Here is a 576716-nt window from a genome sequence, read left to right on the forward strand (position 1 = left end):
TTTACCATTTTATAGAACTGATATCCTAATTTTTCCCCATCAACATTATTCACTAAAGCAGTGGATATTATTCAATTTTGTCACACCTATTTATCAGTAATTCGTAATATTCACCCAGGACAAGCTCTGGATTTAAAGAGGTTATTTGAATTCAGATTTTTTCCCAAAGTAATGGTTGTTCTCCATATGTTGCTGCTTCATATGTCTGTACTATAGCCGGATAGGAGAAAAAAATACACTTTTAATTGAGTCCCAAAATGATTTAATGTAATTTCCTATATCATTAAGCAGTGTGGTTATAGCAAGAGTCTTTCTCTTAATTCCACAATCTGTTCCCTTGATTTCCTTCAGGAAACACAGTCTGCAATATACGACTACACAGTCTCTCACTTTTGTTGGTTCCCCAGAAGTAAAGCAATGTTGTCCAAGAATTGGGGTAAACACAAGCATAATTACAAGATGAGTAATTATCTCATCTTCCATTTTCAAGAGCTAAGACTCTAATATGTATGGGTGCAGAAGAAAAGAAAACCATTGAAAAAGCAAGAATTTACAGGACATTTCCTTCTCAGAGGAGTCTCTAACTGAGGAGTGAACTGAGAGGAGTCTCTAGGGCTGAGGAGTTAACTCACTTATCTGGACCTGTTCTGACTCAGAGTCTTCTTACACATTCTGCCTTAGTGAAGTTCAACACATAGTGGTTAACATGGACTAGCTAGGAAACAAGAAATCAAGAGTGGTATAAAAATCACATGGGAAATTTGCAGACAGCAAAATAATTGGTGCCATTTTCATCGCAATCTACACAGACAACAGAACAGAATACTGAAAATCATGTTCAGCCAGAGAAGAAATGTTGTGTCTGGACACATACTTCACACAAACATTGACATGAGCAGAATAAAACAGATTTGCCAAAATACAAATATTTAGGTTTTTCTTTGTACCTCTAGAGCGCTTAATCTAAGACCAACCAAGGCATTTCTGTTGGCTGAGAGCTCTGTCATCATTGCATTGGAGAAAGGATATGGGAGACACAAAAATGTCCTTCAGAATTAATGTCTTAAGCAGCATACGGACCCTTTTCTCTTCCATCTTAATATTCAGTGTAAGGTTTCTCAATGCTTTGGTTAAACACACAAACATCAGACAATTAATGTGAAAACCAAAGCCTCTAAAAGGTAATGAAGACTGAGTGTTCTGAGATGGATAGCTGAAAGCATTTAAGATTCAATACCTCTTTTCATAGTGATTTTCTGGGAGAAACGTTTCAAATATATATTTCTAAATATTCTCTGAACACAACTTCTCATGTTAACTACAGGAATGCCTGTAAAAATAGGAAGTGATTATTTTTTGCTCTCTTGCTGAAGTCATTTCTTCTGTCATTAGGACTGCTCATGTACTAAAAATTCATGTTGACCATAAGCCCTATGCAATTCTTCCTGGCATGGTTAATGCAGCTGAATTTAATTTTTTGATTTGAAAGCCTTCTATGGTTTTAAGATGTCCATATAAATTAAATGTTTCTAATTAAGGCTACTAGCAGTATGGCAGATGCTTCTGTCAGGCCTTGGGCTGTGCAGCCAAAAGCAGGGAAAATGCATGAGGAGTTGCCAGAATTGGCTCAAGCTCTTTCTGTGTATACAAGGACACTGCAAATGGAATTTGCCACTAGGGTGGCATCTCCCTCAGTTCAACCCTACCAGCATACTCATGTGCAACTCACTGGCAGGCTCAAAGCTTGCTCTTCAAGGCACAGAGTGCCCCCTGAGTCTGCACTGCCCCAGATGTGCATCCCCTTTCCAAAGCCATGTCCAAACCCTTGAGGTACTGCACCTACTGCTCACAGCACTTCCTGCCCAGGCTGATTTTCTACATCTCTGGTATGTGATATCAGCCTCCCCCAGCCAAGGTGTTTGCCCTTCCACACACATCTCAGCTTCACAATCAGTCTAAACACCCTGGAAATGTTAATGCTGAGTTGGTGTGAACATAAGGGCTTCCTTATCCTCCAGAGCCTGCGGGGGACCTCTGGGGAAGGGAAGTCTGAAGAAACATCCTTCCTCTGCAGTACCCCAGGAGGAGGCTGGAAGGGAGAGCCTGTTGCAGTTATATATTTTGCAGCTGTACATGGTCCAGGCAGGCAGTGCCTGCACTGAAGGAGAGGCAGGAGAACCTGCTCCCATTCACCATCCGGGCTGAAACTGCTCTCCCCACAGTTTGCAAACTTGAATTATACTTTGTATGTAATGGCAGATGAGAGAAGATGACTAATACACAGGTAAATTACTAGATTATTTTTGTTTCTTATTTCCTTCAGCCTTAGAGCTTTATTTATTTTCTTAAGAGCCAGAATATTTTTCTGGACAGCAACTGAAATAAAATATAAGATAGTTCCAGATATCTGCATTTTTGGTGCCACTTTCTCTTTTGCCTGCATAGAGTCAAAAGTTCTGTCATAAGACCAAGAAATTTTAGACTAATTAAGACAAAAAGAGCTGCCATGGAGGAGATCACAATGCCTACACACATTTGCTTGTATCTTAAAACAAGCTAGGCAGAATTTTTCTTGTTAGCCTTCATTCCCACAGCAGTTTCAAACAAACTTTATACTCATTACAGAAGAACAAAAGATAATTTGTTCTGACCCTTTATTCTATTTTAAAGGATGATTTTCACTTATTTATTTTGGAGTACTCTTATTGTACCCTTGGGATAAGAGATAAACCAAATTCAAAGTCTCTAATTCAGGGCTTATTGACTTCAGTGGCCTCTTTTCCTCTGTCTTTACTGGAAGTCACTGGCACACTGAAAAAATTTACCTGAAACCTTTACTGTACAGAAGTGATTCTGTCAGAAACACCAAGTAATTTCCATGGGGTGATTAAAACCTGCTTGATTTACTCATGTGAACAAGCTGAATTTGATATAATAGTAGTAACTGAAACAGCAGTGCTTATCAAAGTGGATTAATGGCTTTAGGGAGTTTCTGTCAACTGTGATATGGGTGGCTCATGCTGACAACTTCCTATGTGTAACAGCATATCCCAAGTCTGTGAATACAAACAAGAAAGTACCAAGATAATAGCAAAAAAATATGTTTCAATGTCTAAAGAAATTCCACGTAAAAAAAGGTAAATATATAGTTAAAAAAAAGTTGTTTTCATTTAAAAGCAAACTTCAGTTGATTTTTTTTTTTTAGTTTCATTAGCAACAGCTTCACAAAAGCTGTAATTTTTAAATTGACAATGTCACTTCATCCAGTCCTGACAAACAGCTCAGTTTTCTTTGGAATTACATTTATTTCATCTAATTAATTAAAATAAACTCCTTAATGTGATTATACATCTCCTTGGTAAAAGTCCTTTCTTCCATTTATTTTTCTATTTGTTTCATTAGGTTGCCTATCAACAATAAAAATAAAATTGTTCCTCTCAAATGATCATAGAGATCAGCATCTTTTATTAAGTCTGTTCTAGACATGTAGAAAATTTTAATTAAATATAATCAGAATTAAGTGGCAGTAAAAAAGCTCATGTTACCCACTTTCCAACCCATTTCAGTGTAGTTGATTTATGATGGCTCTGAGAAGATTTTGTGCGTAACCTCATATCTGTGTAATTTACCACAAGGACTAGATCAGTCAAGAAGGATATTAGACAACATTTTATTACCAGCTAAGACTAATGCTATAAACTCAGGGATTAAACAACATGTACAGACTCATGTCTGGACATTTCAGTTTTCAAGACACATTGGCAGAGTTCATTTATAACATTCTCTTCCTTGGCCAGAAGTGTAGATTTAGACATTGTCATTTTCATGGAGAAGAGGTCAAGCTGAAATATTTTCACAAGCTTTGCTGTATAAGAAATGCAGTTTTCAAAAATATCCCCAATGTAGTTCAAAGGATTTTGTCTCATCTGTATCAAAGCAATAACTCATCAACACTTTAAAAGATTAGAGTATGAAATGTATTTCCTTTTCCTAATGGCAAGGACTATTTTGAAAGTAAACTCATCTAAAAATTGAAATTAAAATACTTTGTCTCTAAAAGAAACGGTTCCAAAACCATGTCTTTATATTACCCTTTAATTAGGTGAGTTAAGATTTCTGGCTAAGATCATCCATGGTCCAAGGGAAAACTAAAAGCCACTGGTCTGTTTCTTCCTTCCTCTTTGCATTCCTTTGTTTTATTCATGAAGCTAAAGATTATTTAATTTGTTCCAGCTACCATTGGGTATTGTGGGAGGCAAAGGGTATGCCCTGCTCAGGTGGGTGCCTCTCAGCCTGACTGACCATGGTCTGCACTACCTAGGTGTGACCCAGCTCTCTGATGCAAACACAGAGGTTGCATAAATGAGCTGTTAAATCCAATTCACATTTTCCAGCTGAAATACTGGAAACAGAACTGCCAGACACTGCTAGATAACTTCCTGGCCAGGGCTGGCCTGTGTCAGGCTAGCAGAGAACAGGCTGGACACAAGCTCAGCCATGCTCATCCCCATTCAGCAGGAAATAATAGACAGTAGCCTGTCAGTTCCTTTGGCTTACATCCTCTGTCTTTGAATTCCCTGGTTTTTTAGCTCTATTGCCATATTTTAGGATATTTTAGAAGAAAGTTAAAACCACAAAATTTTCTGTTCTTTGACATCAAAGACATCTTATTGTCACGCAGTCTTTGACTATGTCGGTTGCTTTTGTTACTGGAGAGTTAGTTTGATTTCACTTGGATAAAAAGGTCCCCAAGAACTCTCACCTTCTCTGGGTCCTCATTCCACTGCTGGGAAAACACTGGGCTTTCAGCCACTACCAGACAGGATTTTTTTTTTTTTTTTCCACTGAGGACCAAGAATATTTTTGAGCATCCTTAAACAAGTTGTATGCATGTGTCTCCCATTTTATCAGTCAAGGAGATTCTAAGAAGATAACTTTATTTTCCAGTATGATCAGAATGTCATAAAGCTGTTAGTATTTTTATATTAAAAACAATGGGATATTTGCCATTGGTTTTAATGAGGATAGGATTAGGGCCAAAATCTTAACTGAAGGGTTGTTTTTTTTAAGAAGAAGAATTATTTCATACCATTCCCTTGGTTGTGCTTTATCTGGCTAAACTGCATACTCTATGTTAAGTATTTATTTTCAACTGGATAAGGCAAAAATAATTTTTGTTGGCATTTACTCTTAAGCAAACAAGTCCTTAAAAAGCCTTCAGAGAAGAATTACTCTCAAACCTTTTTTTTAAGCATGGTTTAATATTTTAAGATTTCACAATTAATCTTCCATGTTTTTGAAATTTATTTGATTGCAACAGTGGATAGAAATTACATCTTCAAATAAAATATCTTGAACAAAGGAACTGTATTTTCAGTCTATCATTTTAAAATTCTGTAGCAAATATTTTCACTTTCATAAAATGCTTTGTGTATACTATCTTAGAAATTTCTTCATGACCACAATCACAATCTTTTAAACTCATATCCTGAGAGTTATTTTAATTTTGTCTTTCAGTTCAATGGTGTGTATTGATCAATCCTAAAATATATAAGGACAGCAATTGTAAAAATGTCAAAATAAGCTAGAGAAACATACCATATAAAATAATATCCAAACAGATTTTTCCCAACCAGTTTATCATTTAAAACAGGACTTTAAAAGCATTGAATAAGAAATAAAAACTTATTTAAGTATTTCCTCGCTTGAATACTGTCCAATGTTCTCTGAAACATAAGGTTAAAATAATGGAGATAAGAAAGAACATGCTATCTTCCTATGTAGCTCCAGTTTTACTTTGATGTTTAACAGCTCATTATATGTTATTTTTAGTAGTGGTAGGTCAGTTTTCTGTTTTGATTTTATGGGTGTTTCATAGAATCATCAGTGGGAAATAGTATTGAAACCATACAAAGACCGTTGTCCTTCAAATTTTTTCATTTTTTTTCTTATGTGGCACATTTTTATGTAAGCCACTTGTGTACTATTTTGTCTCACAATATTTCCCTACTTTTAATTCATAGTAACCTTTGACTATACTTTTCAAACAACTGTGAAAAGTCACTGGAATAGCTGCAGCAAATTTTTAATTTTGCTTACTGAGCTTGACAGCCTCTTTCCCATCTGCATGTCATTAGCATTGCCAGACTATGGAAGACATATATTTCTATAAAGGAATAAAATTCAAGATCTGAAGTATTTTTCTTTAAGTTATTTGCAGTACATATTCTGCCTTACTTTAAAATATTTTAGAATATTTTATAAAAATACCCATGCAACTAGTATATTACTAAATGTTCTTGCCCTGGTTTTGGCACCCAGGTCAGTGGGAGAGGGTGTGGCAAAGATCCAAATGATATTTGATGCACCCAGGTCAGCGGGAGAGGGTGTGGCAAAGACCCAAATGATATTTGATACACCCCACGTCATTGTTGGGGCAGGGCAGAGACTCTTGGTTCCGTGAAGAAGAGCATTCCTTCTGCTGAGAGAAACTGTCAGGCAAAACAGTCTTTATTGTTTGATTCTGCATGTAAATAATTTCTTTGTCTTATACCTTTTGTTGTTAATATTGTTGTTCCTATTTTTTTCTTATATGTGCTAGTTTGAATGCAAACCAGTGGGAGATCCCAAGTCAGAAACACATTGCATATGAAAATTAAAATAAATACAATAATACAAAAACAGTAACAGAGTCAGAATACAACCTGACACCCTGTTGGTCAGGGTGTTGGTAGCAGTCTGATTAAATGGTGGCTGCAGTTCTTCTGGAGTGACAGATGTGGTTCTGTTGAAGCAATGATCCTGTAGAAGGGATTGATCTTCCACTGGAGGTCGAGAGGTGGTTATGGAACTCTTATCCTCTAGGAGTTCAGTGGATAAGGCTGCCTGTGGGGTTCCCAGTCTCAGATTATATCCAGGTGGGAATGCTTGGCTCCTCCCTCTGGGTGGAACATCTCCCAATGGGACGATGTAATTTTATCAGTCCTGCAGTGAGACTCAATGGCCCATTAACATGGGATATCCCCCTGGAGGGAGGATGGGTTGTGGAAGAGATAAAGAACACTGCCACACCTGGTTTTAACAGCTTATGAAGAGGATGATAGAATACATACTTATGTATTCTTACATACTTTACATACACCTTACACTGTAGCCTAAGACATTAAGTCATTGTTTTTTCCACAAAATTATTCTTATCTTAACCTGTGATCTTTGTCTTTTATACCTTCCATTCAGGAAGGGAGAGGAGTGGTTCATGGTCTTTTAGTGGGAGTACTAAATTGGGGAAAACTATTTCTAAACCACAACAGTTGTGGAAAATTCTACTGAGGCAAAAACTATATGGCAGTCAAGCTGAGTTTTCTTAAACAAAATCATTGGATATTGCTTTCATTGCTCCTTATTACACAGAAAATTATGGATTAAGAAGCCATGGCATTCAACTATTTGTCAATCTTCAGTATTTACAGACCTAACTCAAACTGAAGGAAAACATCATAAGATTTTCAGTTTTCTGCATGGAATTGTTTCCTATAAGCAGTACAGCTTTCTTGAACATATGACAAAAAGCAAAACTTTCATCAAGCTAGTTCTGATGGAACACTACACTACAGTTTTAGAAGGTGATGTAGCCCCCATTTTTTCATTTTGACTGGCTTTGAGATAACCTGTGAAATTACGAGGACATTATATATTTACATACTTTAGACATTCTTAAAAATCTAAATTTTTGGTAGTAACTATCTGAATCTGTAAATGAAATTTCTCCCAGAAAAATAACTGAATGTGAATTTAACTGTGCACATATTTAAAATTAAATCATTAGCATTTTATTCTAATTATGAAGTTCAAAAAGGCCTGTCAGCAAAAAAAAGCTGATTTTGCAGCTATCAACAAATAAAAATGAACCCATAGATCTGCTTCTAATGGAATTAGGTGATACTGTCAAAATGAAGGGAGAAGGTACTGCTTTCAATCTTTAAACCATAAACTATTATACTGTACTATTATAACAATACCATGCCATTTTATAAACTGTCATTAGTAATAAAACAGTAAATTTTTTTTAGGTTTTCTACAGATTTACAACATATCTCCCTGGGTTAGTTCTGGAAAACATTTAGGGGACCTATTGCTTGATTTTGCTCATTATTTGAGGCAGGGTTGCAAGCCAGACGTGGGTTTATTACTGTCACCTCATCTGAGGGAATGGACCCAGCTTTCAAAGGCTCAGAATATTTTTGCTTCTGCTACACTGAAGTGTTTCAAGATTGTATTGAAATCCTTCAGAAGCTCAGCTGTGAGTTTAAGTTGTTAGCCTGTATTTATTTCTGTTCTAGCGTATAAAAAGCCTGCTAAAAAGTGGACAAAATTATCTTATTTGCTTAGTTTTCATGAGATTGCAAATATTTTAAATTCTAATAGCAATTTCTCTTTTTCTTAATTTTGTTTTCCAGTCTCCAGGCTTCTGATACTCATCAGAAAGATCTAACAAAGTCTTCCAAAAAGTTTCCTAGTGTCAGTGATTTGTACTTGAGGTAAAACTCTGGTTCAACTGAAAATAAAAACAACACTTGATTTTGTATTACTAGTAAAACATAGTCAGGAAACCAAACTAAAAGAAGAACCCAATAAAAATGAGAATCTCATTTTGACATCAAGCCAATACACATTTCTCTCAGAAGTAACAACAAAGTATCCAATGTATTTTCCCTGGCTTAAACTTTACTATCAGAAAGATAACTAAAAATCCTCTCCCCTCTATTTAAACAAAACCAAAAGGTAATACCAAGCTGATTTCCATTTTGACAGCATGAACTAAGACAACTGTGTTGGGACATCTGAAATGGAATCTCTGACCTGGGGCAGATACAAGTGGTCAGGGTTCAGCTGAGTGATCAGGTATTACTTCTGGTGAAGGATCTCATCCATCAAATGACTCTTGAGGGAAGAGCTGAAAGAAGAAAAGAAAGCTGGAAAAGTGTCTTTCTTTTGTTGTATTTGACTTAAAAATCAGAATAAGCCTTGTTTTCTTAAGGTTTTTGTTATCTTTCTGTAGTGTTACCAGAAAGATGCCCTTCAGGAAAAACACACAAAGTTTTTCCTTGTAATAATAACAACTGCTTACCTAAGTTTCCATTATGATTCTGATTTAGCATTCATCTAAACCACTCTTTGGGACCATGGAATTAAGCAGAGCTCCTGGAATCTTAAGGCTCAGTACTGAGGTGGAAATGACTTGAGTCTCAGGTGGAGTAAGAGCTAGATGCCTTGGATTACCCACAGGCACTAGGATCTAAAGGAAAGCCCCCTGATAGAACCCACAGCAGCAGCAAACATGCAGACCTAACCCAGAGAGTCAGATCAGGTGAGACAAAAAATAATTAATTGGCCTTCTTGGGTGGTGAGGGATGAGACCACTCTCTGGCCTCTCCATTAAGGCTGGTAAAGGAGCAGGATGGCACAAGATTTAAGGGTGATGAATTTTTCAGTTTTCATAAGGAAGTAGTGTAGTGGGCTCTCCACCAAGGGAATGGGACATTCCCAATCCCACAGAAACAGTGCCAGTTCTGTTTGACTAGCAGAAGGCAATTTTGGTTCCTTTCCCTTTTAGTGTGTCTTTGTTTTAAAGAGCTATTTGTGGTTTCTGATGATTTCTAATTTACACATAGATTAACAAAATATGATGCACAAAAATTTAGGAAAAGTTGAAAGCAATAAGGAAAAATCTCAACAGATTAAAATTCCATGGAAAATCAAACTGTTGTTCTTTTGATAATTCACAGTTGAGAATGTACTTACTTAGAATGTACTCTTTATTTTTGAGTTGCAATCACAGAAAACTAAAATTAGATTTGTACTTCATATTATATAGAATAATATATAATATTATTTTAGATATATTTTTATTTCATTATTTCTTTTATTTATAATGATATTTTATTTTATTATCTATAATTTTATATATTCTATGTTCTATATTCTATATTATATATTACATATAATATATACTTCATATTAATATATTTATACTTTATATCATCACCCTCATTAAAATTTGAGGTGACTCAAATTTTTTGGAATTAACTTTCTTAATTAACTTTCTAACTGCATGAGACCTCTCCCCTTCTATTTGGTTTTAATTCTGACTACAAGGAGCAGCTCTTGCAGCAATTTCATTATTCAGCTTCTTGATAAACTCATAAGATGGAGATATTCAAAATTCCTATAGACATAGGTAGTCAGAAAAGATATTAAATTTGTATTAGTAGCAGTCAAAAAAGTGCATTAACCCTTTTGGCTTTCCTGAGCATCTGGGAATGGTATCTAAAAATTTTCTTTTTGCAAATGTTTATGTCTGCAACATCTGAAATGCTCACTTGCCCCAGTACTTTTGAATAACTCTGACAAGGAAAATAAATTTCCTGCATTCTCCGTATGGTCATCAGTGGGGCTACCTGCCTGCATTCCAGCGTGTGATGACAAATCATATTACATGGCTTTACATTGCCTCGTTGCTTTCAACTCAAATTCACAACTACAGCTACATAAACATGCTCTGGACTTCTAGAGTTGTAATTTTAATGGTTCATGATCTCATGCTGTCACTGTTTGTTGTAATATGCTAAACACATGGAAGTAAAAATTATACATTTACTTTAACTGATTTAATAGGGTACTTACAGTATAAGGTTTTTCCCAAATTAGTGTATAAGTCTGACTATTGTAAATAGAACCTGTTTTTTTACAGACTCCCATCTTTCTAGAAACAAATATTTCTTTTTGAAGGCCTTATTTACTGTTCAGAATAACTTACTTTTACTCAGGAAACCTGAATATTCCCAGGAACCACTTAGGAGCAAAGGGATCAACCTAATTGGGTGGGGTTCTATTACATTTAATATTTATTTCCAGATCACAAAATGTTTTGGGTTGGAAGGGACCCACAAAGATCATCAATTCTACCTCTTAAGTGAATGGCTTATAGGGGGATTGGACCCACAGCCCTGGTACTACAGCACCACGCTCCAGCCTCTGACCTCAGGGTCATTCAGCAATGGCAGAGACATTCTCTGAGGGAGAGCTCAGCTTGAGCTGCTTTGAACAGCAAGCATTTTATATCTAGCTGGAAACAGAGACATTTTTCTTACCTTTGTCCTAAAGACATCCAAAAAGCAGTAAATAATGCCATAACATGCAATGGCATCATCATTGTCTTTAGCTACTGCCAGCATTTCCGATTCTCCTTTTAGCTAGCATTTATTTTGAATTAGTAGGTCAATGCAAGTCATAGTTGGGGCAGCTCAGAGGTGAAGTTTGCGTGGCACCTGCACCAGCCTTAAATATCAGCCAGAGCTGGTTTTGACTCCACTTTCCTCACTACTAAATTCACTTAAGTGTTGAAATGCAAGAAGTGATGATTATTACAGACCATTAACTTCTGAGCATTTGAAGAGAACAAGGTATGAAACTAAATCCTCATCTGGATTTAATGTTTGGATATAACAAATTTACAACAATGAGATGATGTTTGATATCACTAAAATTAGGTACTGGCTAGATTTTTCAATGGAGAAATAGATAATAGATAATGAGAATATATTTTTATTTCTAATGAAAATGTTTTCTCACTAAGGCTTTCAGTCCTGGACTTGGCCTGTGTTTTTTCATATGCTCAGACTTTCTAGGCCAGCTCTCCTGGTAATGTACATTACCACAGTGAGCTAATTCTCATGTAGTTCTTTGTATTTCTCAGAATCTGGAGATTGAAGGAGCAATTAATTAGGCTAGGATAAAATTAAATGGACACATCCAGAAAAATTGGCAACTTATTTGTTGATGCTGGCTACAACGTCTATCTATTTTTATTGTACTGTTTTTCTTTGCACTACACCATTACAAGTTGGAAAATACCCTAAGACCTGAAAACAAGCTTAGAATGCTGCAGTCTAAAGATTAGCATCACCCTCCACTAGAATTATCGACAGCGTTAATTAACTGTTCTAAATAGTGCAGAAAGTGTAAAAAGTAGATGCAGCCAAGTTCAAACTAGGCCCTACCTTGTGTTCTAATTATGCTTCAAAAAATCACAGTAAATTACTTTTGTGAACATACAGTTTGGCAACCACAGCTTCAGGTTGCAAGAGAAATTACCTAGGGAAGTGCTCTAGCTTCTGTATGGCAGGCACCAAGGAAATCAAACTTTCAGCAGGAAGAAACAGATCCTGAAGTAGGAGGGAAGCAAAATTCTTGGCTTGTTCACCATGTGCCTCTCTAAGCAATTTCTCTCAAATTTGTGCCAGTGCTAAAAGGAGATATGTAGCATTCTTTAATACTCTGTGTGCTAATGGCAGTATTTAATCTCTATGTTAGAAGTGATGTTTCCATAGCTGCCATAGATTTATAAATCCTAGCTCACCCATTTTCACCCATGTTTCCTGCAAAGCTTTGATAAAGCTCATCAGAAAGCAACACTCATGAGGGATTTTTAACTGATTTTTGGTTTTGGAGATTTTGTCTGTATAGAGAAATTTCCACATCTTCTCTCATTCTCACAAGAAACAAGAGCTGTTCACAGAAATTCGAGTTCATCCAAAAACTTTAAAACTCTGGACAATACTTCTTCCACACTTCTGGTAAATGTCTTTTCACTACAATGACTGCAAAGCCCTTTAACAGACAAAAAAAGATTTGCAATTGTACCTACAGTTTCAGAGTATGGTTTCAGGATACCAACGAAACCCCTTACTGATGTGGAAAGGTAACCACAATGTCTTGTTTGCTATAATTAGACGACAGTGTGTCAAAGAGATAACACCTAAAATTGAGATGCAGAGACAAAAGGTGGTTTTGTGCTGTTGGTACAAAGTTGAATCTGATTTAATTTAGCAAAATTACTATTGTGCATGACTGTAAAGAGTCATAAAATATTTTCCAGTGGTTTTCATTTACCACTGCATATGCAAATCCTTACTTTTAATTTAAATGGAAGACCTTAAGGGAACGATCTCAATTGTAAAGGAGAGAGAATTCCAGAAGGGAAAAACAAACAGAACAAAAACCATAAGGAATATTATGTCACCTTCATCCTCAGTGCTTTCTAGGAAGGAGTTTATCTCACCAGCAAGGAATGAAGGTCTTGTGTCAAGAGACATTCTCTTACATCCATGCTGAAGTAGCGACTCTTAGACATAAGTTGATAAAACTATGCCATAAAATGAATGAAAGTATCAAATATTCTGATTAAGAATTGGACATAGGTTCTGTACCATTAGTATTTATTTGCTGATATACAAGATGAAATCATCATTTTATGGCAAATCTTCATTTTATGCGATATTTTTAGACAAATGAGATAATTAATAGAGGTAGAAGGAGAAAAAAAACTTGCTTAATTAGTTGAATTTAAATTTTATCATCCAAAGATCTCAGGAACTAAATAGCACTATCAAAGCCAGAGAAGCATATGGGCAGAAGCTAGTTAAGCCAAGCTCCCAGTGTCACACAATTATGTTAAATATGTGCTGATTTCCAGGTGCAGGCAAATATCTCCATAGGAACAGTGTCACTTCACCTAGAATTAATTAATTGGAACTAACATCTACCACTCAGTGTATATCTCAGCTGCCATATGAGATTTAGTCATCAGTGGGATAACTTTTGCTGAGTAACCTTTATCTTGGACTACTTGATATATAAAATATCTGCTTTTGTGAAGTTTTATCCTGTTAATTGCTACATTCATTTGGCTCTGCACTAAAAACAGTAAAATTATGATTTCCACTCTCTTCTTCTCACTCTTTTACAGGCTTCTGCTGGATACCCTCAGCTGTTCTTTTTCAGCTTGCCAAGTCATAGTCCACATAAGAAGTTTTTGTACAGAAACTTTCATTTTTCAGTTGTCTTTTTCTGTTTCTGTCCAGTTTTGTATCTTTTCTGAGATGGGAGGACAAGGCCTGTGCAGAGCAGGAAGGACATGAACACTTCCTAGAGTTTACAGTGGTACACCAATGTTCTCTTTATTGCCTGTTCAACATATACTCCAAATACAGGTAGTTCTGTCTTTACACCTTTGTACTTTGGAAGCAGATTATTTCATAGGTAAAGCATTTCTTCTTCAAAATTTTTCCAAATATTGTGTTTGGCTTGGCTGTCTGTATATGATAATATGTCTCCACATTTAGGTATGAAATATAAAAAAGGTTATTTAAATTACATATGAAATTAAGAGTCTTACTCCTTCTTAGTAGAAAATCAGGAAAATTCACCCCTCAGTCAAAGTAAAATAAAATGATTAAGTGAAAAATAATTAAACACACTGTAATATAAACACTTTATCCTTCTAGAAGAAAGCCATATTGGTTATCTCTTCTGAAGTGAATTAGATCTGGGAAAGAGAGGAAGCTTGGTCTGGTTCTTATAGAGATTTCATCACCATGTAAAGACAGAGGAGAACTCATTTAGAAAATCAATAAAATTTGAAAGAGTCTTCATCATTAATAGAATTTGAATAGTACCATATGTATAGATCTACAGACATGAGCAATATTCATGCAACTTGTGCTTCTAGGCCCTAATATATAAAAAATGAGAAACATAACCCTTTTTTCATTCCTTTTTGCCCATTACAGATAAAATGACAAGCTCTTATTGGATAGCATAAGTTCCAAACCAGGGATCAGTAGTTGATTCAGCTGAAGGAAGTAAAATGTCTACAGATACCTACAAACCAAAAATGAAGACCAAAAGAAGGTTACACAATTATAGTGACTTTTTAAAGAGGTCATACATATACTAAGAGTATATATTAAAATCAGATATAAAGTTAAGAACACTCTTTTGTAAGTGTGGAAAATTAACTTACTAAACAACATGGGGCAGACAGAACTGCTTCTAAGAGTTGAGTTTACCAAGAATTTGCATTGGCATGGCAACTGATTAACATGAGAATTCACCAAGAACTTGTATAAACTTGAGCAATTTAGATGCAAAATCAATTTCCCTACAGTGAAAAGTCACTGAAAAGTATAAATTTTTTTTTCTATATTAAGCTTCTTTAGAGTATTTTATATAAACCAGCTCCAGCTGAGGTTTACTCTAAAATCCACAATATACCCTGATACCTAGTTACCTGAACATTTTGGCAGTGTTGTTACTTTCATAGTCATAGGTCAAGAGAGAAGTCTTTGGCACTAGAGCTGGTTTTCACTAAGTTTAATCCACTTTTGTGCGAAGTCTTCCAAATCTGAATGTTTCCAGTGATTTGCTGATATCATAGCCCTTTTGTAGTTAAATATAGATCTAGTAATATTGTTCCTCCTTTTGATAATTTGCAGTCAAAAAAAGGAACTTTGACTTAAGGGGGAAGTACAAAGTTACCTTAATTGCAAAACAAAAGATAAAACCTAGGACTGTTAAGTTTTATTTCTTGCATGCATTAGTAATTAGCTCACTTGCACTAAGGACTTAGTCTAAGATACTGAAATCAGTTAGAGGTAGGAGGTAATATGGTTGAAGTTAACTTATCCTGAATTCTAATTATTTGCTTTCTATAATCTACAGAAGCAGGCAGAAAGGGAATCCATACAGAAATGCAGACACATTCTTCTGGATGCCTGCAGATTCCTCTTTGCAGAAATGGGCAGGGGAGAAGATAGGAAGGGATCAGGATGGGATCAGGAGGGGTTGTGTTCTGTTGCTTTAGAGGCATAAATCTCCTTTCTGAAGCAGGAAACTTTTCTTAAACACACTGTGAAAACTGCTGAAAACACCAAAAACATATTTAGTGGTCTGTGTTAACAACTAAAATTGTGGATAAGCATGATCTTTACTGAGACACTAAACAGATTCAAGTGTGACTCACGCTGAGGCATATAAACTAGTAAAAAGGTGTCATCCTGCACTGACAATTAACAGATGAATGACACTTTCTTGTAATTCACTAATTTACTTGAAACATAGGAAGGCATTAAAAAGATAACAATTAGGGAGTGGAGAGACAACTGCAACACTTAAACATTTTAATGGTATCTTTAGGTTCATTAGTTAGATTTAGATATTAGCCAGAATGTTTTATAAATCGCTCCTGCTATCTGTAACTGACTCATCAATCCATGGGCAGAAAAGTTTCTTAAACCTCTAATTGTAGAACCTTGTTCAGAGGGACTCTGTGTCTATTTCCTCAGAAACTAAGAAAAAGCACTAAATAGATTAAGAGATTAGGGAGATTTGAAAAATGTTTCTAAAAGCAGAGCAGAAAGAGAGCTTACATCCTTCCCTCTATCCAACATCCAACAAACACCTGTGGGCTTACTCTGTTGCATAAATGGTAATGGAATGACACCAACAGAAAATTCACATCCCATTCCTTTTCCTCCTTCTTTTATTATTTTTTTGTCCCTTGAGAGAGCCCATGTGGCTCTGTGGCAGCTGGAGGCATCTTCTTTTTGTCACAGCAACCATGACTAAACATTGGGATAAGCAGCATTAGAGGCTGGGAAGGTACAGAAAAATTCAACAATGTAGATGCACCATGGAATTTAAAAAATATTATATTTCACTGTAAATAAACTTTATTTCATAGGTCAAATCCTGCCGTAGTGTCTCCCTTCAATCCTGCAATCATACAGGCAGTGTAAATGAAAATTATAATAAAGTTTACAAGATAGGTTAGAAGTGCTCTTTCTTGATCACAATTCATGTGTTAGTCATAAAGAATTGTGAATATTTTCTGTTCTTAGCAAAGATCTTGCTTTTGATATTTTATATAAAAAGAACACAGTTTAGTTTAATTTAACCCTTACAAATCAAAGCTGAAATATCAACTAAACCAGTAAGCAGGAAAAAATGTACTAATGTTGCAACTTCACAAGCTGGTATGTGCAAAATGAATTTGTACTTAGAGGCCATGCTGTGCCTTGGAACAGTGAAAATTTCTACCACCTATTTCTTTCATCTGCTAGTTGAATCTCTTTCCTGATACATGAGTTACTTGTGAGTCTTCACATACCTTCTAACTCTCATGCAAGTAAAAAAGATGTTTCTGTTATTAGGATTTTAGCTGATCAAACAATCCTTCTCACAAGAAATGCCATCCCTCCTCTGGCAGCCAGGGGTCCGGCTTCTCCTACAGGGCAGGGAGTTACTGGCCAGACTTCTCCTCTCTTACCATACTCAGTGTTTCTTCCAAATCTGTGTCTAAAGGAAATGAGATCTACAAATCTGGCATCAGGGTCACTTGTAAAATGCCTGTGCCACCTCTGACACAAAAGAATGAACTTTTCCTGGCTGTGTCCTCTCAGGAATTGTGGTGAGGATGGCCCATCTGACCTGAGTTCGGATCCCAAGTGAAAGCAGCAGGGCTGAGACACCACATTTATTTTTTTAATCTTAGTTCTAAACAGTTTTCACATCTCCTCCCAGTCTTCCTGGAAAAGGCTCAGATTCAGTTTGGTTTAAGCACTGGGCAAAGGTTCAGTAAGACTGCATCTGAAACAGCAGTTTTCCTGAGAAGAGAGATTCATGTTCAGAAGAAAAATAAAGAAGAATAATCAGTTGAAGAAACCTAAAGCCTCTTCCTACTTCCATCTCTATAAAATATCAGCAAGTATTAGATTATATTTCTCCTACTTGTATTCATTAATATAAGAATGGGACACAAATAGCTTAACTCCCAGCAGTAACTCAGATTAGTGTGGAAAATACAGTCCTCTACTGGACTCTATTTACGTTTAACCTATTAGATAAATGTTCAGCCAAAGCCTCCTCTCATTTACGCACAGAAACCTACCAGTTATAGCACAGCTTGGTTGTTACATGAGGAAGAATTGTCCCAGTTTCTTCTATACCTGCACTTTGTGTTAATTCCTCACAAAGATCTATTTTACCACTTTTGTGCCAAAATACTCTCAAGCTTAAGTAACTTTCAACCCCTCTTTCTCCAGCCTTGAGACTCATCATGGCAGTTTGGCTTTGGTGTAGGTGCTGAAAACTAGGTTTGATGAGGGAGAGAAAAATAACTTGATAGTGTGCTGTGGATTGGCATGAAAGATGTGCTGGCACTTGCATGAGTTAATCAGATTACTCAAGAGTAGCAAAGATTCAAGAAAATTATTCAGGTCACCCCAAAATCTTCTCACTTTAGCAATTTTTGTAACAGGTCCAAAATATATGTAAATGCTCATTTAGAACAAGGAAAGTATTTTTGCTCAATATCGATTAAACAATACCAAGTGTATTTTGTTTATAATAAGTAATATTATTTAAGGAGATAATATTTATTTAAGGAGATACTAGCCTTCCTAAAAGGCTTGTTTCTTGGTTGTTTTAGTTTTAAATATACAACATGGAAAAATAATCCATGAAAAATCTTTCATTGAAGTATCTGCAAAGGTATTGTAGCACAAGAAAAAGTAGCTTAGATATCTATAGAGTGTTTCTGCCTCTCTCTTGCTTCCTCCACGTATGTGTTTATAAAAATAGATATTTTTAAATGGCCTTCCAAGGCACTCCATAAAGAAAACAGTAATCCAGTAAGTGGAAGGCATTATGAAAACAACTGTAAGAGATATTGAACCAGCAAGACAACCCTCTGCAGGGACAAACTTTAAATTTGAGGAGCACAGCACTGAAGGCAGACTGACCAAAGGAATTCCTTCTGAATCCTGGTGTTGACAGGGTAACAGCAGTGCTGGCTCCTACAAGAGCATGCCAGCATACAACTCAATATGAAAACTGTGACATACATTTGCTAAAATTAAAGAAAACATTGGTCAAAGCAAGATAATGGATTCTCAGTTGACAAAAGGGTCAGTGGTAAGAACATAAATTCAAGTGTGAGACTACATCTCCCATCAATGAGATCATGTATATGTATATGACGACGTATATGGCGTCTGCTATTGCATTTAGTGACCGACACCAGTACAATTTCATGAAAGAAAATTGAGAAAAAATCAAAGATATATGTGACTGCACATCTGTACGTCAATCTCTTAAGGATCTCTTCCTTACTACTATTTCTTTATATAGATGATCACCAGAATCAAGGACCTTGGTGCAATTTTATATTTCCTGTGCACTTTAACATGGCCTAAAAAATGGGAAGAGGGGAATACTCCCCAGTATTGAATAGCTCTAAAAGAAGGTTTTCTACAATAGTTCAAAATAATTTATAGTATTCAAATAACATCTCTTCTGGAAGGCTCTATCTTGTTAAAGTGTAATGTAGGGAAGGAAATAACTCACACACAGCACATGCCTTGCAGCTGTCCAAAGTCAGTGACCAGGGATAACAAAAATGTTAGGGAGACACAGCACTTTTCTGGGTCTGGGCTGTGTGATGTGAGAGAGACCTGCAAGGCTCTTTGGAGTGGAATAAACAACAGTTACAATGAGCTGCAGCTCAAGTTGATATAGAAACTTCTTTACTAGAATAAGTTGTAATACTGACATTTCAAATCACAGTTCTGGCTTCCCATGAGCTTTAGCTCCTTTGAAATGTGACTATGGACCCGTCACATTTCCCAGGCAGTCTGAAAGCTGATGCTTGTTTGTTTGTTTGGAGAGGAGAGGTTCGGAGAGGAGAGGTTCGGAACCAAGTATCGCAAGTCAAGGTACTTTTCATCATTTACATTTTCATCAAAAGACAAACATATCATCAAAATATTTTCTATTTTAAGCATACAGTTTTTGTCTCTTTTTAGAATGTATTTGGCTTGCTCTGCTCTTTCTATATGCTGGTATGAACTAACAGCAGTTTTATTTTCATTATCTGGTAAATCTATTATCTTGAAATATCCTTCTGTAACAATCTTCTAACACATCTAAAATTAATATATTGCAAGGGAACTGTAGCCAAAAGCTACATAACCTCTCTTATACATTAATTTTTAATCTGGGTATGGAAACAAGCCCTCAAAATATGAAAATCCATTCTGACCTTTTAAACATAAGATAGGCATTTGATTTGTACTTGACAAATGAATTTTTAAGATGGAAATTTTTAAAGGAACTACTAAGTATAGTGCAACTCCCATTATTTTCACTTGCCAATCTTAAAAAAAAAATTAAACTATACTTTTTTCCATTAAATAAAAATTTGTAACCATTTTACAAACTTTAAGTGCATCTTTTAAAAAAAATCTTAAGGTTTTAATTTTTCATGATACAATGTTACTTACACTGTTTTTAGGAACAGACGCATGCTACTGCTAGTTCTTCATTCACATCAGCAAAAAACTTTTTAAATTTTCACCAAACAGGATTGTGACAGAAAGAGATTTTTAAGTATGGATATTAAACACTTACTGCTACCATATAAAATATAAGGCAGGAACTGTGTGATATATTCCAAGCACTGATCAGAAGTATACTGAACAGGGGCATTTTGCAACCTTTATACCATCAATAGGCATTCCTAATCCAAAATTAAACTTGAAAAATTTTTGTTATGCAACTTTAATCTCAGCTAAACTTAAGCAAGTTGTTATGATGAGCCTTCTCCAGTATCAACAAAGGGAGCTGCAGTGTGACTGAGGCTGGAGCACCTTCATTCACCTCAGAACACCTCTGGAGTTTGTCCTGTCCAGCCCTACTTTGGGCAGGGTCAGCCAGATATGGCTGTTCCTTTCCAGTCTTGTGTTGAATATCTGCAAGGATGGAGACTCCATAACCTCTCCCAGCAACCTGTTCCAATATTTGACCACTCTCAGAGCACAAAATCTTCCTCTAACATTTAAATGGAATTTCCTGTATTTCACTTTTTGCCCACTGCCTCTCGTTTCATCACTGGGCACCACTGAGAAGAGTCTGCTCCTCTCTTCACTCCTCCCTGAGCCTTCTCAAGTCTGGGCTAAACAGCCTCTGCTCTCTCAGTCTCTCCTGATCTGAGAGATATTTCAATGACTGAAGCCATTAACATCCCTTTCGGAGGTTAGTGTGTATGTAATATGTCCTTGTGTGCTGGACTCAGAATTGGATGTTTTGATACACAAAAATTCAATGTGTCTTTTGTGTAGAGTTGTTTACTTTGTTAATAACCTTATTGAAGCACTGTGATGAAAGAACCACATTTTGATTTTATGTCTAGCTTGTATATAGAATTTTGCAGAAATTCTTCTGAAATTTGAAACATCCAGTGTGTATATCAAGATATATCATACAGAAATTGAAACTTATTTTTTATTTTCCATAAAATGTATCCTGGTAACCACAAATGATAGTTCATAATTTCATTGGAACTGCCAGTAAGAAATCAGTGAACATTTTTATCTTTAATATTTCTTTTTAAACTTGATTCCCAGAACTTCTGTGTTCCAGTCCATTGTTCCAGTCATGTGAGGGCTAATGAATTTATTGACTTTAAAAATAGTTTTCAATTAAGAGGAAAGAAGAATTCTTAGAAACAAATTGTGGCTAAGATCTTCTGTCATCAGTGAGAACATCTCTCAGACAGGAATAACTGTCTCCAACAGAAATATGTCCAGAAACTGGCACAAGAATTATTGTCTACTTGTATCAGATGCCATTTCAAGTGCAGATGAATAGACACTTCCACTGCAGGAAATAAAATGAAAAGCTGAGAAAAAGAAAAAGGTCTGAGCAAGAACAACAAGGCATGGAAAAGTAAAAAAGTATAAATATACAGTATAAATCCCAGTATCAGTGCACGTCAACCTTTTATGGCACTGAATTAGGAACTGATAGCATCCTCCTCTCAGAGGAGCTGGCATACTCACCTGAAAAACAGCAATTTGCAGCTCAAAACAGAGATAACCAAAGTCACAGAACACATGCAGAGTTAGTGTGTATATATTTGAACCTGAAATGGAGAGGGGGATATCAGTTACATTCAAATCCTCTAATTTTGCACTTCTAGATAACTGCTTTGTCAGTTAAAAGCATGTTACAACTGGCTGATTTAAAGGTGTCTATTAATAAAAAAAAAAAAAAAACAAAAACAAAAACTTCCATAAATTGTGTTTCATATTTTCTCTTAGTTTTGCTTTTTTTTTTTTTTGCTAAGGTTTGATATTGAAAACCTGGTAAAGGGCAATAGATTTTAACAAAATAATGAGGAAGATTTTAAGCCAAAATGAATAAAAAAATTTTACTGTAAAATTATGTTTTCTCAAATTATATTATTAAACTTCGGCTCATGACATTCAAAATGTTTTATATAATGAAAAAATATAAAATTTAGGAAATTTTAAAGTGTATAACACTAGAGAGATATCATTACATTGCTTTTTGTCATCATTATACTGTTTCAATTTTAAAATTTTATATCTATTCTCCAAAGACTGTCTTCAAAAGAGTATTTTCTTCTACTTTTTCCTTATTGAAAGTCTATTTTTCCCAAATTTATTAAAAAGTCTTGACTTCTGTTCATAAGAGAACAGTAAAACTTATCTTCAGTTATCTTCAGCAGTTTAAATGCACATAAATGCATATTAAAGTTATGACCAAAATAGAATGAAATACCTTAAAATATACTATAAATCTATCTCTAATGCCAGATACAATGGAAAAAATTGGTATGAATATATAAAGTAGTTTTGCTCTTATATTTTATCACTATATATAATTATGCACTTAGTGTTTCAATAATTAGGCATATATATATACAATATATATTACTCTTTATTAAAGAAAAAAATTACATACTTCAGTAGACAAGATATTGCTAGAAATATCTTTATTTTGTTTCCAAAAAGACTAAATAATGCAACAATAGCTTTTTCCTTCAAATTATTTGGATTGCTCTTCTCAAACATCAATGATCTAGATGAAGATTAAAATACTGAATTAACTAATTTTCTGTGTAGTTATTCACACATACATCTGCACATTATGTATTCATATGCCATAAATATATCAGTCAATACTAAAGAAATCTGAGAACAAGAAGAAAATATGGTAAATTATTTTTTTGTTCTTTTGCCATAAATAACATTTCAGAGAGAAAACAGTTGTGCCAAATCCTAAAGCTGCTCTGTGTCACTGGTTTATGAAAGTTTATAATATAAAACACATTCTTCAGGATTTCAGCTCAATTTTTTCCCTGATGTAATATTAATACTTTCATAAATATTACTGATAAGATTCTGAACAATATTATTTCCAACTTAAACTTAACTTCTTTCTCCCACAGTATAACAATGATGTCATTTAGCCCACTAGAGTCAAAGTGAATCATGCTATTAATACAGTGGACTGTTAAATGTAAATCTAAAGAATCCTCTGAACTATTTCTTTAAAGGTTTTCCACCCTGTATTGGTTCCATGACAGTATATTTGAAGGGCAATGCAGAGGAAGGTCATCAGTCTGAAAAAATGAAAATATAAGTTCAGATCCTAAATATACCTTCCTCTCTAAATCACAGACATATCCTCCACTCTTTTCCACCCAACTGTTATAAATGTTAACAAACTTCCACTTACCAAGGGACCATCACCATTTCCAGGGAGGAATTTAGTAAAGAAAGAAAAAATTTTGTTTTCCCATTCCACTTGGGAAAGCAAACGGTGGAAAGCAAAATGAGGGCTCCCCTCCAGCATCAGAGGTATGTGCCTTTTGTGAGGGACAGGCTGGGAGATGCTAATGTGAAGAATACAAACTTTACAGTGATGTTTTATTTCTGTGCATCTATTTTAGAAGAAGTTTTCAATCTTGTACTTTAAATACTGTGCAATCAAATCACAAAACATAGAAAAGTAAACTGACCTATGAATAAATATTTAATTCTCTGTTTGAAGATCTGGGCTGGATGTAGGGCTTCTGTAGTAGGAAAAGAACAGATCAAGGGGGACAGTGAAGAATGAAATAATCAAAACACTGGGTTTTGTTAATATGTGCTAATATATGTTGCCCTAAGGAGGTTGATACAATAGAGATTATTTGTTTTGTGAAATAGGAGCTGACAAGAACAAGAGCATCCTTAGGCTGGATGTTATGGGATGTGCAACATGATGCATATCTCCAGCAGTTTACAAAGCAAATATAAATTCTATCCTTAACCTAATTTGTAAGTGAAATTTTCTCAGTGTCAATATTGCTAAAGTAAAAGAAATGCAAGTTCAAAACTCTTCCCATAATTCTGTGTGATTTAATTTTTATAGGGGCTAATCTGGAAATATGGAAATCCTGAGCAACTTCTCCAGCTGTTCATAATTTCCTTGATCAGCTTGTAAGAAATAGGAGCATTACCCAGAGTACTGTCACTTTGAGATGTAAGGGGAAAATGTACATGGCCAGTGTAAAATTAAATTTTTAACAAAAGTGAAAAAATCTGTGTTACCATAAAATATCTGACATAGTGTCAAGTAAACACTTCTTATAATTAAGGACAGAAATACTTTCTCATTTTCATTTTCGAGACAAGCTTAATTAAAATAAATATTGAGAGAAATCAGACATGTATGGAAGAAAAAGTCTTCCAGTGAGTGAAAGATAATCCCTAAGGGATAAAGTTACAAATTCAAGGAACACGTTAATGAAACCTTCATATTTTAAGTCCATGACACTATTGGCACTATAAAGCATCCATATGGCACCAACAGTAATAGCAATACTAGCACATTAGCACCACATTGTTCTGGTATTTTGTGTAGTTTTAAGCAGAAACCTTGACACTGGACTAATCTTATTAGTGTACCATGCTTTCTGGTGGTTTGGCTTTATTTTAACAGGATCTTGTGGTAACAGAGCCACTTTCCCTGCAAAACTCTTCTGCGCTTACTTTTGATCACAAAACCAATGTGATTTTAGCAACTGACTCTAAGCATAAAAATATATTGAATTTGTTTTTGAATTGAAGAAATGAAAACACAAGGTTTGGAAGAATTTTAAGATTGTGACCCTGCAAAGACTGGCATAGTTGATTTTAATCCCTATTCACATTTGAGTCACAGTCATACAGATCAGGAATACAAAGTCAAGGGAAGTGATGATACTGATGAAATTGTGCCTTTTCATTTATGGTCTGGCTTACCAGCAGACAGCATCAGCAAGTGTGTTAAGAAAATGAACTTCATGTACAAGTTTTTGAGGAAGCATGCCAAGAAGCAACCCCTTCACCTTTTTCACACATTTTAATACAGGTTCCTGAAGTATTTTTTGGAAAGATATTGGTGGAAAGATTTCTAAGTAAGGTAGATGGCTTTGTACTCTGTCAGTGTCACATCTGGCTCTAACCAGATGTGGAGGGTTACTGGATACTGCTGATTCTGCCTGAATGTGTCAGACATGACATTTAAGCCAGGGTTCTCCAATGGAAGTAGCTTCTCAGGCCACTTGTCTATGCCGTATTTCCAGAAGGCAGGCAGCCAAGGATTGGAGGTATCATGACACTGAAGAGCCACAGTTACAGAGGGTGGCAGCCTGTTCAGTCATAGGAAGGACAAAAAAATTTAGACACCCTGAAAGTAAAGGTAAAGAAAAAGGTCTCTCAAAGGGAGTTTATCAGCATCCTCTTTTTCTTCCAGTTTACTCTTTTCTTTGTTTGAATAAAAGCAAGTAAGCAGTAAAATGCCCCTGAAAAAACTCAATTATACAGACAGTTTCACTTATGCCTCCACTTGCTCCCACTGAATGTATTACACACGATGAGTCAAATCACTTTATGTCACGCTATTTTTACAGGATTTCTCCTTGAATCTGAGTATATTATGAGGAAGATTTTTCTGATGGGTGTGGATGCTTTTTTAAAATTGGAAATCTCCCTTGGGGAAGCTTTCATGTCAGCTAAACAATCTACAGAAGTGTACAAGTGTTCTGTATTAGAGTTTCTACATAGGCTTATGCATGCATAACCATGAGTACCACATTTACTTCTCTCACATGTTCTTTTTCCTTTGGATTTCAATCTCAAAAATATTTTTGTTAGCAGAATTTTGCGAATACTTCCAAGTTTGAATCTTAGAGGTTATTGTTCTTCCCAAAAGAGATACTACCAGTGCCAACACAGTTCATGGATGACTGTATGTTATTAAAGCTGGAATTTATCTTTTTTTTTTTTTTTCTGGTGATACTGACAGCTCAATATTAAGAATTGAAAAATAATATTTTAATTTCACTGTTTTTATCCACCTGTCTGACAAGTTCAATTGTTTTGATTGCTACCTAAATTGATCTTATTCTACCTAAATCTTTGCTGAAAAAAAGGAGTACTTATTCTATGTTCTATGTGCTGCCTGGTTATTATCCTGGCAATTATTATTGCAAGCTTAAAGTATTCTCTGAATTATGAAAAGGGATTGCATGGAGAAAGTATTTAATGCCACATTATGCACTACAGTAATGAACATCTCAGTTTTTGCTTCCCTCATTTCCATCTTCCAGTATGTCAGGTCTTTTATTTGAACCTGAATGTTATAATTGTCTGTTTAATTATCCATAATGGAGATCCACATATTGCAAAAAGCTTCATTCCAACCAGGGTACTAATGTGACCTCTGTTAATTCACTGCAAACAGCTCTGACAGTTCCTGGGTTCATTCCCAGCCATATTGTTGTGGGAGATTCCTTCTTACAAGTCATGCCCGTGTTCTGCACTCTAACACCAGCTGATGCCAGGTTCCCACACTCCTGGCTCCATGGTCCCTGGTGCCATGCTCTGGAGGTGGCAAGGCTGAACAGGGGCTGAGCATGCTGATGTAGTGCCCAACACTCAGTTTTCCTTGGTGGGACAACTTTTCCCACAAAGAAGTTTCTTTTGGTATTAAGTCTCCTCAGTTTAACAACAGCAGAGAAACAAGGCAGCTCCCTCACTAGAAACAATATGGAGCTGAGAAAATCATATTTGGCTTAGTTACAGTGCTGCTACTAACCTTAGCACTGAATATATCAGTTCAGACCTCCTGTCTTCAGTTCATTAGTCAAAACTCCTCTGACACAAGCATGGTTTTGGTATGTTTCTATCTCACAGCCCTTGTTTCTGTCAGTTTTGATGTTGTTGCTATGCATAAAATCAAACTAAGTCTTGTTTTACAATCCCAGTGTTGCCTGTGGAATCTGAGCAGTGCAAGAGCTCCATTAACAATGTTATTCTTCTCTGTGGTCACTGTCACACTCAATTTAGCTCCAGTTTTATTTTTTGCCATAAAACAGCATTCCTGGTCACAGTTATTCTGTTACCACAATGATCTAAGAGCCACTAAAGGACATTAATGAATTAACAAAGTACATGGCTTAGTGCACAGTCCCCAGGCGACGCTTCACCGAGGTGGGAGGGCTGAAGGCCGTATCAGTAAGTGTCCATCCCTGGGGATGACCACAACTCAGTGAGCTGTCTGAGAGTGGCTGGGCATCAACTCACAGACAGACTCTTGGGGGCTTGGAGTTCCTAAGTGAAGGCAGGACAGAAAAGACTGTTTTTTCAGAGGGCTCTGGGAAGGATTTTCAGACTGGACTCTGCTGGTAAGGAGACCTCTGTCAAGAAAAGGAGCTTTAGAATAAAGCAGTTCCCCAATCTCCAGTAAAATACAGTTTCCAAATGTCATAAAATTCATGGATTGAAAACACATGCTCGTGGCCATCTGTTTGTCCCTCCAGTGAGAGATGACCACTGTTTTACATGAGAGTCCAGCATTTTGTTCTATCTCTATGAGAAGATTATCATTCTAGCAACCAAGGGGTATTCATCCCATTCCCTTAGTTGTCTCTCAATTCTTGGGTCCCCTGTCCTTTGAATCCCCTGTTCCTTGCACCAGAAAAGGAAGAATGAGAATGGCTCAGCACTTGCTCAAGGCTCTGCCTGAAATTGATGGTGGCTTAATGATGGTACAAAGATATGAAAGGAAGGCATTGTAAAAACATCAGGTAGTAAATTATTTCTGTAAACTGTTACCATATTGCTGGGCCTAGGAATGAGATCTACATATGGTATGTGGGCAGCTGGTCTTCCTGTGGGATCACTAATGACTCAGGCACATCTTAAAGAAAAATGAACACTGAAGCTCCTGTTTTCCTATTTTCATGTATATCTAAAATGCTAATAATTTAAAAGCAACTCTGAAATAATTAAATAATGCATTAGAGGATAAGGTATAAACAATTCAAACTCATAGTCAAGGTCATATTGTGCTGTTCTCTGTACAAACAGAGGACAAGAAATATATCTCTGTTTCAAAAGTGCAAGGTAGGCAGTCATTACAGCTCACCTTCAGCATACTTTTTCTTAAGGCTACTACAAGACAAAATTGTGGTAGAAGGGGTGAAAATACTTGATTTGTCTAGTAAGCTAAAAGTAAAGTTTTACATGTTCTTCCTGATACTTTTCATGTAAGGCCCATGAGCTTGATAAATGTGAGCAATAAGACTTGGAAACCTTCTATTTCACTCTACCACAATCTTCTGGCTTTTATCCTAACATTTTGTCCTACATTTTAAAATATTATAAACATGACAATTCAGTAGTCGCTTTTTCCAGCATTCCATAGCCTCTTTCATAGTTTTAGGACAAGGAGAACTGGAAATAAATGCATATATTAAGAGCTTAACACGTGGAATGTGGCAACAGAGTGCTGGCTTGTCCAGGTGTGAGTAGAGAGAGTTGACAATTGTCTATTGAAATGAGAGAGAAAAGCCCTACAAAAAAGCTGAAGTGACTACAGTGATGAACACAAAAATCCAAATTTCCAAATTGAGAGTCCACTCCAATCCTTGCTCTGGACACCCTTTGAAGTTCTGGTTAACTCAGTCCCTCTGCTCCTCAGGTACCTACCTGGAAATTCATCCACTCACATAGTTCTTTTAGTCTTTAGGGTCTTGTAAGGGAAAAGTTATTTTGTGTAGCTGCCATTCAAGACAGGGATGTTTTAGGCAATATTATCTACTCCTTATTCCCCAAGCACAAATAAAATAAAGCCAAACCCAAAACCAAACCACCAGAAAAATCAAAACCCAAAATGTACATTTTTCAGAAACTAGAAATCATAGCAGTAATATTCCTGTGCATATATATGTTATGATACTAGATTTATTCAGATAATCTTCACTGTTGCTAAATACAATGGAAGTTAGTGTCTGAAAATGAAATTTTAGTAGGAAAATACATGAGTCCTCAGCAGCTGTAAAATTGGGAAAACACAGAGAGCTGGAGAATCAAAGCACTCCATTTTATAAGAGCCCACAGAAGAACAAAGGTTCCAAAGGCCATGAACATTAAGGTGAATAGTTCAGTAGGTATGTTCGTGTCTTAGTGTTGAGCACAGAAGAAACATGGAGGACTAGGTTTTCATTAGACATTTAACTCTGAGAAGGCAGAAGTTGTTCAAGTTAAATCTTATCCTAAGTGACAAATTGACCTTGGATAGTAGAATGTGAACCTTTATTTTCCAGAAACATTTACAGAAGAGACTATTCTTCAAACCCTATGCTTCCTAGACCACGAATTCTCTTTCATTTAAATTGTGGAGCTCTCAGCACCTTGTAGGCATTACACTGATGAATGAATAATAACAAAACAATGGTTGTTTTTCCTGTGAGTGATCATTAGCATAAAACAGTAATGTTTCATGGAAGCAAAACATTTTTTCTGCTGCACAGTCAACCAGTGCAGAATCCTGACAACAATAACTACTGGGAGGTGCATGTTTCAGAGCTCCATTCAAAACCATGCTGTAACTAAAAAAGTTTTGGAGTGTTTTTAGCTTTTTTTCCTGATGTTCTTTAGAATATGAATAAAATTACTCAGTGGAGGAATTCTTAACAGATGGTTGCCATTTCAGCCTCAGATGGCAGAAAGCCCTAGAACCAAGCAATTACAGAGTTCTTTGATGCAGAACCAGCTGAACAGATTTTAATAATTTCTTCCAAATTGGAGACACCTGGCCCCACAGAAAGTGCTGCAAGCTGGATGATAGCATAGTGCAATAGAATATATTCCTGATGTCACCAGCATGGTTTTGGTGACAAAATCATGAAGACCAATAGAAAATAATGTGAAAATTACCTTTTTCTTTCTGCTATTAATGCAATGAAATGTTGCAAGTGCCCTGTAAAATAATTTTAAAAATACTCTGAGGCAAGATTTTTTTGTTTTTATTTTCCATTACTAGAACATTTTATCTCCCTTCGAAGAATGTTGTACAGGATATGGATACTCAGCAACACCAGCTTTTATTGCTCACCTTTTTAAAGCTCATGGGACTAACTCAGAAAGGGTTTAAGAAGCACATGTAAAATGTTACTTCATCTAACTTACTCTTCTTCTACTTTCTTCATGTAACTCCTGCCTTTGGGAAATTCAGATATATTCTCCTAGATGCACCATATGCCCTGGAGAAGCCACCAGGCCAAACCCACTGATATGACACTTCTGTGGCAATTCTCCTTCATGGAGAGAGAAGAAAAGGGGTATTCTTTCTAAGGTTCAGCTCCATCTGAGTCACTGCCAAATTCTTCCATTCTCTTCTCATTCATTCAGCTCTGTCTCTGCTACCTTGAGGTTATGTCTATCTCATACAAAGCCCTGCACAATGCTGTCCATGTCTCCAGTACAAGGGAGCTGCAGCCAGCCAATTGCATGGCTCTGGCACAGGGTATTGCTACTATCTGTGGTTCAAATGCTTGGCAGGGGATCTGGTAAATCAGTTTGCTCTGGTGGCTGACAGCTCTGGTCCAATGAGACAGTTGTACTTGATATATCGGAGAAAATAGAGAGGAATTTTACAATGCTGTCCCTGGACTTCATAACCTTAGACTTCTCTCATCCTGTGGGTCAGTTTTCCTTAAAACCTCTCCTTCTTGGTAAAACTAATTTTTTTTGTATAAAATGTTAAAGTAATTTTAACTGTGTTTGTAGAATATCACATATTCTTGGGAATTTGAATAGTGAGTATAGGAGCATAGAAGAGACTGTAAAAATGCTAAAAAAAATGTTAAATATTACAAAATAACCTGGTGAACTGAACCACTGAATCTAACTTTAGTAGATTTACTAATTCTTACTAATTATTTGTTATTAAAGATTATTTGTCTTACAAATAATGTACTAGAATAGCATTTCTGAAGAATTCTTTTTTTTTAAAAAAGGACATAAAATTTTCTGATTTTCTCAGCTGACAGTATTTTTGAACTGTAGTGAAATGGGGTCAATAAAAGTGAGGAGGAAGAAATGCCATGATTTTATTTATGAAGCCACATGTCCTGATCCAAACTGAGCATTGAAAAGGCAAAATTTACATCCCAAAGCTATATGTACAGTATGGCCAAGATAACACATTTTTAACTTGGCTACTTTTATGTGTTTAGAATCAGTTTTCATTTTCATGAAAATCAAAATCAGAAAACTCCCTGTGCATAAGATACACAAACTCAGTACAGACATCACACATCCTTCTGGTTTTCCTTGTCCAAATGATATTTGACTGATTTATGTTATGCTATCATATACAATAGCTTTTTACAATGTATATCTGGCAAAGTTATCCATAGAATTGAATACAATAAACATTATAGTGCAATCATTCAGTTTTGGTTTGAGATTTGGGAATTAGTTCCATCTAAGTGGACTGCTTTTCACAATATGATCCATTCAATTGCATGCTTTCCTCTCTTCATTGGAATAACCCCAGCAACAGAGTAGATTTGTACTCTGTGCTTTGCAACTTAGTTGGATCTCTTTGTTTCCTACAAAAAGGAATCAATAGAATCAAACATTAGTGACCACTTTTACAGTCAGAACAAAGTGAGGTCAAACAGAAAGCAAGCATCTAACTTCATTCCCATGTCTCATAGGATACTTTCACATAACACATAGAATGTATAAAAATACTTAACGAGGTTACACCAAAATCTATTTTCAGACCTTTTTTCACCTTCACTGTAAACAGAGAGACAAAACACCAAAATTATCAGTAATCCTCCTGAAACTTTAAAACTCTCTCTCAGTGTTTGCTACATTATTTTTAAATGTGTTTTATACCCCTGCAATTTCTGTAAAGTCAGTGTTGTGTTCCTGTTCCAAGCCTGGGCATTTTAAAGTTGCAGGATGGCAAGATCCAAATGATGCCAGCCATGCAATGATGATTAAGTGCCATGATGCTGCAAAAGTGGAGACTTAAAGGTGAATGCCTGGGCTTTCTGATGCAGGAGATAGTACTGTTGAAAGAAAAGGATTTGGAAATGCCCATTAGGAGAGGAAAAAATTGTGAAGAAATTGCTGATTTGTTCTGTGAATGAGCTGCAGTTATGGTGCATATATGTGGAAAGAATGTGCAGCCTTGAGCTTTCTTCTTGAAGTATAGCTTCAATCAAAAAAGGAGGAAAAGAAGGAAGGGTTGAGAAAATAAGCCTCTTTGTGCCTTTGCAGTGCCTCAGATTGGCAAAGATAATTGGGAAATGCTTTTCCTAAGTGGGAGTCAGATATGGAGGGTTGGAGGATGATTTTTTCCTTAATTTGGAAATACAGTTGCAGTTGCCTTTGCCTGGTTGCTGTGAAAAGAACAGCTACTGCTTGTGAAATCTGACAGTGTTATGCCTTTCACCTAGAGTAAAGAGATAAGTATAAAATGTCTAAGGTTACAAATACCTGCATTTTTTTGTTATAGTACTATGTAAAGCACACTGTGACTGACAAGTATAATGAATTCTAATTCCATTTGAAAGAACTAAATTCATTGCTGAAAAAGATCAGTTAATTACATTATAATATGGACAAATCAATGGTATGCTAAATTCTAGGACAGCATTTGTGTAAGATCAGAGTATGAGCTGTTAGGCTGCAGAGTTATTGGCTTGTTTAATTTCACGCATTACAATATTGATTCTTCTTTTCCATCAGTGATGACATAATTTTCATGAGACTTTGCACAGTTCTTTAAAATAATTTGAAATAGTTTGCCTTGTAATTGCTGAAATCTGACTGAACTCAGTAGAAAATTACCTAGGTCTCTCTTGAAGACAGGGAATATACTCTCCATCCCTCCACAATTTGCAGATCACACTTAGGACAGGTGTAGCCATGGCATGCTTCCTGCACAGCTGCATTGGGATTGATGGGTGGCTGATGTGGGAAGATCACACTGTGTCTCCAGCATGACACCCACATTCCGTGACTCACAGGCTGGATTCTTGGTAATGATCTTTAATAACAATATAGTGGGATATAATCTTTGTGCTTGATACAGATGAAATTAAAACTATGGTAATGGGTGTCCTTTGGGAACTTAGTAGGGAGTACCTATTCATTCATGCAGCAAGCATGAAATGAATTACTGGTCAAGAAATGTATTCTGTTTCTTAGTGTAGTGTTTTCAGCATTATAGCTGCAACACTTCAAAATTATTTCCATGGTCTCTTTTTATCTTCTGCTTTTCACTAAAACCCATCCTGAAATGGTTGTTTAGCCTTTTGCTTCCCTAGTCAACTTTTCCAACTCAGTACTATTAGTGCTGTTTTCATTATTTATCAGAAGGAAAGTCAATCTTCTGCAGCAGAACGGAGAGTACATTACAGTCTCTCAGAAGATCTCTCATCCTGGCTCCAAGAATGACTGATTATAGACTGATGTGAAGCTCAAATTCCCTCCTACTTTTAGGTGTTCTTCATTCTTTCAGGTATTAACATTTGTATGTGTAGTTCTCCTGTCTTCTGTGTGGCTATGGTGTGTGACAGAGAAATACCTTCCTGCTGTGTGGTAGGTTCGGTGGTTTCGGTTCTGTTTGTTTTCTATGTTTATATTTGTTGGAACTTGTCCTCTTTTTTCATTATTCTCTTCTATCACTATGTTTTTTCTCAGTTAAAGAAAGGAGAGGTTTATGTGCCAAGACCAGACAGCCCATTGACTTCACCTCCACAAACTCTTTCTCCTTTACTAAGGCCAAAACCAGATGTCTGGTGAGAAATTTCAGAACAGAGAAAATATATATTCAGTCAATTCTTTAGTCATTCCAAAATATTCTTCCAGCCTCCAATATTTTGTGACTCAGGAACTTCCTAAGCCTGCAGCTCTGTGTCTGAGTAAAATGATCATCATCAGAAGAGGAAAAATTCAATATTATTAATTTTTGCCTAGTAGCATTGCAATAAAACTGCACTACCGAAAGTGAAATGTCTGCATTTTACAGACTTGTTTTACAAGGGCTAAAGTAGATGAATATAGCCATGGCTGTAAATGTGGCAGGCTAATGCTGTGTGCCTTCATCTTCTGCTGCAGATTGCTGACACCATAGCATGGGCAGCAGAACAGAAGTTATTCAGCACAACTCTGGTACTCTATCAGCACCTTTCCTGGAGCTGCCTTTTGTGGTTTGGTGTAACTCTGAGCTGTGATGCTGAGGAGACAGCAAACTGAACTTTGAGACATACCTGTCCCCATGTTGATCTCCAGCTCAGGACCAGTTAGGACAGCTGAGGGTGATACTGCTACCTAATTTAAGCTTCCAAAGCAGGAGACTCAAAACCATTCCTGATGCAAGCTTCTGCATAAAGCTGAGGCTAAGCTGAATGAAGGAACAAACATCTGAAGATCTCTAGTCATCTTGTGAAATTTTCAACATTTCAAACAGAAGTGATAAACTTCAGTAAAAGCATATCTGTTACTTATTGACATTTAAAACAGCTAGGGAGCATTATTTGGCAGCAAATCTACTGTGTTTCAGTGGTAAATATGCATTAGTAAACAGTCCATGCTTGTAAAAATCTGTGTATCACATTAATTTAAGGGCTGCAGGACTTGCTAAAAATAGGAATGGACTTAATAGAAAACATTTTATGTCCAAATGCCTAATTAAATGGCTGTAGCAAATTTAGCATAACTTCAAACTCTTCCTGCCCTGCCTCCTTTTGCCACTGTATCACATTCCCCCATAAAAGGAAAATCTCTGTTGATAATGTTTGATATTCTTTAGTCTGCCAGAGCCAAGCATAACTAAATCATATTTTCATTATATTTCACATTCTGCTTACTAATATTTGTACTATGTGACTAAGTTTCACTAGAAAAACAGTCAGTGTACCCAGCAGCAGAAGTAGAATGCAAAAGAGTACATTAAAAAAGCTTGTTTCAATAGAGTAATTTATGGAATTCAACAATGTAAATCTTAGACTGACACACTCTTTTTGGTTTCTCAGAAAAGCACCCATGGATGCCTGCTGCAGCACAAAATTATAATATTTGTGCAGGTTTCTTCAGCTCTGGCCTTAGTTATAAAGATATCAGTAGGTATTACTTTTAAATAGATTTATAGCTTCCATGTCTTGTTTCCATGACCCAATTCAGTCACACTTTTGCCTCATCTTTACATAAATGCCTTGAGTCATTTGCTTATTTTAATCAGCATGGGATAACTCTATCTCAGTATACTCAGAGAGAGCTGAAATGTTTGAGAAAAGTGAAATAAATCCCATGGGTAACCAAGAGGGAGGTATCAGAGCACCAAAAATATTACTGCTTACTTTCTCTACCACAAGGTACTTTGAAACCCCAATTCTTCTTAGGCCTTTATTCCTTGGAGAATTTAAAGAAAAGTGAGAATATTTAGGCTTGTAATATGGGCATTTCAGTTGGATGGGCTAAATTTAAGACATGCTTTGCAGTGAGTCAACTGGATTACAAACTGGACAAGCATCTGTTGGGACAGAGAAATGATATTTTGTTTCTTGTTCTGACTACTGAGCTTCTACCTTGCTCTGATAAACTCATGTGATCTCTTCAATTTTTTCTTTTTCTAATGACTTTCTGTCTTGTATTTTTTAATTTATTTTTTTTTAACTTCATCAGTGTTAGTATCTGTCACATTCTAGCAGATTGTGAAGTGCCTCACATAACCTGTCCTAGGTCCCATAGAAGATGAGCACCATTCCTGAATATGTAAACATCTGGGGATTCTCTAAATTAAATTTCAGGGATCCAAAAATATTAAAAATTGTTTTCCATACCTGTCACTCTAAACTAGTATTTTCTTGGTATTTTTCAAAATATATTTGATATATTAGATCACAGTATCCACCCACCAACCATCAACTGTTAAAATAAAAAATCCCTTCTTCTTGACAGAGTGCTCATCAGAAGAGCCTCTGAGGCTTTTGCTGGATAAGAGGAAGAACCAAGAAAGGACACACATATAAACATGGTGCTAAATTCTGGATATGGGATAATTCATCATAGTAAGGTTATATTTGCTTGCAGAATTGCCAGGGTCACCATTCAGAAAGAGCCAGGATCTCAGCTGGAAAGCAATTGTGGAATTCTGATACCCAAAATGATGTTTCAAGCGCTAATTGAAGTAAAAAATTTGTATTCCCAGCCCTTTGTCAAGCAGGTTGTGCTGTTCCAAGCACCCTACTGAATATGCAGCAGATGTACAGAAGACAGGAAAGATCTTGAGATTTTCCTGTGTTTAATGGCATTTTCAGGTAATTCTTAAAAAAAAACAAAACAAAAAAAAAAAAACCAAAAAAACCCAAAAAAATTTCTGGTGTAAAAATGAGCTGACTTTTAAGCTGTGTAAAGGAACACAGTGTTTGTGTCACTAGATTTAGTGAAAACCTACCACATTACAATTGGAAATTAAAAATCAGCTAGCTTTTTAAAAATATTGTATACCTCAGAAGTAATGATTAGTCTAAATTCAAACTTATTGCCCTCTCTGGGCTCCCTTCAATTCCCCAGAAGCAAGTGAGGTGGCTCTGACACCAGGTCTGTCACTTTCACCAAAAGGGGTCAACACAGTCAGAGGAAGGACAAATCACTTTACTGATCCTACCAGCAATTTCATTAACCAATCAGTTCCCTGAGAACAAGATACTCAGCTAAACTGAGTGGAATAGAATGGTTTATTTCCCAAGAGAAAACAAAAACTTATAGAGCCATTTTCATTCTTTTACCTAACAAAGTCATTGTGTTATCTTGAGAGAGCAATTTCACATAGCAGGACTGAGATGGCCATTGTGAATTGTGATGAACAGTGTAGCAAAAACCTTGAAGGCATCCCATTCAAAAGTGGTGTTTGTGTGTCTCACAAAGTCTCAGCTCACTGGGACTCCTGGGCAATGGGGCTCTTGGTACATATTTGGATGTTCAGGTGTTGGAAGCAAGGTCAGCATATGGGAAAACCACTTCCCAGCACCCCAGCAGCAGAGGCACAAGGTTTTGCATGATTTAAATCACAGGTTTAAATGCCTCACCTTATCCCCAGCACTCATGTTCTCTACCACAGGAAACACTTCAGCTGCTGAGACTCTGACCATTTTGACATCTGTCCAGAATTCCCTGTGCTAATAATGTTTTATTACATTTTAGAGAACTCCCTGCAAGGTTCCTGCTACATAACTCCTCAGGACAGGTGGACACCAGACTGCAATAATGCACCACTATAATTTTATATATATATAAAATATATATATATATCTTATATGATGGCTATTACATTTTAATTGCTAAGATTATTTTACAGGTATTTCAAACATAAATTTTGTCATTGCAACTGTGTTACTTACTGCTTAATTGTAATAAAAATGCCTTACATATTTTTCCGTTTTGGAAGAAAATCCTCCCCCATGCCCCCTAAAATTTGCACATTTATACAGAATTTACTACTCACAGTGGAATTGTAGCCTTAAAGGATTGGGCAGCTCACTATGACTGAACTCTTTCTCTGTAAAAAAAAACCCAGTGACTTAAATGCAAGTCCATTGATATCATAGACTAGATTAGAAACTCTTTTCCCTTTCATTTACCACCATACAAGGGAAAAATACGTATTATAAAGCATTATGACTTTCAGATACTAATAAATTTTATTTTCCCAATCACACACATTCTTTAATAGTTTTGGTAAAATCTAATCGTTTTTTTTACCAATATGCCATTTTTTAATAGAATTCATTACCTGTTGTAGGGAAAAATTATAGGTGAAAAACATCCTAACTCTGATTAGATGCCTACATGGTCTCTGATATTTTTTTGAGTCATAACCTCTTTTGGTGACCTCTGTTCACTAGATAAGAAAGAGAAAAATTAGGTATAATGGTTTCAGCACCTTAGGATGATATTATTAAGAGGCAAAAGTTATTTTATGGCACTTCATATTGAAACACACAATGTGAATATCTTTTATGCACGTTCGGAAAAGATTGTGGTCTAGGTTTGTATCATGGCAGGTCTACCTGTGATGTGACTGCTCATTTGTGTGTGGCCTTTGGGACACAGGATTTCTATTGTAAAGAAATGTTTGAGTCTGAATAAAATGCATATATTATATCTTAAAATAAATGCATATATTTCAAGTGGTTTGAAGTGGATCAATTTTTTATTTGCATTACAAATCCAAGTCCACTCCTTTTTCATATAACTTGTGGGTCTTCTTGGTAGTGCTTAGTGGTAGAACTGTATTCTTAGCAGGTAGAATGGAAAAAAAATATTAAAACCAGAATGGTTAAAACATATCCAGTGTTCTACTGACAGCTATGACTTTAAATATTTATCTCCAGTAAATATTTTATTGTATTGCTTTTGGTGTGGGCATGTGTTGCTGTTCCTGAATCACTGCTATACATACTTGGAGAGTCAGACAGATAACCTTGGTTTTCAGGCATGAAACCTACACAACATTTCTGAGTGTGTGGCTAGAATTCACACAAGCAGTAACAGAGAAGAGACCTTTTCCATGTACTTATTTTGTAATAAGGATTCTGAAAGGTTTGCTGCATGAGGAACATAATGGTACCTCCAGTCATATGTCAAAAATATTTCTGAATTTTTACAGTTGTTGTCATTTTTAAGAGATTCACCTAAATCTTAGAAAGGTTTCCCAAATGGAGATCTGGAAAGTGTTATGGGCTTCTGTGTACAAAAGGCTTCATTTTTGTTAGCTACTGAATGACTGCTGAGTGATCAAGCCTGAGATTTGTCTCCTTTATTTTTTTCATTCTGAGTAAGTTAATGAAATTTTCTACTCATAGATCAGGAGGTTGTTCTTCTCATGGGTGTCTTACAAGAAAAATAGAGTGGCAAATCTTAAAATGTTGATGAAGTGTTCTCTATGTTAAACATAGTACAAGCAAATTTTTCTTCATGAGAATGTGCATTTATTACTATTTAATATAAGGTTAATTTTTAACCCTAAGGAGAAAGAAACATCTCTTCTGTGCTAGTTATGACATTAGTTCTGAAAATTTGTATAGACTTGAACTAGCTACACTTTATTCCTCTGTTAGACATACTGCATCAAGGGTGGAGCAATAATCATAGTTGTTTGTAGTCCAAGCTTTCCCCCTTGTTTGAAGCATATTCACTAATTTGAATATACATGATGGAAGACTGTGGCATGGAGATAAAATCTCCTTGGTTTTCCTCCAGAAGACCAGGACACAAAAAGCAGCTGTGGACAAAACCTCAACATATCTTCTTATTGTCAGCCCCAGCTCCACCCTGAAATATAATGTGGGACTTGGTAGAGTTTAATTGACCATATTTGCACACATGCACATGAATTTACTAACATAATAGAATGTCACTGCCTGATTGTTCATTGTTCTTCCAAGTATATGTCTCCTCAAGAAAAAATGGTTAATTTTTTTTTATGTAATGGATTTCTTTCCACTCATGTCAGATGAATATACTTGAAAAACAGAATCCAAGAATGACAATGTAACTTGTAATGAGCTTTCAAGAAAAGGATGCAGCTAAATGAAACTTAATACTATGTAAAGTTTGAAACATTAAATGAATATTTGTCAGGAGATTTTGAAAGTTGAATATCAAATATTGCTTTTGCAATTGATGCATGGGTTTGATTGTGTTTTAAGTTATCTGAGCATGGTTTTGTTTTTCTTAGTTATAAGTACTGCTACTAATTTGGGAGCAGGTTGAATCTGTGACACATCATGCAGGAATGAAGGTGTGGTACTCTGCCAAGCAGAGCCTTTCATAATTAAAAACTGCTGCATCAGTTTCCTGAAACTGTGGCAAAAGAAGGACAGTGAGAGACAAAAAAGTGGTATTTTTAAATAAAACTGATGGAAGAAAAAAAATATTAAAGATGCATCTGTTCAAGGCAAATACTGAACTACCAGACTGTTGACCCTCAAGTTCAACAATTGAGCAATATTAGGTTCAACAACATGTAGAGTGATATAATGTTATAGGGGCCTGACCCTATTGAAACCAATAGGAAGAATTTCAAAGAATTTTGAGGGCTTTGGATATGATCCAAAAAGTAAACTGATAGTCCTGGGGGAGAAAGTTTGCATACTCCTTTTGGATTGTCATTTCCACTGTTACTGAATGTCATTCACCTAAATATCAATGTATAGCACTGGTAGGGATATTTTAGTAACCAGAACTTAAATTTCATTCTAGTAATTACTACAGAAATAGTATCCTTTTTGTAAGAATGTGGGTGTTTTTTCATTATCAATATTTAATAACATCTTGCAACACTTAGTAGATTAGATGGATTTTGTCAAGTACGTTTATAAAGTAACTATAGCTTTTTTTTTTTTTTCCAGATTTATTTGCATTTAAAATGGTATTTTAATGGTTTGTTGTTTTAGGCCTAAAGTCTACAAATAGAATAGAGTATAATCTGAGATTCTGGTCTTTCATCTGTAATGACAGAGATCACACTGAGGACTGTTTTTTTACTGAACTTGTATTCTTGTTTCGTAAAGACTGTAATGTTACACTTGGGTCAGTAAGGGAAGAACTTTGCTGACCAAAGGTCTCAGATTTGTTTGCTTCAAAAGAAGAATGTTTTTGAAAACATTTTTATGTTCTCATTATGCTTACTATAAATCACCAGAATGTAATTTTTTAAGTTTAAAAGCTGACAAGTTGGGACTTTGAAGCTGTCACCAAACTATTTCTCCACTGGACTCTTACTCATGATGGTTCAGAATGTTAGTCTCTGCACAGGAGTAGTCAAGCTTTCTGTGCTGATGAAAATGCCATTATTTCATGAAAACTGAAGTATTGCCCTGCTCTGCTTCCCTGGTGTTAGAACCATGGAGCCACCAGACTGAATCTCTCCAGAGCTTCTGGAGGCATGTCCTCAATCCTTCTCACAAGATCACTCAAGTACATCCCACAAGGTGAAAGAAGTGAAATTCCTTTCTATACAGCAGAAAGGGAGAAGAGAACTCAAGACCCAACAGCAAATACAAGTTTCTCTGATGTCTCTGGATACTAATAATCATGGGAACTTGTTCTGGAGGACTTACAGCAAAATTGGGAAATTGGGGTGTTCATGTCCATATTTCTTCTGTCATCCCAGGCCATATTCAGTAACTTTGGTTTCAGAGCTGTCTTATAAAGCATGAGGGATTTATATTCAGAGTGAATATAACATATTTCCTTCATTAAACACTCCCCCTTGAGGACAGCAAAGCTGGCGATCTTGTCTTGTGACTGACACTTTGTCAGTGGTTTCATTAGCTGGGCAGAAAATCTAGCTACAAAAAGACAGCTCTCTAACATCAGTTTTGCTTCTAGGTTCAGGTGATCTTTGAAAACAGATATTATGAAAGGAAATCCTTTACTTTCTGAGCTACTAGGAAAGATCAATATCCCTGGTTAATATTCAAAGGAGTCATTTGGAATAGAAAGACATAAATAAGCAATTATTGTTTCCATGGAAAAAAATAAAATACATTTGCATTTTCATGTCACTTACAATTGAGATTATCAATTATTATTTATTCATAGCTTTAATTTGTGCTCAGTATATACCAAGTCTGTTTCACACATTACAAACCCTAAATAGTTGCAGAACATTAAATCTTTCACTTTCTTGTTTTCTTTTCTAATTTAGCTTTTCTAATGATAAGAAATGGCTTTTCAAGCTTAAATGAAATGTTTTCATATTAGGCTTGTGTTTTGTATGTCTTGCAATTTAGTTGTGGATATTAAAATGATTACTGAGATATTAAAACCTAATTTGCAAGGGTTTTAAAATATATTTTAGTACACAAAGGGAGACTTTCTAGCAACCTTACACTACCTAAAAGGAGCCTGCAAGAAGATTGGGTCTGATCTTTGGTTTTAACTGTAAAAGACAAAATTTTTAAAAAAGTCAAAAAGTCTAAATCTGTTAAATATATGATTGGCATATTTTCATAGCTGTACAAATAACTGCTTATTCAAGAGCCTGTCTCCTTGCCTGTTAATATCTAAAATGCATCAGCAGGAGCACTAAAAATTTCACTGGTGGTTTATCCAGATTATCCCAACTTTTCTTCTCCCTGCTATCTGTATATATATCAATATACTTGTGCATATGTGTCACAGCACGTGGATGGTTAAAGAAGATACTCACATGTGGTATTACCTGAATTTATGTTCTGATGCTTGTTTTGTTTTTCAAACATATCACATATCAGAAAAATAGTTACAGACAAATAGGTGAGAGATTTGAAAACAAGTGTTCCTATGCAACTGTTTAATCAATAAACACTGGCATAACCTTGAGAGAAAAGCTTGACTGAAATAAGTCTCAGCTAACAGATAAAACAGGAGGCTTTCGGGAATCCATGGAAATATTTAACATGGAAGATATCCCCAGAAATGATTTCAAAACTAAGTACATGAAATGCCATTCTGAGCAGAGAAATATTTTTTTCCTGGTGTTGTACTGGTGTCAGTCACAAGAATGACGAAGCAACCAGTCTCCCTATGATTAACCAGCACTGAACACACACTTGACACGTGTGAGATTTGTGTCTGCTCAGGGGAGGATGGGGGTAATGTGAGCCTCATGTTCTCACTCTGACTGGGGCTGGCTATTGGCAAGCACTGATCCTTACAGGATCTCAGATGACATGCTCCAATACTATTAATCTGATTCATCTGTGTTTGCCTTTCATACACACTCAAATGTATCCTGAGGAAGAAGGCCATGTTTCTTTAGAAAAGCAGAATATACTAGCCTGAGGGATGATCTATTTTGATAGAGATGCCTTTATTTGCCATACCAAAAAAGAAAATTATTTACTATATCAGGCCAAAAATACTTTGCATTTCCATCCTTTCCCAGCAAAATATTATGCTTAATGCTCTCACTACTTTTGAAGGCATGGTCAATAAAGCTGCTTCTTGACAAGTTCTTGACTCTTGAAGCTGTTATTTTTTGGCCAAGATCTGCAAAATAAGATAATAAATGTCCTTTTAATAACAAAGTCCTGATGTATAATTCTTAAAATAAATGTGTATATTTCAAATAGTTTGAAGTGAATCAATTAATACTGATTTTGTAGCATGATTTGGGCACTTAGACACCAAATTCCATTGGTTTATCATTGAAATTCAGGTGCAGGAACCAGTTTCTTCTGGTTTCTAAGTTACTTAGCTCCTGCTAGGTATAGAGTAGTGCAGATCTGAGTTATCTGAAGGAGCTGATTGAGAAAAGATGGGGTGAGGCAGATAAAGAGGTTATTAAACAAATGCTCTTCAAAAACAGTGACTGGAAAATTGTTGGGGTAGTCAGAGGGACAGGTCCTGCCAAAAGTCCCGAGCTTGTGATTTGGATATAAAAGGATGTGATTTGGGTATAAAAGGATGTGATCTGAGCTCAAGACAAGATCTTGTATCAGTCAGTGTAAGAATATCATCGGCTTTGAAGAGAAATATCAGAGACTATTCTTTCTTTCCAGCCTGAATTCCACATCATCATTGCTTTGGAAGAGGCTGCTCAGGCAAGTGGTTGAGCCACTGGAGGTATTTAACAGACATGTAGATGTGGCACTTAAGAGTGGTATTTAGTGGTGGACTTGGCAGTGTAAGGTTAATGGCTGGACTTGGGGATCTTAAGGATCTTTTCCAATCCAAATTATTCTGTGATTTCTTGTTTTATCTTCCAGGGCTACTGATTAATTGTTTATATTTCACTCACTATAGCAATAACATTCAGTAGTGCAGGACAGATGTCAACAGATGTGAGAGAGGTACAGTGTCCAGCAGTGAGGATACAGTGTCACCATAAAAGCCTGAAGTATCATAGGTGTTGTGACCATGACAAAAAGCAGTATCAGTAAGTACATTGAGTTCTCTAGATTATTTAACAACACTGTCACAAAAATAGTTTTCTTATGACCAAATGTGGTAGATTTTGATTCATTGTAAGGAAAGAGTATACATTGTAGGGCAAGTTGAATGAGTCTGTGTATTAACATAATTAATTACACAATATCTTCTCTGCTCCCTGATTTCTCATAGTGCAGCTGAACTTGTCTTTCAGCTGCTTGGCAACTTTTTGTCTCATTATTTACTCCTGCTGACAGAATAACAACAAAATTAAAATCAGTGCTGGAGCAATCCAAGAGCTAAAGCCATGGATCTCAGCTCAGCCTAGAGCATGGGGAATGAAGCATTGCTCAAAGCCAGTGTTCTGGTGAGTGACAGTATAAACCTGTGGCATGAAGTCAGTTCACTGGACTGCATCATAATTTATTTTGTCCTTTCACCGAGAGCACTGCTGGCCACCTTAGAGCATAGTGTATGCTACATTCATCAAAAGGAGATTTGTACAGCCTCCCTTTCCAGAAACCATAGCCCACCTAAAGCAATCATGATTTATTTGTCTTCATAAACCCTTCTATTGACTTAGCTTCAGCAGGAGGTTCAGAAGCTCTAATCTGTTTTACTGCCTTGGTCTGATGCAGTTTAAGATAACCCTGCTGGCCACACTGCAGCTCCTGTTAAAAATTCACTCTGGGTATGTGAAGAGCCTCTGCCAAGATGCCTGCATGCAGACGAGAGCCAAGGGGAGCCCACAGGTTGCTGGCTGCTATTTCATTCCTCAGGTACCATCCCTTCCCAGCTTGCAGAATACTTCTGAGCTTCATGAAGCAATGTGCCAGGGACAATTTTTCCTTACTAGATGCTAGAATTATAGACAGAAGAAAACACAGTTGTCTCCAGCTCAAACTGAGTCAGAGGAGACCCATGCAGTGCTTCAGTCATGTATATAGAAAGATGATCAGCATGTCATTTCTGTGAACTGGAAAGACTGTGAGAGAAAATATTAAGCAATCAGTTTTATTTCCTTAGCAATGTTAGTCTTCAGGACAGAGGTAAGTCCATATAAAACTATCAACTCTGATCTCAGTCACTTCATTATTGAGTGGTCTCATCATTTAGTGAAACACTAAATATGTAGAAATGTAGTCATAGAAAAGTAAAGAGAATTAAAACATTGCTGCATTAAATCTATAGTAAAAAAGAGGTGTAACTGTCTCAACTATGACAACTTTAGCTTTTCTGAAATGATTTATTACTGTAGATTTTAGAAAGAAATGTAATAGAAAAATCAACTTAGTTTTCATTTTGAGACAGTAATTCTATATAACCAAGGGAATTATGCACTCCATTTACCATAAATACTTTTAACATATATTTTTGTCTTAAATTTTGAATAATTTCACACAATTACTCTTTTCTCAATATGACTGTACTATCATGATTTTTTACACACAAATTATTAATCTTTGGGTGTTCATGGGTCATTTTCAAGAAACTCAATAATTAGTGAAAACATGCACACATATTTTAGGAGTACAACAGAACCAAGATATTTTAAGTATCTGTGCATGGTAAACCTGCTATAACTTATGTATCCCTGCTACAAGTATAAGCAAAGACTTGCATGGGATGTAAGATGACACAATTCAAATGGTTTGAATGAACTGGAAGCAGGACAGAATAATTCCAGTTTTATCTGCAGCTACAGTGGTAATAATGGGTTTGGGATCCTACAATTAAGTGTATTTCCATGTGTTTAAATTCAGCTTCCTTTCCCAGACTCATCCCAGACAGCTTTAGGTACTTGACTAAGAAATATAATTTTTCTCCACCAATTTGGTAAAATGTCTTTATCCCATAAGTCTGTGACTGGCATGAGATTTCTAAATGGCCAAAAGCAGTACTATAACAATCCTATTGTTTGCTTATTAATTGCAGATAGTTGAAAGAAGAAGAAATATGTTTTTCTTTTCTGTGTCAGCCACTGTAGCTCATGAGAGATGGGGTCTGTTTCCTGCTGGCTGCTGATGTTATTGTATTGAATCATGCTATCATCCTGACTTTCCAAGCTTTACAAGATTAACTTATTTTATGAGTACTACTTAACACAGCAAACATGGTGAGCGTTTATCAGTGAACTCTTTTTTCAGGAGTCCTGTCTGCATCATTCCAGATATGTTTTATCTGGATCTTTCCACTAGAGATCAACTACAATTAAGGTCTTGCTTGATTGATGCCTTTCCCTTTGCAGAAGAAAAGGTTTTACATTTTGCAGAAAGAAAGCAATATCCTTTTTTACAGTCAAACATTTTCATGTGAAAGTAAATTTAAATACACTCTTTTACATTTATTTGAATTTTTTGTCCTTTTAGTGACATATTTTCCTCGAGTTTATTTCCAGGTGTTTTGACTTCATTTTAATAATTTTTTTTACAGCATGCTGAGTTCTGATGATCATATCATCAGCCTCAGACACCTCTTTGGATATGTTTCACTGGTGGCTTCAATTAAAAAAATATGACTGTAACATTTCTATCATTTTTGAAAATATTGTTGAAATTATTTTCTACATACTTGTTATAGTAGGCTGACATACATTGTGTTATGAAAAACTGAAACTATAGTTTATATATAAAAACTATATATATATATATATATATATATATATATATAGTACAGTCTTGTCATCCTCATGATTTGTAGACCTGAGCAGTGATATGGTAGAAGTATAGAATGAACCAAACAAGAGGAACCACCTGGAATCACAGAAGGTATGGTTGGAAGGTACTACAGTGAGTCTTGTGGCCCAACCTTGCTGCTCAAGTAGGATGATCCCAGAGCACATTACACAGGATTGTGTCCAGAAGGCTCTTCTTGAATGTGTCCAGTGTGGGAGACTCCACAACCTGTCTGGACAATCTGTTCCAGTGCACAGTCACTGCGCTGTAAATAAGTTCTTCCTTATGTTCAGGTGGAAATTCCTCTGCATTAATTCCTGCCCATTACCTCTTGTCTTATCACTTGGCACCACCAAGAGGAGCCTGAATCCACCCTCTTGACACCTTCCCTTCAGGTACTGATAGACAGTGATAAGGACCCCTTTAAATTGCTTTTTCTCAAGGCTGAACAGCTCTCACTTTTTCCTCTCTATCTTCATAAGACAGATGCTCCAGTCCCTTAATCATATTTGTCACCCTCCTCTGGACCTGCTCCAGGAGTTCCATGTCTCTTTTGTACTGAGGAGACCAAACTGGGTACAGCACTCCAGATGTGGCTCACCAGGGCTGAGCAGAGGCAGGGTCACCTCCCTCAACTTGCTGGCAGTGCTCTTCCTAATGCACCCCGGAACACTCTTGGCCTTCTTGGCCACAAGGACACACTTCTGGCTCATGGACAGTTTATTGTCCATTGGGACCCCCAAGTCCTTCTCCACAGAGCTGCTTCTCAGCAGGTCAGCCCCCAGCCTGTGCTGGTCCATGGGGTTGTCCTTCCCCAGGTGCAACACCCTGCACCTCCCTTTGCTGAATTTCAGATGATTCTTCTCTGCCCGTCTCTCCAGCCTGCTGAGGTCCTTCTGAAGTGCTCAGCACTCTGGGGTATTGGCCACTCCCAGCTTTGGGCCATCAGTGAACTTGCTGAGGAGGCATCTTCCCCTTCAGCCAAGTCATGGGTGAATAAGTTAAGCAATATTGAACCCACTATTGCACCCTGGGGGACACCACTAGTGACAGGCCCCAACTACACTTCTGATCGCCTTCTTGTCATCCATATAGATAGAGATGGCCTCCAGAATGTTCCATCAGCTTCCCAGGAATGGAAGTGAGGCTGACAAGTGCGTAGCTCACTCGCCCCTTTTTGGAGACCAGAATGTCTTTTGCTTTCTTCCAGTCCCCAGGCACCTAATTACCACAAGCTTTTACAGATGATTGTGAGCAGCCTTGCTATGGGGTTCACTATGGGGTTCACTATCTCTCTCAGCACTCATGTCCATATTGGGGTCAGATCCAAGTTCAAAGTTAGATCAGTTGAAGCTCATTTTGAAAGGCATTGCTCTTCTCAACCCTCAATCCAATATTCCCCCACTTTCCTGCATTCTATAGTGACGTGGTTTTTACTGTGCCAATGGAAACTCCTGACTGAGCAACTGACAGAATATGACAAGAATGACCCTGGCAGCATTCTAGCTTTTCTATCTATATGCTTGATTTGTGATTCTCCCATCTTAGGTATCTTCAAGGTTTGATTCATTTCATCTAAAAAAAGTTAAGTCTAAATTATACGGTATTATTTTCTCTGTATTTAAAAAAATATATTGTCAAATGAAAAAAATTCGGCTCAGAGACAGACAGATTGACACCAAATGTTATCTGTGTCTGTTGTCTGTGGGCTTTATGCTCACAGGTAGATAAAAGCAAGCTGGACTCTGGGAACTGAGTTTACAACAGGAAGGAGATGCAGTTTCTTCTGCTGCATATGGCTGTGTTTAGATTTAAAAGACCTCATTGAGATAAAACATGAATTTTTCACCAGCGCAAACAGAAGAAAAATCAGCCTCTTGGTAATTGTTTTTCATGCTGGAACATGTTATTTATTTCATATTCATCCTCTTTTCTGTAAAAAAGTGGCTTTAGTGACCGCCAAAAGGCTTAGGACAGATTAGATACAGACTTGTGACACAAAACATTTATTTTCAGCTGGAGATTCAAAATGTTCTATTCAGCAGACATTAAAATAACTCAAAATGTTGTCTCTGTCTTTGATGTATGGAGTCTGAAGAAATGTGGCTGCCAGCTTTATCTGATTACTGAATCTTTATGGTCTGATACATTCTAGGATGCAGAGTTCAAGAGATGTTTGCATTAGAGTGTATAGGTAACCTAGGAATTGTCAGACTTAAGCAGAGCAGTTACCAATTATTCTCCCTCCAAGTATTAGCTCCTTGAGGGAAAGGTTCCAGAGGTCATTGATAGGGAAAGATTTGCATACTGTATGCAACTCACGCTGCAGTCTTGTTGTACATAGCAAAGTCAGTTGTCCATTTAAGGGTTATACTGTATATGAAAAAGTTATTTTTAAATTTTGCTAAGTAATTTAATTGCAAAAATTCCTGTAATAAATTTTAGTAATGTCTAAATGACTCATCAGAGAGGAAAAAAGTTTCATTTTCTAAATGTAAAGACTGCCTATTCATTTCTCATACATTTCATTCTTGTCCTTCTTAAACTAATGAGGAGCAGCTGCAGTTAAGGGATACTGAACCTCATGGAGAACTTTGATGACATAGATGCAACTTTTCATGAATTTAAGAGGTTATTTGGCTGCTTCTTTACTTCCTTACTCAAGTCCAGTTAATCAAAGTGGCTAAAAGGAAAGAACTTTGAAGAGTCAAAACAATCTCTATTTCTTCTTATCTGCTACTATATTTCCCTCTTTCTCTTCTACATATATTTCATTTTATACAGTATTTCCCAGGATTCAGAAGGAAAGATTTGATGCAATAAAATGTGCTATAGAGATGCTCAGATTCAAATTAATTGGATCTGTCTTTTCATTCATTCATTTTTCTTCAATCATTTTTCCAAAACCTTAAAATAACCTGAAACATTTTCAAAAATGTTTGACATATCACAGACAAAATACAACTTAATTGAACTTTTCCTTTACAAGTTCCAACCCCCCCCACCAATCAGGCCTGTTTCCCCCTCCCCAAGTCCTTGAATATTTTTTCATTAATTTCATTTCCCAATCTCGCCTTTTACATGAGATCACTTGTCCTTAATTCTCCATATTGTATTAAACAATGAAGTCCTTGTATTTTATATTCAAATATACATTAGTATTAGATTGGGGAAGGTATAATTTAAAAATTGACCTTTATTTTGTGTTTCTGGATGACCAGAAAACTTCTTGATTTATTAAAACTTAATTATTTTTTTATTACAACTGTCATGTGAAAGTCTGCCTTGCCTGATCTCAACAGCCTCTTTCCCCACAGCTTCCATGCTCAGTTTTAGGAGGGAGAGCTTCAAAAAAAAAATAGTTTTGAAATCCTTTTATAAAAGAAGTGGTTTTATACTTCTTGGTTATACTGGGAATCTGAATGTCTGAGAAAACAGTCCATGTGTTCCCATTCTAGGAACATTCTCTGTCCTAATTTTTTTTAATTTCCAATATAAATGACACATTCTGTTTTGGTTCAGTGTGAGACAGCGGAGGCCAGGCAGATGAGGCATGTTTAAAGAGAAGGTAAGACATAATTTTGTTATAAACTGGTAGAAATCAGGCTTGTTTAGCAGCAAATATATCGTTTTTGTTCTCCCTACCCCCAACAAAATCATTAGAAGAAAATTCTGTGTAATTGTAGAGAACAAGCTCACAAACACTGTACTCTTTGCATAGAATTTTTTTAAATCCACATCTTATTTGACAATAGACTTAAAAAGTTTACTTCCCTAGTCTCCTTCAGAGAAGGGTCTTTAACTGCTTCACAAAGGTTTGGAAATTGGGTTTCTGCTGAATGGTCAAGCTCCTAGACAATATTAAAGCATAAATAAGCAATGACAAAAGAGTCTTTCTGGCATGCTTTGCCACAATATAAACCATTTGAAGAGAAAGTGATTATTTTCTTTCACCATCAAAATCTATTTCAACCATGGTAGTTCAGTTGTGATATTTTGCTGAGTTTTTTGTTATTTATTGCCTTTCAACCTTCTGAAAAACATTTTTTAAAAAGACCCATAATTATTAAATAAAAAGAAATCATTATTGCAAATTATACCTAAAAAAAGAATGGACTCTGAAGTTCCATAGCAAGAATCTGATTTTACCCCTGAATGTCAGTACCTTTTCCCAATTGTGAAAATTGTGATACAGGCTGTTGAATCAGTGAGAGGTTTAACAAGGCTAGAAATGAGACTCTGATATCATTATAAAATCAGAACTACATTTGCATTAAGGGAATGCTTCTGTTTAATTCTGACCTTGTAAGTTCACTTGAAAATAGCTTTTAAAACTATTGTGTTCATGAAGAGAAGAAATCTACTTTGGATAAGATAGCATTTTTTTTTTTTCCTTTTGGTGCTTTCTTCAGTTCAGAATACCCTTAATGAGGAAGATCTGATTTTAAGCAGGGAAGTATAAACTACACCAGATACACATTATGTGTCCTACATTTATGAAAATGGCAGCTTTATTCCAGGAATAAACAAAACTCAATCAAATGTCTACTAATATGCCTGGAAACTGGAACATTCCCGCTGCAGTTCTGTGTTCACTGCCACCAGCAAACACGTGAACTGACGCTCCTTGGGCAGTGCCAATCATGTATACAATAAGGGAGAGTTTAAAAACACTCCTCAAGCAATAATAACTGAGTATATTAGAGTCAAGCTAAAACTTCATAGCACTGGCCAAAGGGCTTGCAGGGTTCCTTGTATTTCCTCTCTTCCCCACCTAACCTCAAGGTCCTATTTCACTGAGCTTGGTCTGAGAGAATTTTTAACAACTGTTGTCTAGGATATTTTTCTCATGGGAAAACTATTATGTCACTTCTCCCCAGCCTTACTTCTCAGGAAAAGTTGAAATGAATTGGTCCAGACCTCCTTGGAAGATTTTAGTTTGAATTGCCTATCCTGGTGCCTCAAAACGTAGGTGGCTGAAAGAAGGAACTTGTGACAAGAAGTCTTACTGAAGTCTAATGACAGATAACACTGAAAAACCAGCCTAAACTGGCACATAAACTAAGATGTCTAACTCAAATACATTTAATTTGCAATTTTTGCTTCCTTCCTTTCTTTCATCCTTTTTGTTTTTGTTTTTGTTTTGTTTTTTAATAATTTTTTTAAATCATATCTATTTAAAGAAGTTCTGCTCTTAAGGTATGGGGAGATGAATACGATTTTGGCCAAAATCTAGGAACAGTTTCTATGTAACTTTAGTTGTTGAGCATCTGGCATTGATCACACCGAACCTGTGTTAAAAAGAACACATTTGATGAATCCCAGATGTTTTAATATGTCACTCCCTCCCAAACTAACTGGATCAGGATGGGAAACAAATAAAAGATAAAAGTTTTAAAATTAAAGACCTAAGAGATCTTAAATGTAGGCAGCCTGAAGGTGATGGAGATGGTGGCATTCTGTCCAAGTAAGTGGACACAAGTCCAAGTAAGTAAGTCTCTATATTTTCTTTATTTGGTTGTTTCTGAGGGCTGAAATCTCACATGGACATATAAGAGGAGGAAAATGCTTAATCTTGACAGTGAAGATGGTAACTGGATTTTCTCTTGCTGGTACCTGTGCTTCAGCCTTGTTTCATTCTACAGATGGTCGTGTTAACAATTTTCTAGAAACCTTTAAAGACAGACTAATGGACATGGCAACTTCAAGGATAAGAAAAGCAAAGCAGAAGTGGCAGTCAGATAGAAGACAGATATGCTTTTACCAATTTCTATGTATCTTAATAAGAGATACATCAGCTAATTGATTAAAAAACGCATGGTAAGTTTGTTAACATTTTCCTCCAGCTGGCACACACAAACAGCACAATCTTTGCCTCATTTTTCTCTTTTGGGCTATTTTCTCATCCACGGTTTTGGCTAAATCACTCATAAAGTATATTGTTGTTCATAAAATAATCTGGCATCTAATCCTTTCTTCTTTCTTCCTTCCAACCCATTTAAATTGTGAGAAAAATGTTTATACAATAAGAAGTTTGCTGTTACTGCAGCTTGGAGACTTGTCCATGGTTTTTTCTAGCACAAGGAACATGGAGGGGGCAAGGGTCTTCTGCTTCATTGTGTGAGCAGATCAGAAAAAGCATAATTCTCACCTTCCCAGAGTGTTGTATAGACATAAACAGCCAATATTTACACTTTGAGGCCTGTGATTAGGCTGAGAAGAATCAAAAAAGAAAAAAGGTAATAGTATTTTTTAAATGTTGCAATTTAAACCAAATGGGAAAGGAGAACGAGATCTAATGAAATAAAATGACATTTCCCATTGTTTGTGTTTGGAAGAGTAATTTTAGCTGGAATTTTAAGTAAAATTTATCCTTCAGCATGAATTTCTAAGCAGAAACAGGTCAGTTTTTCTGCTCCTTTTCACTAGTGATGGCGTGGCTTGAGATGCAATGTGGGAATCTGTTAAATCTTTTATCAGAGTGACTTTGTGGTGGGTTGACCTTGGCTGGATATCAGGTGCCAACTGAGCTGCCCTATCACACCTCATCTAAGCAGGACAGGATGGGGAGAAAGCAAGATGGGAAAATCTTCTGGGTCAGGATTATGCCATTTTAATAAAGCAAAAGTACAGGGCACACACACAGAAGCAGAGGAAAACAAAAGATTTATTCTCTGCTTCCCACCATCATGACTTGTCCAACCCAGGAAAGCTTCGGTATACACAGAGGTTGCTCAGGAAGATAAGTAATAAATAAGGAATGTTCCCACTTCCTTCTCCTTTTCCCTAGCTTCTATTGCTGAGAATATTTTAGATTTTGCCCAATCCCAGCCTGCTGGTGAGGTGGGAATGTTGGAGAGAGCCTTGGTGCTGCTCAGCACCACCTAAATGCCTTCCTCATTGCCAATGCAAAGCACAGAGCTGTGAGAGCTGCTGAAGAAAATTAGCTGCATCTCAGCCCCAGGACAAAACTATAGCTGATTTTGTTTGCCCCACTCTTACGTGGAAATTGCCCTCTATTGTTCCAGGAAATCCTGGGCAATAACATCTTGATTGTCCATATAACTTTTATTTTATTTATTTTCTTTTGTGCTTAGTTGAACCTTTTTTGTTAGTTTTATTTATAGCCAGAAGTAATGTACATACTGTCCTCTAAGTGTGTGCATGTGTGCACACATTTGCTACTCGATGGAGTACTGTGGAGAGATTGTTAACCTGAGCAAGTTTCACTGGAAAAGTATGTGCTGCATTATGGAGAAATAAAGTGTTTCATTTTCGTGAATGGGAATATACTGCAAACCTGAACCTACAGAAATGAAAGGCAAGTGCCTTTACAGGGGACCTAGTTTTATTTTGAGACAAAGTGATTCATTTCAGAACTTGTGACTTTAAAAAAATTACATTTAAACATCTAAATTATTGAGTTGTACTTTTTCCACCTAAAATACTGAAGTATATCTAGTCAACTCCTAAAGTAAATGTTGTGAATTCATGATGAATAAAATGATTAATTCATTAAATTATTTAAATTGGATTGAAAAACATTGAAAGAACACATTTCAAGCTACATTAAAGACTTGATCAACATTCCAGAAAATTTAAAACTAATATATTAAAAGCACATAAATCAACAGTGACAACACAAATCCAACATGAAGACAGACTTTATGTGATATAATATTACAAATACTTTTGCTTCAGAAGACCCATTAATGATTTAATCAGAATTGATAAAAGGAAAATAAGTCAGAGATAAGGCTCTTGCTTTGAACTACTCTTGACCTTTTTTTAGGTGTTTTGTCAGAGTAAATGATCTTTTACTCTTTAGTGTGGGATGCCTCAGGTGCAATAAAGTAGAGTCTGGTAACTTGTTTTTTGGAAAGAGCCCTGTTTCTCAGGGAAAAAAAAGTTGTGCTTGAGCTCCTGCAAGCATGGCTGTGATGGGTTGTACTGAAGATTCTTCTAGTCTGAGATCCTGTCTCTGACACTGCCAGTAGCAGTTTTTTCACAAGAAAGGAATACAAATTGAATGAGTATAACTTGATAGTCCCCATGGCAAATCCTTCCAGATGCTGGCAATCTGTGATTTAGGGAAACCCTGAGCCAGAGGTTGCAAACTTTTATTCACTTTTCATAACACTCCATGAACTTACTTATGATTGTACCTAATAGCTTTTTGAACCATTTCTACTTCTGGCATCCTGCACACCTTGTGGCAATGAGCTCCATAGATTAAGTAGAAAGCTGTGAACAGCTGTATCTTTGGTTTGTTTCAATCTTAAACTTGATTCTTGATTACACTCCTTTATTCTTCTAATATGAGGCCTAGTAAGTACTCACCACCTTCTCATTACTTCTGCTTTTACTTTATCTCAAGTTGTAAATCTTCTCAGTTGTCATTTTCTTTGCTGAGCTTTTGAGGTTTAAAACTCTCCTTCATAAAAGGTCATTCTGAGTCTGTCTCTTGAAAATCTCTTAATCCACTGACATTTCAGAACTGAATTGTTGAAGTTAGGGTCTTGTTTATTTATGATTCCTGAAGTGACTGGTGCACACAGGTACCAAGACAGAGCATAACTTTTTATCTGCCAAGATTAAAAAAGAGCTCCAAAAACAGTCTTGGCATTTAACTTTAAAAGGATCTGTTGGTGTTAGAAGCCAACTACAGGCTCCAAAACACTGAAGAAAGTTGATCTAAGGGCAAATTTTGGCCCTAAAATTGCATTACATGAAGTAAGTGCTATTGGGAGCAATTAACAATTCGCCATCTGCCAATAAATACATAGATATTTTCTGTTGGAAGAATAGGGAGTGAGTGATATATTAGGTACTGTTTTGTAATGACAACCACTGTACCAAAGTGAAAGTTTTAAAACACTCAAGAGGTCTTTCATAAACTAAATCTTATGCCCTTTGTGTCATCAGACAAAATCTATGACACATAGAGGGACTGGGAACATCAGAAAATGTGTGTAGTGCAAATATGCTCAGACCACAGTCACAGGACCAGGTTGCATAATCAAGAAGAAAACAAGGTTGCATAATACACAGCTTCAGTTTTAAGGACTTATATTTAGGACTTAAGGACTATTTTTAAGGACTTATATTTATGGAGAGTTTGTAATTAAAATTATAATGCAGTTAAGAATTGGAATTTTTCACCTTAGAGAAGTTGCAGCTGAAGTTCAACTCATGAAGAATAAGAATGTGTTTAAACAGGAATCCTAGAAGGCATTTTGGAGTTGTGTGTTACCACTGAAGAGCCCCATAGCTTTACTGCTGAGCATCAGTAACATTCAGCCAGAAAGTCTAGTTCTCATGTGAGGAGAGAAGACAACTGCTTTTCTGATTTGGTTAGCTTGACCAAGGCCTTGCCTTCACCAGGTCCTAGAAGCAAACATGGTCTACCATGTCTGTGAGGAGTGGCCTCCTGCACAGCCTCAGCCACGTGACTCCATGGAGGCTTATTGTAATGGAAACTGATGAAAAGGAAGTATTTTAAAATTTCTAAAGATAAATGGTTTTATATAAAATTTGAGAATTTCCCATTGTTCCTCAACTTTTCTCATATTATTTTCATATTACTGCTATATTACTTGTGCATACTACATTACATTAGTATATTGTTCTTATAAACACTCAGTGTTCCATATTACTCATTACTCATAAGTATTGACATTTTATTTTAAAGTGAATTTTTCTACTAATGAGTTTCATCCTTTTAATTTTAATTTTTTCTGTTACACTACAGCCATCTACCTGTGGAATGGAGCTCTTATAGAATGCATAGAAACAGTGCTCAATCAACCTGTAATCTTCTCCTTGATAAACAGGCTATTTATCAATCTGTTGTTAAAAAGCATAATTTTCAAACAACTAATTACCCTCTGAACTTTTCTGGAACCTCTTTTAATATTTCAATATTTTTCTTAAATTGCATTAATTATATATACTTAATCTGGATCTCTTTGAGAATTGCAGAAGCAAAAAATACTAATTTTTATATCATGTACCTACTCTTTCTTAATATTCAACTTTATATAAAAGGCAAAGATTGTATTAACATCTTCAGCCAAGGAAAATCTTCAAAAATTTACAGTGAACTGACTGTGCTTATCAAGGTCACTATAGCCTTAGCTATTTAAACAAGTCTTATTGTAGCTTTGACCTACTTTTTTTGTTCCAGAGAGTACAAATTTCTCATTTTGTCATTAATTGATTTTCATCCCATAGGTTGTCTCTCATGTGTAGGGTGATCCACGTTACTTCAGTCAACTGCTTTATCTCTCACCTAAACATGGAATTATATGTAACTAAAATCTGTGGTGCTTTTATATTTTTTTTTATTTATGATATTTTTTTTAAGCCAAGGACCTAGAAACCTTAAAAAAAATGTATTTTAACACAACTTCCCCTGCTATGACAGTAATAAACCCCAATTTACATTCACATACTCTCAGGGTTTAGTCCACTCAAAATGTATAATTTGTAACACTCTGATTTCCGAAATGAAACCACAATGGTATAATAATTCAAGTATTTAATAGCACATTCAATATACTGTGTCATTAATATTTTGTCTATGGACCAAAGGGATTATGCAATGTTAATATGACTAGTTCTACAAGCCCATGCTGACTATTGTTAATTTTACTGACTCCCCCCTGATTCTTTATTAATTGATTACCATACCTTCATTTATCAAAGTTATGATGACAGGTCTATGAATTATTCAGATTTTTTCATATCTCAGTTTTGGCTTGACATTAGCTTAGTTTGGATTTTTTTCAGTATTCCCTGGTTTACCAAAAATAAATGAGACAGCTCCCAAGACATAGGTTTTAAATCTCTTGGACACAGTTTATCAGGGCCAGTAATTTTAAAATACTTAAAATTTAGTAATTACCTTGTGATATCTGGCTAAGATTCCACTGGAAAACACATGTGTGACATTATGAAATGAAATCCTATTTTTTTTATCCTAAAGGTAAATAATAATTGAAATAACACTATCAAATTTTCTACATTATTATTCAATCCAATATTAGTATTGTAATTTTCCTTGTTTCTAGCAGCAAATGAAAATTCTTCAGAGTTCTACTTAACTTTGCCAGGCTAATAATTTTCCTTTCAATTTTTTTGCATTTCATTTCAAAAGTATGTATTATTTTTCAATTCAGCTAGCACAAAGATATTTAGGTTTCACTAAGAATAATTTTTCCAGTTCCTATCTTGTCATTTATTTCCATTGTAATAAAATTAAATTTAGATTATTCCATTTCTTCTCTAGACCAGGTTGTTATGCTTATGATTTGGATTTTTTGATCAGTGTGGAATTTTTTTCCAGACTTTGGTTTCTGAGGAATTCAGTAAAATTTTCTACAGCATTTTCAGAAACTAATTATAATTTTCTGTTTAAATTTTCTTTTAGATTACTTGACTCATATTAATCTCACCTTTGAGAAATTAGTCTCTTATGACATTATATATTTCCTTATATGAAACAATTTGATTTAATTAATTCACAATATTTTAAATCTATGTATCTAACAAATTTTGACCTTGTGATTGTTTCATATGTGACAAGATGGGAAGTAGTAAAATTTCATATATTTGCTGTGATTCATTTATAGAATAAGATTCATGTATCATTCCCAAAAATTATGACATTTAAATATAATCAACAAGACAGTACAAGCAGCTACTCATATTGAATTCCACCATGATAATGTTGTTTTATTCCTCACTATAGTTCTGTCTTCAGGTGTCATTTGCTGACTGATTAACACTACCTGTCACCTAAGTAACTAAATTCTGTGTATGTATTCAAAGAAATAAGAGTAGGCAGTGTGTCGTTCCTTTTCCCTAATAGATTAGAGGCCTTAATTTTAAATATTAGAGTCATGCAAATCTTGTGAAGAGATCTGACTGATCAACACAATACTGATGTCACACTTCCATATTGCTCTTAGTGTGAAATTTTTCCGTCTTATGCATCAGTTTGCTTTTTCTGAAAAAGGAGATTCTGTTTCTGCTGGGCTGTGAATGTATTCAGATCACACAATTTCCATCTAAGCTCAAAACATTCATGCATGCATCTTTTAGGATTCATATCACCTGTTCTCATGTATCTAAAATTATTCAATAACACCTTTTGGGACTATAACATAGAGTTCCTTAAAACAGACAATATAGTTCTTTGCACTGGGAACCATGTCTAAGTCCGGGTGGAAGATATTTAATTTAAATCTAAAATGTCACAGGAAAGCAGTCCAATAGGTATGCTTAAGCTCCCAGCTCCCTTGGAGAGAACTGTATCTTTTCCAATAAAAATTGGAAAACAGGTTTTTAGGTTCATTTCTGCCTTAGCTGGTGCCTTAGCTGAGCAGCAAAGTGCAACTGCCAGGTTAAAATTTTCCAATTTTTATTTTGAGGCTGGCACTGTGCCACCAGAAAAGTAGTAATTGAGAAGCCAAATAAAGACTTAAACTTTACCCTGTGTTGGTCAAGAATAAATGCTCCTTTAACACTGGCGTAAGTGGGATCATCCTTGGTGTCTCATCTTACCTAAAAAGGATCAGGGAAATCATCATCATGTGATGTAAGTCGGGTAATGCTGTTATAGCTGAGTAACATCACACCTCTCTGCGGCTTGTCACTAGTTCCACAAATACACAATGAATTGGAAAAGGAATTTTTTTTTCCTCCTGTAGCTATTCCCATTGCTACATTAGCCAATGTTTAATTTTGAGGCCTCTGTTTCATGGCCTATCCCAAAGAGAAATTGTGCAGAAGCCCTGTGCACAGGGGCCTGCTGGGGGACACAGCTGCTGTCATGTGTGCTGCCACTTGGCCACAGCTCACAGCCCTGGGCTAGAGAGAGTTTAGACAGTGGGGTGTAAGACAAAGAGGCCAAATTGTTGTCCCTTGAATAAATTCATTTAAAAATCCTAAAAGCAGGCAAAGGGATGTGGATGGGCTGGAAAAGAACACTCCAAACTTCCCACCATGTAAGACAGCGTGACTGCAAAAGCATGACCACACACAGAAACACGGCCCTGTAGACAAGCGTAAATCACAGAGGCATTCCTCCAGCCAGGGATTCCCACAACATCTCCCAGCCTGTCTATATTTGTCACAGACATGCTCTTTGACCACAAACAGGATGGTGATACACATCTTGCCCTGCTCCCTGTAAGACATAGAAGAATGACATAACGGGGTGTTAAAACCCTGACACAGCTGGGAAAGCATTCTTTCAGAGCAGGCAAGACAACATCACACATACTCCAAGAATCCAATCCAAAGCCTTGGAATAATTCAAGCATGTGTTATGTTTTCCTGGACCCTGAGTGACTCCTAAACTCAAGCACTTTAAGAGATGACAGCACAAACACCTCTGGGGCAAACAAACACTCATGTAAAGATATACTTACAATTTCCCTTTCCCCAAATACACTTTTGGATGGAATCTGAGATAAGAATTTCTGAAGGAGAAAAATGTCAAAGAAATGTCTCTATCTTTATTCAAATGAGCATTGAAAGATTTTTTTGTTTGGTATTTCAAAGCTGAGTTGGTGACACCTAAAAAAAGCTGACCTTTGGTGAAAGCCTCTGTTTCTAAAGGAATGAACTACATGCAGAGATAGAAGAAAGAAATAGAAATAAATAAGATGAATTTTGAAAATGTTAGCCTGGCCAGAATATAGTGAGGCTGTGTATGTGTTAACAAAGAGAGAACAGTATTTGGTAATAAAACAATAAAACTAAAATTTATCTGATAAGAAGTCTTTAAGAATGAGAGAAACCCACATCACAGAGGGTATGTAAGATTCATTGCTGTGTTTCGTAAACTTTGCAAGTGAAAGATAAGGAGTGAGACTGATTAGAGCTATATGGCACTTTTATTTATAACTTTTTACACAATGTATACTGTGTTAAAATATTTGTACCCATTAAATGTGGGCTCACAATTTACCATCTAAGCTGTTCTCACTGAATTCAGCTTACAGAGAAATGCAAACACTGTCACATACATGGTAATTAGGTACAGATGTGATTATTTGACAAATAATCATAACGAATAATTGTCACTTCCTTGTTTATAAACCACTAATTTAAAACATGTGTGTGCTGACCTAACCTCACTAGTGCACCCTTTTCTAATGTGGGGAGAGAAGAGGGAGAGAGGTTCAAGCTGTTATCTTTTCTTCAAGGAAACTAACCTTTTGTTCTCTGGTTCTAACTTTCTGCTTCACAGAGTTACTTTGCTCAGAAGCACGTTTCCCACTGGCTTCTGTTTTGCAACACTTGTCATGAAAAACCACTTTAGGAGAGAGGAGCAGGAGGACAGAGGCACAAGACATGGTATGTGGTTGATACCATTTCTTCCAGACATAGCAGTGAAAGTGGTTTACATCATTAGAGGGCTGCATGCTCCCAGACATGAAGGATACACAAGTATCTTCTCAGTCAGAAGAACCATAGCTTTGATTAAGGCAACGACATAATTGAGAGATATTTATTGTGTGAGATAATGAATAATTTCAGAGAGAGAGAGAGACCCAAACTACTTTTTCACTTTGCACATAAGCAAAGTTTTCAGTTTATTCCTGAACCAGACATGAAGTCAGTAATGGTATTTAATAATACCTCCTATGCTCATAAGAGACACATGAGATTTAGTTGTTTATATATTAGAAAGTAATAATTTAAATTTTCTCATTTACATCAGTAAAATCAAGGGTAATTTCACTTCAATTAATGATGTTATGGCAAGGATAAAACAAGCAATGAAGTCAGTAATGATTAAAATGTTATATTTCTAAGGTTGCACTTGTCACGTAACAGTGTTTACTTTGAAGTATGTTGTTTATCTGTACTGAAAAATGTTAAACCCACTCTCCAAACAATTTAATTTAAGTTTGCAATCAAGTGCTGGTGTGGAGTCTTTAGGAAAAAAGAGCAAGACTCTAAGTGAGTGTTTATGTAAAAAAGTACTGTTTACATTTCAGCTTCCCCTCAGGATCTTTAGTGTAATGTTTATAGAAAGCAGACAGCAAAGTTATATAATTTTATTATAATGAACAATACCATTTAAATGAATTATTATAACTTTCTCCTAGATCACCATTGTAAAAAGTAGAGATAACAGGGGTCTTGTACAATCACAAGTTGCTGACTTTTGTCTCTTTTTTGTAGATGTTTTCTATAGCACAATAGAAGCCTGACTTCTGATGTCCCTGAAGATGCTGCCAAGATCTATTCTTCCCAGTGATATCAGTGCTGCCCTCCATGCAGAGACCCTGGCTGTTGCAAGGATGCAGGATGGTTGCACCCACACCCCTGGTCCTCACAATACTCTGTCTGGGGAGATATCAGAGCATACCACAGATTCCTCCCTGTCCACAACCCCAGGCTGTTTTTGAAAGGAAACCACCGTACAAGGGATGAAGACAAGCACACAGATCTTCTCTTGGAGCTGAGTGAGAATGAAACAGATCCTGGTAATAAAAAAATCAGAACTGGGAAGTGAAACCTGAGCCACATCCTCCCTCCCAGCAAGGATTCAATGTGTTCTTTGGGTGTAATTGAGCTTTTGTGCATCTGAATCTGCTAGACCAGATGAGCATACAGGTAACAAACTTTCCGATGTTAATTAATACTTCTCAATTAATTAATACTATTCTCAACTATGATTTCAAAAATATTTATTCAACTCATAACTTAAAGCAGACTTTAAGAGCAAAACCCATTCAAGATGAACTATACTTTTCTGAATGAAGTCCTTGGTCCTGCTTTTGAATTTATGAGTTGATGAAAATTTTTCATTCTACACTCTGAACATTAGTGTTCTGAGTTCTGCAGAGTGTGCACAGCTGCTGTATCCAAGAAATGGCAGACAATATCCTTGATCAACACATGACCAGGTGCAGGACCACAGCACCTCAAAATCATCCACCTCAGGAGAGACTGGGGATCATACACCAACCTCTTCTCTCCAACAACATACATCTGCATTGGCACTATCTTCCTTCCAATCCTCTTTACAGCAATGTATACCACATGCTACCACCCCTCCCATCCCAGCCTTTTTCTCTCCCTCATTCTTTCTTTGCTTCCATGACTCTGCACTCCATAGAGCAGCCCCAGCAGCTCAGTTCAGCAGAGGCAGTGGGAGTCCAGCTGGACGTGGCAGGTTGCAGCTGTGGGACTGAGACAGATTTGCCAATCTAACAGCTGAGGGTGACCCAGTGGCTCCGACCATCCACCACAAATAAACAGCTGCTTTGGCTCCCAGCACTGGGAGGAAACCCCAACTACCTCACCTAATCCTACCAAACCTCTCCTCCCTCCCCTTCTCTCTAATTTATATCAAAGAGAGCAAAAGACTCAAATCAACCCTCTGCTTCAGAGTGATTTGTAGAAATCTTCAGCAGAAACAGTTTACTTTTCTCTATTAATAATTAAGACTAATCCAGACTAAGAGGCCAATATCTCTGATTAAAAAAAAGGCTCAGGAAACTCCCAAATGAATTAACTTTACACAATCAGGCTGTTTCCTAAACTTTCAGCTTCAGAACCTCACATGGATTTTTTTTGGTTTGTTGTGTTCTTTCCTCCAGTATAGAGGAAATCTACATACAAAATCTAAATCTTCTATGTGTGTATGTTTAGCATGAATATTCCGGTTTATTTATCATGGGAATTAGCCATGGTGATGCAGGGTCTCTAAGCTCAAATATCTGATATATTTGTGACTGCTTTACAATGACTTGATCAGGTTAACACCTTTGTGGTCCTGGGGTCCATTTACTCTATCAAAATTAAGACCATACTTTTATTCTAAAATGATTGTGCATTTTAAAAAATATATCATTTAAATGCATACATCTATAGTAGATAATGTGACCCCACTTTATTTTACAGAGAGGCTCATTTTCTTGAATAAAGTACATGATGTTTCCTCAGAGAAATTTCCTATGAAAAAATATATATACATTTAAAGGTAAATCTGTGTTTTTCGGGATTTGTCCTTAAATAAATGCAAAGAATGAGACTTGATATCAGGAGATCTAGTTCAATATAATTTGATTAAATTAGGAAGAAAAAAGTCCAGAAAACCTTTACTCCAAAACAATTCAGAAGAAGGAAAGCTCTGTTGATGCAACATGTCCCCCTCAGCTCCCCTTAGTGTCTGATCTCAGCATATTGAGACATCTGTTATTTTTGTGAATGACTGGGGTCAGAGAAAGAAATTGGCTTCTTTCATGCCCTGACACAACTGTGGAAAGAAAATCTTTAATACTAAGGTCAACTTCTCCTCACCCTGCACAAGTCAGAAACAAGTGGAAGCAAGGAATAACTGGCAGATATAATTAGAAATATATATATTAAAGTAGTTTAAAATTTAAAAAGGGATAAATTTACTTCTTTTTGTCCACCATCTTAGGATAGTGAAATATGTAAACTCTACAGTGTCAATAAAAGAAGTGGAATCATTTTGTTTATTAATGTATCTTTGACTATGGCACTGGGAATAACTTTTATATGAGTATGTGGCAAAAGAGTACCAGGAAAACACAAAGATGCAGTGAAAACCTGAAATTCAGGGAATTATCACAGCTTGTCTGACTTGACTGAGTAATCTGGTTTGCTAAGGTACATCAATGTGATGAGAAGCTTTTCAGTGTCTTTGATTAACACGTGTATAATCAATCTTAACCAAACACAACTTTCATACACCTGCTCGGACCCCGAGAAAATTATTTGATGGGGTAGGTCTCAGAAAAATTACTGTTTAGCACTTGACCCATAATTTTCACTGACTAATGGTAGTGCTTACCCAGACCTGGCTCATACTTGGTCTCCTCAACCTCTCTAGTTGACTGCTGGAGTTTGATAAAATATGAGATGTTCCTTGCACCCTCAGTCTCACTGAAGCAGTCAGCAGTTCAAGTCTCTTTCCTGCCCCTGCAATTTGTCTGCATGTTTGTGTCAGAAAACAAAGCAAAACACATCACCACTGCAAAGGCAAAAAAAAAAAAAAAGAAAAAAAGGGAAAAGTAAAACCACAAAAAAAAATCCCAAAACTAAAAGCACAATCAATCATACTAAAGGCTCAGCATATGTGGTTTCCTTGTTATAAAAGTCTTAGCACCTTACATTTCAACAGCTCCTTCACAGCAAGTCCCCTGTGTGCAACTTGTTTCTTCGAAGCTCAGATGCAATTTTTCACATTCCTTTAGACTGGGGCTCACTCTAAAAGTGAAAGAGCTAAATAACACATCCTCTCACTGGCCAGAAGCAATATACTGGAAGAAATTTATTCACCTTAGATCATATGTGGAATGAAAAACTGCTTACTGCAGAACTGTGTTACAGATATATGGTCTGATACACACTTCTTTCAGGCAATTTTTTTTCCTGGTAAATTCCTTTAAAAACTATTAGAAATAATTTTTTAAAACATGTCTTTTATACATTAGGCAGTGTAGAAGAAAAAAACTGTTTATCCATGAGAAATTGATTTTTAGAAATAATTTACTGTATCACATTTTAAATGTTTCTTGAGTGAATATTTTAGTTATTCCAGGACTTCTTTTTTCCGTGTTGTTCAGAATGCAATCTTGATTTCTGTACTGCATTAGTTACATCAAAATGCTTGTGGTATGACTTTGGGAAAAGTCATTCTGATTAGTAGCAGATGAGTAACTGTCAACTAAGATCCCCCCCAACATTGTTCAAAATCCTAATGAATAAAGAATATTAGAAGCTTAAAACATTAAGATTAGAAAAGACCATCATCCAGTCAAGTCTTTGTAGACATGTTTACTTATTTTCTTTATCTGTAAGGATTTTTTCCACCATTACACAGAAAAATGTCATTGATTCAACAATCTCAGAGATTGTATGTAAACAAAGTACTTAAAGATGAATGGAAATATATAAAAAATTGTATTGCATATCAGTAATTGTTATTAGTCATCAAACCATTTCAATTTAGGCAAAAATAATGGGGAAAACAAGCCAAGATACTATCTAACAGCTCTACTCAAACAATTATGTGAGTTTTGGTGAATAGCAAGCTAATCACAAGAAAATATTACATTGTTTTTACTGAAAAATGAGTAACACCAGGAAATACTGTGGAGGGAAGTGGTAAATGACATCTTGAGAAGGTCTTCACTGAGGAAGGGATGAAAGAAACAGGATTGTGCATGTTAAGGAAGAGGAGGAAGAAAGAGAGAGGGTGGAACATAGTAGTCTTCCAGTATGGAGATTGTTGATACAATAGACATAATTATTTAATTGGAGACGTTGCTATTAGCTATGCCCACTAAAAAGTGGAAAAGAAGACGAAGGAAAGAAGAATGAGGAAGTTACTCAAAAAGTGAAATAATCAAGTATGAGGGTAACTTGCCTGGAAGGGGGCTCAGAAGACCCAACTGCTGGAGGCTTTAAGGCCTGGTTACAGAACAGTAACTGGGGACACAGGTAGACCTGAAAGTTCACATGCAAGCTGAATGCTGCTGACTTTCCATTACTTACTGTGCTGTGATCTGAGTTAGAGCAGCAGGAGGGTAGAATTGACGTGCTATGAAATTTCCCAGCTAAAAGTCACTCAGTGTCTTTGACTCTTTGTTATTTGTGCTTAGGGAAAAGTTACTCCGTATTCTTTCAGGTCCTCCCTGTATACTTTTGAAAACAGAAAATTAGCCACCAGAATGACAAGAGATCATATTATAAATTGTGAGAAATGGATACTCTTTGACAAATGTGCTTGGTTGCATGTGAATGTGGATATTGATACAAACAGAAACCATTTATCAAAGTGTTCTGTGATAAGAAATCAACTGTTTATTGAAGACAACAGGTTCAAATTGATGAAACAAACAAGTCTTTAAGATTCCACCCATTGTTACAAACCATATTCAGGGTTTATCCAGCTCCACTGTAGGTTACAGAGGCAGGGCCAGGTCCCACTGATGCAGGCACTATTCAACAGTTAATTACATTAGCTAAACATAGGTAAAGGTCACCAAAATTCCTCATTTCATCAGGATGATTTTGGACTGAGCTGTATTTTCTCCCCCTAACCTGATGATTTTGTCAAAGATAAATCTGTCACTCTGTGGACCTAAAGCATTCATTTCACCACATATTTACAGTGCTAAGGTCAGTTCTGGCTCACTAAGCCAGAGGAAAATTTATCATTTCCATATCTAGAGTCACAGTGAAGTGTGTCATTATTGGCTCCATTTTTCTGATGTCTTCAGTCTTCTATAAGACTCCTTTCTATTTCTTTTTATCAGCTCTTTTTAAACTTGTGTTTCTCTTGGTCTGAGATGTTCTTCAGTCTGCCATTACTTCAACTGTCCTCCCACAGGATAGTTGTGGTGCTCATTCCTGAGCAGCTTTTCATCTCTCTGGCTCTCTTTAACTTGGGTTGTTGGTAATTTATAAATGTGATAGCTGCTTTTAACAGAACTGAACACTGGATGTAGCACAATGTGTGTTGGGGGACATCTACAGGCTGATTCCTGACACAGAAATTTAACAGAGAATCTTTTCCAGGCAAGTCAAGGACATCTCAAGCCCACCTAGGTTATCTTCCTTTTTTGTTTTAACTAATCATTCTTGAAAAGCTATACTCTCACTCCAAAAATTAAAGCAATAAATCCATGATTCCACAAGACATATATGCAATTACAAGAAACAGTTTATTGCCGTCACAATGGAAATTTCACAGCAGGAAAGCAACTGTTTGATCTCAGAGCACTAAATGATATGGTGTTACACTATAACTCTTATTTCTGAAGATTTTGGCAGAGCAAAAACAAAACCAAAAAAGTAGAGAATTAAATTCTCTCACCCCCAAAGCAATTTGTTACACATCACACTGATATCATAGCTGTGAGGTAAGCAATAGATTTTCACAATTATCTTGTTTTCATTAGCTTCCAAAAATCAAACTAGTGAGAAAAAAGGAAGGTCTGCCTGACATGAAAAGAAGATGGATAAATCTAGCTGCAAATTCAATTTCTCACACATAAAATTAATATCTTTCTTCTGGGTCTATGGAGATGTCATTAGGGCAGCAAAAATCGGATCTTCAAGGAAATACAGGCATCCATTTCCTAGTGAAGCCAGGGATATTAAGAAATAGAGTAGGCTTAATTAGCCTATAAGAAGATGCATTTGAAATGTATATAATACTCAACATTTGCATAAAAATATTTTGTGACAGAGTTACAGATGAGCTTGAAGGATTTCCACTTGGAAAAGTCCTGTGGCTTTCATATATGCTGTGTGGCAGAAATCACCTATCTACCAGGATACCTGGCTCACCTGCCACATAACTGCTGGAAGAAGTGTACAGCTGTCATTATGAAGTTTAACCATGATGTTTAGTTTACATATTCTCCAATCCCCAAACTGTCTGGTCACATTTTACTTCAGTCACCACCAGAGCTTCCTTTGTTGGGATAGGGGACAAAGCAATTTCTTATTTCAAAATTCTCAGCCATATCTTCCTAGTAGTTGAGTATATAATGAGCCTCGGTCCCAAAAAGCATGGGAGTAAATGAAGAAACATCCACAAAAATCATATTTTTGATCTGTGCCTCAGGGTTTGCCTGTTCAACTCAAATTCACACTTGACACTCAAGACTGTGTTTATAGAAGTGAAAGTTGCCTCGTAGTGAAATTTTCACTAAACTTGTTGGGATTTTAGGGGACAGAATAATCCAAACTTGATAGAAACCCAAAGACTTTTAATCAGAAGGCAAAAGTTTCATTCATAGCACCAAGGAGATCAGTCCTATTCTCTCCTCTGACATCTCATACCCAGACTTCTGCAGGAGCTCAGCTGCACAAGTGCCAAGCAACCAGCACAACAAAAGTCTGTGTGCTTTCAGCAGATATTTAGGGCTGTGCTCCTCATGCTTATGCAGCTGAGCTATTGGCAGCATCTTATGACACATTTTCCAGCAGAGAAAATCTTTTCCAGACCATTGATTTCTTTTTCTTTGCATGTGCCAATGCATTCAAGTGGCTCCACACAGGAGAAAGAGTTTCTCATATGAAGCTGAAGGATTGAAGGATCTGAGGTTTAGGCTGGGAGCCATTTGTGAAATACAGGAATCTACTTCCTGTGGCAATATTTCTTTAAATCACTGGCTAATGCCAAGGTCATTTCCCTTTCTCCCATCTCTGCTATGACTGAACTATGATGAAGAGTGACCAAAGGGATACCTAGTGGAAGAAGGGAGGGGAAGCATTGAGGAGAAGCCCTTGGTAGACTCTTGTGGTCTATTCAGACCTCTGCATCAGAGATCTTTTGAAACACAAATAATAAGGTATTCTCATTCAAGTCAATCCTAGAACTGAAAGAAAAATAAAAATTAATTTTCAATTGGTAGTTAAAGACTCAACTGGGTTAAGGTGGTGTATTTTGCACTTTTCCCTAAGCTCTTAGTAACACTTTTTTAAAAAGGCAAAGTGGTAGTGTTATCTGATATGAAGCTCATCACAGAGGTTTCCAGCTATAATTTAGTTGTTTATTAACTTTCTTCTTTTAATTATTCACTTTCCTTTCTGTAATAACTAGTTTTCAATTTTCTTTCCTAACATTTCTTGTTGAAATACAACCAATCTATGTGAAAAACATTAAAAACATTTTCCTTCCATCTGGAGCAAAAGGTAGGTTCAGTGTGTGTTGATATTCTTAGCTACTCAAAAAATGTAATTCACAGTCCCAGACCAACTTCAGAAAGTTGTTTCAGCAATGAAATTTTATCCATACATTTAAATGCATTCTTCCCTAACAGTAACCTAGGCTAGACAGATTACAAAACCATCATTAAAGTGTGGGTCATATTTTAATATAACAATACTTCCTATGTTAAAAATATTTATCTGTACCATATGCTCACATTCCAGACACATATATAATAAAGTTATTCCTCCCTCTCACGGTTTTCAGGCAGCACACAACTCTTCCGAAGGTACTGAAAAATTTCTAACTTGCAGGGGTAAATATCTCAATGTTAAATGACACCATATTCATTATTAATTTTCCTGAGAATCTAGAAAGTGACAGCTCTCTGCAGGCCATGTAGTGACACAAGAGAAGCAAAGCAGGAAGTGCCCCAATATGAGAAATGCGATGCCATTTCTGAGCACCTGAATCCCTGGCAATTGGTGACACTTTCAGAAGGACCATGCACAAGCTTGTAGATGTTTTTGCCTTTGCACTCAAAAATTATAATATTTTCAATGCAGATTTCTTCCTCTAAATCAGCTGACACGAGATTTAGGAAAGGACTTATCTTTATATGCCCGCAAATGCTTTGGTACCTTGAGGACATCATAAAACCTGACCCAATCTGCTGTGGTTCAGAAATTCAGAAAAGGGAATTATTATATATTACATTTCAATGTTTACATTTCAGCATCCATTAATTACAGTGTTCTCTAATAGCAGACATATTGCAGTTCTTGGAGGATAACTTGTCTTCTGAATACCACCATGCTAAACTAAATGGGAGACCAGGTCGCCAAAATGCTCTGGCAAATCATGATATGCAGCTGTAGAAAGGGCCAATGAAAAAACTCCTTGTAACAGAAGGATACAATTTCAGGGTCATTCAAGTGCTAGTCAAAATCAGCTCTGTTTCTGTTAGTTTTGTGTCTCACAGGAAAAGTATCTAACAGGCATCATCTCTTGGCATAGCTCTTTCTACCCCTGCAACAGGTGTGGAAACCCAGCACTGCACTATGGGAGAGAAGACATGACAATAGTCATGGGCAAAACTACCTTGTGTTTCCTCACAAAATACCCACTAAAGTAGTCACCATCAAAAGCTAAGCTCATAAATCTACATCTTCAGACTTAAAGTAAGTCTAAGGTACTAAGGTACTAGGATGTTATATTATGCCTTTATAAATTGATTCCCTGAGGATGATCTCTTCACAGGGATGAAAGCTATCAGATTTCTGGTTTTATTTCCAAGGGAAATATTTGCCTGTCAGGCCAAAGGTCTTAGGAGTGTCTCTTGTCCCCCATCTGCCTCATTCAACTGTTTATTGAAGACAACAGGTTGCAAATTGATGAAACAAACAAGTCTTTAAGATTCCACCCATTGTTACAAACCATATTCAAGGTTTATCCAGCTCCACTGTAGGTTACATTTCAATGTTTACATTTCAGCATCCATTAATTACAGTGTTATGATACAAAGAAGATACAAAAAAAAAACTTGAATGTCCATAAGATACCTTATTTTCCTGAGAAGAAGTTTTCAGGCACAGCACAACAACTTTTCAAAAGGTCTTTTTTGGTCAGCTTCTTTATTTTAATAAGGGATCTGTCGTAATGCCATCCCGTGCATGGTTGGCACGTGATAACATATGGCATACTGATAACATACTGATAACACTGATATATATCAGTGTTATCAGCAAACCCACAAAAGCCAAAGTTTCACTCTTGCATCAACAAGCACCCAGCACTCTCATGGTCTAGCAGCTCTGTGTGTTATCTCCAGTACTGCACAGACTGCTTTCCTGGCCATCCTAAGTGGGTGATATGAATTGTTGTCTACCCACATGACTTGTTATTACCCTATCATCTCCTACATCCTTTCACCAGATAGAGACCTCATTCCACATCTCCATCCCACAAAGTCTGTCTTTCTCAACTCCTGCTCTGTCTTCATTTGGCTAACAAAGGCAACCCCTGTGTCCCAAAAAACATGTTTTTTTACTCCACCTGTGTAGTCCTTGCCCTAGCAACCTTGAGGGAAATTCAGATTCTAGGACTAGGGGTGTTTCCAAAGCAGGCACTATGAACAGATTGAAGGTCACAGCAGGAAGTTATCTGCATTCAAGTGACCAGCACTAAATCACACCATCTGCAAAAGCTGCTTGCATGAATCTCTTCGTAGCGCAGGTCTTCTGAGTCTCATGACAAGCTAGACACAAAGGCTAGGACCTGATTGTGAAAAACTCCGGGAGAAAGTTGTTCTACACCTCACATAAAAAGCCACAGGCAGGGAGGGCCAGGATGAAAAGATGACTTTATGCAGAGAGATCACGCATAAAGGAATTCTTCAAGAAGGAACAGGGAGGGGCTGCAGCTATAGAGTGGTTCAAATCTGTTGAATTAAACTCAGTTGTAACAAGGAATGTACCCAGGCCTTGGGACTCAGTTGCCTTTTCTATTAAGCTATTAAAATGGTATCTGAATATGTTTCAGCTTACCAAACAACCTTTTCTCTCTCTTGTGCATATTTTTGGAGTCTGTTGCCATCAATAGGCTGCTGTCCTGCAAGTGACCACTTAGATGTGAGTGTGGCAGAGTACAATAATGATAGTGATCCTAATCCACTCCAGGATTCAGTGCCAGAAAATGGACACAGACAAATTTAGCCAGAATTGATGAGAAACCCATGGTCTGTAGCTTCAGCTCTAGCTAAAAGAGGCAAATCAGGAAAGCTATCAAGGGCAGAAAGCCCAGCTGAACAACAGGATATTCATCCTGATGCATCCAGCACTAAGCTGCCCTCGCTATCCTTCGAGGCTGAACAGCCTCAGTCACGACTCCCTCCCTTGGCTGAAGGCTCAGCAAACCTATTCCAAATGATCTCCTGAAAACAGTATTTCCTGTGCGCTGAAGATTTGCCCCAGAATGTTGTAATTCTATGCAGCACTACTACATTCACTTTTAAGGGATTCATGTATCAGCAGTGCACCACAGCGTGGGAACTCCACTTCGTGTGTCATTAATCCTGCCTGGGGATAGGAAAACAAAGTAGGTGACCTTTTGAAATCTTTCCTATCCCTTACTTCTACGATAAATATGGATTCAGGATGTAAACTTTCCATTTTATTTTCTTTCTTTATTTTTAAGTCATTCCCCAATTTCTATACTTTACCAAAAAGAAAGAAAATATTTAAGGAGATAATCCAAACCATGCTCATTTAATGCCTGAGAAAATAGATAGGTCTGCCAAGCTCTGAGACCAATCAAGGAAGCCAATTTTTAATTCTATGGATGTCCCATGAGAATACTTGGCTAATATTTATATCTCTGCTCCAATTTGGGTGACTGCCCAACCTCCTCAGCTGAACTCATCCACTAACCCAATGTCAAGAGAAAAGAGAGAGTTGTTTCTCTCTTGTGAAAGCTTCACCACAGGACATCCAGCCCAATTCCAAGTCCCAAGCAGTAGCCACCAAGAATAAAAGATGCATAAGTCCAGCTGCTCTTTTGGGTCATGAGACCCATCGGGGGTTTTGTTGTGCTGATGCTTGCTGAGAATTCCAGTGATGCTCAGATTATTTATTTATGCTTTCATATCTAAGTTCCGTGACATGATCACTGAATATATAGAAATATAGATACTTCCCCTTAAAGGTTGTGGTATTCTTCTTGGGTAGCATGATCAGGGTGCACTTTCTCAGACAGGATATGGGGTATCCGGTTGCTTCTAATGCTATGGCTTCAGTTGTGCAACTACCAGCATATGGGACACAAAATTCAATACAAGATTTTGACAGAAAATTTCTTTCTAGGTCCCTCATTCATCCAACCATCGTCTACCTGTCTGCACTGCAAAGATGCACTATGGATCAAAAGAAAACCTTTTGAACCTGCAGGAAAAAAAATCTAACTAAACTCAAATTATTTTCAGTGATCAGTGACACAAAATAGCTTATTGATATGAAGTTTAGAAAAAGGCATATGTAAAATCAAAACATCAGAGTGGCTATGGCAAATAAGCAACTCTTCCAAACACCACAAAGTCTAAAACCTGCAACTCTTCTCTACACTGTTTTTGACCAAAGTCAATTCAAAGAAGAGAAAGAAGATGTTCTTTATTTGAGAGTATTATTTTAGGCTTCTCATAACTATGTCTTTAAGAAAGTCCTTTTAGGAAGCAGAACTGAATGTGTTTGCTCCTGCTCACCTTTAAGCAATAGAATCCTGATTTTCCAAACTTCCTCATTAAAAGTTAAAGTTATTTTTAACACACTAAATTGTTTAAAGTCAAGTGCTCCTTTTAAAGTCACATGTTAACACAATGAAAAGAATTGTCAAAGGTCCATCATGAAATATGAAATAATATGCTTCATAAATCAAAGGCTCTTCAGGTAAATGAAAGGAAGTCCCATTTCTTTTTCCACCCACCAAAAAACCTACCATTGCAGAAACATGATTTTCATACCCTAACTGCTGACTTTTAAACATGAGGTTGACCACAAACTTTCCTGTTCTAAAGGATTATACTAAAAATGTAATAAATTCTAGAAGAAAGATTAGTTACATATCCAAGTTGGTGAAGAACTTTCTTTCAAACTGACTGAATCTTTCCCAATATGGACAACATACCTTAAACCACAGCATAACTGAAACTATAAACATGTGTTGTAAACACAGTCCACATCCACCATGGATTTGGTAAAAATTCCATATTTTATATTTCATTAATAAGTGAATGATGGACTCTCCATCTTTTACTTGAGAGGGAAATCTACTCATTTCTGGTAATTTCTTCTTTTTCAGCTCTGGATACAAGAATTTTGTCCACATCTGAGGGCCATTCCTGACAGCTTCACTCATTAAGGCTTAAGGAATTCTGTTTCAAACCTCAGAGCAAAATCTTTGTCACAAATCTGAAGTAGAACAGAGGAAAACCAATCTGTTTTTTCATCACATCTAAGAAAAACAAATCCTGTTACTCCCTTTTTGCTGGTTCCTTCTGTTCACAGTGTGAAGAGCTGTCTCTGCTAGACCAGATCATTTCTTGCATCACCTTCTGTTACACACCCCTACAAAAAAAAAATTGCATTTCAGGTGTGACTATGTTATTTCTCAGACTAAAGTCACACAAGCTGTTGTGATTAAATCATTCCAGTCTCCAGACTTTCCTTAGTGGTCATTCCTGCTATTCTACTGCCATTATGCCAGCAGGATATAACATTTGTTTGAATATTTTATGGACCAGATTGATAATGAATTGGCTTTTATAGCAGGCATAAGTTAAGGAGCAGGAAATTCAGGCAGGTACCAAACTAACAGCTGTGAGTGAAGGGGGGATGAAAATAATATAAATCAGATATTTTCTTTAGTTTACTTCTGCAAACAGGCTGTAAGTGCACTTGGCAAGTGGAAAAGCTGACCAGAAAAGTTAAAAAAAGGAGATATCCTGGTATAGAGGTCAGATTTACATTTTGTTCAACAGCAATTTTAGCAGCACAAATGAGGGGAAAGGGAACTGGGGACTGGAATGAGAGTTGTGACTGAGGATGGGAACAAGAAGGCAGGAGGAAAGGATTTCCTAAACCAGAGTCTCTGACTACTACAGAACCTCATTTTTTCCAATGTTTCCTACCTTGGTTTACCACCCCCAGTATCAGATATCTTGGAGTAACACAGGGCTTTGTACCTGGGCTCACAGCACACGATCATACAAACCTCAGCACCATCAAAGCTGCTTGCAGCCTGCTCATGGGGGCACAGCCCCACCAGCCTGCCTCCCACTGAGCACCCACTGCCTTCCTTTTGAGAAGGCAGGCCACTTTCCCAGCCAAACACCTCTACAGGCTCTTCAGAGACTGACTTTGACAATTCATGACTCAATCCTCAGAAGAGTTAATAATTTCATACAGACTTATCACCTTCTGTCACAGATTAGCTATTTTCTCACTTTAAAGATGTCTGTCTCTCCCCTGTCAGATCAGTTCCTGTGTCTATACAGCTCTCCTACACATGGTGAGAAATTTAGTGTTGTGAATGGAGCTCTGTGTCCTTGCTAAGCTGGGGGCTGACTGTGTTCCTGACAGTGTTTGCACAGCAGCCTGCTAGGAGGGAAGATGCCCTGGCTGACACTGGAAGTACACCCCAATTGCCAGAGTAGCTTGATCTGAAGAAAATATATCATTTTTCTGTAACAGTAGTATTCCAAAGCTATTGGAAGCTTTTTCAAAATTCACAAAAGGCAGGTGCATCTCACAGCACAGAAAAGTGTTTCTTGAAAGCCAGAGCAAATGGTGAAAAAATGCTGAAGGAAGCAAATCTGTTCATATCTGCTCCTCTGCATTGCCAAGGACTCTGGACTAACCTTGATTCGCATTGCCTCTACTCCCTATTTCTATTCCACATTATGGTCAATTATATGAGTAGGTAAGAGCCAAATAAAAGTGATATTTCTAGTTGCAAGTGCTGGATCTCCCTTACAAGAAGAAAGATATGTGTCCTCTCCCTCTCAGGTGGTCAGAGTGTACACTGGGAGAGACATAAGGGGCACTGGTGGTCATAGACTTGTTAGGATATGTAAGCCTATTGAAATCCATCTTAATCCACAAAACCAAGATAGCACTACAAAGTACTCTGCCTAAGAGGGAGCTGGCCTTCCTACCTCTTTAATCCACATAAGGCAGTGGTTTATAAGCTTTTAGGCATTAGTGCCAATGGTCATTATTTCAAAATGTCAAGAAGACTATTTAAAGTCTTAGTCCCTTTACCACTCTATCTCCCCTTGTTTTTCTTTTTCTTGCATTCTTGAGAAATTGAATGGGAATTTAAATCAGTTCACCTCCCCCTGTGATAGATTTTAGCTTCCCCAGAGCAATACATCAGTGTGCTGAGAACTGTCTGCTCAGCAGTTCAATACAGGTATAGGCTACATTCATTCTGTAATGAATTAATGGGGTGAAGTGCAAGCAGGAATGGAGGAAAAGATACAACCAGAGAGCAGGTTTTCAGAAAAAACATCAAAGTAATGCATTTAGTGCTGCTACTGTGGTAGCAACATTTGTTTTCTGAGTATTATTAAACTAGTTTATATGTCTCAGCTAAGACCTGGAAATAAGTCTTCTTTTAGCTATAAAAATGCAGAGTAAGCTTCAGAAGTGACTGTGTAATAAGCTGGCATCCAGCCCAGTGAAGGGAAAAGCTTTATTCAGGAAGGCATTCACGTACTCATTTATAAATCTAGACTTTGAAAACCCCCACTTTGTCATTTTATGTTGTGGTAAGGGTAAAATGCATTTTCTTTAAAGTGACTCATCATTCTGCTAAACCAATAGATGCTCTTCCAGGAAAACATTAGCAAGAGTAATCTGGTTGGTTTTCTGGATGAACAGAGTTCAAACACAAAAATACCATAGCCTCCACCCTAGTGTAAGAGTAGAGAGCCGTGGACTCTCTACCATTCTACTGGCTCTACCAGTTTATGTAAACAATCCCCATGGCCTCAAGCCCTAGGAAATTTCCTAAGCAGAAACTATCATTTCATCTGAATTTTTAAGAATCAAAGCTTCTAGAGTGCCCATGAGGACCTTACCTTCAAAACACTTTTCATTTTTTTGTAGTCCGTATATAGTCCGTGTTAATTAACAATGATTTCCAAAATTTCCTTACCATTATTAAAGATATTAATTAACCTAGAATTACCTTTTTGTCAAACAAGGTGCAGCCAGAAATGGAGATAAGTAAAAATTAAGATCATAAATAGGTAGGGAAACCTGAACAAAATGCACCACATTGCACTGCTTTACAGTCAAGTCTACTGACAGTAATGTAGAGCTGAGCTCTAAACTTAAAGCAGAATGAAATTATGTTCTCTTTATTCTGTTCATACCCCACTCTTCTGTAGATTCAGGTGATTTCTGAAGGAAAAGAGATATTATTGAACTGGCAGAAATGTACCCACAAAGCCCATACTGTGAAAAAAGGCTCAGCCATGGAGAAGAGATAGAAAAAGTGCAGTGAAAGAGTCTGTAACTCAGACAAATAATGTCCAAATTGTAAGAGAAGTGAAACATTATGTTGCTTTGCACGGAGCATGTTGAAAGCATTTCACAATTAATTAGAAGAACAAAAAAAAATCCATCTTCAGTTATGCCAATCAAACCATTCTGTGATTCTACAGTTCTATGATCTCAGTTCTCCATCAACCCAGAGCTGTTTGTACACCAGCTTCAAGTTTGGGAGGAAACATTTCTGCCAGCTACAGCCCCTGTTAAACCAGATAAATGTTCCACTTATGAGGTTTCTATCTTCACCATTATTGTTCTCAGAACACTGAAAGCTGGTGAACAATCTCCTGATTTTAAGGAAGGGCAAGAAGGAGGATCCCAGAAAATACAAGGCTGTTGATCTCACCTCAGTGCCTGGTAAAGTTATGGAGGAGGTATTGAAAAACACCTGGAAGGTGATGCAGTCATTGGTCACAACCAGCACAGCATCATGAGGAAAGTCCTGCTTATCAAACCTGATTTTCTTTTATGACAAGATAGCCACTTATTGATCAAGGGAAGCTAGTTGATGTAATCTTTTCAATTTCAGTACTATCTGTCATAAGATCGTTCCAGAAAAAATTTCCAGATTACAGCTGGATACACACATCATGTAATGGGTGAGCAACTGGCTCACAGGGTTTCAGTGAATGGGGTGACATTAGACTGGAGATCTGCCACTAGTGGGACTCTGCAGGACTCCATTCACAGCCCAGTTCTTTTCAACATCTTCATAAATGACTTGGACATAGGACTGGAAGGGATACTGAGCCAGTTTGCAGATGATACAACACTGGGAGGAGCTGTTGACTCCCTCAAAGAGATGGAGGCCCTGAAGAGAGACCCCAACAAATCAGAAGACTGGGAAATAACCAACCAGGGAATTTCAGCAAGGGACAGTTTTGGATTCTGCAGCTGGGATGGAGCATCCCTGGATGTAAGTACAGGCTGGGGAATGAGATACTGGAGAGTGCCATGGAAAGGGACAGGGGTTCTTGTTGATGGAAAGTTGAACACGAGCCAGCAGTGCCCTGGCAGCCAGGAGGGCCAAGCGTGTTCTGGGGGGCATCAGGCCCAGCATGGCCAGCTGGGCAAGGGAGAGGATTGTCCTGCTCTGCTCTGCTCTGGGGTGGCCTCACAGAAAGTTCTGGGGGCAGCTTTGGATACTACAACATAAGAAAGACATTAAACTACTAGAGAGCACACAAAAGAGAGCAACAAAGATGGTGAAAGGCCTTGAGGAGCAGCTCTATCAGGAGTGGCTGAGGTCACTTGGTTTGTTCAGCCTGGAAAGAGGAAACTGAGGAATTAGTTTATTGCAACATGGAGCTTCCTCCTGAGGTAAAAAGGAGAGGCAGACACTGATCTCTCTCTGGTGACCAGCAGCAGGAGCCAAGGGAATGGCCTGAAGTTGTGTCAGGGGAGGTTTAGGCTGCATTTTAGTAAAAGGTTCTTTCTCCAGCATGTGGCTGGGCACTGCAACAGGCTCCCCAGGGAAGTGATCAGAACACCAATCCTGACAGAGTTCAAAAAGTGTTTGGTCTCTTGGGCACCTGGTGAGAGTCTTGGAGATGGTGCTGTGCAGGCCCAGCAGCTGGACTCAATGATCTTTGTTGCACTTTTCCAACTCAGCTTATCAATCTGTGATTCTGTGTGTGTACTGAGCTCTGTACATGGTGGCAGTGCTGGTTAGACTCAAGAGGCTCGAGTGAGTAGATTTTATGCCAAGATATAAGCAATAAATTACAACAAAGAAACAAAGAATTATTTTTGCAGCCAGCAGTGTACATGCAATAATAACACTGTGTGTGATAATTAATGAAAGACTTTTCTGCAGCTGCTTAGAAGGATACTATAGATTCAGACTTGAAAGAGCTGATGGATGGCTGTTTGAATACATAAGGAAGAAATTATTTGTTTAATCGCTGAAGAGAATAAATTAGGATTTCATGTTATTTTGATTCCATGGGAAACATGGTTCACGGCATTTGTATTTTCGAAACTATTCTTTGAAAGGGCCAACACTGTAGCCTAAGAACAGAATGTTTTGATGCCAAACAAGGACATACATCCAAATCCCAGTTTTGGTAGGATTTAGATAATACAATCTGGGGTAGAAATGAATAATCCTGATTTAGGCCACAGAAATATTATGAGCTCACAAAGATAAGATTGATAGTTATGCTGAAAGTACGGCAAACCTTTCCAGGGATCTCCATGCAACATCAGCCTACACTGTGTGTATAAAGACATAAATAAAACAAATAGAAATGCAAAGAGGTTTCATCTTTCCATTTTATCTCAATGGCAACTTAGTTATTTGACATCACCTCTAACCTGGAACACTCAGTGCATACTTGTTCTTCCCTGTAAGGAAACACAGCAATTTTCCTCATTGTAGGAGAGCATATCAGGAACTAAATTGAAAGAGCACTTGGAATTGCTGAACCTCTACCAACTGAGATGGTTAAGAATATCATAAAAGTTCATGTTCTTTGAAAATAAAGCCTGCATGATTAAGTGGCCTTAGTACATACTGAAGATTTCATAGATTCCATCTTAAAGGTGTACTTGAAAGCAGAATATCAAACTCACCAAAGGCAAAGTTTCTCTTTTGATTGTTTATATAAGGCTTATTCTAAATAAATTTCTTATCAAAGTGCCTAAGGAATATTTGACATAGTGCAAGGTGCAGCACTGTGTGACTGTACTTATTTACTTATGCAGAACACAGAATCTCAAGAAGATAATTAAACTGGATTAATTATGAAAGATTTCTCTGCCCAACAAGGTAGCTCTTCAGTAAGTCTCTATTTGATATGGATACACAAATTAATCTTAGGGAAGTGAACTCCATCAGCTGTCATTCCACTATGATCAGGAACTTGGGTGACTTTTAAAAGTGATAAAATTGTCCTACTGAGGTACCTGCTCCTTTTCCCAGCAAAAAAATTAATCAAGTGTTTCCTAAAGCACATTCAGAACTTAGTTTTGGAAAAGAAAAAATTGCAAGGGAAGGATGAAAATTGCAATGTTATCACCACTCTGAAAGACTGGCCAAAAAATTACCACCCCATATATTGTCACTGTCCTAGCAACTGGATAGATATTTATTGATCCTTCTACATCATCTCAACCTTTATTTTAATAATTCCTACTTTAACTATTATATAGTAACTTTTATTCTGTCATGTTTTGGAAAGATTTTCTGTTTACATGTATTTCTGTTTAGTGGTTTCTGCAGCATAGCAAATTTTTCTTTTTTTTTTTTTTTTTCTTTTTTTTTATCCTATCATCTTTTCTCCAAGTAGCAGGTAATATGAAATCAAGACCACATTGAAATAATTGAAAACTTGCCACAGATAAACAAGTAAAAGGTCAGGATAGAGTTTATAACTGTAAATTGTTCCAGCCATCTAAACTTCTCTGATCCATAGAGGAAACTTCACAAAAAGATACATTTAGGTGAATCAATTTTCTTTATCTTTTTGAGACATGTGAAGTTATCTTGATTAGTTAAGTGAAGTGGTCTTGATTAGTTACTGGCCTATTAACTAAGACAGCCTGGCTACATCTGCTTCTAGAACTGAATTTAAATAGCTGGAACTTGATTACACATACTTCAAATTTGAAAGCATGGATGTTTCTGGTATGTGGTTAGGATTGCAACTGAAGTGTTCCTTGATTCATGCATATAAGCCTAAGCACAGGCAAGTAGGATAATGCACAGATGTAGCTCAGGTTTATGTTTGTCTGTGGGCTGAGAGCTCCTCTGTGGTTGCAAAAAACAGATCAGGATGAGGCAGTAAAGAAAATTTCTTGACACAGTCAATATTAATGTTCCAGCCTGAAATATTTCTTTAATGACCACACTCAGGGTAATACAGTCTTGATATTCAAATTAAGAAACTGAGACATGGGCTTTAGTCATATAACACTAAGGGAATGAGAACATGGAATCACGTTCTAGCAAGTTTTCTTAATATATTTATCAAATGATAGTAAAGAAGAGCTAAAGTCTATTATGCAAGCTTAAAAAAGCAGAAAACAGTACATACAAATACAGATCTCATTTCTCTCCCCTCACATTTGTGTCTTACTGTGTTCTCTCTTAGTCCAAAAACATTTGAAAAGCTGAATATATAAATAGAGGTGTCTATTAGAGGGGTTAATTCATATCAGTTCATTAGTGACAGGCTATGCCAAATCAAGCCTGTCTGTCTGTGCTGACTTTCTTAGCCATCTGATCTATCTGGACTTAGGTGAATGTGATAGTCTATTGCATGAGATATTAATAGATAAACCATGAAAAATAGAAGCAATAAAAGAATTATGAAAGCCTGAAAACAGCTGTGGGTAGTGTTGAAAGGTGAAGACTCCGTTTGAGAGAAGAAAAAGGAGCTGCAGCACAGCCCCATGAGGCTTGGTTTGGGGAGGTAATCATTAGGAGGAAATCATTACAGATTTTGTCACAAAAAAAAAGAGTGTTTGTAGGGCTTGCTGATGACACATAGTTGGAAAGCAGCACCAGAAGGAGACCAAAACAGCATACAAGATAGACTGGTGATCACTGGCAAGAGAGGGACATAAGGAACTAGAGTGTGGACAGGATAAAATTCCAGGTACCTGCCTATGTATAAAATGACTAGGAAGAATTTTAGAAATATAAATATATATTTTATAAATATAAATTGACACAGTCTCACAGTGTAAAATGAGAGGTAGTGAGACACTGTTAGGTAATCATAAAATGGCTAATGTTCTCAGATGTTATAATCTAAACAGGACATAAATGCAAAGGGCTTTTACCTGCACCAGAGTCTGTGTCGATACCATTTCATGAGGTATGGATGGGATGAGAGGAGACATCAGGAACAGCTGTGTCTGAAAGGAAGTGTGAATGCTTGAAAGCACTGAATAGAAAGAATAAATAGATTTTATCCAAGCTTGTGTAGAGCCTTTCCAAGGCACAGAGCCTGAGTCCTTTTCCAATGAACTGTTTTCTACCCAATGAACAGAGTTCTTTTCTAACAACTAATCACAGTAGATCATGTTTTATAACAAGAAGTAGATGAGGACTACTGTTCCCATTAATATGTGTAGGGTTTACTGAAGACAGTTATCTGCGTGTAGTGAAACAGTGCTGCATCTCAAGAGGATTACGGGAAAAGGCAGGGGTAGGAAGTCAGAGCTGGTAAGATCTTCTGCTTATCAGTTACTAGAAAAAATGGGCAAAAAATCCAAACTGTCACTGATGAAAGCAAGGCCAGACAAACTGTGCCAGTGGCTCCTCTGTGGTCTTTCTTAGTGATCTATGAAAGGACACTCAAAGGGCTGATTTTGAGTTGACATTAAATTCTAGCACATCCTTAGTTATTTGGTGTAAGGCCTCCAAAAATGGTCAGTTTTAACAAGAAGCAATGAAGTTTGGTGATGAAATAACTTTCTTGTCTGGGTTTCCTCCCTAATACCACTTTAAGAGCAGACAGTTTGAATTGTTTCCACAAGCCCAAGAATAAGGGATCATACTGTTTATTTAGTTGCATTAGCATGCAGTATCAACTTGACACAGACACAGTTAGATCAGGACTACGATCACTGTAGCTTTTGTGTTTAAACTCCAAGTTAAAAAACACACTGAGATTGTACAAGAGGTACAAGAGGTAGTTGATTTAGAAGTCAAACTTGTTAAGTTTGAATTTAACCAGTGATTGAATTAAAAATTCAATCTCTTAATCTCCTTAACAATAAACCCAGAAATAACCCTTGTCAACAGGGTTTCTCAAAATACATCATCTACCAGCTCATGTAGAGTTTCCATACAGTTGTCACCATACAGAAGTTGACCTGCTCTCCCAGGATCACCCTGGGTAGCCTGTCTACAGGAATCAGGTTTTCATGGTTTATCTGTTACTTTTCTCTAGCTCACAGCTCTCAAGGATATCCTGTTTCTGTTAGTTCTATTGCTAATAGGATGTTGCAGAAATCAGAAGAGGTCTTCCCTGTCTGGTTCTTAATGGAGACTTTACAGCAGTGCACACAACCAATACTGGTGAAGTCATTTAGAGGAAAGCAAGCTTGAAAGTACATCTAAACCTTTCAGTATCCTTTGGGTGTGTGACATGCAGATGTAGATGAGGAAAAATTCTTTCAGTCTGTCTCCTAGCTAGATGCTGCAGGGTTGTCACCTCACAATTCTGGGCTTTACTGAGGTCATAATAAAACTTGTGGGCCTACTCCCAAATACCAAAATGGATTTTCTCACAACAGTGCCTCAGCTGATTAGAAGGGTAAGATGTCTCAGTACCAAACATAATTACTTCTTTTTAAAGTTTACTTTTTGAAGGCCTTACACTAATAAATCAATCTTTCCAACATGAAAACCTGCTCTGGGTCCTGACTAAAGTGCTATTTTTGTTTGAAAAGCAAGTCCTCCATTTGGAAAGAAATACAGGTGTTGATGTATGCTCTCCCTTATTTTTAATCCAGATTTCTTCGTTAAGAATTCAGTGGTTTTGGTAATCTTACCTTTCTCTGTCTCTCCACTTACCATAATAAGACACTCCATTACTGTTCACCTCTACACTCCTGGGGAACTCTTTTCTTCTACCTAGGTCTTGCATACACTCGGTTTTACCTCAAGGTCCTCATGTTCTTGAGTTTGGTTACTGCTGGTAACTCTCAAAAGTAAGGAGTTTTTTATTCTTGCTGCTGCTGCCTTACTGTCTGGAAAAGACTCCAGCTCCATTTCCATAGGATGCAGTAGGAAGATCCTAGGCCAAACAAAAGGGCAATGCTTTCTCTTGCTCATCAATGGTAATCATGATGATCATCTCTCATCTGAGATCTGTATGGATCTCAGAAATTTTCAACAGCACATCTGGGATAGCTTCTACAGGTGTCATTCTATATTTGCTCACTGACAGACAGGGAATGCAGCCACAGAATCACAATTTGTGGTTACACAGTGCCAGCTGCCCATATAGTCTCCAGAAACAGCACATCCCACTTCCCTTGCCCAGGGCAATCAGAGGAAGAGCAGGTGAGGGTTTTGCATAGAGTATTGTCCATCTAGGCCTACTCATAATCTGCTGCTGTAGGTGCCATATTTAATCTTGGTTTAGGAGTTTGGAGAGACTTGGAAAACAGAAGCTGGAATACCACTGTTCTGCTTGTAGTATTGACAAATATATTGTGCTAAGCATCCACATCCAGCAACACAAAAAAAGCCCTGAACACAGATCCTATAGAAACATATCAAGAGGCTTGGAGAAAGATGCCTGTTGCCAGCTGATTCAACAACACCATGTAACACATCATAAATTTGGTTGTGGTTACTCTGTTTTGAATACAAAAGGTCACAAAGATATTTTCTGCTTACAGGGCTGCTGTTCCTGGCTGTAAGATGTCCTGCTCTGTGGCCAGCTGACTCTGCTGAGAAGAATTCACTGCTGAGGATCTCTGGTAGAGAATGGATGGGTCACTGCTCTCCCGCTGCCTTGGCATCCTCCCAGTGAATTTGCAGTACTGCTGAAGCCGGAAAAACAGCCCTCCTGGTTGAAGTGATTTATTTTTATTAGTTAAAAGTTAATATAAAGTATGGAAGTAAAATGAAACCATCTTTACTTAATAAGTTCCCAAAGGTATAATGAATTTTTAATTGTCTTAAAATTGTAGCCTCGTTTGGTGCAGTCTCAGTTCCCCACACAAGATGGCAGCTCTTCTTTCCTTCTGCTCAGCTTCTCAGTGAAAGCTGTCCCTTTCACACTGACACTGCAGGTGCTACTGCAACACAGTAATAAACAAAACCATCCCTGAGACTCTTATCATTATTCACTCCAAAAACAGCATCTCACATGGAACAGCAGGGCTTGTGAGGATCAGCACCGTTTCATTCAATACTCCATTTATCTCATTCCAGCAAGTAGCAGTAACTGGTTTGTATTTGTGCTGGTTTTGACTGAGATAAAGTTAATTTTCTTCACAGTAGCTGGGCTGCGATTTGGATTTGGGCATAACACAGAGATGTTTTTTTTACTGCTGAGCAGAGCTTACATAGAGCCTTTTCTGTTTTTGTCCTGCCATGCTGACAAAGTTGGGGGTGCATGGGACTGGGAGGAGAAACAGCTAGAACAGGTGACCCAAACTGACCAAAGGGATACTTCAGACCATGTGATATCATGTTCAGTATACAAAGTGGGGGCAAAAAGAAGGGAGGGATGTGGTGGGGTTTGTTTTCCTAAGTCACCATTACGTGTGATGGGGCCCTGCTCCCCTGGGCATGGCTGAACACCTGCCTGCCTGTGGGAAGAAGTGAATAAATTCCTTGTTTTGCTTTGCTTTTGTGAGCAACTTTTGCTTTCCCTATTAAACCATCTTTACCTCAGTTCAAGGGTTTTCTAATTGTTCTCCTTCTGATTCTCTCTCCAGACCCGGTTGGTAGGGGAATGAGTCAGTGGCTGTGTGATATATGGTTGCTTGCTGGGGTTAAATCAGCAGTACTGCGTGTTGCAGTTCTTGAGGTTTGAAACTGTAAACTAAAAGGGGAAAAAAAACCAAAACCACTTCTTTCAGTTCAGATGACAAGACATTCACTTGCAGAGAAGGACATGAAACCCTACGCTCAAATTTTCAGAATGTGTCTGCTACTATGCTGGCTGCACCATCATTTAGAGAAATGCAAATATTTCATATTATTTTTAGCCAACTAAATGAGTGTATTTCAGGCAAGGCAACAGAAAATTAGGTTTTTGTATAATTCTGGCTTGCTAGAAAATAAATACTAGATTATCCAGCCTGATATCTTTTTTACCCCAGTATTGCACTGAGTGTCCCTGTAGAGACAGAAACCCTGATGTGAAACTAAAAATTAATGTTTCATAATGTCCTCTCATAAAAGATGCTAAATTGCCAGCACTGGTGTTTCACTTTGGAACATACGATGAGTTAATTTACACTGTACAGCTTCTGCTCACTGAAACTCTTGTCTCCTTGAGTGGGTTGTGGGATGCCTCATCCTGTGGCAAGCCAGCCCCCTCAGTTGGTGTGAAGTGGATCTCTGCTCCATTGTCACCAGCTTGGCCTGTCCCATTTTCAGAAGAGCCTAGAAGAAATACTGAAGCAACTAAGGATCATATTTACAGTCCTCCCAGGTGCAGAGGAGAGATATTCTTATTATGGTCATGGAATAATGTGGGCTCAGCCCAATAAATATTTTTTATAAATATATAAATCTCCTCTAAAGTTCAGCTCAGAGCCTAGAAGGCAGCAGCAACGAGAAGAGGGCTGTCCCTCTTTTCCTCCCGGTCCCCCACATCCTGAGCCTCCTGCCAGTGGGAGGCCAGCAGGTGTCAGCAGGAGTCTGGGGACGGGACAGAAGCACACCGACCCCAGGAGCGCCAGAAGCTCCTCTCTGACAGGATAAAAAAAGGTCTTGTTTACTGAGTACTCAAAAAACCCAAACCAACCAAAAAAAAAAAAAACCCCAAAAAACCCCCAATCCACAACCAAACCTAAAAACAAAATAACACATAAAACCCCATGACTTTTTAAGCGGGTGATGATCTCAAAGGAGCTCCCGGTCCCTTCCCTCCGGCTGACTCCCGCCGGCCGTGGAGCAGCGGCTGCCGGAGCTGGAACCGCAGCCAGAACCGGAGCCGGAGCCAGAACCGGAGCCGAGCTCTCGCACACAGCTCTCGCACGGCCGCAGCACGGCCAGTCCCGCAGCACGGCCAGTCCCGCAGCACGGCCAGTCCCGCAGCACGGCCTGGCCCGCAGCACGGCCTGGCCCGCAGCACGGCCAGTTCCGCAGCACGGCCAGTCCCGCAGCACGGCCTGGCCCGCAGCACGGCCAGTCCCGCAGCACGGCCTGGCCCGCAGCACGGCCAGTTCCGCAGCACGGCCTGGCCCCGGCCGCAGCACGGCCAGTTCCGCAGCACGGCCAGTCCCGCAGCACGGCCTGGCCCGCAGCACGGCCAGTTCCGCAGCACGGCCAGTCCCGCAGCACGGCCAGTCCCGCAGCACGGCCTGGCCCGCAGCACGGCCTGGCCCGCAGCACGGCCTGGCCCGCAGCACGGCCAGTCCCGCAGCACGGCCAGTTCCGCAGCACGGCCTGGCCCGCAGCACGGCCTGGCCCGCAGCACGGCCTGGCCCGCAGCACGGCTCGCTGCTGGGGAACTCACCGGGAGCCTTCAGGCCCTGGCAGAGGGGTGCTGCGGGCCTGGGCTCCCCTGGGGCTGGCACCTGCCGCCAGAGCCTGTCCCACGGCCCGGGTGCGGCGGAGGAAGGGCAGAGGGACGCGCCGGCTGCGGCTCTCCTCTTTATCTCCCAGGCAATGCGCCCCGTGTACCTCATGGCAAATGTGATCTAATTAATTGGAAGTTACTTACTTCTCAATTAAGGTGCAAATTAATTTGGTTTTCGTCTCTTGAAGAGTGCCTGGTATCTGAAAAGCACAGGAAGATAGTTACCATAGAGAATTTACCATGGTAACTTGTCCTTTGACAGCTTGATTGTATATCAAAGTCTTCATTTAAATATCTGTCTTCCTCAAAAAGCCCTGAGAAGTATGGCTAGAGAGACTTAGCACTTACCACACTTGAGGATTAATTGTCCATCATCAGGCCTCTGCATGGGTGCTACACTGCTGCCCTTGTTCCTAAAAACATCTAATGGATCGCTTTTGCTCCAAACAAGAGAAAGATCTCATGGGGTCCTCAGCACTGTGGAGCAGTGTTTCTCTCCACCAGCAACTGCAGTGTATTATCAGGGTATCAGACAGGTGAAAATTGCTTGTATTTGTATGAAGACAATGTTTCTTCCAAATTAAGCGAGTCAGGCCCTTTGACAGGATCAGGGTTGGAAGACAGAACCTGGGTTGGAAGGGACATTAAAGATCATCTAGTTCCAACTCCCTGCTGTAGGCAGGGAATGTTCCACTAGACCAGGTTTCTCAGAGCCCCATCCGGCCTGGTCTTGAACACCTCCAGGGATAGAGATTCCACAACTTCTCTGGATGAAGGGTGTCAGTGTATCACCACCTTTATAGTAAAAAGTTTCTTCACAATATCCAATATAAATCTATCCTATTTCAGTTTAAGGGCATTTCCACTTCACCTATCACTAAACGTCCCTGCAAAAAGTCCCTCTCTGGCTTTCCTGTAACCCTCTTTGGGCACTGGAAGGTGCTCTGAGGTCTCCCCAGAGCCTTCTCCTTCTGAAAAACCCTAGCTCTCCCAGCCTGTCTTCACAGGAGAGGGGTTCCAGCCTTTGGATCATCTTCATGACCCTCCTCTGGACTAGCTTCCACAGGTCAATGTTCTGTTAGTGCAAGGGAGCACATTTGGACACAATACTCCAGATGGGGTTTAACAAGGGCAGAGCAGAAGGAATCACCTCCCTTGATTTCCTGGTTATGCCTCTTAGGATACACCCTGGGATACTATCCTTACTGAGTTTTTATTTGCTTTCTTTTTTTTTTTTTTTTTTCTTCTATAGAGAAGTTTGGCAATGCATCAGTATAGCCACTTTAAACAAAAATGGCAAATTTACTATTAAGTTGGAGCTCCAGCATTTGAAATATGTTACTTTATGAACTTATATAGAGCTAATGTTACATCTTGAAAAGATATGAGAAAAAACAAAACAAAACAAAGAAACCATTTTGGTAACAAAGTCTTGGGTTGCAAATATAAATAAAAACGTTGGGGGTTTTAAAAATATTTTGATCTGTCATTCTCAGATATATTTTCTGGTTTGGGAGAGGGTAGTATAATAAGATCTTCCATCAGCTTTTCAAGAAGTGTGAGAAGGACTAGAGTACAAGTTGTGTCACATCACTTTTGTTCAGATTTTCCAGGGTGTTGGTGAGTCAGTCAGGGTTTGTGTGCATCCTGTAATCAGGACAGCGAAAGCTGTACCACAGCTTGTATCAATGCAGTAGGAAAGTGGTGCCTTACACCAACACATAAGTTATTGACAGTCTGTGCATGCATATTTTTTGCCCTCATTCCCACTTTTACAGAACCATTTCTCATTACTTAATACTAAAAATCTAATACCTATAGAATTTAATGGCTCCACTCACTGATTGAAGTTCTGAGTGCATAATGATTTTCATTGACAGAAAATGCCTTGATGAAAAATAATTGTTTGTGGAGGTAACATAAATGACATAAAGTACAAGAAGATTCTTGAGCAAACAGTGCATGTTTTTATTTAAAATTATGTCTTAGGGTGTGTTAAGACCCTTTTCCTAAGGCAGATATATGAAGTGAAAGGTAAAACTGATTTAAAACTCCTTTTTAATGTTAGAGGAGTTGAAAGATCTATAGATAGCAACATTACAAACTGGAAACAACCTGCTACTTCTGGACAACATTGTGCAGCCAGAATGGCAATGTGCAGGTGCCTGGCCACAAACTGAAAATACCCACTGACCTCAGGGGGAGTTGCACATTCCAGAAGAGTCTTGGGAACAACCCTGAGACATCACACAGGCTGCAGCCAGCTTCAGCAGCAGTTTAGCATGCCCACCCCAACAGAGCCCTCCTGCATCCACTGCATTTGAGTTTCCCTGAAAGGTAAGACATTGTGGCTTGTCACCACTCTGGGCAGACAGAAGCTGTGTGCTCACACACAGCAGAGAATGAAGGAGAGGGCTCAGGGCTACCCACACAATGCCCTTCTCTGCACACACCAGTAGCCCAGCACCAGCAGAGGCTCATGCTTGCCCACATTCCCTTCCAATGAGCAGCAGAAGTGAAAAACTATATACAGCTGCAACTTCACCTGGGAAAGGTGGTAGCCCAAATGCAGGTCTAAATTCCAGGAGAGAAAAATGCCCTTCTCCTGCCTGCAAACCCCTACTACCAGTGTTCCTTCCCTGGCAAATTTCACCTTGCTGCACAACAGTGCCTGCTCTACAAAGAGAGGAAGCAGCTTCAAGACTTAGTTGAAGATGTCTAAAACATTTTTTGCTCTCTCTGCTTGTAAACAGCTGGGTCAGGTTTCCTGGGACTTCCCAAGTAAAGCACCTAAAGAAAACATCGTGTTGAAAAGCAGAAGTTACAATACTGGAATTTACCATTGGAAATGCTGAGTAATTGTACAAAAATGTGCCAGCAATACTCCCTTAAAAAGTATGTGATCATCTTTGATTCAAGTTCACAGAATACTTCAAAAATAATTGGTCCTTGATTTGTTTGGCAAGCCAGGTTCAAAATTCAGTTTCCCTGACAACATCTGAAGATCTTAAACTGCAATGCATTTAGCAAAGAAAATAAAGGGGAATGGAAAATTATTCCCAAAAGTTACTTAAAAGGATATGCAGAGAGAAGGGAAAACAAGAATGGGCAAACAGTCACACATCAATAACCCCTCAAAGATCAAATATTTCATCTCTCTAACTTTTGCAGGAAATAAAAGACTGAAGCTGGTAGTTGTTGCTGTTGCTTTTATCATCTAGTTGATTTGATTGCTGCAGTTAGCAATATGTGTCAAAATCTATTTTGGCTGCTTCTAAGAGACAAAACAGGCAGAAGACTGCACACTGTTCTCCCTAAGCATGGCTGGCCAAGACAGCCTTGCACAAGCTGGACTAAGCAGCCACCTGCAGAAGTGACCACTGGCACCCCTTGATGGAAGAAAACACCTTTGTCTATGAGCAGGGATGATGGGCCATCTGTGAGACACCAAAGCTAATGACCAGAGAGCACAGTGAGGGTCCTTAGGGTCCCACCCTGTGGCTCAGCACAGCCTCCTGCACAACACCACCCTTGCACTGCACAGAGCCTGTGTGTGACAGAGCAAGGAAAGCAGGTGGTGCCCAGCCTGCAGCACCAGCTCTGGAACCCCACCGATGGCTCCCTGCAACCACAGAGCTTCTGAAAGGCAACATCCCAATGAAGCCACTGCTGAGCCCACCAGAGTCTGATGAAAAGCTTGGCAGCACTATTTGCACAGAGTGGCACTGTTTGCAGTGGGGCGTTTCTGAGGTTTTAATTTCTATTAAATACAAACCGCAAATGTATTATCCTCCCCTTTACCTGGGTTCTGATCAGCAGACTGGCATAGCTTGCTAGCTGAAATGTTTCTGGGGATTCACAGAGCTGATTAAGAGCTTTCAGAAATGCTTCTATACTTCTCAAAAGTGAAGGAACTCAGAAGAAAATGAGCAGACCCCTCTTCTACCTCCTGTTCAAATGATAGGAGCAAGTTCTTTATTCACAGGATCACATTCTTTATATTGAATAAACCATTAGACCTTCTGGCCTATTGGACCCACACCAAGAGAATACTATAACAGAACAGTGGTACTATCCCTACATATTCTCCATGCACCAATAATGACTACCTGGAAAGACAACACTGGGAGAATGTGACTTGTTTAAGAATCAGACAGCTGTGGCATCCAAAATGATTTGTGTCTGTGTGCTTCAGTGTTCAACTCCGCTAACTGAAAAAAACAAACAAAAGCCTGAAATTGCAATGAAGTACCAGGTATTTATTGAGCCATTTATTGTGTTTCCAGCCTGTTTGTCTCTAGATTGATTTAAGAGCTCCTTTCCACCTTTTGTAAATTAAACTTGTTTTCTAGCCTCATTTCACATTAAGAGTTATTTTAGAGTGATCTGGCACATTTGCTGCCCCTTTCCTAAGGGAACTGAGGAAAGCTGAGGAGAGCTGTTACTTAATGTGAACTATATTACACCATCCCCCTCGGCCACAGGAGCCTCTCCATGTCCATAGGGAGTCCTCCAGCAGGCTGGTTGGGGGCTGACAACATCAATTGTCATATTTCAGGAGAAATATCCCCTCTGTAACTGCTAGCCACAGCCAGATGATCAAATTCAGGAAAGCATAATAAAAACTGCCATAGCAAAGGAACAAGTGGCTTTGTGACCAGTGATGTTGGATGGGGCAGCTAGTACCTCCTATGCAATAGTGTATGGCTGTGACACTTTCCTGTCATGCTCCTTTTGATAATGGTTAGCAGGAGCCAGTAGGAAGAGATGAGTGCTGCACAAGGTCCAAGATTCTCATTGATCACAGTGAGAAGCGTCTGCTGGGGTCAGAAGCACAGAAAACGGGCCCTTATCTGTGGTGCCTGGCTCTGACACTCAAGACAGCACTGAGTTTAGCATAACACCATGGAGACAGCTTTTAAAGTTAAGTAGAGAAACTGGGAATGTGAGTGTGTAGGTTAGATAGAGTTTTCTTAAGTCACTGGGTGAGAAAGTTAGAGTTTAGGGTTTAAGCTATATTAGAGAATAAGAGACAATACGGAGGATTTAGGGCATTGTCCCTTTCTCCTTCTTCTTCCTTCTTTATCTTCTAAAGGTTTTTTGGGTAATAATGAGTGATTGGACAAAGAAATCCACAGTGCAGCACACAGATGTTGGGTCATTGGATCGCTAAGAAAAATAACTTACTTGGCATTTGATTATTGACAAATAGACATATAAAAGATCTTGGAGAGATTCTTCATTAGCCATCTTGCACCTTTTTATCTTAGTGTATGTAGCTCCTTGTACTCTGTGTATATGTAATATAGATAAGGAAAGAATAAACAGCTAAGCCTGAACATGAGAAAACAGCCTCTCTCTCGCCAATCTTGGTCCTGGGGAAAAGAACCCAACCACCAGTGTCACCATGACACCTTCTTTCAAGAAAAGTTCCTGTTCCTGTACATGCCCTTCTTCTGTGCAAATTAGAGGAAGGAGAGTAAATCTGATCACTTCAAAGAAAAATCAGTCTTAGCTGTGGGAGGGAAATGAGGTTTTGGGAAAAAAATCCTTAAATAAAAAGAGCAGTTCTAAGAATCAGTCTGTGGCTAAGAAGCTATTCAGGTAACAGCAGCTAGGATTTGAACTTGCTGTTGATGTGAAATTCCCTCAGTCATCAATGTAGTCTCAGTATGATTTCAAGATGTTAGGACTAGAAAGGCTGCAGCTGATGTTCCCTGTGCTGAGTTATGTGCTGCTGACACAGAGGAGCAGACTGTTCCAGCCACTGACAGAGGGAGAGCAGCAACAAATTATCATCAAGGTATCACGACTGTGCAGGTCTGCCCAGGCTCCAGTTTCAGGAACACGACGTAGTCAGAAGCCTTCCTCTGCCTCCAGCAAAATAAACACCAAGTGCCTTTCCTATGAAGAAGCAGTTTTCCATTTCTGTACCAGCCCTGGGTGATTCCTTGCTGGCAAAGGTCTGCCCTTAGTTGCAAACCAATATTGCCTGAGCCCGTTCTGCCAGACTGGTCATGCTTCCTTGACCTATGACTTTTAAACTTTAAAGGCTGCTCTGAGTTACTCAGAGAAGCAGTTTAGGTAAGCAGGTGCTGTATGAGGAGCAGTAATATATGAGCAGTTTGCTGAGGAAGGTGACAAGGCTTATTCTTGCCCTTGCAGAGCTTTATTTCAGAAAATGGCCCTCATAAAGACTCCTGTCTCCCACCTATCATTATTACAATTGGAGTCTTCCTTTTACCCAGGAAATTATTTTTATCAGTGACCGTCTTCATACTAGAGATTTATGCAATCATTAAAATAAAAAACAAACAAGCCATTTGTTTGAACCAAACTCTTTCCAAAATAAGAACAAGGTCTCCAATCCAGCTTATTTTCTGTGGAAAGCCACTATGGAGAAAAGGAGAGATTTGAGGTGTTTGTGAAAATATTTGGTATTGGTAAGATGTGTGGTACTGCTTTGTCCTGGCTGAACCTTCCTAAATACTCTTTCCTGTGTTTTTATTGATTTCATCTGTCTCCTAAATAAGCATATAAGCTTAACCTATAATTAATTATGTACCCACTGAGGACAATTTTGTACCCATTAGGTTGGAAGACAAGGTTTTAGTAACGCTGAAAAAGAGCATTTGCATTGTTTAAGGAGCTTTTGTGTGTTGCCTTCACCAGTAAACAGAGAGAAAGAGACATGGAAAGAGGGGGAATGATAACAAGAGAGCTGACACCAGCCATGGCTTTCACAGCCTGCAGCAGCTGACATCCAGACACCTCCATTTCCCACACAGCTTCACATGAATTTTGATAGACTTGTGAAGAAAAAAAGAGAATTACAGAATATGGCCATAGGAAGAAGACAAGGTCTAGTGGCAGACATTCCTTTCTTAACCTTTTGGGGACCCCCAAGAAGAATCTATCAGATTTTAGTACACTTCTCAAGGCCTTACTGTTTTTCTGTGGTCTGCAGAGAGGTCTAAGAACCGAGGATCAGTTCCTGCCCAGCATCTATTACCAACAGGGGACCATCCATCACTGACTCCAAAATTATTTCCATTCCTAGTCATGACCTGAATCCATGTTGTGAATGATCCAGTGTTACCTTCAATTAGAGAAACTTGTAAAAATCTTAGCATTTTGTTTGTGGTTGCTGGGGAATGAGGAGTTTGACAGCCCATGGCAGTGCTAGGTGGCATTTCTTCAGTATTGGCCATGCTATGATGCCTTAGCCATAGGAACAGGAAAGTTCTCCCTGAGTGATGTGCTGCTTATTTTAATCAAATCTGGCAGCACTTTTCCATGATTCTCACATTAGTTGAAAGATCATGGAACAGCATCACAAAGTTTGGGTCAAGATGCCATTAAGATAGTCTTTCAACATATCACATCACACAGAGTCATTCTTTTATTCAAATGTTATCTTTATTTGGAAGACTTTAAAATACTTCCTTTTTATAGCAAAAATAATAGCAGTTAATAAACATGTTGATGTTTAACATTTTCAATCCAGTTAAAAGTGTTTGATTGGAAATTTTAAGCCCAATGCCCTATTTAAATAAAATAAAAACAAAATCCCCTCATCTTTGATACTGACTGTTTATGAACTTTTTATGCTATCAGCTCTATTCAAAAGAATATTGCAGAGCAGCCACTATATCAAAAATACTGGAAATACCAGTGAACAAAAATGGAGCCAGTGAGGTGCAGTAAAACAAAAATCAAGATAAAGTGTTACCATAGCACTTTGTAAAATCTGAATTAACAATTATAGCACTCATACATAGAATTTTATTAAGTTTAAATTACTCTAAAACCTATTTTGGTTTGGTGAAAAACCAACCTCTGTAGCCAGTGAGAAAAGATAAATCATAGTCCACAGAATTATTGAGCAGCCTAATTTCAGTGTAACAAATACTTGAATTCACAGAAGTCTAGCCCAAGTCAAGATGAAAAAGTCTCTGGGAAATTACAAAACTGCGGAAATCTCAGACCCTGGAAACTGCTGACTGAAGGTGTTGCAATTCTCATCAGTTTTATTTTGGGAAGACAAAGTCTGGTCAGGCTGGTAATGACAGTCAGGATAGGAGGTCTGACAAGGACTGCAATAGCTTAGTTCAGCAGCAGGCAGTGCCCACAAAGTACACGTGTGAGACAGTAACTTTCTTTTTTAGATGCTGGAAAAAAATAAAGTCTTCTACTTACCTTCCAAATGAAAAATCAGTGAAAGAATCAGAAGTACTTAATTAACTAAGAAATCAAACAAAAACTGTTTTACTTTCTTTCATTGAATAAGTAAGGCTTATAGTGTGAGGTTACATTTAATATTACATAGAGTAGATTATTAAATAAAACACAGAAAAATGAACTATAATATTTTACCATTTTCAAACTTTGAAAGGGAAAACTTTTGAATTTTTACAAACTGTTTTCTGTTTTTCCTTGAAAAGTATTAGTATTTAGGATTATTATCATTGAGTTTCAGAGGGCGCAGGTGATAGGTCTTACGTGGCAACAAGAGATGAAGTTTTAAAAATTCCTGATGCTGTCAGAACTTTGTTGAGACTGAACTCTTTTCAATAAACTTTTGGTTTTCCAGTAACATTATATTCAAATAGAGAAGGTGGTCCATAGAAAATTTTCTGGTAAACTGTAATATGCTTTGTTGCATGCAAAACACTGCTTTTGTTGAAGTACAGTATTACAGTATTACTACTGTAAAAAAGCAGAAAAAAAAGCTGTGCTTCTGGAGACCTGCTCTCTCCCAGGCATTTCTCCACACCCAGGAACTTCTCCCACCTTCCACAGAAACTTCTCCTCGTTCAGTGCATAGGGACAAAAATGTTTTGCAGCAAGCCATTATTCTTTTTATCTGAGCTTTGTTATCACACACTACCCTGAGAATATCAACAATAAAAAAACATGTTGATAGCAGCTGCTTGTGCTGATATTGGTCTGCTGTCATAAAGCATTCAGCAGCAGGAGATGCACCATTCCCATCATTCAGATAAGAGCTACTGATTGTAAGAGCTCTTCTTAATGTGCAATGTAAAACATGGCATTTAATATAGTTCAAATAGAGCTCACCAACAACTTAGTAGATAGTGAGAGTTATCAAACAATATTTGCTACTATTTTGGCAGTCTTTTTAGGTTCAACAGTCCACCCATATTTAAAAAGGAGAAACTTTATTAGTCACTCTTTCTTTTTGATGAACACATTTTCAAAAGCTATGGAGTGAGGTGGTTAAGTGGTTTCACGTGCAGAGGAAGGTGTGTCTTCTGGGGCTGCCACGCAGCAAGGCAGCGGCTGGCCGAGGGTGGTTTCAGCTTTCCCAAGGGCTCGGTGGCAGGAAGGCATTGCTGCAAAGTGGCTGTGCCAGTCAGGATCAGAGCTGGGCCTTTCATGTTATACTAAACCCAGAACAGGCCCTGGCAGCATGACCTCATTAACCTCATGACTCTTGGTCTCTCAATTATGTCCAAGTCTCCACTCACAGAAGAATTCGGGACAAGTCTGGCTCCAACACTAATTTATTTATTTCCATAAATGATCTATTTACATTGGCTTGGAGGTCAGCATCTTTTTTTAAAGACAGTCAGACTTAGAAGAGATTATCTATGTTTTTGAGATGCCTTAATGGCCTAATACAGACGTGGGACATATAGTATTGTAGAAGGAAATTTAACCTGGGAATTTATTTACCATCCAAAATTTCAGCAAGAAAACTAAAAATTATGTGTTTGAAGTGACACTTGAGATTTATTGTAGTCATGCAATTATATGAACTAGTCCTGCTTAAGCAATGAAAATTCCCTTGTTCAGAAAGCAGCTGAAATACAGAAAAGAGCTGTAGGAAGACATCAAACATGAGCATAGATAGACGATACCAGTATGCAAACAGAGAGAGATGATAGCTCTGCACTTACACAGAAATTACCCACACTGCTCATTAACAGGAGAACATTTCTGTCTGATCCATTAAGAAGGCTCTGGATCAATGCTGGTATCTTAATCCTGTTATTATTTCTTCTGCAACCCTCAGTATCGTGTTCAAAGTTAAAATAGTCACAAGGACCTTTGCTTCTTGTTCTGTCCTAGATTTACACAGGATGCAAAACTTTTAACACAATGTGAATTTGGCAGAGAAAATTGCTGTCTATTGCTGCAGAGCTGCACATACTTCTTACAAATTCTCTCCAAGGGAAGATACTGCATTTTCATTTACAGAAGTACCTGAGCAACCTTGGATCAAGAGCTTTATTTTGATGAAAGATTTTGCCCAGAGAGGTTGTGGAGTCTGACTCACTAGAAATATTCAAGAACCTTCTGGATGCAATCCTGTGCCATGGACTCCAGGATGACCCTGTTTGAGCAGGGATGTTGGACTAGATGACCCACTGTGGTCCTTTCCAACCTAAGCACCATTTTGTTATTCTGTGATGCTGATTCAGTGATTAAAGTCCTTCAAGAATTAGGCATGAGTATAAATGTCTTATGGAAAATGCCCAGGATTATTCATGACCGTAAAGACAACTTTTTGTTAGAATGGAGTGGGTAGGAGTTAATTCACATTAACCTACAAAGATATTTCTAAAACTAACTTGTGATACGTTGATGATTCTCTGATTTTCAGTGTCACTGAGGTACTTCTAAAACTGCTGCCACTGCTATTCTCAAACACATTGAAGTTAGCAGCTGCCAAATGAGCAGGAGGAACACTTTTCAAAAATTTATGTAGTAAGATGTATCATGTGTTCCACAGGGAAAATCCATCCAACATTCAAAGAAATATTGATCATGTATTTAGATTTATTTGGGTGATTACACAGTGGCTATTCACCTTTGTGTTAATATGTGATATGTGCATTCATCACTGCCAACATTTAACTCTGTATCTCTAGCCTGGGCATCCAAGAACCTTGAATTCCATTCCATGCCCTTCATCATCTGGTTTGTCCACACTTGTGCATGTCTTCCAGTCCCAATAACAAGGGCTTTTCTGTAGCTCAAATAAAGTAGAAGTTTTTTCATAATGTGATGGATCCCTTCATTGTACCAGATGAAAATCACTTATCTTGCCAGTGCACTCACTAGTGGCATTGCAAGTCCCTGTGTTATAAGCCTTAATTGGCAGCAGTAGATGTAAGAATCTGATTTTTTCAGATTTCCCTGGATTTGAACTGCTTCCTGTACTAAAACATTAAATATTCGTAATGTAAGACATGCAGTGTGGTTTTCATGTAGGAAAAAAAAAATTAAAATAAGAGAACTACAGAACTTTGATCTGTGTCTAATACTGCAACTTCCAAAAAGTACTGTTCCATAGATGGACTATAGTCTCTGGTCTGTTTCTAGTAGATTGTCGTTCTGATTGGGAACGGCGATAAAGAACGACACTGACTCTCAAGGGAGTCACAACAGAGAATTCTCTGGTTTATTACTTCAGGCCTGTTTTATAGACTGGTACGTGGAAGGTACAGAAAAGAAACTCTTATTGGTTAGCAAAGTGCTACATCACCATCATTGGTCAGTGGGGCTCACCACCCCCCTGACTCTCTCCTGCAAGGAAAACAAGAGGACAGACAAACAGCACCTGGCAGTTGTTTTCTGTCTCTGAGGATTGTTTTGAAATCCTCCTATGAATTTCCCAGGCTAGCTTCTCAGGCAGGACTGAGAGGCCATGGGCCTGCAGCCTGCTCCAAAGCTAGCATCCATAGTAGATCTAGAGGCAAGTGCAAATATTGAAGCTGGAATGGTTCAGTACAGTAATTTACTGAAGATTAGATAAAGTTAGATAAAATTACGCTCAGTCATAGAAATCAAATCCTCCCTTAGATATTCTTCTGCATTGTTAATCTACTTTATTTACTACCAAGGATTATTCCCATAAACATTCCAAGAATACAAATTCTCACTAACAGCAAAAGAAGGTCTTCCTCCCTTTGACCTCCTCAGCTGGCCAGTTGCTGGGGAGCCCTTCTCTGGGTGTCTGACTTTTCCCATGACACTCTTTAAAGACCTTCATTTCCTGGCACCCCAGACTCTGCTCTGGGTGCTGGGGGCAGGCAGCCTCCTGCAGCAGCTCTCTGCCTCCTGGCCTCTCCATGGATCCAGTCTCACTGGCATGGCACAATACAGGCAGGACTCCTGAGCAGCACCAGTGGGAGGAGCTGCTCAGGGAGCCAGGGCACTGAGCACACCATGGCAGAGCTGTGCACTCCATGGGAACACTGGGCACTCCATGGGAACACTGGGCACTCCATGGGAGAGCTGAGCAATCCATGGGAACACTGAGCACACCATGGGAACACCGGGCACTCCATGGGAACACTCTGCACTCCATGGGAACACTGGGCACTCCATGGGAGAGCTGAGCAATCCGTGGGAACACCGGGCACTCCATGGGAACACTGGGAATTCCATGGAAGAACTGTATGCTCCATGGGAGAGGTGGATGGGCAGGAGCTTCCCCAAGGGTTCATCACAGCAAGGCCTCCCCCATGGAATCTCAGGAGGAAGTACCCTTGAAGTATCTTATAGCAAATACGTCCTAAACAAAGACAAGGAGAAATTTTCTTCCTATACCCAACTCTTTTAGTTGCACTTTTAGTGTATACACAGATATACTTCCTGAGGATTCTTCCTAAACTGCAAACTGCGTGGAATACTGTATCCCTGGGGCTTGAGTAAACTTTATCCTTTTTATTATTCAACTCACAAAACTGGAGAGGCATAGAAGAAGTACATACCCCTGCTCGGTACTTTGCCTCATACCAGCCTTTGCCTGTGGATTCCACCCACTGAAGTGCTTCTCATGTGATTCCCATGGGTTTCAAAGGTATGATGAGAAGATTTTATCTTTATTACATCTCTCCTACCATTCAAAATCTCCCAATCACTTTCTCCTTATTTCCTGAGTAAATCTGGAACTTTATAAATCACTATCTGAAGAGACATACCAGGAGGGAAATAAAAACCAATATTGATACAATGCAGTAATTTCAACAACAAAAAAATTCCTGGCAATTATATGGGTAAGAAAAGAGCAAAAATAGATTATTTTGAACTAATTTAAAATTCTGATATTGTTAATATATTGGGAAACCTGTTAAGCCCTCAGGGACAGATCCATTAACAGGTTCCACAGAGAAAAAAGAAAAATGCAGTTGGCCCAAAATTTCTATATCCTCTCAAGTGATGTGAGTACCAAAATAGTCTTCAAATGTAAACACGTGTTTCTCCTTTATTTTTAGAAAAGAGCTAGAGAAGCTGAAGAAGCACTCTGGAGCTCTGTGATAATACTGAATTTGTCAGTGTTCACTGAAATTCCAAGCCTACAAATTTCCCAGGTTATACAAGACTGGATTAATTCAGCAGTGACTAGGGATGTAGGGAAAGAGCTAGGAAGGTCCAGGTCTCCAGGCCAGTGAGAGCTATAATCAATTTACTTGCCTGAGGAAAAAAACACTTCAAGCTGACCAGTCATATATTTTCAAATACCAAAAACCACCCATGAAAATTCACCACCTCCTTAAATTTTCTGTGCTGAAATGGCTGACACCACTGTGAGGGATACTGACTTGGTCTAATCAAGCAAAGGGGATAAGGAAGTTGTTTTTTTCCCTCAAAATCACTGTCAGTACACTGACTTGTATTTTGAGTCACTAAGTCATTCACTGGATTAACAGGCATACCTGTCTCTGTGCTGAAGCATGAAGTAGCCACACAATTAGAAGATGAAGTTGATGACAAAAATGAGTAGATACTTATCACTGCCTCCCAGAATGGTTCATCCCAGTTTGAGTGCTGCTACCAGCAGTTAGGTATTCTTGTATCCAAGAGGAACGCATAGCTTGCTCCCATACTGCAAATCAAATTATGGGAAGTTTTAAATAATGACCTCAAGCTCTCACTCCTCTACTCTCACCTTCTTTTTAATCATGGCCCATTAATTACTTTTACATAATGTAAGAAGTAAGGCAGACGTCTGAAGCATAGTTTTAAAATGATGTAGGTGTGGAATTTAATCTTACGTGGTTTAGAAGCTTCTGATGAAAACTAGGCCCATCATTGGGTCTCAGCTCTTCACTGCCAGCTTCCTTGGCAATTGAAGCTTAGTCACGAGCCATGGAAACATCCATATGGCACTGTAAATATCACATGATCTCCCAGCAATTCCCATCACTCACTGCTTGACACCTAAAGTCAGCGGGGCTCAGGCAAGCAGCTCCAGAGCGCAGCGCTCCCCTGGCAGCCTGGCTGCCGGACCTGCACTCAGTTAGAGACAGGCAAAGTCAGGGTCTGCCTGTGCTAACAACAACACAGCTGCATGCTGTTAGAGCAGCTGGTGGCTAAGTGAGAACTAATAAATAAGGGTCTGTCCTGCCTGTGGCAGCGGAATGTGATAGCGGGGGGAGCGGACAGAGCCAACGGCACCCGCGAGAATTCATCTGCGTTACCCAAAGGTCAAGAATCACAGCCACAGGTTACAGCTTCAGCACACTGCCATCACCTTCAAAATCAGATCCCCCACAATGAAAGAAAAAACGCAGTGAATTAGTCAAGAGGATTTCTGCTTTTTACCATAACTACCTCCAAATCTGAGCCGTAACATCAGTTGCTTTTAACAGTCCTTTGTGTCAGGATCTTTCAGGATGTGGAATGACAAAAGAACTGAGCATGATTTTGACTGAGGCATTGAAAATATGCTAATTCCTTTAGCCAATTGATAGATTAAAACACAAATGCAGTATTTTCCTAATTCAAGCTATTTTCCTCAGTGAATATTAAAAATCTTCACAATAAGATCCCAAAGTTACACTGAGTCTTGTTTCCTGAGTTTTGAGACTGGTTCTGAATTACACTTTAAAGCAAATCATGAAATATTGCATTTATATTATATACAGACTCCATTTTTCTGGGTTATTTTCTTTTTTTGTGTGGAGTTTTTGGCATTCAAATATATTTCCTAAAATTTTTGTCCATTTTCCACTCCATTCTCAAAAGATAATTTCAGAAACTAAGATTTTAATTTTTCTTTTTTTTTAAGTTGCAATACTTATAATGTAGAGACAGTAACTAGCAACTCTCTTAGAAGTTAAATGTAAATTTTCAATGATCCTTCCAAAACCCCATGGTAGGTCCACTATACATATCGAAGGCACAATTGTTTTATTCTTTTTATTGACAGATTTTAATATGCTAATAAATATAGCAGACTGTAAAGATGATACAGGAGAACCAAGTGATGCACATGCAGTGATACCTGAAAGTAAATGCACTTTAAACATAGTGATAAAGCAAACACTTATAAATTGGTTCATTCAGGTCTAATTTGTACTGCCCTAATTAACTGGACACTGTCCCTGACAGGAATTTTTTTTTTTTTTTAGAAGGGAAAATTCTATTTTCTTCTCATATTTGCCACCTTGAAATCTGAGAAACACCCATTGGCAGAAACATGCAGTTAATATTACCCTGAAAAATAAAAGCCACAATGAATAGAAGCACTGCCTTGTTAATACCTAGAGGACACTGATTTTATTACACCTCTTATCTCTTGTTTGTAACATATTTTGACTATATAGAACTGTGCTTTTATTTGTTTATTTTTTTTACCTGTGATTTCTATCTTGCAGATGTGTAAAATACATTTGTCATCTCTCACATTACGTCCAGGTGTCTGATTTCAAGTTCTCCTATTCTGGTATGCCTCCCGTCCGTCTTGTATTGCAAAGTTATGTGAAGACTTTAAATTCCTCGTATCCAGTGTTCTTCTCAGATTTCAGTAGCAGAAAAAATATTCTCAAAGCCATAAGACTATTTCTAGGTAAACTTTAAACTAAGATACCTCAGCAAGTGGGAACTGCAAAATTTAATTACTTATAATATTACATAATTTTCTTATCAGAAAAGGATAACCATTCACTGGCAAATAGATATGATCAAAATAAACTTGAATAGCAACATATTTGTAGATTTTTTTCAAAGGCTATCTTGTTTAAATAATCTTCAGGAATTCCTTCACAATGCAAGTAGAATGAAATGCCTGATTTCCTGCAAGTTTTTGCTTACACTTTTAAATAAAACTGCTTCATTACTGCTTTTTACTTGTTTATGTACATTTACTATAGATATTCAAATAAGAGATATATTTATGCTCAAACGTAAAAAGGGACTAAAAGCATGTGGTCTTACCTCTGCTTTCCTTTCCTGTATAAATTTGATTAAACTCGTATGGATTTCTTGCAGGTATCTGACTCCAAAAAAAGCTGTGGGCATTATGTGCAAAATTAGGGAAAGGCTGCCAAAGTGCTTTAAGGCTCCACATCCCAGTCTTAGTTTTCATCTTCTGAAATGTGACGACAACTTTGGAGGAATAAAATATTCAAGACAGTGAAGAGTTTTGTCACTTGAGTAGCAGGGCTAGGGGTAGAGAACTTAAAGATACATGTGAACCCATCCTGAATTTGGGTTCTGTCAGCTCTAACAGCCAGGACTCTCTACCAGACTGCAGGGAAAAGTTATGCTGAACTCCCATCCTCAGCCAGTTGAAAATCTACAGGGCTATTTTCTATTACTTGTGTGGCTTGCATTTAAATTGATCTCACCTGGAGGGAGAGGAGCTTTGGGGAGGCGCTCCAAAACTCACTCTCTGCAACTGCTGCTACTGGACAGTGCGTCTTCCCTCTCCCCCATTATCCTCCCACAACTAACAGTCTTTTAAGCCTTGGTTCTGACCAGACTTTTCTTGACAGTTTGCTGGATTTATTTTCTTCACATAGCAGTAATGCCATGATACGTCATGGATAAGCCCTGTTCTCTCATATAGTTGAATCCTGATGACAGATAATCAAATGCAGACTCAAAATTCCATGTAATTACACAGGGGTAATTTCCCAGTAAAACACAATTTCAGATAAACAAAAAAGGCTGTGATGATATAGGATTCAAGTATAAGAAACTGCACCAATGAATGCATAAACTGCTTTTAGTTAATGGCTGGACATGACCCAGTTCAAAGGCTCAGGAGCATCCATTTCTTGTAGCTCAAACACCTGGACTGTCCGTGAGACTGCACACTGAATGAGACACAGTTGCTCACTGCAGTTGTTAGAAGGAATTTGTTTGATGTGAACTCTAAAAATAAGGAAATCCCAAACTAACTCTTTTTACAGGTTTCCTGAGATAACTGGCAACCTATGATGTTTAACACAATGTACTTTAACTGTGTCACGGTGAAAAGAATTCCTGAGATTCCTGACAATGGCAGCTGGTTATACTTAAGAAAGAAACACATCTTGTTCTTGTTATTCACCACTAACTCTGGGGAGGAAGACAGCATCTTTCATACACTTACAATTGGTTCAAAATTAAATTCCTGGGAATCAAAACCACTGAATAACTTATGTCAATGTCTGACAAGCTAAAGCAATGTATGAAGGATACAGTCCTACTTTTAAAATTAATCATCCTTAAACAAAACAAAAAAATTTGATGGCATACTGGTCTCCCAGAGACTGTTAGTGTTCTACAACAAAGAGAAAATTATAGGATTTTTAAATAGTTTATAACTATCAGGGAAAAATCCATCTGGGGGGGAAAACAAAATCAAACCATCACACAACAAAAACATCCCAACTTTTACCTCTGACTTTGGCAACCCCTCAGCTGGACCTTCACAACTTTGGATTTGGGAAGTCAGAGGTATTATGTGAAATGCAGCAACCCACAAGCAGCAATAAGGTCTTAGGGACATGTGCAGACTTGTCTAAAGGTGTCAAAGAAATCAAATCCCAGAAGTGTAGGCAACCAGGGTCAAGGACAAAGGGAGTTTACAACTTCAGCATGTGTCAAGCTTGCTCATCAAGTTAATACTTTCTCCAATTAACTTTTCTCCTATAGATCTTCTGCAAGAAATGGTCCCTCCACTATCAAGGATAGTTTCTGAATTTGTGAAACCCTGTGACAGTCACCCTCACCAAGCCTTGCTGTGCCTTTAGAGTCTATTTTGTGATCTTGTGATGTATGGAAAACACATAGAAAATGTGGTTCAGGCCCAGCCTGCCTAAAACATACCCGTGCCTTTAGGGCTGGCTGCTGGCTTGTGGAAGTCACAGCAGGCAGATTACATGTAGAAATGTAACAATAAAAAATTAAAATAATGAAGTAATAAATTCTAGTCTTACTGCAGTAAAGTATTTGAAAAGTAAACAACATACAAAGTATGAATATCACTGGATGATCTGGACATAATTTATAATTAACTTCTTGCTAGCAGCACCACCATATAAAATGAGACACCATCCAACACATTCAAGACAATATTGTTGTACACCCTAAAAGTAAGCATTATAAACATAGTTATTCTCAGAATAATTAAATCAAAGTTTCACAGGCACTTTGGGCAAGTTTGTGATAACATTTCAACTAAATATAGTGACCAATTTTAACTAAACATTTGTTTAACATATTGTGCAATACAGATTTGATAGTAGTTTGGACCTGTAATCTTGGTATTTTTCATTAGTCTGTAACCTTTCCAATGCCATTTATCTAAACTATGTAAGCATTAAGTCTGTAGGACTATGACCAGTATACCAAGGTAAAGTCTGTTAGAAAAAAACATTAGTTTCTTTATTAAAAACTTCTTTGAAATGTGCTGTAATTTCTAAACATTCCTCAGGAATGCAATTATTTTTCAGTGCCATGAATTTCAATTAAACTACTTGCAAATACTGTATGAGGGCAGAAGTGTTGAGGAACTTCAAGAACAGTAGTAATAAACTGCAGTAATAAACTTGCAGTAATAACCTGAGCAGAGGCCTCTGATTTTAAAATACAGCCAGTTGACCAGACCAGATTGCCTGGACACTGGGGAGTATCTACTGCTGGTAGTTGTCTAGAGCAGGTGCATGCCAAATTACCACCGCAGGTAAAACAGGATCCAGGACACATGGAGGTGGAGCTGACCCTGCCTTATAACAGGAGTTTCTATTTGCCTTACACTCCAGGATTGTCTTTCCTTGGCCTTATCCCTTTTCTGTATTTAGCTTTCAGCTCATTCTAAAAGCCTCAGCCACTCTTATTCTCCAGAAAGCACACAGAATGACATAATGAACTTTTGTAATACTCCTAATCTGCATGTGCATTATTTTCTCTCACTTGCCTCTTCCTTATGTTTTAGGGGGCCATACACTCCGTGTGCATGCATGGACACGTGTAAATTCTAAGCTCAAGAAGATCCCACTCCTGATTAACCTTAAAATGATCTCAAAATTAATGTTTGGTGACACACGCTCCCTAATCAAGTTGTATGGGTACATTTCACAATGTCATCTCACAGCTATGACGTGGTGGGCAATAGCTGAGACTGTACAGTACACAGAGATGACACATTTCTTTCCAAAATAAAAGCATGAGTAAATATCTAATACCAACACTAACTTAAATTATGTCATCAGTTTGGAAGAGGAAATTGCTCCACAGATTAATGAGGAATTCTACATGGAAGTCAAAGGTATGATGTAAGTCTTATAGCATTAATCAAGAGCTAAATATGATCTGACCTACTTCAAACAGCCCAGCCTTTAAGAGAGAGAGAAGATAAAAAACCAGGCAGAGTATGAGAGTCCATATTTATCTCTGATGTAACACCAACAAATCCAACAGAATTCCTTGAAGTTCAGTGTGCCTCAGAGCACCACATGGCAAGTGCCATGGGTCATCCTGTAATCTGCAAGGTATGATGGATTGAAAAAGCAATGACATTTTCCATTCCTATTTAGGAAACATTATACTAAGAAATAAGATATCATGGGACGATATCTCAGAAAAGCATTTATTTCTAAGCAACAATGGGTGTACCAATTCACTAGACAGTTTCACAAATTCAAATATGAACACGCTCTAGGGAGTCCTCTGGAATGAACAAATCACAGGGTTTCCTAGAAAATCTGATTTTTTTCTATATTGTACACACTAAACATAATTATGCTGTACATAACTCTATTGAAAAAATGAAGAAATTAAATCGGTTATATTCTATTTTCTCAAAGCACTAAAACTTGGATATCAGTCATCCATCTGATCAAGTCAGACTAACTGTACTGATCCCCAGACATAGTGATTCCCTCTTCCTAAGTGCTGACACCAAACACGATAGTGTTCCCAGGCCCCCCTGAAGGTACATTCTAAAGAGAGAGACATTAATAGATAATGACTGGGAAGAGAACACATAAATAGCTTTTAAAAAATTAACAAACCTCGATTTCTTTGGACACATGAGCAATAAGAAAAAGTATCTTTTTAGGAAGTACCTCTAAAAATTTCTCAGTCATAACTTGCTTCTGGCCTCACACTCCATGACATGGGCCACTATTTTCTTGTGATGACGAGGAGTGTCCTCTCGGGCCAAAGTTCCTAGCCACTAACAGCCCTTCACATTTAGCATTTTCAGTCACTCTGATCAGGATCTCTAACCCAAGTGCTGCATTTCCAAAAGAACAAGACCCTTGCCAACAAACTGGGAATTCAGCAGTCGGGGGAAGGGGGGAACTGAAGGAGCTGTTACTTTCCCACTATTTCCAGCACAGGTCTGTGTCACACTGTTTGCATCATGCATCATTCATCTGCTGTGATGAAATGTAACCCTGCATTTTAAAAAAAGACCTCTGCAACAGTGAGGATACTATATCTTTGTGAGAAGCATTTCACATATTTTCCATGGGCATCAACTGCTCCTGCGACTATTTAAATCTCTGTGGCCCTCTTCAGAGGGCATTATTCACTTTAGGAAGACCATTCAGAAGGTGCTGAGCGTAAGAAGGGGAGAAGCCAGGATGGCAGCAGACAGCAACATGGCTCCTGAAGAAAAGCCGAGCACAGCTCCTGTGAAAAGGGCTGTCCACAAGATCCGAATGGCCAGCCAGGTCTTCAGCTTGGCACGAGGCTGGCAACAGTGGGCATCTGACCACCATGTAAAGCAAGAGCAAGAGCCCTCTGGATGGGTCCCTGCTGCAGTAAGCTCATCAGCTCAGCCTGTACAAGAAAGTTCCTTTGAAAAATGGCAAATTCCATCTGTCAAGAGGGACCAAGAAAAAGATGATGAAAAATCCTTAGCAAAGGAATCGGTGACAATAACAGATGCTGAAAAAAAATCAAGGGAATCGGATGAAGACCTCAAAACGTTCAGCATTAAAAGCAAAGAGGTGACCAAAACAGTCGTCAGCAAAGCCTATGAACGAGGGGGTGATGTCAGCCTCCTCAGTGAAAGATATGAGAACAACAGCAGTCCTGAGATGACCAAACTCAAAGAAGAATCAAGTGCTATTGACAAAATTCTTAGTGACAAATTACCTTCAGCCATAAGAAGGAAGTGTTCAAATGTGGTATCGGAGCTGACCAAGGGCTGGGAGAAGATGGAAGAGGACAAAGATGGGGACAAGGGAGAGCTGCTGCTTAAGTGTCGTGAGGACAGCCTGGATGCCCAGGACAGTGGCTATGGGGAAGCAGAGGACAAGCTCGAGCAGGAAGACAGCGACCGGGAGGTGACAGCTGTGAGGATTAAACGGCCTGCCCCATCTCTGTGAGTAAATCATCATCTTCATTGCATCAACACAAATGGCAGAGGGGTACAGCTTTCCATGAGGAAAATGGGAGGAGGGGGGAATAGCAGGAAGTAGTCAAAGATAAACTATTACTCTTGACTTAGAAGAAATTAATCAAAATTCAGGAGACCTTTCACATATCACTCTGTGCTTAAGCAGTTAACAATACTGGACTATATATCTAATACAAAATGTCAGGAAGACATTTTATATACTTGGGAGATATTAAATATATTTAATTTTCACACTGGACTTACCAGTTCATCAAAGTAACTACTTACTTCTTCAGTAAGTACTTCAGCCCATATTTCAGAATCACAACTTTAACCTCATCAGAAACTTTCAGCTATTCATTTATTTCAGCAAATGTTGTCTAAATCAATATATTTGACAAGTAATATTTCCAAGTACTTATTCATTATTTTGCTTAGTATAAATTGTAAATATTTTCAGGAGCAATTTAAAGAAAATGTCCCAAATTAATGTTACAGGAATTACTTTCACATACTTCTTACCAAAAGTTGGGTTCACTGCTTCTCTTTGGAAGCTTTCCATGTATTTGGAATAGTTCATCAGTTCAAAGAAAGGAAAATTACACAATATCTTGGACTCCAAGTTCACACCATATGTCAATCACATTTTCAAAAATTAGAAACTGGATCAGCACCAATGATGAAAAACTGATTAAAATGCCAGAACAGACTTTGTGATCCATGTGCAGAGAGGCAGGCAGGCTGTATCATGGTCACTGTTTTGGTTTTACACCTCACTACTGATGAACGTGAGCCATTAGACTGTGACTAACACAGTTACGGATTTCAGCCACACAGTATCTTTAAGCACAGCTATCTGAACACACACCCAGAGCTCTTTTAACTATTCAGATGGGATTGGAATGATGCTTTGTTGTACAGCTGAGCAGTCAGCTCCTGTAAGAAGAAAATGGTTAATGGCTCAAGTGAAAAAAGCTACCCAGTAACCCAGGGTTTGGAAGTTTGTGGTACCTGCTTTTGGCAAGGACTGCGTGCACCATCCTTTCATGGAAGACCTCAAACCAAAGATTCCAAATATACAGTAGAAAAAGGATACATTTGCAGCACTTATCTGTAAACAACATCAATTAAAATATTTTTCTCAGTTTCAAATGTCATAGGAGAAACAGACAAAGTGTCTAGCTTCTGTTAAACTTTTCTTATATTTTCCTTGTATGTGTAATTTTGGTGCTGTTACCTTGAAAAAAGATTGATTAGCCATATTTACTGTGGTCCAAATGATTGAAATAATACCCTCTATGTTACTTACAGCTTTTCCTTCCACTCAAAGTGGACACAAAAAAAATTTTCTACACTTATAGGGCTGCTATCAGTACTTGTCAAATTATTCATTTTTAAAAAAAATATTTCACAGCCTCAGAATGTAACATTTCAGCCTGTTACCTTTATCAACATTTCAATGTGGTTTAATCTTCTTCAAAAAAGCCATAACTACACAGTTATTAAAACATATCTCCCTTTTTCCTCTCCATATTCCAGGAAAAAAGCATCAGTGCAAGTATTTTGTTTTCCTCACATCAGCACCTTCATTATTTCCAGCTTCACTACTTACTGGAATAAGGTTGCTTCCTTAGTAGAAGGCCTGTTGACTCCTACTGGCATAAGAGACACTATTCTCTTCCTGCTTAGGAACAAAAAGGAAGGAAAAAATGGAATAGAAAACTCAAAACATTAAAACGGGATTCATTCCTTTCCCCTACAGACAGAACCAGAGTGAATATGTGATACAGACATTATTTGCCTAGAAGGTCAGAATGCAATTAGAATGATAATTCTGGTTAACAGGTTAACTTAGTTGATTGTTGCATGTAAAGCACTTTTTAGAGTGGGTAAAAGTTCAAAACCTTCACTTCGGATTCACAATCCTTTGTGTAGGTGCAGTAGAAACATGAAAAAAATCTTCTATGTGTACACAATTAATATTTTAAACTTGTCATTAAGCTAAAGAATGGCCAAAAAAGCACTTCATCAACTGAAAATGGTTAAAAATTTCAAGCTGCATTTAAAAAGTAAAGTTTTTTCCAAGCCCATGTGAGGTGTGACAAAAGCAAAAGGATAGATAAGATGGTTTTCTCAGCCACTGAGGAGATGATTTGGATGAGGGAGGCAATAATAATATTCTGCTAGAAAGGAAAATGAGTTTCAGTAGAAAAAGGAGGGAATATATTCTATACAGTTAATTTAAAGTAAGTGACAAAGACTGCACAGCTTTCTGCTGTCTCACTCCTCTCCACTCAGCCTGGGGAACCAAAGCTCTAGGACTTTCTCAGGGGTCATAGTCTCTGGAGAGCAGGGAAAGCAGCTGGTTATGGCTGAGGAATAAGCCCTCCATGACAACATCTACTCATAAACTCAGCACTGAGACTGATGGCGTCACTTCTTCAAGGCAATTTGGATTCACTTAGGATGTTTTTTACCCCTGACTTAACTGACAGCTTCCCACATGAAGAGCTAGTGAAGCAATCTGAACTTCAGCTGGAGTTCAGACTGTGCTGGCACAGGGTTTCTGTGACCTTTGGGATAGCCATAGGCTTCAGGAGATGAATTCCTTTGCATAGCCAAACCCTGTGTCCACGGTTCCTCTGGACAATGAAGGTACAATTCAGGCAAAGGGACAAAGGATCACAGCTTTCCCTTTCTCTATATGACAACAGCTTATATAGAGGAGCATTTGATTTACTGTCAGGAAACCAAACTGTCTAGATTTACCCCATTAGTATATTTTAATGCTTTCCTGCCAACACCTACCTGTTAGTCATTTACACAGAATTCCAGGTACATTCATGGTGCCTACTCTCAGGATGCTCTGTAGTCACACCACAGGAGAAAGCTGCACTTACTTGGCAACTCAGTATGCTCAATCCTTCCGACGGTTTTTCACCAAATTGATTGGGAAGAGTATTTTGGAGCTTTTTAAACATAGTTCCTCAATACAGCTAAGCCAGTCTTAGGGCAACTCTACAGCTAATAAATCAGTGCAGGTCTCCTAGTTCTTTTTCTATCCCTGGCACTAGTTGTTTGCAGTTCTTACCTTAGCATAGCCCTGGCCAATACTGGCATCTTTCTGGTGCACCAATCTGAACTGGGAACGTCTCTATGACTCCTATTCTCTATTTCAACTAGCTTAGTAGAAAACAGGAATCTCCAAACTGCAGGGGAACAGAATTTCCTGCAACTTTGCAGCACTGTGTACTGTTTGCCAAGTGCATTTTGATTCTCTGGTGTTAGCATTCAGCTGACATTACTGGGGAGGTTTCAGAGCAGCCTTTTGGGGAGTAAAATATTAGAAAACAAATTACTTTGACACAGCCACAGCACAGCACAGTCCCAAGCTGAGTCCTGTACATACACTTTGACAGGATGAGGACAGCACAAGGACTAGCTCAGACTATCTATAGCTCCCACACAACATGTGAGATTGGCCACGAGAGGATAGAATATCTGCCTGGAGTCATCCAGAACTAGTGCACACTAAAACAATGTAAAAAATATTTGAAGGTCTGTCCTTATCCTTTGTTCTTGACACTTTCAGGCTTCTACTCTACCGATGAGAATGTGAATTTTGGACTTCAATATTTGTTTAGAACCATATTCCAAATACAGAAGCATAAACAGAGCTACTGCACTCAATCACTCAAGTAGCTTTTTGTTGTTGCTATAATCATTGACATTTGTTACAGTGGACAGATTTTTCTAGGCACTACTCTCTAGTTTTCAGCCAGGTCACACACCTACAGTGAACAGCATCTCTAACCTCAGGGCATGCACACTTCAGGCAGGCAGGAATGGGGAGCTGTGTGACTGACCAAAGGTACAGAAAGTGCAGGTAATCAGCAACAGACTGTTTTGCTCCCTTACAGAATTAAGTCATTCTGGGGCAAAGTTTGTCAAAGCGGCCTCAGATTGGGCTGGAAGGTGGTAGTATAGACAGGATAAAGCTGTGATCACAGAACTTGCCTTGGAGTGCAAACTGAATGTGGATGAACAGGCCCTAGAAGTGGTGAACTCGTGCCACCTGGTGGATTCCAGCTCATCCCAAGAACAGAGTAACCCAGTCACAGCAGAGAGCAGTGAACAGCAGAACTGCATCAGGAAAGGAGGAGATGCAAAACTCAGGTGTGTTTCTGTGTCTTTCAGCACCAGCCGGCTGAGCGAGGAGGCGCGGAGCAACGCGCGCAGGAAATGCAGCGCCGTGCACAGCCTCAAGGACAGGTGGCAGGAATGGGCCGACCAACACATCATAACGCAGAAGCTGAACCCCTTCAGCGAGGAGTTCGACCACGAGCTGGCCATGGCCACGCGCCTGCACAAAGGAGATGAAGGATACGGCCACCCAAAGGAAGGAACCAAAACTGCTGAGAGAGCCAAGAGAGCTGAGGCCCACATCCACCGGGAGATCAGGGACATGTGCTTCATCATTGAATCCATGGCCAAGCCACGGCCCGACGGAAAGATCCAAGTCACTTTTGGGGAACTCTTTGACAGATACGTTCGTATTTCAGATAAGGTTGTTGGGATTCTGATGAGAGCCAGGAAACACGGGCTGGTGGACTTTGAAGGAGAAATGTTATGGCAAGGAAGAGATGATAATGTCATAATTACTTTATTAAAATAGGTTAGGCTATAACCGGAACAACTTTTGGAAAACTGTTCTCCCTTGCCATTAGCATTTGCACATTTTTGAATATAAGGCTCCCCCGTTCATCACATAGAAAACAGTATTTTTTGAAATATGTATTTTATAACTAGTGCATGATAACCCAAACATCTGAATGGACTTCATTTTGTATCAGAAGTGCTTGCAGGACAATTAAGTTAATTACTACCTGGAAAATAAGGAGAAAAATCTATATAGAATATGAGCAGCTGATGATAAAAGCCCATAGAAATATAAACACCTACAAACTAATTCCAACTTCTTGTTACATTAAGATATTCCCAGCCTGTTTAAACTGGAATATCAGGAATATGAAACATGCCAGATCAGAAGCTGAATGACAATATAAACTCAAAGAAAGTTTTTGATCTGAAAAATGGTCTTGTGCATGCACTTCCTAATTAATTGATATGAATACAAGTAAAATTACCTATTTTAATACAGAATCAAGGACATCACATTTGTTTTCTTTAGAAGCACAATATGTAACTATTACTACAGTATTATCTTATTGATACAACTGTTGACACAGCCTTCTCTTACATATCATATAAAAAAATCCTTCTTTTTATAAATGGGGTTTTATATATTCATTGTATTTATATAACTATTTTAGATTGTTTCATATTTAAACTTATGGAGGTTGGAATGTAATGAATAAAAAAGTTTTGATTAAATAGCTACCTAAAAAGTACCTTCTATGCATCATTGTGCAATGTCTCATCTGATTATCTATGCAGATATCGTTGTTATAAATACAGGGAAAAATAATATATAACATAAAAACTAGCCAGGTACTTGTACTTTTGTATACAGCAAAAAAAGTGACTAACATCATTATCTTCCATTCTGAAATGTACCTCTGTGAGAAAAGAAAAGGCACTCATAACGTTGAGGAAAATATTTTTCCACATTACACAGAAATACTGACCTAATTTTATACCACTTGCCATTCCAATGTCACTGAAATTATGTACTTCAGTCTAGGTGATGCTGAAGAAGACTAAATGCTAATGAACTAATAATACTAACACTTAAAATCATATTATTCACAAATCTGAGAACTCTGTCAGGTCTCTGCTAGTTACTGGAATAGAGAGGTCAGTTTCTCTACTACTGTAAAAATTGATGTCCTGGTAAAATGTGTGCACTTCACATGAACAGCATTTGTTTCAGAGAAGATGTCTGGGCAAGTAATGAAAAAGAAGTGTTTTATTTCCCCTTAAGTTTCTTTCAAACTGAAAGAGCAAATATCTTACAGAAGAAGAAGTAGAGGTGTATTAACGTCTTGTTTCTGATAGAACAAATATTGCTGTCTTAATTATGAGTTCAGGTACTCCAGTTTGAAGCTTCAATATACAAATAAACCAAATATTTTATAACTTAATGATAGAAGAACCGACTACTACATCTATTCTAAATCTATGTAAATCGTGAATACTTTAATAGCTATATTATGTGACTCTAGGGAAGAAAAAATTAATTGTAAGATGGAATCAGTGGAGCTTATTTAATGTTTTTTTGAGATCTCTTAGACTACTCAAGTTGACCTACAAAACTGATGTCTTAGTGTAATACTTACATATCATAATTTTTACCTGCATATTAACTTATTCTTTATATCTTTATATAATGACTTTTTATAGCTGTCTAAATTGTCTTGACAAAATTTTGTTGTCAAAGGAACACATGAAGTATAAATAAAACCTTTATTATTTCTTGGGTTTTTCTCCCACATACTAGAAAACAAATATTCTCTGTGAATATTCTGTGAAGTAAAATATCAGTAAGTTGCTTCAAGAAACAAGCACATTCTCCTTTTGACCAGCTGTTAAAATATTTCCTGTGAAGGTTTCTCTGTCCAAAGCACCAGAAAAAGATTTCAGAGTACATGGCAACAGACTTCGTACAAAACACCTGCAAGAAGAATACACACTAAAGGCATCTAAGTGTTAAGTGAATTACACATTTCTGCTCGTGAGAATTCCCATCCTACTACAGGAAAACACAGGAGCTATAACAATGTGATCACTACTATGTATCATTACCTCACTCACTTCAGGGAACTTAAGCCTCCCATTCAGTCATCCCAGTGTTAAAATCTAAGCAAAATTAATCAAATTCTCAATTTTTTCATATTTTCTCCATCAAATAATTTTATTTCCAATCGGATGAGAAAACCATGTGACATAACTAGTACTTTTGCTCATCCTACCCTCCACTATTTACCTTTGAGAAGGCAGTATCACGTAAAACCTAATTTCTGAAAATAACTTATCATTTTTTTGGAAAATAAATATTAAATATTGATGTAAGTTATGGTGTATGGAAGCATTTCATGTAGGCTATACATTTATAACAATTTTTTACATGAAGTTGTGTGACAAATTTATCTATGGTGTGGGAGATAATAAATCTGACCTCATTAAAAAACAACAGAAGTACTCCCTGAATTACCCACCCTAACTCTCCTACTATACTGTGTTGCACTCCTGTGAAATTAGCACAAATTTAAATATTCTAAGTAGAGAGAAGATAAAGGTCGAATCCAACTTGATTAAAGCAGTCGCTATAAATTTTTATTTAAGACCTGCTTTCCTAGTTCTGACTTGCTTTGAAATAAAACCCTTAACCTTTGAGACAATGAGAAACTCTCAGCTACTCTCATGGTGGCTCATAGTTGCACACTATTTTCTTAAATACTGTATTCACTCCCAAAATGTTTTACTTGAAACAGAGCTCCTGAACTCTCCTGTCTGAAGTTAGTGTTGCTTTTGCACATCCTTGGTAGTAAAAAAAAATTCTAACTTCTTCTGTAGGAACTTAAATACATTTTTCATGTTCTAATACAGCTATCATGCTTAAGTGACAGCATGGAACTTGTATCAGGAGAAATAAATTTGACTTTTACACCTTTGTATTTTTCCAAGTCTCACCACAGTTGCTGCAGTGATTTGGAGTGAGCGGAAGGTTCACTGGACATGTATCCCACACAGTAGAAATCAGCTCCCTCCTCCACAGTAATTCCTTCTTTACAAGTGTTTCTGTTCAGCCAAGGTTCAGTAATTTAGCTCATTTTTAAACCAGGGGAAAGCTACTGAAATAAAATTCGCTGCAGTGAAGAGTATACTATTCATGGTGTATGTTCAATCATTATTCATCACAGAACAGACACTGGCAGGCCCTCCTCTCACAGCATTTCAGCTGCTATGTACACATTGCACTGCCCCAACATCTCAACTAAAGCCACTGCTGACACCTCAGGGCACAAAGCAGTTTAGCATTCAACAGCATGTGTACTGTTAGCAGTGCAATTATCACAAGAAAAAACAAACTAGGATTACAAAGCTTGTAAAGTGAGCAGGACAGCAGAAAGCAGAGCTGGCACTGGCATGGCTGCAGTGAGACAGCGTGCAGGACTGGCTTGCACATACCACACCAAGTGTACATCATTCCCTCAGCTGGACAATCCCTCTCTCTGCTCCAGAAGCACAGTGCAGCTCTCTGTAATTGCAGAGGTTTGTTCCCTTAATTGAGCTCCAAACTGCAGTGACAACAGTAAAATATCCTGATGACATCTGCTCTTTAATGAAGGGAGAACTTAAAGTGAGATTTAAGATTCAAATATTGAATGAAGAATACAAGATTATTATTTTTTTATTTGAAGCTGAATGAATAGTCAATGTTCTTACTCATCTTCTAAGTGGAAATTTTATGCAGACATTCTAATTCCTGTACAAAAAAATAACTCCAAAAATGCAATATAAACAGGTGAGCAAGAAGATGCAAGCACAAGCCATATGTTATAAATTATGACCTTTTTTGCAGATTATACAAAAGCAGTAAGTAACACAGATAGAATTTAGAGCCAAAAGATGATACTTTAAGAAACCCATGTTTGGATGGATGGAAAGGAATTCTACTGCAGAAAAAGGATAATTGAATTGAATTGAATTGAAGGCAGAAGGGACATCAAGACAGTGCTTTTCATGTGTGTCATACAGAAATTATCTACACCTAATAAAATTCAGGGTGATGCCTAAATAAACATGCACTACTTTCTATAGCTCCCTTATGCAGCCAGTTGCTTCATCAAGTGCTGTCACAGTCACTTATGCTTTAAATCAAATGTCCTTCTATTCATTAACTAATTTAGCATTTTACAAGTATGATTGCTACTGTACTGCTTACTAAATACTATCCTTGATTTCCACTTTTTGGCTTCCTATTTGCTTTACCTAGATAGGCCCATACTTGGAAACATTCAGCTACCAAAGATTTTTGTGCACTTTCATTTAATTCTTCAAAGTTATAATCTATATAAAATATTATAATAAGTTTAAAATTCTTTATAAAATTCACCACTCCACCCTCTAAAAAACTAAAATATGCTTTATTTGCAATATGAGTTCAGAATAGACACTGTGCAATTGAATTAATGGTTTTGTCAGCAAGAATGATCTGAGACTTTTCCCCTCTCCCTCTTCAAAATAATTGAAGACAACATATTTCATTCCCATAGCTTCCCACTGGGCTTTAAAAAGCCCCAGAAATGCCAAAAAATATGAGAAAATCCATCCTATACATTCAGTTGTTAAATGAACAGCAAAAAATGACATTTGCGCTTCTACATAAATTCCACCTTCTAAATAAACTCCAACTCAAGTTTATTTTTACATATATTTAGATTTATTTGCTATACATCACTGTGAGCTTATAGTACTTGAAATCCATTACAGGATTTATTTTTTTTGTTGAAATAATCAGTTGTAACTCCACAAAGACAATAATACTGCTGTGGAAGACCAAAGGGGAGAAAAGCCATTTCAATTTATTTACAGTTCCTTATTTTGTAAACACTTACTCTACACATTGTACTAAGTTCTAATAAGGATAAAGAGATATACATAGAGACAGGAAACAAAGCCCTGTTTTTCTATTCATATTGAGCATTAGCATATTATAGATGAAACATCTGCCCTTTCTCGTTACCATAGCAGTAAGCTGTCTTCCATAAGTTTTTTTTTTTTTTTACTTTCCAGAAAAGTAAATATTTTGAAATATACAACTACGTCTACATAAGCCAACCAATTTGGCTTTTATTCCATTTCTAGAATAATTTAAAGTGCTATAAGCAACCCGTCAATCAACACTTTTCTATAATAACAAAACTACTTTAAACATTAATTTACAAGATAATATACAATGTTTGTCTGAAATAGCTGAAATTTCAGCACAAAGTCAGTCACTGTCACACTTAACAGCAATTTTTTTGTTCTTTTTTGTTTTGTTTTTTTTTTTTGCAGAACATAGAATAAAAGCTTTGAAACAAACAGTTTTGTTGAGCTGTTATTGCCACAATGGCTTATCAAGTTTTCTACAAAAGTGGACAAGAGCTACTGGAACTGTATTCTAGCCTGTCATTTATCTTTTGAGGTCACATGACAGTAAGTTTGCATATTCCACAAGTCTACTGAATTACAATATTGTCTACCTATGATACATGATGTCATTTTAATCAGAGCTGGTGCTAATTGTAAATTTACAACATAGACCCCCACTCAAAAACATCACAAGTATTTTTTTTCTTTGGACAGGAATAAGCTATATTCTTGGAGCTGATGTGCTACACGGCTACAACAGTATAACAGTATATATCTGACACTTTATGTTGAAGAAAGATGCATCTGTTTCTGTACTTTTAATGCCCTACTATAGCTACAAATTGTTCACTGAGTTTTGCTTGCTTTAGCCTTTTAATTTTTTGGAACTATTAGATTCTTACATTCTCTTGCTATTTTATAAGTCTTTGCCACTTAGCTCAATACTGTCAGTATTTGTCCCAAACCTGCAGATCATTAACAGCATGTGCAAAACACTCTTTAAATACAATCAGCATGCAGCTACAACACGTATTAACTGACTTTTTTCTACACATGAACAAGAAACAAGACAAGTGGCACTGTTGACTTTGGATATCTTCTAACTTCACCACGTCTGTACTGGGATGTGTTAAGAAGGAATGCTCAGCTTCTCATCCATTTGTGGCACCACTTGAATAACCCATCATTGGTCTGGACTAATCTCTGCAGTGCTGCTGCCAAATACCCACACGCAGCTTTCTTAGAGGTTCACAGAGGGCAACTTCATTCACAGACATAATTTGAATACAAAAATAATAAGCTATATTCAATGAAGCAGCCCCCTAGCAGGATTGCAGGAAAGGTGTGTGTGGGAAACCTGGGAGGCAACTGTAATATGGATAAGAAAATTCTGCAGGCCACAAGGCTCAAAGAAACTAATGTTAATTTTTAGTCCATAAGATCAATATTTTGTAAAAGAGTCTACATCTTAGAAAAAGTATGACAATATATTACAGATGCAAGAGCATGAAAAAACATCAGGTATTTAAAAATAATAACACTAATGGCCACACTGAAAAATTAGAAAAAAAACCCAAAAACAGATAAGTAAAATACATTATATTGCTCCTAGGGATTTTTAAGCTGCACTGATTCATGTCAGGTTTGGGACAAAAACCTGTAGAAATAGTCAAATACTTATTCAAAAGCCCATATTTCTATGTCTTGAATAGTGAAGTCTTCCCGCTTAGAAAGTGTGTGATTCCCAAATGTTTTACATGAATGACTTCTTCCATGGTAGAGATCACCATCAAGCCAAAGAGCAAACTCTCCTCTGCAAGACAGACAATGTATTAAAGCAAAAGACTGAGGGAGTAAACACTGAATCTATCAAACATTTTTCATTCAAAATTTAAAAATGAGAAGGAATGAAAGAATTAGTTTTTAACACAAGTACCTCATTGATGTTAATAAATTTATACCACAAGGATTTTTTATTTTTTTTTTTACAGTTTATTAACTATTTGGGAATATCCCTTTTGCAGATATTCTGAAACAAGCTATTAGAATTCCTTGGTTTTCAGCCTCTTCTATTTTCATTAAACAGATAACATAATAGCACTTTTATAGCTAAAGAGAATGCTGATAGCAAATAAGGAAAACATTCCAGAAGCATATACACCTGAACAGTGGAAAAAAACCAGGACAAGACAATGTATGATTTCTGGAGACCTTGGCATGCTTTGGGATGGCTCAGTTTCAATTCAGGCCTCTTCTAGTTACACATAATTTTCACATTTATGTCCTTCCCCAATCATATCTTGTGTCCATTCTGAATACAGGAAGACACATATGCAAGTCAAGCATGGAAGGCATCATAAACTTGCAGGGCTGAAACTTTATGCCACACTATAGGGAAGACAAACATCCTGTTTAAATTTTGTCAGCATCACAGGTTAAATATACCTGGCATGCTAAAGTTCCTTGGCTAGTTAACTGTTGAATCCATTCCAATTTTTTTTTCAAAGGTGTCTAGACAAATATTTTTAACAGATTCTAATTGTAACTTACCCTCCTCCACCAAAAGCAAGAGAGTCCATGTCCCCTTTAATGAAGAACATGTTGTCTCCTGTCCATTTAAAAACCTACAAAAGAAAAAACAAAACAACAAAACAGACTAGCAAGTAAAAAGATCTGAACTTTTCCTTTGTGCAGAAGGGAAACCAACCATCAGTAAAGACAGACTATGGGTGGCTAGAGGCCAGTTTAATGAAGTTGACACAGAAAATTCAGGAAACATCTGCAGACAAAAATTCTCTGAGGTTTTACACTAATTAAAATAAGACCATTCCAAACCAGGTTGTCCTTGAGCACCAGAACTCTTACACAATGAATAATACCAAGAAAACATGCTTAGAGTAGATGATATGCCCCTAAAAAGGATGTAGTTTGTGAATTTTCAGGCAGACACCTGGCAGAATTTAAACAGTAGAAAAACCTTAGTACAATTACAGTTAGGTTGAATACGTGCTTCAGCATGCAAACACTACCAATTCACTGTACTCTTAAAGATTTCACAAAAAAACCTAGTGTGATGACTTATTTTTGGGCCAACTTGTAATATTTTTCAGATTTACAGTTAGATTTATTCCTTAAGTATTTTAAGATCATATACTTGGGGAGGGAGCAAAAGCATACAAAGTCATTACTACTTACCTCAAAATCTGGAGAAAAGGTGAACATAAAGGTCTCCCCAGTGCCATAAAAGCCATCGCTCACTTTAAATGGTTCAGATGCTAGTGCACCAAAAACCTGTAGCAAAAATACATCAGAGCAAGAAAAACTTCAGAGAAACTACACAGAATCCAAGAATTTCTAATGATAGTAACTGATAAATCACGTTGTTAATACTGGCAATTTAAAATTCACTCTGTGAATTTCACTGTACTACCATGGTTCTGAGGGCACTGAGATGTGCTCTGTGGTACAATAGAAAGTAAGAGCACTCTTCCTCGATAGCAAGCAAGCACAGTAAGAAAAAAACAAAATCTAATGGATGAAAACTGAACTCAAGAGTCTCAAAAACAATGTGTACATAATTTAAAATTTCAGATCAAAAGGTTCTTCTTACCTAACTGCTATTTCACTTCACTACGCTATTTTCAGCAAGTTCCTAGCTGTAGCTAGTTATCTTCCATGTGATTTATTAATTCCAGTCCAAATACCAGGTAAGCACTGGTTACCCTGACTTACAACAGAGACAGATTTTAACAGAAGGACAGGATGCCATCCAGAGGCAAAAAAGCAAAAACTTGAGAACTTGGCCTATGTAAACCTCATGAAATTCAGCAAATCCAAGTGCAAGGTTGTGTAGCTAGAGATCTGATTTTTGTAGCTAATTGTTAGGGTGGATAACCAAAATTCCCATGTCCTAGGTTCCATGTCTCACACTTCTGTAGTGCATACAATCTGAAGAATGACGTTTTATAAAACTAGACAGTCCTTGGGGTGGTTAACTGCATTAATTTCATTTCTAGACTACCACTTATTTAGGGACTCATGTTCAGGAATCAGGTACCAATTTATTTTTAAATGGCTGTTAGGGCTCACTAACAGAAGCACATACCAGTAGACAAACAATCCATAACAACTGTAATGATGCAACTATGGATTTAATGGACACCTTTATTAAAGAATCACCTAGAATTGACTGGAGCAGGCAATTTAGGTGGCTTTAGATTCCAAATTCCAGCTAGGCATTGGTCAGCTTTTACACAATTAAAGTTTGTAAAAGTTCAGTGGTTTTGCTTGTTGGTTTTTTTTCTTTCTTTTGTTTGGGTTTTTTTAAACATACATTTAAATAAAATTATTAAATGATATGAAAAAAAAGCAAAATTGGAAAAGGTTTTTGAATAAAAATTCAGTAGGGTGAGGCTTATCAGCTGTAATGGAACATTAAGAAAAGTTGCAAAGTACACTTGCTCCTTTCTCAGCCTATTATCAACATAAAAAAAAAAGCAGTCTTCATAAACATGGACAACAAAGAAACAAATCTCAGGCAAAGCAGCCCAGGAAAGAAATTCACTCCAGTTTAAAAGAAAAATGCCTCAACCATGGATACGACAATTCCAGTATCCTTCATAAACATTGAAGTGACAAAGTGAGCAGAACAACAAATAGGAAGAGGACTGAGCAGGTATGCTCAGCAAAAGTCAAGAAACTATCTGGTCATAATTCTGTCATTTCTCAAAATGGCTGAATCTCATTTAGGATCTTCTCTGAACCAGAATCTTAGAAAACAGGCAGTGATCTTGAAGTGTAAGGTATGAATAACCACCTGGTCTCTTAAAACACATTTTTGGAGGGCATATACAGTATTTATCTTAGCATGTTGATAGTGAGCTATTCCTAGACACCTTCTCCTATGAAGTACTTAGTCCTTTAAAACGGCTTTCCATGACTGAAAAAGACTATCTGCCAGGAAGATACAAGACATTAAAAATAAATTAACCTCTTTCAAAAAAATCAATAGCTTCACAAATAAAATTAATTACCCTGACTAATTATTAAAGAGTATAGTTGGTTGCCATTGTCTTTATTTTTCATGATTGTAGATCCTTGCATGAAGAGGAGAAAGACTGTGCTAAATTTCCATATGTTTTGAACAGAAAGATAGTGCAAATTAATTTTTTGCTGTCAAATGCAGACATTTTTCATTAATAACATGAGAAAGAGCTACTGAAAACACTACTCCCACTACACTGGTGAAGGACTGAGCATGTAAAACTCATCTGAACCACTCCTTCTGCATATGCTGCTCACTGAATAGACATGGATTTCCCCACTCTTGTGTGGAACCTAGGTAAGATTTGGCATATGCTTGAAATCTCAGTTCAGTGACTACTTGACCCAGAATTCCAAGGCATGCTTTCATACATATTCCTAGGTATAAGGCTGTAAGCTGAGATTCACTAAGGTCTGTTACACAAAAAAAATAAATAAAATATGACATATCTCTGAACTCCATGTTTTGACAGGGAAACCGTGACACTTTTTGAACATTCCAGTCAAGATGCTCATACACAGAAAGTAACATAAATTCCTTCAGCAAAAAACAATACTACATAGTGGCAAGCAAGACAGGCCTATCAGAAGAAGGATGTATTTTTTCTGGGACAGATAATCAGGTACTAGGAAGCAGGTACATCTTACTAATTTATCTTGAGAAGGTAATAAGTGAATTAAAGAAGTCACCAAAGTATATTTATGAGATTGATGAGTCTGCTAAAACATCTATTAAATAGTTTTTGTCTGCAAAACTAAAAGGCAAATGAAGAAATATTTTTAAAGAACTTCTGGGAAAGATTGCTCTATTAGCAGAGAGTTAGAAGGCATTTTTCTTTTTAAGGGACCCCTGAGGTAGGAAACAATGAAAAAATCAAGTCGCAACTTGAATAAGAAAAAATACTCTTCACTATTTTCAGACCTCCTGAATGAGACCATGCTTCCTGAAAATAAAAACTGTGGTTACCAAACTGGTAGAGATAAGTGAACTGAATGGTGGAGATTTTACAGTGATTCTGTCAATTTTTCATGACAGCAGTAACATGCTTCCACGAACAAACATAGAAGTTGCAATAAAAGAATCAAGAGCTTTCAAACTGCCTGTACTGTTCACCTGTTACTCGATTATTCAAGAGAGGATGTTTGCTATTCAACTAGTGAGATGTGAGCCACTTCCTGAAATTCATAATCCAAAGAAAAACAGAGCACAACTAGAGAGACTCAAAGAAGAAATTAATAATGTAACAAAGGTAGTAGAGCTCTTGAAAGATGCTGGCTGCAGCCAGAGAATATACCAAGAAGCACTAGCCACAGCTAATGACATTCCAACTCAGCAAGGCCTTCCAGCATTGGAAAGTTTTAGAGACTGTATTTCTTGTGCCTTAAGAGAATAAAATATTAAAATTAAACTGATTAATTGGATATTACCAGACTCTTGCATCACAACAGCTAACTTGTATCATTAAAGTAGGTAATTTCCTAGACATGTATTACGTTGGAAGACTGCTCAAGAGTGAAACACACATTTCTAAGGAGAAAATTTGCTTGATACACAAAATTGTAACTTGCTTAGTACACAATTTTATCTGCCATGATGGCTTGAAGCATAAGTTTTTCCTCTATACTCAAACATTTTTTCTTGATGGGTCCCCTACTGCCACACTAATATTTTCCTACCTGTCCATCACTGTCTTTAATAACCAACAGCACAGGTGTGTCTAATCCCGTCATTGTCCGATACAAGGTCTTCAAGCTCATGCCATGCTTTGCAGTACTGTAGACAAGAGTCCATGGATAGCCAATAGTCCGTGGTGGAAGAGACTTCGTGAGCTATTAACAAGAAAATTTAAACCCTTTATTTAATACATGTTTTATATTTAACAATGTATTACACATAAATGAAAGCAGATTATGTTCTGCTCACCCATTTTTACGTGACCTTAAAACCTAAGAACTAAACCAGAAGGTTCACATGTATATTTTCTACTTTTGGTCACTCAATCAGGTTTCTTTTCCTACCTCTACAAGAATGATTTATCAACTAAAGAACATGTGTTTGTTAAGGTCTCTAAAAGGTTTATCCATATAATTATTCTTGCATAATAATATTACATTCTCACTAATGTCTTAGTATTGACTAAGTAGATCACTCAAGTCAGCAGGTAACAAGCTGAAGGGTAAATGCTGCTTGTTGCCATGTTCTTGTGCTTTTTAACCCAAACCTTCAATTAACACATTTGTAATGAAAACACTTTGGACTGGACAGCAAGAACTGCAGTGTTTTTACTGATGTTTCCAAGAAAGTATGAAATTAGGGCAAAGGCAGACAAAGGTCTTTCTGAATACATGGTGCATTCAAAGTTGAGATTTAAAAAAGCAGTATTTTACTACAAATTGTGCTCTGCTTCGACACTTGTATGTCGATGATGCCAGATGGGATCCACCCAAGGAAACAGGGAGCTGGCAGATATGCCCACTGAGCCACTTCCCACTGTTTGCCACTATTCCAGGATAATTTGGGATGTCCTGGTTAGCCAATGTGGTGTCCATTTACAAGATGGCCTGTTGGTCTGCCAGTGCCTGGGAAGGTCATGAAACAGGTCACCTTGAGTGCCATCACACAGCACATGCAGGAAAACCAGGGGTTCAGGCCCAGCCAGGGCATGTTTGTGAGAGGCAGGTCCTGCTTGGCAAACCTGATTTTCCTCTATGACAAGGTAAACTGCTTGGTGGATGAGAGAAAGGCTGTGAATAGTGTCCACTTGTACTTCAGTAAAGCCTTTGACACCATTTCCCATAGCACTCTCCTGGAGAAACTGGCTGCTCATGGCTTGAAGAGGTGCATTGCTGGATAAAAAACTGGCTGGATGATCAGGCTCAGAGAGTGGTGGTGAATGGAGTTAAATCCACTTTGTGGCCAGTCACTTGTGATGTTCCCCAGGGCTCAGTACTGGGGCCAGTCCTGTTTAATGTCTTTATTAACAAACTGGATGAGGGGATGAAGTGCATCCTCAGTCTGTTTGCAGATTACAACAAGCTGGGGAAAAGTGTCTATCTGCTGGAGGATATGCAGGCTCTGCACAGGGATCTGGACAAGTGGGATTGAAGGGCCACAGCTAACAGTACTAGGTTCAATATGGCTAAGTGCCAGCCTCTGCACTTGTGTCACAAGAAGTCCCTGCAGCACTACAGGCTGGGAGAAGAACAGCTGGAAAAAGGAAAAGGACCTAAGGGTGCTGCTTGACAGACAGCAGCACACAAGCAGCACAGGTGGCCAAGAACAGAGTTATGACTTGTCCCCCTGTACTGAGCACTAGTGAGGCCACATCTTGAGTGGTAACAGAATTGTGTGCTGTTCTGGGCCCCTCACTAAAAGAAAAACATTGAGATGCTGGTGTGTGCCCAAAGAAGGGCAGTGAAGGTGCTGAAGGGTCTGGAGAGGACTGAGGGAGCTGGGGTTGTTAAGCCTGGGGTCAGAGGGACCTCATCACTCTCTACAACCACCTGAAAGTAGGTTGTAACAGTCAAGTCTTTTCTCCCAAAACAGGACAAGAGAAAATGTCCTCAAGTTAAGCCTTTGGAGGTCTGGACCAGATCTTGAGAAAAACTTGTTCAGTATCAGAGCTGTCAAGCATTGGAACAGGGTACCCAGGGAAGTGGCTGAGCTACCATCTCCGTGGAAATACTTAAAGGAGGCAAAGGATGTGGCACTTAGGGAAAGGGTTTAGTGGTGGACTTGGCAGTGCTGAGGTAACAGTTGGACTCGGTGGTCTTAGCCATCTTTTCTAATATAGAGTTTATTTTCTTCTATTTAATATCACACAAGGTCTTCTTACTGGTGTGTTTTACATTAGTCATAGCATTTGTGATACAATAATGTGCAGGAGTGAAAAATGATGTATCTGCATCCATACCTTTTCAATTTGTTCTGGCTGTAGTAATTCACTTGGATCACTAAGATTTGGCCGGAATGCTTCAGGCTCCAGGTCTGTTTTGATATTTGTTGCCTGTTTTGAATTGATATCTTCTCTTGTTGTTATCTACAAAAAGAATAGCAACAAAGTAAGTATATGCCATCCTATTAGCAGACAAGGTAAAACTTCACAGGTTTAAAATCATGCAGTTATCAATTATGCAAGTCCTTCAAAAGTTTAGAAATCCAATAGATTTGATCTGACCGAGATTTCCACTGTTTCCCATAGCAAACTGGTACACAATTATATTACAATAACTTACAGACACTTAGTCAGAAGAAAGCTATGGTTTTATGCTAAAACAACAGTTCTCATACAAAGCTGAAGGGCTTCAAATGCTTTTCAGAAGATACCTCAAAAAAGCTCTTCCATTTTAATATTGACATAGCATTCTAAGTATAATTTAAAAAAATCAGAAAGGAATTAAAACTTCAACATTGACATTTCTCAGTAGCTTCTGAATCAATATTCTTTTAGAGTACTTAAGAAACTTTTCAGATATGGAGTAGACATCTGGGAAGACTACTGCCATATATTTTGAGCAAACCATTTGAATGGTGCCTTAGGAGTAGTGCTGCTCTATAAGCTGATCTGCTGGAGTACTTATGGGAATCAAAGAAGAAAGAATTGAGAGGGTGGGGTGGGAAAGCAGCAATAATACTTAAGTTGCATAGTGAGCACTGAGGTCTGGCTAAGATGCACTATGCAGAAGGGTCCTGCAATAATTTAAAATACCTGACCTATATATCTACCCTACTGAGTGTCTCCACTTTAGTGGCAGATGCCACAGAATTCTCCATGAGATGCAGCTCACAACAGCTTCTTACCCCAGTAAACACTCACTGGCACTTCCAAGTTAAAGTGCCATGTCTTGATAACTAGAATAGCTGCAATCCAAACAGACCTCCTTCTACATATCCAACTGCAGGGATATTTAAAACTTGCTAGGAACAGTGAAATCTGATAGAGGAGTAGGAAAAAGTAAGGAAGTTAGAAAAGCCACTGCAGCAAGACTTACTAAAATGTTGACAGAAAAAAGAAATCTTCACAAGATTAAGTGCATCTGAAAAATTTATTAGCCTAAAGCAAGTTTCACCGAAAGCCAGACTGTCCAAATTAAAACCTGAATCCTGAAAATTGCAAGAAAATACCTGCCAAATCCAGTTTGCCACATCCCTCATACTTTAAACATACTGCAATATTTCACAATATCACCATGGTAAACTTTGCCAAGCTTTTGTCAACTTCCTAAGTTAATAAAAAAAGCCAAATCAAAGAAAACTCTGAAATACAGATAGTAATATTTAAACAAATACAGCCGCCTGAGCAAAAAAAAAGGACACCCCTTTCATCTCCCTCAAGAACTACAAAAAAAATTCCTATCACAGATTCTTGTTATTTAAAAATAGGCTTATAAAGTCAACATATCAAAGTATATTCATACGGCAACTCAATTACAGTATTAATTCTAAACCCAAGAAAGGGTGTGCTTAAACTGAGTATCAAGCAAGAAAAAAGCTGAAGCTTTCCTTTTTTCAATGGAAGGTAACAAGAATTTCCAACGTAGATTAAGCATTGATTTCCATATCACAACAAAAAAATGCAATTATCCATATAGCTTCATGTACAAAAAGATGACCTTCATGCTGCTTTATATAGTGCTATCCTTAAAATGTTATTTCATAGTCCAAGTATTTTCTACTTCAAATGCCTTTCATCCATCATACTACTACTTCAGCTCCAGAGAAGTTAAGCACTGTTCAACTGTAGAGCAGAAAGCTTTTTTTCCATTGTTATTATTTAATTCTGATTAAAGATCACTATGGAAAACACGAATAATCTGGACTCAAGTGATGTGGGAAACTGAGTTTTTTGATTTAGAATTTTTGGGGATTGGGGTATTTTTTTGGATGGACTTTTTTCATTTTTTATTATTATTAAAGTAAAGCAGTTTCCTTCTAGGAAGAACACTGCTTAGTCAAAGCAGAGTGTCTGTTCAAAATAATCTGAGAGAAAGCACTCTAGCTTCAAAATTTGCAGATTTAGTTCCCACCAAAGTTGGACAGAGCAGACTGACCTACAGTCAGATTCCAGAGGCTTCCACAATTGGTAAATGACACACAATTTACACCACATTTGAGACCACAACCGTCAAATGGCTTCAAAGTAGAGTTTATAGGCTGCAGCTCATCACATCAGAATTTTCTAGTCAGCCCAAACCCTGCGTTGGGGCATATCAGGTGAAAGGTATATGGAAAGAGCTCCTACATTTCCAGAATATTAATACAGGGATTCTCTGCCACCACTTGACAAAAACAGAATAGTTCTGTTCTCAAGTGGGAATAATTTTTCTTTTTTGGCAAGCTTTCTGACTTTCCTGTAACAGTGAAGTTTTTGGGTTCAAGGTTCAAGCTCATTATTGATCTATGTAATTGTACTACTTACAAAACATGTTAGCGATTAATTACTGATTATTAAACAAACAAATATTAGAGCTAAGAAAATGTCTGCTTATGTGTAATTACATATGTAAAAAAGACAAGATCAAAGAAATTTAAAAAAAACCCAGAAAAAAAATTTTACATTTTCAGCAGCCAAGTATTAGAGAAAAATAAAATACTCGATGCTTCTAAGGAAATCTAAGCTATGCTTTCCATCAATAAGGCATGTATGATATGCGCAGCATCTAGCAATTTTATAATTCTCAAAAAACTATGGAACACCTAAAGAGAATGCAAATATCAGTTTCAATCCATATCCACAGACCTTCAAAAATCCAAACTGATTTCAAAGTACTGTTTTGTATGTATGTGTATGACCTTTGCCATGTTGAACTGCCTCAGTTACCTGCTTTTATAATGGGAAAAATACTTACCTATTTTACAGAAGTTGTGAAGCTTCATACTTGCCATGTACTGTGAAATTCTTGATGAAAGATTCCTATGTAAAATTAAACACCCATACAACAAAGTTTTGGATTCTTCACCTGTTTTGCATTCTTTTTAGGGAAGCTTCTAACACAACACACCAGTCTAAAGTAGAAGTTAAAACACAACACTGCAAGTCAAGCAGTACTGAGAACAAATTTTCAAATTCTAACAGAAAATTCCTGTGTGAAAAAGGTGGAAGTAGTAATTCCATCATAAAATTACTGATTCCATCACAGAATTGCACAATTAAATACATCCAAAACAAAGGAATTTTCTGCTGGATCCTTGTAGTGCTGTAGACAAGACAAACCCACTGAGTGCAGGACTTGCCCTGATCCAAGACACTACAAAGAAAGATGTTTTAGTATCTGGAGATGGGGTTTAAACTACTGAAGAGGGCACCTGGAGACGTCTGCAGAGTGTGCGCAGTTCTTCGCTATTTAGCGCATCGATCCTGCGGTGATACTCAGCCACTGACACTACCTGAATATGGAGACAGGAAGACAATAATTCCACTGACAGTTGAAGAAAAGTAAAAAGGTATGAAAGAAAAAACTGGAGGAGAATAATGAAGGGAAGATGTGCAATGACAACAAACAAACAAGAAGGGCCAAAAGATGTTTGTTTCTGCAAGGACAGTGCACATGTAGGTGACTTTAGACATATGAGTAAACACAGCAAGATTACAAATTAAACACTAAGGGCACTGGCAGTCAAGTATCTCACTGATCTAGGATGAATAAATAACTGATATAGGAGTGCATAAAGTTTCCAGTATCAGGATGCTAAATGAGAAGTCAATCTGAGTTACATGCCTTAACCCAAACTCTTCAGCCCAAGGTCTTCTCAAACATTCTTTACACTCAGATTAATGAATCCCGTGAACCTGGTTTGCTTTCTTAGATGAAGATTAGAAGCAAATCTCAGGCTTCTCAGTAAGATCTAACTCTTGTGTGGCAGTGAAGGTAAAGACAATGTAGCAAGACTACAGTTTAATAACATCCCAATACCACCCGACAATTTCTTTATCCTGGACTTTCTATTCCCCTCCAAAGCTTCTGGAGTTGCTCATCTGTCAACACATTCACTGCAAATGGCATCTCCACTTTGGCAGGAGGTGTACAGCCAGAAAGTCTTTAGTCAGAAAGCTCTAGAACATGCTGCTCTGGTGCAACAAGCTGGCTAAAGGACTACAACAGTCATTTTGATGTAACTAGAGCAAATAATGTGATTTTGAGAACAACCCAAAATCATCATTGGTATGAAAGCATCTTAAAACAGCTGGTGGAGAGATTAAATGGATGTCCCATGTAGTAAGAGCATATTAAAAACTTCTAGAGCCTACCACAGTGCAAAGGAAGACAACCACAAGTCCAGCAGCTCCCCATCTACCTGTCCCTACTACAAGGAGTTTGGCCAGATACTCGCCACTGTCCTGAGTACAGAGCCCACAGTCATGCATGACTGGCTCTTGAGCAGCGATGGTTCACTCTACCCCATGCAACTGCAAGGCAAGGAAAAAGGAATACTTGTGACATCCAGCTTTTTTACTGAATAATCTGTAATTACTAGCACTCAATTTATTTCCATTATTTTTCTACCGTTCTTTTAAAATAGATCATGAATATTGTTGTAAATTGTACTGGCCTGTGCATTCTCAAACAGCTATATGTAAAGCTTTAACAGTATTCCACTCAAACATGTAAGTGATAGTGTAGTTTTATCCTTTTATTTGCTATGACATTTCATTGCAAATTTACACTGTTCACACCAGCAACTTATGAACATAGTCCTGAAAAGCAGTAATGTGAGGAACCTTTAGCCTTATTGCTTCATTAAGCTATACGCTACTACATGTGAGGCAGTAGATGACTTACAATAGGCTATAAATGTGTGGTTACTTAAGGAGATTCTTGAGAAAAAAAACTCAAAATCTCATTATATAGTTGTTTCACAAAGTGGAAATGTGGACAGTTTTATGGGCACTGTCATCTTGCCTTCAACCTCTTAAATGCATACTTATCTTGCATCTGTAAATTGCTTATCAGCTTTTTAACTCAGAGACTGACCTTTTCATGTGCCATGGAGATGCCTTATTTTTCTTGCTTGAGAGGAACATGAATACCTATCCAAGTGTGTACAACATAATAGCTTCTTGGCATGCTGAACCTGTTGCACACTGTCACATTCCATTTCTTTTGAGAACAAAGGCCTGCACAATGGCAGACGATTGGTATGCAATGAAAAATATAAACAGCATGTCATAGAATGTCAAACTACCCACAGGAAAATTAAAGTAAAAGAACGCACTGTCTCAAACCCAGAGCTTATTTTAAGTATACAGCCTGTACTAAGTATAAAGTTCATACTAAATTCTGTGAGTAAACCATGAGACACTGTCTCAAGTTTATCCACTCATCACTGAACCAGGCTTTAAATGATTATGTTAAGATACTTCAGCCTTTCAGATGTGGCATCTGGCCTAGATAATGCCCATGGTTTAGGCCAACATGCTTTACTCTTGCTTTGCAGTGGACAGGACTACATACTTCTTGATTAAATGAGCTACAGAATCTTAAAGTCACATGTCTAAGCTTACAAGCAGCAAATACCTTCAGCCTAATTCAGGAATTGGGATATATCTTGCAAATAGCATTTTTTTGCTGCCAGGCTCATGAGCACTGTTTTGAAATGTTAGTAGTAATATTAGAAGTTTATTCTTCCTTATAACATAGTTTAATTCATAGTCTGTTTTTGCTATTTCCTCTTCCATCAAGATTTCCACATATTCCTACCTTGTAGTCCTATTAATCTTCTAGTCTCCTTCACCAAGTTAAATAAACCTATGTTTTCTTCTGTGTCCTGCCCTAGTCCCTGCCCCCCATCAGCTGTCTGTTTTCCTGTCATTCCAGGACCTACTTCTACCTCATTCTACTTTGAACTTTGATTCTCAAACATAGAACATAGTCTTTCATGCAATATGAGAAATACTTAGAAAGCAAGACATTTCATTAATAAAAAGTAGCTGCAGAATCATATTTACCATACTGAACTGTAATTTCAGTACAAAATGCTTCTTTGTAAAAAAATTCTTCCATTAAAGTAATTAGACTTTGCTATGTGCTTTATTTACTATGCTCTCTTTACGATGCCATATCAGTATCCAGCTTCCTAGAAAACCAAAGCTAATTTTTGGGGACAAGGAAATGTTCCTGAAGGACACTCTGTTCTCCCTCTAGCTGTTTTTCTGCTTTAAAAAGAATGTGTGAGAAGAGAAAAACAGCTAAACCTCTTATGGTTAATCTGGGCGTTGTAATAGAGCAAAACAAGTAATGTGTAAAGGCTGGATTGTTAGTGTACTTCAGGGCAAAAAAAAAAAAAGGCTTAGGGACTTGAAACTGTCTATTGCTGATGATACAGCACTGGGAGGAGCTGTTGACTCCCTTGAAGGCAGGGAGGCCCTGCAGAGACCAGAGGACTGGGCAATCACAAACCACATGCAGTCCAACAAGGGATAGTGCTGGATTCTGCTCCTGGGATGCAGCAACCCAAGATGCAGGTACAGACTGGGGAATGAGATGCTGCAAAGCAGTGCTGTGCAAAGGGACACGGGCGTCCTGGTCCATGGCAAGCTCAACATGAGCCAGCAGTGCCCTGGCAGCCAGGAGGGCCAACATTGTCCTGGGGGCCATCAGGCCCAGTATGGCCAGCTGGGCAAGGCAGGGGATTGTCCTGCTCCGCCCTAGGGTGGCCGCACAGCAAGTTCTGGGGGCAGCTTTGGGTGCCACAAGAAAAGACAGAAAACTGTTAGAGAGTGTCCAAAGAAGGGCAAGAAAGATGGTGAAGGGCCTTGAGGGGGAAGCTCTATGAGGAGAGGCTGAGGCCACTTTGTTCAGCTGGGAGGAGACTGAGGGGAGACCTCATTGCAGGTACAGCTTCCTCATGAGAGGAAGAGGAGGGGCAGGCACTGATCCCTGTTTTGTGGTGAGCAGTGACAGGACCCAAGGGAATGGCATGAAGCTGTCAGGGGAGTTGTAGTTTGGATACTGGAAAAAGGTGGACATCAGAACTTGGTTGGGCACTGAACAGGCTCCCCAGGAAAGTGGCCACAGCACCAACACTGACAAGAGTTCAAGCAGTGTTTGGACAATGCTCTCAGGCTCATGGTGTGACTCCTGGGGATGGCTCTGTGCAGGGCCAGGATCTGGACTGGATGATCCTTGTGGGTCCTTCCCAACTCAGCTTATTCTGTGATGCTGCAATTCCAAGCTTGAAAAGAAATGAAATGTATTCTTAGATATCTAATACTACCTCTTGTATTCATATTGGCAGCATTGGTGAAAAAACATGGGATGAATTGTATGACTTGAGGCATGACTTTCACCTTTGACTCTCCACACCATGTATGTGAGAGTTAACCACTTAGCAAAACACCCTAGAGTTTTAATGTTTAATGCAGTAAGTCAACCATTTGCATAATAATTATTCAAACAACCAAGAAGCCAAGGATTGTCCTTTTGGAGAAATTATGTTTCTAAACTTTGCTTTTCTGAAAATATGTCAAAAGTACCTAACTTTTACAAGCTATGCTGCCCATTTGCAATGAATGAAACTGAAGAAAAAATTCCAAATATGGAACATTTCTTGTCCTTCAACAAAACACATGAAAATGCAGTTCAGCCACTGTTCATATCATCCTGCAGATGTAAAAAACGCTTTTTACACCAGTGAGGGATTCCTCAGTTTAACAAAGCCACAAGTCACCCCACACCCCCCATGCCTGTTTGCTAACAGGGAGGAGCTTTCATTGCAGTCCTCAAAACAAACACAGCTAAATATTCAGAGCTAACAAGCAGCTGAAACTGTCTCCATCCAGAATGGGAGGGCCTTATCAGAGCTGAACAGTGCTTCTGGAAGTTAAGAACAGATAAAGCTTAATGGCATAAATGGCTCCAAAACTTATCATCTGTAGCCTTGTTACCAACTCAGACTACAAAAAAAAAACAAGCACTAAGAAAGAATACAAGCTGAACAATTTTACTTTGGATCTTAATACATAACTGTAAAATCAGGTGAACGGTAAACTACATGAACATTAAGTCTTGAGATTGAAAAATATTTCAGGATATTTAATTGGAGAAAAAAACCAAAAAAAACCATGCAGTTTTATTAGGTGATTTACAAAGTTACTTCAGAATACTTTCCAATAAAAAGGTGCCTATAAGAACTGAATCCTGCTATAAATATTTTAAGAGAAAACACTATTTTTCAGATAAATTTAGTTTCCTCTCAAAAATATTACACTGCTGGAGAGAAGACAAAATTGAAGAAGTACTCTGCTCCATCACATCAAATATGATTATTTGGGACATATTGATTACATCACAAAAATGCATTAATTCATGGTATGTATCACACCTGATAAAGAGTTGTAAGATATCATTTTAAAAAACCCAAACCTTAAGACTCATTTAATTTGATTCATTTTAGAAGCACATGGCTGCAAAGCTATTAATTTTCTGTTTTGTGTGGTTTTCAGTCAATTCAGCTCCCTGTCACTCTACTGGTGACAAGGAAGGGATGAGAGCTGGCCATTTTATGCAGAGGACTGTGAAGTGACAGCAGTCCTCTGTTTTTCCCATGGCTGTTACCATGGTTCTTTCTCTCAGTATTTTTAATGCTGTCCCTCTCCAAACTGTTATGCACACCAGGGTGTTTTCCAGAGCAGGGACAGAAATGCTGAGTAGATCACATGACAGCAGCATTCTCCCTGTGACCAGTATTGTCCCCATAGCTTTGCAGTTGTTAAATATCTGCCTCAAAGTGCTCTAAGCCCTTAGCAACTGTACCAAGCTGTAATTAACATATACTGAAGATAAACTGAAGTATCTGCAATAACCAGAATAAATGAACTTGAAAAGAATGCAATCAAAGCCTGAAGCACACAAAGTGTTACCTCAAGTCTGTGGACCTTAATAACAAGCTGTTTTTTTTAAAAGATACGAGAAAACACTCATATGAGAGATATGATAATGCCAGCAAGATAACTAAATTTAACATGCAAAACATTAAACAGTTTAAGATGTTGGTGCAAAGAATTAAGAATTAGATTTAAGAAAATTACTTTCTTAAAGAGGCAGGCCAAGCAACTTTACTCGTTTTGTCCAAATAAAAAAAGATCTGTAGTAACATGACCAATAAAACCCAGCTCCCCTGCGAAACTATTTAAGGAAGTTTCAGCCCTTGCAAGCAGATAAACCAGTGGTTCAGCTGCTGAAACCACAGCAACTAGTGCTTGAGCTCAAGCTGCCATTACAAGAGAAGGTAGGCTGAACAAGGTGACATCTCAGTTCTGATACTGCCCTGCAGAAATCCTCTTGGGTATGACAAGAAAGCATTACACAGGCTTAAAAGTAACAATCAGAGCCCAGTATGAAAATGTTTGTCTCTTGCTTTAAGCAGAAAAAATGTCAATTAAGGATAAACTTCAGATTCCACAGATCATTAAAAACATACAGGAAAAATGTAAGCCTTTACTACTCATTTGCTTTCTTATAACTTATAATCAACCTTTTCAAAAACTCCTCTGCTACTCTAACTTTGTCGAAGCAGACTAGTATTTAATAATTAATAAAAATGCGAACAATATAACACCCAAAAATTGAAGAACTATAATCATTGAATAGTTCTGGTTGGAACAGACTTTGCAGATGATACAGCTCCAAACCCCCCCCCCCCGCCTATCATGGGCAGGGAACCTTCCACTATACCAGGTTACTCAAAGCAAATAATTTCTTCATTGTATCTAATCAAGACCTTTCCTTCTTCAGATTAAGGCCGTTTCCCTTTGTCCTATCACAACATGCCCTTGTGAAAAGTCCCCCTCCAGGTCTCTTATAAGAGAACCCCAGTAGGCTCTGCAAGGTGCCATAATAAGGTCTCCCCAGAGCTTTCTCCCCTCCAGGTTGAACAGTCCCAACTCTCTCGGCCTGTCCTCACAGCAGAGGTGTCCATCTGATACCAAAACACAGCCCTTGGATCAACTTAGTGGCCCTCCTCTGGACTTGTTCCAAGAGGCTTGCATGGGGTGATTCATGCAAAAGCACAAACACAATGCATAAACCCCCAAAATTACCTAGGACAACAGGTATGGCAAATATCTGTCATCAAGGAAAGATTCCAGGCTAAATGATCTGAGTGTAAGAAAGTACTGGATTTCATTCTACTTTTTTTATTACTGAAAATATATAATTAGTTCACTCTATTGCTCAAAAAACTTAATATAGAAAACTGATACAAAAATATTTCAGTAGCATTACTGAATTGATGCAACCTTGCAATTCTGACACCCAGAGAGAAGTACTAAATTTTTATCGTTCATGGAAGCCCCTGTTATTATACCTTGATATAATTGCCAGAGAAATACAGGCATTAGCTTACCAAATAAAGTTAACCAATAACTCAAAATGTAATTAGTTGTACAGGTCTCAAACAATTCAAGCTATTAAAACCAACATTTTAATTCTCTTTGCATGTAAATAATTTGAGAATATAAAAGCCAAGATCAGTTTTCATTGGTTTTATCCCCTTTGGCTATGCTGCCTATCTAAGCTGTACAAAGCACAGACAAGCATTCCCAAAGATGGCAATCCACCTTTTGTTCCCTTGCATTGTCTGATGTCTTTTGTCTGAAATGATTTAATAGCAAGAACCATTACCTGCATTTTTGACATTCTAGAAACTTTCTGGCATCTCTTGTATTGCCATAAATTAGAGAGACACAGTAAACATCAAACATTTACAAAAATGTGGGAGGCTGACATTACTGGCTTTTTAAAGGGGGAGCATAGTACACCAATTAGTCACCAAAATTTTGACTTCTCAGCCTGGGAAAGTACCAAATCCTTTCACCGTTCAGCTCAAATTAACAGTATCACCAGGAAAGTAACAAAGGCCTTCAAGGTAAATAATCTAGGGCAACTTAGTTGCTTCAAACTAGCATTTTTGTTTTATTGTATCAATTAATTTAGCCCAGCAACAGTTATTTCCTGTCAAATAAACCTTCATCCAAATCCAGAACAACCACTAATGAGAAATTCAGTCAGAAACCTGTACATTTTATATGCTGCCAGTCTGCTTAATATTCTTTCCAGTAGTCTTGCATAACAGAAATAATTATACCAATAATCCTTCCTTTTTGTAAAACCTGCACATTGGTTTTATAAACATTCATTGAAGAAAAAACCCAATTTCAAGAATAGAGCTTTTCTTATCAACATATCAACATTTAAAAAAATATCCTCATCTGTAGATACTTCTGTACCCTCTTTTTCTTTTTACATGTTAAATGTAATTTAACATGTAAAAATTATTTGACTTTTAACAAGTAATTATTTGACTTTTTACATGTTAAAATAACCTGTTCTCTCTACCTTTCTCACAGCAGAGCTGATCCTTATTCTCACAGAGTCTTCTTTAGCTCAAAACTGTCCTTAAAAGATGGTATTATTTTTATAACATAGTTAGACTCTGGCTAAAGTTCAGTATTGGTCCTAAGGGAAACAATTATAATAAAGGATAGTACTGCTTTTTAAAATATCTGTGCAGGTTATATCTATTTATCTATGTATTTAGACACATGTTGAAAAGCACATTCTTTGTAAACTGAACTTCAGATAGTTTTTACACTGCAACAGGGTATGCTAGCAGTGCACCCTGCTAAATGAGCATTTCAGTTCATTTAGGTGTACCTTCATTCAATTCCACTACCACAGAGGAAAGTTAAGAATCTATTATTTCAAAAATGTGTTATTATTTAGGAAGACACGTTTTATAGAACCATTTGTTGCAACAAGCCAATTTCACATTTTGCAAGTATCCTGGCTATAAATAACGATAAAAACAATACCTAGAAGATAAAGAATAAAAACATGTTAATAAATAAAAAATATAACTCCAACTCAACAGCACCTTGAAAGAAGTATGCTTCAAAACCCAGTAAGATGTAATTCTTAAGAATTACTCTCCTGTCACAAGGATATCTTCCAAATTTACCAGTGGGTAAAAGCAAAGTATATTGTCAAGATCACTTCTTCTCTATACCCAAGGTGTTGTTTTGTTAGTCTCACTGAAAACCTTTTCCTTTAGATACTGCTACAAAAACTCTGTTTGGTGAAAACAGCACTGAAAAAAAAACCCAGTTCCTTTCATAAATCTAATATACTGAAAAAGCCAGTATTTTTGCTTCCTCCCCTTCACTATAAACATGAGAACGGGACTACAGCAGACTCATATCCATAAATTTAGAAGTATTATCAGACCTTTATGCGGTTGACTGACTTCTGAAAAGGTAATGGTAACTCAGGAAATTTACACTTCTCTAACTCTATGCCCATGCAACCTCTTGTTCTTGGTACCTAGCTATAAAGCTCTTTTTTTGTGAAAAAATGCATTACTCCCAGGGAAAAGAAAGAAAATCCCACCTTAAAACTGCTGAACCCCTTAATAGCTCCAAATAGTTTCTCTTATCTAATGCCAGTGGAATACCGGTAATTAGGTTATGTTCCAAAGATAATGCAAATTTGTGACTTTACATCCTGTTTACACATTCAAAATTTAAACTTCCAGAAACCGTCTCTGCACCACAACATTTAAAGACCGCAATAACAGACATGAACGTACTACACTGAAAATTACCAGAGTGCATTTATGATTAACTGGCTGGTGCTTTCTTCCCTTCTTCCCATACCAGAGACGAGACATTTCCCTTCTAAAAATAAAACGAGACTAAAAAAAGAAATGAAACAAAACCCACGGCTGTTTGAAAGCATTCTCTGTACCTGCTGTCAGTTGCAGGCACAGGCAGAGCCCCGCGACGCTGTGACAGGATAGTTTGCTGGACGCTCACATTTGACTGACAAGGCAGGGAGCAAATGAGCAAGCGTTCAGCAGGGGGATGTATCGCAAATGATGACGATACACACGGAGGAAGGCTTCCTGTGCTCAAGTGTGGTTGCAGAGCACTAGTTTGTTAAAAGGCAAAAATATTTAAAGATACAGAACTTAATTATTCGTACATAGTATTGAAGAACACAAAAATAATCCCCAAGAACTGCTTGCAATATTCTGTTACAAGGTAAATGTTCATAAACAATTTTTAATGGTAAAATGTTTGCATTCAATATTAAATTAAGCGTTTGTTTTCCTTATGCTGACAACCTTATATAAACACCATCAGTCATTTCTTAGAGTCCAGAACCAGTTAGAAGAGTGAAGATTTCAAAATTTAAAATATTTTAAAATATTATTAAAATAAAAAAAGGGGGGGGGGGGGGGAGACTGTTAGCCTTGCAGCCTTTTCAGTTTGTGAGCTATAAGAAGAAAATGAATCATTTTGTCTATAAGGTAAATTTGCTGTACGGATTAAATGCTAGTTCCAGAAATATTTTTGCAATCATGATTATTTTTTTTCCCTTAAGGAAGGATGTTTAAATAAACAGCTATACACAATAGTAAAAAGCATGACAACCCTGTAAGAATCTCCTTGTAGTAGAACTTGCAGCCTTTCTACCCCATATCCAAAATGAAACATCTTCCTTCCCCCCCTCCCCCAACATCCCCCAAAACAAACAACCAAAACAGTCTCCACATCACCCATGCTCCAAATTCTGTGTGAAAGTATTAAATAGGCCTGAGTAGCAAAAGAACAATATTATATCACTGTACACTCAGGCTGTTGCTTTGTGATCTAAAAGCCAAATCATCCAAGAAGAGAATACCAGGGCCAAAACTTGTATTTTTCTGCAAACTGTGTTTTGAACGTGTCACCTTGCAATAGTGTCTAACATTCTGATGGATAAAATGTTTTTCTTTTCAGTAAAACCTTTTTTGGGAGATGGCATCTCTAAAAGTATATTAGTTCCAACTTACCAGAGCTATTAAGGTGGCAAGTAAAAACATTTTTATCATTGGAACTTTAAAGCTGGGATTTAGCAAATTCAAACACATAACAATGATTTGACATTTATAGTCAAATGGTGTATGATTCCAATAAGCCATATGCCTATTTACGTGCTTGAGTTTTTTTGTTCGGTTTTATTTTCAAGTAATAAGTGAATACTGAGGGTTAAAACAAGAACAAAAACCAGTCTGCCCTCAAATGAGAATTACATTCAATATAAAAATATAATACAAGCTACAGACATCACCCCCTTCCCAGCAAAGTCTGGGAAATCTTTAAGGAATGAAGAATATGCAGCAAAAGTATTTCAAACTTTCTCTGGAAACAAAAACTTTAAAGCAGAAAGCAAAAGCTAGTGATACAGCCAACTCTTCCACAGACTACTTTATCAGTCATCTTTTCTGTGCCCTTCAGGAAAAAAAAAATAAATTCCTCCCTAACACAAGCTAACACGTAGTTTCTCCAAAGCTGGGAAGGAAAAAAGAATCTGATGGACTGAATCCTTTTTTGTCCTGCAACATTTAATCTTAAACAATTCTAACCATCTGCTTAGAAGTTTCAAGCTTTTCTCTGAATAAAAAAGACTTTTCCCAGAGCTTCTCAAAAGGATTTTAAAAACTTGCTCAAAAGAAGAGTGAAATAAAATTCTGCTCGATCTGACAACTCACTTTTTCACTTAATTACAGCTGCAAAGTTTAATGGGAATGAATGCACAAATAACTTTAAGAGACACCCCCCGACAGTGTTTAGCTGCTCAGTCCTGCAGCAGCAGCAGCTGTCCCCATGAGCTGGCAGCTGCCCTCAGCTGGGAGCAGCTGCTGGGGAGGGAGGGAGGTCCCGAGCAGCACCAAGACACAGCACACTCAGCAAAGTGGCAAAACTTGTCATTCATGGCACATCTCCACCCCAGCCACAGAAAGAAGCCCACACAAGAAATCTGACCCCAGTAGCAACACTTAGTTAGAGATTAATAAACTGCCCTTTTGTTTTTCATGCATTTGGGGATTACGGTCCTGATCTGTTAACTGGAATCAGAATCTCACATCTTGTTGCAATTAATGTAGGCCTTGCCATCAGTGTTCTTAATAAAAGACTCCAGTGAGGAGCACCAGCTCACACATAACATCTGTGCAGAACAGCAGCAAACACTTAAGAGCATCCACCTATTTCTTATGTAGACAATGGAGCAACAGAAAATGTTTCTAATTAAACTAAATGATAATCTTGTTATTGTCATTGTTAATTCACAACCAAGATAAAGATCTTTACACAATCAGTGTGCATAGTCCTTTCAGTAATTTTAACTCAATGTTATTTCTCCTAATAAACTGATCTGTCTCAAAAAAATAGTTAAGTAGCAGAAGAGAAAAAGTAGAGTGACAACAAATAAAGGTACACCTTACAGAATGTCTTAGTTCCACTCCAAACCAATTATGTGGTTAATGTAATAACATACCAGATTTCAAGTTATCAGATTACAAGATTACCTATCACTGAAACAGAGAAGCAGGCATAGTAACCCTCAACTTCAGTAGGAAGACAGGACACCAGGTGTGGAAGAAGGTTTTTGCAACTGGGTAAGATGAGACTATTTTGTTCCACATATTCACTAGCAATGTCCTGATACCACAGCAAAAGGAAAGTAGTGAAACTGAATTGTACAACCCCTACATTTAATATTCATGCTTTTAAAGTGAAGTTACATTAGTAGAAAATATATTTCCCACACTCCATCTCTCTCAAGAGACAGAGGTTACAAGACAGGTAGGAGGGGCATAATTACTTGGTTTATTTACAACTTTACACATCAGTAAGTGTCAAGTGCAGGAGTAATGAAGATAGAATGCATTTGAAATAAAAAAAAATAAAAATTCAGGTACTGGCTTCTGTACAAAATTACTACTCTGTCTTCTGGAACAAGTGAGTCTTTGTAAAAATTGTTGCAGGTAAAGCTAACATGGTTACAGATTACAGCTAGGTAAGGTCTGATCCCTATTCCCTTTACAGGTACAAGAAACACTAAAACATTACAAAAAGCTATCTCCTGTAGAGTAAATACAACATGGACTGGCACAACTTCTAAGTTGGCTGAGAAAGTTTCCATAAGGACGGAAGTCTAACTTGAGAAGTCATCATTTGTTTCCTGTCAACAGCTTAGGGAAAGGGAGGGGGGGAAAAAAAAAGGAAGTATTTTTTCCATCACAAAGTTTTCCTGAGGATTTTCAAAGGTACACTGAAAGCCATTAAGAATCTCAAAAGCACAAGCTTTTTAGCTGAATGACTCTGCTTTAACTCTTAGCAGAGAGACCATCCCAGATCCCTGTATTAGATACAGGAAAAAGCTTTCAACTACAATTACACATTCATGATTCCAACTACAGGACAGCTCAAAGCAATGAAAACCTCTGAATTTTCACTTACAAGTTATTAATAGATTTTAAATAGATTATAAGAAGGAACAATAAATACAGCAAAACAAAAAATACCCTAATGCAAGAAGTTGAGAGGCAGTACAATATCACTCAAGTTAATTACAAAAGTTATGCAAGAATGGAAGTTACCAATCTCTGCAAAGAGCATTGGATTATGTAAATAGACAGCAAAGCCCTTTTCTCCAACTGTAACAAATTAACAGAAGCATTTCTACTATACCACACCACTGCTAGAACTGAAGAGACTCATCCTCCAGTACAAGAGCAAAGCCTATTAAACATTCTGTGGTAATGCACAACAACACATGCATACTAACATATCCAATTTCTTAACTGACAGTACACAATGTAACCAAATAACCATCTAGCTTGTATATCCAATTCATTATCATAAAGAGACAGCCTTTCCAGAAACATATTGGAAAAAATCTTATTCTGAAGACTGTTAGTGTGCATCTTTACACATTCAGCACAATGCTTCATTCAAAAAGCCTGCAAGTTTCAGGCTTCCTCATCTCTCTGCTGATCCAGTATTACCCGGTTTGTCACACAGCATTATGTTCATATCACATTTTAAAATGTAAGACATAACAAGCAGATGTTGTACCAGTATCCAAGCACTGAAGTATACAGTAGAGAATGGAAGCAAATATACAGAAGGAACGTGATTTAGAATACATGTAGAGTGCAAAAACTTAAGACAGCAGTGCATTCTATAACTGCAGTATCCACTTTAATATAGAAATATTGTAGGTTCCAGTATAGATCCAACAGAGAACTTCACATCTGAAAAAGGTTTCAAGATTGGAATATTGGACACAGGTGCTTATCTAACCAGGAGACAGTCACTGTTTGTGACCTTCACATTTGCACCAATAGACAGAAATAAAATTCTGAGACCCTTCAGAAGTTAGACATTTGGTAATGCTGGATTGCTGAGCGTCCAAGTCAAATACCATTTCAAGAAGACAGAACTTAATTGCAGCTAATGGTTTGATCTAGTAAGCATTTTCAAACCACAGCTCAGGTTCTAACAAACTCAGTTGGACAAGTGAGTTACTGCTTTCCAGAAGCATTGTATCCATGTTCTCTACAGACTCTCCATAGGCAAAACCAAAGGCAATTACTATAAAATGCAAGTCCAGAACATGACCTACAATGTCTAGAAAAAAATATTTGCAAGTATCTATCAACTCAAGCTTCATTTTGGAAATTAACTTCTAAACATTTTAAATCAAATTATTTTCATGTATTTCCTCTGCAATGAACAAGTTAATGAAAAAAATGAAACTGATTAGCTTCCAACTACTTTAAGACCACTTTGTGGGTCCTAAGACAAGAAAATTCCTATTTTCAAATATGATGTGAATGAGTATTTAGATTTATATGGACATTAAGTATGACTCAATCTTGAACAACTGCAATAAAATCAAATGACAGGGAAGGGAAAGGAAGAATCAATGCTTTAAACAAGAATTACTCTAATGCAGAGCAATTCAAGTGTTTCCTTAACAGATTTCAGGTTTAAATAGGAACCTACTATATGCACAACCTGAGCTTAAAAAGGAAACAAGATTAGACCATAAATACCAATGGAAATTGCTTCTGAGACACTGTACAACAGGAGTCAGCTTCCTGTCAAGTCCTGCCATGTTTAGATGCAAGTATAGAATATGTTTAGGAGAATGAGTTTGTTTATTAACACTTAACAGTATTCATCATTTGTGCTAACAGACACAGAGAGCCATTAGCACTTGAACCTAGACCCATCAAGTTAAAAAAAGAATACCATGATAAATACACTTTATAGCTCCGTACAGATAGTAAAACAGCCAGCACCAAAACAACCCAAATACACTCAAAAACAACACAACTCAATACACCCTCTTCCTTGGTGTAAGCCTATTCACTAAAGTACAAGATAAAAGAGACATTCGAGAAAAATGCATGGGGATAACACAACTGAGAACTTAACATCATAGTTTCATTTCTTAGATAGCATATTAAATAAAGCTATTACTATTCACTTCCAGTGGATACCAGAGCCAAGTCTTTAGCATGGGTTGATTTTAAGTGAAAAAGTATCCTTTTTATAAAGCTTTACGAATGACTCAGGCAGGGGCCTCTCTGGAAGAACAATACTGAGCAACAACATCAGCAACAGCAGCTATGAGGTGCCTCAGACATTGTTTCAAACTCTAACAGTGAATTAGTCACCTTTATTGATGGTAGCATTAAACAGCAGGCGATTCAGAGTTATTTCTAGTAAGTTAGTTATCTATCAAGGGTGCAACACAAAAAGAGAAAGTTAAAGGATTCTCTGGACTTTTTGCTGACACTATGTACAATGCAGTATTTGATCGAACTAGAAGCAAGCAGAAAAAACTGAAGTTTGGGTAAGAGTTCAGTCCTATTCATTGATAAACTTAATAAACAAATACCTACTAGTTGTTTCATGTTACTGATCTTTGCCTTTGCTTATTCTTCCCATAATTTCTTTCCCACTAAACAAGCAAATGGTTTCTCAAAGTCTATTGATAAAAAGCTGGACCTGAACGTATTAACACAACTAGCAAAGAAACAAAAGCTGTTTCAGAGCACCACACCTGGGTTACCCATTAATCATCTTCCCTGTTCTTCTAGTTTTAAGATACTGTACAATGACAGCAGGGAGAACACATTTTGGAAAAGAAAAGTACTCCACAACCTTCATCCTTTGGTAGATCAACAGTATTTTGTCATGCATTTCCATTTCCTTTGCACCCAGAGTTCTGCCATCATTGTGATCTGAAAAAGGCAGCCTATTTTTCAGCCAAATTACCCCGAAAAAGGTTTCAATTATACTGTTCACCTGCTACTTTAGATTGCACCTGGAGCAAAAAACTGACAGGAGAAAAGCTTATTGTGTTAAAGGAAGGAAGTATATAGATTGAAAATAGTGACTGAAATTCAGTGGAAATAATGAGTATGACAACAACGACTACAATTCCCCATATTTACTCATTTTCTAGCATGCATGTTAAAAGTCACTAAAATTCAGTTTTATGTAATGACAGCTCAAACCATCTGGTACTGCCAAACATCTCCAATTAGAAAGTTTTTAAGAGCTTTCAGATTTGTGCTGAAAGTCAGTCACAGGAAGTCACATTACTCAAATTAAAATGCACAAAAGACCATATTAGCATATTTCTTGTACTTGCATAGCATTTTTTATAAAATTATCCATCTCACTAATCATATTAACATGTAGATCTGGAAAATTATTTGATAATATTAAGAGAACCGAGCTTGACAATTTCACATAACACATAGAAATTAAAATATTTTTGAAATGTTTCCTCCAGAGTAGACCTAATATGGGCTTAAGGTGTGGCCTCATTCTGTGGTGAATAACCAACCGATTTTAATATTAGCAAAAAATGCATTGCCTCAACTACTTTCAGAAACAGCTTCTAAAATCTACCACATTCCATCATGAAAAAGAAAATTCACTACATTCTGTGGAAATTATTCTGAAGTTATATTAAGGTGCTAAATTAGAAGAGCTCACTAAAAGAGAGCTCACTAAAAGAGAGATATACTGTGCTTTAAAACATAACATAGATCACTATCTACTGATCCCTATGCTCCAAAAGGCCAAATTTTAAAACTCAAAATACTTTTACAGGCTTTGAGCAAGAGTTAATACCAAAATACAATTAATAGAGTGAATACCGAAATACACTGCTGGTAAAAGCTCAAGCAGTACATATGGCTGAAAACATGAAAGTTAAAAAGACATGTTTTTATGATACCAATTTCAATTTGTCAAAGCAAAAATGCTTTATGCAAAATCACTGAGTTGCAGGGAATGTTTCGCTACCATGGCCTAATACTTCAACTACCTACATTTCAACTCTGCATTCAGAGTTTTGTGGTTCTAAGTTTTGGAGCTAAGCAGAAAACTACTACCTGTCGTTAGATTATTGCGGTTCTTTAAAATTTCTTTTATGCTCTACATAAAACAGTGTAGACTTCCTTAATTTCAAAATGTTCCACTGCAGGGTAGGGGGAAGGAAAAAAAAAAAGAAATCTTACAGTCAGAGATTGCAATTGCTGTCCCAAGACTCAAATTAAACAGTGTTGATGGGATACTTCTACAATATATATACGACAAGAATCATCAAACTTTTGACCAACATTTGAATGTACAAGACTAGAAGCGCTTTAACTGCATGTACACTACGAACAAAACCATGTAGACATGTAAAGATGTGTCCATAGAAACACAGTGGACACAGATTCACATGAGAGAAACATGTTTATTATTAAAAAAAAATGAAGAGATAGTTCCAGTTACAATATATTTCTAAAATACACTCAACAGCATTTTAATGCATAAATAAGTTACAACTGAATAACTAATTATTAAATTATTGAAAAGACATGTCTGTCATTAATAGCTGTTCTTTTCCTCTTTTGTTGTCCCATCCCTTTTTTAGTCTTACCAATAAATACTGAACACTCTAGATACAGGAATAATAAATATCAGAAAACTGTCAGTTTATGAGACTGAAAAGTAAGTCTGCTTCACCAAAATTTTAACTTTGTTGCTGTACTCACATTCCCTAGGAGTTTAAAGTTACAATTTGCTCTACATAAAAATGATTTGGAATTGTGAAATGTTGCCCTGATCTGATGTTAGAGCAAAGCATTAGGATGGCATAAATTGAACAGCCATGATCATGACAATCAGAATAATAAAGTGCTTTGTTTTTCCTCTTGGAAAACATTTAATACTATTTTAAAGTGCATATAAATATATTCTTACGAATGTATTAAAAAATGAAATCTTTAATACTGTTTTTCCTTACCTCCCATTCTTTAGCAGCATCTTCAGTACTTGATTCTTCACTAGTTTCAGGCTCTTCCTTCTTTTTTACCACTATAAATCCAGGTTCCCGAAGAGACTCCCCAGTGTCTTCTGCATATATTTCTGGACTCCACTGGATAAAGAAGACATACAAATGATCTGTCCTAGAAAAGTCAAGTTACAACACAGAAAAGAAAAATAAGGTAAGTTTGTGATCTTTTCGGACATGCCTAATAACATTAAGTATTTAAGGTCAAAATAACACTATTTCATATTTTAATAGATATTAGACACATTTGAAAAAAAAAAAAACCAAAAGTAGCTAGGTTTTTTGGTTTTTTTTTAATTTAAATATACTTGAGTAAAAACCAGGAAACAAGTTGGCAATGGATTAGCAGTGATTTCATGTACAAGTAGTCTTTCATCCACTTCTGTTCCATTTGATACCTCTGCTTAAAATTGAAGTCTCAAAATAAAACACTAAGACTTTTTTATCTTATTTAGAAAGAGTTATATAAACCCAAACAAAAATTGAATTAAAAAAATGTCTGCATGTCTGTTTTCCCCAGCCCTGAAGAACAGCTGACCACTTCCAAGACATCAGCAGAATTACACAAGTTGTGAGAAGTACTACAGAATGTGGGGGAATATGGCTGACAGCATGCACATATAAATATAAATCATAAACTACAGACTATTCTAACTATAGTAAGTACCAAGATTCAAAGTTACCTCCTTTTAATTTATGTGCCACAAAATGGCACTGTTCTCCAGTTTAGGAGAGCAAAATCACCCAAATTCACAGGAGGCAGTTATTTGCCATCCTAACAGATAGCAGTCTATCCTATATTTGCTGCAGGTGCACAGACAGAGCATTCAGAAAAAGGACTTGCACTAGTATCTTTTGATCATGGAAAAGAGATTCAGACCTAGAGCTTCATGGCTGTGGTTACAAGAGTTTGAATAATCCTTATGTCTCTCTTCAGAGATATTTGCTGTATCTCCCTTCCTTAATAATCCTTGAAAAACTGAACACTTGAACTGCAAGAGATACAGAACTGCAAAATTTCTTAGAAGTGCAGATATATCTTTCATGTGCCTCTGCCTAAAAGAATGCTGCAAACAGGTATGTAGTAACAGTCTCTGAACAAGGTCAGTTATGCAAAGTCACCCTTGTTAAGATTGAGGTTTGTGAATAACAATGATGAAAAGAAAAACAAAAAGGGTAAATCTTTCTCTGGCAGTAGGAAAGAATAAAATATTCTGGATAGATAAGGTTAGGTAAATTCTACCACAGAAGTTCAAACAAGAAGCTGCAGACTCCTCATACACTGAATGAGGCATCAACTGTCATACAAGTATGAAAGGTTTTTTAAGCTCAGATTTTAACTTTCCAAGAACTTCAAGTAATGTATAACAGTTAAAAAAAGTACATGAAACTTGATGCTTAAAGAACTCTAAGATAGTCCTTCACAGTCTAGCTCCTTTGAGACTAAGGACACTGAAATCAAGCTGAAATCAATCAATACCTACTTTTCTCTCTTCGTTACTACTCAGTGACAAAGACAACTGGATTGGCATTAAATATTTTCACCTATGCAGACTAGCACTCAGCAAGGTTAACACCAAATTTAGAATCAAGAAAAGAAACACTTCACTGTGAGGACATAGCCTTTTCTTTACAAAAAACATAGGACACACACTGAATGAATAAAGAACTGATACTGCCAGTGTACTGCCCCATTCAGTTAGAGAGAGAGAGACCCTTCACAGATGAAATAATTTCCAAGGAGATCAGTACAGACCACAAAATAAGAACCATTTCTTAATAGGTGATCAATTCTTAGCTGTTCCCAAAATAGGTGATCAATTCTGCTATATGCTGAAGGTAAGTGCTTGCTATGTTAGAAAATGAATCAAAGTAATAATTTTAAATACAGTAACCATTTTAATCAACTAATCTAGATATCATTGCCATATATGAAACATTTATCTGTTTTCAAATTAAACACAATACTATTAGAACAAGGAGATTTGAGCTGATGTAACCACAAGACAACTGCTGTCCCAGACAGGATTAACAGCAGCAGAATCAGTGGGACAAACCTTTGACTCAAAACTTTGCATCCTCTCTACCACTTAAGAGGTAGCAGGGGTGATGTTTAAAAGCAGGTTAGTGATGGACTACCATAGATTCAATTCTACCTGTTGGATAGTATAATACTTTGATGCAATTTCAGTCCATCACACATTTCCATCCACAATGGACATGAAAAAACAAAAAAAAAAACCACTACTGCTTTTCTTGTTGCAGTCAACTTCAGTATAAAGTAATTTTATGTTTGTAATGAACCTTTTCTCCTTTAGATTAAAGAACCCAACTTACTTCTAATTTTCTTTATATGTTACACTTTCTAGGCATTAAATAGTCTTGCTGTTTTCCTCTGGGCTCTCTCCAATTGATCCATATCTGTCCTCAACTGCAGTGCCCCAACTGGACATTCTATGCCATTCAGCTCAAAAGAAAAGATGGAAAAGTGACTTGATCACTGTTGGTAGGTATTTGTACCAGATGTTAACTGATAGTTCAGACAAAAGAATCCCAGCTAGCTCTTCTGAACTCAAGAGAGGATTCTTAGAAAGTTTCCAAATAATGGGAAGCACAGATAATGACAAAAATTTTGCTGCAGAACTTACTTTCTCTACCAGACACCACTTGAATCTTTCATTATTTACCTGCTACAGACAAAAGCCTAAATAATATAATGAGAAACTACCTGCCAAACTTACAAGTAACTCAAGTAAATCAGTACAATGTCAGTAAGGTAATGAGGTACTCCAATAGCAAACACAATACAAGCCAATCAACAACATCCTCAGACACTGCCCCATTTTTGTGATTATTTAGAGAAATACAGTCACTGCAAAATTTTGAATGATGAATAAAAAATAAAAAGCTCAAACACCTACTGGCAATTGCTGATTTTTACAGTTTACCTCCATCTTACCTTTCTTGTGGAACGGCAAACCAGTACTCATGTTTTTTGTCCCTTTGTGCATACTGTTGCATTGTTGCACTTGCTTGAGAAACAAATGTTTTTCTCATGGGTTTTCCAACCCTGAGACACAGAAACTTGTGAGATCGATGCCGTCTTTTTTCTTTCATAACAGAAGGACCTATTAATGAAGACAAAGTAAGCTGTCCACAATGCACTAAAGAGCTTAACAAAATCATTAACTAATTTTATAATAGACAATTGAGGGATATAGGACATTGATATAACTAAGTAATGGGAGATGGGGTAAGATAAGTAGTAATAATAACCTGCCCTTTTTTGTTATGAAGATCACATCAGCAGAGTTAACAGACTAAATAATTCTAACATTCATTTCTGCTTCCAACCACAGATCACAGTATTACAGCATTTCATCCATGCTTGGAAGTATTCAGAAAGTATTCTTGATGCATACTCTCAGCACCGAAACACCACCCTCCCACTATTAAACAGCTATCCCACATACATGAGAAAGATCCTGTGTTAAATATGTATCTCTGCTTCATTCACACGTGTCAGAGCTTTTTGTTAGTTACTTGTCATCTACAAGGGAAAACATTCTGGCCCCACTGACACAGTATTGAGAATAATTTCAATTTGTTAGCTATATCAAATACGTCAATAGTATGAACAACACCTCAGGATGAAGTATACTGGATACTGCAGGATGAAGTATACTGGATATTGCAGTACCAGATTTTTCTCTCTGCTAGTATATTTAATTGAACTAATAGAATTATTCGATTACCCTCAAGGTCTGAATTGTCAAGTCAGCACAAGGTAAAGGAAGAAGCCTTCTTAAAATTGTTTCTTTATTAGATTATTTGCCAAATTCTCCAGCCACAAGGGACTTTTTTTAAGCAAAAAAGGAAAACTTAAATTTAAGGGTTGTTATGATCAGATATGACAATAAAGGGTTTATCCTAGCTCTGGTATTACATGTATATACAGATAAATTTCAGTTTCCCAGGACACATCTTTTCTTTACAGCTGAAGTTCTCCTTCAGTGTCTGTGCAGACCACAAATCCACTAAGCACAGAAAACATCACTTTCTTGCTCTAAAAACATTGCAACTATATTTTCTCAATGGAATTTTCACCATGAAGTTCAGAACAGCACTGTTCTAAAGACTTTTTTCCTAGTAAATATTTAAATGTGAGTCTCCTAATTTTCATTCTTGTTTTCAGCCAGCATTTCAGAATTATACCGGCAGCATACATTATAGTAAATTAGCCATAATAATATGTATTATTTGGAAGTACTTTATTAATGTGTAAGCTTAAAGGTAGATTGTCAGATTGAAAAAAAAAACAACCACTAAAAAGAAACAAACAAAAAAGCCTGTTTCATAGGACTGGCATGCAAACTCTGTGGCAGTGTTAGATAAATACTCTTAAAATTGTTTGGTATTTGTGGTTTTGGTCCCTCAGAGGCAGCAGGTTAGGACTTCCCTGAGCTCAGAGAAGTGGGATTATGGTTCCCATTTATATATCTAATAATTTATATATCCCATTTATATATCTAATAATAATATTTTATTATTAGATAAAATAAAAACATTGTAGCTCTGCCCCAAGTCTCAAAAAGACTATTTCAGATTCTTTTTATTTTAGTGAGTTCTCCAACATCTTCTTGTATATTTGATACATAATTAATGAGAAAATATTTTTCAGCAATGGCTACTGTGTCTCATGCTTCTTGTCATTCCTTTCAATCTCTGACAATATTCAGCTAAGCAGCAAATATTTTGACATGTTATCATTAATGATATTTTAACTTGTTTATACAAACACAGAATTATAAACTGTTACAATTTCTCCAAAGTATCAACCATGTCTAGCTTTATTTTGGTCCAGTGGTTAGCCAAGGTGTCTGTAAAAACAGAAGCTTAGGCAATACAAAAATAAAACTACATACAAAGGAGACCATTTTAGTTATTCTAGTCTATTCATAGTATCTACTTGCATTGCATCACCTGTTCAACATTCAGGACAAACATTCAGATCATTAATTCCCAACTCAAACATCTGACCATTGCAAAGTTCAAAAACCAGTACAAAAAGAGAAAAAATTCAACTAAGCTCCTGCTTAGTTCCTTCTAAGTTCTTTTCTAGAGACAAAAAGACTGTCTAGGTGAGTTATTGATCTAAATCTTACAGTATGAGTACTTCAGAGTTCTATTTTGAGAAAGGCTACTTGGAAGTGTTTACTGTATTTCAAATTTTAAATGAAAATTCTGGTGTTTTTAGTGACCTACTGTTAATAGATGTCACATTCATTCTGATGCTTTTACAGCAGATCTATGCTTTTACCTTTGTTCTGCTTAATTGTGCCTCTAGAAGCTTCACCAAATCTAACTAGGTTGAGAAATATCACTTCATAATTTACTCATTTATTCACATTCTGCTAATGCAACATGCAAGAATAACAAATGTAATAATTCCTACTGAAGTTGGATTGAATTGGTAGAAACTCCAAAAAGATCTTCTGTTTTTGTATTTTCTTCTTTGTACTTTACCCCATCAGCCTTGAGTGAGGCAGCAGCACTATGTGCATACAGCCAACACTAATCTGTAGGACTGTATGCAGACACTTTTTGTGGTGTTTTTTTAATATATATATATATATATATATTCTCTCTGTGCAAATATACAGATCACATAAAACACGAATAATGTGCAGTCATTCAATGATAAAATCTTATCAAAAACCAAAACTAAACCATTTAATGCAACTGAGTTACAAATATTCATTTGTAAGAAAAGCAGTGATTGTGCCAAAGAACACATAGTACCTGAATTTTCTTAACATCACTCAGCAGCTACTGCTAGCTGACACTTGCCAGGGGACTACTTGCAATATTTAGGGCATAAAAGTCAAACTTATCACAGAATTATGCAGCATTCATCTGCTTCAAATTTCAAAATTTAGTTACTTCCTTAAAAGAAGAAAAAAATCCCAACCAGCCAAAAAAACCCCAACAAGTAAAAACTATTACATAAGATTTTGAAGTGTAGATGAACTCCTGTTAACCAAATAATGTACGTCTATTCAATATAATTTCAATATAATAATTAACATAATGAATTTAACCTTCAAATGCATTTCACTTACCCTTAATGCCTATCACACACTAATAGATTCTTTTCTAGTCCCCCAAACATTGCACAATTAAAACTAATAGTTCAGTTATTTCCATTAGTAAGTTTGGAAGACATGAGAAAGTAACTTGTGAATTTTTCAGAAAGCAAAATCAAGTTCATCCAGAAGCATAATTAAGTTATTTAAAGGCACAGCATATTTCTATATGATAAAAAACTTGAACAGACTTTATGGGCAACTTCCAACTAATAATCCCAGACCCTGATCTTTGCAGGAGAATCAAGGTACTCAAGAAACAAAACCTAGCTGCTCCTTGTATCCTGAGCACTAGTTCCCTGGCATCTAGCCCTTATTTGTCCTGAGCCAAGCTCTTTGGATGCTTAACCTTGTTCTAGTCAGCATCAAAGTATGACAAGAGGCAAGTGAAACAACATTCTGAAAGCATCAGTGTTAAGAACACTAGTGTTTGTTACTCACACCATAAACCTTAAACACAAAGCAGACATGCTACAAATGACATCAAATTAATTCCCTAACATTCATTCACACACATGTCCACTAGGATAAAAATTTAAGCAACAGCTAACTGATTGCTAAAGAACATTTTTAACTGTGAGCTCTATAGTGACTAATGCACCATGAACCTGATTTTACAGGTTTAAATCTCTCCTAAAAAATATTGTGATTTAATATGATCATAAATATCATTTCAATGAGGAAGAATGACAAAGTTATCTATGTTTTCAGTTTCCTAAGCAATATTTTCTCCAATAGTTTACGTAAAGTTTAACTTTGGAGTGTCTTCAAGCCAATGAGAAATATAACCAGCACATGGAGAGATATGTCATACAGAATGAGAAAAATCCAAAATTTCCATTCATCTGGAGGGTGATAGATTGTAAATGTGCAGGTTTAATACTGTATCCATAAATACCCACTGACTCACCTTCTAACCGCCCATCTCCTGCAGATACAGCTTTCTGACTGATTTCTTTTTGTGAATCCTGGTGCATGCTTTCTCTTTGTTGTTTTGTTTGTTGCATAGTGTGGGTCTTCCAGAGCTTGCGGAGTTCCTCAACTTCTGCCTCTGAGTCTTGACTTTGCTCTCCCACTGCTTTTCCTTTTCTAGGTGTCTCTTTCTTTTGAGAGTCTGTGGTATCTTCACAACCCGGACACTCCTCTTCCATCTCATTATCTGCTTTTTTCCCTAGTAAAGAACCCTGATTCTTGCTCACTTCTCTCTCCTTGCTGTGTTCCTCACTACCTTGTGATCTTTGCAAAGATTGCTGGAGGACATCTGCAGTATTTTCACCAGGTTCTTGCCCCCCCTTTATAGACCTTTTAGCACCTTCTGAACTTAAGTGGGTACCAAGCTGTTTACCACCTACAACCATTTCGGCACTGGGCTTTAAGTCACTGGCAGCTTCATTTGAGTCTGAAATGACTGTTAAACATTCAGCACTAGTCTGGTTTATTGTTTGGACAGATTCCGATGATGCTCCAGAAGATTTATCTTGTCGAAGCTCATCTGAGGAAACAAGCTCCTCACGTATTGGAGAGAGTTCTGATTCTGTGAATACATCTTCTGAAAGAGACTCCTCTGTGCTTCTTGGGGCAGTACTGGCACTGTCATTGCCCGTGTCCCGAACCCTGGAATCCGTGTCATCTGCATTGCTCTTTGCAGCTTTCTTGGAATGGCCAAGTTCTCTTACTGACAGCTGTTCTACATCTCTGTTGAGCAAAATAATAATGTTGTTATAACAGGTACCTCTAAAGTATCAAGCTCTTTTCTTCACTATGTTTTCTTCAAGATCTTAAAATTAACAAACACCCTAAAAACCAACTGAATCCAGAGTATTAATAATAAACAAGCATAAAATGTGATACTATAATGGTAAACATGGCTGACCTTTTGCCAGTGTAACATAGTTGGGACTTCCCAAGTTCATGACATTGCCTTCACAAGAAACTCTCCTATGAAACTAGCAAGACTGTGAGAGGCACTAAAAGTGTAAAAGTAAAATAATAACCAAAGTAAAACCAACAAAAAGCTACACACAACTAGAATGTGAATGAATTAGAAAAGTCATTCATAGTCTTTTAAGTTTTGTCTACCCAAGAGGTCAGTACAATTGTACAGACGTGTTCCATCTTACTAGGAATCTGAAACATAGCTCATAGGTAAGAAGTGAATGGCAGAAATCATCTGGTCTAACCTCTGATATCAAAGCAAGTAAATGCAGAATAGTAGAAACCATCAATGTATTTCTCACTATTCTGCCCACAGAAAATACCTGAAACTATGTTTAGTGTCTTCAGCAGGTACCTAACTTTGAGGAAACCACTGTTTGGCAAAATAAATCCCAAACTGCTTGATACAATTGAAGATGTTGATAAATAGTGTAAAAAAAACCAAAAACAAAGCATAAAAATTTATTTTATGGAAATAATCTTTCTTAAACCTGTCTTTCAAAATAAACTAACTAGAAGTTCTATGACTATTAGAAGACTAGAAAGGTACTACCGAACACGTTCACGTAGACCTACAGAACTCAAGTTTTTCCCTGTTGGGCAATATACAATCATCACAAAAAATTCTCATATTTAAATGTACTCTTGACTAGAGTTCTCAATGTTAACTTCATTGCCATCTTCCAATGTAATGGAATAACTCTCTCATTACCTAGTACTAAATGCTTTTAAGAAGCTTGTAGATTAATCTACAATATTAGATTGTAGATCTACAATCTAATATTTGAAGGACAATAAATTCATTCCACAGTCTCACAAAACTTTATATTCACTTATACCACATTATTGAGATGCTGCTAAATTCAGGGTATTTGCAAAGCGTATGCACCCTCTTATCTAAGCATTAACATGAAACTTGTATTAAGCTTTAGCTGATGGAGTAATTTTGCTTACAAAGAATGTGGATTCAGCTTTAGAATTCATTACCTATTAGACTAGGCCATTTCTTTAAATTTTCAGGATTATGCTCATTAGAGATGCTCTTATACAAGCACAACATAAGGTTCATGAAATCATAAAACATCTGTACGCAGTCAAACATTTTTTGTGCAGTTTCAGTATAGATTGTGGCTCATATATAAAACTATACAACATGAAATTTTAGTTTCAAGAACTAAAGCACCTGCTGGGCTTATGACCATTTTCCATATCAAGTCTGAATACTGAAAATAAGACTGCTTTCCCAAGTTTAAGTGGGTTTGACAGTTGGCAAAATTGGGAGAGTGGAAGAAGGTTAACTGTAACAGTGGAATACATATTTAAAAAAAAAACAGTGAGAATGAACATGAGAAAACATGATTTAAGTGTCAAACACCTCAAGACACATGAGACTTGTCAGATCTAGCTGAAGCTGCTAGGACTTCTGTTTACAGACTTAAAAGATTTGATTTTTATTTTCCCCCAAATTTACAAATATGCCTCATACTTATCTAAGGCACAAAAGTGCAGGGACTAAAGAATATGCTAGCAGCTAGTGTTCCATCCACTGGTTTATAATGCTGAGAAGAAAGATAAATCAAATTGGACATACAGGCCTCTGTATGCAGAGTGTGACTAATTAGCAGACATGTTTTCATTCAATATGCATGTTATAAATAAAACAGAAAATGCACGTGCTACAGGAGCACAAAAATCAACAGCATTATTAAGTCATTTAGAAACTAAACATTTTAGAAAAATACTTGTTTTGCAACTGTGATATCATGATTCAAGCATAGAGTCATCTAATTCTTTCCACTATGTATCAATTGAAATAGGAACTGTGAGCAACTTTTTAAAACTCAGTCTGGAAAATAAACTTCCAGAAAGAAATCATGCTGAAGGTATCATCATTCTACATCAAAAGCCCCAAAAGTACTACTGTAGCAACATGTACTTCAGTTGCCCTTTCAATAGACACATGACATCGGGCAGCAAACAAGACCATGCCAAGATACCAATTCCCTCCCAGGTTTATGCCAAAACTGAGTTTAAAAATGCTATGAGGCAAGTTATTACTTTTAAGTGTCCATATAGTTCAGATTATCAAGAAAGATGTGGTTAGGGCACTACCTATTTGAACTGGAAGAGGGTATTTTTAAGTCACTAGGTATCTTAAAAATGCAACTATTTTAAGTGGGTATAGCATTATATATCAGCTTTACACTTCCCTGGTTAAAGAAGTCCACTTCTCTGCAGCTAGATAATCATGGTAGTCTGCAAATGTTCGTGCTTTATGGGCTGTGATAGGTAAAGGTGACAATTTTTTTTTAATCCTTTTTGGTTTTCAAGACAGAATTTAGCTTTTTGTGATGGCAATATAAAAGGCCAGAATAAAAAATCATAAAGAACGGACCAAAGATTTCTCATAATGCTCTTTAAAGTTGATTTTAAATGCCTGCTGCACTAAACACCAGTGCTTAGAGCTCACCAGTCCAAATTCACTGTTGACTCCGAAAAAATATTCACATCTAAAGGTGAATATTCAGTCTCTCCCCTAGCCACAAAGGGAGAAAAATATACTCCCAGACCCATGATAAATATGTCTTAGAAATCTTAGAAAATTACTTGAAAACATTTTTCAGAGCAACAACATTGAAAAGCAAAGGAAAAATGCTAAACAATAAAAATTTATACCTAAAATTGTCAAAGCTGCACTTTCTTACTGTGAACACCAGTTTTTAAATTATTGAAGAATTGAATAGTAATTCAATAGTAGAATTGAATGGTAGTTGTTTCCATAGTGGGGAAAGGGCAGAGGAAAGGGTGTGGTACCACAGATCTTTATAAGAGAGTATTGGAGGGAATTAGAATCCAAGTATATAGAAGATTTATCCTGTATCATATATAGGATGTGAGAACTGAAGGTAAAGCAAACTTTCTATAGGATCTTTCCAAGCCATTCTTTGATATCCTTTTCTAACAAGAAAAAGAAGGAAAATGCTGGCTTTGTATGGTCAGCAATGTGGCTACAGTTCAGATTTATTCAAAGCTTTACAAATACTCTTCTATCTTACATGCTTAATGATTCCTTAATTTTGCTGTCCACAATTTCTTTATACAGAGCAGCTGACATCACTTCTTCCATTGGACACATGATGCCATATTCTTCACAGCCATTCTCTTGGACCAGAGGATCCATTTTATGAGGATCAAACATGATATTATTGGGTGTCACTAGCAGCACACCATTGACCGTACCCTAAAATGAGAGGGAAAAGAAGTGGTAATTTTTCTCCTTGAAATTCCATCTTATTCTTCAGTAGGAAAAAGGTGTTTTCTATTTTTTTTAAAATCAAGCCATTATTCATACTTCAGCAACCTGTTATGTTATTAAGTCACTGTTAAACACAAGAAACTGCAACTTTTTCTGAGGAAGCAAATTAATACCATCTGCTTTCCCAAAAGAGAACAGTTTATTCCACATAAGTAGTCAATAAGGGTCCTTATACAAGTTAAAAACAAAGTTAATTTACAATATTTAGAACATTTTTTGAACAAAAAATTAGAAACACATGCAAACAACAATTGCCTGCTACAGAAATTCATTTAACTGTTGGAGCAGTAGAGTTTGAGCTAAAACTACCAACTGGAGAAAATTTAGGTTTAAGTAGAATGACAGGAATACTTCAGTTACAGATCCTAAAGATTTTACAAATGTGGACAGACATTCCAAACTTTCATTCAAGAACTCACTTCATATGCTGTTGAAGGAATGAAATATTTATCTTATTGATAAAACATTCACAACTACTATAAACTGTGTGTATTGGAAGAGATTGTTCTCAATTTTATTTCAGCACAAAAACAGACAGCACACACAGTTCACACAGCACAAACACAGATACAGTTCTTTTGAACTTCAGAAATTTTGTTCCCAGGTGATAGCTGATGACCTTCACAGTAGGAAAACAAAGATGCAAAGTAGTAAAAAGAAAAGTGCAAGTTATAAAAAACCCCAAATGAAAAAAAAATATTATTGAAATCTACAACAATGACCAATGCTATTTCTAGTACAGAAAAATGAAGACATGTCTCAAAACCAGCCCAAGCATCTGTACTTGAGTCTGTTAGTTGTTTAGTGCTTAATCAGATTTTATATACACCTTTTAGAGTGCAACACATCCCTGAAGTCAGCAGAAGACATTTAAGAAGCAGAAGAATTCCAAAGTGTTTAAGGCACTGAAACAAGACTGTTAAGGGCATTTCTTTCCTAGCACAGTATTGTGGAAATAGACTTTCAAGGTTGTCTTCCAAGAGGACAACTGTCAAGTCTCCATTTTGTTATACCTATTGTAGTCTAGAAAACAAATTTAATATGACTACAGAAGTTAGTGAGTCAACTCAGAAGAATGACTGCTTCTCTTTAAACAAATGTACCTTCTGTAAATTCAGTATGTAATTAAAACAAAAAAGCAACAGCTTTTCTACATTTGAGCTCTTTCATTAATGGTCATGAAAATGGAATTTTATTAATACTCTCTGGATCTGACCCAGAAATTGTCAGTCTTGATAGCAGTTAGATTAGATGAGCATTGTAGGTCCCTTCCTACTAAAATATCCTATTCTATTCCTTCACTACCCATATACTCCATGTATTCGAAAGAGCCATGCTGAAGAGAAAACAGTAAGGCTGTATGACTGCTCTATCTGAAGGATTTAAGTGTTCAACACCAACTTCCATAATTACATATTATTCTGCAGATAAAACCAGTAATTGAGTTCATTAAAGAGCTTTTCGTTCCCAGAATAATATTGTCTTCATTTGTTTGCTATCTCATGAAATTTCCTTGATAAATTAAGTATACAGGAAGTACTAAAGCTTTTGAGGCAATAAAGAGATGATATTTTCCTGTCAAGGGGTGTGCTGTCACAACTAAGATACCACTGGTGTGAACAAGCTCCAATGCTTTATAACTTGCTTTCAAGAGCATGGATAAAACTGCTTCAGCTGACAGCACAGGCCAAAAACTGATTAAAGAAAAAAAGCTTCGTATGTTTGACATTGCTTATCTGAATATTAGAGAGTCACATCATCAGAATAACAGGTATGAAGAACCAGTTACACATGAACAACTCATTTCAGTTGTCTTGCTTCAGGCTCAGTTTTAGTTCAGAAAACACCAACTTAACCCTCCCAAAGCCTACAAGCCAGACTTGTTAGTATCTTAAGGAAAACATATCAAGGACAAAAATCTGTGCACATGCAAGCCTAGGCACTACATAAGAAAAACAAGCTTAAGAGACCTTCTATTGTAAAAAGAAGCTTCCTAGAGAAGACTAACAATGACCTGTCTAATGGGCAAAGAATCCCAAACCGGTACATTGACATGGCCTTAGTGCATATGGAACATCCTAAAGCCTACCTCAGCAGCCTCAAAGATACAGCTAGAAATAATAAAAGCTTATCTCAACCTTAGAAGAAACCCTCAAAACCAACAGGTAGGAAGGCATTCAACATGAAAATCAATTGGAAAGTGTATTTCCATGTAAAATTTACTACAGCAATAGAAATTGAGAATTAAACTCTCAGACCTATCACGCTTTTATCTGTACTTGACGAAGTAGCTGATCAAACACTTCACTTGCCATTACTATAAGGAAGTGAAAGATTATACATGTATCTTGAAAACAATGGATTTATAGCACTTTAACAAGAGATGACCTATTTCATTCTTTATTAGAAACATAATGCAACACTTCTGGCTCAAAAATTACTAGACATGGTCCACAGTTACTACATGAACACTTCAAGATACTTTTCTAGAAAATAGCTGCTGCTCCAAATTAATAAAAATTAAATTCTTAATAATACACTAATTAGCATTAGCATTTCTGTCACTTTTCATTACTATCTCTAAGAATCACTGAATGTTAACCCAGGTAGCTAAGTAATGCTCAGATAAGAGACAGATAAAGAAACATTTTGTTTGGCTGCAGATTTTAATTACTCTTTCAGACATACCAATGTTTCTGACATTTACAATTTCTGTGACTCTTACAGGACAAATACCTTCTGTCTTTACTACCTTCTAACTTGTTTGCAGGAGAAAAAGCTTCCTTAAAACCTATTACTCAATTGATATTGTTTATAGTATGAACACAAACCAAGTGCTATTCATTCTGGGAGGAAAAAAGGAGAACATCAGAACAAAACATACAAGTGGGAGCACACAAGCCTTTAGCCAACTGGCTGAGAGCTGCTCACTGCATTATGCTACTGTTCACTGAGAGATAGAAACTGCAGCAACTCCAGCCTTTGAGAGCTAACACAACTGTTTTGTATAAGTCAAGAAAAAAATTGAATCTTCTTTAAACTTCATTTCCTTGCTGGCTTGCCATTAAGGATCAGACAGATTTTTATATTAGCATTCCTAAAATACATATGCTCCAGAACTATTGTACCAGAGTACACAGTGATCAACTCCTGAGCATTTTAGTACCATGCAGTCATTTAAGGTTCTAACTCATACACATTTATGCACTATGGCAGCAGATGTCACAGGTGTCTCATAAAATACCCAGGAATGGGTATTATATAATAAAATTATATAATAATAATGGTGGCACCAGGAAAAACCCTAGAGCATCTCTGTATCAACAGTGTGGCTGGCAAGACCAGGGCAGTGATTGTCACTGCTCAGCACTGGCGAGGCCACACATCAAATACTGTATTCAGTTCTGGGTCCCTCAATTCAGGAAGCACATCAACGTGCTGGAGCAAGTCCATAAAAGACCAGTTGAGCTGATGAATTGTCTAGAGATTAAGTCCTGTGAGCAGCAGCAGAGGGATCTGGGCTTGTTCAGCCTGGAGAAGAGAAAGTGGGGGGAGCTTTTTACTCTCTACAACTGTGGGAAAAGAGATTGTAGCCAGGCAGGCACTGGCCTCTTCTCCCAGGCAAGCAGGGTCAGGACAAGAAGAAATGTCCTCAAGGTGTGCCAGAGGAGGTTTAGGCTGGGCATCATGAGGAATTTCTTCACAAAAAGGATGGTTAAGCATTGAAATGGGCTTCCCAGGAGGGTGGTAGAGTCACCATCTTTTGAAGTTCGAGAAATGACTGGATATGGCACTTATGGCATGGTCTTATTAACAATGTGGTGATCAGGGAAAGATTGGACTTCACCTTAGAGGTGTTTTCCAACCTAAATGATTCTATAATGCTGTTCTTGGTAAGTTACTTCAAACAACAACAAGCTAACATCCCCTGCTATCTCATAAGCACCAAAGATGACCGAGAGCCTACTCTGCTCCCCATATATAATCTCCCTGGTTCCTTGCTTTTGGAGCAGGAAGAAAGTTCCCAAGCTCTTTCTCTGATTGGCTGAGCTACTGGAAATATTTTCAATGTGAATACATTCTTCAAAATGAATAATATTATGGGGGCTTATTTTTGAAAAACAAAGCTCCTTCTATGCCCCTGACTAGCAATATTAAGACAAGAAGATGAACCCAGACTCTCCTTTGTGGGCTATTACATTGGGTCTTCAGCCCAGATCCCTTTAAAATAAATACTCACTTAACATTTCAGAAACAAGGCTTTGACTTTATTTTTTACAAATTCAGTTTTTCAAAATAGCCACAAGAACTATTTGTACTAACAAAGTTGTTAGAGAGAGATCTGCAAATCAGAGCACAAGCTCAAGCAAAAACACTGGACAATGGCATGCACACTACCAACTGCTGCATGACTCCCATACACTGATGGTTGCTCTAAGCTCTTGATTTTCTAGTGCTTGGGAAAAAATAATTTAAAAAATGAACATATATAAACAGCTCAATTGTTGCTACAGAAACTTGGGAAACAGCTTTTTAGGACATCCTCCCCCACAAAATAATCACTGACTTGTTCCTCTTGGACCATAATTACTAAGTAGTTGTTGAGAGAAAAAATACTAAAAATACTGTCTATGAAAATGAAATACAAATTAGACTCGGCATGTAGCTACTAAGTAGTTCAACATGATATTGTTACAGGAAGTTCTGGGTCTGGAACAAAACTCCCCAAAATAGTACTTGCAGAAGTGAAGTTTCCTGTATGCAAGAGATATTAAAGCCATGAAGTAAAATTCTATTCAGGTGAAGTTCAGATTAAAGATCCTCAAAGAGAAATGCTAATCCACTCTATTACTGAAAACCATGTGGTCATTCTACATTATTAAAAAATAGATTCCATGAGTCTTAAAGCTGGTCCAGAAAACATTAATCCAGATACATAAAAACATACATATTGAAAGTAGATTAAACTGCACATGCAGATATTCAGTTCTGAATCAGTTTTCTCATCTTACCATTAAAATTCCTTACATCTCAGGAAATGGAAGCTTTAAATCCCATGCAATACCTGAAGTGGAAATCTGAACAATCATTATGAAGGGAGGTTTAGAGCCAAACTATCACATTGGTGAGCCCGCACATTAAGATTAAGCAGTTCAGTAAAACACTTCTACAAAAATTTGAAAGAGCTCCTAACAAGTAGTTTTCAAAGATAAGTTCTCTAAATAATTCTATTACATTCTTGAACACAAGATTGAATAAAAACGTTAATTTATGATTTATGAAGCTTCTATCATAAAAATAACATTTATTGTATTTTTATTATTTATATTGTTTATTTTCTTGTACAAGTTTTGAACCTTGTCAGTGTCCTCCCTTTCACTTAATGAACACCAAATGTGTGCTTTCTGTGCTTTCATTTCCAGGTCAGTGGTTTGGGTTTTTTCAAGCCTCAGTATCAGTAATTTTCCTTCACCTACTACATTTCAAAACAGTTAAGTAAGTTAGCAAAAATAAGAAAGAATTTCAAACCTCCCTTAAAAGTTTCAGTTACAATCAAGCAGACTTACTATAGTACCTTTTTTTTTCCTCAAGGAACAGTACAGAAAATTAAAAAATAACCCACAGGGCAGAACACTTTTCTAAGGGCACACCTACCTATGCAGTAGGCAGTGAGTCAAAGTGTGACTGCAGCACACTGGTTACACTGCTTTATTGTCTGTACAGAATGTGGCATATTCACATGACCCTGTCTCTTACTGTGCTCAAGACCCTGCCTCTATCAGTAGCCAAAACCAGTTAATGCAGAGCAAGTGCAATGAACAGAACAAGCATTCCAGGTTCCAGTCAAAGCTCCTCAGAGAATTCCTCTTGTGCTTTTCCAGAAAGTCACAAGTGTGACTAAACCCAGCTCCAATCATTTGCAGAATAAGCAGTTTTAAAAAGTGAGAAATCTTACTTAATAAACATCTTACCTTAATAAAAGCCCTTTTGCATAGACACACTGAAATATAGGCTTTCACTAGATTTCAGTTTACAAGAAGCAGTCACAGTGATGACAGACTTCACAGCTGAAGCCCTAAAGGATGGCTAACTATGAGCTTCAAAAACCACTTTCCAAGTAGGAAGCAGAGGATGAATCTTTTAAGCTCTCTCCAGAAAACTTTTGAAAGTTTATGGTTCTGCATTATGAGGAAATGTATCTGGGAGGCAAGACAACATTCAAAAGGACATTCTTACCGTATGTGGCACAAAGTCTAAATTAAATGCAAAACTTACAAGATCTGGCACTCAAATCTGAGCAAGTCAGTCATCATTTTTCTCCCACCCACCTCCCCAAGTATGAATAGACACTGCAATGGGTTATACAACTTTTTAGAAACAGAATTCTCCCTGAAGCTCTTAGAAAATAGGCTGTAATGCTGCAAGTCAAAGATGCTGTTAATCCTCCCTGTAATATTCTGAGGAGAAATTATATCACATAAATGACACACTGTAAATTTTAACCCCACAAAGGATCATGGGTCTCAATTTCTCTGCATTACAGCATTTAAAACTGGTAAGTAAGGATGTACCTCGGATCAACCTAATAAACTCACCTACAGTGCAACGAGTGAAGAAAACTACCTGCAGTAATAAATAGTAATAAAAAGTAATAAAGTAAAAAACAAAGCTGTTCCAGTACTTGTCTCACCAACTTCTAACAAGTAGCTTTTGTCAATACACAAATATTGTCAAAAGGTTTCAAGCCTAGACACTCATAGATTTGCAAAATTATTTTTAAAAGATGGGAAAAATGTATTACAAGTACTTTGAATTTTATTGCATTCATTGAGTGAAGGCATTTTTCATAGATAGTGTTTAATAGTAAATTTTCTGTGAGGTAGGAGAGCAATACATTTTGATTTTTGGTAAAGTGTTCTAAGGTAAAGTGTTCTGACATTATCTCAATCCCTAGAAGTCTGTGAAAGACTTGTGCACTTCTGAGGTGAAGAGAGGTTAATTAAGTGTTGCTAACATGGAGGTATTTTGTGTAACGATGCTATTGAGAGAAGTGTAACTGCTTCAAAGGAAAAAAAAAAATCAAGGTTTCTACCATACCACACAAAACAGTCAACTATACAGAACTTGTCTGCAGAATCAAAGCTTTGCTCTGCTCTCCCTGTTCTGCTTTAAAAAGCAAAAAAAAAAAAAAAAGGAAGCAAAGCTACACAACTGTATATTTGCTAGTATAGTTTAAGGCATATTTTTTTCCACTGTAAGTAAAGAAAATTACTTATGAAAGACACTAACATAAGGAACCAACAGACCTCATGCCCTCAACATACAAGAATTATGTAACAGTACAGTATTGGGGATGTCTGTCATGTATCAAATGCTTGCATCATGTCCTGAACAAGAGGCCTGGAGAATCCAAAGGAAAAAGCGAGTAAAAAAAAATTAGTATATTTATACAGACATGCACGAGTTGATGTATCTACTCATCCTCGACTAAAGTCTACTCTATGTTTATACTTCAAATGTGCTTATTATTACACCCTACACAATAACAGTAAAACCTGAATGTTTCAATACCTTGCCATTAGTGATGTACTTGCAATTAATTTTTAGAAATTTCTCTGTAAATGCTTCCTCCTCTTCGGAGGTGGATGATACCACTCTTGAAGGACGAACACATGCATGCGCTGGTGAAACAGCTGACTCCTTCTGTTGGACTCCATCTGAATCCTGAAAGGAAATACAAAGAAACAAAGAACAACTTAGCAACTTGCCTTTTTCAGTATCAACTTCTGGAGATTTTCTGCTCTGTTATTTGACCAGGTCACTGATGGGCAGATTATAAAAGAACTGCCACAATAAGGACTCTCAAGGATTTGAAACTGACCATCACCACAGCAAACAGTGTTCAAGGCCAGGCTGGATGGGGCTCTGAGTAACCTGGTCTAGTGGAAGGTGTCCCTGCCTATGGCAGAAGGATTGGAACTGGGTATCTTTAAGGTCCCTTCCAACCCAAACTATTCTATGATTCATTTTTTAAAAAACCACATACACAAATGCTGAATAAGTTTGAACAGAATGATCCTGGCAATTTTACTGGCCCGTGTTCTACTCTACCCATTCAGTTCACATTTTTCCAGTATTTTAACAGGGCTGCTTTGGAACAGTGTCAAGGGCCCAACTCTAGTCAGGGTAAGAAACATGCATTGCTCTTCCTTCATCTGCTGAGCCTGTCATTTCGTCACACAAAGCAATCAGTTTTGTCAGATATGATATAGCCTTGGTAAATTCTCTCTGGCTGTTTCCAACCATCTTTGTCATCCACATGCCTGGATTTAACTGTCAGAGGATTTCCTTCATGATTTCTCTGGGAAGATAATGGACTTATCTGACTCAACATCTACGAGTATATCCAACTAAGTACTGAACATGGAACCCTACCAAGGACAGCACAAACAACAAAAAAAATTTGTTTTCAAACTAAAGATAAACAAACAGTAGGCAGACTTCAGCAAAGCCTATTTTGTAGGCAAAGAATATTACCCACATCTAGAAACTTCCACTTCATATATAATTGCTATTTTTAGTTACTAATGAAAATATTACTGTTTTTAGAAAACGGGAATTCTCATGTTCCCTTTGGTTTTCTGCTTTCCTGTTCAGTTCTACTCACTAGTACAGATTGTAGAGAAATGCTTTTAGTTGTATCTAGGAACATTATGCACAACTGTTTTCAGTTCATCATCCCTCTGGAACTACTTTTGCCCTTGCCAGCATTTTTCAACCTTCATTACAGATCAACCAAAAAAACAAAACAATATACAGAACACTAAACTGAATTCTGCTGAAAAAGCTAATCAAGGTATAATTAGGAAACAAACTTCATGGAGATTAATTCTCCTTCTACAAACACCTTCCTACTGAAAACCACAGGGTCACTCTTGTGACACATAACTCAGCAAGTGGCTCTTAAAGCGCTCAGCTGATATCCAAGCCCACTCTCACTAAGCCAACTATTTCTCATCATATTGCCACATGACACACTCAGATCTCAGTATGGCTTGGGAAAGGGAGGGGCTGGGGGGATGCACCACCACAACAATAGCCTTTCCAATTTAATGATGGTGTCCTTGTCACTATATATTATTTTGAAGTGGAATTTAAGCTTTATAGGTAGCAAAGCATCTTCAAAAGGATATTCTCAAATATGTGCTTAAGACTGCTGAATGAAGAAATCTTTCAAAAACCCAGCAGCATCAGAAAAGCTTCAAAATCAAAGCTAGTTCTTACACACTGACAGCAACAAAAGTATTGAAATACACACTAGAATGTTAGCTTAAGTGTGGCAAAATTTTTCAAAAAAACAACCCCCTTCCCTATCAAAAAATGCTGCAAGTCAAAGAAACCAAACGAACAAAAAAAAACCCCAACTGTACAAAAAGCTATCAAAACCCCCTCAACTTTAACAAAGTTATTCAGGTCTTACATCAGCCACACGTTAGTTTGTACCTAGCCACATGGCTGTGATAAACTACTCCAGTGTTCAATAAACAGAAGCACATGAATAGAACATGTCAGTTTATTTTTGGCTGAACAGGCATTCAGGTATTTTTCAGCTGCCTTATTAAATTTGTAACAAGAAATCACTGATCCTATTGACTAGAGCAGAGAGAAGATGCCTTTACATTATATAAGCAGAGGAACACATATTCACCTTGAAACATGCTCAAATTTAAACTACAAATCTGGTGTCAAAACTGGAGGACAGTCAAAGAAGACATATAACAAGAGAGCACTAGAGAATGTATACTAGTATTTTTCCCCTTCATAATGATAGTAATCAGCAAAAAGAGAAAAGAAAAACATGAAAGATGGGTGCTAGGATGAAGATAAAAACTCTCCAGCCTTAACTGCTCAGGTAGAAGTTGAGTGCCTTTTGTATTGCTGGAGAGACTGAAAACAAAACTAAATGCACACAGTCCAACACTGACAAGTACAAGTGATTTCTGTTCCTTGACTTTTTGACAAATATTTCTTCTTTCCTCAGATGTACTTTGAGAGGCCTCAGAAACATAATAAACACTATTATATATTGTCTTATTGCCAATGTGACTTTCCCTGAAGCATTTAAGAACTGCTGGTAATGATCCACAACGTGTAACAAGATGCATGAAATAATTATGTAACAATAAAGTGTCAGTGAAATTAAACATTCCAAGTGTTGCTACCACTAGACTGACTACACTAAATGAAAAAAATCTTCTGCAGAAGAGGTCTTGAAGTATTTTCGTTTACTTTTTTCCTTCTATAGTTGCAAGTTTTTATCTCTGATATGAGCATACAGTCAACAAAAAGTTTTCAAACAAATTACAGGTATGGTTACACTTTTACATTTCCTTATCCATCATATGCTAAGAAATACACAAAATAATGGACAAAAAAAGAGAATAAGGCATTTTTCTGGTATGTACGAAAAGCACTGATTTCCAATAGTAAAATTGATAATTTTTCCCTTGAGCAACTTCTCACAACATATGTTACATGGGTAGGTCCTTCTGAGACTGATATAGATACAAGATGCATGATACAAAAATGTATTCTTGCAGGCGAGTCTGTTTACTGTGCTATACCACCCTCAGTTTGCCATCAAACATAAAAGAAATTATTCAGCACAAATGACAGTAGACATAAAAACTGGCATACTAAGAGAAAAGGTATCACAGCAAAAGCAAATGGTAATTTCAGTAGAAGGGCCATCATAAACTTTGTCAAGCAGCTTGGGAACCTGTTCAGCAGCAAAGCAAAACTTCTATATTTAAACTCTTCTGGACCAAGTCATGTGAGCAAAGAAGTAAATGCTTTAAGTTTCAAATCCTCCTAAACTTTGAGCACACAGAATCCTGGAATAGATGTTTGACAGCTTGACTGAGTACTGTCAAAATATGCTACCACGAAAATTTCTTATTTGAGAGGAAAAGATAATAACTGGGAAAAGAACAGTGGTGATGCATGGAGAAGCATCCCAGTAAGATCACAGTAGCAAAAACTGCAGAGAAGCTCAAGCTCAAATACTGAGTCTTTCTGGTTGGACTGCTCCCTATGGAATGCTGCTGACTGGAAAGACATGCTTCTACATGCTCCTACCCAAAAATCTACATCTAAGCTGAATTACAGCACAACGTGGATGGCTAAACATTTTTAGCATTTTGGAAGTCTACAAATGTGGAACTGCTGAGTAAAAGTCAGCTACAACTAATTCTGTATTAGTCCTACTACAAAAAGCCCCTTTATTGAACTTCATTTTGCAAAATGAAACTAGAGATTCTCCCACACCTCTATAGTAAGCAGGGGGAACCTGAGCATTTCTGCCAATACATCTTTTCTACAAAAACTATCAATAAGATTAGAGACAAATGTTTAACAAGCTTTGAAACGTAGAAATACAGAAATGCAACAGTAACTAATTTCAGATTGCAGAGTGCAATGACAGTATTTTGCTACAAGTAATTTGCCTTCAAATCAGTTTTCACATTGAAAACTGTAATTTACGACGACTAAAATCTTGTATTTACTTTTAAAGAGGAACTATTTTACTTTCAACTCCAAGTGTTGTTTAATACTTTCTCCCCAAAACAAAAGGATAGTTTAAGAAGAAAGCATGGCATCTGTAACATTTAACTTGTAAGGGAAAATTAATTTTAAGGACAATAGGTATACCTACATTTACTGTAGCCTTGTCAAGCTCTGCTTCGGAAGATGTAGGTGATAGGGGACTTACAGGACTTAGAGAGGGGGAGCTGTCCACACTAGAAATGTAGTCTGGGTCAGGAACATACAAAATCTATAAAGAAGATATAATGTAGTTAGAAGTTAGTTATGCTTTCAGATTTACTTTAGATTTCCCACCAGCTAAGGTATATTTACTATGCCTTCTCAAAATAAGCTCCACAAAACCCTTCCTGCTCCCATTGCTTTTCAAAGAATTATGAGGTGAGGGAAGAAACAATACTATACAGAGTACCTGAAATTTTAGCATTTCAAGTTCTTAAATGCTGTATTAATATAATTTTGATTTTATGTCATAATAACAGAGGAAGAGGTTCAGATAGAAAGCATTAAAAGTAAATAGCATTGCAGAAATAAGAGTGTCCAAGGAAGACGTGTCCAATGATTTCTCTTGCTATGACTCTACTATTTGAGCAATGAGGAAACAGACTCACTGAATATATTAAAAAAATTTCAAATGAAGGTATTCATACCTTTAATACATTATTTCAGCAATGTTAGGCATTCAATCTACCTAGAAAAAGCTCTGCAGCAATCAAAAATTAACACAGAACTTTATCAAATAAAGGGCAAGTATCAAATGGCTGATACCACTGTTGATCTATCACTTGTTTCCAGGCCTGGCTTTCAAGGAGAAGTGAAAATTGAAGGCAAAAACAGGAGGAGAAAAAAAAAAAAAAAAAAAGCCAATAGTGATAATGGTAATTCATACACTGCTAGTAAAAACATCAACTTTCCAGAGCTGAACAGAAACATTATTCAGTTTATTAAAACTGAATTGCAGGCAGTAATATACAGTCACGGAATGTTGTTTGTAAGCAGAACCCTGAATGTGTCTGCTGAGCTAGAGTTGGTAAACAGCCTGCTATATTTGCAAAGCAACATTTCAGCTTGTATCTAAGTGTTATTATTGTACCATTAAGTATATCTAGTTTTAAAAGTCCTCTGATCTTAAATAAGAGACAGAGGTAGCCTCCTTACATGTTTCCTTTTAGGCAGTTGTTTAATAGGCACAAGTAATAGACTAGAGAAAAAGGAAAAATTCTTTTACACAGCCAATAGTAAGAGAAGTATTTTAGCACTCTGGTAGGAATGAGAAATATAGTAAAAGAGGACTTTGTTGGATAAGCAACATATATAGTGTAATAGTACCTGTCCAGGAACGACTGCTCTGGAGAAAAGTTTATTTAATTGAACCAGTTCATTGGGTGTTGTATCAAATTTCAAGGCAATACTGTTTAAAGTGTCTCTTGATTCCACCTGTATCAATTGGGAAAAAACAAACAAACAAAACAAACCTGTAAGCAGTTAGTTCAAATAGTGGCTTACATATTTCATGTGTCAATTTACCAAGATTCTGATGAACTTTAACTCTTCATTTTTTATGACTGCCCACCCCCCCAAAAAAAAACAACAAAGCCACCACAAAAAACATACCTACCCCCTAAATATTAGTCTATTACAACCCCAGGTAAAAGCACATGCCTTCCCACTGTGTTTCCAAGTGGCCAGAAGTATCAGTCACAGTTTGATCTGCAGGCTCAGCTATTACACAAGAACTTCTGGTCTACAAATTCACTGCTGGTTACCACTGGGCAATACACCATTGGCTGGGTTCACAGAATGATTCATTCCCCCTCTTCACCTACAGCAAATCTGAAGAGTTCTCTCTATAAACATACCCTCGTACTATTGAAAAAAGCTTCTGTTAGACCCTGACTTTCAAGTAAAATCCATCACTGAGAAAATGCAAAAATGCTGAAGCAAAGCAGGTCAACTACTATGACAGCAGATGGAGCATAAGCATTTTGAGTAAGTGATTCCCAACTAAGGAAAGGATTTTTTTCAACCTCAGATTCTGACCTCCATCTCCCAAAGTGTATGCAAAATGAGCTACCAGAAGAAAGCAAAAGGAAAAAAAGTTTTATACAGAAAGATTATTTCAGAATAAAGAATTCATGGCCTTATGAATATTGTGAGACATAAGGTGAGACAAGGAAACAAACAACAAAAGGTTTACTGCATAATGGCACAAGGCTTCATAAACACTGTACCAGGAAAAATAGATTTTATCAGTTACGATGAAACTATATAAGCAAAGACACATTTGCAGCTAAATGTAAGTAGAGAATTCTCTTCCGTATCATTTTGTAAAGGTGCACTTATCAACTGAGATTCACTAGCAAAAAGATATAAGCATTGCCAAAGAAAAGGCAACTAGCTTTAAGATAGTATTAGAAACCTATTAAGAGAATTTTTTATACAGGAAGCCAATAAGCTAAACAAAGCTGCAAATATCTCTCTACACTAGAATTTCCAGTGTGGAAGACTGTACTGCAGTAGCTCTCAGTCATTCAATACTGTATGATCACAGATATACAAAAAATACTTTCATATATCATGTTTAACTGGTACTAAAGCAGAAATCAAAACAGGACTGTAATGAGACCAGATATGTACTATATGCTTCACAGACCATAAAACTAACCACCAAATCATTGAACAGTAAAGTTTCCATCAGAAGCTCTACATAAAGTTTGCTAAAATAAACTGTAAAGTGAAATTCAAAAGTTTTGCCTAAGTTTGGTCTGACATAAATGTTGAAGGACAGCAGTCAGCTGCTAGGTAAATATTTCTTACATATCACTTACTGATAGAAGGAAATGAGATTTTAGACTAACTTATGATATAAAAAAAAAAAAAAGCATTCAAACCATAAAGCTTAAGCCCTTTTTAGAGTGCACTCAACTCTTTACAGACTTCTGAAACAAAGATATCTTGTGAGATAGTTTGGCAACTAAAGGATTTGTTTCACTCATGATAAACACAATGCCAAGTAGAAGCTTCCTTTTTGTTTGGCTGTGAGGTTTGCACAGGTAAATTTCCACACTATGTGGGACTTCAGGGACCAGCAGTTTTTCTCAAAACAAAGACACTGCACACATAGAGACTTCCTGAAGTATCTTCTTAGATTCAAAGGCCTATTTTCCAGTTCTCAGGCCCTCTAGTATTCTAAAAAGTAGAATCTGAACAACCAAAATCTCAAAGAATCTCAAAGAATAACTCTGTAGAAAAACATAGAACTAACAAGATTTGAATACCACATACTGTGGATTCCCAGCTTTTCCCCCATCAATTCACTACTATAAGAGAAGGCAAGAAGTTATTCTTTCTCTCTCAGAAAATAAACTTTCTATACATTGATGTAGCTACTTAATGATATTCTGAATGTTAAAAATCTTATATAAATATTTGAATATTAAATCTTCATTGAGAATACACCCATGTTTCCTAGGTGTGTTTATGTACAGCTGAAGACAGAGAACTTCAGTCACCACTATCTCTGGTTCAAACTACCTTCATTTCCCTCAGATCAACAGCTGGCACAGTTATTTAAAAATTTTATTTTAAAACAAGTTCTCTACTGGTATTTTAATGAACTTTACTGTTACTGCATCTCCACAGTCAGAATTCACTCAATCCTCCATTAAAAATTAAACATCAAATACATAATGCATCAGAGTGCAGTAATAATTATTTTTTTTTATTTCAACACTAGATGTCCGAGAGCCAGAAAACAATCAAACAATAGTTTAGGGGCATTAAAATAAACTAACAAAATTAAACAGATGGGAAGACTAAAAAAATATTGTGAGAACAACAGCGAGCAAACACAACTTTGGCACTGTACCCAAGCCTCTAGAAATACCAATTATGACTATATTAACTAATTGTTAACAGGCCTAATTTATATAATATGCAACATCAGTAAAACAAACATTGTAAATATCATAAAGCCAACTTCAAAAATAATTGCCAAGAGACAACAGATGAAATAACATCACCATTATGATCTACATTTCCAATATTCCCCAAAGCAGGTTAAAAGATCATGACAATGCTCAAAGAAAAGTGGCAGCCAAAAAAGAACACACTCCTTGGGCTTTAAACGGAAGAGCCAAGGGAAAAAAAAAATCACCAAAAACTCCTAACTGTGTAGCTTTCTAAATAGCATGTAATGGCTTACAACATTAATAGAACTAGTGGCACCAGAAGAGAACCCTTAGCACTCCCTATATACAGGCTGAAAACTCAGTCATGAAGCTAGGATCTACTAACAGCCTCTGTGACCCTCAGGAATTAATATTGGGCTCTTTCCATAACCTGGACAACATAATCTGTGTATTAAGTACTTATTCACTAGTTTAGGAAAGCACAGCCTTCAATCCCCAGAGAGATAAAGAGAAATGTTACATTAGAGCCTCCAATGCTGATAAACCAGACCATCCATTTCAATTGCTCACCTGCAAACTTTTTTTTAAACAAAAATCAAACAAATCTGTAAATAATCATAATTATTTCTTTCTTCTCCTCAAAAGAAAGAGCAGCTAGAAGGCTTTCATTGAAGTCACAAGACTGCTAACACACTACAGTCACTGGTGATCAGTAGGCCACACTGCTTGTGCTCCATTATTCACCTGTAGCTGGCTCTTCTGACACCTATAGTGAGGCACCAGTTGTGTTTGTACAACATGGAACACAAAAGGCTGAAGGGGAAAACATATGGCTTGAGCAGCAACTGCGAATTCTGAAATAACAGACAGTATCAACTTGCATCTAATATGCTGATTGACATAGAGAAAAGGATACTCTATTAAAAGATACCTGTTCACTGTCTAAGCAGGGTCAGTAAAAATGAACCCATTTTTTCTGTATCCTTTACAGGCAGTTAAACTTCCTTCCATTAATTAGTAACATATCTGTTGACATCATCTCTCTGCTGCTACAAACAGAACAGCAGTTTCAAGTTTTCACACCTTGAGAATTTTAGATTAAAATCTTAAACATTAACTGCATTCTATCTTTAGCTTTAAAGAGAAAATTTATTCCATTGTTTATTAATCTCACAGTAATTTTTGTTTCTAAAAAAACTCCAGTGTGAAGTCTGCTTCATATTGAAGCCCCATAGGTTGCACAAGTGAGATGCCAACTCACTTCAAACTCCACAAATACAAATAAGACCTTCCCTCCTAAAACCACATAACCACCAGAAAAACTGTGGCAAAAAAACCCCACTAACTTCACCAATGCTGGAAGGTCTGGAGGAGTCTGGTTTCTGCCTTCCTTCTCTACTACTTCTCAAAGAAGCAACACATGCAGGTATACAAATACATGTGTGTGTACATATGTGTCATCACTGTGACAGGAAGCAAGACTAAGTCAGAAACCAGACACAAGTGCACCTCTTCACACAAAGTAATAAATAACAACAGTAGCAAATTACCACAACGGCTACCAGACTTCTCTTACAGTGAGCATAAGCTCAGATACTAAAAGTTATATCCATGCATTTTATAAAAATATATGCCCACAATAGTAACCAAACATGATGCTACTCAAGTGCTTCATGAGTGAAACTTGCAGAAAGATCTGACAGAATACAGTATTTGTGAAGCTGAAATGCACCATGTTCCATACATGCAACAGGCTCCTTTAGAAGGTGGACTAAGTTTAATGACAAAAAGCCTTTGATTCCTGTGAATCATCTTTTTGACTCACAAGGAAGTGATGCATACTTCAGTATGTATTAAGAAAGCTATTTTTGGATCTAAAACCCCACCTACTGGAACACAAAAACCTGCAGAAGTACATGACAACTTGCCACAAACACACACCAAGTTAAAAAAAGGAAAGCTCGTTGCTTTTACTTTGCCTGGAATGTTATGTACCAAAGTAAAAGCATTCACATGGTGGGAAGAGCCAAATTACAGGATTTACTGAGTATGGATGCCAGTAATACAGAGCTACACCTGACCATTTTTTCCAGGTACTTCAGACCAAATGGGGTTAATATAACATCAACAACAGCCACATTAACATTCTTCAACTGCTAGAACCTAAGCAGCAAGGGTTTCTGTTTTGAATTTCAGCTTCAAGGAAGTCTCTAGAGCAGGCTAGAATTATATTCAGATTCCAATAAAAGCCACGCTAATGAAATGCTTCTTGTTCCACTACACACATACTCAGTCTCTCCAAAAGACTATCACAGCCTTCTCAGTACTTAAGCAATTATCACAGCTTAGCTTAACGTAACAAGAGTTAAGTCTTCCCCATATCTCTTATTCCTGGAGTAAGAGAACACCAATAGGTCAATTAAAGACTATTCATAAGGAAGTTCTCATTTTTATTTCTCATGTCCAGCTTCAAAAGCATTCAAAGATAACTGTGGCAGACTTTCCCTATTTTAACATCAACTCTATAAGCATTATTTATAGGCTTAATTATATTTTCAGTACATAACACAAGACAGATACTTCTCACTTCTGTTTCCCTTAGTAACCACAAATGTGAAAGCTGACTGCAGCACAGTTTGAGGGTCATTTCAAGAACAGAACAGGGAGAGAAAGGCTCCATTTTCAGATTCTGATGCAGAAACAGAGTTTTACAGTAAAAGGCACAGATCTACAGCAATTATTAGAAGAATACCAGAAAGTCACTATCAAGATACAGCTTCCCTTCCCAACTTTATTCTGTTATTTCCCCTGACAGCAACAGTTTATTAATAATGCTGAAAGCAGAGAACTTGCACATAATTATATAACTATTGTTATTTGTTTACAACTAGTTACCTAAAAGTGAACCAGTCAACAGTTTGATTAGCTTGGGATTTCTAAGGGAAAAAAAAACCACTGAAAGGTAAAAAAACAGCATTAGTACTACCAGCTAATTCCCTGATTTAATTTCTGTCAAACTAAACTATTAGATACACAGAATTCTAACATTAAAGGCAATACACATTACAGTTTTGCTTATATTTTGTAATGCAACTTTTTAGCCTATACTTGCTTTGCAGTAACATTCTAACAATAAAGCAGTAACTTACAGAATATTCAAGAGTCCCTCTAGGTTTTTGGAAAGACATTCGTCGCCCATCTTTCTTGTCTGGGGTCTTCTTCTGGCCAGCGTCTGAAAAAAATTGAGGCAATGCGTGTGTTAAATTCATTTTCCTCTCTCAGTACTGTCACAGGCTGCTGACTACAGCCCCGTGGGCAGACATCTAATCCACCAGTTACACAGCTTACTCCTGCTGATTTCAACAGACACCAGCTGCTAAAATAGGGACTTCACTCCTCTGCAATGCTCTAAGAATTTGACCAATACAAACAACCGATAAGTGGAAACCAACTAACTGCAGAAGTACTTGCTGCTATCCAGGAAGCGATTAATTAAGACTAAATAGGACACTGACCCCATCAGGCAAGCAACATTTCTGGAATTGCTGTGTTTAATTGATTTTGTATCATTTCCAGTCTGCTTTCATCTGGGAGGAGATGCTCTAGAGTCCCTGCATGTTTGATCTTATCACTGGAGATTTTTTTTGTCGCTGTTTGATAAATACAGAGTATTTAAAGCTTTTTAATAAAGAGCATTAGTATTAAATTCATAATTATCCTGTCTGTAGCAAATATTTAGAGCTAGTAAATAAACACTAAAGATTCTACATAAATATTACAAATTAAGAACTGTTCTTTTTATTGGGGCACTGTATTTTGATGACCTGTTCCACAGGCCAAGCAACCAACCATTTGCAACTACACTATACTCAATTATTTTATACTAACTGGCTTGATATTTATGATAATCATGATGCACCAGTGTAGTCATACGGTTCAACAGAAAGCACATACATCTCTAGAAAAGCGAGCGTTTTAATACCTGCATCTATACACACATGGAATTTTTAGATAAATCTCCTCCAACACATGGCCTCCACCTTCAACAGTCAAATATCTGCTATTGAGGAGCCCAAAATACTTATGTGAATGAGACATTAAGTTTTCATGCCACAGTTGGATTAGTTACACTTCCATTTTTATATATTCAATTTGTTTACCATAAATTATTCAAGTATTTCAAGCCAAATTGAATAGAAGCAAGAAATTTTATAAAACACATTTTTAAAAAATACTTTAGCTTGGCTACATTGAGAATAGAAAAATTAGTGTAATCCATTTAAGCCTCACCTGAAGTACTAAAGAAACATTGCTATAAACCAACAGCATCTTTAGTGCACTATTAGATTTAATTAGTATCATGACCCCAACACTAGAAAAGAGACCAGACAAGTATTGGCACAACTTTCATACACCCATGCCCAAATTTCTACATGGATAACCAAACTATCAAGATATAGAGGGCAGAGAAATCACAATGTACACTACACAGCAAATTCTGCCAAAGAGTAAGAAAAAAATGAAATCTTGAAAATAACCTCACAAGAAGAAACCTACCTCAGAAATATCTTACATTTGTACATATTATACATATGTATATCTTACATATAGGACAAGCTGCACAGGACAACAAAGTAGTGATTTCTATCAGACCCAACATAAATAATCTCCTGCGATTCTCTTCATATAAATAAAAAAAGGATATAAACTTTGATCTAATTCAGCCTTTTATATATACTGAAAAAAGCTTGAGGAAGAATGCACCCATACCTAAAATTGATCTATAGATGGTATTAATTATGGTAAGTTTTTGTAACTATGAATGACATTCATGACTAAGCCCACTTTTAAAAAGTTTCTAGCAATTCTAAAAACCTATACACTAATTCTGCACACTGATTTCTTCATTCAATACATTAAAAGTTACTAATTCTTTTATTTACTAATAGCAGATTTTCAAAACTTATCCAGATGAAGCATTCATTTCTGATTATATTCACAGTGTTTAAACATAGTACAAATGTCTCTGAGGGAAATTAAGCTAAATCAGTAACAATAAAATGCACTAGAAGTTTGTGTGTAGGCTTAGCAGCAGCCAAAGTTCTCCTCATCTAGGTCAAATATTTTGTTACTAAAGTTTTTATCTGACCTTGCAGCACAACAGGTACCTCCTCAGCAAGGTACAGAAAACCTAACAATTGCTTGACTGTAGCTGTTCCAAATTTTTCAGCCCTTATCAAAGCTTTGCCAATAGCCTTATCGTTTTCTTTCAAGAGCAGTCTGGGTCAAACAATCCTAAGAAAAAGGCCAAGGATGCAACTGAAAATTGAGTTATCTCATCCAGGATCCCATATATGCCTTATATAATTATATCTATGTAATTATATATATTAATCTATATAGATTAATAATAATCTATAAAGGGAGAACCCTTATTGCAGAACAAGATGTCTTCTTTCCCTCCTCCCCCCACATTAGATGCCCCACACTACAAATATATATACACACAACTCAGGTGTATATAGCCTAATGTAGTTTACGGGTTTTTTTCCTCAACACCAAATTTAACTCTCTTTTTTCTTCTTACTGGTTCAAGTGTCTGAAGAGCTTGCAGACAGGTGTCACTCAAGAGGTCAAGATAAATTATCTTCTCCCTCTCCAGTAACTGAGCAGCAGAATGAAGTCTTGCACAAATACTTGCAAAACTGTTCCTTATGCCAGAAATAAAAATGGGAAATTATTCATTCTTCACAGCAGAAGGACCTGCTGCTTTAGATTTCAAACCACAGAATCATTATAAAATATCCAGAGTTGGAAGGGACTCAGAAGGATCACCACATCAAGCTCCTGGTCATGCCCAGGACAACACCAAGAATCACATCATGTGCCTGAGTATTACCCAAACTCTGGCAGTCTTGGTCCTGCAACCACTTCCCTGGGGAGACTGTTCCAGTGCCCCAGTCATTCTCAGATTGAGGAAGCTTTTCTTAATACCCAGCCTAAACCTCCCTTGACATGGCTTCATGCTGTTCCCTCGGGCCTTGTCACTAGTCAGAGAAACCAGTGACAGTCCCTCCCACCTTCCTTCTCGAGGAAGCTGTAGATCATTATGAGGTCTCCTCTTCTGCAAACTGGATGGACCAAGTGACCTCAGCCACTTCTTGTATGGTTTCCATTCTAAGCCCTTCACCATCTTCAGAGATTTGAGAGAACTCTAGCAACTTCAGGAAAGCAAGATCAAACAGAGGGTAGGGATGAGCAAGGCAGGTCCCTGTTGAAAGCGCCTTGTAGGAAAGTCAGGAGAACTCCTACCACAAGTTTTCCAGGAGCTTATCATCTGCAGGGTTTTTTGATGTCCGCCCCTCCCATACCTAAGGCAGTAAATCATATTCTTCCCATCAGTGCCCACTTCCATTCCTTCAGTCTGTGAAGGCATTACCTCCCCCTCACTAGATGGGTACAGGATTCAAGTGTTTCATAACCTGACCCGATGTAAATCTCCTGAGTCAACAAGAGATGGAGGCAGGCAACACAGAGCTCCGTGTGCTGACTACCCAGCTGGCCAAGCTATCCAAATCCACACCTCTGCCCACAGCCCAAGTGCTCGAGCTGTCTGCTCATACAGAACACATCAGTTTTGACCTAACCTCTGAGAAACAAAACTAGGATGTATTTCAGCTGTGAAAATAGGTCAGAGTAGTAGAAACACAAATTCAACCTCCCTGATGACACACTACAAAGCCTCTATCTCTCACTAAATGAACAGGCTATTAATTTTTGAGGGCAAAGTAAATGCATCTTTCAGCCATGCCAGTGCCCCTAGTATTCTAGGAAGCACATGCAAGCAGAAACAACTGCCAGCACAGAATGCAGTAGTCTGAAAAGTCCTCAGACCAAACAAGAGTCACTCTGAGGCTTTCATTTTACTTCTTTTCCAGGTAACTGTTGCACAGGAACTCATTTTGTTAGGTTACACACAATCACTACTTCATCGGCCACCAGCAAGCCAGTGATGCTCTCAGACTACACCAAGAAAAACCTGACACCACTGACCACACTAAACACAACCTCAAGAGTCAAGTAACTTGTTTAACATAGGATCTACAGTGCTATGTTATCAAAGTTCTTAGCTGTGCCATTTTAGACAGAAAGAGGACTTTTTATTACATCAGGATTTGTGTTTTAATTCTCAACTACCTTTTCACAGGACTGTGCAGGCCTCCACAACAGCTTGAAATGCTGATATGAAGAAGTGCATACCAGATCTTCAAATGACAAGAAAATATTTCAGCTAGGATTTAAAAGACTAGAACTAAAAAGATGAAGAACACAGTGTTCAAAATAAATGCACCTTCTCAGAATCTTGAGGTTAAATGACTGTAGTATAAGAATGATTACATATGATCATCCAACACAAAAAGGAGGACTTACTGTTCCAACAGTAAGTTGGATAAAGTTGGATAAAGACAAAATAGGAAAAGGGGGTTTCTAAACATTATGTTTTAGGAAGATATCAATAAGGCAGCTTTGACATTAAAATATGAAATAGTCAGTGGCATTCAGCTGAAAAAAACTAAAGTCAAATGCCATCATTTATAACAGGGCTTCTATAAACTGCCTATACGTGACCTATGTACCATTGAGTTTTGGTTGACTGAAAATATTGTGGCACTGCTAGCTCAAATTATAATAACAAGAGTGGCATTTCTCATTTCTTAGTATGTCATCTGAGCTTAATTGTAGACCTTCAGTTTGCTGTTTACTGATGCTTTTAGCACACCCTTTGGACTGCTGACACTAAGGACTGGTAAAGTTAAGGATACAAGCTAAGAACGGTTTAGGAGGATCTTCAAGCTCTGTCTAGAATGAAATGTATTCACTTTCCTTTACCCTTCTTGTCTGCACAGTAAGATTAAATCTCAACTTGCAATATTTCTCAGCTGCTAGTCTATTATTTTCAATGCAATAAAAATAAAAATCACTTTTTCCAGAGAAATAAATTGATAAACCAAACAAGTACCCTCTGAGAAAAAGCAAAAAAGCTGGACAAATCCACAATTATTGCAAATTGTTTTAAATTCATAAATGAGCTTATTATGATCAAAAAGGCAAGAAAAAGATTATTCATCCACTGCCCCACCCCCCAACAAGAACTGCACATTTGTGCATCAGATTTACAGGTGTTTTAAAAAAAAAAAGGAAAAGGCCGCAACTTCATCAAATTCTTGTCTAGGACACAGTTTTTCACAGGATCTTAAACATACAGCACATGTGGGATAATGAATCAAAGTAAGAAAAGTAGTCTAAAATATTTTCAAATACAATTTTATTTAGCAGTACATGGAAACAACTCACTAATTGATAAAACAGGAAGCACAGATATTACATCTTTATTATATTAGTTCTGCTCAATAACAATTAGATCATTATAATCTATTTATAAAGAAATGAAAGAGATTTAAGTAGGAAATCTTTATATTCCATAAGACCTGGTGACCTGACTCTCTTAACAGCAGGGACTACATTTCAGTCAGCAACTGTCTCATTAACCCTTCTCCCCTTCTTGCAGTTAGATATGCTTACAATAATTACAGGAATATTATTTTCAGTTATCTTCCAATGTCTTAGGCACCAGAAACAGAGGCTCTAACAGTAGCCTACAAGATACTTGTAGTCTGCAGCTTTTTTAGCCAAAATAGTAGGTTTCCAGACCAAGGCAATATCATAATGCCTCCTTTAGTCTCTTCTTGCTAAGCAACTGCTATTTATTCTGTGATTCAGTCCTTCCAAGTCATGCTCTCAAAACTCTTGATCCTTATCAATGCTCTTCACATGATGCTTTTGTTCACATTTTTCTCAAGCAAACCCCCAAGCTGAATGAATCTTAAACCTTGCTAATGTTGCATTATCACTTCAAACACATCAAAATAGCTTTTTCCTGCAACATAGATACAGCATCAATCCAAGTTCATTTTGTGATCCCCTAACACACATTGTCCTATCCAGTCAGATGCATAGCATGTAGGCAGAAATAATTAAATTTATGATTTCAGGAATAAAAACAATCAAAGGGAAACTTAGGACACTTCTCCAAATGGCTTGGAGACAAAGTCAGCTCTGTGCATGACACTCCTGGTACGTGCATCACATGGGCTTTCTTCTAAAATAAGATTTCATATTCAAAGTAAACAGCAATACTTTACCAAATTTTCAGATTATGCCACATTAGGTGTTAATCAACAGTAAGCTTCCCTTCCTGTTCCATTTGCAACATATATGTATACACTTTAATACACTAGAAACTACCCAACTCCAATCGCCACCTTCTACACAATCTCTCTGCAGCCCAAATACATCTTTTAAAGGAAACTTGCAAAAATTTTGTCTGCACTATTGATACAGCAAGTCAACTTTTCCAATAAAAACTCTCTACCTTTTTCAGATATTTAAGCCCATTTAGTTGTACATACTCAAGCCTACAAAATACCACATCAGGAGTTTGACCATCCAGCAGCAATATCAAGTTACACCCTTCCAAATCTTCCAGGAATTTACACTTAGCTTTATCACACTTAAGCCCATGATACCTATACTTTCTAAGAGTTCAAAGTTAGCTTATCCTGCTGACTTGTACACTACAACTGCTCTGTTCACATGCAAAGGGACCTATTGTGGATGTGAAGTCATTCACAGACCCTCAGCACCTTGCATTAGGTGCAAACACCCTCAGTTTCTTGCATTAGGTTTGCAGATAAACTGTGGGGGACCAGTCAACATAAATGATGGCAGGGCTGCCGTTCAGCAGGACCTGGACAGGCTGGGGAGCAAGCTGAAAGGAACCCTATGGAATTCAGTAGGACAAGAGTCTTCTGCACAGGAAGGACTGATGGCACTGCTCAGCCAAGGAGCAGCTCTGCTGAAAAAAATACCCCAAGGGTCCTGGGAGGTAGAAGACAAAACAGAAGCATGACCTGGAAACAAGGGGGCCAACAGCACCCTCAGCTGTATTACTGTGAGCACTGAAAACACTTATTATCCTTCCACTCTGACTGCTTTTGGAATACTGGCTCTAGTGACCCTCCCCCTGTCCCCATTCAATACAAGGAAGACACAGATAAACAAAACTACTTCAGTGAAGGGACACCAAGGTAGTCGGGGACTGTGAGAAGAGGCCAGGAAAACAGAGCCTCTCCAGTCTGAAGCAGAGGTGGTTTTGAAGGACTATAACAGCTTTCCCAGAGGCATCAAGATGACAGAGCCAGTCTCTTCAGTGACATACAGAAGGAGAACAAAACGTAACAGACAAAGAAGAAACAAGAGCTCTTCTGAGTAGACAGAAGGCAAAAAAAACAACCTATTTGACCAGTGCAGCTGTGCAGTTTCCTTCTCTGGAAATTTCCAAACCAAAATAAAGCACTGAGAAACCTAGCCTGAAGTTGTCATCTTCCCTACTCTAGCAGGGCTAAACAATCTTACTTACAATTTGAGTTATCTGCAACTAAGTTTCCTTCCATTTTTCTGGTAGGCAATACAGATACATACAGCCACCCCACCAAACCAAGATAGAGGGAGATTTACACATATAACACAAGGTGGGTTGCTTACTGATGAAAACTATTATTCATACATGTAGTCACCTGAAATGCTGCCATGAGTGTGCAGGTTATCAGTGTAATGTCACCTTCTAAACTGTTGGAATGTTAGAAATGGAAAATCACCAGAAAAATTAAGATAAAAACACAGCCAACATGACACATTAAAACAAAAATGCAATACAGTCAAAGGATACCAGAAAAAAAAAAATTAGTTTCAGTCATTTGCTAGATTAGTTGATAACTAAACTTCAGTTAAACATTTGATACACCAGAATCCTGCTGAAAAGCAAAATCTGAGTAAAGAATTTTGAAATATGTAAAAAAATCAGTGAAGAGGTGAGAGAAATAGAAATCAGGAGAATGGAGTGGTATATTAATGAGATCCCAATGGAGAAGTTTTTAACACAGTTAAATTGCACATCAGCAGAAAAATTCAAAAGGACAATCTTTTGTTTATCTAGCAAAGGCTAGGTAAGAGGAAACACAATGAATTCTGAAGTTCCAAAGCTTGGAGGAATAAAAGCAGAGAAAGATGCAATAGTACAAAGCATAACCTGAAGTAAGAGATCATTTAACATCACATGCACCAAGGGAATACTCAAGAAATCCTGTACACTAGTAGCACAGAAGTCTGAAGAAGAGCTTGTGCATACATTAACATATCACAAGATGACTGAGTCACCAGCCTGATACATTCCAAGATCACATTTGCTTCTTATGCCTGTACCAACTGAATTATTTTCAGACATGAAAGCGAAGCATTAGCGTCTTTGTAAAGGGTGTTGGTACATTTCATATGTGCTTCATCCGGAACAGTGTGTACAAGAAAACTCACAGAAGTCTCCCCAGTTTGAATCCTCTTTCCTACTTTATCATACACCTGGTAATTTCTTAAAAATGAGGTACTGAATAAAGATGGAAGGAGAAGATAACCTGCCTTATTCTTACATTTGCTTTATTCTAAGACAGATTTTTAGAAAGAGAAAGAGAATAACTTTTACAGCAGGACTTGAGAAATGTATTAGAAGTTGGCACTGCACATTAATCTTTCTAATGTACTGCTGCTACCACCTTGACCATAGTACAGAGGACTGTCAAGCCACACAGTTTACTGGATATACTGTGTATGGTAACCTTACCAATCAAGACTCCAAAGCTGGTATGAAAGAAATGTAAATAAGCCCACAGGCCACATGGTTCAGAACTGAACAATCAAGTTGAACCTGAGGGAGAAAAACAACAACAACAAAAGTTTCAATAGAAGGCAGCAAGAAGACTTCCCTGACAGACTGGTTGAGAGGAGTCTCTGAATCACTGATTTTTATTTAGCTTCTGTATTTAACGAGAGACACACTGCAGGATGTCAGCACTACCTGTGCAGTGTACCTTCTCCCTCCATGAAACGACCACAGAGAGAAGTGAGGTGAAAATATCTCGAAGGGAAGAAGCATAAGACTCCATGTATGGTAGTATATCCACATAGAATCAAAGGGTTATCCAGAAGAGAAGCCTCTTGAATGCATTTACTCCAGCCTCCAGTTTGAAGTAGAATTATTGTCATCATCAAACTGGGGCAGTTTAAAGCTGTCCCAGTGATGGACCACTCTGTGTGAAGCTTTTTTTCTGCTGTCCAATTTGAACCTCCTAAGCTAAAACTCATGGCTGTTGCTCCTCCTTGATCTCTTAGCACTGAGAAGAGTGTGTTGTCCCTCTAGGTAGATGCAGGTCATAATTAGATTGCCTCTAAGTTGCCTTGGTCTCCCTCTGCATCACTAAAGGCCAGCTCCCTCTAGCCCTCCTCAGAGATCATATGCAATGGCTGGACCCTCTAGTTCCTGAGCAGCTCTCCTTAACAGTGGTACACAAACCAAAGAGCACATTCAATGTAGAGCCTCAGCAGTGTGACAAAAAAAACAAAACCATGTCCCTCACTGCTGGTCAACTCTCCTTACACAGCAAAGCAAACAGCAGACTGAACTACGGGATGTGCTGTTGGCTCAGTTAAGTGAAAGGTTTGTATAGATGAGGCTCAAACTGAACATTCAAGTTAATTCTGCAGAAAAAGATAATTCTTAATCACACATTCCCTAAAGCCTTGAGTTGAGTCTTAAAGCAACTAAAACCACACGCAACTTCAGCATGCTAACACCTACAGTACATAAGAGTAATCAAGAAAATGACACTGTTCTAGCCAAAGTTTCTAGGTAAATCTAGACTTGAAGACATATATATTAGCACTTCCTCTAAATTATCAATAGATTTTATTTAGAAGTTGTATTTCAAACCTTACAGGCGTTTCTAAAAAAAGAGTAACTTTGATATTGAGAGTCTCTTTAGTAAAGCCAGATGCTTTCTCTTGACTTTCTGATTATATTTGCATTTTTATTCTCCATCACAACTATTAAAAGACATAAAATCTTTATGGTTTTTTTCACTGACTAGGCTGCTGACACAAACAGTGTAAACCGGATAAACAGGTTTACAGCCTCCTATGGCACTACTCAGTCTTGCAGTGTGCCCTTCCTCCCTCTTAAGAAATACTATAGACTGTTCTGCATGTATCCAAAGAAGTGATTTAAAGCACAACATTTGAATAGGCTTGCCTCCCTGAAGTTAGGAACCTAACAGAAAAGCTGTCCAACTGTTCAAAAAAACAAGCATGAAAACAGTAAAGGTAAAATTATTACTATTACATAAATTTAAATACTTCACTGTAGAAGCTAATGTTGTTTTTTGTTTCAAAGTTGAAACATGGGTTTAAGGAACTTATGAAGTGCTATTCTCTTAACAACATACAGTCACAAATGAACCATGCAAAAAAACCCCAACCAAAAAATAAAAATAAAAAATACTGAAACCCGTAAGAGGGGAAGAAAAACTACAGTAATAACTAGGCCTGGATCCAGAACACTCCAGAGACTAAGCATTTGGAGCATTTCAAATCTGCCATTAAGTCTTAAGCTAATGCCAGGGGACCCATCTCTAATTAAAACAGAGGTTTGATTGCAAATGAAGCATTGTAATCATTGTTACAGCTTCCACAGTACCCATTACCAGGGACAGGTGGTTTGTGAAAGCCTGGAAAATGCCTGAGAGAAGAATTGTATGGTCAAAAGAATTTGCTTTTGCCTCAAACCGATAGAAACCCTGTAAAGGGCAAGGCAGCCTGGGGGAGCCAAGGTCTACTTGCCTTGCTGAGGTGAGGAAAAAGGCACATTAAAGTCCATATATGCAGAAACTCACACTGCATCTTAGAACTTGTCCTTAACACAAATTTTAAGCATTATGTTATGAAAGCATCTGAAAAAATAAATTTTCTGCTCAAAGCTAGAGGGAAAAAAACCCCAGAACATCACAATGCAGTCTAAGTTAACGCTTTCTCTCAGAAGAAGGGGAAAAATAGCGCCTTTCCCTCAAAGAAATCCAATGTATCTCAATGTATCACAGGAGACACTTTATACTAACAGCTGAACATAAGAACTTGTAAAGAGATTAAATAACCAGAAGATGCTATAGCATTTTACTGCCAGTTTGGTTCCACAAGAGTGTAAGTAATCTCTGTCAAGAAGTCCTTAACTGTTTGCAGAGGCCTTATTCAAGGTACTTCATTTAACCACTAAAAAACAAGTTACTGTCTCCATCTCTCCAGATGTATGTTGCAGGGAGGGGTATGAAATAGAGTGGCACTGTAAATATAGCCAGTTACCAACTATCCTTGCTGTGCAAGAAATGTGACCCAATGCACACAAGGAAACACCATCTACATCTGAGTGGATGCATGGGCATTCCTATTACCTTCCCTACTACACTGAGTAGCAGACCTAGTTTCCCTTCAAGGAGAACAACTATGTTACTCTTCCAAAATAACCTACAGTAACAAAGACATAAACGCGTTTTAGTATTTCATTTCAGTGGAGAGCTGACTTCAACCTCACCTAGAGACTATAACAAACATTCATTCATCCACTTCACACAGAGCCTCTCAAAATAGGGAAAAATATGAAAATATTCACTATTCGTCGTATACTCCTCTTTATTACAAAACACTTTCACAAGCTTAACTTCACATGCCTTTTTCTTTCCAAGCAATCATTAGATGATGCTGCTCTTACTAGTTATGTCATGATATGATATAACTCCTAATCACTAGCATTACCTCTCTAGAGTTCTCACTGTGTGCTCCCCTTCCACATAAACAAGTGCGTGAGCATTTACTGATAAACACTCCAGTTTCCATGGTATTTCTTGCCAATATAAGCGCTAACTTATATCTTATAACTTACATACTTATAACAAGTATCAGACAGATACTTACAATACCTATACCAACAGCATTACCAAGAAAAGGCGTGACAACAGCAGCCCTCTTACTCCCAGGCACAGGACAAGGAGTCACCTACAGTAGTCTGCACCTACTACTGTCTCCTGACTGACCTGTTCGGCCTCTGAGCGGCAGAGGTACTTCTGCCCTTAGCATCACCGAGCCTACCTCCCAGTAACGCTGCCTGCTCCTCAGGAGCGCCTGAGAGGCAGAAACAACCTCGTACACAAAGGCCATCTCCAATCGAGGAGCTTGTGCTCCAGGCGCTTTCCTACACCCTGGTCTGCAAAAATACCGGGAGGGGGAAGTTAGTAAAGGAAGTGTAGGAATTGTGCCACGGAAATCAGGAAGACGTTCAGTCGGTTTTCTGCTGTTAGACGCACCCCTGGTGCAACCGCTCCGTGGCGCGGGCGGTGCCCAGTCCCGGCCCATGTGCCGGCCCTTCCCGCCCGCCCTGCGCCCCCTTCCCCCTCTCGCCCTCTCCCGACTGCCGCTGGGAGCCGCCCCGGGAGCGGGGCACCAGCCGCTGTCGGTCTCCCTGACCGGCTGGGCTGCGAGCCCGGGACACGGCGGGGCCGCTCCCGCCTGAGAAGGGACCCTCTTCCCCTGCTGCTCCCGCTCGCTCTCGCTTCCCCCCGAAGCTCTCCCACTCCACGAAGGCTCGGAAGAGGCTCGGAGCCGAGCCCGCTGCCCGGGGAGCCCAGGCCGCCCGTTACCCCCCGGCCGGCCCCGCGCCCTCGGCCCCATCCCCAGCGGTACCTGGCAGCCGCTTGGCGGGGCCCGGCTCCCCGCGGCTCCGGCCATCCTGGCAGCGGCCGTGGCGGAGGCCGCCGGGCACGGCGCCCCAGAGGCGGCTGGCGGTGCCGCGGAGCAGGCGGCCGCCCTTGCCGGTGAGGGCGGTCAGCGAGTCCATGGCGGCGCTACCGACCGGGGGGCGCCATGGCCGGGCCGGGACCCGCGCGTCGCCGGCCCGCGCCGCAACTTGGGCAAACTTTGGGGCGGCCCCGCCCCCTTTTAAAGGGACCGCGCCGCCGCCGCGGGCGGGAGCCGGGACAGCCGGCGGGCGCTCTGTCAGCGCGACACCCGCGACACCCGCGACACCCCGGACACCGCTTCCTTCTGGCCCCGGACAGGTGCACGGCCACCTGTACAGCTTTATGGACTCACCACGGCTCGGGGAGTCGGTTACGTTTCGTGGAAACTCGGTGCTTTACAACCATGTGCTGCAATGCTTTCTATGAACTTTCAACTCTCCTATCTCAGCATTCGCACGGGTGAAAATCTAGGCAACCTCTTACTTTTAAATCTTTTTACAGTCGCGGATACGAAGATGTTTTCCCACTGTAAGTGTAAAACAGCCGCGACACTGTGTGGTTTTGCTGTTCTGTTCTCGAGCCTTCCGTCTGTCCGAGTGTCCCTGCCGCGGGATGCCAGCATCCCTGCCTGTGCCAGCCAGCCGTGTCCCGGTGCTCTCCTTGGAGTGTTTGCGACAGCCATAGCCGGCTCAACCTTTGAACCGACTAGGTCACTTTTCCAGCAAAACTTAATAGGTATACACTTTTTCCTTTAGTTTTTGAAAAATGCATTTGTTTTGTGGTATTCATTTGTACCTTTGCATTCTTCATCCCCGTAATTCTTGGAACTTTTCAAGTATTGAAAAAATAAAATTAATCAAAACATGATCCAACAGTTTCACAGAAATAGAAATACCATTAAATCTCATTATTAAGATCTGCCTTACAATGTGTTCTGCACTTATTGAGGCTGAAATAGCCATATAATGATATTTATACCTGTGCCATAAACCTTGAGAACACAGAACTGTTAGCTAAGGTGCTTATAATTCTAATATGAATGATACAATTATATGTTGCATCTAGCTGCAAATGAAGGAATTGTTTAATAAAAAATGTTCTTGTTGGGCCAAATCTATTGTGTACGTGCAGAACAGTTGAACAAAGTGCTGAGCTATTTCAACTCCCATTCACTTGTAGCAGCTGCTCAATTAAATCAGTTTAACGTCAGCATTTTAGAGTGCTGATTTCTGAGGATTACTTGATTTAAACAGCACACTCAAATCAACCTTTCTACTACTCAAATCAGTTCTTGCTCAGGAGATAATGATGTTCAAGACTTTTTTCAGATGAAATCTTTCACTGAAAGAAAATTTTGACAGAATTAGCTCCTCCTTTCTTTCCCCAGGATCTGCCAGTAGGAGTGCATGAGTAATCTGTCTGTTCCAAGACTACTGAATCAATCTGGAACTGTAGAGTCACTGCATGGTCTAAGTACCACTAGATGTTTAGAATATAGAGTTCTGCCAACCAGTTATGTCTTGCCCTAAGCAGTGTAATTACTTTTCATTTTATGACAGGGTTTCTGCCATGAAATTTTTATGACTGGCCTTTGCCCAGCTGATTCTATTTTAGATAAAATCTATTACATCTTTGCATGAGAAATGAGTTTATAAACATGGTGATCAACACATTTGAAATTTCCAGGTCAGTTTCCCACCAGTATTCCGGGCACATACATACCTCTGCTATTGTATTGATTGCATGTATTTCTTCTGTGGTTTGAAACAGTCCTTTTTAGTTTTGTTTTGTTTTGCTGCTTTTTTTTTCTCTTTCAGATTTATATTTATAGAACCATAAAATTGTTCAGGTTAGAAAAGACCCTTTAGATCATCAAGTCCAAGTGTTGACCCAGCACTGCCAAGTCCACTGTGTCCAATGTGCCTCCATGTCCCTGAGTGCCACACCCTCTAAGGATGATAACTCTACCACTTCCATAGGCAGCCTGTTCCAAGGCTTGACAACCCTTTTGATGAGGAAATTTTTCCTGACATCCAATCTAAACTACCCCTGGTGCAGCTTGAGGTAGTGTTTTTTCATTATGTTGCAGTAATAGTCTATGAATTCAGGTTCAGAAAGCATTTTGACAAAGTATTCAAGGTAAATGTTTGATAATTATGAATTTATTTTAGCTGCTTTCACCGGCTTTCCTCACAAATAATCTAACTGAACTATATAAACACTACTTCTTACTGCAATCTGTTTTTCATAGTACTGAAAATCATTGTCTATACTCAAAAGCAGCCATTTAGCAATGTTTTCACTTAGCAAGAACAAATTCTTCAGTTAAACTGTTTTAACTATGAAATCAAGATTTAGGTATCAGTGCTCAGAAAAGTAACAGTACTCTTTAAGATATGTGACACTCCTAAACTACTGATGAAATTTCATTGCTCTTATACAATGATTAATATTACACTCATTACATTGTGAAGAATATGGTCAGAGCTATACTACTTGCCATCCAGAGGGACTTTGATAAGTGGGCCCATACAAAATTCTTGAAGTTCAACAGATCAATTATGAGGTCCTGTCCCTGGGTCAGGGTAACCCCAAGCACAAAAACAGGCTGAGCAGAGAGAAGCACTGGTGAGAAGGACTTGGTGGGTAGCTGGCTGATGGGAGGCTCAGCACGACCTGGCAATGCACACTTGCAGCCCAGAAAGCCAACTGTATCCTGGGCTGCATCAAGAGAAGTGGGCCAGCTGGTCGAGGGAGGGGATTCTCCCCATCTACTGTGCTTTCCCACCTGGAGCACTGCATTCAGCTCTGGGGCCCGCAACACAAGGAGGACAGGGACCTGTTTGAACCAGTCCATAGGAGAGCCACAAAGATGATCTGAGGGCCGAAGCACCTGTTCTATAAAAATAGAGAGGGTTGAGGTACAGTCTAGAGAAGAAGACTGTAGGTCAGGAGACCTTAAAGCACCTTCCACTACCTACAGGGGACCTACAAGTGTGTTGGAGAGGGAATTTTTACAAGGAGTAATGGCTTTAAAAAGGTCAGGTTTATACATTAGGAAGAAATTTTTTATGTGAGTGGTGAGGCATTGAATCAGGTTGCCCAGAGACATTGTGGATGCCTCATCCCTGGAAATATTCCAATCCAGGGTGAACAGAGATTTGAGCAATGTGGTGTAGTGGAAGGTGTCTCTGTCCATGACAGGGGGTTTGGAATTAGATTATCTTTAAGAACCCTTCCATCCCAAACCATTCTATGATACTTCAGCAGCTATCATCAACACAAATATCCAGTAGAATGGGCTTTAAGATGCTGTTTCAACTTGGTTATGCCTTAGTGGTACCACACCTGTGCTAGCAAGATTTTTAACAAAGATCTCTGCTCTGAAAACTGACCAGACTCAGTCCTGTGTCATTTTAAAAATCTAATGTACAGGTACTTAATATTGTAGCCTATATTTCCATTCAAAAAGCTTTGAAGCATTCCTTTTTAATTGGTAGGAGCAACATGAACACTCTCTACGTAAGCAATGTGTGTCTCTTTTGCCATAAAGCTAAACCAAATATAAATGGATTCTACAGTGTTTATTATTTTTTACACTTATCTTGATCTTAAACACCTTTACTGATCATTCTACCTTTCTGTCCTCAAAATGTCTGAAAACAGCCGAGATTTGGCTGGGGAGGACTAATAAATCTGTGTTTGATCTCTGAATGTGCAATAAATATCTCTTCTGGGTTTATCTTCTGGCCTGTGATATCAGTGGAGAAAAGAGTGTCTCTGTAACTCAGCCACTTAAAACTGTCCCTCCAAAAAAAGGAACTGGTCCTACCTGCCTTTAATTGCTTGTTTCTGTTCCCATGCTACAAGTGTAAACACAAGGATTCATTTGGTGGGTGAATGAACTGTTTTGTAAAGCTGATTAATTTAAAAGTATATTTTAGTTTAGTAAAAACTAACAAAACCTTTTTTATTAATTTGTTATTATTTTGTTTTCAGGTAACTATTATCCTCAGTTAGATCTCCAGATCTGTTTGAGTTGTGTGCAACACAACTGTAGAAGCACAAGTTGCAAAACAACAGATGAGTCTAAGTGGTTGGGAGATCAGAAAGAGAGGGAGGTAGAGAGAGAGGAAGTTTCATGCCAACCTCTGTGTCTTCAGTGCCAGTGTATATTAGCTCAAAATGAGAAGTCAGACTGTGCCACAAATGTCTTCATATTGGTATTATGTGCAAACCCACAGCTACAGAAGTGTCTGGCAGAATATGTCTGCATTTATGATGTAATATTTAATAACACCTTATGCTAATCTATTGCACAGCCTGGTCTTGTAGCTAGATCTCTAAATCCTAAACCAGAGCAGGTACAGAGCTGATTGAGCTGCATCCTAAAAGATGAGAAAGAGAGCAGGGATCCATTTTGGCTAGATAGAAAAGGACACAATGGGGTAAGAGTATTTCCAAAGTCTAAACATATAGTTATGTATAAAAATATTTCATAGGAGAATAAAAAGATAAAAACATAGCAAGTGGTAGTGATATCATTTCTTCAGATTTATTGCTTGTGAAAATAAGTGCAAATTGTAGGAACTAATCCAGCAAAATGCCAGCACATACTGTTCAACTTCCTTAGGGCTGGGCCAGTTCACACTCCTGGTGTACAGGATGTGTGCACATACATGCAATATGTCTTGTCAAATTCGCAGTGCGACCAAGCTGCAGGCAAAAGCGCACCAGGCACTAACACAAATCCCTCACTCTGTTTTGTGAGGAAGGAGGTTTGTACATGCTTTCCGAGGTGACAGTCCTGGTGTCAGTCATTTGGCAATTAGTCAGTGTTCATTTGTATAAAAACAACCTCTAGGCAAGTATGTAACTCTGGCAGCTTGAACCAAATGCCCCATTTAAGTTCCCTTAGTCATTCTGGAGGCACTGACTGCCATGTAATGCTATGAGGATGCTGCATGCCTTTGTTAACTATTCTAAACTACCACCTCTGGTCAAGACACTACCATTTGTGTGGTTGCAAAACCCATAATTGGAAAAAATATGAATTTGAATTAGAACTTCTTAAAAGCCTAACCTCTTTCTTAGTTTTTAAGGAAACCTATTTTTAGTAATGTAAAATAATTCAGGATTTGTTTCGGTTTTTGTTTCCTTGTGAAAAAGGTAAATTCTTAAGACACAGAAAAACATACTGCACTCTGTTTCCAGTGCTGCTTCAGTAAAAATTAAACAGAATGCAGAATGCACACGCAGTCCCTGAAGGAGGGACCAGAATTGAGGAATGCAGAACTCCCACATTCTCAGGCCTATTTCCCTAGGAACAAACTAATTTGAATGAGGAAGCGTGGAAGTACACAGTTCTAGAGGCACAAACATTTGCACAGATCTGTTTTTGTGATTAAGAATTTTCAAATTATTCCAAAGGGAAATTCAGTGTCAGTATAAATTTGGGAGAAGTTGAAAAGAGATAACCAGTAGGTGACACTAAGTTAATGGCTCTGTTTGAAAAGGTTCTTCACAGAGAACTGTGGGCTAGGTGTGGCTGTTCATAAGGTTTCACAGTACCACATCCTCTTTTCAGATTAGGCACTCAACAAGAAAGAAAATCCTGTCTGTACACTAGCTTCAGAAATGGCAAACTTGGAATTTCAGACTTCAGCAGGTAGGGATATAATTCTGATTTTCCTAACCAGATCCCTATTGAATTGAAATGGCATGGGGCCCTTCTCTACCTTGACCATTGATGCTGTTCACTGTTCAGCAGAAAATGTCACTCTGAAGGGACAAGACAGAATAAACATGGGCAACAAGGGAATTTGGCAGTCCCTGATACTGCTCTGGGATACTTCAGGTGTAGGTTATTTTTTGTTTACAATTACTCTTGAAATTACACTGAAAAAGACAGGAAGCCATAACAGCATCTCTTTAAGGAGGGTTGTTTTCTTAGCAGAAAACTGAACCAAACACCTGCTGTCTTAGTATTTCAAATATAGCTCAATAAATCTTTAATTTAAGAAGCTCTATAAAATACAGGTACCACACCTAGATATGAGGTTTCTCTAGGCTGAGGAGAACATTTGGATCTTAGGCATCTCAGCTTACCCCTACAATATATTTTAGCATCAAAAGATGCACTGCTCCTTATGTTTAAGTTTGTAATAGCTAAGTTCTGTGACATTCACTGTCTGATTTTGTCTTCCTACCAAGAAGTTGAATACATAAATATTATGATTTTGTTTGTTTGTTTGGTATCTAATCTAATCCAAGAGAGGCTATTTATAATTAGGACAGTCCAACAAGTCCATTTCACTTTTAATGACAAAGCAATTTTTGCTTTTCTAAAAAAACCTAAGATTAAAAAATCTTAATACAGTAATTTAAGTTCAGATACTAAAGATAGAAACACAATGCAAATAAAATGTACAATCAAATCTGGGGCATTACTGGAACACATATATGAAAAATGTTAATTAATTCACAAGTGTCCTGTACGAGCTTATTACAGGAATGAATACTAAGCATATGAAACCCAGCAGAAGTGAGTATAAATTAAGAGTATTTTCCTCCACTTAACCTCATCTTGCAAAATAATTTTATCAGATTTCAAAAACATGCCACAATTTTTTGACACTTTTGTATACTGTACCAAATTTCAGCTTCATATGGTCTGAATTTTTAGGGATTCAGATAAATAAACTTTGTTGCCTGCAGTTACCGAGTTTCTCTGCAAAATTATCACAGCCACCATCCAATTTATATTTATGCTTTTTTTTTCTACAAAACAGCTAAAAAATTAACATTACAAAAATGAGTATTCTAAGACTAAATATGTTTTTTTCTTATTTTTCCAAAGTATACTTACACTTGGATGTTGAAATGGTCCATTCTGCAGTAACATGTCAACATCTGTTAGAATATCAGTGATATCAACATGGAAGTTTTCAAATATAGCCTTGAGGGCCAATGCACATCTTATGGAGACTTCTCCATATCTATGGCAGAACTTTAGTTTCAGCTGCAATTACACAGCTCTTTATATAGACTACCTTATCAAATAAACATGACATGACCTCCAGGTCTTCAGTTCCTACTTATCTGGTCAGTAGTGGCTTATTATAAACAAAACATTCTGTTCTTTCAGGGAGTTGTATGAAATTGAGTTTGGACCCCAGGGGACATGAATGCACGTTCATAGAGACACCCATGCAGTTTAAGGGTGTTCACTAGTTATGGCACTTGTTGAACAGAGTCAGTTTTCAGTAGACACATCTTCTGTCTTTGCATCATCAACTCACCCATATTTTTTTTTCCTTCTTTCATTATGTGTTTTACAACTGGAAACTGGAAAGCACCGACAGTATAATTGATGACTCCATGGTATTTACTAGCTAATCTCATCCTCCACAGAGGCATGAATTATGCAAATGATAAATAATTGCTTATGAAAGGTGTTCAGAAAATTGATTATTCATCAGATATTTGAATCATAAGCAAACACTATTGACTTAATTATTTTTTTTTCCCTTTTTGCCATATATGTGTAACTATTTTTTTTCCTTAACACTCACTAAATTCTTATCAAGTTGTTAACGCACTGTATTCCTGTAAGGAGGTTGCTTGTACTTGCTCAGAAACAATAGAGCCAGATTCCAATTCACTTTTTATCTCGACTGACTGGTTCATTCTATTCATAAAATAGAATATCCTTTTGGTAGGATACAGTCATAAAAGTTCAGTCTGATTCTGTACCATTTCTGAAGACTAAGCAGTCATAGCACAACTCAGATTTAAACTAAAGGCTTGCTTCAGAACATTAACACGAAAAATGTTTTGTTATCAATATCTCACCACCTCATGACTCATGTTCATAGGATTCCTCATGTTCATAAGATTCCTCATGTTCATAGGAAAAGCCACATACTTTAAAAATCCACAGTCCTTCTTGGGGTTTTAACATTAATAATATTCAAATTAATAATGTCTTTAAAATGATATAATGAACTGGTTCTGTCTGTTTGAAGAAATAATCAATTGCTTGTCACTCTCATTATGTTTGGTTGGCACCAAATCAGTTTCCAATTCAGAAAACATGGCTTTTAGTGATAGGTTACGTGTGTTCACTGCAACCTCTTGATCTGAAAATATCTAAGATGTAAGATCCTTTCAATTCACTACAATAAAATTATTCTTCTCAGACACCTGGAAAATACAGACTTAGGAAGAGTGATAAGCAGTCAGTTCTATGTAGAAATGCCATCTAAAGTACAGTGATATTTCCTAGATAAGCAGGTCCAAAATATCGTCAGAATATATCTTAAACCAGAATAAGGCTAATGGCAACATCTAATCCATTTGATTGCAATTTTTTTTATTCTACTAAGAATTACTGATTTTCTCTTTTACTTGCTCCTGCTTAGGCAGTGCATTCTAGGATTAAGGATTAGTTAAAAAAAGACTGAATTCTGTTCCAGTCTTTGCTACCTGGTTTTTTTGTGGTTGTTTCCCTTAAGTAAAGTATACATATGAAAGCCTGTGGTACATACCTTTTCCTGAGCCACCTAAATTTGTGAAGGACATTCCTGAAATTTTCTTTTGAATGAAAACCCAGAAGTATGTTGATCTTACTAGGAGGAAGTTCTGCTTTTCCTTTCTTGTTAAATCTTGCTTCTTAAGGAACATCTGGTGTCTCTCCCCTCCCCCACTGGCACCACATCACGAGCATATGCCTGATTCATTTGCTCCCATAATATCATGTAGAAAACTTGTGGATGGTTATTCACACTGTCCTTTTGGGGATAATTACTACAATTTATCCTCAAAAATCAAGTCCATTGCTTCTAGCTAGCTAAATCATTTGAAGGCTGTCCATTATTGTATTATCTCTGAATTAAGAAAGTTTACCCTTTATACCATAGTTTTTTTCCCTGAGATTTCCTATCTTAACTCCTGCATCTCTCCCACATTTTATTATCTTGGCTTTGATTACTGTTTGACTTTGATTACAATTTCCCCTGAAATGATTTGCAGTGTGCTGTCTCTCTTGTGTTCAGCTGCATTTAGCTGCAAGGCTGTACACACCATTGAGAACCTATGCAAAAACACAGCTTTACAGGTCCTTCTTCCCTCTTACTAATTTTTTTCTATTTGTTTAGATGGGATCTTACGTAGGCTTCATTTAAAATTACTAAAGGCATATCTTGCCATTTTCCTTGTATTTCATCTGAGGATGAAATATTGTGAACATATATTGTGTACAAAATCTCAAAAGAACAGTTATTTTCATAGGTAATTAATGGTTATCTGTCAAGGCTTTTTACACCAGTGCTTCAGGATCAAGACTCAGAATTTGTAAGTGATTTGACTGACAGGGGTTAAGGGTGAAGCACTAGTGACATGCTGTTTACCACGGAAATAAACCGTTGTATTTCCCAGAAGTCAAATATTTCTTCCAACTACAGGTCCTAATATTAATAAATAATGCTATGTTGGAAATACATACAGCACACTAGTTTAGTCATAAACCTTAGTAAGGTCAGCAAACCTCAGTGAGAAGGGAAAAATAACTATTGTCTAGACTTGATCCACTTTTGTATGAAATACAAAGGAAAAAATCAGTTATTTGAATTGGAACTTGCCTCTAGAGTTCCTACTAATTTGTTGTTAATTTCTGCCTTGGGTATGGCTCATATCTCAGTGTGATTGAAGAAGATTCCAAGGCTGCTCCAGCAAACGTGCTCTGGAGCTGGCACAAATGGAAATGTCCGGGTGTCAGGCAGCAGAGCGTGCCAGGGCCGGTGCTGGCACTGGATGGAAGGAGAGATGACTCCTGTGTGGGGTGCAGCCAGGTGGATGAGCTGCTCAGATGGGTGGCAGAGCTAAAGAGGGGGTAGAAAGGTTAATATCTTAACCAGACGAATATCCCTCTGGCCAGTTTAGGCCAGCTGCCCTGGCTGTGGTCCCTCCCAGTTTTTCTGCACCTCTCCACTGGTGGAACATGAGATAGTGAGAAGTCTTTGACTCAGAGTAAGTGCTGTTCAGCAACAACCAAAACATCAGTGTGTTATCAACAATATTCTCATACTGAATCCAAAACACAGCACAGCTACTAAGAAGAAAATGAGCTCTGTCCTATCTGAAGCCGGGACAAGGTCACTAAAGCAAATCTGAAAAAACCCAGCACTGCAACCTTTTAATACTTTTGATTTTTTTATATCCTCAGTAACTTTCCTTCTTGTTTTGTTTTTTTTTGCATAGAAAGCTTTGATGGTTTCTGTGGTATTAAAGGACCTCTGGTGTTACCCAAGACTTCATAAAGAAATTAAATTGTAATAATAAAGTTAGAAGACATCTGGATAAGTAAAAAAGCAAAAATCAACTACTGTTTTAATAATGGTTAGCAAAACTATAGTTTTCTATAGGAGTCAATAATCATGTGGATAAGAATATCTGTTGTACTTTCAGGAAGCTTTCCACAAATTCCTGCAGCAAGGAAATTAAGCTATTGTAGGATGAGATGGCTCCTATTTAATGTCCTTTAAAGTACAGTAAGCAAGAGCCCAGACTTCACAGCTGAGGAAGAGAGATTCTCAGTGCAGCCCAACAGAGATGCATGCTTTTGAACTTACTGCATTATTAGGCTAAAGAGGGTAATAAGGTATGATACAAAATTATGTGGAAAAGTAAAATATGCTGAAAAAAGTTTAAAATTGTTTCATAATACAAAACATAAACAAATAAGCAAGTGAAATTCACTGTTGATAAATGCAGAGTAAAGGCAAGTTTTCCTCTAAGTGCCTAACTATGTTTATACATACACGGTGATGAGCTTTATGTGAGTTATCCAGTAGAGATAAATGAGAATATCAGTCAATGGATAACAAAAAGGCAAAATAAATATGAATTATTAGGAAAAAAATTAGTTAAACTATTCTGTAAATTCTTCAAATTAATATAGCTTGAACTGCTGGTCACACTGTCTCAAAAAAAGATGCAAGGTATTCAGAAAACATACTGAGAAAAGCAACAAAGGCTGTGCTTTCTAGGAAAGCACAGAAAATAATAGAATGTAGGCAAGCAGAAAACAGATCAGAGGAAAACTATACACAAATTTCTTGTGATGAGAAGTAGGGGAACCTAATGATATTACTATGAAGATTTTTAAAACATTTTGTTACACAACAGCTGAATCACAGAATTCATTACCACAGGATGTTGTATATGACAAAACTATGAATGGTTCAGAAAATAATTACAAAAATTCACAGAAAGCCCATCAAGACCCAATAAGCAAAAGAATGCAAATGCAAACTCTGGTTTCTGGAAATCCCTATGCCACAGATTGCCTAAAGCTCAGAGGAAATATCAGCAAAGTGTCCTTTCATATTTGACCTCTTCTATATTCTTTCCCTAATTACCAGCTGCTGCTGGCCACTGTGGAAATAGGACACTAAGGTGGACATGAGTAAAACATCACCTTCACCTCACCCTGCCCAGCCAGCCTGCTGTAAGGACTTGCCATGATACCACCCCATGTCCCTGCTCTGGAGCCAGATGTTCTTGTCAAGTGCTTGGGTCACTTGCAGTTTGAGGGGGGTGACCTCTGCAGGTGGAAGAAGCTCAGAAGGTCAGGTCTGGGGTCTCAGGGAGATACAAAACACCTCAGTCACTATGGATGCTGGAGCAGAGAGAGAAAATCTATTGTTTTGGTTTCATTTTTCTCTCATTTTTAATCTCCTGAAGTGAATACAAGATGGTGTGGCTTTTCCACCTCAGTTGCCTCATCCAGAAAATTGGAAATCTCACCAAGTACCAGTGCTGATAACTTAATTTAAAGGGGAGTCATGAACTTGAAGTGTTTCTGGAAAAGAATCCAAATAGACTATCAGAACATTCTCAGATGTCTAAGTCTTAAGGGCTCAGAAGTTGTACAGGGAAACAGATGTGAAAAAAAAAAGCATTGAAGCGTTACCAGGAAGTCACCTTTGGATCTTGCCAAACATCCTGGATATAATATTATATTATAGTGGCTGTAGACTGCCCTGAGAAGTCAAGTGTGACCCTGGAAGGGCAGGGAATGTATCCTACAGCAGGTTTGGATTTAGCACAGAAACATCCCTCTGTGCTGGCACAGCTGCACCGCCAAGTTTGCTGGCAGGCAGGGAGAGGAGCCTGCTCGTGCCCTGACTCCACAGATGCTGCTTTGCACTCTGGAATGCAAATAGTTGGCACAGGAGTTTCACAGCACTGCTCCTCAATGTGCAGTCAAAGGATAACGGATTCTTTGGTTTTCAAAAATTAAAGCTAATCTTCAGAATTCAAGGTCTTTAGGAAAAGAGATTATATTTTATGTTTTCTGTTTTTTTTTTTTTAAATCCAAAATAATATTTTACTGTCATGAAAAGTTATTGTCAGGAATGGAAAATCTGTAACAATTAAGAGATGAAGTGCCTACAGAAGTAAGGGGTACTGAGAAAAGCTTGTAACCCACTATATATATTTTATGTTTTAAAAATCAACCTGGAAACAGTTTATCATCACGTATAATGGTCTATTCATGTATGACTCACCAAAGAAAATGGTACTTTACCAAAATAAAGTAGCAATGCCCAAGATTTGCTTGCCAAAGTCATAAAACATGTCAGAGTAATTCCTCTGATAAGGTATAAAATTCCTGCTTGAAAAAGGTGCAAGATTCAGCTAAAATAATTTTAAAACATAGTCAGAGGGATGGTTTTCTTGCTACTGATGCACAGCACAAAACACTGGGAGCTGTTGCTTTGCTTTCTTTAGCAAAGCACAGAGACTTTGAGCGTGACCATAATTTTTTTCCCCAAAATTTTGTTCCATGCCCAAATGAAGAGGAACCTGAGGACTGTACCATGGACTATGATCACTTGTGATTTAAACTTTCAACATGCAGGTGTTCTGACTGCTCAAGCGCTTTGATAAATTGCTGAGGAGCTATCACTTATTTTCTACCAGTTTGAATCAACTACCAGCTGTATCACCTGGTGAAGGCAACCTTTTACCTCTCTTGATGATACTGCATTTCTCCCTTGTTACTGATGGAGCAGTGTGACATAAAATGAGCAGTATGACATAACATGGAGAGTGCTGGCTGCTTTTTTAGAGCATCTTTCTGATAGTTCAATAATGCAATCAGAGTAACAGCATAGATATATCTCTTCATTCTACCGGAGACCACAGGAAACAGAGAGTGAATCATCAGAATTAGTGAAGTATTTTAATAAATACCATCATTATTATGACTGTCAACACTTTTAGGAAAATTGAAGGGAGGCAGAAAATTTGGATTTGTTTGGCACTGAGATTGTACTTAGCTGAATGAAATAAATGGACATAAAACAAGCCAGTGGTCCAAACAATTAATCATTTAAACAAATTTCTGCAAACTAAAGTCATGGCTTCCTGATGCTGAAATCTTTTTTGATTAAATGATTTTGTTTCAAAGGTGAATGTAGGCATCACAGGTGTGAATTAGTAGGTGCATAATGTCTACCCACCTACAAATATTTTGCATTCTTCATATCCTCCATGCTTCCCATATCCTCTGGATTAAAAATATTCTACCTGATTATTCTATTTTGTATATAATTCTTTATTTGGCCGTTGGACTTTGTTTGCATTTTTTAAAAATAATTTCATTTTCTCTGTTTTTATGAAATTCAATTGTTATAAGCCTTAATAAATAAAAATGCACCACTTGTTTTCATATGATGCTCATTTGCAAGTTACCTGAAAAGAACAATTTTTAAATTAAGGTATTCCCCTCTAAAAAATTATTTTAGCCTCAGTACCATAAGGCTTCTAGGCTTTTTACTATGTAATTTGTATTCAGTATTCTCTACATAAGGATATCAAACTAAACACCATTTCTGACATTAAATATTTTATTTCAAGCAATAATTCTTCTAGAAGGAGATATGTATTTTGTTTTCTAATTCACAGAAAAACAGCAATCTTTCATATGAAATGTATAGTAAATTTTTTAACTGAATAGTATTGGCTTTTCTGTAACTTCTGTCAAGACTAATGTTTTGCCTTTACATTTTGAGGCTAGCAGGTAGAAAACAAGATAAAGTCTCGTTTTGTTTGTTTTCTTATGCATGCAGCATTTACTTATGTGATCAAAAACGTTGAGGTCAATTAGAACTTTGAGACAACACATTAAAGTTCACTATTTCTCAATAGTCTTAACGTGCAATATTACTTTTAAGAGGCGTGATGACAAGGCAGCATGAAGTAGCTATAGAATTCACTTTCCAAAGTTACTCACACTGGATGACACAAGGACTTGCTTGTACCACAAACATTCCCCACGCCTCCTACATGGACTGCACGTAAGCCTGCAAAACAAGCTTTAAAGTGCTGCAGGGCCTTGGAGGGGTGGTTTGGCAGATTTTTACTGCATGAATAGCAAAGGGGAGTAAGCCTCTAGTGGTGATATAAGTAGGGATTTCAGGAGCACTGTAATGGTATGTGTTCATCAAAACAAAGTGCTACCTGTGGCACATTATGACCAAATGGTCTGGATGTAGAAGCTGTGTTTCCATTTTGCAAATTGGTCTGAATCAGGACAATGTTGTCTCAGTCAACAAACCAGCATCACTGGGTGGTTATTCTAGGCAGAATTCTGTCCTGGGAAACAGGGTATATCACACATGTTTGACATCCACAGCGGTGTTTTGACTGTTTTAATGCTTCTCATTTTATTTTACAACAAGAACCTTCTTCAAGTATCAGCATAGTTACCCTGAAGAAAAAGATTAAGGAATAAATTGAGTGCAGCTTGCACAATCCCACAAGTCTTTTGAAAGAGGTAATTAGAATTTTGAAGGCAGATTGCCATGCCATATTGCAAATAGGAAAATCTTGCTAAATTTTGTGGTCTGCCATGCCTCTTGCATTTTACAAAGGCATCTTGCATCATTTGAGGGTAGAACATTCTCATAAATATTAAGCAGAGAAGCTGTGGTTCATTTTATTGTCAAGCAATATTGTCCTTTCTTTCCCCCAAATTAATTAATTTTTCCCTTTTCTTAACAAAAACTTTCATACAGTCAGATGTTAGTACCACTAAATTCAGACACTCCCCTCTAAAAGAGCTGCTCTTCTAACACTTCCTTGTGGAAGTTATGAGCCAAGGAAAGCATAACAATGCTGGCCAGTCAGCCCTGCTGCGACACAAAACACACTTCATAAAAAATACTTTATTGCCATCTACATATGTAATGCAGAGTTGTATTTCTTTGACAACAGGATCTTCAGAGAGATCTCCAGTGTCTGGAAGTGCTTTGTGTGTAAGATCTTTGCCTTTTGTTTTAAGGAACTATGCTTCAAGAAGAAAATACAAATATTAGTCTAAGGTTCAGTGCAAATAGCTCCATAGGGATAATCTCCAAGCCATTTCCAGTCTTCATACTTTTTTTTTATACTGAAAGATGTGTGATCTCACCCAAACATACTTGAGATACTACACATTTAGTCCCTGTTACAGATCATCATAATGCTTTTAGGAAGGAAAAAACCCTCCTAAAAATTTCAGTGAACAGTTATCAGTAAGTGCAATAGATTCTCCTTCCATTACTTAAAGTTGGAGGCTCCTGTGAGCCACTTCATTATTTACAGAAAGCAATTGATTCTGTTGTACTTCAGTAACTTGCATTCCTCTGATGTCCTTTATTCTTTTTCCTCTTTCATGGTTTTACTTATATAAAACACAGGAAATGTTTTAACTAATGCTGTTGTACATCTCTAAATTAAGTTTTCAACTGCTCAGTGGGCTGGTTCTGTAACAAAAGTATGGTGCACTCAGTGAAAAGAGGGCACTGCACAAGTTGAGACTGAGGCCTTGCAGATTTAGGGAGAAAATGCTTGGTTTCTCTAAAAGTTGAGACTCCAAGGAGACAGCAGAAAACTGTAAGTGACAAAGTGTTTTCCTATATGATAATAAACAGTGGATTGCCTACTTGGAAATCTTATTCTTTGCATAACCACTAGACAAACTATTTGAAAGTGTATGAACAATCCCCTCAAAAAATATAACCTTTCAAAATATGGCAGTGAATTAGAACAGCGTGGCTAAAAAACAACAATAAACTGCCTGACTCACCCAGTTTTCTCAAGGACATATTTTTGCTTGATGTTGTGAACGAAGTACAGCTGTTTTGCAGAGTTACAGTGCTAAATGCTTCACATAATTTTATATGCTTCATATAGTTTAATTTATTGTTTTACACAGTTGATGTTAAAGACAGACACTAAAGTGCCTAAAGCTGCACTGAGGAGACACCAAATTGTGTATTAGCTTAGTGACAAATAGCATCTTTTGAGGCTTCTTTTCTTAAACACTTGATCTCACTCAATTCCTTTTACTATCAAGGAAAAGGCTCCTTCAGGGTAGACACTGGGGGGAAGAAGCTAAGAACTGTTCCACTCACAAGAAGTGAAGTCCTGTGGCCTTTTATTTCACTGTTGAGAAGTTTTGACAAAGGGTGTGAATATTTAAGGCTGTATCTTCCATTACAACCCATGGCTATTGTTCAGCAGGACAAAATTTACAAGTGAAGAAAGCAGTTATTTACCACATCTGATGTGATTTCCTGCAGAAAGGGCAAAGTATCATTACATGATTTTCCAAAGAAAGGACACAGTACCATGAGTCACATACCCTGAATGAATTCCTTATATGTACAGGAACAAATCTTGCATTACTGACCTCTAAGAAGGTACATTCTCTGGTGTTAACTTTATAAACCATATCCTGGAAACTTCTCCACAGGGAAATCTCATGCAGGAATATCGCTTCAGTACAGAAGTATTTAATAGCACTGGTATAACAGCTTGACCCCAAGGTGTATGAATCTAGTGAAGAGGCATGGTCAAAAATGTAAAAGATGCTCAGAGCCAATTTCTTCTGGCTACTTGGGTCATACTCTTAACTTAGCTCTGTTTCTGGGTCAAGAAAGTGTTTTGTTGAAGAGCACAGAGTGAGATGGAAAGCACTGAATGGGGAGAGATTTTACAGCAGAGCTCGTATGATGCTACTGCAAGTCCTGAACTTTGCTTATCTTATTCCACTCCAAGATCTTATTTCCAAATGTTAATAAACTAACTAGTACCCTGGGCAGCAGAGGATTAATCAACAGAAAAGTGAAAGGGAAAGATTTTCTATTTCTTAATTGTTTGCAGAGCTAATGCAGCATGTAGTAGAAGAATTAAAGAAAGCATTTGTCCAAGGTTTATTCATGCCAGCCACACCTTTTCTTGCCTCCTCACAGAATACAAAAATGTGTGTCTCCCTGAGGACATTCTGCTGAGTTTTGAGATGTAACATCTTGACAGTGGAAAAGTACAAGTCTAAATATAGTACATTTTGTCAACCTTTGTTTAAAGGAACATTCCAATAGATCTGGAATCATCTGTTCAAAAATGCACCTTGCTATTGGTTCCTATGCAAACCCCTTTATTAATAGGGATTCTGCAAGTCAATAATACCAGTATGAGGCCATATAAGTGACTGATTGTTTTGGCAAGTATTCAGGCCTCACAATGGCCTTTGGCTTCACAGTCATATTTGTCATAGTCTGGAGTGCAGGAGGTCTTACTATTTTGTTTCTTCCTTTTTGTTTACTCACTGGTTCCTCCTCTCTGGCACATCATAAACTGTGTCCTTAAAAGGCACAAAAAGGAGAGTTAGCTACTTCATTTCCAGATCATTTCTTTCCATGATGGATTCTAACTCACAGCTCACAAATTTCCATTTATGCGGACAGAAGAAAACCCTGCAGTGAGCAGGCAAAAAGAAGGAGACTAAAACAAGTCTTTGAGACATGGAAATTCAGTATCTGAAAATCCACACAGCACTGAAATCACAGATATCAGAGACAAGAGTTTTAAAGGGAAAAAAGGTAGAACTAGTAAAAAGACCACTTTATCTAGTACTCTAAGCTTCCATCATTAGAGTTCCCTCGTTATAAAAAAAAATGTCATGATACCACATATTTCATACTGTCAGGAGTAAAGGAGGCATGGGAACAGTTACTAGAAGAGAAGGAAAGAAGCACATTAATGCACTTTTATTGCTCTCCTTAAAGATTTTTCTTGGTACAAGTGAAGAACTCACAAGAGGCAGTTTATCTTCCCCCTCACTTTTGTTTTTGATGGGATCCCTGATCAGGAGGAGGCGACCTCCAGGAAACAAGCAGGGGGTAACAAGCAAGTCAGGATCTCCTTATGAATAACATCACTTCTCTGGGAAGCCTAAGAAGTGTGATTTTTCACACTTTACTGGAGCATTAAGTCCAAACTTTCACTCCTCTGTGACCACGTGTGGATTATGCCTCATCTAAATATCTAGAAAATACTTTATATTCCCCTCTGTTTTCTTATTTTTGTCTAAAGATACCTATTCCTTGCAGTAGGTTTTTGCTCACATTGCATAAACAGCTCTTCAGGCACTGCTGTGATATAGTACATGCCTACTGGAATGAGAATGAGAGGATGACAAAAAAATAAGAATTATGAAGGCACAAGAAAACTCAGCAGTGATGAGACAACACATGGCGCATTTTGCAGCACCCCAAGTAAGAAGATATTTTAGATTTCAAAAATATTTTGAAGCAGAAACTATGTCTTCTGCACACTCTGATAACAGCAATTCTTTCTACTATTTTTCTTTGCAGCATTGAAACTCTACTGGAAGATATGGCTCTAGTTTCCATGTAAGAAGCAATGTGGTGGGGGATACCCTCCTCCCACCTCCCACCTCCCACCTCCCACCTCCCACCAGGACTTGTTAACAACAGGACACAGAAACTAAGCTGATTTTTTCACCCCTTTTCCCCCTGGCTCCCAACCCAAGAAATGCTTAGGTAGCCCCTGATCTAGGCCCTGGCACCAGACTATCATTTTCCTGCTGAAGAAGCACAAACATTTCAACGTTCCCCATTCCTCTTTGGGAACTTCTGTGCTGGCTCTGTGACAAACTCCCTGACCTCTGTGGAGGGACTCACAGCCTCCACTGACACGGATTAGCAAAAACTGATACCACATGTGGAAACAGCAATGGCACAACCTGAAAAGAAATTCACAAATGTTCGTAGAGAACTTTGTATGTAATGTAACTGAGCAATGTAAAGCTGCAAGTCATTCCCTGGCTCAGGCTCTCTCAGTGTCAACTGTGAAGACTCATTTATATTTAGTTAAGGGTCATCCTCAAGTTTTAGTCTATCTTTGACATCGAACTTAAACTGCCTTTTCTTGGGGAGCTTTCCAACCTACAGGCGGTACAGCTCTGGAGGATGGGACAAGATCGAAAAAGATTGCCTGTATAAAAAAATGCTTAGATAAGTTTCTCCAATATCCAAAAACATAGATGATCATTCCCATGAAAGAAGAACAGGAGATTTGCAGAGGATTCTGGGTGTTCTAGGTATTTTTCTGCTGAGTAATTTCCAAATATGGTAATCTTCCCTTGGAACCACACTGGAGACAGAACTTGCTCTAAACTCAAAATGAGGAAGCCCAGAATTTTATATTCCAATGAGTTTATACATACAGCTCCCCTTTTGTAACTGACTGTCTAGAGGATTTTTTTTTTTTTAATCAACAAAACGATCATTTATTTATTGGATCAAAAGTTGTTTTCTTTAAAAATATTGACCATGTATTATAGCCATCAGAAGACATGTCCTTTCATCCCCTCAGAAATGGACTGGCAAAGGGAAGAGCCTCCAGAATGCAAGGCCTGGGGAAAACAGTGGCCATTAGTCATGCAGAGGTGTATTTAGAGAAGTCTCTGTCACATCAAGTCCCAGCTGGGGCACAGGTAGTGTCCCCATCCAGCTGGGAAGGGTGGGGATCACAAACACAGCTACAAGCTTCTTTTAGTTAGTAGTATACAATCTTAGGTAATTTCTTAGAAATGCCTAGAACTCTAAGCTGCTGCATGGAGATTGTCAGTCCATGACTCTAAGAAGGCCTGAATGAGCTGTCCCAAAATCATATAACTACAGGATCATAGTATGGTTTAGTCTGAAATAGACCTTGAAGATCATCAAGTTAACCCACTACTGCCAAATCCGCCACTAAACCATGTGCCCAAGTGGCACAGCTACATGTCTTTTAAATACCTCCAAGGACAATGACTCCAACACTTCCCTGCACAGCCTGATCCAATGCTTGACAACCTTTCAGTGAAGAACTTTTTAAAAAAATATCCATTTTAAACCTCCTGTCGTGCAACTTGAGGCCACAACCTCCTTGTAGTTGTAGAGAGCAGTAAGGTCTCCCCTGAGCCTTCTGTTCTCCAGGCTAAACAACCCCAGCTCCCTCAGCCACTCTGTTCCTCATAAGACTTGTGCTCCAAGCCCTTCACCTCAAACCCAGTTTGTATCCTCTCTGCTGTGTTTTATTTCCAGAAGACATCTGGTAAATGGAGGTCCCCCATGACAACAAAGGAAAGCAAATATGAGACTGTTAATAGAATATTTAGTTTGGCTCTTTGTCCTGTTTGGGAGGCCTGCAGCAGACTCCCACCGTGACACCTGCCTTGTTGGCCTTCCCCCTGATTCTCACCCAGAACCACTCAACCGTATCCTCACCATCATTAAGCTCTGGACAATCAAAACACTCCTGACACAGAGGGCTACCCCAGCACCTCTTCTTCCTTGCCTAACCCTCTGAGGAATTTATGGCCATCCATTGCAGCATTCCAGATGTGAGACTCATCCCACAACATGTCCATGATTCCATGAATAAGGGTAAAACTCAAAGGCTGTTTGTATATAAGATAGCAATGTACACACACCAAAAAAAACCCCAAGCCACTACACATTTTAAAACAGAAGTTATATATTTGTTCTCCACTTGGCTTTAAGGTAGCAATCACATATCCAAGTGTAAGAGTATTCTAAAAACATAATGTTCTCATTTACACTGCTTCTGAAAGAGTGCTCTGTAATTTCCTTAGCAAAGGGTGCAGATAAGTATTCCTGCCAAACTTACAGGCAGGGGCTGAACATCATCTCTGACTCAACTTGGATGCACCAGTCTGAACCCTAAAAATTCTGGTTTCACTTTGTTCCTGTAGAAACTCTTGGTCTACCAGAGGCAGATCCTTCAGGAAAGACAGAGCACTGAGAACTTCAGTCTTCCAAGTTGTACCTTCTGACAATTGCCATCCTGCATAAAGAAACTGCCATCACAAGCTGTATCTGCTATGCTCTTCCAAAAATTTAGCCAGTAAGTAAAGACTTAAAATGTCAGAAGGGGTTTTGACAAGAGTAGTGATTTCTCCCTGCTCTCCTCCAGTCCTTTTTACCTTCTAGAGAGAGACTCTTCAATGCAGTTTGAATTTGCAGGTGGCACTTCTGATGTTATTTCCCCTAAATTTTTGCACTGAACCTATATGCCTACAGAGGAGGTGTAAGAGAATGTAGTTTCCTTCTCTATGACAATTTTTCTTCCTTAAAATTATATTTATGTCATATCAATAGAGGATAAAGGCTATGCAGAACTATGCAAGGAAACATTTAAAAATAGGAGTTGTGGTCCCTCTATCAATTATGATCTTAAATAAACACAAGAATCAACCCTAAATTTGAGTTTGTTTTGAAGGAGAAGAATGCATTAATTTAAAATTGCTTCTGCTTTTTATTACAAGTGATCTAAAGATATCTGAATTGTTTTCTTACAACAAATGATGCAGTGCAACAGAACCTACACTCAAGCAGTAAGAGCAGCTCATGTAACTAACTCTGTGCTGATGGTGACTTCTGAGTACTCTGGATGCAAGCTGTAAGTTTTGACTGAAAACATTTTGTAGGCACAATATTAATGCTAGAAAGAATGCCCATCAGGACAAAGTCAGTTTAAGCAAAGCTCATTTTAAATTCACAAGGGAGCCAGATGTTGTAGCCATTTGAAAATCCAAGCCAAAAGCTGCCAGCAGTGGAGGAATGAGAATGCCTCAGCACTAAGGTGATCATCAGTTTGCTACCAGACTCAGCCCCAGATTTCCCTCATCAGACTTTTGCCAATATGAAGATTTTGTACACAGTCTTGGTCCGTGTATTGCAAATCTGCATTTCAGCTTCACAGATGGTAGATTTAGTCTTCTGGATGGAAATATTACAACTTGTCTTGGAAATTTTAGATTTGGGCTTCCTTTCAAGAGAATCTCAGTTGTAGGTTCCAGTAAACGCATCTATTTCATTAACTAGCCAAGCCTACACTATTAAAACTCAACGCACAGTTTTCCCTCTGTGGCAGAATGTGGCACTGTTGACATTCTGATCAAATCCAAATATCCTAGGGTTGTCAAATGCAGGCCACAAGAATAGTGACTTGCAATAAATCTTTGTAGAAGTGAGGGATTCAAAGCCACAAATACAATTTTTCTAGTTATGTACTAAAATAAAAATACATTTTATGGGGAGATAATATGTTTGCAGCTACTTGTGAAGTTTCCAGTAGCAATGCAATCCTTAATTCATATTTACAAAACTGACATCCTCATTCTGGGTGATTCAGTAGATTGCAAAAGTTTTTCTTACAAAAACGTACTTCAATAAACCTTAAGGTAAATTGAATAACTCTTCTATGATCATGTGCTACCTTGATGTGGAATGGAATGAAGAGAAGGTAATTCTAGTTAAAACTTTATGCTAGAATACTCGACCTGTCTGAAAGTATATAATTAAGTTATTGTTCTTGCTCTTGCTGTTTTATTGAGGAGAAGAGTTTAATGTTAATAGTTCCATACAGTTAAGGTTTCACATTTGATAACTCTGTCATTGCTAACAGTTCTTTCTAATAGACAGCACCAAGCTCACACTTTAACCTGCTGCCCAAGATGAAGGGGGTTGGACCTTTAAAGGTCCCTCTAACCCAAACTATTCTATGGTTTTGTGGTTCTAAGACTAAGACTAATCTGTCACAGCATAGCCTAGACTGCAAATGTCCAGTAAATATAAAGTATACAGACATCAAAATAATTTTAAAGGAAAATTGCACATGCTGGAATGGAACTAAATAATGAAACATATGAAGTACCCTGAATTTGTTTAGGGAACAAAATAAAATTTCCTTGTGGCAAAGGAGGAAAGAAATTAGGAGAAATGTTACTTGCATTCCTGCTTGTAATAAAAAAATCCTTCAATATTTTGTTAAGGTCCTCTTTCACATTTTGGGTATCACTTAAAACTGAAAATTACAGTAATTAAGGGAGACATTATACATTCACATATATCCACATTTTATTTTTTTTCCCCTATAGCACATTATTTCAAATTATAATAATAAGATATTTTGAGCACTAAACTGTTTTGCTTATCTTTTGTAATATATGGCATTCTGGAAATAATTATTTCCACTTCTCACTTTTTATTTATTTTTTTTTAAATTCATAGCTGCGCAGGCGTATATAGCAGATAAAATTTCTACATAAAACTCTGAAATACCAGAATTATTCTCAAAACAGTTCAGTGCAGTCCAAAAGCAACCTACAGTTATCATAATTACTTTCATAGAAATTAAGTGTGGTTAGACACTTTGCAAAAATATGGTTCAGTTCTAAATCACATCTACAGTCAGCTGAATCTCTGCTGTTCTAAGGCTGGTTCATCAAAGCTTAGGCCACAGTAACCACATTTCTGGTCTGAAGTACGCCAGTTGAGAATGTCCCTAAAATGCCAGCCACCATCTGGGAACAGCGAAAGCACAGTAGCTACTGCTCTGATCCTTTCTGTTCCTCCAGTATTCTTCAAGCAAAGAAGCCAAAACAAAACCAACTACACCAACAAAACTACTTAAATGACATTATGTAATTTATGAGTATCTGTCCACATTTGGTTTTTGTAAACTGTCTTTTGCTATTTTTTTGCCTCCACCTTATCCCCAGCTTTCCCATTCTGACCTGTTTCATGTCTACATCTTCACTCACATGCCCAGATCCTGGGCATTCACATGACACGTAAGCTCAAAAGTGCTGGAAGGAAGTCCTAACAGGCATAAGGGGGTCACTAAGACCTCAGGATTACTGATCCTCTTCAGCACTCTGCATTGGATACTCACTGGCACCTTGGGATAAAAAATTGAAATGGGAGTGCCTTAGGTCACTCCCATGTAGTAACCCACAAACCTGTGCTTCCTCAGGGCTCACAAACCTTCATGTGTAGGAGGGTTCTTGGGAAAAAAATTGAAATGGCCTAAACTTTTCACCTTGAGTCAGTTTTGGCTCAGGTAGTTTTTCACTGTGCGCTGCACAGAAAAATGAAAGCTTCCTCAGTTAGCATTGGGCTATCTCAAAAGCCAGCCCTGGTGTGTGCTGGACACACTTGGCAAGGCTGGGGCCAGGGGCCTCAGATGGGTCCATTAGAGGGCTCCCCTTGTTCCCTCCCCTCAATCTTTGTTTGGAGGCAGATGGAAAAATACAGTGTGGTTTTCTTTGGATGGCTCCATTGCTACTCACAGGAGCAAATATTGCTGCCAGAAGCATGTAGTTTCTCTGGGGGAAAGGTGGGCGTTTTTTAGAGGACAAGAGGCTGATCTTGGTATTGGTGATGAATCACATACAAAACAGGGAATTACATATAAAATGGGCTTGAAAACAAGAAAATGTTTCCTTTATGGCAAGGCTTACCAAGTGGGCTCAAGGTACTTGAAAAGAGATCTCTAACAGGTCTTCAGAGCACAAGGCCTGAACAAGAGACTGGTTGGTTGAATGAGAGATTTATAAGAACCTTGGTTTTTTTGATGTGTATTTCCAAAATTCATACTAAATTGTGGCACATTAATGTATATAGAAGTGGTTGATCTCAGACAAAGCATAATCTAAAAAGGCAGGGTATATCCATGAAAGTCAATTGAAATATAAGTATGGATAAAAAACCCACCAGGGAATAGTCTTGCTTTGCAACTCTGCTCTGTGTTCCAACAAACATCATATGCCTTGGGGTTTGAAAGTATTGACAATTCTGTCAGATCTAATCAATCTAACACATTTAAATGGACTTCTTTTGCAGGTACACACTCTATTTATTCATGATTTGATAGCCTTAATTTCATTCTTGTCATCTGGTTTTCATGTCTGATACATATAGGAAGTAACAACAACAAGTTTGAAAAACTAGGAAACTAAGTCTATGACAAACATGTATTTCCTGTTTGCATGCTCTGTGCAAAGGAGCCTGCTCTCCCCAAATATAGGTGCCTGTGGAACTGAAACCAGAAAAGTCAACCTCTTCAAGGAAAATAAATTTACAAAAAAACCAATATCCTTTGGTGGAATTCATGTTTCAGAAAAGCTTCTACTAGTGCAGTTTTAATATCCCAGCACATCAGTCTGCAGTCAATTCCAAGCATATGGGCTATGGGCTGAAGCTAAAGCCAGAGCAGCGTCATGGTCTGCACTGCCACAATGCCATGAATGAGGAAAGATGGCAAATTATGCACACAAAAAGAATGTTTTACATTCATTCCCTCTCCTTATAGCTGAGTAATTTCCACAAGCATCATTCAATAGCTCTGGCTGCTCTAGCCACAGGCAGTACATGTCCTGCCCACACCTTCCTGCATCAGACACATAAGTGAATCAAATACAAGTTCATTAATCAGCCATGATTCCTTCTCCACAGTTTTGACAAGCTTCTGAGAACTACTAATCAGAAAATAGATTTTCATTTCCACAGCAAGGTCAAAGTTCCACCTTCTATTTAATCATGAAACCCAAATAAATTCACCAGAACATTTTTACATAAGGTTGTGAATGCACATACACAGATCTGCAACTAGAATAAGGGAGCTGACTTTCTATTATCCCTGTTGAAGTTAGTGAGACATTTACCTAACTGTATATTTCACAGAAAAATAAAAAGCATTTTTTTGGCATGAGAAAATTTAATTACTGGTTTGGGGTTTTTTGTTTGTTTTTTTTTATTTCTAGGAATTAGAACTTTCATGTCCATTTTTAAAATCATATGAATCATACATTTTGGAATTCATAAGAATTTTCACTTAAAAGAAAAGTTAGTGCTCCTTTTTGTGAGAACCAACATAAAATTTCTTCTACATATATAGTTATTGGTAAAGAATTAATTTTGAGTCTTTGAAATGCAACAAATGCTGAACCAGATGAAAAATAAAAAGAAAATGAGAATTGAGTTATCAGTATTAAACTGATATTCTGTTTTCTTTAGCAATCAAAAAACTCTACGATACTAAATCCATCACAGTGTCCCTTGATCTTTATTAACAGACCATTAAAATTGTTGTCAGCTGACTCTCTGGCAGAGCAAGCTGCAATCTGATTTTGCAAGCCCATATTGAATAATTTCCCAATTTTTTAAGGATAAAGTATGTTCAGGCACATTTTGTAGAGCACTAAAATTGACTCTGTGCCATAAAGCACAGTTCAACTTTTCTATGACACATGTAACATTATTTTCTGTCAGCCTAAAAGGCCCTTGATTTTAACAGCCACTTCCTTGCAATTTTATAGAAAAGAAATGTGCAGCTCTCCTGCTGACTTACAATGAGTGATAAATGACATGCAAATCTCTGAAGTTTCTCACACCGTTCTCCTTTTAAAGTTAAAATAAATCAAACTATCCTTAAAAAAAAATAAAATCTGCATCCTATGGTGTAAAACAAAATATTGTGTTGTCCTGTTTCATTTTCCCTTAAGAAACAAGAAGGTCATTCCTGTGAGTCCAGCATGATGTAGCATATAATATCTGTGAGCCACGAACCTTTTTAGTGCAGCAGTTTCCTTTTAACCTCTGCCAGTGGTGGCCCAGCAGCTTCAGGCAAGGCAGAAAGAGCTGACACTGAAGCACTAGGAGCCTCCTGATGGGCCACCCTCCAGCTGGCCCTTCTTTCTCCTGGACATAGGGAAGGACCAGCACCAGCTTAGGGCACTGGGATACACAGTGGAGGGGATGGGTACAAGGCAGCTGAGGTAAAGAAGCCCTTGGGGAGGATGAGGGGAGCAATAGGACACAGGATGAATGCCCTAGTTCTGACCTGTGCCTTGCTGACTAAAACACAGGTGTGTGTGAATACACAGATGCTTGCAGAGTGACTTACTTGTATACTGACCAAATTTGGATTGAATTATGCTCAGATTCTTGCACAGATGATCCAAAACAATATTTGCCATATGAATGTGGCTTTATTCTGCACTGATTTACTTTGCCTTCTGCAGGCAAGCAGACAACACCAGAACATACTCATACCTTCCTAAGATTTACCAGCTTATACCAGAAGCAAAAATTAAAGGTTGGAATGGATGTAGTCATCCAGAAATTTGGAAGAATTATATATGATAATGAAATCATAGAATCTTAGAATATCCTGAGTTGGAAGGGACCCACAAGGATCAAAAGATCACAGAGTCCAACTCTTAGTCCTGCACAGGACAGCCCCTAGAGTCATGCCATGTGCAAACACATGGTCACAGCATTGTCTAAACCCTTCTTGAACTCTGTCAGGCTTGGTGCTGTGGCCACTTCCCGGGGGAGCTGTTCCAGTGTCCAAACACCCTCTGGGTGGAGAATATTTTCCTAATATCCAACCTCAATCTCCCCTGGCTCAGGTCCATGCCATTTCCGTGAGTCCTGTCACTGGTCATGAGAGTGAAGTGTTGGTGCCTGCTCCTCCTCTTCCCCTCATGAGTAAGTTGTCGACTGTGATGAGATCTTTCCTCAGTCTCCCCTTCTCCAGGCTGAGCAGACCAAGTGACCTCAGCCTCTTCTCATAGAGCTTCCCCTCAAGGTCCTTCACCATCTTTGTTGCCCTCCCTTGGACACTCTGCAATCGTTCATGTTGTGGCACCCAAAGCTGCCCCCAGCACTCGAGGTGAGGCCACCCCAGAGCAGAGCAGAGCAGAGCAGAGCAGAGCAGAGCAGAGCAGAGCAGAGCAGAGCAGAGCAGGACAATCCCCTCCCTTGCCCAGCTGGCCATGCTGGGCTGATGCCCCCCAGGACAATGTTGGCCCTCCTGGCTGCCAGGGCACTGCTGGCTCATGTTGAACTTGCCATGGACCAGGACGCCCAGGCCCCTTTCCATGGCCCTGCTTTCTAGCACCTCATTCTGTCTCTCCATACATCCAGGGTTGCACCATCCCAGCTGCAGAATCCAGCACTGTCCCTTGTTGAACTTCATATGGTTGGTAATTGCCCAGTCCTCTGATTTGTCAAGGTCTCTTTGCAAAGAATCTGATTGAATCATTACATGTTCATCCTTTTTTTGATCAGAACTTGTGTTACCTGAAGGCACTACATATGATGATCCACATCTTTTTTTCTGCTAAGTTGTTTCGCTTTCATGTACCTGCAAATTTCCAGAGTGAAAAATGTGGTAACTTCTTCTGATGACTAATTCTTTGTGCCTTTCACAAAACACTATTTTTCAGGGTTTTTTTCATTTTGCATGAATTTTGAAGAGTTCAAAATATAAATGCATACACATAAACATATGTCTCTCCAATACATTCTAAATTACTAATGTGGAGCAACATGATTCTCCTAAAATAATGAAGTCTCTGATGAAGTACAGCAAAGCAGTGTACTTAAAATCACAGACAAGTAATTTTAAGTCAGGAAGCAGCAACAGGAATAACCTGGCATGACATAAGAGAAAGAAGTGTGCTATGAGGGAGAGTTCAGACCCTGGAAATGGGAAAGGAAAATCATATTCTTACTCAGCATGCATGTGCCTTCAGGGTTTAACCACAGTGCATGTCAGTACTATTGCTGTGGCTACAAAAATTTAGGACAAGTGAGAAATCAAAACAGCCTAATCTAAATTAGGTGAACATCAGTTATTAACAAATATAAAGCCATAATGTAAAAACTCATTATAAAAATAGCTGGTGTCATCTACATAGGAAATCTGCAACTATTCATGTCTCATAACAGGGAACAGCTACAGTGGATGACAACCAGCACCCTATAAGCAGAAACCCTGCCTGTGTCACCCTGCTCTGAGTGCCTCAGGAGAGCCACAACACTGACACCTGCCAGCTGGTATTTCAGGTTGTACCTATGAGGAAGCAAAAGCTCAAATGGGGAATGTTCACAGCAAAAACTGACTGACTAGAGAGGTTGCTTGTGTGCAGAGCCACTAGCAAGGCTGTGAGGATCCCCACCCACATCTCCTGGGGCTGCCCCACCACTACGTCCCCAAAGGGAGACAACAGTGATTGAAATTATGGGTATTTCAATACACAAGTGAGGAATGGGACAAGAGATCTGTGGCTGCAGTTGTTGAAGAAAAGGAACCTGTCCAACAACTAGAGGCAGCAGTAAGGCAAAAGAGGTTTTAAAGATATTTTGAGGTAGTCTTTCATGGTATGTCTACATTATTTGAGAAATTGCTAAGATGCATATGCTACCTCCTGGGACTCTGCCTGATTGCCAGTTGTATCTACTTCCTGCAGAATTACCTACTCTGTGGAGGCTGAGGAGGTAGACAAGATCCATACTACACAATAACTTGTTCACTATTAACTAAACTTCCAACTTAATGTAAACCAATTTCATTTACCCTGAAAATCAGTCTTGCATTATGCAGGAAGAAAAAGAGAGTTTCATGCTGTTGCTGCAGCCAATGAAAATACTGAAATCTGCATTAAGCCAGGTCTCTAATAGTACTAAACCATCATGAAAACAAAGTTCAACGATTAAAAAGAACCAATTTCCTCTGTTTTCTGCCTTTTTTGTATGAATGACCTGATTGATGGAAAATAATCAACAGAAGCGGTTTGCAGGCAAGAAGCTGCTCCCACCATCTGGGAGGCAGCAGGAGCAGCCCCACATCAGATGTTCAGCTCCTTTGCTGCTGATTTCCTTGTGCTTCAGGGGAACAGGTTTGGCTTGAAGGACAGTGTGAAAGGCAGATGCCTCTCACCTTTCATCCAGTGCCTGAAGAAGGAATCCCTGTGTTCTCCTGCACTGATGGGGCAGCAGGTCTTCCAGCACAGAACATGAAGGAAAACTTTTCATGCATTTCTGTAAATGGGTTGTCACAGGTAGGGGCTCTCTGGTGGTTGTATTAAAATTTCAAGGTGATCAGCATCTGACTATTATGAACACACCGAAAGCTCAGTTGCTTAACTGAACCACATTTCTCTCAGGCAACCAAACTTATTCTTGGATGAGAATCAGGAATAATAAAAAATAAGACATATAACAAGTAAACACTCCAAACCCAAGTAATAGTACAGCTCATGAAATCAAGGCTAGCGATCTCTTTTCAATATGAAATATGTTATTTTTCTCTGACTGCCTAAAGGTCACTCACACTAGCTATGAGCAAACCCAGACACATGAATTGGACAAGAAAACAAGACCCAGACCTTCTCTTGTTTTTCCTGCAAAATCTATGTTCTTTTCTCCTTGCAGAAATGCATTATTCCAGCATGATAGCAAAGATAGTGAGTTAATTCCAAGCACTGGTATGGTCATATAAAGACCTTTCTGCACCTTGGAGAAAAGGTATCAGGTCATCAGAGTCTTGGCTTCTGGAGCAGAGACCTTCAGACCCCTGAAGACACAGCAGTGCAGGAGACCTCCAGAGTGACCCAGGGCTCAGCATCAAGAGCCCCCAGGGTGTGAGCACTGCCCCTTCACCCCAGCCTGACCTGGCACACACAGGTGCATCAATGTGCACTTTGGATCTGACATACACTTTGGGCCAGCCTGTTTGCAAGATGCATCGTGACAGAAACAGGTTCAGTAAGAAGGGCTCTCTGTCCCAGAGTGACTGTCATCAAATATGGGTGCAGAAGATTTCAATGAGTAGTTATTAAGAAACACTTCATTTAAGAGAGAGAGGAAAAGAGAAAGAACAAAGCAGGCTTATCTCCTGATTCATGAAAGCAACAAATCCACAAATGCTGACAAATTTCTTCTAATTAGTCTTTAGTAAACATCTGCTGCCTCATTACAAAAAAAAAAAAAAAAGAATAAAGAAGAAAAAACCAACAAAAGAATCCAACAAACAGCCCCCCAAAATATATATTCTTCTTAGTAATAAACCTGTGTTGTCTGCCATAGGCTTTCATGAGGGCAAGAAACTGTTCTCTTCAGATGTTACCAAGGTTATTTATCTAGACATTTATCATTACTTCTTTGAAGTTCACATGAAAAAGATCCTAGAAGGATATAATCTATATTTTACCATTAGTGACTACAGAGGGTTTTTGACTCATTCTTGATCTCACCCTAATCAATGGCATTACTCATTCACTTTGATAGGCACAGGATGAAACTCTGAAGCTGAAATTCTATTTTCCTGAAACCAACAAAATTTTCTATCCATTTTTTTGGGTTCAAGATTTCAGTCTGAAGTTTTGAAGAGAACAGAAAATATTCACTCCTCTGCAGAGGCCTAACATGGTGTCTGTGTGCCTAAAATTCCCCTAAATCTGATCTGAAGGCTCCGCTAATATACAGTGCTTGCATCTCTCACATGAATAATGGTAAAGTTGACCCCAGAAAGTAATAGAGCATTTCTGGCATATTTTATAATTTAAAAGCTTATAAAGGAAATACAAGTCTGCTTCCCCCCCCCCCTCCCCCCACCCCAAACAAGACTGCATATCCTGTATGTCCACCAAGTTAGCAGTCTACACTCCTATTTAGCCCTTGAATGAATGTGTTGAATGGCAAAATCTATTTCCTACTTACACTCCAATACCATTTACATACATTGTGGTATTGTTTGCATGGATTACACAGGTGTTATCCCATTCTATTGTTTATAGGGGAAAGGTTTTCCTCTATTAAGAAAAAAAAAAAAAGGCAGGAAAATACTCTTTTTATATAAATACTTCTAGAGCCCAGCTGTCTAGACTACCTGCATTATAAATAGACCAAAATATTCTCTTCCATATGTATTTCTGATTCTTATTTGATTAAGTAGGAAGAACCCCAAAGATTTAGTGCTCAAATTTTATCTTTTAGACTTCAGACTGAGCCTGACATGTAAGAAATGTCCGTGGACTCACTTAAACTCTGCATATATCCCATTTGCACAGCTCCCACTGCCTTGAATGAGCTGGTCAATTCAATTCCAGTTTGTTAGCTTACCATCTTATTCTCAAAAAAACCTCACCTATCTCTACAGAGTCTTCTCTAGTCTAATTTTAATCAGGAGTAGCCTCTGGAAATCACTCCAAAACATCCACTGCTGTCCTTTAATCAGTGATCCAGTCACCTTGCCAGAAGATGCATCCAGTTTCTCAGACACTGCTTGCCCTTGGTAGCCCCATGCAGGGTGTAGCCAGTCATGCCTTAGCATTTGTGGGTCTGCATGTGGCTTCTACTCCCTCTGATGTGACTGACTGACCTGATCCTCTCTCCTGAAGATGGGTGTGCATTTGTTTATTTCCACTCCCCAGGAATCTCCCTGATCTGCATGACCTTTCAAAGAGACAGAGAGAGTCCTTACAACTGGCCAATTCCTCAACACCTTCAGATGCATCATGGATTCATGTAAACTCTGCTCTAATCTTCATATTTAATTAAGGAACTGTCTTTATAATTTTGACCTTACAGATAGGACTTTTCAAACATTACATTGTGTATTTACATACAGAAAAAGAAAACCCAGCTATGTTCTTATTTGGTTAAGAATACCAAAAAATGTAAGACATAGATATATAAACCTGTTCTAACAGGAAGTTATGTAGCTTCAGTTTATACAAGGCATTCTGGCCCCCTGGAGTGTAAGCTCTACTCAGTTTCCTATTCACCTATTCTACCTTTTTTTCTTTACTCCTCCTGTCATTAGTTTTGTTTATGTCTCTCTCAAAAATTGGGGATTTTCTTCCATATTCCTTATGACACCTCATCCACACCTACTCATATTACAAGCTATATGCCTAAGCTGAGGAAGGCTAAGATAAACTTGCATTACACTGTAGAAATGAAGGTATCTTTGTAATTAACCTTTTGTAACCATGTAGAAAACAAGGTAAGAACAGAAAAGACCACACAGCAGCTCTTCCATCCTTAAATAAGTAATAAGCAGCTCTCCTTATTAAGGAATAGTATGAAATTCTAAACAATTTTTTGTGGTAAATGATGTCACAATATTAGTGTTGCACTTGCCTAGTCCTGGCATATGGGACATGCAGGTTTATGGTACTACAAGTATTCTTAATCCATGAATTTTACTTAAATGGGAAAGCCCTCAGTGTTGCTGCAATATTTTTTTTTACTCCATGCACTTTAACTATATAAATGGGAAGCCCTTTATTCTATGTATAAAATACTTCAAAGAAGCAATGCAGAATCTCTCAGTGAATTCTATGCATGAGCACCAGTTCATTCGAAGCATGGTAACAGGGCTTGACTTCAAAACATCCTGGTACCAGGGAGAGGACAGAGCCTGAATGAGGGGCACTTACATTGTAGGGGAAGTCCCAGATGACAATCAAAAGGAGCCACAAACTCAGTATTGCTCAGGAATCAGTTCAGCTCTCTCCCCAGCCCAGGATGCAGGATCACACAAGTTAACTGAAAAGATCTTGAACCTGCTGGTCTGGATGGATCATGTAGACGTGAAGAAATCTTAACAAGAAGTGATGTCAGTGACAGTCATCAATCCAGGCTTTGATCTCTAGACAACATTAGATCTTGTCTCTAGGCAATGTCAGCACATAAACTGAATGGGTGTACTAACAACCCTCATTCAGGCTACAGGAAAGCCACAGCTGAATACTTCAGTGGACTGAGATCATGAGAAAATAGAAGCTGCTGCCCAGAGCAATCCTGCACATCATAAAACCAAATCCCATCTCTCTTATCTGAAAAACAAACAAACAAAACACCAAACAAAAAAACCCAACAACTGTAGTTCATTCTCCATTTATCTAGGTAGAATAGAAGTCAACATATCCATTAGATTCCATTGTATCTGAAATTTCCTGAAAATAAATCACAGACAAGTCAGCACAGTTCATTAACTCAAGGGCAATGCTGCTTTTGTTGCTCCCAGGATCTGTGGACAACCTGGCCACTTGAGTTACCCAGGGCAACCATCCTGGCACAGCCGAGGCAGCTCACAAGTGCACTGTGAACTGAGTAACATGGGCATACAAATGGCTCTGCAGAGTGTGTTAAATCCAGTGGGATTTTCTTTGCTCTACTAGGCCTCCCAGAATCACTGTTCTGCACCAATTTTCTCAGCATGGATGGCTTTGTCAGCCCTCTCTCAGCTAGGTCAGACAGCTGAGTGCATCTCACCTCAAGTTAGCATAGTCTTCCAGAAATGAGAGTACTGAAAAGTAAAATGAAGAGATGCAAAACAGTTTGGAGAGAGTCAGGCTGTCCTTGATTTGGATGGGAAGCAGATCCTGCTGCAACCTAAGCAGCTCCACTCAGTGCTGCTCTCATGTCTTTGCATCATAGGTCACATCTAAACCTTCCCTGATCCAATTGTCACAGGTTGCTCTCCTCCCCCTCCCAGTCCCCTGGGAGACAAAATCAGGCTATTGGAAACAATACAGCCACCTTACCAGAGACACCAAACAGGCTGCATGGATTTTTGGGGGGTCTTTTTTTTTTTTCCTTTTTCTTTCAGAACCTGTTACATTTGCCAATATTATTTCCTAAAGAAAATCCTACACTTACTATAACAGGTAGTACTAAAATACTCACCAGTCCTCTGAAAGCTCAAAATCAACCTAGTCTATGAATGCAAGAGAAGGCATATCTATGAACAAAAAACCCAAAAAAACCCCCACAGAAACCTTAAAAAACCCTCAAATTAATTCAGGTTTTTCCCTGATTTTCTCTAATATGTTTCCCTCAGTCAAAAAATTTACACCATCAACATCTGGTTCAATATAATGAAATTATGATATTTTAAACCCATATAATTATTACTGGTAACTGCATTTATATTTTGAAGTACTACTATTGTATACAGATATTGAAAGACAAAAGGTAATGACAAGTTATTTACTATATTTCTAGAAACCTAAGGCATAGATTAATTTTAAATATATTGTAGTATGATTGCTTCCTCAGAATTATTATACAGTTAGCATCTCATATAAAATTGAGTGATTACCATGGTAAAACAAACTTAGCAAAAGAAAAGCTCTGTCACAACATTGTATTTTAGGCACAACACTGTATTTATAAACTCTCCCGAAAACATACTGCAACTGCCAAATCTGTGCTTGACACACAATTCATACAGCCCTGCTAAGAAATGAGTGAAACCAGGCAGTGCTAGGGATGTAGGCGTGCAAATGCCATCTGAAGACATCTTTGTGGAAAAGTGCCATTTTGGTTGTGTAACTGGAGGCCCAGAACTCCCATCAAGGAACAATTATATTCTCTGCTGCTCTGGCAATGATCTGATTAATTCAATCTAGTTGATAGATGTCTTTAGCAATTTTGGTTAGCAAATTGACTCCACTGCATTTGCAGGCCTGACTTTAATGTTGTTTGGGGGCTGTGCCTTGTCAAATGGCAGGATTTGTGCCTGACCTATGTTTGAGAAAGTTATCCACATCATATGTCAAGAAGTAAGCTTGCTGAGCACATTGTGCCCTTTAAAATGCTATTCCAGGAAGAAGCAGTCACCACGCAAGTTGTTTCCACAGTTCATTACTGCAATTGCCTGTCCTACATGAACTCCATAGGCTAACAGGAATGATCTCATTTGGAGCACAAAGCTAAAAGAGAAAAGTAGGACTAAAACATCTAGCAAAGAATCACTCAAAAAAACTCAAAAAACCAAACAAAAATACCAAAACAATTCAAAACTAAAAAAAAAAAAACCCCACCCACAAAAAAAACCCCACCAAGAAAACCAACAAACCAAACCAACCAACCAAAAACACCCTCCACCAAACAAAACCCTGAGGTGTTTGTGTGCTATTTTTAAAGGTTAAAAACATTTTCAGACAGTGTGGCAGAGTTCTGTGCACTTTCACAGGAGCTTAGAATCTTTGTGGTTTCTGCAAAGACATACATAACTAACATTTTCTTTTATTTTAAATCATTCTTCCATTATTCATCCTTTTTTGTATGCATAGAAAATGCAGATCCCTCCTCACCTCATTTCTACTCATTTTGTGTCACAGAAACTTCCAGTCTGTCATATCTGCAGATCTTGTAGCCATTTAAATATGTATCTGAACCCTGAAGGCTCAGCTGTGTGCCCTGAGGGCAGAATAAAACTACAGCAAAATATGGTGGGTGCTGAGAAGACACTTTTGTCTAGGGAATATGCACATGCCCCGGCTTTTGAAAGGCCTGCTCTAAGGCCTTTGAGGCAGAGCTCGCTCCCTCTGCTCCACAGGTGCCAGCAGCATGCTCTATACAAGCCTGGATGGGTCTTGTGCCAGCTTCATCTAAAAAAAAACCAAACAAAGTCCTCAGCAACCTTTCTCTTCATGTAATCAGTTTGAAGGTGGAAGCAGTTTGTCCCTGAATCCCTATGCACAGTCTAAATGATGCATGTCTTCTAAATTAACACACCTTACAGTAATAAACTCATAGCTACTTTGTCTTAAAGCATGCAATAGCTGAATATTTATAAAAAGGAAATAAAAAGGCACATTGTGTTGACTTTTGGCCTGTTTTCAAGGTGCTTAAATGGTCCAAGTTTGGGCTTGTGTCATTGCCTGATAGCCCTCCAAGGTACAAGCACAGGTTAGGCAGTCTTCAGATTGAGCTGTAGGTTTTGCTGGCATAAGTAAACAAAATGCTTCCTTGTGCCACACACAGCCACTCTGGTACCTGTTCTCCACGACTCGCAGCAGAATACAAAGGCAATGATGGTATTTTAGACTGGAGCACTGCAGATTGGAGACCCTGCTTAATTAACATGACAGACAGGCTGCCTTGCTGCAGCCTGAGCACATTCTTAGTGCCTTCCTACCAATTAGGTTAAATACCGCTCTGGAGACTCCACTTCATGGGTCAGAAACTAATGTTTACTTTATGTTTCTCCACCTTTCAGTCCCGGTGCCACAGCTGCTGCTGCAGCAGCCCATCAGTATTAATTGGCACAGTCTTTTATGGCACACTGGAACAGTAGAGACCATTCCCATATCACCAGTTCATTTCAGAGGCACAGATCCTACCCAGCCTAAATTAGTTCTGGGCTAGTGATCAGAGTGGGAAACTTGATATGCCCCTGTTAATACAATGAGCTCTTACTAGCATAATTGCAGAATATTAGCTCAAATAACTACTTTTATTATTATCTACTAATATTAGCTCAAATTACTTTTCCTATCAGTTTAGATCCTTTCCTTTCCTTTCCTTTCCTTTCCTTTCCTTTCCTTTCCTTTCCTTTCCTTTCCTTTCCTTTCCTTTCCTTTCCTTTCCTTTCCTTTCCTTTCCTTTCCTTTCCTTTCCTTTCCTTTCCTTTCCTTTCCTTTCCTTTCCTTTCCTTTCCTTTCCTTTCCTTTCCTTTCCTTTCCTTTCCTTTCCTTTCCTTTCCTTTCCTTTCATGTTTTTTTAAAAATGTAACATTCAGTGTTCAGTTGGGAAGCTGCTTATATTCTCTACAGAATCACTGAAAAGAATTTGACCTCTCAAGAGGAAGTAAGTGCTTCAGTAAATTAAAAATATCATAACACTGAGTTATTATTACATACACAGAAAGAAAAATTATATAGGTCATCCTGCAGTCTTAATATTTAGAATGAAAAGAGTTTTTCTTGAGAGAATGAATGTTATAATATATGAATTTGTAAGGTAGTTGCTGTTCATCTTTTCATGAAGAAGGACAAATTTGGAATATTTTCCATATATATTCCTCTGGCTACACCAATAAGATCACTTCATATAAAACATAAACTGCTGTATAAAACATAAAACACAGAAAATATCCTTCTGTGAAGCACAAAAACATTAGATAAATAATGAACAAACAGTAGGAAATCATGAACATCTACAATTTCAGGACATCAAAAACATCAGCTAAAGCTTGTCTAATGGTTCACAGACCAACTAAAGATCTTATTCAGCTTGCTACAAAAACGAAAAAGAGCTGTGTTTTCCATGTTTTCCACTTGGCTCACAGGTAGGCAGATTTGGCAACTCATCTGCTACAGCAAAGCTTTGTGCAGAGAGGCAAACACTGTTGCTGGAGCAGAAAAGACACAGTTCTGTAGAGGATCCATTTATACCATTTATACCATTTATACCATATATACCACTTATACATCCATGCTGGATCCCCTTGGCTCAGTTTATCACTTTATACACAAACCCCAGTATCCACAGGTAGGACTACAGGTGTCTTCAGACCAGCCTCCTGAGCTGGTTTGAGCTCCCCCAGCACCAGCTCAAGCACACCATGGGCACAATCACCCTTTGCTCTGTGCTGTTTATCTCCATGCCTTCCTCAGCAGCCTCTCAGATGAGAAATCTGAGAGGCTGGAGTAGGGACAGTGTGGGTCTCTGGTCCTGTTTGTAATGCACCAAGCACTGGAGGTTTACTAATGGGGCTCCCAGATGTCAGAGTAATTAACAGCTTGACCACTTTGTCTTCCTCATAAACTGCTAAATGAGATAGGTACTGGGTAGACACTGTGTTTATTACAGATGCTATCACTGCTTAATAAAATAATCTTATAATTAGCTTGAAATTTTGAACTCAAAAAATAAATAATGGGCTTTAACAATGCTGGGGTATCTTCATTATCAAATTTTAGTAAGTGTCCAGCATTTCAAAAACTTGACATGATGAGGGAAGTGGTTAATTCATGTGTTCATTAATAAATTGTTTGGAGGTAAGTTTTTGTTCTTAATTAAAATCTTATAAGGTTTGAGAACAGAACATACAGAAGTATTTCTGTCTTTTTAATGAGCCACTTTTCCACATTACATCTCCTGTCTAGATAAATATGAACACAACTATTTGTGTTATCACTGCAATGAAAATCACATCATTTACTTGTACAATATACACAGAGCTCATGTCTCACAAGTTGTGCTTTCATACTGACAGTCTACAGCAGTAGCTGTTACAGAAGAACTACACATATATTGAAATAGTATTTTGCTGCCACATTAATGTCACAGCAGAAGTTAAGAACTCTTAGATTAGATTACACATAGGCACAGGACTGATGTCTACAGATGGTTTGGGGTGGATGGTTGTGAAATCACAACAGCTGTGCAACCGTGTGCAAGACAGACCTGGAATGAAGAGGTTTATTTCCCTTGCTGGTATGATTACTTTATGCACCAACCAGAACATAATTTCCACATCCTTTTGTGCCTCAAGAAGTTTTACTTCAGTGATCAGATCCTGATTCACAAAGTTATTAGAAATTCCCACATGGTGCTCTCACTGCATGTTTTTGTTTGGACAGAGATGAGCGGTATCCAAGAAGGCAACATTATAGCTTTGCAAACAGCAAAATAGTCTCCTTTTCTAGTTAGCTTCAATCCTAAATTAGCCAAAGTAGTTTGACTGAATTCTTTCCTGAGTGTTGTTTAACTGTTTCAAGGAAAAAACAACACACAAAGTAAACAATTATTAAAAACCACCCATTTATTAAAAATCACCATAATTTGTAGGATACAAAAGCAGATATGAACAGCATTTGGGCACTACAGTGGTAAATAGCTAGAGAAGGCTGAATTAAATATTCCAATTAAGTTAGCAATTCAAATTTAAAAGGAATTCCAGTTCTTGGATTGAAGCTGTGAACTCAGTGGGACTAATTTACAGTCCTGTTTTTGGTGCAAGTCTGTTGTGACAAGAAGTGGAGGAACAAACAAACAAACAACTTTTGTCCCACGCCCCCCTCTGCTTGGGTGGTGCACTATGCACACACATGTCCTGCCTGGAAGGTAAGAAGCTGCCAGACTTTCCTGCTGCCAACAGAATTCCATACTTGTATTTGAATCACTGCAATTCCTAACACACCAGCTTTATGCAGGTGAAGCCAATTTCTCTATTACTCCCTACAGCCTCCTGAATAGCATTGTGCAGAAATGATGGACACATTATGGTTAAAGATTTGATGAAGCAAACTCAGAGTCAGCTTTATGAACACTGACAGCTTGTGCAGATTTATACCTTCATCCAGGGCTCACCCCTGCATATAATAGGGTAAATTATATTGTACATAAAGAATTACACATTTTTGCCTCTTCTCCCAAGTTTGTGAAGCTTACTTGTTGTTTCTAAATTATCTGAATTCATAAATTCTATAGAGCTAAATTGAAGGCATTTAACCTAATTTGATAATCAGATTTGTAGGCATTGATGCTTTGAAGTGGTTAACTGGGTAACAGCTAATTTCCCTGTGGGATGAGCAATGCACTAACCTCTCCTCCCCCTGAATGATGGCAGCACAAAAATATCTGCTGCATTTGAAAACCTCTTAAATCACTAGCCATTAAGAAACACTAATAACTTGACTGTTTTCATACATAATTTATTATGAAGAGACTAATGTGGTCTATATCAGAGCATGTCTGCAACCCCTGAACTTGTTGAAGTTTCTTCCAACTCGGGTGATTTCTGCTAGGATTTCTAGTTGGTGCGAACTATCTTCTGCCAGCACTGCCCTTTACCAGGAAATTTAACTTGTCTGGTTAGGACAGCCTGGCCTCACATATTTGTAGAGTTGTTCACAGGCCAGAAATATGAGCTGGAATCAGAAACAAGGAATAAGACAGCAGAGCAAATAATCTGCCTTGCAAAGAAACTAATTTACCTGCTGGTATTATCAGCATATGAAAGCAAAGGGGATCAGCACTAGTACAACAAATGAAAGCTACCCATTTAATTTAGTCCATGGTAACAGTGACTGAATTTGAATTCCATGTGAGTAGTCCAGTTCACTTGAACAGCAATTTGTATATGTTTCAATACAAAATTTAGAGCATTACAGAACTGGGAGAAGGACTCCTGATTTCTTAAGAAATTAATTAACCTTCTTGATTTTAACAGCCTTTTTGGTGGGGTTCTGCTCAAAAAGGTGGTGGCAAATTGCTCAATCCTGCTTGCATCAGTGAAACAAAACCCAAGATGAAACATAATACGATGAACAGAAATCATCTGAATTGAATAGTTTGAGCTGAACCTGTTCCTGTAGTATTATTGATGGCAGTAGTATTACAACAGTTTGTTGGATTATGGCCTAAACAGACCAAAAACCTTCTCTTTATAGGTCACTTAAATACAAGAAAAAGTACATTTAAACCCTCCACCCACCAGCAAATATTACAGCTGTCTACAAAGTACATTTCTACCACGTTTTGTTTACTAAGAGAATCAAGTTTTACCATGTATTTATTTTCTATACAAATTCTTGGAGTGAAGAAGGAGTCACTCCAAAATCACAGGCAGTATCTAAATGACATGTAAGGTAAGGTCTCTCATAAACCTCAAGACATGTAGCACAACTTAGAATGTTTATAGAAAGAAACCCTAATTCTGAATTAACTGTTTGCTGTGAATTTAAAGAGAAAAAAGAGAGCGAGTGAGAGAGGAAAGAGAGGAAAGGGAGGAAAGGAAGGAAAGGAGGGAAAGGAGGGAAAGGGCAAATATCATCTTCTCTCCCTCACCTGAACAAGAAAAGTAATTTCCAAGAGCAGGAAGACTTGTTCTCTGTTTCTTATATATCCTTGCACCCAAGGAAAAAACAAGCTCTGATAGAGGGAATATGAGTATTAAACTGAAAGCATTGGTTTCCCCACCATATATTAACTTAGCAAATTATAGCATTTCCTTGAGTGGAATACGCTTTGGAGGCAGCTTGCTTCAAGCAATGAAATCTGACTACATTTTAACTGAAGACCCTACTTTTATTAACAAACTTAAATACAGCAAAAGAATAAATTATTTAAAATCCTTAATCATGCTGTATGACTTTGATCAGTCCTTCCTGAATATACTGCAAGGGACTCTGTTTATTCAATTTTCTTTTGCTATGATGGTAGGCTGCATGACAACAGGTTTATTGTGCTAATATGTCTACAGTGTTAACAAACAACTGACACTACCTGGCTGTAAAACTCCTCAGAGTTGCAAATACCTCCTGTTGTTAATATTAATTTCCCCACTAGGATGGAATCACATTCCTACGTACTTTTCTACGTAAATTACTCCAGCAAGATCATCACACATAAATCAAATCTGCCTACAAACAGCATTAATTAATGCTGAACTGTTCCACATCTTTGTGGACAGCATGGATCTGCTGGTGACACCAAGCTGTGGGGTGTGGTGAGCACACCAGAGGGGAGGGATACCGTACAAGGACCTGGACAGGCTTAAGAAGTGAGGTCATGCAAAACCCATGAAGTTCAACAAAATGAAGTGCAAGGTTCTACCCCAGGGTCACAGCAATCTCAATCTCAGGCACACCCACAGACTGGGCAGAGAACTGGTTGAGAGCAGCCCTGTGAAGGAAGACTAGAGGGTGATGGTTGATGGAAACCTCAACAAGAGCTGGCAGTATGGCCTCACAGCCCAAAAAGCCGACAAAATCCTGGGCTGCATCAAAAGGTGCATGGCCAGCAAGTCTAGGGAGGTGATTCTGCCCCTCTGCTCTTGAGAGACCACACCTGGAGTGCTGCACACAGTTCTGGTGTGGGACATGGAGCTGTTGGAGCAGCTTGGGCCACGAAGATGACATGCTGAGAAAGCTGGGACTGCATCACCTGGAGAAGAGAAGGTTGTGTGGAGACCTCACAGCACCTTCCAGTACCTGAAGGGGGCTCACAGGTGAGCTGTAAGGGACTCTTCATCAGGAACTAAACTGACAGGGCGAGGAGCAACAGGTACAAATTGAAAGAGGGGAAATTTTGATATTAGGATGAAATTACTTGCTTGTGAGGGTGGTGAAGTACAGGAACAGGTTGCCCATGGAGGTTGTGGATGCCTCATCCCTGACAGTGTTGGGGTTGGATAAGGTCTTGAGCAATCTCAGTAGTGGGAGGTAGGAGTTGTGACTAGGTGATCTTTAGGGTCCTTTGCAACCCTTAACATTCTATCATTCTATGAATAACCTAAATTCAAACAGCCATTGTAACAATTAAAACAATTATCCTGCATGCTTTGGGGCACCACAAAAATAACATTAGACTGATATTTGTTAGAACATTGTCCTGATTCTTCTCTCATCTGTGCTACACTAGAAGTAGGCAAATTCAAAGAGATGGATCCTTCTGCCATAACTAAAACACACCTCCCTGATACCTAGAAAAATTATAAAGAACCCCAAAAGCAATCTGTTCCTCCCCTCCTCCTACCTCCCTCCCACCCAAAAAAATTAAAACAGTTAAAGTCCCCTGGCATATGCACTATGTTTATGATACAACTTACAGAAGAAACCTGTTAGTTATGTCTGAAATTTCCAAACATTAGCCTTGGGAGGAAAATGATGCTTTACAACAGAGCTAATCTCCAAATAATTGTTGAACCAAATTCCTGTAGCAGCAAACCCTACATTTTATGCTATCACCTGGTGGCACTGTTATACAACCTGCTACATTTCTGTCTCCAGCACTCAGCTCTGGGAGTGCACATGGTGCTGCATTTACCCTGGGGTCACACAGCACCTGTGTGCTTCCTGGGGGAAGCATTGGGATGGAGGGAGCCAGCTGACCTAGACCCTGGGTTTTGTTTTGGACTGCAAAATATAGCTGGTCTCCCGAAACAGGCATTTGTTGGTTTGACTTTTGGGAAGAACACACATCTAAACTCCATCTCAAGGCTGGTGTTGGTATGGATAATGACAATTTTCATGTAAGTTTCATATTTCTGGTACTTCTTTCATAAGCAACACACTAGAAAGCTAACTGGAGACCTGGGAGGTTTCAGTGGGACAAATACCAGAGGAAAGCTGTTGTATTACTGCAAATGGTTTTAAGGGAACTTGTTCCACTGAGCAGATAAATATGAAGATCATGTAATATAATCCCCAGAAAATAAAAATAACTGCAAATATTAACAATCTGTCCAGTTGGTAGAAATAATATTTTTAACAAAATTTATTTTTTTAACAAAGATAGAATAATCTATTCATTGTGCTAAAAAAACCCAAACCAAACCAGCCAAGCCTGCATCTCCTGTCTTCCAGATAGTATCCTAATTTACAGGCAGCTGATGAACATTCAAAACTGAAACATCAGTTATGCTAATAAGCAACAGATATCTCTTCAGTGTATGTGGTTAGATACCACTATACATAATTTTGCATTCATACATATGATGTGTATTGGTTAGAAAAACACGATCCCACTGAAGTCTCTAACAACTAAAAATGAAATTATATTTAGGTTTTCCCCTCTATTTTTACATCCTATTCACATGTAAGACATCCTGACAGTAGGAGAGGGGCAAGTATAAATCTACAAGTCAGTGGGTACCTAAAGCATGCTAAATGTTCCCATGTTTTCCCCCTCACAAAACTATAAGTAAAGCAAAGTACTTATCAGTATATTAGAACTGAGATTTTTGTATTTTTCCTAATAAGGTACATAACCTAGAAATCCTCTTCCTGTCCTTTAAAATTAAGAAGTCTTAATACCATATGTGATTGATAGGAATGCTGTCAGCAAACAAAAGTCTGAGAAGGCTGATTTTGTTAACAGAACATTGGATTATGGCATGAGACTGGGCTTTTCTGATATTCTTATCACTTCTTGTGCTTTTATGAAGGGACTATTTTTGATAGCTCTGCTTCTCTTCATTACCTGGGCACCACTCTCATTTACTTGCACACCTAGCCTTGTGCTGCCCTCTTCTTGAATTCACTGACACTCAATTCTTCATATCCATCGTGCTGCCATTCCTTGTCCCCAACACCTTTACCCCTGCAATCAGGTACCTCTTTCTTTACCCAAGCAGAGTTTAATAATTCATGGTTTATTCATATGAATCATACATCCCTCAAACATATTTATTTCAGCCCTATGAAGGCATCTTTCAGCCTTTCTTTGCTAAGTAGACTGAAGTTGTAATAAAGAATTTTTGTTCCCTCTCAATGTAAGAAAGTTTCACTATTCATGTTAAAAAAATAAAATTATGTATCCTTTTTCCAAGTTGTCCCTAACTGCCATTTAGCACACTCTCCCCCTTGAAAAACACAAAAATTAAATCATTCCAAAGAACCTGTAGCATCTTGTTCTTAGCAGAGTAAAGAAAAATATTTGTTGCTCTGAATAAGAAATTCACCAACTATCTAAAAGAAAATGAAGTTATGCTTTTTCTGTCTCTGGTAGATAAAATAAAAAAATCAATTTGATGTGTATATGGCAGTAAAACAGTAAAGAGAGATGGGGCTTTTAAAAGACCATCAAATGCAGGAATCTCATTCAGTGAATACTGAGACACTGAGTTGAACCCAATCCACCTTTATTAATGGGGCTGATTGCAGAAAGTGTTTTCTGGCAGATTATTTAAAATCACATGTAACAATGACATGGTATTCCTATGACTATATTATTTCACTTGGATATATTCTCATTCAAACAGGCAATCCTTCAGAACCACCTTGTCAGGGAAAAATAAATTCTTCTCTCTTGAAAGAACCTGCTCTAGGGTTCAAGGTGAGTCTTTTACTCCTCAAATTATCTATATTTACTCTCATATTTTTTACTTGTGATGAGTTACAGTCCCACTAGTAACCCTAGCAGAGAAATGTGGTATTTAAGGAAGGCCAAACTGCTTGGGCTTGGTTTGTTTTCCAGCAAACACTGAAGAAGAAATGTTTTATATTTTACATTTGGTATACTATCTTCTTCTCTCTGACAGGTTTGTAATGCATGCGTTTAATATTGATTAAGAAAATCACAAGAAGTCAGTGCAGATTTAGATCAGTGTCAGATAACATGACAAAGCTGTTCTACTCTAACTAAAAATATCAAAATCATCTCAACTGTGCATAATGTAGTTGCAATCCCACAGGGATTTATCTTTTTCTACTGCAGCTGATTTGGGCCAAACCACTAGATGAATTTTTGTTAGCTGAGAGTCAGCGGTGGTGTCATTCAGCATTTTCTCAGGGTTCACACTGGTGATGGTTTCTCTCCAAGATCCTGGCAGATCTCAGTACTGATGCTAACTCCAGCAGATATATTGGGAAGTCTTGACCTGTGAACAATCAGTGTCTCATGTTTTATTAATATGAGAATTTATTTTTTTCAAAGAGAACATGTCATCTAGTTTGTAGATGGAATTTAAGCAAATTTCCACAAATCATCATTTTATTTCCTAGTACATTTATGTTTTAAAAAATAACTGTAGGGAGGAGGTATTTTCCCTGAGATTTATTCAGAGCAAGAACATCAGAAACTTGGCAAACTATCAGAGACTGTTAGTCTTTAATAAAACCTCAACACTGTTTTACATACAGGGAAAGGGAAAGGGAAAAACATAATTCAAGCTGTATATAGGTGACAAAAGCACCTAATTTCATACCTAAGTGGTCACACAGGTTCCTAAACAAATGTATAGCGAAAGTGCCTGAGAAACTGCAAGTGAACAACCCTTAGAACAGGTCACACTTGTCACATTTCCTCTGGCAGAGGAAAGAGGCTGTCATTCTATCTTCTACAAATTAAAAGAATAAAAGAATCTCTCAAGCATATTAATTAATGAGATTCATTGGAAACATAGCAGGCTGCTGCCACTATTTAGTTTTCATGAATGTATCTGGCCAATTAGTATCTAAATTTATAAAAAGAATTTTTTGTACATGTTGAATATTTTATGCTTGTGAAGTCTTTGCATACTGCTATGTGCATACTAATGCTTTGTAATTGTGGAATGTTCAGCAGTATAATAACTCCATGATAAAATCCAACTGTTTTTCCTGGTTCAAGATGAAAATCAGGGTTTAGTGACAACACTCCATTCCCATAATGTTTTTTACAGAAAGAAGCAAAACAACAAGGCAGTTTGTTAAAATCCAAAAGCACCTTCACAGCAAGCTGTCCTGGAGGTGGTCCTAACCCAGATCCATCTCCTGAAAATCACATCTCACTCTTGTTTATCTAGCAACATCTTTAATCAGCAATATTTATCTAGCAACATCTAGCAAAATAGTATGATAAATAATAAAAAAAAAAAGTACAGGAAAGGGTAAAAAATTCTTAAAAAGTAAGAAGAAATAAAATGACAGTTTGTTTGAAGTCATATCTTTGCATGCTGCAAGATATTTGCCCCTCAGGTTAAGGACCCAGAAATATTAGGCAATGGGCAAGGTCTGTTCTGGCACAGTATAAATGTCTTGAATTAGATCTTTGAATTGGATCATTCTCGCAGGAACACAATCTCCTTGAACAGGAGTGAGACAGTCCCACCCCATCAGCAGAGGCCACCTGGTGGTGGAGACTGAGGTGGGTCATGTCTCTCAGGATCAGCATCACTGCCCAGCTGGATTTGGTCACTTTACCCAGACTGACTTCCGTTTCAGTGTAGTTGTTTTACAATAAATAAAGTCAGATTTTGATCTCAGAGTCCATGCTCCCATATGTGCTGCGTGCAAGGATACTCAATGGCTTTATTCACTATCTCAGTGTTAGCTTCTAAGGGTCAGGAAGGCACTTTGCAAACTGAGGTTACCAGCAGTATTTGTGGTTTGATCCTTTCCATAATATCTTTTTCCACCCCCACACCCCTTGTCTCTGCAGGGTTTTTCTATGGATTTAAAGAAAGTTTAAGGGAACAAGTAAAACATATATGAGGACATTTGACACCATCAATAAAGTTCAGTTTCTGATTAATGTCCCAAAATCATAGTTTTCATGATATATATAAGAGAATTGAAACAATCCCTGAAACAGAAATATCACACACTTGCCTTGGGCCAAGAGATCTTCCATGATATTTTAAGAACTTTTAAACATTCTTTTTTTTTTTTTTTTTCTGAGAGTGGAGAATCAGAAAAATTCAGCTACCTTAAACTATTTATTAATAATAATAATTTAATTTTATTTTATTTTAACTATAAAATAGAACAAATTTTTATAATCAATTTTAGTGCATTTTTTAGCTATATAGAATAATCAAGAAGTCTGAAAACATTGCATTTGATTTTAGAATGAATAAATTATGAATAATCACACCAGGTGCTTTGGTATGCTACAATTCCCTTTACTTATAGAAGACAGAATTGTTGGGTCTTAAAAACCTCTAGAGACTGTACAACCTCTTTGTACATTCTCATGCATTGGGAAAAAAAATTCCTTATATTAAGTCCAAACCTCTTATATTTCAGTCTCTGGGCTGATTGTGTGTTGTTGTTCTGCCTTGCACCAGTGCAAAGAGCAGACTACAGATGTCCCATGGGCAGCCTCCTTGCAGACAGGCTGCTGTAAGGTGTCCCTCAACATGTCCCTTCTCCAGCTCCCCCAGCAGTTCCTCACAGGGCCCCTGATGGTCTTGGCTGCTGCCTTCAGAGTTTTCTCCAGCCTTGAAGGAGTCCAACCACCTAGGCCATGGTGCCCCATCGTGGACATGGGGCTGCTCTGGAAGACAATGACCATTAGAAGTGAAGCTGAACAGCCTATGGAACAGCCCTGGAAAATCCTTCTTGCCCTTTCTATAAAGGGATCTATAGAATTTGCCTTTTCCAAGACATCATGGGCCTTCCATGATCCCCATAACCTTCCAATGATGAGAGCCTCACAATGACCTCAGCAGTTCCTTCAGCATCCTTACTATGTATTCCAAAGAGTCCCAGGAACTCCTACAGATCAAGATTTTTCTCAAAATCACTGACTTAGCTCTTTTCCACTTCCAGTAATAATTGTTCTCCCAGAACTATGTCTCCAGATTCAAAAGCCTCAGTCTTATCTGCCTCTGCTATCACTAAATCACCCAGCTATTTCAGCACTGAGTCACTACTTTCCTTCTTTGTTCTTGCACTGCTAAGAGGAAGACTTTGCTATTTCCCAGTACTCAAAAGACTGGGAAATGTCTTAAAGCACATTATGTTAGAAATCATGTCCTTTCTTTTCAGCCATTTTTCTCTTCTACAGAAAACCTCCAATGTGAGAGACTGAGGGTGATGCAACCTCTATCAGCTGAGAGCTCATGGGTCAGATAAGGTTTTTTCTTTCCCCTAGAGATTCAAATTTTAATATCCCAAGAGTACACATGATTAGCTGATCTTGCAAGCTGGGTAGCTTGCCTACAGAACTATAAAATATTTCATCTTTATCCTGATGTAAAGCAAAAAAATTAGAAAATCCTGAAATATTTCTTGCCCAAAGTGACTCAGCAGATGATATGATAGCATTCTATATGATTAAAACCAAAACCAGATGCTAAGAAAAGGGAAATACTGAGATGAAAGGACATTAATGAGCATCACTTTTCTGGTGGATGCTGTCTCTATAGCTCAGAACTCATTTATATTCAAAGGATATGCAGAGTATCTGTAAAGGACAAAAGAAGGATACAACATTAAAAACTGGCTTGTAATGGCTCCAAGTTTGAAATACTAAAAAAGAGAAAAACAAAGACATGAATATATGTTTGCTTGCTCATCCAGAGTAGCTATGTGGTCTGAATCACTAATAAAAATCTTCAGAAAGGTTGAATGAGTAAGAATTTTGCATAGTTACTGTTGCTATGAGAGACACTTTCCTTATTATCCACACATTCCACAAATTATTTCCCTTTCCTTATCACTCACAAACAGGTAATGAGGTGCTAGGGAAATGGTATCCTTCTCTAAAAGTTTCTGAAATAATATTTCAAAGAAGGTAGTCAGAATGATGCCTCTCAGAAAGTACCAAGTGCTCAATAAAAAAATGATAAGCAGAGTGAATGGGACAGAGTTAAACTCTGCAATGTGTCTGATCAGCATCTGGATCCTCTGAGATAGAGCTGGCAGCTCCATCTCCCATCTGTTCTTCCCTAAAAGGGAGAAGATGCAGCTGAAACTTGCAGCACCTACTGCATCAAACTCCACCACTTACCTAACTTTCAATTATTCAGAAGAGTAGAAGCAAATATATTCAATGGCCAAATGATAAGAACACTTTTTGGAAAGAAAGTGAAGTATTCTGCAGGAAAACATCTCTGCAGTAAATACACCAAATATCAGATAATGTCTTCTACAAAGAATAATGTCTTTCTAGAGCATCCCAAACAAAATCTTGCAGAGCAGGAAAGGATTTACACACTGGAAACAAGAGTACCACAAGTCACCACGTCTGTCTTGCAAACAAGTTTTATGTTTATTTAAGAGAAGGTAGGAGTCAACCCTCTAACTCTGTTTTTAAACAGTGACTACAATAGTGAGTAGTCCCATGAGGTAAACTCCATAAAACTCTCAGCTTGGTCGTAAATAAGTTTATATTTTCAGGTGGATCAATTTTTGCCTTTTCCAGTTTTGAGTCCAGTAGCAGATTCACTGTAATGTCTGACAGCAGCTCCAATAGTTCAACCAGGGTGAGAAATCTGAGATATGAAATCACCATTTGAACTGATGTTAATATCACACATTAATTTTTATATTAGCAGATTCTGTGACACCATATAAATTTAGTAATAAATGTGTATGAATACACATTTAAACAGATAGTTCTGACATATTTTAGAGCAATATTTTTATGGAAGCAAGCTGGAATGTATGCAAACAGAAAGAAAATTAATCTACTGCATATCTAAACAACATGATATTTATTTATGTCTCCAAATAATTGTAAGAGTCATGGCTTAAACGGACTCACTGGAAAGCATAGAGCAAAAAGATTAGGTATAATTGTATCTACTAAATAGTAGCTGATCACTTTCCATTTAGTTCTTCCTTTCATAAGAAGAAGAATGGATTTATTAATCACTTAAAAGAAACATTATGTTTTAGGTTTCCCCATAAAATCATCTCTATTATATTCTCACTTTATAAGCACTCTTTTATACTGCTTTGTGCGTTAGCAATAATTCATGCAACCAGTTATAACTTTCATTTCTATGCATTAAATTCTTTGGCATGTCCATCTTCTTTTCACAATACATTTAGAAGTACTAAATTATTAGTAATGCCTTGGGGGTGCTGGCTGACAAGGAGCTCAAGGTGCCCCAGCAATGTGCACTCGCAGCCCAGAAAGCCAAATGTATCCTGAGCCTCATCGCAAGCAGCGTGGCCAGAAGGTCAAGAAAGGTGATTCTGTCACTCCACTCTGTGAGACTCTCCCTTGAATTGTGCTCCCAGCTCTGGGACCTGCTGCAGCGAGTCCAGAGGAGAGACACCAAAAGGATGACAAGGCTGGAGCACCTCTCCTATGGAGACAAGATGGGAGAGTTGGGGTTGTTCAGCCTGGACAAGAAAAGGCTCGAGGGAAATCTTACAGCAACTTCCCAGTGCCTGAAGGGAGACTAAAGAGTGATGGAGAGGGAGGGACTTTCTGGCATGGGCATGTAAAGATAGGACAAGGCTAAAAGAGGCTTGGTTTAGATACCAGAGCGAATTGTTTACTGTGAGGTTGGTGAGGCATTGGCACAGATTACCCAGAGAAGGTGTGGACTCACCCCTGGAAGTATTCAAGGCCAGGCTGGATGGGGCTTTTAGAAACCTGGTCTAAAATGTCTCTGCCCATGGCAAGGGAGTTGGATGACTCCTAGTTGGATGACTAGATCCAACTAGGAGTCTAACTAGTTTAAGGTCCCTTTCAACCCAAACCATTCTGTGATTCTATGACTAAACTAATCTCAGCTAAATTTAAAGCAACTATCTACTGAAACTTTGTTTCTTACAATCTTCCTAAACAAGATTAGGAACCGGCATGACAATCAGTCTTTTCCCAGTTATCACTTTGCTATTAGCTACTAGACAATTGTTTTGGAAACTTAGTCAATTAATATGTATTTATTCAGACTTGCTTATCCCAAAAGCTTCATTTCTCTTCCACACTAATTTTATATTAGGTAATTCAGAGTACTAATACAGCAAGGTCAAGGTAGCAGAAAATATTTTCTCTGTTAAGAATTCTACTGACCTCATTTGCAAGAGAGTATGAAGGAGGAAAGGACTTGTTTCTTTTTTTCTTTTTCTTTTTTTTTTAACAAGTGGAATATGAATTTTTTTTTTTTTTTTAAAGTGGCCTACTGTAGGGAAGGGAACTTTGGCAATTTTTTTAGTATTTCCCAAGTGTCCTCATGCTGCATATTATGTACACATATACATACTTGAGCATTCTGTCAAAACTACTAAGCGTGTGTAGTTGCAGCAGCAACACCTTCCACTGATGACAGAGATTGTACCAACAAAAGATGTCTCCAGAGGCAGCTGACAGTCATACTCTAAATTAAATGCTCTTCTGCTAGCAAGAGCCTGAACAGCAACATTTGCATTAAGGCTTTTACTAAAAGATATAATGAAAAAATTAAAAAATAAAAATAAAAAAATATACTGCATTCCTCATCTCCCCACCAATACTGTACTATAAAATTTTCTAGTATGAATGTTGTCCTTTTTCAAAAATTCTTTTGCCTGATCAAGAAAATACTTTTATGCAACCTTCTTATTTTTATATAATGTATTTATTATATACCAGTGCTACAGTTTTATTTTAATGGCACCTAGAACAAAAGAAGGCCTTTTACATCTACAAAACCAGGGTTATTAAGTGGGCAATCCACTAGCTATGTCCTCTTAGAGGTATCTAAGCACTAAACATCAGGCTTGCCCAGCAGGGTACACAAATGCAACATCACTATAGGCTATATATCACTATATTCAAATGCACATCTCTACAGGGTAACATGAACTACTTTATTCACCTTAATAAATTGCTGAAAGTAAATCCTGAGGTATCATACCACGAAGTATAGTCCTACAACCCTTCAGCTGGGTCCTACAAACAACATAGCTGTGATGCAGCCGCCTAAGAATGCCTGCAGTTCTTTTAGCTGGACAGGGCATTAAGCTGATACATCCTTACTGCTCTGAATGCAGGTTACCCATATCATGTTCCATTGTTTAATATTCCAGTCCCTTTTCCAGAGTGCTGAAGACACAGGCACCTTCCTTTTCTCTTTTGGAGTTGCTCAACAAAAACTACTTCAGAAATAAGTGGCCTGAATTTTTAAGTGCCTGAAGCATCTAAAAATTCTAATTTTAGGCTTTTATTTTTAAGTGTCTTGGGTGCTGTTTCAAGAGTTCTCCAAAAAACTTCATCCAACCCACCATGCAGACTGTTTTTCCTACACTCATCTTATTAATCTAGAAGTTCCCACTCAATTTCTTCACACCAGTTCAGCACTGAAGGTGCTGGAGCCTTCTTGCCTGCTGAGCCTGCCATATGGAAGAGCTATTTATCCCACTCACTGACTCTCCATTTTTTATTTCATTTCAACCAAGCACACAACTTGTTCCCCATTGCCTATTCCTATCAGTTCTTCTCTTTCTTACCTACTTTTCCCCCCATTTTTAAAAAGTGCAACTAGACTCACTCAGTTTGGAAAGCACCTGAAGTGCAGTCTGTGGGAAAGATGAAATGCAAAATAAGTAACTTGTTTTTAGCTGTCTAAAGTAGGAGCAGTGCTGATGAAATTTTAAAATCTCTTGGAATTCCTCATTACTCAATCAGTTTTGGAAGGTCTGGGTAAATCTGTGTGCACATAAGGTGGCACAGAAAAAATTAAAAATATTCTGATGCTAGAGAACCTTTAGAAACACACCCTCAGACAATTGCCTGTGTCTACTCACAGTAGCTGCAAGCATACACAAGCTGCTAAAATTTCTTCTGCAAAGCATATGTGTGCAAGGTAAATGCTCACATCTCTGGATCTGCAAAGCAGAGTGTGATTTATAGAGGGATCTCTAAAGTGCTTCCTGCATAGCCAAATTAAAAAAAACCCAACATATTTTTAAAACAATTGTTTTTTAACACTTCCCATGAGTTGAGAAAGTAAAACTGGTTACACATTTCTCACACATAATTGTAAGTTGCATGGCTATTTGATAAAATGCGCAGATCTTAACAAATCCAGCCAGGCCCTGAAGTAAGTTTTAATTTAATAGGCAATGTGATGCTGACAGTTCCATTTTAAAGCACAAACTGTCTATATGCATGTCTAAACATAGATATGATACTTTTTTTATGTATTTGAACTCAGCTGTCATTTCTACAAAGTACTTTACACATCATGATAATTACTTAAAATAAATTCTTAAGGAGCAAGAGAGTAACACGAAACACATTTGGCACTTGTTAGCTCAAGCTCAGTTACTCACTGCCATGAACACTGTCATTTGCCAATTTTTTCTGAGGTTAATGTAACAAAATTCTAATTTTAAAATAAAACAAAAAAGTCAGCTGAGATCATTAATTTTCTAACATATTTTCGTAATCCATTTAATTGATCTTAAGCATAGGTTTCTTTTAGTAGAACAACATGAAAACAAGGGCAAAACAAGGTAAACCTCTGTGTAGTTGTATTAAGCCAGCAACAGATCCAACATGCTTGTTTATGCTATGTAACAGCCAATCATATACAAAACATCACAGAAGTCTGGGTTTTGTTTTCTAGAGTATGGGTCTGTTGTGTCAGTGTGTGACAATGTGTGTGTCACATGAGTCCATGAGTGCATTCATCCTCAGAAAGTAACAAATTATTTTATTAGATTTTAACTATTAGAAAACATTTTTGAGTCAAGTCACAGAAAAATTCTTTCTCTTTAAGAGGATGATATAGGTCATAAATTAACATATACTCTAAGAAGATAATTATTCTTTCAGGTTACCAGAGCCATAGACTCAATACTGGAACAACTCAGTCAGTACAGTAAACGTGTTCATCTGGTATCAGTACTGTGCTGTCCAAGATTAAACCATTCATTTTCACAGGCATCAGGAACGTGTGCCATCAAACATTTGAGAAGATACAGAGCAACTCTCGTCTCTAATTTGCCTGTCAGCAAAAGTCAAACATAATGCACTATGCAGAAGTACTGGCTCTAGCAACTTAGTCTTTGTGATTCAGACAAGTCACATAGACAAGGTTGTGCGTATAAGAACAGAAAATCAACACCTCTCCCACACTGGGTCAGTCCAGATGGCTCTGGACTCTCCCAATACTCTGTACAAGGATAAGGGAAGATGACATTTGGAAAAAACACGCAAGTTTGGCCACTTTCTGTGGTCTGTTCCCCTCATGCTTCCCTAGGGTCTACAACTGCTGTTCACTAACATCAGCATCTGTTTATGGGCAAGTTGCCCAGGACTGCTGTTGTCTATGGACACATTGTCCATGCTCCAGCACGACAGGCAGAGAGGCAGTGGAGTATCCACCCCTGGAGACTGTCAAAACTCAGCAAGACAAAGCCTTGGCTGTTCTGTCTGGAGTTGGCTGAGGTCCTGCTTTAAATGGTCACCAGACTATACAACCTTCAGAGGCCTTTTTCAATCAACAAGTCTGTCAAGTAAGTGCTGCACAATATCCAAACAAATTATTCAAATGTATGAACAACATTCTGTTACTCTGGCATAGAGGTTACATCCTGAGAAAGTAGTGCTCAGACCTTGTGATCACTCAAAGCACACACAGATTGGAGTTCACATAAAGATTGTGTAAAGAGTCCCAAAAGAAGCTGCTGTGAGTCAAATTTAACAAGTAGATAAACAAAAACCTTCATCTGCAGCTCCATGTGCAGACTGTGTTTTGGGTGCACACAGAAGAACATTCAACTATGGTCAAATTGGCAATAGTATGTTTTAATACTGAATTAGATTTAGAACTCATTTTGATGATGTGGTAGATTTCTACTGTCATTATCACTCTTACGAAACCCACCCCACATTCCAAATCCTGCTTCATGTATAAAGCAATCTTGGCTTATCTTTGGTATTCCTCTAAGATCATTTGGAGAGAATAGGAGGAAAAAAACACCATAGAGCAAAATTTTTGGGCATCAAAATTTGCAAACACATACAGTCACTCATCACTTTAGACACAGAATTCATTATTAAAATGAGCAGATTGCTAATGAAGTTTCCTTCTTTAAAAGCAATATAACTTACAGTGACAGCAGTTTCAAGGGATCAGACATAACACAATGAAAGATGTCTAAGGAAACACATTTTTCTTTATCCTTTAGGCAAGTAAAAGACATGTAAATAGTTCCCTTGGAGCAGAAGAAATGATCACATTATACTGCAACAATTCAACAGCTCACAAACTATTGCCAAGCAATAGGACAAGTGGCAATGGGCAGAAATTTATGCACAGAAAGTTAGTTCCACCTGAACCTGAGGAAGAACTTCTTTACTGTGCAGGTGACTGTGCATGGGTTGAACAGATTGCCCAGAGAGGTTGTGGAGTCTTCCTCACTGGAGATATTCAAGAGCCATCTGGACACAACCCTGTGCCATGTGCTCTGGGATGAGCCTGCTTGAGCAGGGAGATCACACCAGGATCAGACCACTGTGGTCCCATCCAATCCTTACAAAAGAAGTCAAGCACAATCTCAAAATTATGCATGGGGAAGCAGGCTGCAAAACACGTTCCAGGGTGCCTGAGATGGTTTTGTAAGAGTCATGGAGACGGTGACATCCCAGATGAAGATCCAGAAAACCAACATATTCAGAGAAAGACATTGATAAGGCCCCTAAATAATTCTTCACACTCAGTATGCCTCCTCCCTCTCCAAACTGGAAATCCTTTCTAAGCAGGAACCTCCTAAACAATCCCTGCGGAAATTCCAACGCAATCCATTGTAAGAATTACACTTTTCCTAAAGCGTTCCTGTCAAAATTGTTTTTATGCTTTCTTCAATACTTCTTATGGAGTATATAAAAAAAAAAAAAAATTCAGGTGAATAAAGCAGGTTAATTCTTTAGAGCAATTTGACATCAGCATTAAGATATGATAACTTATTGCTCACTGTGAGCATTTTTCAACTTACTAGCCAGCCTCAATTAAGCAAAAGAAATAAACCACCAATAAGCAGCCAGACCCTGCTTTTGTAACAGGTGTATTTGATTTTTTTCTGTGAATGAGAGCTTACCAATGGTGTAATATCTCTTCAAATCGCTCCTCCGCGGGTTGCGCCGTTGGGTGTTTGTGGTGTTGTCCTGCTCCTCCTCGGAAGCCGCTGTCTGAGTGGCAGGTAAAGGTTTGCTGGGCTGGGGTGTCTGAGCTTCAGCTGCCACTGGGTTGCATCCTGGCCCACTAATATCCACTGACTGGGACTTTTTCTTTAATCTAAAGGCAATTTAAGACAGTAAAGTATTACTAATCATCATTCTATAGCTTGATTATGTGTAGAATAACTGTGACATTCTACTGTTCATTGTACAATAATTCGTGCAAGTCACAGCCGAACATGGATCAGCAGTGATAAATTGGGCCCTGCATTAATTTCCCCTTTCAGAGTGTACTAAATCAGTTACATCTCCCATGTAGCTGCAAATAGTAAACTGCCCTCAGATCAGCCTGCAGAGCTGCTTGAAGGACCAGTCCCTAATCTATTTCCAAGCTGAGCTGCCCACCATTACCCTATCATTCAGCTGCTTGGCTTAAGTTTCCACAGATGAGGGGAGTACAAAGAAATTAACTAATTTGCACAAAATTGCTGAAAGCCTTGAGAGAAAAGAACTGATGTATGATCTTCTAAATTCAGATGTATCTTTACAACTGCATTTCCCATTCTGCAATATTTTCAACACATTGTTTCTCAAGAATCCCACTAACCCCAAGTATCATTTTTGCACTGCAATAGCAGTGGACAAAAGAAATTCTCTGCTCTGCAGAAGAAATTAGCGTTCAACTCGTGGCATACATGTTCATACAGTACAGACATCCAGGTACTGTATGAATTATTAACCACGATTCTCTGAGACAGATCATGCAACTAGTTTTTTACCCTTCTAGGTGCACACACATGCAGACACAACATCACAACTTGTGCACAAGTATATTCTGAGACATTGTCAAAATCCTTTTTAAAGCAGAGGCAAATTACATTATCACTCTCAACTCCTCCTCAGATCTGGACATTTTATCAAAGTTCTGAGGGAAAGACTTAACTAACTCTCAAATCCTACTTTGGAGTGGGGTGAGTATACTCCCACCACTGATTCACCATAGTTCTGATATCTCCACTATCTCTAGCAAGGTAAAATAGAGGTTTCTATGCTTCTAACGTTATTGAATAGAGACAAATGACCTGTTACAATGAAGTTCACAACATACACATTGGATTTTGTCAATACTTTTCTTAGATCAGGTCTCTATAAATGTATATAGCTGACTACACAATTTGATCCTGGAAATGAAAGAGATTTATGACATTGCAGTGAGATATTGATTTGAGAGGAAGGGATCATAACAACTCTGAAGTTTTGAAGCAAGTGAAGTAAAATGATAAAGTTTTATCAATGCTAGAGGAGAATTTTATTAGGCTAACAATTTAATGCTAAGCAGCCCCCTCTTAAGTCTGCGTTTTCTTATTTTACAAACATTTTCTCCAGGTACTAGTTACAATTAAACAGCATGGACTACTCCACTGAGAATGGAATCTGCTAGCTTAAGATATTAACTGATTAAATATTGTCATAATAATAACAACTGCTCTAAATGGGTTGGAAAATACACAGGTCATGCTCAGCTTCTGGAAGATACTTTAATGTATCAATGTGTATGCAGAATATTATGAATGACACTGTGATTAACAGTGAAATGATGTTCCATCATAATGTTATTCTGATACATCATTGAATATACCATCTCTCAGGTGATATAAAAAGTCTTTCTAATTCCTTAGCACTAGAAACCTTTGAAGATTTAAAGGATGACTTTTGAGAAGAAAATCACTAGCTTTTAAGAAGTAATGCACTACCTCTTACCACAGCTTTCACTGTGATTGCAGGGTATTGCTCTGTGTTGTGCGAAATAGCTGTGGGCAAAGAGGCTACAAAGTGTTCAGCACCTCTCCACAATCCTGAGGCCTCCAGATCAATAAGTGTACATATGTCCTGCATTATGCAAGTCTATGTTCTGCCCCAAAGGAAGAGAGCAGGAGAGTGGAAATTAATTTTACAAATTGAAAAATACTGTTATGATTTATATTTTCAGCTGTGTTGTGAACACATTCTTCACCACCAAGGCTGTATGAAGGACAGTCCAATTAATAAAGCTGTCTGGGAGTAGCTAATAAAATAGCTTGCTGCACTGTGGGGAACACCAGAATGTTATTACAAATACACTGTCTATTCTTCTACCATCACATAGGAATAAAGGGATAATACCTGTCATCTGCACAGTAAAATTTTCACATGGTCCTTTTCAAGTGACTTATGATTAATAAAAGACTTGGTTGAAATGCCTTTAGCAAATTAATGTCAAAAAAGTTATCTATTCTTGCAACTGAGAATAATTTAAAAGTAAGACTTTCAAATAAATAAGTACCAAAATTAACAAAGCAAGCCAAGCAAGTGCACAAAATATTGTCAAACTTTTCTTGAGAGACCATGGTGGCAGTGCTTTTTCTGTCAGGAAAGACAGAAAAATACAGGGTATGAATTAATCCTGACTGCAATAACAGGGTCAGCTCAGTAGGACACAAGTTCAAGCAAGGACACAATTTTATGGCAATGACTTGACAAACACAAGCAGTTTACTCTAATGCATCTTCCTTCAATCCACCTGAATTGTATATTGATGCAGCCATGGCTAGCAAATGGTTAGAGAAAACACTGCAGTCTTTGAGCTCTATCTTCAGTAGACCACCATGTCTTGAAAATAAGTCTGAGTTCTGCATGCATTCAAAGCCAAGAAAATGAATTCTCTGTAAGCCTGACCCTTCTCCAACACCCTGCATTACTAGCTTTGTGTTGCACTTGATTTTGGGTTTTCTGCTGGGTTTTTATATATATATTACAGCTCCACAGTTGGGGTGAAATGATTTATTCTTTGTCAGAAAGGAATCTGAACATGAAATGCCTTGGGATCACATTCCTCATTTTTGCTTTGTTTCAGGCTGTCTGCTTGTAGAAAAATAAATAAAAGATATAAGAAATACTGCGGCAATTTTTTTTATCTTTTATTCTCTGTATTTTGTAGCAGCCTTCACCTAACTTTCCAACAATGGGTAACACAGGTCTTTCAATATTGCCTAGTGTGACGCAAAATGCTGCTGCTGCAGCCTCCCAGCTGACAGCCAGATAACCATCTGCTGCAAAGACACTGGTCAGGCTGGGAAATGCTTGTCTGACAGCAAGGACAAAGTCCTAACTTGACTGAGATCTGAAGTACAAGGGGCAAAAAAGCTAATTTTCTGCAGCTATCCTTAAACCATAGCATGCTGGTTTTGTATTAATTGATATTTAAGGAGGAGGGAAGAACTAGAGGTGAGAGAAAAACATGCAACAAAACTGAGAAAATCTGCATCCTCTGGGACACGTGGAACCCTGAGCTGGTTACTGCTGCTGTAACTGCTGTGCTATTCTGCCTGTGGTCTTCTGGCTACTGGCAGCTTCTGTGAATTCTGGTTGTGCTCTGCTTGGGATGTTAGGAGAGACAGGCACATTCCTCACAAAAGGGGCTTGTTCAGAGAAGAAGCTAACAGAGAATAACTCTGAAGGACCAGTTGTGGACAAGTAACCAAGGCAACACATCCTAGGGCCAAAGCTGGGGTTATTCAGCTGCTGGTGACTGGATCTGGAGATGCTGTGTTTGCCTGGAACAGAGCTGAGCAGCACCTTTGCTTGACACAACCCTGTTCAAACACACATTTGATGCACCGGTTTGTGTAGTTCAGTTGCACTATTGCTAACATGCCATTAAATTCCCATTTTCTCTGTTTCTATCCCACTGTATTTTCCTAAGACATACACTGCTCATCCCAATAACTCCAGCTGTTGATAACCTTCTATGCAGCCTTGGTACTGCTAATCTAGTGAACAGAGGCACAAAATCCCAAATCCACCTCTCAGCACCCTCTGGTTACTAATCACTGAGGGTTTGCTCATTCAGCTAATCCAGGAGGAATGTGCACCTCCCAGCTGCGTGATATGACATCCCTGTAGGTAGATACACTGACTACCTGTTGAAATTGCACTTTATTTCCCTGACCTTCCTCTGAATACAACTGCAAGGTTTTCTACTGCATCTTAGAAACCACCTGAAAGATGCTTTTACCTCCTCCTGCCCAGCTGTCACCATGAGCTCCCCAGCAGCACTTCCCAGGAATGGGTCACTCTGAGCAGTTCCTTACCAGTTCCCTCAAAAAGAAAAGGTCATCAGGTGTTTGGTAGGCCGTACATATAGGTAGTCCTGGAACTAGTGAATTACTCAGAAACTCTGCTGTAGAATTTATGAGCATTAGGATTTAATTCCTAGCACCCACTATCACAAAACTATTCAATTTCTAATAAAATCCATCCCTATTTTTTTTTTTTTAAATATTACAGTGTCAAACTGCATTTTTTCAAAGCAGGATGACAAAAAAAAAAAAAATGAAGTACTATTTTCTAAAGAGATGTTGAAAGCATCTAAAACCATCATGGCTGGCAGTCCAGTCTGAAACAAAAAGGGAAAAAAAAAAAAGAAACATTTTAACCATTTATGGTGGAAACAAGCAACCATAAGAAGCATCTCAGGAGCTGGGAATCTATACAATTAAGTCTTTGCAAATTTCTAAGTAAAAATCCCTTACTGCAACAAATATTTGGATGAAAGCCTAGCTCATTCTTATCTACTGAATACAAAAATCCCTCTCTGTGCCCCTTGTGAGTATTGCAGAGATTTTACTACACAGTAAATAGGAGAAACAAAACCTCTCGTCTGAAGAGTGATGTTTACTTTTCAGAGATGCATTTAGTATTTTTGAATGCTCAGAAGAGCTGGTTATGAATTTGATTTCTTTGTAGCAAGAAATGTCATTCAAACTGATGTCGACAGCCAGGTTTTATCTGATTTTGAAAAAAAAACCAAACAGGCAAACTTCTGTTTTAAACCCAACACTGCAAAGGTCTGACAACTTAAACATAGGAGAAGGCCTAACCCTGATGTCTGCACAGAGAACTCTCAAGACTTTTATTTTGTTCTCTTGTGGACACACTGGTTGTCCCCCCAGCCAGGACAGAAATCTGCATTTGCACGTGGTTGGGGCATTTTTTGGCTGCTTTGGTAATTCAGAGGGATCAAGTAAAAGGCTTGTGGTCTGCAGTCAGGCTCCACTCACCACCTCACACTTCTGAGTGCCTGCAGCATGTGGCAATGCATAGAGGGCTGCTAGAAAATCTTTCGTTTAATGCTCTCAAATATGACCTGGTCATGGCTTTGGCCATCCCCTCCCAATAGGAAGACAGCAGAATTAGACTGGCACAGAAAGAAAGAAGCCTGTGATGATGATGAGTTGATTCCTACTGGTGCAAGAAGAAACAGACTGTGGGAAGGAATTACCAGCATGAAATCAGCCCAGGGATCTCTACAGCCATCAGCAATCAGAAAAGGGAAAGCAAATGGTTTTACACCAATGGAAATTGCAGAAGAACCAAAGGAAGGCAAGCAACACGTTCAGAGCAAACACAGCTAAGTACTTCTTTGAACGGTATATATAATTGCATAAGAGAAATAATTGTACAGACCAGGAGTACCCCTTGGTACAGAAAAGAAAGACATGAGACAGGCAGAAAGCATCCATTAGAGGCTATGGAGCATGCAGGTACTTAATTCCTTGAGCCAGGGATTGCTGGAAGGTGGAGGTTTTTCACAGGGAAAGAGCCACTCAGTGCATGCTCCATCTTTTGTATTATTACTAATTACTCACTACCAAGTACTGCAGGCAACCGAGTGCAACAAACTTGCAATTCAAATCTGAATTGTCCATTATGAATTGCAGAAGAAAAGAAACCAAACACCACAAAGCAAATTAGAATATAGGACGGCACTAAATCAATGTCTCACAGTAAACAAACAAAAACCTGCAGAAAAGCTCTTTAGTCTGGTCCTTAATGTGTTGGTCATGCAGCAGAGTTCAGAAAATGCAAGCAGCACATGAGATCATTTGACAGCACAGAGCAAACACAATGTGATCCTCACATGGATGGCGATACAAAAGGATTAGGAATGAATTCACACCTACACAGCCCACAGAGCAATCCAGAGTGGCAGGTATGTATTAACAATGTAACATCGAGCCTAGCTTCAGGAAAGAAAACACTGCAGGCATGAGAGCTATGTGAAAAAAAAAAAAGAGGCATTTCAATACCGTATTTTATTTTATACTCTCAGCATTATGCTGTAAGTAGAGGAAGGATACAAAACACACGTTTTCCCCTTTATAGACACTACCAAAAATTACCATACAAAGACATGGCAATTGTTAATCACCAGAGTACCAGAAAGCAAACCAAAACCCCCCTCTCTCCACCTCCTAGTCATCCTTATGGAAGTGGCCGCAGCCCATGCAGGAAAATTGCCACCATCCCTCACTCTATAACAAGGGATAATGTCAAACCAGAAGTTTTGACCAGGCTTCAGGAAGAAGATGGATAGTAGCTAAATAATTGAAAAATAGCTTTTTTTTTGCTGTGTGGAACAGGCAACCCACACCCTTTTAACAAGATTTATAGACAAAGCTGGAGGTTCATGGGTTTCAAGGGCACACCACAGAATAAAGACTTACAAAAATGAGCACAAACCTTGTGATTATTCCTGGGAGCATGACAGCACTGCTACAGGTAAACCCTTGGAGGATCATTTACAGAAGGCATACAGATTGGTTGCTGCCAGGTTAGATCCATGAACTCCAAGCGGGAGAATCCAGAATCCACTTGTGGTTCAAGTGTGACAAGGCATTCTCACTGCCTGGGAGAGAAGCGTTAGTGAGTCCACAGCCAAAGGAGTCAAAGCGCTCTCCACACCACTCATGGGCCTGGAGATGTACATCCAGGAGGATGAGGCATGGCAGGAGTAGGGAGGGAGGTGCTGATGATGATGATGATGATGATGATGATGATGATGATGGAGAGGAAAATGGCAGCAATCATGCTAAATACATAATGCAACTCAAAATAGTCATAGCGTATATAATTCATTCTTCTTTTCCTGCCTAAGCCTGTGTAAGGATTAACAGCTCTAGATCATATGGCTTCTCCATGGCTGTATAATATTTTACAGCTGCTTCACATGGTGGAAATAATATGCTCTGCTACTAAGGTTTGTGTTTTTTCAGGGATGAGAATTTCTTGATCTGTTCTTTCAGAATTTTGAGAGGGTGGGTTGCGATGCTGTACTATTTGCTGACAGATATCTTGATTCTGGACGTGTTTTAGAAGAGATGTGTAAAGTAAATTACTGTTTTGAATCTCACTATTTTGTTAATAGCTGCTATACTGTTATTTAAATAACTCCCACTAGTTCCATTTTCACAAAAGCTCTTCCAGTGCATTATGCAAATCTACTTCAGTACAATTTTCATGGGTCTTGAAATTTCCAGCTCTGTCATATTCAGCACAGAGAAGTTTTGCATAATAGTTTAAAAGTGATAATTATTTCTATTTCATTCTTATTTGTCTCATGAATGCTGCAGGATTATATCTATTGTAGCTTTATTTGTAAGGATGGATTCTAACTGTCCAGACTATTTTAAGGTTCTATCTCTAAGGAAAGTCTTTACTTCACCTAATTAGAAGTTTCTGAAATTGCTTTATTATAAGCTGTGCAACCAGCACCCAGACCCTACTCTCCTGAAATTACTGGGAGATTGTCACACATCCTGTAGTATGGAGCATCACATTCTACACTACCATCTTCTCTCCCACGCACTGAATTGAGAGTTTCCAAGGGCCAGTGGTCTGGGAGATACATGATATAGTCTTAAACATACAGAATACCTTGCTTACAGTGAAGCCATGCAAACTCACAATATTTTTCTATGTAATTAACTTTGTCATAGTATCAATTATGTTCTGTGCTAGCTGTAAGTAATTTATACATCAACAGAGCTGTTTTATCCATGGACTTTAATTTAGGCAATTGCATTTACATTTCTGATTCCAATCCTACACTTGACTGTTTTCTGAGTTGTTTACAAGTAATCTCCAATATCCCTGGGCACTTAATGTTCCTGAGATTGCTGTGCTATATGCAATCACAACATGCATACATTTATGTAGTCAAATTTGGAAGCGAAAGGGCATTTTAACTTCTCAGAGAGATGGCAGAGCAGGCTGAAAGTTACAATGCTCTTACAGTATCACAGATCTTTGTGTTCTAGTTATACCATCTCAACAAATAATCATCAGCACAGAAGGCAACCACAGGTCAGGTTCAAATAACATGCTGTGGACATACTTGTCATAAGATGTGGAAGCAAATCTGAACATTCCTCTGCCTTGCCCAGTAAATCATACAGCTTGAAACAACTTTAAGACTTCTTTTGAAATATAAAACTAATTTATACATCATTATTATCTCTATTCCATGAGACATAAATGGGACAAGATATTCAGATCTCATCACTGAAAATTCAGAGAGGTATAAGGGCATTTTGTGAAAAGGGAATTGATAACAAACCACCAGTGACTGAGATCCAGTCAGCAACATCTGAGCCCAGGCAGATACAATAGCCTTGAAGCTGCAGTGCCCTGAGGCAAGTGGGGACCTTTTGGTCTGGCCTTCCTCCTGCAGCTGGGCATCCTGCACTGTCTCCTGACAGCCTGTGCCTTGTTTCATGGAGCTGCTTGGCAGATGGAACACCAGCCCTGGGGCCAGAGGTGCCTTGGTGAGAGCGTTAAGGCATGCTGCAGAGTGTAAAGATCACACTCTGTGAGCTGCCAACAGATCACAGGGCTGAGGAGGTGACCCAGTCCAGGGCAGCAGAAGCACAAATCTCATAAGAAATCACCCAAACTCTCCTCATGCTCCTTTCCAAATGGAAAATGGATCCTTGAGCCGCAGGATTTACCCTTGTACTGAGGTTGAAGTGCCCTTTGAGCAAAGTCTCTATGAGGAGGCTGAAACATCTAGAATTTCTCCTTGCCAGGAACATAAACTGATTCTCATAGTGTTCTGCAGGATATAATTATATCAGGTAGATCTCTGTGGAGACACCTAACTTGTCAAAGGCAAGTTAGAGACGAAACAAAATGAGAAATCTTTCCTCATCATTGCCAAAGCAGAATTGATTTTTTGCCTTCCAAGTTATGCATAACTCAAGTATTTTGAATAATAAGTATCCTTTTAACATTTTAGTGAAATGTGCAGAAAACATATAGACAATATAAAATGATACATATATATTGGTTGGCTTTTTTGTATATTTGATCTATGTACGACATCCTCCACTGAAAACATGTTAAATTAAGCTTTGTTTTCTTGAGGGAGTTTCACCAGGTACTGGCCACACAGGTTTTAAAAATTCTAGTCTTATTCTTTTGGCACTTCTTATTCATAAATCAGGTTAGCCTGTACTAGATGGCAAATAAAGACCTTCAAAGATACAAGAATATTTTATACCTAAGACATAATTATTCTCCTACCCTTCTGTCAGGAGACCCTCCTGCTCTAAGCATTGAGCTCTGATTAACTACAGCCAGCTTTCTCCTTTCACCCAGGGTCTTTAAGAGGGCCAAGCAGGTACTGGCATTTCCACCTGAGCTCCCAGAATGGCCTGGAGGGCTGAGCATGAACCAACCCATGCTCAGTTCATTCAGACACTGCAGCTGCACAGCAGAGACAGATCCAGAGCCCTGGCAAGGGCCCACCAGTCACAAACTGAAAATGGGAAGTCTGTTAATGACACTTACTGAGAAAATGTTATCTTGGTCATACATGTTTTCATTTCTTGACATCCTAAGAAGTAAGCAATGCCCCTTGATAAGCTGACTAATAACAGGTTGTACTGAGAATCTATATACAAAGGATAAACATACTTCAAAACAGATAGGTTGTGAAATACTGCTTACTTATTTAAAAACAAATGGAAACCCACACAACTATTTTGTTTCTCAGTTTTGTGGAAGTAGGAGGAACATTTTCAACAACTTTTTCTTTGTGTTCACAGGAGTATAAAGGTTGTAAAGCCATTTCTTTGTGTCGTCACCCTCCAGGCACAGCCCACAATGATGATGATACACCCCTGCTGAAGGCTGCTGAAGGGACTGTGCACCAGGGGAAGCTGTGCTGCACCAAGCAGCAGGAGCCACAGGAGCTGCAGGAGTCAGACCCAGGCCATGAGCATCCCCAAGAGAGACTGAAGTGGCTCAAGCAGGCACAGACCTGTGCTTACATTGCATGTACAAAGATCAAAGCACATCAGTGGCTGCCAGAAGCCACTGAAGATACAGCTAGCAGATTTCCACTAATTTAAAATACCTGTCTTCAATAAAAATGCCATGATTCATTTTGATTTTTCCCATTTACTGCAGATAGGGTACTTCTAGACTACAGAAAATGTTGTCACCACCAGATCTCCTGCTGGGAGGTCATGTCTGTGCACAGTGCCAGGGCTGTGGTCTGCTGGGCATGGCACAGACGTCCCTCTTGCCTGAACTGCAAGCAGGCAGGGTGGACATTCCACTTACAGCTGTCACAGGAAAAAATAAATATGTCCTACAGTACTTAAATAATTCAGAGTTATATAAATATGTAAGATTCTTTAATAGGTGTATATTTTTAAAAATATACCTTTAAAAAATATTTAAGCACACCTAAAAATATTTTTCAGACTTTCCTGAAAAGTCTTCAGACTTTACCCTGTTTCTGTACCACATAGTAATAGTTTAACATTAGAAAAGGATATTACCTAATAAAGGAAGGTACTCTCATATTTTATAAAGTTAATTTTGTCATCTACGGACTGAAGGCTTCAGTCCTCGTTTCTAATTTGTGTGTTTAATAAACCAAACTTGACATAATGTACTCTGTTATCAAGTTTGTCAGCATGTTTTTGCAGAAGCTGAACTTTCTTCTGACAAATGTTTCCAGTCAATTAAATTAAAACAGAGAGCAGCATGATGAAGTGTGCTGCTTCCGAGTCTTTAAAAAAACAGTTGTGTATTCCTGAGTCTCTCCCAGCTTCCTGACAGGGGTACTGGTTCCATGGCATCCTTAGGTCCCTGCCACATGCTGAGGCCACCAGCAAGATGGTTCAGCTGTCTCCATCCTGGGAAGGAGGTGATCATTAATGCAGCCCATGGCTTACAGAGAGATCCCACCCAACCTTTTTTGACATGTACAACGTAAATCTCCAGCTGTCGATTTTAATGTCAGCAGTAAAAAGAAAGATCTGACTTGCAGGAGGTTAAGGTACCTGGGATCTTCTCAGCATCCTACATGAAGAACTGTGTTTCTTGAACCAGCTGTGGAGGCAGGTCACAGCTTGCCAAAGACCACACAGATCAGCAGAAACATGCACATGCTGAAATTCAAGAGCAGATAGCTTGCATCCTTCTGCAACTCTGATGATAACTCTGTGGAGTTATCTATCAACCCACTACACCATTAAAACACTTAAATATTAAAACACTGATTATGTTGCAGAGCATTTAGAAGTCTTGTAAGAAATTGCATTAATAAACATGAAGTAGTTGATGCCTGAGAGGCAAGAAAGTGTCCAGGATGATACAAGCTTGTTCAGATCCTTGCCTTAAGGCACCAATCTTGGAAAGAAAAACATTTCAGTGCAACAGTAAAGAAAAATGATCCCTCTTAGCTTTTCCCTTACTTTTTTTCAGGACACATCTTGCCTCTGTGTTCCTGTGCTTCAATGAACAACCTTGGGTCAGCAGTGTTTGAGCTGTTGTCTCCTCAGTAACAGCACTCTCTGTCAGGAGCATGAGCAGGATTTTTGGAAGCACCGTGCCTGGGCCTGCATGCTGCAATAAGCACAAGTGTTTTATTCTTTCCTTCCCAGAGATTTGCAGAGGAGCTGCTCGACATTTAGGAACAGCTATCGCTGTGGTCCTGGTGGATGGAGCAGGAAGGAGCAAGCTCCTAGCGAGAAGTTGAGAGGTGACACCCAGCAAGGCAGTTCTCACAACCCCTGCAGAGCCATTGCAACAGGTTAAAATGAGATGACCAAGCTTTAGCCATAGACTGGGGATCTTCTTAACCTTTCAGCTGCTGATGGGGGAGACACTGGGATGATGTAAAGAAGAGGAAGGAAGGGGAAGACAAGGAGCACTCCCAGGCAGCCACCTCTGCTTCTGGAGAGGCAGCAGCAGCTGCTGCCCAGGCTGCAGCTCGTGTACGCTGGGAAGGGCCTCACCACCACTCATGCCTTTTCCCTTTGCAGGAGGCACTCACAGGCAGCACATACTGAGATTCAAGAAGACAGTCTAAAGTCAAAATTCAGTTTCATGCTGAAGTGAAGACATGTCCTCTCCAGCAGTCATGGATGACCTTTCCCTTGAACCACCATTTAGATTTATGCCTGTGACAAGCAACAATCTTTTCCTATTCTTTTTCTGCTCACAATGATACAAAATAGAGTTGGACAAGCATAGAAACAAGAGATTGCATAACACAACTGCCCTGCAGTGCTTTTTATTTTAATTTTTAAATCAATAAGTCCAGAGAGCAGAATAAGCACTGCAGCTACACCCACTGCCAGACACTCAATCTATAGGTACAGTAAACAACATTAATGAAAGGAGAATCCAATCAAAAAGCACTATACTGAGGTTTGTTAAAGCACAGTGAAGCTTTTTTGCTCCCTAGTCCAGAACAAAGAGCACCTCTTGAGGTTTGTGCCTGGCTGACATTGCCAGGTTAAGATCCCCATGTTCAAACATAAGCCTCAATGGACAGATGAACAGAAGAATATAGGAGACGAGAAGTTAGTGTCTGACAGGGTGAAACAAAGAACCCAAGGAGAGATTTAAACAGTTTCAAAGGATCGAAAGCAGAGCCCAGAAGACAAATGAGCATGTTAAATGAGGCAAGTGAGTTTGGAAACATTTGTGTATTTAGCTTCCTAACTAGAGCTGAGCTCTAAGGCAGAAGTGTTAAACAACCACCTGATCAGAATTTGTAAGGAAACAGCATACAAGCTAAAACATGGAAGCTGCATTTAGATGCATGCAGTAAAACTGTCAAGATTTCAGAAGTCCTGTTAGATAAATCAGATGCTTTTTGTCTAAATGCTAAATGAGAATCAGTAAATTACATTTCCTTTTCAGGAAGTATTGGCAGTATTTCAAGATGCATTTAACTAATCTCACAGTGTGTGATTTTTTTCTTGGTTAATCTTCTATGAAACAGAGCTATTAGGAAATCAAAATATTATGGCTAAGCCCTGCTAATTGCTCTTAGGCATAGAAAGGTAAAACCTCCTTCATCTTACATGTGAAAAACGTGAGAAATAGGAAGAATTTAGGAATATAAAACAACAGAAAATAAAAATAAGAGATTGGAATCTATTCCCTTCATGTTGTTCAATAGCCCTCTGTAGGTAGGTAGGTAGGTAGGTAGGTAGGTAGATAGATAGATAGATAGATAGATAGATAGATAGATAGATAGATAGACTTAGTTCAGATGCCAGTAAATTTGGGGGTAATTCCTTAGCACATTAGTGACCGAAGACAACTATTAAAACCTGTGTAAATCTTTACACAAAACTCAAAGGAATAGAAAAGGGAAAAGGCAGTAGAACTGCTCACTGTCCTGCCCCTCCAGACTGGATGGAGGCACTGTTTGGTACCTGCCTCACTGAGCATCTCCTGCTCCTTGCTGCTGTATGGATGGATGGCTCTGCTCCAGCTGCACGCACCAGGCACGGTCCTCTCCTTGAAACCCTGCGAGCACAAATACTCAAGCCCAGCTGCTTCAGCACAGACCTCCAGTGTTTAATGAAGTCAAGACTTCCACTTTTAGAATAGTTTAGGCACAAAACCCCCAACTTTCCAACAAAGTCAAAATCCAGAAATAGTCAAGTTTTGGATTGGGAAATACTTACGCTTCCAAAATTTTGTCTAAAATACTAATTCCCTTTGGAAAAATGCATGGTTTTGGTAAACTAACTCCAGAATTAACAGCCTCAGTTTGGCTGTAAGATTAATGCCAGATTTGTATTTTTATAGAAATATTTTAAAGCAACCACAAAGATTCATCTGGAGATACCTAAAATCAGACAGAAATGCAGTCCAATGTCTTTCTTAGTAGTGATCATTACAATGACCTCCTGCTGATCCAGTCCCACAGCTTCTCCAAGATAATTGGGTGCCCAGAAGATATATATTTAGAACATTGTTGTATTCATAATTTATGTGAAGAAAATACAGAGTCCCTTGACCTTCCATTACATTGATTCTGCAGTGTATACTGCAGGGCAAAAAAAGGCTTGGAATTCAGTAAATTACATTAAAGTACATATGTTCTGAGAATATAAAGTTTTTAATGTTAATATGTTGGAAATGAGTCATTTCCTTCTATAAAATGACATGTAACAAACAAGTGGAGAAAGGGTAGACACAGTATGTTATGTATGAGTACTGACATCGTCATCTGTGCTGCAGCTACTGCATTTCATCTTTACAGAATGCTGAGAAATCAAGAAGTTATATAACTTGGTGAAAAGCTGATAGGGCCAGTGACATTTTAAATCTCACTCTGTGAAAATCAATTGCAAGATGTGAAAAGGAAAAAAACCTCTTCAGGAACCAAAATCTCCATCCCATAATACATCCATATAAATGTACACTTAAAAATAAAAAAAGAGCAATGAAACTTTGAAGAAAAAGGAAGTGTGGGAGGAAAGTGGAAGGACAGGCAGAACAGAGAAGGAACAGAATAATCACAGATCTTTTCAAGATACTGTTATTAGGAATCAAAAAGATAATTTATTTTGATGGCACCCTTTTGATTCTGCTTATGTTAAATAGTAAATGGGTAACATCATACCAATTCACAACATGGAACTTAATTGGAATTAGCCAAACAATCCTTGCATACATAAAAAAAAAAAATATGCTTTTTGAACCTGGAAACACATCACAGTTCTACTTGGATCAGTCTTTACTTTTCTAAGGGAAAATGGTCCCAACAAAAGGATTTAAAGCTATCTGTGATTGGAAGCAGATTAGGAAAAGTCAACAGACCTAATTTATTTCCCAGTTGTCTCAGCAAGAAAAAACAAAAGAGACAATGATAGTGACTCAGGATCCATAAAAGTATCTCTACAATCCACAAAAATTGATTTTTTAATATTCACAATTATCACTCTCACTTTTTATCCATTCAAACATGGGTCACCACGAAATAAAAAGATCTGGTAATTCTCATTTGATTCATATACAAGCAGAGTGAGCTTTCAGAAGAAGCTTCTTTTGCTTTCTTTTCTGTAAAAGGGGTGTAATGAATGAAAAGGAGACCATTCAAAATACGCCCAAAGCATGTGAAAAGAGAATTTACTGAATGAGTGACGAATTAGAATCATGCTCCTGCTCATCCAGAAAGCAGCTGCTGAAGATGTCCACCAGACCAAGGACTGCACTTTTTTAGGCACAGAACTACATCTGGGTCTAGTCCTGGGAGCAAAGGTGAGAGCTGCACAAGCACAAAAGGCACCACAGCCCATACTCAGCAAAGGAAAACCTTGCACTGAGAAGAATGTCAAGAGTTAAAACTCTTGCTTGATCATCAGCATCAGCAAACTACAAGCATTTTGATGAGCTATCTGTTATAAAATCAAGGCTGACTCTTGAGCACAGCAAGCTGCCAAAACACAAACCTGCCCTACCTGTACAATGCTTCCTACAGGAAACAAATAGCAGTTTATTTTACCAATAAGATTTGTGTGATAAGGACAGCTGCCACCTGAACCTGGCATCTGCTAAACTTGCTTTCACAAGAACACTTTTTCCTCCCAGAATTATATTTAGTATCTTTTAGAAACATAAACATAAGGAAACGTTCACTGCATTTTGTTCAGCTGTTTCAGGTTCTCCCCCACCTCAAACAGCAGCAGCAGAATTTTAATGACTGGAAAAATGCAGCAGGGCTGTAAGAGAATATTGTACTGCAGCAAATCACTGCTTCTGTAGGTTTCCATCGCTGTAACTCTGATCTCCTAAATCTGCTACAGCACCGGTACATATTTCTGTAAAATGCAGCTCCTAGCAGGGATTAATTAGGGAAAAGAAAAGGGCTTGAGAACTTCTTAACCAAGTTCTATAGTTACAATACCCAGCAAAAAGCCTAACCAAAAGCCCAAAAGCAGAATTCTCGAATGGTTCGAATTCTCGAATGCCATCTGATATGATTTCTTTCTTTACTTCCTTTTTTTTACCCCAAATGCCTTTGCATTTTAAAGTACCCATAAGAGCACCGTACCTTTCTGCCAAATTGCCTTCCATGAAGCAGTTAAATGTATAATTGAGATCTTCAAGTCATTACAAAGCAAATTCAGTCTCTTTTGGAATGATTGCAGGGAATGAGATGACACAAATCAATTTTATGCCAAGACACACTTTTGAATGCATACATTCAATATGTATCACACAACCCCTCCTAAGCCTGAGGGGCTGCTTCCTCTGCAAAAAACACTTCCAAGGTTTTCAGGGAAGGCTTTTTCAAAGCTTTAAGATGAAGTTCTCAACTGTACTATGAATGAGCTCATCAGTCAAATATTAAGATTTTAAACTTTTAATTTGTGGTAGGTATTTGAGGCTAGATTTGTAGACAGCCATGCTGGCCCAAAGAACATTTGCCTTTCTCCTCTTATTTTGTTCACTAATCATTAGAGGAGCTAGATTGAATGTTCTTTGGACTCATTCCCCCATTTGCATCGTAAGGCTTCTGAAAAGAGACTGTCAGGGAGCACTTAATCCCTACCCTCTTACAGCTGACATCCTTATTTATTCATCAGTGCTTCAGTTCACCACACACACAGATTATTTAGTCACTCATCACTACTCAGAAAGTCATTGATAAAGTTGTATTTCACTGGGCTAAATTTCACAAAGCTAAAATTTCAAGTTGCTGCTTCCAGGTTTTGTCTGAAACTCCAAAATTGCAAAAACAATATTCCTGCATTTTACTGCCTTTTTCGCTTCATCCCGATACTAAACGTCTAAAAAGTTTCCACACAAAGACAATATTAATTCACTATAGATCTTTACATCTCCGTATCTTCACACCCATACAAATGGCCCATGATTCAGGATGTGTAGGCTCAGCAGGCAGTAAGTGCTGTCTTTCATCTGGATAACCCAGTAAAACCACAGCGAGTCTGCTGCTTCCCATGCTTTGCTCTCTTCTGATTCCTCCTAATGCTTCCATCAAGGAAAAAACACTACTCTGAAGATCCCACCCATCCTAACCTCCTAGTTTTTTTCTAATAATTCTCCATTCATATCATTCCGCTACCTCCATGACTTCAGGATTAAAGGAACACATAAGAAAAATGCAGATAAGAAAATTCATAGAGGTGAGCTAAGCTACTTCAATAACTATTTTCACATGGAGTCCTCTCTGCAGGAGGTTTTTTCATTTTTCCTTTTCTTTTTTAGGAAGAAAAAATGTGTGCAGAAATAATATAAGCAATCAGATTTTGGAAAACTTCCAAGAGCAGAAATGTCAGGAAACTACTGCAGATGCAATAACCTGCGCATTTCAATCAGGAATACAAATAATAGCTCAAAATCTCTTTAAACTAATTGTTCACAACACTGATAAGAAATCACTTCCTTTTTGTTTCTTAGGCCTTTATTTGAGCAGCAGTTTGAAATGCTCACCCCCTGACAGAGGCCTTCACTTGGCAAGGCAGGGCTCTACCACACAAAAAGTGTGGCCAAAAGACACAGGTTATCCCTGCCTTGTCGTTTCAAGTCCTCTCCCTCTTGCTCTAGCAAGCTGCTTTCCCATGCTGAAGGCCCATTCTGAGTGTTCCATGCCTTCTGCAGCCTCTTTTCCTCTCCTCTCCTGGAAGCACCTTGGTCAGGATGCTGCCAGCAGTCTTAAAGCAAAAAAACCTGCTTCAGAAACAGTGGGTGCTTTCAGATACCATATTCCAAAAAGAAAAGCTGTTTTTAAATATTTCTAATCTCAGCAAAACAAGACCTGCATTAAGAAATGGCTGCAGCATTCAATAATCATTTCTCCATGGCATTCCTCTAATACCAGGAATGCTTGGCTAAAGTAACTCATTTTCCAAGTGGCTTTCTCAGCAACCCCTTGCCATGACACTGTCGTCAGCCTTTCCCAGGTCAGGGCCTCTCTGTCATAACAAGAGTTTATCTCTTGCCACTCTAGAGTTGTTGGTGCTTTCACAGCTGCTTCCCTCAGGAGACTGCCCAATCAGTACCATGAGTTAAAATGCAATTCAGATCTGAAATCAATAAAAGAGAAGGTTGAACTTTTCCTTCTCCAGGTGCAAGTCTCTATTGCCTTTATCCTTTGACTTGAGACTGCCAAAGAGGCCACATTATCACTGATTAAGCCAACTCCCTTCATCAAAGCTGTTAGGTTCACCAAGGAACCACATCAAGTATTTGGGTTTTTTGCCTCTAGATACTCTGTAGAGAAGGAAAGATTCTGCTTTTCCCTACCTCTCATCTCATTTCCTGTCCCTCCTACCAAATATACCAGGGACAGACTGAAATGAAAACCCTTGGAGGCAGTTACCTTCCCTCATCACAAGCCATCTCACTTCTACTTCAGTGACTCATCCAGGGCAATCACATAAATAGGAATTCTCCAGGTTTTCTGCAAGTCACATTTTATTTTTCATGCTCTTCCTTTTCACCAGCAGTTGTTGAGTGTGCTAGCTAGTTCTTAGAGCCATCCTGACACATGAGATGTGAGAATATAGCAAAGCACAAAATTTTATCAGGGATAACAGGCTTGTGAAACTGCAGTTTTAAAGAAACTTTGCAGACGGTTTCTGCTTAATAAACCCCATGAATCACACTGTGCAGTCTTGGAGAACAAAAGGGTTTTAATCCTGTTGGAAATTGGGGAAGTGCAATATGTCTCTCTTCCTGATTGTAGGAAGGATAGAAGCACCAAAGGTCATCTCTGAAAGGAGGAACACATCCCTAATTTCCCAGAAGAAAACCAGTTTAAGATATAAAAAACTTCTTGCATTGACATTAAATACAAATATGGCAGGGAAGCAAAGCAACACCAGGGCTGTTAGCAAGCATCTCTGAAGTTCAGAAAGCAGGTGGCTAAAAGTAACAATTGGAAACAGATAGACAATTTATTCCCATTTAGCTGTCATTTACAGGAAGAGTGAATATAAAAGTAAGAACTAACTTAGTTATTTTCCCCATAAGATGGTGTATCACTGACAACACATAAACCTGTTACATTTAACATCATGTAAGAGTGAAGCATCCTTGTGAAAATTGTCTTTTGAAACAAAGCTTCATTAAAAAATAAAAAAAGGCATTTAGGTTTCTATTTGATTTCTGGATCCTGTAATAAAATTAATGTTCCAAAAGCCATAACAGTAATATATACTGCAAAATCGTAACAGCGATAATTTTAATCGTTTTGGCCTCTTAGGTGCATCTTGAAATAAAGGTTTCAGTTGGGAATATGCTGACTCCCAGTCTAAATTTTTTGTTCTAGAAATGGAATCTAAGGGACATATATTGGATTTCAGCACTTTTAAAAGGTTGAATGCAAATTTAGGAGCTGATATCAGCAATGACCTTAGTTTTCACCATTTGCCTTTAAAGAAACAGCACTAATCATTAAGATCACCTTCAAAACAAACCAAATCACATTATGTAGCCCATGGTGTTAACATCTATGCTATTGAAAAAGATTACTAATGCAGTTTTGTTTTTTTGCAATGGTGTCTTTCTTCCTGTCTTTTCAAGGAGAATACATGGACAGTAGACACAGGCCCTGTCCATTGTTCCTCCTCACTTCCACCTTGTAAACTGTCAGATCAAATTTCTTCATATTGAAATTTATGAAACAGAAGCATATCATTAGAAAGGCTCATTTCCTAAATTAAATGGTTAGCTGACATCCTTCTCTGTATTACATAAAGGACTTGAAAAGGTACCAAATAAGAACTAGCTATTAAAAAAATTATAAAAAAGAAGAAAATATTAGACCACGCATACTGCAACATTTTCAGTTTGGTATTTTCTAAGAAGATCTATGTATAGTACTGGTTCTGCACCCAACCCTACATTGCATGTATGCTCTCCAGTAGAAAGGTTCCACTGCAATTTCTCTTGTTCCTTCCTAACATAAAAGGTACAGAGGGGTATGAGCACTAAGGTACGTGCCCATAAATGAGAACATATAGTTGGGCAGAAATTAATGTCTAGAAATGTGGAGCAGAAGAAAGTCCATTCTCTGTAAAATCTACTGATGAATGCAGATACACCAGAAAACTGAGATGGCAATGACATCTCTCCAGCAATTTAGGCAGTGCCTAAACTCAGCTTCCCACTTGGGAACTTACTGAATCACTGGTCAGAATCCTCACAACTGAAAAGCTACAGGTTTACTTCTCCATGCTTGGCCCTAATCCTCCACATCTCCAGCAAGTGGGTGGAACACCTTTCTTTGAAACAGGCAGAGAATCCACTGTGCTCCATTTCAGATCTTCCAGCTTCAAGAACTTGTGTGCAAGGAAACTAGATAGCATTTTAAAGGCTAAGAAGCACAAATAAGTGAAAAAGAGAAAAAAAAAACCAACTATGTACTGTGATATTTATGGCATGGATGCTACAGTTAATTTTGTCTTAGCAACAGTTTTAGCATCAACCTTTCAGGAAAATGAGTGTTCATGTGTACCTACACTGGTTTGGAAAGCAAAGCTTTATCAAGTGTATTGGCTCAGTTGGTATTTTCCAAATTCAGTAGATAAAAAGTGAAGTACTGTATTTCTTTCTCATTATTTTCATTGACATGTTTCCTGTGCACTCAGGAGGAATATTTAGATTCAGACCACTGAAAAAGTACAAGTTGTCTCCCGGTTCTGTTCTCTGCAGCACAAATCTTTCTCTTCAGCAGTTTTTTCTGCTTTGAAAGGCAATGCAATCAGATGCTAAGTGGTAGAATGGAATTACTATTTCAGGCCATGAATTGCACTATCCCCATTTAGAGGAACATCCTGTGTTCAAAAGCACTGAACAGCCAGAAACACCTATTGAAATCAATGCTAGTTAGTGCTCAGAACCAAAGCTAAGTATTTTTTTTTATTTTTTTTTTTTTTTTTTGCGTTGAATGAAGAGTAATTTCAGCATCCAAAATGTTAATTCAGTATTAACTTCAAAACTCATGGATTTGAATTTGGTTTTGTTCACAGAGCAAACACCTTTGCCTCCATCTTCACCAGACAGTTGCTAACACCTCCCCCTGTGAGTGGAAAAACAATAATGAACTGAAAATCAGTAACAAGCCAGTCAGAACACAGGAGGGCTACTGTGCCAAACCTCTCTTCTCTTCACATCTATAACATCTTCCACTGCTGTTCATCTTCCATGACCATATTCACCATCAAATACAAGCAGAAAAAACTAAAGACAAAACAGAAGCCACGAGCCACACAAGGTGTAGGCAGCTAACTGGGACACAGAGCAGCTCTGGAAAGTGACACCCACACTTACAAAACCCACTGCCCTTTCTCTGACTGAAGCCTAATGGCTGATACGACCAATCTGGGGTTTTGCCATCAATCTATGGCATTAAATAAGGATCCATTGACATGGAATGTGTGGTCTGTCTAATTAAGACAAATTGAACTGTGAGTCCAGGATGCAGAGATGGAGCCTGGCAGTGTGGTACATGGACACACAGGTCCTGAGCTTTCTTTGGAAGACCATATCCATCCTCACTCCCCATCAAGCCATACTTGAAACAAAGCTGGGTTGTGACAGGTCTTTTTCATAGTAAATCACTGGCACTGAGAAGCTCCCACCATCTCTGCACAGCCACTTTCACGTTTGTACTTCCTGCCACTGCTCTCTAACCTTCTCTCTTCTCATGTTCATAGCTTCATATCTGACCCATAGCTTCCCAAAACACCACCAGCTCCTTAAAGTGTCCTCTATGTGTCCTCATGTGAAGCTCTAAAGCTTCACATGCCACAGCTGGATGATATCATGGCATACCCAGGCCTTAAGCCTGTGTACTCAATGGACACAGAGAGGAAGCACCTGCAGTGTAATCCAAGCTGATCCCTTCACCAGAGATGGATTTCATTCCCAGTGCTCACTGCTTCACCTCAACTCCCCACTTTGTCATTTGGTATCTGTGTACACCAGAGGAGCTGTTATCTGCAGCCCCACCTCCAGCTCTGCAGAACACCCATCTCAAAAAGAGCAATCAGCCAAAAGGAGAACATGCATGACAGTATGAAGGAGAATTCAGGTACCATGAAATCTCTGGAGTTTCCACCACTGCTCCTAAGGAAAGGGAGGAGTGATACCCTGCTAACACTGCATCCTCAAAAGCTCTGGGAAGAAAGTAAATACCATGCAGCTCCTCTGGCCAGTAGATCTGGCCTTTCATTCCTTTGAATAGACAGGGATACCACAAAAGTATTCCTTCTACCTATGATGGTGGACATAGATCTGTTATTTTTAAATAGTTTTTCTCTTTGCATGTTCACTACATGTGCATCCTCCTTCAGGACCGGTATCCTAGATTAACAAAGCTTGACTGGTAGTGGTTAAGGTCTAAGTATACATTGTGACATACCTCTGCTGATACATTTTGTAAACCCTTAGGGAAAAGGAAAAATGCAAGAATGAAAAAAAAAAAATCACTATTTTTAATATCAACATTTTATTTATTTTTTATAAATATGATGGTAAAATAATTAGTTCTAAGCTACAGCAGCAATCTCCCATCTTAAATAAGCTCCTTAAGAAATCCTGTTGTTTGCAGCAACAAAGAAAGAAGCAAGGAAAACCCAGAAACTAACCTCTTATGTGGCAAAAAGAAGAGCAGGAGTGTGCTTGTGAACGAGCTAGGGACTCCTTTAGTGCAGGTAAAGGGTGACACCGTGAAGACCAGTGTCCCTCAGTTCAGGACACAATCTATTTTGACACAACCTACATTAGGGCCAAATTCTTGTACCAGTGTAAAAAGAAGCAGAACCGTTTTCCTGATGCAACACTGCACTCATGAGGCTGGAACTGAGGCTTGCATTTCTCTAGGCACACAGCAGCAGGTGCCAGTAGAGCTTGTGGCACATTTTCCCTGCTCTCATGACCTGCTGTGATCAAGGCAGGACTCTACAGCCAGACAGAAATGTTCATTGCAACCTCACTACTCCCTTCTGCCATGTGTATGAGACTGATACTGAACTGCAGGCAAATTCATGGACTTTAAGATTTTAAGCCCTATTAAAGCCCTGGTTAGCATCCCTTTATTTATTCACCATATTGCTTGGAGAGGAGAATGAGAATCAGGTTCATTTCTGGTACCTGGTAGAGCTATACCAGAGAAATGAATCTTGGCCATAGGTAGGAATAAAAAATTATAACAAAAGTTTTGTCCCTCTATCATTGAATCTTGCTAAAAGAACTTGTCTGTGACTCCAAATATAGGCTGTCCATAAATATGCCATAGCAAAGCAAAGACAAGTAACAAAATATCTGCCTTTGCAAACTAAGGGATGCAATTAAAAAATCTGAATAACTACTTTGTTTTTTTTTTTTATTTATTCACCACCTTGTATTATGTGGAGGGCAATATGACTGTTCTATGGCAACATCATGTATATTGCATCCCTAAATATTTGGAAAAACTCTAAAGATTTCAGAATTCTACATTTAAACCTAATATTTGCATAGTAAGGACACATCCTTCTGCAATGGGCAAACTTTGGTTTTCCTTTAGGCTGACTGGTCCACGCTGCCCTCCCTTGCACTCTACCAGGTCAGGCAGTTGATTACCTGATGTGTACTGTGAATTCTCAGAGCAGTTAATACTTAGCACCAAGGGAACATTAGAATTCCATACTCCATTGCAAGCAGAAGCTACATGCACTTGCATGTAAGATTATGTGAAATTAATACTTTCTATCTTATCTTTATTTTTCATACGGTATTCCCCTAATTTGTCTCAATACTTCTTCACTTTGAAGTTGCTCTTGATATTTTGCACAAGTTTTAAGTGATCACAAATACTGTACTGGTCCTCAACAGAATAATACATTTTGGCATCCGTACATTATCACTTTCTTTTGTCTCTATTTTATTTCTCCTACATACCCTATGTCTTATTTCTTCATAACTTTGTTTTTCTCATTTTTTTGTCTCATTTATTTTATTGCATTATTTTTCTTTCCATTTTCCTCTCTCAGTAGACTTCCAAAAAGAGTTTGCAAGTACTTTAGTTTTACAATGTCCTAAGACTATTTTAGGGATGCTTTAGAAAAAAATCTCAACTGATGAAATTTTTTGTGAACCTCTGTTCTCTCTGAAGGAACATTTTTATGCCCTGTCATCATACTGTTGCATAATCAGCAGTCAGAGAGCATCATGTGGACATGGATGAAGTCTGCCTGCATTGGCTGCACAGAGGGCTCAGACTGACATTACAGGACTTGTCACATGTCTTTTCTATGTGACAATCTAGAAGAATCTTGTGGAAATGCATGTTCCCAGAGAAATGGGGTATCAGTAAGGTCAGAACTGAAAAGTTACAGAAAAACAATTGGAGAAGGCCCAGACAAAAGAAAGGGCTAGAATTTGTAATATATGTAGACAAAGGTGTTTTTCTTCTCATTCTGTTGCATTGCTATGGCAAAGCCCTTCTCTTCATGGCATGTTTTGACAGCTTGCCTCCCAATTTTCCCCATTCCAAATGAACCAGTAACACAAAGTAGAACTGGACCTGGCAGCCTGTTAGTGTGGCACCCAAGCAGAAACTTAAAGTGCCAGATGTATTCATGAGTGGAGGGAGAAGTGGCTCTTCACAGAAACATCTCTGTTGGAAAAGATTTGAGAAAACATAACAGAAGAGCAAGGAATATCTTTGTCTACAGCCTAATTGGCTTAATTACACTACTGCAGGGCTGCTTTATTCTGCCACATCTACACATCTTTTAAATACCTCCAGGGATGGTGGCACCATTTCTTCCCTGGGCAGCCTCTACCAATGTTTGACAGCTTTTTCAATAAAGAATTTTTTCCCTATATCCAATCTAAATCTCCCCTGGTAAAGCTTGAGGCTCATCTTACCACTTGGGAGAAAAGACCAACACCCATCTGGCCACAGCCTCATCTCAGGGAGTTGAAGAGATCAATAAGGTCCCCCTCAGCCTCCCTTCCCTCAGCCTACACAACCCCAACTCCCTCAGCTGCTCCTCCTCAGACTTGTGCTCCAGACCCTTTCTCCAGCTGCCTTGCCCTTCCCTGGATGTGCTCTAGCACTTCCATGTCTTTTTTTGAGTGACCCAATGCTGAGCACAGCACCTGAGCTGTGGCCTCAGCAGTGCCCAGCACATGGGGACAATCCCTGCCCTGCTCCTGCTGGCCACACCATTGCTGATCCACTGGGCACTGCTGGCTCATGTCCAACCCCCACTGCCCAGCCCTCCCAAATGAGTTAATGAAAAATACTCTATTCACTGACAGTTTGCCACTGGAGTGACAGAAAATTTTTGGAAAACCCTACATGTCTTATTTTTTAGAAGATAACAACAAATGCTTGCTATTTTCTTAAACAATAACAAGTGTGAGATTTGCTTTTGCTATATTTTTTGCATTATTTTCATCAGTTCTAATGAAAACACAACAAATACTGCAGTAAAGGGATTAGTCTAGCAGAAAACATTTCAGCAAAAGCTACAGTAATTTTGACTTCAGTGAAAACTGTCCTGTAGCTCCTTTCCCTTTCTTAAGGAACTCTGAGCATTTTAAAGGCTATAAATACTGTATATATATATACATATACCTTCCTGCATCTAATATGAAGCAAGTGGACTGCATTAAAATACAATCTATTTTCTATTTCCAAACAGGCACACACAGGAAGACTCCATTCCAGCAATTCATAATAAAGGCAACACACAATGGGGCATATTCTGAAAACTGAACAAAGCTCTTCATCTTCTGTCTAATTTTTAAAGATAATGAATAGAAAAAAAAATGAGAATCTTAATTTTATCAGTTTCTACTAACTCTCTAGCATTCATATCTTGAGAGTTAAATTCAAACACTACTCTCAATAAAAATGTCCAAGAAATAGACCTATTGTGGTATTTTTGCATTTCAAGATTTAGTTGATTTTGCACCAACAGCATTTCCCATTCTCTACAACACATCTGGGTTCTTCCAGAAGCTATCATAGCAGCTTAACAGTAACTTGAAACATATGGCTACTGTGAGACAAAAAAAAAGTGTAATATCTTACTTTCCTTTTTATTTCATTCCTGGGAATCCAGCAAATGGCAATATTCCATACTAGAGCACAATTTATTCTGAAAAACTCTTTCCTGCTTTCTGTAATTCTTAATTTTTTCTAGGTCTGGATCCTATGGCCTGACAAGTATTCACTGGGATGAGCAAGAGAGGCTGAAGGAACCCTAAATTTAATGCATTTCACAAGAAGAAATTCATCATTGCGTAATAACATCCCTCCTTCAAAATCCTTTTAGGTTTCTTGTCACAATTTACATATCATTAGACAAGTCTACCTGTGAGCAAGGATCAAATTTAGACCCAAACTTAAAATAAATTCTGTGCAAATGAAAAATGGCTACCTGCACAGACACTGTTGGCAATTAAAGGTGACAAATTATCTCTGCAGAAAGAATTAGCTTGAGGTCAAAATCTTATCACTGTAGAAAATAATAATCATAATTTTGCTTTTCAGCAGAAAAAAAAAATACTTATGTCTATGCCTTCTCCTTGTCAAGATAGAAATTATGTTTAAAAAAAAATAAAAATCACACAATGCCAGAAAAAATCTTCCAATTCTGTGACAATCAAGTTGGGCATTTCCCTTTTCAGCCAGAGACACTTTTTCTATTTTTTAAGAGCAGAAGAGAGCAAGTTGATTTCAAATGAAGCATCACTGGAAACATAGAATTTAGGGTGTCTCTTTTACCCTGAATGTATGAAATATAAGCTGTGGTGGGGCACGTGCTGGTATGTTGCATCAGTAAACTATTTTGATTATGCATAACATACTTGGAAACATTAAAAAGTATTTATCAAGGAAATGCATCTTAATTGCCAATGTTACAGAGTTTCATTAGAAGACATAAGGAAGATCAGTGTAGAAAAATCAAATGATGATTGAGTTTTTGTAATGGCAGACAGTAACAAATATAGGGAAAACAAGTGTGAAGAACTTAAAATGTATAGACTGCTGTGGTGGTTGATCCCACCTGGCAGCCAAGCAACCACCTAGCTGCTCACTCTCCATCCCCAATGGGACATGAGAGAAAATAGGAATAAGAAGAATGAGAAAACCTATGGGTAGAAATAAAGACAGGAAAATCACAAACCAAGTACTATTGCAGGCAAAACATCCTCATTGAAGGGACATATAATTTACCATCATTAAGTATAAATATTTAATTAACAATTCACATATTGGAAAAGAAACAAAAAGGAAAAAAACTCCTTCTCTCTCTTCTCTGCCACAATCTTATTCCAGACCACTTTCCTTGTCCTTTCCCACTCTTCACTCATCATGTTACCACTGTGGGCTATACTCAGCCCCCTGGGTGATGGCCAGAGGATGAAGGGTCAGACCACAACAGGTTTATCCCAATCACTCTCTTTTTCCCACTCTTCTCTTCCACTGCTTCTTCTTTCTCATTCTGCTTCTGCTCCAGCATGGGCCTTCCATGGGCCATGGTCCCTTTAGGACATCACCTGCTCCAGCATGGGCTCATCGATGTGCCACAGCTCCTCGGCTGTGAGCACCTCCATCTGCTCTGGCCGTGGCTGCTGTGTTTTCCTTCTCTCCATAAGGATGCCCCTTATGCAGGCAGATTCCACAGAGCTGCTCCTGATGGGCCTGGCTGAGGCTGGGGTGGCTCCTGTGCAGGGCTGGCTGGGATCTGCTGTGCTGAGCACAGGGCAGCCCCAGCCTCTTCTCACAGAGCCCATCCCAAAGCCCTCCTCTGGCAAAACCTTGTCAGGGGCACCAAATACAACTGCTGCATGCAAGAAAGTAACACACCAAAGATTTAAAGTATTTGGAAAAAGGCTTTTGTAAATAGAAAGCATGGAGGGTGGTCTTAAAAATACGTGCTGCATTCTAAACAATGAAAAATATTTACCTTAGCAAAAAGAGTGTAATGGAAAGATCTTACTATAAATAATAAAAGTACTTAAATTAGAAAATTAAATAGATCTTCAATATTTTATTAATCTGCAACCAATTGCTTATGTCTGGAGTAGTGAATTTCTCTGAAAGGATCAATGAACCTGGAATTGCTTCTTGTATGGATATCTAACATGAGAAGGATCAAATATTTTTTCTGAAAATAAGGTTTTTCTAAGTTTTTAAACTTCTTAGATTTATATTGATGAAATTTGTTACTTTTTTTTATTCTATCATGAAAATATTCCTATAAAGTGCTATTTCTTAGCTTTATACTTTGTTTAATAGATACTAATAGCAGAAAAGAACTCAAGACAGAGGTAGTTGATCACTTTGGCCATTTGTTTCTCAAGAACTTTTTAGGAGAATTGTAAAGTTTGAGAAACTGCTTGTAAAGCAAACAGTTTTTTCAGCCAGGTCTTCTTTTCCCCCACCCCTATTCCAATTTCATCTTGCAGCTTCTAGCTTCAGCTAGAAGAGGAGGGAAAAGCCTGCAGGTACTTAAGTACCTCTAGGCTCCCTGGGGTACTTCTTTCAGAAGTCTATGTCACTGGCTTCTTGTGGAGTTCAAACCCATTTGAGCTCCTGCTGCCCACATTTATATAGACAAATTGGTGGTGAATTGGAGAAGATTGAGGGATTTTGAAATTCATCTTGACATTCATTGAAAGTAAAACAAAGAGTAGTTATGGGACACTTAATGCAACAACCTAATTGTCCAGTGAATCTGAGACACTCAGGCTGTACTCTGACAGTATTTGACATGAGTTTCCAAAGGCATGAAAGCAACTGTGACAACACTCCTGAGTACTGCCTGAAAACAGCAATGGAAAAATTCAGGTATTGGACTACAGCTATTTTATCTGGCAATAAACCAAACTCCAGAGGATTTCAATGGTCGGGTGATTCACATTCTTATGAATTTACAAATAGTTTCTCCCATAAAAACAAAGTCTTAAGAACATACTTGATCCTTAACTTTCCTAAATACAACTAAATCTAACAATTAATCTCAAGCCAAAACTAGTGCAGAACATGTATCTGGAACATGTTTTGGGTATCAGTCAGGATGCTTTTAGACACAGTGAATCCCTACACCCAAAGCGTGCTTCAGTAGTGCACAACTTTCTACACAGTTTCCCAAAGGCCAGAGCACCCCACAGCAGCTGCAGGAGAGGAACCAGAGGTAGAGGCAGATCTACCACCACCTGGCATGCCATATCCAACCAGACAACTCAGGCAAGGCCTTCCAAGGGCTTTGAAGCTCTTGGAAGAGCAGAGAGATTCAAGGTCTGGTCAGAGATGTGCTGGCAGAGACATACTGAGGGTACGCTGGCAGGCTACAATGCACATTACATTGCATGTTCTTGGTTTCTTGCTGCTCAGAATCAGTGGCTCTACCTCGGCCTGGCTTGGCTAATCAAAAGCTACCAAACATTCAGAAAAATCCCCTGCAGCACAGCTGGTTAACAGTATGTTTAAGAACAACAATCTGAACCCCATTTTTTACCCTGCTCAGCAATAGGCTCTTGAGTTGGTTTCCTCGCCTATCGTCAGTGACTTCAAAATTGAAGAGCAGCTGATATGAATATGTGCCATACATGGAAAGAAAATACAAAAAATACAAACATCACACTGGTATCAATGCCTCTTCCAGATAGGAAAATTACATCATTCAGGTACCACAGCACTGACCAACCTCAACTGCAGTTACACAAACACATGTGTACAGAGAGCTGAGTGGTACATTACACCAGCCAGCATCAGGCAGATCTGCAAAATTCCAGCTTCTTTCCACCACTAACACCATCCTCCTTACCTTTCTTCTGCTGGGAGATCAGCTCTACCACAAGACCCAGCTGGGAGTGCAGCAAAGTCACCAGCTCCTTCCTAAGGGCCACATCAAACAATGAGCTCAGTCCAGCCCTACTTATTCAAGGAATGCTCATCTTTATTACAACAACTGGTTTACACAAATGTGTGCTTCAAACACCAGAGAACATAAAATGCATCTAGAGCACACACTTACGCAAGCTTGGCTTTGCTGACGTAGAGGATGACAGCATAAATCTAAAATCATTTCCAGCTCCTCTTTGAAGAGAGATTTCCTTTCTCAGCTAGCACTGTTTATTCAGTGCAGAAGAGCCACTGGATTTAAAAATAGGATGACTCATACTTGTTTAGATGTTTATAAGTTTTGTGCAGTTACAGAAGGTGTTTGGAAAAAAACGTCAGGACATTTTAAGTACCGTTCTTTGAAGGTGTGGTGAAGTGATAACTAATGAATTAATTTCTGAGAGCAGCTAGTTGAGCATAAAAAACAAAATGACTTGGCTTTTTCCTTCATCATTTTATCAGCATACACCTCTAGCTAACGAAGATCTTTTAAATATGAAATAGAGTTTTGTAACAGTGTGCAGTGTTTAAACACATAGAAAACGTGATATGGAATGTATTGACATTACAGCCTCAAAAACAGCACCTCAGCACTGACACTTTACAGCAAAGACATACAGCTGTGGCTGATAGGACTGTAGGATTGATATAGTAATGCTCAACCCAAATGAGGGTTGTTTCTTACTCCTGTCTGTATAATTAGAGTAGCACAAGTTATTTACCACACACAGTAAGTAGTAAATATTATGAAATTATTATTATTATATATTATAAAATTACTATGACTAATGGTTTTGGTTTCTCTATTTAACTTGCTTGGATGCCAAGGGCAGAAGAAAAAAGTTGTGTCATACCATCCACTACCAGCTGCTCTTGAACTCTGTTGCTCTGTACTCACGACAGTTCCAACAACCCACAGAAAGTAAGACAAAAAAGTAACATTTTATAACTTCCATGTGGAAGTGTTTGCTGTTTTTACTCACTGTAGGGTCTCACTGAGCCTTACTCCACATCTTTTCCTATCCCCTAGAAAATGAGGCAAAGCAAATGCACACCACAAGATAAATCTCCTCTTCCCTACCCTTCACAAAAGCTAAATAAAGACAAACTAATCAGAGGATAATTAGTTACAATTTGCACGATTTTGTCACCATAAGTAAAAGAACTTTTTCTCAAGATTAAAGGGACTGGAAAGCACTATACAAAACCTTTCTTGACTTTTTCTTCTCAGGGGAATTTTTGCAAAGCTTTCTTCCAGCACTTCATGCAAGGATCTGATTATATATTTTAATTTTCTTTCTCTTTAATTAGTCTAAAAAGCTGGGTCATATGAATATTTAATCTACTTTAATTTGAGCAAATCTTCTACAGGGATACATTCTAACATTACATGAGTTAGAATTTGGGGCACTGAACTCAGTATGCCCACTGGTTTAAGAAGTACTAAACAGCCTTGGAGGATGGGCAGCTGCAAATGAGATTCTGATTCTCTCCACCCAAAAGAAACCAAGAATTCATGCATTTGCTTAAATATACAAAAGGTCTATAGAGCAAGTTCTCAGAATAGCAATCTGTGTCATGCATAAAGATGTGATCAAACGTTCACCTATCAAGCAGAAGCAATGATTTAAAGCTGTACCTCTGCTGCTGAGATGTGACAATTCACCACAGTGCTCTCATAAACTGTGTTAATTTATCTTCCTTTCCGCTGGAACAGAGCACAAACATTCATATCTTTCAGTAGAGGGGACAGCAACATTTTGAACAACTTTGTCTCATAAAGAAACAATTTTCTAAGAGCAAGGCTTCCTGGCTGGATACCAACCTAGCTGGCAGCTGATAGCTGCTTGTTACCTAGTTCCCACTGCACGGGGAGCTGAGTGCCTCCTTCTGTTTGAACTTGGATCGTCTGCCCTACGAGCAAAGTAAAACTTTGCCAGATTGATTGACTTCCCTAAACATCACACCAGCAGTGAAGGCAGCAGAGCATGCGCTCCCACAACACTGTTCATATCTAGGATTGAGAGACAGGGCTAAGAATTTTCTCTAATTTGCTGTCTTGGAGAATTACACACAGAAATCACTTAGCTTTGCTCTGAATTCCAGATACACCAAAGAGCTGCATCACAAGCAATATATCTACCTTTTAAAACAAGTATATTGTGATGGCAGTCTTTGCTCATTGCACAGCAGAGTCAGGACTTCCTCAGAGGTTTTAGATTTCTTTTTTTCTCAAGAGTACTTCATTACTAAAGCAAGATGAGTGCTGTTAATATTCTAAAAGTTTGCAATCTTCTGTTACTGTGTTTGAGCATGAGATGATTATATTACTGACAATTTCATTAAATATTTTCCTTTATGATCCTGATCTCAAATATTGGTGATATATTTTCCCTTGATCATATTACAATGACAATTACAATTGTAATTACAATTACAATTATATCACTGTAAACAACAGAACATGCTGATTTATTGCACTTTTTGTTCTTCTTTAATAAAATACATTAGTCTAACACTGTATTAATGCATCATTTGGTTCGGTATTTTAAAATTTTAATCTTTCAAAGATGATTGAAACCACATGTTCAAAAATGCTGCAGACTTAGAGTCCAACAGCAGGTCTTCTCACCCCAAAATTTCTCAACCTAATATTCTTTCAAATGGAACTGTTTATTCCACAAGTCTATTGACATCTGAAATCAAGGAATTTCAAATTAAGTGTCCATTTTAATAAATGGACACCAGTCTGTCAGTACTATTGACAACTGTCAAAATAAAGGATTTGCATATACTTAACTGAGCTTAAGTCAGATGATGGCTGACTGAAAAAAAACAATCTTAGAAAGATAAAAAAAAAAACAAAAAAAAAAAAAAGCAGGAAGATTTTTGCATCTGTAATAGAAGAGGGACAATTCCTTCCAACCATTTACTACTAACAGAAATGCTGATGAATCTGGAGAGCTGACAAAATTCAATCCAAAATGAAATCTAGTCTAAAATGAAAACCTAACTTAAAAATGAAAATATAAACCAGGGCTTGCAGCATTTTACATTTAACAGGCATTATATTTAACAGACTTTGCATTTCTATTGATACCTACTTCTATCTTATGTGTAGCAGTAATATGAACTTAATGTTGATACTACTATTAAATTCTTTTCTTATATTTGTATTTTCTGGAATTGTTCTTTAAGCAGGAGTACAGAGGAGCATTTCTCCTTATCATCCAGCCATAAAATGAGGATTTAGATTGGACAAACTAGTAATTTGCTGGAATACACCTCATTATAGTCAAGCCTTCTCTAGGTCAGTTGTCAGGTCCTCCACCCATTCTCACTTTGGGTTTGTTGTAAATTGTGACAGGTAATTTTCTTTCCGTGCAAGAAGTCCATTGACATTGTCTTTTTACTGTTACACATGATGGGGGTTTATGCTCTGTCACAGATGTGATACAACTAATACACACATTTCTGTTTCTTAGTACTTTATCAATACACTACTCATCAGATTTTATAAAGATCAACACTAATCTGCCATTTAGAAAGCCTCATCATCAGAAATGGTTATAAGGCATGAAAGAAATATCCCCACCTTACACTCACAACTGATATCCAAGACAGATTTAACCCAAAAGTTCAATTTGGGAAAGACTTTTCTTGAGCCAGTTCCTGTCTGATGTCCAGACTACACAGGTCCAACCAAGCTTGGGCTCAGCTGTGGGCTCTGTGCAAGCTTCAGAAAAGTAGCAGGAGCAGATCTGAGGAGCACAGCTGCAGATCATGGAATCATAGAACCATTCTGGTTGGTTTTCTCCAACTGTTTGTTACCCCAGCACAGCCAGGCCCACCACTAAACCATGTCCATAAGTGCCACATTTACATGTCTTTTAAAAATACCTGCAGCAATGGTGACTCCAAGCACTTCCCTGGGAAGCCTTCTCCAATGCTTGACAACTTTTTCTGTGAAGAACTTTTCCAATATCCAAACTCTCCTGATGCAGCTTGAGACCATTTCCTTTTGTCCTATTGCTTGTTACTTGGGAGAGGAGACCAACCCCCACCTTGCTACACTCCCTTTTCAGGTAGAGAATGAAGAGGTCTCTCCTGCCCCTCCTGTTCTCCAGCCTAAACACCCCAGTTTCGCCAGCTGCTCCTCATAAGGCTGGTGGATAAACAGGGCCTGGCCATGACCACCTCTACTCAGCCAGGTTTTTAACATACAGGAAATGTTTTTTCTGTGGTGACCACATGATATGAGAGACACTCAATAGGCAGGACAGCAAGGCTTTTTCAACATCACAGGTCTATGGTATTGGGATGTGGAATTTGAAAAGATTTTTCTTGCTTTTGCATTCTCACAGAGTTCAGGACAGGGAGTGTGCTGCTTTGCAAGCCATCTCTTGAGACATATCACTGATGATGGCACAGATAAATGACAGAGACATCCTCAATTAATAGGGATCATGGAAAAGAAATCCATGGCTATGCCAAGACGTAAAGCAGTCGAGCACTTCTCCCCTTTTGTCTCAATTCAACCTTCAAATTTTCAGGATCACAAGATGTTTCCTTCCTACCCCTCCTTCTGGACACTAAGGTAGTTCTTAGTTACAGCTCCTTCAGAAAACAAGTTTACCACAATCTTTCTTGCACACAGCTGGTGTGTTTTGTTTGCTGAGGCACTTCTTCAGCCTGTACAAAGCACAGACATGCAGATCAGTTTGCATATTTCTCTGTCTCTTTGCAGACTGTCTCACACTAACATGCTCCTCACCATCTCAAGGCTACGCTGGCTATAAAAAGAGTTGTGAGGTGCTAGCAGCAGGCAGCCAGTCCTGCAGCACATTCTGGCAACCATGAGGCAGATGTGGCTTCAGAAAATGTGTGCCTGCTTTAGATCCTGAGCTTTGGGGAGCTTTGTATATCAGAGAGCACACGGAATAAGAATTAATTAATTTCTCATTAGAAGTTTTAATGACAAAATAGATTGTGCTCACTCTCCTAATACAGCTGGGAATTTATCCTTGTCTCCAACCTGTAATTTCCCTTCTGGCAATGTTCTGTGCTTGTTTCACATAGTGAAGTGTTTGGCAAAGTCAGCCTGGTCCAGAAGGATAAATCCAGAACAATAAAATAGATGTCCAGCTCCTAAATACCTGTTTCATCTGCTTTGTTTCACCTTCTGGCTGGAAGTGGAGTTCACACAGTCTATTTTTTAAAACACAGTCTATTTTTCAGTTACCAGGTGGGGCTCAGGCTCTGGACAGTTTTGCTGTTCTTGTAATGTGTTATTTTAGTGCTTCATAGCAGTGGTGGGAAGAAACAAAGAAATAACTGGACACAGAGTGGGAAGTGATGTCCTTTGGGTGTGCCACTGATATTGGGTGACAGAGTCAGGCCAGGATGATGGAGGACACAGGAACAGCAAGCACTGTACATGATTTGGGTCTTCCCTTTCTGTACAATGCTTGCATTATTATTACCTTGCAGTTCAGTCTTCAAGTTCACCCATTTTCTGTGCTGCTTCTGTACAGGCTGTCTACATAGACACTGAGACTTAACATTTCATGTTTAAGGTGCACTGTAACCCCTTTGGGAGACATGTGTTTAAATTTTTTCATTACAGGTTTGGGATTAGTATAAAAACCCACCTCTGTTTTACAAAGGCACTTGAAATTGTCTTCGTACACAAACAAGGTATGCAGACAAAACACAGAAGAATTTTCCAGTATTTTGTTTGTTGGGCACTAACAGATGGACTCCTACACTCAAAATAATCAATCTCTTACAATAAATTAGGCAAAATATGGGGGGGAAAAAGATACAGCTTTATCTTATTCTAGCTTTCCATCTTTTCTTTTTGCAGTTAACTTCAGTAATTAATTGTAGTTAAAATAAAGGAAAACACGGAAGACAGTCATGAAAATTTTCATAGAAACACCACTATAAAACTTCTACAAATATAAATTTTCACCACACTAGTAAGAACTGAAAATGAATATTTGTGTTGAAAACTCCTTTTACTCTAGTAATCTGAATGTGTATTAACAAAAGTAATTTAGAAGTTATTCAGATATATAAACTATGCAAAATTCTACAAAAATATCATTATGTATAATGTGCATACAGACTTTAAAGTACTAAAGGCAGCACTGAACACCTAAGTACTTCTGAGCTTTTATCTCCCCCAGAGACTGACCCAAAACCTGCTGATAATTCAGCTTTGTTGAGCAGAGTTGATTTTAAATGGCCTGACCCAGAGAATTGCTTGGGTTAGACACTCTCTGACACACCAAGGAAAATTCACCACTGGAAATCGAAAGATTAAGAGCCATCTCATTTTCTCTCGCCTCTCTTCTGCAGTTGTACGAGCAAAACCTTTGGCATTTGTATTTTAGAAATAATGCTATTTTTAAAGTATCACTTCAGACCTAGCATTTTTCTGTAATTTTGAGAAAGCTCTAATTGAAAACAAGAAAAAAAATTGTAAATCAGAGGAGATATCAGTTTAAAACAGAAATATTTTCTGTGCCTCAAAAGAAGAGCAAAAATTTGCCATGAAAACAATCCTTTAGAAGCACACTATGCTATTTTACATCTCAATACACTTCTCAGTACCAGCACTTTTCCATCTCTCCACATAAATCAGAGACTAACTGGCCTTAGTATCTTTAGAAAAAGCAATTTCTTCAATTCCCATGATATCTGGCACATGGTGAGCACTGGTAATTTCAAACATTTACAAGAGCACATTACACCTGCTTTACTGTATGCTACTTTCTCTGCAGGATATAATTTTTAAGGAAAACATATTAAAATGTTTAGGAAACAGGATGCTGAACAAAAGTAACTTATAGCATTATGAAACCATATAAATAATTGTCAGTCCTGATGCAAAAGATATTACAGACAGCTACTGAAAATCTCCTTGAAATTATAACAAGCCATTCTGAAAGACCTATCCCTTCTTTGATTGCAAAGTAAACACAAAGTAATTACAGGTAAAAGCTCTTGGATACTTCACATATACCCATAGTTCTTGAATACCAAGAATCCTTATTTTCACCCACATTTCTTAACAGCACAGTTATATACCTTACTGACTGTGAGGGAAAGAGGCATATGCACTTCACACAGTTCACTTGCAAAATGTTTAAATACATTGACATCTTCAACAGAATTGGTATTTCCAAGCATTAATGTAGAATAGCACTGTTGGCAGTTTGTTATTCCACACATCCAACAGCATGCAAAGAGGTATTAGCTACTACATTTCTATCTTTGAGCAAGCACGTGCAGCTGAGCAGTCAAAACTCCTACAGCAGATTCCCATCTTATCCACCAGGAAGTCACTGCAAATCATGGTGTCAAAGAGACCAAGCAGCAATCCTGTGTTCCACACCTCAGTCAATGTACAGGCTCATCAATATTACATGGGCCCCCCTAGTTGCATGCAGAGCCTTGGAAAGGCAGCCAGGCACAGCTCACCTCAGCAGGTATGTTTGCAATAGCAGAACAAGCAGGAATGTTTCTGGTATTCTCACACTCTTTTGGTTTAAATATTGTTTCACTTTCCACTAAATACCCAGCATAACAGTGATGGTACAGGAACAGTAACACCAGCTAAAGAAACTCTTTCTCTTCATCAATCCTAGTCCCAAAAGTATTCAAAAACTGGAACTTACAGAAAGAACATAAGAAAAATGGCAAACATACTATTTCTCTGTATTTATCCTGCTGAAAAACAGTAGCTTAAGAACTTGCTGAATAGATCAAAGATATTGCATCTGGACCACTGTGTTTGATCCTTTTTTCAACCTATTTATGCTTTTGGTCCCTGCAGGAACCTTTGGCAATTTACTTCGGTCTGGGTGAAAAATACGTTCCTCTGTTTTTGTGTCTGGTACCCCATTCCAGGGCCTGGGAGTATGTTTAGCAGAAACAACACCATTTTTTAAGACAAAGACCACAATATGTCAGTGTGCTGATCGCACCCCACCCCCCTCTCTCTTCCCCTTTTCAACACTGTGCCTGTCACCAGGATGTGAGGGCCCCGTTTTAGAAGAGATCCCCCTCCTGTCAGCACTACATTTGCTGAAGACCATTTGCCCACCAAGCAATGTTGCCAGGTTGTGGGGATACCCATTAGGGAATAGGGAAGGGTACCAGCATGTGAGATATTGCCCATAAAATCCAACAGCTGCAAATCCTAAGTGGGATACAGACTGGAATTGCTGCTGTACAGGAAAACCCATGAGCCCTGGGGGTCTGGAGCATCCCTGCTGTTGCCTGCTTCCCCTGAGACTTAGTGACTCCTGTTACTTTAGGTAAAATCTGAGCCTAGACTGTGGTTATATTGCATCACACATGGATTATTAAGAGTTTGACCCAAACTCTAGCAGGTCCAGGTAATGAAAAGCCCTAGAAAGCAAGAAAGCTACACTAATTACTAGAAATTCTGTTTAACTGAAAGCTATGATAATTGCTAAGGATACTCTGCACGCTATGCTAAGAGTGGCTAAGCTGCACTAACTGCTAGAAATAGTAGATAAGAATAACATATGCTAATTATTAAAATTCAAATGCAATAATAAGGCTCTAATTATAACTACAACCCTGTGGCCAATCCTTACTCTGCCAAGGATCCCTAAAAGAACCTGCATGTCCCTGGGCAATAGTTTCAAACCTGCCAACAGCTGTACAGACATTATATGTGTGTGTGTGTATATATATACATACCCTCACACCAAAGCCCCTGCATACTTTCTCCTTCTGTGAGGGTCATGCCATACCTCTGAGCAGCTTTGCCTCCTTGCTCTACCTGTTTCTGATAAAAACTGATTAAACGGGGAAAAAAAGAAAAACTAATGCCAAAATTTTGCTATATACAGCAACCATCCATTCCCATTGGTAAGCACATGCTAAAGCAAATGTTAAAAGCTGCTTGGAAGTTTTCCACATAAGTACAGGCAGCTGAAGATGGCCATGAAGCCAGAATTTGTGTTTATGTCTTTGCTGAATTATTGTTATACATGAAACAGGAAAAAAATACAATAACAAAATCTGAAGCAGTTAATTTCACTTCATTTGTTATACTTCCATATGTGGTTTTCCATATATACAGCAACAGTGCTACGATATTCCTTATTCAGAGTAAGCATGAAGAATTACAGAAATACAAATTAATTACATATTTTGAACACAAAGCTGCCTTGGTGAAGCAGAATTTGAAATAAATATGTTAACTTTGAGTTGCACACTAAAAACCATACCAGTTCCAGCACTGGAAATGATTATGCACTCTGGAGTCACCTGCAGTGCCTAAGCAGAAACCTCAGGCAGACCTGTCTGCTGGTGAACAAACTTACACAGTGTAAGAGTGACCAAAGGCTTGCATTTTGTGCTTGAAAGAGACATTTCTGCCACCATGGAACACAATTTGCCCTTTCCAGGATATGGGATAGTGCTTTCCCTTGAGCCCCTAGATGGGTGTCCAAATTGCTTTTTTCCCCAAGAGATATATGACATGCTATTAACATACTACAAAATCTTTTGTGAACTCTCAGGTTCCATCACCACCTTTCCCTTCTACAACCACTAAGAAAGGTGGATCTATCTTATTTTGAAGACTAATTTAACATGCAACCTCCTGCTATATCTAAGTAGATGAGCCAAGGAGAACTTGGAAGCACCACAGAGCACTCTGGTTGGAGTCTAAGCCATACAGCAGTGACCTCACCCAAATCTTGGTTATTTGAGAAGGAAACAAAGACATGTGAGAAGGGTCCTCACTGAAGAGGACAGTGAAGAGCTAAGAAGCAGAAGACAGGCACCACTCAATCTATAAATGGCCATAAGGCACAGTGTCAATTTTGCCAATAAAAGCTAAAATATGTACTGCTGGGCCCAGAAATCTCTGTCTGTTCCCTGCCAGACTTTGCTACTGCCCTACCCAAAAGAAATATGTGCTCCACCAGACATGAATTTACAAAACTAATTTTCAAACAAACCGAGCACTTCTGGATAAAAGTGAGTTAGTTAAACAGTGACTTTCACATGTAAGGGAGGACAGATTGCTAAAAAAGAACCTCAAACCCTAGGACAGGCTGCATTTTGCTGCAGGGACAATATATCCCAAAATATGCCAAATGCAGGCATCTTTGGGCTCAAATTACATTCTTGACCATTTGAGAGGTGTCACCTGCTTAGATCTTGCAAAGAGATGCAAATTCATACCAAGTAAAGAGCTAGCCTTTAAAAAATCATCCTGAATTTTGAGAAAAAAACAGGGCACACAGAAAAATGTCTTGCATGAAAAAAAAAAGGTCTTATCTTCCTTCAAAACTCTGCCTTAAGGGAGAGATGCCTCAGACTTTGGCCACTTGACAAAGAAATATCAGACTATTCAGACCAAGTTCCTGTTTCCTTCATCACAGTTTTCCACTTTCTGGCTTGATATTACTTAATTCAAATAGTCCTGTTCAAGACACTAAAAAGAAAACTGAAAAGGTAAATAGCCAACAGGTAAGAGCAAAACACAAGCACTGCCTGAGGCATTTCTGCTCAGAGGGAACTAATTAGCTCAAAGATGCCCAGACAAACCCAGCAAGGGAGCCACTAAGTCCCCAGGTAAAAGAGCTGGAAGATGTAAGATATTAAGAGGTCAGACCTATCATTTTAACAGCACAAATGCAAAGAAATAAAACTTGAATCAATGATTCAGCCACAGAAAATCTTTCTACAAATACTTATCTGAAAATTAAATTTCAGCCTAAAATTGCAGTCACACCAAAAATCTTTCTGCAAATACTTGTCTGAACTTTTAGTTTCAGCCTAAGATCACAGTCACATTGAGAATTTAATTATGTTAATATTATGGGACTTGAGAACTTCAGATTAATTCATCTTTTGATTTTTTTGGAGGCGGAGTGCGACAGGAGGAAAGAAGTGTAGAGCTAAATCATCATCCTTTTAAAACAAGTAAGCAAAAAGTATAACAAAAGAAAAAATACAACAAAAAAGAATTAAAAGAGGAATAAATAAGAAAAATACTGCAACCACTGTAAATTGAAACAACAATTCATTTCTAAAGGGCAGGAATTCTGAGGGGTGCACAGGGACTTGTTATTGCAGCCAAGTTTGCATGAACCATGTTTAATTGCTGATGGAAGTACAACAGTATAGAGCTCCAATATATGTCAGGAAACCTCGGAAGCAGAGAGCCCATCAGTTTCGCATCATGGTCAGCATTGTTGCTCTCTCTCCAAGTGTCACTGAGATCTAATTTTTCACCAGCCTGTCATTTCTACCAGTTCCTAACGTTTGTAGTGGCCCCTGGGACCTGCTCAGAACAGCCCATGGAAAACAAGAAAAGAGGGGCCTTCAGGCTGCTGCCACCAAGAAACTGTAAGACATGTTACAGCCCTGTACAAATCACTTCAGGTCTGTCAAAGCTTATCTAGACAGCTTAAGTTGCATGATCACACTGTGTTCCCTGGTGCCCTTATATTGCATACCATAACAGAAGTCAGTGACACAAGCAGGGCACACCACCCTTTCTCACATACGTAATACAGCATCTTGCCAGATCAGGCAGGACAGCTGCCTCCATCTGCTGGGAAGGGGCAATTTTATCATGGGAGGTTTTGTCTGTGCTCTTCTGCCCATTGATAGCATCTCAGGAGAAAAGGACAGAGTTCTGCAGAGATACCAGCACTGGCCACTTCCTGACCAAGCAGGAGCCTCCTGGCCACAGCAGCCACCAAGGACTACATAACCATGAAAAGGTTCAAGAGAAACAAGTTCAAACTCCCTGAAAAAGGCTGAGGATGGCAAGCCCTGTTAGGCAGGGCTGCATATCTGTGGGGTCAGGGCTGCAGCCAGCTCCCTCTCACTCCTCCCAAACCAGAGCACAAGTTAGAGGTGATCAGGGGCAATCACAGGAGCATGGCTGCAGAAAGGCATGAGAGCACAGGAAGGATGCACAGCTCCCTGAAATGAGGGTCAGCACATGCAGAAGGGTCCCAGTGGATATCTTCTAGGCTGAAGAAGCATCCTTTCAAGAATGCTGCTGCAGCACAGATTCTTCTGATTAATTTCAAGGCAGCATTAAAGGCCCTTGGGTGTAAAAGGTACCACGGAGTATAACAACTCAACAGACACCTATTCCCTGCAACATACTTTCATAACATTTTCATACCATTTCCATGCTCTTATGGGATGGCATGTGAATGAAGATATTTTGCACTGATTTTGCTAGGAATCATGCCATTGGATTAATAGCAATAGTATCAAAATAATTAGCCTGAAATAGATTTTTGTCACACATTTGTTGATTCAGGTTGTTAGGGGATTAGACAAGTTTAAGTCATTCAGGAAAAAAATTTTACCTTCTGTTTAGAAAAATGTTCAGGTAAAAAATTTCTTTCACTTTAGGAATGTTGGAGAAATTTGGGTCAGGCTGTTATTAGAGTAATTTTATTTCCCTCATCATCTTAGCATCTTAAAAGGGTAAAAGCCAATATATTGCTGGAGATAACGTATGTTGGAAATGACGTATGTTATTCTTTGTAAATATGGTTTATGGCATATGGTTTTACACTGTACAGGCACCAGGTCTTTACTCTGGGGATTCACATCCTTATTGCGATAACTAGTTTTAGTTATTGTGTCATGTATGGGGTTCTTTTATATTCCAGGAGACACATCAGTGTATATTTCAGCCTCTGTAAATTTGTTCAAATGTTGGAAAAGAAACTCATAGAATCATTTAGGTTGGAAAAGACCCCTAAGATCATCAAGTCCCACTGTAAATATAACACTGAAAAATCCATCATGAAACTATGTCCCTAAATATCATATTTATATGTGAAGAGATAGTCACAGAACTTGCCTACTGATTAGCTTGACTTTACCTGTTTGAGGGCTATTTAATCTCTCTGCTGATGAGAGAGGAGCCAAGTGAAAATTTGTCAGCAAAATGTGATGTGAATGAATACAACTCACTGTGCACTTCTCTGAATTCAGGCAGAGAGTTCATTTGAGCAGAAGCTGTACATTAGGGATTAGGCTGCTTTTGTTAGAAATGCTCATAAAGCAGAACTGTCCTCAAATGGCAACAAAATTGAAATTAGGCACTGTGAGATCAAACATCTGTATCTGAAGAAATAGCTAATGATATTGTTTATATTCTTCTTGATTTTAAGTCTAATATATACCATTTTGCTTTGTGACTTTTTACCTTTTTCCATTAATTTAAATTTAATTATTTTTTAATTTTAATTTTAAACATTTCCTTTAATTTTCCTTTACCAGACTGAAATACTGAATAAAAACTTCAAGGGTAGATGAAGCTAGACAGGAAAGGAAAACATCCATAATAAAACAAAGCAGGAAATCCTTTAATAAAATTAGCAATCTATAGCTAACATGCACATGTATGCGCTGTGTGTCTGTCTGCTGGTGTGCACATATGCCTGTATTCCTACTACCTCCAGTGATTATATAGAAAGCATATGCAGGAAAACAAAAACCAAAAAGCAAATGGAAGACAATGGATGATCTTTTTATCAGTTTGACACCTTGAGTGTAATAGGATTTGGGGAAATAAATCCTGGTTTTGATGCTACATGCAGTTTTCTGAACTGCATAACTTCTTCTAAATTCTCAGTTAAGTAACTAGAGCAGATACTTATTTTGTTTAATCCCAGTTACAAATTATTATTTTGACTCCTGCAAGGGTTGTAAGGCAAAATATTTTTTCACACTATAGCTAGGAGGAAAAAAACCCCAACATCACAATATTAGTAACTGAGAGATTTTTCTTCACAAGCTGGAAGTGTAAAATACAATAGAGTCTCTGTCTCATTACATATCTTAGGTCAAGTCAAACCAATGGCATCAGAATTGTTTGTCCAAAGTGACTGTGAGTTCTCATTGCTTGATATGCAGATCAGCTCTCATGCACTGGCATAACAAGTTGTGTTTTCACGGGACATGGTGCCAGGTTTTAGTGATGTATTTATCAGTTCTTGGGGCAAGTTAAACTATGAACCATGAAACACTGGATTTTACTTAAATCCAACAAGCCAAAGTCACAAAAAGTTTTCTAAAGCTGTCCCTTTATGAACTATAAAAATATACATAATAAGCACAAAGAAGAATGCTTTAGAGGCTTTTTCTTATTTCTGAAAAACTAAAATTGTTCAATGCTTGCATTGCAAACAAGGATTAAAGTACTAGTGTTGAGGCTGGTTTGTTGAGTACAAAAAGTGGTGCTGGATGTGTGTTTTTGTTTGACTTTTCAATCTTAGAAATCCACTCCAAATTTTTTGTTTTGCAATCTGGTCTCTTTAATGGCACCTGATGTTTGTGTGTGGTGGGCCTAGGCTGTCTGTCAAGTACCAACCCAACTGCTCTCATTCCCCCTCCTCTGCAAGACAGAGGGAGAAAATAAGATGGAAATGTTCATGGGTCAAGATAAGAACAGGGAGATCACTCACCAGTTACCATCACAGGCAAAACAGACTCGACCTGAGGAAATTAATATAATTTTATTGCAAATTAATAACAAAGTAGGATGGTGGCAGATAAAAAGCAAAAAACTAAAACCACCCTCACCAACCCTCTTCTTTCCCAGGCTAAATTTCACTCCTGATTCTTCCATTTCCTCCATTTTTTTTGCCTTTCTTAAATATTTTACCCCAGAGGCACCACCACATCAGCTGATGGGCTCAGCTGTGCCTGCAGTGGGTCCTCAGAGAGGACACCCCACAATCCCCACAGACACCCAACACATACTGCTTGGTTTAAAACACATAAAAACCTGTTTCTTGGCATCTTATTTACAACTTTTAGGGAGGAGTTGTAAAATCATGTTAATTCACATCTGCTCTAAGTTACTTTCAAGTAACTTTAGATGCATCCAAAAATCTCCAAAGAGGTCTATGAAACAGAAGTCACAAAGATGGGCCTGGCTCACCCACCCTTACAGCTTCCTTCAGTGCAAAAATTGCATTTTTCACAGAGGAGAAAAGTCTTATACCTATGGCACAAGGTGGTGATTCAGAGGGAGAAAGGGGAAAAGCAGTGCCTCAGGAGAGGAAAGAGAAACATTTTTGCAGCACTAACATTCTACTTCCTGTCCAAGGAGGGATGAGCAAACACATCCTGGATCATAGTTACCAAAACACAGACTCTTCAGAGATGTGAGGGCTGTAATATCACACCATAAGGATTTGTGTGGTTAAAAACATAACTGCTGTCACTTTGTGAGGTTTATTAACAATACTGAAGTTTCACAGGAGGAAAGTCCCAAGTAAAAGCATCTCATAGTTCTTCTGGGATATTCATCTTTCATTGGGCTCTCAAAGCACACTGCAGGTACAGATAGCTTTCCATACAAGCTAGGAGTTTGGTCTGGGTAGCAAGGGACCTTTAATTCTCATCTAGTCAATATCCCTGTAATCAGCAGGACATCTCCAACCATATCAGGTTGTTCAGAGCCCTGTCTGACCTCACCTTGAATTTTTCCAGGCATGGGGCATCTACCACCTCTCTGGGCAGATGTAATAGTTTACTCCAACTTTCATAAAAAGTTAATCACCTTCCATATTCAGAATAGCTTCAGTAAATAAATATATTTGCTCTCTAGGAAAAGAGAATATGTAAAATTTTCACACAACTACAAATACCTTCAATTAATTGCAACTTGTGGAAATATTTCTTTTCAAGACACCTATGATAATTAAACATTCCTTTGTGATATCCATGCTACATATTCAAAAACACAAACTTGTTTTTTCCAATTTCAAAGCAGTTTTTTGCCCCACACCTTTCCAGCACTAATGCAAATATGTGGACAGTCCAGTCACATCCAAAGATTCAAAAAGTCAAGAAGCCAGTCTCTTGTCTATGCTGCTATGTCCTCCATGGCACTACAAGAGCTGCTCAGAGCTGGAGCAGAGTGGAGGGACTTTTGACAAGATCATAGTATCATAGACTCTTAGAATGGGTTGGTTTGGGTTGGAAGGGACCTTAAAGGTCATCAAGATTTAACCCCCCTGCCATGGAGAGTTGGAACCCTCTGGGGTGTCCCAGAGCTGGGTGCAGTACTCCACATGAGGTCTCAGGAGAGATCTTGAGATCAGCTTTTAAATAAGCTGATCAATATACTAAATCATTTTTTCATTCATGTATTACCTGCTGCTTTCAAACAATCAGTGTGAAATACGTCACTACAGCATTATTAAAGCAGCAGCGTATTTTTTAGCAGACAAGCTCTAACCTACTGGACCTGCGTGCACCACATAGTGCTCCTGTGAGTACAGAAGTAAAGTTTGCAGGGACAGAGTTTTGACTGATATGTGCAACAGACTGCACATGCCAATGCATCTAATCCTCAAAAACATCTCCAAGCACCAGCACCTGTCCCAAGGGTTGTGTGTCCCTTTCTACCACACATTTGGACTGAACACAATGTTGTCATTTCTTTCTTTCATACATAGGTCTGTAGTGTGAGGAACAGGAGGAGACAGACTTTGTTAGCATCTATTGACAAATCAGAAAAAGGCAAATGATAAGGGCACAAAGAGAAGAGTTCAGCTTTTCTAGCTTACACTTTTAAGTCTGAATGACACTTTTGTTCATGTTGGTTTTCAACAAGACATTTGGTTCCAGGCCAGTAATTTTTTATATCACCCAGCAGGCAGTGCTAAATACATACTAGTGTCAGAAGGCCGGGGGCTACAATATACTTAAAAAATCTATATTTTAGGAAAAATTGTTCTTTTTTTCTCTTCTTTTTCTTAAGAAAAAAAAAAAAATAAGAAAAGGAGAACCAAACAGTTTGAATTAATGTGTTCACTCTGAGACTTCTCTGAAAAGAGACTAGATCTTGTCAAAACTTGACAAAATGTTTTGGGTGGTTTTTGCTGTTTTGATTTTGATTTTTTTTTTTTTTTCCCACCCCACAGAATTATGCTATAACATCAGGGGTACAGTGTTTCACAGTGATGTATCAATTTCAATGGAAAGGTTTCTGTATGGCATATTTTTGTCACTTGTGCATTTTTGTTACTTCCGAAAGAGAATGCCAAATTTATAAAATAAATAAATAAATAAAAGAGTCTTTCTAATCTGAAAACAGACACTTTCACACAATTTAATTTGTGATGTTGATATGAGGGGTTGGGATCTGTTCCAACACAGAGCAGAAACACATGGCAAAATGAACGTGTCATTGTTCAGAAAGCTCAACTTGGAAATCATAGATCTGTGTCAGCATGGCACTTGTGTGGTTGGGCATCAATATAAACATCTCTTTATTTGCATGCACCATGGCACATTCTTGCTCTCCTTTTAGACCATATTAGTTTAGACACAAACATGTATCTTAATTTAGAGACAAACACATATATTAATTTAGAAACAAATATATATATACCTTCCTTTTGAGGCTTTTAGTTAAAAGGCTGTTGGCTGTTCTGACAACTTCCATGTGGCCCAGGCAACAGTTGTGAGCAATGCTCTAGAAATGCAGGCTGCATTTTCATATTTCACCATAGAACTGTGGATGCAGACTCCTGCATCTTGGGATCTATATCCAGACCATATGTCTGTGCTACATGTATCTGTCAGATTGAGGTATATGAAACTAATGTCAGCTGCTGCCCTCCTCTCTCATCTCTCTGACACTGGTGATTGCAGGCATTTTACTGTACTCAGGCAGCACCATTCCTCCTACAAAAGCCCACATTTCAGATGAACATCATTGACTTGCCCAACCAATATATCCCCAAAGGACTCTGACGCTGTGCTGAGCTGGTCACCATGTGTTTCTTATAATTTTGTGTTCAAAGGGTCTTCCCAAGGGAAAAAAAAAACAAAAAAAACCCAACCAGATTCTTGCTGGTTACAGCCTTCTGTCACTGCCTACCATGTGACAGAGTGCATAGAAACAGTTTAATTACAAAGGGATAGAAAGCTGTTAGACTTAACCCAAATCCAAGAATTCATGGATAAATGCTGGACAAAACGTCCTGTGCCAACATAAAGAAACAGTGGAGTGGGGAAAGCCCAGCAGTGAAGGTCCAGCAGCTGGCTTCCAGAGCAAAGTATTGCTTGGCACCTTGTATTGCGCATCAGAGAAATACAACTAGTCCAACACAAATAGGAGATCTAGTTGCAAATGTGTTTCGAGTAGATTTCTATCCACTCATCTCAAGGCTGCATATATTCTTTTCTTGTATTGGACTCTTGAGAAAAAAAGGAACTTTCCCTGATGAGAAATAACCACAGTGGTAATAGTTTCAGAAATATTCATGCACGCTTCCCATGCAGTAATATTTTGCTAATGGTTTATCCAAGACTTATAGGACCTATAATTTTTACTTTCCATATTCTTTCCATGTTACAGATTTGAGAAGTACAAGAGATGGAAGAAACATGAAATAACTTTCTCACTGAATTTCTAATGCACTTCATATACTAGATTTATTCCACAGTACAACAGAAAACTGCTCATAGCAGCAATGTGAATTGCAAGGAGTTACTAAGGTGATGACTGTCATCATCCCAAACAGGGATGATCCTGTTAAGGTTAATAATGAAAAGATTCAGGCAAATATATAATGAGTGCATGGAGTCCAGGCTAAAAAAACCTCTAAAAGCCTCTTGCTACAAACAACTCTAGCTCTGCTCCTAATGTACATTTTCTTTCTACATGCATTCCGAGGGCTCATGTGGACACAGAAGCCTGCAGCTTACATTCAAGATAACAAATAAATGGGAAACCAATGAAATATAGCTAAAAATAAAAAAATGCCCATTTGTGCTATTGTTGCTGCAGTGTTGCACTATTCATGTGCAGAATAGACTGGGAACCAGTTTGTCTCTAACTCCCTTCCTCTCCAAATAGGCCTTTCTTTGTCTTCCCTAACAACCACAAAGGCAGAAGATACATAAGCCTCCTGAACACAAGGGTTTCACACTCACATTGCTGTTGGTAGACCCCAGACATCACCAACAGAAAGAACCACAACAGCTGGAGCAACACCTGGTGTGCAAAGGTCAGGCACGCTGTGTCAGAGTCACTCTGAATGCCATCACGTGTCACTCAGTAATGGCTTCTCCTCTTTAAAAGTAGCTGTCAGCTGTCAAGTGGTATTTATTTCTTCACTCCAAAAATTGTGCTGTACTTACAAAAGATGAAAGATTTTTAGTACAACACAGGAAAAGAAAACAAAACCTACACGAAAACAAACCCAGAAACACAGCTAATGTAATCTACAACCCATTTTACCATGAAGGGTATTGTGGAAACAAAAGAAAACATGAAGATTTTAGTATGATTATGAATAATCTGTTCTAGGGTTCATACATTATTATAGTCATAAGTAGACAAGTGCCCACTGAGAGAAGGATATGTCTGAGATTCCCTGGTAAGAATTACAGCAGTGCTGCATCTACTCCAAATTAGCAGAAAATTAACTAAGGAAGCAAGTGTTTTTCTTACATTATTCCCTTCCCATCTCAGAAAGACCAAAGTAAGATAAATAAATACTAGAACATCAGTAGATTTTGCACACACAGCCTCAGTGCTCTACAACCTTAAGACCTGAGAAGAGGGAGAAACAAAGAGTAGTAGAGAAGCTGGGAAAAGGATCCCTGCTTTGTTTGGTGGCAATGTACAGTAGGGAAGGATGAAACCAATACCTGAAACAAGGCATGCTGCTGCTACTGCATTATTTGGCTTCTCAGTGGACCACAAGGAGATTTGTGGGGTGGAAGTCTTTTGCCTGTGTTGAGGGATGAAAGGAGAGAAGTGATAATCCCCAGCTCTCTGAAATTGTTTATGTGGAGGGTACCACAACACTGAAAGTTTCCATATGTTTTCTAGATTCTTTCTTAATTGCAAGATTATCTAGTCCAAAATATTAACTTATGTTGCTTTTTAAATTGCTGATGAAGAGAGACTGGCATGAGTACCCAGTCTATCACATTGCACGGGGAACCACCTGCACAGGAAGAACAAATATTTGTCTAAAAAGACAGGAATTGCCGTCTGAATTCTAAATAAGTTTGAATGTTTTAATAAACAAACATTTCTAGCTTTCTTTCATCTTCACTGTCAAGGACAGAAAAGTGTTTTTTTTTATATCCCCAAACTGAGTTTCTAGCTTTTAAGAAAATCTTTCAGAAATGGATAATAGCATAAATAATTACAGAAAATTTGTCTTAGGGGAAAAAGATCAGTCTTAAAATTCAAACAAGACAACACATTAATATTTACAGAAGGAGTATGGAAAGAGGGGAAGGGACTAGAATTACACTAGGGAGAGATTGAATGCCAATATAATGATTAGCTCTGTCCTTCTGCAGAGTAGCAGCAGATGCCTCAGCTCCTGCAGTTCTGCCTCTGGGAGAAGGCAGGAGAAATCAGAAACTAGTAAGATGCTGCAGTAATTTTATTTGCACACATTCACAACCATGTGGGGAAAAAACTGGTCATAGAAAACTTAAAGACTGCTCCTTTTAATGTTCCTATTTTCATGTCAGACTCATAAACGTGTGATGAAACACATTTTCTTCCAGAACAAACTAATAAAAGGACTGATGCAGCAACTTCATAGCTATTCATAATGCTTCTGACAAAACTCAGTGCTAAACTGTTGTTTCACAGGAAGGCATTTAGCCTAAGACTAAGAACTTGCTCAGCTGCTACAAAAGGACGCTGGGTTATTATTTCCCTTCCCTAATACTATTGTACAACAAATATCGCACTGTTTTCAGCACATCATTTAATGGCAGGTTCTAGCATAAATACATATTTATGTAATAAAATACACAATGTATTTTATTAACAATATGTCTCCAGTTTTGAATAGAAACTTTACAGTCAGAGGCTCACTATTTGATGCTGAAAATCACCTGATGTAATAAAACTGACTTAAAAAAAAAGGGAAATAAATATATAAGTTGATAAAATTATAAAGTTATAAACCATTCAGAGAGGTGTTTGGCATTAACTTTTGCCACTAATTGATTGGAACTTATTTAGCCAGTGTAAAAAACAAAATAGGTCCACAGAGTAATACTCTAAGCCATCGATCTCAAATTTTTATTACCTGAGAATGAAAAAACTATGATCTTCAGAAAAAAAAGTCACAGACTGAAACAATGGTTAGAAGGTCCCTAAAATATATATTTTTTTTCATGAAAAAAAGGAAAAAAAAGACCCATTTATTTAGGCATTTCTAAACTTTTCATCGAAATTTAGTTTAAATACAATTTTTTTTATTTTCTTCTGCTTTTCAAGTAAAAATGTTACAAAACTAATATGCAAATGTTTCTGTTCCTAAGCTCTCATTTAAAAGAACAAAACAGAATGTAGAAGTTCATAAAATATTCTTTATAGTATTTATCTTAACAACTATTTTTCTATTCTAATTTACCATAGTCAACTCAAAGCTTCTCTTGTTTTCAAAATATTCAAAGGTTATGGATGCCTATTGAACATTAATTTTATGCGGTTTTAAAATTAGACTAAAACCACTCAACATTTTTGCCATTTTTTTAGCACAATGTGACATCTGCAATATTTGCTGAATGAGGATTTTAGTCCCCACTCAATTTCTGCAAATGCAATGAGTATTCTTCCTCCATTTCAAGGATTAATTTTACAAATGACACTTTAAGCACTCCAAGCACAATGGAATCTGTCAAAAATAAATCCTACAAGTGCAAGAGGCCAGTGCAGATGTGCAAGAGGCCAGTGCAGATGTGCATGAGTCTCAAATGCATTTCATTCCCCATGCTGAAAATCTTACTGTGTCTGATAAGAAAAGGCCATTCAGGCCACCACACTAGTAACATTAAGCTTCATCTTCTCTCCCAGCTGGAGGAGCACTCAGGTTTTTGTACTGCAGCTCATTTTCTCAGGCAAGGCTGAGCAAAGCAGGCAGAAGGCAGAAGTGGTTGTCCACACACCTCTCAAAGCAGACCAGCCCTCTAGTAAGGATTTTGGGGGGTTCACGGAACTACAAACCCAGGAGTTCCTAGTTCTCCCAATATTCAGTTTAAGCATTATCCAACATTGTTTCTTGTACCAGTGCTTTAGCCATCCCTGCTAGTCCTTCACCTTCAGACTACGGAAACCAGACTGAAGTAGCAGTATGTTACTGTGGTGCTGGAGCTAGCAGAGACTGTCCCCACTCCTGGGGACACAAAATGAGCAGGATGTCTTCTCCAGCTCAGTGTCACACACAGGCAGTAAGTGCTGCTGAGTTTGTGCACAAGCAGGTAGGGTTCCTCACCATGTTGTACCTCCTTGGGATTTTATAGCTAGTTTATAGACCTACACTGCACAAAAATGAGCAAGACATGGCACCGCTGCAAAGGAAGCAACACCACCCCAGTCTGCAGGAGTCCCTCTGCAGCTGGGACATGTGAACACACTTTTAAAGAAATGTCTGGATGCGCTCCTTGGTTTGTTTTTGAGCCCTTAAGCATTGGATATAAAAGGCTGATTTACTATTCCCATAATTTTCTATCTAGTTTTAAAACACTCAGAAAAATGTGTTCAGAAGTTTCTGACGGGTTGGACACCTTCAAGCTCACTGTAGGAACTGGAGTGAGAGAAAGGGACTGCAGGCAGAGCTCAGAGCCAGTGCTCAGAACTATCGAAGATTGTCTAATAGCCAAAGGCAAAAACACCCCAAAGGTCAGTGACGTTCCCCTCTCTATTTCCTGAAAGCAGATGGTGGAAGAGTTTGAAATTAATAGCCCTGCAGCGCCCAGCTTGGCACCAGCTGCCTGCAGAGATGATCAGCCTTTTCTGCTGACAGCCTGCGAGACAGCTCTCGATCCACGTGGCACTATGTGTGCCCAAGAACCACCCTGAAAATAAAATCTGGGAACATGTAGCACTGAACAGCACCGAGCACATGAAGAAAACCTGCTTCCTTGTTTGCAGTAGATTTTACATTGCAATTCTGGGGAAGTCACTGACACTTTTTCTTATTCAGTAATTCTAATAAAGAAATGTACATATCAAATCAGGCCTCAGACAGTGTTTTACTCCAGTGAATGCAGCAACATAAAACATTGCTTTTGGTAAAAGGCCATCCTCTCCTCTCCTACACACACTTAAAATTAACTGTAAATGTCTATATTTAAATTCAAAAGCTAGTTCAAAATCTTTTCTCCTCATTAAAATATGATTGCGTTTACTGCTACCTAAACATATCCTTACCACTCACAGAAAAATTCAAGACCTCTAAGGTTTTTTTTACTGTTGTCATCATAGTGATTACCAATAATTAGATGCCAGAAAACTAATTAATGCCAGTCAGCAAGATTTTTTGGAAAAAGTTTTGTAACTTCAATGTTCTTTTCTTGTTCTCCAAGATAATGTGTTCCCAAGTAAGGCTGAAAGATTTTGATTTGGAAGGAAACAGCTCAAAGACAGACTTGGTTATCTAAAGCCATACCTGCTTTTTCCTAAAACCTGGGTCTGGTGCTATGGTAAAAATAGTTTAATCTTTCTCTGTTTGTATATGATTGAATTAAAACACTATGAGATTAAAATGACATTTATGATGACAACATTTATTATTTCTACTTCCTGAAAACTTTGAAGGAGAACAAAAGTAGCCCTGAAGCTGAAAAATAAGCCCCACAATGTTAAATTAAAGGAGTTCAATCTACACAGCTCAAAAGGGAAGGATAAAAGGTGAATTGCCACTGAATTTAAATGATTATGTATGGAAAATACTTAGAGGAAAATTACTTTCCAGTCTCGAAAACAAATGCAAATGATTCAACAGTTCTAACCAGAGCTTAGATGAACAAAATCTTATAAAGATTAAATTTCCAGAAAGCAAGAGAAATTAAACTTCTGCCTATACTTGAGGCAGGGAAAAGAAATTGGAAAGGTGTCAGTCCCAAAGCCTGGTGTCTCTCATTATCTACAGTGGCAATACAACTTTCTTTAGGTACAATGACAGCAAAACCCAATGTGAATGCAAGGCTTATACTGAGGAATTTTAATTTTTTTTTAGATTATCCCTCAGCAACAAAATTTCTATAAAAGGATTTGTATGCTCAACACACAACGTATTTACTTTCATAGAAATTTTTGTGGGGAGAATATAGGAAATGATAAGCAGTCCAGCTATCCTGCTACCAAGGGCAAGACCAGATAAATCACATAAACTTTCATGTTGTATGCCATAATTACACTTGGTTAACAACTCATCCAGACTCATTCCTGTCACAAGGGATGTAATATGCAATGTTCTAGGTAGGTCAGAATTACTCATCATAAGCTGACAGCAGCAATTAAGAGGCTGTGTTTTTGAAGGATTTATTTTTTTTTTTGTGGAGTACAAATTGATTGAGGTTACATGGAAACATTTAGCTGAAATACTCCTAGTGTTTTCAGAAGATGAATTGGAGATCCATTGGTCTGAGGAGCCACCCATCCAGGTCACAGGGTCCCCCACTTCTCTGCCACCCTCCTCTTACCTCCTATGGCCCTTGAGAAAAAGCAATCTCTGCTAACAGTCTACAGCACTATCTGAGCAGCTCCCCATATTCTGCCCAGCACACTCATCTGACATTTAGGGTGTTTCTGTATTCTCCTCCACAAAGGAGCCTGATTTGTTCAACGAGTGGTACCTGCTCTGCTTTCATCAACAGAAAGTTGCACTGAACACAGTGGGAGTTAGACGAGTCCAAAGCAAGGCGTCTGCACTCTCCGTTCCAGAAAATATTTTTAGTTAAAAAAGAGCAATGTGCAGAAATTCAGGACTTACCTGTGATCTAGCTCGAAGTCTCCCAGGTCTGCACACAGAGTTCAACTTTTTTGGATTTTTCACCTTTCAGCTGCTGCTTCTTCTGCACTGTGCCTCTCCACAGCCCAGAGAATGCCCTATTTCATATTGCTGCCACTGCTTTGTACCCCCCACCTGCCTTCCACTGCTGGCATGTTTTGGAAATAAAAGCCTTGAGAGGCAGTAGACTCTGAAAACAGGATAATATGCAAACTGCAGTGTCCAACAGAGGTGTAGTATAAAAAGTTTTTATAATTTTGTCTCCAGACAAAGACTACTAGAGAAAAATCAATATAGTACTCTGTTTTTAGTTCCCTAAACACTACCACCCAAAAAATGCAGTTACCAAGAAGTCTCAGTAATAGCAAAAACTACTCCTGAAATCATGGTTAAAAACTGGGTATCCTCTGGGCTTGAAAAACAAAACCAACAGTAAAAAAAAATTATTATAAATGTACTTTTCAAAACAATCCAGGCATCTACTCTGCATGTCAGCTGCAATCCACTACTAATACATCAGAGCAGTCCTCTCTTCAGCACACAAGCCAAGCACTCTCTGGGCTTCCTGACAGCTCTAATCCCATGGGCTCTGGCCCATCAAAACTCAAATACTAGTGAAAGATCAAAGTCAGACCTTAGAAACTCAGTACTGCTCATGAGGAACCTAGAATGCCCAACAGGACTATTTCACAGACCTTTGTGGACCAGTAGTTCTGATCAGGAATATTAGAAAAACCAAAAATATCTAGTTATACTTATGATTTTTAGTGGCACAAATTATTTTTTATTTTAGATTATTTGCATCATTATTAGTCTGCTGAATTATTTCATATGTGACATATTTAAATATGCTGTCTTAGCAAATAAAAATAACTAGAAAATTTAAAAAAAACCAAAATACATAATTTTATTTTCCCCTCTTCCTTTTGAAGAACTCTTGGTTAAGCATCTCTGCAGATTTTCACAAAGCCTATTGCATAGTCTATTACTCTCTGTGAAGTACTTCTCTCTCATTTCCTAACCTACTGTTATAAAAACAAAAGAAGAAAAATGCCACAATCCTCACATGCAATGAACAAGACAAACTCCAATCAAGAACTTGCAGGTTAATCTGGTTCTATAAATAAAGCTTTAACATACATTCAGAATCCCTCTCCCTGAACTTCAAGGGGAAAAAAATAATACCTCAGTGGAAAGAAGAGGACGTGAAGTTTTAGGAGGTTGTTTTGTTTCTGGATTTATTTTTTTTTTAATTGAAAACTTGATTTATCAGAGTAAAGCAGGCATTAACCTTGGTGGGATGGCTACTGTAATTCCATCATAGCCCCTCCCCACAGGAGTCAGCTATCAAAGCTACCTGTGAGAAGCTGTCAGAAACTCTGTGCCATTCCTACTGGGAGTACAACTAAAAATACCAGCCCAAATTAGCAGTGTGCAAAGACAGTCATCAAGCACCTTAACACCTGCCTGGCAGAACACATGCAGAGCTTCCACTCAAATTTTATTACCATGTACCTGAACCAAGTGTCTGTATTGAACCAAAGCAGTTCAAACAATTTTTAGGCTACTGCTGGGAAAAACAAAAAAAGACCAGTAAAACAACTGCAAAAGAACTGAAAGGAGCCTATTCCAAGAAGAGTTCCTCTCTCTTTCATATATCTATGGAATTGCTACTGTTGCCTTTTTCCTAACTTGGAAATGAAACTCGAGATAATTTTAGTAAGGAAGTAATATAAAAGGGGATCTTTATTTGAAGGCTTTCAGGAGCAGTTATGGGAAGATGTCCACAAAAGCCCACCCCCACAAAGGGTGAGTACATTTTTATAGGTTTTAGGAAATTAGCATAATTGATAAAATACACCAATTAGGAGCACAAGTGGTGATGCAATTCCCACCCAGTCAAGCCCCTCTCTGGAGCTCCCCCTTCAGCACTGGTTGTACCTTGTCCACGAGAATGTATCTCAAGGGGTTGTTCTTGGTCTTGGCTCCCAGGAAGAACCAAGAAAGGATTGGAGCCTTGTGCCCCTCAGAGCTTGGAGCTCTGGAATTTGTTTTGTCTTTCTGCTTAGGAAAAGGCCATGGAAAATTACTGGGAAAACTAGTCACTAATGCAATAGACTACAGAGCTACAAACATATGTGTGAAGAACACAGAGAACATATAAAAGGAAAAAAAAAGGCAAAACACAAACCAGCATCACTACAAGTAGCATATTTGTATGTAACCACTTTATCAGCATCTTCAATATCCTTTAGAAAAGGTGAGATTTTCAGACACTAAACTTTGCTGCACTGTATTCAACTCCACACACTCTTTTTACCTTCCTATCACCACTAGACACTACTGAAAACATAGACCATATGCACTCATGAAACCACTTATATAGTTGCTCCTATATCACTGCTTGCTTTTAACTTCCAAAATCCAAGTCTGCATTTATAACATGATTTTAAGAACAGGAGCTGGTGCAAGCACATGATTCAGAATTGCTCAGGACAGCTGATGGCTGATAATTTATAGTTATTAGTGACACTATTTCACCTTGCTAGTTAGCTGGTTTTGCTTCTTTACCCTGAGTCCATTTGTGTCAAAGCAACGCCACACAGGAATGAGGCAGCTTGGGATTTTGCTAATTCAGAATTTGCTGTGTTTGGCTGGGGTAGGAGAAGGGAACTGTGCCTCTGACCACTGGGAGACAGTGGCAACAAAGCCAGCACTGTGCCTGTGAACCTGCCACACACTTCATATCACTTTCTGTCACAGGAAATTACCTGACCGCTTTAACTGCCCTTTTTTCTGCGTTTAGCAGAGTCAGCTCTGCCTCCAACTCTACCTCTTCCCCTTCTACCTTCCATCAAATGGATACACATCTAGACAACTCTGACCCTTATCCATAAAATCCTTTTATTTCCTTTCATTGTTTTAATGTCACTGTCCATGTCCTTGCCTCCAAATACCAATGTCATTTCAATGCCATTTTCAGTGCAGCGCTCAGTGTTGGAGGCTGAGCTGAGCATCCCTATCCTCTTTTTTTCAGTACAACCAACAGCTTCATGGATTCACAGGAGAGAAGTGAGCAGCAGCAAATGCCCCATACACTAAATGCCACCTCCTCCAGCCGTGCTGCTGCTGCTGCTCCTCTGCTGCTTGTCAGCAGCCAGCACTCAGATGGAGACCACACATTCATTTAAAAAAATCAGATACAAGTATCAAAAACTCCAGTTCCCCTCCAAATGTAAACAAACCAACTCTTCACTGAATCAGCCTTGAGGATTGTCTGGTTCTGCAGTCTTCAGGATAGAAGATGGCAACTGCTACACCATTTTGTGTCATTTTCTTCTCTCTATATCCTTCCGATCTTCTAGGTGGCAGCTAACTGACATTCAAGAGAAATGGGAAGAGGAAGGGAATAATCACCATGCTTGTTCTCTGCTCTTTATTTCAAAGTTTTGTGGAACATTGTCTCTTAAAATACTCCTTTGGGGAAGCTCTGCAAGGCTCTGACAAACTGCTTTGCTCACAGAGCCATGGGCTTCCTGTGCTAGCAATGCCTCCAGCCCCTCAGCACCAGCTCCTTCTCCTCTCCTTGCAGGGTCTGGCTCATCAAGGGAGGGTAAAAAGACCTTTCTCCTTCTGCAGAGGCAGAACATCAGCTGCTGCTGTGACCCTGCAGTGTGGGGCACGTGCCCCACATGGACTGCAAGGCTCCCAGCACAGTCTCTGCCATCGCAGCAGCAAACGCAGCACCAAAACTGCTCATTCCTGTCTGAAATATTGCACATAAGCACTTCAGCTAATCAATCTTGGACTGATTTAGTTACAAATTTTCAGGTGTAAGGAATTCTAAATCTAGACTCTCAGTGCAGGTACCAGTGCTAAAGGCTTTGCTTTAGCTGTGGTAGAAATGCTCATCAGGATGTTGTGGTATAGCTCGAGATTTTGGCATTCAGACAGACAGGATGGAATGATTACTGTACTTAGAAGTCCATCAATAAACTGCCCTCTAATTTAAAGTGGAATTTTTACAGTTCTTGCAGAAACAGGAAAATTAGAGGGTCATCTTCTTTAATAAAATATGACAGGGGTTTTTAATATGACATTTTTCTTTTTCATATTCTTATTAGAAATAATTAAAAATTTAATTAGCAGCTGATGATCAGACTCACTGATGAAGCTATTAGTATCCACATAAAACAGGCTAAAAAATGCCTAAGGCTAAAACACTCCCTAAAAGTAAACTTGCATTAAAGCAAAAATCCTGCAGACTAGATTCTCAACTTGAGTTGAAGCTATCCTTCTTTGTAAGAGGGTAGCAATGACTTCCACGAACAATTATGGCCTTATGCTTCCTGGGAAGAGAGTTAGGTCTCTTGAAGTCTAACCTGCCTTGTGAGCATCTTCTACTCTCTGGTTAAAAAGGAACCACTAGAATTAAAAATACTTCAAAGTATCTGACTTCATTCTGAAGTTCTGTCTTCACCTAGCAGTGAGAGCTGTCCCTCATTTATTGTGTGTAAAAATCATGATCTAAATAAATAAACACACCTTCTTATTGGAGAAAAAAATCACAACAGCAGCAGAACAATGGTTGTACAATAATAATGACTCAAGGGACAATTTAACAAAATACTATTAATTTGTCACTCAGTTACCAGTTTGCAGTAGTCTGGGATAGCTGAACTTCCTTCTAAAAGGAATATCAACCAAACAACAAATTTCACTGGAGAAGAAAAAAAATAAAGACAGTTCTTTCCCTGCTATTCTGAATGAGAGAGAAGCTTCAGCAGACACAGGAACAATTCTGTGATGCTTGTATGTCATTTTGAAAAAATAGAGCTCATGCTTTGATCACAAGAATTACACCACTCACTCAAAAACTTGCTTGCAATTAGGAATTTAAAACGTAGCTTTTAATAACTGAAGTGCACAGAAGTGAGCTTGAGACACTCAAGGCAAAGGAGAATAAATCAATAAAGATATCAACAGCCAGCCCCCCTCACCCTCCATTCCTGGTGCCATCAATCTGCCCTAGATGGATTACTGAGATATCACCCTTCATGGCCTTTTCAGCATAACAAAGGGAGGTACAAGGGTATCTTATCCCCCTCCATTTGGCTGTGGGTGGGGGATTTCAGGCATGGGTGGTCATGATCATATGTGCAACATGACAAGACCTCCACCAGCACAATTTCCACACCCTGTCCCAGGCACCACAAACATAGGGGATACCAATGGATAAGCAGGGAGAGCTCTCCTTTCACTACAGGAAAATGTCTGAGGCCTGGCATGGACTATTATACGTGCCTCATCAATTTCCACTCAAAACCAAATTACTTCATCTCTTGATTGTTTACCACAATGAAAAATACATCACAAGGTACAACAAAAAATGTTGGAGTGATCCTTGACTCCCTGCAGGGTATCTTCAGGAAAACTGGCCACAGAATCTACAGAAATGCATCAGAAAGGATCAGGTTCTGGATTTATAGTCTATTTTAGCTTTTTGTGCTTTTAAACTTTTACAGAGATGGGGAACACCAATAAATTATGACTCAGTAAATAAGCCAGCAACTTGTAATGTGGAGCCACTGTAATTCTAGAATTCTTCACAGATGCCCTATTTCTTTCACTAGGTCAGCAATCCAATTTATTCTGAGTGCAGGAATAGCAACATTGGAAAAGACATTAGGTGCAAATTTCTTTAGAACACAAGATCATTTAAAGTTCAGGTCTAGCATTAATTCTGAATAATATGTTACAACCAGTTACCTACCTTTTTACCTTTTTTTTTTTTTTTCTCCATCTTTTTTTTAAACCTTTAGGCCTATAAAACCTCTGGTTTACCACATGCTAGGAAGATGACCATGACCAGTTTCTTTCATATGTATATTTTAACCTGGCAGGGACACTCAACAGGCAATTATAAAATAAAATTATACAAAACGATTTTCATGCCAGTCTCTCTATATTTCTATGAAGAAACATGAAAGATAGCCACTTATAAAACAATTTCAAATACCAGCTGTCAACCTGCTTGCAAAACCAAACTAGCAACACTTGTTTAATCCCACATTACAGATCCTGCTGCCTGGAACTCCAAGCATTTGATCTACTTATTCAAAGTTTGCTTTGCATTTAGTGACTTGGTTCAGACATACCAGTCTGTGTTGTACCAGGCCTGTCACCTTCTAAGAGAGAATCATATATTAGTGACATTCATTTCCCTTCCTCCATTGATTCAAAGCTGTGTTTTGTCCCTTCATGGTCTGTGTGATGATGTTGACTCTTCCTCAAAACATTTCTTGCAATGCCACCAGTATCTGAGGACACATTTCCCAACTGTAAATAGAAACTATATAATTCTGGAAAGTGGTGATGGAGCTGAGGACACTAACCATATTGATTCTTGTTGTGTTTATCTGTCTCTTTATATCTCTGCAAATCTCTAGTGTTTCTGATATTACTTTCTAACAGCGCATTTTTCCTGTTTCCCACTGAAATAAATGTCAGCAGATGACAACTTAGTCTTTGTTGTTGCCATTTGGTAATTTAACTGCACTAAATAAGGAACAGGTTCTGATTGCAGAATCTTTTTGCACTAGCTCTCTGCTGTCTTAACATCTTTTTCTGCTGTCTTACTAGGTTGAAGATCAAAAGCATAAATGGTAAACCTGTTATCAGCTTGTAGTTCAGCATTAACCACTTAAACTGTGATTCAGCAACTTTGCAAAGATGACAGGTAAAACATATAAGAATCACAGTTTTAGCAAATATGATTAGCTGCTTAGATTTAAGAGGTTTTGATAAGATTATCTCAGGGAAATATGAATAAACAGTCCAGCACATTATGCAGAATCACAGAATCATTTCAGTTGGAAAAGACATTTAAGATCAAGTCCAAGCATTACCCACTATATACTGTACTATTTCCAGCAATGTAAACTAATTTCTGCCTATTTTCTTGTAAAAGACCAACTTTTTTGTCCTGTGCTGCCAACTTTTCTGTTTATTTTGCTCTATGCCTTTTGTGTATAAACCATCCATAGAGTTGGTTCAGTCTCCCTGTTCACTTCAAGACTAAATATCTCAGTTCTGCTCTTCTATTCTTTTTAGGCCCTAAATCCACTTATACTGTATATCCAGATACACTTTAGAAACATTTTCATAAAGACTAAGAGAGCCGCAGCGCCTTAAAAGAGGAGTTATCCTGCCTCTGGTGGTTTTTCAACCACCATTTCCTCACCTTGTTCACAGAGGATGTAGATTGTTCTGGAGGACTCTCATGGGGCTCCAGGCCAGGGAATGTGCTGGTGGGGGAACATGGTCTAAGATCAGCCCTAAGGGTAGGAAACAACCTATATCAATTCACCTTTAAAAGAATTTAATAAAAGAATAACCATAAATTAGCAAAGAAAACATATGCATTTCAGCACTGTTAACTACCCTAACAGTTTATAGGAGCTGCTCTAGATCTCGAGTAGCTCTGAGAATTAGGCCCCCTACATAAGCAAAGAAAATATTTCATATCTATAGGAAACCACAAGCCCCAAATGCTAACATCTGCAAGTAAAACAGAAGATCCAATGGCTAAAAATTTAAAAGGTTGCTAGTAAGCCACATGCCTTAAGACTTATCAAGGCACTGTCAAATCAGAGAAAATCACATTTGCATGAAGTTGTCACCCGTCACCTTAGATATTCATTTTTATTTATTGGAGCTTCATCTCTTGTGCAATGAGTGACTCAGGCTGCTCCAGGATCCAGCATCTTTCACAGTAATGGGTTCACTAAAGCTGTAGCACTGCTCTTGGCTTCTGCTCAGCAGTTGGCCTGAGGTTACAAACTGTACTGTTTATTGAGCCTCATTAAAACCACTGTCATGTGGAATCAGCTTAGCTTGGCTTTAAGAAAATGTAGAATTGGCTAAATGTGCAATTCCTTTTGAAGTCAGAATGCTAAGTTTGTACCATATTCCAGTGATTCTAATAATGATTCTAATCCTATTCCATGAGCAATAAATGGTCACATGAGTTTGTTGGTTTAAAACCTGACTCTGCAAAGGTAGTAATTATACTAAAATAATTTGAAGTTGTCTTGCAATTAATATTGCAAAACAATATTTGTCTAAGTAACAAAACTCAAATCTAATCATGCAAGAGTTGTAAATGCATAGTGTGTGTGCAATACTTTTGGCAAGAAACCAAAGAAGTATTTTAAACTTCATATTTAATACTTCATATTTAATACTTCATATTTAATACTTAATAACATATTTAAACTATCTAGGTTGGCCCAGAATATTTACTGAGCTGTTATCTCACATACTATAAACCAGTGATGAAGTGGGTTCTGCATGAGTGCTATTAAATATCCTCTATGTGCCATTACAACTGGTAGCCTTTTTTGTAAAACAAGACCTTAGCAGCTTGTGATGTATTATACAGTAATTGATATAACAAGCCTGTGATATATTATCTTAGTGTTCCTGCTCCAGGAGTGGGGCTGGCTTCCTGGAGATACTGAGGAGAAAAAAACCTTCCCCTAATATGTTTGTATATTCCCTTAGAGCCATTTTATTGGTCCATCCAGAAAGGAAGTGTTAGAAAAGAAGTATGACAGAAAGGGGTATTTAAAATCATTATAAAGATGATTTAAATCATTATAAAGATGGAACATGGTTAACAGTTTTAAAGTGACAGAGGGACAGGTTTAATAACCTTTCTAAGCCTTTTTATTATCATAAATTCTGATTAAAAAAACAAAAGAGAGAGAGAGAGAACACAGTCAAGCTACAATAAGGAGATAATTCTGAGCAGTAACATCAATTAACAAAGAAATCAAAGAAATCATCCAGGCATTGAACTTGCTTCTGCTAACATCAGCAGCAAAATTCTTGGCAATTTTGTAAGATGACATCCAATGCAGGAAAATTAAAACTTCCTTATCAAACTAGATGCTGCAGTAATTTCCTCTGGGAATGAGCCTCTTTTTTTCTGAAGTTATTCCTATTATAAACTATATTTAAATGAACTTTCACCTACACAGAGAATGGACTTCCCTCTCTTGTGTTACCCAAAGCTATTCAGAGCTGGGACCTAGATTTAACTTATGTAATTTATAGACAGAGGTCTAATCTCATGATCAGAAAGCCCACTGCTAACTCACTGGGCAATGCATGTATTCTCATGGTCCCAAATTACCTCCACAACTTGTCAATCCATCTTCTTCACATTCCTTCTTTGAGTTCTCTTCACTTTATCAGTTTTCACATTCTTTCTTGGACCTTCCAGGGAATTGCTCTACACTACTAAATATATATGGGAAGAAGACTACTAAACATACATGTCTGTCAGAAAAAAGTCAGACATATGAATTTCATCTTGTATATGGAATACTTGATTACTTCTACATTTTTATGTGACTATTTTAAGCCCAGACATAAAATGGGAGGATGGTTGTGAGCTAGTTTGCTCACAAGGGGAAAATGTAGTGCTTTCTTTCTACTTTTATTCTACATTACACTTTTTTTTGTTACAAAGTGAAATTGACTCAATAGTGCACCAGGAATCAGCTCTTCTAATGTGACATTATCTTTACATTTAACCCACTGCTTTTCTGACTGCTTAAACTGAATGCCATTATGGTTCTTAGCTGTAAATCATACTCTCAAGTAATCATGGTCTGCAACCATGAAATAACCAGATCAATTCAAGGATCCTTTTTCCAGATGAAAATCAGAAACTAGAGGAAGAAGTGAGAAGCTTATTGTCCTCCAGTAACCCAGCAGGCCAGAAAGAACTGTGAGAAAATAAATGCAAAACTCTTCAGCGTCACATTTGATATAACGATATCAGTCTTGTCTTTTCTTCTTCCTGTTTGAAAAGGTATGCAAATTTCTTTTCATCTCTCTATCACTATGATCATTTCAAGTGAACAGTAATCTGATAGTCTGTTTTATAGCCCCTTTGGAATATTCTTAAAACTCTAGGCTTTCTTTTTTTGTTACTATATCAAAAGTGGCTATTATTAAACTCTAAGAGAGAGTTTAAAAGTCAGTAATTTTAATGAAAGAAATCAAGAAAACTGGAATAATTCCACTCCAATTCATGGTGACACATAAAAGCAACACATTAAAAAGAATCACCAAGTTTAAGAGCAAACAGATGATAGAGATGGCTATGCAGGAAGCAGTAATAATGCAACACTTCAGCACTGAAAACCTCAACTATCATTAGCACAATGAAGGAAACATTTAACTATTGTTTTACAACAAAACACAAATAAAAAGGAAAAAATCAAAAACTCTTCTATTAGATGTAGTTCTATGCTGAAATAAAAGGCCACACCCTCTTTGTGGCCCAAGAAAAACTAAAACAAAACTAAAGAGGCAAAAATAGCAATACATGTGTTCATATTGTAAGGAAATTTCCATTCAGTTTTATTTAAACACCTCACACTGAAGTATGAATTATTATGATTTGATTGTGGTCCGTTATTATGGCAGATGAAATGTCACAGCTAATGTGACTCATTAGACCTCCATCTAGCAAGTTTTCCTTCACTGCAGGAATGGGAAGTGGATGGAGTAGTAGTCTGTAACTATGATGTCTGCAGCCTCGTTTTTGCTTGGCCATGACTTCAGAAGTAACCCTGGCAAATCATAATGGTTTTAGAATGGTATATCACTTTCAGACACTTTTTCCTAGCATGATTTGCGTGATTTAGCCCCATTGCATAACAAGAAATAAAACTCCACAAAAACCAGTGTAAAAAACCAGTGTGAGAACAGGGATCCTATTACTGACAAGCAGCCAGCACCCATGAGCAAAACCCAAGGAAATTTCTTCCAGACCATTGTTGGCCAGAAGTTCCATTCCTTGAGCAACAGGGATTTTTCCTGTAATCCTTAGAAAAAACACCACACTGTCTTCACAAAATCCTTAGTGTTTCTTTTCTGCTGACTAATGTGAAGGCTTTTTGAACTCCCTAGAAATTTTGTCCCTGTGACATCAGCTCCACAGGTTAATTAACTTTTTGTGTTAAAAAAAATACACGTATTTTCAGTGGGCATAAACAATCATCTTTTAAATTCTTTGAAATGTTTGGGACCCTAAGTATGACTCAGAGCATAAAAAGCACTAGGGCAATGTGGATTGAGGTAGCCTTCTATCTCTGCTTTTCTTCCTTTTTGTTTCACCTTCTTCATTCTGTGGTCCAGTATTCAGTTTTCCTTTTTCTATTTTTGCTTCAATTTTATTTTCTAAACTCAAATACTTAGAATAAAACTAAAACTTATTGCTATGATGTAAGAAACCTGGAGTGTTTTCCCCATATTTTAAAAATTGCGATTTCTTATGTCCTATGTCTTTCCTTAAAAAATAATCCTGAGTCTATTAATTTTTCTGAAGCCGTCAAAATACGTACACATATGTAACTTCTCTGTCCCTAATTTTCATTCCCTACTCCTTTCACCTCTCTTTTCTTCATCTCCTTTCTTTATTCATTCAGTCTTCTTCTCAGCCCTGATTTATTCACTGTAGCACAGTGAGGAAAACTAAAAAAAAAGCAAGCAGAGTACTTATAACGAACTAGTTGTGCTCAGAAAAGCATAATAACAGAAAATTTTATGGATATTTAATTAAAAAAAGGGTTAGGAGGTAACTAGCATCTGCAGGTCTGTGTGGTACTGCGGTGTCAGATGCAGTTCTGGCTGACCCCCGGGATAGGCACGGATAACAGCAGTGCCCATTTTAAGTCCAGGATCCCCATGACAGCAAGCCATGCCATCCACATTACAGAAAACATCTGTCATTGTTTTCACCTCATCTATCATGGTCTTTAAAAGCAAAAGACTCTGCACAAGCACAGCAAGAGACTGAAATCTGAGCCATGCACTAGATTCTGTGTTTACTAAATGCCGAATTTAAAGGTGGTTATTAGGTGACTCTTTCTCCTCTATCTGCTAAACATTTGCAAAAATTGACTGGGTAAAACTATCCATCCTGAACAGCACATTTGTTGTTATCATGTACTAAATCCAGAATTTTGCATGGCAGAAAGCTACCCTTCCTACATTAATGAAAAAACTGAAGGGCATTATTTTACTCTTGAATGCACCAAGTAGTTTCTGTTGAAGCTAATGCACTACTCACAGTGGTAACTGCTGCTTTTCATAATTACCAGCTGTGGTCACTGGGTAATTTAGGTAACACTCCACATTTCTGAAACACCCCATGCTTCTCACAATAAGTGCCATACTTTGTGGCACTCTCCCATGGCCTGGTCAGAACTGCTGGGCTTTGGGCAGAACATTTAGCTACCCTGTGCTTTGACACCTACTCCCAAAACAGAGCAGGCTGCTCTGTGGGAAGCTGAGAGTGTATACCTATTGTACCCACGATTCTCAACTCGTGAATCCTACAGATTGTCTTTCAGAAGGCAAATGTCATCTCTGCTTCTTTACATCCAAAGCATACTCACAGAGGAAACCTCTCATCTCTCTGCTTTCCTGTCTACTGAAGCACTATTTCACTACCATTATGTGAAGTAAAAAAGGACAGGGTGTTGGGTTTTTTAAAATAGCATACAAATACAGCTCTACATTTCAGGAGAAAACAGAAACACTGCACTGCACAAACATTAGAATACGTGTAATTTTTAAAAGTTCCCAAATATCAGACTGTAGGAATGAGATTTTTACCGACATAATGCAATTTCTTATTTTTCTTATATTCCTGTACCGCTGCTTTTACTAAAACGCAACATTTTAAATTAAAAGACCTCAGCTTCCTCTCTTCCTTAGGAGACATAAATAGAGATACCACTGGGAAGGGAGGAGTAGTGCCTGCAAACAAGTGGCAGCAGATCTGTTCTGATGGCTATTTCTGACCTTACTTTAGCTGAGAGGACCTACCCAGCTCAGTGGGCTCCATCTCCCATATAGTGGCATGAGGGTACACAGATTTCTCACAAGGAAAGGAAAAATGATACTGCAAATACATGCATGAAATTGCTAGAGATTCATGATGGCTGTAGTCACAGGCCATCTGCCTATACATACATAAATCTGAGAGATTTTGATAAAGAAGGTACAGCATACAATTAAACTCTTTTGCAGGTATTACAAGGAAAGCCATTGGATCTTGCCATGACACTAATGCCTCAAAACATGACTTCACTTGGTGATTCCTGGCCGACTGCCTCCAGCTAATGATACCAGCAGGACGGACCATCTGAGAAACCCTTAATCAAAAGTGTTATATCCACAGGTCAAGGTCAATTTTTTTTCCTTATGAAACACATTCAAGACAGCCAAAAGGACCATTTACTTAAATCAATAGGTTGTAATACCTGCAATGATTTACTGCAATAGTAGAACAGCATGCACATTTAAAAGAAGAGTATCTCCTTATCTAGGTTACAAAGCTCTTTAAAATAGAGCCAGAACAGCATTCAGTTCCCTTTGGTTGCAGTGAATAGTTTGAAGGTTGAAATTACATTCTCTGTTGATCACTGGAAGACAGGGATAGGGACAGACTATTGAAAAATTTCAGTGTCCTTTTGGCTGCCTTCCAGTCCCATCTCCAAGTGGCTGCTATTCTATTTAATGTAACTGGAGTCTACCCTTAGGATGAGTATCTTTCTTCCTGACAGTTTTTGTTCCTTTTCAAGGCAGGGGAAGAGCCACAGACCAACAAAGACTGCCTCTTGGAGCCTCAGCCAAAGGGCTCAGGAACAGAACAAATATGGCCAAAATCCTGCTGCATGACTGCCTTGCAAATGAGTTTCTCTACATTTTCTCTGAAAATGCAGATGATATAATAACTGTGGTTAAGATAATCCCAGAGACAGAAATTTTTTAATTGAAAAGATTTTAAAACAGCAATGGAAATTTGAGGAAAATCTGTTCTATAGCTGCAATACATGACCAGTCAGAAAAAGAGACAGACTTGCTAAAAGATTGTAAGCTAAAACTGATTCTTGTAGGAACATTTTTAATGGAGACACACACTAAACAGGCTAGTTGCATATAAGAGCTTCAGACTTTTAATCTGGGATTCCAAAACAAAACCCAACCTGCTTAAAAAGTCTTCAAAACCTTCACCCATAGAAGGTTATATAAATTCTCTAAGTGGACAGGCCTGGGTTAATAGCTAACATAATTACACCCTGTTTGTACTGACCAGATAGCAGAGTTATGGCAGTGCACAGGTTCAACTCAGACACATCAATCTGTGTCTAACCTACAGTGCCCTTGGGGCACACACTACACATACAGGGGCACGTTCCACTATGTGATTGTTTTTCATGGCTACTGCTTCCAAAATTAGCTGAGCCCCAAACTGACCAATTTCTGCAGGTAGAGTTACAAGCTTCCCTGGCCTTCAGGCTTCACCAATTACCAGTGCTCCTCATGGACCTTCTTCCTGCTCTGCACTGCAGATATTTGTGCAGCGCAGAGGCTCTGAGGCACGCAATAAATTGATACCTTCTGCTTGTTATATCTGCAAGAAGAAAAACACTGAGGAGTTTAGCAGACATTTATGCTCCCCAAAATAGCCAGGACTGATTCACATTTACCCTGACTCACATAAGTTATCACAATCACATTACTTTCAGCAAAAACATCAGTTAAAAGGAATTTGTGTCAGGGCCACAAGCAAAGAGCTATTCCATTACAGCATGCCTGTGCTGGGAAGTTGTTAACATCTTCAGCGATTCCCTTAGGAAATGTCAACAGCAGCACCAGAAAAAAAAGCAAACATATTTGTTTGTCTAAATATTAAGAAGAGCCTGGAACAGTTTCTAAAATGTCAACAAGAAAACCACACTCCAAAGCAGCATGATTTCTTTTTGTTGCAAACATGAATAGTTCTTATGTTAGTTTGGAAAGCAGTCGATGGGGAGTCAGCCAGGGAACCAGAGTGAAGCAGATATTCCTCTTCACAGTATGCAAGGAACATATTAATCATGCAAATAGAAATCCTTTTGAGGGAAAGAAAAAAGGCACTATGTCTCTTTGGGATAAGAAAAGTAAACATGCAAATATCATGCTTTTAGGAAAAGAGGAAAGTCTAAGGGATGGCTACTATTTGACAGCTACTGTGTTACTGTTTTCTGTACACAGTGAAGGGTGAAGTATCTTATTTCTTTTACATACTGCATAACACAGTCACAAGACTCTAGTATTTACAGTTGCACTACAAAACCCACTCTCCAAATATACAACACTCTTAAGAAACCTTCCACATTTTATTATACACTAATCATTATTCAGTACTTTAGTGCTCTTATTACGTAATAGACATGATATAATATCATTATTATTTTTCATTGTCTTTACTGTGTGATAATTAGCAGTGCTGCACTCATTGGTTGCACTCTCTTTTTTTTACTGCAAATAGACCCATATAAAATCAACTGGAGGTTCATTCCCTCTGCACCTCAGAAGGAACATTCACCTATGTCTCAGAGAGCAAGTGGCTGCAGATGCCATCCATTCCATCTGGAGAGGAGAGAAAGGCTGCAGTGTCCAAAAAGATGTGCCAAGCACACCTAATATCCACTACCAACAGCTAATATCCACTACCAACAGGCCTGGTAGAATAGAATTTCAGTAAGTAGGAAGTGGCTTTATGACATGGAAGTAGAAACCAAGCCACAGTCAGGTACTGCCCTTTATTCAAAGCCTGTTTTGTTACCCTGCAAAAACACCAGGAATAGACAATCACCTGCAGCACTCTGGATAATGCCACATGGTTCTCCCTTCTCTAGCTAGCACGAGGTAAGCCCTTCTAGAGCTGTCCCTTCACTAAATCCTGTGTTAGCTACATCCAGCTCTCCACAGCCAGGTCTACCAGCCAAACCCTATATAGCCCTGTCTAAGCTAAAACCTCTCTACCATGTCTCTGCCTTCCTGGAAACTGCCAAGACAAGACACAGGGCTTCCTCCACAGGTTATGTGATAAACTACTTTTGTCACTGTTTTTTTCACTTGAGCGTCTGGGACACATAACAGCATCTGATTCATTTAACATAAATAATTGACAAGACTCCTTCCAGTTCAATAGTTTGTTTGCTATTACCTTTATAAATAAGGACAGAACTTTAATAGAGTGTAAATGTGCAGATGTGCTTCAAATATTTTAGGAACTTGCTATATAAAAGTAAAAATAAAGTCCCCGTTAGCAATAAAATATAGTTATTCTGTCACTGTAAACTTCCATGCTTGTCACATCTCCAGTGATTTATGGGTTTTCTTTTCTTTTCTTTTCTTTTTTCACTTTTCCTAACAAGCACAGGGATATTTTTCACTGCTGAACACTTGAGCTGGAAGCTGAAAGTTGGGTTAGATGCTTACTCATCAATTAGTAATTAGGATTTTGCAGGTCAAGTTCTGTCCCAGTGTCAGCTATCAAGTCACCTTTTACTGCAGCCATGTTAAATACAACCCCCCATCCATACCCTGTACTGATAATCATAAATGTAACTACTTCCATCCGTGTGAGCTGCCGGTTACCAGACAGCAAGAGGACAGGTTGGGAACAGAACTGAACTCAGCTCTTCACCTGAACATGTTCTAGTGAAAACAGACAAGAAATCCACTGACTACCCTCACAGCTCTTAGTGCTTTATCTTAAGCAGGAATAAAAGCCCACACCCATGACTTTTGTGAACAGCAGACATGAGACATAAAGACATAAAGACAGTTCTATCTTTCTGTTTTAAAGAACTCCTCAATTTCACTTGGAGCTAAAAGTATTATGAAAAAAAATTACTCCAACTTAACAGGCAGCAATCACAGAGCAATGAGTTCTCCAGCTGGTGCTCCTGCTCCTGATGAAATAGTGATTTGTGAGGAAAGAAAAGCTGATACTCGGCATCCGTGTCAAGGGGATAGAAGGAATCCTACCTCCCCTGCCTCACACATCGATGCTGTCTCTCTTCTGGATCCTGCTGATAACATATGCTCCTGAGGCATCTTTAATTATCACAGACAGTGCAGACATGCTATGCCAGCCTTCCCTAGTATTCCTGATCTCCTATAAACACCACATGGTTCCACACATTTAATCTGCTTTATATCTTCAAAAGGAAGATATTATTTGGGGAATTTAAGAGAACATACTTAATTCAAAGGAGGTTTATGTGTATTCTTGTTTATAAGGTGTTTTGAGGATGAGTTAGCTAACAAGAAAAAAAATTAAATTGAGTAAGATGATTCTCAATATACTTTGAATAGAGTAAGATGATTACGTCTTTTCTCAGTTGTGCCCCTCAGATCTCTAATTCTCACTGGAACAGAGGGAATATGCCCAGGAAAAAGCCTCTATTACTATTCTTACTTGTGACTACAACACGAAGTTCTGCTGCAAAGACAGCTGGCAGCTGAGACAACATGGATCTGATGCAGAGCAGTCTCATTTCCAGCCTATAATCTCTTTCTGCTACTGATGTAAATGTATTTTTCATATAAATGAGGGAGTCTGGTCCCTAAAGATTACAGGGGACAGGAAGAGAGCTTCTAACCTTCTTGACAACATTTTGAGTCTATGCATCTCTTTATATTTCCCTTTGTGCAACCAAAAAAGGCCTGACAACAGGATTAGAGATACCTGTAAAGTCAAGAGCATTTGTTTTTGCAGAACTAGGGGTAAAATGTGAAGTTATAAGTATAGTGAAAAGGCATCAGCATTTGAAGTCGAGTCTCCATTTAACCACATTTAATCTGATTATCACCCATATAAAATGCTTCATGCTCTCTTTGGAAGGAGAGATTCCTTCTTTGGGAGAAGGTCCCACTGGACACAGTCATTCTTTTTGAATTCTTTCAGGGCCACAGGGAGACACCTGAAACATAAGCAGGAAAGCAACTCTCCTATTCAAAGAAAGAAAAGCACAAAAATGCTCTCACTTTGTGAGAACCTTTACTTAAAGCAGACAGAAACCCAAAATGTCCAAGGAAGGGCTACCGAGTGACAGAAGAGATAAGCAAAGGTGGCAGAGAGGCCTTCCATATCAAGGGATATCATGATGCCCTTTATCTCCAGTCCTGGAGATACTGGACCCAGCATTTCAATACATCAGCTACTGCTGTACACTGACAGCAGTGCAAATCACTGATTGGTTGGGCACCAGCATAAAGCAAATATCAGAGACTATCAACAGTGATACCTTTGCCTAAGAGTTTCTTTTTCTCCTGCTATCATCAGAACATGTACTCAGTACCAGTAGAGCAAACCCTTTCAATGGGTAATACCAATGCACTTTACATCCCAGGGACTTTCTTTTTAGTGGATAGGAACACATTTGCTGGAGCCCATCAACATCCTGCAACACAACAGCCTCCAGCCTCAGTTCTGAGGAGTCTGAATGTGTGATGGACAGGCAGTCTGTGCCAAAGCATTTGGAGAACACATACATCTTTTTAAATATGACATTTTTTACTGAGGTTTTCAGTTCTTACTTACTAGAGCTCAATTCAGTCAATATAGTAACTGCATACCAAGAACCAGTTTTGACCAGTAAGTCAGCCAGATCTACAGATTTTTAGGGTACAAAGCAAATGCTACAGAGCATTAGCTCAGTACTTAATGAAGTTTTGGGCCAAAAAATGCCCACTGTTGAGAGAGAGCTGTCCAAAAGCAGGCTTGAGCAGTAGGATTGAGCAGGATTGAGCACTTAGTTATGCTTTCCTGTGTGATCTACCAGTCTGGAAGCCAATGGGAAATGTTATCTTTATGACTTGGACTTGATTTAAATTAAGATCTATTTAATTTCCCAGCAATTCAAGACACATTTAGTCACCTTTGCATCATCAATATGTCTTGAACTAGGGAACACAATGTTTTGGAGCTGTTGGCTGAAGACCCAGACAGCTCTATGCTGACAGCAGAAAGAGTGTAGGCTGCAACTGCTGCTCGTTCTGGAATTACTACATTACAAGTAGACTTTGCTGGTCAAATTTCTGCCATTTGTATTTCTGCTTATTGGACTCAGCCCATTTCACTATATACCAAAGCTGGAAAAAGTCTACCCCTAATCAGTCCACTAGTTTAGGAAAAAATCAACCAAATAGCACCACTTTGGCTAAGACTGTTATTTTAGCACATATAAACATGTTTTGTGACCTTTCCAAGACCGTGTTTCTATAGAATTTAAATATTTATTATCTAGAATTTATTATCTAGAAATTAAATATATTACTAATATATAATATATTACTAATTCTAAATATGAGAAAATTGCACCTTCCAGTAAGTCAACCAAGACCGCTGAAATGCATTACAGCAAAACTTCTGACTCCCAGCATAATAAGAAACATGAAATTTCCAGGATGTTACAAGAATATTGGTTACACAGGCTCATTTTTTCATTCTGCTAGGCCTCAGACAAGACAGCTTTCTGCCCTACAACGAGTACAAGGATAAAAATGCAAAGGTTCAGGACACATTACAGCATGTCCAAGTTACAGCATTGATACTCTCAATTCACAAGCACTGGTCCATAAAATCATTCAGAATTATGGCACATAGCTGTAGAGTCACAAGACAGTTTAGGTTTGAGAGGCCCTTTAGTACTTACCTGCTCTAAAGTCTTGCTCAAAGCAAAGTCAGCTTTGAGAATAGGACTGACTCTGAAGTCAGGAGGAGAGAGAGCCTTGTCCAGTCAACTCTTGTGTGCCTCCAAGGAAGGACATGGCCAGTAGGTCAAGACAAATCATTATTTACCTCAACTCAGCACACATGAGATGGCACCAAAGTATTGGACCCAGCACTTTGGGCTCCCCAGTGTGAGAAAGACACTGAAAAACTGTAGCCAGAAAAAAATGGTTTCTCCATACAGAGGCAACAGTATCAAATAAAACCAGCACCAATTTTTTGGCCAATCTAGTACAGTCAGTTGCCTTTTTTTTGTCATTGGAAAACATTGCTTCTTAAAGTTTTAAGGAATTATTATATAATTTAATAAAATTATTTAATTTGTGTTAAATTTATATTTAATATAAATTTAATAATTTATATTTTAAATTAAAATATTTGCCATTTCTGACAGTCAGTTTTTGGCCCAATTTCATTTTATTTTTTTTCCTCTTGTGAGTTTATAGTCCAAATAGAGACAATGTACTTTAACCTGATGCTTCCAAACAAGCACACCTCTTGCCTTTCATATTTTACTCCCAAATCCTGACCAAATTTTTATGTTTAGAGGTTCCTAGATTCAGTTTTCAAGCAAATAATTTTTTTGAAAAAAACCCTCAGCAAGGAGACACACAATTTGTTTCAGTGTCACAGTTCCCTTTCAAGTATCAGAGAACTCTTACCATGAATAACTTGCACATATCTCAAGGGGATTTTCATATACGCTACAGGAAACAAACCAGCCTTAAGCAATGTCCTTGTGAAACGTACTGCATACCACATTCTTATTAATTTCTGTACAGCTTCAAATGTCTGCTTTGTGACATGTAATATACATGCAAAAGTACCTGCTTCTTTCTCATTCACTCACAGAATGCAGCAGCTGCATGTATAAATAAACATCAGTTATTATGGTTACCAGAGAGCCAACACAAAATACGTTTTCATTTGGAATATTTTTTACCACCCACTGTGTATAGAACAATATTACATCACTAAAAATATTTACGGGTAGGCAGAGATGGAGCCGTTACAGCTCCCCCACCTGGGTCAGGATGGCCGAGCGGTCTAAGGCGCTGCGTTCAGGTCGCAGTCTCCCCTGGAGGCGTGGGTTCGAATCCCACTTCTGACAGCCCTATTTTGGGGCTGTGGCTGAGGATTTTGGTTTTGTCTACTTTGGAAAAAAAGAGGCTGAGGGAAGACTTCATCGCACTCCACAGCTTCCTGGGGAAGAAAGGGGAGGTGTTGTTCTCATCGTCCTGGTACATCCACTGACAGGAGGTTCAGGAATAGTTCAAAGCTGTCAGGGGAGGTTCAGACTGGACACTAGCAAGCACGTCTTTACTGAAAAGGAAATAAAAAGTGGAACAGGCTTCCCAGAGAGGTGATGCCCCAAGCCTGTCAATATTTTAGAGGCTTTTGGACAATCCACTTAAAAACTTGCTTTAACATTTGATTAGCCCTGAATTGGTCAGGCAGTTGATGATCACTGCAGGTCCCTGCCAACTGAACTTTCTATTCTATTCTATTCTATTCTATTCTATTCTATTCTATTCTATTCTATTCTATTCTATTCTATTCTATTCTATTCTATTCTATTCTATTCTATTCTTTCTATTCTATTCTATTCTATTCTATTCTATTCTATTCTATTCTATTCTATTCTATTCTATTCTATTCTATTCTATTCTATTCTATGATTTTTAAATGGCGTCTTAAATTACAATGGGAAATCTAATTGTTTCAGCCTAAAGCAGGGAGCAGTTCATAGACCAACCCCCAAAATCTGGTGGGGTTTTGCTTGCTCTCACCACCATGGCTGCACCAGCCTCCACCTTCCCTGCACCAGCTCTGAGTCTGCAGGCCAGGCACTCACTTGAGCTGTGAGAAATGATGCTGCCCAAAGACTGGGCTTCTGCTGCTTTAGGGAGTGACATCCACCCTCCAGGCAATCACACACATAGTTATGGCACTTGCCTAAGTGGCAGGAGAAGGGGAGTGAGCAAAGGAGAGTACAAAAAGAAGGCAAAACCTCCCTCTCTCCCACTTTTGCCAGAGATGAGCTGTTATTTTGGCTCCAGATATTTTCTAAAACTACAGCTTCCAGCTCAATGTTAGATGCATTTTCCCTATTTTTAACTTGCTGTCCAAAATACTCTGAATATTTCTTTGTGTTCTTGATTTTTTAAAATTTAAAGACCTCTAAAAAGCAGATATTATTCAGTAAACTAATTAAATTTTCATATTATATATTTAGAATTAAATACCCATTAAGCAAAGTTCTAGAATACAAAGTATTTCTGATAAATAAGATCATAAACAACAGTCTTGAGAATATTCTTCCCATGAATGAAGTGGAAGACTAGGATTTTTAGTTAATGTTAAATATCCAGCACTGCAAACAGTCAGCAGAAATACAATAATGACCTCTGAAAACACATAACACTAGATCATTATAAATGGGCAGCTAAAATAGGCGAATCAATGAATTATTCCAGGGGAAGAAACAAACTGAGGTAGTGTTTTAATTAAGTGAAAATAACACAAGCTCTGACAAAGGCAACTAATTCCTTCAATCTGCAAATACTACTGAAGAGTCCTTGAGCAGAGTGCTTACCTGCACAAAGTACTTCTCCACCACACCTTGTGTACAGAAGACATATATCTGTTTTTCTCCAGGACCTAACCCGTGGGGTGGTGTTAATCCATCCATTCTTACTAGGCAAGCAGCACTACAGGCTGTCAATATGTACAGGGATGGGATGCTTTCATGCCCTGAACTGTTAAAGTGTTCAATTCCACATTCCTGACAACAATTTTACCGGTGCTGGAATTATGAAAGCAGCACATTTGCCTGCTATGAGCACACAGCAAGTCCAACATGTCTGGATCTGCCAAACACAACAAAATCAACAGGCAGCCACCTAAAGCAGTAACCCTGAACTCTGAAGTTGCAGAACTCAGACCTGGCTGGTCTTCCTGTGGGAGCCATTTTAGACAAAACCTGAAATCAACATCACCAAGTCCCACCAACACAATTTGTAATAGCACTATATTATCTACCTTACAGACACATAAAATCAATATTATTACAAGTAATTTGATCTAAACTTAGAGTGACAACTCATCCTAGAGTTTGAAGAAAAAAATATATAACTGAGGTAGAGATATAGATAGATATACATATAAACCATTAAATAATTATATGCCACAAGACAAATAGCAACTTTGAGGTCTTGAACCCCCTTAGCTTCATTTCAATTATAATAAGAATATTTAGATCATATAAATCAGAATAAGTGTACCTACAGTATGAGATGTTTTCAGCATCTTAGAAAACTGCAAATAAGAAGACCATTAAATAATTATGCATTCAAACACTTATTCAGGACTGTAGCTTTTTCTACAATCCCTTCCTGATCCTACTTTGATCCCCACTGAGAGGCTTGCATGAGGGGCAGAGAGACAGAGAACTACACAGGGCTCTGGCCACCATTCAGGCTAAGAAAATCCCTAATTCCAGTGGCAGTTCACAAGTTACCTCAGTGGTCCTAGGATTAACCCCATGATGCAAATTATATGTGAAACAGCAGCAACATTACATATGCACAGAGCCACAGGATAAAACCTCTGCAGCCTAGAACTCTTCATAGCTTGTAGTTAACAGCATTTCCCTTCTAGTAACACATTGTAGTAAGTAAATTACATATGCAGATAAGATTTAATTTGGATTTTCAATATAATCACAAAATAAAACATAATATTCTTCCAATCCAACTCTTCCTTAATTACAGATTATAAGAATGAACAAAACTAAAGAGGGAGAGGGAGGGTTAAATTCCAAGCCAACATAAACAGAGACCATAGGCCTTCATTAAGAAATCTCCGTATAAAGTTCAATTCCTTATTCTCAAACAGATATCTTTTCCTGAGTTAAAGGCCTGAACAGAACAAAATAATCTATCAAATCCTTCATTAGTGTTATGTATATAACAGTCACTTTTACAAATATGCACCAAATGTTGGTAAAACACAGAAACTGACAGAACTGACATAAACAAATTCTGTGGAGGCAAGTCTCTTCTGATTTGATTTCAGAATCTTTTACAAGATGGACTAGACAGAATCTAGAGGTATTTGAGGGAAATAAAAAAAAAACACTTTAAAAAATCTGATTATCAGCATGTATGCTTGGTATTTTGAAATCACATGCTGATATCTGCACTCTTCTATATATAAGCTGTTTAGTGAGGCTAGGAAAATCTTCAAATGAATATGTTCAGCTCTGTAGTCAATTTAAAACTAAAATAATCATATTAGCTAGACAAAATCTTCAGACTTAACTTTCATTATTAAAGTACATGATCAGCTTTTTCTGAGATAAAAACTGCATATATCTTAGCCATTGCTAGTCACAAGGATTGAGACCAAACTCTCAACATCTGCATGTGATGTGAATATTTCCTGTGAGAAAATGTCACAAGGTGAGTACAGAAAAACAAAGAGCTCATATTTTTTTTCTCTCTATGGCATTGTGCACAAGTGCTTCTGGTAAATAAGATTCAGAGATTGACAAATATTTTCTTTTGTCTTTCTCTCTCTTTTTTTTTTTTGTTTTTTTTTTGTTTTGGTTATTTGGTGTTTGTTTTGATTTGATTTGATTTGGTTTGTTTTTTGGGTTTTTTGTTTTGTTTTGTTTTGTTTTAAGATAGGGAATATACACTTTTTCGAACAAATGTATTTCAGGGTGCCAATGCAAACAGGAGGCAAAAGCCACAGAAAACTGTTGTGCACTACCAAAAGGCCAGTTTGCTTTAAGGAAGCCTCTATTAAATATAACCTTTAAATTATTAAGAAATAAGGATTCCCTTGCAGCTCCAGCCAGAGCTGTACATGTGAGCAGAACCCTTATTGATCAGAAGGGGAAAGAAGAGATGCAGACCCCACACTCTATGTGAAATCCCCTTGAAGGGGTTTCAGGGAAATAGATAATTTTATGGGCAAGCTGGGACTCTGCCATTACCACTACTGCACCATCTCACATGTGAGGATATTGACACACAGAAATTATTCCTTCAGATAATTTTTTTTTCTCACAAACAAATGGTTATCAGCAAACTTTCCTCATCCTGGTTTTATGAATGTTGCCCATGGATTAGGGGAGAATACAGCACAGCAGAGACCATCTCATATGCTCATCAGAAAGCATAATAGATACCCAGATCTGATCTGATCTTGCCACTCAGCATGAGTCACTGAACAACTGAAACATATGGAAACTGCTTCCAGTATTTCTCTCCTGACACCAGAGCCACACATCACTTGGAAAAGATTTTGAGGAAGTTCAGACAAGTATATGCTAAGTATGTGGACACTGAAGGAGTTTTGAGATGTCTCATTACTTTTACTGCTCATTAGTGGATAGGACAGTATATTTCCAATACTTTGTAGTTTTCAAAGTTTTTTTTAAAACCAAAGTAAAAAGAAGCAGGGTACCACAGCTCACCTGCTCCCTTTGTTATTGAAGCAAGCCTACACTGACAGTTCAAAGCATGTCTGAATTTGCGTTTATCTTACTGAGAAACAATCCATTACCAGCTGCTAATGGTCCTTTTTTTGCCCTAATGAATCTACCTTGAAAGGAATCTACCTGGGCATCCATGCTGTTCACAGTTATTAAAACATGAAAATTGGACTAACTCTGTTAAGGACATTGATGGTTAACTCTGATGTTAATTAAATGTCAGCTTTATGACTGGAGACAATTCAGACAATGCCGAAGTCAATCGGCATTAAATCTATTAAATCTGTTAAAGATGATGCATGCAGCTCATCTCTCAGTACAAGCATCCTGGATCTCTACTGGCATAACTCATACTGCAGAGGGGCAGGCCCAAAGGGCAGCTTTGGCATGAGGAAACACAGGTGCCTGGAAAGTGAAAGTAACACCGAGCTGTTTCTGATAGCTTAGAGACCCTTGTGACAGCAGAGGCAAAAAGCTACCTGCCACAAGCCATGCTTGCATCTGGATCTCCTACAGACAGACACAGGCAGAATATGGGGCAGCTTGTTATTCTTTCTGCTGCAAGTGCTCTTTACAAACATTATTGGATAAAACAGTATGTTTTGGTAGGCTTGCTCCATTTGAAAAAGGCCTTTTCCTTCCCCTTTTAAAAGTAATGCTGTCTTTTTACTCTCAGCCAAACCTCTAGTTGTTTGCTGATAGAAATAGTAACCCTTATTTCAGAGTGGTAATGTCACACTCATGTTTAACTGGAATTAACTTACTTTCCAGTTCCTTCAGTGCTAGTGCTAGGCACTGGCAGCTCCCGCTCTCCTCAGCACAGCACAGCATTAGTTGGATGGTCCCCATTGCTGCTGCACAGCTATGCAGACCCCTCACCAAAGCACTCAGGATCCTCAGGGTCTCCTCAAAGAGGAAGACCCACCAGCCTTACATCATAGAACTGATAAGAAAACAAAATCTCAGTGTCAGGGCTCTCACTGGGCTGCCCTGCCTGGATCACAGGTGTAGCTGCATTGCCTCCTCTCCTAAATATGTTCTCCATAGTTAGACTTACTCCTTATCTGTAGTCCAGCCCAATATCCTCTTAAAACATGCAATAACATCCATGCTGGATCAAACCAATGATCAGCACAGCATCCTCTGGGATGATGGCCAAGACTACTCCTGAGACAGAAATCAATACAGACAGTGGTAATCAGCAGGACAAACAGTAGGACAAAACTTCATTGTGTCCAGAAATTTGGGGTTCAGAGGTTTCTTATTGTAGTGGTATTTCTTTGTCTCATAGCCTGCAAGAGGGTCACTGGGGCTGGTGGGGCCTCTTGGGATCCTCCCCACTCTGAGCCAGCTCAGCTGCAGCAGATTGCTCAGGACCACAGCCAGTTTTGATTGCCATGACAAAGACCATACAATCTTGTGACAAACTCTTCTAGTGTTTAACCACTTTCCCATTAAAAAAGTGGGGTTTGGACATTTTCTGATAGTTTTAGCATTCACATGATGCTGCAGAGCCTGACTGTGCACTGCCTGAGGAACTGTGTGTAAGCCAGTCAATGGGTGAGGGCAATGTTCCTCACACCTTCCTACACGCTGAACAGGACCACTGCTCTGCCTTAATGTGAAGTGATGATCTTATAAAGGTTTTAAGACTGTAGCAAAGGTTTTAAGACCACAGCATTCATTACTTTAATTTGAGTACTCTAAAATACATAATTTTTCTGGTTTCTTGATTTTCCCTATGTTGTTCATAAGGATTCCTGTCTTTTTCATGAGTTGTGGAGGCATCTAGCATTGCTCCATAATACCCAGAGAAACAAGATCATTCTGTTTACAACTGGTTTATCATAATAAATGCCAAAACATTTCTCATCTCTCACACTAATAAAAGTCAGGCAAAATGCAATGATTTGCCAAAAGGTAAATGACCTTTTAATGGCATCTTCAGCTCTTAGAACTACTCTCATAGCTGTTTTGCTCTTACTGTGCATCTGTTGCATTTATTTCTCCTCTTGCCAGGAGGTTCCCCATCAACTGTATATATTTGAAAGAAGTATACAGACTAAGAAGGAAGCTTTACCTATTCCAGTCTTCAGACTCACATTATGAAAACAATAGCAGGAATAAAGAAAGATATTAGAATAGAATTATAGAATAGTTTGGGTTGGAAGGGTCATCTAGTTCCAATTCCCCTGCCATGGGCAGGGACATTTCCTGCTAGAGCAAGGTGCCTCAAAGTCCCATTCAGCCTGGCCCTGAACACTTCCAAGCACCCACAACTTCTCTGGATAACCTGGATAACCATGGTTTCAACATGTTCACAGTAAGGAATTTCTTCCTAATATCTAATCTAAACCTACTCCCTTGCAGTTTAAATACATTACCTCTTATTCTGCCACTGTACATGCTTGTAAAAAGTCCCTCTCCAGCTCTTCCATAGGCCCTCTTTAGGTGCTGAAAGGTACTATGAGATCTCCCCAAAGCCTTCTCTTTTCCAGGCTGAACAGACTGACTTCACAGGAGAGATATTCCAGCCTTCTGACCATCTTTGCTTCTCTTCTCTGGACTTCTTCCAAGAGGTTCATTTCCTTTGTGTGTTAGGGACCTCAGGGCTGGACACAACATTCCAGGTGGGATCTCACAAGGGCAGAGCCAAGGACCAGAATCCCCTCCATAGCCCTGCTGCCCACACTGCTTTTGATGCAACCCAGGACACGTTTGGCTTTCTGGGCTGCAAGTCCACATTGTCCACATCTTAAGCTATCAATCCACTGACACCCCCAAGGCCTTTTTCCTCAGGGCTACTTCCTCAGGGCCTTATACTTGGCCTTGTTGAACTCCATGGGGTTTTGAATGGACCCATATCTCAAGCCTGTCCATGTCCCTCTGGATGACATCCCTTCCCTCCAGTGAGTCAACCACACCACACAGTTTGGTGTCATTGCCAAACTTGCCAAGAGTGCCTTCAATCCCCCTGCCCATGTCACCAACAAGGCTGTTAAACAGCAGCAGTCCAATACTGACCCCTGCAAAATGCCACTTGTCACTGCTCTGAACAAGGATATCAGGCCCTTGACAACAACTTCTTGAGTTTGACCAACCAACCAGCTCCTTATCCACCGAGTGGTGCATCCATCAAATCCGTGTCTCTCCATGCTAGAGTCAAAGGATGTCATGTGGGACAGTGTCAAGTGCTTTGCACAAGTCCCACTAGAAGCCATCTCTTGTTGTTCCCTTATCTGCCAGCACTGTAACCCCATCACAGAAGGCCACCAAACTCTTCAGACATGATTTGCTCTTAGTGAAACCATGGTGTCTGCCACCAATCACATCCTTATTTTGCATGTGCCTTAGCACAGTTTTTAGGAGAATCTGCTCCATCATCTTGCCAGGCACAGAGATGAGACCAACTGGCCTGTTGTTCCTCAGGTCTCCCTTTTTTTCCCTTTTTAAAACTAGGGGTTATGTTTCCCCCTTTCCAGTCAGTGGGAGCTTCACCAGACTGCAGAGACTTCTCAAATATGATGGACAGTGGCTTAGAAACATCTCTGAGAATTCCCTGAGGTCCTACAGATGCATCTCATCAGGTCCCATGGACTCGTGCATCTTCATGTTCCTTAGATGATCTTGAACTTCATCTTCTCCAGCACGCATTTCTTCATTCTCCTGGTTCCTGCCTTTGCTTTCTGTGACTTGGGCAGTGTGGCTGGAGCACTTATTGGTGAAGACTGAGGCAAAAGAGGCATTGATACCTCAACCTTCTCCATGCCCCAGGTAACAAGGTCTGACATTTCCTTCCGGAGCGGGCCCACCATTTCCCTAGTCTGTCCTTTACTACTGGTGTTCTTATTGAAACTTTTCTCATTGCCCTTGATGATCCTGACTAGATTTGATTCTGTCAGTGTCTTAGTTATCCACACTTGGCCCCTGATTGCCCAAACAATTTCTCTGTATTCCTCCCAAGCTCCCTGTCCTTGCTTCCACACTCTTTTCTGACTTTGAGTTTACCCAGAAACTTCTTGTTCACCCACACAGGCCTCCAAACATTTTTGCCTGATTTCTTACTTGTTGGGATGCATCTCTTCTGAGTTGGAAGGTGATCTTTGAATATCAACCAGTTTTCTTTATTTCCTCTTCCCTATGAGTCTTTATGCCATGGTACTCTGCCAAGAGGAGTAATTCAAGACAGACAAGGTCTGCTTTCCTGAAGCCCAGGGTAGTGAGATTGCTGTGCACTCTCCCCACTGCCCTAAAGGGTATTGAACTCCACCATTTCATGGTCACTGGAGACAAGGCTGCCCTTGAGCTCCACAGTCCCCTGCAGCCTCTCTTGTGTGGTGAGAACAAGGTCTAGCACAGCACCTCTCCTTGCTGGCTCTTCTATCCCTTGGAGAAGAAAGTTACCATCAACACTTTCCAGGAATCCCCCCAATTGTTTATGCCCTGCTAAATTGTCCAACAAATATCAGGGTGGTTGAGGCCTCCCATGAGAGCCAGGGCTTGTAAGAATATGAGGCTGCTCCTATCTATCTACAGAGGGCCTCATCCACTCAGTTTTCCTGGTTGGGTGGCCTGTAGCAGACCCTGTAATGTCACCTGTCCCTGCCCTCCCTTTAGTCCTGACCCATAAGCCATTGGTTGGCTCTTCATCCATCCCAGAGCTCCATGTACAGTGGTCATTGACATAAAGCGTGCTTCCCATCTTCATCTTCCTTTCCTGTCCTTCCTGCAGAGCATATCATCCTGTCACAGCTCTGTGATATTAGGAAATCAGACACAGAATTCTGTGTTCAGAAAATAACTTTGCCCATGTTAAGAAACAAACAAGAAAAATGGGGCTTTGGGAATGAGGGAAGCTTCCATCATACAGTAAGTACATTTCACAGAAGAACATGTATTTAAACTAAGATCTCATACAGAGGAACAAAAGAATTCACCATGACAAGGCTTAAGTGTTGTTCTTTCACTGTGGCTATTTAATGCAAAGAATAACTCATTGTTACATTACAGATGGAAGATCAAACATGAACAAAAGCTAAGACTGCGTGGTCATTCCTGGCTCCTCACAGAGTTTGTTGCAGAGTTTTGGACTGGGTGTCGAGAAAACTCCATTTCTTCTGGAAAACATTTAGTGAACAATTCTATCTTGATTGAAAGATGGATAAAAGGGTGGAAAGCACCCTATATTAAGTCCTTAAAAACATTATAGGGATTAAGACAGATACAATATGACATAATGAGCCCTGTACAAAAAAAAAAAAGGGTTGCCCTGTAGCCTTTCAAGCAAGGCAGACACCCTGATTCAGAAGCCAGCACAGTGGCCCCCCTTGGCCACTCGGACCATTCTACCCACAAGACATCAATGTGATGGATGGCGAAGAAATGGCATTTATTGCAGGAGAATTTGACATTTTATAACCTAGGGTCACTGTGTTACCCCCATCTGCTTTCATCACAGCTAGGTGCTATTGGCTAATTGCAGGAGTCATTACCATACTCTGTGGAGAAGGGGGGTTACTAACTTTCCATTACATCCCGAAATCTTCCGTGCTGCCATGCCCTACTGCTACATTTCTCCCTTTGAGCTTTGCTGTAATGCATATAGAACAATAAATCATATACCAAACATTATCCAAAATAAACCATGGACCATATCTAGTGGTAAAAGAATTATCCCTGCTCCTCAGAACTTCTCTTTTTTCATAAAGAGCAATCCCTCTAGACAGTCTGAAGAGAACTGAGTACACTTTTTTTCCTGTAACTGTGAGAACGAGGAAATAGGGCTAAAATTCCCATGTGATAAGTTCAATTTCAACAGCTGGTATTTTAATATGGCTACCTAGTTATAAAATATTTGCTATAAAATTTTTCCTTGTATTAATGAATTTTTTAATGTTTACAAGCTCAAAAACTGCTACAGAAAGAACAAATCAAAAATACTGGCTTGTAGGCAAACCAGTTTCCAGTGTTCTTCTAATAATTACAATTAGGGAGGTTAATGAAATTCAGCTATCAGATTAGTTTTACAACCTCTACTTCTCTAACTTGTACTACCATGACATCTTACAACAAGTATGGGGCAAATGGGTTAGATCTACAGAATAATATTATAGTCTCCCCTTCAGACTGATTTTTGGTCCTTTCTGATAATGTTTAAGAAAATATTTTAAAATTAATTGAAAGCCATTTAGTGCCCCCACCAAATTACTCCTCAATGATGCCGGAGCAGAAACACATTTTTTCCCAAATGCCCTTGATTTCTTCTCTGCACACACAGACATGCACTTAAGTAAAACTTTCCATTGAAGTGGCATTAGTTAGACACACAAGCATACCAAGTTGCTCTTAGGCTTCCTGCCAGAAAGCCAGCAGTGCTGATGCTTTCATTCATTTACTTTAAAGTGTCAGCAAAACAGGCAATTTATGGCCACATAAATATGGAGCCAACAGCCCATGACCACTATCTGCAGCAATACAGCACAGACACAGAGTGTGAGCCGGTCCCATTCCCTGGGACTGATTCATGTTGCTGAATACAGAATCAGAATACATTTAACCAAAGCATCTTCTGTAACACCATAATAAAATACATCACCAGTATGAGTGTCTAAAAAGTTATCAGGGAGCAGCATAAACAAATCCCATTAACAAAGAATGGGACTTGTGCAGGTGTCTATTATTCACCATGCTGAAAATTTAACCTGGGGATCTTATATCCATGCAAGCAGGATGCAGTTATTTCACATTGTGAAATGAGATTTGGTTTTTATCAGGATATTGAGATTTTTGTTACGAAATAAAGACCAGGGAGAAACATCTTTTGGTCTGATACAGTGTTGTCCTTGTGGACAGGGATTTTTAAAAGCATCCAAAAAAAGGGAGACATTTGAGAATTCATGTAATTGCCAGGAGCATCTGAAAAAGTATGTAAGACACAGCAACTGCTTTCATTATATGGTACCAGTTCTACTTCAGAAGGCTTCAGGGATGTATCTGGCAAGAGAGAAAATGTATTTCTGACCACCAGTGTAGCTATTTTTCCGTATGAAAATGCAGCAGAGTTTGGATGATGCCACTTAGCTCTGCTAGGTGCTGACTGTCACATGTGCTTCTCACATTGAAGTTGGAATTAAATAAGAGCGGTTTCAAATTGAGAGTAAGTTTCACATGTAGCAGCAGTAATAATTATCTAATCTACAGACTTCATTTCCTAAAAATCAGAGAAATGTTACTAAGCTATTTTTGCAGCCAGAATCCTAACAGGCTCTGCTAAGACTAGATATATACCACTAACAGGAGATATCTGCAGGGCATTGAGGCCCGAGATCAGCATGAAATCTGAGCATGAGAAAAAGTTCATCCTTGCCTGGGAAATTTCTTCATGTTTTTCTGTGCCTAAAGAAATGACTGAATTGGGGCATGAGTACCTTCAACTGACTTCATCATTCAGCAAGACTGACCTTCAGTTTATACCTTGGCATATTTTTCTTCCAAAAATAAAACCTTTAAAAATACTTTAAACAAAACACTTTTAAAAAATATTTTTAAATTAAACAAAATAAACAAAACATTTTCCTCCTCCTGCATACTCTTGCTGAAGAGCATTATTAGAATATCAATGTGAAATCCTGACTTCTGAATAGAAACAAAAGAATTCCACTGATCATGAAAATGCAGCAATTTGCCCTTCAGCAGGAACTTGAACAGGGTGTAACAGGAAACACATCCCTGTAAAATAAAAAGCCAAGTTATATACACAGTATATCTTAAGGTCTTGCTTAGAAATTCTGTGCCTTCTGAATTTTCTAAAGCATAAGGGATCTGGAACCACAACAAGAAAGGTGTCTGCAGTTTTGGTCACACATTTGTTGTTGGAGATCAACTGAGAAACAAATAAACACTTCTCACTCCACTGCAAAGAAAATAAACAAACAAAAAACAATCCTGTCACTGAGATGTTCGGTCCTTTTTATAATGCCAGCCTTTGAAAGCTTCTTCCTTTTGAAGAAGGAACTTGTGGTATTAAAGGTTATAGCTGAAGTGCAAGTGTAATCCTATAATTAAATAATCTGCAGGCAATAACCAGGCACTTCTACAAAAAATCCAAGATATAGCAAATAAACACATTAGTATAATTAAATACTTCTGAGTATTAGACCTACAGCATGAAGTTGGTGTAGAAATAGAGACAACTTTCTCTAACAAAATATACATGCCAAGTTAGCTGGTTAGCTCATGTAAATGCCTTTAAAAGGCAGAGTAGAGCCTTACTGTGAAATAGAATTCTGTAAAAATAAAATTGAGAACATATTAACAGTTTAGAAAAATTTAAGAATACTTAAATTTATTCTATATTTTCTTAAAATCTTTATATTCTTTCCTAAAACATAGAATATAGTCAGGTATTAATTAATATTTTCTAATTAGGGATGCAGTTGCTTAAAGCAAATTTTTAAAAGCTGTTCACCATTGTGTAATTTTTTTTACTTTATTTTTCTGTATGGTAAGCCACATTTTTATTGGATGGATTGATAAAATAAAAATTTGTATTTTCTATCTTTTGTTATATATTCAATCATTCTATTGGAGCTTGAGCTTCAGCATATGGATTGGGCTTTTTACATTGCACAGGGTTGGACTGGGATGTAGTTAATTTTCTTCACAGCAGACCGTATGGTGGTGTGTTTTGAATTTGTGATTAAAAAACTGTTGTAACACATCGGTGTTTTGGCTACTGCTTACACAGTGTCAAGCTCTTCTCTGCTCCCCACTCTGTACCCCTGTCTGTGTCTGCTGCAAACTGTGTTGCCCATGTACATTTGTATTCTAGACTGCATCTGTTCTGGTTGAATAAAATCCAAGTCTCACAGCTGCCTTATCATTTTACATTAGTCAGCCTGCAGATCCCTAAGCAATGAAACAGTGCAAGAAATTAAAAGTTCATATTTTGGAGTAGGTAGTAAGCTTAAAAAGAGTCCATGTCAATAGATACTATTTTGCAGTTCACTACCAAAACAAAGTTCAACAATAAAGAAGTTAATTCTGAAACAGAGAAGACACAAAGTGTGTCACAGCTTCATCCAAGGAGTGTCACTTCCAATTAAAAGGCAAAAGAAAGGGGATGGTGAGCACCATGTGAATTTAGGTCAAACCAGATAATTATTTTTGTACATTTACAAATTCCAAAGAAAAACCTTTGGCACATGCTCCTGGTGTTCAGTAATGGACAGAGCTTTGTGGGCATCCACTGGCCACGCTTTAGAAGCTGGCAAAGGTATCAGAACAAACACAGCAATAGTCCAAGACTAAAGCAATTAAAAACATGAAATTTAGAAACCCTGTGTAAACACAGTCTCCCTGAAGCTATAGGAAGAGAAGAAAGTAGGCTTATATTATCTTGAAAATAATATTGAAAACATTACAGTCTGTTCATATCAGGAGTTTATAAATAAACATTATTTCCTTAACTTTCTAATCAAAACCAGATATAAGGAAGTCAATAATTGTCAGTGACTAAAAAGATGACATGCCTTTCCAAATCTCATCATCCTCCAATACCAATCATACTATTCATCCAGCTTAACTATTATCTGAGTTTATGAACATAGCAATATGATTAGACACTGGAAGAAAGGTTTGTTTTGTATTTATCACAGGACTCCAATTGCTGCTGACAGGCCTGGCCTAAGAAAATTGACTACAGCTTTCCAGGATGACTGATTGGAGTATGATTAGGAAAGAAAACTATTTGCCTCCAGAAACAACAGCTGTGTTATGTAACTCTTGGACCACTGGCCAAGCCTGACCTGGCCAGCCACCACGAAGCACCAAACCAGCCATCAGCACCTAGCAGAAGCTACACCTGCATTGGCTACAGTGTCTCAGGCTGGAATCACACCCTATACATAAAATGCTCTCCACAAGAAGAGTTGAGTAAAGTAAAGGCTGAGTCTTTCTCCAAACTAGTTAGAGTTAAACCTGGTAACACTAGCACTCAACAGCCCAAGTGCTGGCAGCAGATCACACACTCTCTTAGCTCTATGGACCTTCCTGAGGGTCAAACCAAAGGAGGAGAAGGAGGCACCAATACTTATTGCAGGAAACAGATTTGGATCTGGCAGCTGATTTCTAATTACACAGAAGTACTAGGGGACCCTCAGGACTAGTGGACTTCACAGGACCAACGTGGTATTCTCTGCAAGACCAACTCAAACATATACTATGTGCAAGGCTCTTCAACAAAGGGACAAATGGATGCAGCTCCAGGAACAGAGCAATATCTCACACACACTTATGCAAATGTCCTTGTACTTCTCACATCCTGCTTCTTACATTTTCCTCCTTCAGTCTGCTAAACTCATTTAGGGACCAAATAGCTTGGCTCTGAGGGCTGGATTTGTCACTTAGGCTATATTTTGAAGCGCTCCAATCTAGGCTAGAGAAGGAGAAGAAAACTGGGCATGCCACACAGGAGAAATATTCTCCAGGTGCATGGGCAGTTTTAATGAGCTGTACAACACGAGCTTCCCAAACTGCAGAACATAAATAACTGCAGGTAAGAATACCCCTGATCATCATGATCACAGTGGTAGGTAGACAGTCAGCCCGACCTTGCAGATCCTGGGGATGCACTGATATAGGGCCTGTCTTTGCAGAGCATCTTCCACACATAAAGTTCCTATACACATTGGTTCCTACAAAGTAAAAATCCCTTCCCTAAAGTTATTTAAATACTTCTGCCTTCTACATGAGGAGAATAGTATCAGCAACTGCTCTTGAAAAATGGAAATAAGTAAACAACATGAATAATACAGCACATAGGAACTCATTGGTCTATGTACTGATCTCTGCTATTTCTGTGCTGGTGTTTATTGTAGATTAAATTAACTGGGGAAAAATTAGCATGATAGAGAAACAGATGAGAACAGAATACAAGAACAGCACAGAGAAACCACAACAGTTCAGTATTTAAAATCATGGGATCAGCTCTCAAATTAAACTGAAATTAAGAGGAATTCACCTCTTTGTTAGCTATGTCAGTTCACATTAACAACACAGTCTCTTACAAAGCAACTGAGAAATACCTGCCTCACATACAAAGTTGTCAACACTGTTGTGGTTGGAGAGTCAGTTTTGCCAGCCCATCCAACAGGGATTATCCACTAAAAATTAACTTTATATGCAAAATTAAGAGAAAGTTACCAATAAAAAGCAGTTGACATACTATATACACCTTATAACTTCCAAAGATCTGGTGACAGGAGATAACTCCTATTTTGATTCAAAGTCATGCAATTTCATGAAAAGTTTTATGGATATTATAATTAGTAATGTATTATTAGAACTAATTTAAACCATTTTTTTTCAAGAAAATAAACCTTAAGTCATCCTTTCCTCCAGAAAAATACATATGTTGCTTACTATATTTCCAAATTAATATAGTATTTCTTTAAAGAAAAAGAGCTAATGTTCAAACCAAGATTTCAAAAACTCTCAACAGAGGCAGTTTATTTATAGGAGCTTATAGCCTTTAAAAATAATCAATAGAACCTCAATATTTTCTTGATCACAATAAAAATTTCTAGTTCGTAGTCATTTTCATAATTCTTTATGAAAATAAAATTCAAAATGTACTGTAATAGTTAGAACAAAACATCTGACAAGTACTCAATTACTGCTTAACTAAAACAATACCAATCTCAAGAATACTTGATGTAATGTCCCAGTCTACACATAGAAGGCTACCATGGAGGTCCACTGTGACTCTTTTCCTCCAGAAAGACAAACATCCTTTACTTATTGCAAGTGATTCAGAACAGTCTGCATAAAGTGAGACATAGCAGAACAGAGTACAGCAGAGAAACAAAGAGCTTCTGTTTCCCAAATGCACCTTTTTTCATAAAACCTTGTTTGCAGATACGGAAGAGAATTTCCCACTGTTTGTAATACTCTTTATGAGGAATTTTCATTTGCCTGCTAATCAAGATTAAATTTGTGAGGAAAAAGATAAGAATGAAATTTCAAGCCTACCCATCAAACACAGTTCTTAATTTGGCCATTGCTTTATAACAGTAAGAAAAGATAAAGAGGTGATCCTAAGAGGGAAAAATTGTTTAGGTCAGGCCATATAGAGTTCATAAGGGGTTAAAGTACACATTGACAAAAACAACTAACCCACCTAAATATAATGTAATAAATTATTTCACTTAGTAGAATGTCTGTGATTTACTTGAATGTTAATATTCTGCAGAGACAACTAATTAAAAGCAGAAATCCTCAAATGGGAAGTTCGTAATTGTTACTTGCAATTGTACCCTCTTCAGCAGTTATGTCAAACTCATTACGCTGACAAAACAACAGATTCTGTCCTTATCTAAAAATAAAAAGTTTCCTTTTATTGGAAAGATACCCTAAAAATGTATTGCCTATGCATCTTTTATACAAGGTAACAGTCTGGATCCGGCTGCCAATCGCACTTCAGCCAGGTGCAAAACACCCTGCTGAATTCTTGGCCGTGTGAGCAGGAGCTCACACAGGGGAACGGGGGGCCCTTGGTGCACCCTGACCCCAGCAAGGCTGCAGCTCACACTGAAGCCTTGTGCAACTCAAGCCGCAGCTTCAGAAAACCAAGCTGAGTTTTCTTGTCATTTGCCACCTCTGACTCCTGCAGACATGCAGGATGCTGCTTCATATCTGCCTCTTATGTGCAAGGCAGCATCCCCTCTTCACAACAATTCAGAGGAGTGAGGTATTCCTCCAGGTACCAGATTAAAGGTGATCTGCTGCTGCACAGGGCAAACATTTTACTAGGCTGCCACGCAACTGGGGCACCAGTGCTGAAGTCTTTGACTAGCTTCTAAAAACCTGCCAACAAGCACAAAAATCAGGGATTTCACAATGAAGGGAATGGTTTGTAGTATCTTTGTTATTCAGGGAGATCACACTCCCCTGCAGAAGACCCACAACAAGTGCAGGAGCTGATAACCCGACAGGGTGCCTCAGGGTGCCATCAGGGCTTGTGTGGCTGCAGGATAAATATTACCTGATGCTTATCAGAGTTGCAGGAAGTAGATATCATGGACGCAAAACTGTTGATTTTTTGGAGACATTTGGGGTACGACATTGAATCACAGCGAGTAAGAGATGGACATTACCTTATATCAGTACAGACTCCCTAAAATGACAGAAAAGAACCTATCTTACACTTGTGCTTTGTTGTCCTGGTATCATTCTCCGTCCTAGAAAGCAGAAGGGCTGTCCTCCAGAACTAGTACAGTGTCTTATTTGTCATTCTTGCCTTGGGGATGCTATTTGTCATTTAGGCTGCCTGGTCTGCATGCCACGTACCTGACAAAGCAGAGCTTTACAGCAAAGAAAACCTAATCATTATAATAGAAAAAGTAAACTTAATTAGCTGATGTGTTTTGTACAACAATATTTTTAGAAAATGCAAAAATTTCAGATTAGTCACAACAGCCATACTATTTGGTTTTTTGAGATGAAAAGCATAACAAAAATGGTGGAAACTGACCTCTTAGTGCCAAACATGATGGTGCGGGCTTGTTTCACATTTATGAACGCAGTGCTCTGCACAGGCTGTTTATATTGACCTGGATGAGAAGAAAAAGATATTTTTAAATCAAGAAACTCAGGACCTTTCTTTTAATATCCTGAACAATAAGTACATTAGTAAACATCTTCCAGTGAAACTTCAGAGAATACCTGGCAATTTCACAGAAATAAAAAGGTTAGCAAAAGTATGCAAAGGTTAACAAACACAAGATGAAAGTTAAAAAAGACTAAGACCAAATCCCACTAGTATGGCTTAAACCTGACATTATTAGAGCAGTTACTCAACAAGAGTTAGGCATAATAGTATATGATAGTGCAACATCTAAAAGTCCTTGTCTCTTACAGTGCACAACTGAAATGCATGTGCTTTAAAGCAGCTAGACAGGTCTTCCTGAATTTCCAGTCTGAACAAAGCTATATAAATTTATATATATATTTTATATATATATATATATATATCTATATATTTATTTATTTATTTATTTATTTATATATATATATTTTTATGTATTTATATATAAATATATATATTTTATTTTAATATAAAATCATATTTATATAAAATATAAAATCATGAATATCTTAACTATGTTTTGGTGCTCAATTTGTTGAATGACTATCTCACTAAATTAGTAATTTTTCCAGAAAGAAAGCACTATTATAAATAAGAAAAAGAGATTTCCTGGTGTGGGTCTACATAATGCAGACCTCAGGAATTATTATTATTATTATTATTATTATTATTATTATTATTGTTGTTGTTGTTGTTGTTGTTGTTGTTGTTGTTATTATTCCTCCAAAGATAAATTCCAAATTTTACATAGAAATATGAGATTACAGAATATTAGAATAATTAGGTCAGGAGAAACTGCCTAGTCTAGCCTTCAGCTCAGAGCAGGTATAATTAGATCAGGCTGCTCAGGGGTGTGTCCACTTGGTTCTCGGGTATGTCCACATCCTCTTTTGGAAACCAGTTACTGTACTTCATCACCAACACGGTGAAAATATTTTTCCTACCATCTATCAGACTTTTCCATATTATACCCTGTGTCCACTGCCTTTTATCATATCTGTCATATCTTATCATATCCATCTCCACTACACCCTTCATTCAGGTACTTGTTGACAGTACCAAGGTGATCTCTTCCCATCTCTTCTGACCCTGAGCTGATCCAGTTCTCTCAGTCTTCTGTTGACTGTCATTTGCTACAGTCACTAGACCACCTCATTTGGTCTCTGGAAGTTGACATCCTTCGTGTTCTGGGAGCCCAGAACTAGACATGGTGCTCCACAGTCAGTCTCACAAATACCAAGTAGAAGACAAGGATCTCCCCCCGACCTGCTGGCTAAGCTTTTGCCCATGCAGCCGAGGGAAACAGGTGATTTTCTTTGCTGTAAGGACACACTGCTGGTTCTTGAGAAAATTGCAGTTCACTAGGCCCCTCAGATCTCTTTCTGTACCACTCCCAGGCATTTCGTTCTCAGCCCGTAATTTTATGCAAGATTATTCCACCCCATTGGCAAGACCTTGCACATGCTTTTGCTGAACTTTGTAAAATTCCTGTCAGCACATTTCTTCAGCCTGCCCAGGTCCCCTCAATGGCAGCAGTGCCCTCCAGCAGCTCCTTCCCCAGGCAAGTCAGCGCCTCACTCAGTGTGTGGGTCCCCAGGAGAGGCCCCTGGGGCTCTGCAGCCCCACACAGGGAAGCAGAAGCCTCCCTTGATGTGCCACCCAAGTCAAGGTCTCCAACATGCAAAGGTCTTTAGCACCAGTCTGTGAGAGGGAACATGCTGAGACCACCCCTGCACACCCTCCACACTACTGCAGGTGAGCTAGAGCAGGGATGCTGCCTGTCTCTGCTGTGCCAACAGCTGTGGCAAGGTTGACACTGCAGCTCCCCAGGAGCTTCACCCTTCTCTCAAAGAAGGATTCAGCCATTCCCAGCAGCAGCCAGAAGCAGCTCCCAGCAGAACTGAAAGCAGATACTCAAAATGCTGCCCAAACTGGGAAGAGCAATGATGACAAGAAGGCCAGGCAGTGCTCAGGGTGCCCTGCATCCTCCCAGCTCCACAAATCAAGTTACTTTTGCAACACCAGTTCACAGCACTCTGGTCCATCGTTGCCTAAGGAGCAGCTAAGCAGCACCTGGAAAGTGCAGGCATGTGCCAGCCCTTGCAGCCTGAAGCTTCTGCCACCGGGTCCTTCCCATGAGAATGCAGCAGCTCCCAACCCTGGTTCACTCCCCTTGTGATTGCCTTTTCACACACCCTCTGCCCTCACAATGCATAATACTGATGCTAATGAAACCTTTCTGCCCTCCTCTCAGACGTTCAGGTTAAAGCAAAAATAGCTTACAAAGTCAGACATTCTATCCTAGTTTAGTTCATTTGTTAAATGTAAATGTAATATCTAAATACAAATTTCTGTCCATGAGGAAGAAGCTATGATTACATGATCTTGACTGACAGGAGAATTTTTGTCTACAAACTTCCTTCTAAATTTGTAAGATGCTCCGGGGGACTTCACATCTCCATGTCAGATCAGATAAAATGACACCAGGTGAAATATCTTGTTACTTCCAGATGAGGAAGCAGCATTTTCACAGCACTATATTTCATTATGGGTTGGGGCAATGATATTTTTGTCTCAATTAACCAGCTGCTCTTAAAGCATTTTCTTTTTTGGTTTGTGTAGGGTTTTTTTTATTTTTTTGTTTTGTTTTGTTTCAGTGTGTCTCCTTAGCTTGTACAGCTGCAACGAGTTGAAGGAGCCTCCCTCTTCCTTTCCATGCCCTCTTGTTCCAGAATCACAGCCTTGCAGCTGGGCAAGAAGCACAAGTATCATCAGCCTGAAGTACATCTTCCTTCCCATGCAATTATTCTCCCTGCCACTTACTGACACCAGTCCCTCTACAGTGAGAACATAACAAATGCCAGCTTCCAGATAGTTGTCTTGACTGGGAAATTCTAAAGGCTTTAAGTAGGCCAAATGTCCACTCCAATTGAAAATCAATGGATTTGGGACATACACATTCCCTGCATGTTCTGAGAAGTCACACTCAGATCCCTATTTGTGATTGTCAGGCTAACCAGAAGCTATGCTTACACTGTCAGATATTCAGCTCAGAGATGAAACATGGATGAGATTTAAGGAATGCAAGTCAGCCTCTGCCCCATGCACGTTATTAAGTGTCTCAAGCCATTCATACAGGTGATTACACAATGTGGAGCCCAATGCATAAATGTGCTAAGAGATCTGAGTCAGGTATTCCTTTTCTCTGAGAAACAACAAGGTTCAAGCTCCAAAATTCAATTTTCAGAAATATTTAAGCTGTGACCTAGAAGTCCAGCTCCTATATTTAAAAATGACACAGTCACTTATGATCCTGTGAGCATCAGTGGAACTTTGACACTGAAAATTTTAAGCCAAATTTATTCAATCATTTGATCATTTTTTCCATTTCCACTAAAGAATATCATTCATAAGCATCTTACATTAGTAGGTAGGACTGCCTTTATGTTTGCAATAACTTTAACTGAAGGGCTCTGATGCTTTCTCTTTTTGGATATAAATAAAAACGTTAGGGATTGACGTAAGGTACTGTAGCTCTCAGGAAACAAGACAAACTATTTGAGGGAAAGCAACAGGTATAAAATTGATGAGTAGCTGAAGCAGGTTCCCTTCCCTTGAAGGTGACTGGTGCAGAAGTATGAAGGTGTTGGATACAGAATCACTGAATTGTTTAGGTTGGAAAAACCCTTTAAGATCAAGTTCAACCATTATGCCAGCACTACTACCTGTCTCAGCAGAAACTTTGCTGGTCTCATCAACTTCCTTTTCCTCCAGGCACAACTATATACATTTTCTTTTTTTTTTTTTTAAAAAAAAAACCCAAACAACAACAGCAAAAAAAACAACAAAAAACAACAACAACCAATGTTTCCTATACCATTTCACTGGTTTATTGAGGGTAACTGTGTGTCAACTGCTGCCTTTTAGCTGAACCTACTCCCTCTCTGGTGGAAGGTACTGTTCTTAGAGCAAAGTGGCATAATAGCCTTGGAAAACCACCCTCACTTTCTTGTGAACAGTCACTTTGTACAGAGGAAGATGAGAAATTTCATTTATCTACTTGGAGATAATTTCTGAAAATTATGACTTTCAAAATGAGAACCTTCTTAACAGCAATACTGATTTCTAAAGTGTCTTAGAGATGCCACTAAAACCGACACAAAATATCACTGAACCTTTTCATTTGCACCAGATACATTTAGGCATAATTTACAGAGATTCACACTGACTGCTTAAAGCCATGCAAATCTGAGCAAGATGATCAAGAATAAAAATATTTTCAGTTAAGAAACAATTGTATTGCAGCAAAAAATATGGCAAAGGATGTTTATACAGAATTACACAATAAGGTCTTCATCAAAGACCTGAAGGAATCAATGTAATGCACAACCATCCAGTTTGCAGATGGCCTCAAATTAGGGGAGACCAGCTGATCTGCTTAAGGGTGGGGCTGCCACCCAGGGAGAGTTGGGCAGGCTAGAGGCATGAGCTGACAGGGATCTCATGAAATCCAGCAAGGACAGATACAAAGTCCTGTATTTAGGAAGGGAGAAACTCTTGCAGTGGCATAGGCTGGGCACTGTCTGGCTGGAAGGGCAGCAAACTGAGCGTGAGTCAGCAGCGTGTCCAGGCAGAGAGATGGTAAACAGCATTCCAGACTTTATTAGCAGGAACATGGCCAGCAGACAGAGGGGAGGGATCATACTGCTTTATTAAAATGTCATCAGACCCTTCCTGAAATACTGCATCCAGTTCTGCAGCCTGCCCTTGATGCAAGAAGGACACTGATAAACTGGAGTGGGTTCAGGTGCGCACTGAACCTCATGGCCCAGAGAGGTTGTGCAGCCTCGCTCATTCGAGTGTCTCAAAACCCATCTGAATAAAGCTCTGAACAGCATGGACTGACCACAGCTGACCTTGCTCTGAGCAGGAGGATGGACTAGAATCCTTCAGAGGTCCCCTCCAAATTGAGTTATCCTGTGATCCTATAGGTCTAGGTATAAAGAAGGGGAAACACAGGAGGGGGATGTGAAATGATGGTTGAAGCTGGGATAATTAAATTATGCTGCTACAAATAACAGATAACAGATTATTTTCTGCTTGAAGGAAACAGCACGTGTAGCCTCTGTCACTAAATCCACACAATATATTTATTGTGGTGGTGTGCTCTATCACTCATTCCCTGTTAGATCATCCACCTCTGCCTGTAGGCAATTCAAGATAAACCCTAACTACTGTAACAGGAAATAATTTCTTTGCATGCTCTCTGTGGGCATGTTAAAGAAATGTATTGATTCTTAAATCAGAGAAAAGAACATTAAAAAATAAACAACCATTTTTTCTGGGTATTTTACCCTCCTTCACCTTTGTGGTAGCACATAGAGCTTTCTTTCCTACAGTTTCAGGGTAAAGGGATGTTTCTCTACATCTTTTAGATGATCTTAAAATCTAAGTTCCTTGGAAATCTAAAATGGGGGGAGGGGGGAAGACTGCTAAAAACTACTTGTCCTTCTCTAGGCACAATCGCTGGACCATCAATTATTTATTATTAATTAAGCAGTGGATGTGCAGAAAACAGCATGAATACAAAAAAAGACTCACAGGCAGTAGCCAGGACTGATCAAGTTTTCATTATTTTTCATTATTTACAAAGATTTATAAAGCTTGATAAAGTTTCTACCACCCCTCCCTTTTTTCCAGGCTCATCTTCATTCCTGACTTCTGTCTGTCTCCCCTCTCAGGCAGCACAGGGGGATGAGGAATAGGGACTGTGGTCATCTCAGCTGCTCCTGCTCCTGTGTGGGGTTCCTCCCACAGGAACTGTCCCTTCAAGAACTGCTCCAGTGTGGGTCCCTTCCAGGGGTGCAGTCCTCCAGGAATGGACTGATGCAGGTCAGAGGTCCTGCCAGAAGCCCTGTGCCAGCTTGGGCTCCTCTCCATGGGCTGCAGTCTCCTTCAGAGCTCGTGCATCGCTGTGGCACAGGCTCTCCACTGGCTGCAGAGTGGATATCTGCTCCACCATGTCTCACCATGGACTGAGGGAGGACAACTTACTTTCTTCTGGTCTTCTCCACAGAGAATTCCGCAAGGAATCTCTGCTCTGACACCGGGACCACTTCCTCCCCCTCCTTCATCTTGGTGTCTACAGAGTTGTTCCTCTCTTTTGCCCCTCACTCCTCTCTCACAGCTGCCCCACAGCTTTTTTATCATTTCTTATAATTGTTATTACAGAGGCAGCACTGATGGGCTCAGCTTTGAGCAGCAGCAGGTTCACCTTGGAAAACCTGGAGCTCGCTCTGTGAGACATTGGGATGGTTCCTGATGTCATCTCAGGGGAGCCACCCCTGCAACTTCCCCACTACCAAATCCTTGCCATGTAAACCCAGTTTTACTTCTGTCTGATTACAAACCATTTGAGAAATTGTATCAGATTTCCATATATCATTTCCTAATTCTGCAGACAAAATATAGCACTGTTATATAATTTACAGCAGCAGAGGGAGGACTGCAGGGATCGTAAGTAATTCCACATAAATAAAGATGTAGAGATAAGACAATTCCTGGGACCAAAGCTGATTAACTGCTCTTTTCTGTACTCTTTTGGCTATTATGAAATGTAGTGGCACTGTAAGCTAATCCACTATTTCACAAGCATTGTATTTTTTAACAGATAAACGCCCTCTCTCCTCAGAATAAAATCATGTCAGCTAAATGTGATCAGCAGCAGAAGGGAACAGAACTGTATAGACCTGAGTCTCTAGTCAGCCAAACCAAAGGTAGCAACTTCTGGAGGATAGAAAAATGAAGATGAGCTTTGGCTGCAATTGTCTGAACTAATTCAAGAGACTAGAGTGAGTACGACTCAGATAAAAAGGAATATGTCAAGTACATCAGTTTATTAGCAAATATCATAAAAAGAGGCATAACATGGGCTTTTTGTACTTAATTACAGATGCTAGAGACAACAACAGTAGAATCTACAGTAGTAGATTCATCTTAGGAATACATAGATTCTGTTCTTCAAATTTTGACTTTTAAACTAATGCAACTATAATGATTTTCCTTTTCACTACAGCTCCAGTGTTAATTACTTATACTTAAAGTTGTCACCTATACAGAAATAGTAATTTCAATATATCAATTTCTTATTAAATAGAGATTCAAACACTTCCATTTAATTTAGCTTGTTATTCAAAAAGAAGAAAATAAAAGGAATGACATTTATTCAATACAATGTGAAGAGTGTTCGTGCTTAGTCACTAGCTGGTTGAAGATATCCCAAGATATAATAATGCAGGTTTTCCTAACTGTATTAAATAAAGCTCTTCTCAGTTCACTTACTAAGTCTCCTCTAATCAGCTGCCAAGTCTATCTATTTATTCCTATGTTATCAACACCAAAATATCCCTTTCATTCATAATCACTGTGGTTGTCTCACTGCCATTCACTTAATTACATTAATGGTTTTCATTCAATCTTTTGAAAGTCACAAATAAAGAAATGACAATACAAAATATTTACAGCACCTTATTTTCCTTTCACAAATTATATAGATCCAGTTTTGCTGCTTTCTACTTCTGCTCCTTTTGAAGATGAAAACTATACAGTGAAGTTCTCAGCTAGAATCAGATCCAAGAATGCTGCTGCCTATAGACTGTGTCACTCAGACCAAAATTTTGGGCCAGATCTCTAAGAACAAGAAAAGAGGTCTTTTAGATCAAAGCTTACCCTTTCAGTTTGTTAAATAACTAAAGTATTCCACTTCTTGGCACTATGCAGCTTTCACCCCACCAATCACAGCTGTAGCTAAGGTGGATTTATCATAACAAAAAAGGCTCATGTGTGACTGTAGCCCCTAAAGGTAATTCTTCACTAATTTCTCCCTCACTACCACTGTGAAAAACACTGGCTGCAGCCACAGTTCTAACTTTCCACTCCTAGAGATCAACAGAACAGGTTCTACAATTTTCTTTCCAAGCAAAAGTTACAAAATTAACTCACACAGAAGATATTATTCTTAGAAGACACATTTATTTATTTTACAAAGTCGGCAAAAAATAGAGGGGGGAAAAAACCCACAGGAGTACCCCAAAATTGAAACCAGCCAAGGATATGCTGGAAGAACATCCTCAACTTTATAAAGCTCTATTTGACAGACAGGTGGAACAAACAATACGTGGATCACAGGAGTGTCAGAAATTTAATGAACACAGAAGAGTGCTAAACAGCTAAAATTATCAGGAAACTACTTATTGTTTAATCTTTGTCCAAAGCAAAATTTGATGTATTTAAGCTATTTCTAATATATATTGGCCTAACTATAACTTGTTGTTAAACACCTTGAAGAATGAAGATTGTACAGCCTGAAATTCTTTGTGATTCTATACATTAGGTATTTATTCTCAAAAACAGAATTCTTTGCCACAACTCAAGCTTGTTATTTGTAACTTTCCTATCAGACACAGAGAACAATTCTTTACTCTTTGTCACAAAAGCATTTCACACATTTGAGTGCTTTTCCCACGTGCCCTCAGTGTTTCAATTTCACACAAAACATCCATTTAAAATTCATTTTTCATTAGACATCATGTTTTTTTGGTTTCTGATCACCCTTATTCATATTTTAAAACATGGTTGCCCAAAACTGGAGATGGTACTCAGTGCAAACTGAGTAAAATAAGAAATCTTTACTATCTTGCATATGGCAATGCTGGCTCTACGGTCCATTTTGGTATTTTTCTTCTTCCTCATCAGTCTACATCAGTAGCTAACATTCAGTTTACTGTCCTTCTCTAAGGATTTTTTCCTAGTGTTCCTACACAGGTAATCATTCCCTCTCTCATATCAATGAATTCTTGGAACTCAGCAATATATATATATCACACTTCTCAAAAAGAATTTATTGATGTGATTGCTTCAGCCAGCTTCCTATATATCTTACTGTGGAAACCATCAAGCTTATAGGATTTAAGGTTTGACCAATAAACAAAAACAATAAAATATCTAGTCCATCTGTCATCTGTGGGGCCAAAATATCTCTGACATTAAAGCCAGAACAGGTAGTCTGAATGCAGCATGTCTTACCACCATCACTCTTCTCACTGTCATGTAGAAGTACAGCAAATACTGCATTGCTGTTAACCTCTGCTGCCTTTGGGCCAAGAGCTGGTAAGAATAAACCAGCTCAAAGAATAAGAGATTAAAATGATTTTCCCATCCCTCACATCTTCAGATAAGAAATGTCTTATCTGAATTTCACTAGAATTCAAGATATTTCTGTATTTTCTTGTCATGTCTCCTTTTGTCTCTTAACTCTTGCAGCTTTCAATTTACTTCCTCTACTGTTCTCCCCATGCCAAACAAAAAAGAAAAAAAAAAAAGAAGAAAAAGGAAAAAGATAAAGTTAGAATCTCATATTCTAGAATCTCATAATCTGCAACAGCAATGTAGCCTTTGACCAGGAGGGGAGAAAGGGACAAGTAAAGAAAGATCTTGCACAGTCCTGAGCTGCTACATGTTTGCCAAATCTCTGAATAGGCACCTGTGTCATACATGTCTTTCTCTAGCAGCTTTACAAACATGGGTACAAGGAACAGATCACAGAATCACAGAGAATGTTCAGTTGGAAGGGACCCACAAGGATCATCAAGTGCAGCTCCTGGCTCTGCACAGGACACCCCAAGAGTGACACCATGTGCCTGAGAGTATTGTCCAAATGCTGCTTGAACTCTTGCAGGCTGGTGCTGTGACCAGTTCCCTGTTCCAGCCTGTTCCAGTGCCCAACACCCAAACTAATCCTCCCCTAACACAACTTCAGGCCACTCCCTCCAGTCCTGTCACTGTCCCCACAGGTGATGCCCAAAGTCCTCAGCCACTCCTGACAGGGTGTCAGGTGGTGACTTCCAGCCCTTCCACCAGCTGTGCTGTCTGCCTCTGGCCACATTCAAGCACCTGCACGTCCTGCCTCAATGGTGGGGTACGGAACTGTGCTCAGGGACCAAGATGAGGCCACATCAACACCAAATAGCCCAGCTGGTCATGCCGTGTTTGATGCACCCCAGGATTCAGTTTTCCCTCTGGGCTGCTAGGGCACACTGCAGACTCCCACTGACATGCTGCCCCAGATCCAGCACCCCCAGATTCCTTTCTGCAGGGCTGCTCTCCAGCCACTCCTCGCACAGTTTATATTCATGCCCAGTGTAACTTTGTCCTAGGTTCAAAATCTGGCACCTGGACATGGTAAATTTATGATTAGGGAAGGTAGCAGAGCAGACACCAAGACTTAAAGCTGAGTATTATTATGATCCTTTCAAGTATAGAAAACCAGCTCTCATACCACATAGGCTGCTGGAATGAACAGCCCATAACACGACTCACATCAAATAGTTTATTAATAAAAAATAAGATACTTAATTTGGCATTAGAAACTATGTTCTGAGAAAATTTTGCATGGTATCTAACTCCTCCCAGCAGAAGGCTAAAGATGGGAATTACAGATCTTTAATATAAACACTTGTTCCTGTTCTACAGTTCAAATGAGGGCTCCTCCATTCTCCAACCGTGGTATTCCTATTGCTACAAGAAGTCTTTAACATCACCACATTATAAAAAGCCTAATCAATGAAAGGGTGTTAAAGGAAGTTTTACTTTAATTTTAATAATTCATAATTTGCAGAAGTTAAAAAAGCACGGAGCTTTATATGTGCTTAATTTTATCAGTCAAAATTTGACAAGGAAATTACTCTTCCACAACTATATACAAGAGTTGGAGACTTGTCTTTTGGCATCTCTTGGTACAATACTTCACCCAATCTCTGCAGGGAAAAAGATCTTCTTGCCAAGAGTATAAGATACATGGTCCAAATGAAGAGGAACAAACCCACAAACAAACAAAAAAACACCATGAAAACATCCCAGCTCATTTTAACTGCTTGGAAAGTTTTGGTACCATCCCGTGGGTAGCCACGATGCAGGATAAATGAAGGGTCAGTCATGAGGTCTGTAGGTCACTACTTACAAGCATGCAGAGTCCTCTCTGCAGTACATGCCCTTATCTTGGTGTTCAGTAGAAACACAACCAAAGATTTTAATTTGGGACAAAAAGGACCATATCTGATGTCCAAAGCTGAATACCAGCTGTTACATGTAGGACCAGAAGAGAGAAATAAAATATGCAGTGATCTTCTGGACACTTAGAAACTTTATTTTGCAAGAATAAAATCCCCAGGAAAGTACTAGGTAAATGTCTTTTTTATTTGTTGAATCAAACACATGGCTTAGTGGAACACTTAACAGCCTATAACATATAGCCCCAAGTTACAACACCACCTGTGAGTACTGCATTTGTCCTGTGTCACAAGAATGAATGGCCTTTTTTTCCCCTTCTTTTTATTATTATTCTATTGGAGTTGAGTTTTCCAGGAGCCACTAGTGGATTTCTATGTGAGAAAACAAAATAGAAGAACTAGATTACTACATGCTTATCTTCAGTGTAACTCTCCAAATCTTTTCTGTGACAGAAGAGTACATTACCAACATTGAAATGCAAATTTTCAGGAGAAGAAACCATAAGCCTTAGATTTCAGCAAATTTATTTAATGTTTTCCTTTGGAAAGCTCTTTCTTGCCTCAAATCCATGTAAAAGTGATCATTTCTCTCAAAATACTTGGAATGGATACACTAAGAGGCACCTTAATCCAGTCTATCAAGTTACAACTTTTGCAGGAGACATCAGTGTCAGGGTTACATTTTCTCAAGTGCTCATGGATTCCCCATCTGCAGACCAGCTCTGACAACAGCCCCTCTGGGTTCCAGGTGTGCCAAACACAGATGGCAGTTCTGCAGGGTTTGAGAGAGGGCTGCTCAGGTATCAATTAACAGTAATCAAGGCCAGGTCCCTGACTGCCAAACTACCTTCCAACATAGGATCTACAACCTTTTTTTCTAGGATGTTTTTAGGGAGACAGTATCACAAGAAGCAAGACAATCACATCTGTTGGCCCTGGCACATCTCTGGCACTCTAAAAGATGGCTACTAGAACAACTGAAAATAATCCTTGTCAAGGAAAATGTAGTTATCACAGCATTTTGCAACCAGAATAAACGTTTTGGGTAATATGGGAAACTGATTACAGCTGGTTAAGAATACAGGTCAAGTTAATGATTTTGGGGTAAAATGTCCTGGACTGGGTCACATTCAACTGCTGGAATAGCTTCAAAGGACTCAAATGAGAGTATCTGCTAAAAAAGTGCAAAAATGCCACACTGGGAGCTGAGCCCAGGAAATCCCAGTTGTAGAGATGCCATATCCTTCAGCAAGCCAGAAAACCACGCAACCTGCAGGCACTCTGCAAATCCTGGCACACCTAATTAAAAAGCTGAGACTATCACTTAGTGTGTGCAAGTGAAACTGTTCTTCCATCTCTTTTCTGGCACGTTGTCCTAAAACAAAACTTAGCACAACTGCCTAAGAATCTTTGGAAAGCATTGCTTTTTCCAGGTTCTAGATATTGGAATATTCTGTTTGGACAACAGCCTGCATGTCCATGTCACTACCCTCCAAGAGTCTGCAGCTTCAATAAAGTCAGATTTAACTACAGGTTTTAAGAGTAAGGCACAAGCAATAAATAGATCATTCTGGTCCCCTTAGCACCCTGAGGAATCAAATATGTGTGTTGCATAGTAGGTTCTGAAAAAATTAGTAGCAACCTGTTAGAAACAGGCAAAAGCCTAGTGCAGCTGTGCTGTAACAAAAACATTGCACATCATCACTGAAGATCAGGAAAACATTGCAGGATAATTGAACTGACCCTAAGATTTTTTTTTACCCTCAGTAGCCATTCTCCTCCTGTTGAGAGAGACAGTGTCATAGCAGTGTTTTTTTTCTAAGACAAAAAATTAAAAACAGCATTTGAAAACTAAATAATGTAACAAAGCTAAAGGGTTTTTACAAATCTTTATAAGCAGAATGCTACAGCTTGTGTCACACACTTCTCAAGGTACCAATCAAATCAAAAGCTAAATGTAATATGAATAAAAATCAAACATCAAACAACAAAACCAGAAGGAAATTGACTCTTAGAAATACTTTGAAATTCCAAATTCATCAAGAACTGATAAAACAACTGCTGCAATTACCTGAGTACATGAAAAGAATATTTCTACAGGCAGATAAATGCAGCATTCTTGGGTTTATTTTGTCAGAGAAGAAATCAAAATCTGATCAATAAGGAGTCTTGATCAGCTTTATTCATGAACAGCTTGGAGCAACCATACATAAGTCAGATGTTGAAATTCACTTTTTGAAGCCTTGAGAAAAGATAAAAATTAAAAATAAAGTCACCAAGCTGTATAGAGAAGACTAAAAAAACATTTTTTCTCCATTTGTGTTAACTTGCAGTTCCCCCTGCCTGTTAACAAAATGAATTTTGCTAGCTGGTTACTTTGTACACAACAATAAACTGTAACACATTTCCTTCTTTTAGGATTTTTTACAATTTATTTCAGCAGCTAAGAAACTGAGGATCAGGTTATTCTTAAGATCTTTCATATAAGTCTGCTGGGAGGCACAGTAAGCAGCTCAGAAGTGAAGTCAGGAGGGATGTCATTGCCCTTGGGTAGCCAGCATTCATCACAGCAGGCAGCCTTTATTGTCCAGCATGCTATAATAGTTTCTCAGTAGGGAAGGCAGCATGTAGTAGCATGATGACGTGCAAGATAATGCCTAAAAACACAAAACTGTTTGCGAGGGTCTGCTAGGAGTGGGTGTTTACAGTGGCAGTGGAAAGGAAGAAAGGCAGAATGACCTGGTTCTCTTTTTAGCCATGAACACTGGTAAACATTTTTCATTCTGCATCATGTTCAGGGAACCAAAATAAGTTTCCTTCCATTATGCAGTTTCTATCTGATCATTGCTTGCTTACCTCTCTTCTGCAGCTCTCTCCTTTGCTCTGCCATTTATGACATTTTGTTTTCCCAAAACAGAAACTGAATATAAGCAGGAAACACTTAGGTCTTTAACATACTAAAAACTGCTTCATAGTTCCTTGTATGACAGGCAGATCAATCATCACTGTCACTGAATATATTTTACTTACTTAAAATGTCTGGAGAAGCTTAACTGAAGTCACTGAATCATAGAATGGTTTGTGTTGGAAAGGACTTTAACAGACCATCTAGTTCCAACCTCCCTGCCATGGGCAGCAACACCTTCCAGGATGCCCAAAGCCCCACCCAACTAGACCTTAAACACTTGGATTTTGGGGCATCCACTACTTCTCTGGGAAAACTCTTTTAATGCCTTACAGTCCACACAGCAAATAATTTCTTCTCTATCTAATCCACTCTTTTTCAGTTTAAAGCCATTGAAGTCAGTTATGGTCATTAGAATTAGCTGAATAAAAAAGAAAACAAAAAGGTTTACAGTCAACAATTTTATGCAGAAAAATGAGTAATTCAGATACAAAAATCTTTCTCTCAATATCAGGCCACAGTATAGCAGGTTAAGCCAAATTGCAACTGACTGCAAATTTTCCATTAGAGACACTACAGAGGTGCTGTGCATTTGGGTATTTGGGCACACACATGAACATGAGCAAAAAATGTAGTGATTTGCAAGATGGCCATTCTCCTGTTTCTCAGTAAGTTTCTTCCAGATTTCCTTGAATCAGATTTTGAAACTGTTTACAGATCTGCTCCTAATTAAGTAGTTCCTCTCATCTCAATGAACTCAGTTGTTATTTAGTGTGAATTAAAATGGCAGCAGTTGGCTTTCTACCACACTGAGTAACGACAGATTCAGGGAAGAAGTAAAACACCTGAAGGCAAGATCCAAAATACCTTCCAGAAGCCTGTCAGTTTTTCTAGTGATGCAAGGCGACACTGATATCAGGGATGCAAGAGGCATGAAGCCAAGGCAGCGAGGCAGTCTGCTACAGAGTTAATCCACTGTGCTTTACAGAGTATCTGTCCACTGATTGCAAGACACAAGGTGCCAGGACATGATGTGCTGCCTGCCACCTACCCAGTGGTGCAATATTCTCCAGTATCAGAACCTACTCTTTTCCTTTGGGAAGATTCAGAAGTCCACAAAGCATAAAGAAGCACCTCCTGCAAGACTTTGGGAGCCTTCACAAATCAGTGAATATAAAACCAATTAAAAGTTCTTCCAATAAAGATATTATTTAGCCACGTGCTCCTTGGTTAGCTTCAGGTATACTTTAGGTTTAAAAAAAGAAGCAAGAGTAAATGAATTACTTCTCTGTTAGTAGGGGGAATTGGCTGCAGCCAGCATTTCTGAATAACTCACACAGTCTAGCTACTTGTTTCTGGATTTGATGTTTTTAAATCTTGAAGTAAAAAGGTCATGTAAAAGGAAGACGAGTTGCTACAGAGCAGTAATTAGATCCACAGTCACTACACTCTCACTCTGCAGCTAGAATTCATGAATCAAGTGCTGATACTCTGAATGGGCATACAGTATGAAAAGCTATCCAGGCACTTAACTTCCCATACAAAAGGCAACAGGAACACCATCACCCCACTGGCAAACTAAAGCACCACTGACAAAAGAACAGATATGGTTGACAGGGCATAAACTGGGTTTATGAGGAAAATGCAAAAATATGTAGTCTTTGTGAAAACTGGTCCTATTTTCTTGATAAAATTGCCACAGAATTACCCAACCTAACACCTTTTTGGTTGGTTCTATCCTAGAAAGAGAAAGGTATGCAAGCAAACTTCCAAGGATGAGAAATCTCTGAGATTCCCACTAAGTAACTTCTGCTCTCTGTGTGAGAAATGGAAGATAGAAGCCACTGGATTACTATTTTACATGTCACAGCAGTAATATCTTTTTAATAATTTTAATTCCTTTTCAAGTACCTTATTAGAAAACAAACCTACTTGATGTTCCTTCAGTCTTGCAGATGTTTTGCTTTCACACAATTATAATATAGTCATATTGCCTCTCATGACAGTTTCTACTGAGAAGCCAAATTAACACTCAGCATTTTAAAGAGGTAGAATTTAAGAGTTTGGTGTTCACCTTTTTTTTGCCAGCTAAATGACAAGCTTGATTTATTTTGCATAATATAAACAAAAATTTAAAAAATAATAGAAAAAGACAACAAGCCCAGCAGCAGAACACTTAAATACAGCTTGTTATTAATCAATTTATTTCACACAGTGGTTTCTAAGCAGCACAAGTGTATGTGTACTGTGAGCCCATAAAAATAATGGGAGTGAAAAACTGGACACTCTTATTCTTAAAGGATGCCGATCACTGAGGATTAAAAGCATTGCATAAGAACATGAAAACAACACTAGGCCCTGTGGATATCCCACTAGCTGTGGGATAATGCAGTTATTTGAAAAATGTATGGCAGAAAGCTCTGTCTTCCATTTTTATTTGTGCAATTTAGGTAATGGGGAAAATGTATTATGCTTTTCTGAAGCTATAGTGATGAGGCACATCCAGAACGAGCAAGGTCAACAACCGTATCTGTTTACAAACAGTCAGATTACAAATCTGCTAACTTGCATCCTGAAAGCTCCTTACTAAGTCAGATTAACATGGAGTTTCTGTTTATCATCCTGACATAGTTAAAGAACATAGCCCAAAGAATACAAATCACTCCCTGTTTTCGATGCTGTAAACTTCACTGAGAGCTGCCTGCCTATTTCCTGAATTTACAGTAGAATGTGTACAGTATTTCCAAAAAGCTATACAGGAATCACAACTCATCTATCCAGGTACATTAACTGTAATCTCATCTGTTGCCTAAATGGATTTCTGAAGGCTGAAAATATAGTTACTATATTTTATTAATAATTTAGGCCTTCAGCACATGTATGTATGCAAACCAGAATAAAAAACTCTTTGGCCAGCAATGAATGAACAGAACCACCATGTTTAAACACATAAATCTAGTGGGGCACACACCCCACTTAGGGAGGTTTATGGAGATTTTCACTTTAAGTCATTCAGGACTAAGTACATGTAGCAAATTACAGTGAGACAAGCAGATTGCCTGGATTGCCCTGTCTGCCACCTGATCATAGGGTATTAGAGTGGGTCTGCCTTTTTGGGAAGCAGAACTACTGTTTGGAAGTATATTTGCTTCCATCAGAAATCCCATTTTGCAGTGAATGCTATTTTTCACATCTCCAAATGTAGTTTTTAGAACTGACATCCTTCCTTGCGCTAAGATTAAATTAAGGGTGCAGAAGATGATAGAAATTAAAGACTCGATATTACACATACACAGAACTTGGGAAAAATGGGAAAATACATATTCTGCCTTTTAATAAACTAAATATCCATTGCTCTAAGCCCTTTGTCTACTCCTGGGTTAGAGAATGAAACCCATCACTGTTCAAGACACACTGGTTTATGAATACAGAAATACACACAGGAGAGAAATGAACAAATACCAGTACCTATTTAAGTTTAAGAAGATGAACTACAGGTTAATAAAGCAGCCCAGATGGCAAGTGATGGTGGCAGAAGCATGCTCTGGGTCCACACCTTTCCCAGAGGGGCCTCCTAGCAGGCATCCCTGCAAGAAATTACAGTTTCCCAAGGAGGGGTGGGCAAAATCTGGAAAATAGGAAGATTGTACAGAAGGAACAGACACCCATGAGACTGTCAGGAAAGAGGGCAAGTCACTCACAGAGTGTACTGAGCATCAGATTTTGTCTGTGATTAGGCTTATCTTTAAACTATTACATTTTTATTTGCTGCTATATGTCTATGACCTAACTATTGTATTTTGCAGCGGCTAAATGTAGGTAAAGGTTAGAAGAGATCATTCTTTCTGCAAAAAATAGTCTTATCTTTTTTTCTTTTTCCCTAAGCAGTTTACAAGGGAAAATTAAATCTAAAATGAAAAACTGCAACTGATGAGACTGTCTCCAAGATGCTGCTGAAGAACTTCTCTGTGTTTTTCTTTTTGCCTTATCTCAATGCTACATTTTTCCCTAGCTTTCTTCCTGATATGAAAGGATGCTGCTGTGCTTCTTTTTGGTAATTAGAAACGAGATCTCAAGACCAATCTAGCAACAGCAGAAGAAACTATTCCCTCCATGAAAACTGCACAGTGGCCCTCTATTATAAGAGAGGAATTTTAAATTCTGTAAAAAATTGCTCACAAAAGTCTGACTGTAAATTACCAATTTTCAATTGCATGTGGAAGAGAAAATACTTCATGCAATACTTGACAATACTTCATCTGACAGCTATAATGCAATTTTAAAAAAAAGATTAAACCTTTCCCTTCAAATTGAACTACAATTTCCAAGTAGTATGTTCAATGGAACCTAAAGAATTTGCAAGCAATCTAGGTCAAAGCTATTTTTTTTGACTTTGTGAAATAAAGAAAAAAGTTAAGAAAATAAATGAATCCACATGAAAATAACATGTTAGAGAGAGAGAGAGAGAGACAAAGTCACAGACATACTCAAGACAGGATAGAATAAATAGGACATGAAACAGTCTGAAACTGTATGGACACACCTAATAAATATAAATTTAGTAATTTAGTAAATATACTAAAAAGTATTTCCAAAGCATTTCACTCTTTATTTAATGTAGCACTGGTGTCAAAGCAGCCCCAGTCTGGAACAAATAACTTCAAAACAAGCTCCACTAGAATAACAGTTTGGATTCATATCTTCTCTGGATGGACATTTCAACTTAATGAGCAACAAGTAACATGAACTCTTGCTGCCAAAATTATACCCACTCCATTATAAACAGAGGAAGAGGCACAGAGATGAACAGAACACTTTAGGTTGCAAAAACCACACTAAATTTATGTCTGAAACAGTCTTTATCCTAAGCACTTGAAAGGACACGTGCAAAGAATGACTCAAGATATTAACATCAGACCATTCACCAAAACACAGACTACAGAAATTCTAAGGAAATGTGGTATGACAAGGTCAGAGCTGGATCAAAAAATCCTATCAAACTTCCTAACAAAAGCCTGTAAAATCAGTTCAGTGCTTATCCTGTACATAGAAATTTCCTTCATTCAAATAGAAAAAGCATACTGATTTTACAGCAGGAGCTTCTTGACTCATAAAATTGAGGTCATAAAGTCACCCTCAAGAAGAAATTAAAATATAAAGCAAATTAAAATTCACCATCGCAGTAATGAAACAGCACACAGGTTTACTTTGTCAAATGAGAGATACTGTAGAAAATATATGAATCACACTGACAAGGAAATAATTGAGTAAAAACTACAGCATTTTCAAAAGTAGGAGGCATAAGATTTACATTTAGATACTCAGGAAATTTAACACCAGAACAAGAGAAATTTAAAAGCAGATAATATCAATCCCTAAGAAATCACTGTAAAACATCTCATCAGAAAAAATGCTCAGTTTCTTAGCATGCTTCTAACATCTAGTTTTGTGGCCAGCCAAACACCTAACAATGACTCTTTGTTTTTAGTTTTCCTATAACGTGTACTCACACAAAAAAGAAGTTACAGGGTTGAATTGTGTTACCCATACTGTCTCTTACAAAACATGAAAACAAAAGATGCCATTCTCAAACTTACCCTGAAAAATCAAGGCACAGTATTTGTGAGGGCTGAATTTAAGAAAAGAAATATGTCAAGTAGTTCAGGTCATCCATGATAGAAAGATAGACATTTCGTCATTGGAAAATTCAGGAGCAAAATTCAGATTTAGCTATGCAGAATTAAATGATGGAGCCTGGAGAGATTAGGCCTTGTGTACACTGTGCCCTGGCATGCAACTTTCTGTCTGATTTTGACCTTCATCACCACACACTGGCTCCAGTAAAGGCCCAAGTATTTTTGAACTTTTAAAAATTAGTAAGAATTTAGCACTGCAGAAAATCATGTCTAGCAATGACTGAATTTAATTCTATTTAGGAAGAGCTAAGACCCAAGATTTAGAACAGCAAAAAATATCAGCACAGGCATCACACTGCTTTGATCTTAGCATTGAAACAGAGTAGCCAATTATATGAACCTTTTATTGTGATATTTCTTTTATTTGCTGGCCAATTACACATACAGGCATAAGACAGGAGCCACAAGCACCACATATACTCTTAAGTCATTATGTTTTGCTTTCATCACTAGGAATGCTACATATGCTACCAATACTAGAGTTTTCTTATTTTGAAGATAATTTATGCCATGACAATTAAGTTTTGTTGAAGCCTTAGATTCTATCTTACGAAGCTGTAATTCCACTAAAAAAATCAAAAGAGAAACAATCTAATTATTTGGTTTTCCAGAGAATCTTAAAACTATGATCTGTTACTATTGTTCTCTGAACCTTTACCAATCAAGTTGTTTGAGAACATTCCGTAAAAACTACTTGGGACTGAAAACAGCATGGAAACAGAAAAGGGACTGAAATAAACCTGGATGGATTCAGAGGTATTTGCATTATAATATTAAAGCGCAAGAAGTGCTGAATGACAGCAAATGGTAATTAAAAAGACAGATCTCAGATAGCAAGCCTCATGAGAGAATATCATGAAAATGGCAAGTAGTTCAATTTTAAGATGGATTTGCAGTTGTCTATTTGTGAGTGTTGATAATACCTTAAGATCAATAAGACAGAAATGAAACATGTGGTGCCTGTATTCAAGTCTCCATCTGCAGAGTTTTAAGGTTTATAAATGCTCACATGAGACATTTCAACTTCAATACTGAAGAAGAAAATGGGACCTAGTAATGCCTTTGTAATAAAGCTAATTATACAGTTAATCTTTCCCTAATTAAAATTTAGAATTAGTTTTAATTTTTTTACTATTCTTTTTCCTAAGAAGAATATATCTAGTTGTTTCTTTATGTTCTTTTTCTTGCAAGTCATTATTAATATGAAAACCATCAAAAAGGTTAAGTAAGATCTTATTTTTTTATTATTAGAGTCAACTTTATATGCAATTGTATCAATAATAACAGTGCTGCTGGCTCAAGTGCTACTAAAATAACACTGGACATTCATTCCACTGTCTAGTAGTCTGATTTTTAGTATTACAGTATAAGGATTGAAATCAGGATTGAGCAAAGACATCACATATTACCTACCAAACCTTTTGACAGATCACTGAATAAAGGTCAGAAACCTGCCTGCCTTAGGAGTCTGTTCTCAGCAGATTAAAACGGGAGGTGACCAATATGGGAATCCCCTAGGTCTCATTAGCTGAGGAGGAAGAGTTTTTATGTCCTCTTGCTATTCCAGGTGGAAGTCCAAAGGAAAGCCTACATGTGCGTCATGCTTAAGCTTAGCACTGATCTTTTTTTAGCCAAAAGGGGCTTATCTTATTACCCTTCTTAGCTGTGATGTCCACATATAACCTGAGAGCTGCATCATCCCAAAAAGCACAGGCAGCACACGGGAAACAGTCCATCCAGACACCTGTGCCTCACCTGAGCCTAACTGGACACTGTGGTTAGTTCAGCTTTGTACATCTCATTAATGTAAAATCATACTGCTTCCTTTCTCTCAGCTTAGGTAAAATTGATACACTGTAGTAATTAAGCCCATGCCTATGAGTTTCAAAAACTCCTATGGCTTTGTTGAGCTAGAGTGGAAGTCAGTATTTTTTCTGCCTGGCTGGATGCACACATGAGTTTTTCCACCACCAGCTGATGATTCAAGCTGTCTGTATTTGTGCATAAATAGTTTCCTCCATTCTGTTTCTGGTATTAAAGTGCAGCTATTACAAGCAGCTTTCACGTAATTTCAGACTGTCTGCATCAGGAACTTTTTCCAGCAATATTAAACCATGGCACTTGTGAAGCGATTCAGGGAATAAGAGGAGTGAGACTGACAGTGAACATTCTTACCAAAATCACCACTATCCCAACAGAACCTAAGAGGGCACAAATTACCTTCCTTTCACTGCAAATGCAGGCACATAATGGGGGTGCTGGGGAACAACAGAGCCCTCTGACAGAAACCAAACACTATCACATAATTGAAGTAAAACTTCAACACATGTCAGAGGTTATTTTTTTAATGTTGGTGCAGGCTTACAAATTCTCCATTCATGCAGAAAACTCACTACCATGACTATAGCCTCATAAGAGATGGAGCTGCCTGCACCAATATAATTACAACATTTTCTGAGTCACAGACAAAAATCTGGCCCATGCTGATACCTTATGCAGAGCATCTATAAAAATGACTGTGCCAATAGCATTAAATAAGGGCTATGACCATGGAATGGGAAATATTATTGATTCCACAACACTAAATTTATCTTTCATACAACAAATAGAGGGACATGAAAAATGAACACCTTAAAAAAATAATGAGAAATTCAACAACAAAAGATTCTACTGTCTACTCATTATTTCTATTCAGGTCACCCTGTATATAAGCCAATATTTACCAAAAGATTTGAACTGTGAACTACAATATTTCAAGGTCATTCCTTTTCAAACATAAACAGGATTTTAGAAGGAATCAAATTAATTGGAGGAGAATGAAGGGGGGTTTGCTCTACTCCTGTAATCTCTCTGTTTTACTGGCAAACACAGTAGAGCTACTTGAAATTTTTGAAACAAGAGAGTTAAACAAAATAGTACTGTATAAAAAACTTGTGCAAATTATTTTTCTCACTGCATCAGGTTGGACATTGCAGAGAACAAAACTGAGGCATTTGTTCCTGTCTATACTACAGTTAAAATACTCAAGGGTTTATATCACAGAATGAGCTCTCTCTTCTGATCATATCACCAACAGCAAAATGTTTTGCCACCACTCTGTCCATTGGGGTGAACAACATTCAAATACCACTCACATGTGAAAAAAAACCAACATAAAATCAGTAGTGCTGCACCAGAAAAAGCCTTATGTGCTTTTAAAGCTGATTAAGAAGAAACTACAAATTCATATTTTTTGTAGCATAAGTATCCAGCTCATGGCAGCTTAGTTCCACCAATCAGCCAGAAGGTAGAAGACAAAAAATATATATGGACTTAATTATAATAAATATAAGCATGCAATGGTTACTTCTCTATTGACAAACAGAAAGTAGGAATATTCTCCACACATGGCTCGAAGCTGTTAGCAGTACAGTATCTGACCCTTCCCTAACACATGGGAAGAACCTATTTTTCACTACTTGTTGATTTGTAGAGCTGTTCAAGGGAAAATTGTCCAGCATCTTCCACATGCTAAAATAAAATTAGTCAAAGTCTGTTCCTGTCCTAGACTCTAGAGCCTGATGAAGTAGATTTTTAAGGGAAGGGTTAAGCTTCCTTGTTTTACTAAGGAAATACTGTTGCTCTGTACAGTTCTATTTGGTTTAGATCATAAATTCATAGTAAAAATATCTGTTGATAGGAGAGATCAGAACTAAAACTTCTAAATATAGATAGCATGCAAGAAGGAAAAAAATTACAAGTTTAGGCATGAAGTTCAATGAAGTAGTACTCTGAAAGAGACTAAGCCATAGATTCTGTAATCTTTTGTCTCAAACTCTATTAGTTAATACCTTAATTGAAGGTTGAAATTAAATGTTATTCTTGTAGCTCACCTTTAACCAACCATTCCCAAGTCATTTTATGAAACTAGGCTTCCAAAGTACAACCATTCTTGAAACACTCCCCTAATGGTCTCACATAAACCACTTTTTTGCATCAGCATGCTTTAAAAAAAAGAAAAAAAAATTAGTGTAACCAATTAGCAATACTAAAAGTGTACCCATAACTACAGATTCAAGAAAGACAAAGTATCCAGAGGCCAGTAGGATTTGGGATAGGCAAAGAAAAATTTTGACCCAAATGGTCACCTGGGATCCAGTGTTGTTCTTCATAATTAGAAGCCATGCACTCTTAGAAGTCTGTTAAATCATTATTATAGTCTATAAATGCAAATGCTCATTTGCACAGAGCCAAACTTTCTTCATGCAAAGTGATACATATATTCCATGCATCAATACAAGCATGTTCTCTTCAACATCAAGAGCCTAATTGAAACAGTATCAAAATAAGTAACACAAAAATTACTGTTTCAAAGAACAGAAACCTTTTCTAAATGTCACATGCTAAAGAACAATGACAGTAATCTTGTTTTAGCTGTGATGATTTACAATGAAGAAGACTTGCCTGTGCTCCTCCTGACTGTATTTGCACAAAGCCATAGATGTGTGTTTGGAGAAAGCATGTTAGAAGGTTGTATCCTGAAGTCCTTCAGGAATAATGTTGCATTTCTAATCCACAATCAAAATGGATGATAAGCTTGTTTTCTTTAGAGAAAACACTATCATTTTACCTTTCTTAACCTGTGAGGAGGTATGATTAACAATGCACCAAGAACAGACTAGATGTAATAAAATTGTCATTCAAGTTAGCCCGCTACTTGTATCTTAAGCATAAACACATTTGCAGGATTCAGATATCCTACAGCTCAGAGTTGGTCACAATCATTAATTTATCACAATTCAATTTGTATTAAATGGGAATCTTCCTACACAAAGACACATGACAAAACACTAGTGGTTTAAAATTGCAACAGTCCAGAACTCCAAACAAACTTGAGTAATATAATCCTGGCATGGAAACTGAATGCTTGATGCCCTGAAATTTGCATGGTGCCACTGTTTAAGCACCATGGTATAAAATGTCAGGCACAAACATCTAGAACACTACAAGCTGCTTACACCAGCTTCACTGCCTCACACCATATCAGTCTGCATTTCTGTAGATTGGCACAATTTATATTCATTTATACCCACTTTTTTCAGACTACTCCTTAAAATCCTTCTAATAATTGTCATAGAATGATTCAGGTTGGAAGGGACCTCAAAGTTTATCTAGTTCCAACCCTCCTGCCACAGGCAGGGACACCTTTCACTAGACCAGATTGCTCGAAGTCCCATCCAGCCTAGCCTTGGACACTTCCAAGGGATGGGGCATCCTCAGCTTCTCTGGACAATCTGTGTCAGTGTTTCAACATTCATTTAACATGAGGTGACCTAACTCATAGGTATTAAAGCACATGGTGACTGCTTGTGCCCTCACACAGGTATAAAACCGGCTCATTTTGGCAAATGTGAATTATTACACCCAGAAAGTATTTTCATAGCTTTGGAAAATGGAGTTGTGCTTTTCATAGGAAGTTATTAAAATCAAATTCTCTTATTATCTAAATATCTAGTGGTTTACATAGAGGTATACATTTGGAAAACTAAAACCATAAAACTGATCTACATGACTGACTATTTCAAAAAAGTGGAATAAATAAAATATTTTTTTTCTTGTTCTTGCTTTTGAATTCACTCAGACAGCAACAGAGACAGGTACTTTTGCCGTAGTGATTTGTAATTAAAATAACTGCAAAGGGGAAGTAGAAAACAGGATGCAATTAGCAAGTACAGGAATTCAGAGATCATGGAGATGGAACAATTTCCTCCCTATCAATGACAACTTTCATATTTCTTCAAGATTTCCTTTATTTCAGCTGAAGAAAGATCCATGGGTTCCAAACACTGGTCTCTTATGATCCCCAAAGAAGGTGACATAGCAATTAATTAGGAAAATTCATTTTTTACTGCTCGTTGCCACAAAATCTTACAAAGCCTCTACCTTTGGGTGTGTAGCTAGAAGTGACTGAGGGCACACTGGGAAGAGCAGTAACAAGTTTGCATTCTGCCTGTGCTACAGTTTTACCACATCTAACTCACAGGCCCCTGAAATCTGGGGAAAGCAGAAGGTAAAGGAATTTGGGGGAAATACATATGGGAAGGTGAGGGCATATTTTCTGGGTGTTTCTCAATATTACTATATTTGCAATACCTTCCTTTTAACCTTCAGTAAGGTCAAGTTTTGTAACTAGGTATAATCTGAGCCTGGCTCAAAACTTCCTGCAACACTTCCTGCAATATTTCCTGCAACATTTGTGACAGAACTGCAGTGAGACAATTTGCTGTTCACTGTCACAGTAAATAATCAGACACAAATTGCCCACAGAAGTTGTGGGTGCTCCATTTGCTGGCAATGTTCAAGGCTTGGTTGGATGGGGCATTGGGCAACCTGGTCTAGTGGGAGATGAGCCCAAGGCAGGGGGTTGGAACTAGATAAATCTCCCTACCTATGTCTGGTTACATTTCACTACTGCATCGCTCTCCTTCCAAACATTGCAAACTCCACCCAGCCATGCTCTTCCTCCACCTGGGCAACAACAACCACTGCCTCCATCACCAGGTTTAACCACTTTGCAGACCTCTGCTCGTGCTGGTGTACAAACGTACTGGAGTTCCAGCAGACACATAACATGATTTTGATGCTATTTCTTTCATGGAGTATAAGGACACCTATCACACCAAAAGCAGGACCATTTGTATCTTAATTCTGATTGCCTTGCTGCTGTCTGTATTTACTTGCTCTCACTTATGATTATGCAGACTTACATGGATCTTTTCTTTCACGGTCACATTATCAGTACAAGAAGCTTTTCTCCCCTAGTTCAGAAGGCTGGCTGCAGTTTGATGAGGACTTTGTTAGGTACCAACACCTCGTACACTGTGGCTGCTATTTTCAACACAGTTAAGAACCACAGGTCACCAAGTGTCTAAACAATCTTCCTCAAAAGGAGAGATGAACTGCTTTACACACTTTTCAGCTATTTGTTCACAGAGCACTTCACTTTCTTCACCAAGACTGCTTCCACCAACACTCAGAGAGCACCACTCACTGAGTGAACAGATAAGGTACTTTGTGTCTAGTCTGATCAGACTTGTTCAGTCTGTAGCCTTAGGATACTCCAGGTAAACTCTGCTAGGATGCCAGAAGTATCAATTTCCTCATGAGCCTCTCCAAGGTGATCACTCCATTATCAGAGTATTTCACCAGCATTAATGAACTTATCTTCTCTTATCATGCTATGTATGTTGTGCAGCTAGTAATATCATTTTACTGATGTTACTGATGTTACTGCCACTTCAATTCATGCCACCTCAAAACTTTCCTTACAATTTCTTACACTTAGCTATTTAACTGTTCCTGTTTCAGAGGTGTCTAAGTCTCATCGTTTCAGGTAAAACTTTCTCAGTGAAGCACAAACTCAGGTATGTAAGATTTCATGTGAGGCAGACCTCAGTGAAAATACATAGATATATATATGAGAAAAAAGAAAAAAGAGGTATGGCAGTTTGCATATGGAAAGAGTTTCACAGTCAAGTGTTCCACATGGACCAGCTAATTCGTGCTACTATCATCTTTCCTGGCATATGGAAACTGCATGCAATGAAAGATACAATTTATTTTTGCCATGGTGATATAGTAATGGCAACAGAAGGTATGAGTGGGAATTCTATCAGTAGTTTAAGTCCACACATAAAATTAGTGCTGTTCTTTGAAAACTATTCAAGCAGAAAGTACAACAAGGGGATTGAGGTTTCATGTAGAAGTGAGATTCACTACTAATAAATTAGCATTACTCCTATGGCTATAATATTTCATTGTAGTTAGTGTTTAAAGTGACTCCAGTCCCAGAGAAAATTACTGAAAACCCACGGACACAAACAATAAGATCCCAATAGAGAATTAAAGCCAGAAGAAAAAAAAAATTTGTTTCCCATTGCATCATTTTTTATTGCTATTGCTTCTTGTAGTCCTGGATAATATTTGTTTCCTTCTCTAAAGGGGATTTAACAGCTGTTACAGTTTCTCTTTTCAGAAGCTACAAAAAATGTAATATTAATTGATCGATCACCTTGGAATATCCTTTTATCAACAACATGGATGCCCTGGTTATTTTGTGCAACAAATTGCATAAAACCACTTGGAATTCAACTGTCAAAGATTCAGATGACTGAATAGATTTGGTTTACATCAACAGTATACAAATATCAATTTCTGAAATAGGACAGTATTAATAATTTACAATCAGAAAGGAAGTATAAAGAAGACTCAGAAGTGAATCCAATTGCACTGCAGTGACTATAAATACTAACATTTTTAGTATGCTCTGTATTATTTATGAAATATGATTTATTGCTAAGGTTTTATATAGCTACAGTTAGATTAAGGAATACCTAATAATGTATTAACAGTTATTTTAGGAAGTATCTTCATGGACTCTGGTTGTGTTATGCTCTGGGGAAAAACACAGTTCTGACAATAGTATCAAAGTCTTTGTATGCATATCATATATAAAGTTCATGTAAAAATTTCTGCGTAGTATTTATCTACAAAAGTATTTCAGGTGAACTATGTTTTACCTCTGAAATTTGTCTCGCATCTATGTCCCAACAGCATTTTATATGAAGGAACACAGGAGACAGACAATTCTTTTCTGTTTCCACAAGTCAAGTTCACAGTGAAATGAATGAAAATTGCATACATCATGGCTGGAAAGAAAAAGCATATCTATTAAGCAGCCATGCTATGTGTTCACGTTTCATATTTTTCCTCCAACTTTGGTGCACAGGTGGGTGAGATCACCCTCTGAAGACAGACAGGGTAGTTTCAGTAATCTGTCCTGATGGTTGTCAGAATACCTTCCAGAACAAAAGTGCGTACAAACTATATCAACTGACCAAAGTGCCTACACTTCCAGGGGGCAATACTTCCAGAGTCATCTCAAGTTTGATACAGAACTGCCACATCTTTGTTTTACATGGTCAGTAAGAAACACCTTACATCCGTGATTGCAAATATGTCAACTGTTCTTCATGGGGATGCAAAGAGTGTATGTCGCAGGCTGACACAGTCTTTGGTCATTGATGACTGAATAACGTGTAAACTACTGCAGTGGACCTCGCACAACTGAGGCTCATTCACAGCCTAACAAAGATCCCATCTTCCACAAAAATGGTCTTGCTTTTGCCAAGATCTGCTACAGCTTCACTTAGTTTTCAAAATTTCTTTCATTCATCTTTCACTGTTGACCACTTTTTTTTTTTTTACCAACAAAGTCTAAGATAACTTGTATTTACTTCACCATCAGAGATTTCTTTGCATTCTCTCCTTCCTATTAGGGCCTTGATCTTTTCTTGCCCATTTAATTTGTGTGCAAAGTTACTGTACATTAGGGAAAGCATTTGCATCCAGGAGGCAATAAGTGTATAGCTTCCAAGAGACAGAAAACAGTCTGACTGACCAGACACAAAAACAAAACAGGACTGAAAATACATAAAGAGCAAAAGATTTGACTGACACAGTCTTATCAAGATGCTTTTATCGATTGATACAGACTTTCCTGATAAAAAATTGGACAATAAGTAGCTCTTTGAACAGGCATATAGCCAGACCTGACAGCTGGAAGTTGAATAAAAACAACAGTAGCCAAAAAAAATAGCATTTATTATATTATTATTAATATATTAGTTATTCTAAGTTATTCTAAGTTATTATATTATAAGTTATTTGTAGCAAAAACTTGGGCTAATCAATAACTGGAAAGCACACAATACATTTGGATGCATACACAAGTGTTGAGAGGGATTTATTCCAAAATATTAAATTAAGGATTACTTTTTTTCTAAGTGGTAAATTTCATTCAAATAGGAATTTACTTGGGTCATCCAGTTCCTATTACATAGCAAGTCACTTCAAGACTCTCAAGGTCCCTTCAAGCTTTACAATGCCCATAGCTGTCCTGGGAAAATCTTGTTCCTTCACAAATTTTAACTCTTCTTTTTCAAATCAGTCAGGCTTCCAATGTTGATTAACTATTACTCAGAAAGTATTAACCCTGGGGTGGAGGAGTGTAGTGAATAGGGCCCAAATCATATGGAATAAAAGCTCACCAGAAATACATAAATCGATTTAGACTTATCATTCTAAGCCTGAAAACAACCAGCTGCAGCCAAAAGAAAATAAAGAGGAGACTGATACACCTTTCATATTCTCAAGCTACTCATGAAGAAATTCACACAATCCCATTTTTTTCTACTCGTGTTACCATCCCTGGGCTATATGGCCAAGACAAAACACATTGGCCCCAGAGAAAGTCCAATCCTTTGTTTTGTGACAGTCAGTGTTTTTGCTCTGTGTTCATGCTCTGCTGAGAACTCCATTATAACACACATCCAGCCTGTGGGTAGCTGTCCTCTCTTCCCTTTGCTCCCACGTCTAACACCCCTCTCTTTTTCATTATTTCTCAACCATTAAATAATAAAGATCATAAGTGTATTCCTGAGGAGTAACAAAGTGGAGCTGAATGGTCCTCATGACATTTAAGAGTTAGAGAGCCAAACCTCAAATTAGTTCTCAGTATAATATCTGTGGAAGACAGAAGACTGACACAGGTTTATGATTTCCCCCCTACTTCTCTCTCTCATTTTACCCTATTAAAAGGTAGCAGAATAACAAAAAAAAAAAAAAACCAAAAAAAACCAAAAAAAATATGTCTTCAATCCTGTTTTGCCAGAGTAATGTAAGAAAGCAGGAGTCATCACTTGCCCCAACACATAGTTGAGAGGTACAAGCAGTAGCTTTACATACAGGAGAAACTCCCTAGTTGTGCTGCTGCAGCCACAGATAAGGTTTTTATGTGACAGGGGCCTCCGCTCCATCTGAAAGATTTCAACCTGCAGATCGAATAACTTCCTGTCTTAAACTGTTTGACACATCACAAGACATCCAGGAGCTACCTTCTTTGTGTCTATATCTAATCTTCAGTAAAACTTGTTGGAGCAGATGCCAGAATAGCAGGGTGAGCCACACAAGCATCTGGCCCCAGCATAAAATACCCCTGATGATATTAAGAGAGCAATGTCTGTTTTGAGCACCTGAAGGTCCTCCCCATGAGCTTCAAAACATGTGCAATTCTTTGCCAATCCCAAAATGCACCTTCTGCCTCTGATGGCAACAGTTCACACACCAGGGACACAAATACCTGCTGCAATGAACAAGGAAGCCATCCCACGTTTAACTAAATTACTCTGCTAAACAAAAGTATCAGTATCTCCTGAGCTAAGCCATTGGCAATCATGTAACAATCTTGTACTAATCTGACACTCGATCATGCTTGTCACTAGTAACTGCCCGCTTCTGTAAGGTTGTCACCTCCCAAATGTTTCAAAAGTACGCATAATTTAATATTTTCGTTACAGTAACTTAGGAAACAACAGCAACTCACTAAAGGGTGAAGAAGTAAGTCACAGTAGCTCATCAACAAAAACAAGTGCGTAAAGACCTTGTGAACTAACAGCTGATCATTAGTGTTGACAATCCTAGACTACTGCCTTCTGCTACCAGCCTTAAATAATCATCACGTCCCTATGAAAAACAATTTATGTCATTATTATCAGGGTTTGAGTCTCTGGGGATTTGAGGGGTCGGAAAGGGTAAGAACCAAGTGGGGGTGTAGTTTTTAAATGAAATTCAACTAAAAAAACAAAAAAAACATTTTTACATTTATCTCCATAGCTCTGTTATTCCCCCAAATCCAGAAGAAGTATGTATATTTCCTACAATGTGAGATGATACACTTGGTTAAAACAAACAAACCCGTGGAAGATATTTCTTTAGATTAAGCAAACTGCGGAGAAAAAAAAGTTTTCACAGAAAGAAAGACATGCACTAAGAAAGACGATTGATTACTTAATTTTTTTTTCTGCTTAAAGGGAAACATAGCTGTGAAAACACTGAGCAGGTGTTAACTCTACATTCTCAAGCAACTTAACCCCACTGTTACTATAATAATTTTCTCATCTCCACTGGTTGGGCTCAAACAAGAAAGAAGCAACTGAGATTCTACAGAAATTATAATTCACAGTATAAATTTTACGGATATCCTTATATTCTCTATTAGCATATGCTTTGACTATCAAAGAATCCTTATCTGGTTAGGATGCTGAAATAATTCTATTAATATGTATGAGCTCTAGAACTAAAATAAATAGTATTAAAACATCTTAACAGTAAAATACAACCCAAGTAATTAAACAACTTATTACTCCAAGAACATAAGGAACATTTTACCATTCTGACTTTGACAATTTCTCATATTTTTAATATATTTTTAAACATATTATTTCTGATCAAATCTAATCATATCAGAAAAATGGCAGGTCGTCACACACAAGAATTTTCTTCCTTATTTCTCACTATGCTGTCAACATAGGCTGTTCTTTCTTGCTGCATTCTCCTGTGGTCTTTTGCAGCAGGCAAAAAGCATCAACTCAATAATTCAATTTTCCCCCATTACTGCATACTCATAAAAATGGAACTGACAGGACAGCAGTTTATTCATTCACAGACCAAAGCCGAATCACACAGACTGGCTTTCAGAAGCCCACGGATCAATTGTTCCTCTGGGAGCGCTGCCTTGGTGGGTGAAGGTGTGGGAGTTTCACTGGGAGAAAAGTTGAAGAGTTGCAGAGGAGCGGAATCCAGCACTGCATAACGCCAATTAACGGGCTCAAGAATATACAAAGGAATGGCATCTTCTGAATCTGTAACTGTTTTTAAATACACCTAAATTCTGACGAGGCTTAACATGCAGACATTTAAGCTTATATGAATATTCATGTCCGAGTACTACATTAAATCTAAGTCATTGTGCAAAGGTAAGTATGGCTTAGAAGTGTTAAAAGACGAGTCATTAGACTGACAACACTTATAGGCATTGCCAAATGAGCAGACTGTCTACCAAGAGCACCGTACTGGCCTTCAGTCCAGTTCTCTCACCAATGACACACTAAGCTCCTCAAATTCCCCTTTCCCTATTATGATTTTAATTAGAAAACTACCTTAATACAACTTTGTAAATATCCAAAAGCTTCCTTTGAATAGGGAAGCAGCTTCCGAAACCTTTCCTCGGTTTAGAGCACAGGAAAAGAAACTAGCTACACCACGCCGCTTTCAACGTTAAGTGAAAAACTTTACATTCCCTAATATTTGGAACACGTAGCGTTAAAACGATTTACATGTGAGCGGAACAACAAAAGAAGCATTTTTAAAATTAATATAAAATCCCATTTTAAGAGGCAAAAATCTCGGGGCATATTTGGTATTTGTTGGTTTCTGACAATAAGTTAAAATACGTCTTCTAAACTGAAAGAATTACCAGAATAAATTGTCATACGAGAGAGCAAAAAACCCGTGTCATAACAATTTCCCTCCGCAAACTGTTTCTTTCCTGCGGTACCATCTGTTAAATCAGAAACTCCTTTGAACACCGCAGCCTCGCTGACTCTTAAGGTGCGCTGGCTGCACCGACCCTCGCTCGCTAATTTCGCATCGCGCCCTCTCCGCGGGGCCGGCGCAGCCGCCCGCCTGTCTCAGCGCTGCTGGCAGCCTCGGACCGCGCTCGGACCGCACCGCGCTTGGACCGCACCGCTCCGCGCTCGGACCGCACCGCACCGCACCGCGCTCGGACCGCACCGCACCGCGCTCGGACCGCACCGCTCCGCACCGCGCTCGGACCGCACCGCTCCGCGCTCGGACCGCACCGCGCTCGGACCGCACCGCACCGCACCGCGCTCGGACCGCACCGCGCTCGGACCGCACCGCGCTCGGACCGCACCGCACCGCGCTTGGACCGCGCTCGGACCGCACCGCGCTCGGACCGCACCGCACCGCGCTCGGACCGCACCGCACCGCACCGCGCTCGGTGGCCGCCGGCGGGGCCGCAGACGCTCCGAGGGGAGCGCTCTCCCGCCGCCGCCCCGCGCAGCGCGGACCCGCCGTGGCCGATCCCAGCCGGCCAGGCCGCGAGCCGCTGACCCCGGGGCGGGCAGCGGAGAAGTTGCGGCGGCCCCGAGGCGCGCACGGAGGAGCCCGGGCGGGCAGGGGCAGCCGGTCCCGCCGCGCGTCCCGCCCGAAGCCAGCCCCCAGAGACGGGGGCGCCGAAGCCCGAGCCCGACCCCTGCCCCGGGCCGCCCCTGAGGCGCGGAGGCGGCACCACGGCGGCGGCTGCCCCTCGCCCGCGCCGGCTCCGCGCCCGCGGACAAACTTACTTGCGGGCGGCGGAGCCCGCGCCCTCCTTCCCGCCGTGCGAGCGAGCGCAGCCCCGGCGCGGCGGCCGCTGCCGAGCGCGTTCGGACATGCTCAGTCCCCCGCCGTGCGGAACCTACCACCGGGGGGGGACGGGGGAGCGCGGAGAAACAGGGGGCAGAGCTGGATGCTACCAAGAGGACGCGCTAAAAATAGGCGCCGCAGAAAGGAACAGCTGGAGCTTAAAGGGGCGGCGGCCGCCTCGGTCCCCGCAGCCCCGGGCAAGGGGCGCCTCCTCCCGCCGCTCGGGGCCTCCCCGCGGAGCCGGAGGAGAGGCTCTGCAGCCGGGGCCTGCGCTGCCGAGCCGGCGGAGGAGAGGCTCTGGCAGCGGGGCGATGCCGGGGATGCCTGCGGCACCGCGCCCGCGTCCTGCCCGCGCCTTTGCGGCGGGAGCGCTGCGGTGCGCTCGGCTGCGGCTGCTGCCGCCGGGGCGAGCAGGGCTGCGCAGGGCCGGGAGCGCTCCGGGGAGCGCCTGAAGGGGCGACTGCCGGGCTCTGCCCCCTGCAGCCCAGCGCCGGGCCGGGAGCGTACCTCGGGGCCGGGAGCGTATCTCGGGCCCGGCCATTTACCTCAGGGCCAGGCCACCCCGTGAAGCAGCAGCTTCAGAAATGAGTTCTAGATAATGAGGGAGAGGATGCCGAGCGGCGTTTTCATGCGGTGTTTCTCTGGAGACATCTCCATCCTGCTCCGAGGCTGTTAGGTTGTGCGGACGAGTCTCGGGGAGTGACAAACACTCAGGAGCTCTCCTGCTCTCAGTGAAGCTCTGAGCAGGCAGATGAGATTGTGACAGGTCCGAGGCGAAGAGCGTGAAGAACAGCCCTTCTAAATATAATTTTCTAGGCTGGAAGATCTATGCGGCAAGAGAAATTACATGACCACCTCTCACTGATACTACTGTGTTTCAAAACTAAGAGCTGTTGAAATTAAAAGCCGCCTAAGTATTTGTGAATGGGAATTTCTGATGGGGTTTCTAAGCCGTGGCTTATCATTCTCCACCTTCCTATAAGACCGACAAGAATAAACATAAGAGCACCACATTGTTTCAGATCTCTATAGATACTACAGAGACTAAAATTGTATTACCCTAGCAGGAGTTCAGACATATTACTGAATTCTGCTTTTACGGATACAGAAAATTGCTGCTGCACAAATAAAAAAACAACAAAAAAACCCACAAAAAAACCAACAAAAAACCTACCAAACAACAACAACAAAAAACCCAAAAAAACCCCACCTTTACAGGATACTAAACTACTTCTAAGCAAAAAAATATCAGACAATATTGGCATCATGATAATTTATATTCTGACGAGATCATGTACAATACTACATTCAAGACCACATTCAAAATCTTTCATTTATTTCATTAGACATGAGAGACCGCTGAAAGTTTATCTTCATTGGAACTCTAATACAGCCTCCAGCAAAAACTACTGCAGAAAAAAACATCTCAGTTACACGTAGGTGGGTATAATCAGGAAAGGAAGTGTTACTTGTCAGTACTGTCAAATAAAGTGAGAGCAAGGAAGCAATTTCCCTCACAGACTGACATACAATGGGATAGATTATTAGACAAGATTGTGTAGGTAACTACTGCAATTCTTTGAGAAACGAAAGATGACATCACAAAGATTATTATATTAAAAAGGGAGTGAATCAAGTTGTATTGGGGTTTTAAGGCCAAGCTCTCGTATGGGGGAAGGGGGGGGTTGCGTGCAGGAAGGTGGGGAGGTACAGGGATGGCTCCTGCTGGAAACTTCCTCCATGTCCAACAGAGCAAATCCCTGACAGCTTCAAAGATGGATGTGACACTGGCCAAGCCTGGGCCAAATAGAAATGCTGCTAATGCCTCTGTGATAACAGATTTAGGAAGAAATTTAACAAAGATATATTGGTAGTTGTAACTGTGGCCAGAGTGAGAATGTGTGAGAGGAACAACTCTGCAGACCAAGGTCAGTGGAGAAGGAGGGAAAAGAGGTTCTCCAGGCACCAAAGCTGAGATTCCTCTGCAGCTCATGGTGAGGCAGCTGTGCCCCTGCAGCCCACTGAGGTCCAAAGGGATGCAGAGATCACCTGCAGCTGTGGATGAGACCCACGCTGGAGCTGTGGCTGCCTGGAGGAGGCTGTGAGCCTGTGGGAGGCCCGTGGAGAGAGGGTCCCCCAGCTCCCAGGCTGGAGCAGCCTGTCCCTGCAGGACTGCACCCATGGAAGAGTGACCCACACTGCAGCAGTTTTGGGAGGACTGTTCCCCATGGGATGGGCTCACATTTCAGCAGTTCACAGAGAGCTGCTGCTCGTGAGATGGACTCACATGGGAGAAGTTCCTGAAGAACTGTCTCCTGTGGGAGGGACCCCCCTCCTCTCCCTGAGCAGGGGAGAAGCCTCAGGTGATGAAGTGATCATAACCCCCATTCCCATTCTATCTCCTCCTTGAGCCCCTGGGGGAGGAGGTAGAGCTGGGAAGGAGGAAGGAGTGAGGGGAAGGTGTTTTCAAGGTTTTATTTTACTTCTCATTATCCTGGTCTGATTTTGTTAGCAATAAATTCAGCTAACGTCTCTAACTCAAGCCTGTGATGATCAAATACCTATGATGGTGTTTGATGAGTGATCTCCCAGTCCTTATCTCAGCTCATGAACCCTTTTTTAAATATTTATGTTCTCTCTCTTGTATAGCTGTGGAGGGGGTTGAGAGAGAGGCTTTAGTGGGTGCCTGGCATCCAGCCAGGGTCAATCCACTACGGATGTTCACTAATTCTCCTCATTCTCCTCATTCTCTTTTCTCCTAAGACATGAGATACACTATAATCTCTAGTCTGTGTCTAACAGCCACCACCACACTGTGTCTTACAAAAAGTTGTAAGCTATGCAGGAGGCATAACTGTACAAAGTGAGGGAGGGAGAAATTACATAATTCTTTCAACTGAAGCTATTGATCTTGAGATAGACAGCAGGGGAAATAGAAAAGGCAGTCTTCTGAATGCAGACTCAGATTTGGGATAACAGTGGGATAATGTATTTCTGGCTGCAGCTGGATCTCTGCAGGAGCAGTAGGCAGCCTCTGGAGAATTTCCTAGAACAGTTTGCACCTTTACCATCATACAGCTCTGAGTAAATCAGGAGACTGAAAGATGTCCTGAGTCTCAGGAGAGTAGCTTCCAGCTAGGGATTCTTACTGCCTAGGGAGTTCAAAATACTCTTCATCATGAGAACAAATGTTAAAATAATGGTGAAGAAAACATGAGGTTTTCTGCAGTCTGCATTATCATTCTCCTAATATCTAACCTATATGGGTTATTATACTGTAATTCTCACACTTTTCTTTGTTTATGAGGAATCTCTTTAGAATTTGTCAAATATAATTGTTTTTCACAACGAGACAAACATATATGGATTTTCCTCACCCAAACAACAGTGTCGTAAATTGCATGAAATTTATATATATATATATATATATATATATATATATATATATATATGCACACACACACACACACATATAAATCCTAAGATAGCAAATTCCAGCATTCAAAAGACCATAATCACCCAGATGCAGATTACCAAATTGGACATTAGCAAGTAAGTGGTGGGTGCATCTGCTGTACCCGCCAGTGAACTATATTTAGAGGTAGACACCCATCTGAATATTGAAAGCTGTTCCTTTCTTCTTCAAGATTTGCTCAGCAGAAACATCTATAGAGTTGCATCTTGTACCTACACAGCAACAAAGATTTAAATATCTGCTGTGTACCACCAGACAGAAGGGGAACAATTCCTCATTGCACAGAAAACATGCAGTTTTGCACTCCATGCAAAGCTTGGAGTGCTTTGCCAATCTCTCTTCATATTGCTTGAGGAGGCTCTAGTGGAATCTTTTTCAAATGTATCCTCTATAATTCCATATTGCTGATAAACTGAGGCTCTGACATACCACTGATTGCTTCTGGCTCTCAAAGTTTCACCTCAGCCCTCCCAGCTGTCTCCTCTCATTGTTATTTTCTTATTTTCACCCTTCTCCTTGACAGCAATATTCAGAATCTCTGCTGTCTCCTTGTATAACTCAAAAGTATATCCTTACCTTTTGAGTTCACAGTCCTAGGGAGTTTTTCCATATAGTGGAGTCCCCAGGCTTCCTGTGTGGTACTTAGAACATTCTTTTTTTTTTTTTTTCTCTTTGCTTATAGGACAAAGCTTATTTTCAAGGGTTAGAACTTAAATGTTTGGATATCATAGACTGATGATAGAATCAGAGAATGGTATGAGTTGGGAGGCATCTAAAAGTTCATCTAGTTCAATCCAGGCAGGGACATCTACTACATCAGGCTGCTCAAAGTTCCATCCAGCCTGGCTTCTCCAACACTTCCAGAGATGGGGCATGCACACAGCTTCTCTGGGCAGCTTATTCCAGTGCCTCACAGAATGGAACCTTTCAAATGGAAGATGTTCTTCAGAGTAACAGAAAAGATTGTATGATTGATATGTGCAAGGATGTGTTCAAGGCAAGAGGTTTTGGGTTACAGTTAAGAAGCACAAAGTAAAACCAGATGACTGATGCTTCGTAGTGCATTTGGATTTGAAAGAGGACCAGCTCCCAACAAGCTGAAAGTACAGAAATTCCAGAGTGGAGATAGCAATAGTGGTATGGATAATAAAGCAGGGAACTCTGGCACATGAATGTGGACACATGAATCTCCATGCTGTGGGGACTGCTTTTGGAGGGAATGAGAACAGAAAAAAAAAATGCTTTTGTTATTACAGGAAAATAAGACATAAGGATAGAGAAATGCAGGATTTCCATAAGGAATAACTGAGACTATTACATGGAGTCCCTGGAATGAAGGGGAAAGAGATGACATCACAATGATCTCTTGGAGCCATTGTTGACCACTCTCTGGAGTTCCCAGTTCGATGTGTAGCAGTGGTCAAAGAAGCTAGTGAAGGGTTAGGCATCCTTTGGAGCAGAGGCTGGGCTTCATCTGTGACTGGGAAGGACAGAGCTGGAGAAGGTACAGAGAAAGGCAACTGCCTTGTGAGGGGAGAGGGAAATGGCTGGGATTCTTCCATGAGAAGAAGACCATGAAGGACCATGTGGCTGGGATTTACAAATTTGTGAAAGCAGTGCATACAGCAAAAAATGGATGCAAATGATTTTTCATCAAATACCACAGTACTGTGTAAACTCAGTGAAACTACTGCAAGTGTAAAAACAGATGAAAGAAAGTACTTTCACCCTGGACACAGTGGAGAGTGGTCTTCTGGAAAGTATAACCCCAAGAAGTCCTGTAGGCAGACCAGCAGGTTCAAAAAAGGATCAGCAAAACCTATAGGCAACATACGTGTGAAAGGCTGGGGAGTGCCTTCAGTACTTGGAATCCAAAGGCTGTGAATTATAGGACAGTACTAGGGAAACAGACTTCAAAATTTGAGTCTTATATACTGTCTTCTAATAGTATCTGCTTCTGTTACTACTGGGACAATATGCTGGGCTAGGTAATACCTATGATAAATTCAGTAGTAGCAAATTATGTGTGATTCCCCAGGATGGATCATATCCATGCTTTCAACCATGAGTGTGATCTCTGTTAACTGGGGGTAGCTGATGGTGTATTGCTTTTTTTATTTTCAGAATTTAAGGGTTATGCAGCAAAAACTTTCTTTATGTTTGGTAAACCAAGATGTTATATAAAAATTCCCACTTCCACTATTAATATTCATAAGCACTAAGCCTTTGGAGGCTTGGTATCAATAGCCTTCCTTGAACTGGAATTCACAGTGGCCAAAATCCTATCCCCTGTATAAGTCCTGAATACATAGATATCTTGTGGGAGCCCTTTAGAGGATTTCTATAGGAGGCTGTAACCATATCCCACAATTCTTGATAATTGGTGGTTGCTATCAAAGACTGTACCTTCCATTTAGCACCCAAGGGGTTTTGTTACCATATGCTCCATAAGAAATGGCCAGTGAACTTGAGTGGTTTGAAACCACTCAATCAAATCAAGGAATGCATCCTTCTATAATTCATTATCTTTATGATATGCTTTCTCCTTCCCTGATGTCCAACATCCATTTTTGTTGCTAACAGCTCAGAGCAGCAGGTTTTGGTCCATGAAAGCAGTGATAACCCACAGATTTTCTACAGCCTTCTGATAGATAGAGGAGTTTGATAAGAGCACAGCTATAAGGAATCACTCTGCCATTGCTACACAGAAAATGCACTGACACCAACGCAAGCTTTGCCCAGTGCATAGGCCTACACTCTTTATTGCAAAAAGGTTTTGCATGTAAGAAATAGAATTGTTAGAAGAAGCAGCTCAAAATATAGCTGGATTTCAAACAACAAACTTCATATTAATTCCTTACTAAAGTGAAAGGAAAATAGCCTTATATATTAATATAGGAAGAATATGGAATGTGTTTTTACTCACAGTAAGTTCAGCATTTCCAGCATTTGAAATTTGTTGACTATCATAATCTCAGACATTTTCTTTATTGTAATCAATATTTTTCTCCCAATCAATCTGACTTTACCTACTTTTGGCTGCCTTTTGTGGGCTTTGGAGGTTTTTTCCTTAGACATTGGATTTAAATATCCATCCTTGCCGTCTTTAACTGAAAGTTCTGCCAGGTAGCTGGGGGCTTGGAAGTGAACAATTCACTGTAAATTGTTTTGTGACTTCTTCTCAGTAGTGTATAGGAAACTTTCTCAGCTCATGCATTACTTTCAAACATTATGCAAATTTGTATACATGAGATTAATTTGCTTTGTTTTCAGTGAATCCAATAAGTGAACAACGTACTATAAAAACAGTCACAGGCTTATATTACTATGGAAATGTAGTATGGTTTTCTTAGTTCTCTTCAGTAATAAAATTAATCATAGATCAATTCCAAACTTCCTTCAAAATTACTCAAGCTGAGCCTCTGTGAAATAGAAAATCATAGCTTTTCTGTTATTTAATTATTGTAGGGCATACCCAAAATAAATAGAGAATATGAGATTTTTAATGTGGGAAGAAGTGCATGTGTGGAGTGCTCTGCACCAGGAAGCAGCTGGAAACATCTGTATCAGAGTGCAGCAGTAAAAGCAGTGTGCTATTAGTGCTGCTATTAAAAACCAAAGAGGGAAGTGCAGCATACTACTTTGAGATCAATATTCAATCTAAGAGGGTCCCTTGCTTTCCCTCAGTAATCTCTAACAAGTCATATGGCTGTTTACAAAGGAAGATGAGTCTCTGGTAGCCAGCAGAGCCTGGCCAGCAGCATGCACCAACATGACTGAGTCATTGGTTGTCTTTGTAAATCACTACAAAGACTGGAAGTGTGCTGAGATCATCTAAGATTTCACAGAAATCATATATCCCACTATTGTAAAAGCTAACAGCAACCAAGGTATGATCATCTTTAAAAGGGGGGGGTCTCTAATAACCAACAGGAATATACAATGCTGAAAAAAATGCAGCTTTGGAACTAATTAAAAACTTTCCTTACGTGCAATTTCCATGTTGATTTAGAAAGCAAAACCCGTTAATTAAAAAACCAAACAACAAAACCAAATTTAAAAAAAATAAGGTTCTCAGTAGCCTTTATTAAAAAATAAAACTTGCTGAAAATGGCAATATCTCTCAGGCACTGTTCTAAGGAGAATTAGTTATATATTTACAAAAGAAAGACATTATAATGTTTCATAAAGTCTTATGAATTTTCAATCAGCTCTGCAAAGCATGGCTTTTAACCACCTAAAAATCTGGTGCCACCATTTAAGATAAATCTCAACAAACAATGCAAACTAAAACTAATTGAAAAATAAATGTGAAATCTCACTTAAATACCACATGTGATCCCTGGTATTCTAATTCTGGCAGAAAAATACTGAGTTGCAGTAAACCTAAAGGCTTCCGAGCTTGTTTAAGGATAAATGCAAAATTTTAAATTCAAGCCACTGGAGAAAATTATTCTAGCTAAACCAAAATCTAGATCTATACCATATGTGCTGTTATATAATGACATATAGGCTGCCCAAAAATAGCTGGTCAGGGTATGTACTTGAAATGGCTTTTCAGTATTTGTATTCAGGCATCACGCAGGGTTGGCATCCAGCAAAAGCAGTGTTAAGGAGCATGGAGGATAAGGCAAGGAAGGCACAAAAAACACCATGAAACACCCATGCACTGTAGAGTTTGCTGAGATATTAATGAAGGTGAAGGAATCTGTCTACCTGATTGAATGTGCCCCTTTAGTACTTCACTCATGGAATTACTGTGAAAATATTGCCTTGAGATTTGGTAATTTCACTTTGGGCATATCTGGCCAAATTTCTTTTGCATGTTTTGTGTAAGCTTTAAGAAAAACTACCTAGAATGAAGCATTAACTACAACTGCTAGCTGCCAGGGGTGTCCTTGGGAGTTTGTTGACAAAATATCATGGCGATGGAAGTTTTACTGTTGATGCTACTGAAAATCAAATAGGTGTTTTAGGATCAGGAAGATCCCAGCCATGCTTGTTTGGTGAAGGCAGCATCATTATGTCAATGTTCCTCTGTCTGCAGGTAAGAAAAAGGAATGACTGGACTGCAGAACTGGTATGGCTGCTCTCAGACAACGCAAATATACCCCAAATGCTGAAAATCTCTTATTCAACTACAGCTTTGTTTGAAGCTAGACTAGAAAAAAAAATAAATAGACAAGAAAATTCTCAAGCTACCATAAAAATGCTGAACTATCTTAAATAAAAATTTAAATTGTCTATATTTTGATAGAAATTAGGTAAGAACACACCAAATTAATTTTTTTTTTAAAAAAGGGAAAATTGGGGATTTTTTAGAAAAAAACCCTAGTGTTTCCTTTTATATGAAATAAAAAGAAGAAGAAAATCTCAGCTCCACAATTTGATCTTGACATAACAGGAACTGTTTATGTGTCCCTTAAAATATGGATGGACAACTTTTTAAAATTTCATTTCAAAATAAGAACAAAATTATTCAAAATTATTAAAGTGAAATATTTAAGAATTTTTCAATTCCATGTTGGAGAGAAAGGTGGAAAAATATAGAGGTATTTCCTTTATTGAACTCAATTTTTAAAGTTTTAATTCCATACCTTTGTTTTTGATAAAATACTCACAATAATTTTTCCCATGCAGAAGACCTGGATGTCCAATACCACTTTTTGCTGCCACTGTGACTCTCTGGTCCCCATGATTGCTTCTTTGCTGAATGATTCAGAGATAAACAGCAGCAAACAACCCATATCATATTTTTAAGTAGTATTTAAGCCAATGCAAACAGAGGCTCTGGTGGTATTTCTGTTACAGCAAAAACCTGCTATTTCTCAGCAGGCTGGACACTTCTGGCATCTTCTGCTTTCAGGTCCTGCTTTGCAAATAGTTTTAGAAATGAAGATAAAGCATTTGCAAAAACAAGTAAAAGGGTCACAGGTGCACATTACTGGCTATTTTGATTGTGGATTTTCAAAGATTCTGAGTCACAGCAGATATTTTTAGCTGTGCTTTTAACCACTGTTTCTGCTACACTGCCTGGATGGAAATTATTTTAATAGCAGTTTGATCTTGGTGCTCATTTGCATTTGAATCCTTTGTCAAACAAGTAAATCTCTCAAATTTCTCCCAATACACAGAATTCTAGCTACCTGATTCTTGTACCATTAAGCTTGCATTTTAAAAGGCATATTCCTTATATGTCTTAAGGCAGAAGTCTCCTTAAATATACATAAAAAAAATTTCTTTGGATGTATAATGTATGATATACAATTACCAATTACATTGTAGATGATAGAAAATTTGATAATTTGAATTTGATAGAAAATTTGTGGGGCTTCATAAAATAAACTAATAGTGATAGTAACCTGTGTTACTATTGTTCTTTTATATCTTAAAACATCATATGCTATTTATTTTTGACTCAAAGAAGATTTCTGTACAAGAGGCTGAAATAGAACTTCTGCTCTTACAGGCAAAGTAAAGTTTAAATTACACAAAATTTTAAAAATTTTTAGAAAAACATCATTTTTATTCAGGTTTGTCTTCAATCCTTGCTCACTTGTGAATTCCTAAAGAAAAGCATAATTTTTACCTGTAAATTGATGACCATGTGGGATTACCTCCTGGTTATAAGTTTATTTTTGATTTGTATTTTTTGATTGAGGCTTTTAATTGAAGAATGATCATGTTTGGAGATACTTAAGAAAAGACATTAGTATGAAACATCCCAGGGGGCAAAAACCTGAAAAGTGATGCAAATATGTATCTAACAGACCTTTTCTATTTCTGATTTTTGCATGTCCTCACCTAAATTCATAAATATAACCAATTTACTCTTTGGTAATAATTAGTGATGTAAAGTGGAACAAGTATTGCAAAGTTTTACCAGGGACATGAAATGTTCACTGAGTGAGAAAAGGAAGAACAGTTTGGCTCATTTAGCTTTGTAAAGCAGAGGCTGACAAGAGAGATTTTGTTTTCCCTAAATATACAAGAGGAATGGTTATTGACAAGTGGAAGAACTGTTGCCTTTTTCCCAACCTGGAAATGAAACTTGAGATAATTTTAGTAAGGAGTAATATAAAAGGGGATCTTTATTTGAAGGCTTTCAGGAGCAGTTATGGGAAGATGTCCACAAAAGCCCACCCCCACAAAGGGTGAGTACATTTTTATAGGTTTTAGGAAATTAGCATAATTGATAAAATACACCAATTAGGAGCACAAGTGGTGATGCAATTCCCACCCAGTCAAGCCCCTCTCTGGAGCCCCCCCTTCAGCACTGGTTGTACCTTGTCCACGAGAATGTATCTCAAGGGGTTGTTCTTGGTCTTGGCTCCCAGGAAGAACCAAGAAAGGACTGGAGCCTTGTACTCCTCAGAGCTTGGAGCTCTGGAATTTGTTTTCTCTTTCTGCTTAGGAAAAGGCCATGGAAAATTACTGGGAAAACTAGTCACTAATGCAATAGACTACAGAGCTACAAATGTATGTGTGAAGAATACAGAGAATATATAAAAAAGGCAAAACCCAAATGACATCATAACAGCTTCTTTCTGTGAGAGAAAATGTTAGTAGAGTAAATTGTAAAAAAATTAGCAATATATATATATATATATACTATATATTCATATATATAGTAAAAAACACAAGAGGATCCTTGTATGACAAAACAATAAGATTCAGGAAATGTCATGGACGGGATTGTGCAACCTGTCTGCTTATAAAGCCAAGGTTGGAAACCAATGAATAAAGAGGTCTTTCCTCTGTTTCTGACCTCTAGGCAGCCCTGGTCAAAAATTGCCTTATTGAATTCCTGAGAGATTGGTCAAAATGGGGAAGAGATTGTAAACAAAATCAATTTTTGATTAAAATTTTATATATGATACTAATATTGTAAATCAGAAATTTCATTATTATAAATTATAAAGCATGTTGGAACCTCTGCACATTTTTTTCTTAGGCTCTAACTCTCGTTAGGGTTATATTTTTCTGCCTCTGGGTATAATTTGTAGGTTTGCTATTTTTTGCTTCTTTGTGAAGAAAATGAAAGGATATACACACTCAAAAGAACCCGTGAACTCTGAAAAGGGGTTGAAAATAACATGCACATAGAAACTGTTGACTATTTTTTTCTTTTTTTTTTTGGTGTAAGTAGTTTATTTACTACCCAAACTATTCACAAATTTAAACTTAAATTCTATTATGATTGAGTTCAGTTCTCTTTACTGAAGTGAAATCCTCATCAGCCTTCATCAGAGAGCAACCCAACTGAATGTGCTGTCATGGCCTATTCCTGTTTGCTATTTAATTAATGCATGTGAGAGCTGGACCCTGACAATCCCACTGAGTGGCCAAATTCTTTGGAAGTGGTTTTAAATTAAACTAGTCAGATTGAGGGACGTGAGACATCAGTGATATAATGCTTTGATCAGAAGGTTAAGCTAATTGATCAGACAGATAAGATTGACAGTAAAAAATAAAACAAATTAAAAAAATCAACCCCAGAATTTTGGGACATTCTGGTGCTTTGAATCCAAATTCATTTTGTAACATGGGTTTACTCTATATTTTCATCTAAGGTACTGAGGCCTATTTCAATGTGTGTGTGTGTGTGACATTCATATTGTATGCTATCAGTCTTAAGATGTCCACCAGAATTCATAGCCCTGTGTTAGATGCTCACAATTCTCATAAAGAGCTCCCCATTGGAAGAGTTTTCTGCCTGAGGATGATGTTCACAAATGAGAAGAACCACTTAAGAAAACCAGTAAGAAGCCCAGGAAGGGATATCAGAAAGGAACTCACTGTGTATTCCTCAAAGTAAATGAAAATGTAATTCTCTGCAGTCTGGTGAACTCTCTTCTAGGGTGGTGAACCTTCTTCTAGAATGAGCTAGTTAAAACGAGGAATAATCTCACTGTTTTCTTACCAAAGCAAAAATACACTATGGTAACACAATATTTACATGATTTTTGTTTGGGTTTTTTTTTTTTCCTCCTTTGTAAATCTTACACAAGGGTCTATTTATTCAAGAAACAATTCCCTGCCCAGGACTCGCACAGATCTACCCTTTACCCAAGTAGGTCCCAAGCCTTCAGGATGCAAGCAGGCTGCACTCAAAAGCTGCTGTGTTTGAGTTAAAAATCTCACAGAAACAAAGCATTTTGAGATAGGGCTGTTTTGTTGCCTGTGGCTTGGGAATCAAGCACAGCTGAAGCAAAAGGCTGTAAGCCTAGAAGGACCTTTAATGTTAGATAATGGAAAGAGTCTAGGTAAGAGCTTTCCTGATTTTTCCTTTGAAGTGAAAATTGGAAGGCTGTCATTTGGAGGTGGAGGTTGCCATGTCTGTTGTGCACACCTGCCAAAGAGGCAGAGTTTGGCCAGTTCACTTTCCCAGGTGTATGGGAATGATGGATGAATGCAGACAGCTATGGGGGACTCTCCTACCATTTGTGGGGTCCTTAAAGGAGCTATCAAGAGAAATATAGAATATGGCAGTAAAAGTAGAGATACATTGCTGTATGAATACCTACTTTCCCAAATTTACTCTTTTTTTGTGATGTGTTGAATGATGAGGGGATATTTCCTTAGAACATTTCTGCAAAACTTAATTATAGCCTATGATTTTGTCAGATATGCTTTACAGTTGAAAGCTCAGGGTGTTTCCTTTAACATTTTTAATATTTTATCCAACTTATAAACATTCCCTGGAATTGTAACTTTTTTCCCCAATGGCAAAATGCAAAATTAAAAAACATCTTCAAATGTCCAGTTAATGTACACTGAGGATTCCAGAGTTCTTTTCACCAGTGTTTTCTCCTGGGCTGTTGAAATTCAGATAATAAACTCTACATGAATGGGTGTCCAATGTCTTTAAAACAGCTCATTGTGATAGAGATTATATAACCCCACATCTTCAGATCCCAGCATGCCCTGAATATTGTGTGTAAACAACAATGAACAACAATGAGTAGAGTTTTAATTTTAATTACATTTTTTAGACAAAATCAAAAAGGAAAATAGTGCTTTCTTGTCATTTGTTCCCCAACTTTCTCTAAGTATCTAAAGTTCTTGGGTGTTTTTGATAGACTTTCTTAAAATTTCAAAATAGTCCAAGTAAATAGTCCTGAAGCAAAATCCAAATCCTGATTTCCTATTCTGTCTACTGTAAATTAAAGAATGAGATCTGAATGAAGCATTTGCTGTCATATGCAGAATTTGTAACTATGGTCTCATTTCTGGATTCTCTGACATTTGGTAAATCATGGAGTGGCACTATAGCCATTTTTCTTCTCCTTAGTCATTCTTCTCAATTATGTCATAAAAATCACATTTCTTAAATTCGTATCATTTTCCTGCCTTGGAAGTTTTAAAAAAGCACAGACAGAGAGGAATGGACAGGGCAAGGCTGCAGTTGAATACATTTCATTTACAAAACAAACTGGAAGGAAACACAAGGGCACCTAGACCTTCACTCCTGCAGCAGAAATTTAATTTTAAATCTCTGTATGTAATTCTGAATTCCTGTGACAATATAGATTTCTTGCCTATGGACAACAGGTAAAACAGAGATTACATACAAAGTTAATTCCCAACTCTATCACTCACCTGAAGATAAAAATCACTACTTGAGATTTTCAGGGAATCAGAAAATAAACAAGCTATTCCTTATGTTTTCGTGTCATATCCTTCTGGAAAGAAAGATGATGGCTTTCACAAGGACCAGGTGCTCATATTGTCTAAAATAACATATTCCCCTGAATATAATCACTGACAGTTTATCAGATTACTGACAGGAGCCTGGTGTATTTTAAAGACATATATACTTCAAGACAACATTTCGCAGTGATTAATTTATGAGTATAGTGAATCTGTTCAGTGAGTGAGTTTGAATCCAGTGCAGTCAGTAGACACCATTCTGGTACAGGAATGTGAATCAGACAAACATATGATGAAGAGAAGTCAAATGCTGTCTAAGAGGATATGTCACAGAAGGGGTAATGTCACCTTTATATTTATTTTGAGGGTTACCTTTGATGTACCTGTGCACTTATCTAGTTTGGATTTTTTTTGCTAGGTAAGGCTGAGATACTTTCTGCAGTGAAGCTAACAAATTGTTTTAGAGCTGTGGGATGCTGCACACCCTCAGTGGTGGGAACAAAGGATCTGGCCACATAAACTTGTTTCACCCTTCCTGTGCAGCACTGCAGTCAGGCCTGCAGCATATTTGCAGCACAGAAGTAGAAAGAGGAGACTGGGGAGGTGGTTTGGTAACTGAAGTACAAAGCATTCATGGCCCATTGCCTGATCCCCTCACCCACTAACAGATGGCAAGAGGAAGATTTATCTGCCTTAAAGCATAGAGAACAAGCTAACACAATATATAGGTTTTGTAAACCCCTGAAAATATTGTTCTCAACGTCATTCTCAACAGCCTTTCATGCTGCACACTGGTTAATAGAGATCTAAATTTTTAGTATTACTCTTAAAAGTCACAAACCTATAGAACCATTTCAGATGGTTAGTAATATGTGTGGTTGAACTTTACAACAGATGTATCGACAATTATAATGAATTCTACAGCTTTTAGAACTAACTCCATAAAGAAAAATTAAATCAAAGATTTACAGGGTGTCAAGACAAAGGTATTGAGAAAATTTCGTAATAAACTTAAGGCCCTCAGTAAGGGGTGGTTCAAAACTATCATAAAAGAAACAAGCACCACAGTGTGCTTGCACACTGCACTGAATAGGACATGCTATCTACAGGAAGTTACTTTAGAAATTTTTATTTATGATATTCATTATGGAATTTCATTACTGTGAAGCATTTCAGTACTTCACAATAACCCTATAGGAATAAACAGCATTTTCGTACTTTGTTTCCAAGTTTAGAGTTTGGAGTGCAGCAAAATGAAGGCTTGTGATAAAAGCTTGCAAAAATCTTGTTCTTAATAATTTTCACTATGCTACTGCCAAATCCTGGTCATGGCCAAACTCCCTCATATCAAAGGTTTGGATAGTAGGGGTTGTTTTACCTACCGATCTGTTCTGGAAATGAATAGAAATGTTTTTTCAGCTACTGCAGTGATGAGTTTCTCTTAAACAAATCCTCCCAGGATTCACAGACATAGCATGTTTCTTTTATTTGGGTAAAGAAACAATTTAAAACCTGGACAGATTAAGTCTGCACAATAATACAGCTAGAAGAGAAAGAGGTATTACCATCTCTCTTGTTGTTTTCAAATTGCTTGAGCGTTCACCCAAAAATCTATGATCCAATTGCCTCCTGTGCTTGACAGATCTTAAATCCCTGCATCCCACTTCCCTGTAGGATATCCAGCAATCAGACTCCTGATTCTGGAGTCTAAAGTGAAGTGCTATGTTTGCCTCTCTTGCAGAAGCTGTTTCATTTTGCATGGAGATATCAATGGTTCAGTGGACTATTCAGTGAAGACGCGAATGTCGCTCGCTGCTCTGAGGGTGGTATTCAGCTGGGAGGAGGGATACTTACAGCTAAGGAATCCACAAGTATTTCAGAATAAATAAGTACTGGAGCAAAATGCACAACACAAGTTTCTCTCCTTTCTGCACAAATTTTCTTATCAACAGTCTGGAAGCAAAATTCACTTCTATTTGCTCTCTTCAACTTCTACCAGCTGAGTATTTAAATATCATTTGCAAGCAAAATAGTTTTACTACAGGAGCACCAGACTGCCTCTGCTGCTCAGGGCACTCTTCTGAGAGGTGGGGAAAGAGGTTCCCACCTACTCAGAAAGAGTGATGAGTGTACAGAGGAATATTTAGCTGTGACATTAAGTACTTCTCACCTTAACTATTTTCAATAAATTACCTCTTAACATTTTGGGTTCAATGAATTCTGTTTTGCCCTGTCTTATTCATAGTTTAGGGCTCAGACTTCATTCAATAGTCAGGCAATTGAAAGTCTACAGTTTGAAGCTTGTCTCACTGCCAGGAGGTAAAGATAATGCAAAGAAACAGATCTTTGCTGTCTAAGAAATTACTAACAGGATCAAAACACACAGAATGGGAGGAGCCTTAAACTTGGAAATTAAAACCTCAAAAACCAGGGCTGAGGATGTGTGAAAAATTCTTGAATTCTCTTTATTGCAATTTTTAAAAGGCTTATGAAATGATATACAAAACCTGTTTTCTCTCAGCTTGTCTTCTATTTAAGTAGCCAGAAGGAACACAGGGGGAAAGTCTATTGAAAAGGAAGATATGGTGACTGAAGAGTCTGAAACGATTAGTCAGTGGCAGATTACATCCTTTCATTATTGCAGAACAATCTTCAATGAGATTAATGAGAGAAACAAAATTAGTTTAATAAAGAAATTCTTTAGGGATAAAATGTTCATGCTATGTATCTACTGTTACCATATAATCTTGTTTTAGCTGATTAGATTGTTTTATCAGAAGCCTGGGTAGAAATGTAGTGAAAGATGGAGCTCAGCATGATACTTCCAAATTAAAGCATATAATAGTAGTCTCAGGTCATGCTGTTTGGTGTGACTGATGCACATGGAGGAAGAGTTAATAGAACTGCATTTCAATAGCCTGTCAGATTCCTATGCTGTAACTTGGGTGTACCCAAGTATTTTAGTGGGAGGTTACTCAGACAATGTAAAATGATATAGAAAAGCCTCAAGATTTGGTCTCATGTTGTCTAAAAAAGGAAATAAGTTTCAAGTGTGAAATGACAAAGTTCACCTGTGTTTTTTCCTACACAGAACCTATACCCTTTCATGGCTATGTGAAGAGTGCTGTGCTCTCTCTTAAAAAGTAATTTATAGATCCCCTCCTGTTTGAGCCTTGTTCCTTTTCTGGAATACAGAAATACAGGTATACTGCATAATACATAGTATTTAATACAGGTATACAGATATTTTTGGATTATTTGAATACAAAGAATGAAGTGACTCATTAGTGCTGTTATCTGGACAAATTACTGAACAGTTATTTTTGAACTCCCTTAACTGGTAGAATGTCTGGTTGAATGGTAGGGAAAGGGTTTATAATAGCAGAGAAGAGCTAGAACTGGTTTTAGCAAGCATACCCCAACATCACAAGTAAGAGAGAAGAGTGACCTGATTAGAGAGTGGAATTGAAAGGTTCCATTCTAACAGACTCCTGAAAAACGTGAAAGCAGCAACCAATAAAGCTCTTTATTTCTTGTCTTCTTTTTTTACCAAGAGACCTGAACCACGTGTGTTTAAAACCACCAAAAAGGAATAATCAAATAAGCTTTCTCAGGTATATATGTTGACTTTTAATAAAGTTTAAAACACAGGGGAAATTAAAGAGAATTGGAAAAAATCTTAAGCCAATATTTTAAAAGGGCAAACTACCCATCAAATCTCAATCCCAGCCAAATAATAGAATGTTTGACATCATCATTAATAAATAATTTTACTCCCCTCTTCTAAATATCAACTTTCTTTTATGAAAAATAAAATTTTTCAAACTTGATATTTTTCTTAGATTAAGGATCTAGTCGATAAATAATACCAGTAATGTATTCTTTTTTTTTTTTTTAATAATTCTATCAGGCATTTGCCTTAAGACTATTCCACGTTTTTATTAGGAAACAAGAATCTCAGTTATTAACTTAGCCTGAAAACATTCAATGGATTCAAAGCTTGCTGACTAATGGCTTTTAAAATGAGGTTGCAGAGACCTCAAAGTACAAAGTATATGTATGGTAATGTGTAATAGAGGTTTCCTACAAAGGTTGATTTGAAATCTATATTCTTTATCCCTTGTCTATTTAACATCTTTCTTGAAGAATAAATGGTGAAAAACTAAATTATTAGGACTATTTATGAATGTCACCAAAGTTTTCATAAAGGTAAGTAATGAGTAGGCACCAATGAAGAGTCACTTGGCTAGTTTAGTAACTTCACAAAAGTTAGTAATTTGCATTTCAGTGTGATCAGCCCAGAGTAGCCAGTGAGTAGGGTCGGTGCACAGCGAGGCAGGGATGTGTGTGTGCCAGAGAGGGGGAAGGTCGGAGCTGTGGTGAGCACAAGCGTGCTGCCGAATTCTGCAAAGACAGACGCTGTCCCCTGGGCCCACTGTGGCTACAGCAAGGCCCCCCTGCCTCCTTCCCACCAGAGAGAAGACTGAGGCCTCCAGGATATTCATGGGAAAGATTGATGTCTCGAGATATTTCGGGATGTGTTCGGGAGAGGGGCAGGTCGGACACTGCCCTGGTGAGTCAGTGCCCTGCCCACACACCACAGCCCCCAGCCCAGAGCTAGAGCATCCCAGCCCTGCAATGTCTGTCAATCAATCAATCAATCAATCAGTCAATCACACACCAGAGGCAGAGCTAACCCAGCTCCTCAGTGGCTGAGTGACCACAGTCCCACCTGGGGGAAGGGCCCACATAGGCCTGAGGTTTAATAAGCTGACTGAGAAATAAACACATGTCTTGACCCTGCCCCTCTTGGAGTATATTCGTGCTGGAATCCAGGAGTTGGCAGCTATGTGTGTGTTTTTCTATATTGTTTCTGTCTTTCTCCCTTTACTCTTCTTCTGATTCTCTTCTCATAGAACATTTTGGACAACTTTACATTGAATGGATTTAAAGTTTGCTAAGTTAAATAAACTAAGTTAATGCTATGATAAGTGTTTTTTATTAATTTGATGTTGTATTAAATCCTTTGCCAAAGTTCCTTGACCTTCTGTATTTCCCAGTAAACTTTTGTATAATTTTGATCTCTTGTGAATATCTGGTGGGTATTTTTCCTGTGCACTTAACCCAAAGAAAAGGAACCTCAGCAAACCTCCTTGCATTTAAGTGTTTTGGGGTGTTACAATGGGTCACACACAGGTGTACTCGAATGGTATTGGTAAGTCTGAACAAGTTGGGTGTTCTCACAAGCAACAAAATGCACCTTAAATAAGGCAGCACAAGCAAGCCTGTGTGTGTTTTCTCAGAGAGCCTACAGCTGTTTCCCTTCTTTGTTGCATCACTATCTGTTCAGAGCAGCTTTTGTTGCAAACTTGCTGAGCAGTGGCATGTGCATTGGAATGCAAAGCACAGTTTGGGCTTTTTGAGCTTCAGAAGAACTGCTATTTGATCTGTTTCCACAAGACTGCAGTGAAGTAGTAATCCTCAAGTCTTCCCTTGGGTGAAGTCTACAGTCCAGATGCTTCACATACTTATTAGCTCTGAACTTCTGTGTAGCCTGTGGTCATCTGCATAGGGATGATAAAGTCCTAGAAAAGACAAGCACCATCAACTCAGATGCAGTCTTATGAGGAGTACCTAATGGAGGTGAAGTGTTTTACCTCACAGAAAAGGAGGCTCAGGGAACACCTTAGCACAGTCTACATCTGCCTGAAAGGAGGCTGTAGCAAGGTGAGTGTCTCTTCTCCCAAGTAACAAGCAATAGAACAAGAGGTTATGGCCTCAAGTCAAGTCACAGGAGGTTCAGAATGGAAGAACTTCTTCATGGAAGAGATTGTCAGGAATTGTAACAGGCTGCCCAGGGAAATGGTTGAGTTGACATCACGATGGCAACTCAACATCTTTAAAAGATGTGCAGATGTGGTGTTTAGAGACACAGGTTTAGAGGTCAAATTGGAAGTGTTCAGTTAACAGTGGGATTCAATCTGAGAAGTTTTTTCCAATGCAGGCAATTCTGTGATTCTTTAAGGCTACTGGCTTTGTGTCTCTGAGAAGGTAGATAATGTAGGGCCTACTGCTGCCTATCTGAGGTGGCAAACACCTCATCATCCAGTGCCCACAAACCCACTGTGATCTAGGAGGACCTGCATTTACAATATACCAAAAAGGCACAGTGGGACAAGCTTCAGGTATACAGACTTTGCTGATCTACTTGTCACTTCTATTGGCACCGGGAACATCAGCACTATCAGCTGCCTTGAAAAGCCCAAGATATTGTAAGTATCTAGAATAAAGGTGTCAAGTCGGGTCTGAGGAATGAATTTCTCCATCTCAAGCCATTGTGCTGGTGAAGATATCCAAAATCCAGGTGTGTGGGTGATAGCTGCACATCATGAGGATGAGTAAGATGGCATGGCAGGGTGAGGCTGTTGGAAAAAGGCACTGAGCATGACCCTTCACAGCCAAGCTTTACTTACACCCACAGTCTGTAATCTCTGTGCAGAGCATGTATTTGCTTTGCCCTCACATTTCCTTTCTTCAAAATAGCTATATTTTAACCAATAGCCTGACTCAAGCCTGGCTCTAAACCAATATTTTAGGAAGGAGAGAAGGAGTAGTTGATTTCTTAGGCAGAGAGATTAATCTATCCCAGCAGTGGTGTAGGAAACAAGGGCACTGTCTCCTGGTTCATCTGGGTTTGCAGTACGAGTTGGCAACAATATTGAGAAGAGCAGAAACTGCTGAAGAGTTGTAGAGAGCATTCTGAGAATGGGCTGGTGCATCCTGAGAGTGACCTGGCAGGAGAGCAGGTGCAGCATGCAAGATATTACACTGTTCAATTGCAAACTTGCATGGAGTAATTCCTACATATAATTTTGTCATTACATTGGCTTTCAGCAAAAGCTCATCTGATACACTTTTAAGCTATCCCTAAGCTTTAACACTAGTGACAAAAAGAAGTCAGTTCTTTAAGAACTCAAACACTGCTATGAAAGAAAGTATTGTTATACCCTGATGACAGCAGGATGAAAGAATTGATGTAACTGTGATAGCTGTAATACCTCTACCACAGATAACAGCGCTGAAAAATTGGGGAGAACAAGACTTCAGTCCTGACAAATAAACAGAAAACAAAACCTGTGGGGACCCTCTGTGTTCACTCTGTCTAGACACAGTTTACATGCAGAGATTCTGGCATGAGCAACTTTTCATTGTTATGCAATATGGCCTGACCTGAAAAACCCTTCACTTTACTCAGCAATTCATTGCAGGCTTGAATCAGTGAACCAAAGATGAAGGATCAGCAGTTTATTCAGTATCATTCGGCTTCATCAAGCACACCTAAAATATGAGAATGGACATTGAAAAATTAACAGTTCAGAGTCAGAGTTGGAAGATTATATTTACATGATCATCACAAAAATTCCTGCCTTTTCAAAAGCTTAGTAAACTCTGTAGCATAAATGTAAAACTTGTATAGTGGTAAGCTATATCTTGGCAATAAGGTACATCAGTATGAAGTTGATATTTACTGAAAGCTAAAATTCTGTTAATGCTAGCTAAATGCCAGTACCAAGACACTTAATTCAAAGCATCTTTGCAGTAGTTACATTTGTAATTACACTTGTATCTTTATCCAGTGCCTTTTTTAAAGCTGACCTCTCAGTACTTTACACCTTTCATGCAATCTCATGCTTTTTTCATGTCATACATGAAGGTAATCACAGAGTTGAAGCATGAATCTAATCTATTGCATTATTTAGTGAAGTCTCACAGCAAATATTGCAAGCCTTGCTCTCTCCTTTCTTAGTACAGAGAGTTTCACAAAGCCCAGAACATTCCCAGATTCAGCCCTGAAGGAACTATGGCAGTCTCCTACTTAGTGACAACTTATGTTTTAACTCTTTGTGCATGTCAAGTAAATGTCAGCCTAGCATGTTTTTCTTTCTCTTTCCAAGAATGGCTAGAGACCTGGACATGAGTGAGTTACAAATAAATAATATTTCACAGAATGTATGAATATATATATCTTTCCCTCAAGGAGAACATAAAAATTTCAACCACTAAGTTCCTCATTCATTTCATATGAGAGAAGTGGGAGTCACCATTTTTTTAATTGTTTCCTCTTCCTCCTCAGAAGGCTTTTTTCAGGGAGAAGTTCTCACATGCAGAAGTCACAGATGTTTCTCCAGTTTACAATTGCTCCTTTACCCTATTCTGCAGCTCCTAGTCATATCCCATCTATGGCTGTCTGAGGCATCATCCTTCAATGGCATCCTAGATCTGGTTGGGAAAGATGAGAAGTGCCCTTGGGAAAAAGTCCCCGGCTCCCAGTTGTCTCCCTGGAGGCAGAACAGGCAGTAGCACCAAGAGTTCTGAATCTGAGAAATTTAATATTATTTGTTGCCCTTACAGTGCACCTGGTGATATTAAATACTTGGACAATTTATGGGTAGCTCTGGCAGTCAGAGAATATATGAGATATACATTTTTAAATAGTTCATAACCAGGACAGGTGTAGGCTGCTTTTCAAAATTCTGTTCCTAATGCAAAAGATTCTAGGACAAATTTCAGATCCATTTTTAAATTCTAGATACAGATTTCTTGAGGTATGAAAATATATACTTCTGTCTTGCTTTGTTCTCAAGAGCAGATACATTGTCTTATCTAATTTGAAAAGGAAGCAACCTCTCTCTAAATCTTACTATATTGTGCTAGACCAAAGTTAAAGTTTGGGAAATGGTACAAACTGGAAACAACATGGTACAAAGTTGCTAGCAACATACTGTGAACAGAGAGTTGTACAGTATTACTTTTAATTATTGAAGGCACCACTTTAAAGGATTACAATTTCATATATAATCATAGAGCCATAGCTCTAGTGGCCCCTTAATAACAAATTTTACTCTTGTAAGACTATTTTCATACTGTCTTGATCAGTGGAAGCAGTATGTAAAGTTACTTTACATAGGTATTATATTAATGAATAATTCATACTGGAATTTAGTAAATACCAATAATTTCCAATAACTGTTTTATAATATGCATGCAGCTTTACCCTCCAAAGTAGAATAATCCCTGCCAGCTCTGTAGGGTTCAAATACAGGAAGATACAATCATATTGCTGAGCACCTCTAGAGATTTTAGTTAGAGAAATGTTTCCTGCAAGACTGCTCTTCTCTCAGGCTTTACTTCACCACTGACAATGAAAAAGAATCAACCAACTTTTCCTTCTCACTTATCCTCAGTCTCATGTATAGGAAGACACTTTGGACCAATTTCCCCTCATTTAACCCTTCATCTTGTGCCTTACTAGAAGGCTGTTCTACTGGGAAACTATTTTTGAAGAGTTTCAACTCCCTGTAACTCTTGAATTACACTAGCAGAATGACACACCTTTTACCTGCCTTTCCACGGTTAATGTATTTAATGTTGGATTCAAATATATTTCAGAACATGCAACTTCCTGCCAGATTTGCAGTTTACATGGGAAGAACACAAGAATAATTTGTCCAGCACAGTTTGTGTAGTGGCTGCATCTATCAGATCATGGGACATTGCACGTCACCACAGGTCACTCTGTAGTATCCTGTAACAAAAATGCCCAAAATTGCATAGTTTTCCTGTAATGCACATTAATGTTATATTATAACTCACCATGTGCCATAGCTCTTTGGTTGTTGTATGACTCAGAGACCTTGTCTCACTATTAATCATTTCTAAACCAAAAAATAAATCTTGATGTGTGCATTTTCTTAAACCACAAACACCAGTGCAGATAAAGCACTATCTTTGCTCTAGTAATGTTTTGCACTCTATACAGGCATATAAATGACTACCCTCTTTTTCACCTTGTAAGAATGAGGTCCACAAGCAGTAATTGCTCTACTCTGTATTCCTTCCACAAGCTGCTAAATATTATATTTCTAGTAAGGTACTCTTGCATTCTAAAGATAACTTAAATGCATCCTGCTTTCATAAATAATATATTGGTGACTCACTGATGTATCATAAGACACAGTTAAGTAAGAACCATCTGGAAAACAAATCAATATTAGCTATAGGGTTGTTTTAACATCTGTTGGTTCCTCTAAAATGAGATTGTGAAGACTTATTAAACAATTTGTTTCCAACTTCTGCTTATACTTACAGTCACATCTACCACATGTTCTTTCCGTCATGAGATTAAGTTAGTTTGAATCTAAGCACAGTACTGTGGTTCTGAGAAGCCCTGCAAATACCAGCTATAGGATTGCATTGTCATTGACTGTACCTGAATGGAGATGTTGGTGTAACAAATAGTCTTTGGTGTGAGAGAATTATTGAACTTTGCATATACTGAATAAAGTATATACTGAAAAGCAGGTGAAAGCAGTGTAAAAATCCCATATATATCAAACCAGAAAATATTACACATTACTCTTGTAAGTGAAGAAACTAAAAGTTACAATATTGAGATAAGGTCAGCATTTCTTTAAGAAGCTTTTAAATAACTTTTTCTCTGGCATGGATTTTTTTTATTTGATTATTGAAATGCATATGTGTAGTCAATACCAAGTGTATTAAAATGATGTAAAGACCAGAAAACCTATAACTTCAAGGAGCAACATGAAAACAGAGACTTGTAAAGTGACTTTACACTGCTTTCCTCATGCTAAGGTTTTCCAGTTTTAGCACATACCCCTTTCCCCTTTTTCAGGTTGACCATGCAGCTGAAACACCATCAGCAGTGTGAACATCTCCTACCAAAAAGTTCCGGTTCTTTCTTCTCATTTCTGTATCCCCTGAACCCACTTCTGTTCTGGCACTCCCATGGTGGGCAGGCAAGGCCAGCTACTCCTTGGTGCTCTCTGCTTCTGGAATATAAGAGGGAGACAGTACATAGTGTGGGATTTCCACACAGACCAGCTGTTCTGCCTGCACCCTGTCTTCCCTTCCCTCCCATTAACCTACCCAATATCAGAAATTATGTTATCTCAGAATGAGGATCTGCTTACAAATATTTTTAACTCACTTCACTACACATGCATGTGACAGGGAAAAAAATATTCCATTAACCACTAGTGTGAAAATTTGAATTTGGATCAGTCTAGCACAGCTGAAAACATTTGAACATATGCGTTATTGGACACACTAGATTTTGTCTTAGTATCTCATTTTCTAGTTATAAAAAAGCTTAGTGACATATAATGACTACATGTCAGGTTAAAGAAAAAGAAAAGTGGGCATAGTCCAGAAGTACACACTTCAAAAATTCCCCTCAAAACCCCTCTTTTTTCATCTGTCATTAACCCTAACAATAACTCAATGACTGGTAACAATCCAGTCATATCAGCAATGTAATTATTCAGGTTAACCCTTACAGTCTGTTCAGGAGCACGTAAGGATCTGAGGAACATGACTAACAAGACACTACTTACTCCTTACTGATTCAAAAAGCATTCAGCATTCAGTTCTCAGAAGACAGAGGTGCAACCTTCTTCCTGCTGTTGCAACTTCTTTTGTCTGATCCATAATCTTAATTTTCTCCTAAACTCTGACTTTTCTACACTCTTAAAAATTGCAGAAGTATCTCATTAAAGATCTTCTTCCATCAATATATATAATCCTAACACTATCCCTAAACTTAACCCTATCCTGAGTGGAGAAGTTCACCTGTGGGGTCTTGCCTTTGCCATGTTCCTGACATGCTCGCCATGGAGATCCCCATGCTGTTGAGAAAGCTGCACAATCAAAAGTGGGGCCAGAGCCTGACAACACTCATTGCACAGAGGCTTCTGCCCTGCTTTGCCCCATATAACCTCCCAATGTCAGAAATTCACCTGTGTTGCAGGCTCTCTTCCTCCTCCCCTACCTGCAGATCAGCATTTTGCTGACCTAGGTTTGGCAAGCCCTTCCTGATGCTGATAGCATCTGCCAGGATGGCAGGATGGCACTGCCAGGTGTCATCGTGTCCCAGAGCAGCTGCTGTGCCTGATGGTGGCTGCCCACACACCTCCTTGCCTCCCCACCAGCCAGGAGACACGGCCCAACCAGCCTTGCAGCTTCCTACAGGGAGTATTGCAGCCTGCAGCCCGCTTACAGGTGCTCTAAGACATCGTTAGAGCAACAGGGATAGCTTTTCCCAACATGCAAAATGCCATGTGTGCTGCCCTGTGTGAGGAGGCCCTGTGGCCTCAGTCCCACAGTGTCCTCGTGTTGCCCCTGCCCCACCAGCAGCAGGCTTGGCTGGGGGGCAGGACAGTGCAGCATCCATGAAATCACAAGTGCATCCTGACTGGGAGGCAGATGTCAGCCTGACAGCGAGCGCACGTTGGCAGTGCAGCTGTCAGTCCATCAGAGCACGGTGCTAATCATGCCAAGGTCGTGGGTTTGATCCTTGCACAGGCCATTCACTTAAAAGTTGGGCTTGATACTTGTGATCCCTTCCAACTCAGAGTAATCTGTGACTGCATTTGAGTAGAAGTGTGGGCAGCCCCTGATGTTCACAAGCTTTCCTCACCTGCAGCTCCCAGCATATCCCGTCCTTGTCACACCTTCTGTCCCTGTAACTTGTTTATCTTCCACACAGACTGATTGTCATAAGCATATCTATGCAATGGCCACTGCTTTGGGAGGACCCAACATGCTTAGTGCTTATTCTCTGTAGAGAAAGTTTCTCTAGGGGAAAGACATCTTCTGCACAGCTGGCCAGTACATGGGGATGGACTGTGCTGTCCCTACCCTCAGACGCTGTATCTATCACTGATGGTGAGAGAGGTCAGGCCAGTCAGGGTTGCTCCTATGGTTATTTCAGAGACAGGAAAGAGTGAAGATCACTTTAACAGAGGAGACTATTCTATGTTAGATGTTGTCACACTTTCGTGCATGGGTATCTAAAAATCTTCCTAGAACCTGATATTATGAATCTGCATTTAGAACCTGCTATTATTATTTAGAATTTGAGATTAGAACCTTGCTGGTTTCTCATATCCACCATCTCCTGGCCTTCCTGAGATACTGTGAAACCAGACAGCTGGCAGAGCTAGCCTAGAGGCCTGAAACAAGGACTGTGAAAGGCAGGAGCTGCTGTGAAGATCCGCTTTGTCCATGGCACCAAAGAAGAGCTCCGTAGAATAATTCCACATTTCAAGAGATTTCAAGAACTGTTACTTCTGAACAGCACAAAACATCACCAGGGTAGCATATTCTGCAGCTCTGCAAATGCTTCTGGGCAGGAATAGGAGAAGATGTTACAGGGTGTGTACCATTGTGCCTCAGCTGCGGCTGTGAGAGGAGGAGGCAAGGGTCCTTGCCAGATACTGGTGATTAGGAAGGGGACAAAGCAGATGTCCTCAGTGTGAAGCCAGTGACAAGCTTTCCTTGTGCTTCCCTCCTTCCCACTTGGTCCTCCCTCGCAGCTGCCCAGCCTGCCAGCCTTGACCACAGCGGGAGCTTTGCACTGCCCAGGACACACAGAGAGAAAAGTGAGTGTAACTTTGGGGCTGGAAAGACCAAGACACGAGCACAGCACAGCCAGGGTTGGACCTGTAAATACAGCTGATTTGGAGGGTTGGTGTGGGAAGATGTACATACCTATGAAAATGCCTGGTATCCAGATAAGGACAATTTCTACAGGTTTTTATCTTTCTGTATGCTTATGCATTGCTATCAGTTGGCCATGAAAGTGTGGTTACCTACTCCAAAATGCCAGTATGGGCTCACTGATAAAAGAGGCATGCAGGGCATCTGAGCAGCTGCAGTATGTGCATATGTACCATGAAAACATGCCACAATTTTTCCTGTTGACCAGGTTCATATGCAACTGTTTATAAGGTAATTTGGGTTGCTTAGCTGTGATGTTTGTACTTCTCAATTACAAATATTGGGCCAGAACCCTGCAGTGACCCTGAGGAAAGAGACACATCTGAAAATCAAACACCCAGTGCTCGATTTTAGCAGGAGCTATTGCCCAGTCAGTTCATCTGGACTGCTCTCATTTTTCTGCACATGGAAAGGCAGCTAATTGTAAAATGAAAGCAGTATAAATGGTCAGGGAATATGATATCTGTGGATGAAAAGTACCCCATTGTAATAAAAATCTCATGGCAGACCACACAATCTCTGGTCTGACAGCCTAAAGATTGCTTTAAGAAATGGTCTCTCACTGTGGTAGCACATAGTAGTGTCAGACTTCATCAGCTTTGCATGTAAATCTGCTCAAGTACTGAAAGACTTTGCTAACTGAAGTCTTCATTTAAAAGGACTTCTTAGAACAATAGTCTTGTGAAACTTTCAGTGAAGGAAATCTTTTTTCCCCTGTCTTAATTTCGTAATTGACTATTTTGAATGAAACTTTCCAAATGTCATCTTGAAGTAGCACCTGGCAGGCAACCATGAGAATGAGAGTCTAACACAGTTATAAGTAATTGGAAGCAGAGTCTTATAATGCAAAGTGCCAGGCAAGCTTAATAATAGTCTGTGTTGCTACCCTCTATGAGAGAATGGAATATTTTTATTCACGATATTGGTTTAGCTGAAGTTGTGTAGGTGGTAGATTTTAGCAGGTGCAGAATAAATATTTCCTGAGAAATATCACTGAAGAAGAAATTAATTTGAATTATTAATTAAGGTTTTAGGGTAGCCAACTTAAATACATATAATGTTCATATTAATTATTATGCCATTTCACTGATCTTTTTTATGCCTAGCTTTTTAATAACACTGTAGGCCTACCTCATCCTCTTCCACATTCTAATGTATTCTGATCTGACAGGAGAAATGACATGCAAAAGAGTGGCTTTTTGAAAGGCACCTCTCTGCCCTTCTGTAAATGTCAGTAAATTTCCATGTAATGTATGAAATAGTTGTCACTTCAGTTTGGTAGGGGATTAAGGGAAGGATTTTACCTCTTCTGAAGTGTTTAATAAAACCAATAGCAATTCATATTTTAAAGTGGATCTTTCTGTACTTATCCAGGTCCTCTTGATACTAGCTGGAAACTAGTCACTGCTTTCAAGAGGTTTGAAGTCAGGCCCTAAACTGTTCTTACAATTTATGAAGGTCTGAATTCCATGAATAATTGAGTCATTCTTCAGAAGCAGTTGTAAATATTTTTAGACCAGCTTCTGAGAAGAAACTACATATGCACACACATACACACACAAAAGCCAGTTAAAAGTGTGGCAATAGTAATGCTCTGCTCTGATTCAGACTCATGGCAAAATCTGCAGAGAAGCCATGCTTCAAAACTGCTTTGCATTCGTTTCTGCACTTACACTGACATAACCTCACTACCTCTTATTTTTTCTAAACAAGTGGTGCAGAAATGCTGTCTTACATTTATTGTGAGACTGGCTGCTTATGTGATAGCACAGAATTCCTCCTGCTATACTTAGACTATCTTTACATGGAAATAAAAGCTAATAGATGAGTAATTTACCTTCATTTTGGGCTCTCTAATTCAGCACAATCCAATACACCAATTTACATGAACAGGTCTCGTTGGCCATATTTTCCCTTCATAATTTCATAGTCTTTTTAAATACCTTCCTATCTTGACTCTTATGTCACATCTCCAAATGTTTTCTTGCTGTGTAGGCAGTAGACCTATATTTGGCAAAAAAGGGTTGTGAATCCTGTATCCAAAACAGGATACGGAAAGGTCCCTAAAAACATAGCTGACAGATCTGAAGCAAGTCTGCATTTTAGGAGAGAGGACAAAGAGTTTTCATCAGGAAGACAAAGTTTTGAAATCAGTCTTCAGTTTGAGTATCTGCAAAGCAAGCTGGCTACAAATCTGTAATATGAATGATTGCTTAATGTCACGGATTAACCTCATAGATGAAGAATGATTTTATGAATATGTACTTTTTAGGAAGATGGAGAGAACTGGGTGTTTTGGGGTGGCTCCACAGAGTGGCACTGTGCTCTTGTTGCTGCTGAGCACTCCCTGCCTTGATGCTGCAGGTGGGTGACCAAGAGATGAAGGCTTTCCAAAGGGAGGAGACACAGCAGCAGCAGCAGGTTGAATGAGCAGCAGGCAAAGGAGGCACCCCTGTAATCAGCAGCCCACTGGGTAAGGGCACCACTGGCCCTTCAGTAGGGTTTGTGGAGTGTAAGAACAAAGCATTGCAGCACTCTTCTATGGAGCTGAGGTAAAGCTGTGGGAGATCTCAATCACTTCTGGAGGAACAGAATGGGGAAATGCATGGGGCAGAATATGGATGACAATTCTGGAGGAGGAAGTCTTGACAGGATGCAGACAGAGGGGGTCAGGGAAATTAAGTATGGACATATTTGCTCACAGTACCATACACAGCTTGTCCCACACTGTGGATATGTTTAAAAGAATTAATCAAAGACTGGGAACTATCATTCTGTCCCTAGCAACACACTCTTCAGAATGCAGCTAGAGCTCTAAGATGGAGTGTGTAGGTTTTGAAGGCTAAGTTCAAGTCACTTCAGGAAGTATTTTTTCAGCTTCTGCTCCTTTGAAGTAATCTTTTGCAGTCTGTTCAAGGGTATTCACTGAGGAACGTGTTCAAGAGCTAAAATACCAGCAGAAACTGTACATGTATTTGCACCCTCTAACTCAACACAGTGCAATGTCCTGCTGTTGCACTGTCTTTGGGGGAAATGGCTGTAGTGCAGAAAGAGTTTCTTGTTGAGTCACCACATGATGAGGTTGTATTGGTGAGGAATTAATTAGTCTATGCACTGCTGACCTGTCTGGTATTTCAATTACAATTTTTCATCTAATCATGGTATATGAAATGAAAACTACTTACATTTACATTTCTAATTCTTCTAAATGTGGGTGCTACACCAGTCACTCATGATGAGAGATTGACAGCAACTACCCTCATGTGAAAATCTGGTGTAGTGAGTGTTGTCATCTCTGTTCCTTTTTTGAGTTGCTAGGCATTATCCTGTGAACTTCTTAATTTCTCCTATGGCTTGTTCAGGGCTAACACCAATGTTATAATATAATGTCAATTATATGACAATAAAACCCCAAACCTTCAGGTCTTGCAATAGAACCTTTGGCAGCAGTGCACCAATGTGTGATGGGACAGAAACTCACTGGGGAGCAGTGAGGGGGAAGACATGAGATTTGCCATGAGAAGATGTATCACAGAATTTATTGTGATTCTTATAGCTCTGCGTAAGATTTATTAAAAAATCCAAAAGATTTTTTTTTAAAAAACCAATAGGTTTATATAGGATGTTTCCTAAATCCTTTCTGCAGAGTTGCTCAGACACAAAGGGAAAAGTAGCCAAATGTTGTTGTCCACAGTGGGGAACTCGAGGAGATGGTGGACTCCCTAATGCTGGATCTTCCCCAGTGCTTCTTATTGTTCAGACTTCGCCTCTTTAAGTCATTAGATACATGTTGAATTTTCAAGTTGGCAGAGCTCATATACATACCCTCATATCAGAACAGCTTCTTTCACACAGTGTGCTGGGGGCTGAAAAAAGGAATAGTATTTGTGACAAGATGGCAACAGTAAGGCAGATGGGTCCTTGTACACAATAGTAAGATTTTACTTCACACAAAAAAGGGATTCAACACATCAGTGAATAAGGAGAGAGGCTGCCATACTCTTCTTGGCACTGTTTTAATCTTCCACATGACCTTTTCATGTAGCCTCTTCTGGTGCTCCCCATGATCTCAGTTATTCCTGCAAGACCTGTCAAAAATTTCCAAAAAGAACATGCTATTTCTAAAAGTTTAGAAAAAGTTATTTAAAATGAGAATACAAATCAAAATGAATGTACTTGAATAAAAGTATCCTTTATATATCTCTTCAATATCTTGTTTTCAAATTAAAAAAAATCCAGCATAACAAACCAGCAACAAAATCCTCCTCTCTTATTAAAGATTTTATTTAGACTACTTTGTAATAATTCCTTTCCTCTTTTTAATAGTCTTGAACTATCTCATCACAGCTTTAATTAGGATAACCTTTTATCTGTTTATGTTGTACAGTGACATTTGAAGATTGGCCTTCAGTGAGAGCTTTGGGTAATGTGTACACTGAGGCTTCTGAAACTTCTTCTGGACAAGCTGCCAGCAAACAATTACCCTTCTAAATGTCAATAAGCTAGACATCAATTGTCAGCTTGCATCATTTCTAAAAGCCTGCTCTCTCTGTAGATTACATCAAAAGTGGAATGCATGCTTTAAAAAATAGAACTTGATTTTAATCATGTATTAAGCATTTTTATCCCTTGGGACTTGGGTAAAGAGTGTTACACTTCAGAGACTTTAAGTTACTCTTGTACTGTTCCAAAAACAAAATGAAGATTTACAGAAAAATTTTTAGAATATTGAGCAGAGGCCCTAAAGTGTTGTTTTTAATACAAAGTTACATCAAAAAAGGATGTTTACTGAGAAGAAAAACACAGAATGGCAATTTTAAAGAAGTATCAGTACTAACATTGGTTTGTGTTATTGGTGCATGGTTTGGAAAGTAATTGTGGCTGATGTTGAGTGCATCTATTGATGAAACCATGTGTTTTACAGGTTAAAAATACTAGTGTTGAAGAAAACACACTATTTACTTTTCACTGTCATGTAGCCATTTTTTTTTTCCCATTTCATATTGATGAGTTAACTTTTGCATCACAACAAGATAATCACTAAACTTTACCAGCAATGTCTTGAGCAATATGCTAATTTCTCTTGGTGTTACACTGTTCCTCTCTTTTGGCACATCCAGATTTTTCTGGATTGGTAGGAGATATACATGTTTTTCAGTAGGTTCCATGGCTGAGGCAGCTTCTAACATAATTTCCCTCTTCATTGCAGTGATACACTTGAAGAAGAAATTACAAAGTATTGTACATGATACACATATATACACACATATATATATAAATGAAAAATACCTTAGAATATGAAGAAAATAGTCCACCAAATGACTCTACCTTCCTTTATTCCTACCCTTCCTTGCTAAAGGACACATATTTTTAAATTATTGACTATCCAAAACAATTTATGATTATGGCCTCCAACAGGGCAAGCAAATTCTATTCCAAGCAAATCTCTAATATCCCTTTTAAGGTTCTCTTTTACTTTGGCCTTGATCACAAGTGTAAAGGTACAGGGAAACATGTTATGCTAGCTCTATCGAGTAATAAAATAAATGATGGGAGATGGAGAGACCCCTTCAGTGTTGACTCCGCTTGCAGAGCTTGGATGTCATTCAGTGGTTAATTAGAGGTATGCTACTGAGGTAAAATTACTAACTTGACTTATTACCAACTTTTTCTTCATCTTACAGAGCTTTACCAAGTGTAATGGATGTGAGATGTACTGACATAACTCTCTACACTATATATCATCAGAAATATTGTTAATATAATTGTTACAACTAGGAGCAATGAATGGATGAGCTGAAGATCTTCATCTTAGTAAGCAAAAAAAATACATAATACAATACTTTTGTCTTACTGTTGGTTGCTTTTCTAATACAGACTTTTTCTCTCTGCCACATCAAATAAGCTCTTAGTCTCTTTTAACCTGAGTAAGCCAAAGAGAATATTAACATTGCATGTCTGTGTCTTCCACTGGGTAGTGGTTTACCCCACCTGGCAACTTAGCCCCACACAGCTGCTTGCTGGCTCTCCCCTGGTGGAATGGGGGAGAGAACTGAAAGGGTAAAGATGAGAAAACTTATGGGTTGAGATAAAGTTTAATAAGTAAAGCAAAATCTGTGTCTATAAGCAAAGAAAAACAAGGTGTGCATTCACTGCTTCCTGTGGGATGGCAGATGTTCATCCGTCCCCAGAAAAGCAGGGTTCCATCAGATTCAGTGGTGTTTTGGGAAGAAAAACAACATTACTTTAAAGATCCTCCCTTCCTTCTTCCCCAGATTTATATGCTGATCATGACGCCACATAATGTGGGATATCCCTTTGGTCAGATGGGGTCAGCTATGTCAGCCGTGTTACCTTCCAAATTCTTGTCCACCCCCAAACACGTTGCTGGTGAAGTGGGGTGAGAAGAAGAGAAATTCTTGACTCTGCAAGCACTGTTCAGCAATAACATCCCTGAATTATCAATAGTTTCCTGCAAAAATCCAAACCACAGGCCCATATCAGCTATTATGAAGAAAACTGGCATTATGGCAGCCAAAACCAGCACATGCTGTGTGAAGAAACTAATGTTACAATGACATGGCTGTTGCAATTTGACTTGTATTCTACAGAAATCATTCATCTCTAGTAATCTAAAACTTAGGAAGCAAGTCAAGGCAGTGATCGAGGCTTTACTATAGTCAGGGGATGGAGGGTGGGTGATTCCTCCCACCTCTTTTAGACATAAGCTCAGAATGAAATGAAGCACACTCTGGAGATGCATCCAGTCATTCACTGCACTGGAAACATAGATGTGTAACTTAGACATGATGCTTAACTTCTAGATTTCTGAAGTTAGATAAATCCAATTCAAACAGCTTGCTCATGGCTGTTTAACAACCCGAATTAGCTCATGTGAAAGTAAATGAAACCTTACCATTAATGTCCATGGGACCATACCCATATTCTAATAGCAATATAGTTATAATATTGTTTAATGTCTTCTGCTAACAGTTGTGATAATGATAGTGCTGATATGTGATCACTGAAATTCCTCAAGAGATAAAATTGGCTGACAATTATTTCTGAGGATGGACTTCCTGTTGACCCATAAATCTCTATTTATTTGCCCTTCTTTCATTATCAGACAGCTCACTGTTCAGAAAGAAATGTCTTTTCCATTTTAGATTTGTACAGGCTGGATTAGATCACTTCCATTGGCAAGCATTATGAAACCAGCATAGTTACCTACTGAGTATTGACTGGAAGTTCTACTTGTAACTGATTCATCTCTTCATGTGTTCCTAAGAACTTATTAAAAAAAATAAAAATAGGCCTAAGGCAGATCAAATAGAAAAGGATAGAAGGGATTCAGAGGGATCAAAGTGAGGAAAGGTTATTCCCAAAAGTCTTCTGAAATGGCAGGCTTCAAGTCTTCAGCACTGAACTGAAAGTACTCTACAGTTATTATCTATTTGCAAACAGAGCTTGGAGCACGCCAACAGGGAAATGGTCTCTCTCTGTAGGGATCTTTCTACATCCCAAACAAAACCTTGTTTCTTAAATTACACTTGTCTTATGAATTAGGAATTTTCAGCTCTCCTCCTGCATTCCTTTTGCATTTGTATAACTTACTCTAAGTGTTGCTATGGTGTGCAATGGGCTGGCACAGCATTGATTGGAGCGATACTGCTCTAGCAGCTGAGCTTACTCAAAATGTTCCAACACTCAAGGTATTTCTGAGCATGCATAAAGCTTCATTTAGACTTGACATATTGTTTCTGATATCTCCTTGTAAGCTGTACATTCACTGTCTATCATTATGAATTACAGGCTCAGGATGACACAATCTTTTGAAACAGCTTGGTTCAAAAAACAGTTACTTTTTGTTGATCATCCCCTCCTAAAAATTCACATTTCTTTTAGTTTCTGGAGGTATTCTTACTAATATGTTCTATGCCATTAAAGATTTTTGCAATTCAGTAAGCATTACTTTACACATACACTTAATAATATAATTTGTTCATAACTCTTAACATTTCTTATTTTGGCTTATTTTGAATCTTCTGCTGTTCTTACCCATTCCTCATGCCACTCAGACATCTTGTACTGCAGCACTTCATTTCCATTTTTTTTTCTCATTTGTATATTAACTTATATTAAGGCTGTCAAAATGTTACTGCACTGCTACCTAACATCACCTTGAAGTCATGGCTTTGGTTGAAGCTTGAGTTGAAACTGCCTCAAACTAGACATTCTCTCATTTAACTATTTTAAATTTAATTAATGCCCAATCACATATGTCTCCAAGTTTAGCTACAATTATGTCACTTTCAGAGACATTTGAGCCTCTGTTCCCCAAAGCCCAAGAGAACTTGCTGTGCTAAGGAGGACCATCTTCTCTTTTACCTTTTCAACCTGCACTATTTTGTATAGAAAATTACTTATTACACCAGGGGCAGGACAGAAGATAAGGGTAAAAGAGAGAAGGTGAGAGGCTGTATCTTAGTTAAGACATCATTTAGAGAGTGCAACTATTGGTGGTGGGTTGCAATAAGTGAACATAAGAGGAAAACCCTGTTATCTGTCACCTAGTTTAGTGTCCTAAATATTTGGCTTACTGGACTTACCCAGGGTGTGATTCCAGGTCCATGATCTGAATCATACAGATCTGAACACATGTTTGCCCAACCTTTGAAAAGATTTCCTTGTGTGGACCACTTCACTAGATGAAGGCTCAGCAGACATTTGGATCTATATTTTGTGTTACTTTGGTTCTATTACCACTGCAGTGCTGACAAATTTTTTTCAACTTTGGCCATAACCCTTAGGGAATTTTTATATTAAGGACAGTAAACTATGAATCTTCACCCAATAGCTATGTCTGTCCTGAGAGTGTTTATTTTTCCCTTTCTCCTTTTTATTTCATTGAATAAGGTGTAGCACTTGATAAGTGTGTATTAGTTATGATATTTTAGGATCAAAGGCCTTAGTCATCCCCAGTGAAACAAAATATTAATTGAAGGAGCCCTCTTGCAAAACAATAGTAACATACCTTCCAAATCTGCAGAGAGGGTGGCTACCTTTGGTATTCAAAGATTTCATAGGAATGTTGACTTTTCCCTCTCTTTTCACATTCACGATCAAAGAGTCCATATCAAGATCCATGATCAAGAGTTCATCTTTGATTAGCCTCTCTCTTTTTAGGCAGTACCATATGCATTGGCAAAATCTCTGCCTGGATTTGTAATATTTTTGAAGCTGAAAAATTCACTGACTCATGAATGTTGGGGACTGCTCATAGCACACTAATAAAAGATTGCCCAGCTGCCAGAAACATCAAATTTTGACAAGATGCAAGGCAAATGTGAGACATCTCCATATCTCCTACCCTGCAAAAGGCATTTTTGTCTGGACATTTTGTCACTATTTTAGCATGAGTTGTGGTTTACAGCTACTACTGAACACAGCTGGTGGGATCCAGTCTGCAGCCGTTTGAGATGCTGCAGGCTTTCCGAGATATCTACATGGGGCTGGCAGAAATTGCACTGGAGCTGGTGCAGCAGACCACTGCCCTTCAGAAGACAGAAAAAGCAGACAGGAGAGATACCTGTGGCATCTCAAATGACAATACACACTTGTACCTGGACAACTGAATCACACCCAGTAAGCCAAGGCAGGAATACTGCAGGAATTCAAAGTGTAAAATTCAAAGCGTAACTTCAAAGTGTACTGACTCACTTTTTTCAGTCCTGTTTTAAGGGTATGTTCTGATTTAATAGATTCATTTCAATGTGTTTTAAATGATGTATGAAGTGATAAATCCAAATCACTAGAGGCATGAATATTTTTTCAATCATTATGCTGTTCTATGCAGTTAGTTTCCCTACTTGTTGCAACCAACCACCAAGCCCCCCCTCCCTGTAATTTCCAAAAGAAATATTTTAAAGTATTTATGAGATATTTATCTGTAGTTATTCCACTCTTCATCTTTGCAGGGCCTTGACTGCCTTGATCTGGAAATCCTCTATTTCCTGTAGCTGGAATAAAATGTATAAACATGTTTGCCTACACAACATCCCGTACTTCAGATTTTGGTTAAAGATACAGTTAAGTGCAACTTACGTAAAGAGATAGGAGTAGAAATACAGTTCTGAAATTAAAATATTTGAAGGTTTTTTTTCAATTTTTTAGTTCATGTAAACAGTACAAAATGTTAACATCAGCGAACGGTTGTGTAGCTCTGGCAACTACCCCAGACAAGGTATAAGTGGAGTACAAAGATGGATTGAATATCTTCCCACAGTTTCTCCCAGCACTACATTCTTCAGTTCAAATAAATGACATAAACCAGTGCAGAAAGCTTCACATTAGTCAAATAATATCTTTTTTTTTTTTTTTTTACAGTTATTGTAAATATTTGCAGTCTTTAGAGGAAAGAATAACAGCACTGTTAATTACCACTGATCATCATTTAGGATCTGGAAAGACATTTAGATTGAAACCCTTACTTAAAAGAGATCAAGATATCACCTCCAGTTCTTTCCTGTTCACTTATGCACTTGGACCTCAAGAGGAGTCAATTAATGCTTCAAAGTTATGTTAAAAATTCAGGCTGTTACTATTTGAGTATATCTGGCCTGCTTCACATCCAAATATAATTTTGATCTTCTGTCTTTAGATAGTTATTGTCATCTTTCTTTATCTGTTTTAGTTTGAAATGTGCATTAGTCATAGTACATCTTAAACAAAACAGGTCATCTGGCTTGATCATTAGTGCCTCTCATCTTCAATAAAAGCACTAAGAATACTAAAATCCTCATCAGACTAATTAGTAAGAATGCCCTTGAGCCAGCCACAAGTCTTAGTAAGGATTTGTCATGAGGTCATAAAGCTGCTATGTCTGATCTTTTTAGTTACTTCTTTTAGTTAATATCTGGACATTCAATGGAGATCACAGACATGGAAATCTCTGGTTTGGGAATATCAGTATTTTTTCCCATATAGTTAATTTCAGTGCACTAATTTCATCACAGTTTTTATTAATGAAAGTTGTTCATATGCAGCTGACAATATGGAAATGTAACAAATACTGACCAAGGACAAAAAATAGCCAAATATAAAATACTTTACTTGACAAATTGAACGAGAAATCATTGAAGAGATCATAATCTCCTTCCAAAGATATGTATTGTGCCATATAGGGAAAAATAAATAAAGGCACAATGGTTAATTTATTTCTGGTTTGCTTTAAGGACTATTTTGTGCTTTAATAACTTTTCTGAAGTTTGAGTCAATCCTTCCTTTTATTTACTTTAGTTTTCTGTCATTATCACTGAAGTACTATTATTCGTATTTTACAATGACATAATTTACCAATGAGTCAGTCATAATTCCATATAGCCTTTCAGGTCACTTCAAGGCTTGATTCAGCACTATTTAAGTCAGTATAAACATTTCAGGAAATGGTAATGAGCACAAATCTGCACTAAACAGTTCTAGATTTTGTTTTCATGTTTTGTTTAAATTTTATTTTTTTTCCCCCAGTTACAGAGTTTTGCCCAGAACTGAGGTAGTGGCACTTCTGAGAAGTAGCACAGGATTCATTCTTAAAAACTGCAATCTTATTGTATTGTTGATCAGCAACATTCTACAAATCTAAATCTGGTAAGATTTGTTTTATTGTTCAATATTTAATGATGTTACTAGGCTTCAGGATCAGCATTAAGGCAAGTCTTCTATCCTGGAACCTAGTCCTCAAATCCTAAAATCCATGTTTTCACACATCATCTTATTTGTAGCTGTGGAGATTATTATATGTGCCCAACAAGGTTTATGACTTCCCAGCTGCACACTGTGGGATGAAATCATAGAATATTTTGGGCTGGAAGGGACTTTAAAGATAATCCAACTCCAAACCCCTGCCATGGGGAGGGACACCTTCCACTAGACCAGGTTGCTCAGAGCCCCATCCAGCCTGGTCTTGAGCACTTCCAGGGGTGAGGCATTCACAATTTCTCTAGGCAACCTGTTCCTGTGCCTCATCACACTCACAGTAAAGAACTCCTTAATATCCAATTTAACACACCCACATTCAGTTTAAAGCCATTACCTCTTGTCCTGTCACTCCAAACCCTCAGAAAAAGTCCCTCTCCTGCTCTCTTGAGGCCCTCTATAGGCACTGGAAGGTGCTCTGAGAGCTCCACAGAGTGTGTTCTCCAGGGTAAACAATTGTTTTTACTGCAAATGAACCATTTAACTGTATTTGCCTTACGGTACTCAGAAGGCTGAAACCTTCTTCTTCATTTCTCTCTCTCAGGGCCCAGTCCACCTGGAATTTCAGGGCTGAAATTTCAATTCCTGAAATCTAGATAGGTAGAGTTTTATTAGAAGCTTTGTCCCCAAAACAAACCTCCTATATTCTCCTAATGAAGTGCATATTTTCCACTTGTTGCTTGTTGCATGGCTGTTTCCAGTATGAGCAGAATTACTCCATCCTTTGACTTCATGGGAAGCAGATCCTTTAAGATGCTGCTGTACTCTCTAAAGCAAGGCTGCAAATAACAGCATTGTGGGTTTTATTATCTTTCAGGGATTTCCATTACAAACAGAGAGGACCTGTAAGGGACAAGATGTTTCATCTACTGCCTCCTTTCAGAAGGGAAGCACAAACCAAACAGTGACATACATCCAACAGTTAAAAGTATTAATAAATTCCCCTGTGTTTGCAATAGATAAAAAAAAAAAATAACTTGGTGATTCACCAAAGGAAAAAAAATAAATAATTTTCTTAAGAAGGCGTCAGCTCTGAAGAATTTATCCCAGGCAGAATGTAATGTGGCCATTATCACAACCCAACAAGGTACAGACTACATAAAAACAATTACAATTTAATAGGTTGTATTTTCAAATGAAATTAACTATTCAAACCAAATAGACTTGAACATATGACCTTTTTAGAAATGTGGTTTTAAACAAGGAAAATTAGAGGTAATAGCTTCAGCACAGCTCCTCTGAATTTTTCTTGTTATTGTTTAAGAATCTACAACTCTCTGAACATCTCCCTGTAGAAGAAAGTTTTGTGGTTGATTATCTTTCATTTTTTTACCTGTAATGATATTCTGAGTCCACTGGAGAAGAGATGACAATTTTTCTACCTGGTCAACTGGTTCAAAGCTAGGGTATAAAAGTAATATTTTTTTCAGGGCCTAAATTTTACTGTTCCTTTCCAGAACTGTTTACTGATATTTCCAGTCTGTTACTCTGACAGTAATGCTTTAATTATATAAATATGTTTGTATGTGTCCAGATATGCTTATGGGGTGACTTTTCTCTTTCTAAAATTGTTGTTTGGTGGGTTTTTTTCTATTTTCATCCTCAATCACTAGTACATGATCCTTTGTAGAGGATTAATGTCACAAATTGTTAACATTTTTGCCTCAATGTTTTTGTTTTATTATTTGTCATGCCAAATATCCTGGCCTAACAGACAAATTAGGCAAACCATCCTTTCTAACTAGTCATTTAATCTCAAATAAGACCCCCAATTTTACATGAGAATTACATATTAGTGTTATGTATTTTCCTTTTTTTTTTCTCAATTGATGCTAGTTTTCTAATCACAAATACTTGCAGCATATTCAGCATGCCATTAATCTCTTAAGAACAGTATTTTTTATATTTCCACAAAGCAGTGTAAATAAAATGTTATTTATGGTAAAAAAATATCCACAATCACTGAATTATCTGAGAACCTTTGTAACCTGTTCATTGCACAGAAGGAGTCCAGTGCTTAGGATAAACTGAGGGGGTTGCTGATAACATTCAGGATGTGTGCATGGGAAGTTACAAACCCAGCTCTCCAGTCCACTGCCTAATAGATTTCTAATACCGAATGAATACCTTTCTAACCGAATGAATACTTTAATACTCAGGTGACTGTGCAAACTGAGCAAACAATATGCATCAGCCATCTTCCTCATTTGATGGAGAAGATACTGCCAGTCTCATTCTAATGTCTGTCACGGATTCATTCTCTCCACAGCTGTAGTTTGTGTCTTCTGCATTTGAATTCTGAGGGTGTTTTGCTTTAGTCAACATTTTAATATATTATTTTTATTGCTTCAAGAGAAATCAGAAATGAGGATTTTCCTTTGGATTTTTAGACAAGGCTTTTTTTTTTTTTTAATTTTGTTTGGTTTTAGAGACCAGAATTTAAATCAATGTACATTTTATTGATAAGCAATTGAAAGAAGTCATATGGGCAAATCAAGGGTAATAATCATCATGGTTCCCACCTAATCTGAACTGTGTTGATTTTCTAAGGAACTAATGTGTTAATTGCTATGTTTCTTCTCTCACATATATTATACTAGTGAACTAGAACCCAGCCAAAAATACCCAGATCCATTGGACTTACTGAGTTTCCCAAACTGAGCAGACCTTGCTCCTACAAGGCTTCCTGATTTCTGTCACCCTTATGAGGAGTGCAGTCAGTCAGTACCACATGAGCTAAATAGGACCTGAGAATAACCAGTGCTTGGTCTGATAATTCAGCTATTCAATCTCCTCTTGTCTCCAATGTCATTTTTTTTTGAAAGGGTGAAGATATGAAGGCAAGGAATAAAAAAATTAACAAGTGATGAGGCACATTTTCACAAATACTCCACTCTTATAAAACAGAAAATACATGGGAAGAAATCTTAATCTTCTTGCTTCATGATAGGAAAGAAAAAGCTTATGAGGAGATACAAACTTCTGTTCCTGTCCACTAAGTGAAGAGACAAAGTTTTCATTTGTTCTTTCTCTGCTAAGGAATGGTTCTGCCTACTTTCACTCATTTGGGCTTTAGTACCTACAATTTTTCTGATAATTTGATGTAAAATGAAAAAGTTTTGTCTTGTTTCCTCCAGACTAGTAGAGAGAAATGATCAAGAAATCAAGTAGGTTTTAACTCTCATTTTCATTAAAAAAAATTGTGGCATCAGGTTCTGTATTTTGTCCATTAAAATAGCTAAACAGATAATCATTAAATGCTTTCTGCATAAAACAATTGTACTTGCAAAACTCTGTGTGAAAATGAACTCCGTCCTTTTGTCCATCTTGAGCTTTGTTTTTGTTGCTTCATTAGGCTATTATTCCTTGTAACTAGCAGAATTTTCCAATTACTTATGGTATTGTCTTCCTCTAGTGGCTATTTGAACACTCAATAATTTTACTTTCAGTGGGAGCTATACAGATCCTGATGCATTCTTTAGGGTTTGGAATGATTATAGTAAAATCCTGATAAATGTTTTCTGTCAACAAAAATCCAATTTTAAAAAAAAGTATGTATTAATTGTGTGCATAAATATGAACAGTAAGCTATGTCTAAAAACAAAATGTATGATATCTGATACTGAAAAATCCCCCTGAATTTCCATTTCCTTGTTTTTAAATATATGGAGACTAATTCTACTGTTGCTGCCAGCTGATGCCATGGATCTGTACACAGGCAAAAGAGAAACTGGGAAGGGCTGGGAATTTCATAATTCTCTGAATGCCAACTGTCCTGACATTTCCATCTGGTAGAACGATGTACATTTCTGAATACACAGATTTACACTCTTGTCTGGTAATGCCATCCTTAGATTATTTTTGTCAAATCTTTGCCAAGATTTACACTTGGCAGAGTGTAATTGAACATTTATACGCATAAAAAATAAACTACAACTATCACTTGCCCTTTTAACATTTGTAGTACATTATGTCATGATGTCTGCTAATACATAAGCAATCTGTGACAGAGCACTGTAGATGAGACTGGTAAGGATTAGGGAAGGAAATTGCCATTTTTATCTGTTCCAGACTTTGCATACCCTTCCTAAGTGTAGAATATATTGATTGAAAATTCTGACATTTCACTTTCTATTATAGCAGCTGTCCTCTGTTTCCTAAATGGCAGCCAATAAACATGACCGGTGCCCTCCAGATATTTACAGGCTTCAAATTTTTCTAATGGCTCATTATACATTCCCCACATATTGTGCTTGCTATGGGATCTCTAAAAAGTAAGGTATGGCATTACATCAGCCACTTAGAAAATTCTGTCATGATTCCATGCCAGTAAGAATATTACTAAATTCCCAGTAAGAATATCACTATTTATTCCCTGAGTTTCAGCACTCACCTCTTGAGGTGTTGCATGCCTTCATCCTGCTTGAGTGGGAGATATGGAGCCCTCTAGGGTAAAGTTAATGACATGGTTGGACCAATGGAGAGTCTTGTAAAGTTAAGTCTGCATACTGAATTGATATTGTTTAATGGAAAGTGTCCTAAACCCACAAATGTTAATCCTATTATTCCATCAATATTGCACAGGATCTCTTTAGCTGAAGTCTAAAACTCTTTTACCAAACAGGTTTCTCAATTTGGTATCCTCCATTAAAAAGTTCTATTTAAAAATCTAGGAAATCTTTTCCTCATTTACCTAATGCAGATCTCCTTTTTCTGAATGTCTGCTGGTCACTTCTCACTTAACAATGGCAGAATCCAGAAATATCATGAGCTACTGTATCATTTGGGATATTCAAAATGTAATTTACATGCTTTCCCCCACTGATTAAAAGAAAATTTTCTAAAGAAATAGTCAAGGTAAATATCTCTGGCATCACAAAACAACAAGTAATGGGTGCTCATGAAGCCCCAGTTGATAGCCCAGTGGCCGCTGCACCTGCAGCTGACAATGCAGTACTCGTGTCTCTGATCTTTAAACCATTTAGCACTTGCTTCTCTGGGATCTCTTCAGAACTGAAGATGATTCAGTGCTCCTTTTGATAAATGGTTCTTGAAAGCCCAAGACATGCTCTGTCTGGAAGAATTCACAGCCATCTGCCGGGAAGCTAATGTATTCATCTCACACATACAAATGGCTTCGTGGATGATGTTTCACAGCTTTGCACTAATATGACTTTATTGGCACTGAAATCAACCTGCACCACTGCAAAAATGGAGTTATAACCTGACCCATGGATTCTATTTAATGACACAAACCCCTCATTTACAGCAGCAGGAAAATATGTGGGAAGAAGGACTTCCTCTAATCTTTTCTTTCTAATTTCTCCTTTACTAAAATTTGCATTTGTCTCACATTGAAGAAGAGACCTAAAAACTAAGAAACCATGTTTCTCTCTTTTTTGGCTTCTCTCCCCTTCTATTTCCTGCCCCCCCCCCCCAGTTTTATTCAAATCCTTTGGTTATTCCTAATTTCATACTTTATTTTGTAACTGAATATGAATGATTTTTAAATGGGTTAGGGAATCCCTCATATATTTTCATCACTGGCATCAGGATAAACGTTTCCAAGGGGTATGTATTAGTATGTATTATTTTTGATTGCACGTTGATGATGAATATATTTTTCATCAAGATACAAGATTGTACCAGTGTCATCTGTGTCTGAGATTTGCCTTCCGTGCTCAAGAAAACGTGTGGAAGAAGCTGAGGCTTGCACCTCTGAAGTGTCCCTGCAAGACATACTGCTGGTTGACTTTCACCCTGGGAAAAATCTCCTGTGATGCATTTCTTCCCCTACATTAACCATCTTAAATTCACAGGAAAGAGCCTATTGGTCTCAAGGGTGAAACTTCAGATTTGAAAGTGATGTGGAATCCAAATCTATTGTTTCAAGCCTTCACTTAGAAATAGTCACATGAGTTATAAAGTCAACCTTTTCAAAGCCAGTGATGCAGGAATCATGCACTCCTATTCTGATGCCTCATCCTATCAGATCCTTGGTTTATAGTCACGGATTCCACTGAAGTTAGGGAACCCACCTTGGCTGTGGGTTGACACAGGTGTAATTGGAAACAACTCTTCTAAGTGAGACAATGCATTTAACAATTGTAAACCAATTAATTTCCAGCACAACCAGGGGCATATGTTTGGGCTTGTGAGTCCATAAACATCAATGGGCTGAACTTTTTTTGCTTCAATGTACTTGATTTAGAGACAATGTCTATTGGATTTCCCTCTGTCTGGAAATCCAATAGACATTCCATAATCACTTTGCAGTTTAAGTAAATACAGCTTAATATCTAATTGGTGTTGTTCACATATATCTTTGTGGTTCTCATAAATCACAGTACTATTTTAATAATCAGTATTTCCGGACAATTTTCCAGTTAATTCCTAGTAAGCAGGACTTAAGAATTCATGAAATAGCCTTTAGCCACTCCCTAATTTCTTACGGTATTCAGGTGTTCAGTAAGGAGCTAGGTCCTGTTTTCCATAGATGTCCTTCTAACAGCTTTACTCATATATCAATAAAATGTGTTTCCGAGCATAATATTCTCTTGGCATAATCATTTGTTCATTCAGATTTACCATCTGTGCCTTGCTGGAGACTTCATTCTTTTATGAAACTGGCAGTGATGACAAAGTTCATTTGAATTCCCAGGACATGCAACCATCAAACAGTTTGAAATTCTCTTTTCCAAGCCAGTTTTCCCCATTGACAGAACTTTTAAGAACAATTAATGATTTGTTGTTGTTGTTGTTGTTCCATGTTTCATGGAACACTGTCCACTATCCTTCCCCTCCTCCCACCATCATTTTCTCTACCAACTTCTTAGCTAATGCTTGATGGATGAGACTCCCTGTGAAGGCCATCAGCATTTGTTTTTTAATCAGCAGTACAGATTGCTCTTGACTTAAATGAAGCATATTTCCCACCCAGGGACTGAGCACACTGCCTTCAAGCAGATCATATTTAAAAATAATCCTACAAAAAGGTCCTATATCATATAAGGCATAAGAAAGAAAGAAAAAAAAAAAACCACAAGCAAATACCTTTTGAATGCAAAGGTAAATATATTTTCCTTATCATATTTATGAGAGGGGAAAGGTTCCTTTTTGCTTCTTTCTTACACTTTACAAGTACTGAATTCACTGCTAGCATCCTGTAGCTTTTGAACCTAGCGGCTAGAAGATCAAAAAAGCTCATCTTTTCTTGCTGTTGATTCTTTCCACTAGATATTTTCAGATTTTCTGGGTTTCAGTTACAGATTTTTTTGTAGCAGGTGACATGGTAATTTATTTTTCTGCCTACTTTAAAGGTCTTTTTTACAAGGAAGATAAATGCATAGCCTTGGCTCTTGGTACCATGCAGGACTTTCAATCACAAACAGAATAATTAAAATCCCTGATACATCATGTGGAAATTTAATGGATTGAAGGTACCTAGTTCTTTCAGTTATGTCTGAATCACATCCTTTTTTATTTTTCAGAGTTTTTAGTAACTAATTTGTACAAGGTTATCATATACAATTCCCTGCACATTCTGTTTGCAACCTAGAAACCTGACTTGGAATATGAATGTTGAGTTTTTGAAGTGCCCAAGTGATCCTTCTCAATGTGGAACCCTTTAGGCCAGCAGAAGTAGCCCAGAACCGGGACTCAGTCTCCCTCTAAAGGAGTCCATCTCTCTACAGTGATTACAATTCCTGATGTTTTGCTCAGAAAGACCTGTATTCCAGGTCACCACAGTGGAGTGGTGCACCGTGACATAGGTAACACAACTTGTGGAGGGGTCTATGGCCTGAAGAAAGAGGCAAAAAGGAGGGACAAGTTCATCCTGTGAAGCTGAACCAGAAGTTCAGTTTCACTGTCTGTACTGTGTGCATGCCAGGGTGGTTTACTGCTGTCATTCACTAGAAGTTTCTTTCCACCCTGCTTCCCTTTGGTTGTGTGACACATCCACAGAAAGCTGTATTACTTGGTGATACAGTTCAAATCCCAGAAAACAACGGCATGAGCAGAGACGTGATCTGGGCATTTCAATTTTGCTTACATATAAAATAGTTTGCTAGAAATATCTAGAAGAAAACTGAATCACAAGCTCGTGTGCAGTGTGTAATGTCAGGGGGAGATGAGCCACCCACTTCTTCCCTGGTGCCACAAAGCAGAGTCCTGTGCAGTGGACTTCTGTGTGCTGAAGGGATTATTAACCACTGTCTCGAGGAACAGTCTTCTCATTATCTGAAGTTAGATTTTTTTTTTTCCCAGAAAAATTAAGATGTTTCAAACAATTAATAATTAAATTATCAAAAATAATGTAGGTATAAATTAAACCGCAGGCATTTCAGGATTACCAGAAAGGTAATGGAGCTCCTGCCTTACATTAGTTTACACGGAGGCTTTCTACAGCACTGTCACCTTCCTCAGGTCAGGAGGCAGCCACAGCAGCAGGGTGCTGCGAGGGCTGCCTGCTGCTCCAGGTGAGCCAGCAGGGAATGCAGAGAGGCAACAGGGCTGGCAGGCACCCAGACCTCAGCCAGAAGAGGCTGGGGTGCTGAGCAGCACATCAGGGCTGGGTCTGGAGACAGAGGCCAGCCCAGGGATCGCCCAGGCAGTCTCAGGGCTCACACGGCACCGAGGCCAAGGCAGAAAGCCCCAGCAGTGGGGTCAGAACAGGAACAAGAAGCTTCTCCAAGCTCCTGCTTCCAGCGAGAGCGCTGGCCTTGGGCTCAGGACCCACACCTCCACCCTCCAGCTGCATCCCTGGGGTGACCATGCACTCAGGGCACTGGCAAGGTCTGAGGTAAATAGAAGCTGTAAGTTTTAAGTTAAAACTTTCATAATAACCAGCCAAAATAGCTGAAGTGTATTTAGAAAGAAATGTGTTAAGGTAGGCAGTAGTACAAGCTTTTTATTGATTCTTTCTCAGTCTCTAAATGCCAGTGATTAATTTACACCCTGAAGAGTGACTTTTACTGCAGTCATTAGTGGGAACACAGAAGATGTTGAACTCTCAGCAAAGCCAGTGATATAACCTGTGCCGTTGAGCATTGCTATGAGGGAAAAAAGAAGTATGAGTATTTGTAAAATGCCTAATTTAATGACTTCCTTGATATCAGTAAAGGGTTCCATGGTTTTTCTAACACTAACAGGGGGTTTTTATTTTTTATCCCTAAAACCTCATCTCCCTCTATGCTGTACAGATCAGATTAGTCATATCCTAGCTATTAATTCTCTTCCAGCTGTAGATTTAGGGGAATAATAAATATGCATTTCCAAGATGTACCAAGGCAAAGAGAAGGTTATTTTTCTGTATGCTAGATTTCTTGAATCAACAAAAACTGACACAAAAGCTGCCAGGCTTGATTAGGCCATTGGTTTATCTAATGCAGTATCTTGTTCACAACTCATAGAACTCAAATAACAGAATGTTTCTGAATTTTAAACCTATGCATCATAGTGTTCTACAAATTCACATTACAAGAATATTGAAAAATAAAAGCTATAAACTGCTATCTTTAAGAAAATAGCTTGGAAAATCTGGTCCATCTTAAAGTCTTGCTTAGCTCTGACTCTTTACTGGGGTCCTTGCCAATTGACATCATAAGAGGCTGAAAAACACTTCAGAATTTTACTGCATTTTTCACCTGTAGCTTTGTGCTAATGCCAGTGAAGTTTGAATGTTTCTGGATCCATGCCCACAATGGTTATTCAAAGATTTTGTAAGGCCTTCTGACTTAACTTTGCAAAATGCACTCCAGAAGCAGATCAAGATTTTTCAGTAATATAGACATAACTGTATTGTCATCTGAAGAAAACAGCTAGAGTCAAACACTTAATGTGAGGAGAGAAAGGGAAGCAGGTAGGGCCAATGTTCTGCTGTGATGAATGGAATGCATGACTTGAAGGCCCCAGGATGGTACTTCATGTTAAGAACATTTGTTCAGCAGATGCACTAACTTTGGAAATTAAAACTTCACCACTTACCCTGCAGAGAGGAAAGTTAAGCTCTAAGCTCCAAAACTAGCAGAGGATTTTCAAAAATTGTTTGAAAATGACCAGAAGTGGTTGTGGCCAAAAGGCTTCATGAAGCATTGTTTAAAAACACTGAGCTGGCAGTCCAAAGACAACTTCTCAAAAACATCTACAGAAAGGATCAGGTAGAACAATACATAACTTGTCTTGCAGCTTTCTTACAGATAAAACGAGGCTTTGAAGATTTAGTGTATCCAGTGTAATAGAATCCTCCTTGGCTCCTTAACTTTTGTTCTTTTTGTTGGTTTTTTTTGGTGGTGGTAGAAGTAATAGTAGTAGCAGTGAAGAAGCTTTGCAGGTACTGAGCCCATGGTGCCTTTATTAATATAATTGGTCTCTTTAGGTTCATACCTGATGTTGTTATTAGGCTTATCTCCAGATCTGTGGCATTATGGAGACTGAGATGAATTAGATCTTCCATCATAGACTGCTCCCCTTCAAAGTAAGTTGCATCAGACTCTGCAAAGGCCAGAATTACTTGTTTTGCTCAGGAAAATTTGAACATACATTTGTCAACAAAATAGACTTTTCCACAATAAATTCACAGTAGATGGAGCTGGTAGTATAGCCATCCCTTCTTTTAGTATAGGAATTATCTCAACCAAGATTGTCCAAAGAAGATACTCTTTTGATAAATAACATTTGATGATGTCCTTAAAAAAAAAAAAAAATAGGAAAGAGAGAAAGTAGCAATAACATCTATCAGATTCCTTGTGGTATACAAGAACACACAGAGGTTACAAAACCTGCAGCCACACAGTGACTGTTACCTTTCCTATTGTTGTCAGTGGGTTTGAATTCTGGGTTTATAGCTGGTGATGACAGACCCAACATATTAGTAACTTGATTGGTATTTTATACCAACTTGATTGGTATTTTATACCACATAGCTATGATGAGGGAAATACCCACGATGTCACCTTGACATGGCACTTGTGAAGTTTCATGAAAGCTGAAAAAAAGGCAGGGACTTGCTTTTCATGTAATGACCTAGTAATTTTAGAGACCTTTTTTCTTTAGAAATATAGTGCAAACCAGAATGTTAAATACCTGATTAAGTTAATATGAAATTAAGACTTGTGCTTAGAGAGGACACATAGTCATGATTGTCGTTACTGTGATCTGAGTACTATGGAGTGCCAAATGCAAACAGGCAAAATAGTCACATTAGAGAAAGAATGTCAGTATAACCAACTGCTTGTTCGTTTCTACTTGCACCAATCTGCCAGCCATGCTGAGCCAATGCATTGTACCAGATTATTCACGCACACTTCACAAAAGTCCTTTATTCCACAGACCTTCATTTCATAAAATGTTCTTTCGATTTGGAAGCAGAAGGAATGCCTCATACTTCCTTATCCATGCAACAAGTTATATACATTTATATACATACTGCACAGACAAATATAGATACATATAAACACAGGAACAGATGAAGAGCTTTGTTTTGGTTTCTTTTGCTTTCTTCATCACTTTAAGCATCAAGAAGGATGACATTACCTAAATAACTTTTATTCACAGCAAGTGATATAATTGTGATGCCACAGTTATCAGAAACTAAATGGATTGTGCATTGTTGGCACCTGTTTATTCTTATGTGTATTATTTTTGACAGCTTGAAAGGAAAATTATAGTTGAATTTTTTAAGGAAACATGATTCAGACAAAACCAGTGGCTTAGGGAAAATGAACTTGAAGAAATGTGGGTTTACTTCTTTGTTGTAGAAATGGCTGTTTTCCTTTTCTTTGCCTTTTTTATTGTTTTTTGTTTTCTTTCTTTTCCTTTTCTGCATAAAAATATTTTATATATTTATATATAGATATATAAATAAAATATATAAATATATATATAAAATATAAATATATAAAAATCTATTTTATTTATATTTAATCACTATGAATGGAAAAATACATATACTCTGACTTTAAAGTTTCTTATCCCAGATGCTAAAATGCTATTAATAATTTTGCTCAGAAAAATTGCTGTAAATTCATAGACAAATGCTGTGGCTTTACTTTTCATATGAATTGTCAATGGTGCCGCAGCCAAGATGGGGTAACTGGTTAAACTAATGCTGATTTTTTGCATAGAAATTATTTCTTGTGAGACATTTGCTATCCATTCTAACATGGTCAGTCATCTTCAGAAGAAAAGAATATATTCTAAGTTTCATGTCAAAACCTAGTGATAGCAGAGAAGTTCTCCTTAGAACTTAGAAGGAGTGGATTTTCAGTGTATATTGGATGCACCAGGTCTGATCATAGCTCATTTCCCTATGTGAGGATAAAAAGTCTCAATATATTGTTATACCTGAAGCATGAAATTACTTATTTTTAAGACCCAAATTATAAACGTCTAAAATAAATTAAAAGGAAGTTTTCCTGGAAGATTAGTTGTTATGACCGAAAGTCTTTACCAGCAAAGTAACCGACACTCTACACTCAAAAAATTAAGCAAATATTAATGTTTATTTTTCTCTTTCTAACCTGATGAACATGGTATAATTTCAGCAAGATCTTAAATTAATAAATTCTAGTGGAGACATCTGCCTGGGAAGCACTCCATGTGCATATTGATTAATATGCTCATGTGTATTTTCTGTATGTGTATATGCATTGCAAATCTGATTCCACATACTCAGAGCCATATGTTACAGCACTTCACAAAATAATATATTTAACATTGTGATTTTACAGGCTTGCTTATTATTTAACCATTCTGTAAGCAAGCCTTACAGGTTTGCTTATTATTTAACCTAGATTATAACTACTCCAAATTACTTAACTGCAAGCACAGGCTAACTGGAGGATTTCTTTACCAGGCTGCTGAACATCATCTTGCACTGCCATTGCTTCTCAACCAGCCACATCTTGGTATAGTTTCTCTGTCCTTAGCTACCTGGATTTTTAATTCTCAAAGCAATTCCTTCACTGTGAGGATGGATACAGTAATGTTTAAGAGGGTGAAAAATCTTTTTTTTATATATACAAGGAATAACCCCCACACACACACATTTCATTTTGACCTTTGTTTAATTCCCCACCTGTCTGGGGGAAGCAGGACAAGACATTTGGTGCAGGTGAATGACAGAGTCCAGGGAGGGCAGGGACATCAATGTGTTTTCTCTCTCCCTGCAGAGCTCCTCACTCCTCTCTCCACCTGAGTGTCTGAGCCACATCTCAAAGACACAGAGTGCCCATTGACTACATGGAAATCAATACCATACAAGATGGAACTTGATTAGTTTCTAAATTAAGATGAATTAGAGCTTTCTGTCTGTTTTGAAGGGACAGTCCCAGCTGCCAAGGCATGGCTTGTGGTGAGCCTTGCTGGAGGAGCCTGCAGGGAGCATGGGGAGATCCTCAAGCTTCCATGGATAAAAATTTAAGTTTTCCCACTCCATCATGTAATTCATGCATAGAAGATGAGAAAATAAATAGTACATGTAGCTGATAACTATCATTGAGATGCATTCATAAGCTCAGTTAGTTTAGGAGAAATTAAGCCTACCTTTTCCTGTAGGTGAGAATTTCTGCCTCTGACCCCATGTATGAGTTCAAGCTCATCCAGGAAGGGTCTTTGACTTTAATCATCTGTAGGGTTTTACAACACAGTGACACTCCCTTCCGTGGTTACAAGTGTGCTTGTCTAGGAAATTAATTTATGACTGGGTCTGTGGAATCCCAGCTTTTGTTTAATAAGCACTTAGGACACTTCACTCATGGCACCTTGGTACTACTATGCCAGAAGTAGTTAACATTTCCTATAAAGTATATATTTGTTGTTTTTTTTTCATTTATTAATGATAATGTGCTCAGAGAGAATACACATATTAACATTGCAATATTTAGACAGTGTAAATTTTTCTTTGCTCTCCTCTACAACTAAATTTTATTCTTATCAATATAGCCTTCAATGTTTTGTGCATGACACAGCATCTCTCTGAAGCTGCAGTTTAGAAAAAATAGTGTTTGAAATTTTTCTGGCATATGAAAACCCACTATCTATGGAGAAATTGGAGGCATTTCAAGTGACTGATACACAATAGCAGTGGCGGATTTGAAGTGGTGTGAGTAAACTAACATTAAGTACGATTCTTAAACAAACTATAGGGAAAAAGAAGAAATCAAAGAAAATAATTTCTAGGAGTTAGACTTTCATGTATATTAACTTCTAAATCATAAAACCAGGAGGACTTTTTAGAACGGATTTTCCAAAAGGTCATTTTTTTTGCATTAAGTATAAACTGGCCCAAAATTTCATTATGAGTCTTACAGTGCATTAGGGAGTGCATTGTTATTACGAGTACTCTGTATCATACTGTCAGTGCTAGAAACTGAGACAATCAAAGATCAAAATTATGAAGATTTCCCCAGATTCTGCATCCCAAGTGTTTGCCAGGTCAGTATAAGTAGCAGCAAAGGAGCTGCAGTATGCACTCAAACATTCTCATGTGACTGTAGAGGAAGTTCCCTGAATCTGCAGATGTGTAGCACAAGGGAACAAATTGTAAGAACACATTGTAAGAATCTCTGACTGAGATTGTGTAGGTTTGCCATGAGAATTCAAAACTTGTTTTTATGGCTATGGAAGCCTAATTATTTCTTACTTGATATAAGAGGGAGAATCTGACCCATAAAACTGCTGTGAGAACAAATGGGGAGAAAAAGTCACATGGGCAGTTCAGGCTACCACTGATTTCTTTGCAGTAGTCTACATACAGTGCAATAACTCTGAAATGTGGTGTCAGCTAAAGCTGCACAGTGTCCCTTGAGAGTAACTTTTGAGGGTATGTAGCATCAGGTTCTTATTTACTGTACTGGGTTTGTGTGGCAAGGTTTTAGTAGCTGGGGATTACAGGGTAGGCTTCTGAGAGAAGCTGCTAGAAGCTTCCCACATGTCCAACAGATCCAAGACAGATGAGCCACTGGCCAAGGCTAGGTCCATCATCAACTGTGGCAGTGTCTCTGGAGTAATATATTTAAAATGGTGAAAAAACCACCTGTGCATCCAACTGCAACCAGAGAGGAGTGAGGCTATGTGAGAGAAACAGCTCTGCAGACACCGAGGTGAAGAAGTAGGGGGAAGAGGTGCTCCAGGTGCCAGAGCAGATTTCCTGTACCCTGTGGTGAAGACAGTGGTGAGGCAGGCTGTCCTCCTGTCCATGCAGCCCATGGGAGTCCATGGTGGAGCAGATGAATGCCCAAAGGAGGTTTCACCCCATCAGAAGCTCAAGCTGCAGCAGGCTTCTGGCAGGGTCTGTGGATCTTTAAAAAGAGGAGCCCACACTGGAGCAGGTTTGCTGGAAGGACTTGTGATGCTGTGAGGGACCCACACTGCTGCAGTGTGTTCCTGAAGAACCGCACTCTGTGGAAGGGATCACACAGAACTGTAACCTGTGGGAAGCACTCACACTGGAGAAGTTTATGGAGGACTGTCTCCTGTGAGAGAGACCCCACTCTGGAGCAATGTGAGGAGTCCTCCCCTGAAGTGAAAGGTAGCTCCCACCCCCATCCCCCTGCACCATCTGGGGAGGAGAAGGTAGTAGAGAAAATCAGGAGTAGTTAGACCCTACTAGGAAGAAGGCAGGGAGGGAGGAAAGACGTTTTTAAGATTTGGGGTTTTCTTTCATTATCCTACTATGGTTTTTTTTCCCACAATAGTTTGCTTTGCTCATGATGGTAATTGCTGAAGGAGCTCTCCTTATCCTTATCTCAACCCACAAGCCTTTTTTGACCTTTATCTTCTTTCAAGCTGAGGAGTGGTAGGGTGGCTTTGGTGTACATCTGGGATCTCATCAGGGTCAACCCATCACATGAAGTAAAATCTACTACGGTAACTACACTGATAGAAATATTGATTGTACACCAGCTGGTTTTATCCATTTTATATTTGAATTTATGTACACGGTATCCTCTTCACAGTTGTGTAAATATTTATATGTTTAGTAGTGAAAAAACCCTTAATAACTTTTCAAATAACATGAGTCTGTCTTTAAAACTGGAGATGAAATGATGAAATACATAAATCTGTGACTCATCATTGCTATCCACCATTATTTTCACCTCCACAGCTAGACCAATATCTTTTGAAAGTTGTTTATTTTCAAGGACTTACATAAGTGAAATGACCAGGGGTTTACAGCACATTTTATCCCTCTTGGGAGAATATTCTACATTCTAGCACTGTAAACTTGTTATCTCCCTTCTGTCTTTTTCTTCTGACTATGCAGTATATTAAGTGTATTTTTTTATATTTCTTCTAGATTTCTGTTATCTTAATTTATTGTCATGCCCATTTGGTTTGGTTATCCACTTAATTCTCTCTCCTTCCTACCGGTGGTGAGAAGAGAGTTTCATTTTGCTTTTGACAGACTACCTTTTCAGTGGCAGACTATCAATGCTGGAGAAATGGTTAGTTTTGGGTTTTTAAAATTGTGCTGAAGAGACTGATATGCAGAACAACTGTGAATGTACTTACTTCCATTTTGCTTCAACCTTAATAGGTATCAACTTTGCTACTGTGTAGGAGTTCAGCATCAGTTTTGCAAGAATACATTTTCATTGCTTGCATTCCATTTTCTTTAAAATGTCTTGGTCCCAAGGCTGTATTTGATGCTGTAGATCCTGGGTTCTCTCAATTTTCTGATCTTTTAGTTTGCTCAGGACCTTATTTTGACAGCCTCATTTAAAATGAGCCGTCCTTTACTCCATTATTACTCACTCACATTGAAATAATTGTCATCTGATAGGTCATCTTTAGTGAAAAGATAGCAAAAATTCATTTTCCCATATCCAAAAAAAGTCATAGTGGTTTTTATTAAATTATAATTTATTTTATAATTTTTATTTAAGTTATTATTTAATTTATCAATTATTAAATTATAAAATATACTTGTTTTTATTAAATTATGCATTTCAAGTTACCTTTTTTGCCTATATATTGTAGCCATTGAACTGTATCCATGCTCTGTACCCATTGAATAGCTTTCAAACTGGAGTCCACTGATTTCCAAGAGCAATCACTAGTACCATTTTCCCTGAAAGAGTTTTTCTACAAGATGGTGATATCTGTTTGCTTTTTAAAAAAATTATTTCTTCTCTCTTTTTGTCTGCTTTTTCTTCATACACATTTGTTTCTTGATTTCCCCCTTTTTAAAATTTAATTTATCCTTTACTGTATACAACTAGTTGTGCAAGGTAACTTGTGAGACTGAAACCCTGATTTATCTCACTGAATTTTAAAAATCTGAGGTTCCTAATTCAGGAATTTATGATAAATTAAGAAAAACCTTCAGTGATTCAGGCTTTCTCAAATTTCAGTAGTCCCTTGAACATGATTATTCCTCTGTACTTACTATAAAACTCCTGAAATAGGTACTTCAGTTATTGAGGTTGTAGGTGGAGTGAATCTAAATGCTATTTCAAGCTTTCATGCATCAGATGAATGACTGTGTTGCTGGAGAAGTTATGTCAGTTGATAATCGTGTTTCTAATCTGGGTTTGCTTGACTTTAACTTCCAGCATCTGCATCTTGTTGCTCCTGTGGTAAAACAGAATGGAATTCTTAAGTAAATTCTCCAGTCTCCAAATAAAATTTGTATCTGTCTTGAAAACCTCTTTATTTTCCTACTGCTCTTCTTGCAGAGATGCCAGTTTAACAGAAAGCAGCCTTCCAACAGCGCCATGCGCTGCAGGAATGCACAAAGGTACCCTCTGTGTCTCAGCTGTTTTCCTCCATGTATCCAGCAGCTGCATTGGGTCTCTCAGGCACTGGGGGATCCTTCTGAGCTCTTGAATCTTTTTCTTTTTCTCTCAAATTCCACATCTTCTCATGCAAGATAATGCCCAGTTGTTGCTCATGAATGCTTGATTTGTGCTTGGCTGTTCTCACTTGCGTGCTGTTGGCATGGATGCCCCTGGGCAATGGGGCTACAGAGCTCTGCAGAGCTGTCTCCCCTCTGTAGAATTACCTCAAATTATGACACTTTAACGTTTCTGTTCTGTTCCATTTTAAGAAGACAAAATATGTGAATCCCAAACTATACCTTGATTCTCCTTGGGCAAATTATTTCTATAGAAGTGAGCCCTAAGAAGTAAGCCTAAATGGCAGTCAGTGCCTCACCTTCAGAAAGCCATTCTCCAGAAATTCTAGTTGAGTTTAGTAGCAATGGAAGAACTGATACAAAGAACAGTGTACACTATGTGAGATAAACATTATGTAATTATAGCGATCCTGATATCAGAATCCCTTCCTATGCACAATATTATATTCCAGGACAAACCAATGCGCAAACATTTCTGATTTCAGTATTGCTTTATATTCCTGTTTACAGAACCAGAGAATCTGTCTAATATTCAAGTCATTTTTTTTCTTTATAAATTATGCTGATCCAAATGTTACTTTCTAGCTACAGGGCTCTGATGCAGCTGGTGCTGTCTCACTTACACCAGTAAGTCTTTTTCCTGTACATTTCTGTCATCTGAAAACCATATGTACTTTTTAAACAATATATTTATATCCTTTAAGTGATTCATTGAACCAGCATACTTTTGTTTCTTGTTTTTCTGCTAAATTCAAATTAACTTTTGCTGCAGTGCAGAAATGAAAAGCAAGTGCATCATGTAATCCATTGTTTATCCACAGAATTGATACATCTAATAGAGATGTAAGCTCTGTACTGCATGTGAACTTTCTGTCTACCTTGTTCACTATTACAGAATATTAGAATTGAAGACACCTGCTTCTGATAGGCTAACTGTTTTCTTGGGATTCATACAACATTTTCATTTCTGCAGGTGGACATCGATGATATTATAGTTTACTGCAGTGAGCGAACTTTTAGTTTTCCCTAGAGGTGAAGCATGGTAGATATAAAAAGGCACCCACCCAGTAACCTCCAAAAAATGTTATCTCTATTACAGAGTGCATGGGTAAATATGCAGTATTTGTGTTAACAATTTTCAGCAGTGTAAGTTCCCTGAAGCTGCTATCTCACATCAGCACCAGATGAACACAGAACAAATGTGGGTACTCACCGAAGCCTAGCTGCTCCTTCTGCAGCTGACAGCTCACATTCAGGAACAAGACACACTTTGGGGAAGCTCAGTTTGGTAACTTTGAACTGGTGTTTCAGAAAAAGAAAATATTTTTTGAGCCGAAAGTGAATTCATAGGCTAAAGACATGTGACAGAAGGAAATAAAAAGACAGAGGTCCTTATTGAGCTAGTATTAGCAAGCCAGAAACTGAGGAAAAAGCAGAGTGAAGGAACGGTATAAAATCATGAAGGGAAAAAAAAACCAGAGAAGGAGGTTTAGCTCAGATTTTCAAGATAAGCAATTTTCAGTGAGTGACAGAAGCCAACACTTCCCTGCTGACCTCTCTGCCATCAGTCACCAACAGTTACTCCTCAAATGCCTTTAGGTTTTGAAGAAATTCATGCTTAGCCTTATATCATTTTAGTCTTGCCTTTCCACTGCGTAAATAACTGCTATACAATCATAAATAGCTCATGAACTAGCTTTCAGAAGGTCTGCATGTAGTAGAAGACACCCAAACCGAATTGTTCAGGTATTATGCCTGTCTTAAAGGTAGGAAACTACCTATGTCTTAGCCCTCTCTCTGTTATGTTGCATAACATACACACAGGCGCTAGTCTTTATAGATTATTTCTCATTATTAATTCAGCAATGTGAATTCTTTTACACTGGTAGAAATAAGATGAGGTGATGAAAAACAGTGACCCAGATGTCATTTAGATGCATATATTCCAACAGATTAATTTCCTACCTTTTTCCTCTAAGACCCTTGAATGGGTTTCAATAGTACTGTGCTCTGGGAAGATTTAAAAAACAAAAAGCTTATGTTAGAGAAAAAAGAATTCTTTGAGCATAGCTTTCCCAGTGGGATACTTTTTTAGCTTTATTGATAAATTTCAAAAGATTGTTATTGTCATCTCTACTGCTAGCAAATGTAGAATTTGTGTCTGTGTATCTGTGTGTGCATGTAGAAAGGTAAAGGTAACTGTGCTAGAAGGCTGTACACTGCTTCAGTCATTTATCACCCACATAATATATTCCTGTGCACACTGAAGCATATTACAATTTCCAATGGGAAAAGGGAGTCTTTCAAATGAACACTAACAGCCAAATGCTAGGATTATCACTTGTCTTCTCCTTGTAATTGTAATGTAATTGACATCCTACATTATATTTCCATTTCAAAGAAACAAGGAGGCCTATTCAGCAGCTGTGCAATCACTCTCCAATTACCACTCCCATTTAGTCTACATGGATACTGCTGGTGGCCCAGGTTTTAGATTTCACTTCTGTATTAGAATAAACCAGATTCATTTTAAAGGTCAGTAATTATGCAAGTGAAAGGCATTTTAAATGGCATAAAAATTTTCACATTCATTCCTGAATTTATGATAGCCAGTGCAGTGCAAACTGTCTTATCGACATAGGAATCTAATAATAGAGCTACTGCCATGATTAATTTTGATTTAGATCTAAGCCATTGCTTAAAGCAGTTTAATGCATGCAGTATCACTTGCCAGTTTTCTTAATGTAGCTGTGGTCAACATATCTGTGAAAATAAAATATTCAGCAGCATTACTTCTTTATCCAAAGTAGTAGGCCAAACTCTTCCACTTGTATTGTATCTACTTCTTGAGATAATAAACAGCTTTCCCTCTGGAAATGGACAAATTAATTGCTTGCTCTTCAGGCAGTTTCCCTCCTAAAAATGTGTGTCCTGGAGGACATCATCATAGGAATAGGAAGTCAAGTTCCTGAGTGAATTATAATTGTGGAAATTTTAGTTCTGTATTAGAATACAATCTGAAGAGGGTGATTTTCATTGTTTTGGAGAATGAATAATACTTAGAAGAAATTATGACCCCAGCAAAAGATTGTGAAGACCCCCACACAGCACATGTAGCCCAGCTCTCCAGCACATAACGTTTCTATTAATACTGTGTGGTCTAAAAGAAAAAAGACTAATATAAATACAAAATTCAGAATTATTGAGAGAGAAAGTTTAGACTAAGAGGATATGATATACTTAGTAAAAGCCATTGCATGTCTGATTTTTTCTGAATTATTCCAAAATATTTATCACTACCTCAGAGTTAAGACACAAGGGGAAAAAATCCCTTCTTTACAATTGTGAATGAAGAAAAAGAAAGGTATATTTTCATTCAAGTATCGTAGAAATGTTATAATAAAATGCTTATTTATGTCCTTCATGTTAAACTCTTGCAATGGTTTTTCTATAGCAACATAAGAGAAAATTTATTTATTATTTTCTACGGGATCAGTTTTGTATTTGTTTATTGGTGCAATTAGATTTCTTTTGTCTCCTTCATTTATGAAGACATTTTCACAAGGCCCCATTTTCATTTTTCCTGCAGTTCTAACAGAAATCCCTCTCTGGGAACTCAGGGTAGATAATCAAATGCAGTTTCAAAACCTGGCATAAATCAAGGTGAAAATGTGTGGATCGGAAGGAAAAAGAAAATGCTTCTTGAAATGAAATATCTCAGTAACAGAGAGGTAAGGGTTTAGATTTACTCCAAAATATTAGTATTTCATATGGCATATAAATTGTATATTCCATATGCCATTTAAGGAGTACAGGGAATTCTCTGAGAAATATCATGTCTGGGTATCAGCATCCAAGCTGCTTTTGGATTTATTTTGCTTGGATAGTGAAAAAGTGTCTGTCCAGGTGTTTTAAAAATACTTCAAGCCTTAAGTCTTATTTTTGAACCACTGCTCAATAGCCTGTAATTTTGACCTATTTTCTATCATGTTTGCTAGTTGTACACTCAACATGGTTGCCTTGCTGAAGGATCACAGATTCCAGTTCTCAAGTTAGATGTCACATGGACTGTACTGTGGAGTGTATGGAATGAGCTTTCTGAGCATGGAAACTCATTTTAGGCTCTTATTTGTGCCTTAAGCCCACCAATAAAATAATGTATTTGTCTATTCACCCGACCTTTTCCTTTACAGGTCCAGGATTACACAGTTATGAAAAAATTTATTTATTTTACTTCCAAGTGAGGAAATCAAATCAGAATAATTTCTGACAAATAAGTTAGACTTCTTTAAATGTGTCAGTCCTATATACAAGCTTTTTGCGTTTTTTTGATATGGAGCTTCTCAGTGTTGTGGTTTAACTCCAGCTGCTTACTAAGCCCCACACATTTACTTGCTCAATTTCCCTCCTCTCCCTGGTGGAGAATCAGAGGAGCAAAAGTGAGAAAACCCATGGGTTGAGATGAGGACAATTTTACAGGTGAAGTGAAACAGTGGAATTCATTCCCCATGCCCCGTGGGCAGGCAGGTGTGCAGCCATCCTCAGGAAAGCAGAGCTGCTCCCTAAGGGTGCCTTGGGAAAACAAATGGCAGCTGTGAGAGCATCCCCCAGCCTCCCTCCTTCTTCCCCAGCTTTATATGCTGAGCATGACACCACGGGGTGGGAAATCCCTTCGGTCAGTGGGGGTCAGCTGTCCCAAATGTGTTCCCTCCCAGCCTCCTCACTGGTGGGGAGGGGTGAGAAGGAGGAAAGGACCAGCAAAAATGAAAACATCCCTGAATTATCAACACTGTTTCCAATGCAAATTCAAAACATAACCCCACACCAGCTACTGTGGAGAAAATTATCTCTAACCCAGACAAAACCAGCACATGTAGTTTCTCTACTTTTTTTTCATATTCTAGCTAAAATAATTTAAATTACATAAATACTGCATTTCCCATAAAATATACCGGATACATGATGAGAATATATATAAAAAACAACTATGTCTTGATTTGTAAAAAGTATTAAAAATCTCTCAGGCTGTTTTATCTGTATTTATTCTTTGAGTATGTTTCTGGACAGACATACATGCCAGAGAAAAAGTAATGAAAAGACTGCCATCAAATGCAGTCATGCTAAGAAAAATTAAAAAAACCACTTGCTTAATTTAATTCTGTAGCGACCTTGATTTTATTAATTCTGGACTGGATATTATTGCTTCTGGAAAGTCACAGTACTATTTCCTTCCTTGTGTTGGAAAATCATGTTCCTGGAGGAGTCAACTGTGAAACTTTTGTGACTTTGTTAAGTCACATTATCCTAAACTGGGTTAAAATATATGGTTTTCTAACACATGTCCCTCAAAAAGAGAAAATAGAAAAGGAGAGAAAGAGATTACAAGGAAAAAAAGAGAGAAAATGCATGTAAACTACCCATCTATATTGCTGAATTGAACCTAATCTTTGAATTTATAACCAGGAAACAAATATATACAATATATTACAATTACAAATTACAATATATTACAATACAAATATATAAACACTTCTTTGCTTGTTTAGTCTCTGAATTCAGCACTTTTCACAGAGAAGGACAGGGTGATCACTAAGATAATGATACCATCACCCACAGTCAGAAAAGGCCAACTATTTCTTACTGTCATTAAATCTTCCCTCTAGCAAATGAGGATCACCAGCTAATCCACATACCTTGCAGAAAGAATTCTAGGAAGGTTTGAATTAGCATCACAGTTTCTCAATCTCTGTACCAAGGTCACAAAACCAAGCTTCCTGAATTAGTGGTTCCTCATGTTCTCATTACCTATCCATAACCTGTGTTCAGAGATTAGATCAAAACAAAGTGTGATTCTTTTTTTCAAATTTTGATAGTTATAATGACAAACTAACTTGAAAGATATTATCAAGAAAATATAGATAGGTAAAGGGAATAAAAATATTCACCCTGTGGCCAAAACTGTTTTGTCATAGTGAATGGTATTTTTTGCCTTGTGTTACATCAAATAAATATTGATGAGAAAGTAATTTTTTTAATTCTTAAGTGTGGTGAAGTGTTTCCATCATTTTGTATTAAAAATGTGTATATATTGTGCAAGCTTATCTTTTTTATCTTCTATGTAATTCGTTCTTTTCAAAATTTATGACTGGTAAAAGTAAGATCTACATATTATGATTTTCATGTAGAGAAGTACAATTTGAGAATCAAGATATAATATTGTCTTCTATTGTCTTCTTGTACTTGTTAATAGATTTTTCTCTTATAGTATCACTTTTTTTTTTAGCTTGAAATATCTGATAAATTTTAATTAAAATTTTATTTTGATCTTATTCAACTCTGAGTAACAAATTATCCTAGTGACAAATTTAATGAGCATAATTTTGGAAATTTGCCTATGCAATATACTTTTCTTTCTTATAATGAGTTTTACATCCTCTGCCTGGAAAGGATCTTCAATGATGTGATCTTTTACTCCAATGACATCTAAAACTAAATAAAACTAGGAACATCTTAGGCTTTTTGGAAGATGTCTTCAGGACACAAAAGAATTATCACTAAAATATATCAAATTAAAATATGATCCATCTGAAGTAATGAGTGGTAGGTGTTCAGAGAATGGAACCAATCTGCTCATCTTAAAGTAAAATGACTGTCACCATGTGGTTTTTTTGACTGAATCATTCAAATTCTTTTATCACACATACTTTGGCTGATATAATAATATTCCATTCTCACAATGTTCCACATTAGTAATCCTCCCTTGTTTCACATAGTGGCATTTCTAAGATGAGCAAACTGCTCACTGAGAAAATATTCCTTTCCTTTTATCAGACCATTAGGAATAAAATCTTGATCACCTGGATCCTATTTGTTGCTGTTTCAAAGAGTTTATGTAGCATTGCTACCAAAGAAATTATATTGTATAATTAGAATAAATAAAACAGGGACTTTTATTAAGAAATATTAGAAGTGGATTGAAAATATTTCAAAAAATTAAAATATATTAAAAACTTGAAAAATTCCTCTTTTTTTCTGTTTTTAAATCAATGTAAATTTCTAGGTGATTGGGTTGATGAATGAAACATCAAAATCCAGTTGGAATGGATGAGAGGGTGAGAATTTGGCTTATAATACAATTTGTTTTATCACAGGTGGTCAGACATGGCAGTAAAATTCTGATTTCACAGCAGGTCACTAGAAGACACTGATATTCCCATGGATCATTGCAGGGGTGGATAACAAATCTTTAAAATAGGTAAGGAGGCATAACCCAAACTTTATAAGAGTTGTGTTAGTTCCATTGGGAAGCTCTGCCATCTTGTGTTCATTTAGAAAATAAATCTGATTTCCCCAGAGGACAGGATGTGTAGGGTTTTGTGAGTTCTTACCTTCTCTAAAATTAGTGCAGGCATAAACTCATTTGCCTGTGACTACAGCGCAAGGGTAAATTCTTAGGCTGGTTCTTCTTTATGAGTACAGGAGGTACATTTAGTGTCACACATGAGTTTGTGACACTAGTGTATCAAACTCCAGGTTGCCTAAACTGGGCAAGATTAATGCCTTTGTGATAGGTAACCTTGTTAGCCACTTGAGCTCGTCTTCAGATTTACAGGAATATGGCACCAGTTAGAGAATTCACTTCTGTAGATTCCCTCTCACAACTCATGAGAAAAAGTCCTTCTTTACTTGCTGAAATGTTAGTTGTAAATTGAATCAGATTATCACTTGTTTGTGCTAAAAAAAATTGAATTGAATCATGTCAGTCATTAACGGATTAGCTGAAAATGCTGTTAAGGTACAGAGAGCTATTGTGAGTGACTTCTTCTGGAGCCTGCAGAAAGAAAGCTTCAAAGTCCTGCGTTTGAAGAATCCCTCAGAAGTCCTTCTAGAGAGGGAAATTATGCCAAAGCATAGGATGTTATGTAACAAAAAACAAGTTACAATATTGAATTATTAGAGACACAAGGCAAAAGCATTGCTTTTCCAGTGGTGTATGAGATGTGTCTGTGAATCATGAGTTTGCTGGTTTGACAGTTTGCTTCCATTTAGCTTTCTCTTTTAGGAAATTTTGCTTCATATTAGAGGTTTGAGAGCTGGAAATTTGCATTAAGGCTTGAAGAGGAAACAGTAGGACCATTGGGAGATATTTATTTTTAGTGTAAATCATAACTGTTGTATCACTGTTCTATGTAATCCTGTGTTTATTGGTATGTCATTAGTTGGCTTTTTAATATACTTGGGAAAATTGGGGTTTTTTTGTGACAGTTCCTGAAAGTTTTATAAAATTTTAGGTTGTCCAAGTTCATTGCTGATTACAGAGTTCAGGAAACAGATACTGCCCAAGTAAGCACAACCAAAGCAACAGCTTGACTGAGGAATCATAACTACTGATTTTGTGGAAGGGACAAACTCAGTTTTCAGGCCTTCATTATCTGGATTATGTCTTAGCTGTACTCTTAGCAAATCTACTTTACGAACTTGAAAATCACTGATAGTCTTCAATGATTACCGTGCCTAAGTACTTATACTCCTTAGTGCCTTGCAAGAGGAATTCCAGGAATTACATTCATGCAAACAAATCACCTTCTGTAGATATTGGTTAGTTACTCCTTGTGAAGAGATGTTGTTCTTCTCTGTTCATGTGAATGCTTCTGTCCATGTTGCTTTTCCAGGGAGGGTGGCCTTTGCTGTGCCCAGAGCACTGGACGTGGCAGATGTGGAAATGCAGGGTGCTGTGCTTTGGGCACAGGGAGTCCTGCACTCTTTAAAATATATTCTTGCACATTGGAGCGATGGTGGTTCCAGTTTAATGCTGATCAACAAATAAAATAATTCTGTGGCTGATTTTATTTTCAGAAGCACACAGATAGCAATGAGCACCTCTTTTTTTCTAAAGCTCAAGGCAGACTACATAGTGAAAGCAAGCAAGAGAGTTAATTTTTTGAGGATAAGCACATGCTTCTGTTGAACTATATTGAATGGAAACCTGAAACTCAGTCTGGTGTCTAGGTTTTACATTTATTAGAGAAACAACCATTATTCAGGTTTTTCTGCTGATGTAAACTAAAACAAAAGTACAACAGGGAAATAATCATGAATGGGGAAAAAAAATAGATGCATAAAAAATTGACTGTAAAGGAATTTAATTTTGGTAATAAATGAAGGTGAAACTACTTGGTGCTTGAACATCTGTCTATGGCTTCAATGTCTAAGTGGAATAACAATGTTTTGCAGCTTTTTTACAAACTGGGACATTAATTGATACAACCTGGCCTTTCAGTATCAAGGAAGCGCATAATCATTTTTTTCTGGTCTCATTTTGAAGCCTGAATTGAGGAAGTGTGACTCATCAGTTTAAGAAGCAAGAGATGGCTAATGTGATATTTTTAATACCACTCTCTTCTGCATTTTTGGCTGTAAAACTAGAGTGCTTTAACATCTCTAACCCTGTGAGCCATTTTGGCTTGAAGAGTAGATTAGGTCGTAGTCTCCAGTTTTTTCTGCCCTGATTAACTGCTCACACTGCTGCTTCCTAAAATGTCTGCATTGCAGGTATTACAGTTCACATTTATATTTAATTTTTCCTGGATATGATGGTTCTGCATCACCTCTGTCACTGTTCTCTTTGAGAGGATAAGCCTGGATTCACTGGGAGTTACTGAAGCTTTGCAGCCCTTTTTTTGATAAATGGCATTCTACTTTATGTTTCAGGATGTTATATAATTTTGACATCAGTCAATATGTTTTCAGTGTTTAAGTCTTATCTAACATGTTACACAAAATTCTCATCTTCCAGATCCAGCAGACTGTCATAATGAAACTGAACTTTCTTTTCTTTTGAAAACAGATCTGGATTACTATCCTACCTGAACTAAATTTTTGACCTTACTTCTGAAATCCACTTGTGTTTTTATGCTAGATAGAGAAACTAGTAATAATTTCAAATTAAAGGAAACTAATAATTAGTTTCTGGCACTCATACTCATTCTCATACTCAATAATTGCAAGCCAATATTTTGTAGAAGTGAAACAGAATAAAATAGATAAAATGGTGTTATCTGCATAATGACAGTAAGAGTTTCATTTGTATATAACTGAAAAACTGTAAAATAAAGGATGGTCCAATTATTGAACCACTGAAACTAAAAAAGTGTTGTTAGATTGTGAACCTGACACAAAAACATTATACCAGAACACAAAGTACTCTCCTGCTTTCTTTACAGTGGCAGAAGAGGGCAGAAATATTTGCAGATTTTCAAACAGGTATGCTTTAGAGAAAAGTGCTGCTTTAGAGAAGCAAAGGGATGGTATAGGTTATTTATTGCAACAAACGTGCAGGGAAATATGCTGACATATGATCAGAATTTAAAGGCCAGTCTTCAGATGTTTTCTCTACACAGAAACTCTCATTGGAACATTTCTGGTCAGGCTAATTAAGCAGTTGAGTAGATAAGGTAACTCTTGAAAACTTGGTCACTGTTTTTAAAAAAGCATGGAGGTGAGCTTCTGAAAATATGGGTCACATAATGAGATTCTTCTGCTCCTTGAATCTGAGTGTAATCCAAAACCAATAAAAGTCACTGATCTCAGTAATCTCTGAGTCAAAAAAGTTCACTTTTAATTTCTAGCTGGGTTGACACTATTCTGAAACACATGACCATATGTTTAAAAAGCAGAAATAAAGGCAGAAAAAGGGTCAGTACACTGATCCATTGAAAAGATTATAAGAGGAATGTGGTTCCCAAAGAAGTGACCAAGAGCAATTTTGCTCTTTTACTGGAAAGAAACTTTTTTGGTTTTAGAGCATGGGTTCAGCAAGACAATGGAGTTTCATGAAAACACATAGGAGAGCAAACATGTGGTGATGAGAAACAGGCTCTACTCATGCCTTTGTGGGAAGTGGGTTTCTTTATTCTTTTTAAGTTTTGAGCCTGTTTTGCCCTTCTCTTAATCCATATCTCACAGCAAGAAATGAGTAAGTACCATAGTGATTCTAGCTAGTGCTAAAACCACCACACCTTGTGATTATTTTTTATTGCATTTCATTCATCATATACAGCTCTCATGCAAAGCCAATGACAAGCAGTTGCTTGTTTTTCTTGACTAATGCTAAATCTATACTAATGCACAGGAGAAATTACTGGATATATTTTAATGACATCCCAAATTGAGTTGACCTAGGGCAAACATACAGTACCCTGCCCTAAGAAACAATTCAGAGCATTTCCAGACACCATCCCAAACATCTGTTACCTGGCACTCTGGGATGTTTCATGATTTATAGGCTTTTAAGGTTGGAAAAGAGGCCTTCATCCTGACATTCTGTGCAGACTCTATAATTGCTGGAGCAAAATGAATGATTTCTACAGAGAGTACATCAAAGGAATGTAGTTGGAATGACAAAATTTCTCAGGCATTTTTAAGGTTTTAGATTTTCAGTTATATGGTACTAAGAAGTAATGGTTTGGCTAAAATTTTATATTTGCATTAATGCTATCATAACATGTAACTCATTAACCTTTCTTCTTCTTTTATTTAAACTTCCATATGTAGATGACCTGACTTTTGCCATGAGGAAAAGAAAGGTTTTCCTAAGCTGAAACAACTTTTGTCTCTAAAGCAAACATGCTAACATTCATTTCTAGTAAAATTTCCAAATTGTTCATCAAGTAAAAAGCTTCAGACTAAGTACACACCTCACCAAAGATACATTTCAGTTTTAAATTATTATATTTTTGGCTATTTCCCAGAGAAGTAGCCAAATTTACCTAATTTTCCACTGTAAATGTATTTTGGAGACTTTTTATCTTATTGTTTGCTAATGTGAAACCAAATTATATAAAACATACAAATTACTTCAGTGTACTGTTGACTGGAATATATGAGAAGCCATTTTACTCAGAATAAATTTAATCAGAAGAGTGTTACCAATCTACTCTTGTATCTATTACTCTAAGTGTTTCTAGAGCAGGGAATGTGAGTTCTCATAGACATCAGAGATTGCTGTTTAATTTTACATCCTGAAATTTAATTTCAAAGCTTGTAATCATTTAACTGTTTAAGACAGAATTTGTCACTGAAAGAAGCCAAGAGGAATTAGAGCATTATTTAACACTGAGTCATTTCAGTTTCAGCATGCTCAATAACTGGCTAATTTTATGCAAGATCTGTGCAGGCCCCTGGAACAAGCCACTTATGCTTTGAGTATTTTGGTTCACATAGAGTAGGTGAATTTCCCAGTTTATGAATGGAAATGTTTTTTTTCCTGAGGTGCACCATCTCTATCTTTCCTATTTTATTATTTATATGTCAACATGCTTCTTGTTAGTGAGACAAGGATAGATCTTTATTCTCTGCCACTAGTTCCAGCCTACCAGAGTAACTTTTCAATACCCTTGGTCAGTGTGGTCTTGCTAATGCAAGCCAAAAGGTTTGACTTGAAACACGGGTTTCACAGTAAATGAAGTAAATTTCTTTTTTTTTGTGCTCCCAGATACACTTCAAAAATCAATACTCAGTACAGTGCAGAAAGTTGTCTCTGTATGGTCAGGTCCTTTCGTCCAGCATAGTCAGAGAAGTATGAGCTAAAGCAGTATGGGCACTTAAAATATGTCAGCGTGTGGTATCAGCATAAACCAGTGGCAAGTAGCTGTTCTTTAAAGCTTTGTCTTGTCTCCTAAGATGGCTTACTGTAGGCTGGAGCTCTTTTTGCAGAGATTTTCTGGGAAGCACAAGATGTCATGATTTCACTATAAGAGCACATTCAAACTGCTTCCAACAAGACTTGCGTTAGCAGAAGGTTTCTCCATCCTGCATCTGAGGCTGACTGATGATGTGAATGCTGATATCGCTGTTGCTGGTCTGGTCACTGCCATTACTGCTGTTGTTGACTGAGTTGGTGCATCCCATGGCAGGGGAGTGTGAGCCCAGAGCAGACACTGCTCTCTCCACAGAGCATTAGTCCTTCAGAAGGCACTGACTCCAGGGCGAGCACCCCACAGTGGGGCTTTCACACAAGCCCAGTCTGTGAGAAGGTAAGAACTGCCCTGCACCCCTGTCATGGTATTGAGCACCCTCAGTTATCCCTCCCTTCTCTGCAGCTCCCTGGCAAGTGCTTGTGGGGCAGTCATTGCCCCACACGTCTGTCATGTCCACATGGCTGCATGGCCCTGCAAACCCCTCAGAGCTTTGGTACTAGAGGTTCTTGCACAGGGTTGTAAAAGGCAAAATCTGAATACCAGGGAGGTCCCAAAAGATGAGAGTCAAAGAAATGGATTATGTATTCTTCCTCTGGCTTTGCTTCAGCGCCTCTTTGTGAGCCTTTCTTAAGCATACACCTGTAAGAATACAATGAATAGTCACCAGTTGTCCACAGACCCTTTCTCAGAGCATCTCAGAATTACCCAGGATGCTGGAGCAGCACAACATTGCTGCAGCCTCTGTGTGCACCATAATTAAGTCAATTTCACAAGTGGCTTAATAAAAGGTAACTCAAACTTACCTGAAACTTTGTTCAAAATTATCAGAAATTATCACTGTAAGAAGTTGGAAATACACCATAAATTACAAAGCACCTCATTAAAGGAATCTGTGTGAAGCTCTCCTCCAAAATTAAAATATCAGGAAGTTTATGTATGCCTTGACTTTTGAATAATCCCATTTCTCTTAAACCTAGGCCGATCTTAAATGAGGAAATTAATGAAAAGTTTACATTTAGATATTACCTCTTCCTTAGTATAATTCCTATCAGATATGAATTTCCTGCCAATTCAGACTTATTATTCAATTAAAATTGAATACAAAAGCAAACCTTGTTGGGCCTGCTTACTCTTGAGAAGACTGAGAGGAGATATCATTAATGCACATAAATATCTCAAAAGTGAGTGCCAAGAGGATGGTGTTAGACTCTAGCTTGGAGCCCAGCGACACGACACAGAGCAACAGCTGCCAACTAAAACATGAGGAGTTTCACCTCTACAAGAAAAAGAAATTTACATCAAGGGTGGCAGAGCACTGGAATAGGCTAGCCAGGGTGGTGGTGGAGTGTCCCTCTCTCCTGAGAGAGAGATTCCAAACCCACCTGGGTACATTCCTGTGTCACCTGCTCTAGGTGAACCACCTTGTCAGGGGGTATTTGACTGGATGACTGATTGGTCCCTTGCAACCCTGACTATTCTATGATCTGTGCTATACTACAATCCCTTATCTGAACTCACTTGTCATATGTGAAAACATCTAACTATGAGATAAAGAGGCCCTTACCTTCCAGGGGTTTTTTCTCTTATGGCTAATTTCTTCATCTTCCTTTCCTAAATAAAAATTTTGATATCTTTAATTAAATACTTGAAGAACATCCTCTAGATCTGTAAACCAGAGAGATAAATGTGCTCCTTAATGCAGATATTATGAAAAAATTATTGAACCCCTCATTTTCTTTTTTTACCTAACTGGAAGGCCAGAGCTTGAGGTAGGTATGTACTGTGCAGTATTTCCTACACTGACTGTGGAAAGAAAAACAAAATGACAAAACATAAAATATTAAATCTTTTTTGAGGTCAATTTTTATGCATCTGTTTTGTGAAAGAAAGGATGTATCTCTCCATTTAGACAGAGAACATAGTTGTTGAAGTAATCACATCCTGTAACATAAATAATGCTTTCAGTTTCAGAAGAAATAAACAGGAATAAATTTTCATACTATATGCTGAAGCTAAATTTTGCATACACACTAAGTCATTATGCTTTGACACAAGTATTTAGGAAAAGAATAAAATGCACCTTTAAGTACTTGCCATTTTTGGTTTTTAGGGGTTGATATTTGTTGCTTTATTTCTAAGTTTCCTTGGCAAGCTATTGGGTAGAAATCTCATCAGGAATAAACACCAAGGAGAAAGAGAAAAACAACACTATATTATTACTTGTCCAATTGATTTGTAAACACCATTCTGTATCTCCTCTTGTTATTCTTATACACAAGGTCATGAATATTCTGTATTTTCAGTGTCAATGTAAAGTTCACTGAGTCATAAATCAATTAGACCAAATGGATTCCTGTTGGTGGAAACCAGTGTATCCCAATTTAGAAGGTTATTTGAGAGAATTTGATATAACAATCTGTCATCTCTTACTTTGAATTACAATAGTTAGTAGAGAAAACAAAACAAATTAAAGATAAGCGGCAAAGTTCTGACTGGTTCAGGAGATTGTTCAATTGCATTTGTGTAATTACTTCCTTCTGGATGCACACACATATTTCTTACAGAACTAATTCTATTTGATTCAGTCCCAATTTATATCACATTGGTTAATCAATTATTTTCAGACTTACTTCATGCTAGAAACAGGTGGGGATTCCTTACTGAAGGCAGAAATCCTTCCTCTGTTTTAGAAACAGTTTGCTTTTATATTTTTGTAGTATCTATAATAGCTGGAAGAATATCGCATATAGTTTAGTTACTAAAATAACAAGAAAATCAGAAGGGTTTGCACTGTTTTGGAAACAGTCTGCTTTTATATTTTTGGTGTTTACAAGAATCATAGAATCACAGAATCATAGAGTGTCTTTGGTTGGAAGGGACCCTAAAGGTTGTTTAACTCCAACTCTCTTGCCATGGGCAGAGATGCTACCCTCTAGACCAGGTTGTTTAAAGTTCCATCCAGCCTGTCCTTGGACACTTTCAGTGATAGGGCATACACAACTCTGTTCCACCAACATGTTCCAGTTCCTCACCACTCTCATAATAAAACGTTTCTTCCTAATATCTAATCTAAACCTACTCTCAGTTTGAAGCCATTCCCACTTGTCCTGTCACTACAGGTCCATGTAAAAAGTCTCTCTTCATCTTCCTTGCAAGATCCCCTCAGATAATGGAAGGCCTCAATAAGATCACCCCCAAACCTTCTTTTCTAGACTGAAAAATTCCAGTTCTTCCACCTTTTCCTCATAGGAGATGTTCTTAATCCCTCTAATCAACTTGGTATCCCTCCTCTGGTCTCACTCCAAGAGGTCAATGTGCTTCCTGTGCCAGCGACCCCACACCTGGCTGAAGTACTGCAGGTGGACCCTCTGTCAGAATAGAGTATAGGAGCAGAATCCTCTCCTTCAACCTGCTGCCAAAGTTGCTTTTGGTGCATCCCAGGACGTGTTTGGCTTTCTGGGTTGCAAGAGCACATGGCTGAGTCATGTCCAACCTCTCATCCCCCAGCACCCCCAGATCCACTCAGCAGGGCTGCTCTCAATCTGTTCATCCCCCAGCCTGGATTCACACCAGTGGTTGCCCTAATGCATGTGCAGCACCAGCACTTATTATTAAACCTCATGAAATTCCCATGGGCTACTTCTCAGTCTTGTCCAAATCCCTCTGGATGGATCCTGTCCTTCAGGTTTGTCACCCACAGATGTGTCAGCTTGTTGTCTTCTGCAAATTTGCCGAGGGTGCACTCAATCCTTTTGTCTGTGCCATTAATAAAGATATTAAATAGCACTGGTCCCAGTAGGGACCCCTGAGCAGCACCATTAGTCACTGATATCCATTGGACTCTAAGCTGTTCACCACTGCCCTCTGGATGTGGCTGTCCAACCAATTCCTTATCCATCTAACACTACACCCATCAAATCCCTCTTTCTCCTAAAGAGCAGGATGTTTTGGGGGGATTATGACAAAGGCTTTGCAGAAGTGCAGATAAATGACATCTGTAGTGCTTCTCTCGCCCTCCTATGCTGTCACTCCACCACAGAAGGTCACTGGGTTGGCCAGTCAAGGCTTGCCCTTGGTGAAGCCATCCTGGCTGTCTCAAATCACCTCCCTGTTCTCTGTGTGCCTTAGCAGAGCTGCAAGGAGGATCTTTTCCATGATCTTCCCAGGCACAGAGGTGAGGCTGACAGGTCAGTAGCTCCCAGGGTCCTCCTTTCTACCCTTTTTCAGATGGGTTCAATGTTTCCCTTTCAGCTGGCATAATTGGTGACTAAAATTTCACTGTTTTCACCTAAACAATAGAAGTTAGAAACAGTTCCCCAGGAGTGAATATCATGCTAAGAACATGAAACTGAATTAAGGCATTGTCATATCAGCTTTTAAACAGTTCTGGTTTGCCTTGAATTGGTTTTTTAGATGTTATACACAGAATTAAAATTTGCCATTAAAATTTGCGTTAACATACCTACTTGGTAGTTGCTTGTACAACCAAGGAACTAGTGCTGAAGAAAGTAAAATAAAGTGTAAAAGCCCCACATTTACTTAATCTTAAAAACAATGTTAATTAAACAGTGTTATTTATCTTTTATAATATGGAAAAAAGGAAATCTATAAAGGCAACATATTTGTTAGAGTGCATGTAAATAGTGCACATATCAGCATATTCATATGTGCATAATAAGCCTGTGAAACTTTGCCACAGAACAAAGGGACACAAAACAATGGCTTTTGTTAAAAATTTTAAAGGAATAAATCAATATCCTTACTTAATAATTATAAGACATCGGTTCTCAGCTATATTTAGCTATCACAATGACTGTAACATTATGCCCACTCTCCAAACTCATGCAGAGAATATCCTTAAATCCATGAAAAAATTACTTTTCTAGTACAAAGAAGATATTTGTCCCTGCACATATCATTCTAAAGGTTTATCTCTGAAACAGTTGACAACGACTGTTGTCAAATTAAATAAATGTTTAGATCACTTGATATAGCAAATTCTTCTCTGGCAAAGTACCAATCTGTCAGAATAGTTATACCTCTTCATTTGTTCTTTCATATTACACATAATGAGATTGAATTACAGAGATAAACTTTTTAATGATGCAGCCTAGCATAAAAGCCATATAGATCTCAGTACACTCAGCCATCTAAGCAGATGATGTCTATATAGTTCCTTGAGCACAGGCACACAGTGGGACTTGAATTCCTGCTTGGTTAGTGTTGTACTGCCTGGGCACAAATCTGTGCTTAGGCTCAATAGCCTGGAGAAGCAGGAGCCCCCTTTGCTGCCCAGCCTGAGCTTAGCCTCAGATGCCCTTTACACTGTGTGATAATACCATGTGAGTACTCAACCATTTCTTCTCACAACACTTATTAACTTGTGCAGGAAGGAATGGCTGCTGTGACAGAAATATAGCAAAGGAAATGTAGAGGGTATGCACAGGTTACACTGATCAGTGAACAACCATTGGGACCACCTGTGAAGAATACACAGAAATAAAAAGACCCAGTGCAGCCTGCAAGTGTATGTAATAAAGTCTTCATGACTCTAAATGCCAGTAATAAAGAAGTTCTAGAAAAATTATATAGAATGAATGGTCATTAGAGAATAAAATAATAATAATAAAAATCTGACTTTCAATTTATGTTTCTTTCCCTTTTTTTCCCAGATTCCACTGCAGAATAATTTCATGCTTTATGTTGTGTTTTCTCTACCTAGAATCCTAGAATTTGTTGGAAGGAACATTTAAAGTCATTTAATCCAAACCCCCTCCAGTCTTCAACTAGATTCAGGTTAGTCAGAGACCCAGCTCATCTGACCTAGAATATTCTCATATTCGACCACATCTCTGGGCAACCTGTGGCAGTGCTTTACCACCTTCATTGTGAAAAACACTCCACACTTCTTCCTTACAGCTAATGTAAATCAATGCTTCTTCAGTTTAAACTATTATGCCTTGTCCTATCACAGCAGGTCCTGCTAAGAAGTCTATCCCCATCTTCCTTACACTCCCTTTAAGACTGAAAGGCCACAATAAGGTTCCTCCAGACCCTTCCCTTGTCCAGGATGAACAACTCCAATTCTCTCAGCCTTTTCTCACAGGTGAGGTGTTCCAGCCCTCTGATAATCTTCATGGCTGTCCTTTGGACCCATTCAAACAGACCTGTCCTGTGCTGGGGCTCCAGACCTGATTGCAGCACTCTAAGTGTGTTCTCACCAGAGCAGAGCAGAGCAGAGCAGAGCAGAGCAGAGCAGAGCAGAGCAGAGGTGCAGAATCCCCTCCCTGGCCCTGCTGCCCACGCTGCTCGGGACACTTGGCTTTCTGGGCTGGGAGTGCCCATGGCTGGGTCATGTCCAGCCTCTCACCCACCAGCACCCCCAAGTTCTTCTCAGCAGAGCTGCTCTGAACCTGCTCATCCATCATCTGTAACAATAGCAGAGGCTGCCCCAACCCAGGTGCAGCACACCTGGCTTTGTTGCACCTGATGATGTTACATGGGCCCAGTTCCAGAACTAGTCCAGGTCCCTCTGGATGGCATGCCAACCATGCAGCATACTGCTGTGCCAATATCACTTGGTATATCACCTTATGGTCTCCAGTGGGTTGTCATCTTTCACTACCTTTGAAGCACATCCCCAGAAAGTCAACATACAGTAATCATCCTGTTTCAAAGGTTTTCAAATGTTTCAAACTCCAGTTACATCTATTACTAGACATGAGTCACATATCAGCAAACATTAACCAGGTTTTATTGGCAGAAGAAATTCTAAGAAAGGAGAATTGAAAATGAAAACATAAGAAAATAAATTAATTTTGGCTTTTTTCTCTTTTAGTTATACTTCTCTTTGAATTAAGGCTCTTCTAAATTGTACTGCAAGTCTTCATGCTTTCATTCTCTATTATGTCCTGAGGTGTTCAGCCCACACAGCTACAGATGCTGAATTGAAGATGGCTGCATCTCCCATCATGCAAGTGCAATGCTTAGTCTGCTGAAAAATTCAACCCACTTCATAGTTTGGTTGAATCTTTGTATCTGACGTGTTGAATCTTCATGATTCAGATTTAATTTTATAATGACTAATTTTCTAATCTCTCTTGTGAAAAGCTGAATATTTCAGGTTGTATTTCAGGAAACTGAGACAAGATTTCCTTTCTGTGCTTGGAAGAAAAGTCAAATTGCACAGTTTGTTTTCCTTTGTATTCTGGGGTTATTTTTCAGAAATGGGTAATGCTGATGCTAAAGGCAGTAACAGTTGCTAGAGGCTATTCTAATAACTTCACCCAGGGAGCTTTTTTCCAAGTATGGTTTCGAGTATGACCTACAAAACACAGCTTGTTATTGGAAAGGATGGCAAGGACATAGATTTTTCAAGGGCATTTATAGTGCAGTCTATGTTAAACTTGCTGCTTCCCATTTGCTTTCATGTTTATAATCCAATAAGTGTTTTCATTGCTTCCAGTAGTTTAGTCTTTAATATAATTAGATGTAGTCGTTAAGCTGTTTGATATTATATAATGCAGCAGTTTTTCTTTAAGCAATATCTTTATGCAGGCAAGACAAATTCAGATTTTATCCAAACAAGCAGAATTCCCACAAGACAGCCCAAGTTATACTCAAATTAGAGATATGCTAGAGGCAAATGGATACTGTCCTTCATTAAAGTCTTTTTTTTTTTTGTGGTTTTGGCTGCTTGGCAAAGGATTACTTGGAACGTAAAGTACATATCCTGAGGTGTTAGATACATATGTCTGGATTGTTTCCACATGAGTTAGAGTCCACATAGTTGAAAAAAAATTCTACTGGTACATATTTTCCTACCCGCTGGTGTGAAGATTTCTATTTGCTTTTTTTAACAGCATTGTTATGATGGCAGTAGGAAGAAATAATGGCACAAAAAGAGCTCCATAGGAATATTATAATAAAGAGTAATATTACTGAAAACTAAACACATATAACTGTGTATTTTTCAATACATTTTTTAGCAGTTACCCTCACAATTTAGCTGAATTAACTTCAGCATTTTTTATTTGAAGAAACTGTTCAAGTGATGTAAGAGACAATATCTGGATTAAACAATTCTGGCTTTCAGTCCTGGTTTTTTCCTCCCCTTCAGATATTCTCTGTAGAAATATCTAAAAAAGAAAGTAGAAAAGCCTCTGAGACTTCAGTTTACTGCTCCTCCATTATGAGATACACACCTCTCTCTTAAAGTTCTTTTGCTGTTGGTGTTACTTTCACACCTGCCCTGAGTCTTTTTTGTGTGCTGGTTTTATTGCTGTCCTGCTCTTGGCTGGCTGCAGCCTGAGGTTTCATTGAGCAGGGGTTTCCATTGCTTGCAGATCATTGCCACTGCTCTGGCTCTGATGGCTGTGATTAATGCTCTCTTTCACATGTTTGTTGGAAGGTGGATTTCACAGGCTCTGACAGAGCTGTTAGAACCATCCATCTCAGCCGATTGATGCCTAATTGCATGAGTGGTTTTATTGTTTTTTTACAATGCTTTATTCTAAGATTTTTAGCTCCAATGCAGCAATACTTACAAAGAGGATTTATAAGACAGAGCTACTAAGTCTCCAAGTTCTTGGCTAGACATTGCCACTGACAAGTACCAAAGAAGTTCATCTTTAAAACTTAGTGATTTGGGGCTTGTGAAGGCTGAGTGCTTGACAGGTGTTTCAGCTATTCCTCCCTCAGCAGGACAACAGGAGTAAAGGTTTTACTTTCTGCTGCTGCTCTTTCAGCAGCTCTCAGAACTGGGAGAAATTATTACCATGACTCCAGCTGCATTCACTGCTCTGCTTTTCTGGAGCTCTGCTCTTACTGAAACTTGAACGGCAAAAGAAAGACCATGAAAATTACTTAACCTTGACACCGTGTCCATTCTCCAATAACTGAAGGAATGTAATATAGAAACAGATTATGTATGCAAGTTCATTTCCCTGAAATTCCAAAGTAAGGAAGTATTCAGGTCAGTGTAACAGCAGTGAGACTTCACACTTTTCCTGCCATCAGAGTGAAATGTCATAACATAGTGACACACCATCATGTTAGGAAACCTTGTTCATATATTCTTACTACAAGGTTGTTGCTTTTTTATGCTGCTGCTTCCTAGAGTTTCAATATAATCCACAGGAAGTCTTACACATGATAAATTTGTATGGAACTGTGGCTGCTTATACCTAGAACTATACAAGACAGGAAAGAGTATTGGCATGATTTTTTTTCCACAACATGAAAGCCATGATCCATGAAAGTCACAAAAATGCCTGTGGGTTTGCTTATGAAATATGGAGGAAGATAAATTTAATTATTAAAATCAAAACCTTCCTTCACTTTAAAATATTCCTTATTTTCTTCATAAACATTCCTTTGAGATAGAACAAATTCTGAAGCTAATTCTTTTTACTAGTAGCTATAGTTGGGTTTTCACTAGTACTTTTAGTTGGGTTTTTATTTAAAATCCCAGGTTCATGCAGAGAAAAGTTCTTGCTACTTGCATTATGAATACTGCAAAAGCAGACTACCTGTTATAGAGGTTTCAAATTTCCTTTGAAGATTTATTTTTTACCAATATTGATTTTTTGTATTTCTTTCAGTCCAGTCTTCTACAGCATGTATAAATTATTCTATAGCCCTTAAATACATTATCTATACTTTGAACCAAAGTTAGTGTTTTCTCTTACTTTTTTTTTTAATCTTGTGAAAAAAGTTCGAAAATAACTTTAATGATTCCATTTGGTAGTTCCCCTCTGAACTTCTACTTCATACAGTTTAGCTAATTAGGGAGTAGAGTGCAGTGAAAAAGCTAAAACTAAGGAAATAAATGTGCATGGCTATCCTTAAGAAGAACATCTTATTGAGGTAGAAAAAGAGACAGAAACGTCTTTTCTATTACCTGAAGATCCACTTGAACACTCCTGCTGTTTTATTCATTCCTCCTCAGGGTGCAGTTTTGGCCTTGAACCCATGAGAAAGGAACCTGTTTTGAGCACATCGGTGCTGCACCTCAGAGTGTACCTTGTGGTTCCTTTAGTATAGATGTAGAACAAATATGTGCACCAAAGGAACCCTTGAAGTACACTAACTAATACCGACCTACTACGTCTGACTCACAGCAGCCATGACCTGGTTAACTGGGAAGGGAAAGGTTCCTTTGGGTAGTTATACACCTCTTTTTGCCTGCTTTTCTCCTTGCAAACCCTTTACCCACTAACAGCAAATTTCCCCCTCTAGTAACTTGGGTAATCTCATAGACTGTGTTTGTCTGTGGCAATTTTGATTTATCAGTTCACCCAATAGCAGTTTGTGTTTCATATCGAGAGGTTCCAGTGTTAAAATTTATAAATAAATTGCTTAGAATATTATTATTCAGGAAGAAGCAATATGGAGTTAGTATTAAGAACTTTGCAATTTACTAAGGGTAGGAACCATAGATTTAATGTCAACTACTCTTCTGCTTAGGTCTGCCCATGATTTCAGTTCTACTGATATAATAATGCATACTTTTATAAAGGGAAAATGCCATTGACTTAAAGGGCCTTTGACTCATTCCCTGTGTAGGAAATATTCTGAAAATGTGCTGTTATCTCAGCTGAGAGGTGTTACATACCATGAGTTAATGTGGTATCAATTCACCGGAGAGTGGATGCCCTTCAGTCAGACCACTTTTCTTGGAAAGCTCTTGTTCCTTAAAAAAGTACTTCCATAGAAGACTTCCACTCCACTAAGGTCAAACCATCTGATTTCTAGTATTTTACCATCCCTAAAGCAATTTTCAGATAATAAAAGTTTGCTTTGATTGTCCTTGTGGAATCACTTCTGAACTGTAAACCTTACCACTGTTCTCTGATTTCTATTCCCATCTTGGTTCAGAAATACTTACTATCATCCCTGACTTTTCAGGGACTCGGTTCAGAAGAAATCTGACTTTTCAGACCCTGGAACAGATACAGAGTATCTAATTCAAGTACCAGAAAAACAACAGACAGAAAAAGTGAAAATTAACCTGAGTAAAATAGTTACAGGTTATACTGCAGTGGTACCCAAAGCAGTATAGGCAATGCTTTCCCTACATCCTCTCATTGCAGCCTAAATTCTGGGTCACTCCATGAGACCTGTCCAATGGAAGAAGTTCTGACCAAGACTTATAGGAGGACATCAGAGAAAGGACCAGGGTGTTTTGGGCAATAGTGCAGTAGATACAATCACTCTTAGCACTGTAAATACTAAACTCAGATGAATAATAGCAAGAGTATTACATTTCTTGTGACATACTAGTGCCAACGGAAGCAGTCTAGATCAGAGTTGTGCTACAAACCAAGTAAGTTTCACACAAACTTCAGAAACCATTTCTGTTCTTGAGAGCTTGCAACTGAAATGGGAATAAGAAGGAGAAGGGGAAAGGCAATACTGTCAGCCATGCTGTTTCAGCTGAGGAATCCAATACAGACACAATAACTAACACTAGAGTTCAGCTCCAGTCTCCTGTGTTGCAGGCTGATGTGTTAAACACAATATTGTCCTTCTGTCTTCCTGTGCTTTCAAAAATTAAACAATATCAACCACCTTATATCTATTGTTTAACATTTTTAAAGAGCATTAAACTTCAACATCTTAAGCAAATCTCATCATAAATCATTGCATTAATACAATGTCAGGGCATTGCAGATTTTTTACAAAAAAATAGCTATGTGTCTCATTTAATGAAAATGGCAATATTCTCAACATGAACTATATTTCCCAAGCTTGTGTAGTATTTAACATTACAGGTATTTCTCAGAATTTCCTATTGCTTATCCTAATGTCCTAGAAAAAGAGCAAGATGATTAAACAATATTTTAGATTTCCTTACTTGGTATTAGATGCAAAATTTAAATCTCATGAATTAGTGACAGAAAATTGGACACAAAAAAAAAGCCTAGGAAAAACCACTCCATTGAAACTATTTCACTCCTTGAAACTATGGACAGTGTTATATACACTGTTATCCATCTTTAAAGGATACTGCCGTTTGCAGTTAAATACTAAGAAGTGCAGAAATGACAGAAAAATCACAGCTAAAGCTAGGTACAGCCCACTCATTTGTGCCTTGTGATATGGGCATGCCCACCACCACAAAAAAAGGTACAAACAGAATCCACATTTTTAGGGCCTCAGTCCAAGGAGTTACAAAAACAAAATTTCTTGTCTCTCCGGTAGCTTGTACAACACATGAGAAAGGAACACTGCAGAATAAACAACATGCAGCCTTTTCTTTAGAGGCCATGACAATGGCAACCAAAGTTAAGTTGTGAAGATGAAGATTTTATCAATTTGAGAACTGAGCCCACACTTCCACCCTTCAACCCCATAATATTCTCTAATCATATTTTAGTGAGTTCTGGAAACAGATGAGTAGAAAGTAAGAGCTTGCAGCCTTCATCTGATAGCAAAATAATCTCACTTTCCCTGAGTAGCTCAGTCCATAAACTGATAGCTCTTGTTTAGGGTGATTTTTTTTGATCTTCTGAATCCAAACTGCTTGTTGAGAGGTGTCCAAATGCTTTTGCTCACTGTCCCCAGGCTGGTGAACAGGGTGAGCTCCTGTGATGTCCACACTAAACCTCTCCACTTGGCACTGTCAGCACCCCAACTTCTCACGTTTCTCATGGAGAAATCCTCTGGTCTTGAGGATGCTACACTAAAGATATTGGTTGTTGTTGAAGGGATCATCTCCATTCCTCACTAGAACTATTCACACTGGACCCTGTGCTCCACCTACAACTGGACCACTGCAAAGTTTTGCATCAGAAATGTGTATGAGAGTAATGCCTAAAAGATGTAGATCCCCAGAAAGTAAGGCAGTTCTAGCCCAGTCTACTTTACTATGCAACCAAAGTAACATAGTCCTGGATTCTAATATACAGAGTTAAAAGTACTGCAAGGAAATTAAATTGAAATCCCTCCTAATTTCTACTAATCTTAACATATTTTAGTTATTTTGACATTGTATGTTTTGTCATTACTATATATAACTTTCATTTATGCACAGTGTTGGTGGGAATGGGGAGAGCAGAATTTGTATATGTGTTTTATGTTCTCTGGCCAGAGAAAGCAAGAGATGTGATGATACAAACACACATAGCATGTATTAGCTCCTCATCACCTACATTTCTCTGTGTTTCATTGAAGTCTAGAAATAAGACCTTCTGAAGCACTCTTGAAACACACTAATTCCATTTAAAGGCTTTTACTCAAAGTTAGAATATTACAGGCTAATGTCTGACTCAGTTTCCAAGCTTTTAGCTCCAGCAAGAGCATAAGAGTATTCATTTACTCCTGACAGTGTGTAAGTTCCTGGGGATATCCTTAATCTTGTACAAATATCCAGCAATAAAATGTTCCTGATAACTTTATTACCAAATGACAAAGTAATTAAAGAGAAGGTCAATGGGAAAGATCTAAAAATCTTTAATGTTAAAATAGGTATCACTATTCCTCTGGATTGTGTTTTCTGTAGTTTAATTATATAAATCTAATTGAAAAACTTTGTTTCTAAAAAAAATTGAACTTATTTTTCTAGAGTAGATGAACATCTTCACAACACAGTTATTTAGGTAAAAGAGCAGTATATGCCATGTTTTTAATTTAATGAACACAGTATGAGGAACTGCATATAAAACAGTGCATATACTTTACCCTTGCCAAAAGAAAAAAAATTCTTTTGTGCTTCCAAGGCTTTTAGTCATCACCTCCAGAACTACTGCAATTCTCTGGCAGAGACTAGGGCTAGGAAGACAACATGTTGGGTTTTGTTTACCATTTCACTTTGGTTAGCTACAAACCTGGCCTGGACTCATGCCTCAGGTCTTTCCTACAGCCATTTAAGGCACCCAGTGGGGGCCACACTCTTAATGTGAGTGAAAAGGAATGTGGGACAACAGGGATTTGTCCAAGCCCAAGCAATGCATCTGCAACAGCAGCTGGAAGTAGAGACCAAAAAAACCCTGGTGGATCAAACGGCACTGTCCAATAAAGAAACAAAAGAGCCCAACCAAAGCTGCTTTATGGTTGAACAAGGATTTTGGTACATATAAGTTATTAGTTTAAACTATTGTTAGACTTCCAGGCAGCATTCCATGCAGGAAACTGGCTGCAAATATCTCAGGTAAGCTTCTTGGTAAGCTTCCTCCTGTAAAATAGCTCTTTCTTCTAGGGAAAGAAAACCCCCAACAGAATAAAAAAGATTAGTTGTTAATAGCATGGGAGGGATGTGACTTATATGAGATGAAGGCATTTTCATACAGGTGTGGCTGCTCAAATTGCATCTGCTCTGCCATTGACACTTGAGCAACAAACCTGAATGATGTTATACCTAGAGACTGTGAACCTATACATCATATTTTGAGTTAACCATGCCATAGATTTTTCCAATATCTTATTAATATAATTCCAGTTAAAATTAGGGAATGTATTCATATAGAACTAATATCCCACTGAAAAGTGGAAAACAAGACATAAGAAATGTGGTCATGCTGGCAAGTAGGGGCATGCTCATGTTCCTGAAAGACAAGAGAATCCCTAAAGCTCTTGTTGGTTTTATGTGAGAAAGGAAGATAATATTAACTTGATAACTCCCAGAAATATAAAATAAAAAAGTAAATTCTAGTTTTTGGATTCAAACATTTGGCAAAAATTAAAACAAACAAAAAATTACTGTAGATAAAATTGAGACTCTTGAATGCAGCCTGATTGCTATGTATTCATGAGGAGGAAGTATTAGATATGAAGTCTCTTTTAATAACAGTGTGTTATCTTAGTCTGGGTCTTAAGTCTGTGGAATTTCATGCCATGAAATAGAAGACTTCCCTGCACATAACAAGGTAGTCATTCTTTATTGATCTATTTGAAACACAAAATACCTAACAACACATGGAAGTAAGGAAAATCTGATGTTTTCAAAAGGTAAATAAGAGGAGCACAGGTTTGCAGAGTCATTAGATCAAGTTCCCTGCTATTTCAAACAGCTGTCTCATAGATAATTTCCATAAACATATCCAAATCAAATTTAAATGGGTGACATTGGTAGCTCCCAATTTCTATTTCTATGGAAAGTCTTGCTCAAGAGTATAAGTGGTTAAGGAGCCTTCCTTATATTTTTAACCTGAATTACTTTATTCATTGTATGCCAAAATTGTGTCTTAGTAAAGATAGACTGGGAGACTTGAACTCACTAAACAAATCAATATTCTCTAGCACAACCCCATTATCCTACCCTCTATTTCATTCTTTCTGTTAGTTTTGCCCTTTCTTAAAAAACCCTACCTATCTGCATGGCTTCAGTCTGTGGTTAGAAGAGAATGCTTTCACTACTGTCTAGAGAATCAGGTTTTACTGACTAGTCAGTAGTCTTAAAGACACAGTTAAGTTTGTTAAAGCACAGTTTTTCCATCAAGGTAAAAAAAAAAACTGATTAGTTTTGCATTAATTCCATTGAGAATATTTACTGCAGCATTGGTAAAACAATGAAACAAATACAATGGTTGAACAGATTCTTAATTAAAATATAGTTGTTATTTCCTTGGCTATATTTAAGGCAGCCACAAGCAATCTTGTTTTCCAAGAGATCATGCAGATTTGGTTTGGGTTTGTATACACTTGGGCAGGAAGATAAGCAAAAGATGACTAAAAACACATACAAACTTGAACAAATCTATATATAAAGAAATATATTGAGAAGAAAGACCAGTATTTCCAGTCACTTCAGTGAAAGGATTTTGGACATTGTATATCCTCAGTGAATCCTGAATAGCTGTGCTTCCTGTCAATCTAAAGTAACAATAAATTCAACATTTACTATCTTTGCCACCAGACAGATCATTGAAACATGTGAAGAGAATAGTATTACTCTTTTTTTTCAGAACAGAAATACATATTTGATGTTTAATGCAGGGCTACTCACAACTGGGAAATGTCTGTTCATTCTGTACAAAGAACAATTTTTTGCCAGCAGGCTTTTTAAACCCATGGTTTTGCTCTCTGTCTAAGGCTTTTTTATATTAAAGCAATGGGACTAAATATTTAATGGGGGCATCTTAGTAGGAGTAACTGAAACAAGGCAAGCCCCTTTTTTAAGAATATAATTTGCTCATTATTCCATAATTTTTAAGTTAGGATTCATGACAACTAATAGTAGCTATCCAAAAATTAAGTAGTTAATTTATAAAGAAAATCAGCCGAGAGAACCAAATCCAAGGGTATTTATTTTCATTTTAAAACAGGGTGGATTAGTGACTGGCTCATCACAGAATTTCTGTAGAATGTCTCATGTCTCACCTTTGAGGAGGGAGCCTGAATACACAGCTTGGACTGGAAGCTTAACTGTTAGATTGTTAAAGCTGGCTGAGACTAACATTTTAGCCTTTAGAAACACATTTTACATTAAAATGTCTGACCAGTGAATTAATTATTAATGGCCACTGAATTAATTCCTTTATGTGCTATAACCATAAAGACCAGTTGTTCAATTTCTTTATTAACAACATATCTGCTTTTATTGAAAATGCTGAAAGATAAAAACTTACCACAGTGAGATTCAGGTCAATGAAAGCTTGAAATGCTCATGGTCAGAGATGTATAAAACTTACATATATGATTCTCTCAGCTGGAAATAGTAGGAAAAGGAAGGGGAAAATCACATATTCATATCTCCATCCTTACAGTATCTATGTGCAGCATAGATATGAGGCACACAACACACTGTGTTATGTAATGGAACTAAACTAGGAACAAGGTTCCTGCTGATTTTTTTCTGAGAAAGAATACTTCAAATACTATGCAGCTTTGAAGCAGTTGGTTGCTCAAGTCACGACTCAGTGGTGCCTGAGCATCTGCAAGAAGTCACATAGATCTATAGTGGCTGACTCATTTCCAGTTTTGTACAGAGATATGTGCGTCACATCTTTGATTAATGGCACTGGTGGTGAGAAAGATAGCATCTGGGAGAAGCTGAGGAGGTCACTGCAGACATACTCATTTGTCAGGCAGAGTCTGGTGATGAACATAATTGTTATAATTGCTTTAAAACTTCCTGACTTGAAGTATTGTTCTTGAAAAGAAAATTGTACAGAGTTCTCAAATGCAAAGGGAAGAATATGAGATTTCAGTCTAAGTCGAGGATTTTTCAGTATTGGATAAAACTTATACTTTCCCAGTTCTGTAGAAGTGGCAAGCACAAGATTTCTTAACAGGGGAATGGGGTGTCAAAGATCAGTTCAGCAAATGAGCTTCTCTCTGCCCAAAGTAAAATCCTTGCAGATATTCTTATACAAGCAGCAAGATTGTGTTTAACAAAAAAGACACTCTGAATGGCATTTTCTATTTTGGAAAAATAAAGTCACTCTTCCAGTGTTTTTCTCAGCTCAACTAATTTTCCACTAGCTAGCATCACCAGGCTTTTCCTTCTGGGTATTTGTGCAATACTGAATACCAGTTTGGTGCCTTCCATTCAGCAGCTGTTAGTTAGAAGATACAAAAAGGCTTCTCAGTCTTCCCCCTTCTCTGGAGTGGGAGGGATGGGTAGAGGCATCTTGGCAGTAGGAGCACATGTGGATTTTCAGGCATTACAGAGGTGAGTCCATGGCCAAATTCCAGAAGGTTCCTACTGTTTGAAATATGACAGAGCCCATTTCAGCAACACTCCTGACTTTGCCAATGGCAGGTGCAAAATCAGTGACAGATGGAAGAATTGAATGGGCCCCTCTGTCTCTTCTTTAATCAAGTCTGGGGATTTACACATTGAACAATATTACTCAGATTTTTTTTTTTCTTAATTCTGTAATTTAAAAATATATCAGATTATCTCATGGCAGGATATATTTCTCAAAAGAAGCATTAAAGCAGAAATTAAGGATAGCGAATTATATTAGTCTTTTTGTTCAAAAATATAGTCATAGAAATGAAATTGTGTCAGAATATCTTATAGATTTTGCTGGTATCTACTAAGTTTAGAACAAATTTGTGTACAGTTTGAGTTTAATGCCTGAACTCACTTATAATTGCACAAATTGTAATAGTAAATTATTGTTTGACTTTTATGTGATTTGATCCTACAATTTGAAGTGCTAGATGCACAAATTGAGTAATACCCCAAAAAAGTTGGTGGCAGTAAACACAGAAAAATTGATCTCTGTAAAAGTTTTTATATTCAGCATTGGTCACATAACTCAAGAGCAATCACAGCACAAGAAAAAAAAAATTACATTGTTTGTAGTATTTGCTCTGGGGATGCATTTTAAACACTTTAATACCAAATAGACCACACCATCTGTGCTGGCTCATCGACTTAAAAGTTAGTGTTGCTTCTCATGTGCAGTGGAGCAGGAAATCAGATGGTAAACACTGCAAGAACTATCAACAATCTTAGACAGTACCTAATGTTAACTGAATACATATGGGTTTTGTGAATATAATTTGTACTCAGGGAAAATGAGGGGAGCAGCCTGAAGGAATGAAAACAATGGCACATGCTGGATTTGCTGGAATAAACAGTCCTGTTCATTTGCAAATGAAGAATGAATGAAAGCAGCAGTTTTTCAAGAAATACCATTGCAAGGTTTTGTGTGAACCCAAAATTTTGGTAATTTTCAAAAAGCTTTCAGATTGACACATACACACATACCTTAAAAAAATTACATGCTTTTGCTTCCAGTCTTGAACTAAGGATAATTCTTCAGTATTTTTATCTATCACCTCTAAATGCTAGTGCTTTTTCTCTCCTCCTGTGCTTTAGCAAGAGTGCATGAGGAGAATGCCAAGAATAATAACTGAATGCTACTGCAGGTATTTTATTTTAATGACATTCAGAATACTAATTTACATTCATGCAAATAATTAATAGAAAAAGTTTGCAATATAGAGAAATTCCTCCCCTGCTATTTCCTCATTTTGTCTGTGCAGAGCCAAAGCCTATTTCATGTGTAGTCTGTTTCTCTCGGTTTTCAGAAGAAATATATTTAGTACTTAGGATGAAGCCATCTCATCTACATTTATAAGAAGGAAATTTTCATTGTTTTAGTATCCTTAATGAATATATATTAAAAGATGCACCCTATTGAGCATGTCAACATAAAATTAGTTTGACATAATCTACATTAGTTTGTAGAGTAAAAAACCAGAAAAACTACAGACTTTTGAAAAAGCAGAACAATTTCAAGTTGATTCTTTGGAGGTGTGTGATGAAACTACTCTCTATATTCCTTCCTTCCCCAAAATGTTGTTCTCACAGATTGCATAACTTGAAAAATCACATTCAGTCACCTATGCTGAAATGTAATATAATAATGAGGTCCCTAGTGCACTTAAATTTTATGAAGCCCAGACATCGTCTGGGAGCTCATATATCAAAAAGTAAAGATCAGAGATATTTTCTTTTTTTAAGAAAGTTATGTAGACACTAAATTGCCTTAAAATTGGAAGAATGCTACTTATTCACCATAATCCTCCAGTAGTCTATAGGCATTTTTTAATTTTTTCTTCCATTGGAGAGGCCACATTTGGGCATCCTCTATTGGCCTGTGAAGTGAGCAGTACAGAGACACTGCCCAGGCTGTTCGGTGTCCTGGCTGCAGTCTGGGCTCACACTGGTGCCTGCCAGAGGGCATCCAGCCCACACAGCAAGCTGTGCTGCTGCTGCACAGCCTTCTTCCTGCGCCCAAAGCTTTGCTCTGAGGGACTGCATCCTCTGGAGGTGTGTCCACACTCCAATTTTTCCTCTTAGCAGTACCTCACAGCAGCAGACCACGTGTGATTACTGCAGGCTGCTTCCCAACATTTATTTCTTCTCCAGCTCTTACCTGCACCACATGTGAGGTAGCTATCCTGTTACATGAGATACAAATACGTGTAGAGAAAACCCCTAAACAGCAGAATGGATACTTTAAGTACAGATTAGACTATTTAGACTCATTATATGCCCAGATGTATGGTCACACACACCATGGCTCTGTGTGGAAACCAGTCAGCTTTCTAAGGTAAATCACTCTGAAGTCATACATCAGACTTTGTCTTGTCAGAGCAAACTTGGTTCATTTATTTTCAGTCTCCTTCATAATCTTGTCTCATTTGCCTTTCTTCTGTCTGTGGCTCTTCTAATTTCATATTTCTAAACAATGTGGAAAGAGGGACGAGGTACTAATTAGATCATCAAGTCCACTACCATTTTTCTCTTTAAAAGGTGTCTTTAATATAGTTCTTTTTAGAGAATACTGATTTTCAAGATTAGAATTTAAATATGCATTCTCAAGATTTGAGAGAAACAATCATGAATCTTAAAATCAACTCATGATTAAATCATAACTCAAGACTTAAAATATATAATTAAAAATATATAACATAATATATGACTTTAAATATAATATAATATAATATGTTAAAAAATATATAACATATATAATGGTTTTAAGGAAATAAGTTGCTACAAACAGAAGAAAAGTGTATGGAAGATGACATTTGGGCAGCTTTGCTGTTATATATTGAATGCATCAAAAGATTAGTGATCTGCACATGATCACCTTAATAGGCAAATAATGACATTTTATGAGAAAGTCTAAAATTTTCCAGTGTGTTTGAACTAATAAATAGCAGCCATAGCATCTAGAAAAAAGATTAGTCTGGAAGGAAGGCATTAAGAGCAAAACAGGATTTTTTCTGTGACTATGACTGACTTAAATGGTTAAATATCACCTAAAATAACACACCTGAACCTAAAGAAGCTACTTCTGTTGTCAAGGATGAAATAGAAACACGTTTAATGCCCAGATTCTGGTGTTCTGTATGTACCTCCTGGAGCACTTGTTTGGGGTTTTTTTTTTTCCAGATACTAAAAGAGGACTACCACTTCTGCTAAATCATGATAACTGTACCTATAGTTTTCCAGATTTTGCCCTTGAGATAAATAGGCTTTCAAATATGGTAGACCCAGTGACAAAAATTAAATTTCCTAATGCAAAAAAGAATGTCCCAAAGCCCTCAAAAGTGTTTTAGATATTCTAGGGTATTGTGAAAAAGAAGAAGCTGATTTTTTATTTTCCAAGTCAGGCTTAAAGAAAACTTATATCATTATTCTCAGTGGGAGTAAATTCTAACTGGGAGATGCAAGCTGGACAAAGGTTGTCAGGAGAGTGACACTTTTACTAGGCTTTGTTAAATGTGGGGTTTTCCCTATGTTTGAAACACAGGTCTGTATTTACTGTAGATATTAAAGGAGATGTTATTCAATAAAAAATGACAGCTTGTGAGAATAAAATAAAAAGAATGGTTCTTTCTGGTGGTGGAGGGAGGTATAAAATGGTAGGAGAGGATCACTGACTCCTGTAAGGAAGATTGTTCCCCAGCTGGAGTGGTTGTGAAATATGGCAAAGGATGAAACAGAAAAGTGATTTCAAATATTAGATAGAAATTACACTTCTTTCAATAGATAGTTCTGCTGATTGAAATCAACTGGTTAACTCAGATTATCCATTTGAGGTGACTTACTCAAGCTGAGACACTATCCATGAGTTTCCTTCTGGAAGGCAAAGATAAGCAGATGTAATAGTAAAAACTATGTCAGTTTAATGTTTCTCACAGTTATTAAGCCTTTTTAGAGATTTTAGGAAACAAACCATATTGTTGAGACAAGAGATTTGCACCATTTGTTCATATTTGAATATTTCAAATAGTCAGTCTTCTCTAAAGATAAAATTACAAGGTTTTGAGATAAACCTAGAATAAAATTGCCAGAAGTAGAACACCTGTGATTATGTTGACATCAATATATGAAAGTTTCATGTGTAGGTCTTCAGTGGAAGGACAGGCTTGATACTGGAGCTCCAATGTGTGCAATTAGGCACAGCTATAATCCTGAGGATTATTGTAAGTGCTCAACCTGCTCTCAGCAGTTTCTCTAAAAGCTATCCAAGATGATTGTCATACTTGGAGTGGGATTCATTTTCAATGAGAAACAGCAGAAAGTTACCTAAATTGTAGTCTTTAACAACTTTCAGAGGTTTAGAAAGAAGAGTAATATAAATAAAAGGAAATAAAAAGTGCAATTAGTAGGATTGAAGATGTTCAGGAGGAAAGAAAGGGGATTTATCTTTCTCAAAAAAGATAAAAATGAAGTCCAGTATTCTCAACATTTCATTGAGTGAACTCTACTGACAGTAGAATGAAAGAATGAGGTAAACAAGACTAAACAAAAAGCCGTCAAAACCTTCAACAGTATGTCCATGAATGCTACAGAATTTTAAAATTGAGCTTGCTAAAAAAAGGAGAAATTTGAAGAATGCTGCTAATGTAGACAAAATAAGTAAAGATAAAATAGTAAAAGCTGAGTAACTGAATTGGAATATGGGATTGGGGTGTTAGAGGCAGCTGAATCCAGAATCCCTGATCCCAGTCTCTCTGGGAGATGGCACTCCAAGCTCTTTTCCTATTAGCCCCCTAACCCAGCTTGAAGTTCACTAGCAATTCACACAAGTAGTCTCAGAACAAGCACACACTCACAGAAGATAGTCAGAAATAGCATTTAATACAGGACTGATGGCAGCGATCATGCACAGGACTCGGTGAGACAAGTGTGCTGTGCAGCAGGTGACATAACACATTCCCATCTTCCATTTTGATTTGCCTGGTCCTCCCTTCTCCATCTTGATCACTTCTTTCCCCTGCCATTGAGCCATCCCTTGAAGATCCCATAATAAGTTTTGTACCATCTCCAAATTTTCTCTCTTCCAACAGAATATTGTCATTCAATGTAAAATGGATCCCATAGTGAATTCTGTATTTTTGCATAAAATTCCCTCTTAGTCTGCATAGAATTCTAGGTAGATAGTTTCTTTCTCTGACCTAGTTTTACATATATATACATGTACATAAACATATACACATATACATATATACATATATATACATGTATATATACATATACACACACACATACATACACACATACATATATATATGTTTGAAACATGGGTCCATGGCCTGATCATTCTTTTTTTGATGTTTTGATGTTCTGCCTGATCAGTTTACTTGAGTGTCTTGGCCTGTTACTGTTCCTCTGTGTCATCACCAATCTCTGTGGTTGATTTAATATGATAACATTATGCATAGGACTGGAAAAATATCCCCAAGCACACAAGTCTACTCTTCTATCATTAACATCTTCAGATAATTGTCTCCACAAACTCTTAAAGCTTCACCTTAAAATTAAGGCTTTTTCAGTTACTGAAGTGATTGAAATGTTATTTCAAGTCCCTGAAGCTTTGAGTTTGCAATTTTCTTCGGATTACCTTCTTAGCCATAAAAACACATTTATTTTTCTGCCAACTTTGTCTATTATATACGTAGTTCTCTTTCCCTGTCTGTACTTTCCATATAGCAACAGTGATGATATCTCATTGCAATACCAATTTACCAACCTAAATATTCCAGTTTCGATTAGTCTTTCTTCATATGAAACATTTCCCATTCTCCTGATCAAATTTTAGGGCTTTACATTTAAATAAAAGGAATAGAAATTGCAATGATTCTCTCAAACACATGATTAGGCTGAAAGAGCCGAATGATAGTGTCTCCAGTCTATGAAATAATAACATAAAACTTCTTCAACATTTTGATGGTATAAGATATTAGGGTTTATGATGTAGCCATTTCAAGACTTATAAATGATCATATTTTTATGATGTAATTTAACTTGACAACTTTAATGAACAGGGAGATGATGGGTTCACAGCACTCTTTGTTAAGCAGCTTTCATATGACTAACACAGAATTTAATAAATTTTGAGCATTACCTTACGGATCAGTTGCAACTTAATACAGTGGTATAATTAATAGCAATGAAAATAATTTTGTCAGATACTTTTCTCACTAATTAGCTAAATCAACATGGTATTGGAGCCTGGCTCACATGGGATCTTCACAAATAAGTCTTGGCCAGTAAGAAAATCCACTGCATTTTGTTTGAAATCTTAACATTTGTTTGAAAAATTACATTTAAAGATAAAACTTTACTGAAAATCTGAAATTAAGGAAATATTAATTAGTCTAGAAACTGGAAGGAACTATTCTGTTGACAGAATCAGATGCAAGAATAACCTCTCAGTGTGAGATATAAGGCAAAAAGCCAGTGCAGTTTGGCCTAGAGATCAGCCAAAGCTGGTTTGACACCTTACTGCTACCAAGCTATGGCATGTCTGCTTGTGACACCAGGGGACTTGATGACACCACCTCAGCTGGACTCCAGGTCTCCAAGCTTTCATCCAGCTGTGTGAGACCTGCTGCCATCAGCCCTGCTGCTCGGGAGGGATTGCTGGAAGACTACATGGCAACAAAGGCTGAGGTGTGAGCAGTGCCTGTCTTCTCTTGGGTGTCACAGGGTTTGACACCTTCTTGTTCAAGAGCACGTGTTCTGGAATGGTGTGAAAACAAAGCCAACCTGCCAAATACTGACACATTGGCCCTCTTGGGCTTCAGATCCCTGTGGGTGGAGGTATCCAAAGGCATTCCCTTCAGCTTCTGTTTCTAAATGGTTACATTTCTGGTGCAACTTGCCTGCTGGCCAAAGTGAAATCTGCAGGAGGAGACAATGTGCAGAAAAATTGAGTTCATCCATAGAATAGGCAAAGCTTGAGAGCATCACACTTCTACAGGCCTCCAGGGAGATGTCTCTCCCTTGGGCACAGGAGCAGAAATAGCAGATGCAACCCAAGATTAGAGGTGACCTAAACTTTAGTCCTCTAGTAGATTTTACCACATGGTCAGTGGAGAAGAGATTTGGAAAGGCGGTTTTAATATGGGATCTGGACCAATGGCAGCAACATGGCAGCCAAACGAATGAAAAAGTTAGAGTTTTGTGTCTGACTCTGTGGTTGTTTAACCTCAGTTGTCAACTCAGCCCCACAGAGCCATATGCTCCCTCCTCTCTAGTGGGATGGGGAAGAGAGTTTGAAGAGTAATAGTGAGAAAACTCATGGATTGAGATAAGACAATTTAATAGGCAAAGCAAAAGCCAGACAGGCAAACAAAACAAAGTAAGAAGTTCACTCACCGCTCTTCGTGGACAGGCAGGTTCAAACATCGCCAGGAAAGGAGGACCCTATCATACATAATGGTGACATGGGAAGACAAGCACCACCACCCTGAATGTCTCCCCTTCCTGCTTTGCACAGCTTTATAGGCTGAGTATGGCATGGGATATACCTTGAATCAGTTGTTTTCAGCTCTCCTGGCTGTGTCCCCTCCCAAATTCTCATGCACACCAGCCTCCTAACTCTTGAGATGAGGTGAGAGGCAGAAAAGCCTTGACTCTGTTTTAATGCTGCTCAGCAGTAACAAAAACAACATCAATACTATTTTCAAGACAAATACAAAACAGTTCCACCAGCTACTATGAAAAACTTTAACTCTATCCCAGGCAAAATAATATCCTGCATGATCAATCTTTCATAAATGTTGCTGGAGTCAAAAGACACCGCTGATGAGCACGGGATGTGTAGTGCAAGGGAAGCCTGGAGGCTCAGAGACCCAGAACCAGTGTGGTTGTGATGTCAGTAAGGAAACTGCAGACCTCATGTAGCAGTGACATTGAGCTTGTAAACTGTACCTAAAGATGAGCTGTGCTATTTTCTCATTGGCAGGGTCTTGCTGCAAACATTAACATACTGCTTGCTGAGGAGACAAAAAGATAGGGCCAATTGTCTGCTTATGTGACTTAAATGAACACAGGGCTGCTTTATCTACTCTCAGGCTAATGTATTTTTTGGTATGGTCTTGTGCACTGTGTACACATTCCTCTGCCCTGTGTGTCTGCCCTGCTGCAGCTGTAGGTATGCTGTCTTCTGAAATGGATTTTACAGTCTCACGTGTGAAGTGCTGCATCCTGATTATCTGATACTGCTGGAAGCCTTCCAGGTTGATTTCCTAATCCCTCCCATAATATCTGTCTTACATCAGTCTTATCACTGGCAGACTTTATTCCTGCACAAAGCTAGGTTTCCAGTATGTAAATAGGATAAAGAGAAAATACTGGAACAAATTAGAATGCTGCTTTTTTTTTTTTTTTCTGTCAATGCTCTTTAAGTATCTACTCCAGATTCAAGTAGAAAAATTAATCCCAGTCTATAGGTTTTCCTCATTCCTACCTCCTCCAAGGCATTTGTATCAGAGAAAAGATAAAAAAAAATGTTTAAGCAAATATGAGGTTGTATCAATTTCATGGGCCCTATGTCTTGTTCACAGCTGGGAAACTTCTCTGTAGACTTTCAAATATATTCAAAATTTACTAATTACTAAGTAGCATTTTGGAATGCAGATAGTGAAGTATTTAAAATGCGTACAACCATATTTACATGTAAAATAGGTGGCACACATGCAAAAGACCTTTCCTAAGATCAAATGATACTTTTCAGGACCTACAAGCTGACTTTAGAAGATAAGTGATCTTCAAATCTGGTTTTATTCTGATTTTCAAACAATTCATTACACAGAAAGGCTCATTTTATCAGTAAGTTAAATATGCATGACTCCCACTTTCCTTCAGGCTATGGGATTTGGTAGTCATAAATAATCTCTGTTGGTGGGAATAATTTCTCAACTACTGCTGTGTGAATGCAATTCAGATTTAAGAGATGGTTAAAAAGGTAAAATTCTATACAGGTGGGGAGATAAAAGACCACATGTGACAACACTCAGCATAGACTGAAAAGCCAAATAATGAATAGGAAGTCCTAACTTGTCTAGCAGAAATGAGGAGGGGAAAGAAAAGCTGAATCATGAGACACTTAAGGCAGAGTTTGACTCAAGGTTCTGGGACTAGGGTAGTAGTCCAAATTTTATTCTTCTAGTTGGTTAAATATACATTTAGATTTTTTTATATTTTATTCTCTGTATCTCTGGTATATAGCAGATGAACAGTTTGTCTTGATTTTTAGCATTTAGCCATTTGCTCATTTATCATGGATGAAACTCAATAAATGACATAAATACTCTCCCCAGTGTTCTTTACCCTATAAAATCTGCTAAAATCTAGTCACAGTAACTATCAGTTTTGCATACCAGTGAGATCTGTTTCAGCACAGCTGAACTTTACTGTGAATCAGGGATAACTCTGCAGATAACTCTGTTGAAAGGGATGTTCTATTGAGATGGTCTGTGCTGCCTACGCAGAGAAGTTAAAAATGCTGCAGAGTGTGTCTTCCATTAGATATTTTTGCATTTTCCTAGGTAGTTGTAAACCAAAACAAAATTGATTCTGAAGACACTTAATATTGTTGCAATTGATTAGCTTCCATTTCCCTCAAACACAATATAACTTAAATTCAGTTGAGACAGACAAGATTCTTAAATAATCTTGTTCATGGATTTTACTCTTTAGTTTTAAAAGGCTGTTTTCTCAAGTGATAGTTTTGTTAATTTATTTGTGCTTTAATTGAATTTTGTTGAATAATTCAGAGAGCATATTGGGTAAAGATTTCCTAGCTATAAAACTTTATGATTTATTTTTATCAGTCTATCAAATATTAACTGGTCTATCAGATACTAACTGTTGTCACTCATAAATAGCACAACAAGCAGTAGATCCTAGTCTGGTAAAACAATCCATGCCCTGACTCCAAATAGGACAAGAACGAATTCTAAGCAGCATCTTTTCAATTGTACTGAGACCTCTTATTTTTACTGGAGAATAACTTTGATTTATTTGCAATGGAGAGTCTGGATGAAACCCAGTCTGGCAGAGAGGGAGTACCAAGACCTTTACAGTACCATAACACTTGTTGTGTACACTCCTGAAGGGATATCTGTCAACTGAGCATTTAAGACAGCAATCTTTACTCCTGAGTGCTGGGTGAATTCCTGCCTAGGCTTTGGTTGTAACACAGAAGTTCTCACTGCTTGCTGTGGTCTTTTCTCTATTGTAATTTCTATAATTTTTTAAGTTGCTATGAGCAAATCTGAATGTAATGTTAGTCTGGTACAGTTCCTTGTGTTTAACCTCCTGTGGATAATGCTTGTGCAGAAAGCAGGGACATAGACAAGAAACTCTGCTATTGTCTGCAGTGTACATAGATGAAAGGAAGGAAGAACTACAGAAGACATTGTATTTTAAACTGAATCATAAGGGGGAAACAGCTCTGCACATCATACACAGAGTCACAGTTAATGTACAAGTGCATAAATCCATTGGATTTACAGAAATTTCCATAACTGTAAAATTTTGAGTTAGTTTATCTCTAGGACATCAGAAACCTTATGCTCAAGGCTGAGAAAATGGCTTCAGAAGAATTCATTTTTGTATCAGTCCTATTTGGACTCTAGGAAGAAATATACAATGGAGTAATGAGATATACAGTATATAAGGAATATACAGTGGAATAATGAAATAATATGCTTTATACTTTCCATGTTCTGCATGGAGAATATTGTTTCCATTTAAGTGAGAACTGACAGAAAAAGGAAAAACAATCATTAGAGACTGAAGGTATAATTATTATTGATGGACAACAAATACAACAATTCATATGTAAGTAAGACCCATTGCCTACATATGTAAGACCAACATATTGAGCATGGGACACTTTCCATTGCATGGTCACAGTGGTGATGAAGACCAGGTGTCCTCATCTTTATCATCTATTAAATTGAGTGGGAATAGTGAACCATCTTTCTCAAGACTTTCTGGAAAAATCAGAACAAATGCTGTGCAGTCATCCTTGTGGCGACATTGTAAATACATCCACCACTGCTGCGCTGGAGGCAAACATTCTGTGAGACAAAACACATACACAACTGACAGATCAGGTCATTTCTTTCCTTTTGGACAGCAAGTTGCCTAAAATTGAAAAGGTCTTTCACATAATGTGCATTAAAGAATGAGAAACATGTCTTAGCCATCTTTCCAGATCCATGATTCAAAGACACCTGCCAAGAAAACAAACTCTTATAGATAATTCCGACAGCCATGAGTCAGGAATGATTAATGAAAACAAGCATAATTTTGGCCACAGATATTAAGAGACAAATGAAGGAGAATGTAAGGAAAGAGATAGTATTTTCTTAAGATTTGAATCAAGAATTGCTGCTGCTCTCTAGAAAAGTTATCATAATCACACTTCCTTGTAATTTGTCCAGGAGTATGATGGTGTACCACAAAATCTGTACACATATTTATGTGTCTTAAAGAATGTCAATCTGTTGGACAGGGTACTGACAGGAAAGTTAGGCCTGCCTTCTCTTCAAAATTATGAACATATAGATCAAAACATAAGGATATTTCATGGAAACTTACATATTGCTACAAACAGAGGCAAAGGAGGAGCTACACTGGAACTGAACGTTCTTCTTTCAGTCTCATCTCCTTATCATGCCTTTCTTCTAAAAATCTTAAGTGCAAATGGAGCCTTGCCACTAAAAAACCTTCATTATGTATAAAGCTTGGTCCATGAGTTGTGAAGTACACAGTGGGCCCTCATGGGCATGATTAAGTCTTTGTAAATCAGAAAATGAAGTTTTAAGAAGAGGTATCATGAAATAAAGCGAAAATGTTCCCTTCTAAGATAGCTCTGCTCAAGTGCTATGAAGCCAGTACTTACCTGTATATATTTATAGGTTACTAGAATAGGACTTAATATTTGATTGTCTACAGATACTGCTTGAAGAAGACAAATGAGTTACCTCTCAGGTTAATGACATTCTTTTAAAGAAAGTTAGACATTTTACTTTCTTATAAAGGTTCTCCCTTTCAGACTTATCAGTCTCTCTACGTTCTCATAGGATAAGTTTTTTGACCTCCTAAATACCTTATCTGCCTTTGGTTGCTTTGAAAAGTAGGACAGCCTAGGAAGATACTGTGAACTTGGGGAAAAGATTATTAAAGTTCAAACTGAATTATACAGGTATTTGTGTTCTGTCTTACCAGAGATGCTGATTCTTTTCAGCTTGTAGAATGACCAATAATATCTAGTTTTACCTCAAATGCTACCACATTTTCACACTGGTAAATATTCAAGAACAAACAATACAGAAAAAGTTATGCATACTCTAAGCACAAGTACCATGCTGAAAGACACTTATATTTAAAGTTCTTTATATGTTAGATAAGTTTCTAAATTTCTATAAAAAGGATGGTAACGTACATCACTCACTAAATGCATACTCAGGCAAACTGACCTCTCAGCTTCTGTATGTGGGCACACATAGGATAATAGATGGAGATGAAATTTCTTCTCTATATAGAGTTAAAATGGTGAAAAGAAGGATTCTTTACCTGCGCTATTTTAATAGTTATCTCTAGGGCTCATTTATGTATTACATACATTATTATTATGTAGACAAGAGAAGGCACGAAGGTTATAAATGTTGTATTATACATTTTTAAGGGTAGGGAGAATAATCTGACTTAGCTATATAGTTTACTGGTTTTTTTTCCTTAGCTGGCACAATGAATATGAATGTCACTATCAAGTATACATAAGTTATATCAGACTTAAGTTTCTGAATGACAAAGCCAAGATAAGTGGCACACAGAGATTGATGAGAGACTGAGAAGATTTGAAAATGCCTCTTTCTGGGAAAAGAACACAATAACAAACCAATCATTTTCATACTGAAAGCAGAGCTACATTCTCCTTGATGCAAGTAGTGAAGGGAATTAAGCAGTACTCCCCCATGTCTAAGCTAGCTATAAATATTTACCATCGTATTTTAAAGCAAGCTGAATCATAATATCTAAGGGGTTTTGATCCAGAGTTTTGGTTTTGGGCATGTTTTTTTGTTTTGGTTTGGAGTTTTTTGGTTCTCTTTTTTTATAAATAGAAAGTATAAGTGAAGAAATTATGCAGCTGCAAGAAAGCAAAGTACTGACAGTACCAGGTGTGGGGGTGGGATAGAATGAAAGATTCAAAAACTAAGAAGAAGTATGCCAGGATAACTAGCTCTTATTTAACCTTGGCATTACTTTCTCTTCATATTTCCAAGTTACATAAACTCTTGAAAACCAGACTCTGAAGTGGAAGCCAACTAATTCTTAAAAACTAGCAGCATCACTGCTACAGGACTGAGCATAGACAACACTGCAATTATTTTATTGGTGCATTTCCCTATGGAAGATTCAGGTATAAAAGATTGGCTCAGCTCCCTAAAGAAGTAACTGAATAATTTCAGGCAACATTCACATGCACTTAGTTCTGTCTGTGATAAAAACATGAGTAATGATAATGGATTTCTTCCTCCAGGTTTATGTTGTTTCTTCCATTGACTGCTCCCAGTATGTAACTTGCCTCATCAGTGTCAGAGCTGCAGCCAGTTTTTGATCCACTTCTAGCTCCACATCCTTCCCTGCTATACTAAAGGCTAGCCATTTATCTCCATTTTGTATTTACTAGAATTCTTTCTCTTCTTTAAATGTAGAGATTTTCTGTTGCCTCTTTCTCTCTCCCCCTCTCCCTCCTCTCTCTTTCTCCCTCCTTCTCCCTCCCTCCCTCCCTCCCTCCCTCCCTCCCTCCCTCCCTCCCTCCGTCTGTCCCTCCCTCTCTCCCTCTGTCCCTCCCCCCTTCTAACCTCCTCCCATTCCAATGCATCAAGATAATTTTGAATTCTGATCCCATCCCACATACCACCTGCCATCCATCCTGCCTTGGAGCTGTCAGCAAATTTCATAAGCATACATTCCCTTCCATCATCCAGGTGGTTAATGGAAATATCAAATAGAACCAGCTCTGGACCTTTTCTCCTGGGAGTCCACTTGAGACACCTTTTTGACAGCAAACCTCTGTGAGCAGCTTTCCAGCTGACTGTGTGTCCCAGCTGGCTCTGACTCTACCCAGATAACAGATCCCTGCCTTAGGGAATGATTGTCAAGCAGGATGGTGTAGAGTGTTTTGTTTAAGTTGAATACTTCACCCTTGTCCCTCAGAGCAGACCTTGGCACATAAAGAAATATCTTGATTTCAACATTGCTTTTTCTTGATCACTTTTAGGAGTTTCTAAATAGATTTTGTAATATTTTATCATATAACTAAGAGGTAGCTCTGGTTTCTGTTAGATGACCAGTTTGTCTTGATTTTTAGCATTTATCCATTTGCACATTTATCATGGACAACACCCAGCAGATTACATGAATGTTACCCCCAATGTTCTTTACCCTATAAAATCTGCTAAAATCTAGTCACAGTAGCTATCAATTTTGCACACCAGTGAGATCTGTTTCTGCACAGCTGACTTTTCTTTTTTACATGTAAATCAGTACATGCTGACATGGTTCATGAGTGAAATACAGAGAAAGCTTATGATTAAAATCAAAATCAGAATCAAACATTGTCAATATTTTTAGAGCTTGAATATGACTTACCTCAAAAATTGGACTTTTTCTGGAATTCAGTCTTTTCAATTAAGCCTTTACCAAGACAAAATCTCAGCTACAGGATGAAATTTATACTCAAAACAAAAATGAGAATGAAGGAAAATTCTGTTTCACCTCTTAGATTTAAAAAGCAGTTTGACTGAGTATATTGCAGTAGAGGATATTGCTCTTATCTTTTTTCCATATAGAAATATAATTTTTTCACTGAGCTGAATTTGGAATTTCCAACATTAGTTGGAAATTTAGATTGCTGGGCTACAGATACAATACCATCCTGGCCGTGACAAAGTATAAAAGCTGTAGTAAGTTGAAAATAACAAGGGCTATGAGAAACAATTATGTTCAAAGTTATCTGCACTTTTTTGTTCAGCTCAAGATAAAATCATGTTAACTAAGAAAAACCCCATGAAAATCTATCTATTTGGAGCAGAACCAGATCAGTAAAATCTGGTGCATTCCATATGCAGAAAATTAATAAATCTACCTGCAAGTTTTGCAGCTAAACAGTAAAATGCCCTAAACGGAGCATATAAGCAAACACTGTCAAGCATGTTTCTTTCTTGTGGAAGAAAACAGAAAGCTGCAACCACATTTTCTCTGAACTTTGCATTTTGATTGACTTTGTACTTTAATTAGTACCATGATGGGGCATTCAGTGCAGATCTGGATGTAGGTGTCTGCTGACTTGGTACTGCTCTGTGCTGTCTTACCCTTCTGCTGGTAAAACATGAAATGTCTCCCACCTCTGTGTCCATACCGAGTTGGGCAGCATCCCTTAAATCACCAAAAGGCACATCGCAGGGGGATTCTGGGTTTGTGTTTGAAAACACACTTCAAAAAAGCCAATAAACTATATTCTGTCTTTTAAAGTACAGATGCTTCTATGTGAAAAATGGTGCTTGCTGGTGTGCTGGGAAGTGTCCTATCTGCTACATTTCACCTGTTGATACCACATTTAGAGGCCTATAAATGTTTCCAAAAGTTATTTCCACTTCCAAGTGCTGCATTAGCAGAACCAGGTGCAGAACTGTAGACCCTCTTCAGAGGCTTCACCTTGCTGATGACAGAGAGGGGACAAATTATGCCATTCCTGCCTTACCTTTCTCTCTGCAAGGAAGAACATTCAGCAGGCACCATTTCTCATAAGGGGAGCAGAACCTTCTTGACCCCTGGGCACTGAACATGAGCAAGAACTGTTTCCATTTCATGAGTATTCCTGCCCATTGGAGACACACTTGCTTTATCCAGAGGTGAGCTGCATGGAAAAAGAAAGAAACCAAAATTCTTAGTAGGAATATTCTTTTGAAAAATTGTGAAAAATAGCCTTCACAGTAGTAAGTCTCTTTTGTGATTTAGTGAGAAGGCCACAGGCTCTGTTTTAATCCATTTCCAAAAGAGTAGAGTTTATATGATACTTCACTTTTTTCATTCAAGTAATGCAGCTTGCTGTCTGCTTACTGCTGAGCTCTTATGAGAGAATGCTGCTTACTGCATACTGAAAAATCTTCTTTTAGCTTGGGGCCTTAAATAAAGTAATAAAATTTTAGAACTACTTTAAAACTGCAGTAAAAACATTGATTGCACTTACTTTTATCTGTCAGCCTCCTTGTAAAAGTTTTTTAAGGATTTAGGATATCAAACAGCCCTGTAATTGGAAAATGTTTTGCAAAAAAATCAGATTTCAGCATTACAGATTTTGAAGACAGTTTTGTAGGCAACATGCTTTTCTGGTCAGAGCCAAGAGCCAACACTAGCTTTGGAACAAAGAGCTCATCAATCAGATAATGCTACTCAACACATTTCTTCAATGTATGGTGATGTGTTGGTCCAGGTTGGAGGGTGAAACTTTAGTTTGCCCAGTAGAAGCCAATCCACAGTGCCTTACACCTGCTCTGCATCAAAGCACAGCTCCAGCCAGAGGAGCACACAGCTCTTTGGGGTAAGAAAAACACGTTACTGCTGCTGTGGAAGCTCCTCATCAAAAATAGTTTACTTTCTATTAGAAAAATACTGATGTCCAGGATGCAAGGGGAAACTAAGAAGGCCATAAGGACCATTGAACTCACAAAAGGTATGCAACACAGACTGTGAAGAAAGGTTGTGAGTAAAGCTGGCTGAAAGGGAATTATCAACACACAGAGGAATTAAGAGATTCACCGTAACCTTAGAGTCTCTCAGGGCAGTGCAGCTTTTCCTTTCCATTGCGTTCATCCTTTCCAGGCTGTGTTTCTTCAAGTTGTATTAGCCTGCATCCCCTCCTCCCAAAAAAGGTTTCACATTAAACATCAGCTAACATGAGCTTCAATCATGGTGTTGAGGACTGTTATGACCAGAGGCCAGTTCTCTTACAGCAGTCTAACCTGATTGTCTCTGTCAGCCTGCCTCCAGGGTTCTGCCTTCAAAGACAACCAGGCCAAGGACTATATGCAGAGGTAAACTTTCTTCTTCTGTTTTGAGGTTATGTCTTTTCAAAGCCAATTCAAGATTATTTTTTCAGGTTTTGCACTGTATGATATTTACATTACTCAGTCCTATCAGAAATTGTTTTGAGGAGCTGCCTTCCAGGGTCTTCTTTTACAGGAAAGCAAGTGTTTGAAAGACTAGAACTGGTCTAGACTGAACTAGTCAGCTCCACTCTTTTAGATTAATATATTTGATTGGAATTTATGATAAATCAGTCTAAACTCCATTTATTTCCATACATACATTTGCTTTATGGCATTTCCCTGTCAGTTCATCTGTGAACTTGATAAACACATAATTCTGCATTCCATGCATTCAGTTTTTGCACCTGTCAAGAGAAAAGTAAAAGATGGAACTTGCACTGGAAGTTATAGTCTCCATGCACTACCCCTACCTCATAACTACAGTCCTTAATTTAGGACCAGTGTACCAGGAAGAAAAAACAAACACCATCAGCAGAAAACCTCAACAACAAAACCTATCTCATGAGCATGTTAATAAACTTAACATGAAACACACAGATAAACAGACCAACTTTTAATTAGGACAAACTACATTTCAATTGCTGTCAGGGGTATTTTAATATTTTACTTCAAAAAGCTTGGGAAGTATTATCTAATCCAGTGAGATGGATTTTTCCTGTAACTTCATGCAATAGAGAATTATCATTTTCTCTTTCAGTCTTTAACACTGTATCACCTCACATACGGCTAACGATGAATTTTTCATTTCTCCTTTTTCATAATAATGAAAAATGTATTGTGATTTTTCCAGTTGAATATTACAAAGTGCTATCCAGCTACTGAATTTTACAACAAGGCCCTTTCACTGTTTTACTATTGAAGTGTTAGATCTTTCCAGAGAAGAAAGATCATCATCAATATCTCAGTTTTGTGAAATCTGGTATTAGAAGCCAAAACTTTCATATTTATAGTGTGGTAGTTGTACTTCTCACAGAAATTATCTGCTTTGTTGCAGTTGTCAGAATATACTTTCTATCAGGAAGAGGTTTCTTGGGTCAGATCAACTGAGTGAATATTTGCTGGTCTCACTGGGATGATCTTTATTAATGAAATGCTGTATTCTTTGTAGAAGTGGATGTAAATAAAAAAACACTTGGAGCTTGTTTCAGTTTGTAACAACTGTGATAAACCAGGAAATTCAAAGGAATTTAAACACCTTGAGGACAATTTAAATGAACTTCAGGGGCCATCAGCTGCACCACAGCTATACCCCTGTTGGAACTCCTCAAAGATTCCACTGTATGTCTGCCTATTTGGAGTGACCTCTGGACATTTCTTTATGTACCTGGGACTGCACATTTCATTTCTCAATCACTGCTACAGCACCTGCATGAAGGCAGCTTTCAATTAATATAGATTTAAAGTTTTTGTGCTTGAAATACATTGCTTATTTAAATTTTGTGCCCAGATGAGCACAGCACAAGATTTACTAGTAATTAATCTTGGTTGCTTTAGAAATATGGCTTCTTAGCACGATTATAATCTTTACTGCATCTTACCTTCTCCTCAGATTTTCATCCAGTTTTCTAAAGTATTGCTTATTTGACAAATCTGACTGCAAAGGGTCAAGAATTACATGGAAATGGAAAATGAAAACCAAGCACTAAAATACCTTGGAGATATATAATTTGTCATTTGAGTCTCACAGTTTATTCATTCTCTTTAGGCCTTATGGTATCTGAGGCACAAAATATAGTTTGGACTCAGGAACTTATCCAATTCCCTTGCCATCCTAAAGGAACACAGAATTTATAGTGGAAAAACCTATTGTGCTATCAGGCTCTAGATGGTTGAAGGTACATTCTGACAATACAGAAAACATTAAATGTAATACTGATACTTACTTGCATTTAGCCAAATAAATACATTAAATTTATGAGTGAAAATAATAAAAGATTGAAAAAAGTTTTAAATCCACTTCTTGATTGCCTGTGATTAATTATAAATTCAAAAAGACAAATCACCAAATGTAAACAATAATGAAATTATTCAACATAAAAATTCCATTAAATTGTTCTTTGCAGTACTTTAGTTTTATTTATCTCCTGTTTTGCTCTTTTTGTCGATCTCTACATAGTGTAGGAGATGATTCAGAGAAGATAAAGGATAATGAAGTAAAAAGTGACCATCTGGATTTATCTTGTCTCCCCTGAGAGGCAGTGACCCAGCAGTGAATATAATTGGTGTGCTGCCCAGTGCTTCCTTTGCTTGTTGAATACAAGAGGTTGTGAGCAGGTTCTGCACAGCTAAGCCACTCACTGTGCTTTGAGGGGGAGACTGTTTTGTTCCTGTGGTGAAGTTAATACTGATGGAAAGGTGTCAGCCCTGGAAAGCAGCACTTCCTGGGAACTTGCATGGCCTGGGGAGTTCCAGGGTGGGATTCTGTACTCCAGACTTCACTGTGCCTTGTGTGTGGTCTGGGAGGAGTGCTTGCTTTGAACTGCCAGTACAAAACACAGCCTTTTGGTCCCCAAAATACAACTTATGAATTTGCAGCATAGGACAGAGCCAGTTCCATATACTGGGATGCCATTTGTCTGTGTATTTGGTTAGCAAATCTGTGTTGTCCCAGAAGAAAGAAAGTCAGTGAGGCTGCTTTTGCAGCTCAAGTGTTAAAGGTAATCCTGTGCTGTGGAAACATGTGCTTTCCCTCACATTCCTCCCTGGCATACATGGGGATTACTGACTCATTGTGGGAGGGAAGACTTCATTCATAATTCATCCTGCTGACAGTGGCCCAGCATTGGACATCCAGCAGTTCAAGATGTGGAAGGGTGAGAGTGATTCAAATGTAGCAGGTGATCCCTAGTTTCACAGGCTCTAACTCCCATGCACCTAAAAATGGACTGAAATCACGAATTTGTTTCATACAGCCTGATGAACACAAATTAGGTGCTAAGAGAATTTCACTTGCTCCTGCTCCTGCACTGCTGCCACCACCCAGCCCCTGACAGGGAGAGAGCCTGAGCTGTGACTAGCATCACCACCACAGTCAGCATCTTGGAAACACAAGTCATTCAGACTAACTAGCTTTCCAGGTTTTGGGTTGTCCCTGTTTTCCATTGTTTCCAGATTGGGAGTGAGGAAATTGAGCTGTGGGAGACTATCCAACATGCTGCCTGTGTGCTCCTGGGTACCAACTACAGTGAAGAATTATTATCGAGAAAATAATCTTTAAAATTTCACAGTTTATAACCCAAGAAAGGATTTTAAAAACCCATCAGAGTTATGTCTTGTTACTATTGAGGTTATACAACTACTACTGCAACAGAATAAATAGCTGTAAAACTGCTTTAACAGTGAGAGATTTTAAGATCCTCAATCTTCATATAATAAAGATAGCACTACTGGGTTTATCCTGAACCATATCCTTGGGTTCTTGTAGCCCACAAAGTCCATCTGGGTAAACAGTGCTGGAGGGCAGAGCAGCTGCTCAGCTCACCTCTAGAGCTGAGATTAGAACACAGCTACACCTCTCTGTAAAAGGCCCTGAGGGTGCCATTATTTTCACTGGAAAGCAGCAGTCTAACAAGTCCTACAGCCATCAGTGAACTTTGACATCTCTGAGATGAATAGTGTCAACTTTGTACAAGGCAAGCTGTAGGCTGAGAGAAGTGATCCAGGAGCAGAGTGACCTCTCTGAGAATCCCCTGAGCACCACAGATGTATTGTCAAAAGACCCTTATCTGAACTCCTCTCATAATCTGAATTTGTGGGATCTGTTCTGCCTGCAGAGGACTTTGTAAAAACATTCATAGCAAAGGGTAGCAGTGCACTGCACAACCAGGAATTGGCAAAGTGCTCTATGTATGCAAATGCTTCTGGGTCTCCTAAAATAATAAATATATAAGAATAGTCTGGAAATTGTATGAGTTTTGTGGCCGTGGTGAACGAATTATTTACAGAATAAGTAAGGTACCCTGCCCTCACAGACATATTCTTTACCAGCTTCAGGTCCAGCAGCATCAGATATGAGTGGTGTCTTTATAGAACAGTCTCAGGGAAATCTTTCTGGAACTATATTTCATGTTGACATGTATGTCATCAGCCTGCTATTAAGATCTTAGTTCTGACCAAAACAATCCATACAGGAAGGAGCTGAGCCATGATATAGCCTGATGAAGTGTGTTTCATAAACCAGTATTATTGCAGACTCCCATAGCCATTAATCTCTTCAAATGGGTCTTGGTGTAGGCTGGCATCTGCAGACAAATAAGTTGTGTCAGAAACAGGGCTGGTGATGTCAGGGTTTTTATTTTTGCCAGCAATATATAATCATAAAGCACACTATATTCTTTAATGGCTTTGCAAAGTGTCCTGGCAAGAAAACAACTGAATGCAGATGTTCATGTTACTCTCATTGATACAGATTCACAAATTTGGTATAGCCACACAAAGCACAGTGCTATTCCAACATATTAATGGTAGTGTTGAATATGCTATCAGAAGTTAGTGTGACTGAAAGGAATGTCATTCAAACATGGGAAATTAGTGTTGCTTACAGAAAAGTTTATTAACTTTGGTAATGTTCTGTGGTAATAAAGCTACCCCACCACAATTTGGAAGGTTCTGGTACTCCCTTGCCTTTTGCAGAGTACCCTGGAGGGCTATTATTCTCTAGATGAGTGCAACTTTGTGAATAAAGCAAAAGAAAGGATTTGCTTCAGTAATGACTAGATCAAATTCAAGATGCATCCTAAACCAAAGACAAATGTAAGCCATCTTTAGGTTCACTGAAAATACACAAGCAGATATATACTTTACAAAGTTTCAAATGCCAAAATATATCTGAAACTCTGGAAACTATTGAAAATTGATTCCAAGAACAGTTCTGTGTGATCTTTTATAGACTTGCTCAGTATAAATGTGCAATTTCAATGTGTAATCAATTTAAGAGGTTACTACTTTCAGTAAAGCAAAATTAGCACACTGAACTGAACCCTATTTAAAATAAATACTCTTCCTGAACTCTGGAAATTGTTACCCTAAGGTATTGATTGAAGATTTCCCAAGGCCAGTAAGCTGGGTGTGCACAAGGTGTTGTGATGGGGTTATACAACTGGCAGGCATTTGACACTTTAATTCTGGAATGACAACACCAAGATATTGAAAACATGTGACCATGATGATGGCAGAAGTGCAGTCTGGACTATCATCAAGGATAGTCACTATACATAATGTCTAATATATCACTAATGCACACCCCTGAAGGGTTACAAAAGCTTGATAACATGACATGCACTTATAGGGCTAGGAATAAATCCCAGAGGAAGGTGTGTAAACATATATTGAATGGATTTGCAGTGAACACAAACTACTCACAGTCCTCGGGCTGCAGAGGAATCATGAAAGACATGCCTTTAAAATCAGTGGCTCCCAGCCAAGGACGGGAATCCCACTCAGTGGGAAAATTCAGGTTCAAGATAGATGGGACTGCCACACAAAGGGATTGTTGATGCTTTGTTGAGAGCACAGTAATCTACTGTCAGCTGCCAGTCACCATTTGGTTTCTGAACAGGCCAGAAGGGTGCATTCAAAGAGGAGTTGGTGGCGACAATGATCCCTCTTGCCTAAAGGTCCTTGAGGAAAGCAGCTGCTGCCTTGGTGGACATGAGGTCTATGTGGTACTGTTTTGATGCTCTAATGAAGTGGGTGGCAGAGATGGTGCAGTTTGAAGGAATTACACTGTAGCATTTACAGTGACTGGAATCCACTGGCCCCACTGGCCTCCTACGGCATGGGTCCACATCTGAAAAACTGATAGCTCCCAGTGCTGTGGATGTAGAAACATCAAGGCCAGAGGAAGAAGTTTGACGTTACTAATGGAATATTGCATGGGATCCTGGGAGGTTTTCACTGTGTTAACTGAAGGGATGAACAATAAATTCAACATCAAGATTTGGGTCTTGGTGTCCATAACAAAGTTGAGCAGGTGCCAGTCATTCATGAAAATTAATAATCAGGACTAGGACATGGGGTATGCAAAAATGCCTTCTGGAAACAGAAGTAAGAGGCAGATCTCCCTTGGCAGTGGACTACCACCCATGAGTTCTGTAGCATGGGCTTTGTGGGAGCCATCCAAAAGGAGTACCAAAACAATGTTCTAACAGTTTGCTAATGTCCCCATCCAGCAGATGCCAAAGGTGGCTTATCTCTGTCTGGTCAGTGGAGGTGCCCACCCTCTGTCCAGATGAATGTTCCTCCACATCTCACCTTCAGGCAGAGAAGCCATTGCCACAGACATCACTGGGAAATGTGAACCCTGTTGAAAACTGACCAACCATACCCTCCCTGTCTGACAGTTTCTGTCTGTGTTGGGATCTGCATTATTAGGCTGTAGCTGTGAGAGTGCTACACCCATGGGTGTCAGCTGGAGGCTTATCTTCCATGAGAAGCCTGGACACAAGGGATTTCCTCCAATGTCATCTTGACTGAGTAAATAGAACATGTCTGAGTGTTCCACTGTAGTTTTGCTCACATATTGTTCAACATTGTGCTGGTTTGGGCGAGGATAAAGTTTTCTTCATAGTAGCTAGTATGGGGCTAGGCTTTGGATCTGTGCTGAAAACAGTGTTGATAATTCAGGGATATTTTATTAAAGCAGTCAAGCAGTTTAAATTCTTGAGTCAGGTAAGGTAGGAGCTACTACTTCTGGGCTATGACTACGCAAAGTGTGGTCAGCAATTTCCTCCTTAATCATAGGATACAATGAGAGTGGAGGTCAATATAGAGGGTCTGTTGGGCAAAGGTGGCCAACTAATACTCCAGCATTGATGCCTAGGCTTAAGAGGCTAGGCAATTGAGGTGCCAGGCTCCTTTTGGCCCCTGCTTATCTTCTCCCACCCATCCAAGAGCGTCACACTGCCCAGCATTTTGACTCAAGTTGTGTCTGGAGCAACTCAGGAGGCTGATTGAGGCACCTTGGCTCTTACCCTGTGTCTTGGGTTGCAATGCAAGATATAACCAAAAGTATGTATTCTATTACCGTCTGTTAAACCTGGTGTGGCAGTGTTCTTTATCTCTTCCACAGCCATCCTCCCTCCAGGGGGATATCTCGTGTTAATGGGCCATTGAGTCTCGCTGCATGACTGATAAAATTACATCGTCCCATTGGGAGCATTCCCACCTGGATATAATCTGAGACTGGGAACACCATAAGCAGCCTTTCTCCACTGGATTCCCAGAGGAAAACAGGACCCATCTACACCACCACTAGACCTCCAGAGGAAAACAACGCCTTTCTACAGGATCATTGCTTCAACAGAACCACATCTGTCACTCCAGAAGAACTGCAGCCACCTTTTAATCAGACTGCTACCAACACCCTGACCAACAGTCAGTATTCTGACTCTGTCAACGGGTAGGGTTTTTTTTTTACTACTGCATTTTTATTTTAATTTTCCTAGTAAAGAACTGTTATTCCTATTTCCATATCTTTGCCTGAGAGCCCCTTGAATTCAGAATTATAATAACTTGGGAGTGGGGGGATGGTTAAATTTTTCCATTTCAAGGGAGGTTTCTGCCTTCTTTAGCAGACACCTGTCTTTTCAAACCAAGACACCCTGTTTGCAGTGACTGGTTTTACAATGCTATTCAAATTAATCTCTGGTGGTTTGCAGGTTGGTCTGGTTATCTTGGACACAATCTGCTGCCCGCTAGGAGAAAACTCTAACCTTGCTCCCTTCCTAAGGCTTCCAGCAAGCGTTGGAAAGACTCCATCCTGTCCTTGATGCCAATTAATGATGGATCTGACAACATGTAAATCAAGCTTTGCAAAGGCAGTAAGAAACATGATCAGCAACATGCCCACCTGGCTACTTGTGCAATCACAGATAGTAAATAAGGGGTCATCCAGGATGCTGTGGCTCTTGTAGACTATTATGTCAAATAATGGTCAAGGGGTACAACTGTCTAATCTGAATTTTAATGACCAACCAGACAGTCTATGGCCCACAGGCCACTGATATATTTAATACTTCCCTTTATCTACATGTGTTGAAAGAAAAAACAGCTGATTTATCTTAACATGAACATTGCATGAGAAGTTGAGAGGCAGATATGAGAAACAAGTGTTCCTATCCATTTCTTTATTACAGACTATCCTGGCCTGTTTTTTATGCAGCTACTAAAATGGAATTTGGATGCACTTCATAGCATGGTGACCCCCAACACAGCAGCTTTGAATTCAGTCCCATTCACTGAACAGAGGAATGTGACCTGTTGTTTGGACTGTTGCAGTTTATGTCACTGTTGGCTTTTGATTCCCTCAAACACTTAAGTAACAAAGCTAATTCTTGTCATAAGCATTAAAGAAGTGCCCCCAATATGTTCCTTTAATTTGTAGTTGAGGTTCTCATTCTTCTCTGCATTGTTATCAAGCACACTGCCAGAATTCCTCTGCCATGATGGGTCTGGGATGGGCAGGATGATGATGGTTCCTTACTTAAGGCACAAGTTCATTTCTCCCCATGACTTTACCACCTGTCCTGCTCCTTAGGACAGTGACATAACTTGCTGTACTGTTCCACCTGCCAGTGGAAAGAGGCTTTGGGCAAGAGACTGACACCAGAGTGCAGGAGCTGGCCAGCTTCAGCATCTCCCTGGGTGTTAAAGCTCAATCACAAAATTTTCCACATGTTGTTTGCCTAGGTTAATCTCTTTCTGTTTAATACAAATGTTTTCTATTGAATTAAATTCATACTTTTTTTTTTTTCCTTTTGCTGAATTACAGGAATAGTACCATGACCTCAAAACTACACATATGGAACAAAAAAAAAACAAAACAGTGGCTTAGGTTTTTTTCTTTCTGAAGACCAATTGGTCATTATATAAAAATGACAGGAGCAAGTGACTCCGTTATCCCTTCTGATTCTTAACAAAGAAGTAACTAAAAAAGCTATATCCTTTCCTCATAGCAGTAGCACTGCTTTATTGTAGAGTCCACAATGAAGAGCTTTAATCTAGATGAGATTTGGCTAGAAAGGAATCTTTTCTTATAAACTAAAAGGTTGAATTTTATATTTAAAAATTGCTATTAGGCTTCCCCTTGTTGATGTGCTAGATTCTGACAGTGGCCTATTGTGCTCCACTGTCCTCCACTAAGATATTTTTATGAAGGTTTTATTCACTGCAATTAAGGTCCATCTATACTTGTCAAAAAAATATGTCAGCTGTGCAATATGATACGTGCAGCATCTCTGACATTCCTGACTCCTGCTCTCTGCTACTTTGCCATCCTTCCAGCCTCTCTGCAAGGTTCAACCAAAGGATAGCAGCACCATCTTGTGGGTATCTGAAAAAGTTACAGCAACAAAATTATCAGCAAAATTTCAAGCAGGCAGGCTCCTCATTCTGCGCAGTGGCTGGCAATGTCTGCTCAGGGCAGGGATCCCATAGCAGAGCTCAGCAGGGTACAGCTGTCTGCTGAAGAGAGCTTTGTGAGATGGACCCCACAAAGCATCCAAAGCTGAATTTAGCAACTAAAAAATCCAGATATTAGACTTGGCTTAACATTGGCCATAAAAATACTGTTCAGGGTTATGGATGAACATCTGGTTGCCACAGTCAGGAATAGAAAAGATTCTTGTGGGTTAAACATGCAAAGTTAAAATGACTGGGTTTACTTCAGGGCACATGAACACAAAAAAACATTTTTGTTCATCAAATAATGATGTGTTGTTAATCAAATAATTTTTTCTCTTTGCTGTTGCCATCTGACCATGTTTGTACTGTAAGTATAGCAGTCAAGCCAAGTGGTTTGATGTCAAGCCTGCATTCAAGAGTGAGCTTTGAGCAGTTTTCCCAAGAACCTGGGGGGGTGGGGGAAAGCCTTAATTCTTGTACTTTTTTAGCACAGGTTTACTGCATGAAGTCAGCACCTTGTATGACACAGATACAGCCATACCCAAATGTATTTGGTCCATAATTCGTGGTGACCATGATCCATGGAGCTACAGATGGAAATATATATCCTCTGTGTGTCCTTTCCTGGGCAGCCTGAGCTCATTTGCATCAGGGCAATGGGAACTAGGGAGGGTTTCTGTGCAGCAAGAGGATGAGGGCATCTTGTCTGAGCAAGATAGGGGTGGGGAGGCCAGGAAGTGCAGTATGCCCTTCACTGCTTCTGCCAGCGAGGCAAACACAACAATTGTCTAATGGGTGCTGAACTTGTTTCTGTCTTGAGCTTTGTGATAGGGCTGCATTTCCAACACTTGCTTCGTGAAAGCTTGTTTTCCCCTCAGTCCTCACTAAACAGCTCCTTTTCACATGGCTGTGTCTTTTTACTTTCGTAAAATTAAGTAAATTTAATTATGATTAAGACTATAATGAAGTCATGTATCTCTTAATTTTGTTGCTGAAGACATTCTTTTAATCACTTTATTGTTTTAATAAATTGCTAGTTATTTAAATAGTATCCTTAATAAAATATATAGTAAGAAAGCAAATATTTAAACATAGAGATAAGTTAAACCACATCTCCTTCACCAAACAATGCAAGAATAATTGCAATAAATTAATGGCAGTATTAAAAGTACCCTGAAAAAGCACCTCCCCAGTATTTCATGTCTGTCTGCTGCACATTTTTACTGAGAAAGGGAGGAAATAGATTTTCTGAGGTTGGTATAAGTCTATACATAACTTGAGAGAAACATAAAAAAGACCCTTTCATCTGGAACTTGTCTAAAAATTATTTTATGCTACGCTTGAAGCACCTCATCACAGTAACTTACACAGGAGAGGAAGGAATAAGGCCAGTTGCTGTGGCTGGTATTTGTTCAATATAACTCTCTCCTATTCCTTTCATCACACTTTTTAGCAGAGGCTGAAGTTTCAGCATGGTGTGTTGAACGGCTGCCCTCCTGTGGCTGCAGCCTCTCTTTATCTGAAGCTGAGACTTGCCAGGAGCATGTGGCTTGTTACAGAACCAACAGGGAGGTCACCCACGTACAGGTATTTTACAGAATTAAAAAGAATGCATTAATTAAGTACAAAGCAGCATCCACAGCCCTTTTAGAGGACATGCAGAAGAGAGGGCTCCAGGGACATTTTACAGCAGCATTCCAGTGCCTAAAGGGGGCCTAGAAGAAAGCCAAAGGGAGACTATTTACAAGGTCTTATAGTGGTAAAACAAGGGGTAAAGAGTTTAAACTGACAAAGGGGAGGTTTAGAGTAGATATCAGGATGTTCTTTACTGTGAGGATGCTGAGGCACTGGCACAGGTTGCCCAGAGAAGTTGTGGATGCCACATTCTTGCTAATGTTCAAGGCCAGGCTAGATGGGCTCTGAGCAGCCTGGTCTAGTGGCAGGTGTCCTTGTCCACAGCATGGGGGCTGTGACAAGATGATCTTTAGTGACCCTTTGGTTGTCACACTTTCCCACCCAAGCCATTCTGTGACTCCATGATTCTGTGATTCTCTGCTAAAGTGTTTCCTTGAACAGATGATTTGACATGCATCACCCCAAGAGTGGGAGATATGCTGGAAGACCTTGACATTAAGAACTGGAACTGTACTTTTATAAAGTGATAGATTGTAAGTCATATGACTCCAGGCCAGCTGTATCAGCTCAGAATCATTAAATAATTCATAACAGTACCACTTTGTTGGTTTCTTCATCAGGTTTTTTATCAGATCTGCAACATCTCCACCTCATTACAGAGATGTGTCACGCTGGTTTCAGCATTCTTCATCACCAAAAGCAGCATGACATCCCTCTCTCCATTCACCACTGATAGCTTTGCAAATAGGGTATTTGAGTTGTTGTACCCCTGACTCCAGGCAGAGCATCCTGCTACAGTTGTGTTCAGGAACTCCCAACAGGCAACAATCAGATCTGGGATCTTTAAATAATGAACAGCAATGATGGAGACCCTGCTGTATAAATCAGTCACCACAGGTGTGGCAATATGGATTATTTCATATTGCAGCACACAACAGGAGTTAAAATACAACAGCTCTACCTTGGCTTCAAGCCCCTTTGGGCATATATTTATTCTGTAATTCCTTCTTGGTTGAGTTCTCCCAACTTTTAATAAATGGAGCATTTATTCTTTCCTCTATGAGCCGAATCTGAATTTAGCTTGGCAGACTTCTGCCAGCACTGAATGGTGACTGGCAGGATTTTGAACCCCTAGCCCTGCTCCCAAAGTCATCTGTTTTCAGAGCCATCCATATTCAGTAGAGAACACTCATCAAGAGATGTTGCTGAGTCTCTGCCCAGCCCAGCAAGTGTTATGGGTGCCCTGCGTTGGCAGTAACCTCACTGCTTTCTGTTTATTTTCTACACAAGCAAGGACCATAAGCAGGAAATTACATTTTACTGAAAAGTTATTAATTATTATTTATTTTTTTTAAAAAAATTTTCAGGTGAAAAGTTCTCTTAGACAAGCTTCTCTTAGGTATAGGATGGAAAGTGGATAGTGGTAGCCTGCTGGGAACCTTATAACATGCTGAATCTGGAGGTAAAAAAAAAAATAAAGAAAGAGTTCTGTTTAAAATCAGCGCTTCAAATCAAAAATAACCCACAGGAATTCTCTGTCATCTTTATTCTAGAATAACCAAAGCCAAATTTATGAAGTCAGGTTGGAAAGCAACATCAAAGGGCATTGGTAACTTTGACGAAACCTGCCAAAGAACACACTTGTGCAATTTCCATAGCACTTCTATGCCTTTGAAACTTGAAGGAAGAGAATCAGGAAATCAATAAGTCCAAACTATAAAAGACCTATATTGGCACAACCTCTTTTAACACAAATGTGAGGCTTGAAGCAGAGAATTAATATCAGGCTATATTTTTTTTTCTGTTCATAAAACTACTCACAACATCTCACATAGAGGTTATCTGCAAAGCTCCAGTAAGATATATTAGTGCTATGATATAGTGTTTGAATTTTGGCAGGATTTGCCACACATTTAGTCAACCCACAAGTGCAAACAGTGCTCTGAAGACAGCCCATGTAGGGTTCATGGCAGTAGTCACACAGCTCTTCTGCCTGCACCTCCACCATGTCCAGTTCCTAGCTCCAAAGACATTTATAACATTTTCATAAGCAGAAAATATTTCTTCCTTGAAGAGTAAAAAGTTCTAAGCTCGTTTTTCTAAGGATGTACAAATCCAGACCTGAATTTGCTACTGTCAAGATGAAAACTTGAAAAAGATAAGTAAGAAGTGAAAAAACAAAACACAATGTGGTACACAGATCATTCTCTAACCAGTCTTCCTTCAGGTCAACATGTTTTTCCTAGGACCAAGTACTCTTTCATATTCTTTGCCAAGTCAGTTAGGCACACTAAGTGATTACAAAACACGTCTAATAAGATAATAAAAATACTAGCCCCATGAAGACCCTTTTTTCTGCCTTGTATTTTGCACTTATTGTAGACCTCTTCAGTTTCTTGAAAAACATTCAGAACTTTATTTCCTGGGTGTCCAAGTGGATTTCAACTGACACAAGTGCCACTGAAATCTGGGAAATAAATTCTCCAACCAATCAGCTGTGTTAGAAAGTCAACATTACTTTATTAGTGATGCTGGATGCATGGGGAATTCTCCTCAAAACATGCTTGAGCAGCAACCCAATAGATCAAGTTTTGTTCATGAAACTAAAAACATATCATCCTGTTTCTATTCATTACATGTCCTGAATACTGAATGTATGAGAACTTACTGATATGAGTAGGGGCCTTTTGATGGTCGTGGGTGGTCATCTGGTGGTCAAAATTCCCGATATTATGGCTGCAGACCTTCTGATTTATCTTCTGTTTTTGAGAGAATCTCAAATATGTGGTCAGGCCGTGATGCCCTTCTCTTATCATTCTTTACTCTGACCCTCTATCTTTGTTCTCAAAACTAAGACATCTACTAGCACATATTAATCAGTAATGTAAGTAAACAAGGAAACATCAGTTGGCACAAGACTTATTAGTCCCAGATGTAGGGAGTTAACACAAGGCCACATTAATCTCAGGCATTTGTACTACGATCTATATGGTACAAAACTAAGATTAACCACAAATACAGCACTATTGTGCTAAAGTTAAAAGAATTTTATGACATCTTCTCCCACTGCTGCATAGACTCCTTAAAAAAATACAACTTGTTTGGTAACAAAGTTTGAGAACCATTATCAATTTCTTTATTTTTTCTAAGCACCTGTGAAAAGTGATTAAAATGGTCTATACCAAACCTTCATTTCTCAGAATGCCAAGTGTGCACCATGCTTTCTAGGAGAGCTTTGGAAACTTAGTTTATTTTAAGTGAAGTGGGTTAGGGGGGACTCAAGGCAATCAGATCCACTAACAGTTCTGAAGAGAGCATAACTTCAGTCCTGTGGCTGACAACACCCAGCAAAGCTGGGCTGGTGACTAAATCCAGGAGAAATCACATTTTTTAGCCTAAAATATTAGATGAATTAATAATGCTTTTTTTAAAGATTCATCTAGAATTTAGAGGAAACAGAAATATCTCCTACGGAGAATGCTAATCCATGAAACTTAAATTACTGACAGTGGATTAAATTGCATCCTCTTCCATTATGCTTCCTTCTCCATAACATGTAAATGGAGAAGAGATATTAAAATTAAATTTCTTTATTAATATTAAATTTCTTGATAGGCTTCTCTAGATTGTAAACTGTAGCCCTCTTTGTTTCTTCCTTATGTACTTGCATTGAATTAAATAACTTTTCAAGCAGTCAGTAAAGAAATGGAAATGTGGATACATGTAGTAATACATGACTATTACTGTTCCCCAAAAAGACCAGGAAGAATCTTGAACAAAACCAGTTTGCCATGGGATCCCTACACTATAAAAGTTTAATATTCTTAGGTATAATTATGATAAAGCTGACTGTTGTCAAGTCACAGTGAACATCCTGCACAAAACATGTAAATTGTCTTCATCCTTCTGAAAATACTTTGCAACAGCATTTGCTTGTGAGCTGTCTCCAGTAAACGGACAACTAATTAATTTCTTGATTAATAAGATTAATTTCTTGGCTAACAATAGAAAGTTACTATCCTATGGATTTTGAGATCCTTCCCACTAGGTCTGATTATGCCTCATTCTATTTCCTAACTTAGGTCAAAATTATTTCTCAGTAAGAAAGCCCCACTGTGAAATGCTCCTTTAGTTCCTCTCCCAGACACTGTATTTCCTTGGGCATTCATTGTACACATGCAGGGGGAAAAAAACCACAAACATTTTCTTGCTTTTCGGTTTCAAACAATTGAGTTTACATTCAAATAATTTCAAAGCTTCAAAAGTACATGCACAGAAGGCAGAACAGACAAAGTTAAGATCCTGAAGGGAGGACTTACAAGAGCAGAAACTGTAGAAGTTTTGTTTGTACACTCAACCATTTCAGTGCTCTAAATGGAGAGAAATTCTTTTTGCATTCAGTGTTTGACAAAAGGGGGAGTAAAGAATAAGAGGGAAGATGTATCTGTGAATGCCTTTAATAGAAGTTTATTGATATGGTCTGTTCAACACACTTGTTTCAAAATCCACACTTGGACTTTGAAACAAAAAAAAAAATTTTTGGGAATCACAAATTAGACCCCAGATAGAGGAGAGGCTGACACATTCGTAGTTTTTTGCACTACAAACATGTGTCAGACTCTCCTCTATCTGGGATCTAATTTGTGATTCCTAAGAATTTTTTTTGTATTTCCTAGCTTTGCTATCTGTAGCGGCTACATAATTTTATTTCTCTGTTTATTAAGACAACACAAGGAAGTGATTAATTTCAGGTTTATTAGGCATATTTGCTGTTTTCCTTTCTCTTTCCCAGAGCATACAATGTAGAAGCAAAGCAAGATGTCTAGATAGGTGGCTAAGGTGCTTTGAAAGGATGGCAAGCAGAATGTGGTTGAGAAGGATAAGGCATCGTTTTATAAGAGGCAACAACCTCAACATGTACTTCTTCTGGTCTGTTTTTATTCTAGTTACAATGGGACATCTGTTCAAAATCCCTTTCTCATGGCTTTACAGCTTGGATTGAAAACAGACATTTTCCCCCAAATGTTGGTAAAAATTTTCCCAGCATCACAGCAAGTAAACTTAAAAGGGGCCTATTGATAATATCCTCTCAATAGAAGTGGGCAGGTGAGTATGGTGCACTGTAATCCAAACAGTTGTATTAATGCAATTTTTCCCAAGTCTTAGTCCTTTTGCTGAAGACATATTACAGTAAAACTCAGAGGCATGTGCTTAGCTTAAGCATATGACCAGTGATTATTTTTCTGGACTCACTTAAGTACTGTCCAACCTAAATTTTATTTCTGAGGGGTGGAAGACTCTTGGAATTTGTACTGATTAGACAGAGCTGTTGTAAAAATGTACAGCTCTCACAGTGCTCATCCTGGCAGTCCAAGAGGACTGGGAATTCTGTGCTGACCCTCAGTTTTTTCCATACAGGGGAAAACATTGCTTTTCCCTGGTGGCAGTGCTGGGGATTTCATGGCAAGAAGAGCTCTGCAGGCTTTATGTGTATTAGCAGACCTGAGATAGCTTCCCAATTCCCAAGACTGTTCTCACAGCCTGTGTATATATTCACATATATTCACATACCCACTGTATCTCCCAGGCGAGAGCTAAGGCTTATCCCAAGCAGAAATCAGTCTGGACTAGACGGGCTAGAAGACGTAGCATCTGAAAAGGTGTCCTGGGTTGCAGTATATTCTATCACCATCCTCATGTACTGTTGAAACCAGGTGAGGCAGTGCTCCCTGCCTCCCCCCCCCCCCCCCGGGCTACCTTCTGTTAATGGGCCCATCAATGCCCTGCCCCATGACTCATAGATAACTTCCCCCTGTATTGTCCCCTGTTAATGGGCCCACCACTGCCTTGCTGCATGACTCAGAGATAACTTCCTCCTGGACTGTTTTCTGTTAATGGCTCATCAAGGCCTTATCTCATGACTCACCATCCCATTGTGAGATGCTCCTCCCCGAGGGAGGAGCCAAGCATTCCATACTGGATATAAGCTGAGAATTCGAACACCACAGCAGCCCTTACCTACGGGACTTCCAGAGGACAGGAGCTACTGCTGGACTTTCAGCTGAAGACCAGACCCCCTTTCTTCCAGAGGATCACGCTTCAACAAGACCACCTCATCTGGACGACTACCATCACCCTAACAGGGTTCCAGGCTGTATTCTGACTCTGTCAGTGTTTTTGATATTATTGCATTTATTCTTTTTATCATTTTCCTATTAAATTATAATTCTGACTTGCGATCTCTCACTGGTTTGATTTCAAACTAGTACATATTTTGGCGCCCAACGTGGGGCATTAACCTGAGAGAAAGTCAGAATTGCAATTTCATATTAACAGAAACCTATCCACCATGGTGGTTGGCTTGTCTATATGGGTACTGTATCTTGCTCTCTATATTTTCCCTCACATGGGGAACTACTTGCCTGTTGTATTGCTCCTGTTGAGACCAGGGAATGGTATGAGAATTGCTTTATTGGTTTATTATGCTTATGGCATGATAACCTGTGAGGCAATGAATACCATTCGGAATATATACTCAATTTTGTTTGCTTGTCCTAGTCTGGGCTGCTACATCTGGGACCTTCTCAACAATCGCACCCTGCCCTTGGTGAGAAGAGTGGAGAGTGGTTTCTTCCAGCCTTTCAGGTCAGGCACAGCAGTTTTTAAAAATATTGAGTTCTCTCTGGATGCCAAGGACAGCCTAGTCTTGCTGTTTTGTTTTCTCTGCATGGCCTGCACCATGTACACCATGCTTAGAAACAAAGCACTGTTTGGTGTGGTACAGCGTCTTCTTGAAGAGGAAGAGAAAAGAACCAAGAGCAGAGCAACAGCATCCATGACCACACAGACTGCCACAGAGGAGAAAGGAACCAAGAGCAAAGCCACAGCGTCCGTGTCTACGCAGACTGCCACAGAGGAGAAAGAAACCAAGAGCAAAGCAACAGCATCCGTGTCCACTCAGACTGCCACAGAGGAGAAAAGAACCAAGAGCAAAACAACAGCGTCCATGTCTACGCAGACTACCACAGAGGAGAAAGGAACCAAAAGGGCCATGAGCACCTCCACACAAACAGTCACCGAACCAGAGCAGCCTAAACCGGTAGAAGTTGCCCCCATTCAGAAAAAGAAATCAAAAAGCAAATCAGTCCGCATAGTGACTGATGAGGGTGAGGCAGGACCTTCACACGCAGCGGAGGAGACAGAACCAGAGATTATCACTCGCTCTCTATCCCTAGGTGAGCTGCGTGACCTGCGGAGAGAATTCACCCGCCAGACGAACGAGTCCATCCTAACCTGGCTGCTCCGCATCTGGGACGCTGCAGCAAACGACACCATCCTGGATGGAAGTGAGGCCAGGCAACTGGGATCGCTGTCCCGGGATGTGGTCATTGACCAGGGGATTGGGAAAACCCAAGAAACTCTCAGCCTCTGGAGGCGACTGCTGACAAGTGTAAGGGACAGATACCTCTGCAAAGAAGACCTCCAGGTGCACCAGGGAAAATGGAGCACAATGGAACAGGGTATCCGATGCCTGAGGGAGTTGGCTGTGCTGGAGATCATTTTTGCAGAAGATGAGAGATTTCCTAAGAGCCCAGATGGTGTCCAGTGCACGTCACAGATGTGGCTGAGATTTGCACGGCTTGGACCAGAGATGTACTCCCGTTACCTGGCAACACTGCAATGGAGAGAAGGTGAGGACAGGGTGGGTGTCCTGGCCAATAAACTAAGAATCTACGAGGACACTGTCACTGCCCCGTTTCGCACCCATGTCTCATCTGTGGAAACAAGGCTGGCTGAGCAAGTCCGGAGCTTGATTGAAGAGGGCCATCAGAAACTAAAAAAGGAACTTAAGGAAGAAATTTACCACGTCTCCCCAGAACCAACAAGAGTCTCTGCTATTAGGAGTAGGCATTCCCCAGCCAGGGAGAAAAGATACACTCCACGAGGTAACCTCTGGTTTTTTCTCCAGGAGCATGGAGAAGACATGAGGAAGTGGGATGGAAAACCCACCTCCTCCTTAGCAGCCCGGGTACGTGAACTAAAAAGAGGGACAACTACCACAAGGAGCTCATCTAGAGCCAGCGCCGCTCCGGTCTCTCGTGGCCAGAACATCAGAAGGTATAGAAATGATGATATGAGTGATCCTCTTGAAGGGACATCAAGAGCATATTCACCGGAGGAGAGCAACGTGCACCATGACCAGGATTAGAGGGTCCCTGCCTCTAGCCAGGTAGAGGAGAGGGACAACCGGATCTATTGGACAGTGTGGATCCGATGGCCTGGCACATCTGACCCACAAAGATATACGGCTTTGGTTGATACCGGCGCTCAATGCACTCTAATGCCATCAAGGTATGTGGGAGCGGAACCCATTTCTATTTCTGGGGTGACAGGGGGATCCCAGGAGCTCACGGTACTGGAAGCTGAAGTGAGTTTAACTGGGAATGAGTGGCAGAAACACCCCATCGTGACTGGTCCAGAGGCCCCATGCATCCTCGGCATAGATTACCTCAGGAACGGGTACTTCAAAGACCCAAAAGGTTATCGCTGGGCTTTTGGGATAGCTGCTCTAGAGACAGAAGGCATCAGACAACTGAGTACCTTGCCTGGTCTCTCAGACAACCCTTCTGCTGTGAGACTACTGAGAGTTGAAGAACAACAGGTACCAATTGCCAGAGCAACAGTGCACCGTCGGCAATACCGCACCGACAGAGACTCTGTGGTCCCCATCCATACGATGATTCGTGAGCTGGAGAGCCAAGGGGTGGTCAGCAAGGCTCGTTCACCCTTTAACAGCCCCATATGGCCAGTGCGTAAGTCCAGTGGAGAATGGAGACTGACGGTGGATTACCGTGGACTGAATGAAGTCACGCCACCACTGAGTGCAGCCGTACCAGACATGCTGGAGCTTCAGTATGAGCTGGAGTCCAAGGCAGCAAAGTAGTACGCGACCATTGATATTGCAAATGCGTTTTTCTCCATTCCTCTGGCAGCAGAGTGCAGGCCTCAGTTTGCCTTCACCTGGAGGGGTGTGCAGTATACCTGGAACCGATTGCCCCAGGAGTGGAAGCACAGTCCTACTATCTGCCATGGACTGATCCAGACTGTGCTAGAAAAGGGTGAGGCTCCAGAACACCTGCAGTACATTGATGACATCATTGTGTGGGGGAACACGGCAGCAGAAGTATTTGAGAAGGGACAGAAGATCATCCAGATTCTCCTGAAGGCTGGTTTTGCCATCAAGAGGAGCAAAGTCAAGGGACCTGCCCGGGAGATCCAGTTCCTGGGGGTAAAGTGGCAAGATGGACGGCGTCAGATTCCCACTGAAGTCATCAATAAGATCACTGCGATGTCTCCACCGACCAACAAGAAGGAAACACAAGCTTTCCTAGGTGCCATAGGCTTTTGGAGAATGCACATTCCTGAATATAGCCAGATTGTGAGCCCTCTCTACCTGGTTACCCGCAAGAAGAACAATTTCCATTGGGGCCCTGAACAGCAACAAGCTTTCGCCCAGATCAAGCAGGAAATCGCTCATGCGGTAGCCCTTGGTCCAGTCAGAACGGGGCCAGAAGTGAAAAACGTGCTCTACTCTGCAGCCGGGAACAATGGTCTGTCCTGGAGCCTTTGGCAGAAGGTGCCTGGTGAGACTCGGGGTCGACCACTGGGATTCTGGAGCCGAAGCTACAGAAGATCCGAGGCCAACTACACCCCAACAGAGAAAGAAATTTTGGCCGCCTATGAAGGAGTCCAAGCTGCCTCAGAGGTCATTGGTACTGAAGCGCAGCTGCTTCTGGCACCCCGACTGCCGGTGCTGGGGTGGATGTTCAAGGGAAAGATTCCTTCCACGCATCATGCCACCGATGCTACTTGGAGCAAATGGATTGCCCTCATTACACAGCGTGCCCGTATTGGAAACCTGAACCGCCCTGGGATTCTAGAAATTATAACAAACTGGCCTGAAGGTGAGACTTTTGGATTATCTTCTGAAGAAGAGGAGCAAGTGACACGTGCTGAGGAAGCCCCACCATATAATGAGCTACCAGAGAGTGAAAGACGATATGCCCTCTTCACCGATGGTTCCTGCCGAATTGTAAGCACTAACCGGAAATGGAAAGCTGCTGTATGGAGCCCCACACGACGAGTTGCACAAGCTACCGAGGGAGAGGGTGGATCGAGTCAGGTCGCAGAACTTAAAGCTGTCCAGCTGGCTTTAGATATTGCTGAAAGAGAGAAGTGGCCGAGGCTCTATCTCTACACTGACTCCTGGATGGTAGCTAATGCTCTGTGGGGATGGCTGGATCGCTGGAGAAAAGCCAACTGGCAGCGCAGAGGGAAACCCATCTGGGCCGCTGAGATTTGGCAGGACATCGCCGCTCGGGTGGAGAAGCTGATCGTGAAAGTTCGACACGTAGATGCTCATGTACCCAAAAGTCGGGCTAATGAAGAGCACCGTAACAATGAGCAGGTGGATCGAGCTGCCAAGGTGAAAATATCACAGGTGGATCTGGACTGGCAGCACAAGGGAGAATTATTTTTAGCTCGTTGGGCCCATGATGCCTCTGGTCATCAGGGACGAGATGCAACGTACCGATGGGCTCGTGAGCGAGGGGTAGACCTTACTATGGACAGCATCTCACAGGTTATCCACAACTGCGAGACCTGCGCTGCAATCAAACAGGCCAAGCGGGTGAAGCCTCTGTGGTACGGTGGAAGATGGTCCAAGTACAGGTATGGGGAAGCCTGGCAAATTGACTACATCACCCTTCCCCAAACCCGCCAAGGCAAGCGCTACGTGTTGACCATGGTGGAAGCAACCACTGGATGGCTGGAGACATACCCTGTGCCTCATGCTACTGCCCGGAACACCATCTTGGGCCTGGAAAAGCAAGTCCTTTGGAGACATGGCACCCCTGAGAGAATCGAGTCAGACAATGGGACGCATTTCAAGAACAGCCTCGTAAGTACTTGAGCCAGAGAACATGGAATTGAATGGATCTATCATATCCCTTATCATGCACCAGCTGCTGGGAAAGTTGAACGGTGCAATAGACTACTCAAGACTACCCTAAAAGCACTTGGTGGAGGAACCTTCAAAAATTGGGAAGTGAACTTAGCAAAGGCCACCTGGATGGTTAACTCCAGAGGATCCATCAATCGAGCTGGTCCTGCCCAGTCTGAACCCTTGCACACGGTGGATGGAGATAAAGTCCCTGTGGTACACATGAGAGGTATGTTAGGAAAGACTGTTTGGATTAATCCCACCTCAGGCAAGAGCAAACCTATCCGTGGGATTGTCTTCGCTCAAGGACCTGGTTGCACTTGGTGAGTAATGCGGAAAGATGGGGAAACCCGATGTGTGCCACAAAGAGACCTCATTTTAAGTGAGAACTGTGTGTAAGGTTCCATTGTATATATATATATATGTGTGTGTGTGTGTGTGGAGTTTAAGGAAGGTACTGATTTGGAATTATGTAGATGGTAATAGAATAAGGGGTGGATTATGTCCTGGGTTGCAGTATATTCTATCACCATCCTCATGTACTGTTGAAACCAGGTGAGGCAGTGCTCCCTGCCTCCCCCCCCCCCCCCCGGGCTACCTTCTGTTAATGGGCCCATCAATGCCCTGCCCCATGACTCATAGATAACTTCCCCCTGTATTGTCCCCTGTTAATGGGCCCACCACTGCCTTGCTGCATGACTCAGAGATAACTTCCTCCTGGACTGTTTTCTGTTAATGGCTCATCAAGGCCTTATCTCATGACTCACCATCCCATTGTGAGATGCTCCTCCCCGAGGGAGGAGCCAAGCATTCCATACTGGATATAAGCTGAGAATTCGAACACCACAGCAGCCCTTACCTACGGGACTTCCAGAGGACAGGAGCTACTGCTGGACTTTCAGCTGAAGACCAGACCCCCTTTCTTCCAGAGGATCACGCTTCAACAAGACCACCTCATCTGGACGACTACCATCACCCTAACAGGGTTCCAGGCTGTATTCTGACTCTGTCAGTGTTTTTGATATTATTGCATTTATTCTTTTTATCATTTTCCTATTAAATTATAATTCTGACTTGCAATCTCTCACTGGTTTGATTTCAAACTAGTACAAAAGGCAAATTTAAGTGCAGCAGATTTCTTCTCCTTTGGCATTTTACAGTTTTTTTCTCAAAAATTGATGACTGTGTACACTTGTTCTGTAGAGATACTAAACCTACGTGGGTTGCATTTAAAGGAAATCTCCCACACCTTACAAAATACGTATCTAGTTTCTGTAGTTCCCAATGGAAAAAGCTGTTCTTGAAGATAGGTCTTTTTCCCACCTTTACATCTATTCCATGTAAAGGAATAATGTAGTCATTAGTGGAAAGGAATGAGAGAAAAAAATTAGCAAAAATGGCAACGGCAGCCTAGACTGGATCATTAGTTTCATACACATACCTTTTATGTCCATCTTGTCACCCACCTCTGTACCTCCCTGCACTTCAGACAGTGGGCCAGGTCAGCACATCAGCCTACAGTGGGGTGAGAGCCCATCACCCGGCACTCCCAGGGTGTCTGCAGCAGCCAGGCAGGACCCCTGAGCTCGCTGCCGAGCCCTGGTCTCCCACAGAAGCACAGGGTTTGCTGCCAGCAGGCTGCAAGGCCAGCAATAGTCAGATTTTTCATTTAAATTTTGGCACCATCTGAAGTAATTTCTGTTACTTCCAAGGACTGTTGCCATTGTATTAAAAAGAGTAAATTTACTGCTGAGTTACTTACTGCCCAGAAAATCCAGCTGAAACCTGCTACTGCCAAATCAGAGGATTCAATATTGGGCCAGGGACTTTAAATAGCTTCTGCTGCTGAGGATTTTCTGCTGTCTATGCTGTCTAAAAAAAAAAAAATCCTTTAAAAAAAAAAAGGATTGATAAAACCTCAGTTTGAGGGATTGGACATGGACTGTTAGAAACTGAAAATTGCCACTTCTGTCGCAGTTACTACCTACCCAGGTTTTTTGACTGAATCATCTGGGGTTTTTTTAAGTCTAGGTTTGGTTGCCCAGGGTCCAGGATAAAGAGCACAAAACCAAACAAAACCCCTAATGCTGATTTCTTAAATGAAGCAGAGGAAAAGCCCTGTTTATGCAGGTTGTCTGCCTTTGGTATACATCACAGTTACTAAGGGTGATCATCATCACCGTCCTTACTCTGCTCCTGCATCCAAGTTATTGCATATTGCAACCTTTACTTGCAATATGAAGTCTTAACTACAGGATCCAATTCTGGCATGCTACATTTTCAGAAGTTCAAGTTGCCAAAAGAAAACCTGCCGCTATCCCTCTCTCTCTTATCTTTCTTCCATGTTTGTCCCATACACCTATATAAAGAGATAGTGCAGGAGGTACCCAAGGTGAAAGGTAGCCTTTATTTTTTCAGGGTTTTTTTCCTTTATTCTTTTTTTTAATCTCATCTGCCATGTAGATAGGCGCAGTGACTGCAACAGTGCACTGGAATCTGTGAGCCAGCCAGGAAACCGCTCGCTGTGATCAGGCTCAAACACTGAGGATGCACTGGCAGATACTCAATGTGAATTCTCCTGCACACTACAGTCTGTGAATTTATGATGCACTCTGCTGTGTAGCTATAACCTTAGCAACAGCAACCACTGTACAATGAGCAGGAGATAGTTGCTGCTGACTGTTTGAAGGAGCCCTCCCTTATGGGCAATTTGTGCAGAAAATGACAGGAATTGTAATGATTTCATCTGAAACCGTAGCAAGACTGCAGTATCTTCTCGTAATAACTCAGTAATTCTAGCAATGCAGTGAACTGGTAAATCAAGTGCTAGCCAGGTTTATAATCAGATGCTGCTTGGAAACCTCTTCTCCTCTTCTCTTCTCTTCTCTCCTCTTCTCTTCTCTTCTCTTCTCTTCTCTTCTCTTCTCTTCTCTTCTCTTCTCTTCTCTTCTCTTCTCTTCTCTTCTCTTCTCTTCTCTTCTCTTCTCTTCTCTTCTCTTCTCTTCTCTTCTCTTCTCTTCTCTTCTCTTCTCTTCTCTTCTCTTCTCTTCTCTTCTCTTCTCTTCTCTTCTCTTCTCTTCTCTTCTCTTCTCTTCTCTTCTCTTCTCTTCTCTTCTCTTCTCTTCTCTTCTCTTCTCTTCTCTTCTCTTCTCTTCTCTTCTCTTCTCTTCTCTTCTCTTCTCTTCTCTTCTCTTCTCTTCTCTTCTCTTCTCTTCTCTTCTCTTCTCTTCTCTTCTCTTCTCTTCTCTTCTCTTCTCTTCTCTTCTCTTCTCTTCTCTTCTCTTCTCTTCTCTTCTCTTCTCCTCTCCTCGAGTCTCCTCTCCCTCGAGTCTCCTCGAGTCTCCTCGAGTCTCCTCTCCCTCTCCTCTCCTCGAGTCTCCTCGAGTCTCCCTCTCCTCTCCTCGAGTCTCCTCGAGTCTCCTCTCCCTCTCCTCTCCTCGAGTCTCCTCGAGTCTCCCTCTCCTCTCCTCGAGTCTCCTCGAGTCTCCTCTTCCTTTCCTTTCATCCTTTTTACTTTTTCTCCCAGAAGAACTTTCTTTGATTACACCTTTCTGGATCTGTGTAATCTCTTTCACATGACAATTTATTTCCCCATATTCTTGGGGCAACAGTTAGGAATACATTGGAGATTGTTTTCAGAAAGGAATAAATTAATGAACAGATTGAAAAAGGTTTTGCAAGCTTCATGATATTGAACACCTTTTTTTTATTACTCCAACACTAATATCTATGTTAAAAAACATCTGGTTTGCAAAGAGCTTCAAGGCAAGTGTTGTGCATATTCATGCAAATACATAATTGCATATGCAGTCAAGCTGGGAATTTCTTCAAAGACAGACTGAGAGCCATGCCATAGTTTGTTGTCACCTTTGTTGCAGTACTTGACATTAAAAAAACATTCAACCTGTAAGGGGTTCGGTAGATTTTTATTTTAAATATTTTGTGTGCTGAAATAGTAAATTCTAAAATAGGAAAATCTAAAAGGAATATTTATATACTTAATGGGGAAGCTAACAAATGATAAATAGATTTCATGACCTGCTGACAGTGTAGAAGCAATGGAGGTTATCATGGTCCCACTGACACTGCAAGTTAAATTATATCATGTAAATGACACATTGAGAATATTTGTAGTAATTAATTTAAGGTTTGATTGGCTACTGATCTGATCAATTTTCCTTTAATAAACAGCTACCATAAAAATAAATAACAATGTTAAATAATTTAAAAAATTAATCTCTTTTTTTTCCGTAAGGTTTTTCTTACTATCTGTAATGGCCAAAAAATCCTTTTATCTGCTGTTTCTAGATGTTATTGGGTTGTTTCTTAAACTGTATTCACCAGCAGCATTCTGTGTCCCAATGGCATTACTTAAAAACAATGCAAACTTTGCATTTTAATTACTATGTGAATCCTATTGACCTCCTATCTACTTTATGCCAGCTTCATTAATAACTGATGCCCAAGTTGCTCATCAAATTCAGCCATGAGTTGTTTTAGTTTCTGAAATGAAATTAGGAGTTCCTTTCTATGTTTTTGGTGCAAAAACTATTTCCAATGCATCAGAGAAAACAAACCGGAAGAATGTGTCTTCATGAGGAAGAAATTTACTTGTTGGGTATGTGTAAATTGGGCCACTGTAGTCTATGTTTGTCATATAAACTTAGATCTACCCACATTGACTTTTACATTTCGTATTATGTGTCACCAGAAGTGAAACTTCAACCTGGAGTTGATGCCTTATGCTTGGCTAGTGCCAGAGCTCAGAATCTTTATTGCTGCATTTGTAGCTGCCAAACTGGCCTCAGTTTTTCCTCTGCAAAGCTGTCATGAATTTGAAGAATTCCTTTCCAAGATCCTATGTGCTGTATTTCAGATGTGTATCTATCTGTCAGATTGATCCTGAAGTCACTTGAACCTGGTGCTGCTCCAGAGGCTGGACATACTTTGTAGCCATCCTGTGCTCAGTCTCAGCCCAGGCTGCTGGCACAGCTCACTTGTGCCCCTTGGCACAAAATCCAAGTGCTCCAGGGAGGTGACCTCCTCTGCTTGGTGTGTTTGCTGTTACCTTTGAAAGGGATAGTGGGAAACCTGAGGGCCAAGATGATCCTGAGACCAGAGTGAAAAGTAAAGCTGTGGCAAAGTAGATTTACCTTTGGTGAACAAAGATCAGGTCAGGGAACATTAAAACAAACTGGGCATTCCTAAATTCCTAAATGTGACCTAATGGGATGCACCCATAGCTACTGAGGGAGATGGCTGTTGCATTCTGAGTCCACTCCTGAAATCCTGTGAAAGTTCACGGGGACTCGAGGAAGTTCCTGAGGGCAAGAGAAAGCAAATGTCACTCTCATCTTAAAGAGCAAGACGAGGATCCAGGAAACTATAGGCTGCTCAGATTCACCTTGTTTCCCTGGAAGGTGATGTGGTAAGTGATCCTAAGAACTATTTTCAAACATATGAAGGATAAGAAGGGGAATGTGAATACTGAATGTGAACTTACAAAGGGGAAATCATGCCTGAACAATCTAAAAGCCTTTTGTAATGAGACAACTGCCTCAGTGGATAAGAGGAGAGGAGCAAATGCATTTTATCTTGACCTTAGCGAGGCTTTCAACTCTGTCTCCCTGAATATCCTCACAGACATATAGATGGAGCAGGAGTTAGATAAATGGGCAGGGGGGTGGGTTGAAAATGGCCAAACTGCTGGGCTGCAAGAGCCCAGCAGCACATGAAATCCAGCTCCAGTCACTAGCACTGTCCTCCAGGCCAGTCGCTAGCATTGGAACAAGTACTACTTATTCCCTTCACTAGCGACCTGGATGCTGGCACATCATGCATCTTCCACAGGTTTGCAGATGAGACAAAACTGGGAGGAGTGGTTGATCATCAGATGACTGTGCTGCCATTCAGAGGGATCTGGACATGCTGGAGGAATGAACAAAGATGAGCCTTATGAAGCCCAAGAACAATAAACACAGAGTCCTTTTCCTGGGAAGAAATAACTCCAGTGTGTGCACCAGCCCATGCTGGAGGCTGACCATCTGGAAATCAGCTTGGCAGAGAAGGACCTGAATGTTCTGATGGGCAAGTTGACAGCAAGTTGAACCCTTGCAGACAAGACTGATCCTTCCCTGCTGTTCTGACCTGAGGAGACACATCTGGGTTCTGGATTCTGATGTTGTGTTGGGCTCCCCAGCGCAGGAGAACACATGGATATACTGGAGTGACTTCAACAAAGGGCCTCAAGGATGATTAAGGAACTAGAAAGTACAAAGAAAGGCTAAGAGCTTGAGCTGTTCAAAGATACAAATATATCAACATTTAAACACAGCTGATGAGGAGCAAAGGAGTCAGAGCCTCACTCTACTCCAGGGCACCCAGTGACAGGACCAGAAGTTATGGGCACAAGCTGAAGCACAGAAAATTCCATCCAAACACAGAAAACCACTTTTACACTGTGAAGGAGCACTGAAACAGTTTCCCAGAGAGACCATGGGGTCTCCATCCTTAGAGATAATAAAGAACCAACTGGATGTGGCCCTAAACAGCCTGCTCCGATCTATACCCTGTTTGAGCAGGGGCTGGACTGGACAAACTCCAGAGGCACTCACCAGCCTCAGCCATGCTGGGATTCCATGAAGCTGCAAGGCAAGCTCTGTCCTGCAGGTGCACTAGCATGAAAAGAACACTCAGATTTCCCTTTTAAAATAGTACAGAATCGCTCCAAACTCAAGTTGTTTCCTGAACATTTCCTGAAATGTTAATGTTTTGATAAAAATTTGAAGACTAGGAACATTGTATAAAATAAATTTAAAATCTGACAACTTACAGAAATTATTTACATATTTATGAACTTCTAAAGACTCGGTATATATGTACTCTAGAGTCTTAATTTTAATTGTGTTAATAACTAGTTATAATTTTCTCTTTAATTTCAGATTTAATATAGACATATAATTTGTCATTAGTCTGGACAGCTAGTGAAAATAAAACAAACAACCTTGTTTATGAACCATTGAACTACTAAAACAAGAGTTATTAACATTATTAAGAGTGTAGGAGAAAAATATATGAGCTGATGGTACCTGGAGTAAAGAAACCATCCCCCACCTACTTATAAGGTTATACTCTCTAGAAAAATAACACAGATACACAGAATTTGATGGTTTTAGATATATGAGCATAAAAACTATTGTAGAAATAGTTCTTAATACTCTTTTAAATGATAGTCATTAGCAATAAATAGTCATTAGCAATAAATAAAGTAAAAATGCAACTGGAACATTTAAAAATATCAATAGTATATGTTAAATATTGTTTTAGAGATTTAAAACACATTTAATCTTTTCAGTCTGTAACTTCAACTATCCAAGTTTCTACTTTGGTGATGTGTTAATGTTTAATTGTACTGTAAATGTTCAAGCTTTTCAATTCAGCTCTGAACTCAGCATTGACAGAATATTTTATCAATACAGTAAATATCTACTATTATGGACGCTATTAATGGGTATATCTTTTTAATACTTTATAAGCTGTTATATGAACTTAAACCTTTATTTGCCTTTTTGCAGTATTTTATTGAGTTCTTTTCCAGCCTAAACAATTCTCTGATAACTTAGTTGCCTTTAAATTAAAGTTAGGAATGGCTGATTGGAAGAAGAGCTTGATCCTCTTACAAAATTCTGCCACAAATAAGACACAAAGAGCTAGAAAGTTGATTTTCCTTTAGCTTAAGTCCATGTAACTCACAGAGCTGATCAAAATACATAAAAACACCAATGGTGTAATTTCATTGTGATTGTTCTGGTGATGTCAGGTATTTTCTTCTTCTCCTTATTAAGCAAAATAGTTTAAATGTATCAAAATCTTTCATCAGGAAATCTGTAGGTTTAATACGTAGAGGTGAAAGGGATAAAAACGATCAGCAGACAGGTTTTAGTTTTTATTGTATTTTTGAGGCATTCAGAATCCCTTGATGATAATAATTCCTGGGAAGATAAAAATGTTTTCCAGTGGCAGAAGAGAAGTCACTATTGACTACAGTCTCTACTTTGCTTTCCAGATCCTATCAGATGTACTGTACTTGCAGTAATCATGTGGAAGATATTATGGCAGTTGTTATAGGTTAGGTGTGATTCCAGGTACAATGCCTGCACAGGATAAAAATTTTTAAAGCTTCAATCTGAGACAGCAAGGGACTGACATGAAAACTGAAGACATGATGATCGATAGACATGATACCACTTAAAATGACAAGAGCAGAAAAACTCATAAAGCAACAAGAAAGGAATGGATGACCTTGTAAAAAGGTACAGATAATAATCTATAATCTATAATGCCAGCTGCAACTGGGAGTGTGGGTCTGCAATGTGAAAGCACAAGTATCATATATTTTCTGTGTAAGGGAATAAGAAAGTGATTTGAACTGTAATTTCAAATTTCACACACTGGGAGTGAGTTATTGTAAATAATTTTAGGGCCCAATTCTTGAATGAACTTGAGAAAGAGGTTTAAATAGTTTTGAGAAGTGAAGAATGAAACAGTCCTAAATGTAACTGAGGATATTTTCACTGGGAGCTTTTATCAGCATCCTGCTAGTTTGAAAAATGTAAAAGAGATGTGAAAATTACTTGACAATGCAGAGGGAAAAAATCTGATCTAGTCTACATATTTGATCTCTTTAATCAGTGTAACAGGAGAGTGACCAGAATACTGTGTTTCAACTTCTGCTGAGCTTTGACTATAATATAATGTTGTCAAAAAAACATGAGAAGATGATACTTGCGTTTCTCCTTTGAACTTCCTTTGTGCACTTCTGTATAACACAGTTTAGGAATTTCCTTTTTCTCTTGATTGTTCATTGCCCTTTCCCACATGTTCTAAAAGATATATTTGAGTCTCTTTCACTGCCAAACTACTGTTCAAATTTCTGGAGCTAAGGTAATGCTGTGCATTTAGTAACCAAGTTAAATGGAGGCAGTTAACATCTATTTTAGAAGCCAGCCAACATCTGTGAACACTTCAAAGAATGGCTTGATTTTTTTTTAGTGACAGGACTAGTTGGGAAAGACTAGCTGCTTGAAACAATATTTTGAATGCCAATGCTTTACTGTGTTAGCATATCACTCACTATTCTCTTGAGCTAGGTCAATAGCAGCACTGTCAGGAAATACATCCCAAAGAGAAGAAGTATTTGCAATCTTTTCTTTACTGCTTGCTGGCCTGGCATGCCAGATTTTTTCTAAGAGTATCTCAATGAGATAAGGAGGGAAGGAGGATTTTGGATGACAAGAGAACAGCCTGATGTAATCCACTGGTTGGGTATGAAGATCCAAAGGGAAAACACAGTTGCATAATGCCTAATTTTAAATTTTTCAGTTATTAAGCTGACTTCTTCAGGTTAGAGGTATGCATTGGCCACACACCTCCCTTGATGGACAAAATCTTTTGCTAAGATAAACATGGAAATTTCCAACTAAATCTTGTGTTTTAGCCTCAAAAGGGCATTGCACCATGGAAATGAAACTTAGTCCATAAACTGAGGAGGAGGAGGTATCAGGGTGGCAGGGAAGTATCAGGGACTTCAGCCTGGAAAGCAACGGCACATTTAATGCTGAATCAGACCTGAAGTCTATTGGCTTTTAAACAGATTGGGTTTGAGATAGCAAAATGCTCCTTTTCAACATGTTTGAAATTCAAATGAATATTTGAGTTGGAGAGGTTCATGACAGACTTGGCTGGCTAGCACAGTAAGAGGTACAGACCTGTTATAAAAATATGCCATAACTCTGGAGTTTTGTATGAACAATAAATAGTATATTAAAATTACTTTTAACTGCAAGGGTTCCCTTCAACAGCAAAATGCACATATTTTCTTTTGAACTGTATGAATGTTTCACAGAATGCTTCATTTTCCTCAAGTGACCTTGCAACACATTGCCACTCCAGCCCTTTAATAATTTAGCTCAACTGCTGAACCATAGCAGCAAAGGTTTTCAAAGTGTATTGGTGCATTGTTTGTTTGGTTACAAAAATCAAACAGGATCCAGCTACAGTCTGCCAACACATGGCTTGGCCACCTGAATATTGGCTATGCGTGATTAACAGGCACACGTGGACACTGGGAGTCATAAAAGAGAGCAGCAAATACAAGGGGAGAACATTTGCTGCATAAACCCCATCAAATTCTGCCTTTGTAAAAGACCAAATGCAAACTGCTGTAATCCTGCTGAAATCGCCCCACAACACAGCAGTTAAAGTACCTACAAAACTGAGGATGTTTTAGCTCTGCTTTTAGCTAGTTGCAAAAAATAAGGATTTTTGCTTCCATCTGTCGGGAAGTTCATATTGATCAGATTGAATCACTTATGAAGCATAAAATCCTTGTGGGACATCCCAGTGCAGCCTTTTGCAAGCATTTCCACAGCAGATTGCAAATCACACAGTGGGTAAATTCTCACAATGTACTGGTTGTCCAATTTGGATCTAATCCTAAAGAAATATGCCCAGATTCACAGAAATACTGAGCACCTGTTTATCCACCCTGAGCATCCCTGCCACTGCTTGCAGATCCTACAACTCTTGCCTTGCATTCCTGTATTGCATCAGTAAATTAGTGACAGAGTTGTCCATGGATAGTAAAACAAGGGCTGAACCCTGCCAGGCTCCTAACGGAAGGACACTCAATTCAGTTTTGGCCATAAATATAAATCACAGAAAATAATTAATTAAAAAGAAAAAAAAGAGTTACTGCCAAACAACTCTTGGAAGCTACTCAATAGCCCTTGCTTTTACAGTAAACATGATCCCAAATATAATTTATAAATAACTCACAAACTGTGTCATAATTCAGCATTCATCTCACTTTTGGGGGAGATACATGGCATGTAATTTCAAACCATGTGAGAATTATTGAGAGAGCTTTGCAATGTCTGAATAGTAAGAACTTTTTTGCAGCCCTCTTTGGAAACACTACAGCTGGTGCACAAACAAGGTCACTTGCACATCAGGTTTTATCATGGTAAAGCTGATCAGAGCCGATTCCTGCAACAAGAGCCTGTAAAGCCTTGCAAAGCTCTCCTACAGCAGTCAAAAACAGAGGAGCAGCTGTTTTCACATGTTCATGCAGAAAATTACTCTTATTTTTCATCAAAAAATCTGCAGCTTTTCATAGTTTTCCTCCAAAGAGGTCTACTTATCTAAGTTATCTAAAATATTGTCAATACTATACAAAGGGAAGAAAAAAAATCCTTTCTACATAACCCAAATGAAAGTAGCAGAAAATGTATATCTACTCCACAGATATAAACTGATATGTCTAAACCTATATTAAAACTTTACAGGTTTTCATTTATATATTTGCTTAAGAATATAAGTCCAGTCCTTGTTTTCCCATGGCAACAAAAATGAAATAATGAAATCCAGGCCTAATGGCACTATAGATTTTCACTTCAGTAAACCTGAAGCTGCATGATTTGTCACTCATGCATTTATCTATATATGGTAAAGTGAGTAAACACCACATAAATATATTTTGTGCTTCCTCGGTCTTGGACAGATTAGCACAAATTAAATTTCACACTAATCTGCCCATGGTCAGGAGTGCTACATTAGGAGTGAGGGGGATTCAGCTAATTGTGAAGAATATTTTTCTCTAATAAAATGATCTGTGAATATAGCAAATCTTTTCTGGAGAGCTACCTTTACCAATATGATATATCAATACCAAATCAATAAATGATGAAGCATATCTGCATGCAGAGATACGTCATTTATGTCATAATTTCTTTAATTTGTTCACCAAATTTGAAATAAGATTTCTTCTCACTTAATATTTTCAGATGGAGTTTTCAATATTCATCATTTAGGTTATACTACTTAGTTATGTTTGACTGCCCAAGTCACATGGCATTTGAGTCACATAAGTCTGAAGAATACACTGAACTGCCAGAAGAGGGAAGTCCAGGATCAGAAGTTCGTTTCTCTGAGCAAATGTGAAACCTGATATCAGAATATGAAAACCCTGCATAATACTACCCTTTTTTAAAGCAAATTTGCTGAAACAGAATCATGGAATTGAGGAGAAAGAAGTGGGAATACTTATAACTTCTGCAACTCCAATGTTTACACTGATTGATTAAAAAATCTGGATAATTGTCCAAAGAAAATTTTATCTTTCCTCAAAACAACCAACCAGTTCTGGTCAGCCGTGGTTTGGGCTGAAGGACAAATAAAAGTCTGTATGCATTAGCACTGGCCATGCATGGGGCAGTGCTCTTTCTTTTGACTGAGAGAAGATCCATGGGCAGCAGTGCTGTATATGCCCAGGTGAATTGTAATGCCCAGTTACCGACTCTGATAGAGATTTGTGGATACCTTAAGGTTGGCAGCAGCTAGACTTCTTCCCACTGGAAACAACAGAGAAAAATATCCCAAATTTCACCACAGGGATGAAGGTCTGACTGATGGAAAAATCAGTATGTAAAATATGCCAAATACATTTGAGACTAAATACTTGGAAATATTTGTGCTGCGCAGTAGGGAAACTGAGATAATATTATACTTCACTTTGTAGACCTAACTTTCCCACAACAAAACTTCATGTTCATTTATAAGTCAAGTTTCTTTTTTGACTTTTGAGAAAGCATTACACAGTTAAAAATCAGGAATGGTGGTATGTAAAACACTGATAAATAAATGTTAACAACTCCCCATTCTCTTCAAACAGAGAATTCTAGACAGTTTCTGAGTAAGCAAACACTACATACTCACAGAAAACACTGTAAACACTATAAAACATTATGAAATGTATTTACAACACACTGAATAGCTTTAAACAAAAGCTGTTAAGACTTTAAATATCCAGTATTTCCTCATACAGACTCCTCTGCAACTGTAGCTGTTGAAGATACGAATTTCAGTGCAACGCTTCAGTATAACATCGACACTTTTACACAGCGATCGAAACACATTCTCGCCCCATTTTTGGTGTGAGTGTCTCCCCGGGCAGGGCAGGGCAGGGCAGGGCAGGGCAGGGCAGGGCAGGGCAGGGCAGGCCGCGGCTGGAGGGCTCTGTCCGAGCCGGGAGGGCAGCCCGGGACAGCCGCGCCGGCGCTGGGTCCCGCCGGCTCCCGGCAGGAACATCCGCGCCTCCACCGCGGGAGCCGCGCCGCACGGGAAAGGTCGGGCTAGAGTGGAAGCTTCAGACAAACTTCATTAGAGAAGACCTTCCACGGAGTCAGGAGGTGCAGAAGGATACCCCCCTTTCTTTCCAAACTCCTCCGAGCGGAGTCTGGGCGTGGCTGGCTCCAGTCGTAGCCCCAGACTTTGTTAGCGGTTTATGTGTAAAGGATTGCAGAGGTGTAACTGGATCTTTACACAACCTTGTTCCGCAGAATAAAGGATGACAAACCAAACATATTTATATAAAAATAAAGGATTTGCTATAAAAATTATTAGATTGAAAGAATTATTTATTTCACAATATATGTAACTATACTAATATAGTAAGGTGCATATTTTTTGAAGCAATATTGAAGCAATTATAATAAAACTAGCAAAAATAAGTATAGAATGCTGTTACTCATCCCATACTCTTATGTGGGGAAATCTCTTTTACTCTGCCTCAAGAAGTAACCTTCAGGGGCACCCCTATCAAGACAGATATCTCCAAACACACTCCAAGAAGGGATATGTAGGAAGTTAGAACCTGGGACTGGGTTTTATTTATAGACACTGTCATTCATGTGTCTCCAAGCCAGCTGTGTCAGATCAGCATCTTTAAATAATTTATCATTAGTATCACTTATTATTCTATCACTTATGTATTGTTCTTCCTCAGAATGATTAACTTTGCAATTGATGAGTCTGGCTTCAGCATTTCACCAAATGAGCTTGATACCCCCTTCTGTATTCACCACTGGTAGTTTGGCAAACAGGGATCGGTTCGAGTTGTTTTACCTCAACTCCAGGAAGAGCACCCTGCTACAGATTCTCAGACAAATCTCAGCTAGAAGGCATTAACAGCCCTCTTTTAACACCTGCATTGGTGATTCTTCTGCTTTGCACAGTAGCTTGTCTTGCAGAGGATGACTGGAAGTGAACTATGGGGAAACTTCACACTGGGAAATGCTGCTCCTCACCTTCAAGAACAGTCTGCTTAGCAAAACTATTACCATCCACTTCAGTTTGGTGCTTAGGTCCTTTTCCATAATTTCCCCAGCCCCATATTTTATCCAGAAACATGGGGCCTCACCAGTGAAAACAGTGAGACACTGTTTTTGATACTTCCTTTGCATCCAAGAAAGACAAAACAATAATTCAGCATAGGGTGTATTAACACAGGTTTTCCTTTTCATGCAGGGGGGCTGCTCCTTCCACCACTTCAGTAAGCATTCCAGCTCTGTTCCAGGAAATAAAACACAGGTCTAAAACAGCAGTCACTCAGCTTAACTAATCATCAGACCATTTGCAGAAATCTGATTGCCTTCCACTTGAATGGATCATATCATAAACCTCCCTGGGGAATGTCCCCTTTCAACCAGCAATAAAACTATGTTATTGCTCATCTTTTGGTCCACAGAAGAACCACCAAGATCCATTCATTGTAGTTTTCTCTCTCCTTCATGAATGTACACCACTGCTTGCCAATGTCCAGTTTTTATCCTTTAAAACTTTGTCCCTTCTCTTTTAAGGACAATATAATATTGTACTGATGTGTTAGACAAAGAGACTGCATGAGCTGGTCACATTTTTCAGCAGCAAGTCCTACTGAATTCACTAGATCATGACGAGATGTAGCCTGGAATGCACATTAAGGTATTAATGGAGTGTGTATGCTTGATATCAAGTTTTCATGCTGAGCTGCACTGGTGTTAATCTAGTTTGATTACAAAGCCTAATGTAAATTCTTAGACAGATATTCTATTTTAGCTGAGAAACGAATGCTGACAGTTTACTGCAAGATGACAAATGAATGCTGACATTTTATTCTTACATGTTTATAAATCAGTTTAAAGGTTAAGAGTCATTAATGTGGGCAATCTGAAAAATCTATATACATAAACAAAATATTCATTTTTTGATAACTATGTATGTCCAATGTCAGTCACAAAATATAGAAGTCGGATTAAAGAAAGAGGGAAAAATTGCAAATTTTTCAGTATTAGTTTATCTTTTAACTGGAAACTAAATTGCCTGATTGATAGGCCTCTTGATCAAACCACAACGTAAAATGTAAGGGGTTTTTTTTGTCATTTACTTTAAAAATAAAGTATCTACATGACAATTTGTAAAGAATAAAGGATTAACCCCCTCCTTTCCCATATGACCCACAGAGATTAGAAGCATTTGCCAGAAACTGTACCAATCTTCCAGGCAGTCTCAAAAACAGCTAATCAGTATGGTCTGTGCTAGGACACATCACAGGAATAATTTCCATTCTTACTTCTATTGCACATTTTCCTGGTATTACCAGAACTAAGAAATAGTCATGGATTCTTGATCTATATCCAATAAAAGGTCTAAATAGTGCTCTGAGAGGAGCACAAATTCCAGTGGCAGTTTTTAATGGATGATGAGGGCTGCCACTGGGTGAGAAAGGTAGCATGGCATGTAAAATTTATTTATGGAATTTACTGATACTCTGATGGAGACAGACATCAGTCTAGATGAGCATGCCTTATGCTCCGTGTTAGACATATGCACTATGGAGGATATGAGCACCTTCTTCATCATATTCTGACACTTTTTAAATAATGTAAAGAGGTTTCTCTGTAAAGGGGAATTCAAGTCAATACCAACTATTAAAAATGTGAAGTGAAATTGGCTTTGTGAAATACAAGACCAAAATCCTGGAACAACTTTTGGACATGAAAGTAGAACAAACTTCAAAGCATTCATCATTGTTTTTCCTGGGTTCATGACCTACACGGCACACTTTGTCACAGTCCAGATTCCAGCTGTTTTCCAGATATTTATGGGATTTTCCTGATACAAATATGGTATTTTGTAAATTTTGTTACCCATTAGCTAATGAATCAGACTTATATAGCTGAAATACATGTCTAGAACATTTTGACTAAATATATGCATATATATATATATATATATGTATTTGTATTTGTATTTGTATTGTGTGTATATATATATATATATATATATATACACACATATGAAGCATTATACAGAGTACTCATAAAATAGATATGGTCAAGGAAAGCTGAGAACTGAGATCAGAACTTTGAGCATTCTTTGACTGATTCTTTCAAACAATTTGCTTTCATTTCTCAAGATTCTTGAATCACCTGAATCAAAATTTATCAGAATTGGTTTTCGGAACATTTTCTGCTTATTTTGTATTAAAAATAACCAGCTAGGGAAATGAATATCATTGAAATTCAGAAATCTATTTTATGTTAAGTAGGAGACAGGCTTCTTGGTGTTTGTCAGAAAAGTCATTCCTGAGTTTACTAGTGCAGGACCAGCTTCCCTTCCTCAGAGGAAAGTCAGAAAATGGAATCTGCAGCTCAGGTCTAGGAAATGTTCAGACTGAACATCACTGTTACACAAAAAACTTCCACTATAAAACACTCAAAGGTCTAACAACAACAAAAACTATCCAGAGAACTGCTAAACTAAAATTCATTTTCAAATTCAAGACACTTCTCACTGCCTTCTTCACAGCTCTTTTATACTTCTCAAGATGCCAGCTGGCATTCAGACCGTTGTTAGGAAAAGTTTAGGGGATGAGCTATTGACAGACAGTCAATCTTGGTAAGTAAGGCTTTTCATTTCACCTCTACATGGATGTACGCCTTTTTCTCAGGCAATTGCATTCAAGCAAATTCAAATGTAAGCCTTTTCCTGAACTCCAGCAATAAAAACATATATTCTACTCTATGCTGAGCTTCACTTTGCCTGACCATTACATAAGCACCTGCCAAACATAATAAACACTTGCAGTGCAGGTATATCATTACATTTGTCTGCCACAATCTCTTGATCAAATTGACCTCTTGTTATTCAAAAGGCTGAACAGTCGTCTAGAACTATGGAGCATGGAGGAACAGCAGAATTGTGCTTTTGGTATTGAAAATATTTCAACCTTCTGAAAATTGTTATATGGAAGATGGAACTGTCATCTGGATATGTTTGAAGTTTGTGTGTTGGTTTTTAATGATTGTATTTAAATACTCTCCATTGAAAGAAAACCAAAATATCATTCATCAAAGATAAATAACTTTTATGCTTCATGTTTAAACTAGATTATTTGTTCAGGGAGAAAACATTCACCACCACTAAATTTGTAAAATAACAATACTCTGCATTCACATAATACTTTATATGTGATGAATAATATTTTTTAAACATGTCCATTGCTGAGGATATGAACTGCTCATGGCTGAATCAGTGAGATTTCAGTGATTATATCCCCTAAAGCCAAGCTTCTCTATTTCTCTTTTCTATTTATCTTCTCTTTGTCCTATATCTATACCTGCACAGCACATCACATCATGTAGCTATACTGCCCTACTGAATCTGAACATGAATTTCCTGAATGAACTACAATTGAGGGGCACTGAATGGGTCTTAGAAATCCTTGATAGTTTCAGAGTAGTGCAGGAAGGAAACATATTTATTGTGAGTTCCCACAATTTACATGGAGATCATCTGGAAGTTTTCAAATTGTGCATTAGTTCTCAGGTCTTCTAAACAGAGACCAGGATAAGTGTTCCATCTCACTTCTGCTTCTTGAGAAATATCACTGATGCTTCTGAAAATAAGTTTAAAAAATACTTAATATCAATGAGGAAAGAAAATGTTTCCAGTGGTGCCTCCAGAGAGGCCAGCAGATGACTAAAATTGCACATGAGTGTTCATATACCCAGTAAACTGAAGAGCAGCTCCTTACCTTCTTGAAGCACAATTTTTGGTGAGAAGAAGGCAGCTATGGATGTATAAAGATTGGTTCATCCACCCTTCAGTTTGGGAAGGCAGTGGTCTTGGAACTTGAGGAAGCCTTTACTGTCTTTGGAGCTGGATTTTGAAGTTGTCGAAGAAGATATGAAAGGGTACATCTTATATGGTCTCAGGGGACCACAGACTGTGTTGAAGCCACAATGTCTGCTTTCTTCTTATCTGGAAGTCCATTAGATGGAGAGGACATCACCAGCTGGGGAACCAGGCCCAAGCATATGCTAAGTTTCTGTAGATGCACCTTGCTTCCCAAAGAAGTGAATTCTTAAGCTGCACCATCAAGAGTGCAATCATGTGTGTGATTACTAGTGTCAAGTCTCACAGGCACACAACCTCTCCTTGCTGTAAATAACACTACAATAGTCCAGGGAAAAATTGAATCTTATGTAGTTCAAACACTGGTTGTGCTCTTTTTACACTCAACAAAATCATCCTAATGGTAGAAGTCATGAACTGTTGTCTAGATGGGATTTCAGCTGTCATATATATTTCAGAGAAAAAAAGAAGTCAGAGAATAACGTGACTCCTTTAATGGTAGCAATTCTATAAGTAACTGGCCTTTCTACATGTTGCAGGTTATTTATTCCTGAAATAGACATTTATACGATGGTAGCTAAGCTTGACCCAAAATGCCTATAAAAGCAAGTTCTTTCATTATTTTCAAATTATTTTAATAAATGATTTCTTATGAAGATGGTAATATGAGGTCTGAATTCGACAAGCTAACAGCAGTTTCTGGGATGTATTCTGCTCTCTGTGGAATCAGAAAAAAATGTGGAGTAACTCCAGCTGCAATTTAGAATAAATTATTTACTTTGTTCTGGTGAAACTGAAAAGAGAATCTAGTCTGATTAATGCTAAATGGAAAACACTTACTGCATCTATTTTCAGTTGAAAAATTACTAGATCTATATTCATTTGTAATACGAATGTGTATGGACAGATCTTCAGTGTATTCCTTGTGATTCATGTGGTGCTCAGCTGGTTTTTTTTTCACTGCATTCCTATTAGGTGAGCACAACTCTGGAACAACTGTTCTAGGTTGAATTTATATATGTTAAAAGTCAATTTCCTTTCTGAAGAAAAAGTGATGTAAAAAAATAAAGCAAACTTACTGATTAGGGTCTGAATGAAAATCAACAAATCCAACACCTGGAGAAAAATCACTTCATCCTCACTGAGCCAAAACTGCCCTTCTCCCCAAAAGAAATTCTATATTTTGCCAGATGGGGCTTGGATATGGTGGTAAAGATAGGCTGAGGTCCTAGTTTGAATTTAAATTAAAACTTTTCCAGGTTTAGCAGTGTTAAGATCTGAATTTTTTTCTCACCTCACTGCAAATTATTTGTATTTTTCTTATGCAGACATTTTTGGCCAAGCTGAAACTGGAACTGGGGAGAAAGAAGGAAAGCAAAAATGTGGAGAAAATATGCTATTACCAAGAATATTAGAGGAGGAAAAGTGAAAATGAACTTGACAGCTTAGTGAGAGACAAGGTAGACAGATAGACCTTCCAGGTAACTACAGACTTTAGCTCTGGAACCTACTATTTTTCAAACAAAATTATTTTGAAGGCTCTGAACAATTATTATACATGCAGCCTGTAGGCCTGATGCTGCTTTCAGTTATGCTACTGATAGTCTAGAAAGTCTTGCTGCTCCCTGAAAAAACTGTTCCAGACTTACATTATTGCAACTGATAACACACTGATGGACAAAGTATAGATGGAAGGTCTGAAGATGCATGAAGATGCCCAAGAACATGAAGACCTGCCAAATAAAAATGAAATGTAGGCAATTTCATAAGGTTATGGACAAGGTCCAGCTGAAGTTCATAGAGTCATAGAATGGTTTGGGTTGGAAAGGTCCTTAAAGATCATCTAGTTCCAATCCTCTTGGTATGGGCAGGAGCACTTCCCACTAGATCAGGTTGCTCAAAGTCTCATCCAACCTGTCCTTGAACACTTCCAGGGATTGAGCATCCACAGCTTCCCTGGGCAACCTGTGCCAGTGCCTCACACACTTCACAGTAAAGAATTCCTTCCTAATATGTAATCTAATTCTACTTTCATTCAGTTTACCCCTTGTCCTGTCACTGAAGGCCTTGGTGAAAATTCTCTCTTTCCTTTAACTCTTTTTAAGTATTGAAAGGCCACAACAAGGTCTCCCTGGAGCCTTCTCCTCTCCATTCTGAACAGTCCTAACTCTCTCAACCTGTCTTTGTAGGAGAGGTGCTCCATCCCTCTGATCATCTTGGTGGTCAGGTGAGGGTCTCACCAGACCAGAGCAGAAAGGCAAAATCCCCTCCCTTGCCCTGTGCTGGCCATGATGTTTTAATGCAGCCCAGATACAATTTGCTTTCAGGGCTGCAGGTGCACTTTGCCAGACCATTGTGTTGAACACAGTGAGGGCTGTGAAAGGCAATGAGCAGGGCATCTGCAGGTCCATCAGCCCCAAAGACTAAGAAAAAGAAGTGTGCCAGTTGCTGAACAGGCAAAAGCATAATGAACTGGTGACAATGTGAGCAGACTAGAGGTACTTAATTCCTTCTTTGCCTCCATCTTTGCTAGAAACCCATGACTCACAAGGATCTTGGAGCAAGAAATTGTTCTGGTAGACAAGGATCAGGACAGGGAAAATTGAAATAAACTGGGCATATTTAAGTCCATGTGACCTACAGGGAGGCACCCCCAGTGCTGAGGGAACTGTTGGTATCTCTGTGAGTCCATTCTTGATTAAGGTCATATAAAAGATCATAGTGATCAGGGGAGATTTCTGAGTAGTGAGAGAAAGCAAATGCCATTACCATCTTCAAAAAGACATGAAGGAAGGTTCAGGGAAACTACAAGTCAGACCTCCACCTTGATCTTCAGGAAGGTGATAAGCAAATTATCCTCAGAACCATTTTCAGGCAAATAAAAGACTACAAGGTTACTGGGAGTCAGCATAGATTTATGAAGATGAAATCATGCCTGACCTGAGAGGCTCCTACAATGGAGTGAATAGGGGAAAGCAGTGAATTCTGTTTATTTGACTTCAGCACAGCTTTTGGCAGTCTCTCCTAACAATCTTGTAGACATTCTGATAGAATATGGGCTAGCTAAATAGACAGGGAAGTTGATTCAAAACTGGTTGAACTGCTGGGCCAATAAGGCTGTGATCAGCAGCATGAAGTCCAGCTGCTGATCAGCCACTAGTGGTGTTCTAAAGAGGTAGAAACTGCTGATCATCCTCATCAATGATCTGGATGCTGGCACATCATGTGCCTTCCACAAGTTGGCAGATGACACAAAACAGGAAGGACAGTTTGACAGGCTAGGTGTCTATGCTGCCTTTTAGGAGGTCTGGACGGGCTGGAGAAATGGACCAAGAGACATCTCATAGAGGTGAGCAAAGGAAAGTGCAGAGTCCCACTCCTGGAGAGGAACAACCCTGGGCACAGGAATAAGTTGCCCAGAAGAAAGGCTGTACGATTTCTGTCTTGGGAGATATTCAAAAACTTAACTGGCCACATCCTTGTACAAGCTGTCATAGCTGCCCCTGCTTGGGCAGGAGTGGGATGGGTGGTTTCCAGAGGCGCCTGCCAGCCTCATCCTGTGGCACTGGCTTTACTGGGACATCTCTACCCCTCTAAAATTTTGAGGAGGTAATGGTTCCTACTCCACAACCAGTGGTAGCACATACAAAATAAGCTGTTTGTATAATATATAAATGGAACAGAACATGTATAAAGGTCACAAAGACATATTCTCTTTTATCTACTTGTAGGCACTGCAAGTGGAGTGAGTGATTCAATAATTCATTTCAATGTGAGTTTTGTAAGCATTAGATGTAGGTTCCAAATGCCTGACCTGCATTTTTATGGGTGATTTGCTAGCAGCAGTGGGTAATCCTGTGGAGAGAAGAGGTTTTGATACTCAGCTGAGTACTAACTTAAAACTCATCTCCATTTATAAGAGAAATTCAGATAGCAGGGTAGTTCATGTTTTCAAAATGCTGCTTCTTGATTCAAACAATTTACAATAATTAAACAACTAATTTGTTTTTATCTGAGCCTGCATCGGGTCTCAGTTCACTGTTGGTTCTGAACATCAGTAGAAGGTCCTTGAACTGTGCTTTTCTACACCAGGGATGCATCCACAGCATGATCTTCCACAGCTCAGAGTAATGGCTCATAAGTGTCACTGGACAAAGCTGTACAACATTTCAATTTTTTCACTTTAATTTTATCTGGTGGTAAGAAAGTTTTGGAATTTATTGTTTTGGAAAGAAAACTGGCACTTTTATCACCTAAGAATGAATTCTACTTTCACCTTGCTGGTTATTGGGATTAATTATGCTTGTCATGAACTTAGAGAAAATGCACAAAGTAATATTATCACTTAACTTTAATAGATGGTTGGCAAATATACACAGCAGTTTTGTATCAGGAAGGTCTAACAGTTATCTTCAAGCTGAATATTTTATATAAATATTATTTTCATACTGTGAATGTCATTATCAAATCTAATACAACAGGCATAAACTGTTATATATTTTAATGTTACAAGAATAAGGAACACATGCTATTGACAAGGAAAGTTCTTGCAGAGAAGACAGTTTTTCCTTGAAGTGGCTATCACAAAGTGACACTGAATCCGTCTAGCACAGTAAAGTTCAAATAAGTGAAATCATATCAACATCTTTTTTATAATTATTACTTTTAGTTCCACAAATTGCATGAAAGCTTTTGTATTTTGTAAAATGTATTTTAGTGATACTACAGATTTCAGTACGTTAAAAACTTCTGCAAACCATGCCAACTTCTTTTTTCCTAATATAAAAATTACCTGCCCAAAACTACACTTCTCATAAAAGGAAAGTGATTTCTGGTACAATTTACAAATGGTACAATTTACAAAAGCACACTGCATGTCAAGTTTTCTAACACTGAAAATAAGCCTTGGTTGCTGATAGGACATTTTCCCAATATCAGCTTAGTGTAAAAAAGACAAGAAGCCACCTCAAGGCCAGAAGCCACAAATCCCCTCCATACATTATAGCCCTTAAAGTCCTTTTCTCTGTGTTCCAATGGTTTTCTCTCTATTTTGCAGAATGACTGACATGGGAGGAGAAAAACAGTAAATGTTGACTTCCCTCTGTCCCTGTAGTTGTCTATGTGTAAGACCTGGGGTTCTCCTGACATCCCTAAGAAATGACTGGACCTTTACTACCGAGGAGCACAGCCTCCACTTTGGGGATGAATATTTGATTATATCAACAGTGAGTATTAAAATTACCAATAGTGTCATTCAAAGTGCATGTCCAACACATTCTTCCATGGAGATTTCCTACAGCAAAATATTTCTAATTCAAAGCAGACAACTGACTGAGTCTCTGGGTTATGCTGTTTAGCACTAGAAAGCAGTGTGTTTCAAGATGTGGTGAGGGATATAAAAGTCCTAACAAAGGGACTCAGCTGCAGGAGATGAGAACAGCTGAGCATGTAAACCTCCTTTTCATGAGTGACTCAAGTGACTTCATGTCTCCAATGATGGAGATTAACACATTCTCCAATATACCAGCTCAGATGAATCCTTTCACCTGCCTCTACTGTAACTCATTCAAGGCTGTTAAAGAGTTAAAAAAACTCCACAATAGAAAACAAAACAAGACTGTTACAAAACTGACAAAGTTGTCAGGTGGAAAAAAATTAGTGTGAGGGTCACTGAATTGGTAGGTAGGAACAAATTCCTTTCCCCAGGCTTGGGACCTGCACAAAGCAGTTGAGAGCAGAAAGAGAGAAGAGCAGTTTTGCCAGGACATTTAAATTTGAATATGAATGAGGGTATTATCACCTTCCATGCACCAAAAGATGCCAGTTTACCTATGCAATGAAGATTAAAGAGTTACTTCTAGAGTAATAGAATTACTAGAATAGAGTTACTATTACTTCTGCAACAAAGGATTTTTCTAATCACTTTATAGAGGTGCTTGATCTAATCTCTTAATCTAGTTTATGTTGTCTCCCTGTTTTGAACATTCTCATTTCCCTGTGCATGTTTTATATATGTGTTTGTGTATATAGGAAAAAAATCCATGTATTTGAAAGTTGAATTTGTCAGAATAACAATTTTCTGTTCACCCCAGCATAAAACCCTTGTCTCATCCTTCCAGTCACAATGAATTCATCCCATGCTGCTGTATTATGCAGAAGCTTTAATTGTGTGAGTGCAGATTTCCTGCCCACCTCCCTTCCCCGTGCTCTGTTTAACTCCATACATAAGTAGCACCACTATTTTAGTTCATTCTTCTATGGCTCTAAATGGTCTGGATTTGAAGAATTGTCAGTGACCTCTGTGGAAGATGTCAGTGGAGGGACCAGGTGGGCTCCCAGTCTAACACATCTGAAGCCTGGCTATCTGGCTTGACTCTAATTTACAAGAGGGTCACACGTATCTGTTCTGGATGTCTGTCCTGCACAGTTCATGGCAGCACAACACGCTGGCTCTGAAGGTGGTCTGGAAGGTCAAAAGAGTTGTGGTTCTCTTTCCCATTGTCAGCCTTGGGGAAAAGGAGAACACCAGAAGCCAGAACCTTTGCATTGACAGTATTTAGAATTTAGAGTGATCTTCCAAGGATTTTGTCTCATCAGTGTTTTAGCCACTCTCAACAGGCCCACAGGGACGTGTAGCATTTTTTGGGGTTGATGTCTTGTAACTGCTGCCTTCTGTGGCCTTCAGTACACCATACTACACTCTTGTCATTAACAAAGTGCCACTTCCCTTTTTCCTTATCCTCTTTGCCCCTCAATAAGATTATCCCACACCACCCTTTTACCATTATACTCACCATGGAATTTTCTGTAAGTCAGGTTTTCCAGGCTGCTCAGAGCTCCATCTCAGTTCCACTGTTTTATAGTGGCTTCTGGTTCACAGCTTATGTATATATATTCAGCAAAGTGAATTAGCCCACCTACACATCATCTTGATAGTGGAGCTGGAATTGATTTATTTTTTTTTTAATTTCTACATCAGGTTTTTTATTTTTTTTTTTTTTTCCTTCTCCACTTGCCATTGGTGCAGTGTTTATGGTATAATGGAGAAATCACCTTATTCATACTCTCTATTATGTTTAGGATATGACTTCTACATTCTTGCAGACAGTGTAGACAGTGAACATAGTCAATAGTTACCTAGTAGAAATGAGAAATTCAGAAAGTTAGGAGTGTGGATCCACAGTAGATATCTATGATGTAGTTTTATGATCATTTATAATAATGAGAAGATGTCATCAGAATCCTAACATTATTACAATTACTTCAAGACAAGTAGACATCAGCTTGTAGCAATATGCCTTACTGTTTTCTTTTACAAAGAAAAAAAATCATCATTGCTCTGTGAAAACTGTGAAGATTGTGGTATGAATGTTGTATGAATGAGGAGTCACAACTGCCTTTCAGAGTCTGAATTCTGGTGTAAAAACAAATAAATAAGGCAGACAGGGATGTGGCCAAATTAGTTCTGAGCACTGCCTGTGGATGGGATGTTTTGTGAATAAGGAAATCTTCCTTAAAAAGCACAAAATGTATAACCTGCCAGGCAATCAGTACACAGGGAGTTAGGCAGGAACCAGCTCTTCTAATTATTAAGTCTTCATGTGCAGCAATTCTATTTTTTGTAACAGAAACCCAGGAAATATTTTAATGCCTTTTGCTGAGCTGTTCACCCCATAGCCCCAAAGATTTATTTACTGACACCAGCTGACAAGGATTAAGGAATCCAAACCATTTAATTGAGGTGCTCTGCTTCCTGCTGAATTTCAGGTGTCAAAGACTAAGAATGGACTCGTTTTGCACAGGTGATTTGATAAAAAATTAATAACCCTACAAAAACCTAAAAGAACTTTGGAAGAGAAGCTTTTAGAAATAGGCAGTTTATCAATTTGGACAAACATGTAGATGTAATCTGAAGAGAACACAAATAATCCCTTGGTCAGAAAACAGATTTAAGTAGTTTATTTCTGTAAACAATAGTTATGACTTAAATGTAGATGTGATTTAAGCCCCAAGATGGGATTAGGCCAGTATTGTGCAAAGTGGTTTAAGAGACAGGAGAGAGATTTCTGGCTGTTCGAAGTGTTTATGTTCTCATTTCACATGGGCAAATTTAAAAATGAGTGCAATAAAGAAAATAAAACAATTGAAAACAGTATATAAAATTATGGAAAAATATGGTTCCTGAACCCAGCTCTGCGAGCAGTTTTTTTTTTAAAATGCTTTCTGTTTTCAAAAATGTACTAAAAAATAAAAATGTTTGTATCTGCTACCCACATAGCTTATGTACAGTTTTACTTTCACAGAGTGTGATGGTATAACTTAGGGGTTTAGTAGTGTCAGAGTTGCCAGTTGTTCCTGTGAAGGGACTAAAATATATGAAATGTGTTTACAATTGAGTAACTCTGCACCCACTAATGAACAGGTTGTGCTTATTTTGAGCTTGTAAAAATGGAAGCAGTCAACCAAATAGGTGATTTATAAAGAGAAAACGTTAGCAGAATTATTCTGTTGTGTGAAAGAGATTGGACTAGCCAGTGGGAAGAATATAATGAAGCATGGAAGGCTTTAATTTACTTCTGGAATACATCAGGAACCCTCAGCATTTCTGGATCAGAAACCATTTGTGATAAGGCTTTCCTTTTTCAGCATCAATTCTCAACTAGGTATTTGCTTTAACCCTGATATTTTGCTTTACTTTCTCACTGTCTAAACACACCCCTAGAGCTCTGCAATTGTAAATTACACAACCTATGGCCTTGTGACCAGCTTCACCTAAAAAGTTTTCATCTAGGCATGTGGATCTTTCAGAATTAGGTTATTTCAATCCAGATGTAATCACCTAGTTCTTTAACACAGTATTGCAAGATAGATAATCTTCAAAATTAATGTTTGCCACCAAAACCACCAAAATTCACTATCTATTTCAAATATTGTAAAGTCTTAGATATCCTGGTGTATTTCCTTATAAATGTTTAATTGATAATCATGAACATTTTGCCTGTTTTATTATCCCTGTGATTGTAATGCTTTTTCTCCTTCTCAAGTGTTATTATCTATTAGTGTGTTATATTGGTGTGTTGCTATAGGACCAACTTTGGGCCTACTGAAATGAATGTATACATCTGCTATCTTTGTTGCAAGTGAGAATTAGTACAATTTTAAGCAATCTTGACCTGTATTTAAACCCCGGCTAACCAACAGAATTGTTAACTATGGTTTTGAAGTTTATTACTTTCACTACTGGGTTACATGTAGCTACACATAAAAATAATAATAAAAAAAGAACAGTTTCAGTCCAAACTACACAGAAATGGGGTTGCTGAAAGGCATTGGGCATTGTATGCTCTTATGCTAGACTACAACTGGCCGCTGAAATACCGTCCTTTTATATAGCTTGTTCTGAGTTGTTTCTTTGGCTGATACAGGAATTAAAATACAACTATTTATGTAACTGTTCAGATCATGGTTTTGCTCTCAAATTTGTAGGATGAAAGTGCATCAATAGGTCATTTTTATAATCTCAGGTTTTTTTAATGAAAATGGTGTACAGGAGACCAAACAATTGCAAGTGAAGGGTACTAATTGTGCGTTAGTTCAGATTTTAATATAACATAAATTATTGCCTAATATTTTGATACTGAATTAGTGGAGCAAACTGCTGTTCTCTTAAGTGAATGATCTTGTTTCTTATATAAGAACACTGAACACATGAAAAATCATACCAGAGGTATTAGGAAGGAGATTGTTCCACTGATTTTGACATATGGAGATACTGCCAGGGAAGTATGTGTTCCTTAGCACTAGTAAAGAGAACAGCCTTCCTGGTTTCAGACCCTCAGATTTAAAGTTTTAGTTCACCAGGCAGTCTTAGACTCAGTTGCACTAGTGACTTGTCAGTGGGGACTCCCTGGAAACGGAGGCATCCTTTGTAGTCATTGTCTATTTGAACACTTTGCTTCCACTGAAGAGAAGGCAATGTTGGCTCATTCCTAAGAGCTTCTGCACAGTTTGTGAGCTCTAAATCTACCTTGAAAAACAAAATTAAAAAAAATTAAAGAAATTACTGCCAAACTTCTCCAATTATCTGGAATTTTATTCCATCCATATACATGCATAGTAACAACATTTGTTGAGAAATTATTTCTATCAGAAGTAGAACATTATCTTTTTGATCACCAGTTGCAGTATTGCTACTCTTATATTTAAATATATCTTATATATGAATTAGATTCATAATTGCAGCATTGAGTTTAGGGTTTTGTTTTAGACTGTGCCTTTCAAAAGATAAAACTGATTGATATGACCTCATTTCTTACAATACTGCTTCCAGTAATTTTGTTCATTCTTTATAAAGTATTGCATTTAACAGCAAAGGTTTAAAAATTGAGACAGAGATGCATCAGCGAAAGAAAATACAAGTACTATACAAGAAAGAAAATGCCATCTTCATTTAACGTACGTTTCAGATTAAGAAAGTGGACAGAAACATACTGCTACATACAAATGCAAAGCCTAATGACTAAGGTACTGTATGTGCTAAAATATAAAGTGCAAACTGAGCCCAATTGTTCAAAAAAATTGAAATTTTAAGGCGAACTTTACAGCATAGTTGAAACTTCTTTGCAAGTTATATTTTAGCATATACATATATCTGCAACAGCATATAAGAAAAAAAATCAGGATACACAAGTGCTTTTGAAGCTATTTCTAAAATGCTTTTCTGTATTGTTTGCGACTATTTTCTTTAAAATCTACTATACAGTGCAAACCATATGTGCTACACAATAACTATACAATAACATTACAAATGACTTTAATATAAAGTTTTTAAATAAAAAATAACATAACTACAGCTATGAATACTGCTGGTAAAATAAATTAATATTTTTGAAAATGGCACCAATAATACACTTTACTAATGGACTGTAATGAAATTACACCTTTAAGTCTTCAACTCAGCAATAGTGAAATCTCCTGATTGTCCAGATGTAATTCAAACAGCTTTCTTTAAACTGTATGGAACAATATGCTAAACACATGTACCAAAGGTGACCGATTATTTCATTTAACATGTTCTGCTGCATGTGAAGAGCAATAAAACTTCTTATGAGTTATAAAGTTTGAGAGATTGTTGAACTGGATGTCACACAGTCGGCAATACTTTCCACTGGTTGGAGCCTGGGCAGAGCCATTCACACCTTTAGCTATACTAGACAACTGTTCCTCTGCTGTAGGAATTGCTGGAGAGACATTTTCATTTGTAGCTAAGGGATTCTCAGAGATCCAAGAAGGAGACTTGTGCCCATCTTCATGTGGAGGGTTCTGGGAAATGTTCTCTTGCTGTGGGTTAGCAGCAGGCCTTTCCTCCTGTTTTAGTCCCCCATTAACTATTACCATGCCTCGGTTTTTCGGCAGTAGTGGAAGAGATTCTTTCTTCTGCACAGCACATCCATTCGAAGGCGCCTGGCCTTTAGGAGATTCACTTTCTGTATTTGTGCTTTGATCTAAATCAGTATTATGAATGACGAGAGAACCAGAAATGTAATCACTTGGCTTTATTCCATAATATGGAGAAAGCTGATCTGCTCCTTTAGCTTTCTTTATTGCTCCAGGGTAAAGGCATTGTGGAAGAAATAAATGTTTGTTTTCTTCTTTTGTAGCAATAAGCTGGGCAGCTTCACTAAAGACTTTCAGTCCTTGAAGTGTTGCTAAGTGTGTGGAAAATAAGTTTCCATTAGGAGAGGACTGTTTCGAGTTTCCGTTTTTCTCACATTTGATTATGCTTCTCTCATAACTGACATCTGGGCTGTTTCTTTCACTTTCTGGGTTTTGAAACACCTTACTGTCAAGTTGTCCCAGGTCACTACGCTGATGAGCAGTGACAGGACAAAAATTCTGCTTGTGAGCCAGGTAGTTCTCTACCTTGTTAAAACTGATCTTGCATACGGTGCACTCATGGTAATCCAGCAGCCTTTTGGGAGAAGTGGATGTCCTCTCTGATGGGGGTAAGCATTTTTTACTGAGATCTATTGGCACATCCATCTCCAAGCAAGACACGGTGGAGTGGGCAGTATCACACTTTGAAACAGGAACACACTTGTTAATAGACAGTGACGTTTCCAGATGCTTCGAGACTATTCCCGGAAAGATATCACATCGTGGGTGGTAACATTCTCCAAGGCCCTCTGTTGACTCTTGAGTTGATGTACAAGGATTGCCAAGATTAGCAACTTCTAGAAATCGCTGTTGAACTAGTGGAGGCCTCTGCTCTTGCTCTGGTAAGCACATCTCATACATCTTCCTTCGCTTCCGGGTACGCATTGTTCTCTGCATGGCAGGCACTTTGTTGGAAGCGGACCTCTTCAGCGGGGGATCGTGGCGAGTGGCACAGTAATACTGCTTGTGGACCATGTAGGTCTCATGTCTGCTGAAAGTAATATTACAAGCTTCACACGTGGTCTTGTTAGGGTCACTCTCCCCCTCTACTAAGGGAGTGTTGGGATTCTTCACATCAGAAGCTTTTCCATTTATCTTCTCATCACCGTTGCTTGCAGCTGACAGCTTCTTAGGCTGTGCAGTAAAGTCTTTTTCATGACTTTTATTGTTTGGCCCAATCAAATCTAAAACATTGGAAGAGTTTAAGCAAGATGTCTGCAGAAGTTGATTTTCTGGATCTGATGTGTGAGGAGCTGGATTCAGGATGTTTATAGAGCTCTGACCATTACTGGGACTTACAGCTTCAGGAATTTTTTCTGGAACACTGGAAAAATCTGGTGACTTTGCCATCTGCTGCCATCGGCTGCTGCAGTAATGCTTTTTGTGTACCAAATAGTTGTCCAAATTATTGAATGTTATGTTGCATTCAAAACATGTAGCCCCTTTAGGCATCAAAGGACTGTAAATTACAGGTGGATAATTGCTACTTCCATGCCTCAGCCTTCGATGGACCAGTTCTGACATTTTGGCTAATATCTCTGAAGCCTGAGGAACCACAGTGATATCCTGGGGAAAAGCAAACTGGGAAAGAAAAGGTCCCATCGGGAAAGAAGGACCAATACTAGGCTGAACTGGCGATGAAGCAAGCCTTGGACTGGACGGTTCAGATTTGATTTTGGTATATGAAAAACTCTGCTTATTTGCAGCAGGCTGGGTTTCTGGCCTCTGGTTTGGAAGGAAAAGTGGAGCCTTTTTTTCACATTTATCAAGCTCTGTATCAGAACTTGCATCTTTAGTCTGCATGGTCTTTTGGCTCTGGGGAACATCATTTCTGCTCAACAGGTCCGTTGCCGGCTGTAAACCTTCTTCATTTCCACTTGGAGAGTGTTCAATGTCACTTTCTCTCTGAATTTTGTTGCCAGAGACATGTAACTCTTGGTGCTGCAGTAGCTCCCTCTGAGTTTGGAAGCCAAAATGGCAGTGATTGCATCTAAAGGCAGCTTGAGTAAGATGCGAGAACAGGTGCTGATGAAAGTTAATCACTGAGTCTGCGGTGTAAGTACAAACTGTGCATTTCAGACTAGCACCGGGTGGGAGAAATTCTTCCATTTTCACTCCTACAGAAAAGACAAGCAAAATACAAAATAAAGTGACCATTTTGCCCCTCATGAAGAACACCGGGAAATCAGCTGCACAGAAGGTACAAATACAGCGAGAATGACTAATGTTCCTCTAATGAGATAGTGTTAGTCACCCTAAAAGTACTTGAATTGTTTTTCCTGAAACTGCTATGTTATTCACAGACTTTTGCTCTGCTTTGGAGAGCCCTAGTATTTGCATGCATTCATCAGAGCTGCAGGGAGAGAAAGAACAAGGGAAGGATAAAAATAGACTAGACTTACTCTAAATGAAAAGGTCTCTGAAATTGCAGTTACAACTAAAGGGACACATAATGTTCCCCATACACAGTCACTGGAAATTTTCAATGCACAGAAAGCACAACAAGGTCAATAGGTTCAAGGTTATGATATAACTTGAGGTACAGCCCTCAGGATGCCTGAAAGCCACAGACAAAAAAGAGGTAGCATTTTGAGTATTACTGATGCTTAGCTCTTTGCTTGCATGGGTTGGCTGTAGTTTGGGAAGAGGTTACAGATCTATCCTCATCAGAAAGGACTGATGAGCTGTGTCCCTTGTGAAGGGAGGAGGAGCAGTAAGACATGGCTTCACTGACATTTTATCTTTCTCATATAATAGCCACTGGCAACAACTGCTATAATATGACACCTTTTCCTCATGAAATCACTACTACTTTATCATGAACAGTACATTCAAAGACATCTTACAATCACCGATTAAACAAAAAACTCCATTTTTCATGGCATTTTGAAATTGAAAATGCTTTAAAAAGAGATAAGACCAAATTTCTCCATTGCAACAACATGGATTCTAGTTACCTTTTAGACAATAAAAACTGTAAAAATATTGATAGGGATGTTATTCAGAATTTAAAACAAGTATTTGTTCTGCCTACACATATACACATATACCACACCTCAGTCAGGTGAAGTAGGTGTGTGGTAGTTGGTTAGTGGTTAGTAGTAGGTGGTAGGTGGTTAGTAGTGAAGTAGATAGTTGGACAATACAAAATAGTAAGAATACTGTAATTCACTCTGTGGGTAGTCACACTGTCGTACCTGGAGGTCCTCCCTTCTTCCCCAGCATCAGTGACCCCCCCAAGCTGTGAATAGCATTTGAAATTTGACCTGCTCTTGGCCTCAGAGGCCAGCAGGGAGCCAAGGAGATGAACAGCACTTTCTTCCCATCAGGCTCTCTTTACCCAGGAGGCCACATGAGGCTTTAGCTCCACCACTGACATGAGATGGTGCTTTGCATGCTTCCCCATCATGGGGTACAGTGACAGCAGTCTCTATGGGACTTTGCATTTCAGTCAGGGCTCTGCTTTTCAGTGGTGTAGGTCTGCTAGAGCCTCCAGTGGGAACAGTAACAGCAACTGAACACAGGTCTTCCAAAGATTATAAGACATTTGGGAAAGGAATGTTTCATGCCTACTGCAGGTGTTATAACTTGTGATAATCTGTATAGAAAAATAAAGACTGACAGGATAGGAAAAATAGCAAGAATGATTGAATAGACTGGTTTGTGACTAAAAAGAAGACCTCTCTTATAAGAAATAACCAATGATTCTTACTGGATATTCACCACAATCTCAGGACTTTGTCTTTCAAGGAACACACATCTCTAGATTACATGCAGACATGGTGACTCACAGCTCATGGCTCAAAACCGTCAACGCCAAAGCCAATGGTGTGTCAATAAATGCAAATAATTGAAGCAAATCTTTTGCACAATGGTTAGAATTTCATTTTTCCTCTGCATGGGGAGAAATTAATCTGTAATCTTCCCAGAGTATCTGGTTATAATTACCAGGCTGTAAGACACACTGGGCTGCCTTCACCTGATCTTATTGAAGCAGTTGTAGCTTACGGTTCTGCTGGTTTACTGAACAGTGAAATATTTTGTAGGCAACGAACAGAAAATGGCAATAGCTTGATAAGATCTTGAAGCACAAAAATATCTGACCTCTAAATGAATGGCTAAGAGTTTTCTGGGTTGTCTACATAAAGAAGTTTTCACTCAGCACTCTTCTAGTCCTTTCCTGGGAGGTACCAAACTCCTCCAAGGCAGTATGTTGCCTTTTAGATTTGCAATTGCTATCCAAGTATCAGAGAAACATTTTCACTTCACCAAATCCAGAGTAGTCTACACATGCCTCAAGAGTTTTTACACTGCAGCCAAATAAGGCTTTCTTCAGTGACTAAAGCACCCATAAATGTCCTTTAGACTCCGTTCATTTAACAGGAGGATCAGGGACACCTGCAGAGCCCTTGCTTCTTTCTCAGAAGCAGCTCTGTACACCAGACAGCAACCACACCACACATTGACACTGCAGTCTTTCTTATTTGTAGGTGTTCTCTGCTACTGAAAACTCCAATGCAAAATGTCCTGCAAACTCTTAACTTGTGTTTCCAGCCCTAATTCAATTCAAAATTGGTCGTCTACACCATGCTGATGTGCCTAGGGACATGGTTTAGCAGTGGACTTGATGATTTCAAAGGTCTTTTCCTACCTAGACTAACCTATGATTCTTTGTTTTTGTGATTCTAAAATACTATCCCCATTTGATATTTATAAAAAGGAAAAAGAATATTTCTATCAAACAAGAAGTTTTTGTGAAACAAGTGTCCTGGTAAAAGCAGAGAGTTTTGGACCATGAATCTTAAAGCTTTCTGCCCAAGAAGCCTTCTCTAGGGCACTTCAGAAGGACATGTTCTGTGGTTGTGTGTACGTTTGGTAGCTGGAATCCTGCAGTAATTGATTGTGTCTGGATTCCTGATCACAGCTTCACCAATAAAGAAATGCTGCCTGCATGTGTGTATACACACATTAAGAGAGAGACAACATTCAAATGAGGATTAGTAGGTAAGACAAATGACAGAGGTTACCTGGCAGAGGTACTTGGTGTAGAACACAGGTCAGAAACTGTTGACATTTTGGTATTATCTACATGCAAAGTTTGCATATATTTGGCAAGACATTGATCTTCCAAATGCCTATAGTGAATAATGCTTCAAGAAGTAATATCTAGAAGATGATACACAAAAATACATGGTACTTACCACTGTGAGAATTTAGGTGCATTTCCAGAGCTCTTGCGTTTGAAAAGCTTTTGGTACACTGTGGAAAGGGGCAGACACTGGATATCTGCTGAGCACTGTCCTCACTCTCCTCTGGCAGCTGTGGCCCCTCTCTTTGCCTCCCACTGCAGTAATACATGAGATGGGCCTGCAGGTTCCGCTCACTTCGGTACCAAATGCCACAGGATTTGCAAGGGAATATGTCCTCTACAAGCAAGTATAAGCAGGTGCAGGTTAGCCACAGTTAACTTGGTGCCAACCAAATAACACAGCCAGATTAATTCCCTTCCCCATTAAAAAAATACTTATTTAATAAAACATTGAAACCAGAGAAATGGGTTTATTAAAATGTAACTTGCAGATGAGAGACTAACATGTAAGACAGTTTTTTCTTTCAAAAGGCTATTTTTAAGAAAAAGTTGCACAAAGAAAACTGCCAGAAGCTTTTGGCACATAATTATTTTTAAAAATTAAATTAAATTAAATGTTTGTTGGGAACAAGCAATACTAATTCAGGAATTATGCTGTATTTCCAATACATCAGTACTCATTAGGTGACATCTTTCAATTTTTTTTCTGTATGCAGAAGACTTTCCAGCTTTGGGCCTTGGAATTTTTGAGTGCTAACTGCAGATCATTCTGGAGGATGTGTATTTTCAGTGTGCATTAGAGGCTACATTACTAATGTAAAGAGTAATGATGCATATGGTATACTTACATGAAGTGGGCAGATATTTGTGTATTAATACCCTGTCAAGGACACCTACACAGTACCTGTTGTGAATACATCTCAGAAAGACAAAAGAACTATTTCATATTTCTGAAAGGTGAACCTTCCATGCTATCACTAAGAACAAGAAGAAATCTCTGATCTTTTGGGGCACATCTACACTAGAAAATGTAGATGACTAAACTATGACAGGATTCACACTTGAGAACTTGTTTGTACTTCTAAATCATGAGAACATCCCCTTCTATACCTTTGGCTTAAGTCAATGAACACTTGTGCATACATTTCAGGAATTATCATAGGCATAGGACCATCCTCTGCATCTGGCCTGGAGACCACTCTACTGTTTTAGAGATTAAGAGAGGATAAAGTTATGATTAACTCCAGACTGTGACAGCCGACCTCAGGATCAGTCAATTGCAGTCAACATCAAAACACATCTTGATCAACATCAAATCTCCCCCCGACTTCAGAATGCAAAGAGCTGCTAGAGACTGTAATTAACTTAGTTTTGAAGAATGGCTGGCTGCTCTGAAAACATGGCATCTGTAGCTGATGATGTAATTCATTATCATTCATGACAATTTATGTTTAATTTCAAATATTGATGTGTATAGGACAACTGCTCTGTTTCAATTCCTTTGGGTGAACAAAGTTGAAGACTCCAACCCATTGACATGGATGAGTCTTTTATTTGCTAAATATTTACAAATGCAGCCAAAATTTACATTGCTTAGTTTGCTTCTCTGATTGCAATGCTAATGCTTGTCTATTTTTCTGCTCATGAATTTGCAAAAAAATATTTATACCACTACCAATTTCTATTTTTCCCTTTGCCACTGAATAATTGTGCTTGGATTTCAGACAGAAGCATTTAATAGAGCAGTTAGTATTCCAACATACACCACTATTAAAACATTACTGATACAGGTTGCATCATTTGAAATGTTCACTTTGCTATAAGGGTGACATTTCAACATTTGGTTCTGGCCTCAAATGGCTTAAAAAAGTTGAACTATTGATGTTTCCACAGAAAAGAAAGTCCAAAATTACTAATAGGAAATTCTGATATCGGCAACATGTCCTATTTAAATTCATTTGACTGCATTCCATCACAGAATTGAACTTTCTGATTATCTTAATGAATTTGACTTCCAGCCATCTTTATTTCCTATGGGTTAGATGGCCTGGACAGTCTGTAGCTGCAGTTCCGCACGGTGAATATGTGACTCTGATTATGTGCCAAGCAGAGGAAATGTATTTGAGGAGTTTTGCATGGAGAATGGATTGAGTTTCAAGGAGAACAATATATAGGGATGGGATCTGAAACTATTACTACTCTAAAGAGATGCAAAACAGATAAAGGCTACTTGGAGCTAATGTTTTAATCACTTAAAACCAAAATATTGCAATTTATTTCAATGGATAATTTCACATAATGAAACATTCAGCCTCAAGTTGAATGAGCCAAAGGTGATATTCTAATTTTGCTTTTCCAGCTAGCAAACATTAGGAAACATTAAAAAAAAATCCCCCAAACAACCTAAAAGATCGATTTTTTTTTCAGATACAAAGAAAAAGAATGCTTAAGAGATGGTTCATTACAAATCTAGAGCTTCATTCAGCTTGTTGCACAACTTCTAGTTCGAGAGTTTAATGAAGAAACTGAATTTTACTAACTCAACAATGGAACGTGAAAATAGCCCCTTATGATCAGAGGCAGAGTTGGGACTGGTATGGAAAGCTCTGAGCAGTAAGATTTGTTATTTAAGCATCTTCCTGGAGTCAAGAACACAAAAGTTACTCTGAGTTGCTGCTAAATGTGTACAGCAAGAGCTGATGCACCATGAACTTAAAGACTCCTCTTAACAACATTCAGTGTGGCTTTCCACGGCTCTGCAAAAGTCAGTGCTGACAGAAAAGATGTTTCCAGAAATGCGTTCTTGTAGAAATCTGACTACTTTGCCAAAGCCCAGAGTTGGCCTCATAGATGTACACAAGAATCTTAGCTGAAACAAGCTGTCCCCTTCAGACAAGGTAACCCACTAGCAGCTCCCTTTCAGCTGTTGGCTACAAACACAGACCTCCCCTAATGGTGCTAACTTCACGGCACTTTAGGTGCTTCTGACACCTTATTGTGGAAAGGTCCTGTGCAATTCTAATTGCTGGTTCTATGAGCAGGTATGTCAGCTCACAGCTGCCCCACTGGTGGGGTAGAAATTAATGTGCTTAGCTAAAGGGCACGAGGCTGCTCCAACTCACTCTTGGAAGACTTGGATGATATGGACATTTGAAGCTTTTTCTTTTAAAATAGGCTAACAATAAATATGTAGCTATCAAAATTCTTTTCCAGAAAATAAGAAATTAAAAAGAAAAAAGAAACTGAAAGGAAAATGTGGAATGAAGTATGTTGCTAGGGATATTTTAACTAGTCCTGTGTAAAGAGCTTGCACATGTTGTGACTGCTCAAGACTCAGTGTTATTAGGTGTGAGTCTGAGTGGCAGATCATGTTCTTGCATGTGAATGTACACCTGAAATATTATGTTCAGTACTTCATTATAACTAATTATAATACTTGGAAACCATAGGAAGTGCCAGGAAGTGCTCCTCCATGGGGTCTAAATGGACTTGCAAAGTGCTGAGAGCTAAGAATATGCAATCTAAGTGATGACTGGCAAGGATCATAGTAACGGCCAATATATTTGAAAAGTACTTAGAAAGGAGGATGAGGAACTAGGACTGTATAAAGGTAAACAGCAGTAATAAGCAAAAGTTAAAGATATAAAATTTAATTTGAGCTGAATTGTCCCAGTTCAGGAACACTCATGTCCCTCCTCTCTAAGGACTTGAATGCATGCTCCATTTTGTCCATGACAGAGCCCACTGATGACCAGAAGATGTAAAAACATTCTTGGTTAACCACACTGAGCGGAGATGCTGCAATAAATGAGAGCTGCTATAAATCATGGTTTCCACTGCATTTTTAAACAATCACTGAAAAGGATGTGTTTCTTTTCTTTTTCTGAGTATCATGAATTATTACCAGAAACAGCAGCAGTAAGCAACAAGCTTACTTGAGCAGCAGTCTAGACTTGGAGAGCTATCTGACCTATCTCATCTACTTTTCTAACAGTTTCTAAGCCTATTGCCTTTGGGAACAGACCACAGAACCTCCACACGAGGGCAGGTCAGGTACTCTGGGTGAGGCTCTCGCCAGACTCCTCTTCCTGCTTGTTTTATCTCTGAGATGATGGGGGAAACAAAAGCAGGCTTTGAGCTGTGGTGTGGTTTCTGTGGTCATGAATCCACCATTATTGCATTAGCTCTTCACATTAGCCTTAAAGTACTGCTGTTTTAAAAATTCAGCAGAGAACAGAATTCCTCACTTACTGTTCACAATAGCTGTAGGCAAAATAGATGCCATTGCAGCTTGCTGCGGGAGCAGCTGTATGGAGTCCAGCAGGCGGGCGGGGTACATGCCTTCTGTGAGAGTCATCTGACTGGCAGCTTGCAGCCTTGAGTCAAAATCCACAACAAAGGCAACCAGCTCTTCACCCTCCGAGATGGCCTTGGTCGTGGTACACCAAAGCTGCCCTCCTGCAGGAAACATATAAGCAGAAAGATTTAACTGACACTATCAAATTCCAGAATTTAAAACATCAGTGCTATCTTCACACTTCTTATTTTTTTAAATTTCGATGGATTATTTATCTCTTATAGTAAAGAGGCATACAGTTTTTACTTTTACTGTCTTCCTTCTACCAACATAGGAATTTTCATGTACAAGAAAAATGATTTGGGGATAGTTTTCCTATTTGCAGCATGAATCATGGTTTTAATTTTTCATATTTCCTCCTAAAAAGACAGCACTATTAAAATCAAGATATAGGTGAAAATAACTTATGCAGCACTTCTCTCATTATTATTTTCACCAAAGTTCCTGTAAATTTTTTCTTAACTCCCAAGTTTGTTTTATTTTGAATAGCAAATCACAGCTCAATAAAACCAAACAGCTGGAAGAAAGAAATCAGATTCCCTCTTAAGGGCGTTCTTCCCCTCCCTTATGTTTGTCACCCTCTTTCTCTAAAAAATCTTCCCTTATGTAATATTCTTCGTAACATGACTGCTTTATCTCTGCTTACACTGACTGAACTTCCTGAAAAGAAGATATGCCAAAGATCTGTTTCATAAAGGCTTATTCAAATAAAGGTTTGTTTAAAAGGGGGAAAGGGGGGGGAAGTGGAAGAACTTTCATCAAACAGTAAGATACACTATAGCTCTGTGCTGCAAATGTCACGTGTAGTGCATTAAAAAGAAAATTAACTATGCGAGTACATCTACTAATGTATTTGAATGCGATAGTGAATGCTCATTTATTTAACATGTTTAGACAGGCAAAGCACTTATATTGTGTTATCTACACTCTCAGGCCTAGATACATATCCAATACAGTTATGCCTGAAATAATGTTGCATACTTTATATGTTATAAAGCTTTTTTTTTTTCCTCAGGTTTTGTATATATAGAGAAAGCTATATGTTGCATTCATTAGGCAAGCAAAAACTGTACTCGTTTTGATAAGTAATATTGCTGTGTTTATCTTTCGGCATAACTGCCTTTTCAACTGCACTTCATTTTTTTCCCTTCAACGAGATTATAGTTTTAAAACAACTTGTTGCAAAAATCTGGTAGAGGAGATAACAACAGTGTATGATATGCCACAGCTAAATGGAAGAATTAGGACATTGTTTTAGAGAAATCTTGGACAATTAATTAAACCAGTCTATTAGCTTTCAAAGATGAGCAAACAAAACAGCATCAGTGACAGTGTATTTCAGTGGCAAAATACGCTAGACTTTCAGACCTCAAAGTGGTGTACAAGTTTCAAAACAGAAAAGTGTCTTTCTGTTCACCCTTCAGTAATACAGCAGTTGAAGGTGCTACAAAGTTTATAAACAATTTACTATGAAGGGACCAAAGCATATCAAGGTTTACTACTCTCTGAGATTATAACATTAAATTGTGCAAACCTGAGTAATCTCCTCTAGAGAATAAGAAAATGAAAAGTGAAGATAGTACCAAAAATTTCTACAAATGCAGAATTCTAATGCCTGATCAGGAATTCAAGAATTTGAAAAGCACAATCTGACATATTGCCTAATATAACTAGTAAATATACAGAAGTCTTCAAAGCTAAACTGGGATAAAAACCTCTTCCAGAGAGAAACAGGCAAAATTCCTAAAGTATACTTAACTAGTCTTGCAGATGAAAATGGAAACACAGTGCAATTTAAGAATCTGAAATCGGGTACTTCTGCTGCAAACATCACACAGTTAATTTCCATTATTAACATGCACTTCTATCTTATTTATATACAGAAGTTGTAATAATCAACCAACATGTTTTAGTATATTTTTATACAGAATAAGAGCTCTTTCTACACTTTATTATTCACTGGATCTCTTAATGAGTCACTGCAGAACAACCAAGCGAGACTTCACCCCAGCAAACATCTTGACTGTGTGTGTGCTGTGTGTACCCTTGGGGGAGGAAAAAACAGTGATTGCTGGGTCTCCAGCTGCAATCAGTCTGGATCAGCTAAAAGGCTGAGTCAGGCTCCTGGTGTTGAAGCTCCTCAGGGCGCTGACTCCTGTCCAGCAGCAGATTAAACTGGGACAGCTGAAGAGAGCAGAGACTCCGGCTGCCTGCTCCACCCAGCTCCTGCAAAGTGTCACACCTATGGCAGGCACAGCCTGGTGGGATGTGTGACAACTTTGGAAGCACTACAGTTTCTAGTGTGGTTTAATAAAGAAAATTAGAACTAGGGAAGTTAAATCCATTCCCGCATATGAATGCAAACCTTCAGCTCAGCAGGATTCAGATCCAAGAAGGACATTGCTAGTTTGTTTTCTCTCATCCCAGTATACAGGAAATGAGGCATTTAAGTCATCATGACATCCACATCCACATCACAACATGATATTGTGTTAAGTGAAATCCCCAGATGAACTACCAAAAGATGCCTTCTTCCAGCTACTGGAAATGCACCTCAGCACTTCTGCAGCGTCACCTCCTGGGACAGGACACGGCACAGTCCCCACTTGTCCCCTTCTATGCTTGCCTGCACAGAGTGAGGCAAGAGCTGCTGTTTTGAAAGCTGGAAACGACCTCCTTTTCCCCTTAATGCAGTGAATGCAAACATGCTGACCTTCATGCACAGACTGTGGAAGAGAAGTCTTCTTGAGCCTTCTCCTGCACAGTCAAGCAAAGAGCACAAGTCAGTCAAGAGTGACAGAAAAAGTACTGTCAAGTGCAGAGAACCCGAGAGAGGCTTCCAAATTTAATAGGAAGTTCCAATTGTGACTATCATATGAATTACTGTGTCTAGACACCTCTGGCAGGGATAAGGTCCTCTTTACAGGTGGCAGCTAAAAATCAGGAAAAAATTTCTTCCCACAAACATTTAAACAGGCTAAGACACAACTGACATATATACAGCAATCTCTCAGGAGCACAACAGCTTTTCATTAATCATAGAGCAGTGTTAACAACAGGTTTTTAAAGGGATAATACGGAAGCCATAGCCAAGTGCCAGTGGTCATTAGCAGACAGGAAGATGTTTACATGAAATATTTGCAAAGGCATGAAGATTTCATAAAGAAATGTGAAGAACTATTATTTATATGAGATGAAGTTCTGATTATGCTGGCTAGATTTTTTTTAACCAGCTGTTCCTCTTGTCAGAAATAGCTTATAGGGGTGAAATTGTTCTACAAAGCTTTACCAGGCCAGGTCTCTTAGTCTCCTAAGATTACACAGGCATCTGAGGAAGAGAAAGGATGAACAGATGTTTTAACAGGGATGAGTGACTGACAGTGCCTCTAAAATAGTCACGGTTATATAATTGGGTGAGAAAGCAATGGTAGACTAGTGATTTTGGGCTTCTTCTTGCCCACAATGAATACACTGGTCACCCATTCTGCCACAGCAGAGAGAAGATTCTTAGTCAGGCACAAGATGACACTGATTATGTGGATGACGATCGTCATCAACAATCAATTATTGCTCACACAGTATTTAAATACTGTCAATGCAGCATATAATACAAGCAAGTCTAAAGGATTATAATACAAACAGCTTCATCTTGAAACATACAGGTTTACAGTATTTGGCTTACAGAATGTAAAACAAAAAGCATCCCCTTTGCTACTATAGGATTTTATATCTGTATGTGGCCGGATCTTAGCGCTTTTACTCACCCTTTCTAAACTGAGTGCTCCCTATCTTCGGGCTGGACGTACCCGGCAGCCTTTCCTGCCAGGGCCGGGGGAAGGACCCCAGGAACCCATATGGAAGCTGCCTGCAACCTTGGGAGCCCAGTTTGCCCAGATGGCCCAGTCTCCGGCAGCATTTTATAGCCTGTTTCAGGACGATGTGTACTAAAGTCAATTACACCCCAGCTCCCCCACCTCTGGAATGCATTCATTATGCGAGGAGTCCAGACAGTTCCTCCTGCAATTCCCACCCGGTGTTCTTATCTTAGGGCAATTCCCACCTGGTGTTGTTATCTTTGAACAAATCATACTGCCCATCAGAGACAATAACAAGGAAAAGCCTGTGTGCCTCCTGTAGAGGATGCACTGGAAGTTTCCTGCATCCTCTGACTATATTTCATCACCATCACGACCACTTACACTGATCATGGTTTTCCGTGGTACAGTAATAAAAGTCTTAACTCTTGTGCCAGTGCAGAAGGAAGGTTTTAGATCAGCAGAAGGCTTTGTAACATTGGAAAGCTGTTTTCTCAAAAAGGGTAATTATGATTATGTAAAATTGAAAACAAGCTTCTTGAGCATGTGATGTATTGTTTTATATCTATGGTTAAATCAAACAAATTTATGTGATATATAACACCCACATGTCAAGCAGAAGAAAAGAATAAAAATGTCTGTAAACATTGTGTATTTATTTGAACTCTTTTTCTTGTTCAGAACTCAAGGAATTAAAAGTGCTCATTTGTTTAATCATCAAAAGACAGGAAAGCTAAAGAATATCATGTGCAAACTAGAGCAAAAAAATTACACTCCACTTGCATTGACATGAATTCTTTACCAAAAGACATAAGGCACTGAAGCAGTTATCTGATACCTTCAGAATGTCCACCAAATGGGAAGGTTATTTCAGTGTTCTCTGTCTTCATCTTTCACTGGAAATGTTTCTGCTTCTTGAAAAAAACCACCAACACCCTTAAATGAAAACAAAAAAACCCAAAACCAAACCAAAAACTTTCTATGAAAATGAAACAGTAAGGTCCTGACGTCCCTGAAAAACTGTGGACTTACTGTTCTTTGTAATGTTTATGATCAAGATTCTTGTGCAAACAGATCTGGTTCCTAACAGGAAGCTTATAAATCATACTCATAATTGCTGTCAAAACTGCAGTGGAGTGTACTGCAAGTTTCGATAATAAAGAATAGAGTCACAGTTCAAACTTGATTACATTTTGGAAATTCATGGTGCTCTTACAAGAATCAGTGGTCTTAAATATCTTCTTCTCCTGCCAAATTTTTCACTTGCACTTTTTATTATTTATGAAATCAGTGTCTGCACAATGTCATGCAGACCTCTGCTGATAAACTCTAATTAAGATTAAGACAAGCCTTTTGGAAAGGATCCCATCATTAGCAAACATGATAAACACAAAAATACTCCCTACTTGTCAACCAGGAGCAATTCAGTAACCTAACAGTATTATCTGTTGCTAGGCTACAGGGCTGACAAAGCTTCAATTATATTGTATGGCCATACCTATAGAAAACTGTATAGGAAAATGTATCTAATATAAAAGCATTTAACTTCATCCATGCTATCTGTAATTCACGGCTTCCCTCAATGGCAAAAAATCAGGTTAATAATTACATAGCATGCTGGAAAAATCATAGCGATGTGTCATGTTTGCACAATTTTTTCTAATTTATCTCCATGATTGATAGACATTTGCTTTGTAAAAATAATAAAATGCAAGCAATGGGATGCTGTAAACCAGAAGCGTAACTACATCTGGACCCATCAAGATATGGAATCACACTTAGTATAAAAAATATATAGTAAATTGAAACAATTAAATCATACTTAGATGCAATAATACACTATCTTCTGTGCTCAGAATAAGGAGCAATATGGTGATAGACATGTATGCTAATTCAAAACTTTATTTTATGTAGGACAGACACCTAAAAAGAAAATTTTTTTTTTTTTTTTGTTTTAACAACCATTCATTTTTTTTCTTCTGCATTTGAAATAATTTTTAAACAAAGGGACCTCTACAAGGATAAGGAATAATAAAGAATTTGCTCTGAAAATTTGACTAAATGGCCGTTCACTCATTTTCATCCTCAGAACCCTAGAACCCTATTCCACTTCCAGGGAAACACAGAACCTTACACAGTGAGCCTGGTGAGGGTGGGCTGCTGCTTTTTTGGTTTTTTTGTCCTCCCAGTTATGTTTTGCAGACCTTAAAGAATGATAATTTGGAATTTCTGGATCACAGTTTGAAAAGATATTATATATAAGGTCAGAGTCACCTAACTCCACTGGGAAAAAGAGCGACAAAATGGATGGAACCATTAAGCCTCTTGATTCATATTGTTGTTTTTCAGGAAAAGTACCTTAAGAAAGCAAGTAGCTCAAACCAGCATTTCCAGTGAGTACAGGTATTTCACAGATTGAAGAGCATAATGACATACAAACATATATTCAAAAGCAAATTCCAGTTTCCCTGTCTTTAGTACCAGTTGATTTTCCTTGCTGAACTATCTGAGGTTTGTTTTTTTGACCCAGAAATGCCATATACCTTCCACAGAAGTTTAGGAAATCAATGGCACTTTCTATAAAAAGCAGATTTCAGTGCCAGTTAATTCCAAAGTATTACTTTTGTGTAGTAAAATTTGAGCTTACTGGACTTGATTGCATTGCTGCAACAACATAATAGCCCATTTCCTGTACACACATCTTTCTGCAAGAAGGGTCAAAAGACTATCAGAATTTATTTAAACAACAGACTGTTGCTCTTAGCAACTTCCAGGCACCATCATCTGAATTAAAACTTCCTCTCCCAATAAAACATTACAACTTGCAAAAAAATTGTGCTTTTTAGTAATGGTAATGCGGGTTGGAGTTAATTTATTTTCTTCCCTCCTTTTGTTCCACAGGTTAAACATTTAGGAAAAATTTGCACATCACAATAGGACAGGATCTTCATATTTGGGTTCCTTCTGCTTCTCACCCATGGGGTTGTGACGACTCAGCATATTGAATGCCATTTCAAGTACAGCACAAGTTACTGGGCAGATCTCTAATTTTTGACATGAACAAAGTACATATATCTATATGTGGGCACATTGTTTAATAAAAAATTATAATTCATTCAAATCCAATACTGTTGAAATTTTTGACAGTAGAGTGGTACAAGGAACGGAACTTATAAATTATGTGTGCCCCTTCTTTGAAAAATGCTTTGGAGGTTTCTTTGTGCATTGGCAAATACAGTAGGAATATGAGTTATTGTGTGAATCCTCCTGCACAGCACCTGATAAAAGAATAAAGAGCTGTGACATATTCTTAAAACAATAGAGGAATTAAAGAGAAACAATGGGCCAGCTGCTTCATTAATACAATCAAAAGACAGCCCAGCACAGAGGAGTCCAGATAATTAAGCACTACTCTTTTAGACCTCTTTTCTGTAATAAAATTGCTAAAAAATTATTAACTACTTCATAGTTGTTAGATAGATCTATGTACTTGTTTATTTGGGTTGATTAATGCCTTTTCAGTATTCTACAACATGCCAACTCATGGTTCATACAAGTTTTTGAATAAAATAATGTAGGAATATGTGATACGGATCTGTGGTATATACAGCAATAAATCAAAGGCATTTTGTGAACAGTCTTTCCAGTTGCTAAATAATTCTTAGCATTTTTCACATGCGTACACAAAATATGTACTTTGCACAGCATTTTTGCTATTAACACACGTTAATGTTGGGGCTCCAGTCGTTTCTCTGTGAAGTCTCTCAAAAATCACCCCAGCAAATTCAGACTACTCAAACTCTCACCAAAAACAGCTTTAGTGCTACATTAATGAGATGATTTCCTAGCTTCTTCTATAATTTTTCCTTGTTTACTGATCAAAGGAGATTGTCAAAAGATATTTGACGTTTAATTTTAACTACCCACTGCATAATATGAGCCTGCAAAAAATGGAAAATCTATTATACTGTATAAAATTAGACCAATATATTGGACAAACCAGTTCTGTTGCCACTTTTACTATTACCTTTGGGTTCAGCATAGAATATGGAGCCCTAATTTTTAGCTCACTGAACAAAAGGAAAAATGAAGCAATCGTAGTGATGTTTTCCAGAAGCAATACAACAGAAAAATACTTAGCTTAATGGCTCTAGTCCAATTAAAACCCTGTATTTAGAGATATAAGCTCTCTGACCAGAAACACAGAAGAAAATACTCCTTAGGAATATATCTCTTACTCCTTCATGTGAATCAACCTGATCTTTGGGTCTGACTTCATCTTAGTCATATGCTGACAGCTGACAGTGTATTCATCTGAATAGATGATTTTATGGTTAAAACTGTCAGGCATTATACAGCTGATAAAGAGGTAAAGAAAAATATGAAAGGAACTCGCCAGTCCTAGGGGAGAAAACTCCTAAACCTGGCATCTCGGTGTGAGTGTCAGGGGTCAGTCTTTCCCTTGCTGCAGTACAACTATTGCTAATATCACCATCTTATGGCAGCAGCTCTCAAATTCACACTGCAAAAACCTTCCTCAGCTGAACCCCAAATAACAGCACAGTGTTTCTGAAGAGTAAGGAGTGCAAGAACAGATTTTGACCTCTTGTTTTTAACACTGTTGTATACCTACATTTTTTTAGTTTGAGGATCTTTATGTGTTTCCTCCAATTAAATATCTGCACGTAACACTCAACAGAGTTCTAATAGGTAAAGAGGCAAAATAGATTAGTGCTCCGAAAATATTCACAGGAAAATAATGTGGTAATTTTATTTGCCATTTTCCCCCCTGATAGAGCTGTCACAGCTTATTTACCACAGGGGGAGACAGTTAAACCCATATCCTTAGAAGTTCTATGCATTTAAGAGGCTTATATATCTCTTCTGGGACCCTCGTTCAAATCCTGGGCTAATCAGAATGAATACATATCTTTCTATTAGATGGCTCTAAAAAGTCTTAGGTGATATCAGCTCCTGGTGGACGACAGTCCACAGCATAAAACTATTAAATGTTTGGCACAAATGGCAATACTTACGAAATGAAGCTGAAAACTGTAATATCCTCCCACATCACAAGAAGTTAAGTCTGCTGCTCAGAGGTTGAAATTAAAGCCTGCCACAAATGCTAAACCTGTTCTATTTCCTTAATTCAGCATAAACTCAAACAAGGAAGTTGAAGGAGTTCTTTCCCAAGTTTAGCAATTTCTTCCTCCCCCCCACTTTTCTTTGTAAATTCTGCTGTTTTGAATTGAGTGCTACATCTTTTTTTACATTTGAATTAGGTCTCACTTGAGTGTTACTTTAGAATTTAGTAACCTTTCAGAAAGAAAATGATAAACAGCTTGAAAAAACCCGATAAACCCTTGCTGACATTGCTCACATTGCATTCGCACCACCACTGCAAAGGAGCTAGAACTTACTGTCAGAGCACACTCATCTCCAATTTTACTTTTTACAGGACCACTGAATGGGCACTCTCCATAGAGCTTCCCAGGAGACATTCCCAAATGACGCCCACCGCTCCCCCCAGCTTTTGTGGATGCACCAGGTTTCACAGAAAGAGAAAATGCACCACTGAAACCAACTACTCTGAAGCAGGGCTTTGGATACACACATTCCTACAATCCCTGCAATTCCGTAACAGCGCAGCTGTAAGGTGACCTTTTTGCAGCCTTACAAACACAATCATGCCTGTGGATTGTCTTTTCAGAGTTATTCTGTGAGGCTGGAGTGTATGAAAAAAGGAGGTGATTAAATGAGACAATAGATATGCTTTAATGGCACCTCTTTCTTACAGGAAAAGCAGAGTACACTGCCTCTTATCAATGGATTGTCTACTGTCTTGCACCTGCTAGTGTAGGGCTCATTTCTTGCCCCTGGGCAAATGCAGAGTGAATGGCAAAGGCACCTGAGCGGAAGGAAGGATTATACAGAAGGAGCTGTAGAGATAGGTTGTATTTGTAAAGGAAAGCAACACAATAAATATAAAGAGAAATAGGGAAGTTTTAGAATGGTAAAATCAAAGTAAAAAAAAACATTGGTTATGAGACCTGCCTGCTTATTCAATACAGGGGCCATGCTCCAGAAAAGGCTTATGGCTCTGTGAGAAACAAAAGCCAGATTTTATAATGAACAGAAGCTGGAGCATTTAGTTATGTGCACTGTAACCCAGAGAAAACAGTTGCTATTATCGTGAGTTATCTTGGACCTTTACTTGTGTTAACGTTCAGCTCACAGGTTGAAGTTCAGGAGTTAGTTCAACTCAGCTGTAACAACCATGGAAGAAAAGTGGCACTTCCTGATTCCAAAAAGTCTTGCTCCCACTTAAGCCATTAGAAGGTTTTACACTGGCTGCAGTGGAAACAAGACTCTCTGATAAATCGGTGTCTCTCTTACTAAACAAACAACTAAATAAAAGTAGATGTGCATGTTTAGTATTTTCTAAAATGTAAATACTATAGAAGCTATAACAAGCATCCAACCAGTCTTCTCTATTTAAAAACTACCTCATTAAAAAAACTCATAATTACCCACACACAAAACCCCATACCAATACCCCAGATTTCCTCAAAAGGAGTTAAATCCCAGGTATTATAGTTCTGTCTTTTAAAGTACGAACTAGAAGAAAATTGACTGAAAGTTCTCAGTGATCAAAAGCATTTCCACCTTCCAAGCTATAGATAGTGTCCAAGGCAAACAAGTATTGTAAGCCATCACCAGTGTCCCAGTTAGTTCACCTAGTAAGAAACTTAACAGCAGAAAGCAAAGACTGAGCTACCTCTGGTCGTAGTGGAACTTAAAAAAAACACGAATGAGCAAATTGTTAAGATTCTGGCTATACACACTAATACAGATTAAGCAATTGAGGAGTATTCTGCACTTGATGATTTCTTCCAAAACAGGTTTAATAAAAAATGCCAGTTTACTGAGCATCATACAGGGGCATAGGAGCTAACATTGTGCCTGCTTGGTCAGCATGATTTCTAAATGGCCAGGAAAAAAGTGACTGTATACCCAAAGGCAAGCTGTCAAAATTCAGTTTGCAGCTGATAAACTGATTACAAAGCTGCTTAAGACTTTGCTTGTAAACAAAAGCATTTATCAACTAATAATTTGCAATAAACTGATGTAACTCCCAGCTGAGCCCCAAACTGTAATTGTCTTTACCATCTGCCTATTAAAATACCATTCTTCATCACCAAGCAGGAGCAGAAGGGAGAGAATCTCCAACAACTACATAACTTGCATACTTATAAATAATCTGTGAGCATTTCACACATTCATTATGATTGCCAGGTTTTGTATACTTCATTTTCTCTTTTTGAGAGGCAAAGAGGTGCAGCAAAGTGGCAGAAAAGAAATTAATAAATACCGCCTGGTGCAAGAAAAAATTATGTAAATTCATCATACTCTGCAGTTTCCTAATTTTTTTCTCTTTTTGCTACTCCATAGGAATATCATGATGGAAGCCCCCTCAAGCACAACTTTACAGATTAAACTCTCAATTTCTTTTCAACTTGTCAGTTTTCATTACCTTTCTTTCTTATGTATTCAGTTCTTAGAGCTGCTTCAATGGGAAGTCAGTTAAAGCATACTGGCTCCCTAGGGGGAGTCTGCCAGGGTCTGAGGCATTCTGCAGGCTCCCTGGACTTCTACAGGTCACCCTTAAGAGCATTTTGCCTATCTTGTTGAGAGGATGTCTGAAAATTAAGTGAATTTACATGCTTTTATTTTCTAACTACTGACAGCCTTAGTCCTGAGAAAGATGGTAGTGTTTAGACAAAGTTCAAAATTAACAAATTGAGATGCTCTAAAGCGGATACATCCCAAAGGAAGAATCACTTTGTAAAATGTCTAAAATATTCAAGTATGAGGGGGAGAAAACAGAACTGATACCATGCAGAGAATGGCAGCCCCTCGAGATGTGTCTGCATGAAAAATTGAATTTAACAGAGAATAGCACTATGATTTAGTGCAATGCACTTGACCAAATATTTCTGCAATCTGCACTCTCAGCCACTCATTGGTCTGAATGCAAGGCTGTGACCACAGATCGACGATCAGCTTCCTTCTTCAGAAATAACTGCACAAAATGCATGGATGTTTTAAATGCAACTGGATTTCTCATTGACTTTCCAGATTCAGACCAGAACGATCTATTTAGCTAAAGTGAGGCTTTTTATGTATATGAAAAACATGTTGTCACTGGGAGGAAGTTTGGCATCTAAAAGCAAAAGAGGAAGGTTCCTCCTGCTAATTGCATTGAAATGCAAGAAATGAAAGGACAGTCCTGTTACCCATTCTCACAGAAGCAGTCCCATTCCCCTCACTGATAATCTTTGCCTACCTCGCAGGGCCTTTGTCCAACCCTGTGTTACCGACCCCACTCCCTAGAATTGCAAAAAAGATATCAAACCACCTTTGTGTTTGATTGGGACCTATGGACTTTGTTGTTAAGATACATTCCACTCAAGACAATTATGCTTATAAATGAAGGTAATTTTATGAGTATATAAATATATGTACTTGTGAATATGCTGGCTGAACCAGGAATTCATACCTAAGTTTCTACCCACAGTACTGGAACAGAACCCAAATGGGGTGAAACACAGGAAAAAGTGAAAACCAGTGGGTATACGAATTATTATTTTTTTTTAATTTGTATAGAAAAATTTTCGTTGAAAATAAAACAGTGATGAAGACCACCTTTTAAACCTCCGTAGATCAAATTCATCTATAAATTATTTCATCATAGAATAGCTTGGGTTGGAAGGGACCTTAAAGATCATCTAGTTCCAATCCCCCTGCCACAGAGCAGAATGCTCAGGGTCCCATCCAGCCTGGCCTAGAGCGCTCCCAGGGACGGGGCATCCACAACGTCTGGGGGCAACACGCTCCAACGCCTCACAGTGAAGATTCACAAACGTTAAGTAACTTGGTCAGCTGACATCCTTAGCATGATAATGCTGAGCTAAGCTATAAGTCAGAAGAAGTTTCAAGAAGACTCGTTTACTATTATTTTGTTTTTAATGGAAAAGGGAGGAAGCAGTGCGGCTGTCCCAGCGAGCCGCTGGTGTGGCGCCGCGGCCCGCAGGTGTCGCTGTGGCGCCGCGCGGCCGCCGCTTCCCCTCAGGCCGCACAAGGCCCCGCGCCCCTCACGCCCCGGCCTCCTCCTGTCGCGACAGAGCGCCGGGCTGGCGCTCCCGTGCCGCAGATGTGTCTCCTCGCGGCGGGGCGCACCGACGGTACCGCAGGTGATATTTTAAATAAACCGCCGGACTGACGCCCAAAGAGAACAATATCGATTACAATGTTGTCTGCTCACCTAAGGAGCTGTTTAGGGACTACTTCCCTTCTCCTGGGCAGCGTCCCTCCCTGCTCCGGAAACAGCCCCAGTGGGGCACTGCCCTGCGCCCCCGCCCCGCGGCTGGGCTCCTGTGCCCCCACCTCCACCAAAACTTTGGGAACAAGGAAGCCAGGCTGTGATGGCACGTCCGCACGAAGGTGGCTTGCTGCCACCGCCGCAGCTGGGCAGGCTGTGGTGGATGCTGAAGCCCTCGGGAGGGTCAGTTTTGGGCACTACTGTGACACAGCAGTATTGGACTGTGTCACTCCCCTCTCTGGCCGGGCACCCCAGATCTGCGGCCAGATGGCAAAGGCAGCACAGCATGGAAATCACCTGTGCATACCCACAACCACACAGGTGTTTTTTTTCTACCTAAATCATTCCCCTGCAAAACTGGGGAGTGAAAAGATGCAGTCAGGGCTGGAAACTATCCAACATCAGCCACTTCATAATATTTCTGTTGCTGAGCAAAAACAGCATTCCAGGGTGCGTGATTCCCATGGAAACACGTGGGAATCCTGATGTTAAAAGTTTGCGGAAACCTTTGAACACTTATCTCTGTCTCATGAGAGTAATGAAGAAATTTGATGTCAAGCATGCAGTGATCCCTGAAGAACTATCCGACTTTTGGAGGAGAAGGGATTACACACCGAGGTGAAATTCTGCTAGCCCCATAGTGCTGGCATGAACCCCTGTGTCCTGACTGGCCCCTTAGAACTGCACAAAATCTTAAGAGGAATGGTATGAGGCTACTCTAAGTAAAGGGGTCACAGAGATTAAAGAAAAGTTCTATTAAACGTTTGGGATGCTCCCGGGAATAGAAATTTTTACGAAGCAGAGTGAAAGAACTGGCAGCAATTACCTATCAAGCCTCCCCGTCTGCTTGGAAATCTACCCTGCTGATAAGGCTGTTCTCATGGTCACCCCCTCCCCACTCCCCCGATGAACCCATCACTGCACTTCTCTGGCCAGTCCTATTGGACACTAAATGTTATCTACTACCTCTCTTCCTTTTTAACCAGGACAAAGTATAATGAACAACTTGGAATCTCTCTGGGGTATGGGAACGGAATGCAATCTGGCACCATGGAAAAACGTAGTTCATCATTGCCTAACCTACATATGACTGAGACCCAAACACAGTCTCTTGAACGCTAGCCAGTTTACAAGCAGTGAACCTCACAATATCCACAACCTGCTGGAGATGCTTCATTGTCTCATGTCTTTTTGTTTTGTTAAAAGTTAGCACTCACATGGACAGCCATCTGCATCTACAACTCAGAATCACTAAAATGCTCCATTACTCTCTCTCTTAATGTGTTTTTTTTTGGTTCTGAGCAGATGATCCTATACTATCCTATCTCAAAAAAATGTGTCCTCATATTTCTTTATTAGGACACCAGAAAAATCAATGCTTTCTATGCCCTGGAAGTGGAAACAGGATTAAGTGTCTATCTTCATAATGGAAAATATTGCCCATGTGTAGGACAGACAGTTTAGACCCATCTGCCCAGTTCATGGAAATACTGCTTGACATGACAGTATAGAAAGCCTTTCAGAGCAGCTTCTTACTCTATGTTTAAGTCTTTTTAGCTAGGGGGTTCTCAGTTGGTAACTTCTTCCTCTTTAATTCTCTTTTCTCATTTTCTTTCTCATCTACTTGCAGCCCTATACTCCACCCCACATTCTCAGTTTTCATTAAATAAAAAACTGATAAAATAGTAACTGATTATTGTAAATCTATAAGCCAGTCAGGTAGCATATACGCTGTAGCACATATATATACATGTGCAACTATCTGACTTACTGGCCATCACAAGAATTCTCTCAAGCCTTTACTGTGATCAGTCTGCTGGGATGATATTCTCTGAAACAGAGACTTTTAAAGTTGGAGTTTTCATTGTACAGTTACACTGTGGCTGGTTCGAGTACATTACTTAATGGCACTACCAGAGTCGTGCAAACTGTGTCTGAGATACTGTGCCTTGCATCCTTCAGTAATCAATTCAGGATAGTTCTACGCAAGTCATCTCTCTGAATCTGAATTAACATTTTCTCTCACTGCTCATTTACCTGTTCATGGTACTGTTAGCTGAATTAACTGCACAGACAGGTGAAGAGTGGATAATGCTGGAGAAATGGAAATAGATGTAGCTGTAATTTTTTTTTTTTTTAAAAAAAGCTTCATCTCACTGGTTTTGACAGGTTATTCAAGACTATTCAATTTCTTGATCTGAAGTCCCCTATGTATAATTGCATGCCTTTTAAATATTATTCAGATATCTAATCTATATCTAACAGATAGATCCTGGTGTCTGGAAATGGAAGTGATCTATAAGACAATCAAGATAATATATTTGACTGGGAATTTAAAGGAAAGAGTTGACAGTATTAGAAAGAAGTTGCAGCATGAACAACCTATTGTGAGATGCCTTAGTCTTTGCAGAAGAAAAAGATATAAAATGAACAAATAACCACTTCTTGGGAAAGCAAACAGCATTTTGAGGGGAAGACAAAAGAGACTAGAAAAGTATGAAGGATTTAACAGGTAAGAATGAGAGGCTTAAATATACTATATGATAATAAAAAGATCATCTGGAGATTTAAAAGGGCATGGCTGGACATATTCTAAGTGAGCTAAATTATCTTCTCAATAGACTTTTGCAGATGCTAGAAAGGTTTGAGGAGAATTTCAGGCAGCATTCACTGGGCAAAAATGAAGAAATCTACTGATCTTGCTCTGACTTCTGATGGCACTCACCTATCTGGGAGAATTTCAGATGGGTCCACTGATGGGCTTATGTGCACCTGCAGAGCAGCTCTCAACTGTCCTGCTGCAGGCAATGGCAAAGAGCTGCTCTGAGAGGGCTCTCAAAGCACATTTGTAAAAGATAATTAATATAAAGAATATGAAAGCTATTACCTGAAAAAACCACTAAGTCTCTTTCTGTATTCTTTCATTATTAATTATTATTAATAATTAAATAACTTTGGTTTACATATTCAAGGCACCTCCAGAGAGGTTCCTGCCCCAAGGTGTTTGCCATGGAAAGGTCAGATTTCAAGAACCTTTATTTATAATAACAAGTACTTAATCTGCAAGTGGCCATCGACTATTTACATAAATAGCATTTTGTGTCAGTCTTATGTGTAGACTTTGGCCTCCAAACTGATAGGAGATGACAAAGAAAAAACAGGAGACAAATTACAGAAATGACCTGGGTAATGGCAATGAAAATGGAAAAACAGCAATGTGTGGGGTAGATTAAGCAATATGCCTGCTAGTGGGTGCAGATCCCATTAATTCCTTTGTGAGTACATGTAGAGTCCTTAGCTACAGCACGTTTAATTTTTAATGGATTGATCTGTGTATCTGAAAGAGCAATGTCCAGAAATAGGCTAGGGGTAGTGGATAATTCCTGGAGGCCAGCTGAAAGGTATGAGTTTTGATGAGGGATTTGAAGGAGGAGCTGCAAATACTCTCATCCGCGTAATTGTCTACTTTTTCCCCAATGTAAATCATTATATTTCTTGCCCCAATTTTTTATCGAAATCACTTCCAACTTATTTCAGTCTGTCACAATAATATTTTCATATGAGGAGTGTTGTAACCTAATTCCTTCATTTGAATAATACATTCATTTTTAATTACTGCAACTTGATCTCAGATTATTCAAATAACTGTTTCATTTTTTATGCTTACCCTGACCCCAGTGTATTTATAGGCTTTTATCCTTACCTGATACCAGTGTAATGTAATTATAGATTGTATTTTAATCATCTACTATATCCTAGTGAGTTTGTTTAAATCACTCCAATCCGGAGTCTTTTATTTCTATGCCTTTTAAAATTCTACAATGGCATTCTCATTGCATAAAAGCAATATTTTTGTAGTTTACTACAATGAATGAACATTTTGCATGCATTGCTGGCCATGTTTCTAATTTAAATTTTAAAAAGTTGCTATAGAGAACTCTATGTAAAATGAAATCCTGACTTGTAAACAGGCATGGGACAGCTCATCCCTTGAAATCTGTGTTCATAGCTCCTATTGGTCTCTAACATAAGTTTACAAGAGATGCAGCTGAAAAAGAAATCAAATTCTTTATCCTACCAAAAATAAAAGTATACTGTGTTCTAAGAATTGACAAAATATCTTCTCTACTCAAAGGCACCAAATGTTTCCAAGTTATTTTACCTGTATTATAAAGAATCCCACATTGTATCCAGAAGATAAATAGCTCAGGTAAGCCACGTCATCACTAATCCTGGCCACATTTTGATTCCTAGGGCTACCAGTTCTCTTTAAGGAAGATTTAACTTTTGGAAGCTTTTCATATTCTGAGATGATTCAATTTTACTTAGTAATAATTTAAAAAGAAATAATTATTATGGGTTTTTTTCCCCACTCCTTAGTCTTGACTGAGGAGTTCCCCTTTCCATATCTTTTTTGTTGCTTCAAGATTCAGATGTGGAACGGGGTCAGAAATCAGATAGGTAAAGCTACTCACGTTTGCACATCTGCATAAGAACCAGTACCTTTCTGGCTGTCAGATCGATTTGTACTCAGATAATTGCCACAGCTCTAGTCAAACTGTGCCCCTTTTCTGAGCAGCCTTTTTTTCCTGTGATGACATCTAGCAGCAGACCTTAGAGTGTCCTTACAACATGCTCTCTGTTGCAGTGTATGCATTTTTCTACAGAGTGATGTAATGCCCAAAGATACTTCTGAATTAAACTTTCATCCCACCAGCATGGTGCAGCAATCAGTACTGCTTCTGAAGTTGAGACTGTATCTAAGGTAGATTGCATAGGTGGAAAAACAGTCAAGAGAAAAAAAAAATTATCAAAGCTTTTAATAAATCCCATGTTTTGTGGCCACTTACTGCCATGTCATGTTAGGGAAAGGGGACATTATGTGTGCTGCTAAAATTCCTGTAATTTGTGTTCTCCACATCCCTTCTTTCTCAAATGTGTAACTAATTTTTGACTTCAAGTACCTTTATTTTCTGTTTCTTTCTATTCTCCATGTGTGTCCATCCCCTGCTGTTTCCTTTATGAAATGTCACTTTTAAATCTGATCCCTCCTAGTTTCTAGGAAATACAGGTCTAAAAGGCAGTGAAAAATGATCCAGACTGATGTCTGTTAAAAGCACAGGTAAGAAATGGGCATTAGCTACTTAAAAGTATAAATAAAGTGTCATTTTAAACTCCTACTTCCTTTAACAGATTATCTCTTCTCAGTAACACTTAAGAACTGTCAAATGTGTCACTTGTGACAAAAGAATTGTGACTAGTACCTTGAATGTAACAAACAGAAACACTGTCCCATAATAGTAAAAAAAAAACACAAAAAAAAAAGGTAAATAAGAACATGGAAGAACATGGAATATGGGTTTATTGAATATAACCAGTGAGTAAAATGAATTACTCTGCTTTTCCAAGATTCAGACAGAGAAGCATGTTTCCCTCTGGGATTTCTACTACCATTTGGTCTAATATTCATTTTGCCCATAATAATACAAGCTTCATTAAAGTAGTAAAACAGCAATTGTCTCCTTGAGATCAAAGGACATCTGTTAAATAAAAGCAGACGGATCTCTAGAATGAAATAGTAGGAAAAGTTTGAACTAAATTTTATGGTGAATCAAAATGTAAATTGTAATTTCACAAGGAAGAGACTGAGCACAAAATTAACTTTGTAAAGACATGGAAAGTGGATATGTTGATCTTAGAAATGTGAACAAATACTAAATACTTATCTATCAGTAGCATTTCTAACTGTAACACTCCATGATGAAAAATTATGCTCGACTAAGCACACTGGTCTTAAAGAATTACCATTAAATAAGAAACATTGCTTATCAGATAAATTATCTGACTGACCTAGCTTCTATTTAACTTATCTTATATTTGAAAAAAAAGGCAAAAAACACCCATCTGTCATCAACATCCATCCTGCAAATCTTGTGACAAAATTCTCTCTTTTAAAAAATTCGTTAAATAATACCTAATAATATTTCTAAATCCATACTTCACTGTTTCAAATACAGTAGTGCACTGTGTAGAATACAGTAGTGGAAAAATGGAATAGGATCTCTTGTCTAGTTTCAGCATTGGTTTCTCTGGATGCCTCAATGAAATTAGTGCACTTACATTTAACCATGGTGCATTACAGAGCTTGAATGAAGAAAATACTTAGGAGAGACAGACATGCTAAAAATCAAGGCTTTTCTGAAAAAAAACCCAAAACAACCAAACAAACAAACAAAAAAAACCACTATCCCCAAGAATGTCTCTAAAAAAAGATGGGTACTCGCCACACCAAGAGAGAATTAGGGATGCAAACTCCTCCCCAGTGAGATATTCCCACAGGATGCTGGGCAACCCTGAAAGCAGGCAGTGCCAACCAGCAGACTGGCCCAGCTGTGGGCAGTGAATGAGCCCTTTATGCTTGTGTTCTAACACCCCCCTCACATTCCTTAGAGAAAAATGGTGGCAAAAGTAGCAATGGAAATGTATACTCTTGCAGGTTTTATTTCCTTCTGCAAAAGGCACAGGGTAGAGTCATGAAGTTCAATTTCAATTTGCCACTGCTAAAGTAACCCAATCTCTAACTTATTTCAATCCTCTTATTGAGCTATGTCCTTATAATAATAATTTTTAAAAAATAGCAATTATTCTGAGGAAGAAAAACTCAAAAGAAATAAAACCCCCTTGAACATAACTTAATTCTAGTCTTTTGACAGGCATGTGTTTATTATAATTAGGAAAACATTTTTGGACTACTTTTGCTCAACATTTTTTACACAATTTGCAAATGTCAGAAATCTGTTCAGCAGTCACAGATCATGGGTCTGCAGTACTAGCTTAAAAAGGACAGTAATGGTTGGGTTACCTGGTGCCTTTGCACACCTGCCAGGGAGTGAGAACTTAGGGGAACAATCTGCTAACCTCAATCAGCATAACGCACAGACTCCACAAGTGTAATTTATAGCTTAATGCATCCACAAAGCATTGTGAAGTGCATTGATGACTTTGAATCAGAAAGGTTAAATCATAATTACTATTGCCTCATCAAAAACACTGCATTTGATTGCCCACTAGATCAGTCCAATAAATGTCTGGTATTGCTATACCATGATAAACCAATATAAATAATGGATGGACATCTGTAGGCAAGATTACATGTTTCGATTTCAAATGGAAAATAATGACAAAGATCCATTTTGAAACTGTGAATTCCACCTAGCTGGAGCCTTTGATACCCTTTCTTCTGTATTTAAAATGCAAAACACAAGTACAAAAAAGTGGAGAAATGTTAAAGAAATTAGTGTTGCTGTCTTAGCAGCAATTTGGTAGAAGTATATGTCAAAGAAAAAAAAAATTAAATTTTATTCATCCCTAATTAAAAAGGAAATAAAACACCACTAAATATAAGTATATATATTTCACATAAATTCTAGTTTAACAATTTTACATTGTAGGATTTTGTTTATGCCTCACAGTGATTTCTTTCAATGGGAAAACATGTGAATATTAGATGCCTTTTTGAACACTGAAGATGCATATTTTCCTCTGGCACAATTAAGAGTGGGTATCTTGGTAATACAATCTTTTCATAAGTTTTGGTTTAAACCAGTTAAAATACTTCTGCTGTCATTACAGTGTCTGCTATTTTAAAATGAGGTATTTATTATGAAATATGTGACAGTTTTGTACAGTGGTGAAAAACAGGTACAACGTAGCATACCCTATGACAACAGGAGTCTCTGTTAGGAGATGTGCAATTCAGCTTTTATAAGCCTTTGCTTGGTGTTCCAACTTCCTATGATTCAGCTCTCCTTTCAGCAGATTTTTGCACTGTCTGTGGTGCAGTGAGATCTATGCTGGCAGCTACAATGTCATTTGAAAAAGAACAACTATTTACTAGGAAATACCCCAGAAACACTAAATTGTGCCATTGGATAGGCAGAAGTTAATGATTTGCTTTGTGACTGAATCTTACTAGAGTGGCGTGAGTGATCCAGAAGCAATGGCCTTTACTTCCATTTTACCAAGACCTTAAATTTCATAGTCCTCAACTCCCTACTTTGTAGTTAACACATCCCTTGACTTCAGCGAAACAGCATTTGTTTCAACCCATACCAATAGGTTCAGACGATTGGTGCAGAATGCCACTCAAACGTTCTTGGATAGGAATTTCATCCCTAATAATCAAACTTGATACACATACTGGTTCTTTGGCATGTCTATCATCATGGCCATCTGTTAGGTGGAATTGTGCCTGCTAAAAAGGAGATATGCCAGTTTTAACATGATATAGGTGCCATCAAAATGCAAGTGATGAAGGAAAGGCTCTAGAATATGGCATTGATCAATCTTCTGCAGAAGGATGCTCTGGGTAGCAACCCAACTGTTAGGAATATTATATTGATATGAATGATAATTAAAACCTTTGGTTGCCTTTTTGATCTCTAGGCACCCTCTCTGAGTGCCTGTATTCACACTGCAGCATTAGGGTTTTGTGTTTTGTGCTTGCTGAAGGAAACATACATCTTTCTCGTTTACTATCACAGCCTAATCACTGTTAATGGCCTAATTTGAATGTCAAATGACATTCAAAGAGGAAAATTGTCTTTTTACAACAGTTTCTTTTAAAATATGAAGTGATTTTTAAGAATTAATACTTTTAAGAATTAAACACAATCCTGCTTATCCTTCCTCACAAATGTTCTGGGAGGGTCTCCTTTTCTAATGGTTCTGGTAAAACACACAATTCAGAAGCACTCCTGCTGTCTGATACTCTTCATAGGAAAATGACTTCTCTTTATAGTCTTTGTGCTACTGCACCATCTTTAGAAAGATAAAAAATACCCTGGTGGAACAGTGCAGGGGGTGTCTGTCTAGCTCAGACTTTCTCTAGAGTGGCAACAGCAATGTTATTTAGTAAAAATATGAGAACCTGGGCTCCTTCTGAAGTTCATTCCCCCAAGAGATCCTAAGCATGCACATGGATTAGCAACGTTAGTGAATACATCCTCTTAGTACCATTTACAGATCTGTTGCCCATGAATTTGTCCAATCTCTCTCTGAACCTGCTGATACTGTCTGCTTTCACAGGCTCCTGTGGCATCAAGTTCACAGAGTTAACTCGCTGCTGTGATAATCTGTTTTAAATTGTTCTTCTCCCAGTTTCCTGTAGCACTGCAGGATTTGAGGAATAACATTTCTTCATTCACTTTATCCACCAGCTTCAGGATTTTGTAAGCCTGTATCAAATTTCCTCCTCAGCTTTCTCTTCAACAGATGGAGAAGTCTCAGATTTTTTTTGTCTATTGTCATAAGATAGCTGCTCCCTTGATCACTCCGGCTGCCCTTCCTCAGCTGTGATCAGAGCTGCACACAGTACTCAAGATCTGGGTACACTGAGCTTTCATATATGGCAAACTGACAGCCTCTGTCTTGTTCTAAAAACTGTATACGCTTTTGTGATCTCTAGCAAAAGATCTTTAGATGTGTTTAAATTAGAAATCTAGTCTCATACAATTGAATGGTTGCCTTTGGGGCTCAGATAAAGCTGTGTAGTGTCACTGAAATAGAGCTGTTTGGTACTTCCAGCTTTCACAGTGTACAAAGGGACATAGCATGTCACATCTGGGATAACATAACTATGCATTAAGCCATATAATCATAATAATGGTAAAAGGATTCACAATGTGAGTATAAAGGTAATTTAAAATATTAGACTGTTATGATATATAGCATCAGACATACTTAGAACTTTTCAGTTAACCATATACCCAAGGCACATTTTCAGTACTTGAGAAGCTACTTGAAAATGCTCAGCTAATTTCTAGGTGGTCATAGAAGACTGGAGAATTAACATTTAATTCTGTTTTGCTCACCAAAGTTTTCTACAAGAAATTCTCCACATAATTTCCATTTGAACAACCTACTACAGAATTTCTGTGTGAATCAAAATAAATCTCTGAGAATAATTTTGACTGCCTAAAGTGTTAACCCTTCTACAGGCCTGAACCTGTAGCCAAGAGAGTCGTAAGATACCTCTGGTCCTAATTTGTTTCTTAATCTGGTGCCAGCTCCTGCTGATACATCTGCTCGTTCTTTTTCAGCTCCCTAAATTACTGGATAGAGGATCTCTTTCAACAGGTGAGCCCCTTTCAGCCAGTGTAGCAGCTGGGGCACATGCATGAGGATTAATGGCACCTGAAACATGCCACTCTCAATATCATAGATGATTGTTCTTCTCCCAGCTTGGCTTTCCAAGATGGTACCACCGTGCCAGTGCTCAGAGGAGAAGACCTGCTGTCTCTTCTGTTTTGCTTGGCTACAACTTTGGAGAAGGCAAGAATATATTATCAAAAAAATTATGTTCTCTTTTGTGCATGACACTATCCTTGGGAAGATGTTTGAGTTTCAAGGTTAATAGCTTATTACTAAATGCAGGCTTAGTGTATTAGATAAACGTGAAGCAAGTACAGGTGTTTGTATTAGACATTTTGGAGATAAGTCTTTAAGCACAGTTTTCATCACTACTCTGGATTGCTAGAAACAGCAAGTTTCTGGCATACTCCCTAAAACTTGTTTCACAAAAACAATCAATCAAAGTATAAAAATTGTATGATACATTTTCAATATCTGTCACCTGTGGCAAATATACAAATGCAGAACATAGTGTGAACATATTCACTCTTTCTTTTCATACCTGTAAAATTCCAACTATATGTAGCATATTTAGTGCAGGGAAAAATTATGTACCATATTTAGTGTAAGATGATGCACAGAAACTCCTTTTCTGACTAAATGAATCTATCTGACACTCTGAATTTACAAGGAGAGACAGTATTTCCTTTTGCAAATAATCAAATTCCTTGGGAGAAAGAAAGACACATACTGTCTCTAGGCATGGGAAAAGCAATAAATTCATGTTGTCAAATATCACATAAAAATGGGAAAATGCACTGTTTTATTAAAAAAAAAATACATATCAACAGCCTATAAAGTTTTCTTTGTCAAGTTACCATTATCTAAGGAATTACTGATGAAACTTTAATTGTTGTCTATGGAACCGTAACGAAGACTGACATTTGCAAAGCTTCAGAAAGAATAATCACATGAAAAAGTATTCTCTCACCTGTGTGTGAATATCAGGACATCGAGTCAAAATGACTGTCCACTGGAACTAACACACCATAGAAATGAGTGTGAAAGATACCTGGGTAGACTGTCAGAGGCCTGCAGGAAAGGCATTGGTGTTCATAATGGTGATTTTCTGTGTTTACTGTGTCCAAACTTAGTTCAGATTTTACCCTAAAAATCAAGTGACATCAGCATTCAGAGATATTTACCTTTAAGTGTGAAAAATATATCAAGCTGAGCAGCAGGAGGCAGCAGGAAAAGAAGAGCAAGATGGATTTTTATTTTTCAGTTCTGATTCAGCATTTGTCTTGCTGAATGCCATATTACAGACTGTTAAAGGAAGACCCATTACTCAGAACTGATGAAAATCAAATCTGCAGAATAGACCATAACTGCTCTTTTATTGTTAAAAAAAATTAATATATATATATATTTTCCCTTAATTTTGCCCAGAAAATAGAAAATATTAAATTGCACAATAAAAGATTTGACCACTACATTATATTTTCAGTCATAAATACAACTTTGATAGCCGTAGTTTTTTATAGGATGGCATCCCTGTTTTTATTAGAGTTGGCAGCAGTCTAAACTTGGAAAGTGTAATGGAAGAGTGTGTGATTAATTTTGAATATATTAAAATTCCATATATATGTATTTAAATTTATATGTGTGTATGCATGTATTTTTCATTTATAAATACATATGTATACACATATGCATACACAGCTCCCGAAACTCAGGAAAGCTAGAAAAGGAAATAAAAGTGATATTAAGCTTTAACAGAAAGGGTATAACCTTAAGCTACCAGTCATTCTACTCTGAATTGTATCAGCATAAAATAGAACACAATAAACTGCCAAGTGCATCAACTATGGATTTTAGATTGGAATTTGGAGGGGGGAGAGCAGAAAGCTCATTGTGCTCGCTCCATCATTATAATTAATAAAAAGAATGAAATAGATTATAAACTCAATTTCCAAATAACAAGGGCCATTCAATGTTTATTTATGTGGCTGTAGTGGATCTCTACTTTATATTCATATAAACAGGTAATAATGTCTTCATTTTATTGTTGGAGGTCTGCTGCACAGTCTGAGTATCAGATGGACTCATTTCAAACTTGAAAATACAATCTTGTTTCATACACTTGGTGCTTACTTGGTTTGATGTTCCTAGCTTTGTTTAAATATCAATTGTACAAGTTGCAATATAACAAAATACATATAGCTAGAGCCAAGTCTTCATAGCAGCTCCCATTGTTTTGCATGAAAAATGCATTGACTATAGTATTGCGAGAGTAAATGTGCTGTATGCTGAAAAATTCTGTCACTTTCTATTAGCTGTAAATTATCGACTAGTATAAACCCTAATTTCATTTGTCACATTCTGTTGCATTGCTGCTCTTCCTTGTTCCCATTCTGTCATTCTGGCAGGCCCACTCTGCCCCAGGTATCACGGCATCGCCATCTGCACCCGACATCTGTCTCTCTATTGATCACACGGGTTTAGCACTTGATCAAACAGAGCACGACAGAATACATCTCTTTTTGCAGTACTGCCAATGCCAACTGCTGCATGAAATCTATTACAAAAGCATTCTTTTACCTAGTTTCTGAAACTGCAAATAGGCTTCTCTTCTAAAAGAAGATTCTTAGGTTGATTTTTTTTCTTTAGCTTTCTGTCATTTTTTTTGTAGACAAAGGAAAAAGCATAGGTTCCCAAAACCAAGAAATGAAGCATTTTTATCCCTGAGTATGCAAACTATTGTAGAGAAAGGAAAAATCAGTAGGCTTCCAAAACCAAGAAATGAAGCATTTTTATCCCAGAGTGTGTAAATCAAGAAATTTAAATTATTATTAATTAAATAAATTACTACACTGATTCCCATTTTTTTTATTAAACATAAATTTGAATTTTGATAAAATGATGGTATAAAATAGACTAAACAAACACCTCAAAGACTCAAACACAGTGTCTGGAGAGCCTTAGATGTGTCCCGTTTAGATGGCTGACTCTAGCAAGTGACTTGGGGACCTAAGAAAGGTATATAACAACTCATTGCTAAATCAGTGAGGAAAAAAATAGTGCATCTGAGGACTGATCTGGCATGCTGACCTGGAGAACAGACAACAGGAAATTCTTGTCACCAAAGGATGTCTGAAATGACATTTCCTTCTATAAATGGAATACCTATAACCAGGCCTGGGCACCAGATGCCTCCATTCTTTTGTGCATGAAAGCAAGGAACACTTTCTCAGTGTGACTACTTAAATAAGCAGCATTGATGCTTTAAAACACTGAGAAGGTGCACACTACATTTTGCACAGGTATTCTCTTAGACTGATATGGGACCATAGGGTAGTTCAAGAGGGCTGCCTCAGAGGCTTCAATACAGCCACACCATTTTGAGAACATTTTGCTTCTTTCAAGGGATGAAGAGCAAAAAACCCTGCAGTAGCATGATCACAATACTCTTCCCTAAAACCATCTGTGACCAATTCTGACACTGAAGCGAAATAAAATCGCCTTGAACTTCATCAAATTAAACTTTTCTTTATCAGTAAAATCATCAACGTTGGCATAGGTGATGTTATGAATTTACTGTCTTGGGAGAAAGCTCTGTCCAGGTATTGTGCAGTTAACAAGCTGCAATTCTACATCCTTAGAGAATAATTAGAAATGATTTCTAAGAAAAATGGTAAAATTCTAAAGCTGTATCAACTTCCCAAGGCCTTGACTGTGCTTATGGCACACAAGATTTAACAATTTTAACTATGATATTCCCACTGATTTTATGAGAAGTTCTTTTATAAGTTCTCAAATTCTCAAGTTGAGAGAAGTACTGCTAGCCATAACAAACGGGACATATAAGGCTAAGAAATTAAATTATGGACTAGCAGGAGACATAAGGACAATATATTTGCTCCTCAAACACAGCATTAGGGATTAATAGAACCCAGGTATTTTATGATAAATTCAAGCTTTCTACAGGATGATACCATATTCCTGTCAATCATAATGTATTTTAAATTCACTGGATAAATAAAAAAGACATGCACTTTCTGGGAAAAAATATTGTCTTTATTTTTATGAACTATTCAATAACCCAATAGCCACGAGGTGTTTTCCTTATTTATGCTACCTTGTCAAATTACACTGAACAGAATTTGTTATTATTATTGTTATTATATTTGTTGTTATAAGCAATCAGACTAAATGCACCCCAACCAAAATCAGGAACTTTAAAAGACTGTTTTCCTTGTTTCAACAGACAGTATTAGTTACAACCCAGGAATTAGACTGGGATCTAGCAATGTATTATTCATTAGATTTTTTTGTAGCCAAATACATTAGAGTATATAGTTATACCAACAAATTAATATTTTAGAGCTAATTGAAATTGTTCTTCCTATAAAGATTAAGCTTCTTCCCACCCTACACACTTCAGTCATTAAAATAACACTTTTAATGCCTTGTCTAAATGATGTCTCACATTAATGCAAAGCTATATTAAAGCACTCAAATGACCAGTTCTTTTGTAATGCATTCTATATGATCAGACACTGGGTCAAATCTGGGCAGTGTGTATGAAGTGGTATCAAGTGGAAGCTAATTAAAATATATTCTCTATAGAACTTTACAGAAAAAAGAGAACAGTAATCATCAGAAGGTAGAGTCTGAAAATGGCATTTCTGAAAGGCTTGCAATGTGATTTATTCCATTTGCATGAGGATACTTTTTGGAATAAAGGCTTAAGAATATGGCAAGAATACTTCAATTACTTATTCAATACTTCAATATTTATTTTATTCCTAACAATCTCATTGATAACCTGTTTCTAGTTTCCCTCTTTCCTTACCCAAGTCCATGAAATACAGTATATTAATTGGTTTTTTACTAATTTCTTTAATCCAAGGTTTACAACATGAAAGTTGATTATTCTTAAAATAACTGGTGTTTTCCCTATTGTATTTTAATGATTCCGAGAAGGGGGAAATTAATATGGCAAAGATTTTCTTCATACCACCACATTACCCAAGAGGAAAGACTTTCAAGAGATGCTGCCATTTCATGCTTAAATGTAAGTAGATGTGTAGGAAGGGGGGACAGAGTCTAGTCAGGCTTGCAGAGTTAGCAAGGAGCAATTAGACTGCATGTGTTCAAGCTTTGGTCATTTTGTCAGATAAGGCATCAATCCCCCTTATCCACTGACTTATCTCTTTTTTTTAAAAAAAAATATGAATTTCAGGGATGTGGGTGTTAAGAAGATGGATGAAGCATTTTCTAGGGATAAGATGCGGATCTTTTGTCTGAGCTACTGCAGTAATTCTTACAGAATAATAATAATAATACTAAAAACACAGAATTAACTTCTTAGTTCCATCCAGTGTGCTGAATTTGCTATCTCTATATAAAATACAGTGATGCAAGCATAAATATTGACTTTTCTTTTGCCTCAAAAAAATCTTCGTTGTACTAACTCCTTATCTGTAGAATAACCTTTGCTTTCTTGTAAGTCTGGTTGTGACAGACCTCTTCATTCACAGCACATAGCATAGTAATGGTAAGTGTGCATTTTTTAGAAGGCCTGTGGGATGCTTTTTTTTCGCCACTTAGCTCTTCTCTTATTATTCGGGTGATTATTTGGATGCAAGCCAAATTACATTTCTTGTAGAAATGGGACTTTTCATTTGTGCTAACACTCCTATGCTACAACTCTGATGTATTATGCAGAAGATATGCCTGCATTGCAGTAAACCACTCTAACTGAGGCAAAAACCCCCATGTTCCTTCTAATTTTTTTATCAGGGTTTTTTTTGGTTTTTTTTTTTGACTACTGTAATGGAGAAAGTGGCATCTGTGTATTAGCGGGAGCCCTGGCAGGCTGAGCAGCCAGAACTGGAACAGAGCAGGGTTTCATCTTTCTGTCCCTACATCTACACCAGCTTCAGTGACTGTGCTGCAGACTTATGTCAAGAATGAAATCAAAAACACTTGGTGTTTCTGGATTTCCTTTAAGCTGGAAAAAAAAATTACTGAGAAAATGCCACGTGGCTGTATTAATAATTGATAATAGATAAACACAGTTGTAGTTCACAGCTCCTGCCTTTTGCCTCAACATTTCAGAAGAGGCTTCCTCCTCTGTTTCTCCTCAGCAGCACTAACCAGACCCTTACACACTGGCATAACATTTTTCAGACCAGCTACTTCACCACTGAGGTCATAAATCATATCTTGGCCTTTGCTGGCTCCAAGAAGGGTCCTATTAGCTTAGACCAGAATATGTTCTTAACATCTATATGGGTAAAAATAAAATAAAATAAAATAAAATAAAATAAAATAAAATAAAATAAAATAAAATAAAATAAAATAAAATAAACCAAAACTAAAACAAAAACAATAAAACACAAGGTAGAAATTCATCAATCCCCTTTAGCAGATAAACAGCTCAGAGAATGTCTGAAGCAAGTACCTTTGATAACCCAGCAAACTACTCCCTTCTCTTAGGAATCTCAGATGCCATTGGAGCATAAGGTTCAAATGTTGGGAATCAGGTGAGGATGAAAGGAAGAGTTCTGTGCTATCTCTGCTTACAGTGCAATCATGCTTTATCATCTCCCATGAGAATCCCACTCTGTTTTTAATATATCAGTAAGTGATTCCTTTTCGCCTGAGATCTAAAGTATAGCAAGAAGCACTTTAAACATCAGGGCAAGTAAGAGGAGAAGAGAGTAACAAAATAATAGAAGGGTATTTGCATTCGTTTTGACATCTGAAGGAAGTGTTTTGGTTACCAAGTCTGGCATCCTGCCTACTGCATATCTTAGCATTTGCCCTGTAATTCTGGAAGCGGCTTGTGCTTCACAAGTTACGGTCACATTTTTCTTTTCTGAAAGTCTGTGGACTCCATTAAAAGAAATAAAGCAACAGACAATATATCACAATTAAACTGTTCCAAGGACTAATTAATCTCGGTGTCTAAAAAGTGCATTTATTTCCAATTTGAGCTCTTTTTGCTGTCCAACCTTTGGATACTGCTCTATCTTTTCTGGTAGGCTAGAGAGCCATTAGGAAAAGAGAATGAGAAGATAGCAGTAGAAACAGGGATAAAACCAAATACTATTTTGAAAATGCTAATATAAACTGGTGATCTTTGAAATTCAGATAAAAGGCTAGACTTTTTTAATGTACTCCAGTAAAAATATTTAAGTGTATTATTGTTTTCATTTCAAAATGATCCAATACAGCCCTCAGGAAGACCCTGTTTATATTGCAAGAACAACTTTAATCCTGTAAGAAAACTTCAGATTAGCAGAAGCATCAGAGACACACTTAGGCTGTCTTTCTCCAGCCAAGCGATGGGATGAAAATTTCACATAGTGCCAGGACTGCAAAGATGCATTTATTTCTTGCTGTTCTGTAAAGTACATTTGTGAATTACACATTAGCTTTCATTTTCCCCTGAACTTCCAAATGAAAATACCATTTTACAATAGTTACCTAAATTCATCAGTAAAACCTGTTAAGTTAGACAGATGCTCAAAATACAACGAAGTTCAAAAGGTAGATGACCTTGTGCAATTCTGAACGTATTGGAAAAATATAAAGGATCACATGTGCTAAGCATGTTTATAGTAAGCTTTTGTGAAAATACAAGTTTACATAAGTATGTATATAAATCCAGCAAGAATCACTTACGTACTTCCCACTTACATACCTTCACTGTCATTCAGATACTGCTGCAGTCCTTCCAAATATCAGAATCAATAAGTGAAAGGAAAGGAGACTGTCAATAACAGCATACAATTTAAAATTGAAAACTATATGGAAAATGCTGGGATTTGAGCTGCTAATCTTCAGATTAACCCCTATGGCTCACTTGGGAGACGGTTGTCTGAAATACAAACAGCTATTACATCAGCTTTTACAAGTGCAGATGAAGCTTGTGGTGGTCAAACTAAAAGCAACACACTTCAGAAACATGAAGGATTTTTTTCTTTTCCTGAGGATGCAGGACAGTAGATAAAGTATCGGTGTTCTGTGCACAGCTTTAAAGATTAACAAATCTTGAGGTTTTTACATGTAGCTTCAGATCATGGCATACCAGACAAAGCTATTTTTTTTGAGCACATCTTCAACACTAAAAGAAGTACCTATCTCTTTGGATTGTAATTATACATAAAAATGAAAATTACTGCATTAAATATGAGTAATATGTATGACCTGTACAAAATTGTTATGATTAATTACTGGTGGTCATAATTTATTAGTATTTATTAAAATATTAACTGACCTATGCTTAACAGGTTCTACACAAAATACAGGCTAGTTAGTCTTGAGATTTACAATTCTTGTATAAAAATACATTAGATATTGTAACTTTTTTTCTTTCAAAATTCACTGTCTTTTAATTCCAAAAATTCAAGGTAGACTAGGTAATAAACAAATTTCCTGATTATTAATAAATTACAAGTATTCTATCAATTTTAATGCATACATTTTACAGTCATTGGCTTTTATTAGAGAATTTATATAATATGAAAATTCTTTAAATGCAATTACTTGTAGCTTCATTTGTGGATTAGATCATCACTGGAAAGATAAAATTACAGACTAAAATCTATTTTCAAGTGCTCTGGAATAAATTTGAAGTAACTGAACAGCTTGAGTACATCTGAGCATAGAAAATCAAAGTAGTGTATTAGTTCTACATGTATGCAAAATTAAGGCTATAACTATTCTGATCCCACAAAGCAGTACCTTGCAGAAAGAGTGACAAATGCAGACACTCTCACCGCTTACCAGGCTGTTTTCCACCCCTTACAAACGGGATCTGTGTGTTGGCACACTCCAAAGTGGTGTTGTTTGTGACCCCATCATCATGGCCATGGAGAAGATACCAAAAGTAGTTGCAGAAATGGGAATATGCACAGATTACTTCTGTAAAGCATGAGGAGAAACACGAGTGGAATATGTAGGAGTAAAATTTATACTCAAGAACAGAAAACATGATTTGTCCTGTGTCATTTAGAACAACAGAAAGATGGGATGGAAAATATCTTAAGTGAATTAAGGGAATGCAGCTGGGACAACTTATATTTTTGACAAGATAAAAAATCATTTTCCTGAATTTCTTAAATCTGGATATACTGTGGATAGCTTTAGTAACATAATTAGTAATTTAGTAAAAAAAAGATATATATATATATTTTGTAGAAACTGTGATTTTCTTACTTTACATCCAACAATGTAATTATTATTTAGCATTAAGAATAGGGATTCCCCAAAAGATTAACTCAGAAATATTTATTAGAAGTGTGGAGGGGGAGTATGAAAAAGAATTCTTGGGGTCAACATTTCATTATTTGATATTAGATTGAAAAAAAAAAAAATTCTTGAAAACAGCTTTTACTTAGGAATTTGAGGAGAAATTTTGGAAATCAGATTATGAACACCCTACGTTCTGAAGTCAGATCTCCTTGTCCCTCAGCTCATTCCTAGGAACTTAATTATTTCTGACAAGAATGATTTAAGCAAATGTACTTTCTTGAATGGCACAGGGTCCACAGCCTCAGTACATGGCCCTGGTTGCTGAGTGTCTCTGGTGCCAACTTGTTCTGCAGCAGAGCACTCCAGTGTCGTGCCCAGACGATTCCCAGACTGGGAGAACTTCATGTGAGAGATGCCAGGAGTCCACAGCTCTCATCAACTGGCAGGACCTGGCAGGGCCAGGAGCAATGGTGGCCAGGCCCCCACAGATAAAAGAAGCCCCTGCAGAGTGCTGGTGACCAGGAGCATTGCCAGCAGGGTAGACAGACAGGTCAGGGCAGGACATGGCGTGGCAGTTTAAGGCAGCAGCAGGCACAGAAGGGGTGAAAGAAGAGCACAGAAATCCAGGCAGCTCCACAGGGGAGCAGCAGTATCCCCCACGCCACCGAGAGGCCACCGAGAGAGCTCTGGTGGGGACACACTGCCATCCTGGTGCCAGCTGAAGCTGTGCTCAGCTCTGATGCCAGTATGGATGGCAAGGATGAGCAGCCCTGTGGTGGTGCACCCACATGGAGGAGCTCCTCTACTCAATGCCAGAGGAGAAGGGTGGTAGGCTGAGGACTATCAGGGGATGCAAAAGACAGACTTCTGGAATTGCACCTTGCCTTCCCTTGGAAGGGCCTAACAGACTGATAGTTTGCATGATATGAAGCATTCCTTGTCCCCTTGCTGCATGACTGAACAAATGAATTAGGGGTTGGGGGCAGTGGTAACAAGTGCTGCCTGATGCAGCAGGTGCATCTCCTCTGAGGCTGCACCATCTTCCCAGGGGCCCATAATAGGAAGGAGGCTCTGCAAGTGGAACTGAACAATGACAACAGTTCCTGTAGTGTCGAGGTCTCCCAGAGGTCGTTAGCTTATGACCCATGTCCAAACTGCTTCCATAAAGAAGAAATGATGGGTCACTGTCATAGAAGGCCCTTTAACAAGGGGAACAGAAGAATTAATATGCAGGCTGAACCTACTTCTTAGAGAAGTTTGTGCCTCCCCAGTGCCTGGGTTAAAGATGTGAAGGGAAAACTTGCTATCCTGGAATGGCCCTCAGGTTATTAGCCATTATGGATTTTTCAAATGGGCAGTGATGAAGTGGCAACAAGAATGCCTAAGACAATCAAGAGAGCCTTCAGATCTTTGGGACAACTTGTTAAGCATCAGGACCACAGTTGCAGGGGATGATGAAGAAAGAAATGGATAGAACCAGGAGAATAATATCTGGCTTGCAATTTAGTGTTACTGGTGAAATTTTTGGGGTTTTGATCATGTGACAACAAGTCTGGTGGCGACAGACAGAGTACACCTATCTCAAAGGGGGAGTTAGCACACACAGGAGATAGCAGGGCTCACTGAGAGAGCTTTAACCTAAATTTTAAGGAGGAAAGGAATAAAATCAGGCTCACTGGAGATAAGCCTGGGGTGGCATGCCAGTGTTTGAGGGATGGTGTGCTAGCAAGGTCCTTCAGTCTGGTTTCTTGGTAGATGCAGTGCATGGAGATCCATAAGACCAGAAGAACGAAAGGCTTATTGATGTGCTAGAAACCACAGAAGTGTCTGAGAACAGTCATTCAGGAAT

At 38.4% G+C, this 576716-nt stretch overlaps 4 protein-coding genes, 7 long non-coding RNA genes and 1 other non-coding gene across 65 annotated transcripts in view; 6 read left to right on the forward strand and 6 right to left on the reverse strand.

Annotated features, from left to right (window-relative positions):
- Window positions 1-6494: 6494 nt before the first annotated feature.
- Window positions 6495-21823, reverse strand: LOC147655346 (uncharacterized). The gene is made up of 2 exons (XR_015284371.1): window positions 21738-21823; window positions 6495-8953 (listed from the first exon to the last, which is right to left on the reverse strand). It is a non-coding gene; the product is annotated as an uncharacterized LOC147655346 (long non-coding RNA).
- Window positions 21824-60769: 38946 nt separating this feature from the next.
- On the forward strand, window positions 60770-64757 carry LOC147655347 (uncharacterized). Its single transcript, XR_015284387.1, has 5 exons — window positions 60770-60806; window positions 60900-61006; window positions 61841-62275; window positions 63569-63647; window positions 63743-64757. It is a non-coding gene; the product is annotated as an uncharacterized LOC147655347 (long non-coding RNA).
- A 1719-nt stretch (window positions 64758-66476) lies between these two features.
- On the reverse strand, window positions 66477-93033 carry LOC111924338 (uncharacterized). 23 transcript variants are annotated; one of them, XM_086880605.1, is made up of 7 exons: window positions 86992-93033; window positions 86422-86549; window positions 85829-85983; window positions 83997-85231; window positions 82256-82330; window positions 73972-74476; window positions 67344-69027 (listed from the first exon to the last, which is right to left on the reverse strand). In XM_086880605.1, exons 1-3 carry the CDS (start codon window positions 87797-87799, stop codon window positions 85939-85941), a joined length of 981 nt encoding a protein of 326 aa, XP_086736731.1. In that variant the 5' UTR covers window positions 87800-93033; the 3' UTR covers window positions 67344-69027; window positions 73972-74476; window positions 82256-82330; window positions 83997-85231; window positions 85829-85938. The 23 variants fall into 23 exon arrangements, with proteins under 23 accessions (XP_086736633.1, XP_086736620.1, XP_086736563.1 ...); XM_086880480.1 differs by having other exon boundaries at window positions 83997-84219; window positions 84828-85231; window positions 86422-93033; XM_086880443.1 differs by having other exon boundaries at window positions 83997-84219; window positions 84828-85231; window positions 86402-93033.
- A 14853-nt stretch (window positions 93034-107886) lies between these two features.
- On the forward strand, window positions 107887-119313 carry ABRA (actin binding Rho activating protein). The gene is made up of 2 exons (XM_023920519.2): window positions 107887-109273; window positions 113486-119313. Exons 1-2 carry the CDS (start codon window positions 108528-108530, stop codon window positions 113961-113963), a joined length of 1224 nt encoding a protein of 407 aa, XP_023776287.2. The 5' UTR covers window positions 107887-108527; the 3' UTR covers window positions 113964-119313.
- On the reverse strand, window positions 118672-377210 carry OXR1 (oxidation resistance 1). 27 transcript variants are annotated; one of them, XM_086880646.1, is made up of 19 exons: window positions 377028-377210; window positions 342395-342473; window positions 293369-293399; window positions 255407-255572; window positions 248767-248963; window positions 179190-179272; window positions 173459-173566; window positions 172242-172361; window positions 168098-168250; window positions 160266-160450; window positions 156185-156969; window positions 152088-152256; window positions 149081-149243; window positions 131238-131318; window positions 127846-127971; window positions 125609-125761; window positions 122084-122179; window positions 121439-121512; window positions 118672-120701 (listed from the first exon to the last, which is right to left on the reverse strand). In XM_086880646.1, exons 4-19 carry the CDS (start codon window positions 255463-255465, stop codon window positions 120566-120568), a joined length of 2688 nt encoding a protein of 895 aa, XP_086736772.1. In that variant the 5' UTR covers window positions 255466-255572; window positions 293369-293399; window positions 342395-342473; window positions 377028-377210; the 3' UTR covers window positions 118672-120565. The 27 variants fall into 27 exon arrangements, with proteins under 27 accessions (XP_086736772.1, XP_086736779.1, XP_086736785.1 ...); XM_086880653.1 differs by lacking the exon at window positions 377028-377210 and adding an exon at window positions 376422-376479; XM_086880659.1 differs by lacking the exon at window positions 293369-293399 and having other exon boundaries at window positions 255407-255568.
- On the forward strand, window positions 210218-213033 carry LOC147655348 (uncharacterized). Its single transcript, XR_015278835.1, has 3 exons — window positions 210218-210382; window positions 210482-210520; window positions 212890-213033. It is a non-coding gene; the product is annotated as an uncharacterized LOC147655348 (long non-coding RNA).
- LOC147655349 (uncharacterized) lies at window positions 313690-319317 on the reverse strand. The gene is made up of 2 exons (XR_015284445.1): window positions 319161-319317; window positions 313690-318203 (listed from the first exon to the last, which is right to left on the reverse strand). It is a non-coding gene; the product is annotated as an uncharacterized LOC147655349 (long non-coding RNA).
- Window positions 324389-324471, forward strand: TRNAL-CAG (transfer RNA leucine (anticodon CAG)). The gene has a single exon. It is a non-coding gene; the product is annotated as a tRNA-Leu (tRNA).
- Window positions 377211-377709: 499 nt separating the features above from the next.
- LOC111924333 (uncharacterized) lies at window positions 377710-392525 on the forward strand. 2 transcript variants are annotated; one of them, XR_002861609.2, is made up of 4 exons: window positions 377710-381461; window positions 384925-385004; window positions 387059-387111; window positions 392352-392525. It is a non-coding gene; the product is annotated as an uncharacterized LOC111924333 (long non-coding RNA). The 2 variants fall into 2 exon arrangements; XR_002861610.2 differs by lacking the exon at window positions 384925-385004 and having other exon boundaries at window positions 377718-381461.
- A 133179-nt stretch (window positions 392526-525704) lies between these two features.
- Window positions 525705-529051, reverse strand: LOC147655350 (uncharacterized). Its single transcript, XR_015284501.1, has 3 exons — window positions 528927-529051; window positions 528185-528527; window positions 525705-527896 (listed from the first exon to the last, which is right to left on the reverse strand). It is a non-coding gene; the product is annotated as an uncharacterized LOC147655350 (long non-coding RNA).
- Window positions 529052-531465: 2414 nt separating this feature from the next.
- The window catches only part of ZFPM2 (zinc finger protein, FOG family member 2), a 305701-nt gene continuing 260450 nt past the window's right edge, over window positions 531466-576716 (reverse strand). For 2 of the 3 annotated variants that reach the window (XM_086880820.1, XM_086880829.1), the window contains 3 exons: window positions 542167-542373; window positions 538028-538252; window positions 531466-534943 (listed from right to left, as the gene is read on the reverse strand). In XM_086880820.1, the coding sequence (XP_086736946.1) occupies window positions 532452-534943; window positions 538028-538252; window positions 542167-542373 (2924 nt within the window). In that variant the 3' untranslated portion in view covers window positions 531466-532451. Of the gene's footprint in view, window positions 534944-538027; window positions 538253-542166; window positions 542374-555412; window positions 555729-576716 lie in introns of those variants that run through there. The other variant, XM_086880839.1, reaches the window with a different exon arrangement.
- On the forward strand, window positions 554940-567116 carry LOC147655351 (uncharacterized). 3 transcript variants are annotated; one of them, XR_015284485.1, is made up of 4 exons: window positions 554940-557981; window positions 560525-560591; window positions 565570-565606; window positions 565711-567116. It is a non-coding gene; the product is annotated as an uncharacterized LOC147655351 (long non-coding RNA). The 3 variants fall into 3 exon arrangements; XR_015284480.1 differs by lacking the exon at window positions 560525-560591 and having other exon boundaries at window positions 554996-557981; window positions 565711-566128; XR_015284479.1 differs by lacking the exons at window positions 554940-557981; window positions 560525-560591 and having other exon boundaries at window positions 565522-565606; window positions 565711-566128.

This window comes from Cyanistes caeruleus, chromosome 1 (assembly GCF_971803275.1).
Source record: "Cyanistes caeruleus chromosome 1, bCyaCae1.hap1.1, whole genome shotgun sequence".
NCBI lineage: Eukaryota > Metazoa > Chordata > Aves > Passeriformes > Paridae > Cyanistes > Cyanistes caeruleus.

Excerpts from the sequence above, each read along its gene's own strand:
- LOC111924338 (XM_086880507.1), bottom strand. The coding sequence starts at position 87,799 with ATGAGGTACACGGGGCGCATTGCCTGGGAGATAAAGAGGAGAGCCGCA.
- ABRA (XM_023920519.2), top strand. The coding sequence starts at position 108,528 with ATGGCAGCAGACAGCAACATGGCTCCTGAAGAAAAGCCGAGCACAGCT. Across the intron at positions 109,274-113,485 it reads AAACGGCCTGCCCCATCTCT|CACCAGCCGGCTGAGCGAGG; the intron begins GTGAGTAAATCA and ends TGTGTCTTTCAG.
- OXR1 (XM_086880659.1), bottom strand. The coding sequence starts at position 255,465 with ATGATCCTCCAAGGGTTTACCTGTAGCAGTGCTGTCATGCTCCCAGGA. Across the intron at positions 131,319-149,080 it reads ATGCTGCTAAAGAATGGGAG|GTAGTGTCAGTGGCTGAGTA; the intron begins GTAAGGAAAAAC and ends CTCCATATTCAG. Across the intron at positions 125,762-127,845 it reads AGCCAGAACAAATTGAAAAG|CTCACGAAGTCTCTTCCACC; the intron begins GTATGGATGCAG and ends TCTTGTTAATAG.